The following is a 576,716-nucleotide window of genomic DNA, read 5'->3' as shown; positions in this document are numbered from 1 at the left end:
TACCTCCTGTTACCTGTACATATAATCATTCCTGCAGACTCACTGTAATTTTCTGGGAGCTTCAATAAAGCAAGAAACAGAAATATATATTCTTGTGTTATACTAGTTAAGAAGATGAGGTCATTTAAAAACTGTCTCTCAAGCTTCCTCTTATAAATGCTTCAACCAGTAATTGTATAGAAGGAAGTATTCTGTCCTCCCTGACCATCAGCCACTACTTTACTGTCCATCTACAATCCACAAAAAGTAGCCCCGAGTCTTATGAAAAGTTGGTGGGCAGGCCAAGGAAAACTCCCATGAGGCCTAGCTGTGGTTCTCTTGATCCAAATGTGAGGATCATCATTCTAACAGGAGTCAAGGAATTTTTGACTCAAAGTATATGTGAACATACTTCACAATAAATAAAGGTTTATAAGATCTCCCTTGAGTTTAAAAATTAATAGACCAAGTGACTGGACACCAGAATTAACTTCTGGACTTAACAGCAATGCCAAACAGGATACCTCACACTGACTGACCTTTATTCTGCCCTTTTAAAATAAGGCTCCCAGAGTGGCTTACAAAAATCAGTAATATGGAAGAAACTGCTCCCAGGCTTACTGTGCTTAGTGGATGTTCTTTACATGGACTAAATTAAGACCGGTGACAGGAACGACTACCAGTGAACTCACAGAGGTCCCAACAATTGGCCCACTGCAAGCAATCTAAAGCTATTTTTCTTATTGTCCCTCTTTGAAACTGCCTAGTTCCTAAGCAAGCAAGCAAGCAAGCTAAAGAGGAAAACATTATTTTATTTTGTTTTGTTTTATTTATTGTATTGCAATCAGGAGAAAGAGAAAACAAGAAATGGGAGGGAGGGAAGGAGGGAGGGAGGGAGGAAGTTCAGATGCAAAGACAAATTTGATCTGTTGAAAACTTTATATCCTAGAATATAATCACAGCAGGACTCAACACTGTTCTGAACTATTCCTAATATTAGCATCACATTGCATTTTTCTTTACAGATATGTTTTATAATATATTTTAATTTCAGCTATGAAAATAGGAACAAAAACACAGAATATGATTCCCTTGTCAAAAGGTTGAATCCAGATGCCCAACCACAAATCGAAGTAGAGGGAAGCTGGCTTTTGTATTTTTAGGTCCAAACAACTCATATACACTTCCCACCCTGAGAATGCTGCCCAGAAAATCAGACGTTCCTGGGTGAAATGGTTATTATTTGGGGAGTTGATAAAAAGTGGCAAAGCCTCTAAGGTTGTACATGGCAAACACCTTAAAAGTTTTTTTTATCTAATTTTCTTCATTTTTTCCCCATTTCATTCTCAATTACTTGTGTCACTGCCATTGTAACCTACAAGGTATCATGTTCCAGGACAACATTTATGAAGGAGACTAGGAGCTGATAGAGTCAGGGGTAAGAAGGTCAACAGGTCAAACTGACAGATGCCACCCTGACTATAGAAGCCCTGTTCCTTTTTACATCCATGTACTACACGTAACACATGTTAAAAGAGGCAAGGCCTGGCCAGCAATTGCCATGTTGCATCCATCAATTTGACAGTCTTGACCTCCTGACAATGCCCCTGGACAGAATCATGAGCTATGAAAATCTCATTTGTTAACATTTGGATTAAGTGCAAAGTAATCGCCTATTGCAGGGAGCTACAGTTAAAGATCCACATCTGAGAAATCAGATTATACTCAACTGGAGAAATGCATTCCTGTCTCATTTGAATCATTTTCATTAGCTTCATTATCTCCACATGAGCCAAGATGGTTTGTCTGTGGCAGTTCTCGACTTAACAACAGTTCATTCAGTGACTGTTCAAAGTTACAAAAGCACTAAAAAAAGTGACATGACTATTTCTCACACTTATGACTGTTGCAGCATCTCCATGATTATGTGACCAAAATTCAGACGCTTGGCAGCTGGTTCATATATATGATGGTTGCGGTGTCCCTGGGTCATGTGACCATCTTTTGTGACCTTCTGACCAGTAAAATCAACAGGGAAACCAGTTTCATTTAACAACTGTGTTACTAACCTAACAACTGCAATGATTCATTTAACAACTGTGGTAAGAAAGGTCATAAAAAGGGGGAAAGCTCACTTAACAAATGTCTCACTTAACAACATAAATTTTGGGCTCCATTGTGGTCATAAGTCAAGGGCTACCTATAGATATTCTCTTGAAACAATAGCATACTGTAGGAAAACTACTTTATGGAATAAGCACAATTATGGTGTATGGAACAGTTATTCTATACATGAGTAATCACTACTTTATTTTTAAGATATTGTTGATAGCAGATTATTGGTACACAGTGATTACAGTTTTATCATTTTTGATAGAAAAATTGCTCAATATATAATAAAGGCATACATAATATTTACAGGAACCAATCTGGGCCAGTCACCAGGCCCAGAGGTTTTGTCTTCCAAGCTTTTTGACTCTTGCTGGAGCCCATCTTCAGCGAGTGTGTGCTGTTCTGTGAGTGGTAGACTAAAACTCTGGTCATGGTGACAGACCCAGATTGGATCCTGCAACATTATCCAGAGACACGCATATTCACCTTCATTTGTGATAATATTTACACATACATTTATTTTTCTGTATGGCATTGATTACCATAGAAACAAATCATGGCAACATTGCATTTTACAAATTACATATTATGCAAGCCTGTGAGACAATCTTGCTCTGCGGTGTAATTCTAAATGAATTTGCAGGACTTCCACACGTAAAATCATACCCTTCAACAATGCAGAAGAAAGTGAAGATCTTTTGCTATAGTACCTCTTGATTCGACTTGATTTCACCACCCTTTAAACTTGTTTTCCCTCATTAAACAGTCGTTGCTGAAGGAAATTAGTTTGTTCCATACGAGATGGATAAAGATAAAACCCAATGCTTCTCTTAAGAAAGATATTGTCATATCTGCCAGTGGACATTATAATATTTTAAGTGAGGATTTTCATCGACATCATGGCTGGGACAAAAGTTCCTGTACTCCCAATGAAAACCATACACATGCCTAGTTTTTGTTACTACTGGATATTTTTAGTAAGTTTTTCACTGGGATAGATATAAATTTACATCTCACTTGACACTGATAGTGAAAGAGAGCTGGACAGGCAAATAAAAATAAATTTGCTCCTTCCAACAGAAAATATTAAGTGTCTAAGTCAGATATCACTATACATATGATCAATAGAAGCTTCTGGATCTAATAAAATTTCTTTCTGTTCCTTTATTGCATATAAAGCACTAGGAATTCCTGCTTACTTTGAGAATTGATCACTGCTGACCATAAGAATGATTAGGGAAACAGCTATATTGATCAGAATCTCATTAATCTGCCAGAGAGAGGAAGGGGAAGAGGAAGAGAGTCCCCAAATGGTTAGGAGGTCTGATATTGCAAGTTTGAACAGAAACATTAAAAGACTGTGAGCAATCTTCCCTAGCAATGTCATCTCTAGATGAACTATATTTGACACAACCAAACAGTACTGGACAGATTGGAGTTCATGTTTTTTCTGTGTTAGGGTAAAAAATATCTTTCCTTCCCAGCAGGAAGAAACCCTTTAAGATAAAATTACATAGCTGTTGCTGACACATTTGTACTTTCTTCTAAAGATTGCTACAGTGTCTCGCTAGGATCATGTTTCTCAAGCTTGGCAACTTTAAGATGTTTAAGCTTCAACTCCCACAATTCCCGAAGCAACTCCCAGAATTCTGGAAGTTGAAGCCCACACATCTTAAAGTTGCCAGGCTTGAGAAACACTGCTGGAGGATTTCAAGTCTCAGAAAGGATGGACAAAAGACTGTGTGCTGTGAGGTGGAAAGCCATCAGAGAAACTAACTCTGTTTGTGTGTGCACATATTAGAGGAAAATGTTCTTGATCGATCAGTTTGGGCAATATTCTCCACTGTGAATCTGTTCCTTTGTAATTTCTCTTCCTTTCTTTTAAGACTGTGCACAGGAGAGGTCTCTTGCAGCAAGCTAGCAAAAATAAGCCCTATGTTCTTACTTTCCTCCCACACATAAAAGTAAAGGTCCGTGCTTTTACAGTTCAAGAGGTGCTAACCACACTAAGCACACCTGCACGCGCACGCAGGCACACACACACTACCAAACTGTATGTGACATGTTTAAATGACTATTTTTATTTGGGAACAAGTAGTGACAGTTGTATCTCTCACTTCAAAAGACATTCCTGTTCTGGCTCAGGACTTAACCATGGTTTTCTGTTGAAAGAAACAGTTTCCTTAGCCCCCTTTTCTTGTCAAAGCAATATGAAATTTGTTGTTTTTTTCACAACATCCATTCAATTAAACAATCCCCTATCACTTAGGGGTCATACTCCATCAATACATAAACAGAATTTGGCAGAAGAAGATGCTCCAAAGTACAGCACTTTTACATTTATGAGAATTGCCCATTTATTCCTGAACTGTGCTTCCTGTTTTTTTGACAGATTCAAATTCATAAAAATACCTTTTTCCTGTATTCCATTACTGCTAAATTGCTCAGGGTCTTTGATGGAAAAAGTCTTTTGAAAGTCAAAATAAACAACTACAACTATGAATCACATCTGTACACATACTGTACCTATGTTCTGATTTTTTTCAAAGACTTCTAAATTACTAATTTGATTTTTCATTCTTTTTATTTTTTAAAAAAATGTTTTGTTATTTTTTTAACATAATCACCTTAATATTTGGTAAACAGTGTGTTGTCTCAGTTTACATTTAAGAAACATTCACTAACAATTGATTTCTATAATCTATAATTCACATAATAACTTTACTTGATTTCCTCTTTTTCCCATAATATTCTCTTTAACCAACTTTAAGTTAATACAATTCTTGTTATTTTAGTGAATGATGATTGAGTATAAAAATTTTTCTAATATTTCTACAGATAATAATCACATCAATATAATATTTCTTTTCTATCTAGTCATTCTGGTTGTCTCATCATAGATCCTGTTTACAGTTCTTGTTTACATTTGTTTTTCCCACAATGTTCAAAACATTCTTACTGGTTAAGATTTTCTCAGACTTAATTACATTTGAATATTTAAGTCTATTTTTTCTCATGTAAGCCAACCCGATACTTTTACCTTTCTTAATGAATAAATAAGACTAAAAAAAAGAAATAAGAATAAGAAGAGAAATAAAAGGATAGTATGCTATTTAAAATCCCTATTTCCTATAAGCTAATACATATTTATTTCCAAAAAAAATCATTCTTTTTTACCATAATTAAAAATATATTTAATCTTTAAATATTTCATTTAATAAATCTAGTCCTCTAGTTTTTAACTTTTATTCAAAACATATTTTTCAATCCATTGTAATTGTCTTAAAATCAATCACCTTTAAATGTCTAAAACATCCCCTTTATATAAGCCATTCCAACTCTTATATTACTCATATCAAGAAATAAAATCAAAAGAAAGAAGAAAAAGAAAGCACTATGTTACGTGAGGGGTTCTTTCCTCTTAAAATAAAATTCATATCCAAAATCTTTTTATTTCTTTAAAAATATTCGCACAGGTGTTTCTTTTTTAAATATTCTCTCTGATAAGTCCCATCATCTATTTCCTTAATTTTCACTTTAGCCTTTTTCTTTTGCCCAGTATCTTTCTTAATCAAAATGTTCTGCTGAATCAAAGAATCTTTCCATATTCTTGTAGGTGTTACTGTAGATATAAAAGGAGCCCCAAACCCCTCGACTGCTGCGCTGCTGCACAGGACCAGAAGTCTTTTCATTGTCTTTTTAAATTATGTGTGAAAAATCTTCCTGTCCGCCAATAACTTAAGATAGACATTGAGCTGATTAGCCTAGAAACTTCTCAATACCTCCTACTTTCTAGTTCTCTAATACACGGACGAGGAAGACAGCCATTTTGATTTTATAGATTATTATTGTGGAGTTTATCAAGACGTGTTGTTTTTAAATTATCAAATGTTAACAGAATAACAGAGTTGGAAGGGACCTTGAAGGTCTTCTAGTCCACCCCACTGCACAAGCAGGAGACCCTATGACATTCCAGACAAATGGCTGTCCAGTCTCTTCTTAAAAGCCTCCAGTGATGGAGCACCCACAACCTCTGAAAGCAAACTGTTCCACTGGTTAATCACTCTCATTGTCATAGCTGTTTCTGGCACATTTTCATCAACCTTATAGTTGGGACCAAAACTGGAAAATTCTCCTTAGTTCTATATTGGCTATCTCCTTGACAAGTCTGCATTCATCGTTTCTTGTCTTGCCTTCTGGTACTTTGGAAAATAGGTTGACCCCTCAAATATTAGAACACTGTTATCATGTCACCCCAGGGCCAGCCCTGGTTTCACTAGACTGAGATTTTCAACCTAGATCACACTTGTTTTTCACAAATTATCTGTTCAGTGTACAGTATACTGTACATGCAAAGGTACCTTGTTGTACTGCGAGGCTTTCAGCTCAGAAAGTCCAAATCCCATTTTCTGTTGCCTCAGGGGAGTAGCTTGTATGAATTAGTCTGAATTCTGGAATTTTATTGGCCTCTCACCTCTTATTGTGTTTATGGGGGAACGTAACTAAATAATTATAACTTTATTGTTCATCAGAACAAGCTGACATTTGTAACATTATAACTTAAGGAAGCATGCAAATTTGTTATAGAAAAGGAGCCATTGAATCACATATCTTTTATAAACCATTTTTCTTTTGTAACAGTACATAATAGAATTTCCCATCAAGATTATGTTGAAGAATACCTGTGGCAAATTGGAGTACTTGGTTTTTAGAATTGGAAAAGATAGTGGTAAAAAGTTGCAAGGAATACAATCTTCTTCTCTGCATTTTTAAATAATTCTACTGACTACTCCATTTGCTTTCAATCCATCTATTGCAAAGTTCTTGTGACAATCTGTTAGGAATTTCCCATTGTCAAGGATAAGGGAGATGGAGCCCCACAGACATTTTTTTTTCTGTTGCAGCACCAACAATTTTGAAATACTCCCATAAAAATTTGAGTAGTCTCCCACCTTATTAGATTTTAGAAAAAAATTAAAAACAAAACTGTTCAAGATAGCTTTTGACATTTATAATAATGATGATAACAATAACAACAATAATAATAAAGTTGGAAGGGACCCTGAAGGTCATCTAGTCCACACCCCCTGCTCAGGCAGGAAACCTATACCATTTCAGACAAATGACTGTCCAGTCTCTTCTTAAAAACTTCCAGTGTTGGAGCATTCTTTGTGGCAGCCCCTGAGATATTGGAACACTGTTATCATGTTTAGTTTAGTTTAGTTTATTAATATTTCTATACCGCCCTTCTCCCGAAGGACTCAGGGCGGTGAACAGGGCAAGAATAAAATACCGAATTACAAAAATTAAAAAAGGATTAAATACATGCCCACTAAAAACAAACAATACATATTAAAACCCCAGTAAAATGACAATAAAAAACCCCACCATGTCACACCTCGTCCTTCTCTTCATTAAACTAGACATACCCAATTCCAGCAACCGTTCCTTAAATGTTTTAGCCTCCAGTCCCCTGATCATTTTTGTTGCTCTTCTCTGTACTCTTTCTAGATTCTCAACATCTTTTTTACATCGTGGTGACCAAAACTGGATGCAGTATTCCAAGTGTGGCCTTACCAAGGTATTGTAAAGTGTTATTAACACTTCACGTGATCTTGATTCTATCCCTCTGTTAATGCAGCCTAGCATTGTATTGGCTTTTTTGGCAGCTGCAGCACACTGCTGGCTCAAATTTAAGTGATTGGCCACTAGGACTCCAAGATCCCTCTCACAGTTACTACTATTGAAGAAGGTACCACCTATACTGTACCTGTGCATTTGGTTTTTCTTGCCTAAATGTACAACCTTACTTTTTTCACTATTGAATTTCATTTTGTTAGATAGTGCCCAATGTTCAAGTCTGTCAAGATCCTTCTGTATCTTAAGCCTATCTTCTGGAGTATCCCCTCATCAAAATCATTCATGAAGATGTTGAAGAACACTGGGCCCAGAACAGAGCCCTGGGGCACCCCACTACACTACACACTTCCCTCCATGTAGATGCAATTCCATTGAGGACCACACGCTGAGTACCACCAGTCAGCCAGCTACGAATCCATCAGGTAGTGATACTGTCTAATCCACATTTTTCTATCTTATCAAGTAGTAGGTTGTGGTCTACTTTATCAAATGCCTTACTGAAGTCCAAGTAAATTATAGCCACAGCATTCCTCTGGTCCACTAATTTTGTCACCTGGTCAAAGAATATGATAAGATTTGTCTGGCATGATCTGTTTTTGACAAACCCATGTTGGCTTTTGGTAACGACTTTGTTTGCCTCTAGGTGTTCGCTGATTCATTGCTTGATTATCTTTTCCAGAATCTTCCCAGGTATTAACGTCAGACTGATAGGTCTGTAATTTTCTGGATCATTTTTTTTCCTTTTTTAAAGATGGGATCTACATCAGCTCTTTTCCAGTCCTCTGGTAGTTTCCCAATGCTCCAGGATCTTTCAAAGATATAGTTCAGTGGTTCTGAGATCACATCTGCCAGTTCCTTGAGAACCTTGGGGTGTAATCCATCTGGTCCTGGTGATTTGAACTCGTCTAGACTAGATAGGTGCTCACTTACCATTTTCTTGCCTATCTTAACTTGTGTTTCTATTCTGTTTTTTATGGCACTATTTTTGATAGGTTGGATTGTTTTTTCCCTTTGTGTAAAGACGGATGCAAAAAATGAGTTATGTAGTTCTGCTTTCTCCCTGTTGCTTGTCACCTTCTTGCCACTTTCTTCCACTAATGGACCAATCATTTCCTTAACTTTTTCTTATTTTTTACATGTTAAAAAAAGCTTTTTTTGTTATTTTTCACTTTTGTCGCAAGCCTTAGTTCATTTTGGGCCTTAGATTTCCTCACTTCATTTTTGAAGGCTCGGGCTATTTCCTGATAATCTACCTTAGTTATGTCCCCCTCTTGACCTTTTCGTCTTTCAATTTATCAGCCATGCTGGTTTCTTTTGAGAGCTGTTATTTTTGTTCTTCTTTGGCATTGTGTTAGACTGGGCTTTTATAATCTCACTTTTCAAAATTTCCCAAGCTTCTTCAGTTGTTTTCCCCTTGAGGATTCTCAGCCATGGCATCCTTCCCAAGCTCTAAGTTTATTGAAATTAGCTCTCTTAAAGTCTAAGAGTCTAGTTTAACTGTGTTCTTGTCAGAACCCACCCCAATCCACATCTTAGGAAAGAAGAACTCTTGGAGTCGAGATTGTCCAAACAGGAACTTTTACTAAAACATGGTTGACAGTGGATAATCTAGACAGGATCTGGAAACTGTCTTGCAGGTCGATACTTTTAAAGTGTCCCCAAGTAAAGCCCCTCCCCTCAGTCCATTTGGTCAGTACCGGATCAGTCAATTTTCAGATGTCAAACTCCTCGTGGGAAAGGAGAGCCCCAGTACATTTACAACATTGTTACTTCCTCCCCTTCACATTACAGTCAGAGATACAAACCAGAATTCCCCCCTGTCCCTCTTTCTTTGTTCTTCTTAGTTCAAAGGGTTTCTTCCCTGGTCTTTTGTGATGGCCTCCAGGCAGGCTGAATACACAAATCTTGCATCTAAGGGATAGAGATGGCTCTTAACAACCCTGCCTTCTCTTCCCCTCCTTGGAAATGGCAGAATCCAGTAAGTGGGTGAGATTTAGATTTGCACAGTTAGAAATGCAATATAAATTGATTCTGACAGTTCTATTGCTTGTGCTTGCACAATGTTGAATTCCAATTTTGCTTGATCAGTTCCCCCCAAAGTTCCTCTGGCTTCAACACCTTCTATCATTTAATCTCTGTTAGTAAGAATTAAGTCCAATATGGCTGATCCCCTAGTTCCCTTTTCTACTTTTTGGGAGACAAAGGTGTCTGCTAGGTTGGTGCACTTTGTCTCCAGTTGATGCCAGGGTAATTAAAGTCCCCCATTACTATTGTGATGTGCTTCCTATATACCTTAGTTAACTGACTAGCAAAAAGTTCATCTATTTCCTCTGTTTGGTTGGGTGGCCTATAGTATACATCTATGGCAATGTCATTTTTTCCCCTTTTATATTGACTCAAATGCATTCAAGACAGTTTTCATTGTTGTGCTCTATTTCTGTAGAAATGTATTTTTTTTCTTATATAGAAAGCAACTCCACCTCCTCTTTTATTTGGTCTGTTTCTTTTAAATAATTTAAATCCCTCTAGCTGTGGGTTCCATTTGTGGGTTTCATCCCACCAAGTTTCCATAATGGCAACAATATCATATCTGCCCTCACTACTTGCAAAAGTCAACTGCTTGCAGTAGACCAAGGTTGAATATAAATAAATAAATACTTGAAGACCAACAATTCAGAGGCAAACAGTATTTGTGAAAAAATCTGGAGAAAGTGAATTTCATGCAAAAATGTTTTAAATCTTTATCCTAAATTTACTGTGATTAAATTATATCTGCCGGGTGATTTATAATTACTTGGGGAGTAATAAAAGTATGTCTTCATTCTACATAGCTCTTCATAACTATAGTTATTTTTATTTAACACTGCAGTTAAATGTCAGCAGCAGTGTCATTCCCACGACTACCTTAGTTTGCTGTGCTTGAGCATATGCAGGTGATTGTCCACTGTGATGCTTTGTCAATTCCCTCTCCCCATACACTTCAGGAACAATAAATCTTTCACATATAACTGATCTCTGAATTTGCTTCACATTCCAGGTGGCCAAATTAAAGTCACTCATTTATACAAATCATAGAGAAAGCACAGAAGGTTGAGTGAATTTTAATAAAAATGAAAAGTTGTGTGGGCAGGAGGAGGTAAAATGCTTTCTTTTTTTTTCCCCTTCTGAGCATAGAAATCAGTACACGATGTACCTTTCCATTCCCTCCCAGAAACTAAAATTATTTTTCACTTAAAGAAACAAGAGAGACAGAATAAAATCTACTTCCTTATTATATCAAGGGCAAACTTACCATTTGATTAATGAAGCTTGTTTATATGCATAAGTGCCTTTAAGTCAGACTTAACAATTGGCAATTGCCCGGACAAGTTCATGGCAACATTTCCGAAGTAGTTTGCCATTGCCTTCTTCCTAAGACTTTGGCACAAAGTCACCCCACTGACCTCATGGTTGAGGCTGGAGTAGAACTCACAGCTTGGCACCTTTCTAACTTGGCACCTTAATTACTCAACCTACTAGCTCTCATATACAGCTTTCATAGAAGAGCCCTGATGGTGCAGTGGTTAGAATGCAGTACTGCAGGCAAACTCTGCCCACAGCTTGGAGTTCAGTCCTGACCGGCTCAAGATTGACTCAGCCTTCCATCCTTCAAAGTTCAGTAAAATGAGGACTCAGACTGTTGGGGGCAATATCCTGACATTGTAAGCTGCCCAGATAGTGCTGTAAAGTACTATAGAGGTGGTATATAGGTCTAAGTGGGACTGCTATTGCTATTGCTATGTTTTCAAAATTAATACTTTACATGAAAACCAACTAATCATTCAGATTCAAACTAAAATTTAAAAAATCCTCTTGAAGTAAAAAAAAATGGGAACAAGACTTATGCAAAACAAACAAAACCTGAAAATAAAGGGAATAAAGAAAATACATGGTATTTTTTGGAAAAAAATCTTTCACAAGCCAAAACAAAAACAAAGTTCAAATTGCTTAAAGGTACTGTATATCCACAAGCTCACACCCTAGACTTCTGCATAACATCCAAATCCAAGCTCACATTCCCAAACTAAGAATAAATTAAATATTTCTTAAATACATAGCTAACTGCTACACTTTTCTGGTTTTGTGGAAAATTAAGAATTAAAAGCAAGTAACTTGGGTAAGGATAGGGAGTTCTGCATTTTCAGACTGTTGGGCTAATCCAGCCCGGGGATCTTTAAATTATCCACAGTCTGTGATTTGGTTTTCTATTTAGTAAATCAAATAAAGGCTCCAACTGAGAGTCAGAATGCTGCAGAGAACACCTTATGATTTCCAAAAGGGAAATGATTAAATGTAAGCAGTCCCAACATAAATTTAATTTAATTTTAATTTATTAATATTTCTATACCGCCCTTCTCCCGGAGGACTCAGGGCGGTGTACAGGGCAAGAATAAAACACAGAGATTTACAAAAAATAAAAGATAATTAAATACATGCCCGATTAAAAAAAAATACAGTTAATACATGGTAAAACCCCCAATAAAAATAGTAAAAAGACCCCACCAATCCCCCCTCAGGCCAGGCCGGCTTGCTCGAACAAGTATGTTTTCAGATCGCGGCGAAAGGAGCGAAGATCGGGCGCCGTCCGGAGCTCAACCGGTAATTGGTTCCATAACTCCGGGGCGCCCACAGAGAAGGATCTCCCCCTGGGGGCCACCAGTCGACATTCTCTGACCGGTGGCACCCTGAGGAGACCCTCTCTGTGGGAACGCACAGGGCGGAGGGAAGTAGACGCCGGCAGCAGGTGTTCCCTAAGGTACTCCGGACCCCTGCCATGTAGGGCTTTAAACACCATTACTAGCACCTTGAATCTCACCCGGAAGACAACTGGTAACCAATGCAGCTCACGGAGCAGAGGTGTGACATGGGAGTATCGGGAGACTCCCAACACAACTCTCGCGGCTGCATTCTGTACCAGTTGGAGCCTCCGGGTGGTCCTCAAGGGAAGCCCCATGTAGAGAGCGTTGCAGTAATCTAGACGAGAGGTCACGAGCGCGTGAGTGACCGTGCATAAATCATCCCGGCTTAGATAGGGCCACAACTGGCGCACCAGGCGAACCTGGGCGAAAGCCCCCCTAGTCACAGCCACCATGTGATCTTCCAAGGTGAGCCGTGAATCTAGGAGGACTCCCAAGTTGCGAGCCCTATCTACGGGGGGTAATAATTCACCCCCCATAGAAAGAGATGGAATATCCGAATAGACCCGGGATGAAGGTATGCAAAGCCACTCGGTCTTGTCGGGGTTGAGTTGAAGTCTGTTCCTCCCCATCCAGACCCGAACCGCCTCCAGGCAACGGGACATCACGTTGAGGGCATCACTGGGGTGGTTTGGGGTCGAAAGAAAAAGCTGGGTATCATCAGCATACTGATGATACCCAACTCCAAAGCCACGAATGATCTCACCCAGCGGTTTCATGTAGATGTTGAACAGGAGAGGCGAGAGGACCGACCCCTGAGGAACTCCACAAATGAGAGACCTCGCGGTCGACCTCTGCCCTCCTGTCAACACCGACTGCGAGCGTCCCTGGAGATAGGAGGAGAACCACTGTAAGACCGTGCCTCCCACTCCCAATCCCCTGAGACGCCGCAGCAGGATACCATGGTCGATGGTATCGAAAGCCGCTGAGAGGTCTAATAGGACTAGAACAGAGGAATGACCCCTGTCCCGAGCCCTCCAGAGATCATTCACCAGCGCGACCAATGCCGTCTCCGTGCTGTGCCCGGGCCTGAAACCCAATTGGTACGGGTCTAGATAATCCGCTTCATCCAGGACCAAAGGGAGCTGATGCGCCACCACACTCTCAACAACCTTCGCAAGAAAGCGAAGGTTGGAGACCGGACGAAAGTTGTTCAATACAGCTGGGTCCAAGGCAGGCTTCTTGAGGAGAGGCCTCACCACCGCCTCTTTCAAGACGGCAGGGAAGCTACCCTCACTCAAAGAAGCTGATATAACTGCTTGGAACCAGCTGCGTGTCCTCTCCCGGGCTGCATAAACCAGCCAGGAAGGGCACGGGTCCAATAAACATGTGGTGGAGCTCAGTCTCCCCATAATCCTGTCCACTTCCTCCGGAGTCACAGAATCAAACTCCTCCCAGGTGATATCGACAAGACCGCCCGTGTCCTGATCTCCAGACTCTGCCCAGTCAGAGTCCAGACCGGTCCGAATCCGAGCGATTTTGTCCGACAGATAATTGTTAAACTCCTTGGCACGACCCTGCAAGGGTTCCTCCCTCACCTCCTGATTAAGGAGGGAGCGAGTCACCCTAAACAGAGCGGCCGGGCGATTATCTGCGGACGCGATAAGGGTAGCGAAGTGATTAGACCTCGCCACCCTTATCGCAGCGAGATAAGACCTAATGTAGGTTCTTAGTCGCAATCGGTCGGATTCGGATCGGCTGGACCTCCAACCGCTCTCTAGGCCCCGTCTCCGACGCTTCATCTCCCGGAGCTCTGCGGAGAACCATGGAGCTCGACGGGATCTGCATCGGGTCAGGGGCCGCAAGGGTACAACTCGGTCAAGAGCCTCAGTGGCTGCCCTTTCCCAGGCTTCCACTAAGGCATCTGCCGAGCTGTGAGTGGGAGAGGCAGGTGGGGACCCCAGCGCTGCCTGGAACCTCTCGGGATCCATTAAGCGTCTGGGGCGGTACCATCTAACTGGTTCCACACACCCACGGCGAGGGGTAGCAAAACGGAAGACCAGCCGCAGGAGATGATGATCGGTCCATGACAGGGGCATAATAATTGGAAAGCCCCCACCAAGATCATCTAACCACCGACCAGATAAGAAAACTAGGTCAAGGATGTGGCCTCCCTCATGAGTTGGTCCTGAAATTACTTGCGTCAGGTCCATGGCCGTCATGGAAGCCATGAACTCCCGAGCCAACTCAGATGATCCTCCCAGAGATGGTAGATTGAAGTCCCCCAAAACTATAAGTTTCGGGAACTCAACCACCAACCCAGAGAGGACATCGAGGAGCTCAGGCAGGGCTGCTGCTGTGTGACTAGGCGAAAGGTACACCAGCAGCAAGGCCAACTGCGCACCAGGGCCGCATCTCAAAAAGAGAGACTCACATCCGACTATCTGGGGAACGGTGGCCTCCCGCGGACCTAAGGTCTCCCTCATAACAACAGCCACTCCCCCACCCCTACCCTGAGTTAATAAAGATTAACAATTCAAGAAGAAATATGACAAACAAAAAAGGAAACTCGGGAATATTTGTTAATTTATTTGACTGTACATAAACTAGTATTGTTGAAATGTACAACACCAATTCAATTTCCAGAACTCTCAATATCGGCCATATTAACAATCAATCTCACATATGAACACTATCTGGAATGGAGAAATTTCTGCTTTTATAATAAATCAGAAACAGGCAATCTTTCTGAGTTACAGATTACTTTGGAGCTTGAAAACCAGATGGTGGGCCAATTCCAAAGTGGCTGCCATAATGCACATGGACAGTGAGTAAGGTCTTGGTTGTAAATCTGCTTTCTGTCATCCAAATTGCATTATTATGGATTTTATTTCAACAATTTAAACAATAATTTAATCTACTGACAGAAGCTATCACAGAAGTCTAGCCTTTTCATATATTCTTCCAAGTATATTATTTTTTTACCAGCCTCTTACTTCTTCATTCAATTGTTCAAGCTCTGTGGTTTCTTATTATACTTTTGTGGGTTGGGCTCCCTTTGAATATAATTTTTTTTTCACAATGCCTACAGGTATATTTCTCTTACATTTTTCCTTGTTGACTGGTCAATTGCCAAAGCTGTCTTTATCCTCTTTCTGAAATCTCTAATTAGTTATATTTTCTTTGCTAGTATTGGGCAGCTGCCTTCAGGTATACTGTTGATTATGGTTCTCTTATTTTGATGGCTTGGTTCCACTCACGTGCATAAGTCAATACTGAATACTGGTTCCCAATCCGCAAAATTTTCAGTACAACTTCTGTGGTTGTACTCAGACCCTATTGCTTCTACCCAAGGTCCCACATCCTTGGTTCCTGTGTTATGCTGAAATACTTATTAATTATAGTTAAACTTTATTTCCAGCAAAATTTATTCTAATTTTCTGATATAAGGAATAGATATTCATATTTTGTCATCATATTAAATTATTTTTAATGGAATGATATTATTAAGCAAGTAGGTACATACTTGTTAGTTCAATAAAACTGAACAAGCTCCAATTCAATTTATTTTTGTGGATGTTTCAGGATGTGCTTGTTATTATATGCAAAAAAAACCACCATCAACTTTTAAATTAGATTAATAAGCTTGTTTGTTCCAGACTAGTTTCCTTCATCAAACATTTTAAAAATGTAACAAAAACATTGAATTGCCTATTTAATTTATAAATAAAGTTTTAGATGCAAAAGGGATATTTCATCCAAGTTAGTTCAAGAAACTTAAAATATTGGGTAAATGTACATTTGGTCTTCATCTATGCTTCCTATTTATTCAAATTTGAAAAAGAAAAACCAGCTTTGCTGATTTTCAGTTCCAAAATAGTTTTTCAGTTTTCTGTAAAGGTATAAACACTATTTTTATAGCAGCAGAAAAAAACTACCATTGTTCAAAATTCAAAGACGATTTCAATAACGTCTGGATCTAAATATTTACATGACTTGCACTGATTGGTATGATTTTCTTAAAGTATCATCAGCAAATGTATGTTTCTTGAATGGGTGATTCGATGCTTTGACATTGATTATTTTGATGTATGAAAAGTTGATTGTTAGATAAAAAATATCAGTTGCCTCTTCTTTGGTTGTCTCTACAGAATATTGGAAATATTGGTAGGAAAATGAACTGATTCACGTTTCATTCCATTCCTTAAAAGATACTTGCACTTTAAGTCTGTCATTGCATTTTATCTTACTTCAAGTATGTATCCAGTATTCTCAAAAATAAAATAGTTGCAAAGAGAAATAGGGTAGTTATCACATGCTGACTGTTTCTAGCTGCATACTGAGAATTTTGATCCTGGCTGTTCAATTTTTTTCTGATTTTGTTCTTTTTTTCCCCCAAGCCATTTTATTTATTTATTTTTATTTATTAAATTTATTTGTTTGCCGGTCTTGCCACAAGAAGACTACAAACATCTATAAAGAGAAGCCAGGCAGATTTACTTCAGGGTAACATTAAAAACGATAATCATATTCATTTTTCCAGTTTTGCTTTAGAATAGTCAGATATATTTAATCTCATGATTTCAGTATTTATTAATGTGAAATTTAAATAACAAACAACAATATCATGGCTTACACAACCCATCATATAGTTCCATTACCATCTTTAGGGTCATTTTTTCGTTCTCATTCTTTGTGTAGAACTGGTGCATGTAACTTGTGTCTATAAAACAGTCACTTGAGTAGTTAGATTTTTCTTACAGATCATTTTCATGAAAGGCTTTTGAAATTTAAATTTCAGTTGCATAGTTATTATGTTTTATAATGTAAATGGAATAAATGACAATATTGAAAATATACATTTCCATCCAGGATTTCTGAATAGAAAAATTGACATCTTTTTAGAGGAAGAAAGAACCTATAATTTCCAATATATCCAGTCAAAGAGAGTCCAGGAATAAGCTTTTGGGAACTGCTCTTTCTTTCTTTTCTAACTGTAGAGATAACGTAACAAATAAGATTTTGAGGATAAATTGCAATCCTACAGAATCACATCTCAGTCTCTACTCAGCATTTCTTAACTTTGAAGAGTCAACCTGGGATAAAGTAGTCATATCTGCTCAATGTAGATATTTTATGTTAGATATGTTAGATGGAGGAGCATACACATTTTCAAAATAATAAATTAAAATAAAATAAAATAAAATTATTAAATTAAATTATAAAAAGGTATAAGTTACTGTATACATACTATAGTACCTAACCTGGGTTATATAATTAACACAAATTTTCATTGCCTCCATCTTCAGGAAAGAAATAATTTGAGCTAACACATAAAATTTATTTGTTAATATAAATACATTTCATTTTGAAATGTGTAATGCTGAGGAATCCACAATACTAGCTTTGCCATTTATTACATTTATATTATTTTTTTAAAAAAATAATGTATATGTTTTCATTATATTCTACCACTAAAGGATATGTTTTGTACAGTAATAAAAGGCATTTAGTTTAATGCTATAAGTTCAGTGTTGATATCCTAATAAATTATTATTGCATGTGCTATTCCTTTAAAGCCATATACTAATTGACCATAAATTATTGTATTTTTTAAACAGCATGGAAATTTTGTTAGTAGTATTTATTAAATTTGTTTGCTACTGATCTTGCCACAAGACGATTCTTACAGAAAAGACTAATAGTGTATCTGAAACCTATAGTCCACCAGAAAATCACATAGAATTCCAACTGAATGTTTAATAGGAAGAGAAAGCAACTATCTTCTTAGTAGTCTTAAATGGTGATACTTTTTGAAAAAGTACACAGGCATTCTTAGTTCCACAAGAAAGATCATTTGACTTCTCCCTCAATGTAAAAAAATAATCACACCAATCAATCGTGTGTAAATTCTATATATGTGAAACAGTATAATGATTAGGTTTGCTCTGCAAAGATTTAAAGTGTGGCATTAACTCAGCATCCTAAATAAATAGAATGATCTAGTGATTTGCATCTAGTGATTTTTGATTTCCAGTTTTAGGGGGAGGGTTCACAGGCAAATTTCACAAGTTTGGCGGGTCAAATCCCAAGTGCCGTGTAACAGGGTGAGCGCCTGTTACTCGTCCCAGCTTCTGCCAACCTAGCAGTTCGAAAGCATGTAAAAATGCAAGTAGAAAAATAGGGACCACTACGGTGAGAAGGTAACAGCGTTCTGTGCGCCTTTGGCGTCTAGTCATGCCAGCCACATGACCACAGAGACATCCTCGGACAAGTGCTGGCTCTTCGGCTTTGAAATGGAGATGAGCACCGGCCCCTAGAGTCAGAAACAACTAGCACGCATGTGAGGGGGAACCATTACCTTTACCTTTTATTAACTCAGCATCCTAAATAAATAGAATGATCTAGTGATTTGCATCTAGTGATTTTTGACTCAGCATTTCCAGTTTTAGGGGGAGGGTTCACAGGCAAATTTCACAACCTGCAAGAATAATCCTCATATAGTTTAAGCCTTTCAGTATTTATTTACTCAAAAGTAAATCCCATTGACTTGCACTCAGGATTATATTCAAAAAATGTGTTAAAATTATAAGTGAGCACTATTTTCCAGTGTGGTGTAAATTAAATGAAATAGAAATAAATAAAATGAGATAGACTTCTGCATATTTCTAAATAATAAGTATAAAGATAGTATTAAAAATTGATTTTCCCTGCAGTACTACATTCTTTCACTGACATAAGAAATTGGAATAATTAATGGGTTGGGTTGCTTCCCTCCAGGGATGAAAATAATTAATCCATGGAAAATGAAAGCCTTTATCTAGCACAGATTTAGTTTACTGTCATCTTAAATGGAAAAAATATTTGAAATTGTTTTCCTGACAAATAGCCAGAACAGTTTATGATGTTTCAACAAACTTTGGAGTTGATGTACAAGGCACTAAGGATGATACAACATGCTAGTTTGCTGTTGTGTTTAAGGGCACTGGCTAAAAAGTTAGTAGGTTGTATAGGTAGTAAGTTTTTATCCTGGTTTAGATACAAATTCTGTTGAGTTTTCAAAGTTGATTGGAGCTGGGTAACATCCAAATAGAGCAAAATGAATAAATTAACACAGCTGGATGACTTTGGGCCTGTAATTATCTACGGAGGCAATGGCAAATGATTTCTGAAAATGTTGCCAGGAAAAATGTATGGAACTGTCCATATGGTTGCCAGGAGTCAAGACCAACTTGAAGGCACACACACAAACTTACACACAGAGAAATACACAAATTGGATAACACTAATGATTATATTCCTCTCTTTTGTAAAGTCTTATCTAGAGAATTTGAAACCCACCGGAAACTTTCTGTTCAATTACTATTTTGCAGTTTTCCCTAGTTGGCTAGTGGCTTTTTAAAAAAAATCAGGGTTTCACCATTTTAATATTTTTCCAGTCACATGATAAAAGGATTTCATATCACTCTTGCAAATTTGTCAGTGGTGTGATAAAGTGTCACCATTTAGGATGTATTTTTAGGAAATTATTGTAGTACAAATAGCTGTAAACTCATTGACTTCATTAATTTTATTTATACAATAATTCAAAATGTCAGATCATCAAGAGATTGCATCTACTGTAAAAGTCTTGATGGAGAGAAACAGGTTAAAACTACTGAGGTGGAGTGACTAGTAACTCTTGTCCCTGCCTTTACACAGGTGGACTAGTGTAATTCACTATACATGGGTCTGCCCTTAAAGATCATCTGGAAAGAGCAACTAGTGTAGTGCATTGATATACACGTTAACTAGGACAATCCTGTAAAATCATATCATACCAATGTGGAAGGACTTGCATTGCTGCTGGTTTCTTTCCAGATGCAATTCAAGATGCTTGTTGAGGCATGGCTATCTTTCAGACCACTTAAACTAACTAAATCAAATCATTCTTATAGAAAATACTAACAGTCCACACACCACATGAGGTACAACAAGAAGAACTGAGAGCCAGCACCAAGCTAGAAAGCAGGAGATTATGAGTTCAAGTCCTGCCTTAGCCATGAAAACCAGATGGTTGACTTTGGTCAGTCACTCTCTCTCTCTCAGCCAAACCTCATTTCACAGGATAGTTGTTGTGGGGAAAATATGAAGGGGCAAAGTGTGTTGGATATGTTTGCTGCTCTCAGTTATTTGCAAACACAGACAGACAAATAAATAAAGTCAGAAGTGAGCATTACTTGCAAGAGCTTTCCTTCTCTGGAACGCCCTCATATCAGACACAAAATCTTCACCCTCACTTTGCAAATTTAGTAATATGAAAAGTAGTTTAAAAACATGGCTTTTTAACATGTAGTGAGCACTGAGGTGGGAATGATAATTTTGTTGTTGTGTGATTAAATATTGTGCTGTGTTTTTATGTTTAGAATATTGTTGATTGCCTTTTGATTTTTGATATATTTGATACTTTACAATTATATATTTACGTACTGTATGTTGCTGCTTGTGAGCCTTTAGAATCAAAAGGGAAGAGAAAGGAGAAAGTGCAAGAGGATATTGATTAATGACAGCAAGCTGACAATACTGAAACATTCCAATGTTCCTTACATGTTGGAGAGAGAAGATTTATTTATCACATTAATCAAGAAATGAACATAGCAGGATAAAAACTAGTGAAGGTTTAATTAGCAAAAATTATGTATTTACTGAATAGTAATATTGTCATTTTAATAAACATAAGTCTTTTTATTGGGTTTCTAATTTATTAGAACAGTTAAAATCTTTTTTAATTATTTTTGAATACTATTTGTGAATAGTATTTTTCTGGTTCATTTATTTAATTTGTGATTAATAATTGAGGAAAAAGTTGATGATGGGTTGTATTTATCTTATTTGATTGATTCTATGATTGTATTTGAAATTCAATTAATAAAAAAAGAAATTTCATATAATCCTGTACACATTAATTCAGAAGCCCCTCAGTAAGAACTAAGACAGAAATATGTATATATGTAAACAGTCTGCAAAAAAGGCTTTCTCTCTTCAGCTTATAAACACTTCATCCTCAACAAAAATTGATCCAAAGGATCCCTCAAATGTCCAAGTTCTGAGTTACAGAAGATGAGGAGTTAATCCCCGTTTGCATCAGTGATAGAAGTCTATTTATTTTGGAGTAAGTCTTACTAAACCTGAAGAAAATTATTTCTGAACAGATATGTATGGGCATCTGTAATTCTTCCATATATATATATATTTCAATACATGCATCATTCTTTTATTACTGTAGAATTAAGCGGGCTAAAAAGAAATTGCATTCTTGTTGAGTGTATAACAAGGAAGAATTGGCAAACTCAGTAAAATAGAAGATTCCAACTATTCACTTCATGAATTTAAAAAGAGTTCCATCTTTAATTTTTAACAAAAGACAACAATTTTCACAGTTATTTAATATGCTTGTTACCATCTTAGTCAATAAAATAGTATATCACAGATATTGTAGGGAAAAATACATAATTCAAGTTTTTATTGTGTCTGCATCTGGTCTGAGAAAGCTCAGTATAAATTCATGTTCTGGTTGTATATGATCTTTCTAACAAAATTATTATAGTTAACAGTGTAATCCTTAAGTCCATAGTGAAACTAATGTTATTGTCTTAGATGAGATTCAGATCTTCTGAATAAATGTCTGTTATATAGGCTAGAGAAATCAAATTATCTTTTATATATAAAAAGTTACTAAAGTTACAGCCATTTTTAGGATTATAAAGGGTACAAAGGATAAAAGAGAAAAAAAGAAAACTTATTTCGCAGGACTCTGAATTTCATTCTTAATTCTAGGTGCACTTTTTTTATAAGAAAAAGAATGTAAAAGGCATCATTTTACATTAGTGCAGAATGTGCTCTTATAACTAAATAAATGAAATCTATGTACCCCAATTCAATGAAATTCCAAAATAATTAAACAAAACTATTTATATGTTAAATACATATGCATACTGTAAATACATAAATATATGTTTTATATTTTCAGTCTTCTTCAAGAGGTGGTGTATTCAATTATTATAAAATGATAAAAGCCCCCCACAAGTCCTGCTGTGCTGCCATATCACTGGGGGGAGGGGATTTTCCTGGAAGACATAAGTGAAGCATATCAAAAATATATGCCAAGAATATATATTCCCATCAGAGTAACCCAATATATGAATCATGTTGAAGTTTTAATCCTCATTGATAGAGAAAAAGACGAACTGTGGAATGAACTTAAAGAAGTCATTAAAAATGAATGTGAAAAGAGATCACCAAAAATTGCCAAGAAGAGAAACCAAAGCCAAGGAGAAAATGGCGGCGCCTTGCTTGGCTGTGGCTGCTTCAGCTTTCAAAAGTGTGGGGTTAAGGAGGGAAATGAACGATCCGGACTGAAACACTTTTCAGAAATAGGGACAACTAAGCAGAGTTGGGCTGCTAAACTTTCACATGAATGTCAGTCCATATTGGAGATGAAGAAATTCAGTGTGAAAGGAATGGTGGAGACAACTGTTCAGGAGAGTCTGCATGACGGAGATGCCGGCGGTTGACAAGGAAGGTGAGAGATCAGCTGCAATGCCTGGAGGAGCGGGGAGGAAGAAAGGAAATTGCTGGAGGTGGAAACAGCATCGTGCTCAGTGTTTTGAGCTGCAGGAGCAGAGTGGAGGAGCGGCCATTGCAGCTGGTAAGTTTCCCTCTGTTGCTGACCATCTTTGGAAGAAAAGAAGGAGGTGTGGCCATAAGAGAAACATGGCAAACGTGGAGGCCTAACATCTAGGCTAAAAGCTAGACCATACAAAGTGTCTCTTCCATCTATTTTGTTTGCAAATGCTCGCTCCTTAGAACCAAAAATGGATTACTTGAGGTTGGATTTAACAACAAACCAGGAGGTGAGAAATTGCTGTGTCATCATTGCAACAGAAACTTGGTTAAAACCCTCTGTCCCAGATAGTGCTGTTAGCTTGATGGAATTTTCAACATTTTGGCTAGACCGGAGTTTTACTCTTAGTGGCAAATCCTGGGGAGGGGGTGTCTGTTTTTATATAAATGACAGATGGTGTAAATAACGCCAAGTTGGTTTCAAGTCTGTGCTCCCCAGATGTGGAGCTTCTGACCATCAAATGCAGACCCTTCTATCTGCCTAGATAATTCTCTGTTACCATTATCACAGTTATGTATATCCCCTCTGATGCAAACAGAGAAGAGGACCTGAAGGTTCTCTGTCATACCATCAGTGACTTACAAACTACTCACTCAGAGGGTGCATTTATTGCAGTGGGAGACTTTAACCAAGTGAATTTGAAAGCTACCCTGCCACATTTCCATCCATATGTGGACTTTGCAACCAGAGGGGACAATACACTGGATCTTGCTTATTCCAACATCAAGAAGGCTTTCAAAGCTATCCCCCGCCCTCACCTGGGCTCCTCTGACCATCTCTTATTGCTGCTTATTCCAGCATATAAACCTTTATTAGTCAGAGTGAAACTTACAGTAAAGCAGGTGAGGGTTTGGACAGAGGGAGCTATAGAAGCATTACAAGACTGCTTTGAGTGCACAGATTGGAGCATGTTTAAGGAAGTAGCTACTGATAACCAACATACCATATTTTCCAGCATATAAGATGATTTTTTAACCCATGAAAATCTTCTCAAAAGTTGGGGGATCGTCTTATATGCCCAGTCATCTTATACGCCGGAAAAAAAACATAAATCAATCGAGCGTCCCTGTTCTTGCAAAGCAACTTCAAGCCTCCTTAGTCCAGTCCCCCCTCCAACGTGACTCTCCCTTCCCACCCCCAAGAGCCTCTAAGCCCCTTCCCCTCCCCCTTGCAAACGCCAGACCCCGGGAGCGGCAGGAAGCCCCTCCCCCTCACCCAAGCGGCATCTGAGCATAAGCAGAGCACGCCCTGCTACCTGCTATCTCTCCCGGCAGTCTGGACAGCGATACTTGGCAGCCTGGCGCCCCTCTCACCCGCAGACCATGCAGCGGCCCTCGCCAGCCGGCCTCGGCATGGCCGCCCCAAGCCCGGCTCTCCAGCACGTCTTCCGGGCCCGCCTGGCTGACCGCCTCCTGGGCATGCTTGGCTCCAGACGCGCGGTTGCTCCGTCTGCAAATGTGCTCACAAAGCCGGATTGCGCTAAGCTGCAGGCTGCCAAAAGGCGGGGACTTGGAATTCGGACTCGGACTGCGGCTTCTGGCATGCCGTTTGCAGAGTCTGGCCTGGAAGAGCGCGTCGTGTGAACGCAGCTCTTGCGTTTATTCCAAAGGGTGGGTGGAAGGAAAAGCCCCTTTGGACTTCAAAAGGGAGGCTTTGCACCATCTGCATCAGACGGGGCTGAATCGGGCTTGTGTCGGACACTGGCATGTAAGTATTTTCCTGTGTATAAGACAAAAAATCTTGAAAATCTTCTCAAAAGTCGGGGGTCGTCTTATACGCCGAGTCGTCTTATACGCCGGAAAATACGGTACAAATGTTGAGGAATATGCCACCACGGTAGTTGCATATATACAAAAGTGCACAGAAGATGTCTGTGTCCTGCAAAGCATTGTTGTGAGGGCAAATGAAAAACCGTGGCTGACTTATGAGGTCCGCAAGATTCTGCAAGCACAGAATATGGCTTTCAAATCTGGTGACATGCTGGCACTTAGAACAGCCAGAGCAAATCTGAAAAGTGCCATAAAACGTGCAAATAAGCCCATTGCCAGAAAATTGAGAACTTTTTTCAGGACCCAACAAACACCAGGTGAATGTGGCAAGGGATCCAGGCCATTACAGATTATAAGGTGACTCCATCGAGATGCAAGAATGACACAGACTTCCTAAACAAACTGAATACATTTTTCGTAGATTTGAGGCATCAAATAGTACTTCTGCCAGGAAAGCTGTGCCTCATCCTGATGAGCAAGTGCTAAGCTTTGATGTCACCTCTGTCCTGAAAACACTGCAGAAAGTTAACATTCAGAAAGCAGCAGGCCCAGATAACATCCCTGGACGTGTCATCAGGGAATGTGCAGATGAGCTGGCTTGTGTTCTCACAGATATTTTTAATCTCTTATTGCAGCAGACAGTGGTCCCATCATGTTTTAAGACAGCCATCATCTTGCCAGTGCCAAAAAAGTCCACAATTATGGGCCTCAATGATTACCATCTGGGTGCACTGACATCCACCATTATGAAATGCTTTGAGAAGCTGATAAAGGACATTATTCTATCTAGCCTCCCAACTGCATTTGACCTGCTTCAGTTTGCCTACTGACCAAATCGCACTACGGAGGATGCTATTTCTTCCGTTCTCCATCTGAGCTTGAAGCACTTAGAGGGGAAAAAATACTCATGTGCGTTTGTTGTTTGTCAACTTCAGTTCGGCGTTTTAACACAATCATTCCCCAGCATCTACTAGACAAACTGGGTCTTTTAGGCTTAAACACTCCTTTGTGCAACTGGATTCTTGATTTTCTTACCAACAGGCCCCAATATGTGTGAGTTGGAACAAATACCTCTAATACCATTTTCTTTAGCACAGGTTCTCCTCAGGACTGCGTCCTAAGTCTGCTGCTGTTCACCCTGTTAACCCATGACTGTTGTGCTAGATTTGCCACCAACCATATTGTGAAGTTCACGGATGGTACAACAGTAGTGGGCCTTATTCATGGTGACAAGGTGGAAGCTTACCGCAAGGAGGTTGAGGGGTTGGTGAACTGGTGTAAGGAAAGCAGCCTAGTTTTAAATACCGGGAAAACCAAAGAGATCATTGTCAATTTCAGAAAAAGTAGGCACAGCCACACTTCTCTGTGCATTAATGATTCACCTGTGGAGATGGTTACCAGCATCAAATTCCTGGGTGTTTGGCTAACGAGTTGGATGGTTTGGTCACTCAACAGTGAGAATCTGGTGAAGCAGGCACAGCAGCGTCTGCATTTTCTCCATCGCATGAGAAAAGCACATCTTCCTTCTCCTATCCTAACCACTTTCTACAGGGGGGCGATCGAGAGCATCCTGTCATACAGCATCACAGTCTGGTCTGGAAGCATCACTGCTTCAGACAGGAAGGCGGTGCAGAGAGTGGTGAGGATGGCCAAAAAAATCATTGGCAGGTCCCTCCCTCCCATCCAGGACAGAAGCGTTGCTTGAGCAGGATCCATAAGATTATCTGGGACACTACACATCCTCGTCACGACCTGTTTTCCTTGTTACCTTCTGGGAGGAGGCTTCATGATATCCGTAGCAGAACATCCAGATTCAGCCATAGTTTCATTCCATACAGCATTAACCTTGTGAACTCTCAAACTTCCTCCTTCCGTTATATATTCAAGATGGACAGTATTTAATATTTATTTGCTATGTATATGTAGGGCTGTGGGTCTATACATATGTTGTATATAGTATGTTTAGGTGTGTGTTGTGTATGCGTTTCACTTTGAGAGAGGGCAACTAAATTTCATTTTTGATGTGTGTTGTTGTGCCCACAGTAAAAAAAAATGACAATAAAGGTTATCTTATCTAAGAAAGACCAAAAAAAACCAAAAATCTCAGAAAGGTACTTAACAAAGAGTTTCACAGAGCTGTTAGAAGAGTCAGGAAGCAATAACTTGTTCTATATTGATGACTCTACCCCACAGGTCTGCAACCCGTGGCTCCAGAGCCGCATGCGGCTCTTTCAGCCGTCTCCTGCGGCTCCTGGTCCTCTGCCATGTGCAGTCCAAAAAAAAAAAAAGTGGGACTAAAAAAGTTCAACCAATCAATTCAAATATGCAGGGTAGGTGCATATCTCGCCTTGGCTCTACTCTTCAGTCAAACCCTGTTCTGCGCATGTACGCGCATGCACACATATTATTTGCGGCTCCCAGTTTTTCCTTTTGTGAGGGAACCAGTTCCGAGTGGCTCTTTCACTGTTTGAGGTTGCTGACCCCTGCTCTACCCTAATAACTAAAAATTCAAAGTATCTGCATGATATAGCATTAAAAGGCAAAGAGCTTTATGAAAATGGAAATAAAATTAAATATAATGAAGTCCAAACTAATGACAATTGGTACAACCACCAATCTTAAAATTGATAATGAAGATACTGAAATTGTAGATATTGTAGCTTCGGTCAACTATCAACAGTAAAGGAACAAGTAGTGAAAAAAACGGAGTCATTCTTGAATGTTCATAAGGCAACACTTTCTCCCACCTTTGTAGAGAAGGAGCCATCTCTCAATAGCAAAGCTCAATATTTTGATGAAAAAGGTCCAAATTTGATCAGAACTGGTAGTTAAGAAGACAACTTTAAAGAAGAGTTGTTGCTATTCAGGAAAGACAACTAAGGGTAAAATCACGATACAGTATAAGGACATTCCTGTCAACAATATCTTTCAGTTACTTTTACAGAATTATATATGCCCATGTCATTAATTAATTGGTATTGTATTCTACTCTATTAAATATTTTAAAAGTTTCTGCTTAATACCTTTAAAACCTATCAGTTACACTTACTGCAGGGAGAATCATGTTAAAGAAATGCCAGTCGATTAAAAAAACAAACTGTAGAGTATTTAAACCTTTCTAGCTCTGCTTTCTTTTTGGATGAAGCTTTCGAATTTCCTTTAAGGTTGCTTTGTCCTAAGGTTTCTATACTGCTCAAAAAAAATAAAGGGAACACTTAAACAACATAATGTACTGTATTTAATAGTAGGATGTCTTATCTTGTGTTCCCTTTATTTTTTTGAGCAGTATGTAATTTATGGTTAAAGTGCTGTTTGAGCACTCTCTCTGGCTCAGTAAGCAGACCAAATGTATTGTTAACTGCAGAATGTACACTTCTCCAATAAACTTTGGAGATGGGTGTTTATAAATTATGAGGAGAAAGGAAGGATTTAAGAAGCTGTGAATTCCAAGAACATTAGCAATGATTGTTCCACACCACAAAAATCAGAGCCCAACAACTAATAAGATCCACAATTAGTTGAGCTGTCAGCTTAATATTGTACTTATAAAGACACCCAACTGACTAGCAGAAATTTCCTGAACAATTCCCTAATATCACAATTGGATAATTAGTATGTATGTCTTCATACGCTGACTACTGATTACACTCTTCAAAATTATTATTTATTTTGCAAACTGAATATAGTGTTAGTCCACTGATACAAGTAGCTCCACAACCTAGACATTTAACTATTATTGTCCTCTTTTCTTTAGATAGTAAACAAGGTTATGTGAGTTGGAAATAAAGTTTCCAATTCCATCTCCTTGAGTACAGGTTCTCCACAGGGCTATGTCCTGAATCCGCTACTGTTCACCTTGATGACTGACAACTGCTGTGCCAAATCTGCTATGAACCATATTGTGAAGTATGCAGATGACATGGCAGTGGTGGGTCTTATCCAGGATGACAATAAAGATGCTTATAGGGAAGAGATGAAGGCTCTAGTGCACTGGTGCAATAAAAGTATCCTGGTTCTAAATGTTGATAAAACAAAGGAGATCATTGTAGCTTTAGAAAGAGCTGGCATAATCATACTCCACTCAGTATCAAGGATGCAGCTGTAGAGGTGGTCAACAATATTAAGTATCTGGGGGTGCAGATAACTAACAATCTGAATTGGTCTCTCCACACGTCATCCTTAGTGAAGTGTGCAAACCAGTGTCTGCATTTCCTGTGTCGGATGAGGACAGCACATCTTTCTCCTTCTGTCCTGGCCACTTTTTACAGAGGCACGATTGAAAGCATTTTAACAAACTGCATCCCTGTCTGGTTTGGTGGCAGCAGTGCCTCAGATAGAAAGTCCATATAGAGAATGGTAAAGACAACTGACAAGATCATAAGAAGCTCGTTCTCTGGTATCTAGAATGCTGCTTATAAGCACTATGTGCTTAGAGCTCAAAGCACTGTTAGAGACCCCACACATGCACTTTACGGTCTGTTTCTGTTGCTCCCCTCTGGGAGGAGGTTTCAAAGTATTTCTAGGAGGACTACCCAATTCTATCATAGCCTTGTTCCCTATGCCATCCATCTGGTAAACTCGCAAGATTCATTTTTCTTGCCATGCACATGTATACATAACCCAAACTAGACTGTTTCTCTGTGTCATATATTTATTTATTTATTTATTTTATTGGATTTGTATACCGCCCTATTCCCATAGGACTCAGGGCGGTTTACAGGGCAGTTAAAACCATGAATACAAAAAATTATGTGAGTATATGTATAATTCTGTATTTATTTATTTATTTTTGCCATATTTGCATAGTGTATATCGAAGGTGGTGACCCTTTGAGAGCTGTATGCAATGAAATTTCATTTTAATATATGCCAATTAGTGTACATTCAAAGTGACAATAAAGTTATTATTCTATTCTATTCTATTCTATTCTATTCTATTCTATTCTATTCTATTCTATTCTATTCTATTCTATTCTATTCTATTCTATTCTATTCTATTCTATTCTGTTTTATTGGTGGGCACAATAAATATTTTTATTTGTCCAGCTAGACAAATAAAGACAGTGGAACAATATTTTCAAATGTTCAAGAAGACTTTGGGAACAAATTGTATTTTGATTGGTAACTGCAGTCCAGTGCAAGGTAGAGTTAGTCAAAGTGCTGGAGGAAGATGCCTGAAGGAAGATTGCAGCCTATTTGTCACACAGAGATGGACTCTCACATCAGACAATGTTCTGGGATGGGGTTTTCCATTCTGCTTCAGCAGAAGAGGAGCCCTGATAGAAAGATGGTTAGCTTGAAACCTTCAGAGAACAGCCCCTCAAAGTTAGAAGAAACAAAAGATGGTGTCTGGTAGCCTGGCATGAGAAACCAGGACAGCAGAAACAGGTCTGGCTAGAAGAGCTGAACCCCGTCTAAACCCTATAACTATCTAGGCACAGATTTCTCATATTTTCTACATTTGCAGCCAGGTACTTCTCTGCTGTGATTGTTATGAAAGATTTCCAAAGCTTTTGGGTTTGCCAGCCAACTACTGTATTTCCCAGTCTGTTTTTCAGACTCTTCAGTAAGTTATGTGCCAGGCTTTCTACTGTATGCCAAGAATAGGAATTTTTGAATATGTGGGTTTTAAGGTAGTATTTTGTTGGCTACAGGATTGAGGGAATTGGTCTACTATGATGATTGTTGAATGGTTACAGTAAGTGTCTTTTAAAAAAAAATCAGGTAAAGCTCTATTGCCCCCTGCTATTTTCTTCTACGCTAATGCTCTGTCACTGGGGCAAGAGACATTGCTGTCTGTAGTTGGGTTGTTATAAACATAACACTCTACATAAGGCTGTTTTCAAAGACCATGCAGAAGTTTCAATTAATGCAAAATACAGCAGGACAGCCATGTACCATGTACCACTATGCTGATAGCCAGCAATACAAATTACAAGTTTTGATTCATAAATCCCTTTTCAGCTTAGGCTATCTGAGGATTGTCTTTCTGTGTGTCAAATAAGATCTCCCAGAGTGGGTATGCTGCAGGTCCCATCTTTAAAATAGTATGAATTTATGGAACCAGGTTGCATGTCTACTCTGCACCTGCATGTTGCCAGAGGCTCAAGTCACCCCCACCCTAATGACTTTTAAACAGGCTTTGAAGACCTTTGTCTGGCACTGGGATAGATGGCATATGCCCTGGGAGGAATTCTTCAGTGTTTCAATCCATAGGTTTTCATTTTCTTTAAGTTTTCTATTGTATTGTACTGTATCATATTGCATCACATGGCATTGTATATAGTTTTTAGCTGTGTGCAATCCAGAGTTGTTATGAGTGAATAATTGTGACTGCTAAATAAATAAGAATGTATATAAACAATACTTTACATAGCACAGAGCAAGTTAGTGCAAGATAGCTGCACTGTGAATTAAAAATATCTACGGCAAAAATATCTACGACAAGTTTTTTATACTGTACTAGGGGAAAAAACCTCATTGAGTTATCTTAAAAAATTACAAAAAAATAAGTTATCCATTAAGTCAGAAGGATGTAAAGAAGAAGCCTTGAGTTTAAATATGTAAAAATATTAAACTGTTTTATATCTTTACATTAGCAGGATTAATCAACTGTGTATAACTTCATTCTGATCTGCACTAAAAATTCTATATTAGATGATCCAAGTCAGTCATCAGAGAAAGTTGAATCTAATCCATATGTTTGGTACCTAAATATTACTATATTATGGAATGAAATTCAAACAATTATCATCATATGTTTAAAGCAATCAATGCTTATCAGTGCACATGTTTTTTTGGCTATGTACACTGGCAAAGACTGTTCCACACAGTATTCAGAATTTATCAAGACATGGACTCTTCATGCATGGAAGTCAGTCAAATTACTTATAATGAAAGATTGAAAGGACAAATCTATACACGATTTGTAAACGTACTGATGACCATCAATATTTGCATTAGTGTTATATTGACTGAGGGGAAAGAAAAATAATTTTCAGTCAATCTGTTCTATTTTTTAATTAGTTGATGACAATTAGTTGATGACAGAGTATTCTTCAGGGTTTTTTTAACAAAGTACTTAAAAAAACTGTTCAGATAAGTCACACATAAATAAATAAAAATATACAAGTCCAGCTCTCCTTGAATCTTCTTGGTCTGGAAGTTTCTGTCCAAAATATGATGTTTGCTACCTCAAACAATAAGACTATTGTTTAATGCTTAATATATCATTTCACTAACTCTTCTATAACCTATTAACTCTGTTTCTAAAATACTATTATTTTTTTAAACTCACATAGCAAGAATTTTTTTTTAATATTAATTCCTAAACCATTCTGTACCCATATGAGTAAAATCTTAACAACAATCAACATGTACTATTTATTGCTATTTAAAATTATATAGCTTGAGTAATATAGGAATATCATTGTTAAGTCACATATCTTGGTATCAAAGCAGAATTACTATATCATAAACAGTTCTTATATTTTCTTCAAAATCATATGTTCCAAAACTTTTCAGTACCAGCGTATGATGGGGAAGTCTGCAAAAAAGCATGAGCAGGGCCAGCCATCATATTTACTGATCATAAACAGTCATAGAAGACTAAAGAATATGGCATTCATTATTAAAGTGTCATTAATTCTAATTTCCAAACTTTAAGTATAATAATTATAGTTATTTCTATGGAAATTACACACAAAAAAGAGATAATAGAAAGATTGTTAAGTGGTTTTAATGCCAGGTTTGGAACGTGATATGTTCGCCACTTGATTAATATGCATGAGCTCAAAAATATAACCATGGTTTGGTGAATCTAATGGCTACTGTATGTTGCTGAGCCAAAATTCAACAAAAAGTACTATGACTTACAGCAATATGGATATAGATGTGAAAACCATTTTTAATAATGATATGCTCTTCAATCTTCAGCTATGAAGCAGCTCAATTTTTATGAACATTCTTGATAAGCAAAAATCTTTATGTCTTTTTGAAAATGTAATATTCATAATTTTGATAATGCTGTACAAAAACACATAATTTAATTTGGTTTCTAGTACATTCTCTTGCTAACCTAGAGAAAATGCCCAACCTTGCCATATTCTTTTTCTAATTTGTATTTCAAACCAAGACCTAATTGAACACTGGGGATGAATGCATGAATGGATGGTTGGACAAACGATAGATAGCTCCAATACAAGATGCAATAAATGTGCTCCGTTTTTTTTCTACATCCAGAGCACTCTTCACAAAGTATCTTTGTTTAAGGGAATTTAGGTTTCAGTGGCTTTTGATGTCTACCCACAGTTACCACCTCCCAGGTTTGTTTTTCCAAATAACCTCAAGGGTGACCCAACCTGTGCAGTGGGAAGGCCACCACACAACTGAAGCTTATTGTAGCCTGAACTGGAATAATCATATAATTGCCCTGAATTTGTTAATATAAACTTAAAATGATGTTTTCTGATTGCCAGTTGTAGTTATTAATTATAATTCATGTCTCCATTCATATTGTAGTAAAAACCTTTAAAGTTATATAGCATCCATAACTATTTCTAACATGTGCAGTTTAGGAAATGTGTCAGTTAATTATGCATAATAACATATACAGATGCTTTTGCAGTCACCACATTATCAGACAACATTAGCAGCAGCCAAAGAAGTATCAATACAAATATGAAGAAAAAATAGCTTGGTAATATTTTTCATTGACAGTGTCCTTATAGCAATGGACACTGTCCAAGCAAAACATAATTCAGAATGAAAAATAACAATTCCAAATGATAAAACCATATGCTTTACAGCTGGATAATTGTAGACTATGCACAGAATCACAGCTATAATGCAAATTTAAAATTAAATATTTTCAATGGGGGGAAAATCTTTTCAGTCTTTCCTAAAATCATATTTAAGAACTTTCCTTAAGTTAAAAAGAAAAAGCAATGGCCTATATAAGAGATATATTATAATTAGCTTTCAGAATATTACAAGGTCAAATGAAAGTGCACAATGAAAAAAAGGTTTCACTTTGCAGAATAAATTCCAATCAAAAACATCCTCCACTTACAAAAAAAAGAATATTAATTCAACAATCAGCACTTGTCAATTTAAATGCACAGTCTAATCTGGATGAGCACAGTCTGTCTGATGCAAATGATAAATTGCCACTTTTCAATAGCTGCCAACTGCCTGCATACTTAAAAAGCCACTGTGGCTGATGCTGTGCTAGAAGAACCAAGCAAAAAGGCAAGTAGCTTCCATGGGAAGAAAACAGAAGGGAAGATAACGCTAGCAGCACACAAATATTGTATTAAATGTTGGCAAAAAGTAACCTGGATACCCATGGAGAGCAGCTTTATGAAACAACAATATCTTTTTCATGTCATAAGAGGACAAAACAGCACAAAAACTTTTCTGATGATTGCTTCCTTCCGCAAAAAGACTCAGAGGACAGCCAGACCAGCCTTATTTAGCAATAATAGTGGGGCAGGAGCCTCTGATTGGTTGAGTGATTGACTGACATATAATCAAATCCTCTTCAATTCCAGCAAACACACTGACAGATTTTCAGTGTGAGCCATAGTGGTACAGTGGCTAGAATGCGGTATTGCAGACTAACTCTGCCAACCACCAGCCAACTGCCAGCAGTTTGATTCTGACCAGCTCAAGGTTGACTTAGCCTTCCATCCTTCCGAGGACCCAGATTGTTGGGGGGCGATATGCTGACTCTGTAAACCGTTTAGAGAGGGCTGTTAAACACTGTGAAGCAATATATAAGTCTAAATGCTATTGCTATTTCTATTGCTATTTTCTCCATGGCAATTTCTTCTAACCTGGCCTTTTAGTACTTCCAAAAATGCACTTATGACCAATGTGACTGGGTCTTGCTGTTGATCAGCCTCTTCTTCCTTTCCCTTCCTTTCTCAGCATTAGATCCTTCTCTAGAGAGCATTTTCCAGACAAAAGCCACTGACCCCTTCTTTTTCCTTTAATATCGGATATGTTTAGAAACAATAGCAAGCTTTAAAGGCCTCCTAATATGTTTCACTAAAGGATCTTTAAACTGTTGCTGAAAGGATAGATTGCTGAATTAAACCTAGTCATTACACATACAACAATCTCTTCCATTTAAGATTTTTATCAACATACATACTACATACACAATATTGAAGTACTGAAGAAATTCCTTTGGGCAGTAACAAAACTACAGTAGGTTCTAATGATTAGTTTGGGAGATTAGCAGTCTAATTAAAATAGGACATCAAAACTAAAATTAAAATTGAACGAAGACCAAAAAAGTGATAATAGTACACAACAGAAACAGAACAGAGAGCATCTTCGAATGGAGGCTAGAGGGAGAAATTTTGGGTATGACATCAAGCTTCTGATTGCTTTAGTTTTTTCGGAATAACCAAGAATGGGGATAAGGGCTCCTTTGGGGGAAAATATTTTAAGCAAAATTGAAAGGGGAGTATAGAAAATTTAAAAACCAAAGCAAAATAGGAAAAGAAACTTCAGAACAGAGACTTGGAAAAAATGAAACACTTGGGAAAAAATAGGTTATGATAAAGATACCAAAGCTGGGCTGCGAAAATCCAGATAATTTCTAGATTACAGTGAAAACAATTTTCTTTGCTTCCCTCTAGTGCTTGTTCTGAATTTTGCAGCCCAGATCTGACAATTTTTGGAAATCGTTAAGCATAACCAGCAAAAACATGACATACAAACAACAACAAACAACAAGCAAATATATACTTCAAGGGAATTGGGATATAAATGTGAGGAAATGCCAATTCTGATACAGGAATCCTTCTAGAATCTGGAGACAAAAAATAGGGTGCTTTAACTAATGGAGCAATTCAGTCTAGAAAATAGCTGGCAAAGGGAAGAATCCTGGTTGCAGGATTTTGAAAACTAGTTTGAATGACTTATTAATGGGAAATATACTCTTGTTTGTGATGGGAATAATTGCACTTGAGAAATCTAAGCAATATCGCTGTGGTAGGACCTGTTTAAGGTGGTGACAGAATCTGTAGCTGCATTGGCCACTAACCAGCTCTCTCCCTTCCTATACTCTGCCCTTTGCAACAGTCCCGTGCTGGTAGATACCCTAAATTATGCTGGGCACTCTGGAGTTTGCTTTCTGTTCACCTCAACTCTCTAGTAGATTAATGGTTTGTCCAATTTTTCTTCTGCTCTGCAGAAAAAACTTTTTTTGTTCCCACCTAGAGATCATCTGGACTTCTGCAGTCCTGACATAGTAATCTTAAATTCCAAGCACTCCTCATGGTAACAAACTGGAATAGTCAGAGTAAGAAAGAAGTGAGTGAGATGAAACAAATGGCTGAGTCATGAGGCAAGTGTCCAAGGAAAGCCTACCCTGCAAATATTCTAAAGTGTTTTTTAATCTGCTTTAACAGTGACAGCCTGTGTTTTCTTCTGTATGATGTGTTGCATTTGTCTGCTGTCTCTCTCTCTGTCTGTCTGCCTGCCTGTCTACACTAATCAGGGTATAAGCCCCAGGCATATACTGTGTTTCCCCGAAAATAAGCCCTAGCATGATTTTTCAGGATGCTCGTAATATAAGCCCTATCCTAAAAATAGGCCCCAGTTAAGATTGTCAGACATACAGATGCATTTAGTACCATATTTCCCTGAAAATAAGACCTAACCATAAAATAAGCCCTAATGCATCTTTTGGAGGAAAAATTAATATAAGTCCTGGTCTTATTTTCAGAGATACATGGTACTTGTTACTTATGCGTCTGTATGCATGTTTCTGTGAAAGTCTAATCAGGGGTGGAAATGTTTATTAATGAGTGAAAGTTTCATATGATTACATTCATATGGGCTGCATTTGTGCCTGGATCCCACTTATTTGTCACATTGCACCTTTATGTGCAAGGAGAAAAAAAGTGAACTACATACACTTCATTCTAGGTCACGTGACCAGGAAGGAGAAGGAGGAAGAGCCAGCATCCATCAGAACCACTGATATAGGGATCTATTGGGGAAAGTTTTTTTTCTGGAATATTTTTTTCCTTTATTGTATCATCAGATCCGCCCTTTTTTTCTGGCTTTTCTACCAACACCACAACTGGTTTACTCTGTTCAGTTTCCAGAGATGTATTTTCTGATGGAAGATAGAATACCCAATCAGTTTACATAATTTCTTTATTACTATTTCATTGGAATGGAAGGAGAAGAAATATATTACTTTATCAGAATAGCTGATGATGGGCTGCTAGTGGAAAGGAAAGGAAAGGAAAGGAAAGGAAAGGAAAGGAAAGGAAAGGAAAGGAAAGGAAAGGAAAGGAAAGGAAAGGAAAGGAAAGGAAAGGAAAGGAAAGGAAAGGAAAGGAAAGGAAAGGAAAGGAAAGGAGAGGAGAGGAGAGGAGAGGAGAGGAGAGGAGAGGAGAGGAGAGGAGAGGAGAGGAGAGGAGAGGAGAGGAAAGGAAAGGAAAGGAAAGGAAAGGAAAGGAAAGGAAAGGAAAGGAAAGGAAAGGAAAGGAAAGGAAAGGAAAGGAAAGGAGAGGAGAGGAGAGGAGAGGAGAGGAGAGGAGAGGAGAGGAGAGGAGAGGAAAGGAAAGGAAAGGAAAGGAAAGGAAAGGAAAGGAAAGGAAAGGAAAGGAAAGGAAAGGAAAGGAAAGGAAAGGAAAGGAAAGGAAAGGGTTCCAAATACCACATGTGGGGGAAGGAGTGAGGAAGGAAAAGGAAGAAAGCAAAACATTACATAAGAAAGAAAAGTATGCAGGAAAATGGAAGGGTGGACAGGGAAAGAAACAGGAAAAGCTACGTGTGTCAGAGAAAAGTGTGCTGCATATTAAATTGAATGTAAAGTGAGAAGTGCATTGTAGGTTTTTGCCTGGAGACTCAAAGGCAATTTTTGCTAGTGATGACCCTTGTTAGCTAGCTTTTCCTAAAAGCTGAAATAAAAAACGTTGCTTGAAAAAAAACACATTTGGAGCAACCGTCATGAATTCTGCAGCCTCTGGATATGAGTTGCAAGAAAAAGGACTCTACTCAATGACAATTTATCTGAGCAACACAAACTGAACATTTGAAGTCCAGGTACGTCACTTTCATCATTTTTTCTCTGCAATGCCTCAAAATAAAAACATTGTCACAGCATGACAGAAAGTCCTCTGGAAGTATACACTATATAACCGTGATATAAAATGTTCAGTGATTCTGATCTTATTAAACTATTGCCATGTGGTAATACAAAAGCAAAAGCTCTATGTAAGAACATAATAAGTATAAACCATCAGATTATTCACTTTTAGTTAACCAACATTATGTAAAATTCAGAAATCTCCCAGTTTCTATCCAGGTGCCTTAGCCACTACACCAAACTGGCTCTCTGTCATTTCCATATCAAATGCTATTGTAACATTCCTTCAATTTATCCTCACTCCAAATTATCGAATTTGGATGACAGAAATTCTCTTAGCAATCACACTATTATATTTATATTCATTCCTTTGCCTTGTACATATATCGGTATATTGATATAAATTACACTTTTAAGCATATTTACATAGCCAGCCATCTCAAAACACATTGACTCTGGACAGCGTACAATGCAACAACAATTAAAGTCTCCATACATAACAATCTAACAAGGGTAAAAATAAATAAAATAAGCATATAAAGTAAACACATAAACTAAACAAAAACAAGAAGCCAAAGAGCAAACATCCCTTAATCTCATACAGCCATCTTGCTGGCTCTCCCTGGAATTCCCAAAGCTGGTGAAAAAGTCACATTTTAAGGAGCATCCAGAAGACTGACAGAGATGGAGCGCCCACTCCTAGGCCATACATAACTGTCTGTGTAGCCACATTAGCTGGAGCTTCCAGTTGCTCTTCCAGGGCAGCCCCATATATATAATTCTGTGAGGGGGATGGGCAGTTTATAAATGTGATAAATAAATAAATAAGTAAATAAGAAAATAATAGTTTCTGGAGGTTACCAGGGCCTGAGTGACTGTGAGTAGAGTGTCATAGTCCAGGAAGGGGGCACAACAGGCTCACAATATGAAGCTATTCAAAGGCCCTCCTAACCACAACTGTCACCTTCTTCTCTAGAAGGATTTCCTGGTCTGGGACAGCACCACTCCATCCAGTATGAAAGATAGTAAAAGTCCCAGAACCAAAAGACCACCAAATCCTGTGCCACTCAGTCTTTTTAGGGTTCACCTGAAGCCTGTTGTTCCTCATACACCCCCCTACAGCCTCTGGGCATCATGACAAGATGTTCACTGCATCAATGTGATGACTCCCCCAGATGCTTCCCCATATACAGTACCTCTCTAGATGTCACCTTAGAAGAGGATGAAACAGATGGTGCTAGACTTCCGGAGAAAAAAGGAGGAACCTGCCCCACTTTACATTGGGGAGGACTGTGTGGAGAGAGTTTCCTCCTTTAAATTTCTGGGAATCTACCTCTGTGAATATCTGACCTGAAAAGTTAATACAACCCAGATGGCTAGAAAGGCCCAACAGAGGCTTCACTTTCTCAGGGTCTTGTGGAAGAACAGGGTAGAACAACGGCTAATGATCCTCTTTTACCGGTCTACTATAAAAAGCGTCCTCTCGTATGGTATTGTGGTTTGGTATGCTGGTCTGACAGCCGCGGATAGGAAAGCATTACAGAGGGTGGTGAGCACAGCACAAGACATTGTGGGCTGTCCCCTGACACCACTGGATGACATCGCCAAGGCTCGCTGCCTTGGAAGAGTGAGGAAAATTCTCAGGGATGACTCTTTACTCTCCTACCATCAGGTAGGAGATATAGGAGTATAGCCAGCTGCACCAACAGGCTGAAAAACAGCTTTTATCCGTGGGCTATTAGGCTTCTGAATGAGAAATAACTTTTGTGAACTTTTGTGAATTTTATGCAGAATTGACTTGGGAGGCCGGTGTGTGGTGTAGTTGGTTCACATGGTGTAGTAAGATGGAGGGTTTGTTGTCACTGTGTGTTGGGGGGTGGGAGCACAAAGGGAGGCTCAGCTAATCTCAATGTACACATAGTTGTACTTTGACAATAAAGGTTCATTTCACATGGACCAGTACCAGGCATGTCTGGACAGCTGCAGCAGGACAGCCCTGAGGCTTCAGGTGGGGAAAGCATGAAGCCAGTCAGTGATGAGGAAGAGGAAGAGGAACTGCCTTCTGCAACTGATCCAAGAATACATAGGACAGAGAAAAGGTAGGAGCAGAGAAGGTCAAATTATTTATAAGGAGAAAGCCTCGCCCTTCTTGATGGGCTGCACCAGAAGCTGGCTATTTAGCACAGCAGACAGATAGAGGTGACGCTGGGAACAACATGTTCATTTCCTAGCTGTGTGTTTGCTGGTCATTGTGATTCTTGCCTTGCTTTGAAATGACACTGTGCCTTGACTTGGATCGTACCTTGCAAACTTTGGACTTTTCTTGCTTTGTGAACCCTCTTGTGTTGTGGATTTAATTTTGCCTGGTGGGTTTATTTTGATTGGGAAACTTTCAAGTGCCTTGTGGACGCATTAGTCACTGATGTGTGAAGTAGCATTGGTCTGCTTGTGGCTGGACTTAATCGGGTTTTTGGTGAAGGGAGTTGTTGGGGAATATTAATAAACCCACTAAATCACAGTTATGTGTGTATGTGTGTGTGAGCGGGACAGCACAATCATTTATTTAATCACAGATGGAGCTATGTAACTGAGTATCATCAGCGTACCGATGATATGTCACCTAAAGGCGGCAGATGATGTCACACATGGCTTCATGTAGAAGTTATATAGTAGCGGAGAGAGTACCAAACTCTGAGGAACTCCTTGTAATAAGGGTTGAGGGAGGGGCTTGTCACTCCCAATTAATGTCACTGATAATGACCCCAAAGAAAGGAAGAAAACCAATGCAATACTGTGCTATCCACTCACAGCCCATGGAGCTGAGCCAGAAGGATATCATAGTTGATGGTGTAATGTTATGTGGGAATAATCTTGGAAGAGTAGGAAGAGAAAATATTGTCTGGGGAATGGCCAGATAAGAGACAGCATAGTCCAAAGCTGGATAATGGGAAGGGCAACAAACTCAGAAGGGACTCTCTCTGGATTCTCAGGCTATAAAGGAAATGGGAGGAAAAAAGTATGTTCAGACTTGCAAGATTCTATCAACATGCCTTTATAATAAAATAGAATTAGTTCATCTGGTTGTGTCTCCTTGGTCTGACGTGCAAGGCCCTTAGTATCAAAGGCAACTGAGTAGTCAAAAAGATGAAAGACAGATACACTACCCCATCCAGCTCCTGCCAAAGATCATCTAAAAGTGTGACAAATTGGCCCAAATCCCATCTGAAAGCGTCCAAATAATCTTTTTTACCTGGGCCCACTGAAGTTGCTGCACAAACACTTTCTCCAAGACCTTCCCTAAAAAGGGAAGTTCAATACTGATGAAAATTATCCAGAATGTTGGGATTCAGCAATAGCTTCCTGAGAATGGGAAGAACAAATATCTCTCTCAGTGAAGAATTAAACTCTTCTGGGGTCCAAACACACGATCGTTCCCTTCTCAGGCAGCCTTGAGGGGCAGGTAGCTGAGCTCACAGTCAAATGTGAAAGATTTCTAATATAAAACATAAAACATTTTCTAAGCAGATATTCACCAAGCTGTCACCATTCTCATTTGTTCTTGACTGAATGGTCCAGTCACATTATTTGTACCTTATGCAGTTATACATGCCACTGAACAAAAAATTTATATTCGGATTTTTCCCCCCAAACTCATCTCTTATTCTCCCATTATCACAATTCACTACAAGCAGGTTAGAAAAAGTATTGATACTTGTGAACTCTGGTGTTGGAGGAGATCCCTGAGAATACTGTGGTCAGCTAAGGAAGGGGGGAAAGGATAAACAAACAAATCAACCCAGAGTTCTTACTTGAGGCACACAAAACCAGGCTCAAATGATCCTACTTTGGACACATTATGCAAAAACTCAGTTCTTTGTTGAAGGCTTTAATGCTAGGAAAGGTAGAAGGAAAGAGAACAGCGGCAAGGTAGATGGACTTACTTAAAATGGCAATAGGTGCACTATTGGAAGATCTGAAATACTAGGTTAGGGACAGATCACCAGGGAGAAAAATCTATCTATGTGGTCACTAAGAGATGACACTGACTTGATGACACATAATCAAAAATCAAGCAGTCTTCTGTGGTTCTTTCATATCACAACACACCACAAGATAATATGCAACTATCATTACCTGTGGATTTCTATTTTCATATACATTCTATATGACATTAGTTAATACTTTCTGGCATTTGTTTCAGCCTCATCATTTATAACTTAGCATATACCTGTGCATTTATTTGTGTTTATTCACTAATTTAACAGTGTTAGACCACTTTTATTGACATGTATTACTTCCTTCTCTTGTACTTTTACAAACACAAGGGTATCTGTATTCTCTAACTTTATTAGTAAAATTGTGGTCTTGAGCGTTTGCTCCTCTTATATATCAAAATGCAGTCTTGCATATGATCAGCAAATGAGCCCATAGATATTGCCCTCCACCATCCATCGTGGTTTTGATCAATCAAGTTATAATGTTTTCTAGGTAGAAAACAAAGGCTAAATTAGGTTGCTAACTTTTAGTCTTATCTGTGCCACATGCATCATTTCCTGCTAGTGGTAAGGACAATGCTTTGATTTATTTTGGCCATTATGGACCAAATACAATCAAAACTCAATTTTACATTATTCTGTGCAAGATGAGATGTCTTGTCAGTCTTAAAGTCCAGCATATTGTTGCCTGCATCCTATCAATCAAGTGGTTTATTAAATACACTGTCACACATTCAGAAATCTAAGAATATTCTAGCACCATATTCATCCCCAAACATTTGGGTTATACCAACTAATAGCCTGCTGTTGTTTTTCTCATGCAACGGCTGTCTTCTATAATAGTGCAATAAAACATTTCCCATGCGTTGGAGATGTTTATTTTGAGAAGGGAGACTAGCATATGCTTTTATATTTTTACAGTAACAGGCAGAAGTCCTCTGTTGCAATTGAAAAGCAGCTATAGTGCAAGCCTGAAACCAACGTCATACACAGCAGGCATTGCTGTGCTATTTGTGAAAAGCACATTATCTATCTTTTTTTAAAAAAAAACTTTAAAACGCCCCTCAAAGCTTGTTTGCTGCAAATTGTCTAGCTTATGGCTTGTACAGTGCAACCAGTTATGTGCAGGAAAGCTTCATTCTGATGTGGTTCTCTAGGTATGTGCCCATTACAGCATTTCTGCTAGCAGAAGGAGCAACTGAAGGACTTCTGTGATTGTTTTGAAGTAGTTTATTGTGAACTATTACAGCCCATTGTGACAAGATTACTGGCTCCGATTCTAGCACTGACAGATTGTTGAAATGCTGGCAAGCCTTGAGATAAGCTATTTTTAGTGTTTAGGTAAGGGCAGATGTCCATGCATACTGCTAAGAAGTTTTAGCCATGACAAAAAATGTATGCAGTATATTAGAATGTTTTCCTTAGCTAAATTGTGAAATTATTTCAGACTCTACTAAAATACTGAAAGCTAAGTTATTTAGCATCATGTCAATGCATGATCTCATGAGCTACAGGGAACTTGAAAGAAAAGCTGTGCACCATTTTTATAGGTTTGCAACAAGCATTTGCAAAGAAATTGAAGGTGACTTTATAGTTTTATTTAAAAATCCCAAGAAATACCACAGCAATAGATGTAATTTTCTGAAAGCAGATTTCACTGCCAAGTGTCCAAACAGGCTGTGGCAGGTGCTGGCTCTTTTGAAGAATGTTTTAATGAAATACGGGCTTGCAATTTATTGAAAGAAATGTATATGGACATACAGTAGGTATAGAATGGCATTGTGGATAGAGTTGTTAGTTTTCTTGGCCAACAATGGGAAGAACAGAACATCACTTGGCAAGCAATATTTGTAACTGTTGCAGAGATAGAACAGTGCAACAGAAAAGCGCTCTGCTCTGGCAGCTTTTGGCAAAGGTTGGGGAGGAAGCACATGATCCTGTCCTCCTGTTGGAGATCCAAATCTAGTTTCCCTCACACTTCAGCATCTCATGACCACAAGGGCATAGGAGGTAGATATTTTTATTTATTTATTATTAAGTTTCTATACCACCCATCTCACCTAAATGATGCTAGGTGGTTTACAGCAATTATAAATTTACCCTTAGTTTTACCCTTTTGGTATCTGTTCTTTGTCTAAGAAACTGCTGGATGAGGTTTCTGCCTATTATCCCAACTACTCTTACATAAACCACCCATCCTGTACCTTGAACTAAACAACATTGTGACTGGTGTGCCAACAGCAGATTAGTTTACACATATTGCTCCCCAGATGTGGAACTGATGACTGTCATACGTAGGCCTTTTTACTTGCCTAGAGAAATTACTGTGGTAATTATTACAGCTGTTTATGTTCCACCTGATGCCAATGTCAGCACGGCACTTTCCAAGCTGTATGACGTCATCACCAGGCAGCAGCAAACTCACCCAGAGGGTGCTCTTGTCGTGGCTGGGGACTTCAATGCAGCTTGTCTGAAGACAGTTCTCCCCAGGTTTGTACAGTATGTGCAAGTTCCCACCAGAGGGAAGAACACTTTGGACCACGTGTACTCTAATCTGAAACGGGCATACAGAGCATTGCCTCTCCCCCACCTGGGTACATCTGACCATCTTTCACTCCTGTTGTGCCCAAAGTATTTCCCTCTCAGGGAAAGAACTCAGGCAGTCACGAAAAGGGTCAAAACCTGGCCAGTGGGTGCTCTCAGCCAGTTGCAGGACTGCTTTGAAACCACTGACTGGAGTGTATTCGAAGATGAAGACCAGAATGCATACACAGATGCCGTACTCTCTTATATTAGAACATGCACTGATAGTTTAACAACAGAAAAGTGCATTAGAGTTTACAGGAACTGTAAACCCTGGATGACTGCAGAGATACAAACACTCTTGAGAGCCTAGGATTCTGCCTTTAAGGCAGGGGACAGGGACACATACAGAGAGGCCAAGGCAAATCTTAGAAGAGGCATTAGGATGGCGAAACAGCAATATAAACATAAGGTGGAGAACCACTTAGCAGACAACAATCCGAGGCAAGTGTGGCAGGGACAACAGCAATTAACCAACTACAAGGGCAGTACAAGGAGCATGGTTAACACCGATGCCTCATTGGCTGAGGAGCTGAATATCTTTTTCGCTTGCTACGAGGTAAAAAGACCAGATCCCGTAGCCTCTGCTGGCCGGCCTTCTGATTTTCAGCAACTCACCCTATCTGAAGACCAAGTGAGAACTGTATTGAAGGCTGTGAATCCCAGCAAAGCCACAGGCCCAGATGGGGTGCTGGGGATAGTCGTTAGGAATTGTGCTGACCAATTAGCAGGGGTCCTGACAAGAATTTTTAACATCTCCTTCCAAAACGGCATGTGTACCATCGTGCTTGAAAGCAGCTACCATTGTCCCAGTCCCCAAGAAAACTGCAGTTGAATGCCTGAATGACTACAGACCTGTTGCATTAACGTCTGTAGTCATGAAATGCTTCGAAAGACTGGTTCTCCAACATCTCAGGACATGCCTCCCACTGGATTTCTATAAACATCAATTTGCCTACAGGGGGAACAGGTCGACAGACGATGCCATAACTACATTGTGGGCTTTCCTCTGACACCACTGGATGACATCGCCAAGGCTCGCTGCCTTGGAAGAGTGAGGAAAATTCTCAGGGATGACTCACACCCTGGACGGTATCTCTTTACTCTCCTACCATCGGGTAGAAGATATGAGTATAGCCAACCGCGCCAACAGGCTGAAAAACAGCTTCTATCCATGGGCTGTTAGGCTTTTGAATGGGAAATAATTTTATAAACTTTATGCATAATTGACTTGCAAGGCCGGTGCGTTGTGCAATTAGCTCACATGGTGTAATAAGATGGAGGGTTTGTGTCACTGTGAGTTGGGGGTGGGGGCACGAAGGGAGACTCAGCCAATCTCAGTGTATACATGGTTGTACTTTGACAATAAAGGTTCCTTCATTTCAATGATGGAGCCATTTGTCTTCCGTCGGCCATTTCAAATGTGTCTGTGTTATGTCTGACCTCCTTACAGTTCTAACAGGATGCTCATGAAGAGAATGTGCAAGTGATAAAATGGGCCAGTTGTAAGGACAGTTGAAAGCAGCAGTGGGAACTGGCTTGTATATCGATAAGAAAGCAAGCAAAGAGAATATTTGTACTTTTCCTGAAAGCATATTTATTTTATTTCTGAAACTTAGAAGTGAGTCCAATAAGACACATCAGAATTTTTTTTAAAAAAACAAGGAAATCCTGTGCCTTTGGACCAACAAACTCTTCTAACAAATAAGTCACATGGAGCTCTACAAACCTCTAACCCAACCTCTAGAAAAATAGCTAAGTTTTTAAAAGTCTTCCAAACTTCAAAGTGAGAGTAACCTGGATCTTTAGGAGGAAATCGTTCCAAAGAGTAGGTGCCACAACAGGTAAGGCATACTTCTCAAGTCCTGATTGATGGGATTGTTTGAGAACCAAGTGCACCAGCTCTGCCCATTCTTAGTGGATGGAGAGAAATAATGGAAGATATACAGCCCCATGGATAATTTGCCTTATGCCAAGAAGGGCTTTTTAGGTAATAACTAGCACTTTGAACTGCATCTGGAAGCCCATTGGTGAACAGCATAGCTTGTAGAGGACAGGTGTCACATGAGTACACTGAATCATGCCCAACACAGCCAACCTATCTCTCTTGATTTCTGCCGATTCATTGAGTAGCTGAAATGGAGGCAATTGCTACAGCAATTCTGCAGAACTATAAAGGACAGGATGCAAGGAAAATAGTGAGGGTTTTTTTTGGGGGGGTCTTTTGTTTTTCTCTTACAGGTCCTCCCTGCAAAGCAGAATACACCACCAAATCTGTCATCTACTGTATAGCCAGGTGCTATACCACAGCTGTATTTATTATGACCTACTTGATGCAGATGCTCAGTTGATGGAAATAAACCAGCATTCAGGAGTTGACATACACACCCTGTGAGATTAATAGACAGAACCATATAAATTCCCAGGGAGGACCTGTAAAAGTACAGAGCACAGAAACAAAACAAAAGAACATAGGTTGTTCTGGTCACCTATAGTTTATAGCCCCAGCCATTGAAACATATTAATAAGCTACAGGCCATTCTGAACAAGGACAATGTACTTTCTCAAACACTTTATCCAAACTTAGATAAAGACAACCACCCATCCTAAAGCAGATTCTCACAAGCAATAAGAAACAGCAGGATATTAATGCTAACATGGGATGAAGAGCTTGCAACAAGCCCAGATGTCTATGTCAACTCTACAAATGAGCACGGCTATAGCCATTTTTCCTACTCATTTTCGGTTGACACATAGAATGGAGGGAGGGGGTTTTGCAAGGTGCTTTGCTAGTCTAAAGAAACATGGGAACCAAGGTCATTGGCTGTTCCCGAGACTGCAGGCTGGGCATTTCGTGAAAAGCCCACCCAGAAGATGTATTGGGTAATATAGTTGCTTGCATAGCTGTAGAGGTAGGATTTCTTAACTTTGCATTGGGGAATTGTTACGTGTGTCTTCAGACTTAGTTTCACTTTTGACGTGCCGATACCTTGTAACTAATAAACATGTTCTTTGAGGACTTTGCAAGCCTCGGAATTCTGCTTTATTTGTCTCTGTCGGAACCTTGACAGTCTAATTTGCCTTCACATTTATGCCAAACACTAAAATATATGGTCCCAAAAAAATTCAAAGTGCATTGATATGTTCCTTATTCAATGTGATATTTGCCATTATCTGCCTGCAATTCCTCTCTCGGGATTCTACATTGGACAAACAGGACAGAAAATTCATTCTTTTCTTTTGCAGAAAAGAATGAATGGATACAATTTGACACCACAACTCAAATCAAGGAAAAGTAATAATAGAGTATTCTAATCTCCCAGAACACTCCATTACAGATTTCAAGTTGCCATTTTAGAATAATGAAACTGCTCCAGCATCATAGAACAAGAGACTGCTGAATTCATATGTATCAAAAGATTTCAGGCTACCTCAGAAGCTTTTAATCAACACAATGGGTTTTTAACAAATAAGGATTCTGAATTGATGAGTTACTTGTAATCTGTCTCACCTGTAACCTGTATCTGCATAATTACCATTTTTCCTTTCCCTTGTCACATCCTTTTTTTCAAACACTCCATTAGTTTAACCATGCCATCCATCTGATGATGGGAACTACCATATACCTTTTAACACAGCTGATTAATCAGAAAAGATGTTATCAGATTCGTTCTGATTTTTTAACTATCATAGACCAGCACAGCTCTCCTTCTGCAATGCTAATGGAAATATGCCTGCTAAAAAGAGAAAAATTTTCTTTTAGAATACAAATATTTTAAATCCAATATAGATTTTACTGTATATCTAATATACGGATCTTATAGATAGGTCTGTAACTTTTAGTTCAGTTCAGTGGCGTAGCGTGGGTTGTCAGCACCCGGGGCAAGGCAAATAATTTGTGCCCCCTAACCCGTGAAAATACTGATGTAATTAAAGTAAAATGCATCTAATGCGCCCCCCCCCCGATGTTGCGCCCGGTGCGGCCGGCCCCCCCTGCACCCCCCACGCTACGCCACTGGTTCAGTTTCTGTGTGTCAGTCCTAAAACAGATCTGGAAACCAACTGTACAGGAGGACTAGAACTCTACTTTATTAAGACAAGCTACAGTAACAGAATCTTGCAAATCTAATTACGCTTTTCCTCCCCTCCCTTTTATACCCAGGTGTCTCAGGGAGAAACCAGTCTGATTTTCTTCTTAACAGGGTTTAAAGAGTACTTCTGTCTTTTTTGTTTACAAAAAAGTTTTAGAAAATTGTGTCAAGGATGTGTTCTTGACTCTATGCATGTCACTATTCAATTTTGAATATATTGTTTAACGTTTTTATCTGCAGTGCTAATCTGGGGTTGTTTATGGGGGTAATATTCAAAACCACAAATTCACTTAAGGTTCAACTTCATTATTTCTTTTTTTATAAAAAAACTTATAAAAGGTTAGCTCATAGGTGTCAAACTCGATCACATCACATGACGTATCGTGATATATCGTGACTTTTTTGCTTTTGCAAAGCCAGGCTTGGCATGGCCTGCGTGTGAGACGCATCCAGCCCGTGGGCTGCCATTTTGACACCCTTGGGTTAGGATTCCTTACAAAGTACATCTGTAGATTTATAGGCTATACTCAATATGACCTTTTAAATCTTTTGACTATAAGTCATGAAATTTTTTTAAATCCAAGGCACATATTTAAATTCTGTAATATGGGTTTGTATTCAATATAAACTTCAGCAAGGGAAAACTGCAAGATGACTTGAGACAGTCACCATGAGAATTTATTTTATTTATTTTATTTTAATTCCATTTATATCCCGCCCTTCTCCGAAGACTCAGGGCGGCTTACAAGCTTAGCAGTAGCCTTCATTCTATGTATATGCCTGCTTATTAGGGCTTTCACACACACACCCCAAGCGGCATTATTACAAAGTCAGCTTAATTGCCCCAAACAATCTGGGTCCTCATTTTACCTACCTCGGAAGGATGGAAGGCTGAGTCAACCTTGAGCCTGGTGGGATGCGAACCTGCACTAATTGCAGGCAGCTGGTGTTACTTAAGGATGCATTAGTCCACTGCTCCACCAAGGCTACATTAATCAATGGTTTATTTTCTTCTGACTATGAAGATATGCATTGGTAGTACATTTATCCAGGTATTTGCAATACGATGTTGTGCCTTTCAGTTTAAAATAAACTTTGTTCTTATCTATTTATTTTAGAAAAGATGTCTTTACTTGTGATTCTTTTATTTAATTATTTACACTGAAGTTTGTTATAGTTCTATTTATGCTCTGGAATTCTTTGGAAGATTCTCATTGTCGTACTAGCAAATATATTAGTGTAAACATTAATTGTGAAAAATAATTTGTTTTTGGATTTATTCACATTTTAAACTGGTTGCACTAGTATAAAATAAATCAAAAGCAGGGGATTTGCAATAAATCCAAAATGAGTGTATTTTCTACAGAAAGTGGCAAGGTGAGTGTACCCAAGGTTACTCAATCCAACAACAGGAAATTATCTGAGCTTTCAGACCTCAATATAATAACATTACAAAGTCCTACAATATTGTTTCCTCTGCAAGGCACTAAATTAGTATACTGTAATCGTACTTTCCTCTTGCTGATATAAACAAAAACTGAAGGATTCATTTCACAAAAGTACAAAATGGCATTACAATTGTTTAAAACTGGTTGACAAGTGCCTTTAGAGTTAGTAAGACTTATTTTTTATTTAAAAAATCATCTGTGTTGTCTAAAACCCTTGTATAAGCAATCGTTACATTTTGAAACAAAGTCATAAATTATATTGTATCTACGATCATTGAAAATATAATAAAAGCTGAATATTTTAAAAATGCTGAAAATAAACATTTTCTAAGAAAAACTGGACTACTATTGTAATTTTTAAAAATCTATTAATGTCTTTAAATCCTTTCTAGGTAAAAATAAAAATTAAAACTTTGCAAGATATCTTTTCAGGTCTGTGAATACACCTTTTCATTAGTTTAAAGTTGTCACATCAATTCTGTTGGCCCTTATCTGGCATCAATTTAGTGTTGGCCGTTAGTTGACTAGATTATAGGCTTGAGCAATAAATCCTTCCTGAATTGCAACTTAAAATATGGGTTCTGATCCTTTGTACTTGACAATATCGAGAGAGGCAAGCTGAAATTAAGGAGAAACTTCCTAACAGTGAGGACAATTAACCAGTGGAACAGCTTGCTTTCAGAAGTCATGGGCGCTCCATCACTGGAGGTTTTTAAGAAGAGACTGGACAGTCACTTGTTTGAGATGATAAAGGTTCTCCTGCTTGAGCAGGGGGCTGGACCTCCATGGTCCATTACAGCTCAATTCTATTCTAAAATATTTAACACATGCCTAGAAGTATTGCCTGGTAAATGATCACCCTCGACTAGAAAGTATCTCATGTATCACATTTGTTAAAATTTTATGAAGTCATCAATTTAGGCTGATACCTCAAAAGTCTTTAAACAGCTTTGATGTCAGATGGGCAAATACAATTTGAGCCTGAAACCATTTAGCAGCTTCAAAGAACAAATAAAATGTTTTTTTTATTAAGCAGCTTACTTATTTAGTTCAACACCTCATTTGAAGTTACTGATACACTTTTCTATAATATACTTTTTACTGCAAGATACTGTTGTTTTTAACTTTGTTGTAAATTCTGCCTTAATTTTCATCTCCTCAGGTTTGATTTTTATTACATTTTATATTAGAAAGCATTGATATAAATTTCAAGTTGTCAATATATTTTATTCACTAACTGAAGCAGCTTAAAATTTTAACATTATGGGAATACAATAAAAAAAATTGTATTCTTTAACAGAAAAAAACACGATAGAGTTCGTTTTCCTTAGCCAAAGCTTAGTGTACATTTCTATGTGTTTAAACTTCTTGGATAGAAACTCACATATCAGCTTGATAAAGAACTATAAAAACAAAACCAAAATATTTCCCACCTAACCTTTACTGTATACATGGTAATAAAATAAATATACTGAAGCTGAAGTTCAAATATTATGGCCACCAAATGAGAAGAAGGGACTCATTGGAAAAGACCCTGATGTTGGGCAAGACTGAAGGCAAATGGAGAAGGGGACAGCAGAGGATGAGATAGTTAGTTTCATCAACGCAATGGGCATGGGTTTGGGCAAACTCTGGGAGACAGTGGAGGACAGGAAGGCCTGGCATGCTATGTTCCCTGGCGTTGCAAAGAGTCAGACACAACTTAGCAATTGAGCAAAAGTAATAAATGCGGTGGCTCAGTGGGTTAGGACACTGAGCTTGTCGATCAGAAGGTTGGCAGTTTGGCCGGTCGAATCCCGAGTGCCGCGTAACAGAGTGAGCGCCTGTTACTCGTCCCAGCTTCTGCCAACCTAGCAGTTCGAAAGCACGTAAGAATGCAAGTAAAAAAATAGCGACCACTACAGTGGGAAGGTAACAGCGTTCCGTGCGCCTTTGGCGTCTAGTCATGCCGGCCACATGACCACGGAGACGTCCTCGGACAATGCGCTGGCTCTTCGGCTTTGAAACAGAGATGAGCACCGGCCTCTAGAGTTGGAAACGACTAGCACGCATGTGCAGGGGAACCTTTACCTTTACCTTTAATAAACTAATAGTAGTTGTTATTAAGACTTTTTTTATAGGGGTTTACTAGTCATGGTATATAATACTGAGATCACATACTGTCTCCTTTGGAGAACCCTTCATTACTGAAATAAAATCACACTTTAAAAATGCTCTTTAAAAAATGGTAAACCTAGAGTGGGTTTATATAGGTAGGGTACATCTCAGATTTATTATTGTTGTTTTTTGAAGTGCCTTGTATTGAACCCAGAATAACCGATGACTAATGCAGGCAAATATAAACCTGATATAATCTTTCTTTACACATTTATATGTTATTTCTTTCCAGGCTTATAAACTTCTCCATTTGAAGCCATCCAGTAACTATCAGTGCTATTCAAGTATATGCTCTTACTACAGCCACAATGATGCGTGATACTGAAGAATTCTCTAGTAAATTGCAAGTATTAAATGGAACATCAAGATAAATGTGAGAAGTACTACTGATTGTCTATTGGAATACAAGGGTTGAAGAAAAATACAGTAATCTGAAATTATAGAAAGATTTAGACTGAGAAGGTAGTAATGCAATAATAACATTTTGCAAAAATATTTTTATTGCAAACATGTACTTCAAGCAACATAAACACAGGGTGTATGCATGGCAACACCATTTGCATAACATCAAAATTAATAATGATTACACAGTTGTATACAGAAGATGGACAGATACAATACAATCAGAATACTTTCAGTTCTACACTGTGAAATAGATAGTGAATTATTGGGACAAATATATGGGAGAAACCAAAGAAAGTAGGTATGTCAACAAAATTTAGTCTGGAGAACATACAATCAAAGTATAATTTCATTACAACAGGAATAGAATCAGTACACTTAATCTGAAAGTGAATTCAAGGATGGGAACACATTAAGCAGGAAGCAAGAAAACATATTCCCAGAATTTCAAAGAAAAAAAATCAACATAGCTTTTAGACAAATTTTCAGCATAATTAAAGATAAAAGCTTTGGGCAACAAGGGCACATTCTATAATAACTGAATAGTAAGAACCAAAGAAAAAAGAAAGCTTCTTCAATTATTCTTATTCTTCCTGTTCAATTGTGCCCTGTTCTCAGAGGCTGCCTGGACAAGTCCCTGCAGTTTTTTGGCAAAGTTTTTCAGAAGTGGTTTGCCATTGCCTCCCTCCTAGGAGTAAGAGAAGGCGATTGGCGTAAGATCAATGAACTGACTTCATGCAAGGCAGGACTGGAACTCTAGCAATCTCTGAGAATCAAACATGATTGAATGGGAGGGGGAGGGGGGAAATGGAGAGATAGGTAAAAAGTTTGAGGCTTAGTTTTGCTTTATTTGCTACAGCAAAGCTAATTAGTATGCCAGAGGAATTTTTATCATGAACAAGTAAACAGTGGTTTGAACTAAAAAAGAGAGTGAGGCAGTGATCCATAAACTCCCCATATCTGTTTAATTTCTATATATAATATAATAATCCATATTAATTATAAATATTCATAAGAGTAAAAATATACTATGTAATTTAAAAGTCAGTGCTGAAGAAATGAAGGTGAATAAGGATATTTCTGTAATAATGAAGATGAGAAAAGTTGAAGTGATGGTCTTTTCATGCTAATATATGACTGTGAAAGCCAGTTTCCGCAAAAAAAAAATATGGAAAGAAAATAGGTACTTTTAGTTTACGAATTTAGAAATGATTAGCAAGAGTACCATGGACTGCAAAAACAAATCAATTGTTCCTCTGCAAATAAAGATTGATTGCTCTGATGAGATGTCAATCAACAAACATAAATTCACATACAGAGATGTTGGATGAGGGAAGTAAAAATATGGTGGATGAACAGATCAAAAAGATTACTGGAATGCCTAGGTTATCAATAAAGGAGAGCATTTGTGTATAGAATCATCAGAAGTCAACTGGATGGCACCTAACTATTGGTAACATGACTCACGTGGGTCTGCCCTTGAGGAGAACTCAGAAATTGTAACAGAGAATGCAACAGAAATTTTACAACACTGGAGCAAAAAGAACTGTACTGGTTGGCTGTTTGTTACTGATTCCTATGATTAATGATGCAATAATGTTCAAGACTCTTAAAGGTTTAAGGCATGGGTGTCGAACTCGATCGTGTCACATGACGTATCGTGATGTATCGTGACTTTTTTTGCCTTTGTGGAGGCAGGGTGGACATGGCCTGCTCATGACGCATCCGGCCCACAGGCTGCCAGTTTGACAGCCCTGGTTTAAGGCCTTTGCCATGGGCGATCAAACTGATGCCAAGATTACCACGAATTTTGGCATCAAGTGAATATTTGGCATTTTCTTCTCAAGTTCAGATTTGAGAAGGGACTGTTTGTTTCTTATAGTTTTGTTAAAGATCTTTATTATTGTGTATTCCAAATTATAGTATATGTTTCAACTAATTTATTTTTATTTTGCTACTGTTTCCTATTTTTGTCTTGCTTTCATGGGTTGTAAGCTTCCATGAGATTCCTCGATGGTGGCAATTTTAACATTTTAAATTAATAAATAATACCATATCATCAATCTTAATGTTTTATGTTATTATAATGTGTAATTATAATATTATAATTTATTATTTTTATTACTATATTCATGGAACAAAGCACTTAACAAAACAGATACCAATAAACCCCAGAAATTTCTAGACTATTTCTCTTTCATTTATTCTCTGTCATCTTTTGTGTGAAACTTACAATTATCTTCTATTGTCTTTTGCTTTTCCCCTGTCTTTTAATGTATTCTTATATTAAACTCTTTTCTTTGAATCAAGCGTAATTCCTGGTGCCTTCCTGAACACAACTATATAATTTTCCTGTCAATCTTATGGAAGTGGATTGTCATTGCCTTTTTCTGGATTTTTTGTTTCAATTTTTCCAGTCTAGCTTTCAGCCTTCAAATTCCCAGATTGTCCCTACTTGTATTCACTTCTGTGATCACTAAAGGTCAGCTGGGTGCTGCCACCTACTGAAACATTTTAACAAACCTAAATGCATGCAAAACTCATTATGTTTTTCATTATGTTTAACTTCTTTCTCTCTTACAAGATAATGGGATTTGAAATATTCTTTAATCTTAAATGCAAAGACCAAAAGGTTTAATTCAAATTAAAATGAAACATGTTAATATTACAGATTTTTGTGTACTGTTATTTTTGTAGTATGGAGATACACATTACTAAGCTGTCTTATAAAGCTGTTTAATCAAGGCAGTTAGTTAGATTTATAAGAGACTGGATGTCATTTGTGGACTTTCTACAATAACAAATGGTTAACAGAGAGATTTGAAGACTAGTGTAATATTTGGGTTAACCTGTTGACTTGTTTTTTTATTTATTTTTTCTTTCACTTTTTATATATATTAGATGCTGGGTCGATTTGATTATTAGACAGAGACCTCCTCATCTGAAATATTTGTTTATATATTTTTCTTGTTAAATAAGAATAAGAAAGTTTATAACTATTTGCAGACCATTGTGTAAGGGGAGGAGAATTTATCAGAGAGGGGTTTTTTTTCAGCATCCAGCCAGCTATGATTAATATTGGACTTATTTGATGTTAGGGTCATTTTTCCCCCTTTTTGTACCCATTTTTTTGTAACTAATGTATGTTTTCTCTGGGATTGTTTTATATTCTATTCCCATTGATAAAACATAATGAATATATATTTTAAAAAGAGATACATATAATTTTGGATTGACCTGTCAACTGGTAACATTTTATAACTTTCTAAGACATTGGAATTGATGTCCATTAACAAATATCCAATAAAAAGAACATTGTGTTGTTTGTTACTATATCTAATTGTAATCACCAATGCTACTGTATGAAGCATGCTATTGAAATAAATATCAGACATGCATAATAAATTGTTTCATATGATAAAATCATAGCAGACTAGTATTATAAATGCTGTAGGTGTTTCACATTCCATGTTGCTGCTTGTTTGAATTCAGCTTAGAATATTATGTGACTATTGTTTGTTGAAGAAGCTATGTTCAACAAACCATGTTAAAATGAATCATGATCATGATGTGAGTTGAACTGAGAGAAAGTGACTGGCCGAAAGTCACCCAGCCAGCTTTCATGCCTAAGGCAGGACTGGAACATATGGACTCCTGGTTTCCAGTCTTGGTGCCTTAGCCATTAGACCAAACTGGCTCTATCTACAGCATATGTATGTATGAATGAACATGTGTATTAATGTCTGTCTATCTATCTATCTATCTATCTATCTATCTATCTATCTATCTATCTATGCATACATACATACATACATACAAAAAAACAAACATATGTACCACACACACATAAATATATACATACATACCAAGCTGTGTATATAAGTACAGCAGGAACGTAGTATGAAAAGTATGGTAACTTTAGCCAAAAATATGCCAGTTTTGGTAGATTTGATAAATATGCTCTATAATTAAAAAAAATTACTAAGAAATATTAAATCTTAGCTATTTTAGTGTTACACACACCACTTACTCCAATAACCAGGGTCCCCTGTGTACAATATAATTTTAATTCAACAGATAATAAGGACTGTTCAAATATGAAATGCACAGCAAGACATAAAATTGAAAAGAGAAAATCATGACTCTGAACATATTGAAGTAACTTTTGTTTAATTTTCATAGAAATAAAAGAGTTACTTAACAAATACTGATAAATGATAAAAGGGATTCTAGATGTCATGAAGTTCACACAATCATTTTGTAAGACTTGCTAGGTAAAAAGAAAAGAAAAGAAAAGAAAAGAAAAGCTCAGACCTAAAACAAGCATTGTGACAGGAGAATTGAAAGTACTTTTGAATTGCTGTTTGTACTTGTCTGTCCAAAAGGCAGCCCGTTATGGTCAACAGGATTTATTCTCAGCTCAAAAGATGCTCCATGGTACGGTGAGTTAGATCTTCTAATGCTTTCTATACTTGACATTATTGAAATTAATGCTATACTAGATTAACATTTTTGTATATATACTGCTTGGATGAATTATTTATTGTTGGATTTTTATTGAAACTACCTAGTTTAAATCAGGCTTTTTCCATTGTCTTGTTGATACTGAAAAGTCTTACTATACTAGACATAAATTCTGATAGACATTGCCATTTCTGTGAAATTGTTGTAACTGCCTGGGAGCTTTGTAGCTTAAATTGAATCTTGAACAAAGTACTGTGGAAAAGCAACTTCTCTAAATAGAAAGAAACCAAGTTGCAGGCTATCTTCGAATAATACATCACTGCAATGCATCAGAAAGCCCTGAATTCTTGCTGAGACAACAATACCGAAAACTTAAAATGAACTAGTGAGAGCTGTAAAGCCTAGGTGATGATGCAACATCCTCAGTTGGAGATATGAGATTGTTGAAGGCTGTTTGCACCAAAGTGCTGAACAGAGGTATAAAAAGCTGATACTCTAAGCACATTAACTAGAAAATAAATCCTTTTGAAATCAAGGATTTTATTGCTTTGACTTTGTTGTTTTTGTACCTTTGGATGAGATTGACATGAAGAGCTCGCATTTAATGTAGCAGGATACTACTTTAAAATGTACTTCTTTTTCTTGCAAATTAAACTGGCTTTCATTAACATTTAGAGTGCATACAATGTCTTATTTCTACCTGAAAATGGCACGCTTATGTAAAGTTGAAAATCAATATTCCTAAAGTTTATCCCAATCAGTAGCAAATAAAGTGGAGATTAAACAAGTTTTAATTTTTAAAAGTTGACTTGGTAAGAAAGCTAAGCGGATAGACAATTTTTTTTATATTGCACCAGTATAATCCATTTGTGTAATAGTTTGCTTAATACTGATATTGTTATATATTTTTGAAAGTACAGAAGATAATCTTGATCGGGATATGTAGGAACAATTACCTAGGCAAAAGAGGCTGAAGCATTTTTAAAGTCCAGAATGTTGCTGTCTAACATGGGTTAGACAGCATCACCACCAGATGGATTCGTAGCTGGCTGACAGGCCGTACTCAACATGTGCTCCTCAATGGAACTGTGTCTACATGAAAGGAAGTGTGTAGTGGGGTGCCCCAGGGCTCTGTTCTGGGCCCAGTGCTCTTCAACATCTTCATCAACGATTTGGATGAGGGGATAGATGGTGAACTCATCAAATTTGCAGATGACACCAAGCTGGCAGGAATAGCCAACACTCCAGAAGATAGGCTTAAAATACAGGAGGATCTGGACAGACTCAAACACAGGGCGCTAGACCCGTACCAATCGGGCTTCAGGCCCGGGTACAGCACGGAGACGGCATTGGTCGCTCTGGTGAATGATCTCTGGAGGGCTCGGGACAGGGGATATTCCTCTGTCCTAGTCCTATTAGACCTCTCAGCGGCCTTCAATACCATCGACCATGGTGTCCTGCTGCGGCGTCTCAGGGGATTGGGAGTGGGAGGCACAGTTCTTCAGTGGTTCTCCTCCTATCTCCTGGGATGTTCGCAGTCGGTGTTGGCAGGGGGACAGAGGTCGACCTCAAGGCCTCTCGCTTGTGGAGTTCCTCAGGGGTTGGTCCTCTCTCACCTCTCCTGTTCAACATCTATATGAAGCCGCTGGGTGAGATCATTCGTGGTTTTGGAGTTGGGTATCATCAGTATGCTTTTCATTTCGACCCCAAACCACCCCAGTGATGCCCTCGACGTGATGTCCCATTGCCTGGAGGAGGTTCGGGTCTGGATGGGGAGGAACAGGCTTCGACTCAACCCTGACAAGACTGAGTGGCTGTGCGTACCGGCATCTCGGGATAGTCAGAATATTCCATCTCTTTCTATGGGGGGTGAGTTATTACCCCCTGTAGATAGGGCTCACAACTTGGGAGTCCTCCTAGATTCACAGCTTTCTTTAGAAGATCATATATTAAATGTGACTAGGGGGGCCTTTGCCCAGGTTCACCTGGTGCACCAGTTGCGGCCCTATCTAGACCGGGATGCCTTGCGAACGGTCACCCATGCGCTCGTGACCTCTCGTTTGGACTACTGCAACGCTCTCTACATGGGGCTGCCCTTGAAGACCACTCGGAGGCTCCAACTGGTACAGAATGCAGCCGCGAGAGTTGTGTTGGGAGTTTCCCGATACTCCCATGTTACACCCCTGCTCCGCGAGCTGCATTGGCTCCCAGTTGTCTTCCGGGTGAGATTCAAGGTGCTGGTAATGACCTACAAAGCCCTTCATGGCATGGGTCCAGAATACCTCAGGGAGCACCTGCGGCCAGCATCAACTTCCCTCCACCCAGTGCGCTCCCACAGAGAGGGCCTCCTCAGGGTGCCACCAGTCAAAGAATGTCGACTGGTGGCCCCCAGGGGGAGGGCGTTCTCTGTGGGCGTGCTGGATTTATGGAACCATCTTCCGGTTGAGCTCCGGATGGCGCCCGACCTTCACTCCTTCCGGTGCGACCTAAAGACTTACCTGTTCGAACAAGCCGGCCTGGCCTGATGGGCGATGGGTTTGGGTTTTTATTGCTTTTTATCTATGAACTTATTGTTATAGTTCTTGGGCATCTTGTTTAATCTCTTTTAATTTTTGTATTCTTGTCTTTTAGCATGTATTGCCCTGTTCACCGCCCTGAGTCCTTCGGGAGAAGGGCGGTATATAAATAAAATTATTATTATTATTATTATTATTATTATTATTATTATTATTATTATTATTATTATTATTATTATTATTATTATTATTATCTAACAAAATGAAATTCAATGGTGAAAAAAGTAAGGTTCTACATTTAGGCAGGAAAAATCAAATGCACAGGTATAGTATAGGTGGTACCTTGCTCAATAGTAGTAACTGTGAGAGGGATCTCGAAGTCCTAGTAGACAATCACTTCAGTATGAGCCAGAAGTGTGCTGCAGCTGCCAAAAAAGCCAACACAGTGCTAGGCTGCATTAACAGAGGGATAGAATTAAGATCACGTGAAGTACTAATACCACTTTACAATACCTTGGTAAGGCCACACCTGGAATACTGCATCCAGTTTTGGTCACCACGATGTAAAAAAGATGTTGAGACTCTAGAAAGAGTACAGAGAAGAGCAACAAAGATGATTGGGGGACTGAAGGCTAAAACATATAGGGAACGGTTGCTGGAATTGGGTATGTGTAGTTTAACGAAGAGAAGGGTGAGGGGTGAGATGATAGCAGTGTTCCAATATCTCAGGGGCTGCCACAAAGAAGAGGGAGTCAAACTAATCTCCAAAGCACCTGAAAGCAGGACAAGAAGCAACGAATGGAAACTAGTCAAGGAGAGAAGCAACCTAGAACTAATGAGAAACTTCCTGACAGTTAGAACAATTAACCAGTGGAACAACCTGCCTCCAGAAGTGGTGAATGCTCCAAGACGGGAAGATTTTAAGAAGAGACTGCACAGCCATTTGCCTGAACTGGTATAGGGTTTCCTGCCTGAGCAGGGGGTCGGACTAGATGATCTCCAAGGTCCCTTCCAACTTTTTCTCAATGAAATTGAGTTTGACACCCCTGAGTTAGATTATTCCCTAATTCTCTGAACTATAAGCACCAGGAGGAGGAGGTACACACAATTAGACGTGCAAGATTCTGTTATTGTACCCAATCTCAATAAAAATATCTTTAGCCTTCCTGTGGAGCTTATTTTCTGATGTAGGTGACTACTGGGGCTAACATTTATTCATTCTTTTATTGATATAGTCTCATTTAAGCACAGATTGAGCACATTCTTGAACCACTATCTCAAAGGTTCCCATTCAACACTGAATATATTGTTTTCTCAGTAGCAGCTTTACAATAATGTGGACAGTGAATCTCTACTCTTCACTAACAAGGGAAACACTGCTTTATAAGTAATTTGAAAGCAGTTAATAAGGACTTTTAGATTTTGTGTTGTAATGCAGGCACAGTCACAGAAAAGGCTTGAGGGGGGGAGAAAATAACACTAGCATATAAAGGTAGAATCTTAAGCCTGTGTTTTACAAAATTTGGACTGAATTGTTCAATCTCTTTACAATAAAAGTTCAAAGGATACTGAAACACTAAGAAATTCAACTATTTCCAATATTCCTTAGGGCAAATGATTAAACATGCACATGAATATTTAAACAAAAAAATGAAAATGTTTGCCTTTTTTAACATTCTAAAAATATGGCCTCCCTAATAAGTTCATTTGCATGACAAATTACCTCTGCATTCCCAGAAACTTTGTCCAAACACTTAGAGATATTATGCTATATGCAGATGAATAACACCCACTGAAACATTTGCTTATGAGAGTTTCATTTCATTTTTGCTGGCATGTGCTTTAAATATAAGATACGAATCACAAATTTTCCCTGGAGCATCTTGGAACTTCATATATTAATAAGCTGAAGGCTAAGATCAGTAAGCAGTAATGAATCTACTACTCCTATATCTGGACAGATTTAAATTATAATCAAATAAAGGTCAGTAATTCTAATGCACCTGTTTATGGCTAACCTCAATGTTCTAACAATATCACTTAGCTAAACTATAAACCATAAAACAGACCTTCTGAAAAACAGATCAGTTAAATATCTTTTGGGTGTTCTGTTGTTATTTTAAAAAATAGAACTATTTGCTACAGAAGAAAGAAGAAATTAATATATGAATCATAGTGAGGTAAATATTTGGAATTAAGCAAAGCAGGGTTTTAGACCAGTATGTGACTATACTAATATAGAGGGGGAGAGAGGGAGAATATATATAGCATATATTATTGTATAGATAGGGGATTATTAGGGAAATCAAATCAAAATCAGTGGGAACACCATGAAATAATATTCTTCAATTATCTGAATTCAGAAAGCAACAACAATGTGGGTTTCACAGGTTTGCACATATTTAAGGTCCCCAAATCTACAAATATGTTTTTACTGTATGACAGTTCTTATGATATAGTGCAACCAGACTATTTTCTGGATCTATAATACTTAATCAACAGCCATACATATTTTATAGCTAAACACCATGAGGCACCTCCGGTGTTTGCATTACACATTCTTGATCTAATACTACTGAAGCCATTAATTTATTCAATAATTTCTAGCCACAAAAAATTCACAGTCGTTAGTTAAAATTACTCCTAAATAATTTAAATAGCTGCATTTTTTATTTACTCATTTTTTACTTTTAGATTTCACCTTTCCTCTTATAAGGTCTATACAGCGCTCCCTCCTCCAATTTTCCCCCACAGCAATCCTAGAGTGCACAAGTCACCCAAAGTCCCTAGAGAGTTTCCATGGCTGAGAACCAAGCTGAATCTGGGTTTCCTTGGCTTAACTCCAATGCCTAAATCCCTTGACCACTGTGCTAGCACAGGCCTCTTGATATGGTTATTTTTGTATTTTACTTATTTGTTTATTTAGTTTATTCATTTATGTATTTAATCGATTTGCTTATATTGCTGCTCATCTCACACATATAACTTTGGACGAGCTAGAATAAAAATAGATAAGAGGTAGATAAAACACATAAAGTGCAAAACATAAAACTACCAAGCCACTGAAATCATAGAAGAATCATCAACATAAGGAGTTGGGCCCTGACACACATCCAGGCTCCCAAGTTATCAGGGCCTTGCAGAAGGCCAGCAGGGTCAGGACCAGAGATCTGAACTCTGGATGTCAGCAAGCAAACAAACGAGCTTAGAGCACACCAAGGACTTCACAGTTCAACCCTAAACTACAGAGATGCTCTTCTATTGGAACAAGAACCCTGTCCACTTCCTGAGGTTCAACAGGATCAAATTCTCCCCAGATGAATAAACGAGTCCTAGACCCTTAACCTACACAGGACCTCCTCATCTTCTGATTTTTATAAATAATTTCATGATATAAATTTTGTATCATAATTTTGCAATGCCACATAGTTAAGAAAATAAAAGCCTTACCACTTTATATCATAAGTATTCAGTGAGCATCTTTAGAGTTTATTTTTTTTTAGAAAAAGCAATATACTTTTGGCTTAGGACTGGATATCTGGTAGGCCACTTATTCTATAATGAATTTATCAATTAACATGGTAAACTACTAGTTTATTTATTTATTTAGCTACCATCTCACAACTGAAACTTTAGCATTTTTAACTAGCATTGTAATCGTAATCTTAACTGGCATTTGCAACTGAATGTGCTGTGAGAACAGGAAAAAAAATGTAGATAAATTAAGTGCAGCCTTATTTCAGTATTGGGGTATTTTCTGTTTAGCAATCCATTGGTTTGAAAAATTCTGATTTTTCTCCTTCACAACCGATCTTGAGAGACTTTCCTTGACATTATGATTACACCATAGGTTACTATTAATAGCAAAGGCTTTTTTAACAGTTGATTTCCACATTCCAAGTTTTATTTTTTAAAAATTCTGCCATGCCATTTGTATTATTTTGAAGATATTTTAAATTTATTGCTGACAGACATAGAATCATATCATTTCACTATTGTGCTGAAAGCAAAAGGGCATTATCATCCCTGAAATATATATTATTGGAAAGAAAGCTTTCCAATTAATTGTTTTGCATTATAATAATAATTATTAACATCATTATTAATAATGATTGATAAGATGCCAAATCACAAATAAGACAGCACACAAACATTTAGAAACTACTTATAAAAGCCCAAGTGCTCTTATTTGTACTAGTTGAGATGCTAAAAATAAATGTACAATAAATGTAATTAAATCAATAAATAAACTTGTAATCTACTTTATTTGTTAATCAGAGTGACTTTAGGTGACAATTATAATGTGAACCTCTCCTAGATGTTGTGTACTATCTTGTACACGTAAATAGTCTGACTATTTAAAACATACAGTTAATCTATTGTTGCATTCCATGTATTTTGCAATAATTGCAAATATTTTAAGAAGAAATTGATAGATACATGGTCATAGTTAATGATAGAACTAGTCTGTTGAATATGTTAAACGTTGCATCAGTCACCATTAGGGTTACTAGATTTGGGCTGCAACAATGCAAGGACCATTAGATGAAAGCAAAATAAGTGTATCTTTGAGAATAACGTGAACTCTTCTGATTCTGAGAAACTAAATTCTGTCTGTAATTAATGAGTTTTTATAGATTGTCAGTCCTTTTAAACGATGAGTCAGACTCAGCATGAGTTACTGTGGATTCAGATAGTGGAATCAGAACATGACCTTGGAGAGGTGCCAAGCCTGAAATCATGGCACCAGTTAAAAAGGGACTGAGGAACAAGGATCTTGAGAAGTGAAGCATCACTTCTCTTATTATGCAAAGCCAGGCATATCTCAGACAATATGAAAGTGACATTCATCCCCTTGCTGGAAATAATTCTCTGCATCCTGACTAATGTTCCTCTAGCTTCCACCCCTGCTCCATAAATAAAATTTCAGCTCGACTTTTGATTGACTTTGGGGTATTTCTCAAGCTTGTGACCCACATCCACCAAAAGATTTATGACAGGCCAATTAAATTTCACAAACTTGTAACTGCATAGCTTTTTGCCTGCCTCAGTCTCAGGGTTTTGTAAGACAGAGAATGTAGTTACAATTTACAGTCATGATGATGTTCTGGTAGTAGTTAATCATTTCATGCATATTAAATCCTCACAAAATACAAAATTCATACTTTCACATTTAAACAAACAGTATTTCATGTCCTACATATGCACTATTATATTTAGATGCATTCTTTCTTTTTTAAAATAGCTCAGCACAGTCTCCTTATTAATCTTTTTAAAATATTATTAAATAATTAGATAAAATATAATTATTGAATAGTATCTTTCACTTCATATATTAATGATTAATTGTTTATCATTTTTATATTGCTATTTTGTTCTTTTTTATTGTAAGCCACTCAAAATTATGGACAGCTATATAAATCCTCAGTGCCAGTAAGTGTAGATATATACATAAAGATAAATCTAAGGATTGATAATGTCAGTATTCACTTAGTGCTACAGTAGATTATTATTACTACTTTGGCTGTTTGGAAAATCTAAAATTACCATCCAAAGATTATTCAATACCTAATAAAAGTGCCACAGGCCCATGTTAACTAAGATACAGGTAGCATATAATTATTTACAACAGAATCGGGAAATAAAATTAAATGGAAAATTACTCTCTTTTTTTCAGCTGTAGCCATTTTATTTATCTCTAATTGTTCCACAGCAACATCCTTTCATCACATAAATATTTCTTACTTTACTATATTGTATATCTGACATAGTTATGACCTAATACTATACTTTTTAATCTTTTTGACAATAATTTCTAAAAAGAAAAGGTAAAGGAAATTCATTGGTATCATGTAACTATAAGTTTATGCAGTCACTTTCAATAATTATGCACTATAAAGTGCTAAGCAAGTCAAACTATTAGCTACAAAATTTGCTGCACTTTTTCCCTATTAAAGATTTGTTGCCAACAACAACTAAGCATCACATGAATGAAAGTCTGAATATTTCACTCATGTGATTATGTTTCTATTCAGGATAAACCTTGCTTTTCTATTTTGCATGACTCCACAAGCTCTATTGAGATTTAAAAACTAATCCTATTTCACCAAACATTTTTTTGCTTGCTTCAAAACTTAACTGAGGTTCTCCCCCTCTTTCTTTATGAACGTATTGGCAAGAAATAGCACTGAAATTCTTTTAGTCACTCTGAAGACCAGCATCAAGAAGAAAAAAAACATATACATGAAGATTTTTTCCCCGTACTAAGATCTAATTAAAAGGTTCTGGAAGTATTAAACCAGACAATTAGGGATATTTGATGAAATAACTTTTCAAATAATGAAAAATAATACCTGGATTTATATTTTTCTACGAAGAAAAGGCACTGCATTACATTAATAAATATATTGCATTGGTACAGCTTGGTAGAGATGAGGTTCTAATAGCTCCTATTGCTTTCTATAAAAAGAAATGTTACACAGTGGAAACATACACATTCTAATTTAGCTATTGAAAGACTTCACGTTGGTTTGTCTAAAAAAAGATATTGGTGATTATTTCAGACTGGTGTATAGATGCAGATTTAAGACAATGAAATAAATAAAATATTGAACTCTATTAGTGAAATAAATTGAGAAATGATAATTTGAGATTAAAGACCAAATAGATAAATTTGTTCTGTCCTCCAAGCCTCTTTTCCAATCTACATTTAAGAATGACCTATTCAGACTATCTAATTTAGAACTGAAAAATCTGATTATTATTTTTTTTACAAAGGAATACTTGCTGATTTGTTGCAAATGGACCAGGTGATTACAGCTAAAATATATACACTGTTTATATATTTTTATGAAAAACAGAGAAACTCAAGGAATGTGTTGAGTTGCCATTTTTCATGTAAAAAGTTATTTTCTTATAGTTTTATCAATACTCTTTCAGATGTAAACAGTTTTCATGATTTTCAGATTTATCCAGTCTGTAGTATTATTAAGTTCATTTCAATATTTTTGTGTCTCCCATAAAAATTAAGTCGCCACTTCCGTCTATGGAAGGGTGGGGGTGTAGTCCCCTCCTTTCTCACTTTTGGAGGATTTTTTGCTTCTTAGGGATCTTTTCCAGGAAATCAGTTACAAAATAGAAAAAGATCGATATTCCTACCCAGTTCCAAGCATGCTGTTCACAATTGTTTTTTCTCCTGTCGGGTTGGAGGGCTTTACTCAGATCAAATGAATTGACCACCATCATTCTATAATCCGCAGTGGGGCCCTCTTTCTTCACTTCTCCCGGGCAACTTAGACCCATTTAAGGAGCTCCGCAATCCCTCGGTCGTGCACTACAGTGCAAAACCGGAAGTCCCTAGGCTACAGTTTCTTTTTGTATGAAGACTAATGCAAGGAATGAGTTAAGCAGTTCTGTTTTTTCTCTACTGTCTGTAACTTCCTTTCCATCTTCTCTCTTTAGTGGACCGACTATTGACTTTTTTCTTGTTATTTATATGTTGAAAGAAACTTTTTTTTATTATCTTTGACTTTTGTTGCAAGTCTTTGTTCATTCTGGCCTTAGCTTTCCTGATTTCATCTTTGCAGATTCAGACTATATGCTGGTATTCTACCTTAGTTATCAGTCCCTCTTTCCATTTTTTGTACTTGCCCTTTTTGTCTTTCAGTTTATCAGTGAGATCTTTGTGCAACCATGCTGGTTTCTTCTTGGATTTCTTGTTTTTCTTTTTCAGTAGTATTGTGCTGGATTGGGCTTTTATGATCATATTTTTCAGTTTCCCAAGTTTCTTGAGTTGTTTTCCACTTTAGGATTTTCATCCATGGAATCTTTCCTAGGTTCTGAGTTTGTTAAAATTAGCTCTTTTAAAGTTTAAGACACTGTCTGTATTATAATCTATTGCTTGTGTTTGCATTATATTGAATTCCAGTATGACATGGTCACTCTTGCCCAAAGTTCCGGCAATTTAAACTCCCTCTATCATTTCTTCTCTATTAGAAAGAATTAGGTCTAGTATAGCTTTTCCTCTAGTTCCCTCCTCTACCTTTTGGATGTCAAAGTTGCCAGCTAGGTTGGTTAGGAATTTGTTCAATTTCCCACTTGCTGCAGAGTTTGTCTCCCAGTTGATATCAGGGTAGTTAAAGCCTCCCATTACTACTGTGGTATATTTCCTACATATATTTGTTAGTTGTTTAGCAAAAAGTTCATCTATTTCATCTGCTTCGGTGGGTGGCCTGTAATATACACATATAGCAACGTCATTCTTTTTTCCTTTTATATTGAATTTAGGCCTAAGTCATGTGGGACATTAAGGTGATAACCAGCACCATGCTTTCAATCCAGAAGCAAATCCACAACCAATACAGCTCCTGCAAGAGGGGTGACATGTGACATGTATGCAAATCTAGACTATGTGGGCCACCAATGCAAAACCTCTTAAGAAAAAGTCACTGTTTCTTTCTTGCATTGCATTTGTGTTTATTTATTCTACCTGAAGATTCCGGACACTTTTCAAAGGAAGCTCCATATAGAGTACATTGCAGTAGTCAAGAACTATAAAACAATTAGCCAAATATTATAAATGTAATAGATGATATTATATCTGTCCCACAAATTATTTTGTTCTCTGGTGGTCTTGTAGAAAAGTCATATTTTAATGAACTTCTAGAAAGTCAAGTGTAGTCACTCTTGTTTTCAGAATCAAGTGATTCCAGAAAAATGGAGCTCTTATAAGAAATCCCAGTTTCTATGTCTCCTTCAGTATCTCAACTGGAGAAAACTCTCAAAAGGACCTTTCCATCACATCCATTAGGAGAGTAGATTCTACCTGATGATCTTGAAGGTATCTAGACATCATATCATATAAGTCTTTACAGTGATGAACAACTTCTAGAACTGCACATGTATACTATAGTCACTACAGTTCCTATGATATTAGCATAATATGGCAATAATGAGTGGTGCATTATCACATGGACAACTACACTCTGCATCAGTTGAAATTTCTGGATATTGTGACAAATTCCAAAAGTTATTTACAACCAGATTTTCAAATTACAACAGCCACACCTCCCCCACAGTCATGTGATTGTATTTTGGATGCTTGGCAACCAGCTCACTTTTCTAGATGTTTGCCGCATCCCAGGGTGATGTCACCACAATGTTTGATGTTTTTGCCAGTTTACAATATTCATTTCCATCTTAACAACACTATGATTTATGACCAGGCTCAAGTACAGCTGTAAGTTAAAGGACTGCCTCTAAGTACAACCCTAGAGAAAAAGCAACTATATCTTCCTTGCACTGTATTTGTGTCCTCTTTACTCCAATTTTACTTTCCCATAACTTAAAAAGCAAAACAAAATTACGTGCAATTTTCAAACTGGGATTGTGAATGAGGGCCACAGTTATAACATAATTCAAATGTGCCTTTCAGTCTTTAACGAAAGAAACACAATATAACTGTCATTAAAAACTGAGCTAAGCCTCTGTCATGATGTCAGAAGATCACATAATAACTTCATAATTGTACACAAAATCATTCATTGATTTGATCATTCACATTCTTATGTGAATTGAAATCAAAACATGTGACCAATGAACCAAAAATCAGGAAAGAGAAACCTACGATTATTATATGAAAACTGTAGATTATATTTTTAAAAAATCTAAGGTATTTTCTATTCCATAAAAAGTTCTCCTACATATATATTTTGCATTTCATATATACATTTCATACACACAGACATACACTAAATACAAATATACATGAACACATGCCCCATTTTGGGAAAGATCCATTTATACATTTGGCTCAGATACTTGTCTTAGATGAATAAAATCACTAATGTTATACCAAATCTTTGAAAATAGTCTCCTGTTTATTAATAGGAATTAAGTTAAATAAGTTACATTAAAAAGAGTTTAACAATAAAGTAATATAAATGTTAATGTTTATTCTCTTATATTTCACTAAAAATGGTATTGAAAAATATTAACAGTAAAAGTAAAATAAAACAAATGAAAAACAAAATCAGAACATAATTAAAAGTTTAAACTTGTTAAACAAAATGTGTTTATTAACATCTACTTATTTGTTCTAAACTACAGGATTAAAAGTATTTATCCCTAGCTGGCTAATACCATACATAAACAACATTTTTCTATTTATTATTATCAGACTCAGGAAAAAAGAAAGTCTCAATTTAAATAAATATTGTTAAAACATTTGTAAAAGCTTATTTGTTTCCTCATATAAATTTAGAAATGTATAATGTATCTTCAGAAGGAAAATAACAGTTTGGAAGAAGAAGGCCAAAGACAAGGAATCAATATAATAACCTGTGTTCTCACAGGTTGTACTGTGCAAACATTAGTCAAAATTAATCTTTTAGCATTACTGAAATAGTTTTAGTTAGTGCTAGCTTACTAAGTGAGAGATATTTCTGTCATCCAGTTTATCAAGAACAACCTATTAATTTCATAATTAAGGCCTGGCCTCAGCATAATACATCTCCAAGCTATTTTGTGTTTCTATACAGAGCTGGTTTAACAAAATATTCATTACAATGCTAAATCTACAAGAACTGGGGGGGGGGGATTACTGTAAGAAGCCTTTGCAAATCATTATACAATACTATCTGGTGTTCTGGTACTTAAATACATTGGAAAGATATTAGTAACTTTGGGGCCAAGGATATGTTAGAAGGTTCATCATCTCTATAGAGCATGGGTGTCAAACTCGCTGCATCATGTGACATGTTGCAACTTATCGCAACTTTTTTCACATTGCCGGAGCTGGGGTATGCACAGCCTCTGCATGATACAACCAGCCTGCTGGCCAGCAGTTTAACCCCCCCAGCAGAGTGACCCACAACTTTCAACTCCTTCTTTCCTCGAGATTTAGATGAACTGTGATCTATTTAAACAAACATCATATTATTTACTCATAATAATAAATCATAAACTGTCATTTACAAATCAGAGTTGCTAAGTTCATATATATTAAACCAAAATCAATCAAAAGATTGCATAATTTAGTATCGATCTAACACAAAAATATATATAGAGTACAGCTTGAAATATTAAATCTTGACATTTTCTTCACTGATTTTCTATCTTCAGGAAAATGAACTTTTTCTAATGTATACTTACGATCAGCTTATTATATCTTTTTCTATTTATATTTCATTTGCAATCGTTTACTCTTTTACCCTGTTAAAAATAGGTAACCAATGAAGTAACTTGGTTTTTGAATTTTCAGATTCATACTTATTGCATCATACTGTCCACCTAAGATTCTCAACTTATATTCACATCTTCAACCAAACATCTGTAAACATTCTGTATACATTTATTAATATATTAAGTAACTAAGAGAACATCACATTGTCCTAATCTTAATACCTAAGGATGTTGAAGAATTAAGAATTCCATTTACACCTGTTTCTCACTGACCTGCTCAAAAATAAAATCTGTTCTTCACACCTTCTGCTCATTTCTGGGTTTGGGAGTTGCACAAGAACATTTCAGTGTTACTTTTGCCATATTGCTGTTGTTCCAATACAAATCTCTAAAATATTCCCTCGTTTCACCTTCTTTTGAAATCATTTCATCAGTTTTATTTTTAATTCAATTCCCTCTTCTGGAGGCTTCAAGGAAGGAAGGAAGGAAGGAAGATTGATTCCAATACAAAACAAATGTACAAAAGAAGTGTGAATGTATTGAGAAAAAGGAAATGGTCCAATAAGTTGAAAGAACAAAAAGCAATGTATAAATTATTGTACAGATGTGATAAAAACAAGGATGGTTTGCTCAGATAGAAATGTACTGAAAGGCATATAAAACTAGTTTTTGGTAAAACTATGTACTGAAAGGCATATAAATTTAGTTTTTGGTAAAACTAGATTTTACTATATTTCCATTTCTCGTATTACCTTCCATTTCTTTTGCTTACTATTCTCTTTCTGAACTTTGCATAACACCGCTTATCCTGAAAGGCAAAAGCATGAGACTCTTTTTATATGTAATATAAAGTATTAGCTTCTTAAAGTTGTGACATCCTAAAAACAATAAGAACCTATATTTTATATTCTCTGTAATTGTATCCCAAGCTAAAGACTGAACTGAATAACGAATTCATTTATTGCCATGCCCATGTGTATGCACAAAAATACAGAGACACACATATTCCATTATTGTTATATATCATAGTAATAATATGAAATTAAGTAAATTACAATTGATTCAATTAAAATGTATTGAAATGACAGGATGGATCACATATGATGCATGCACAAACACATGTGTAACCTCAAGGAGAACTACATGGTTTTAAATCATTTACATTTGCCATACCCTTTGACTGCAGAACATGTTTAAGGAAGCAAGGTTTACACTGATCTCTTTAATGAGTTTTAATGCCAAGGATTAGAATTTAGGGTGCAGAATCCTTAGAACTGAAATGGTAATTCTCCAGCATCCTTTATTAGTGTGTTCATTCAACTGTAGTCTCTTTGAAGCTTTTAAATCTGTTTTTTGTTGTTGTTGTTTTTCCAGAATAAGATTCCCATCTGCCAACTGTACTTAGATAGTACTCTTTTTCCTAAGGTAATCTCTTGAGAAAATGTTGTAAATTTAGATAATAATAATAATAAGTTGGAAGGGACCTTGGAGGTCATCTAGTCCAACCCCCTGCTCAGGGAGGAAACCCTATACCATTTCAGGCAAATGGCTGTCCAGTCTCTTCTTAAAAACGTAAAACTTAAAAAGATAATAAATAATAATCAGATTTAAAAGAATTTAATATTTTAATGCTATTTTAAATGAAGTATTTTAAGACACAAGACTTTCATGTACCAATTAAGAAGCATTATATCAAATTCATTTTTATATAACTGTAGAAATATGGGGGGGGGGAACTGGCTGCAAGAATTATTGTGAATCTGTTTAATTACTATGAAAAGTGTACCAACTCGCTTTAACCCTACCAATAAAATCTAGGAAATTACAAAGATAGTGTAATTTTAGCTTTGTCACCTTAGGAAATGCCTTTGTGGACAGTTCTAAAAAAGATTTAAAATGAATTCTTTTCCACCAAATATTCCAAACAGATTCACAGAATACAACTCTCCTATCTTCCCAGAGATATTTTTTTAATATTGATGAGTGAAAACCCATTGGACATAATGATATGATTTCCTGGCTTTCTAAATAGTGTTAATAGTAATGAGATCCATATGAAAAAATTACTAAATCTAATTCATGTGAAACCAAGTAGGAATTTGTAACCAATCCACAATATGCATATATGTGCAAAATATATTTAGCTGTAGTGGGATTCCCATCAGTAATGCAATGTTTTCTATTTAAAAAAAACCCCTATCTTTGCACTTTTGATGCAATTCATATAGTCTTCTAAGCCAGGGCTTTTCAACCAGTGGTATGGGTACCACCTGTGGTACATTGGCACCTGGCAGGTGGTACACGACCATCCTAGAAAAGTGGTAGCTGGGGAGGGGAATGAGTGGAACCGGTGGCAGCACCGCACAAGCCTGAGCGAGAGATGGCTGGAGCTGCAGGGCTGTCAGGGCTCAGTGGAAGCGCCGGGATCAGTGCTTCTTCAGGGCTGTCAGGACTCAGTGGAAGCGCCAGGATCAGTGACGGGCTCCAGCTGGAGCTCAGCGCTGATCCTGGCACTTCTGATGAGCCCAGAAGAAGCACCGATCAGCTGGAATGTTGCAGCATCTCCAGGGTCTTGTGATTTACATTCAGATGCTTGGCAACTGATTCATATTTATGATGGTCACAGTGTCCCAGGGTCATGTGAAGTGACCAAAACCTGCTGCAACCACCCAGCAGAGGGGGGGAAATAAAAACCAGACACCCACCCCACACCTGCTGCCAATCTTCAACAGAAATGCTCACAACAATGAAAACCTCGAACAGGAGGAAGAGCACCACCAGGTGGGCAGGCAGGTGTCTTGCTCGGCTGTGGCTTGGGGGGCACTTTTTCAGTGCCATTGTAACTTTGAACAGTCACTAAGCGACAGGACTACCTGTACCTCATCACTTTTTTCCTTTTTTTTGGTCATCAAGTTTTTGATACGTTGCTAGGCGACTGGTGGTACTCAGATGTTGCCATATCCTAAAAGTGGTTAAATGGCTGAAAAGGTTGAAAAGCCCTGTTCTAAGCCATAAATCATGGTTCATGTTAACATGTTAAATCATGTTAATTGGGCTGGACACAATATAATTGTAGTTTGTTTACGTTTTGAAACAAGACTGGTGTAAAGTGAATTTACACATTATCCTAAGCTCTAATGCGATCAGTTTGATTTTAAGTTAGTTAAAGCTATGTAGTTTATAAACTAATAAGCAAACTATGAATAAACACAAGAGGTTGATGTTAAAAGCTTTAAACATAAAATTAAATATGGCTATGATGCTAGTTTAATCAGCTCTCACCTTATTTCCTTTACAAGTACATGCTATTCAGCTGCATTTTGAGATTCTGAATAGAAACTAATACTAGCTCACAATAGCTGTAAAATTGGCAGTATTTTGCTATAGCAATATGAATATATATTTAAATACCATGTGAGTGAGCTAACATGTACTTACTGATCATAGCTCCTTCAACCTGTAACATGCTCTAATCTTCAAAATCTTTTAGTCACCATTTCTAGAATTTAAAGGTATATGATTCACACTTCATATAAAAGTCAGTGCAAAATAAGCATTTACTTGCAGGGTAATAAAAAGAAGAGAAACGTGATTGTGATTAATACTTTACCTTTCTACGGATAATGCTAACAAACTTTCTTTCATTTTAACATAATGTTGCTATAATAAATCTTCAAAGTAATTAAATTAAGCTATACTTTAACCTAATCTGGATGAGCAATGTGTAATTAAAACAAAAGATAAAATATACGTTGATACTTATTCATTAGCTAAAATTCAGGTCCAGGAACATACCATAATTATTTTCATATATGCATTTTAATTTTAAGTTAATTATATTAAAGAAGAATCAAACTTGATAAATTTGATCCAAGCTGAATAAATTTGAAATTCCTAAAATACTCAGGGATAAAAATGGCTGAGAAAATTAATTGCGCATGTTATGTTTTCCATTTTTTCAAACAGACGTTAATAGCTATTATATTTTTGTAAGAAATTCTGCAATCTTTTTTAGCTGGCAGGGATAAAGCATCAACATTTTGGGGGGAGAAATATATCAGATTATTTTAACAATCTTTGACAACTGACCTGAAGCTACTATCTATCATAGAGTAGTCAACACTTTATAACTCTGACTAATGATATGAGATGGCAAACACTATTTGGCCATTTCAAAGAAAACATAATCAATTGGATTAATTACATGTTAAATACAGATAGAGTTTGAACTTAGATTTCAATATTAATTCTGTAATTCTGTTATTTAATTACTGAATTTGGTGACTTTTGCCATATTTTCAGTAGGCAAGAACTGAGCAATGTTTTGGAATATCAGACTCCAAAGAAACCTACATAATGGGGAGAATATTTAATATTGCTTAATAAATAGTCCTATCACTTCCTATGTAATTGAAAATAATTATAAAAGTGTTATCACTTTTGGAGGCTCTTCTCTATAAAAAAAGCTGAAATTTCAAAATTGTCCAAAGTCTCTCAAAGAGTAGAAACTAATTAAGCAAGGGTGAAACTAATTGCTAGATCATCAGATTATGCTTTTCTTCCAAAAGCATCAGTTATTTCAAAATAATAATTTTGTTAAGAATAAATTTCTAAATCTCTAAAAAAATTATTTAGATCTTGATTGTTCTCATTCTATTTGGATACAGTCCAGCATTCTTGTAAATTTCCAAGCATCAAGAAGCTTGGCTTTATTAAAAACTCTAAAACTACAAAATCAAAATATCAATTATAAATGTTAATAGATCACCATATTTCTAAGCCTTTAAGAAGAACACATGACCATTTAATACTGTGTTAAATGGCAAAAATTTTGAAATGTAGTCATGGATTTTGCCACATATTAAAAATCTGTATGAATATTTGAATTAATGATCCATTCCTGATGCTATTGTTGGAAGTAATTTTTCTTCAGGCTATGAAATTTCATGACAAAAGTAATCTTTTAAGGACAGACTTTTCCTGTGCTTTTTTCCTTATGAATTTCTTATTTAAATTTTAAATACTATGTCAAAGATGCTTGGTTTTTCATGTATAGGGTTTTTTAAAAAAACAACAGGTATTTAATTCATATTATAATTTGCTTTTTAATTCCTTTCCAGAAATGATATTGTAATATATCTGGTATAATATTAATTCATGTGTTATGTAAGAAAAGCTCATATTCATGATTAGAGTGAGCTTTAGAGATACACCTTTTTCTTTTATATTTAAGAATTCCAAATAGGTGAATGATTACATGTGCAATATAACAGTACCCCTAAAAATTCTTTTTAATACTTGTTATTGTATTATTTAATTTTAACACTGTGAGAGTAAAATAAGCCACATTATTCTCTAAACAAATAGTAAGGTTAATAGATGAGGCAGCCATGCATGGATGGATAATACAAACTAATTCTTGTGTAACATAGCAACAAATTTAGACAGTAGTTAGGAGTGGACACAGCAACCACAGAATAGTTCAAAACAAGTCAGAGTTCTTTATATACCAATGTAGCACAGTGAAGAAATGAGAAAACATTTCCACACTACCCAAGTGGTAGATTGATTATCTATACTTAGCTTTTATTTCCTTTCATGGGAAAAGAATGGTTTCTAGTCATCAATGTAGACTATCTTAATTGAGAACATTCTGAAACTGGAGAAAATCTCATGTGTTCTGCATTCAAAAAGACTAATTGTTCTAAATCTAAAAAAAGAAACAAAAATGGTAGTAATTCTATATAATTAGATAAGATAAACTTTATTGTCATTTTTTTTACTGTAGGCACAATGGCACACATCAAAAAATGAAATTTACTACATACAACATATGTATAGACCCAAACCCCTACATATACATAACAATAAAATATTAAATACTGTCCAAATTGAATATATAATGGAAGGAGGAAACCCAAGAGTTCACAAGGTTAATGCTGTATGAATGAAACTATGGTTGAATCTGGATGTTCTGCTACAGATACCACGAAGCCTCTTCCCAGAAGGTAACAAGGAAAACAAGTGGTGAAGAGGATGAGTAGTGTCCCAGATAATCTTACGGACCCTGCTCAAGCAACACTTCTGTGCTATGTCCTGGATGGAGGGGAGGGAACTGCCAATGATCTTTTCGGCCATCCTCACCACTCTCTGCACCGCCTTCCTGTCTGAAGCAGTGATGCTTCCAGACCAGACTGTGATGCTGTATGACAGGATGCTCTCAATCCTCCCCCTGTAGAAAGTGGTCAGAACAGGGGAAGGAAGATGAGCTTTTCTCATGCGACGCAGAAAGTGCAGGTGCTGCTGTGCCCGCTTCACCAGTTTCTCACTGTTGAGCGACCAAGCCAGCCTACTTGTTAGCTGCACACCCAGGAATTTGATGCTGGTAACCATCTCCACAGGTGAATCATTAATGCACAGAGAAGTGTGGCTGTGCCTGCCTTTTCTGAAATCGACAATGATTTCTTTGGTTTTACCGGTATTTAAAACTAGGGTGTTTTCTTTACACCAATTCACCAACCCGTCAACCTCCTTGCGGTAAGTTTCCACATTGCCATCATGAATAAGGCCCACTACTGTTGTATCATCTGCGAACTTTACAATATGGTTGACGGTAAACCTGTAATTCTGTGTCTCTGTTGGATACAGCCTAAAGAAGATGATTGTTTTTGCAATAATGGCGAATATCTGTAGCTCAAGTGTAGGATGAGAGTGAAGTTTCGTTCTCTGAGCTTGTGGGTTGGTTTCCGAACATTTTTGCTAGGTAACATGTTCAATGGAGAAACGTTCAGAAACCAACCCACAAGCCTGGAGAACAAATTTTCATACCATGTATCTATGCATGCCTTTGAGTCAATATTTAACTCCTGGTGAGTGCCTGGACAAGTCCCTGCAGTTTTCTCAGCAAGATTTCAGAAGTGCTTTGCTATTGGCTCCTTCCTAAGACAAAAGAGAGAGGGAGAGAGAGAGAGAGAGAGAGAGAGAGAGAGAGAGAGAGAGAGAGAGAGAGAGAGAGAGAGAGAGAGGGAGGGAGGGAGGGAGGGAGGGAGGGAGGGAGGGAGGGAGGGAGGGGGAGAGAGAGAGAGAGAGAGAGAGAGAGAGAGAGAGAGAGAGAGAGAGAGAGAGAGAGAGAGAGAGAGAGAGAGAGAGAGAGAGAGAGAGAGAGAGAGAGAGAATGACTGGGCCAAAGCTACCCAGCTGGCTTCAGGCAGGACTAGAATTCATGGTTTCCTATTTGTAAGCTTGATGCGTTAACCAGTACACCAAACTGTTTCTCTGTTTTGATAGCTTGTGGGGGGGGAGGCATTTTTTGCGTCAGTTTTTTTTATTCCTGACAACTGTTTGGACAAATCCCTGCTGTTTCATTAGGAACATTTTTTCAGAAGTTTGTCATTATTTCCTGCCCAGGGCTGAGAGAGAATGACCAGCCCCAACCATACAAAGGGAAATTATGCTTGAGAAATGTTGCAACTGAAAATGAATGTCAATAAATGTACCATTTTATAAATCTAATTCTGGGCAGTAATCCAAGGTGCCCTTACCTTGAAGTAAGTCTCATTGAATCAAATAAGACTTAATTCTTAATAGATTGCTAATCTTAATGCTGTTTCAAGATTGCTATATTAATATTGTGCTGAAAAATGAAAATATTTGCCTAAACCTGTTTTTCAGAAAAATGATGCATATAAAGATAAAATAATGGCTCTGGTTTTGAAATTATTGTAAGTAATCTTTTTTATAATTTATTTGTGTATCTATCACTCTCACATCCCTATATTATAAATTTTCTACAGCATGGAACTACAATAATCACAGTGGTTTTCCAAGAGAAATATTCGATCTCTTGTGCAGCTTCTGTAAATGTTAAAATTGTTTATTTATAAACTCAGCAATAGTTTAAATGTTGGACCATACTTTAAAAAAACTGCATAAAATACATAGGCTGAGAGATAATATATGAATTTCATGTGTAGTTCAGTGACATATAGTTTATCTTGAGGCAATAAAGTATCTTAAATATACTGCTCAAAAAATAAAGTGAACACTTAAACAACACAATGTACTGTATTTAATAGTAGGATGTCTTATCTTCTGTTCCCTTTATTTTTTGAGCAGTATATTACTGTATTCCCACATCCACATAAGTCCTTGTGAGAGAGGTGACATAGAAGTGGTGAGGCTTTCTGATTAATTTTATATCTTCTGAAGAGAGATTTAAAAGTGGTCACCCAACATGCTCCTCACTCCAGAAAGATTCCATATTCTAGATACTTTGAGAAAGGTTTGTCTACAAATCACATTTGCAGGCAGCCAGTTGAATGGTGTAACTTTATTACAGTAACAGATTATTGCCTACTTTGCTACTTTAAAAATAGATGCTTCTTTACTGTTTGTGTTCTTTAATATGTTCCGTAGAATTCTGTTATGAAATAAAGAACAGATTCTCATACATTACAAAAAGTTTTCCTTTGTCCTTGACCTTATAAGCTTGTAACAATTACAGTTCTTGATTTGCTTATAAGAACCAAAAAATGTCAGATTGAAATAGTTTTTCAATTACTGTTTTAAAAAATGTGTTTTCGTTCTCTCTCTCTCTCTCTCTCTCTCTCTCTCTCTCTCTCTCTCTCTCTCTGTGTGTGTGTGTGTGTGTGTGTGTGTGTGTGTGTACGAGCGCACATTACTTTACCTCTGCTTAATCCTCTCTTGGAGTTAATCTTCTAAAATGTCTTTTTGTTGAACTGACACATAATGTTAAAGTTTACCCAATCAGCTACAAAACCATGAGGAAAGATGTTACATACGGACATTTTGTTCAGAGCATCCTTAAAATTAAGGTCAGCCTTGACTTAGCCGCAACTGTGCTGATGGTAGGCTCCATGGTGCAGTCCCAAGACGGTTTTGTGTTTATTTTTCCCCTCATCCGTATTCTCCAGACTTTGATGGGCAAAAACGGAGAGCGGTGGGGGGGGGGGGTTTCCCCCCCACTGAATGATATGACAGACCTCTGCCGTCTGTTCCTAGCACAGGATGGTCGAATGTGTTTGTATGTTTGGAATACAGGAACTGAGGGGAAGATTGGACGCATCCCCTATGCCTAAACCGGCTCGTTCCGCAGACCCTCCGGGCCAGCCCATTTAGAGGGCAGCTTCGGCCGGTCCTCCAGACCACCTTCCCCAGTCCCCCCCACAATGCCTGGTCCTTCTCTTCTTCCAGCCTCTGATCTCTTTTGCCTCGTTCCTCCCCCCACGGAGAAAGCCAGTCCCGAGAGCAGTCCCCGCGCCTCTCACTCCCGCACGCGCCCCATCCCAGCGTCACAGCCCCACCGGCTCCGCACGGAGCAGCTCAAGGTCACCTCCGGACAGCGGTAGTGGCACCTTCCAGGAAAAGGGAAAAAAAAACCTGCAGCCAAGGCGCCAAGTCCCACCACCTGCTATACCAGTGACTGGCTGCCTGGGCGCTTTGGCCAAAGTGGCCCCCGAGGAGGCGGACGCACACGCTGACGCGCGTTCCCTCCGAGCTCCCCAACCCAACGGCCCCCTTAACCGTGGCGGGCTGGAAGCCAGGCGGGAAGTTCCCCTTCTCTTACCTGGGCTGACGACTGGGGGAAGTAGAGCGCCTCAGAAGTCCAGCACTCGCCGCTGATGGCCGTCCTTCGAAGCGCGGACTGGCTGAGGCAGGGAAAGCGCGCGGTAGTGGCGGCAGCTGGTTAGCCAGCAGCCTCGCAGGATAAGAAGAGCCGCTCTGGGCTTCGCAGGGGGCGGCGGCGGCGGCACCGGCAGCACCCGGGGATTCCACCAGCGCGCGCGGAACCTTTGGGCAGCTGTTCCAAGCTCTCCCCCTGCTGCTGTACCTCTCTTCCTGCGCCCTGGCATTCCCCGGGCGATCTGGGAATGTGCAAAAGCCGGAGGGAGACTGGGGGGGAGGGGGGGGGAGAGAGAAGGGAGGGAATCGTGCTGCAGCGGCGGCGGCGGCGGCGGCGACACGAAACCGAGAGCTTTCTCACGGAGATGCCTGCTCTTGCCAGCCCCGCCAGAGAAAGCTGAGAGAGAAAAATCACAGACGGACCGGGCATTTGAAGAAGCGAATAACCGGGGCTCAGCCTTTTCTGTTAATGCCGGGCCGGAGGTCAAACATTAACATTATGCCCCCGAGAAGCTGCAAAGGGTCCTTACGAACGTTTTATATATCATTTCAAACACCGCTAACTTTAAACAACTAAGGGGACCGAATGCAGTTTCGTCTCCCACCAAGGGAGAAGGGGTAACGCTGGTGAAAAGCAAGACTTGGGTGTCAAGTAAAAGCTGCTGAAACATTAGTAATGCCAAATATTTCTTTTGGGGCTAGATAGAGAGCACTATGGGCACGGTCTCTGCCATGGCAAATCAAAGGAACTGAGAAAATAAGAGAAAACTTGTTTTGTTTTTTTTACCAGCGGACATTGAGCATGTCCACATTAACTAGTTCCTCTGTAATTATCAATGTGGGAACGAAAACCAGGATTGTGAGATCTCAAATGTCTCCCCCAACCATCCATCCATCCACTTGAGAGGGCTAAAATCACTGAACTATCCACTAAATTGTCTCTGAAAGAAACTTACTACTATTTTAGAATGAGGACATTGATTCTCATCATGATATTCATCCATTGTTATGAGAATTAGTAACATCTACCTCTGATGCCTGCAGTTCACTTGTTATAGCTCTGTTTTCATTACCCATTGTGAGAAAAATAAGGAAGAATATGGAGGGTCACAAAGTCTCCAACACAAGACTCCTACACAAAACAGACCAACCTATCAAAAATAGTGCCATAAAAAACAGAATAGAAACACAAGTTAAGATAGGCAAGAAAATGGTAAGTGAGCACCTATCTAGTCTAGACGAGTTCAAATCACCAGGACCAGATGAATTACACCCCAAGGTTCTCAAGGAACTGGCAGATGTGATCTCAGAACCACTGAACTATATTTTTCAAAGATCCTGGAGCACTGGGGAACTACCAGAGAATTGGAAAAGAGCTGATATAGTTCCCATCTTCAAAAAAGGGGAAAAATGGATCCAGGAACTTGACCTCAATACCTGGGAAAATTCTGGAAAAAATAATCAAACAACAAATCAGCGAGCACCTAGAGGAAAACAAAGTCAAAAACAGATCATGCCAGACAAATCTTGTTGCATTCTTTGACCAAGTGACATAATTAGTGGATCAGAGAATGCTGTGGATATAATTTACTTGGACTTCAGTAAGGCATTTGATAAAGTAGATCACAACCTTCTACTTGATAAGATAGAAAAATGCGGGTTAGACAGAATCACTACCAGATGGATTCATAGCTGGCTGACAGGTCGTACTCAGCATGTGGTCCTCAATGGAACTGCATCTACATGGAGGGAAGTATGTAGTGGGGTGCCCCAGGGCTCTGTTCTGGGCCCAGTGCTCTTCAACATCTTCATCAATGATTTGGACAAAGGGATAAATGGGGAACTCATCAAATTTGCAGACGACACCAAGGTGGCAGGAATAGCCAGCACTCCAGAAGACAGGCTTAAGATACAGGAGGATCTGGACAGACTTAAACACTGGGCGCTATCTAACAAAATGAAATTCAATGGTGAAAAAAGTAAGGTTCCAAGTTTTACCAGCGGTATTCACACCACTCCCTTAGACACAAACTACTAACAATATCAGAGTAAGTTGATATGTATTGAACTAAGATATAACAACTTGAGCTCCTAAGACTCAGGAGGATGAATAAAATTCAGGACATTGGAGATACATTAACTGTGACAATTAATTTCTTATAATGGAGGTAATTAAAAGAGGAAAGTTCTATTCCAAAATTAATAAAAATAGTGAGTTCTGACAGGCATATATTAATTGCTATATTAATAATCATCAAACCAGACAGATTAATTTGTGCCAGAATTTTCAGAGCAAGTTGCTTTTCTATTTCAGGCATCAGCAATATTATGGATAATTTAGCATACGTGTTCATGGCACCTTTCACCATTTTCAAATTGGTGCTTAATAGTAGTGAATATCATACAGTATATGAAGAGATAGGAGCACTTTGGTTATATCTATACCTAATAGGATGCTATTGATAGGATAGGAGAGCTGTGAGTGATTGATACTCTAGTATCCTCTCAACTGAAGTGCTTTAATGTCCTTCTCAAAGTTCCTGCTAAATGACATGTGCCAGTAATTGAGAAAGACATTTTTGATATGGTGCATCAGCAGTACCACACACTTGAAAATTGTTTTCCCACAAGCATTTTGATTGGCTTCTCTGTCGTCATCTTGACTGCCTTTTAAAAAATATTGTATTATTTATATTCTTACAACTGGAAGTACAAATCCAAACTCTTCAGTGTCACCTGACCATAAAGGGGAAGTAGATGCTGATAGAAAGCTAAGAATTTGCTTTGTGACCCTCTTTTGTCTAAGAGATTTCTCATCTGAAGTTATTTTTCTTCTTTTCATCACATACAAATTCAATGCTGTTGGATTCTACTCCTAGTGCTAAAGGAGCCTATCCCTATAATCAGTGTTTCTGATAAATAAATCTCACTTATTTATAAAATTCACATCACTAATCATTCCTCATGTCAGCTGTTTGAGCTTGGCCCGAGTTGGATGGTGTCCTTATGGTTGATGAAATAGTTAGTTATTCTCTGTAATTCAGAGAGAGAAAGAGACTTAAGCTGTTATCTCTTATCACTTGAGTTCAGTAAACTATAACCCTATACTCATTTACCTGGGAGGAAATCCTATTAAGCCGAACAGGGGGTTGCTTCTGATCAGCTGTGCATAGGTTGGTACTGTGAGTGGAGCAACAAAAATTGAATCACCATAAAAATAGTTTTTGTTTTAATTCCTTACCTTATTGCCAATATGTGGTGAATAGGCAGAATATAAATCTGCACTATACATAGAAAAAACACACATATTTAAATGTTTACTCCCAGAAAAATTGAATACAAGGTAACAAGGTTGTACCCATTTAGCCCCATATATATTACAACCTAAGATGAATGATAAAAGGGCATCCCTTCCTTTCCAGCTACAAAAGCTTATTGAAAGGGCAATTGAATTTTTTATTTCAGTGCTAGCAGCAATCATGACTAACTAGTAGTTCATCTCACATCTATCTCCTGAGCTTCCTTCCACCAGTTTTGCTCTCTGAGGAGGCCTTTGTACTGTCTGGATGCAAAAAAAAATGTCAAGCCTTCAAATAATTCTTCCTCATAGTTTAGGCTTAGTTTTGTGACAGACATCTAAGTAATTTGGTAGTGGCAGATGCTGAGCAATAGAGAAGGGAGAAGATTAATACATGCAGCAGATTAACACATGGGGCAGATATTTCACAGGAATTAATGTTGATTTTTCTAAAAAGGGAATGGTAACACAGCTAGAATTCCTCAATTGGATTATCTATACAGTTCAACTGAGAAATACCAAAAGATATTCCATGAAGGCAATATTCAATATGCATAACATGTCACATTTCATGTAACAAATAAAACATCTTCTTGAGTAATAAAACCATAAAATTAGGTCATGCAAACATGCTAGGAAAAATATACACAAGTCATGCTACAGAGATAACTGAATTCTTATTGACACTTCATAAATTCTAGTCTTTCTTCTCATCTTTTGGTTTCTAAAATCATTCATTTGTTGTAATGATTCGATGAAGATCATTGTTGACTAAAACTAAACCATAAAGGAAACAGAAAACAAAACTTGCTCTTAAATCATACAAGGATAGATGCAAACATCTATTTAAGCCCAAATTACTAAGAGCAGCTAATTAACCTGTATGGGGTAATGGAGAAAGTGCAGGGAGACTGAGCAGAAAGACTGAGGTTCAAATCCACCTTCAATTGTGTAAGTTCATGTGGTAAATTTAAGCCAGGCATACTTTCTTAGACTAGAGTATCTCCACAGGATTGCGGTGGAGATTCAATCAAAACTGGGAGTACCAGTATGTAGGTCACCTTCAGTGCCTAGAGGAAATAGAGGATGTAAACGTAATGAATAAATAAATAAGCAAATGAATTGCAAAACAGAAAATATATCTGCTGCACATCTAAGATATCTAGCTCTCTATCCTTGAGAGAATGAGTGTTGCAATGTCCTTTGGTGAAGGCAGTGAGCAAAGTTTAATAATGAAAGAGGAATAGGATTATTTTGTATTTAGCTTTGGAGGACAGAATGCAAACATAGGAAAAACCTGACCCTTTAGGCTTCTAGGTGAAGAGGAAAACTAGCAGATATCATTTTGGCACTTTGCTGTTGAAATTTCCAGTCCATCTGGAATCAAAATAAGCCCCAGCATCTAGTTTGGAACAGACATTTTGCTCTGTGCTGGGGCTTCAAGGTCAAGCAAAGAATTCTTACCTTCCCTCATTTTCCAACTCTGCGGGAAATGATAGTCTGTTTCTCATCTTGCGGAAAGATAGAATGCAGTGCTATTGACTGCTTTCCATGTCTACTCATAAAGAATTTGGGGAAATTAACCGTGAATTTGCTGTTGCTTCTCAGCTGCCTGTATTTTTAATTTTTATAGTGTTTCTTATTGTTTTCATTCTGTTTTAATTCTGTTCACCACCCGGAGTCCCTTGTTGGGATGAGTGACCTTATAAATTGAAAAACTAAGCTAAGCTAAACTAAACTCCTCTACAAGTAAGAGTGAATGGCTTCAGGGAGCACAATAACATTTGCTTCTGAATAATACGAATAAGATTGCACATTGCGCTGCATTTGGGGCAGCAAATCTGGACCTTCTGAAATCCACAAATTGGGATTTATCTGTTTTGAGCCAGAGGATGTTTGTTTTCTTTATCAGTGTTAACTTTAACATGAAGCATAGCATTAGAAATCCCAAACTGACGTTTGTGTAAAATATTTTAATCCTAGGACTAAAAGACAAATAATGGGCATATCTTGTGAGGAAATTCTCAGAATCCAAGGAAAAAGAGGAACAAGCCTATCCAGGTCAATATGTGGGTGCCTTGCTTCTCAGAACAACAGCCGGTGCCTCTGCATCAGGATCACCTCTGGTTCTGTCTGAACACACAATATCTGCTGTTTTTTTGAAATCCAGGCAATGAGTGCAGGGTGAGAATGGGAGTAGAGGTTGACTGTATTTGTGCATTTTGTAGTGAAAGCAAGGTGTATTTTCTTTTTTAAAAATGTACCTTTGTAGGGACTGTGGCTGGTCTTTGTTCTAAATTCTTGCTTTACTCTGATTCCTGGCTCCTGAGCTCTCTCCCTGCTGCCACTGAATCTCAGTGTCCTATTTCTGTATTATTTAGGATATCTCCCCTTTGCTCCATTCCTGTTCTGTCCCAGCCTACGTGAGTCCTTATTATGCTCACAAGGAGAAACCCCTCTTCCAAGAAACAGGAAGGAACCGCAAGAAAAACAACAACCTCTTTTATTCTCACAGACCTGAGTCAATGTCCAAGGCAAACAAACACAGTCCACAAAACCTTGATCCTCAACACAAATGGTTGCCTTTGGCAACCAGCACCTCCCACACCTTCCCTTTTATAATCGAGCCAAGGCATGGCTTCCTAATGCCTTCTCCTTTGCCTTCCTCTGTCCTACTCACTTCTCTTGCCTGGGCTTTCATGCATCCTGGATTTGTCCCAACTGTTCTTCATCACTGTCCAACTCAGGCTCCCAGCACAGCTGTGTCTCAGCCTGAACGCAAGTAGAGGGACCAGGCCCCTCATCCAACTTTAAGTCTTGGAGCTCCTCAGAGCCTTCCTCTGACTCTAATGTCACTCCAGGCCCCTCCTCCTCATCTGATTCCTCAGACTCAGCTGCTGGATCCACTGGCTGGTGAGGAATCACAACAATTCCTTCTGATGGCAAAACTATTGAAATACAATCTTTTCACCATTAGAGCCTATATAGGGCACAGCAGGAAGTGGTAAAGCAGCTTGAAAATTCCCAATTGTTTAATGAATGACTTCTTATCACATAAAGACCCAGCTCAGGATAGTGATTAAATCAAGGATGCTGTAAGTTCCAAGGATAAGAACCAAGAAGTTCTAGGCTTCTCTTAGACACAAAGACCAGCTTCATGCCTTTCTCAGCCCAACTCACCTCACAGGGTTGTTGTTGTGGAAAAAATAGGAGGAGGAATGAGTATTAGGTATGGAATAGAAAATGAAGAACTAAAGTGCTCTGAGACTTTGGAATTCAAACAGAGAAGCACCTGACACATAACATCCCAGATTTAACAATTGTCAGTAAGAAAAACAAAAAAGTCTGGTTAGTGAATGTTGCAGAATCTAGAGACAACAGAATAGAAGAGGAAGTACTGGAAAAATATCACTAAATACAAAGAACTGCAAATAGAAATAGAATGACTATGGCAAAAGAAAGCAAAGGTAATACCAATAGTAATAGGTACCTTGGGTGTAATCCCAAAGCAAATGGAACAGCATTGGCATTGACAAATTCACCATTAGTCAATTGCAAAAGACAGCTTTACTCAGAACAGCTTACATCCTGCAAAAATACCTCTAACACCATCAAACATCAACATCTGTCTACCCTAGGCCCTAGCGAAGGACTTGATAGATTGATAAAAATGCCAAATCCAGTCTACATTCTGGCTGATTGTGTAACAAACCATAATAGAGTTATAAATAATTCTACGTTGTTTAGAAGAACCCTATAAAATGAAAGGCAGGACAGCCAAAGATTTGGGAACTGTGACTTCATGCTTTTGTATATGTATTACTGCAAATAGTTTCCTATCGCTAACAATTTATTTTTCTGTTTCCATGAAGTGAGCGATTACGTATGACTGCAGGGCCAGCAGAGTCTTTATCTGAATGGCATTTTGGCTGTCTTCTATTGAAAAGCTGGAGGAAATATTCTCTGCAAATTCTCAGGATTCTGAGGTCTGCAGAGAAAAAGATGATCACTGGCTAGCCCCAGACTGCTTTGAAAGAGTATTGTGTAGAAGTGATATGATTTGGGAGCAGAACCAGTCTAAGGGAACGAGGGGAGCACCATTGTTCTCAGAGCTGCATCTGAAAAATTTCTGATTCTATAAGATCTAAATCTATTGTGTTATGGTGTGTGGGAGTGAGGGAGTGTGTGCGCATGCACACAAACATACACACTTAAAAGCAAATGCAAGTCCGTGGATTAAAAAAATACTGTTTAAATTACAGCTGAAATAAATAGGATAATTGAACTTCCATGTGGCCTGTTTCACAAAACTTAGTGTTGCTCTCCCAACTATAATAAATTAGGCAGCTAGTTAGTAAAGCTGAGAGAACTTATTGCAGGAGGATGAAAGAATAAGAATATAATGAGAAGGAGGGTTGTCATTATTTAAATAGTTAAAATGGTTGTCACAAGAGATTGCTTCTGTTGCCTAGGATCAGGGCCAGAGACTGGAGTAGGAGAAAATTATAAAGAGGGAGGAAGCCAAGCCAAAGTCACAGACATTTAGCCCTCCAACAAAAACCATCACCTATCTTCTCATTTGTCTTGTTGAGACCATGGCTCAATTGCACAAAGGAAGACCCTATAAGGTGAAGTCATCTCATGACTGGTTATTAGGGCCTCCCTGTATGTTTACAACAGAGCTGGTGGAAACTGGAGTAAACCCAACTAAAGAATTTGCCTTCATAGATCAATAATCTTACCTATTGACAATAAATGACACTCCAATAGAAAAGAAATAGATTATGCTGGGAGGTGAGGAGATTGAAGATATAAATGACCCTCCAAGTCCAGGCTTAACCATTGGAAATTCTAATGAATCATTAAGATTGGGTTTGCTAATGCTAACAGACTTTTTAGCAAACAGAATTGGGATCTAAATAGCCTAGTTTACACTTACGCACAGAACATCTCCAAGATGAAATCCTTTTTAGCAGAATGTAAGAAAGGATAATTAAGGATAGTAAACTAGAGTAAGTTCTATTTTATTGTTACGAGAGTTGCTTTCCCCTTTCTTAAATTGTACCTCCTAATTTGGCTCAGCTTTAATGTCTTTATAAAGCCCAGAAGGACTGAATCAAATTATTAACCACCACACTTCCATTGAACGCAAGACTTTTTCAGAGTTTTGTTGAAAGAAGATAGGCTATTTTTACAAGTTTTGTTGAAAGAAGATAAGGCTATAGATATACAGTAACAGCAACTATATTGTTTTCTCTTTGGAATCCAGTAAGGGAGGGCCTCCCTCTACTCCAGTTCTATTGTGACCAAATACTATAGATGATTAAACACTTAATAAATCCAAATAAATCTATAATTAATAACCAATGAAAACAATATATCAAAGAATATTGGAGACCCCAGCATAACTGCATGACTATGAAAGGCTGTACAAACATCTCTCTTGATGCTTCATTCACACTGTCAGTTTGGTAAAGTAATGATATCTGTAGAAGTAGCTATGTAATTATTCTTTGGCCTTTCCTGGATGTTTTTGGAAAACAAAGAATGGGACTGGGAGTCCCCTTTGTTCATACCTGGAAGAAAATGCATTAATCAAATCAGAAGCTTGGAGTGGACATACCTCAATTAGCAATGCTTATACCTCAGGAAACATATTGTCTCTCAAAGCAGTAAGTTATTGTGGAGTCCTCGATGGCTCTCTCTCTCTCTCTCTTCCTCTTTATCTGAAAGAACAGAATTAGGTTCCAGTTTACTTGAGCAACCCTGTTCCCACCTCTGTTACCCCAAAGGAGCTAAACTAGCTTTCTTCAAACCCCAAACCAGCAGACAAGGACAGGTAAACGTTGATTTCTTACAACTGATCCATGAACTCCTAAGATTTCCTCACAGATTTAATCCCTGCAAAACCACTCCAAATAACTTTACTTTATCCATTTGCTTTCCAACTTTTCCTACAATCTTTGACCATTGTAGCCCAAGGTCTCTGTGTAAGCCTTTACATTGTTAACAACTTCAAGCCTCTGAGTTTACGTCTAGACTGTTAACTCTTTATGTGCTCTCTGTTAGCTTGCCACTTGCATTGAAAACTAAATGATTATTTTACTGCCTTGTATGCCATTATTCCCCTTCATGGATTACTGCCTTGTCGTGGCGAAGGGGCTTGCGTAATTCAATGAAGCTATGAGCTATGCCGTGCAGGGCCACCCAAGACGGACAGGTCATAGCTGAGAGTTCTGACAAAACGTGATCCACTGGAGAAGGAAATGGCAACCCACTCCAGTATCTTTGCCATGAAAACCCTATGGACAGTACCAAAAGGCAAAACGATATGACGCTGGAAGATGAGCCCCTCAGGTCGGAAGGCGTCCAATATGCTACTGGGGAAGAGCAGAGGGCTAGTACTAGTAGCGCCAGAAAGAATGAAGCGACTGGGCCAAAGCCGAAAGGACGCTCAGCTGTGGATATGTCTGGTGGTGAAAGGAAAGTCCGATGCTGTAAAGATTTTTTCTCCATAGGAACCTGGAATGTAAGATCCATGAATCAAGGAAAGCTGGACGTGGTCAAACAAGAGATGACAAGACTGAACATCGACATCTTAGGTATCAGCGAACTAAAATGGACAGGAATGGGTGAATTTAATTCAGATGACCATCAGGTATACTACTGCGGGCAAGAATCCCTCAGAAGAAATGGAGTAGCCTTCATAGTTAATAAAAGAGTAGGAAAATCAATACTGGGATACAATCCTCAAAATGACAGAATGATCTCAGTTCGAATCCAAGGGAAACCATTCAATATCACAGTAGTCCAAGTCTATGCCCCAACCACCAGTGCTGAAGAGGATGAAATTGACCGGTTCTATGAAGCCCTACAGCACCTTATAGAAGTAACACCAAAAAATGATGTCCTTATCATCATGGGGGATTGGAATGCTAAAGTAGGAAGCCAAAAGATAACTGGAATAACAGGCAAGTTTGGCCTTGGAGTACAAAATGAAGCAGGGCACAGGCTGATAGAATTTTGTCAAGAGAATACGATGGTCATAGCAAACACTCTTTTCCAACAACCCAAGAGACGGCTCTACACATGGACATCACCAGATGGTCAACACAGAAATCAGATTGACTATATGCTCTGCAGCCAAAGATGGAGAAGCTCTATACAGTCGGTAAAAACAAGACCAGGAGCTGACTGTGGCTCAGACCATGAGCTTCTCCTTGCAAAGTTTAGGCTTAAACTGAAGAAAGTAGGGAAAAGCACTAGGCCACTCAGGTACGAATTAAATCATATCCCTGTTGAATATACAGTAGAGGTGACAAATAGATTTAAGGAATTAGATCTGATAGACAGAGTGCCTGAAGAACTATGGACAGAGGTTCGCGACATTGTACAACAGGTAGCAACCAAAACCATCCCAAAGAAAAAGAAGTGCAAGAAAGCAAAATGGCTGTCTGAGGAAGCTTTGCAAATAGCTGAGGAAAGGAGGAAAGCGAAAGGCAAGGGAGAAAAACATAGATATGCCCAATTGAATGCAGAATTCCAGAGAATAGCTAGAAGAGATAAGAATGCCTTCTTAAATGAACAGTGCAAAGAAATAGAAGAAAACAATAGAATAGGGAGGACCAGAGATCTTTTCAAGAAAATTGGAGAGATGAAGGGAACATTCCATGCAAAAATGGGCATGATAAAGGACCAAAATGGTAGGGACCTAACAGAGGCAGAAGAGATTAAGAAGAGGTGGCAAAATTACACAGAAGAACTATACAAGAATGAGCTTAATGTCCCAGATAATCACAATGAGGTGGTCACTGACCTCGAGCCAGACATCCTAGAATGTGAAGTGAAGTGGGCCTTAGAAAAGCTGAGCAACAACAAAGCTAGTGGAGGTGACAGTATTCCAGCTGAGCTATTCAAAATCTTAAAAGACAGTGCAGTAAAAGTGCTACACTCAATTTGCCAGCAAATTTGGAAAACTCAACAGTGGCCACAGGATTGGAAAAGATCAGTTTACATTCCAATTCCAAAGAAAGGCAGTGCCAAAGAATGTTCAAACTATCGCACCATTGCACTCATTTCTCATGCTAGTAAAGTCATGCTTAAAATCCTACAAGCTAGACTTCAGCAGTATGTGGATCGAGAACTACCAGAAGTACAGGCAGGATTTCGAAGAGGCAGAGGAACTAGAGATCAAATTGCTAACATACGCTGGATCATGGAGAAAGCTAGGGAGTTCCAGAAAAACATCTACTTCTGCTTCATTGACTATGCTAAAGCCTTTGATTGTGTGGATCATAACAAACTGTGGCAAGTTCTTAAACAGATGGGAGTACCAGACCATCTTATTTGTCTCTTGAGAAACCTATATGCGGGTCAAGAAGCAACAGTGAGAACTGGACACGGAACCACTGATTGGTTCAAAATTGGGAAAGGAGTCCGGCAAGGCTGTATACTGTCACCCTGCCTATTTAACTTATATGCAGAGCACATCATGAGAAAGGCAGGGCTAGATGAATCAAAAGTTGGAATTAAGATTGCTGGAAGAAATATCAACAACCTAAGATACGCAGATGATACCACTCTAATGGCAGAAAGTGAAGAAGAACTAAAGAGCCTCTTGTTGCGGGTGAAGAAGGAGAGTGCAAAACTTGGGTTGAAACTTAACATTAAGAAAACCAAGATCATGGCCTCTGGCCCTCTCAATTCCTGGCAAATAGATGGGGAAGAAATGGAGGTAGTGACAGATTTTGTTTTCCTGGGCTCCAAGATCACTGCAGATGGGGACTGTAGCCAAGAAATTAAAAGACGCTTGCTCCTGGGGAGGAAAGCTATGGCAAATCTAGACAGCACACTAAAAAGCAGAGACATCACCCTGTCAACAAAAGTGCGTATAGTCAAGGCTATGGTCTTCCCAGTTGCAATGTATGGCAGTGAAAGCTGGACCATAAGAAAGGCTGAGCGCCAAAGAATTGAAGCCTTTGAGCTATGGTGCTGGAGAAGACTCCTGCGAGTCCCTTGGACTGCAAGGCGATCAAACCGGTCAGTCCTAGAGGAGATCAACCCTGACTGCTCTTTAGAAGGCCAGATCCTGAAGCTAAAACTCAAATACTTTGGCCACCTAATGAGAAGGAAGGACTCACTGGAGAAGAGCCTAATGCTGGGAAAGATTGAGGGCAATAGAAGAAGGGGACGACAGAGAATGAGGTGGTTGGATGGAGTCACTGAAGCAGTAGGCGTGAGCTTAGATGGACTCCAGAAGATGGTAGAGGACAGGAAGGCCTGGAGGAACATTGTCCATAGGGTCGCGATGGGTCGGACACGACTTCGCAACTAACAACAACAAATGCCATTATTATCAAATATTTTTAATATATTGTTTTCATGGTTATTGATTACAGCTTTTATTTGGATTTATTATGCCCATTTAACCTCCTACAGGTACTCCTCACTTAGCAACCATTCAAAGTTACAACAGGGTCCCCCCCCAAACAAAATACATGGAAACTGCTTGCTTTACAACCACAGCAGTTGCTTTACAATTTCCATGTTCGCTTAACAAAAGAAAAAGTTTGTAAAATCAGATTAAGTCATGTCACAACTCACTTTATGGCCATTACAACTTATGACTGTAATTGCCAAGCTCAACTACAGTCGTAAGTCTGTATTTGAGCCAATGAAAATTAGACTAGACTAGACTAGACTAGACTAGACTAGACTAGACTAGACTAGAATAGAATAGAATAGAATAGAATAGAATAGAATAGAATAGAATAGAATAGAATAGAATAGAATAGAATAGAATAGAATAGAATAGAATAGAATAGGTCTTCTAGTCCAGTCCCTTGCTCAAGCAGGAGAACGAACCTATACCATTTCAGACAAGAAACTGTCTAGTCTCTTCTTAAAAACCTTCAGTGATGGAGCACCCACGATTTCTGAAGGCAAGCTGTTCCACTGGTTAATTGTCCTCACCATTATGAAGTTTCTCTTTAATTCCAGGTTGCTTCTCTCTTTGGTCAGTTTCCAACCATTGTTTCTTATCATGTGCTTTGGAGAATAGCCTGAAGCCCTCTTCTTTGTGGCAGCCCCTCAAATACTGGAATACTGCTATCTTGTCACTCCTATTTCTTCTTTTCTTTAGACTAGCCCAGGGGTAAGCAACCTTGGCTCTTTTATGACTTGTGGACTTCAACTCCCAGAATTCCTGAGCCAGCAATTGAAATCCACGAGTCATAAAAGAGCCAAGGTTGCCTACCCCTGGACTAGCCAAACCCAAGTCCTTCAGCTGTTCTTCATGTGTTTTACTCTCCAGGCATTTGATCATTTTAGCTGCTCTTCTCTGAACTTTTTCCAAAGTCTCAACAATTTTTTATAGTGTGGTGACCAAAACTGGTTACAGTATTCCATGTGTGGTCTTACTAGGGTTTTATAAAGCGGTACTAATACTTCACATGATCTTGATTCTATGCCTTTGTTTATACAACCCAGGATTGTATTAGCTTTTTTGCCTGCTACTGCATAGTGCTGGCTCATAGTCAAGTGATCGTCCACTAGGACTCCAATGTCCCTCTCACAGTTACTGTTTTTGAGTCAGGTCTCGCCTAAATGTAAAACTTTGCTTTTCTCCACATTAAAATTCGTTTTGTTGGAATTTTTTATTTTTTTATTTATTTTTAATCCCATTTATATCCCGCCCTTCTCTGAAGACTCAGGGCGGCTTACAATTTAAGCATAAACCAATGTGCTTAGCAATAGCCTTCATTCTATGTATATGCCTGCTTATTAGGGCTTTCGTCCCCCCCAAGCGGCATTATTACAAAGTCAGCTTATTGCCCCCAACAGTCTGGGTCCTCATTTTACCTACCTCGGAAGGATGGAAGGCTGAGTCAACCTTGAGCCTGGTGGGACTCGAACCTGCACTAATTGCAGGCAGCTGGTGTTACTTAAGGAGGCATTAGCCCACTGCTCCACCAAGGCTCTGGATTGGGCCCATTGTTCAAGTTTGTCAACATCTTTTTGGATCCTGAGCCTGTCTTCTGGGCTGCTGGCTATTCCTGCAAATTTAGTATCATCTGCAAATTTGATCAGCATATAAGGAGGTCATAGTTCCATGAAGGAAATATCTTTCACTAATAAAGAAAGGTGCTCTTAGATTTACTTCTGCTGGAATCCTGTATTTGATATATCTCCCTTTCCATTCTTTATCACCTCTGAATCAGCATCAAGACAAAGCAAAGGAGATCGATCTGGAGCCAATTTTCACCACAGATGATGATCAGTCTAATTTACTACTTTCTCTACCTTCTGGCATAATGGAGATCCACACAATTTAAATGGTGACCTGCTAGAGAAATTATTTACAAGTGGAGTATATGTTTGTGTGTGAGAGAGAAAGAGAGAGTGAAAAGGGATTTTAAAATACTGATTGATTTCTTTCTAAAATAAATCTGGCGTCTCCTGGGCAAGCAGCTTCAAATTGAGACAATTTGTTAAAACTGGTGTAAAGGTTGATGACTTTGCATCAAAAATCACTGATTCGGGAAATATGCAAAGTTTCAGTTAAATAGTATACTAGGAGGATTAGTATTGTCCAGCCCAATGTCTATATGAAAAGATGGTAGAAAACTGGTATAAAACAGCTTAAAACCTTGGAAAGAGGCAGTCATTTCCCCTTGTTTTTAAATAAATGTATTGATTCATATATAGTTTTTTTTCCTTTACCCAATTTTGTGGATATGAAAAAAGAAGTCCACATTAGAAAAAGAGGTTGATACTTTTCAGAAGTATGAAATGATTCATAACCCTAGAGGAAATAAACAAGGTAAATAATTTATGACTGTGTAGGAAATGGTTCGTAAACAAATCCCTTGGTTGTTTTATAAACAATTGTAGATTTTTAAGCTGGAACATATACATGTAATTTTCCAAACATTTATATGGTAATTGTTAAAAACCATATTATTTTAAGGATTTTAATTTTATTATAGTGAAAAATCTAAACTCTGTGGTATGAAAAATAAATAATAAAAATGAGGAAATATACATTTTAGCAAATATGGGAATTGGTTTACAAATAGAAAAACCTGTTTTATAGAAAATTCCATTTGTTGAGTTTGTCTTGATGATTTCACAGTTTTAATCCATGTGGATTTTTGTTTATTTTCTTATGGTAATTTATCTGAAAATAAATAGGATGGTTAATTCATGTGCTCTAATTGTCTATGAACTTCAAAATCCTATTTGCATCCTCCTGGAGACCTTTTTTTTTCTCCCTTTCCTGATGTCTGATGGACACAGAGAGTATCAGGCTAGTATTTGGTGCAACTCTAGAAGTCTACCTTGTAAATCCATCAGAAAACTCATTTATGCAAGAATCCATCCTTTGGAGGCTATCCTTGACCCATATTTTTAGCAACATCTTACCTGATTATGTAATAAAAATAGCTCTTGATCATTAGAGAAACCCAACTAGTACTTACTTCCAGTAAATTGCCACTGAGGAAACATTCTTAGTACTTTTACATTTCAGATACAAAGCCTAGCTCATTACTAGGCCATAAATAGTTAAAGAAGATGTAACAGAGATTGCAATAATGGTTCTTGGCCTCACTATAGAAAATGAATAATGAATCATCCAGTTAAAGAACCAATTTCTTTTAACTTATTCTTAACTTCCTGTTGAGAAGCAGTTTGGTATAGTGGTCAAGGCACCAGGCTAGAAAAAGGGAGATTGTGAGTTCGAGTTCTGCCCTAGGCACAAAGCCAGCCTAGGCCAGTCACTTTCTCTCAGCCTAGGAAGGAGGCAAGGGCAAACCACTTCTGAAAAACTTTGCCAAGAAAACTATAGGGATTTGGTTAGTTGTTTCCAAGAATCAGACAGAATCGAACAGAAGGAAAAAAAAAGCTTCCTATTATATGTTGGCAGCATGCTTAATCTACAGCAGAAATATTGTTCTTTATTCTCTAATTCTGTTTCAGCCCCCAAAGAGAAAAGTCTGGAGACTTAATGAAATTCCAGAGAGAGAAAGTTTGGAGGTTGATGAAAACAGCACCAAAAAAAATCATCTATGTTTAATAGTCATTCTCAGGCTATTTCTGAAATCCTCATGGACACAGTTGCCACAGTCACAAAATGCAATGAAAATGTGGATATTTTTTTCCTTTCCTCTTCTGTTCTTTTCTTTCTGTATTCATCCCAAAAGGATATATTGGAAGCTAAAAGGAATCTTCTGAATATGTTGTTCCCTGCCTTAGAAACTACACAAATCATTTATATTTAACTACTTTCTTCTATCTTCATTTCATTTCCTCCTGTGATTTTTCATTTATGGAAAAAATTGAGAAAAATGTATACATTCGCACAAGATACATTGCACCTGTGCCTCTCCTGAATTCCCTCTTTATCCCTCCGGAGGATCCAAATTTGCTTTGGAGCTCTGCAATTCATTTTGGAAGATTTTAATTTTTTTCAAATGAGATGCTCCCAAATTCACTGTACACTACTAATATGTGTCTGCTTGACATTGTTGAAGATCTATGCAAAGGCTAAACTTTTATTGGCTCTTTTCACCCTCTTGTTTCCTTCTCAGAACTAAAAAATATTAGAAAGAGGAATGAAATCCAGGCAAAATTTAAGAAATATACTCAAAACCATGACAAATCAACTGTTTTATAATAGACTGTTAATTCATACTGTTGCATCTTTACATTTAAAAAGCATAGATATGAATATTTTATACATTAAAAAAGCCAGCCTATTCCTCTTCCAAATTATTTACTAGTTAGATAGGTTATTCTAAGAGTGTCTTTCTTGTGGAAACATCTGGAGAAGCTCATTTGTGACAGCTGTAAATTGTGTGATTATTGGAATACATTCAAAGGTTAAAAGGGAAAATGCTTACACTTTAAATGACTGGTAGTCATTTGTGGTTCCTATAATGTTCTCTTAGAAAGCATTATAATTAAGAAAACAGTTGTAATCCAGTTTGACAGACATTTGCAGCTGAAGTTTAACAGTGAAGACAAAATAATAATTTACCCTAATAAAAGTGATATAGAAATAATACCTACAAAGTGATTTTTTAAGTTAACTTTCAGTGTGCTGATAGTTTTAAATCAACTGTACCCAACAGAGAAGGGTAGCAATGTGAAATATTAGTTCTTTCTGTCATCATATGACACCAGTTGTATCCTAAGAGAGGAAACAAGACAACATTTGTTTTCTAATTTAGCTCAATATTATTACCACTGGCTCAGAAAAATCCCACAAGCATCATGAATTACCTAGAAATCATGGTTCTAGCCTGAGAAAATACAACTACTGTCAGTCACAAGCAAAAAGAATGCACATTCATTGTTCTGGGAGCTGAGAATAAAGTTGGCTCCTTAATTAAGGTAGTTTAGCTTTATACTTTGCATTAAATTTGCAACTATTAATTATCTTGGATAATGGATCCAGAAAAGCCTTGTATGAATGCAATAATATTTCTTCTGCAATAGTCTCATAATTCTTCTCTTCTAATACCAGTTCAAAAATTTTCTTAATCATCTGTTGAATTTCTGAAAGGAACATATTGGCCCCAAGAAGGGCAGACACTTCTAGAATGGCACCATTTCCAATTCCCGAATTTCCAAATAGCAGTTTGAAGACAATCTATGAATGCCTTCACTGCCATTCATCTGCCAATGTACTTGCTTGAACTGTTTTACATTCCCTTTGCACAGAAGGGAAGTAAAACATAGGGTCATCTTTGGAAGGCCTCTAGGTCATTTACATCTAATAGTTGGTTAAAAATCCGAAATATTTTGTCAGCACTAATATGTATGGTGGAGACCTCTTTGTACCTCTAAACATCAGAACAAATGATAAAAAGCAAATGAGGAACTAGATAATCACAACTGTCTCTGGACCTGTTTCCTACTGGCCTTTCATTAGTTAAATGAGTCTCGGTATTTAAGAGGCAGTGTTTGTTTGTTTTTTTAACTCTTCTGACTTTGAGTCTGAAGAGAATCAGACTCCCAGCTTGCAGGTCAAAAAGCAGCAAGCCCTCAGCCACCTGCAAATGATGGGTTTGATTCACTCCAGCTGTCACCAGTTCAATGATCAAGAGTCAGAGGCTGGGTTTGGGAAAGTACCAAGTCCTAAATCAGACTGCCAACTAAAGAGGGCCAAGCAGGAGAGGCTGGCATGGGTCTCAAATAAGAGAATGCTCCCAGTATTAAGTGCAATCAGTAACTGAAGTGATATAAGTTCATGGTTCAGCCCCTTCTCTTGTTAGAAGCAGATTCCTACTTCTGAGTTGTATTTCTCTAGCGTTCAAAATCCTCCTCTTCTGACTTGTGAGCAGACTTTCACTTTGGCTCTGAGACTGGCTTCTGTGGACTGGCTCTCTTGTTTGGCCTACAAATTGCCTTAGATTCTCATCAGCATTCCTGCCTCTGAACTATCCAAGCTAGCAGTTTGTGGCCCAACCATAATTTATAAGGCAAGAAATTTCTCTTTAAACTCTCCAAGTTTTTGTTTAAATTACTGGCTCTTAGTTCTGTGCAACTACCAGTGAAAGATTTACAACAGGCTAATAAAAGCTCTCAGAATTGTAACTGCCTTACTATGTGTTTGTGGAAGATAGGTTCTTTCCGATCCCTGTCCTCAATTAAAAAACTGCTTTTTTGGCCTCATTGGTCAAGATGAAGGACTGCAAACTGAAAATACAAAATGGACAAATCAGCTCTCCAAGTCCACACAAAAATCGATGCCTTGCAATTACACCAAAACCAGCCAACTGCTCCAAATATCTCCTCCTCCTCATAAGTATCCAATCACTGTTTCTAAAACAGGGATAGATCCTTTGACCAGTTTCTATCATTCCCGGAACACGACAACCTATATATGAGCCTTTGTCCTGAAGATGTTTCCACTGATCAGATCAAAAATAGCTTCATTATTAGTCTATCTGGACCATCTGCAAAAAGAACTGTTCCGTTGCTGCAACAAAGCCTTCCGAAAAAAACACCTAATGCCATCTCAGAAAGTTACATCAAGGACATAGCTCAGTGGCAAACTATATAAATTACTTTTAGATAAGACCCAAGACTTAAGCGGAAATGCAGTTGCTTTAATAGATCAGTTCCAGAAAGGTCTAGCAGATAAAATCCTGGCAAATTAACAAATCGAAGAGCCTATTCATATTACATGACCTGACTTATCTCTGTCTGTTAGTAGATATAACAGTGGAAAAGTTTTATTAAGTTTCTCCCTTCCTCATAACCTATCTGGGCATTGTATGGCATGGAACTCAGCACCTTAAATGATTTGTTAAATAGTCCAATGAGTGTCAAATCTCTTCCCTGCAAAGAATGCATTCCAGTTTCTATTCCAGGCATCCAGGGGGTATTTATTTATTTATTTTATTTATTTGTTTTATATACCGCCCTTCTCCCTGAGGACTCAGGGCGGTGTATAGAGCAATAAAGTGGGAATACAATAAAGTAACAGAGTGAGAAAATTGTAAAACCCAAATCCATCAGGCCAGGCCGGCTTGTTGGAATAGATAAGTTTTTAGATCACGCCGGAAGGAGCGAAGGTCGGGGGCCATCCGGATTTCAGCTGGTAAGCGGTTCCAAAGGATTGGCGCACCCACCGAGAATGCTCTCCCCCTGGGGGTCACCAGCCGACATTCTCTGACCGGTGGCACCCTGAGGAGGCCCTCTCTGTGGGAGCACACAGGACGGAGGGATGTTGACGCTGGCAGCAGGTGCTCCCGTAGGTAATCCGGACCCATGCCATGTAGGGCTTTGTATGTCATCACTAGCATAGTATAAGACATAATATATGGCTTAACCCCAAAACATACTGTTTTCATAGATGTGTTCAGAGAACAAGAGGTGGTCCAGTGTTTGGTACTCCATCGTTATGATTACCCTATCAACGTGATGGAAATTCCTAGTGATTCCGTCCACTCCCTTTTAAAGGCAACATCATTACCCCTGAGGAAATTTATCTCAAAAAACCCCCCACAAAAAACCTAAAGAGGGTTAATCCGTCCTTCCACATAGCCATCAGTAGTTCTGCACTTTTTAAAAGAAAAAGTAGAATGCCCTGCAGTGATTACCAGGCTTTCAATTAAATCACCATTCAATGGTGTCTTGCCCCTCATTTCTGAACTTTTTAAGAACACCTGTGAAAGATCCATAAATTGACCAAGTTAGACCTTAGGGTTTGGGGCGGGTGACTTATAAGCTGGTACAAAAGTGTAAAGAGATCACTGCTGTTTGGAATACATCTCATTCATATTTTAACATTTATCCAATAATACAATTTTGTGAATTCACAGCATGTAGCTTCCTTTCCATTTTTTTTCTTGGACTCTGACCAATGTAAATATTCGTTTCAGTTCCTCTCTCATTCTCAGATCCCTAAAATAGTCCTTTCAGCCTTCTCTTAGTTCAGTCTGTTTCCAAAAAAATTCATCACTTTTATTTTTAATTCTTTTCATTTTACTAGATGCTTCTTATTTATCCTCACTTCTAAATCAGCTTTTATTTTTATCAAAATATCTCCATATTTTTTCTGTTTCTTTAAATCTTAACATTTCTTTGCTCTTTTTAGACAATGTGCTTTGTAACCTTTTTTTCTGTAAATATCCACTATATACTGTAATAATTTTATCTTCATTTTGCAGCAATCATTCTCTGTTTTTTTCCTCTCACAGCCTCTTTCACTTCATCATACCACCCTTTTCATATTTCATATTTCCCACTAACATGATTCCATATACTTCTGTGGTATTTTGTAACATAATTCTGGCCATCCTCTAACAGGCTGCTTCCACATCCTATTTCTTTATTCCTACTTTCCATTCGCTAGGTTGAAAGATGAATCTATTTTCTACTGTAGTACTTTTTTATAATATTCTTGTCCTGGTAGGCAGCAATGACCAATGCCTGAATAAGTAGCTTCCTTACTTTAAAAGAATTTACTAAAATAATGAAAATGAACTAACCACTCTTATGACAGCAACCCATTTTTATTGAGGAAATTTAATTGATCAAATGATAAAATTGTGATCAGTCCCCATTCAAATACATTTACATTCATTCAAATTTTATTTTCAAATGAAAAATGAACAAATATTTATCAAGAATCAAGGCAATATTCCATGCATGTGATGAAGGGACTGTGGTCCATGAAAGCTTATACAGTATGCATGGATTGTGATCTAGCTGGTTTGGTCTAGTTCCTGATGACCAGTTATTTTGTTGTACTCAGCCTTCATGTCTTCCTTGGGTGCCATGCTGGCTCTTAGTGCTAAGCCTATGCATTCCCTCTGGATCAGGACCAAGTCTGCGCTTCTCAAATACCTTCTATTCTTGCAAGAGGACCCATTGTGATGAGAAACCAGCGATGCAGCTTGGAATAAAAGCACTTTTACTGATTGCAAAAAAACAATCTGTCCCCTTACAATTAAGTGTGGGATCAAAGGGAATTGAGAAGAAATACGCACTATGATAGATCTTCTATGCTTGGCAAGGGCGAGGAAGCTGGAGAACAGAAGCAGATTAATTTTGCTTAATGGAGCATATACGAATATTTGGATAAATGATTAAGTCTCCACTGCAAATCAGTGACAGCAGGAAAAGAATAGATGGATAGAACCAGTTATTGCCTAACTAAGATAATATCCAACATATACCATGCTTGTTCTCTATGGCATTTTATGTGGTTTTACTCTGTAGTTTTATTTCTATCAGCATTTTTTCTGCTGTACTTTACAGGTACATAAAAATGCTTTACTTTGCTTTTGTATGCAATTTTCTGAAATTATCTTTAGAATCTCTCCCAAATATAAGCCTGGCAATGTTTAAATTCATTTTATCTTTGTTTATTTTGATTCTCTAAAATATTTTAAATAAAAGCCACTATAGTGTAATAATTAAATGTTGGACACAGTGGGAGATCAAGATTTCTAGCCATGGGAATTCCCTGGGTGACTTTGAGCTAATGCAGGTGCGAGCCGCTTTGTGATCTGTGAACTTCAACTCCCAGCATTCAATAGCTGGCTCAGGAATTCTGGGAGTTGAAGTCTACAGATCATAAAGAGGCCATAGTTGGCCACTCCTGAGCTAATGGGTCTTCTCTTAGCCAGCCTATTTTACAGGGCTGGTGCTATGGGTAGAAAAAGAAGAGTTGGGAGCATACTGTGCACTGATTTGAGCTCCTGAAAGAAAACCAGGATATACAAATACAAATTGCAATAGTAATTGCAATCTCACACATCTTTCTGCCTTTGATCCTTAGTTAAACCAATAACTAAGCAAAAAAAACAAATACAGTATGATAAGGTGAGGCTGGTTTTATCTTTTTTGTTTTTACTGTCTCTAGTGATTTTGTTTGTTTGGAGGGGCTGATACAGTCACAGTGATTTTTATTATGTTTGGGATTATTTTTAATCTCAGTTAATTTTATTGGTTATATAGACTAAGGTGCTGTGAGCTATTTTGATTGCAACGAGATCAAATATGATATAAATAAGTAAATAGTATTTAGTATTTTTGGTGCCCATTGGGCTTGAGAAATTACTTTATGATTATCAGGAATTCTGAAATATCTTTGGCTTCACAACTGAAGAATGGATGGTGAAGCTGGTAGAATTGATGGACAAGGCAAAGTTGATAAATTTTATTTATGTTTGGAAATCACTTTTTGATATTTTTTGTGTGAAACTGAAAGAAATGAAAAGTTGAATTGGGGATTTGATGATTAGCATTATATAGAACTATGGAAATAATCTAGACATATTTTAACCCTAGATCTCGTGTGTGTTTTATCTATCTCTGTACTAAAGAAAATTGGAAGTCATTCTTTTTCTCTCTCTCTTACTTTTTTTCTTTTCTGCACTTTTACTCTTTCTCCTTCCTGTGATTTTTTTTCCTTTTCAAATTATCTTATTCTGTTTATTTTCCAATTTTGTACCATTCAAAAAAGATTTTTTAAAAAAACCAGGAAGATAAAGAATAGCAGTTGATGTAGGAAGCAAATACAGTCCACCTTGGCCAATCTCCCAAGAACAATGGAAGTGTTCTGTTTTTAAGGACCCATAAACAAGGAACATGTCTGCAGCTTCAGTGTATCAATTAGCTGTGCAGCATATTTCTATAACAAATAATCAATAAACCATTACTGAGGTCCTGCAAAAAGAAAAAAAAAACAACCAATTTCTCCTGTGAAGAATTTCCAGTGGCGTAGATTATTTTAGTGAATGGTTTATAGTTTTGAAAGAGTATCATTTACAGGAATTCTATGTGATCTTTTTGAAAGATGAGGCAGTGAAAACATTTAGGAACATTGAGAGGTTAAAAACAAACTGCAGGACTGGATATGGCTGCACACGTTCCCTGCCAAAAGACAAGAAAAGAAAGGAACGAAACCCCAGCTGGGTAGCACTTGTGTCAGATACCATATTAGGAAAAAGATTGATTTATTGCAGAGGAGAACATTCTACCCATATAGTAGTAAAACAGCTTCACTTAGCAACAGAATAAAGCAACATACATATCAACTGATCTGTTAAAACTTTTCAAAGTTGTCACATTCACATTACAGCATTTTAATGGCCTATATCAATATGGATTAACTTCTCGTTAAACATCTGATTAAAATTATCACATAATTATGTAATGTCCTGCAGCTACTGTATAAGGATCACTCTCTTTACAGTACATGAATTTTTTGGCAGATTTTCTTTTTAATTACAGTTGTGATGGAATATAAATTTAAAATAATCAACTGATCTCCTACCTCACTGTCAAAACTAGAAAACTTATAAATACCTCAGTAGTGGGAAACATGTCAGAATATCATTGCATACTTTCTTTGTTACCTCTTTTAGAAATCAATACGGAAAGAAGAATTCTCATTTCATACAACTAACTCAATACAAATGTAAATGCAACAGTATATGGTGCAAAACTAATTGGGATAGTTGGTTAACACTTTAAATATCTTAGGAAGATATGACCTGAATAGGAAGTACCATTTAAACTCAAAACTATAACAATTTTTTTACTCTTTCAAAGGTGTTACTTGTAAGAAGCTAGGCATTCAAGAGAAACAATTCAAGAATGAGAGTAGAGAAAGGAGAAAATGACATAGTTTACAGAACGTAACAATTTTATATAAGTAGATAAACAGTCCTTCATTTCATTCCCAATTGTTTATCCACAATCCTTTCTCAAGGATCAATATTTATATTTAAAAAAAGTCTCCAAGTCTCATTTCTCTAATTCAGTTATTTCAAGTACAACAAAACTTTCCTGATTTACTCCATTCAACAATACTCATGGTGCTTTTTTCACAGCTGAACTACACACCCTCTGGTTGTAGAGAACATAGATTCCTGTGTGAAGTAATGGACAGAGAGTTGGAATACTAATGTTCCTATCTCATTCGTACAAAGGTTCTTTAATGGGGGCCTGGATCAGAGACAACATCATTGCAGAAACCTAAACCACGATAGAATGGAAAGTATGGCATGATTGCTCCAGAGCTCAGTTTGCTTCCTTCAGAGATCTAATCTGTGTCTAGTATATCTAGAATGTAACCTTAAATCATGATTTAACAAAGCTTTATTGAATAAATCACATAGACTGAGTTCATAGAATGCTAAACTATAAAACATGTTTTTCAAAATACAGTCAGGGACATTATTTGATTTCCTTATATCTATGAATTTATCATTTCCTCAATTGACACAATTACTCAAAAATTCAGCAGAGATACTACTATTCCTGTTCCAACCCTGCTCTTAATACTAGCCAAGGACAGGAAAAGGAAAAGCTAGAAGATATGTATTGTTACTTAGATTAAAAGTTCAGAGTGTTGTAGAAATGACAAATGAAATCAGAAAGGCATCAGAAGTAGTTTGAGAATTGATAGGTTCATATAAATTAGAATTATTCAATATGTGTTTCTGTCTTAAGAAGAGTTCAAAGGACTAAATTCTCAGAATGACTGGGCCACAAAAATATTTGGTATGGAGCTGCCTAAATGAAAAGGAAATCAGATATTTGTTCTTTATAAGCTACCGTACGTAACCTAAGACTCTCCACAGGCTGGCTAGTGCAGGCATGTATGCATGCTCACACCCCCACTCATGCTAGTACTGTTGCCTCAGGGCGTGAAAATGGGACGATAATGTGCCTTGGGGTGTGAAAATGGGATGCCGCCATGCCTTGTGCTGTGAAAATGGGCTGCTGGCGCACCTTGGGGCACAAAAACAGGATGCCACTGTGCCTCAGAGCATGAAAACAGGATGCTGCCGCACTGCAAACTGGGCTGCCACGGCACCATGTGGCACAAAAGTGGGATGCCACCATGCCTTGGAGCATGAAAACGGGATGCCGTCGGACCTCAGGGCGTGAAAATAGGCCCCACACAGGAATAAGGCAGGATTAGTGAGTATCACACACTAGCCCTGCCCCATTTGTATCGCACACGTGTTCGCAGCCCCGTGCTCACACGTGCGCACACACATATAAAATGCTTCCCCCTCCCTTTCCCTCTGGTCCGCCAACTGACAAAGGTTGGTGACCTCTGCACTAGCAGCATTAATGGAGACAATTTAACAGTAAAAACAGTATATGCAGAGTCCAAAGCCCTTCACTTTCTCTCATAAAAAAGGAGAACTGAGTACATAAGGAGACCTTCTTAGAGGATGAGGATCCTACTAAAAGAATACTGAAGAATTAATTTGCAGAGATCCTCCTGAAAAGGCAAAATGTTCATAATATTGTTGACCTGTTCTGTATGTTGACCTAGATAGCAGTAAAGACTTACTAACATTAATTATATATGAAGGAAGCGTAAATGTATTAGTAAATATAAAACAGAGCAGCTTCATGCCTATCTATGTTGAGAAGAGGAAAATGCAAAAGAAAGACAATAATTTCTTTTGCTGTTAAATACAGACACATTTTATTAACAGTAGGTCAGGCGAGGCAAGACACAGCAACAGTCAAAATAGGCTGAAAGAGGTACAAAGAGAAGATGTAAACTTCTGTTCTTTCTGAATTCTTTATTGCCAAATAGAATTGGCTCTTCCTCCTCCTAATCACTGATTAGGATCACATTTCACTGCACCTGTTTCTTAATTCTCAGTGGCACTTAAGATCTAGCACAATATTTGATTGTTATTAAATTGATAGGAAACACTGACCCAAGGGAAATTTAATTTAATTTTATATAATTGGAAAATTGTCAGGGAAATCTATCAAGCTCCATTTGACTTTGAAAAGAAAAAATGTTTTCCAAAAACAAATGAACTAAGAGAAGGGGAAATAGTTAAAAAGGAAAATTAAAGAGATTATCTTCCAGAACAGTTTTTTTCAAACTTGGCAACTATAATATATACATACACACACACACACACACATACATACATACATACACACACACACACATACATACATACATATATATATATACACACACACATACATATACACATACACATACATAGATACATACATACATATATATATATATATATATATACATATATATATATACATATACATATATATATATATATATATATACATATATATATACATATACATATATATATATATATATATATATATATATATATATATATATATATATATATATATATATATATATATATATTGCAATTTGGTGGCATTCTTATTAAATTCATTGGTTACACAGCTTTAGTCCCTGTTAGCAGTTGCCAAATAGGGCCTGTACAACTTTCCATAGGGTAGGGCAGTGGTGGCAAACCTATGGCATGCATGCCAGAGGCAGCACGCAGAACCCTCTCTGTGGGAACGCTGCCATAGCCCCAGCCCCATCTCCCCCCATAGCCCCCTCGTCACCAGCAGCCCCCCCCCGAGGAGAGTCACTTGCAGGCAGATGATCCATCCTTTGTTCTCGTTTGATTCATTCTAACTGGTATTCTACCTTATTTCAAATCCCCAAAGTAGATTATATGCAGCAAAAAAAGCAAATATTTAAGTAAAGGACACCTCCACTTTTAGGTGGTACAGATGTGTCATCTAAGTGTAGATGTACAGTATTCTGAAGCAATATTGCAAAATGAAACAGTAATAAATAGCAAACAACACTATAGTAAAGTAAAAGGATTAAAATATACTGAAATGAAATTAAAAGTGAGAGAAGGGAAATATAATTATACAAAATATAATTTGACACTACCTTTTCCCAACATAATGCTCATAACTTACCACTTAAACAAGCTTGCAGCAACCTCAGACACATGCTCAATCTGGGATATCATAAAGTCACAAAACCTTTGAGTTACGCAAGAATTCTAATGTGCCAGCAATGAGATGAATTTCATCTGCTTAAAATGTACCTCCTTCTCAGTTCAGACTATGTCAACATACATAAGCAATTTCAAATATTACAAAAGATAAAACATCATGATCAGTAATGGAATAAACATAATTACTGATTAAATAATAGGGGTTTTCCTCCATTTTTTAAAAGTACACAACCATTTAGCCTCAAAAAATAACTAGTGAAATTAGCATCAACTTTAAATATAGATTTTAAGAAAATCCTGAAAATTATTCCCATGCAGTGATAGGAATATTTTCTTTCTTTTTTTCCAGTTTACTGTTAAGTAATTGCTTTATTTTAAACCATATTTACATAACTCTAAGTAATATGTTAAAAAGATTACATTTAATTTGCAAGACTAATTATGTGATTTTTAAAAAATCTGGAGCACAATCATTAGAAGCCTATCAAACTAAAAATTATCAAAATTAGAATGATCAAACATATGAAAGAATAAGGCTTCCTGAGGAGGAACAAAAAGGAATATAGCCTCCACAATAAATCTTTGAGGTCATCAGTACTGTAAGATTTTTTTTAAAAAAAGATGAAGTATAGATGCACATTTTCCACAAAATGGCAGAGGGAACCATAGTGTAGCTGCATAGCTTCATATCCATATCTAGCAGTCACCATACATTTAGAAAAACTTCTCATAAATTCCTTTTTTGATGGGTCACAAAGAAATCTATCAGAAGGTGAGAAGAACACAATTTGAAAAGAAGGGAAAAAACTGGCCAAAAAAAGAAACTGCAACTATTTTTTTTTTAAAAAGGCAGAGTAAGTAGTGAAAACTTGATTATTTATTTAGTTACAGGTAGTCCTCAGCTAACAACCATTCATTTAGTTACCATTCAAAGTTACAACAGCACTGAAAAAGTGACCATTTTTCACGCTTACGACTGTTGCAGCATCCCCATGGGCATGTGATCAAAATTCAGATGCTTGGCTCACATTTTTTATAGTGCAGTGTCCTAGGGGTCATATGATCACCTTTTGCGACTTTCTGACAAACCAAGACAAAGGGGATGCTAGATTCACTTAACAACTATGTTAGTAATTTAAAAACTGCAGTGGTTCACTTAATAACTGTGATAAGAAAGTCATAAAATGGGACAAAATTAACAAGTTGGTTCTTTTCTATTTGGCTTCCAGATTTACAGATTGTATGTCATACCAATATACAACTGTGCGCATTTTATTTCTGTCTACATAACTCACACTTATTTAAGAAATCGCAGAAAAGGTCCTGTTAGTATATTAAGTAATGACTATATTTGGAGGCTATATATTTGGAACTGGGTATGTCTAGTCTAGTGAAAAGAAGGACTAGGGATGACATGATAGCAGTGTTCCAATATTTGAGGGGATGTCAAGGAAGAGGGGGTCAACCTATTCTCCAAAGCACCTGATATCAGGACAGGAAGCAATGGATGGGAACTAATCAGGGAGAGAAGCAACCTAGAACTAAGGAGAAATTTCCCAACAGTGAGAACAATTAATCAGTGGGATGGCTTGCCTTCAGAAGTGTGGATGCTCCATCACTGGAGAATTTTAAGAAGGGATTGGACAATCATTTCTCTGAAATGGTATAGGGTCTCCTGCTTGAGCAGGGGGTGGACTAGATGACCTCCAAGGTCCCTTCCAACTCTTTTATTCTGTTTATTCTGAGGTTCCTAGGATTTTCCCAGTTATAGTCCATACCCTTTCAAACCATTTTTCCAGTAGGCATTTAAGAAGAGTTGGTTTGTTTAATTTATATACTTCCCATCTCACTATATAAAGTGATTCTGGGCAACTTACACTCAGAGAAGCTCTTCTAAATCAAACAAACCAGCTAACTTGGGCCATTTGGAAAGCTCAACGATCTGGTCTGAAGAACAACTGGAACCAATCATAAGATCTAGATCCATTTTTAATGAAAATAAAATATAGTAGAATGTATATCTGCCACACATTATTTTTGTAACCCAAAAAGTCCTGGGGTAAAAAAAATGTGTAATGGTATGTAATAATAGTTGAAATACTAGTAAGAAGGATTAGAATTTAAATAGAACGTGGATTCTGTAGTGTGGAAAATTTAAAGATTCAGGTACATGATAGTTCAGCTTCATTATATTGACTTTTCTAAATTCATCTTTTAGATCTTAGTTCCTGAAGATTTCCAAATGCAGGGGCAAGATTACTACCGTGTTTCCCTGAAAATAAGACCTATCCCAAAAATAAGCCCTAGCTTGATTTTGGGGGGCGGGCATAATATAAGCCCTACCCAAAAAATAAAGCCCTAGTTAAAGTCCTTCCCATCTCTTCCCTTTCACTCTCCTTCTGAGCCAGACTGCTGGCACTTTCAGCCCCCTGGCCCCCTTTGCAGCTCTCACCACACAGCCACCATAGCAGCAGGCAGAGCCCCGGAGGGTTGGGTAGGCAAGCAGGCGTCCTGCCTGCAGTGCCCATGCCAGCTGCCCCTTCCCCACTAGAGCTGGAATGCTGCCGCATTTCAGTAGATGCCGGCCTTCCCTCCGTCATGTTTTTCCATCAGGTTTCTCCATCGTGTTTCTCTATTGCCTTTCTCTGCCAGAAAAGAACTTTGTGGGACTAAAAAAAAATCAGACCTTCAATCAGACCTTCCAACTTCACGAGATCTGAAAAGCAGGCTAGCGAAGAAGTGCTTGGGCATCTGGGCGGTAGTGGGCAAGTTCTCTAGTCCTCAGCAGCAGAGAAATGTGACAGAGCTAGAAAGCAGGTGGCAAGGCAAACCCCCCAAGGGGGCCAGACGCTGAAATGGGCCCATCGCTCTCCAGCAGCTGCCCAGGCCCGCCAGAGGGAAGGCCAGCATTTACTGAAATGCAGCAGCATTCCAGCTCTGGCAAGGAAGGGGCAACCGGCATGGGTGCTGCAGGCAGAACACCTGCTGACTTCAGCACCCTCCCCAACCCTCCGGGGCTCTGCCAGCGCTTTGGCCCTGGGTTGCCACCTTCCCGCTCACCTCTTGGGTGGGCTGGGCCAGGCCAGGAAAGCAGGCCCCCAGCATCCCTGGGCAAAGGCCCCCCACTGTGCCAGGAGGAGCATTCGGCCTGGCTGCCCCCACCTCAGCACCCTTCCCGCTGCTGCCCAGCATGGACAATTCAGGGCTGCAGGGGCTGGGCTGGCATGGGAAAGGCTTGCTTGCCCCCCCCTCCTGACCTCTCTCATAACTTTAGTTGGTCCGCCCTCAAGCTCTGAGGTTGGCCCAATCACCGCCGCACTTTGAAGCTCTGCATCTCCACCCCATGCACAGGCCCCATCAGCCCCTGTGCACTTGCTGCCTGCTGTAAAACATCCCCCGGAAATAAGACCGAATGGGTGTTTTGATCCAAAAAAAGACATAAGACCCGGTCTTATTTTCTCAGGGAAACAGGGTATATAAAGAGAAATCAGATAAGAAAAGAAAAAAGTGTCAAAATATCCTTTTACATAAGTCAGTTGGTCTGTGGGAATCATGCATCTGCACATTATGCTAACTTAAAGAAGTACAATTTCTGTCCAACATGGTCTTTATTTGAACGATGAAAAAAAATCAGATCCTACAGAAAAAGCTTTATTAAGTTCATCTGCTGAAGAGATACAATTGCCTGCTATGGCAATAGTAACGAGATCCTCAGCATTATGCAGTTGGTGAAAGAAAATCTACCAGTGAACAATAGAAATTATCTTCCCACAATAATGAGCTTCTGCAGTGCTGATCATCCAAAGCAAGGAACACAGAAGGAACACAGACGCTTTATTTCATTCTGCAAAAGTGCAGAGAAGAAAACAGGAGCAGCCTCTTAATTTCTCTCACAAAGTCCTTTCATCATCTGGAATTCTACCTCAGAGTAGTCACGGCATTTTTTTCTAGTTCATGGGATCAACCAAAAAATATAAATTATATTCAAACACAGAGACACACACACACACAAACGAACAAAGCAACAGATCTCTCTCAGAGAAAATATCACAGAAAAACTGAGTTTTTCAACACTGGTTGCGTATGTTAAAAAAAAGAGCAACAACAACATTCTTATGTTGTACACCTAAGCTGCAGAGTTCATCCACCAATACTCAATTGTACATCATTAGTATAGGAGATGCTTGCTATCAATGTCCCAATGAAGCATTTAGAGACTGTTGCTAAAAATTGCTGGAATTATGTTAATCAGATTGAATCACTTTTCATTTTGGTGGTAATGCTGTTCTGTAAAGCCTAATTCCAATTTGGGGAAATGATTTACAAATAGAATGAAACAAATTGAATTCTTTCAACCTGCATTTTCGTTTTTGTTAAATGTTTCTGAAACTCTTTATTTTCACAAATATACAAATTGGCCTTGAATGCAATAGCAGATGCCAGAACATTTTTCTGTGAAAAATGAACAACTATCACTCTAAAAAAATAGCAGATTGAGATTTTGAAATATCTAATTAAAAACATTTTTAAAGAAGCTTTAAAGATGAAATGACACCATGAGTTTAGGGGTCTGTGGAGAGCATGTTGTTCTTTTTATTATTCTGTAATTTAATTGTATTAGACTTTGCTAATTTGTTCTTAATGGTTATATTGGGAACTGTCAAAAAAACTTACTGGGTCTATGTAGATACTATTTTGAATATTAATTCATTTGCAAGCAATTTTATTCTCAACTTCTGTGGACATTCATGGCCTCTGATTAGCAGAGAAATATGGGAATTAATTGCAACCAAAGAACACTAAAATAAGACAGCTTTCACCAATTACATAAACACTATAATTATATTCATTATGTAAGCATTTTTGATAGAGGACAAATCCTAAGATAACTAGAGACACATCTTCAAGAACAGAACAGGTGAAGAATAAAATTAGAAACATCATATTAAGTTTCTTATTTATCCATGTCACTTTCTTAACCTTTTGCAAAAAGTGATGGTTTTAACAAAAAAAAAAGATTCAGGAAAGTTTCTCAGTAATTATTCTATTTTTCATCACAGCTGCAAAAGCACTTTAGTAACCTTATTATTGTTATGTTGCATTGTTGGTTTTTATCTGCAGGCTAGATGTTGTTTTGTCTGTGTATAATCCCTACACTGAATAGCATCACCTTTATCCCAGTATCATCAAATCTAAGGCACTGATTGCCAAATCAAGGCAAACAAGATGGTATGGATGTGCATCAAACCTATATGTTCCTGAATTCATATATGCAGCCGGGAATTGTAATAGATCTTGTCATGGCCCATGGCTGAGTTTTCCTTATATCTTGATCTGAATTTCCATAAAGGAGTTTTCATATGTTGCAGAACTACTTTTAGAAAAATGTTTCTCAGACAACCCTCTGCCCCTCCCAGAGTCAAGGATAGGAATACTTCGGCTAACCAGGAGAGAAGATGGTTATCTTTGAATAAAAACATAACATAGACCATGTTGATTGGAATATGCTTATTCCCAACTAGGGTCATGTTTGTTCTGAAGGACTCCTCTTCCATTTCATCTAGTAAAACTTTGGGAGGCATGCTACTATATTTAGAGCTTTAGCTCGCAAAATCTATGTGACATTCTACATTTTGCTTCAGAAGAGGCACCACATGTAGTTAATAATGCACTTCTTCCTAGCAGTGTAACTTAACGACTGCTGTGGTTACTCATCTGCCAAGCTCCTAATTGGAAAAGCTTTAGATAAGGATAAACTCTTTCCTCAAAAATTCTCCAAGGTGGAAGGAATTACAGTTCAATAGGTTTATACATCGGGCTCTTCCTGTCACCATAGGACCAAATACTTTTCATCAGTTCCACTCATTGGCTTGTATTACACACTGCAGTTTGCCATGGGACCCATTCTGTTGGCATCTTTAAACTGCAGATTATTAAACAGGTTTGTGCATCCCAGAAATCCAAAAATGAATCTGTTTCATAATTAATTTATTAACTAACATTTAAGACTGATAATGTGGTACAAAGAACAAACTTAGCTAACACAAAGCAATCAAATACAGGGAGTCCTAATTTAATAACTGCCTCCCTTAGCAACCATTTGCAGTTATAATAATGCTGAAAAAGAAATTTTGTGACTAATCCTCACTTCTATGAGTTTTGCAGGTCTTTAAACAAAGGAAAGCTGAAGCAAGGTCGTAAGCCCAGTCAGAGCTACAGTTAGTGACTGCTTTGCTTAATGACCATTGCTGATCCTAATTGTTATAGCTAAACAAGGACTAGCTGTAAGAAGTAGATCTATAATAATTTAGTGCATTATTCAATTAAAACAAATTGCATAATGATCTATCCACTCTTTCTTCAGATCTCCTAATGATGCATTCATTGCCACTGTAACTGAGTCCATCCATCTTGCTGGTGGTCACCTTCTTCTCTTTCCTTCCACCTTTTCCAGAGCTGGGTCTTTGTGTAATGTGTTCAAAGTATGATAATTTGAGCCTGGACATTTGTGCTCAAGTAAGAACTCTGAGTTTATTTGTTCAATAATCCATCAGTTTATTATCTTTACCTTCCATGATATTCTTTGGAGGTTCAAGCTCTGTAGCAGTAGAAGTTCTACAATTGTGCATAGGTATCTAAGCTAAGGGGAAGAAATAGAGGTAGTGACAGATTTTATTTTCCTGGGCTCCAAGATCACTGCAGATGGGGACTGTAGTCAAGAAATTAAAAGATGCTTGCTCCTCGGGAGGAAAGCCATGGCAAATCTAGACAGCACACTAAAAAGCAGAGACATCACCCTGTCAACAAAAGTGCGTATAGTCAAGGCTATGGTCTTCCCAGTTGCAATGTATGGCAGTGAAAGTTGGACCATAAGAAAGGCTGAGCACCAAAGAATTGAGGCCTTTGAACTCTGGTGCTGGAGAAGACTCCTGCGAGTCCCTTGGACTGCAAGGCGATCAAACCGGTCAGTCCTAGAGGAGATCAACCCTGACTGCTCTTTAGAAGGCCAGATCCTGAAGCTAAAACTCAAATTCTTTGGCCACCTAATGAGAAGGAAGGACTCACTGGAGAAGAGCCTAATGCTGGGAAAGATTGAGGGCAATAGAAGAAGGGGACGACAGAGAATGAGGTGGCTGGATGGAGTTACTGAAGCAGTAGGCATGAGCTTAAATGGACTCCAGAAGATGGTAGAGGACAGGAAAGCCTGGAGGAATGTTGTCCATAGGGTCGCAATGGGTCAGACACGACTTCACAGCTAACAACAACAACATCAAGAGCTGAACACCTTTAAGGTGTATACTTAGATGCCATAATATTTAATTGGTAAGGTGGCCCAACTGCATAACTGTTCTGGGAAAAGTACACAAAATTTCAGTTCCTGGTGCCCTTAGTGTTTCAGTATTTTTTTTTCATGACAATCTAGTTTGCATGGAGTCCATCAGATGTTGAGTATTGCTGTCTTTCCCTCAAAAATTAAAATGTTCTATGGTGGCCCAGTGATTCAGAGTGCTGCCTCAGGGCCTTTCTCATTATCCCAAATTTGTTAGCAGTGTGATCTGAGGTCTCCCTGTCTCTTCTGAATACAACTTTACATTAGTCATTTATCCTCCATTTATTCTAGACTGCAAAAACTCAAGCATTATCATGGTAGCATACGAGATAAATGAAATAGTTCATTAATTTAACCATTATTTATATGCCTTTATATGTTATTGAAATATGAATTGATACTGTATTTCCTTGGCCACATTGTATATTCATACTGTGTAGAATCTGCAAGTAGCACTTTAACCTCATCATCTTCTAGTAATTCAACAGGTTGAAATTTCATCATTTCTTACACTTTGTTGTAGCAATCTTTTCTAAGGTTCATTTAACATTACTGTCAAGTTTCCGACCTATGGGCTTTTCAAGTGACTCTGAGGCAGTTTACCTTAAAAGTCCTTTATTAGCCTAATACACCGGAAAGAAGCTGGAATCTGAAATCTCCGCCCCTTGCACAATATATTAAAACACATTTCTCCACCTTTCTAATTTTGTCATTAATCATATTCTCCAATTAATTTAAAGAATCAGTTTCCCTTCCCTAAGAAGAAGGCAAAGCCTTATCTTCTTTAGAGAGACAAATGGCCTTGAAAGTGCATTCCTACTCTTCCCTCCTCCCAAATTTAAACTAAAGCTATACATAAGTCTTAAAGCAATACACAAGTTTAACATATGAAATAGCTACTTCTTCATCTCTTGTCAAGCAATAACATTCGATGTTAGGAGCATTGACAATTACTTTCCAAAATACCTGGCTTAGTAATCAAACATTTATACATATCATTTTTAGGATCTTTTATTTTTTTTGCAGTTCATATATCCTATATCCATCTCTTTGTGATATCTTCAATAGCCAATCTTTGCTTTGTTTTTAATCATGCCTACCTTGCATTAAAACAGGGGTCTTCAAACTTGGCCCTTTTATGATTTGTGGACTTCAACTCCCAGAATTTCTCAGCCAGGAATTCTGAGAGTTGAAGTCCACAAGTAATAAAAGGGCCAAGTTTGAAAATCCCTGCATTAAAGCTCCTCTTGATTTTTACAATTGTCTTAAATAAATCTCTTTAAAATTTTCTCTTCTGTTGTTGCCCTTGAAACTGTTAGCAACAGATAGTCCTTGCTTAACATGAAAGTGCTGAAAAATAACTCTAGACCTGGTCCTTGCATTATGACTATCACAGCATCCCTGTGGTCACATGATTCAAACACTTACAACCAGCAAGGGTTTATGACCATCACAGCATCCCACAGTCACATAGCTGGGCTTCACAGCCGGCTTCCAGCAAGCAAAGTCAATGGAGAAGCTATCAGTGAATCACAAATCGCAGTCATAAGATGTCTCACTAAATGACCCATGGTGGTTCACTTAGTGACTTTTGCAGAAGTGAGGTTGTAAGTCCATTGTGGTCTCATGATGCCTTGCTTAATGACCATACCGCTTAGTAATGGAATTGCTGGTCCCAATTGTAGTCATTAAATATATAAACCTTTATTGTCAAAGTACAACATGTGTACATTGAGATTAACTGAGCCTCCCCCCCCCGTGCTCTCTCCCCCCAACACACAGTGACAACAAACCCTCCATCCCACCACACCATGTGAACCAACTACACCACACACCGGTCTCCCAAGTCAATTCTGCATAAGATTATGTCCCATTTAAAATGATGGACTGTATAAGATAACTTTTATTTAGTCGGGTGTAGTGTTAAGGTGCTGGCCTAGAAAACAGGAAATTGAAAGTCCCAGTCATGCCTTAGGCTGTGTGACCTTGGACCAATAATTCTCTTTCAGCCCAATCCACCTTGCAGGATTGATGTATGGAAAATTTGAGGAAGAAAGGAAGTATTATTTACGTTCACCATGTTGCTTATACAAATAAGCACAGGATAAAAATCTAATAAATCAATCAAAATATTATAGCAGGACATAAAATATTTCCATCACCGTAAAAATTAGGAGACATTCAAGAAGGGAAGAGAGAAACCAACTAGCAAGTTATCCACTTTTCTTGCCAAATCTAGTAGTGATGGTATTACATATTCACAACAACCCCTCATGGGATCAATTTGGGATATAGATGACTACATTATTGCAGATTAGACTATTAAACTATCCTGCCCAGTGCTGTCAATCCTGAGTGGTGGAGACTATCCACAATATACCACAGGCTGCAGATGTTTGGGACTGAATCTGGAATTTCCCCATGGATTCTGCTACTCAGTGTGAAAATTAGTAATCACACTCTCAAAAGTAAACAGCTTGATACTAGATCAAGCTGTTATCAAAATAGAAACAGATGGAAACTGTCCTGCCCAAAACAGAAATGCTTCTAGCTCTTTAAATATAGTGGGCAGGACAATGAGGACCAGGTAATTTGCACAATGTTTCTTTTAACTAAAGCTTGCAATTGATAAGCAGTGGACACTGGAAATCTTTTATAATAACTTCATAATTTTGCTACACCTAAAACTACTTATTTACAAATCTATTTCTGCAGTGTTTTGTTACGGGCTGAGAGAGGCCCAATATTCTGCCTTAACCAGCTAACTTCTGTTTTAAAACAGGAAAACCTACCATTTACCATAGAATAATTAAATTGGAAGAGACCATATAGATCAGGGGTTTCAAACTCACAATGTCACTTTTTTGCCATTGACAGCAATGGGGTGGGCACGGTTTTGCTATGATGCATCCGGCCAACGGACCGGCAATTTGACACCCCTGATATAGACCAACAATCCAAACCCCTAATCTCTGCAGGAATGAGTAACTGGGAATGGGCCATGCAGAAAGAATCAGCGTAACAAACCACATAGAGATATGCAAAGTTTTAATCACCCATTCCAACAATTATAGTATCCAATGAATTTCTCTGGAATGTTTTAGATCCAGTATGACAATGGTTCCCCACCTCATTTTTAAAAAGAGAAGGACATTTATAGCATGTCATCCACGGAAAAGATTTTATTTCATCTCAGAGAATGTTGATCTTGTATAATAGGAGGACTGTTTCTGTAAAAAAAATATGCAAGTACCCCAAGACTCTTTCTGAGAAAGTTCAGCTGCTTCAAAGAAGAGGTCAGGCATGGCTCTTCTGAGACTATAAAACACTTTGGGAAACTCCTTTCAAAGGTGGAGCAAATAAGTGTTCATTTTTAGTTGCCCCACCTGATTTCTTTGGGATCATTCAGAAAGAAACCTTTGCTATAGCATTAGCTTAGGCCAGTGGTTTTTACACAATGGTGTAACCTGGGCTTATCCAGGGATAAAGGATTAATTCACAATTTCTTGTAAATCAAGGATCCGGTTTAGGACTGCTGCTGCCAAGGTACTTCTGTAAAGCAACAGGCTGTTTTTGTGTTTTGTGTGTTTGTGTGTGTGTGTGTGTGTGTTTGTGATGTCATCTGATTCATCCTCATACATTCAATTTTTAACTTGGCTTGTTATAAAGCCGATTGTGTGATCCCAGCCAGTGGTTTCACTAAACCAATATTAAGCAAACAATAACTTAGCTGTATGAATCCATATTTATTCTGCTAGTCTACTGCAAAAGAAATGACCGTTGTCTTGAAGTTGCCTCTTTCCCACTCCAGCTTTAAGAGCTGAAGGATTTGTAGATATGTATTAAAACTGTGAGCTTTTTACATTTTTAGGAAGCTACAGGCCATTTCTGCTGTGGAAAATTATTAAATTATTGTTAGATTATTGTACTAGTAGCTTAATGTCTTGTAAAGTAATCCCCTTATTATAGAAGGAAGAGGAATTTCTACCTCCATAAAACTTTCAGTTCATAAAAGTTCTTCAATTTTCCTTGCTATAATTGCAGAGCCCCAAATTTTTAATGTGGTCCTTAGGTTGACTAATATATAGTACTTTCTTGATTAGTCATTAATTTTAAAGTAATATTCCCAATTGCATTATTTCTTCCTATTGTACCTTTGTTATAATTATACACTAATTGGAGACTGCATCAGGTGAATTTTGCATGAAGAAGAAGCTTCAATGAACCCCGTGTAGACCTCATCACTTCCCTAACCCAACTTCAAACTGCCACTGAAAAAATATTCATAATGCTGGTTCAGTTCTTGAGGAGCATACTTGGAAATACCATCCATCATTTTTTAATGGAGAAATGGAATAGTATTGCCTAGTCCCAGGTGATGCAATTCATCTATCTTTAGACTACTACGTATACACTCAAGACCTAGGGGAGCCTCACCTCCTTCTGGAAATGTTACAAAATTCTCTCCCTAAGAAAATCAGGTTAACCTATTCTTTGAATATATTTTGGCAAATCATATACCAGGCTCTTATATGCCAATGACTGGAATTATTCCTAGAGCATAGAAAATCACAGCACAGCACATGGCTTTGAACTAACCATTCTTTCAATCAAGAGAATTGGAAAAATCTCAAAATCCAGCATTTCCAAACATCCAAAATTTTATATACATAAGAAGTACCCAAATCATGAGTAATTTTATACCTCATTATCAAAGGAGCAGCTATGCCAACTAGCATTAAGGATATTTTCCCTATTTGCAAAATCTGCATAGATCTCTACCTGAACATTATAAATAATGTATCTATTTTCTGTAACCCCCTTTCAAATCTACTGGTTCTACTCTATTTAGTCCCAGGGTGAAGAAAATCATGCAGAGAAAACACAATAGGAGGAGGGGAATAATTAAATTCTATTTTCACATCTGATGAAAAGTCATTTTTCTTTAGCTAGCAATGCCAGCCTCAGAGCCTATTTTATTACCGGACAGTGTTAAATTCTATTACGGAGCTGGAGCTGCAAGGTGGGGGGAAGAGTGGGTAGCTATTGCACTATAGCTACAGCAGCACACATAAACGTAGCAGATAGAGATCACTTTCTTTCCAGTTATTATTTCTTTTCTTTTACCTATAGCAAAGGGTCAAAGAGTTATTAACGGAACTCAAAGCAATAAGGCAATATCTTTCTGTTAAAAAAAAAAGCAGCCAGCAGCCATTTCTACAGGCTTCAAAGAGGAATACCGTCTCAAGGTCAAAGAAGAAAAAGTAACAGCTAAATAAAATTTAAATAAGTGTTATTCTATTCTTTGCACTTTTTAAAAGATAAGTTATGTTTTGTCAGCACAGCAATTTTTAAATATTTACTAAATAGAAGAAAGAGGAAGACATCATTACATTCCATAGAAAACATAGTCCATATAGTTACAGGATCTATTAAAAACTTCCAATCCTTTCTCCAACCCCCAATTTAACTACATTCTTCATGCTGTGGGACTTCAATCTCTCTCCTAATTTCTCAACTCAACAATCATTACTCCTGCCTTGTATATCTCACTACTGTGTAACAGATTTATAAATTTGAGTAAGTGCGAAACCACTGCTGACTGTAATACTGTAATGTCAACTATAATAACTTAATACTGTGATACAAGTTGTAAGCAAAAAAGAAAACACTTATTGCTGATCTGTGTCAAATTCTATTACTCGGTTGCTAAATTTGATTCTGTCCAAGTGCTTCATCATTTGTAATTCATATAGAAGTATATATTTGCTAGGCCCCAAACATGGGACAAATCTTTATTTCCTGTTTCAGCCTAACCGAAGGCCATCGACAGGCAGTAGTCACAACAGTGACAGCTCATATTTGTGTAATCTAAAAAATTTACACACACACACACACACACACACATATATATATATATATATATATATATATATATATATATATATATATATATATATATATATATATATATACATACAGTATATATATATATATATATATATATATATATATATATATATATATATATATATATATATATATATATAATTTTACAAGTACTATAAAAGTGCAACAGATAAGTATATTTTGAATTGTATCTGAAAAATCCAAATTAACAACTGCAATTACAACTAAAGCCAATTTGGTCCAGGGGTTAAGGCACCAGGCTAGAAACCAGGAGATTGTGGGTTGTTTGGCATGAAAGTTGGCTGGGTGACTTTTGGCCAGTCGTTTTCTCTTGGCCCAATCCACCTCACAGGGTTGTTGTTCTGGGGAAAAGGAGGAAGAAATATCATGCAAGTTTGCCACTTTCAGTTTTTCATAAAAATAATAAAAATGGAATAGAAATCTAAAGAAATCTAATAAATAAACCACCTAAAATGTCCTTGCCTCATCAGTGTGTGTGTATAAAACTTGTCATTTGAGAAAATTTACTGTTTGTTAACTTTACAATTTAACATCATGCATTTTTCTACTTGTGAAATAAAGAGCAGGAAAGGCCCCCAGTATCTGATATGCAAGAGTTTCAGTGGTATATTAGAAAAGTTTCCTTCAGTTCATTCTGATTTCAGATGTGTTCCATTACCTTTTTTTTTGGGAGTTCTTATAGTTCTAGAAATACAATCATATCCTCATCAGTTCACACTTCAGTGAAAAAGGCTATGGGAACAATATGAAACAGATGTACTATTTTTTCATTTGCAGAGCATCCAGCTATGTATCTAGGGTGAAAATCTGGCAAGCCAAGTTTAGATATATTTTATACTGAATATAAATTGGAAGATGATGAGATTTGGTCCATTTAAGGTATTCATTCTACCAGGCAGAGTATGTGTGATTTGTGATGATGTTATTTTTGGAACATGGTAACATCACACATATTTTGAACCAGAAACAGTTTTCATTTCAGATTATCTTCTCTCTTTTTTTGCTGGTAACCCTGGCATTCCAATATAGCAATACTCCGAACTTCTGCTCAAAGTACAACACTTCTGCATGTTAATAGCACTGTATGGTTAATGCAGCAATTTAAAATCTTAAGTTTAGTATCTCCTTAAAAATCATTAAAATAGGCTCCACTGCTCATTTCGAAGAAAGTCATGTAGCCCTGTTGCATTACCTTTATGTACTTTCAATAGGAGGAACAGTATGAACGGTGCTAAGAAGCAGGTTTGCCTTAATAAATAATGTAACCCTGAACTCTCTTGATCCTCAAGAAAAGATTTCATTGGAAAAAGGAACGCTTCCGATTTTTATGTAATGAAAACATTCTATCTAAACAAGACTGCAGTTTTATTAACATTGCTATCCATTAAGCATATTTTTAAAAAAATATTGAAATACAAGGTCCAAATAAACATTTGATAAACATATTCATCCATAAGCAGTAAGAAAATGCTTCAATGCACCTTTCCGTGTGTTTCTTTTGCTGATCTTATATGATATATAAGAACCAAGACATTCTACAACATATAGAAATTATTTAACCCAAATCTTCTGACAAGGTTGCCATGTTTTCCAAGTAAATATTAAAGACACAGGGAATTTGACATCTCTAAGGCATCTTTAATCCAAAAACAGCTATTTTCTACACTGCTGGCTCAGGGATTGGCACCACTCAAGCATGGCATCTACCACTTTCATTCCCCAGAAAATATAGAAAGGTTGTGAGGTTGACAATATCAAAAACTACTGAGAAATCCTGGAGAAATCTGTCATTCCCAATCTCCCAAGGTAAATTCTTCGTACATTTAGAGTGGAAGAGGAATGGCAGAAGCTGACATGAGATTGAACCTTCATGACTCTAAATGTCAAACTGGATTGCCAGTGATAGTTGTTTGGATGAGCTGAATCCACAGCTGACACCCCATCCCAGGTGGTAGAAAACACAACTGTGCTTTTCGGTGCTTTTCAAGAATGATTTTGTAACCATAACACTCAAGGTATCAGATGGCCTTTGGCAATTTTATCAAGCACAAAATGCAATAGTTCTTCTCGTTGGCCAAAACCCCAATCTGCATCTCCAAGTTGCAAAGGCTGAGACAGAGATATAGAAAATATAGATAACATAGATATAAATGATAGATATAAATAATAGATACATAGAGACAGTTGATATAGATGATAGATATATAGAAATGAAAGATTGGATGGATGGATGGATGCTGACTTGGATATCAAAAAACTTAAATAATTTTTTTATGTCTGTCTGTTATCCCATGTCAGGATATCCATGGGAAGATTTTTTTTTGTTCCCTCCTGACAAACTGGATTTAAAAATAGTTAAGTAAAAGTAATAAACATGTCCCAACTCAGTGGGGGCAATTACCTCCAATGAAGCCTTTTTAGCCCAATTTTAATTTAGTCCAACAATCATTCTTCCTTCAGATGGGACACTCTTCAAAATATTTTAGCAGTAACTCTCATACATGGGTGTAGCTACACCGTGTAGGTCAGATCAGGAAACAGACTCTACAATTGGGACTGGAATTATGTTTTATTGCTTTCATTAGAGTAAGAGAATCTTGAAAAGTCTCGCTGAATTTTCCCCTTCTTCCTTCTGTGCTTTAGTGAATTAGGGAAGAGTCAATCTCAGCTTATTTTTCATTTCTTATTTCTAGCTGTTTCCTGTGTTTATCCCACTTAATGGAGTAAGATATGTATTATCTTACGACTATTGGAATTCTAACAATGCCTTCTTAAAAAAAGTTTTCCTGGCTTCTTTTAATGAAGGTCCCGTAACTATATTAGCTAGAAAGATCCTGCTGAACATCCAAGCTGTCATCCAATATTGTTAAATGTTGGTGCAAAAATATCAGCATTTTATTACCTTCTCCTATGTCCTGCACAATATGTTTTTATAAGGTTCCCCCGCACATGCGTGCTAGTCGTTTCCAACTCTAGGGGCTGGTGCTCATCTCCGTTTCAAAGCTGAAGAGCCAGCGCTTGTCCGAGGACGTCTCCGTGGTCATGTGGCCGGCATGACTAGACGCCAAAGGCGCACAGAACGCTGTTACCTTCCCACCGTAGTGGTCCCTATTTTTCTACTTGCATTTTTACGTGCTTTCAAACTGCTAGGTTGGCAGAAGCTGGGACGAGTAACAGGCGCTCACTCTGTTACGCAGCACTCGGGATTTGACCCGCCAAACTGCCGACCTTCTGATCGACGAGCTCAGCATCCTAACCCACTGAGCCACCGTGTCCCTTATATGTTTTTATAAAATCTCATAATCAGATGGCTACTAGTATACTAATTGTTACCTAATTGATGCATTTTTTAAAAAGCTCAGAGGTTTTCTGGTGGTTCAGAAAAGGCCCTTGATATGGTTCCATGATAAGTTTAAAATACAGTGGGGCAAAAAAGTAGTCAGCCACCATTTGTACAAGTTCTCCCACTTAAAAAGATGAGAGAGGCCTGTAATTTTCATCATAGGTATACCTCAACTATGAGAGACAAAATGGGGGGAAAGAATCCAGGAAATCACATTGTAGGATTTCTAATGAATTAATTAGTACATTCCTCGGTAAAATAAGTATTTGGTCACCTACAAACAAGCAAGATTTCTTGCTCTCACAGACCTGTAACTTCTTCGTTAAGAGGCTCCTCTGTCCTCCACTCATTACCTGTATGAATGGCACCTGGTTGAACTTGTTATCAGTATAAAAGACACCAGTCCACAACCTCAAACAGTCACACTCCAAACTCCACTATGGCCAAGATCAAAGAGCTGTCGAGGGACACCAGAAACAAAATTGTAGACCTGCACCATGCTGGGAAGACTGAATTTGCAATAGGCAAGCAGCTTGGTGTGAAGAAATCAACTGTGGGAGCAATTATTAGAAAATGGAAGACATACAAGACCACTGATAATCTCCCTCGTTCTGGGGCTCCACACAAGATCTCACCCCGTGGGGTCAAAATGATCACAAGAACAGTGAGCAAAAATCCCAGAACCACACGGGGGGACATAGTGAATGACCTGCAGAGAGCTGGGACCAAAGTAACAAAGGCTACCATCAGTAACACACTACGCCGCCAGGGACTCAAATCCTGCAGTGCCAGACGTGTCCCCCTGCTTAAGCCAGTACATGTCCGGGCCCGTCTAAAGTTTGCTAGAGAGCATTTGGATGATCCAGAACAGGATTGGGAGAATGTCATATGGTCAGATGAAACCAAAGTAGAACTTTTTGGTAAAAACTCAACTCGTCGTGTTTGGAGGAGAAAGAATGCTGAGTTGCATCCAAAGAACACCATCTACTGTGAAGCATAGGAGTGGAAACATCATGCTTTGGGGCTGTTTTTCTGCAAAGGGACCAGGACGACTGATCCGTGTAAAGGAAAGAATGAATGGGGCCATGTATTGTGAGATTTTGAGTGAAAACCTCCTTCCATCAGCAAGGGCATTGAAGATGAAACGTGGCTGGGTCTTTCAGCATGACAATGATCCCAAACACACCGCCTGGGCAATGAAGGAGTGGCTTCGTAAGAAGCATTTCAAGGTCCTGGAGTGGCCTAGTCAGTCTCCAGATCTCAACCCCATAGAAAACCTTTGGAGGGAGTTGAAAGTCCGTGTTGCCCAGCGACAGCCCCAAAACATCACTGCTCTAGAGGAGATCTGCATGGAGGAATGGGCCAAAATACCAGCAACAGTGTGTGCAAACCTTGTGAAGACTTACAGAAAACGTTTGACCTCTGTCATTGCCAACAAAGGGTATATAACAAAGTATTGAGATGAACTTTTGTTATTGACCAAATATTTATTTTCCACCATATTTTGCAAATAAATTTGTTAGAAATCCTACAATGTGATTTCCTGGATTCTTTCCCCCCATTTTGTCTCTCATAGTTGAGGTATACCTATGATGAAAATTAAAGGCCTCTCTCATCTTTTTAAGTGGGAGAACTTGCACAATTGGTGGCTGACTAAATACTTTTTTGCCCCACTGTAAATGTTGCTTAAGTTCAAATTTCTTATCCTTTTAATAAGTGTATCAATATGTGAAGTCTACTTCATTTTTCAAGATGATTCATGGAACACATTAACAATGTCCTTTATCTCCTCTTATTTTTAACTTTTGGGATAATTGGCCTGTTTTATCACACAAAAAGAACATTTACTCTTAAAATATCTGTCAAGCTGGCAAGCCAAAGAAGAAACCACCACACAGATTTCAGAAAAGCATTTTAATGGTCTGAGATAAAAACATAATCTTAAAAACTCTATCTCCAGCCAGACCTGTAGTAAGTTAATTAAAAGGGAGTCTATTTCTTGCCACTGCTCTATCATGTGAATTGGATTGCCTTTTCCCAGCTAAATTGTGCTCCTCCTCTCCTTCCTCCCCAGTCTCACAATAGCCCCATGATGTGCCTCGAAAACAACAAAATGTATTGATATTGTGCAAGTTTACTTACTAATATATTTATCCCTAGGAGTCAGTGCTGCCTCTTGGAGGCTATCTAGACAAGTCACTGCAATTTTCTTTGCAAGATTTTCAGAAATGGTTTGCCACTGCCTTTTTCCTAGGCCTGAGAGAGAGGTGTGGCCCAAGGACATCGTGTCCAAGGTGGTCTCCCAATTTCTAGCCTCACAACAAACCAATTATTTCTTGAATTATTTTAAATATCTCAGTGTAGTTACATCAAGGAATCTTTTTTTTACTGTATTTGTGGCTATAAATATTCACATTTTAAATTGCGGTGAAAATTGACAGTTGATTAAAATCACATTGATTTGGTGGGAAAGATAAATGTTGCAATTATGATTATTTTATACATTTGGCAGCATTCTATGTTAAGATGCTAATTCCTTTAAATTGCCTGTAGCAAAAATGTTAAGATATTAAGACTTTTTGTGGTAACAACAAACCCTAATTTTTTCTAATTTTCCCAAGTCTCAGCTCCACTGGTGGGCATATATTTTCACTTTACATGAATAGAATTCAAGTGATAAAACCAAAAAAATATTTTATGCAGAATTAAAAAAAATATGAAATCTCTTTGGCATCAGATAAAGCTTGGGTCTATTTTTAGGTAAATATTCACCTTATTTCCTAAATAAAAAACAAGACATATCTGGAAGGTATTAGGATGAGGGTATAATTTTGCCATAATTACTCAAGTGATAAATTTGCATTCTAATATAATCCCAGTCGGAATATAATAGATATTTATTTTTACACGATAGAGGCATTCCCACTATTGCTCCATTTTTGTTAATATGCATATGATTATAAATCATTTCAATATGGTTTGAATATGATTTAAAGATGTAAACAGCTTAGTTATATATCAAAAGCTTAGAATTTATCACTATGAAGATTTATAGGTTTTTCAAGCATGGAGAGGTATCACAAATTCTTTAACAATGACCAGACAGCCACCAGATTGACACCAGATTTATCATCCTGGATGTGAGATTGTATGATTTGTGTTTATGAATTGGCTATTTATGTCATGAAAACAATTGAAAATATTTTTCATGTGGTAAAGATCTAACAATACCTTCAAAAATTAGGTTGCACGATTCCCTATATATATATATTTTATTTCTTTTGTGGTTTCTTCTTCCGTCTCTTTTCTCTTTCTCTTTTCCCATTCTTGTTTCTTTTTTGGCACCTTAAAGCAAAACCAATTCAATTTTCTAGATAAAGTAATTTATTGTTCAAAATTAGGGACATCAGATACACTAAACAAATGCCAAATTATTCTTATTTCATTCAGTTTAAAGTCAATCTAAAATCTGAATAATGCAGGACCATCAACATTGGGAGAAAAAACTATAGATGGGCTTTCCATATTGAACAAGTAGAGAACAGCAACACTGACGTATTCTCAGTTTCTTACTGCATAGATCCTTCCAAATTTCTGAGACTATTACTCTGCATAGCTTTTATAACATAACTCCATGAAAATTAACTATATTTAACTTAAAGCAGCATATTACACATGCACTGATATTACAGAATGTGAGGATTCTTGGTGAAAGTATCTCAGCTTCAAACTGGGGTTCTCCATGGAAATCAGTCTACTCTGCATCGCCCTTGATAACGAATTCAATTAACATTCAGCTGTTGTTGGTGTAACATGAACATACAGAGTCTTTGTATTTAAGACCTTCATGGAAGTCTCCTTTGTAACCTCTAAAAAAGAGAAGAAAAAGGATTATTAGCAACTACACTTCCGATTTTACTATGCCTCACATATAAATTGGGGATTCTTTTCCAAATAACACTCTGCTCTCCCCCTCCCATCATGTTGTTTATTAGATTAAATGTAATTGCTGGGAAAGACTGACGCGTCTGAAGGGCTTTTGTCACCAACATGTGGGCAGCACATAGCTTTATTCAGTTTTATTTAATACTTGAATTACATGGCTTAATTATATCAAAAGAACTAACCTTATATTAGGTAACCTGATTTAGTTACATTAGGATAATTAGGATGTGCAAGGGATTATTTCAATATTCCACAGTTGGGAAAGCTATCTTACATAGTCAAAGGACCCTCTGTGTCATGCACACCAGTTTTAGAATGCCCTTGCTATCTCATGGCATTAATCTCTGCCCTGGTGGCACAGGGGTTAGAATGTAGTACTGCAGGCAAGCTAGCAGGCAGCTCGATCCTGACCAGCTCAAAGGTGACTCAGCCTTCCATCCTTCTGAATCAGTAAAATGATGACCCAGATTGTTGTGGGCAATTTGCTGACTATGTAAACCACTCAGAGAATGCTGTAAAGCCCTATGGGGCAGTATATATAAGTTTAAATGCTTTTGATATTTCTATCTGCACTCTTGATACCTAGCTTTCATTCTCGCATTCAGGATTAAGTGTCCATAACTGAATCACACTATTTCTCCCCTAACTGCCTATCTTTCGGCACTGTTACCACAATTGTCAGGCTTGGTCTCCACTGATCTCTTAACCCCTTACCAGGAACTACTTTACTATAGAAGGTTTGCAGACAGTAATGAAACCATCTAATACAGAAATTCTAACTACTGCAGTCAAAGTCAATGTAAAGTAAAGGTATATACTCCAGGATTTAAACAATAGTCATTTTTGGGTCAAGAATTTGGGCCATTCCCTTCATAGCCTTAAGGATGGGAAGTACATGAATAATGCTGGTCTAGGAATGAAGTGTCAGCTAGCAATGATTACTGTATTTCTGAATTAGATTATTATTTGTTACCTGGCTATACTTTCCTTATTTTACAGATCTAATCTGCTATAAAAATTCTCTGGATAACAGGCAGGCTATGTTATATTGCTAAACAAATTATGAAATAGGACAGGGAGTTATTATTGCCCTGAGTTCTGAACAAAGCTTCCTCTGAAGCCTCTTTGGACAACCTGCTTCATCAGACTGCAGCTACAAGGAAACTTGTTCAAGGGTTACACCTATCCTGCAAGGCCTGGAGCAAATTCTAGCTGGCTCCCAGGCACTATTCAAAATACAGTTAAGGCATTAAGAAAGGTTTGCAGCAAATACTGATAGCTCCTACAGCTTATACAAATACCTTGTGCCTCTGCATTGCAGCTAAATTTGTTTAATCGTATCTCAGACAATAAACTTTCGTCTTAATTCTAATAGTGAAAGTCTCATCTTAATCTCTGTTGAATTACTAAAAGTTGAAGAAAATCAAGTACTGCAGCATGACCACAGACTGAAGAATCTGCTCTTTTATAACCAATCATAATTAACACAGAACTTTAAAAGGCTCCTTAGACCTTCATTATTTCAGGTATAAGTACATATACTCACTATTCACTGCAGATTATCAATAGATTTCGGGTGGGGGTCTGGAGAAATACCTCATATATGTATGTTTATCCCATCTTACTGTGTTTAATAGATTTTCTGTTTTAGCATTACAAGATTAATTTTATACTGGATTCTCTTTTAAAGTAAGCAATTAATGGAAAAACATAGTTTCTTCACAAAGGGATCAGATCTTGACAGTTAAAAGTAAAATAAAAAATAAAAAAAATATACAAAATGTGCTGGTGTCAATTATATTCAGCTAATTTGGTGTTTATACTATGCAGATATTAAAATGTTTACTCAAGAAATTAGTTGAGACTGAGTAACAGTAATAGCACTGCAGTAGTTAAGTAAGACTAGCTTTTATGTAAGTATATCCAAAAATTGTAGTTAGAATGCAGAAAAGTTGGAGATGGGGGGGGAGGAACAACCTACAGCACTCAGGGTTACAAATAATTTGCATTGCAGGACAAGTGCAATTGCTTCATAAAGCAAAGCTGGGCATTTTGACATTTACTTCACTGTGCTTTAATGAGTTCTGTCATACTGAGTAGACACAGCATCTACAACAGATCAATTACATCATCCTGCTTCTTTTATTCTGATAGCAACGATACAGAAATCTATCTGCTACGAAGAACAGTTATTTTCATCCTACAATATAAAAAAGACCCAGGAACCATCACCAATTTTTCCTAAGACTCCCAATTTTTCCATGCATAAAGCTAATTTTCCAATCAAAACTGACACAGTAGGAAGTAGTAATATTTGCTCAGGTATTGAAAAGGTAAAGGTAAAAATAAAGGTAAATTGGTTCTGGAAGTTGATTGGTAATTCATGCCATGACCTCAGTGCCATAGGTTGTTACACTGTTAAACCTGCTTCCTCTTGGCAGAGTTGGGCTGCTGAAGTTTGAACTAAGGGCAGCTTTTGAGTTACCCTCAAGGTCAGCCCAGCATAAAACATGTCAACATTTTATTTTGTTAAACCAAATGTCACGTGTTAAATTTGCTTCTGGCTTTCTAAATCACAATCTGAAATAACATATGCTTAATCACATGATTGATATGAGCATTCAAGTCTTGAGCTGTTAAATATTTAAGATCCTCTCCCCTCCCACACACGATATAATGTTGTATCTTTCCCATTTTATCTCTTATTTGCAATGCAAATGTCTATCAATCCAGAATAGATGTGCCAAGAATATTATGTTATAACTCTTGGAAACTCAACAAGGGAGAGGGGGCAGGGGGGAGGGAAAGGAGAGGGGAGGAGAACATCAGTGGAACTCTTATCATTATTAACAATTTTCTAAATACTGCTTATTATGTCTCCTCTATCATATTACTGGGAAGATACTGTTTTCATTATCTATGATGCTATGGTTATTATGGATCTCCTGTCTAAACCAGTCACAAAAATGTCAATATGACAAATATACTTAAATGGCATGTGTCTATGCAAGAATATCTAAAATTAGAACAATATTTAAGTAGGTTAGGGGCAGGCTCAGGCTCCCTTTGGGCTGGGCTTTGGGGAAAGACATAAATAGCAATTATGGTGCTGAAATTAGCTTTCCCAATACTTGCTCCATCTCTTCACGCATGCATCAAGCTCCCTAAAATTCTGTGTTAATTATTCATACTTGAACAATCTGCCCTCTAAATGCACTGTGGTGTACAGAGCAATCAGAGTAAGGAAGTACTCATGAAGAGACTGGAGGTGATCTCTCACTTTTTGCTTGCTAGCTAAAATAGTGGCAAGCAGAATTTGTCAGGACTGAAACTATATTTAGTTGCTAGTGGAGACCATTCCTGCAAATCACTAATCTGCCATTCCTTCACTTTATAAATGACATTCAATCCACAATACTGTAAATGTTTTCCTCATTTATTAGAACATTTGTGATATGGGTTGCTATGGTTCAAAAAATGTTATGGAATCTTTTAAAAAGATATTCAAGTAAAATGCATCACAAGCTATATCTATCCTTGCTAGCGTTCTCAACCTCTTTCAATTTAATGCTGGGTTTTAATATTTCTGACTTAAACCAGATTACACACGCTAAATCGATAACACTATGTCCCCAGAAACCCTAGAAATTAGGGCAATACCAAAACAAAGCATTTTAGAATTTAATGCAGCATGTATTAAACATTTAACACTTGATCATTCCATATTAGCAACATAATCTTAATAGCAAGTAAATAATAAAATTACTACTAAATTACAGCTATTAAACTAATATAAAATCAAAACATTATCTTTTTCAGATTTATGAAGCAGGCAAAATGCTGCTTCAGACTTTAGGCAACGGCTTTGCTTGATAAGAATCTCTTTACAGAATTGGAATTGGATGAAATCTTACATGAGTCTATAATGTCTTCTTCTTCAGTTATGTTTTAATAATAAGATAATAAAATAAAAGGCATTAATAATAATCTGCAACAGAGGCATTTTCTGATCTACTTCTAAGGCCAATTCTGTTTAAAATTCCATGAATCCTCTTTCTTTTCTCTGGACAATATTACAATTTAATTACTAATATTTTGGCAACAGTACCATACAGAACAATACTAATAGAACAGAAACAGAACTAATGAAGCAATATGAGCCAGTGATGGATGAACACCAAGCTTCCAAGAATTTCCTAGCATTTTTGGATTTAGCTTAGTCTAAGATGCTCAGAGTTTCCCATCTGTTCATATTTTGTGAGATTAAGGAGTTCTCATCATGCCTTATAGGACCAACAGACAGAAGATTATTAGTAGAATTCATGGAAGTTTGGTATTCAGACAAATCAGCCTTCAATAGACACATAAAGATAAACCACATTTACATACCATTCAAAAGAGCAAGATAAAAGCTAAGAAGGAAACAAAAAGACCAGAACACATCCTCTCCAGCAGTCATCACCTACATAAACTCTAGACAAACAACCAGGCAGAAATCAAAGAATCAAATCAAGGAACTGCCAAGAAAAAAGCCACATCCTTGTAAGACTGGCAAGGCAAGCTATTAAACAAGGAGCAAACTCCCACACTCACCAGCACTCATAATCTTACCTAGTCAGGCAATGAAAAATTTGCAAGCAAACATGCTCAGAGAGCACTAAGAACTCCACAGAACAATACTAATAGTATAAATGTTAATATATACTGCTCAAAAAAATAAAGAGAACACTTAAACAACACAATGTACTGTATTTAATAGTAGGATGTCTTATTTTCTGTTCCCTTTATTTTTTTGAGCAGTATATATTATTGCCCTTTATAGTTTAAAGATTTCTTATTTTATATTATGATGTTAAAACACACAAATCTGAGAATTTCAGGATTACAGTAAGTCAAACACTAAGTCAAAAGTTATATTATCTGTAATAAGTAGCAATTAATTAAATTTATCTAGGGAGGGCGCCATTCAGGTATAATAAAAAAATGGAATCCTCACTCTAGATTGGATCCACTGAAGAATGAAGTTAAAAGACTCTACATCACATAATACAATCTCCTTTAAGTAATATTTCTGGCCTATTTTTTAAATAGGAAAAAAAGCTGTTGTAACTAAGAGAAAATGTAGGCTGACTTAGGATCTCATCTTAGAAGCTAAGCAGGCTATAATTCAATACACTAACAATATAGTTGTTTTCTCAATTTATGTACTTACCTTTTGTCAACGCTTCATCCAAGAACAATTTTAGCCTCCTGCTTCTGAGTCCAAACATTTTTCCTGTTTCATGCAGAAGCCCTTGATATGTTAATCCATTTTGACCAACAGGATTTTCCATAAGAAGGGTTCCCACCATTCCATTTAGACACTCTGGAGAAAATGAACGGTTTTGATTTTTAGCAATTCACAATTCCACAACATAATTTATTTTATGGATTTATTTTTTTCTTTCTTTACAACGAAAGCAATCCCATATCTACATCTGGTAAGTCAAGCTACACTTCAGAAGAGGTCCACAGTTTCAAATGTTAATAAAATGATCTACCATAAGACAATTAGCATTGTGTGTGACATACCTTGTGGTTTTGCATTCACAAGTTGCAAATTGATATATTCACATAAAAAGTCATCAAGATTGTTTATAACTGGCAATGGCCCTGCAGTTACGTGAAGCTTCTTTCCACTAAGACTCAGCAAATCTGATTGTTTTTTTACTTCTGAAAACAAAAACAAAAAAAGGTTGTTAAAAAGAAACTTTGAGCAATATCACTACGCTGCACACATGAATTGAACTTTCCTTTCTAGAATATATTTCTTGAAGATTTACATCCAAGCTAGAAACACGAACAGAGACAATTTGTATCGCATAGTATTGAACTGGCCTGAATATTTCCAGATCAGTGTTTCTCAGCTTTGGCAACGTTAAAATATGTGGACTACTGGCTGGAGAATTCTGCAGGTTGAAGTCCATATTATTGTTGTTGTTGTTGTTGTTATCTTCCTGTTTTACCGTTTCAAGTGTTGAGGGAGATACAAAGTTCTGATTCTTACTCTTCTGGCAGCCTCAACCATTGTTAATTGATGTTGTTGTAGTGTGTCTTTGATGTTGTCTCTCCATCTTCTTTTGGATCTGCCTCAGGTTCTTTGACCTCATTTTGTATATGCCTCTTACGGTATGGAATCCCACGACATCCTCTCCAGGTGAGCAAACCACTTTATATGCTGCTTTGGTATGTACTTTAAGATTGGTTCTATGCCAATTCTTTCTCTTATGGTCTCATTTCTGATTTTATCTCTTCTGGTCACTCTAGCAGCTTTCTTCAAACATCTCATTCCCATAGTAACTAAGTTTCATTTATGTTTTCTTGTAAGTGTCCATGATTGGCATTGGTAACATAGTGTGGGGATAAATATGTTTTGTATGAGATGCTTCTTTGTGCTGATTGGTACTGTCTTATGTTGTAGGCGTGGAGAAAGCTGTCCCAACAGCTGTCCCAATAATCCCAATACCTCTCAAAGTCCAACCCCACATCCATGCTGTGTAAGGTAGTAACGAAACAAAGTAAGGGGTTGCTAGAATTGGGCAAAGTATGGTGTGCCTTATGCCACAGGACCACTATGACAACTGTGAAGGCCATCCTGGGTCACCCTGAAATTTTTTTATTTTTTATTTTAATTCCATTTATATCCCGCCCTTCTCTGAAGACTCAGGGCGGCTTACAAGCTTAGCAGTATGACCTGGCCAAAGGGGCTCTGGTGAAGTTGCGACAGGCCCAGCAAGTCAGCAATGGATAATATATTGCTACAGAAATTATAATGAGACATAAACAGACTACTGAACTCCATGCATCTTAAAATTGCCAAGGTTGAGAAACACAATTCTAGATTGATGCCTATGACTACAGGCTATATTAGAAAGTATTTGTTTGTCTCAAAGTATCTCTGGTGCTGCTTCTTGTATAAGATGCTGCAGATGGTAACATTATCAATGATCTCCAGTTACGGTAAGTTTATGCTGCTCTAGGATCATAGCCACGAATATTACTGGAAAAGGTCTATTCCTTTCATTCATCTAGGCATCTGATCAGCTGCTGGGGGGAATTAGATCAGTCCAAACCAGGCAACTGAGGGATTCAGTACGATTTTAGAGGGACCATGGAGTTCTTCTCAAGGGCCTGAGGACTGGTTTTCCTGAGTCCTTAGACACTGCTAGTATGGGCAGTTGGGAGAGACCTTATACAGGATTGCTTTTCTCTGGCATCTCATTGTGTGCTGACCCAGAGGAACTCAGGATGAAAGGCCAGAAGAAACTCCTAGAGCATCATTGGAAGGAGACAAAGAATGAATCTAGCTGAACATGAGCCCACATCAGGGGTTTTATTTTCTCACTCTTGAGATTGCTAACCCAGTCACTTCTTTATTAGATTCTGGCCCTGCCTGGCTTGTTCAGTTTTCTCAGGAGGAAGAATCTACTGAATCCGTACTACAGTATCTACAGTAATAAGCAGCAAAATGTCTCCAACCAACAAGAAAAGGTGCATCTTCTTCTCAAGCAGCTGTTGCAGATCAACAGACCTGAATGATTTCCATCCAATCTCCAATATTTCCTATATAGTCAGTCATGTTTTTGTCACCTCAAGGCTCAATCCCTGCAATCCACTTCACATGAAGACCACTTGGAAACAAAACTTGATCCAGAATGATGCAGCACCAGCCATAGTGGGCCTGCTTTAGCTTGCCCACATGATTCCTTTCCTTCATGAGCTACACTGCTTACAATATGCTTCCAAGTGTGATTCAAGCATGGTGTGATCACCTATAAAACCTGCACAGCATGGGCCTCCTTATCTGAGGGACTGCCCAGTAAGAGTCAAAAAAGTGGGCATGCTGCAGCCCCCCTCAATCAAATAATATCACATTTTGATACACAGGAAGCACATATTCTCTATTCATGCTGCCTAACCTCTGAAATGAGGATCCCTCCCTCCCCCAAAATTTGGACAAATCCCATCTTGATGTATTCTGGAAAGCCTAAAAGATCTGGCTGTTTTCCCAGCCTTTCAGTTACAGTGGATGGAATCCCTTGTTAAGACTGCATTGGGGAGAGAAGACTAGGGGTCATTAAGTGAGGTGATCACATGGGTGCCTCGCTTAATGAACATCATGACTTGCAACTGCAATGAGAAGGTTCCATTACAGTCATAACGAGGACTACTTGTACACAGGTAGTCCTCATCTTACATTTAATGACTGTTCCAAGTAACAACGGCACTGAAAAAAGTGATTTATGATCATTTTTTCACACTTGCAGCATCCCTACGGTCACATGGTCAAAATTCAGGTGCTTGGCAACTGACTCATAGTTATGACAGTTGCAGTGTCCTGGATCATGTGATCACCTTTTGTGACCTTCTGACAAACGAAGTCAATGGGGAAGCCAGATTCACTTAACAAACATGTTATTAACTTAACAAATGCTATGATTCACTGAACTGCGGCAAGAAAATTCATAAAATGGGACAAAACACTCTTAACAAATGTTTCACTTAACAACATAAATTTTGCACTCAATTGTGGTTCTAACTCAAGGATTACCTGTGTTTTTCTCCTGCAAACCAAGGATAGTAATATCAAGTTGATAAAAGTTGTAATGTCCCTTTTCCCCACTTGACATCTCAATTCTTGTTTTAATTTGTTCAAACCATTGTGGTAAGCTGACACAAGTCCTAAAAGTTTACGTGTCTATTAACTGTCATGTTTCCTGTGCCCTACTTTTGTTTGCATGAACCAAGAATTATGAGCAAGACAGACTGCTTTGGAAAAAAAAAGTCAGATAATCCAAAAATGTTGGCAGCCATGTTTATGCCAGACAACTAGGCACTATTTTCATTTTATGCTTTGTCTATCATCAGAGGCAATCTGATTTGCTATGTGATGATACAGTTGCTGGGAAAAACAACTGATCTGGGAAAAAAAATAGTGTCAACATTAAATCAATGAAAAGGCTCAACAAAAAATGTTCTTTGTCACCAGGACAAAGTGAAATCTTCCCAAGAGACAACACTAGAAATTATAGCAATAAATAAGCATCCCAATGTTATCAAAATTTGAAACACTCTCATAATTTATTTTCTGTAGCGATTGTAAAATAATTTGCTTTTAAAATGAATTGATTCTAAGACAAAATAGCTCTCTTAGATTGACAGTTTATAGAAACGGAAGCAAAATAGGCTTTTCTGTTTAATCTTCCTTTGTGGTGAGGAACTGCCTTAAATTCAAAGTCATCTTATTTCTGGGTAGAAGCAACAAACAAATGGTACTCTAAGAGGCATTCTATCTAATATACAACAAATTTATCATGAAAACAGCTAGCATATAAAAGTACTAACCAGAACAACTGTGAACAGCGCACTTGGAACTGGGTGAGAATATCGATCTTCTCTCTCCTATTTTGTAACTGATTTCTTGGAAAAGATCCCCAAGAAGCAAAAAATCCTCCAAAAGTGAGAAGGAAGGGTACTATATCCCCACTCTTCCATAGACAGAAGCAGTGAATTAATGTTTATGGGGGATAGAAATATATTGAAATGAAATTAATAATACTACAGTCTAGATAAATCTGAAAATTATGAAAACTGTTAAGATTCCACAATTGAGAGTATTGATGAAATTATAAGAAACTAATTCTTTGTCTTAAAAGTTGGGAAATGAATAGCTACTGACATCTAGTGGAAGATTAGAGCATAAAACTACAGCTGCATTGACTCAGAAATTGGCAAGACGCCCAGAAATAGAGAAAAAATTGTTCCTTTGAAGCTCAGAGACTTTTAGTCAAATAAAGAACAGCTGGGAACAGAGGAAAGAAAAAGAAAAACCACATTTGTTTTAAAAACTGCTGACCTTCTGGGATTATAAATACTTACTGAGCTGTAATTTCTAAGCTTAAGAATTGTTTGCAGAGAAAAAAAACTTGACTTTTGGCTAATCTTCGGGGGGTGGGGTTACTGGAAAGCTCTTAGGTGGCTAAACATTCTGGACTGCAGTTTTGGCTGGTTGATAATTGTAAGACCCCTGAACAGAAGAACTGTTATAAAATACTTTCAATGGTGCTTTGAAAATTGGAAACGCATTGGATTACAAAACCTATATATAAAGATAAGAACTATATAAGATTTGGTTGTTTGGATTTTAAGATTGGCTGACTTAACAAGGCTAATCATAGAGACTATGGTGAAAGACTATCTTGAGGGGGGAGACAAAATGGATATTGCATACCTATCTAAAAGTGACAGGAAACCAAACCTAATATTCCCTTCTGAAGGCACCAACCTGGAACATCAGACATCTGCAGGAGCAACACTCCAAGATAGGGCAAATACTTTCCAGGAGGAAATGTATGCAATGCTGCGACAGATTCAAATGACAATTGTTTCAAATCATGATGAGATTAAAACAACTTTGATGACCTAAACGAGCACATCTTTGACCTAAACTTACAATTAAAAAACTCAGAAAATGGTGATCAAGAATGAACAAACAAATCAGATAACAGAACATAAATCAGAGGAAAGTGACCCAAATAGGGAAGTACAAATGAAAAGAACTACAGCTTAATACAAACAAAAGAAAATCTGCAAGATTTTGCCACAGCAATGAAAATGAAAAACATATTTTATCTTTCAGGACTTCAAAACAAACTTGAGGAATAAGAAAGAAGATCTAATAAAATGGATTACAGAACTGCCAGAAGAATCATTAGTTTGGGACACAAAAAACGTACATCCTACTTAACCTGTCTTTTCCATTCCCAACAACACTCACAAAAATACAGGAAGAACTCCCTGGCAAGTGGAACATACTGACTTGGAAAGTTACCTGGCAAAAGAAGCAGCCCAGAGTTAGATTCAAGAGATTTGATTCAACTTACCAGATGGAGTACTATATGATTAAACACTTGTTTGAATTTGGCTAAAAGAATAAATAAATTTTGGATATAAAGGGGCCCTACAGTAAGAAGGATAAGATATATAAGTAGTATAGTACCTTTTATAATATATGAAATGTAAAAATATTGGGATGGTGTATGTGAACGAAAAGTTTGGATATTTAAAGGTAATTAATTTTGAGAAAATTATGACTGATAAGAATGGTTGAATAAGGGGAAAATAAGCTTAAAAAAGAATATTGAAAACAAGACACATAGTGACTTAATGACTTTTACAAATACAATTGAAACATAAGCCAACCAGAAAAGATATGTTGATATTATTTGTACAAACACAAGAAAAATGTTTATATCCAACCTTATATGTATCAAAAATATTAAGAATTATATTTGTTTAATGTTGACAAAGGAGAATACTACTGGGAAAAGAGAAGATCAAGGAAATGTATCATTAACTAATATGTTGATTATGGAATTATAGAAATTGTTTTTAAATATATGAACCCAGACAACACGCTGTTTACTAAGCACTAAAGATTGCTATTGTAAAAAATCAATAAAATGTATTAAAACAGCTAGCATAATTGGTTTTTTATAGCATATATATCTATTTCAAGAGTGTACAATTTTTTTTTGTCAGACTTGGTAAAAAGCAAATTGTGAAACAGACCTATTTGCAATTTTTTTTTAAAAAATCACACACTTAGGGTACGTATCTATCATTCTGAAATTCTACTTTTTTTTTAATCCCATTTATATCCCGCCCTTCTCCGAAGACTTACTTACTTACTTACCTTGTTTTCCACTATAAATTGCTACTTTTGATTTTTCAAGACCAAAAATGCACGCAATAGTATTAACAAGTTTGGTGAAGTCTAATTTATTGTCTCCCTTTGGATTTTCCAGCAACACCATACCATCTAGAGAGAGAAATATATATCAGAAATTCTAATAATTTAATTTTGTTTTCTTGATTAGTTAACAATAGGTATGTGCAGCAATATAACTGTTTAGTTCTTTTGGATCCTTTGATTCCACCCTAGCATTTGGTAAAATACTTTGTAATATTCTGATTAATAAGCAAGCTAATGTGGTTAGGAATTAGGTGGCTGCTTGAAACTTGTAGCAAAAGAATGCTCTTTAATGACTCCTCATGGGATCGTAGGAGGTATTGAGGGGGACTTTATAATGCTCGGTCTTGACCCTACACTCTTCAAGAAATTTATTCATCACTTGGAATAACCTTAATCAAATTTGCAGATGGCATAAAATTGGGTAGGCCACTTAATATAAAGAAGGTAGATATAAAATCCAAAACTGTTATGCTATATTAGAGAAAACAGTCAAATGCAATTTTTTTCACTCAGGGAAAAGAAATCAAAGGTGCAGCAGTACAAAAATTCAGAAGTACTTTCATGAAAATGATCTTGGAATAGTAGTTCATGACAAATAGAAAATAATTTCAGCAGTCTGATCTAGCTTTAACAAAATGGAATTAAAATTTTAGAGTGTATCAACAAAAGTATAGTCCTTAAATTCCATTCCATTTAATCATAATCCCAATTATGAATTATGCAATATTGTGCATCATTTAGGGCATTACATTTTAAAAATGATTCAACTAAACTAGAATGGTGAGGTGGTTAGAAAATAAGTCTTAGGTGGAAAAACTGAACAAATAAATGTCCTTGAAGAGAGGATACTTATCAAATACATGAAAGGAAGTCACCAAGAAGAAAATCTATATCATTCCAGAGTACAGGACACAGAATATCAGATTTATTATTACAGGAAAAAGGGCAGTGGTTAGACTGCCCTTTACTGGATGTAATTAACAGAAGCTCAAAGTCATCTATGGAGTCTCTGGTGGTCTTTGAGCTTAGTTGTTTCTTGCAGACGTTTTGTTACCCAACTAGATAACATCATCAGCTTGTCATCTATCTAATCATCAGTCATGGATCTCTTCATCTGATTTTTGTCCTGACCAATTTCTCCCTGATGGGCTCCTTCAACTGTGTATTTCTATGAATTTGACACAAAATTCGCTCCCACAGGGTCGGCCTACTCAGAGTTCCATCAGTTAAGCAATGCCGGCTGACGACCCCTAGGGGAAGAGCCTTCTCTGTGGGCGCGCCAACCCTCTGGAATGAGCTGCCTCCGGAGCTACAGATGGCCCCCGACCTTCGGTCCTTTCGCCGTGACCTGAAGACATGGATGTTTCAACAATCGGGCCTGGACTGACTATGGTTTTAAATTTGGTTTTATGGGGTTAAATTACTATGTATTGAACATATCTACTGTTTAATTTTTAAATTTTGTATTTTCATGTTCTTTTTTAGTTTTTATTGTTGTAAGCCGCCCTGAGTCCTTAGGGAGAAGGGCGGCATATAAATATAATAAATCAAATCAAAATCAAAATAGTTTAGTTTGACCTGACCGAGCACATTGGCACAAACTCATAATGCTCAGGAAACTGAAATTTAACTCTCCATAGCCACCAAGGAAAATCCATAAACAGTTATATCCTTATTACATCTTAATGAACCAGAATGAAATCTGTGTATCTCTCATAAGCTTCAACTCATTCTAAGCTTCAAAATTTCTGACACTTCCTACAGCTTCTGGAAACTATCTAGTTTCCTCCTAAAGTGTTACAATCTGAGTAATATCTCATCAGGTTTCAGTAACACCTATCAAATCACATTTGTCTTCTGAGTTGGATTTCTAATTGTTCCAATTTATTTTCTATACTTTACGAGGAACAATAAGCATAGAGGAACCTATTAGTAAACAGCCTTTTGAATTACTGAAGGTGAAGTGTAAAATTTTGGGGAGTAAGCATTCTTTAAATATGTGCCTTCTAGTTGTTGTGTTTTTTTTGAAACAATTAAATTACCAGTTCAACTCTGGATTTAAATGAATATGATGTACACTTCTATTATCAAGTTTACTGTATTTATACTGAAATGTATCCTCAATATTAACCAAAGATCATAATTTCTTTCCTCTTATTCTGAATCAGCTAAGTAACTGTATCTTAATTATATCCATCGAAAATAAAAAGTAATCCTCTATTTTTAAAATTTTATAATAAGGAACCAGCCACAATATTCAAATAATTTAAATCTTAAATACGGTACATTTGTAAATCTTAAAAAAAGAAAGTTCAAACACTTCAAATGTAGATTAGGCTCCAAAGATCTGTAAGCCTCATTTCAAGTAGCCAAGTAAATGACTGGAACAATGCCATGTCTGTATCACTTCTAAAGTAAACCATACTAGATGCAATACTGCGTGGCTAATTCCTAAAAATACGGAATTGAGAATGATGTAATTTTCATTCCCATTTGTTACACAGACTCATTGCATATTTCTCCAACAGGCTCTCAGATAATGCAATTTGATATCTGGCTACTTCTTGAATATATTCGTGTAGGGTTTTTTTTTCTAATAGCATAGAAGTAGTTTGTCATTGCCTTCTTCCACAATGTTTAATTTTTTTAAGTTCCCGGTCTAATTTCTTCGGTAATCTCTCAGGCAAATCCTGATCCTGCTTAGTTTTTCAAGATTCTCCCAAATCAACATGATGTTACAAAGACCATATATTATATTTTCCACAATCATGTTCAACTACTAGCTGCATCCATTTTGCTTAGCAATTTTACAAGTAGTACAAATAGTTCTAGCTACACCAGCATAGAGCCTCCATCACGTTTTGTAGCAGCGGTTAAAAGGCGAGAATGACAAATTAAAAAGTAGATTAATACAGACATACCTTGTTCTTTACCATTAATGCAGATGTTCAGAGTGACATAAGCGCATGCTGGCTCAGTACTGTGATGTACAGCTCCTTTGGCTATTGTAATTTCCAGTTCTGATCCCTTCAGCTAAAGAAACAGCAGTTACATTTTCTAAATTATTCTTCTAAGACAAGACCTACACACACTTTCCTCTCCAAGCTGTTACAATTTGGAAATACTGCCAGGAACCCACAGTGTCAATAGATGCATATTAAAATCTCATAAAAATAACTGGGCAAAGTACTTCACGTAGCATATTAAAAACACCTCATTTGCACCTTCTAAACCAGCATACGAACTAGAACTATAGTACAAATATCAAGTGCACTTTCAGCGGGAAATAAATGGAAAGCAGTAATGCCTATACATGTAGACAGAGGACAGATCTCACAACACAGACACTTTCCTTAGGACCAGGCAAGGATGTTGGGTATCCACTATTATGTTACGAAAATGTTCGGCTTATTTTCTTCCCTGGTATGGCCCCAGCTATTCTATTTTAATTGTTATATTTTTTAAAAATCTCACTAGCCTCCCTGAGACTTTTATGAGTTGATCACTGTAAGATTTGCAATTAAAAATAGAAACTATGAATCAGCGTACAGGCTAAAATGTAGCTGCCTGATTTGTCATTCAGTGTGCTTTCAAGCCTAGTTGGTGTGGTTAGATAGTGTTCAGTGTGTTTTGTGAATGCAGACAAGAGTTAATTCAGTAAATTATACTTTAGCTAATTAGGGCATAGCATGTTGTTCAAATATCATCCAATTTCTATCTCTCCCTGACATTATGAGTCCCAATGGGCAATTGTTTCAACCATCAACCACCTGAAAGCTGACAAACAATATGCCAAATAGTGGCTATAGGAAAGAAAAAACAACAAATAGTATATTAAATGAAAAACTAAGATGATGTCAATACAGCTTCTTGTTGTTTACTCTTGTTATTTATTCTCAACTGGTAATTGTTCTTATGGCCACTGGCAAAAATTAATGTTAACGTTAACAAAAAAAACCTTAATAACTAACGGAAGATTACCAGTCAGCAACTACTTATCTTACACTTTCCTAGTAAAAAAAACTGGTGGTTGGAGGGGGTGAAACAAACTCATCTTCCACTATATCATTTTTTTCCCTAGAATGCAGTCATACGTAGTTATGGTGAACGTTTGACTACTTTGATAAAACAGAAGTTTATCAAAGCACTCAGAGTTACTTCAAACTGTGAGATGGGTGGCAGGTAAAGTTTATAATAATTTTGATAGTAATGATGACCAAGTTATTAAGAGTAATTCCTGAATGTTCTAAAGAACTTATTTATCTCATTTAGATCAACTATCTGTATGTAAACTATTAAATTACCGTATTTTTCGGACCATAAGACACACTTTTTTTCCCCAAAAGTGGGGGGGGGAACCAGGGTACGTCTTATGGTCCGAAGGTGATCCGTATGGCCAGCCCCAACCTCCGCAAGTGGAAAGCAAGGGAGATTGCCAGGAGCACGAATCGGCACGTGCTGAAAAACGCCGATCTCACGCTCCTGCAATCTCCCTCGCTTGGTTTCAGCTTCCCTTGCTACAAGAGAAAGCAGGCTGAAACGGACTGAGGGAGATTGCCAGGAATGCGAATCGGCTGATCTCACGCTGCTGCAATCTCCCTCGTTTCAGCCTGCTTTCTCTTGTAGCAAGGGAAGCTGAAACCGAGTGAGGGAGATTGCAGGAGCGCGAGATTGGCCGATTCGCATTTCTGGCAATCTCCCTCGCTCCGTTTCAGCTTGCTTTTTGCAAGAGAAAGCCGGGCCGCAAGGTCGCCTCCGTGGGTACTGCTCTAATGCAGAGAGGGAAGGACAAAGAGGGAGGGAAGGAAGGAAGGAAGGAAGGGACAATGGGAGAGGGAGGGAGAGAGAGAGAAAGAGAGGGAGAGAGAGAGAAGGAGAAAGAAATAGGGAGGGAGAGAAAAGGAGAGAGAGAGGAGAAAGAAAGGGAAAGAAATAGAGGAAGAGAAAGAGGGAGAGGGAAAGAGAGAGGAGAGAAAGAGAGAGAGAGAAAGAGGGAGAGAGAGAAGGAAAAAGAAAAAGGGAGGGAAATAGAGGGAGAGAGAGAAAGGGAGAAATAGAGGGAAAGAGAAAAATAGAGAGGAAGAGAAAGAGGGAGAGAGAGAGGAGAAAGAAAGGGAGGGAAAGAGGGAGAGAAAGAGGGAGATAGAGGGAAAGAGAAAAATAGGGAGAGAAAGGGAGATGGAGAGAAAGGGAGAGAGAGAGGAGAAAGAATGAGGGAAGGGGAGAGAGGGAGAGAAAGAGAAGGAGAGAAATTAAATTAGTAACATGATTGTTAAGTGAATCTGGTTTCCCCACTAACTTTGCTTCTCAGAAGGTTGCAAAAGGCGATCACATGACCCTGGAACAATGTGACCATCATAAATATGAATCGATTGCCAAGCATCCAAATGTAAATCACATGACCCTGGGGATGCTGCAACAGTCATAAGTGTGAAAAATGGTCATAAGTCACTTTTTTCAGTGCCATCGTAACTTTGAACAGTCACTAAGTGAATCGTTGTAAGTCAAGGACTACCTGTAGTTTATCTTTTTTTTTCTTTATTTTTTTTTGGCAAGTTTTTGACACCTTGCTGGGCAACTGGTGGTACTCGGACATTGCCTTGTCCTAAAAGTGGTACAATGGATGAAAAGGTTGAAAAGCCCTGTTTTAGTATACCGGTACTATTTGGTTCAGAATATTTTTTCTTGTTTTCCTGCTCTAAAAACTGGGTGCGTCTTATGGTCAGGTGCGTCTTATGGTCCGAAAAATACGGTAATATAAAATGTATTTTATCTTGTTTTTTTTGTTGTTGTTAGTTGCAAAGTCATGTCAAATCCATCGTGACCCCATGGACAACGTTCCTCCAGGCCTTCCTGTCCTCCACCATCTTCTGGAGTCCATTTAAGCTCATGATTACTGCTTTAGTGGCTCCATCCAGCCACCTCATTCTCTATCGTCCCCTTTTTCTATTGCACTCAATCTTTCCCAGCATTAGGCTCTTCTCCAGTGAGTCCTTACTTCTCATTAGGTGGCCAAAGTATTTGAGTTTCAACTTCAGGATCTGACCTTCTATAGAGCAGTCAGGGTTAATCTCCTCTAGAACTGACCGGTTTGAACGCCTTGCAGTCTTAATGTTGAGTTTCAAGCCCACTTTTGCACTCCTTCACCTGCAACAAGAGGCTCTTTAGTTCCTCTTCACTTTCTGCCATTAGAGTGGTATCATCTGCATATCTTAGGTTGTTGATATTTCTCCCAGCAATCTTAATTCCAACTTTTGATTCATCTAGCCCTGCCTTTCTCATGATGTGCTCTGCATATAAGTTAAATAGGCAGGGCGACAGTATACAGCCTTGCCAGTCTCCTTTCCCAATTTTGAACCAATCAGTGGTTCCGTGTCCAGTTCTCACTGTTGCTTCTTCACCTGCATATTGGTTTCTCAAGAGACAAATGATGGTCTGGTACTCCCATCTCTTTAAGAACTTGCCACAGTTTGTTGTGATCCACACAATCAAAGGCTTTAGCATGACAATGAAGCAGGAGTAGATGTTTTTCTGGAACTCCCTAGCTTTCTCCATGATCCAGCGTATTTTGGCAATTTAATCTCTAGTTCCTCTGCCTCTTCAAAATCCTGCCTGTAGTTCTGGTAGTTCTCATCCACATACTGCTGAAGTCTAGCTTGTAGGATTTTAAGCATAACTTTACTAGCATGTGAAAGGAGTGCAATGGTGCGATAGTTTGAACATTCTTTGGAATTGCTTTTCTTTGGAATTGGAATGTACAGTAAACTGATCTTTTCCAATCCTGTGGCCACTGTTGAGTTTTCCAAATTTTCTGGCAAATTGAGTGTAGCACTTTTACTGCATCGTCTTTTAAGATTTTGAATAGGTCAGCTGGAATACTGTCACCTCCACTAGCTTTGTTGTTGCTCAGATTTCCTAAGGCCCACTTCACTTCACATTCTAGGATGTCTTGTTCGGAGTCAGTAACCACCCCATCGTGGTTATCTGGGATGTTAAGCTCATTCTTGTATAGTTCTTCTCTGTAGTTTTGCTACCTCTTCTTAATCGATTCTGCCTCTGTTAAGTCCCTGCCATTTTGGTCCTTTATCATGCCCATCTTTGCATGAAACGTTCCCTTCATCTCTCCAATTTTCTTGAAGAGGTCTCTGGTCCTCCCTATTCTATTGTTTTCTTCTATTTCTTTGCACTGTTCATTTAAGAAGGCATTCTTATCTCTCCTAGCTATTCTCTGGAATTCTGCATTCAATTGGGTTTATCTTTCTTTTTCTCCCTTGCCTTTCGCTTCCCTTCTTTCTTCAGTTATTTGCAAAGCTTCCTCAGACAGCCATTTTGCTTTCTTGCATTTCTTTTTCTTTGGGATGGTGTTAGTTGCTACATCTTGTACAATGTTGTGAACCTCCGTCCATAATTCTTCAGGCACTCTGTCTATCAGATCTAATTCCTTAAATGTATTTGTCACCTCTACTGTGTATTCATCAGGGATATGATTTAATTCATACCTGAGTGGCCTGGTGCTTTTCCCTACTTTCTTCAGTTTAAACCTAAATTTTGCAACGAGAAGCTCATGATCTGAGCCACAGTCAGCCCTGGTCTTGTTTTTACTGACTGTATAGAGTTTCTCCATCTTTAGCTGCAGAGCACATAGTCAATCTGATTTCTGTGTTGACGGTCTGGTGATGTCCATGTGTAGAGCCGTCTCTTGGGTTGTTGGAAAAGTGTTTGCTATGACCATCGTATTCTCTTGACAAAATTCTGTCAGCTTGTGCCCTGCTTCATTTTGTACTCCATGGCCAAACTTGCCTGTTATTCTGGTTATCGTTTGGCTTCCTACTTTAGCATTCCAATCCCCCATGATGATAAGAACATCATTTTTGGTGTTAGTTTTATAAGGTGCTGTAGAGCTTCATAGAACTGGTCAATTTCATCCTCTTCAGCACCGGTGATTGGGGCATAGACTTGGACTACTGTGATATTGAATGGTTTGCCTTGGATTTGAATCTTTCATATAAGATTATAATCTTATTCATATCCATGAAAGGTTACATCAACAACAACTTTCAATTTCTCCTCATTTTATATACATATTCACTTTGCATAATCTGGTTTTCCAAGTTATACTGGAACTACGATGCCAAAAATTATAGAAAACAAGTCCATGCAACCTTTAAAATTGACACATTCTGTGACAAGAATGCGCGAAACATTCTATGCAGAGTTTATCCTATAAATACAATAAGCTGTTCAAAGTGCCCCAAACTCAGGTAGGATTCTGAGGCACATGCATTTATTCTATACCCAAATTTAAAATACACATGGAAACAGCACTTGCATATCAGACACTTGATTATCTGTACAGTGATGTGTGGTAGGCAGACTGGATATGCTATGTTTGGGCAGAGTCAGTGGCCTAGATATATACACTTTGGTAGTGATAGTGGCAACATAAAAATACATCCATGAGACTGTATGTGACATTGTTAGACAGAGATGGGGAAACCACAGCTTTCTACAACTGTAGCTGTGTAACAATTTTGAAATAATTCAGATTCACTGACTTCATGAATTTAAAACTAGTCTAGTCCAACAAACATTAAATATGAATAGTGCAATATTTAGATCATAGTGAAGGTGAATGTTTGATAAGGAGTTATATTTGTACTTACCTGAGTTTTTTCTTGAATAAGCACTTCCTCCAAGGAAGACACTGGATATGGCTTCAAAGCAGCTTTTATTGTGGCAAAAATAAAATCTGTATGTTCCTTAATAACAGTATCAAGATAATCACCTTCTGGAGATGCCTGATAATATACTGTAATCTCATCTGTAGGAACCAGATTGCGCTGAAATAAAATTAATAACACTAGTGACTATCAAATATTATCTTATGGCCAATTTTTGTAATAAATTCTCTGTCAGTATTTACAGAAGAAATTAATGTATTAAAAGTACCAAAAAGCAACAAAACTGTGCCTATCAGTGTGATTTACAAAGAAAAATATCTAAATGCCTAAATTGTCACAAGTTTTCTTTCTAATCATGGTCCACCATACACATAACTCACTCATCCTTTGCTGGGTAAAATGAAAATAAATGGTTTGCCATGTATCATTGGCCTTCACGGGGAACAGCATTTCATGAATTTATGGTTAATAAACAAAGTTCAGATTCAAGTACTAACAAAATTAATGAGTTATTTGGGAGTGCTACACTTACTTTGTGTGTAGAGGTTACTCTTATTTATAGAGCTGTCATCTTAAAACAATGAGAGAAGTCACCTTCATGCACAATTACCTACATCATGTTCAATTTTTCTCCTCTCTTCTATTCTCTCCTTTTATTGCCATCTGTTCTCCATGATGCGTTCCAACCCCATCAAGCACAAAGTTATTTCTCTTCAACACATTCTTTTGATATTTAAAATATTGACTTCTTTCTTTTCACAGCTTTCTGTTGTTATGACTGGACTAATGGTTTGATTTTTTTTTTCAGTATTATAGCTGATTTATCAACAATTATATATGTTTTTACAAGGAAACCAGCAAAATGAACAGTCATTATCACATAAGATAAGAAAACTGCAGGCTTCTGAAGTTTAAGGGATTATTTTTTTTTTTGCTTAATGCTCCTTTTACTTCTCAATTTATTTCAGGGTTGCTGACTTGATCATAAGCAACATTAATCAGCACAGCAAGCTATCTGGATCAAATTGTTTTAGGTAATATTCTTTAAATTAATGTTTCTGATTTTTAACATGATTTACACTTCATTTTTCCATTCAGGTGCAAGTAATATCAAATACAGTTGCACAGAGTATCTTCAGCTATGAACAGCATTTATACATTAAACAGACACTCATGCATGCTATGGCATGGAAGGGGCTGGGATTTGTTTCTTACAGCAGGGAAATTCAACCCAATCCATAGTGACCAGTGGCAGACAGTATCTTATTCATCTTTTGTCATTCAAATTCACTGTTTTCAGTTTAAAAACTCAAAAATTGCAATCTCTAATCTAAATCAAAAACTCATCATTCAGATAATTTATGTTTTATACATTAATATTCATTAATACTTTTGGTCTGAGTAATACTGTAAGTATTACTAAATGTACTTAAGATTAGTTGCTACAAACAGGATTAGAATCAAAATCAGAGTAAGTAACCTTTAGATCTCAGAAGGTGCTAAACTTAAATTCCTAGTGGCCTATGGTTTAGGATTCTGGAGTTCTAGTTCAATTATCTTATTATTTGCTATTTTTTAATTTAAAAAAAATCACTCCTAACATAAAATAAAGGCAAACAATAGTACAATCAATCTATGTATACAAATTAGTTTTTGATAAATATCTTAAACAATAATTAGTTCCATAGAAAAGTTCAGGAAAGTCTTATTTATTACTTCAATTTATATGACTATCTCATGTTCATAACTCTGGGTAGCTAACTGTGTTAAAAAGATACAAGCAGAAAAAAGCAACACTCAAAAAAATGAACATTGAAAAAACAGTTGTAGTAAAAACAGATCCATCAATCACAATTAACGTAAGAAATGGGCTGGCTCAGCCCAACCTCCTAACCCATAATCCTGGTATCAAAACCAAGTCTTTAAGGCTTTGCAAAAGGCTCAAGGGGTTGGGCTGAATCTGCTCTTGAGGAATACTGTTCCAACAGGCAAAAGAGAAAGAAAGCAATAAAAACAACAATTTCTTCCAGAAAACCAGGCTTTGGGTATTTTGGGGAATTACCGAGTTTTCGTATCAGTATAATTTTCAAAGCATAAAAATGAACAGTGGTATTTATTTGCGTACCTATTGGCCCTCAGTAACACTATTATCTAATTTTGAACAATCTTGTGAGAAGAAGATTCATACAAACTGGATCATTTCAGAAAAGAGCAATTAGAAACTATATAGTCTGAAGAAACACTGAAGTAAGCGGGAATGTTAAAACTGAGGAAAAATAAGAAGAATACGATAGCATTTTTCAAGGACCTGAAACAAAATCAGATGGGCATGATCTAGACCTGTTCTGTATGACCTCAAAATGCTGAATAAAGAATAATGAATTTAAGATATGAGAAGTCAGAATTTGTTTGAATGTTAAGAAAAAATTCCTAGAGGTAAGAGCAATGTGATAATGGAACCAATTACCCAGAGAAGAGGGTGGTGAGAACACTGGATATGTTTAAGCAGAGGCTAGACAGAGATGCTGTAATATGGATCTCTGCACAAAGTAGGAACTGGGGTTCTATAACCTAAGTGTCCCCTCTAAGATATAAATTTGGAGATTAAGGTTAGTTTAATCATAAAGCATATTGTTTTATTAACAATAAAAGGAATCAAGGAATGTGACCCCAGAGACATTTTTAGGAGAAATTTCTTTATTTGTAATCCTCCCCAGATTTACTTACCTTCTTTCGAAGTTTTTGGATGCGATTTATTACTTCACGTGCAACCCCTTCATCAACCATAGACTGATCAGGAGTAACATCTAAGAGAACTAAAACCTAGTGATAAATACAGCAAAAAAATTGAACAAAACTTTACATTGTATCTTTTATCATTAAAAGGATGGTGTTTTAATAAATGAGAGTTAATTATAAACCATAGTTAATTGTTCATTATTTATTCTTCATTGCTTTTTAAATGGGCTACAACTCAAGATCACTTCTGGAAAATGCTGGGTGGATACAGTCCCAAGGAAAAATGGCTAGGATTGCACACACCTAATTAGACCCATGTTCAGTATCTTGTAGTATCTTTGAAATGTTTCTAAAATTTCAAATTCATTATTCTTCTCTTTTGGGTTACAATATAGCTATCAGATGATGATGATGATGATAACCTTTATTGTCATTTTTTCCTGTGGGCCCAATGACACACATTAAAAATGAAATTTAGTTGCTTCTTCTCCAAGTGTACACATATATAACACACACTTAAAACATACTATATACAACATAAAGTGGTTTCTACTTTGTTCCTGGAAAGGATGGTAGTGTCAAGAACAGTGTCTAAAACGTTTTTTCTAGTTATATTATGGAGTGACCAACATGCAAAGGCAAAGTCTCAAAAATGTGCCTCTCCCTGACCCAAATGCATACTTCTATACTGTACTCCCTGTACTCTTCCGATGCCTCTGCCAAATGAAGTTAGGCAGATCGCTTCAAGGCAGAGCCTTCATTTGTGGCATTACATTCACTGAATGCCCATCAAGCGAGACTATCTGACATCTCTTTGATGTCAACTATGATTTATTTATTTATTTAATTGGATTTATATACCGCCCTTTCCCGCAGGACTCAGGGCGGTTTACAGGGTATTTAAAACAAGAAATACAAAAGTTAAAAACAATTAAAAATAATTACAACAGTCCCTGAAAAAGTAAAAAACCCCAATTAAAATTAAAATTCTCAGCCTGGGCCAGAGAGCTAGAAGAGCCAGGTCTTCAGGTCCCGGCGGAATGAACGGAGGTCGGGGGCAGTCCTAAGCTCAATGGGCAGCTGGTTCCAGAGGGCAGGCACACCCACTGAGAAGGCCCTCCCCCTGGGTGTTACCCGCCGGCAATCTTTTACCGGCGGCACCCTGAGAAGTCCCTCCCTGTGGGAGCGCACTGGACAAAGGGAGCTTGATGCCAGCAGCAGGTGTTCCCTCAGATATCCCGGACCCAAGCCATTTAGGGCTTTATAGGTCATTACCAGCACCTTGAATCTCACCCGGAGGGCAACCGGAAGCCAATGCAGCTCGCGGAGTAGAGGTGTTACATGGGAATATCGAGAGACCCCCATCACGACTCGCGCGGCCGCATTCTGCACCAGCTGAAGCCTCCGAGTGGTCCTCAAGGGCAGCCCCATGTAGACAGCGTTGCAGTAGTCTAAACGGGAGGTCACGAGCGCATGAGTGACTGTGCGTAGGGCATCTCAGTCCAGATAGGGTCGCAACTGGTGCACCAGGTGAACCTGGGCAAAAGCCCCCCTGGTCACGGCTCCTATATGATCTTCAAAATTGAGCCGCGAATCCAGGAGGACACCCAAGTTGCGAGCCCTATCAATGGGGGGTAACACCTCACCCCCCCATCATTAAAGATGGAATGGTCTGGTTAACCTGAGATGCCGATATGCACAGCCACTCAGTCTTGGCAGGATTGAGACGAAGCCTGTTTCTCTCCATCCAGACCTGGACCGCCTCCAGGCAACAGGACATCATGGCGAGGGCATCGCTGGGTTGGTTCGGGGTGGAAAGAAAAAGTTGGGTATCATCAGCGTACTGATGATACCCCACCCCGAAACCACGAATGATCTCACCCAGCGGCTTCATGTAGATGTTGAACAGGAGGGGCGAGAGAACCGACCCCTGAGGAACTCCACAAACAAGAGGCCTCAGGGTGGATCTCTGCCCTCCCGTCAACAATGATATTTGATTTTTTTCAAAATGCTTTATATTTCATTTTTAAAGGGTGGAATGGTGACTTATTTTATTTAAATAAAAAAAACAATGTTTATTTTATTTAAAATAAAATGTATTTTACTTAAAATAAACATGTTTTATTTTTGAACCCATTTCTGCTACAGTTTAATTTTCTACTTGTTTCTGTCTCCCTCTCTCTTTAGTACTTGCCCTAGGAACTCTCTTTAACAAGCGAAGTACCATTTGTACTTTTATATTTCATTATTTTGACCTTGTTACAGTACTGTAGTAGCACCTATTTTCTACAATGGAGCAACACAGATCAGCATTTGTGAAACATCTCACTACATGGACTACAATGGCATAAGACTAACAAAACTGTAGTGGTAGAAAATGCATGCCTCACAGTTATGGACCAGGATACTTATCTGTGCAGACTACTTCCTAGAGAAAAAGGACTTCCACACCCTCCCCCATCATACTGTTAAGATTAAAAAAGTGAAACATTTTTTCCTTACTTTTAGCCATTTTTGAGTAATACTCTTCCTCTCTACTTTAGAACTACATATAATGGGTTAGGGTTGGGGTTTTAATACATCTTAATTATTGTTTTAACCTTGGGCATTTATTTAATCGCTTTTAACTTTTGTATCCTGTTTTTGTATTTATTGCCCTGTACACCGCCCTGAGTCCTTCGGGAGAAGGGCGGTATAAAAATATAATAAATAAATAAATAAATAAATAAATAAATAAATAAATAAATAAATAAATAATGAGCCTCATTTTTACATTCCTGAAATTGCTATTAAAGTAACAATATCAAGAACCCATACAATGTGGTAGGAAAGTTGCCTGCTTCCCTATTTAAAGTCCTACATTAACTTTAAAAAGCACGAAACTTTTTCATGCTGTTATCTTAAGTCAGCTATTCAGAAATGAATTCTACACTGCCATGTAAGAGACAATAATTTGCAAAAGGTAGCATTAACGAAATGAGTATATAGATTCAACACTTTTTATATTCAATACCTGAGAATCAGAATGTGCTTCAAACTGGCCATATCCCCCTATAGTCTGGTCAAAGGTGTACATCAGACGGAGATCTTCCTCATGCAATTCATGCCCTTCTACAACAATTGTGCCTAATTTATTTAAACAAAAGAATTCTGTATTATATGTTAAAACGTGTTGATTTGATTTCAAAATAATCTTTTGTTCTTTCATTTGAAAGATAAACATACCTAACAATATGCCTTTCTAACTTTGTGTTTATCCTTCTAGTAAACAGTGCACTTTTTTCATCCAAATACTTTGTTTTACTCAGCATTAGATAGGCCTCAATCAGGAAACCGGTAGCCCTTGACATATGATGCTAATGGAGACTGTCCATTACAGTCATATGTCATGACAGTCATAAAACAGGTCAATAAAGTGCCTGAGCAATTTGACTTTTTTTGCACTGGTTGTTAAGCAAAAGTGGCAGTCATAAAGTAAATATACAGTAGTTGTAAAGTGAACACTGCATTCATGAAGAAAACCAATGGTTCACTATGGATGCGATTTTGCCAAAAGAAGGAGTAAGTGCTGGGTTTTGGCAATAGCATTGTAAAACTGTGATCATGTGACTGCAGGACACTACAAGCACTGTAAATGCAGCTGTGCTGCCGAGCACTTGCAATTCAGTCATATGAGCACAGAGGAGGTTGGACTGTTAGAACCTGTTAGATCCAGGTTGTAAGACTAAAGGATTACCTGTACTGGAAAATCAATAACATTAACATTAAGAAGGCCTCCAAGGTCCCTTCCAACTCGGTTATTCTGTATCTTACATTTATGAGGCAAACCTATCCCATTACTCCTAAATTCTTTTTAACAATGCCTGCTAAACTTGGCCTGCTTTTGCACTCCCAAGTTTGGATGTTTCTACCTTGGCAGGTCTCCTTTCAGAATTTTATTTGTTAAAAGCACTAACACTGTGCAGGCTCTCTCTATTCATTCTTTTTAAATTAAGGCCCTTAATGACAGGGCCTGAGTATCCTACTCCAAGAAGAGCAGCCAAGTTGTTACATAAAAAGGAATACTGTAGCTTTTAAATACTCCCAATCTATTAGTACATTATAATATATTCAAGAAGCTAAATAGGTTGGTTTGCAACCCAAGCATGAAAATTCTTCTGCCATATCACAGTTTTATAACAATGCTGAATGTTTACCAACCTGTCTTCTGAAATTCTTCCAACAGCTCACTTGGCAATTCTTTGATAGTAGCCATTACAGATTTGAAGGCACCTTTAAGTCGCTTCCCAAGCACCATATGATCAGGTTCTGCTCTCAAACGGATTCCGTACTTATCTTTATCAGTTGATAAAGTCACTTTGCGGACATTAAGTTCCTTCATATTTTAAAAAATGCACATAACCCACCCCACCCCAAGGAAATAAAAAGAGCAAAGAAGAATACATTATGATTTTCCAATAGCAACAAATGTTGTATAGAAAAGACAAGAGAAAAATATCGAACAACTATCTACTACATAGATTTGTCTGTGAATAATTCTAACCCTGTGTGATTATATTTAAGGAAAGAAAGGAAGTCTCAACCCATTCAACACAAGAAAAACTTTTACCAAAATATTATCCAAACATTCTGATGTATACCTACTTCTGCTTTAATTTTGGAATTAAACTTTGCTTATACTAGTCATCCCTCTATATTAGACAAGGCCTCCCTTTTTCCAGTTCTACAGTCTTTAGTCACTTTGGAAAGGCAACAATCATGTAGAAAGTAATTAGTTGCCTTAATAACTAAGTCTTCTGCAACTAAGCTTTAACTAAACATGTTTATATACAGTACAATATTAGAATATATTTAATTCAGCCTAGTGAAACAGAATAGATAGACGCTATTTATTACAAATGGAGCTGTCTGTTAAATATACTTCATTTCCTATTTTATATCCCAAAGTTGTTCTAGCATACTTATGCTGAAATGCTGCTCCTGTTAGGAGATCCTCTGTCTGGCCAAGCAAATGTATAAACAATACTTATAAGAGAGCATCTATGACTTTTATGGCCTTTAAAAATTTAATACATGTAGTCTGGTGGACTACATTCAAATTTCTAAAGCAGATAAAGATTGGCTTACTTTCCAAAGCAGAACATCAGTTTATAAGCAGATGTTTGGAATGCTAAGGCTTAAAACACAAAATATTTCTTGGTGAATTCTGTCCCTTTAAATTTCTGCAGAACTTCTGAAATCTACACACACACACACACACACACACACACACACACACAAACATTTAAAAGTTTGTGAACCCTTTTGAATTTTCAATATTTCCATCTAAATGTGAAAAAGTTATATATCTCTGTGTGGCAAAAGTTATGTGAACCTCTAGGATTATCAATTCATTTGAAGCAGAAATTAGTGTCGGGTGTTTCAATCAAGGAGCTGATCTTCACAATACATGTAGGTGTTTTATGGCTTGACTAAAGGAGATTTCTGAGAACCTTCAAAAAACAGTTGATGATACTTATCAGGCTGGAAAAGGTTATAAAACTATTTCCAAAGGGTTTGGACTTCACTAGTCCACTGTTAAGGTAGACAGTCTACAAATACAGGCAAGTCAACACTATTGTTACTATTCCCAGGAATTATCAACCAAGATCATACTATCAGCAAAGTATACAATAATCCAGGAGGTCTCAAAGAACCCCAGAGTAATGTTAAAGAACTAAAGACTTTTCTTACATTGGTAAGTAGCAGCGTCCAGACCACAATTAGGAGAACAAAGCATAACAATATGGCAAGGTTGGAAGTCACTACTCTCCAAAAGCAATATTCTGCCCATCTACAGTTTCTGAAAGATCACATAGATAAGCCAAAACCTTTCTTTGCAAGAAAGTTCTGTGGACAGCTGAAACCAAAATAGAATTTTTGGAGTTGAATGTGTTAGGTTTGCTAAAAGGCAACACTGCATTCCAGCATGAGAACTTTATCTCATCTGTGACACAATGGTAGTAGCACCATGGCTTGGCCTGCTTCGCTGTCTCTGAACCAGGAAGGCTTGCTATTATTGATGGAACTATGAATTCTAGAATTCTACCAGCAAATTCTACAGGAAAATGTCAAGGTATCTGTCCTAGAATTGAAGCTCAAGAGAAAGTGGGTCATGCAGGAAGGCAGTGACCAAGAACACGCAAAGTCCATACTTCACATACTTTTGTCACACACAAATATGTGTAGCTTTGGATCATTTTCTTAATAAATAAATGAACAAGTACAATGTTTTTGACTCATTTGTTTAATTAAGGACTTGTGTGAAAACAGGTAACATTTTAGGTCATATTATGCAAAAATATGGAAAATTCAAAAGGATTCAAAAACGTTTAAGCACCACTGTATATACTGCCTATTCATGAGCATCTCCAGCAATTGTATAGTATTAAAAATTCAATATAATTCAATATAATAACCACAATTGATTTGCTAGTGCCATCTCAAATGTTACCATAAATAAGAATGTTAATATAATGGACCTAGTGCTAATTAGATCAGTACATATATGTTTTCAGGGAACAACGTTTTCAGTGATATAACTGAAAAAGCCCTCTTCCTGACCAACTCTACGTTAAGAACTACGCCATATGGCATAATCACTAGGACTTTTGATGAAGATAAGAATAGTCAGGCTGATTTATTTGAGAAAAGGAGTTATCTCAGGTATTGTTTTTTCAAACTATTTAGGGCTTCACAGATTAATACCAGAATCTTAAACTTGGACAATTAGTTAGCAGCCACTTTCAACAATACTGTTACAGGCAAGGGCTCCTCCCATGAGACATATTATTCTATTACCGGTAGTTCTTGAAATAGAATTATTTTTAATCCATTCTCTTTGGAAAAGAAAACTCTAATTTAGATTCATGTTATATGAAATTTCTAGTCAACAATGCTAATTGCTCCCTAATCAAGATTTGACATTTTCCCTCTGTTTTCAACCATCTATTTTAATCTAAACAAAGTCAGGTTACAGTTGATTAGGACATATTCCTCCTTTTGATCCAGCAAACTTTTCAACAGATAAGATTTGTTACTTCGGACATACTGTACACATTTAGATAATTCTTTAATTATCCTGAATCTACATATTTAAAGCTGGACTTCTAGAATCTGTGCAATACAGACAAAGCATTTAACAGTTGCTGATCATTTGAACAAAGGACTTTTTTATATACTTGTTCATCTTACCTCAAGTATATACTTTTCCAAGGATTTGATGTCTTCCAGTGCCTGAGAATCCTGATGGATGATCACCACTTCTTTCAATGGATACTAAAATCAAATTCAAGAACTTCAGTCCCAAAGAAAAAAAATGAGGAGCATTGCAAAATGCCATGTTGGCTATTCAATGTATTTCTACATAATCCACATTCTGGAGCTCATTGGTTTACTTCTGAAAATAGAGAACATCTTACTTTTACTGGAATGGTTTTCCTATCTCTGATTACACGTCCAAGCTCAATAACGGATTGCATCCGAGAAACAGCACTTTCTATGTTTTTGTTGATCAGGTCTTCTCTAGATTGAAAGAGCAAACAAATGTTTATCTCAATATATGCAGATATATATTATATCTTATATATGCTATAAATTGGACATATTACTCATTCAAATAGCACAGAAAAAAATAAATAACAAACTAAAGACATTGCAAAAGTAAAATAAAGATTTACATGCTCAGGACCAAGATTTTACAGACAAGTCATGGTTAAAGATGTGGAGATAAAGAGAAATAGGATGTTCATTTCTAATATATACCCAATTATTAGAGGAGGGAGGACCCTTGCTTTATTACAAATTTTCTATTGAAAACAAAAGTCAAAGGAAGTCAATGTACAGTACGTTTTAATTATTTTCATGAATGGTAATAATATTAGGCATCATTTATTGAAAAAATAAGGCAATTGGAACTCCACAAATTAACTTACTACTCTATAAATAACCATGGAGCTTTCTACCGGTAATACACATTACACAATAATATTCCAAAGGCATTTGAACAAGCTACACAACATAAGCTATATACAGTGTGGCAGCCATCACCATATTTTTATGCTTTTAAAATCCACAATATTAACAGAAGAAATTTTTCTTTTCAATAAGATCCTTTTACCATCTTGAGAAATTCCTTTAGTAGCTTTCATTACTGACTCAGACATGCAAAACAAATAGCACAAGTAAGAATGAGACACATCCAAATCAAATAAATCCTTTTTGCCAACCATATCAATGAAACAAGCATCAAGGTTTCAGGCAATTTTTCCCAACAGCTTTACTTGAAACAGCTAACATCCCGTGACAACACATTTACCACCATCAGATAAAAATCATTTGTCTATCCCAGGGGTGGAACTTGATAGGTGGATAAAAATGACAAATAAAGTCTAAATATTTGGACCAAGCATAATAAAGCTTGGCCATCGATGTAGCTCAGCCTCACCTTTCAAGGCAACTGGTTTTGCTGGTTGAGTTCTATACAGGTCCCAAAGGGCAATTACTAGAGCTAGAAGAATGAATAAGCCAAGCTCCCAGGTACTGTCAATGATTTCACCTTCTCTAAATTGATGCTTTGAGCCTAAACAAAGTCCTTGTTTTTTAACATTTCCCCACAATATAGGCACTATGTCCATTATAGTCATCAGGACTGGATATGGAAGATGTAATCAATAAAAGATTAGGGTTAGTTTTAACGTATTTATTTTTAATTTTCTTAGTCGTTCTTGACTACAGCCCTGCAATATATCTTCTATAATTTACCATACTTGATTATTTGATTAATTGAAACTGCCTTCTGCCAATCAAAATGAATTGTCAATGATTTACATACTTTATATTGATAAAAATGCAATAAAGCATCTAAACTTTAAAAGCAATTAATCAATCAACATTGCATTTTATTCAATCTGTTAACGCTAGATTGCACAGCTGATACAGGAAATACCAAAAGTAAAAACTAAATGAATCCTATCCCAAAATCTGTCCCCCAAGATTGCCTATATTATTATTACAACTGTTAAGCTATTGTCTTTAGCAATGATTTATTTCAAAAAAATTAAAAGGCCTCAAAAGATTTTTTCAGGTTATCAGTGACAAATGCACAGAATTCCAACAGTACAGAACGAATGCAAGTTAAAACACTAAAACAAGCTGATAATTACACAGTCGCTCACCTAACTTGAGGAAGCATGAGGTAGTGAATGCTATCAGTATTCTTCTCCTGAACACAAGCAGGATCGATAAGAGTCTTCAAATTCTGGTACATTAGTTCGGTAATAAACGGAGTATAAGGTGCCTGAAATGACAATATTGTCTCATCTCCCATTATGCTGCATATTCTAAATTCTTGACTGATTATAAATTTTTACTGAGATGGTTACTGAATCTCCTCTATGTCATTTCTACAATGAATGCTAATAGCATTTACACAATGGAAAAAAAATAGTTGTGCCAGCAATCGAAATTGTACTTTAGTCATCTCTTTTCCTCCATCAGAAACCGTAAGACAGATGGAGATACGGTATATTACATTATCTTTCCTTCATCCAGTGCCTGGACTCCAAGTAACATAAAGCAAGCTAATGAACAACATGAGAACACAAAATGCTATAGCTTATCTGATAGTACCTGGTTCTCTACAACTGCTCTGCAAGCAATCATCCTGAGAAATCAGCAAGAGCAGGATGTACATTTCTTTTGTTTTGTATCAGCTAAGATAAACTAGAGGAAGACTGGTCCTCTTAACTTCCACTTTATGTTGGAGAGCCGCAATTATTTCCTGCAGAGGCCTTCAATTGCCTAACAAGATGTCCAGAGCTACTCCACACTTACACACACATATATATACCATACAGCTACATTCCCACTAAAAGGGAAGAGAAAATAACAGCAAAACTTTTCCCTCTCAGAAATCTTTGGCACAATTGCCGTTTCTCCTGTGGATATTAGAAGTACAAATGCAATTTTTTCTTGTTCTCCAGTGACTTCTGACATAATCATTATTTTTCCTTTCTTGTTTCCCTTCTCTTTTCTTTGCTATTTAGTTTCCTTTTAGCATAGCTTATTTAGACTGTAGTATAGAAACTCTGCACTCGATTGTTACCAGGCATGGTGTTTAAATAAAACTCAATTTTAATAAAAACAAATTTTGTCATATAGCCATAAACTATACTCCATCACAATCACTGAATACATATGTAGCTATGGCTACAACCTCCTCTATCTAAGCTAATATTAGAATTAATGAAGATTATAATATATTCTCACCATAAGTCTGCACATGGAGTAGAGGACGCTGAATAATGTTTCTAAGGCCATAATGCAGTCTTCTGTTCCATTCTCACCCTGCCCATTTAGAGACAAGAGAGTAATTAGATATTTTTATTGATTTGATTTGTTCACATATTTTAAGCAAAACAGCAGTTTTGAATAAAATATTAATTCCATCAAAAGCATCTGTTTTTTAAGTCACTTGGATTTATTATTTATCTAAATGAAGCAACATAAAAGCAATTCAAATTAAAAAAATGTCAGGAATCGGGGAAAAATTAGTTTACCTTTAACCTCCTACGATTCATTCTGACATACCAGTTGGTTAGAATGTCTACAAACTTAACCAGTCGAGGAACTACTGTATACAGTCTGTAGGCTAAAAATTAAAGGGAAAAAATGTGTAACAGTTTTCTTTTTCATTTCAGTCTCTTTTTCTCATAGAATAATTTGGTTAATACTGCAACAATTTTGTGACAAAAAAATTAAAATATAGGAAGCTATTTTTTAAACTTAACTTTGCAAATCTGCTCCCAATCCCAGATTCAAACTTGCATTAACTATCGTAATAGATATGGTTACATACCCAAAGCTAATTTTTGCTTATGATTAGTGACAAAAGAATAGAAATTAAATCTACACTGAACAGGAATATGGGGGAGTAATAATAAACTGGGGATTCATCTATAGGGCAGTTTCCATCAATCCAGCAGTCTCTGGGAAAATATTCCCCTGAGTTCCTGCCGAAACCAAAGGATTTGCATTTCCTTTATTGATATCTATGTCGCAATGAAGGGATACTCAGATACACAAACAAACACACACACACACACACACACACACACACCCCACTGTTAGAGCTTTAAATCAGTAAGACTTTTGTGATTAAGCAAAAGGCAGAAATAATTATCACATTGTGGGATGGATTTCTACTTTCTGCTTGTGACTGATATAATAAATATCCCCCCCCCAAAAAAAATGCACAAAAATTGATCAATTTCACTCAACATTCAACAAACGTGTATAATCTTATGCACAACCAGACTGAACAGGCATACAAATCTAATTTGATGCTGAAACACAGAGAAAATGTACGCACCTGCCATCTCAGCCCCGAAGAACTGAATCAGTGATTGTGTGAAGGAAAGGATCCATTTATCCATGATGTTGTTGCTTTCTTTAATTGCATTCTCGTTGTAAAGGAATTCCTTCTCATCTTTCTATGAACATGGATAAAAAAAATAAAACAAGGAATATGGCTTTGTTGCATGGAAAATATTAATTAGAATTTTTTTGGGCTTAGCCAAGGGTTGAAAACTGGCACAGATTTTTGCAACAAATATACATAAAAACGTGACTCCTGATTCTTGCAACTCAAGTAGAGCCAGTAAGAAATTTCACTGCTCTTAGGACAAGTTCTACATGCAAACAACTGCAGATATTCTATATATCTGAGAATAAAAGATATTCCTTGAATGACATTCAAAAGTACTGTTTACCTTAAAAATTATACGATCATGCCATCCTAGGAGAATAAAATTTTCTATATGGTACCATCAGTTCAAATAGTTTGGCAAGGATATCATATTAGATTAATAAAACTACAGACTTTTAAAACTAGTTTCATGAGAAATAGATCCTTTCAAGTTTCTCATTTAAGGACTTTCCATCAGGACTTCACTCCCACTATAACATTTATTCATAAATAAATAATTTTAGTGGCATAATTGCCAAAGCAAATCACTTATACAAATACATTTTCTAGGCAATGAGCACAACTGTAATGAGACCAAAATTTTGGTAGCAAAATATAGTTCAGTAATTTAATAAAAGAAAAAAAGTAAAATATTAGGGCAAACTGAGTTGCTGTATTGTGAACAGTGCCTGGGGAGACGCAGAAATAGCTGATTAATTATAAAACTTTGACAATCTGCCTGTAAAGGTGACTGCTAAAAAAGTAAAGCAATTTTGTTTTCTACTTTTTGAAATCTGTTGCCTTTATTGCAAGGTCTCCAAAGTTACTTTGAAAGCTCAGATATTGTAAGAGGTGTGTAATTACAAGCTGCTCAAATGATCAATTTCCCACAAGCAATACTGTGTATTTGAGAGTATCTCTCTGATAAAATATTCCCTACCAAATAACCATCCGTTAGTTTCTCTGTACAATGAATTTTCTGAAATGTAATAGTAGCTGAGAGAACAGATTAAATTTTGCAACAAACATAAACATTCATTATACCAGGAATCGTCAACCAAGTTCTCAAATACAGTGAAGCCAATATTTCATTACATTATGATACAAACAGTAGTTGTTGTTGTTGTTGCTGCTGCTGTTGCTATTAAATTCCAAAGACTGATCCCAGAGGCAGAGAGGACATATACCTATGATATTGGTGGGATGAGGGGCAATTTGCCATTTACGTGTCTTGTTGGTTTCTCGTGGTGACAATAATTTTCCTTTATGATAGTTTTTTAAAACAAAATTCATCTCACTGGTTACTACAAAAGATATTATCAAGTTATGCTATTTCAAAGATGCCAAAATTATATCAATTAAGGACTGTGATAAAGAAAGAGAGGGGTTTAGGTTCAAGTAGATATACAAAAAAATTGACCCTCCAAATTTGGATCATGAAGTTTCAGAAACCTCTGAAGACCTTGATGTATTATTATATTTAACCAATCTAGGACACAGGTAAGTTTAAATTTAAATCCTACAATACTTTATTATATCTGTGCATAAGGTTACAGTCTAAAAGCAATTATTCCAAAGCCATACTCTCAAGCAACCCAATGAACTACTTTTAAATCCAAAGTACTACTTCTGATGTTCTGCTTTCATGGGTCCTCCTATTATTTAGATCATTGCAGGTATGCTTTCATCATTTTGGTGATTTTAAAAAAAATCAGGAACTTATAACATAAAAGGTAAAGGTAAAGGTTCCCCTGCACATGCGTGCTAGTCGTTTCCAACTCTAGGGGCCGGTGCTCATCTCCGTTTCAAAGCCGTAGAGCCAGCGCATTGTCCGAGGATGTCTCCGTGGTCATGTGGCCGGCATGACTAGACGCCAAAGGCGCACAGAACGCTTTACCTTCCCACCGTAGTGGTCCCTATTTTTCTACTTGCATTTTTACGTGCTTTCGAACTGCTAGGTTGGCAGAAGCTGGGACGAGTAACAGGCGCTCACTCTGTTACGCGGCACTCGGGATTCGACCCGCCAAACTGCCAACCTTCTGACCGACAAGCTCAGCGTCCTAACCCACTGAGCCACCATGTCCCCACTTATAACATATTGGTTTATAAATTCACTTCAGAACTACCTTGCTTAGGTCCAATTGTGATTGTAAGCTGAGGACTACCTTTAAATGGTCTAAAAACCAAGTCATATTAGGAATAATAAAAGAAGTGGGCATGCTTAAGAAAAGAAGGCTAGATGGCTGTCTATAAAAATCTTTTAAAAAATGGTCCCATGCAGGTGAAAGGGACTTAAATTTCCTGACAGAACAATTAATCAGTGAAACAACTTGACTCTAGAAGCTGTGAATGCTCCAACACTGGAAGTTTTTAAAAAGAGACTGGACAACCATTTGTCTGAAATCGTATAGGATTTCCTGCCTGAGCAGGAGGATGGACTAGAAGAGCTCCAAGGTCCCTTCCAATTCTGTTATTCTATGTTCTATATTCCTAACAGTGAGAATAATTAATCAGTGGAACAGATTGCCTTCAGAATTTGTGGTTGCTTCATCACTGGAGGTTTTTAAGAAGAAACTGGACAGCCACTTGTCTGAAATGGTATAGGGTTTTCTGCCTAAGCAGGGGGTTGGACTAGATGACTCCAACATCCCTTCCAACTCTGTTATTCTATTCTATTCTATTCTATTCTATTCTATTCTATTCTATTCTATTCTATTCTATTCTATTCTATTCTATTCACCATCAGATTAAAATTAAAAGAAATAAAATAGCATTATAGAATATTAGAAGACATTTTAACTCTCACTTCTGGAGGCTCTAAGCTGGAGACTGGATGGCCACATGTCAGGTTGAGTTTTGTGGATTCTTGCACACACTAATAAAACCAGGTCTGGTAACACCTATTTCAACTAACATATTTTAGTTATTTCCAGCTAACAAATAAGTTTTCATGAACTGCATCCCACTTCATCAGATGCATAGATACACTCTAACATGTGTTTCTTCCTACCACAATTCAATGAGGAAAGTATTGGATTAGGTGACCTTTTGGGATCCTCAGTGATTCTACAATTCTTTACTGGTTTTTCATCTTCTAACTAGCCATCATTGTTATTTATGTTCCTGGCCCAGAGTTCTTCTTAGACATAAAAGTGGCATTGGAGACTGGTGCTTTGCTCTGTTAACTTCTCATTAACTTTTTAAATTAGATTTGAAAAATTGAACTAGTCTGCTATGCCCCAACAGAGATCCCCACAGTTACCATTATTAGGAAGTCATCCTTAGCATCTGACATTAAATATTTAAAACAGAACAGACTATTAAAAGCAATAGTCCCAGACCCAAGTATATAGTGTTGGTTTTACAACTGGGTGGATCTAAATGTAGATCTCCATATACCATGTCTGATATTCTAATCATTGTGACAAGAGCAAAGATAAACTACATTTCTATTTAATTTTACAACTGTGCTGATGCATATTGAGTGTGGTTTGATGAAAATAAGTGAAGAAAACTGCCCAAAGTCTCTGGGAGCCAAGGGGAGTATAAACATCATCAACATTATCATATCATCATCATAACAACAACAACAATAATAGAAACCATTAAAAATAGAAAGCAGATAGTATTTTAAAATTCCGTTTAATAATGCCATAAACATCCCCCAACGTGCATTCGATGGCAATATTTGACAGTTTTATACCTTGAGTTGCAGAATGACAACATTCTGAATCAGAAAGCGATATGCGTTATACCAGGGGAGGAAGACATCTTTCAGCACATCTCTTACACCTTCCTCCTTGAACCTTAGATTTTCTGCTCTTACCACTGGAGAATTGATAAGATACAACCTATAGAAGCAAATAGAAATATAGAGGGTTGTTTTTTTCCTGCTATCTTATGTTCAGCAGCCACTTTAAACATCTGTACTTTAATGTTCTGACAATTCTTTAACTCATACCCGGGAAAGATAGGTTGATGTTGCTTAGCAACTTTGTTAACATACAATGTTCCCTATTAAAACAGCAGCCTGAATCACTGGCGTTAATCTAATTGCAAGCCTTCCTCACAAAACCTAGCTACATAAAAAATTATCAGCATTTATAGAGCAGCCTAATAGACTGATATTTTATTAATTGCAATCCTATCTTATCTGCTGAATGCAACTTTAGAAATACATTTGAAAAGACTTTGTTCTCAACTCACTTTCATTCGTTTCAGTCTTTTCAAGTATTTTTTCATGCTTTCAGGCAAAGCTTTCCCCAACTTGATTTTTTCCAGACACACTCCCAGAATTTCCAGCTAACATAATTAAGGAAGATTACCATGAAGATAAATTTTAGCTAAGATTCAAAATATTCTTAATAGCTAAGATACCAAGGCATATCACTGATTCAGAAGATAAACTTATTAGTCATGTTCACTTGACAGAGCTGACCCAGCTATCCTGTGTTCAGTCAACTGATTCATCTTGGTGCATCAACAACATGCAATCTACAATCCTCAAAATAATTTTGTGCATTTTTTTCTAATTTTCTACTACTATAAACTTATATTTTTAAATATAAAGAATTATTACCAGCCAACGTGGCTGATAGCCATGCTAGCCCAATACATCCTGAGGGCATCAGAGACTCACAGAAATTAATGAGGACAAGAAGAGAAGACCAGCACATTCATACCTCAGTGCATCAGCTCCATAAGAGTTTACAATTTTTGTTGGATCTGGGTAATTCTTCTTTCGTTTGCTCATCTTTTGCCCATCACTAGAAGGGATTAAACATAGGAAATGAAACAAAACACACCTTTTTAGCAGTTTTCACATAAATTCAACCACCCATGAGAAATCTGTTCAACATTTGGCAAAAGACAAGAAGCATCTCTATTTTAAAACGTTGATAATGTGCTGCAAAATACAGATGGGGAAAAAAACAACCATTACTTTGGCAATCCATATTTAATAATTCAGACTTGTGGTTAAGTCTCATTACCATTTTTTTCAGTTTATTTTCCCCTTCTGAAATTATAGTTGAACTTCACTCCTTTCTGAAGGAAGTGTTACTTCAGTCTGAGGAGCCCAGTGAATACATAGCTTATGACTCCCACCCTCCTGACCTTTTGCAAGAGCCTGAAGACCTGGCTCTGCTAATCCGCTTGAGGCCCCAAGGGGGGGGTGTACCACGCTGGAAATGGCTGATCAACTAATAGCAGCTCCCCCTCCTCCTCCTTAAATTCTGCTCCTTTCCTCCCCATCTTTTAAAAGGTAAAGGTAAAGGTTCCCCCGCATATGTGTGCTAGTCGTTTCCAACTCTAGGGGCCAGTGCTCATTTCCGTTTCAAAGCCGAAGAGCCAGAGCTTGTCCAAGGACGTCTCTGTGGTCATGTGGCCGGCATGACTAGACGCCAAAGGCGCACAGAACGCTGTTACCTTACCTTCCCACCGTAGTGGTCCCTATTTTCCTACTTGCATTTTTACGTGCTTTCAAACTGCTAGGTTGGCAGAAGCTGGGACGAGTAACAGGCGCTCACTCTGTTACGCTGCACTCGGGATTCGACCCGCCAAAGTGCCGACCATCTGATCGACAAGCTCAGCGTCCTAACCCACTGAGCCATCGCGTCCATCTTTTAGTTTTAGTTATAATTTGTATTTTCATTACAATTTTATTGGATTTTATACATTTGTATGTGTACATATGGTTTTAGCTTGATGTTCTAAGCAGCTCAGAATCCCCTTGCAGCAAGATGGGCAGAAACAAATTTAACAAATAATAATAATGACCCCAGGGATTACCCAGAGAAAAACTTTCAACATAGGCAGCAGAAATTTAATAAGTAATAAAATATTATTATACTTGCCTGGCAAGAACTAGGCCATTTACAATTACATTTTTGAAAGGAGGCTTTCCAAAGAGCGCTGACGATAACACCAGCAAAGTGTAAAACCTGGGGGGGGGGAAATGATACGAGTTGACTCTAGGCCAGTTTCTGACAAATAATATACTTCCATTTTTGTAAACTTATAAACTTATAGTACATTTGAAAGCATGGAGATATTAAGATTAATCTAACTGTTCATTGCCCAAAATATGAACTTGAACTATTATTTTCCAATTACTGGCTTCCAATATACATGTATGAAACATTTGTATATGTTCACTATAAATAATATTGATATATTTATATATTTAAATTATTGTATTCTACCCATCTTATGTGAGCCAGGAAGCTTGTCTGCCATCTGGAATAATATTCACCCAGAGATCCAGATGGCTTCATCCAAATGCTAGGCAGGAAGATAATAAAACTGTAACTACCATATTCTTCTAGCTCTGGGGCAAAGTGAAGTTCAGCCTATTGGATTTCTTTAGTTATATGTTGTTTTGGGGGCCATTCATAATTCTTTTTTGTATTTTATACTTTTAAACTGCCCAGAATTATTGGGAGTCAGGCAGCCTATAAATTAAAAATAAATTTAAAAAAACAATTCCTAGCCACCATATTACCATGACTGATGCAGGCTGTTTAGTTTGGCTCAGAAAAAAGATACTTTTTTTTAAAGAAACAAATGAGTGGGAAACAATGGTGCCCCTGTAGCCAGCCAAATTGAGAGGGGTGAAATTAATTCTTGTGGCTTGCCTAGTTAAATTTAACCTGTTATATCTAGATAAGGTTTCTCTTTTTATTTTCAATACTTGTCCTCTTATCACTTCCCCTACCCGCATCTTCAATTTTATTTTCTCCTTTTTTCTATCCAACCCATCACATTATTTCCTTTTCTTCTCTTTTCCTGTTTCTGTTGGAAGCAGAAAGGTTTTTCTTATAGTAATCTTTACATGAGGCAAGGCTGATAAAGCCAGATGTCAAACCAATTCATTGTATGCATTTTATTTTAATCAGATGTCTCAAACAGATTTGACAACTGGATTTGACATTTTTATTCATTTTTACTTAGTTTTCACAAGGGCCTGGGAAAGATAGATGTTGTGTGATGGTGTTAAATATATTGTTGCAAGTGAAATGGTATAGGGCCGTAGTGGCGAACCTATGGCACACGTGCCACAGGTTGCATGCAGAGCCCTTTCTGTGGGCATGTGCACCATCACCCCAGTTCTAGGTCTTCAGCTGGGTTTTATAAAACCTTTTCGCTTTAGGCCTCTGCTGCCATGTGCAAAACAAAACAAAAAAAGGTTCAATCAATCAATTTCAACTTCTAGCGGGAGAAAAAAAGATCTCGCAAAGTTGGAATTGATTGAACTGTTTAGTCCCAGTCTGCCGTTACCACTGCAGCCACGCCCACCCAATGGGCCACGCCCACCCAATGGGCCATACCCACCCGGCACCCAACAATACATAAGTGGGTTTTTGGTTGTAGTTTGGGCACTCAGTCTCTAAAAGGTTTGCCACCACTGGCATGGGGTATTTCCTGGTATTTCCTGCCTGAGCAGGGGGTTGGACTAGATACCTCCAAGGTCCATAATAATAATAATAATAATAATAATAATAATAATAATAATAATAATAATAATAATAATAATAATAATAATAATAATAATAATAATATGTTAAGCTACAAAACTGCTTTTTGCAATTGACTGGTGATTTTGTCAACGCAATTGGTGTTTACACCACAGATGTTTTGATATTATTATTATTTATATTATTATTTATTTATTGATACTTCCTTTTGAAAATGTTGTCTTAGATTCAGGATCTAAGCAGTGCTATTTTAAGATAAGAATTCTCTACTACACTTATAAAGCCTTGTGTGGAATATATAATAAAACTGTTACCATCCTCTGGTTTGGTCAATGCCTTCAGCTATGAAATCAGCAGGAAAAGCATCTTCAAATTCTCTCTTATTCTCAAACGGATAATGGACTTGGGCATAAGGCATACTTCCACTTTCAAACCAGCAGTCAAACACTTCTGAAACACGATGTAAGACACCTTTGCCACAGCATGAAGGGATAGTTATGTGATCAACACTAAAGAAAAAAGTAATAATAATCTAGTAACTGATATAGTATATTTATTTCAAAAGTAGTAATGTAGCCCTCACTAGAACTTTCTCATAATATTTTTCTCTACTGTATAGATACTACTGGTTTCGATGGTTTTATTGTTTCAATTAACACAGATATTGTATTATTCATACTGTTGATGTTTGCTTTCAAGGAAAACAGCTGTGAATCAATTCACTGAATGCGTGTTATTTAATTTTAATAAATAAATAAATGGCATGACAATCCCTAAAGTCAGCCCTAATGGAAGGCAGCACTTGAAAAGAGCTGAGCAGCAGAGTTTGTGGGACTCCGTAAGAGGAAAAAGCATCAACTTCCTTAATCAATCAAGGCCAGGGCTTCTTGCAACGGGATGGCTCCTTTTAGGTTTGCTCTTTGTCAGAAAAAAATTCTCTCTTTCCTGAGCTGTATTGTACTAGCTTCAAGTCCCTAATTCCTTTTGACTTTCTGAGCTATAAAGTTATCCCCAGATTTCAACCCTTAGACTTTTTCTTAATATGACTTTTGCTGCAACACACCAATTCATTCCTGTTTGTGAGGCTTGAACAGGAACGATCACTGAAAGTTACCGTTGTTAACTCATTCTTACTAGAAATAAACAATATTTCTCACTGAATCACCTCTTTTTATATTACATGAGAACTTCTCCCCGGTGCAATCTTACACAGTTCAACTCAGGCCCAGAATCAATCTGTCATCCAAATAAAAATTATGAGTGGTCCAATATCAGGATATTATTATACAGGTTTTGCCAGAAAAATAGCCACAGATTGAAAGGTTCATTTTTGAGGTGCAATTCTAAGCATTCTCGCGCTCTGCTCGTTTGAATTTATTTGAAGGTAGAAGCAGACTTAACGGCAAGTATTGTAGACTGGCAATGAATTAATCATAGAGTGCAAGAGTTTGGAAGGTGTTTACAAGTCTCATCCACTGCCCAGTGAAGGAATCCGCTACTGCAGCAGCTAATTACTATATGCCAGCCAATATTGACTTGGCCGATCTAAAACAGAAGCAGGCAACCGTTTTTGGGAGAAAGGCCATATTGTCCCCTCTGAATGGTTGGTAATAAGGACCACATAAGACAAAGGACAGGTAGAGGCAATCACAGCATACAGTTACCATTGGAATCTATAAACTTACTTTTCTCCATCCGTTATCAAATTAACATGGGAGTAGACAAAAGCTGCTTCTTCCTTCTACAATACCAATTTATGGAAAAACTATGGAAAGGGAAGTCCAAACCTTCCACTCTCCTCCACTGATACCAATAATAACTTTTCTTCTATAGTGACAGCAGCAATTCCAACACCAGTAAGACTATAATTAGCAAGAAGGAAGCAGTGCAAATGTAACTTCTGGAGGAAAGGGGAAAGTTTTTAATCTTGCCCATCTCCCTATAAATTCTTATTTGTTTGTACTGAACAAGAGCATGAGAAAGATTATTTTCAAACACTTCAAACACTTTGTCCACCAGTACATCCAAACTGATAAAAGGACACACCAAGGGTGATTCATACATGATGGCCCATATATGAAGATTATGGGGTTTTTTTTTAAATAATGATTCAAAATGGACAAGTGATAAACTTGATGAATCGTTACTTGCTTCTACAATAATCACTAACCTTTCTCTGTGGAGATCAGTGATTTTCACTCCTGATAGTTCTTCCAGTTCTGCTACAGACCCAATACAAACCACCTGTCAACATTCAATATATTGGATATTTATTCATTTTTTAAAAAGTAAAAAGTTCTCTAAATTTAAAGTAAAAGCAGTGATTGCAAAATAGGAACTGATGCCATCAGTTTAACCAGTATGTTTGAAATGTGTGCTTAATTTTATATCTGAAAACATCATTTTTAAAAATCCAATACTGCATCCTTTTAAAGAGAATTATACAGGTAATCCTAGACTTGCAACAGTTCATTTAGTGACTGTTCAAAGTTACAACACCACTGAAAAAAGTGACTTATGACTGGCTTTCACACTTACAACTACTGCAGCATCCCCACACTCAGGGCTTTACAACCAGTGATACAGGTACCACCTATGGTACATTGGCACCTGGCAGGTGGTACGTGGCCATCCTAGAAAAGTGGTAGCGGGGGAGGGGAATGAGCGGAACCGGTGGCAGCACCGCACAAGCCTGAGCGAGAGATGGCTGGAGCTGCAGGGCTCTCAGGGCTCAGCGGAAGCGCCAGGATCAGCGTCAGGCTCCAGCTGGAGCTCGGCACTGATCCTGGCATTTCTGCTGAGCCCAGAAGAAGCGCCGATCAGCTGGAATGTTGCAGCATCTCCAGGGTCTTGTGATTTACATTCAGATGCTTGGCAACTGATTCATATTTATGACGGTCACAGTGTCCCAGGGTCATGTGAAGTGACAAAAACCTGCTGCAACCACCCAGCAGACGGGGGGGGGGTATAATAATCAAACACCCCACCCCACCCCACCCCGCTTCCAATCCTCAACAGAAATGCTCACAACAATGAAAACCTCGGACAGGAGGAAGAGCGCCGCCGGGCAGGCAGGCAGGTGTCTTGCTAGGCTGTAGGGGGCACTTTTTTTCAGTGCCATTGTAACTTCGAACAGTCACTAAGCGAACTGTTGTAAGTCGAGGATTACCTGTACTTCATCACTTTTTTCCTTTTTGGGGCGGGGTCATCAAGGTTTTGACAACTTGCTAGGCAACTGGTGGTACTCGGATGTTGCCATATCCTAAAAGTGGTACAATGGGTGAAAAGGTTGAAAAGCCCTGCCCACACTCATGTGAACAAAATTCATATTTTTGACAGTTGCAGTGTCCCAGTGTCATGTGATCACCTTTTGCAACTCTCTGACAAGCAAAGTCAATGGTGAAGCTAGATTCACTTAACAATCATGCTACTAGCTTATCAACTGCCGTGATTCACTTAACAACTGTGGCAAATAAGGTCATAAAATGGGGCAAAATTCACTTAACAAATGTCTTGCTTAGCAACAGTAATTTTAGGCGCAAGGACTCGAGGACTACCTGTACTGATAGTCTGCATTGACAAAGGCTGGCTAAGATATTAGCAGAAGTCTCCGATGGCTGCTTCGTCTGTTGCAAATGAGCCTCTTCTCAGGCAAAACTCAGAAATTAAAGGCCCAAAAAGCCACTTACAGTTGGGTTGCCTATCTTTATAAAATGGATCCTTCAAGTCCAAACAATTTATACTAATACAAATCAACAGGAATCTCATCTCTGAACATGAGCAAGAAATATAAAGTATATTTATATTTACATAAAATATATAAAATATAAAATATATAAAATATATTATTTAGTTCATAAGGATAACCTAAAGATCATAATAAAGTTTATTCTTGTATAGCCTTTTTTACATACCTCTTCAAAATCATCACTGACCCACAAAGGAATAGGTGTTCCCCAATAACGATTTCGTGAAATAGCCCAATCCCGTGCATCTCTCAACCAGTTGCCAAACCGCTTCTCTCTCACGAAGTCAGGAACCCTAACCATATAAAAAAAATTCTTATTTATGCATGGTTATGTGTACATTCTCAATCGGGTTGGTTGACATTTTCTGCTCATTTAAACCATAGTTAACTGTCAGGAGAAATCTTCTCTCCTACTCCTAATGAAATCTCATCCCAACATCCTCAGCCATTAAGACTTACATTTCTACCAACCTTGATTCTGGCCCCTAAGGAGCATTATCCCAGTGCCCTATTTGTTGTTCTTGTACCTCTCATTTTTTCATTGGTAAGCGTGGTCTTGTTCTGTAACCTACTCAGTGGCCCTATGCAAGTTTCTTAATGCATGCCTGAATGTTTATTTTTATCTCTTAAAAAAACCCATTTTCCAATGAATATTATATGAATAGATTTAGTTTTCTTGGACAAGAATCACTCAAAACAGCAATTCATTCCACATTTCATTTTATAAAATAAGGGTTTAAAATGCTGCACATTTTCTTGATTTTTCTATAGAATTTAGGTTAAGAGCTGTACGTATATTAAATATTAAAATCCTGTTGGTAGTTGTGTGCATGACTATCTGCATGCATATAATTGTATTAGATGATTCAAACAATTTAAAAATTCATGTTTCTGACCATATTCATGCCCTAAGAGAATGTAATTGTCTTCAAAGATTTTAGAGCATGAACTTATTACAGTTGCACTCTTAATGCTGACCTTAGGAGAATGTTTAAAATCACAAATGGAATACTGAATTAAGATAAAAGAGTAATTGAGCTAATGTGAAAAATGAACTTTGCAACCTTGCTGTTTCATACAATAGTTTTCTACTTCAAGATATGCATGGGTGGCATCTTCCTTTTTGAGTATATAAAAATATTCCAATTAAATTGGCTAAGCAGAAATTCAGAAAGGAAACAATATAAGCAAAATTATATATTATATCACAACATGGCTTATATTTTTTCAGAGTTTGAACATCCTTACTTTTTAAATCAAGCATCGAGTACAACACAAAATTATTAAGCAAAATATATAGCACTTATATACCCTGCTCAAAGAGAAAATTCTTGAACAGCTGCAACATAAAATATAAAATATAACAGAAAATTCTTGAACAGCTGCAACATAAAATATAAAATATAACAGAAATTCCCCGTAAGGCACTATAAAGAATAGACTGCTGTTCTCTGATCAATTGATTATGTATTATCAAGCTGTTTTCAACTCCCAGCAACCATGTAGGGCAGACATGTCAAAGTCACGACGTCACGTGACGTCATGCAACGTATCGGGAGAATTTTGCCATTGCCGGCAATGGGGTGGGCGCAGCTTCCGGATGACACATCTGGCCCACGGGCCGGCAGTTTGACACCCAAAAGGGGATTTAATACACGAAAACATTCCTGGATACAAAGTCCCACCAGCATCAAAAAACCAATGCAAATCCACACCATGACATGATTATTACAGTCTTTCCCAGCTAATTATTTTTCCAGACTCATCTTCAGCCAGCTGAAGTTTCTATAGCATTTTCAAAATGCAACTTGTCTCACCCATCCCAAAGGGCTCACTTAGAACATGGATCTATTCTATCTTAACAGAGCTTTTTAAAAAATCAACTGGGCTAGATCTTTCAATAGAAGTTGATTATCACTTGTATGGGCTGATCTAGTCTATTACCAATTTCAAATTACTGATGCATATATCCACTGCCACAGCTAGGTTTAATGAGAAAAAGAAGTACAGCTGGGTATCATCTATGAATCCTACAGCCTGCATTTCACACGTGGCATTCTTATCTATAAACCCTGGTTTATACAATTACTAGAGTAACTTCTATCAGTTATTCTCAGATGTAATGAAATCACATGAATAATTTGATTCTTTCCATCTCCTTCATCCACTACGTACTAAACTGAAATGAGGCTGTGTAGTTTGCAGTGCAGCATGGTATGATTGCACGGTATGAACCTGGCCATCATATCATGGCAATTAATTGTAACAACATGGCACAGCCATTACATGAATGTAGCCACTGTATTTTGTTAACCTGGTTTAACAAGCTGCATGAACTTAGCCACCTACTAACTCACTGAATATATATTTCCCAGGTCTTTCGTCTCTCTCTCACCATACCCAGGAATGTTACCTTGACTTTAAGGGCTAGATCAAACAATGTCAGAAGCAACAAGCATGAGACCAAACTCTTCTGATACAAAGTGTTACCTAGCCTGATAATGAAATACCTGTAGGAAAACAACAAAGCCCAGAAAACACCATGAACCCACTAGTTCAGACATGTCAAACTTGGGACGTCAAGTGACGCCGCACGACATATCAGAGCTCTTTCCCCATTGCCGGCAATGGGGGGGCGGTTTCGTCATGACGCATCCAGCCCGCAGGCCGGCAGTTTGACACCCCTGCACTAGTTCAACCCTGAGCAACCTCTTATATTACATATGGGCAAAAAAGGTTTCAGAAGGCATGCAAATAGGAGAAATGGACAGGCAAACCCTTATAAATAATGAACAAGAGAATCCCTGCACACAAGACTGACAGTGACAACCATTCAGCTCTCTCTTATCTTTTCTCCCTTTTTCCAAATACCATTTGGATTTTAAAACAAGAAGCTCCTGAGCCCTCAACATGAAATCTCAGAAGGATTGTAAACTCACAAGAACTCTTGGGAAATCTCAAGGTCTGGCCCACTTGTAAACCTGCCAGGAATCTTTTTTTTTTAAATTATACACCTAGTATATGGAATTTGACAACCAGTGTAAACTGATTTGCTGTACCCTTACTATGGATAAAAATCTGACATTGTAGCATTGGAAAGATAAATGTATAGCTTCATTTATTCAATGGATTGAAGACCCGATTGTAGTTGTCACTCACAAGCAGATTGCCTTTAGACTCAGACTTTGTATAGATAAGTATAATGAAATAGGAGTCTCATTTACACAGAATACAATAAACAAAAAAAAATTACCTTAGCAAATAATTATGGTTACTGTATACTTTACTTTTTACAATAGTTAGCCAACCAAACAAGAAAGCAGTTTTAAAAAAGGACTTATATTTACTGCACAAATTTTGCAAGTTTCTTAGCCCTGTGGAGACATTATATAAAGAATATATGAGCACTTCTGGTTTTATATCCCACCAGGAGATACTTTGGAAAAGTAATTATTGCATACTGCCATCTAGTTTTACAGTCTTGTTACGGCTTGCTTACAAGATGTCCTTTTGGAACAGTATAATCAGGCCATAAAATCTGTCCAGTTCAATCTGCACTCAGTTGGTGGGGTCCCTATTAGCCAACTCATCACTTACAATTTATTTTGGACCTTAGGGAGGTGCCAACAGAATCCAAGGTGTGAAGAACATTTCAGCTGTACCTTGTTACAATATATCCACTTTTCCAAAAGTTTCATTGCATTGTTTTCCTGGTTTGTGTTCATTTTGGTCTTTGGATTTTTAGAGGAGGTACATACATTTAAACTGCATTCAAAGGAGGCATGTTGGCAAAAAAAGAAAATACAGGAAGCCCTGCTTAAATTAATCACATTACAGAACTCTAACCTTTCTCAGATAATGGCACATCTGGGAAGCTGAGAACATTTTATAACAACTCTCCAAAACAGATGCTATTGGAGAAGTTTGCCCTTTCACAAAATGATTCTAATGGACAGCAGATGCAATGAAAAAACACCCAATTAATCAGTAAGTCAACTGATGAGGAAAGTGCCTGTCCCTTTTTGTCTTTGTTTTTCCCCCAAGCCCTTTGGCTGCTTCAACTTACGCTTAGCTTCTCTTTTCTGGGAAGAAAGGTGCAATCTCAAGTAAAGGAGTGCACTGCCACCAGTTGTCTTTTCCCCCCCCCTAAGAATAACTATTAGCTCACAGGCATTTTTGGAGAGAAAAATACTGGAGGTGACACTTTGCTCTGGAGAATGGTAGCTTCATTTGAAGAAAAAAAATTACAAGAAACTTTTAAAAATGAGTGGGCAGCCATACTATTGAGATATCTCAGAGCCCATGGGCACTACGCTGGGAATAATAATAATAATTTGGAAGGGACCTTGGAGGTCATCTAGTCCAACCCCCTGCTCAGGCAGGAAACCCTATACCATTTCAGGCAAATGGCTGTCCAGTCTCTTCTTAAAAACTTCCAGTGTTGGAGCATTCACCACCTCTGGAGGAAGGTTGTTCCACTGGTTAATTGTTCTAACTGTCAGGAAGTTTCTCCTTAGTTCCAGGTTGCTTCTCTCCTTGACTAGTTTCCATCTGTTGCTTCTTGTCCTGCCTTCAGGCGCTTTGGAGAATAGCTTGACTCCCTCTTCATTGTGGTAGCCCCTGGGATATTGGAACACTGCTATCATGTCATCCCTCACCCTTCTCTTCATTAAACTACACATACCCAATTCCAGCAACCGTTCCCTATATGTTTTAGCCTCCAGTCCCCCAGTCATCTTTGTTGCTCTTCTCTGTACCCTTTCTAGAGTCTCAACATCTTTTTTACAGCATGGTGACCAAAACTGTATGCAGTATTCTAGGTGTGGCCTTACCAAAGCATTGTAAAGTGGTATTAGTACTTCACGTGATCTTGATTCTATCCCTCTGTTAATGCAGCCTAGCACTGTGTTGGCTTTTTTGGCAGCTGCAGCACACTGCTGGCTCAAATTTAAGTGATTGGCCACTAGGACTCCAAGATCCCTCTCACAGTTACTACTATTGAGTAAGGGACCACCTATACTATACCTGTGCATTTGATTTTTCCTGCCTAAATATAGAACCTTACTTTTTTCACCATTGAATTTCATTTTGTTAGATAGCGCCCAGTGTTCGAGTCTGTCCAGCTGTCTATTCCTGCCAGCTTGGTGTCATCTGCAAATTTGATGAGTTCCCCATCTATCCCCTCATCCAAATCGTTAATGAAGATATTGAAGAGCACTGGGCCCAGAACAGAATAGCTCAGTCCTTCAAGGTAGACAAGCTCAAGAAACAAGATGCTGCATAGACCTAAAATTATTCTTATTAGAATGGCTATAGTAATGGAACCTTGCAAGTGTGAATAACCTTTTCTTTCTCTTTTATCTTTTTGTGACTTAGAAGATAGATGCCAGTCTTAGTTGTTTCATAAGTCTCTCTCTTTGTATGGGCTTAACCCAAATTTATCTGTTAGTTGCCTCGCTCCATCAATGTCTTCCTTAAAATTTTAGAATCGTAGGCACAATTGCTCTTATGGATAAGGAAACATAACTTCAGAGATGTGCCATTTATAAAATAAGCACTATTTATGTAAAGCATTTGTATATCATTTGTCATTTTATATATTCCAATTTGTTTATTCGGATTGCTTAAACTCACCATTTTAAAGAAATCGTTTTTGGTTCTTTCTCTTTGACAGTTCTATTTAACTTAAGATTACAGACTAGTTGCACTTTGTTTCTTCTAGTTAATAGTTAATTAGAATCTTGATATTAGTTAGCAAATTTCTAAATATAATATAGGGAGGAAATCAATATATAAAAAACAAATTTTATAATAATGCAGTAGTCTATTACTAGAACTTACATTTATTCATTTTTAAATGATCAGCAAGTTCATAGTTTGTCATAGTTTAAGATAAATTATTCCTAAATCTTAAAATATGTCAGTTCAAAAATACATTAAGTTATCTCATTAAAAACTAATTAGCAACTTAATTATGTTATAAAATTTGCCAAATCATATTCAATCTAGTTCATCAGATAAAAACACCTACAAGGAATAAAAAGGATTGCTAAGAGACATTAAGTCCTAACAATCAGTAATTATTCTATAGTTCAGACATGTCAAACACAAAGCCCAGGGGCCAGATCCGGCCCGCGAAGTGGTTTCATGTGGCCCACTAAGCCATCCTGGAAACAGTGAGGGAACGGCCCCCGCTGCCTTGGCTCCAGCCCAGGCCGTCAGGAGCCAATGTATAATTTTGTGGTGGTCATCTATGCTGAAATACATTCAGTCTTAGCTCCACAAGGCCATCTGGAAACAATGAGGGACTGGCCCCTGCTGCATCAGCCCTGCTCCCTGGGCGCACGCTGGGGAGCTATCACCCTTTGTGAGGAATGAAGAAATGTACCATCACCTGGAAGTGGCCAGCACATGGCCCTGCCTACTTCGGGCAGGCTAGGGGCTGGGCAGCGTTGTGCTTCTCTTCAGATTTGTGCCACCCGGCTCAGCCTCTCGGCGCTGTGAGGAGAGGGCCATGTGCCGGCCACTTCCAGGCGATGGTGCATTTCTTCATTCCTCATGAAGGATGACACTTCCCCAGCTGCGTTTCTTGCCTGTTTTTCTCCCTCCCTCATCTCAAATATTTTCCCATCACTCTGTTGAAGGAAGGAAGGAAGGAAGGAAGGAAGGAAGGAAGGAAGGAAGGAAGGAAGGAAGGAAGGAAGGAAGGAAGGAAGGGGGAGGGTCTGAGGGAAGTCCTGCCTTAGTCCTTCCCTGCTGCCCTTTCACCATCCCCTTGCCCCCTCCTCCTGGCCTAACCTGGGTGGTCTCCCATCCTATTGCTAAGGAAGCTTTGGATACAAAGCCAGGTCTCCTCAGATGAAGTGGGCCTCCCTCTTGATGTTGCCCTCATACCCATCATGAGCAACCTGGCTAAAGAGAGCAAGCACAGCAGATGGGCACCCCCTTGGGGAAGTGCGGGTGGGCTTAGTGCTGCAGGTGCTTGAGGGCTAGGCTGGGCATTTGACTTCCACACCACCATCCAGCCTCCCCCCCCCCGGATGGCCTGAGAGGGACAGTGAGGCTCCTCCAGTGGACCATACCTTGGCACTTGCCCGTCCCATCTCCTTCTGCCAGAGACCCTCAGATTTGTCCCACTCCTGCCCAGGCCCCCACAGGCACCATTGACGCGAACAATGTAGAGCTGGCCATGCCCACCCAGTAGGTCACACACACTCCAGCCAGGTCCACCCAGTAGGCCACGCCCACCCTGGCCCCACCCACCCGGTCCCTCAAAGGTAACCGCAATGCTGATGCTGCCTCAATGAAATTGAGTTTGACACCCCTGCTATAGTTCAATGCAAGCATCATAATAAATTCCAAAGATTGACAGAATCCATAAGTCTTTGGTCCTCCAGAGTTTTTATATTTAGAACACAGCAAATTACTCATGAGTCTTGACTGAATTAACAGACAGTAGCCTTGTATCTTTAAAGGTAAAGGTAAAGGATCCCCCGCACATGCGTGCTAGTCGTTTCTGACTCTAGGGGCCGATGCCCATCTCCGTTTCAAAGCCGAAGAGCCAGCGCTTGTCCAAGGACGTCTCCATGGTCATGTGGCCGGCATGACTAGACACCAAAGGTGCACGGAACGCTGTTACCTTCCCACCGTAGTGGTCCCTATTTTTCTACTTGCATTTTTACGTGCTTTTGAACTGCTAGGTTGGCAGAAGCTGGGACGAGTAACAGGCGCTCAATCTGTTACGCGGCACTCAGGATTTGACCTGCCAAACTGCCGACCTTCTGATTGACAAGCTCAGCGTCCTGGTGCCAAATTGGAAAAACTGTAGACATTTTGAACATTCACAAAAAAGTTGATGACATCTAGTCCAAACATCAAGGTATACACATTTAAAATGAATGTTTAAACATAAAACACATCTAAAATATCATATTAAAATTAATCATATTAAAATTAAAATGTGGAAATTAGTCTTTTCTGATCAAGGTAGCTCCCAAATCATAGCCAAATACCTATAACTGTATATATCTCATAAAAATAGATGTTCATTAAGACCTTAATAACAAAAATATCATTTGCCAACAGAGAATATTTTCAAACCTTAAAGCGTGATATAGATGCCAATTAACATATAAGATAGTTTAGTACTGTTATTTTTCCCGTTAGCACATTAGCACTGCAGTCAGTATAAAAGGCTTTACTTTCTAGAAATAAGATTTCTATAAAATCTTGGGTCATTCATCTGCTTATCATAAACCACTGAGTAAAAGTTAACACAAAAGATTGGTTTAAATTTAGCTGAATAAAAAGTTTATATCATTATAAGATGCTATCCTCATCCACAGATGAACTTGTAGATAAAAAAACCTTCCTTAATGTCATGAAGCATAAACTGCAATTTGATCCTCTTCCATTATCTTTCCATATCCAAAACAAACATTATGCTATAAGATTTGAGCAGCAAGATATCACTGAACAAGTTCTATTCAGTAAGACTACTGCCTTTATCTCTCATATTTTTGATAAATAGCACACACTTTTTTATTAAATTATGAATTGTCAAAACAAAGATAGATTTTTACAAAGCTTGCTAAAAGACATCCTACTGGGCTTTCTCAAGTCAAGAATTCAACTGCACAAAATTAAAATAAGGTGAAGTTTAAGTTCACTTGGCAATATACACATATCACATTCCCATGGCACTGACTGCCGTGTAAAAAAAAAACGGAGGGGAAGACAGCAAGTTTTATATAGTTCCACAGGACGCAATATCATGAAAGTATTTTTGGGAGGGGAAAAAAACCCTCCCTATTAACTTAATGCATGAATGCTGATTTACTGTGTGCAGATTGCAGGCTCAGAATGTCCAAGCATTCCCTAGAACATGTTGTTTTTTCACCCACAATGTTCCATTTTGGGTTTTGGGAAGGATGGTTCCTTATTTCTCAAAACATAAATCTTCCAGAACAAACAGTGGTTTATGGTATTGTAATTGCTGTCTGGGGCCATGATGGCTCAGCAGTTAAAGCTGATAGGCTGGGTTCTAGACCCAAGTGCTGCTGCGTAACAGAGTGAGCTCCATTACTTGCCCCAGCTCCCACCAACCTAGCAGTTTGAAAGCATGCAAAATGCAAGTAGATAAATAGGTACCACTTTGGTGGGAAGGTAACAGCCATTCCATGCATTTCTGTGGCCATATGACCACAGAAAAGTCTTTGGACAATGCTAGCTCACTCCAGCTAAGAAACAGAGATGGACATGGCTGGTCAAGGGAAACCTTTACCTTAGATGTTGTCTAAACCTGAAACTGATTCTAATTCTTTTCTAATAAGAGTGACTTCAGAAATGTCAAATGTCTATTTATTTTGAGGAATGTGATCATTTATTTAAAGTTATATACAATACTATAAAGCAACTCTTAACATCCTAGCATTCATTAGAATGTCAAGGTGATATTATGAAACTGGGTGGGGCTAAATATTTCTGACCAATTCTTTCATTTATCTTTATGTCCAGTCTTTCTCTACTCTCCCGACAACCTCTCACAGGAACCATCTTTGAAGAGCTGTAGGGCGGCCTTTATGAACTCGGCATTATCTGTTGATTAATGCACCGCTTTCCTTCTTCGGTATCAGTTTTGTCAATACGTGAATAGTTTTAAAAATAAATAATGCATGTTGGTGGATATATTAAGTCTGAAGAGATATTATTTCTAATCTATGTAGGAAATTTAAAAGGAATGAAGGATAGAGAACCTATACCAAAATGCAACACTTAAACCCTTTTAAAATTCCTGCTAAAAACAATTAAAAAGGACACTCATAAGAATATCAGGGTGGGGGAAATCAATGAACACCATGCCAACATAGAACTATCCTGAGACCTTAAAAGAATAAAGCCTGGTGTAACATCATCACCTTTGGAGAACTGTGATTTTGTTAAAGATTTTTATGATTTAGAGCACATTAGACCGGGATGCCCTGTGTACGGTCACTCATGCGCTCGTGACCTCTCGTCTTGACTATTGCAATGCTCTCTACATGGGGCTTCCCTTGAAGACCACTCGGAGGCTCCAACTGGTACAGAATGCGGCCGCGAGAGTTGTCTTGGGAGTTTCCCGGTACTCCCATGTTACACCTTTGCTCCGCGAGCTGCATTGGTTACCAGTTGTCTTCCGGGTGAGGTTCAAGGTCTTAGTGATGGTTTTTAAGTCCTTACATGGCATGGGTCCGGAATACCTCGGGGACCACCTGCTGCCGGCGTCGACTCCCCTCCGCCCCGTGCGTTCCCACAGAGAGGGCCTCCTCAGGGTGCCTCCAGTCAGAGAATATCGGCTGGTGGCCCCCAGGGGGAGGGCCTTCTCTGTGGGCGCTCCGGCTTTGTGGAACCAGCTGCCGGTTGAGCTCCGGATGGCACCGGATCTCCGCTCCTTCCGGCGCGGGTTAAAGACCCATTTATTTGAACAAGCTGGCCTGGCCTGATGGGGAATCACTTAGGGTTTTAATATTTATATATATTTTTTATTGTTTTTATTGTGGGCAATAATTTAATTTTTTAAACTTTTGTAATTTTGTAGTTTTAAGATATGCCCTGTTCACCGCCCTGAGTTCTTCGGGAGAAGGGCGGTATAAAAATTTAATAAATAAATAAATAAATAAATAAATACTAGTTAAGGCAGAAAAACAAGATGAAAGGAGAAAAAACATGAGCTAAAAACCAAAGAATGGCATTATGAGCTTATCATAATGAACCACTGGCAATGTATCTTTAAAAAGGCATCTGACTGCAACCAGACTTTAGATTAACTAGATATTTAAGCAATTCCTTGTTAAACAGAAAAAAAGAAATCACAGTACCAATAACATTGAGAGTTGTTTTCCAGCAATTTTTCCACCATGTGTTCCACACGAACAAACCAGCTTGGAACTGCTTTGTATATCAGAGGTGTATCTGACCTGAAAGAAATTGAATAGACAGAGCAAGGTGTTTTTTTTTAATTATCCTGCAGTCTGAATGACCATATTTGGTTTCCATCTAAAAGTTAATGGATAGACTCCAAGTGATTTTGAGTGGAATGTTATTGTACCTGTTGCACCCAAATCTAACTAAATTGCTTATATAAAAATGTTTTAGTACATCATCAGATACCCTTTTAGTGAAATCTATCAAAGGGCTTTATACTAACCTTAGAAATATTATTCACGTATTTTATACCTTGCAGACAAATATATTTAGCTACAGCTGTCTAAATTTCATTGCAACACATAAACACATAAACAAACAGACCCCAGTTCCCCAATTTTCTATGTCTTGCCCATGATTATCTTCAGTTCCATTCACATTACATGTTATTACTAGATGACAAAAAGCTCTTAAGTTGCCTCTTGTCTCATGAATAATTCTGAACCTTTTTTAAAATGAGAAATGAAACTTGTATACTGGAAGCAGAAGCAGTAAATATTGCAGGCAAAAGAATGAACCTTGCAGAGAAAAAAATATGAATAAGCTAACTTGGGAATAAGTTAGAAAAACCCACAGTTTTTCCTGTCCTTCTTTTCACTTCCTCATTATTGGAATGTTTAATTTTGCATTCTATCCCATCAACAAGATTGTTCAAACCTCCCCAGGAATAGAACTGGCTGTGCAGTCATTCTGATAATCATTTGGTGTTTGCCTAAGGTTAAGAGGCCAGTGATGGGGAGAGGAGATGGTAAGCAAGCAAGAAATGGTCATGTTGACACTTCAGGCAGTCAGAATATTTCCCTCTGTTAGCAGTCCAAAAATTGAAGGCAAGAAATCCATGGCATACAGTGACAATGGTGAACCCGGTATACCAATAGTGCACACAACTCCAAAGCAAATATTTATTCTTTTAGCATATTTATAAGGACATGGATCTTCAAAAGAACTCTGGGCAGCAAGCAGATGATAGAACAAAATAATTATCTAAATAATTCCCCTAACCCCTTTGGAAGCCAGTGTAGCTCACAGATGCCCTATAAGGCACATTTCACTGCATACTAGGCCAGCTGAAGCTTTCAAATGCTCTTCAAATCCAGGCCTATGTAGAATATGTGACAATAGCCCAAATGAGAGGTGACTAAGGCACCTGTACCTCCTGATCTAGGCAAAACTGGTACACAAGCTGTAATTACAAATGTTTTCCTAGCCATGGCTTTTGTGAAGAGAAACCACATATCCAGGACAACCCCCAAATTGCACACCAACTCTCCCTGCAGGAGTTGTACCCCATTCAGAAACAATGATGAAAAATCCATTTGATTTTTTTTTTGGGGGGGGAAGAACCTCACATTAAAACTCACAGCTAATCAGACTTGTCAGTTTGAGCCAAATCCTATTCTTCCATTTCCAGACCCACATAATATCTAGACACCAGAGAAAAATGCCTCAGTGGCATCACTTGAGAGCCAGAGCTGAGTTATATGCTGATTATATATACTTGGCCCCATGCTGACAAGATGATCTCACCCAGCGATTACATGATGATGCTAAATAGGAAACCCAAGGAGAGCAACATTACAAGTTTCTGCGTGTGCACGCAAGTGATGCAATTTCAAAAATACCAGCATCTGTTAATTTGGTTCAGTCTGTTGGTTTACAGTATTTGTGCCGTGCGCATGCATGGCCTTGTTTCCTTTTGAGGCCGAGATTCAGGATATTGATGCAGTGAAAAGGTAACCTTCAGAGGCACAAAATACCCATGCACATCTACATTGACCGAGCCATCATTAACACAGTAAGTATGTTTGACTTTAATGCCTCTGTTCATCTGTTTTCATGAGGTACATTGTGCTGTTTTGTTTGTGGAGGAATCAGAATAAATTCTAAAATGTGAAAGTCTACACCAGTTGTCCTGCTAAGCTCGGTGGACTCGCTGTGGCTTTCTATGGTGCGCTGTGCCACAAAGACTACAAAGAACCTGTTTTTTCCCTGATTCTGTTTTCTGCAGTTTTCTTTAGCAATGCAAATAGAAAAAGAAGAGTTGTTTTGATCAGCAAGAGTGTGTGCATGACTCATCACTGTTCTTTTCCTCGGTATGCCACTGAGTATTGAAGATGTACATGCAATTTACATTTAGAACATCAGTGCTGGAAGCTATGAAGGGAGGGAGTAATAATTTTTTTTGCTTTATTTTTGCAGGACCTCTTCTCTCTTAGGCATCAGCAGCTCTTTTTTTTTCTATTGTACCAAGAGGAAGAAATTGCACAGGTTTTTTTTTTGGGGGGGGGGCAATCAACCAGGATAAAATGAGAAGTCCTTAAATACCATGATGGAGGGAGACAGCATATCTATAAGGCTAAGTTTAAGCATACAGAACATAGTTTTAGAAGTTTGTTTTATTTTTACCATTTATTAAAATTACCCTTTAATAACTGGAATTAATGTAATGTTTTCTACCAGGAAGCCCTCATGCCTTGGAGAAGGTAACTAACTGAAAAGGTTAGCTCTTGTGTTAGAAATCAAAAACACAGAGACAGCTTATCTATCCTCCCCTCATACTCCTTTCAGTTAGTACAGGGGTCCCCAGCAGAACTGGCTGAGGAATTCTGGGAGTTGAAGTCCACAAGTTGTGAAGTGGCCAAGGTTGGGCACCTCTGATTTACTATATCTGTATTTCCCTGGTTGGTCTACTACAAAAGGCAACAGCAAATACTATCAGATTTGGGCTATAAAAAATTAGATTCCATGTGTTTAGTTTGCAGGTGGGGATGGCGTCTCTGCTCTATTCATCAGGATCTCATTTCAATATTTTTACGCCACTAAATTTAGAAAGTTTAGTATTTTCAAAGTATTTTGAAACCTGAAGTAATACGAGAACCCCAAAATAACCATAATGTTTAGACCGAGAGCAGCTTCATTTTTTAAAAAAAATAATTTTAATTTTAATTTTTTTTTAAAAAATCTAACTTTAAACATATAAAAAGACTTTACATAATTTTATGTCTGGATGATATTCTTTGAATTCATGAATTTACATGATCTCTGGTTTATTTATCTCTAGATGTTAAAATCAATTGGGTGTAAAATTCCACATGGCCATTAAATGGCTGGAAAGTTTTGTTTTGTTTTTTGTTTTTTGTTTTATTTTTGTTTTTTTGTATCTCTGCTGCTGTCATGTGATCATCCAGATTTTTGCAGGCAAGATTCTGTTTCATATAGGAAATGGGAATTCCAAAACATTGTTTTGTTTCAGCTGAAGCAAGAATAAACAAATCATTCTAGGTTTTCCTCTACCTAGACCAGGGGTCAGCAACCTGAAACAGTGAAAGAGCCACTCAGAACCGGTTCCCTCACAAAAGGAAAAACTGGGAGCCACAAAAAAATGTGTGCGCATGTGCATACATGTGTGCATGCGCAGAACAGGGTTTGACTGAAGAGTGGAGCCAAGGCAAGATATGCACCTACCCTGCACATTTGAATTGATTGGTTGAACTTTTTTAGTCCCACTTTTTTTTTTTTTTTTGGACTACACATAGCAAAGGACTGGGAGCCGCAGGAGACGGCTGAAAGAGCCGCATGCGGCTCTGGAGCCGCGGGTTGCAGACCTGTGACCTAGACTATGGCTGTCCCAAAACATGTTGGCATTTCTGAAATGCAATATTTTATAGCCAATTTGAGATAAAACTGTAAGAGAGCCGGTTTGATGTAGGGGTTAAAGCATCAGGCTAGTTGGATAGCATTGGCCTCACTTTCAGCTCTAAGAAGCAAGCAATGGCAAATGACTCCTGAAAAACTTTGTCAAGAAAACTGGAGGGATCCATCCAGGCAGGCACCAGGAGTCAATACCGATTCAACCCACAAGCTTGGAGAACAAACCTTCACCTTCATCCTACATCTGAGCTAAGATATTCATCACTATTGCAAATTGACTCAAGGGTATTTTCTCCATCTGAAGCACATTTTCCATTTCATGCACTCCTATACTAGTATTCTACTTGCAAATGGGTACATGTATTTGAATACAATTTTTGAATAAGAATAAAGTAGGATTTTTTTTCAAAAATATATGATTAGGTAGGATGCTAGTGTTGCATTAAAATTTCTTACCTCCAGCAGAAAGGATAGCTGTGCTTAAAAGTGCTGATATGAACCAATCTTCCTTGTTCTTTTAGAGCTCTGATTATATTTTTATCAGCATCCTAACAAAACAAGTTGTTAAGTTTAAAATCAAGCCAAGGTATCTCACGGAGAAAAAGTAATTTGTAAATTGGTAGCTATTTCCACTATAATACGCAGTATTCCACTGTAATGCACAACATTTCTGCGACTTACTGAAAGATAGTACTATGTGGAGAAAATCAAATTCTGAAAAACAGACACTTTAAAGCTGATTCAAGTTCTTGAAGGCAGGTAAACTGAACTATATCTCACCCAACTATTTCCTCACAAAGTGTTTGGGTTCATACATGCTACATAATGGTTTAAAATCAATGACATCACTGTGAATGATTTTAAACATCCCACTAGGCCAAAAAGAAACATTATGTGCAAATTTTGTAAATGTAAAGGATCATTTATGAAGCTATTGTTGCATAGCAGATAGATCTGGTAGTTTGTCTCAAGAGCAAGAGATCAAAGACCTGGTCATTTAGACTGGAACTAGGATATGAAACCTAAATATGAAAACACAGAAGATTACAGATGATTTTTTCAAGCAAAATTCCTAACTTATTCAGGATCACTAACCTTGACGTACTGTCCAGAAAAGTCTGTCACTTCTGCTGTGAAACATCCTGAAGCATCAACAGGACAAACAGGCACTGAATCCTTTTGAATAATATTAAAATCCATGCAGACCCTGTAATCATCCTGTAAGATTAAAGGAATACAAAATAACTGAGAATTTTGGTTTTGGCTTTTGAGATAAGACTGCTAACTAAATTCTCCAATACTCTCATAGGTAATATTTTCTTTACATTGTAAAATTCTTTTGTAGAACTAAAATGTTTTTTGTAAAAGTTCTGTTCTATATATTTAATATTTAATTATATCAAGAACTGATTCTACATGTACATTTATCACTTTTCGGGTGCAGTATCAAATGGTGACTTGAATGTGTCAGTAACTTGTCACAAGTTTTTTTTTAATGAAGCCACAACTGTTTGAACATAATACACTGAAACATTTTAATTTTTGCTTGGTTTTAGCTTACTATGTAAAAAGCATAGTTATTCAAATAATGCATTAAATAATCCTGAGATTTTCATTATGTCCTATATTCTGGAATGGGTTAATAATAACAAAGCTGACCTGGGTTCCCAGCACTATTTAAAAAGCAGAACCAAGAACTCAGTGATAAAACTAGATAAACTAATTTAAGATAGCTTTCTATGTATCAAGAGAATAAGAAACATCTCTTCTAAATATCCCATGCATTTTTCCTTCTTGACATGCATATGTAAGGCATACAGGGTATAGCATCTGACCATTATATTTGAAAATACACATCAGATCAACAGTCACATTCTATATTATTCTATGCAAATGCCCTCTGCCAAAAATCCACCCCAGACCTATGTACCAGGTAATAAAAAATTGATTAACTGAGTGACTGAATCTATCCACCATGCTATTAGTTGTCCTCTTCTCTTTCTTTCCCCGCTTCCAGCATTACATCCATCCTATTATTTTACACATCCCATTGCTACTTGGTTCCTTGTAATCAACAAGGAGTATAGATCCTGAGTCACTCATAATGGAAGTCCCAACCACAAGCATTCTTAAAGGCTGAGTCTCAGTGACATATAAGCATATATCTATCTAGCTAAGATAAATATGGATACTTTTTGTACAGTATCAGTAAAAGATCGAAAAGAGTTCTTCAGAACATGTTAGAAATTAGTAGTTCAAAAAGAAATTCTGAATCTCAATAAGGAAGTACCAGGAGAGCTACAATAAAGTCACAAGCAATTCTAAACTTACAGCACCAAAGTAAGGAGCTTGATGTACAACTCCTGTACCTTCTTCTTCCTTCACATAGTTGTCAGTCACCACAGAAAAAGCACCATTTTCTCTGCACTGGAAGAAAAATTCAGAAGTTTTCAAAATGTAGAAAATAACAATATGGAAAAGATGTGAAAACATTACGGAATGTCAAGATCCTGATTTCTCCATCTGTCTCTTCCTTGCTGCAAATATAATTCTAGCTTTTTAAAAAATATGGATTCTTCTAGATATTTAGCTATATCATTAGAAATAGCAAATGATTAACCATTAGTTTACCTTTATAAAATAATTGAAAAGAGGCTTGTATTTCTTCCCTTTTAGTGTAATACCAGGAAACCTGAAATACAGTATGTCAAATTAGTTGTCATTTACGTCTTTTAAGTCTTTCCATTATTTATAAAAGCTTTTCTGCAAAAAGAGAACACCAAAAACATCAAAACAATAATAAAATAGACATTTATATATCCACATATACACACAGGTGTGTGTGTGTGTGTGTGTGTGTGTATACATTTAAATTCAATAATATTAATGTCCAATCACCGAAGTAGCAACAGATGGAATAGTCATTAGCTCATACAATTCTAGAAAAGTTTCTGAAAGCTCATGGAAAAATTAAACTATACAGTTTCTTAATAAAACAGACACATGGTTTAAAGTAAAATAACTGCTCTTTAGCTCAGATTTAAATATTTGTGAAATCCAATGAAATATGAGTGCAGTACTTGTAGCAGATAACTTTTTTAACATTTACTTAGTTATTAAATTGGTATGTTCTCAGTATAACAGTTAACTACTGCTAAAAACATTAACACAAGAAAACAGCACAAAGCAAAAAAGAACGAAGATGGCAGATAGAGCAAACTCAGAGCTCTGTTTGTACAGATTTCCTTTTATTCTTTTTTTCCTTTTTTAAAAATTAGACTACATCCCAATTTTGTCTTGTAAATACCAGAGAAAAATAACAGGGAAGGAAAAACCGAATAGTGCCGCAGTTATTCTTTACAAGCAAGGGCAGCTTCACATTGCTTTAATAGAGAGTACCTAAGACTCCTTCATCAGGGTTAGGGTTAGGGTTAGGGTTAAAAGAAACGTTGCCCCAAAGAGAACAAGATAGATCCACAAGAGAATTATTAAAGATAGAATCGAAACTGTAAATCCCTTCAACTCTATTCAGCAGCATCTATCAGGCAAAGGGGGAGGGGGGGGGAGATGGTTCAGAATGACAGAGATTAATCACATGCTGAAATCTGATCCATCTGTAAGAGGATGTGATGAAAGCAACACGTTTAATTGCTGCTGCAGACACTACAGTCCCTATTTCGTTTCCAAAAGAAATGTCAACACTTTAATGGGATTGATAGTAGATACATGAAGTCAAGTCAGCACTTTGCTACAGATAAAATTTCCAAGTTAATGAAACCTCAATTCTGAATATCAAACCCTTTGAGAGAATACAGAACATACATGTTCTTTCATTACAGAGCAGATAAAACATTACTTTTTGCTTCACTTGCCGTTTTCATAGCAATTATTTATAAATTACACAATTTAAAATGCATACAACAATCTACTGACTTGCCTGTCAAGTACTTCATATTCACTTTCAGATTTGTAGAGAGATGCCAATCTAGCTTCCATCAGTATGAATTTTTTCCCAGTATTTTGGTCTGGAAAAAATGTTAAGATTCAGTTTCCGCACTATAATAGAAATAGCAATATTAATTTGCAATGTTCATGTTAATAATGGAATACTATTAAATCCCAGGCTGGCAACAAAAAAAATGGAAGTGTAAATACTGACATCAGGATTACATTTGTATTTAAGCTTAAGCAAGAATTTATCTTTATTCTATTTCAGGTATGACCAAAAACGTTACACTTATCATGCTGTTCAGACAATACCTAGTTTGTTTTTCCTTTATGTTTAGCTATCCTTGTCTTCACCTCCATGAACTAAGAAGTTGGCTGGGAGGACTAAAGCAGAAAAAATCCAAGATATTTCATTATGTCATGGTTCAAATGAGTAATACCTTCAAATCATGTTTTCAAATTTGAATTTGTCGCTAAAAAGTAGCCCATCTTTGATACACAGTTGACTAAATACAATCAATGCAGCCAGTTTTGGAAAAAGAAACACTACTGTGATATAGTATGATTTTAAAAGTTGTGATTGGTGTATTAGTCATAATGGGACTAGCACCGTAAAAGAGCTGAATAATGATTGAGAGCAAAGGAGAGAGATGGAGAGTCAATAATAATAACAAACAACAACAACAATAATAATAATAATAATGGAAGGGACCTTGGAGGTCATCTAGTCCAATCCCCTGCTCAGGCAGGAAACCCTATACCATTTCAGACAAATGGCTGTCCAGTCTCTTCTTAAAAACTTCCAGTGTTGGAGCATTCACAGCTTCTGGAGGCCAGTTGTTCCACTGGTTATTAGCTATTCCTTAATCAAAAACCACGATTTAGGGCAGATATACAATCCAGCCATGACATCTGACGTAATGAACCTTAACAATGGCTTTCTCTACATGCCTGCAGCACATGAATGAGGCTTTTGTTGGTGACTTCTTTAACTCATTAACCAGGATTAAGTCCTTGTTGTTTCCTCCCTTCAGAAAAGCCTCTGGATAGAAATCAAGGTACAGCAACACTCTGAATTCAATGCAATAGATTGAAATCACTGAACGTGTATTTATCAGGAAAAGCTGTTTCCTTTAAATCAATGTTTTTCAAATTTGGCAGTTTTAAGGTGTGGGCCTCAACTTCCAGAATTACCTAACCAGCATCCTGAGAGTTCAAGTCGACACATAAAATTGATGTTTGAAAAATATTGCTTTAAAAATATTGTAAAGGGGAAGGCTCAGCTAATCTCAATGTACACATGTTGTACTTTGACAATAAAGGTTTATTATTATTTATTATTAACACTTCTAAGGAGTACTTATGTAGGATGTGCTTGAAATATGAAGAATTAGCAGTTGAGAAGGCCAGACTATTGGCGGGATTCAAGCAGCAAAGAAAAGTAGGACAAGAGAATTTCAGATGTAAACAGAAGAAAGCCAAGATAACAGCTGATCTGAGAACTGAATAATTTTTTTTATTATTCCCTATGATTCTTTTACTGTATTCTTAGTTTCCTTTGAAGCAAGCTCAATTCATGCAGTAATTGGCAAGAGGACACAAGTGATTTGCTATGTTTCCTCTGAAATATTTTTAGAAATCCAATTCTGGCCCTCTGGTGGTCACCTAACCAAGTATTAACCAGATTCAACTCTGTGTAGTTTTCAAGATAACCAAGGCTAATTAGGTGTTTCCACTTGTAGAAATTGGTGGTATTTCCTCCAAGTATAAAAGAACAGGGGAGTGGCCTTAAGCTGGGCCAACCTTGACCAAAGCTTAAAAGTGAAATGCTTTAATTTTCTATAATACAAGCACTGCTCCTCAAATATGAATACTTTTTTCTCATTTTTGCAATTTGAAACTGTTCTCATCACTTGTATTCCTCAATTACATTTTTTATTTTTTATTTTTATTTTAATTCCATTTATATCCCGCCCTTCTCCGAAGACTCAGGGCGGCTTACAAGCTTAGCAGTAGCCTTCATTCTATGTATATGCCTGCTTATTAGGGCTTTCATACACCCCCCAAGCGGCATTATTACAAAGTCAGCTTAATTGCCCCCAACAATCTGGGTCCTCATTTTACCTACCTCGGAAGGATGGAAGGCTGAGTCAACCTTGAGCCTGGTGGGATGCGAACCTGCACTAATTGTGAGAGGTTTATTCTATTCTGCTTATTCTTGAGCCATAATTTGCAAGTACTTGAAATGATGAGTATCAGCTGTTCATTGTTTTGTTCAATGTATTTAGTGGACAAAAAAACAACCATACTTGACAAGAAGTCAAAGTTGTTTGCTCCTTTTGTGTCATCACAATGCCATCTGAATCATCATGAACAGGTTAATCAGAACGTGTTGAAGGAAACCACTTTATATAACTATTACTAATTTTCTACTTTTCTTAAGGTTTATTATGATTATCAGCTAGAAGTTCCTCAGTGAAAGGATGTTAAATGAAGATGACAGAGCAAGTATATAAAGTCAATCAGCCTTGAGGTTAGCTACTTATCTATGGAAACAGCCTTTCCTCCTGTCAAACAGTAACTATCCATTGATGGAGTACAGCCATCCATGAAAGAAAGGATGAAAAACATTTTTAAATCAATGGATTTAAATAGCAATACTGACTTTATTAGAAATATTCCAGGGCTGTTCTGATCATTCCAGGTGTTCCAAGCACAAAACAACCATATTTTAAGTTTGAAACACCTATCTCAAATTAGAAACAGGGCTATTTCTAGTTTAGAACATTTCCAGAATAGTCGGCATAGCATCTGAATGCTGGTAAGGTTGGAACTGTCCTTTTCAAACTTGAAACAACTATATTGTGGGTTTTAAGTGTAAGATATTTCAAAATTCCACATTCCAACTGGATTGTTAAGTTACTGCCCTTAATACAGTATCTAGAATCTTATACTCTCTTACTTGATGATCAACATCCATTGAACTAAGTAGGATATTTTTTCAAGTAAAGATATCGTTTGCATATACTAGAAGAAACCAATAATTATATGCCATCTCATGTTTTATACTTGCCTTTCACTTTCACATACTGCAAATCTGGATTAACACACAGGGCTAAATTGCTAGGCAGAGTCCATGGAGTTGTTGTCCAAGCAACTAGAGAGTTACTTTCATCATCTTCCAATGGAAAGGTGACAATAACTGAGGGATCTTGAACATCCTTCAATATAAAAATTTGGAAAAGGTGAAATCAAACAGAAAAAAAAGTTTCTTGCACTTCAGAAAATAACAAAGAAAAAGGTATTGTTACAATCAATAATATTTGCATTATTCATGACTATTCATGAATCACATCAAAGGCAAACAAAATTTTAAAAAGTGTATTCAATTGATGGCTCTGTGGTAAAATAAAAACCTATATTAATTGTCTAAATATTGACAGAATTTTCAAACTGGAAGCAAAAATAATTTAAATTACAGGAATAGAAGTTTGCATTGATTTAAATCTGATTTACAACATAAATCCAAGAAATCTTTGAAGGTGTACTACTTTTTCTAATACATTTCTTTTATGCATTTTCTTTTTATTTTTAAATTACCAACTTGAGCTGCAAATCCACCAGGTTTTTTTTATCCCATAAATTCTATAACATATCAACAAAAGAATTAAGAAATATTCCTTTCCTATTTCTTGCTAAGAGATTAGCTAGAACAGCATGTCTTCCAGCAATTTGCAATCTTATGCAGTAGGTTTCTTATAGATTTCTGTTATTAGTTGTATACTGTATATGTTAGTTGTTTATATATTTGTATTTCCTTCCTTTCTTATAATCTGACTCAAGTGTTTCAAAGTAAGTGGCATATAAATGTAGTGAATAAGTTCATTACAAAAGCAACAATGTTCTCCTTTTGCAAACTGCATGTGTTTTCTGTTCTTGATCTAATGCACAGGTCTGCAACCCGCGGCTCTGGAGCCGCATGCGGCTCTTTCAGCCATCTCCTGTGGCTCCCAGTCCTCTGCCATATGCAGTCCAAAAAAAAAAAGTGGGACTAAAAAAGTTCAACCAATCAATTCAAATATGCAGGGTAGGTGCATATCTCGCCTTGGCTCCACTCTTCAAACCCTGTTCTGTGCATGCGCGAAAGTACGCGCATGTGAACACATTTTTTGCGGCTCCCAGTTTTTCCTTTTGTGAGGGAACCGGTTCCGAGTGGCTCTTTCACTGTTTCAGCTTGCTGACCCCTGATCTAATGCAACACTGAGAAATCGAGAGTATCTTTCTCCTAATCACAATAATTAAAAATTCTTCAAGTTAAAATCTCTGTACCAATGCCAACAAGTAAAACTGGCAGAGAAAAAGCATTTGGCCAAAATCCAAATTTGTCCAGCATCTCTATCATTTATATCAGATCTTAAATGTGGCCGAAATATAAGCACTGGAGCTTTTTACAAAGGCAAAAATGTTTCATTGCATGCAAAATGCAAAACTCTCACTTGTCTGCAACTCCTTTAAAGAAGCTGTGACTTTTCTCAGGCTTGCAAGCTGCAGTTATCATGCTGGCTGCTCAGATCACCTCAAACTGTGAGATGGGCATCAAATACATTTAATAATAAAAAATAAATAAAAATATCTAAGGTAAATTGCATTTGGTTGCAACAAGCCCCATGACCTCTTTAAAACATTTACCAAACAAGGGATAAGCATCATATTCACACATGACATTAAGGGAAGGGCAAGCAAGTTACATCATGGCTTCGACTTCTGCACATACAATGGTTTCTGAAAAGTAGGTGCTTCAGCAGCTGTTGCTGAAATTCCTTCTTCCACACTTTAAAAAAATGAAAAAGTCCTTTTCTCCTTTGAATTTTGTCATCTTGCTGATTCTTCCAGATTCTGGCTATACATCATATTTTATTTTTTTTAATCTCACCTTGATTTTTATAACTAACTCAAGGCAGTGAATATACATAAATTCTCCTCCTTCCTCCTATTTTCCCCACAACAACCCTGCGAGGTGAGTTGGGATGAGAGAGAGTGACTGGCACCAAAGTCATTCAGCCGGCTATTATGCCTATGCAGAACTACGTAGAACTCACTTCTCCTGGTTTCTAGACTGGCACCTTAATCATTATACCAAACTACCGTAACTGTTCATATGTTAAGTGTGAGAAATTTTATTTGAAACTGAAGATATTGATCGGAGAGTTGAGGATTTCCTTAAGAGGTTTCTATGAGCTCAAAGCAAAATCAACAACCAAGACACCGATACACTTTTCTGATTGTTATATGATTTCCAATTGCATGTGCTTCTCAGCAATGCTGTATGCTGCCAGCTACTTTGATTGATTTAAGAAACAACAAGTATAGTTGGGCATTTATTGGGCGTACTGCACAATAAACGCCACTTTTGTAGGGTACCTATGAGCTACAGTATTTTTCTCTTCGCATGTCTCCTTCCAAAATAAGCCAGTTTTCAAGAACACAGAGTGTGTCAAAATAAGACAATAGTCACTTGTGCACACTGCATTCAAACAAAAGCCATTTTGAGGGGGGGGAAACAAGAAGGCATTGAATAACTCATTTTGAGAAGGTCAAAGACATCACAAGCTGGTTGAATAACTCCATTTGCTATTTCATGGAAGAAAAACCGGGTAGCAATCAGGCGAGCCCCTTTCTTCCCTTCTTCTTTTCTTTCCCTCCAAGACTTGCTGAGTTAGCTGGTCTCTGCCTGTTCTCCACTTATTACAAGAAAAGCCCTCCAGATCTGGAGGCGGGTATGTCAAAAGGTGACTTTGCGTATCTCACGGGTTGAGAGAGAAGAGGAATAGTCAACTTTTGCCAGCACAAGTTGCAGGTGAGACCTGAACAAATCCAAAGATTCCCAGTATACATTTAGCTGGCTAAGGGATGGGACCAGAGCAAGCAGCACAGGCACATAAAGAAACAAGAGCTGGGACAGAAGTACAGATAACTCCCAAATGAGCAGAGAAGCAGAGCCTGGCACCCACGCCAACTTCTACAGAACAAAAGCCAGCCAAGAGTTTCTATACCCAACTTTTCCCTCTCTTAGCCAGAAATTGAGAGGTGCAACATCCCAAGAACACTTCAGGCCAGAGACAACCAGCACCTAGTACCAAAAAAAGCCTAGAGAAGGCGGGCTGGCAGCAAAATTGGAGCAACTGTAACTTAGGCAGAGGAGAAGAGGACTTCAGTTACTCTGCTCTTTGCATCAAGAAAAGCTGTGAGCAATAGAGTGATAGAAAAAGTGAGATAGAAAAGGCAAACAGAAGTTTATATAAGTTATACCTACAGACATAGTAAAAAAAACCAAAAAAAACATAGAATAAGATATTTCCAGCCACTGGGTTGGGAGATTTTGTGAGCCTGTTTGGATTGTTGTTTAAATAGTCTCTAAAGTGATATATTTCTTTTTAAAAAAATCACTCATACAAACATGTTGTGGGGGTTGCTATTTGTAGCTTTTAATAGTATATGCCACCTGAATAAATGGTAAGTAAGCAGCTGTATACATTGAATATAAACTAAATATGAACTAAAATTATTTAGAAATGTATAGAAGCATAAATCTATAGAAATTCCAGAGTAAGATGTTTAGAGATAAACAGAGATAAGGTATAGAAAATACGATAGATAAGATATCCTCAATTTTTTAAATTAAATGTTAATTTTTTTCCAGCAAAAAAGAAAAGTCAAAACCTTTTGCTTCTTGATTATGGTCTCTACCATTTACCCAAAGGAACTTTTCACAGTTTTATAAGAAGGGTATTTTTAATTGAAAAAATATGTTTAAGATATTCAGTTCAAGCACTTGAGGCATTTAGGATCAGTTCACAGGAAATCTTACATTAAACAAACTTTGATCGGCACACAGCAGTCCTCGCTTACTGACCACTTGTTCAATGACTATTTGAAGTTACAACAGAACTGAACAAGTAGTCCTTACAATCAGTCCTCAAAGTTCCAGATATGCATGTTACGAATATTTGCAGACAACTTCCATCTGAAGAAAGGCAGATCTACCATGAGCGGGCAGTTCAAATTCATAAAATGGTGTCACGACAGGTAGCTTCTCACAACCACAGTTGTAAAACATGTTTTCTAGCACCTGTTTTAGCTTGTTATACTTTTTCTGTTCATCATAAATTTATCTTTACTGTATTTCTTCATAAATGAATAGGCATACTTCTAAACAAATCACTGGATTGCAGCACTTTAATAATGTTCTCTAATAAGGCCTCTGGGGCCCATTAGGCACCCTGAGGCATTGTTTTAAATCAAGGTGCAGCTAAACATTGGCATTTTGGTTTGAATATGCCATACCTGTATTCCCATTCCATTTTTTGAAAAAAAACAAGTCAGGCATTATGGTTCTCTCAAGAAGACTGCTATCAATACTTTTAACTTAATTAAAGGTTCTCAAAATCACAATAAAAACCCAACAGATATAACTTAATGAACAAAACAAATAAAAGCAATTTATTAAGAAACCAGAATTCAAAATATGGGAAAATATCACTGGTTTAGAATCTAAAACCACACCTTACCTAAGATAAAACTGATTTAGGTTTTCTTCTTCAGTACCCATCAGGAGAGCCCTGATGGTCTATCTAGCTCTTTTAAGCTAGACATCAAATATCTAAAGGTGCTATGTTGAAGTACTTTCAAACAGTGACAGTCAGTCATTAATATAAATAATGCTTTTACCAGTTGATTAAATAGGAATGAATATACTTTCCATCCTTACAAGGCTATTGAATATTTTCAAACTTATATTTGGCTTTGCCACTATACAGTTCCATTCAAGATATAAAGCATTGTACCTTATAATTCTGGTGAGACTCAAAGTTGGAAAGGGGTGTATTACATGCAGTTGAGAAGGGCATAACTTTAACTCCTCGGTATACCAATCCTTTGTCATACAGCTGTTTGAAAACCCACCTACAAAAACATAATTGAAGAATTCAAAAATAGAGATTTGTCAGCTTAAAAGAAATAATAAAGTACAGAAGGCAAACTCATAATCTCTTCCAAGAAAGTCTCTTTCTCAACAGATTTAATGTGAAGATTTTCTTTAAAAACTGCATCTTTCAGATCAGTATTTATATGGTATCTTCAGTGCCATATCTTCCAGGCCCCAGAAAGAACAATCCTAATATTGGGTATGTAAGAGCCAGGGTAGCGTAGTAGAGAAGGCACTGGACTAGAAGTTCAGGTGGATCCAAGTGAGCCATGGAAACTCTCTAGATTACTTTGGATCAGGCAATCCTCTCTCAGCCCAAATGATTTCACAAAATTCTTATGAGGAAAAGTTGAGGGGAAGGTGTGTTGTTGTATGCTACCCAGAATTTTTGAAGAAAAAGTAGTATATAAATCTAAATCATGTATAATAATTTTGAAATATCATCTTAAATGAAAGTATGAGTACTATGAACAAGATGTCACAGCAACATTTCTCATCTTACAATGACATGATTGGTGCTATGGTCAGGAAGGACTTTGTTTTTCTTAAGAAAAAGTGCCATTGTTTTATCAAATGTAAATGTTTTTCCTCATTCTTCCGAGCTAATTCTATAGCCTTGGGTGGAAGTGTTCTCAACTCCATGCCTATTTCAATTTTCTTCATAGCTCACCGTGAGTCCTATCACATTCCTTTGCAGAACTGGTGCTTTGCCATCCATATCTCAATTTTCATTTCACCCTTAAAAAAAATTCTGCTACCTTTTGGCTTGCGTAGAAAAGCATATTCCCACCTGCCCTCTGTAGCCATCCTAGAATGAATTAATGGTAAAGATAACCTGGCCAAATTTAAGGCAGCAGAGGACATTGTTAAGAGGCTCCCAGTTTAAAACTATGTTAGGTAAGCCAGAAACATGGCTTTTATTGCTGGCACATATAAAAATGACAAAAGAATCTGCATAAACCACTTTTAATAAGTGTTAGATTAAACATTACTTTGCATTTATTATTCAGATTTTATTTAATGAACAGAGCTGATAATGATGACTGCCAACCACAGAAAGGTAATTCAACTGTTTCTTCTCCTGGTGTAATGCTCCCAAAAGTAGAGATCCTCCAAACTCAAATTGTGTTCTCTTTGGGATTCCAACCCCCTTAGGACCATAGCTGGAGAAACTAAATTCCCTTTCCATGCCCGTTGTAATCCAGATAATGATAAGCCTCCTACTGTTTAATGCTATTTGCATTTGAAATGCTGCCCCATAAAAGCACACTTAGCTGTTTTATATTTTGTTAACCACACTCTGCAGCAGTAAATTACCATTCCAAAACAATATAATCAACACAGTCCAATATACATTTATGAAATATGAAGGTGGTTTTATGTCCCTTTTCCAAAGGATAAATGGCTACTTCAGTGAAAATAAAGGCGTAATATAATAGGACACTCACAGACTGAAAAGTGGGAAGCTGCTATGCTAAATTTAAATCAACTAGTCCCTCTTGTGGAATTTTCTCCAAGTACAAGAATATGAAATTCCACACCAACTTTTTTCAATTATTTTAACATTTCAACTCACTTGTAATATACAGGATATATTTATAACAATACCAGAATAAAGTCGTATTTGCAAAAACAAGCTGAGTTTTGCCTAACTCTGACAAAGACAGAGATATGACAGCCAATTAAAGCACCAGAAATTAGGAAACTGTGACCTCTAGTCCCACCTTAAGCCCAAGAGAGCTTGGTGACTTTGGGCCAGACACTTCTAGGAATGAAGCAAGGGCAGCAGGAGTCAACACACACACACACACACACACACACACACTTGTGCCTATCCCTGCAGTTTTCTTGGCAGCATTTTTGGAGGTTTGCCATTGCCTTCTTATTTGTTTCAATTTACAAGTAATTTGTTTGTTTATATATTTAATTTCTTAACCAGCCATCTCCCTCACAGAGAGGCTCTGGGAGGGGTACAGTTTAATCAATACAATAAAACACTGAAAATCGAATAATTTAAGATTAAAAATTTAAAAGGGCAAAACGACGTTATCAAATTGCAAGACAGAGAGAACCAAGATGAGGAAAAGAGTTGTTAATACAGGCAGGGAGAGGGACTCATGGGGCCAAAGAGCCCTATGATTCTGTGGGCCCGTGTCCCCCAGGCAAGGCTACACAGCCAGATTTTGACCCCTTTACAGAAAGCTAAGAAATTGGGGTCTTTCCTCGTATCTGAGAGCAACTTGTTCTACAAAGCAGGAGCAGCAGCAAAAAAGGTTCTCTTCCTTGACCTGCCAGTCTGAATTCTCTTGACTGATGGGGTCTGAAGCATGCCTTCCCTGCCTGAACCAGTGGGTCGGACTGATGTAATGGGACAAGGCCGGTTCGATAGGTAACCTGGCCCTATGCCATATAGGGCTTCATAGGTAATGACCAACACTTTGAATTGGACTCAGGAAACCCAGTGCAATTTGTGAAGCTGAGGTGTTATATGTGCCCTTCTTTGGTTCGAATTTCGAGTTCTCCGTTAACTACAGCAATTGAGACTGGAATTTCCAACACTAAGCAACATGATCATAAAATATAGCATGTGACTGTGTTGCTTCGTGACAGCCGTTCCACCTCCCCTGGTTATTGTTGTTAAGCAGATCGCCACAGGTGACTAATGAGGATATTATGTGGTAACTATTTGGCTTCGTTGACTTTGCTTGTAGGAAGCTGGCAAAGACGGATGCAAATGGCAGACATGTCATCATGGTATGCTGCAACATCAGCTGAGCCCCAGATCCTAGAAGCAAACTAGCAGCCAATATAGCTTGTATAACAGTGGTATTACTCTACTTCCCCTTAACAGAGAAGCCATCAAGCAACCTGTCCCAGAACATGGCTGATGGAGGAATTTGGCTTTAAAAGGCACATAAATACAGCATAAAGAGTTCAAGAGGTTAAAGAATACTTACCAGACTGACTCCATGAATCCTGGATAAAGAGTTTTATAATCATTGTCAAAATCAATCCACCGCCCAAGTCTTGTAACACTGGTCTGAAAAGACATTAAATACAACACACATCACAGCTCAACATAGCATGGACATAGCATGTATGCATAATTTTTGTTCATTTCTGCTAAAGAAAAGGGGGGAAACCAATTTTCTTTGGTGGTAAAACGAAAATATTTTCAGGAACAACTTTGTTCTGAAATGTTAAAAAAACAAATTCCACAAGGTATGCAGAGTTTGCAGAATCATGCTATATTGCAGCATAATTCTTGAGAGAGGAACAGAATGATGCACAATGCTATTGTCCTGCTGAAACTATTACAAAAAGCATTCTGATGCCATAATAATTAATACCCAACAATCAGAACTCAATGAAACTGAACATGGATTTTTAACAACTGGATAATTCTATGCAACCAGAGGTTTTTGCTCTCTCTCTCTCTCTCTCTCTCTCTGTGTGGGGGGGGGGGGTGTCTGCAGACGTGCTTGCACAGTTTAAAATTTAGCAGCTTATTGTTAGCTTTTTAAAACAGGGAGGACTACAAAAATAATCAGACTTCTATTCAACATTAACAATCCATCCAATTTAAGCTATGCTACTTGAATCAGCTAATCAACATCTAAACTAGGATAAAGAATAGAAAAAAACCTGCAATCTTCTTAACTTACTCTCCATTCTTGGGAATACCTCATCACAATTCCTCGACAGTTGCGATTATATTCTGCGATTCCCATTTTTGCAACATCTTCTGGCCCTTTGATGCCTAGTGCTTTGTCAATTTCATACTCCTAAAGAAATGAAAAGCATGATTCCTTGAATGAAAGACAGAATAATCAGACAGACAGACACAGACAGAATTAATATAGATAGGGATGGACGGACAGACAGATGTCAGAGAGACAGTAAAACCTGCTAAGTATAAACAAAATATTTTTACCATTTTTTGCACACACACAAAAAAGAGGCTGCAAACACACAGGTCATCTAGCACATAGCTTTTATAAAAGACTAAGCTAAGTTCAGACTGCATAGCAGTTTGACAAAGCTGAAATAACTACAAAATCAATAAAATTTTATTTTTCAATCCAAAGACCTTTAAGAATGATCTATCTGAATTAAGCAGACTTAAGCAGAATACAAATCATGGGTGGAATGGATTCCCATTCCTTCACCTGAACTTTCCCTAAATTCCTTACAGATGCCCCTAAATGTAAGCAGAAAGTTGGTAAAGTATCAGGAACAGATAGTAAGGGCTGGGTATAGTGGGTAGTAGAGTAATGTAAAGGAATATTAAAAGTCATAAAAACAGTGAAAATGTTACCCAGTCCGGTAACGAAATGTCTGCAAGCAAACAACCAAGCTCAAAGAACACCAAGAACTCCACAATGTCATAAAAGCCCTATTATGAAGCAGTGGATGTAGCTGATCCTGCCAAAGTTATTTTTGAGACGCAAATTGAAGCGCTAATTGTAAACAAATTTCAAAGTAGTCCTTTCAAAGATTTATTTTTTCCAACCTACAAAATTATTATCAGATTAAGGAATCAAACTCTGACTGAACTGGCTCCATTATGTAGGATTGCTGTTGCTATTTTTATAGAGACTGAACTGACACAAAGGCAATTAAGTCAGCCTTTCTGGGATGAGAGTAAGTCAGTTCAATTATCTCTATCAGTGTAGTTACAAAGCTTGAATCAGATGACAATGGATAACCAAAAGAATACTATATAGAAACAAAGATGTTGTACATACCACAGGCAAACCATGGCAATCCCAGCCAAATCTTCTGTCAACGTGAAACCCACTCTGATGAGCAAATCTAGTTACTATGTCTTTAATGGTTCCTGCAAGTATGTGGCCATAATGTGGAAGCCCTGTAGCAAATGGTGGACCATCATAGAAGGTAAACCTAAGAAGCAAAAAAAAAATACATAGCACATATTTAGAAGCAGGCATCTTTCATAGTTTAATCAGCTTTTTGATTATTATTTCAAAGAAGTTTCTAGGTTTCTAATTTGAGAGCCCAAAAATATATTTGAGTTGTATCACACAAATTCAGATATTAAGCTTCAAAAGAAAATATCTATGAATAAGGATATTAGCTGTGGTCTGTTTATAAAAGTTATGGAAATCTAGGAATGTACAGTCTTACCTAGGTCTATTTTTGGACTGTTTGAGACATTCTTGAAAGCAGTTAAGTGTGTTCCAAAGCTGCAGGATTTTCTCTTCTTCCTCTGGAAAATTTATGTTCTCTGGGACTTGCTGAATCATCCTCTTCCTACCCGAAACAAAGCAATATTTAAAAAGTTAAAATATCTCCAATTGCTGCATATCATCAAGTAAATTTACAATAATTCAGAAATGTATTTCAAACTGCAGCATCACAGAACATGTCTAATCAGAGTAAAGTCCTACCGTATATAGAATTAATTACTGACTATTCATTCTTTCTTATTGTCTTTCTCCTTTAATGTTTAGGACTGCAATTCCCAAAGTGGGCAAAATGAGCTAACATACAGCTAGCAGGTAATAGCATTCTGGTTAAATATTATATGCAAAAAAGCTGGAGTACAGTACTTAAAACAACAACGCTGAATCTGTTACAAGGACTCTCCCGGCAATCTATCTGCATGTACTGTAATACAAAGCCAGCATTATTCATTGTAAATATGCACCATTCCATTCAAAATCAGTACTTGTTATGAATCAACAAGTGTATTGATAAATGCTGCATAATCACTCCAACTTGGCTTTTCTAGTGAGTAGGAACACACCTATAAGCAATAATCTGCCCATCTAATGATTCTATGCACCTCTAGAGCTCCATCCACGTGTTGCTAAGATGCTGATATGATTTGGCACCGTTTAACACCAACATTCAGATAAATAAAATAAATAAAACTGCCATAGGTTTCCCCCACATGAATGCTCAAGTTGTTCACCAGCTTTCTAGCATGACAGCACATACTGAAAATTAGCTAGATCCACCCACTTCTACATCATGGCCCCCCAATAACAAGAACAAGTCCAGACATCAGCTGCATGTTTCAATTCTAAATAAAATCAGGAAATCTTAAGCACCTTTTTTTAATTATTTCATGCAAACTAGAATTCCAGGTCTGTCACTTTCAAAGTTGCCAGAAATTGGTAGCAAAAGTCAAAGGCTGACTTCATATTCCAACTTCTTAGAAAATAAATAAGCCAAGTGTTCAAGTTGAATGCCAAACATATCAGAAACGAGCAATGGAAATTTCCTGTTTTACTGCACATTTGCAGTGACTTTAGCACTGCACACCAAAGCAAAGATGATATTCTTCCCACAGCATCCCTTCATTATAGTTTTTAGATCTACTGGTTTGGTCTCAAATATCCCCATGTTGCTTACTGAAAGGATGTTTTTCCCTTCCTGAAGAAAAAGCAAAAAAAAACAGGAACACACTCAGGCACAGCTCTAAGTGATTCACTGTTCTTGCTGCAGTAAAGCACTGCACCTGTAACAGGAAAGCAATGTAACAATGACCGGGCTATGGAGGCTGCTAAAATATCAAACTCCATGCATATGCCAGAGTATTTATTTTTGGCCCATTTCTACCAACTGAAACACTGTACTGAGTCAACAGTATTCAGTAACCACAGGGCACATTTTGAATATATCAATCTAATCTAATACAATCAGTTAAGCATGGTGCACTTTAGTGGAACATTTGACATTTTGTGTGTAGGTCTGGGTGTTCCTGGGTGTGGGTGGACCCCAACCCCTTGCGCCACTTTTCCCTCAATCCAGCGCGTCAGCATTTAATTCCCATCATTTCCGATCGGCACGATTGAAGAATTTAGGAGTTGGATTTAGCAGAAGGTCACGACTGGACTGGACTGGATTCTCAATCAGGAACGAAATTTCAGCTTTGCTTCCAACTGTATGAAGAGTGTTCGAATTTTTCTAGAAACTCGGCCAGCGCCCCGTAGCACAAACGGCTCATCAGCAGTTTTCAATCTACCTTGCGCGACAAAAGGGGCGCCTTAACCCAGGGGTCTTCAAACTTGGCCCTTTTATGACTTGTGGACTTCAACTCCCAGAATTCCTCAGCCAGCTTTGCTGGCTGAGGAATTCTGGGAGTTGAAGTCCACAAGTCATAAAAGGGCCAAGTTTGAAGACCCCTGCCTTAACCGACGGCACAGATAAAGGAAAAGACTACTGCCGCCGCCCCCTTCCCGTTCTCCTTCCCCTTCCCCGCCCTCTCTCCCTGTCTGCTTCCCCAAATGCTCCTTCGGTATCGCCTCACCTGCCTCGAGGCCCAGCAGCAGCAGCAGCAGCAGCAGCAGCAGCAGCTGCAGCAGCCCGCGACCGGCTAGAAATGATGCAACCCAAGAGCAAGAGAAAGCATGACAGGAAGTCGAAGAAGGACTCCACGCCTCTCCCCTCGCGGCTGATCCAATCTCTCCGACCATAGGCTGCAAAGAAGGCGGCCCCCGATTGGGTAGGACGAGTCACCCCAGCGAACGTAACTCCCAGCCAAGGGGAAAGGACATCAAACGGCGGCGCACGGCTCAAAGGCGGCGGCGGCGGCTCCTCCTCCTTCTTCCATTTTGCTCGCCCAGGAAAACCAGTTCGCCGGAGGCGCGTTAAAAGAGGCGAGCAACGCGGCAGGTGGAAGGTGGAGACATTCGGAGCGTTCCTTGCTGAAAGGGGAGGGAGGAGAGATCTCGGGTTTCGGTCACATCATTTCACCATTGTCAGGACCCACCCCAAACCACGTCTTAGGAAGACAAAATTCTTGGAATCAAATCTATTCCAAAAAGAATCTTTACTATGACATGCTTGGTTGTAGGAAACGAGACAGGACTTAATATTATTCCACGAAGTAAACCCTTATAAAGAGTTCCTGGTTTAACCCCCCTTAACCCCATTTGGTCAGTCCCCCATCCTTTATCTCGTATCATCCCTCTCCTGGGAAAAAGGAACTTAGGACCCTTCATGTTTATTGCTCTCTTCTGTGACACAAGCCAGATGCTAGCCCCCCCTTTTTGTTTCCCCAGTTCAAAAGGTGTCTCCTTTCCTTTGAAATGCCTAATACTGGTTCAATACACATCCATTCTCTTCTCTTCTGGAGATGGCAGAATCCATGGAATAATGTTTGAAACATTCCATTTATGAATATGATATAAATGGATTCTGACAACCATCCTGATTACCAGTGATAAGTCTTAAATTCTGTGATTTATCCCCAAATACAGTCGGTTTAGTGACCATCTGAAGTTACAACGGCACTGGAAAAACAAAGTGACTTATAACCAGTGCTTTTTTTGTAAAAGAAAAAGGTGCTGGAACTCACACACGTCATACAACCTGCCTTGCCTACCCTACAAGGTTCCATCCCAAAAAAGGTGCCGGAACTCCGTTCTGAGCGTTTTATGAGAAAAAAAAGCCCTGCTTATGACCATTTTTCACACTTGCAACCGTTGCAGCATGCTTGCGGTCACGTTATCAAAAGTTCAGATATTTGGCGGCTGACTCATGTTTATGACGGTTGGAGTGTCATGAGGTTCCCCTTTTGTGACCTAACAAGCGAAGTCAGTGGGGAAACTAGATTTACTTAACCCGTGGTACTAACTTAACTGAAGTGATTCACTTAACAAATGTCTCACCTAGCAACAGAAATGTTGGGCTCGTTTGTGGTCGTAAGTCAAGGACTACCTGTATAAAGTGCCCATTTTCTGGATTGCTATTTAGAGAAGTGAATGTTATTCCAATTTCCACGATAAACATAAGCTGGTAAAGAAAATGACACTAAGGGGGACTTTGCCATATGGAAGTGATTATTGTACAGGGAGGCTGTATTTTCCTTTCTACCAATTTTCAATACATTTAGTTATTCAAAAAAATGTTTTGTTTCAACCATCAGATGAAATGAACACAATTTTTGTCTTCAGTGTGATTACTTGGGTAAAGAAGTTCATTGCATCACACATTTGTCTAGGGTTCTTAATGTAGTTTGTTTCAATTGACCCAGTATTAGGCTAGCATACTATCTTGAATCATCAAGCAGCCAAACAAGCTTCTCTTGCACAAGACACAGACAAAAATGTGGTTCAGCTACTTTATGATTCAGTGTTTCTTTTACTTAATGCCAGTGTTTACTTCTAACTATAAAAGCATATTTGTTTTTGTCTTTTTTTTTAAGTACTGTGCTGAGGTTTAGGAAAAAATAATCTCTCCTGAAATATAACACTTACTTGACTGAAAATGTTAACAATACTGTAGAGAATTTACAATATCAGCATCAAGTACTGTAGGAACCTTGTCAAAAAATAAATCTAGCTTTCTTATTTTTATAATTCATCTGACACTCATTAAACCATGCTTTTGCTGGATACATTTGCTACTTTTCCTGATTTCTTTACATCAATCTCATTTTCTATTTGCTGGAACAAGCAGTCTATGGCTTATGTTGGTATTTAGTTTTGCTCTAAAATAAACTTCAGAAGTTATATCTCTCTCCCTGCATTACACCTGTGCTGATTGTTGTAAAATTTCTTTCATCAGAATTAGGTGACTTATTAAAAGATTTAAAAGTAAATTGTGCATTACTGGATGTGTGTCTATTATCACCATTAGAACATTTTTCTGTGTGCTTGCACATACATGGAACTACCAATAGAGGGTGTATTCTGAAGAGTTGCTATGTGCTACTGTCACTGGGAGTAGAGTATTAACATTTGACTATATTATTTGCCTGCCATAAACTTATTTATCTCAGCACTTCCAGATCTTCTCCATTTGTCACTTCAGGACAAGGAAATTTTGAAATCATAGAATTATTTCCATTTGCAATATTTTCAAAATATTTAGCTGTTCTAAAAATATGTTTGTTTCAAATGCAATCATCACAATTCAAACACAATGATGTAAAAAAGACCACATTTTTATTTTAAAAATTGTTTTTTCTTCAAGGAATGGAGAAAGGATGATTAACAGAGATGGGCATGATTAACATTTTAATGGTGATGAGGAGCATTTGGAGCAAACATACACCTATCAGCAGGTGTATATTAAATTTGGCTTTTCCTAAGCTGTTGCAGAAAAAGATGCAATTTCTTTTAAGGTGCTATGGGAATGTATCCAAGTGCTCCATATTCCCTTTCTTCCTTCAAGTTCAGATTGCTGCCCAACCAAAATGGCTTTAATATGACACTCAAGACTAAAGCTTAACTCCTGTACCTCACAGGCCAACGGTGCAAATATTGTACCATGCCAAATTTAATTATCTTATGCAAGTTTTGCTTGGTTTAATATGTAGTAGAACTGGTTCAATAAGAGAGAACACCTTGCCTTATAAATGTTTTAAAAATAAATACATGTCTAAGACCTCAGAAGAGTAATCTCAAGAGAAATTGACGGTGTACTTAAAAATGCCAGATATGTAAATGCACTGTAAAAGCAGTGACGTAATAAAAACAAAAGCAGTCATTAAATATAAAAGAAGCAGTCATATTTTTTATCATTGCTGGCTTCCTCCTACAAGCAACAGAAAGTTTGAATCATGAGGAGTGCAACTCTGAAACAATTTCTATGCTTGTGGTTCATTTAATCCACGCACTTGAGGCAAGTACAGATAATGTACAGAATAAAATAGCATAGCAATCTTTTTTGTGGCAATAAATGCTTTTGATTCAACCAGTTTTCAAGACATTGCTTAGTAGAAGATGGGGAAGACATATACTACATTCTCCACTTTCTGATTGATAAATAAAGGGGCTTAGCATTTTGCACACAGTTACCTAATTTAGATACATAAATGTTTCCTGCTGTGGTCTTACAATTTATATATTTAAGTTTCTAGAAAATGCTGAAAGCTGCTTTGTTACAGAAAAGGCCTTCCAAATGTTAATTTCCAGTCTTTCTGATAGGAGTACAGTGTACACTCTGCTTTGTGGGAGGGATTAAGACAGAATAGTTTTAGCACTTAGGCTTATATACTGTGTTTTCCCAAAAATAAGACCCACCCAGAAAATAAAGCCTAGCCCGATTTTTTGGCGTGCACCTAATATAAGTCCTACCCCCAAAATAAGCCTTAGGAGCCCGCCCACCATCTGGTTGCTGACTGCCGCAACGGGGCAGGAGAGAGCGCATCATACCAGTGCTGCCACGAGGTGAGGCAAGGCAGGTTGGAGTACCTAAGGGCCCCCACAGCCAGGCCACTCCCTGCTTGGCAACCTCCCCCAACCCGTTCAATGACCCGGCTGCCCGCCTGCCTCTTCCCTTTCACTCCCGAGCCAGACTGCCATGCTACAGAGGATGGTCAGGGGAGGCTTAGTTGCCTTACCCGGTCCCCCTCCAGTGTTTCGAAGCCAGGAGGGAGTGATGGTGAAAGGCTGCGCCACCAGTGCACAATAGCCATGTCTGCTGCTGGATGGGCTTTCTTTGGTCCCGGCCACCCCTGCTTCACTCTGTCGATCACCTACCTGGCAGCAGCAGCCTCCTTCTCCACCAACTCTTCTGTGGCTTGTGCTGTGACCAGGCGGCGCAAACCTCCCTGCTGCCTTCCTCCACCTGGCAGACACCCACCGAAGCCTCCTGCCTGCTCCCTCCCACCATCTGCTTGCCTGCAGCCACAATGGCTTACAGGGCTTCCCAGGGCAGACACTTGGAAGTGAGGGCAGTGCTAGTGGAATGCACTTTCACTTGAGGAGAGCAGCGCGGACAGGCGGGGCAGTCAAAGGACCGGGTGGCACAAACCTCCTCTGCCACCCCCCTCCACTTGTCAGACACGCAAGTCATGGAAAAGTTGGTAGAGAAGAGGCAGCTGCCGCTGGGCAGGTAATCTGCGGGGCAAAACAGGGCAGCTGGGACTGAAGAAAGCCCCTCCAGACCTCCCTCCAAAATAAGCCCTAATGGGTCTTTTGATCCAAAAATATATATAAGACCAGGTCTTATTTTCAGAGAAACATAGTATGAACCCATAATGCTTTACAGCACTCTGGGCAGTTTACAATGTCAGCATATATTGCCTCCAACAATCTAGGTCCTCATTTTACCAACCTCAGAAGGATGGGAGGCTGAGTCAACCTTGAACCCTGTCAGGATCAAACTCCAAGATGGGGGCAGAGTTTGCTGCAATACTGTATTCTAACCACTGCACCACCAGGGCTCCTGGCTCCTGGAAGTAATGCTATTTTTACCACATAGTTTAAATAACATTCACATGAGTAATCTAGCTAAGAAAACAGATCATTAAACAATTCAACCCAAAGTTCTCACTTGACCAGGCTCAAATGATCATACTTCAGATGCCTTATGCAAACCCTAGTTTTTTCTGGTCAAGGTGGGAAAGGTAGAATAAAAAAAGAGGACAACCAGTAAGGTGGACAGATGTGATTACAGAAGTGATGGACGCACCATTGGAAGACCTGAGGGACTAGGTTGAGAACAAATCATCCTACAGAAAGTCTATCTTTGTCATTGCTAAGGGTTGACCTAACTTTATGAAACTGTTGAGTAATTGATCTATATTCATTGCATCTCCCCATGAGTACCTATAATATATATAATAATTATCAAAACACCATTGAAAAAAAAATCTGTACAAAACCATTTGAAATGAAAATGCAACTTTCTCCTTCTGAGTCTTCCATTTATTCAGTTCAGACCTAAGACTGAGAATCTTCCAATGGAATTCACTTTGAAATCTCTTTCTTTGAAAGTATTTTCTACAGTGAGATAATTTGCACCTTCCTTGCTACTCAATACACCTGGTTAGCGTTAGGGTTAGTTAGGGTCCTCAGAGTTCCAGCTGATGCAATGACCCCTTGGTCACGTGAGAGCAATCCAGGCAACATGACCCCAACTTTGGAAGTTTCAATCAGATGAAGGTCTTGCTTAATGATCCGCATGGTTCCTGTTTAACAGTAGCAACTGATCTTCCTGGAATTGCTACATGATGTGGTCATGTGACCACACTTTACAATTATGTTGCTTAGTAATGGAGTTCTCAGTCCCAACTGTCATCATAACCCCAGGCTTATCCGTTGTAGCACTTCAGAGCATAAGTAAAACATAGAAGTACATAAATGTAACATCCTAAATAAACCAAAACATGGAAGAAAGGATGCTAGTGTTATTAGAAAGTTTATTAATTTAGCATTTTCAAAATGTTCATAAATTATTTTGTCAACTTCCAATAAAACTGATTAAACCTGATGCCATTCTGCAACATAAGAATTATTAAAATATCTCTGTTCTAAATAAAAAAAGAAAAACCAGCAGAGGGCAATATTTTCAGGGAAAAAATATTCAACTTTAACTACTGTAGATTTTTTTTCTTTAGTCTTCTAAAGACTGAATTTGTTATCTATTTGCTTCTTTGTAAGAGAAGAAAGGAGTAAAGTAGGTTACCAAACATATACACATGGCAATTGTAGCATTTTTTATTTGTTCTTGATTTTTTCCTTGATATGACTGTGAAATTTAAAATTAATGTTAAAATTTTTGCATACTATCCAGAGTTTTTATTTATTTTTATTAAATTTTATTTATTTATTTGTATTTTTAATCTTATTAAGGATATATACAGAAGGAAAAAGAGCAACAACCATTTAAGATCCCTGTCATGAGAACACGGACAGTGACCAGAGTTATGGCTACAACACATGGAGCTATAAACAATTCACTTTTAACAACAGATACCCAGAGACAAATACATCCCAAAAACGGATGCGCGACAACTCGAATACGGCAGACCTCAACAAACAGATCTGAGCGCGCTCCATGAGCAGAGTGCAGACACCAACAGTATAAACGGAATCTCCCCACCCCAGCATCTCCATCCTGACAACGTTGGCAGTTGGCCAATGAAAGCTTGATTTTTTAGCAATAAAAACTGTTTTAGTTTTTAATTCTATGCCAGTGTTTGTTTGTTTGAATCTCAGAAGGGTATGGCTGACTGATGAGAACAAATAAGTTTGAAATGATCATATCAGTTTCCCTTTAATTCTTTGTTACCAATCCCAAAAAATTTACATATAATAATAATAATAATAATAATAATAATAATAATAATAATAATAATAATAATAATTTATTTGTATACCGCCCTTCTCCCGAAGGAGGACTCATATATATATGAGCTTGTCGATCAGAAGGTCGGCAGTTTGGTGGGTCGAATCCCGAGTGCCGCGTAACAGAGTGAGCGCCTGTTACTCGTCCCAGTTTCTGCCAACCTAGCAGTTCGAAAGCACGTAAACATGCAAGTAGAAAAATAGGGAGCACTAGGTGGGAAGGTAACAGCGTTCCGTGCGCCTTTGGCGTCTAGTCATGCCAGCCACATGACCACAGAGACGTCCTCGGACAAGCGCTGGCTCTTCGGCTTTGAAACGGAGATGAGCACTGTCCTTTAGAGTTGGAAACAACTAGCACACATGTGCAGGGGAACATTTACATTTACCTTTAGGCAGTATTTCTCACTCTTTTTTCTTCCCTTTGTATACTGTAATATTGCTTAGTCCTGTAAAAAGTATGATTGTTATGCAGATTTTATATTAATGTTAGCTTGGTTTTTTCAAGCATTTTTTTCCTTTCTGACAAATATTTAGCACTTTTTAAAATTTCTGGAGCTATGTAAAATTAATTTGTTCCATAATTTCTAATAATTTTCACATTCTATACAAATTATACACAGAACTGTGACTGCTGTATGTTTTTTTCGTAGCCATTTTAAAATGAAGTATATACATTTCCAGAAACACTTTCAAGCAATATAGTTCAAAACCCATTATCTAAAGATCAGTAATAGTTTCATTTTGTGAATACATATGTTGCAGAATTTTAAATTTAATGTAATTCCCAAATGCACTGACTAGTTGTGATAATACAGCTGATTATCATATTTTTGCCTACTGAAAAATACTTGCCTTGATAGCAAATGTGCAGTGTTTGAAATACTTTACTCTGTTCTGGTAAGCTAGCACTCACTCAGCATTACAAAAGGATCCCACACCACTACCATAATGCAGAAAGTTCTCTTCACCCACCCACATCTAGGGGGAATTGCTGTGTGTTAATATGCTCCCTAGGGTGAATACAATTCCTGCTTCCTGGCAAAAGCTGCTGAGAATATTGGCTGCTGTTATTTCAAGAAGCAGGAAGTTGAAGTAGCATCTCTAAATTAGAGTAATATGACTGCATGTTTTGGAAAAGCCAAGCTGTATCATATAATGTCATAGGCATAGGGTTTGTTTTAGATGTTTGTGCTTTTAATGAAATGTTTATGGTTGTAGGATATTATACTTGTTCAAACGTTGTAAATCACCTTATATCTATGGAATATGTGGAATGCAAGCAACTGTAATATACAGAATAAATAGGTAGCCTTGTCAGCAAATCTAAAGATTCCCCAAATTCTTACAATAAGAACATTAGTCTTCCAATAATGATACCACAATTCAAGTGATAGTTTTAAGCATTGTTACAAAAGGACAGGGAGTTGAATTTAGACTTGCAAAACGTGTCATACAGAGGTCAAGGTTACTTTAAGTTTGTGCTTGGTTTTAGAAGATAAAGAGAGAGCTCCATGATAAGCAATATACAAAATAATCTGAGCATGCTTTTATGCATATTCCTTGTTGGTTGCTTTTCAGGATTTTAACTAAACAGTTTTTATGAAAAAGTCCTGTCACAAATTAAGCCCCTGCTTTTTCACAGCAGGAATGCTACTTGTTATTCAATGTTTATGTCAGAAAAAGAATCCTTTAAAAATGTGATTTACAATAATGGATTGTACAAGTAAAATATTTGGAACTAAAAATGCATTAAACTTGAGGTTAAACACCCTGCTTTCAAATCATAGTATATTTTGATCAAATTACTCAAACATGAAAATGTTTTTCAGAATTCTAATTTATTTATTTATTTATTTATTTATTAGTTTTTATAAACCGCCCTTCTCCCGAGGGACTCGGGGCGGTGTACAGAGGAAGGAAGGTATACAGACCGAACAATAAAATAATAAGAAACACTAATAACACAAACTGGGACCCCAATTAACGTTATCATGCCAGGCCAGCCTGCTGGAATAGGAAAGTTTTTAAGTCGCGACGGAAGGTACGGAGGTCAGGGGCCATCCGGATTTCGGTTGGTAAGGTGTTCCAGAGGGCTGGCGCACCCACTGAGAATGCTCTCCCCCTGGGGGCCATTAGCCGACATTCCTTGAGCGGTGGCACCCTGAGGAGGCCCTCTCTGTGGGAGCGCACAGGACGGTGGGGTGCTGACATCGGCAGAAGGTGCTCCCGTAGGTAGTCCGGACCCATGCCATGTAGGGCTTTGAATGTCATTGTTAGCACCTTGAACTTCACACGGAAGGCAACCGGAAGCCAGTGCAGCGCACGGAGGAGAGGTGTGATATGGGAGTATCGGGAGGCTCCCAAGAGTGTCCGTGCCGCCGCACTTTGCACCAGTTGAAGCTTCCGAGTGGATCTCAAGGGCAGCCCCATGTAGAGAGCGTTACAATAGTCTAGGCGAGATGTCACAAGGGCATGGGTGACTGTACGTAAGGAATCCAGGTCCAGATAAGGCCGTAGTTGGCGAACTAGCCGAACCCGGGAGAAGGCCCCCTTGGTCACAGCTCCAATGTGGTCTTCCAGGGAGAGCTGCGAGTCTAGGAGGACACCCAGGTTGCGGGCCCTATCAACAGGGGGAAGTAACTTGTCCCCAATGTTAAGCAGTGGGACGTTCTGAATCTCCTGGCTTGCCGGTACGTACAGCCATTCAGTCTTGTCCGGGTTCAGTTGAAGCCTGTTTCTCCCCATCCATTCCCGGACCGCTTTCAGGCAGCGGGACATCACGTCTAGGGCATCACTGATATTGTTAGGAGTTGAGATAAAAAGCTGGGTGTCATCAGCATACTGATGGTACCCTACTCCAAAACTGCGAATGATCTCACCCAGCGGTTTCATGTAGATGTTGAACAGGAGAGGCGAGAGGACCGACCCCTGAGGGACTCCGCAAGCGAGAGGCCTCGGGGTCGACCTCTGTCCCCCTGTCAGCACCGACTGCGAGCGACCCTGGAGAAAGGAGGAGAACCAACGCAGAACCGTGCCTCCCACTCCCAGTCCCCTGAGGCGTCGCAGCAAGATACCATGGTCGATGGTATCGAAAGCCGCTGAGAGGTCTAATAAGACTAGGACAGAGGAATGGCCCCTGTCCCGGGCTCTCCAGAGATCATTCATCAGAGCGACCAATGCCGTCTCCGTGCTGTAGCCCGGCCTGAAACCCGATTGGTACGGGTCTAGATAAACCGCTTCATCCAGGATCTGAGGAAGTTGGTGCGCCACCACGCTCTCAACAACCTTCGCAAGGAAGCGAAGATTGGAGACTGGACGAAAGTTATTCAAAGAGGATGGGTCCAAGGTGGGCTTCTTGAGGAGAGGTCTCACCACCGCCTCCTTCAAGGCGGTGGGGAAGTGACCCTCACTCAGAGAAGCAGAGATGACCGCTAGGAACCAGCCTCGTGTCGCCTCTCGAGCTGCATAGGCCAGCCAGGAAGGGCACGGGTCCAGTAAGCATGTGGAGGAGCTCAACCTTCTCATAATCCTGTCCACTTCCTTAGGAGTTACAGGATCAAATTCTTCCCAGATGACGTCGACAAGACTGTCCAAGTCTTGTTCTTCCATCTCAGCCCAGTTGGAGTCCAGACCAGTTCGGATCCGAGCGATTTTATCCAGCAGATATTAACCAAATTCCTCGGCTCGACCCTGCAAGGGTTCCTCCCTCACCTCTTGGTTTAATAGGGAGCGAGTCACCCTGAACAAGGCAGCCGGGCGATTATCTGCGGACGCGATGAGGGTGGAAAAGTAGTTGGATTTTGCCACCCTTATCGCAGCGAGATAAGACCTGGTGAGGGTTCTTAGTCGCAATCGGTCGGATTCGGATCGACTGGACCTCCAACGGCTCTCTAGGCCCCGTCTCCGACGCTTCATCTCCCGGAGCTCCTCGGTGAACCATGGGGCTCGCTGGGATCTGCGTCGGGTCAGAGGCCGCAAGGGTACAACTCGGTCCAGAGCCTCCGTGGCTGCCTTTTCCCAGGCTTCCACTAAGGCTTCCACCGAGTTGTGAGCAGGGGGTGCATGCGAGTCCCTAAGCGCTGCCTGGAACTTATCAGGGTCCATTAGGCGCCTAGGGCGGTACCATCTGACTGGCACCGTGCACCCACGGTGGGGAGTGGCAAGGGGGAAGTCTAGCCGCAGGAGGTGGTGATCGGTCCATGACAGGGGCGTAATAGTTGTGGCACCCCCACCGACATCATCGCGCCACCATCCAGACAAGAACACCAAGTCTGGGTTGTGGCCTCTCTCATGAGTCGGCCCAGAAATTATTTGCAACAGGTCCATGGCCGTCATGGAAGCCATGAACTCCCGAGCCAGTTCGGACGATCCTCCCAGGGACGGTAGATTAAAGTCGCCCAAGACCATGAGTCTTGGGAATTCAACCACCAACCCTGAGAGGACATCGAGTAGCTCGGGTAGGGCCGCCGCTGCACGATTAGGTGGTAGGTACGCCAGCAGCAGACCCAACTGCGCCCCTGGGCCGAATCTCAGTAGGAGAGACTCACACCCGACCATCTGAGGGACGGTGGTCTCTCGCGGGCTAAGGGATTCCCTGATGATAACTGCCACTCCCCCGCCCCTCCCATGAGCCCGGGGCTGGTGCAGTACCTGGAAACCTGGCGGGCAGAGGTCAACCAGAGGAACACCCCCCTCTGGGCCCAGCCAGGTTTCCGTGATGCAGGCCAGGTCCGCATGCTCACTCTCCACTAGGTCACGAATGAGGTGAGCTTTGTTAGCTGCGGACCTGCAAATATGTCTTAGAAAATGAGGCATGACATTTGAACACCATCTATTTAAACAGCAAATCTTACAAAGTTAATCCAAATATACACGGCAAATAGTTATATTTTTGCTCATATCGTATCAAAATTTATGCTTAAAATCTGTATGCATTCCTGTATGCATTTATGCATCTGTATGCATAATAAAGCAGGAGTCAGAGTAGTTTAAAAGTTTCTAACCATCAAATATGTTTTAAAACAGGGATGGGGAACTATGGCCCCTTTATGACCCGTTGACTTCAACTCCCAAAATTCCTGAGCCAGCCATGAGCAATTCTGGAATTGATCCACTGGTCCTAAAGGGGCCCTAGTTCCCCACCCGTTTTAAAAAGAAGACATTAGAATGCCAAGAAAAATAAAGATATCTTTGCCTGGCTACCAAAAGGTAAAGATAGTGCCAACCAAACATGAGAATTACTACCCCTGAAAATGTCCACTTCATGCCTTGGCACAGGTGTCATTCAGAATGGGCCTTCTGAAGATGATAATCAGTTTCTATAATACAAGGTAGACCTGAATTTCTGCTAGGACTGACTTCAAGGTCAGTACTGAGACATTTATGAAATACCAGGATTCAGGGCAAATGAGGTATGGTCTTTTTATGTGCATAAAACTTCCTCCCTTTGTAACTGAATACTGGTTCTCACATTTGATTTTTTTTTGTATTTGATTTATGAGAAGCTGTGTGTGTGAACTAGCTATTGACAAACAATGTGATTGAAGTGATAAGTTATTTCTATGATGGCCTATTCACACATGCAAAGTGTTGACTATCAGTCACCTGATGCAAATTCATGTTACCCCAGGTTGCTTTCTTTGTAGTTTACTTTCCCTTCCAGTTGTCATTTTTAGCACCAAATACTAAGGCATAACCATAATCTTCATAATTTTTAATATGTATTTGACACAGCACAATGTTGGGGCTTTGAACCTTCCACCATAGTAAGTAATTGGGTACTTAATGACCTTCATATACTTACTGTTCTATAAGAATAATCTTATCAGAGCAGCATAAAAGATACTGTGATAGGGGCAAAATGCATTCAATTTTTCAGCAAATGAGTCACTTGTGCTGCCTTCCATCAATCTCTATATTATTATGGTTGGCCATACAGTCAGACAGATGCTTAGATTAAATTTGGCATTTTATTCACCATCACTGTTATCTGTTCACGACAATAAGAAACCACAGCTGCCAGTTCTTTAATTGGTGTTGGCCTTCACATGCAATGAGTTCTTCCCAAGAACCTAGGATGTCATAATGTATTAGCATAGCATATAGTACTGTATGTGCAGATCCAAGTAGTGTGACCTTTTGTAATTGACAGATGGAAATTTTGCAGATTTTCTAAGTGTCATCCAAGGCTTTTTGGTATGGCATTCAGTGGGCTAATAATCACTGGGACCAGCATTTTCAGTTTATGCCATAATCCTTCAACTTCAATTTTCAGATCTTCATACTTCGTGATCTCCAATACTTTGTCTTTTCCTGGTATTGCCATTTCAATTATCCAATTATTATTACTTATAAGTTTTCATTCAGCTATTTTGAGAAGGTACTCCTACTTTTTTTTCTTCAGGATTTTCTACTTTTGCAAGCCTTGAGTTTTTCTCAATTTACCCCACTTTTTGCATAAAAATAATGCCATTCAGGCTACCTAGAAATAAGCATTAAAAGACCAGTCATTGTTGGTCACTATTACTGTATAAAAATATATCCTTTCCACTAGAAGAAAGCAAGACTGTCTTCTTCACAGTCAGCTAGCATTTGTGCCTACAACATATGTTCTGAAGATTGTATTTTCCATTTGGGATTTTAGATGTAAGGGCAACTGTCCACTCCTGGAGACATTAGAGCGCTGAAATTTCCTTTTATGTCTAGAAACAGCTTTCCCTTTTTCTTCTAAAAACGCTACCCAGTTGACAAATCCACCATTTTTTCAGGTGATTTTCTGTCAGTGTATCCACTCTATGCTGAATGATTCTTACAAAACAAAACATTCAAATACAATAATGATAATGAAACAATATTACCTAAAGGTGCTGTTCACTGGGGTAGCTCAGTCCTTATCTCTCATCTCCAAAGAATTCCCTAAAGAGTTATACTGTATATGCTTTCAAGGCTCTTCAGACACCCAGAAAGAGGGCAGTCTAGGTGCAGCGTCGGGGAGCGGGGGGGGGGGGGCGGGCATCACTAAAGAACTGACCCACAGCCAGAACAGATAAATAGGGCAGAAAGACACACTCCCTTTTGCCTGTTTCACTGTCTCCAAGGGATGGGAGAAATATAAAATAGCCCTGGGGAAAAAAACATTTTTGAAGGTCACTTTATTATCTCCCAAATAGTAAATATACTTACTGGAAGGAGCACACTAACAACTGTAAGGAGGTGGGGAATGAAGGAGAAAAAAGAGAATAAGTCTTAACTCATTGGTAGCTGTTATGTATCCAGGTACAAGCCATCTGCATAGCAGCAGCCACCAGGGGGCGTTTGGCCTGGACGGTTTTGGCGGGAAACCCAGTTTTGGCGGGAAACCAAGGGCCAACCCCATTGGCTAGCCGCCTACCTGGCCAGGTATATAAGGAGGCCAGGTAGCCCTTGTTCTTCAGTACGAACCCCCCACACACAATAAAGAGCTGAACTCGTACTCCGGCTGGCGTCACTTCCTTGTGTCGGACTCACTACATCACAGTGGCGACGAAGGTGGGATTCTGCCGACAGAAGAGCTGAAGTCACTAGGGGGAACGCACCGCGAGCTGAAGGGAAGCGGCATCTTTCCTTCCTTCCCCCCCCCGACACGACCGCCAGCCACCCAGACCAATGCCGGTCACCGCAACCGTGACTCTAGACCCACAACTGACCCAGCGATGGCACGGGCTAGACAACCCCGCGAATTCGACACCCGCCACCCCGAGAAATGGGCCCTGTACCTGGCGCACGCCGAGCTGTACATGCGTTTCAACCAGATCTCGGAGGACGGCGCGAAGGCGGCAGCCCTGCTCTGCATCGGGGGACCCGCACTCCTAGAGATCGCCACGAACCTGTTCGCCCCAGAAGCCATCAATACTGTCTCTTACCGGGACCTCGTTGCCAAGCTCAACACCAACTTCTGGCCCCGGCTGTCCAAGTTGGCTTTGAGGTCGCAGTTCGAAAGGAGGGACCAGCGTCCTGACAAGTCCTGAGCCAATTTCATCGCCGCCCTACGAGAAGCCGCCATCGCCTGCAAGTTTTTGAACTTGGAGGAGCGGCTACGAGACAGGCTGGTTTGCGGCCTATGAGACAGGCAGCTGCAAGAGCTATTCCAGGACGCTGTCTCGAGGAGAGAGGAACTACGCCCAAATTGATAGGGAAGCCCTGGCAATCGTGGCAGGAATTAAGAAGTTCCACGATTATCTGTATGGCAGGGAGTTCACTGTCTACACGGACCACAAACCACTCCTGGGCCTGTTCACAATGGACAAGCAGACACCCCAAATTCTGTCTCCCAAAATGCTCCGGTGGTCCATCTTCCTTGCAGCTTACAATTGCAAGCTGGTGCACAAGCCAGGGAAGGAGATGGGCCACGCAAACGGCTTAAGTAGGCTACCCCTTGACACCACTGAACCAGACCCGGCACCAGCAACGCAGATCCTAGCTCTGCAGGAATTACCAGAATGCCCAGTCCATGCCAAGGACATTGCCAGCAACACAGCCACTGACAACATCATGAGCAGGGTACACTCATGGGTTTGCACAGGGTGGCAGGACAAGTCTCCGGGGCCTGAGTTCCAGGCCTATTTCACCAGGCGACATGAGCTCTCCACACACAGGGGTTGCCTCCTCTGGGGAAGCAGGGTCATCATCCCCACCACAGTCCAGGGCAGGGTATTGGAATCCTTACATGAGGGACATCCAGGGGTGGTTAGGATGAAGGCACTGGCCAGAAGCTACCTCTGGTGGCCAGGGCTGGACAAGGACATTGAGGAATGGGTCAAGGCCTGTTACACGTGCCAGAGATCCAGGCCAGAAATGCCCCACGCACCAGTACACAGGTGGGAGGCCACACACACACCCTGGTCCCGCATCCACATTGACTGTGGGGCCGTTCCAGGGCCAACTGTTCTTAGTGGTAGTGGACAGCCATTCTAAGTGGCTGGAGGTAGTCCCTGTTCCCAACATGACCTCGGCTAGGACAATCCAGGTGCTCAGAGCTCTCTTTGCTACACACGGCCTCCCCGACGTCATTGTATCCGATAACGGGCCTCAGTTTACCGCTAATGATTTCCAGGCGTTCTTGAAGGCGAATTGGATTAGACACGCCACCTCCACGCCCTTCCACCCATCGACTAACTGGCAAGCTGAACGGATGGTAAGGACGACCAAGGACGCACTCCAGCGCATCATCAGCGGGGACTGGCATCACAGACCAGCAAAATTTCTGCTCGCCCAACACACCACACCGTGTGTTGCCACCGGGAAGAGCCCAGCAGAACTACGATGGGGACGGCGCCTCATCACCAAGCTTGACCGTTTGCACCCTGACCGTGTGGCAGCAGAGACGGACAGGCCCACATCACATAGGATACTCAACATGGGGGACCTGGTTTGGGCAAGGAACTACGGGGCAGGACACACATGGATTCCAGGGACAGTGGTTGACAAAACAGGGCCTCTATCCTACATCATAGGGGTGGAGGGGGATAGACACATCAGGCGTCATATAGACCAGCTCAGAGGAAGGGTCCCTGAGTGCACCTCACACGCCCAACCTGACAATCACACCCCAGAAGAGGCCAGACCAACTGGAAACCACACGGACCCTGAACCTGAGGAAGATGGCCTCCTACAACCAGCCCTGCAGCAGCAGGGCATCATTGGCGGCAGGAACCTGGCAGCCGGACCTGACCCAGTGCAAGAACTTCGTGAGCCAGACAGGAGGGGCCAGGGAGTAGCCACACCCAGACGGTCCACCAGGCCCCACAGGACACCTGCATACCTAGCAGACTATGTGTGCAAGTGACATCCACGCACAAGTATACATCATGTTGTGCTGTAAATAGTTATGTGTGTGTTATAGTTACAAGGTGGTTCTTCTCTAAGGGAGGAGGGGTATCCAGGTACAAGCCATCTGCATAGCAGCAGCCACCAGGGGGCGTTTGGCCTGGACGGTTTTGGCGGGAAACCCAGTTTCGGCAGGAAACCTAGGGCCAACCCCATTGGCTAGCCGCCTACCTGGCCAGGTATATAAGGAGGCCATGTAGCCCTTGTTCTTCAGTATGAACCCCCCCCCCCCACAATAAAGAGCTGAACTCGTACTCCAGCTGGCGTCTCTTCCTTGCGTCAGACCCACTACATCACAGTAGCGATAGGAATTTTGTCAGGTCCCTAAAGAAATGTTTTCTTTCCCTTTGCACATTGTTGAATTGGTAAACCTTCTTTGTGACCTGCCATTCTGTTGGGAGGGGGGAGCTTTTGGGATTGCTTTGCACTGTCCTGCTATGGTGCCCTTCCCCCAGGGGATGGAATGTCTCACCCTTATCTCAGAGATGGTTTGCACTTGGAGCCAGAAGCAAACGAAAGCAAGGGAGACCCTGATTGAGTGCGCCAAAGAACTGAGTTACCAAAACACTATGCCACCTGTGGATTCAAACAAACACTGGGATGCTGAAGGGAGGAGTATTGAATGCTGCTTTTATTATATTGCTTTTGCGGGTTCTTCCCCGGACCTTGCTTTGATTCCCTGCTGTCACTAGCCCCTAACAAAAGTTCCTTTTGAGACAATGCCTGTTTCAAGAGTTCTGCTTTCTTGGGTGGCTTAGATCAGGGTTTTTCAACCAGTGGTACGGGTACCACCTGTGGTACATTGACACCTGGCAGGTGGTACGTGACCATCCTAGAAAAGTGGTAGTGGGGGAGGGGAATGAGCTGAACCAGTGGCAGCACCGCACAAGCCTGAGCGAGGGATGGCTGGAGCTTCAGGGCTGTCAGGGCTCAGCGGAAGCACCAGCATCAGCGCCAGGCTCCAGCTGGAGCTCGGCGCTGATCCCAGCACATCTGCTGAGCCCAGAAGAAGTGCTGATCAGCTGGAATGTTGCAGCATCTCCAGGGTCTTGTGATTTATCAGCTTGGCAACTGATTCATATTTATGCTGGTCACAGTGTCCCAGGGTCATGTGAAGTGACCAAAGCCTGCTGCAACCACCCAGCAGAGGGGGGGAAATAAAAACCAAACACACACACCCCACCCCACCCCACCGCCAATCCTCAAGAGAAATGCTCACAACAATGAAAACCTCAGACAGGAGGAAGAGCACCGCTGTCTGGACAGGCAGGTGTCTTGCTCAGCTGTGGCTTGGGGAGCACTTTTTTCAGTGCCGTTGTAACTTCAAACAGTCACTAAGTGAACTGTTGTAAGTTGAGGACTACCTGTACTTCATCACTTTTTTCCTTTTGGGAGGGGGGGGGTTCATTAAATTTTTGACACCTTACTAGGCGGCTGGTGGTACTCGGATGTTGCCATATCCTAAAAGTGGTACAATCAATGAAAAGGTTGAAAAGCCCTGGCTTAGATGAAGTAGGTCCTTACATAAGGCAAGGTCTGCATAGTGCCCAGCCTGGAAAGGCAGCTGCCCTACCGAGGTGGGTCGCAACCAACGTGCCCCTTCCTAATGGAAAAGTGGAAGAGGGTGAACTGGAAAGCTGGAGTGGAGATATAGCTCTGGCAGAGCTGGGAGAAAGCACTTCCAGGGACCTGGGAGTGGGGGAACCTCTGGCAAAAGGTGATCGAGCCAGGTGGCAGCTCAGGGTCAGAAAGAAAGAGAACTAGGAAGGAAAGGCTCCAAAAGTAACTCTCACACGAGGCGGAGGAAAAAAGAGAGCAAAGAAGAAAAATCCAGAGCCTACCCCTCCTGAAAAGGAACTAGTGGATCCAAATTTGGAAATGATGAAAGCAATCTTAAAGCAGACAATGGAATATGTGCAAGAGTCCTTTGAGGAACTAAAAGCCCAGCTGAAAGAGCAATCAGAATTGGACGAAAAAACAGAGGAGTAAGATGGTGAAGAAGAGCCAATGGTGCCCGAAGCAGCAGCGGCTGCCCCCCTGCAGCAGTGGCATGACGGGCACGGCCCCCCCAAAGACCCAGGTGGGGTTATACTCCAACCAGTGGAGGTGAAGCCAATTCCGTAGGGGGTGAAATACCTAGCCCAGGTATTCACCTATGTGCAAATAAACGGGAGAATGCTGCCTACAGATGAGGTCAGAGTGGTCACCCTAGTGCTGGAAGATATGGCTGCTGACTGGATGGTGACCCTCTACAACTGCAATGTTCTGTAGCTAAGAAATTTTAACTGGTTCACGGCAGCCCTCCAGCATCCCTTTGAAGACCGCCTTGCAGACAAGAAAGCCCACGAACACATAAAGACAGTGAAGCAAGGGTGATGACCAGTAGCTGAATACACAGAGGAATTCCGAGAGTTCGCCAGCCACTTGAACTGGCCAGATGACATCCTGGTGAGTTGTTTCCAGGATGGCTTGAATGAAGACCTGTACAATGCCTGTGTGGCCCGTGGAACTCCAGGGCGATTGTACAATTGGTGTCTCTTGGCAGGAGTGGTGGAAATAGATCAGCGCAAGCACCAACACTGCCCAGTGAAGCCCACCTTCAAGCCAACACCTGAGAGGAGAAGTGAAACTGCCTGGCCATCGCTGACCACACCCCACTCCACTGCGTGCTTCAAGTATGGAAAAGAGGGGCACCGAGCAGTCAACTGCCGTAGCAAGGAGCCAACTAAGAGGGGAGCAAGCCGCATTAAAAAAAACCTAAAGAAAACTAAAGAAGAGTTCTGCTTTCTTGAGTGGCTTAGATGAGGTAGGCCCTAACAAATTGACTGAGTAGTTTGTCGTCTGAGGTTTGACATCCTGGGCTGAGACTGACTGGGCCAAAGTTACCCAGTTGGCTTTCATGCCTAAGTCAAGACTAGAACTCACAATCTCCTTGTTTCTAGCCTGGTACCCTAACTACAAGACCAAATTTACTCTTATAATTAATAATAAAAGCCCACCATGCTGCAACTTTTGTGGTGGGCATATTTTGATAGATTTTTAAATTCCTGTAAATCTCACAAATACACACAGTAAGACTTTTAAATATTTTCTTTTAATCTTAATTTTCTTTCTTTTCATCTTGGACAAAATAATTGTGGCCACACTGCCCCAAGAGAGCCAAGTTTTCCTAGCTCCTGTTTGCAGTGCACATTACAGCTGAGATTTGGAGGGCCTTTGTGCAAACCCATCTTGTGAGACAATTGCACCCATTTCTGAATAAGCAGCCTTACTCATGGTGACTTATGCATTGGTCACCTCTTGTCTGGATTACTGCAGTAAAGACCATTTAAAAGCTACAGCTGGTCCAGAATGCAGCGACCCAAGTTATAGGGTGCATTTCAGTATGCCCACATAACACTGCTAGTTTATAAACTGTTGGTTGCCAATAGATTCCAGGTACACTTCAAACTGCTGGTTGTCACTGTACAGCTTCTCATGGCAGCAAGCTATTTGCAGGATCACCTGCCACTCATTACCTCTGCCCATCTGCTAAGATCTGATAGAGTTGCCATGGTCCAGGGGCCATCACTTAAGCCAGACATGTCAAACACAAGGCCCGGGGGCCAGATCCGGCCCGCAAAGTGGTTTCATGTGGCCCGCGAAGCCATCCTGGAAACAGTGAGGGAACTGCCTTGGCCCTGGCCCAGAGACCCTCCTTCTGCCAGAGACCCTCAGATCTGTCCCACTCCTGCCCAGGCCCCCATAGGCACCCTTGATGCGAACGATGTAGAGCTGGCCACGCCCACCCAGTAGGCCATACGCACTCTAGCCACACCCACCCAGTAGGCCACGCCCACCCAGGCCATACCCACCCAGCCCCCTGAGGGCAACTGCAATGCTGATGTGGCCCTCAATGAAATTGAGTTTGACACCTCTGATCTTAAGCAGTGATATCTGGTGAGACCCAAGAAACATGACTTCCCTGTTGCCATGTCTTCCCTAGGAAAGAGCAGGCATATACATAGAATGAAGGCTACTGCTAAGCTTGTAAGCTGCCCTGAGTCTTCGGAGAAGGGCGGGATATAAATGGAATTAAAAATAAATAAAAATAAAATTCCCCTGAGATCTAGAATGACCCCATGATGTAAAATGATGCTAGCTTCAAGGCTTGTAATAAACCTATGGTCTGTGTCATTGTGAAAGAGCTTTTAATGCAATTATGTACAAAATGCAGACAATTCCAAACGCAATGGCTCAATTTAAAAGTTCATTTTAAAATTATGTAATTATATTATGAAATATCATACGCCATGTTTCCGTTATTATAATTTGTCTTAAAAAAGAGAAGAGAGCTTTTCTATTAATACTGATCAGAGCGCATATTCAGTGTTCTGGGAGAAAAATAGGAAAAAGGAGCACAATATGAGGCTTTGAGCCAGCATACAAAAAAGGGAGGATGTACACCCAATATATGTTATGTGTTTATTTCAATACATGTTATTAAAATAGGGAATTGGAAGAAAGGAATCAGATGGAAGAAAAGGTTTATTTTCCTTTCTCTCATCCTCCCAGCACCTCCCAAAATCTTCCAAAAACTACCCAAATCACTACAATAGGATCCAAAATCAGCTGGGCCACTTATCATAACATTCAGCAACCATAAATATAATTATTCTTAAAAACGGTTTGGAAGACTTGGACTAGAATGTGCAGCAGAACAAAGCAAAGGCGAACCTGCTCTGCTGCCTTCCTAACTCTGGAATCTCCTGCGAGCTTGCTCAGTTTGTTTACTCCTCTTTTTGGGGGTGGGTGTGTGCAAGAAGGGCTGCACGTGATAGGCATAAACACAGACAGACTTGTCGAGGCTCACGTCAGCTCGGGTTCACCCGGCCTCTTAATCTGAATGCTGCTTCCTACTCCTCAGCAGCCTTTCGCTGATAGCGCCATTACACGGATCTGAGGGTGACCAACGATCTTTACAAATAACACGTCTCTTTTGTCTAACCAGGAGAAATAGCGAAGCACATTTCTGTCTTTTTAAACGCAGTTGGTCTGTCCCGAGACCTACAACGTAATGATTTCCTTTGCGGGAGAAACCCCCCCCCCCTAGCATAGACTTACTCTGTTTTAGGATCCTACAATCTATGGGGAAGCCTACATGTTGTTGGGAAAGAAAAATCAAGGAAACGTTGGGAAATTGCATTTGAATTAACCATGTTTGGGAAGATCGTTGAATTTCATTCTCTGAACCGAGAATACCGCCATTTCAGCCCTATTTAAACGTAAGGGGTGAAATGAAAAGGCAGGCTGCGCGTCCATGTTCATAGGACCGGGGTTTGGGTGAAAACAGTCCAGCAAATATGTCTGCCATGAAGAAATGCAATCCACCATTTTTGTTTCATACAAGACGCAAACCCACCCACCCAGTTCTTCCTGGGATCCCTCGCACAAGAGGCGAGGAGGAGAATTGGACTTAAGGCCGGACTCGCGGTCCTGTCCCTGAAAGTTACTGACTTCGGGGATCAGTTATCTCGTTTTACAGACGAGGCTCTCTACTGGTCGCCCCTCTGAATACCCGCTGCTTCTCAAATGTCGGGATGAATCGGTGAACTTTCGGGGACCCCCTTCGGTCTCCCTCTGCCGAACACGAACCCCTCTGAGTCACGTTACCCGCCCACCCTACGATACTTGTTTGCGCTTGTACCGTCGGTTAAGGGTGATGCGGAGGAGAGCTGGGGGGGAAAAAAATCAGGAAAGAGCGCTGTCGCAAAGGTGGTTTGTGAATAGGAGCTCCCGTAAAAACCACTTGTCTGACAATGTGCTCAAACCAATATTTGACGCCAAGCCAGATCTAAGAAAGAGAGCTTGTATCGCCTTCATACTAAAACTACAGCTTCCGTTGGTATGACCTGGGTTGTTTGGTTAGTTTAATTCGGCTCAAACAATGGGAAAAGGCTTGATTTTAGAGCAAACCACGCTCCCCTCCTCAGAAACCAATAATGGTTTATCCCAATGGTATATATAAGTGGGCGAGGCGTCACGTTGGACACTCACAAACAGGAGGTGGTGAGGCGACTGTGGAGCAGTGGAGAGGCACAATTCAGTGACGTTTTGCTCTTTTTCTCTATTCTCCTTTCTTCCTCTTCCCCCCTTCCGCCGCGTCTCGGGCACAAACCCCATTTTAAGCCCATTCTTGCAAATAGGATTTGGGACCTAAGTTAATAAAACCGCAAGGAGAGGGGAGAGAGAGAACCCGCTCTCGGAACCAGGCAGCCTGAAGCCGATCAAGCTGCCTCTCCGTCAGGCTATGCAGTGTAAAAAAGCCTTGGTCAAGAAAAAATCGGAACGGATTGTGAAAAGGTAGAAGGAGACAGGTGAAGGCCCGCTGCTGTGGGGATTTTGTTTTTTTTTTCCCCGAGGGGCTCTAAGCTCCCGAGAAGAAAAGCCGGAGTAGGAAGGTAGGACAGCGTGGGAAAAAGTTCGGAAGGTTTGCTTGGCATCGGAGTCCCGTGACAGCTGTCTTAGTCCGGGCTGTCCGGAGTATGTGAGCAGCGAGCCCTTTGCTATGCTGAGAAGGGAAGAGCTGCTCATGTGTGACACCCGCCGCTGGGAGCCCGACCCGCTTAGGAGAGACCGAGAGGGCTCCGAAGGGGCGTACCACCACCCCCACCACCCCCGCGCGCAGCAGCTAAAGGACGGGCAGCCGCCCAAGAGGGTCTTCGGCAGCGGGCGGGGACGGTCCAGCTGGCACCCCAGGAGGCGGGGCAGGAACCCCCACTTCGCCCGGCCCCACTGCCGCCAGCACTGCTCCCAGCAGCAACAGAAGCCGCAACCGACTTGGTCCCGCTGCTATCGACCCACCCGGTCCAGGGTGCTGCTTTCCCTCCGCCCCGTCAACATGCTGGGCATGCGGGCGCCCCGCAACACCAACCAGTTCCTGATGCGCGAGAAGTACCAGCTGATGCACCTCCGCTCTGACTCGGTGGGCACCGAAAGCGGCGGCTCGGACTGTGAGATGGACCCGCTGGGTATGGATTCGTACTTGGGCGTGCTGGAGAAAGCGCGCGGGGCGCTGAGGGACTGCCCGGGCGCCGAGGAGTCGTCGCCGTCGCCCGCCTTGCCCCTCTCTCCCTTCCCCGCCGGCCTCTCCAAGCAGGCGGCCGGACTCCGCTTTTTGGGAGGCTGCGCGGAGGCCGGCGTCCTCCAAGAGGAGAGCTTGCAGTATTTTCCCTCGGAGGACGACGTTATCGAGAGCGAGATCTTCATGGAGAGGGACTTCCACGAGTTTTGTAGTACAGTCGCCTGACCCACACGGGTGGGAGGAGGAGGAGGTGGGGGTGGGGGGGAATCGTATGTGATTGTCTTACTTTGCCCTTAATCCAGGGGTCTTCAAACTTGGCCCTTTTATGACTTGTGGCTGAGGAATTCTGGGAGTTGAAGTCCACAAGTCATAAAAGGGCCAAGTTTGAAGACCCCTGCCTTAATCCCTTGTTCCGAATGGGTTTGAGGAACTACTGAGAGCCTTCGGGGAGAGTAAATCCATAGGACTGAATCGTGCTGGATTTTAAAAACGCCCCCTTGAATTTCCTTGCATCTTAAACGGAAGAAGAGGGAGGTGCCAGTGGTGTGATGACAGCTTCTGTGTAAATACGTGATAAGGATTGTCTTATGATCCCCACCAAGAAGTTAATTAAAAGGAAATATTTCCACCTTCACCCTACCCGTTTGTACAGGCTGACCACTCTTGTCTGCCTGATGTTCCATCTATTCCTGTGAAGGCACAATAATATTGCTATGAGTATTCGGTGGGCTATGGTTTAGTTGCTAAAAAGTAGAATTCATTCTGATTGATCCCAGTTCTGTTAAAGGTTTGCAATGAGTTCCCATCTTTAAAAAAAAAATAGGGTGACCAAATATTTGAACTCCTGAATGAAAAGGTGAGAAATAATTCTAACCATTAATTTTTTAAAATTAAATTTTGAAAAAGCAGGAAGGATGTGGAGAATGAACCGAGGCTCAGATTTTGTGTATTTGATCCATTATGAACTCATAATTTAATGCTGTACTTGGAACAGCTGTATTTGTTTTATATTTAAATGGCAATATTTGACATGTGAAGTTATACATCTTAAACTATTATGGTCTTTATTATTTGGATTGGGGTTTTTTAAGATAATCAGGAAAAATATACCTATATGCCATTTACCTTTTAACTCCCAAATGCCTGAGTTGGGGAGTAATGGTTGGAAAAGGCTCTATTGGGGCAATTAAAATAGACTTGCCTGCTACCTCTTTGCATTTTTGTCAAATGAGGCCAGGTCATTTGATATGCAAATTCTAAAAAATGAATGTAAAAAAAATAAAACAAATTAGCTATGAATGTTTTGTGATTTATTTTCTGTGGAAAAATCCATGACTTGAGCATGTAAGATTGAAATATTTTTGTAAAAACTATAAAAATGTAGGCAAAAATTGCCAAAGCTGCAAGATTCATTCTGTAAATTGAAAGAATTAAATGTTGGAAATAGGGCATTTCCAAAGTTCTGTTGCTATGTTAATAAGGGGTAACTCCTTAAAATAATAAGATACAAGAAACTTGATTATCAGAATGGAGGCTGTGTGCAATGTGGAGCAGTAAAAGTGGCACAGTAGTATAGACCACTTAAGTGCCTGCTCCTGTAAGATAAATAAAAAAGCTACAATAGCTGACAGTGGAATTGTGGCTGCATATGAGGGCTTGATGTAAAAAGGTTAATGTTGACGATTCAAGAACAAAGAAAATGGTGGCATTGACTCAAGCAAATGCACCGGACTGGGTACAGACAAGAAATCTTAGCCTGCTTTTCTTTTTTTAAAAAGTATATTAGATCACATATATGACACATGTTATGCTAGATAATCTGATCTAGTCCAGATTGGAAATAGCCTTATTGCATGTGGCCATTTTTATATCCATGGTTTATGTGAAGCGCTGTTAATATAATGAAAAACACAAAAACAAAACCCAGCCTGTCAGGATCCAGGGAAAAAATACAAATGATCAACAATAAAGACATATTAGCAAACACTGACAAATAGTGGTGAAATCTACCTCTGATACCTACTTTGGTTTTCAGTGTAAAATATATTTTTTTTCATTTTTTAAATAACCACACAAAACATTAAAACACTGCTGCTTGCAAATGAATAAAAATGTCAAAAGAAAATGAACCAGTGGAACAGCTTGCCTTCAGAAATTGTGGGTGCTCCATCACTGGAGGTTTTTAAGAAGATACTAGACAGTCGCTTGTCTGAAATGGTATAGTTTCTCCTGCTTGAGCAGGGGGCTTGACTAGAAGACCTCCAAGGTCCCTTCCAGCTCTATTCTGTTCTACATGGGGGATTGTTTTAATTGTTTTATAAACAGAAGGGGAGGTGATATGAATGAAAAATAATAGGGCTGACAGTCTGCCAAAATATGTTGCAAGTTCTGGAATGGAGCAAGGAAGGGTAAAGAAAATAGTTCTTACAAATCTTAGTAAAATTAATGGAACCTCTTTATATTGCCTCATGCATGCAGTTGTGCATAATTTCCTGTGACTTGACAGGCAGGTAAATGAAACTGGCAAACAGCAGCAAAGCAATATTGAAGCCATTGAATCTGAAATTGAGCTTTTGTGTGGTGATTCTTCAGTCCATCTGAGCCTAGTAACATCAGGTGTCAAGAGAAGTGGCATCCTAGATGAAGCCAAATCAAACAACACTAGGGAATTCATGGAAGGTTGGCATTCAGACAAATTAGCCATCAAAAAACAAACAGAAATAAACCATACAGGTAAGCCTCAACTTATCACTGATTACTTTACAATCGTTCAAAGTTATAGACTTTACCCTTCCTTAAAGTTACAACTACCATGTTGCCCTTGTGATCACATGATCACATTTTGGGCACTTGGTAACTGGCTTGCACTTTCAATCAGTTGCAATGTCTCATGGTCACTGGTGATTTGTTTTCCCACTTTCCAGCAAAAAGCATCCATTGGATAAGCTGGATTTGGAGTTACACTCAACATGATTTGCTTAATAACAGCATGATTCTCTTAATGACATATAAAATCCAAGTCCATTCATATGACTCAACTTATGACCACAACATAGAACCAAAATTGTGGTTCTAAGTCAAGGAATATTGTACTTACACACTATTCAAAAGAGACAACAAAAAGCTAACAAGATAAAAAAGATCAGAGCACCTCAGCAGTCAGAACCCAGATAAGCAGGAATTAACACCAGACAAGCAGAAAATATACTAATCGAAGAGCTATCAAATGAAAAATACCCCCATCAATACTGGCAAGGCAAGCTATGTATATAAACAGGGTCCAAACTCCACACTGATTAGCACTGATGATGTTACTCTAGCTGGGCAATGAAACATCTGCAAGCAAAGAACCAAACTCAAAGAATCAAAAACTCCACAACGTGAGGAGTGAATCAGTTAATAGGTCACCAAGAATCATCCCCTCCTATATTCCATTATATTTTTAAACATTTCTGACAAAATAAACACAGTAGGTAAATAAACATGACAAGATATATTAAACTCTCTTTAATGTTATAAATAAAAACCCCAATACCCAATAAGATGCGGTCCAAATATCTAGTCCAGTTTTTTATGAACCTTGGCCAATTGAAGATGTGGATATTAATTCCCAGAACTAGCCAGCGAGGAGAAGTTAAGTCCATATGTCTTCAAACTATCAAGGTTCAAAAACATTGATCTAGTCAGTTCCAAAAACTCCTCCACACAGTTTTGAAATGTTCTAGTATTTATATTGATTCATTGATTTGGTTTGCATCCAGCTTTTTCTCTGAGAGCCCAGGGCAAGGCATGAAGCAATAGATCCTCCTGGTTTTTTTCCAGAGGAAGAATGCTGTGAAGCAGAAAGGGCTTAGAGAGCAACTAACTCAAAGTCATCCTGTGAGTCTGCATGGCAGAAGGAGGACTGGGGGGGTGGGGGTGTTCTTCCCACTACATAGACCCATGGTGGCAAACCTATGGTACGCGTGCCACAGGTGGCACACAGAGCCCTCTCTGTGGACACACATGCCATCACCCCAGTCCTAGGCCTTCAGCTGAGTTTTATAAAACCTTTTTGCTTTTGGCCTCCACTGCCGTGTGCAAAAAAAAAAAGGTTCAATCAATCAATCAATTTCAACTTCTCACTGGAAAAAAAGATCTCGCAAAGTTGGAATTGATTGATTAAACTTTTTAGTCTCACCCAGTCTACCGTTACCACCGCAGCCACGCCCAGCCAATGGGCCACGCCCAGCCAATGGGCCACACCCACCCAATGGGCCATGCCCACCTGGCACCCGCTGATACATAAGTGGGTTTTGGGTTGCAGTTTGGGCACTCGGTCTCTAAAAGGTTCGCCATCACTGACATAGACCAAGCTCTTTTATCCCTCAGGTTGTCTTGTATTTATGCCAATTGAGGCTGCTTCACCTTTCTTTGAGCCACTTTACAAGCTTCACTCTGGGAATGTTTTGGGACTTCTTGCTCGACATCCAGTGTTGATTGTTGCTAATAATGGTTTACAAAAAATACCAAGCAAATACATGCTTATTAGAAGGAGCTGAGAATAATAACATCCCTAGGAATGTTGTGCATTTCCCACGGGATAGATGCAGCCCGGAAAATCATATGCATATACATATTTATCTATTATGTTTACAGCAAGCCATTCTTCTAGGAATTCAGAGGCTGTGACCTTCCTTCATTTCATCGCTACCACAAAAAAATCCTATCAGGTAGGATGTGCTGAGAAGCAGGCCCAAAGTCCAGTCATTTAATGAATCTCTATGACTTTGGATAGGCTAGAAGCTTAGTTCTAATAAATGCAGCTAAATGCAGGATCTAATTGACATCAAGCTCTATGAAACTTGGAATTGTATTTCTAATAGATATTGTTGTACTAGATGACAATCATGCAAATTTGCATTTTAAGAAGTAACTTTTTCAGAAAGAGTAAGCACCGCATACAGGTAGTCCTTCACTTATAACTGGTTGCTTAGTGGCCACCTGAAGTTACGACAAACCTCACAGTTATAGGTAGCCCTCGATTTACAACAGTTCATTTAGTGACCATTTGAAGTTAAAACAGCACTGAAACAAGTGACGCATGACCGTTTTTCACATGACCGTTACAGCATCCCTATGGTCACATGATCAAAATTCAGATGCTTAGCAAATGAATGAAGGAATAAACCATTATTGTCAAAGTACAACCGTGTATACATTGAGATTGGCTGAGCCTCCCTTCGTGCCCCCACCCCCAACTTACAGTGACATTTATGGTGGTCGCGGTGTCCCGGGGTCATGTGATCACCTTTTGCGACCTTTTGACAAGCAAAGTCAACGGGGGAAGCCAGATTTGCTTAACAGTCATGCTACTAACTTAACAACTGCAGTGATTCACTTAACAACTGTGGCAAAAAAGATCGTAAAATGAGGCAAAATTCACTTAACAAATGTTTCACTTATCAACAGAAATTTTGGGCTCAATTGTGGTCACAAGTCGAGGACTATCTGTACTTATGACTCAGTTTCAAAGTTCTGACAGCCCCCCCGGTGCGCACACACACACACACACACACACAATCACAGTTTAGGCCCTTAGCAATCAGCCTGCATTGCCGGAGCTATGGAATCGGTTGCCGGTTGAGCTCCGGATGGCGCCCGATCTTCGCTCCTTCCGTCGCGATCTGAAGACATTCTTATTTGAACAAGCCGGCCTGGCCTGATGGGGGATGGTTTGGGTTTTTTATTCTCATTTTATTATATGTATTTATTGTTTTTAGCTGGGCACATGTTTAATTCTTTTTTAACTTTTGTATTTTTGTATTTTTATATATCTGCCCTGTTCACCGCCCTGAGTCCTTCGGGAGAAGGGCGGTATATAAATAAAATTATTATTATTATTATTATTATTATTATTATTATTATTATTATTATTATTATTATTATTATTATTATTATTATTATTATTATTATTTTACAATATCCCGCAGTCACATAACCGCAATTTACTTTTTTTTCCCCACAGAAACTTGTGTTTACTTCTGGTTTCCAACAAGAGAAATGTCCACTGGGTTCATTCAAAGGCTGCTGCATTCACTTAATGCCCACAACATTAATTTAACAACCACGGCTTTCACTTGGCTGCCACAAAAAGAGTCATAACATCAGGCACATTATGTGACCCACTTAACATATAACTGTAATTCTGGGCTGAATCAGGGTTGCAAGTCAAGGACTACCTATACAAGATCTCTGCGGATGTAAAAAAAAAATTATGAACTGGAAATCAGATATTCACTCAAATTCAAGGTAGATTTAACTTGATAATTAATCACTTTTATCACTTCCTAAATCTAGTAGCGCTCCAAGAAAGACCACTCACTCTAATTGGGACATTCAAAAAAGGGAAATTGTTTCAAACTTTTTAAACCATTAATAAATTAAGTCATTGGATAGAGCTTGGGAAGTCTTGTGTGGGAAGGAATTTTTCTATCTTCTGTCGCTTGGGCTTGTCGTTAATATTATTTCTCAAGAGCCGAGTGAAACCCGAGACTTACACAAAAGCAGGGTGCCAGCAAATTGCTAATTTAATAAAGAAGTTAAAATAATTTTAAAGAAAATAAAGCAGTGTGGGCCTCTTTCTAAGCATATTTAACTTTCTATTTCATCAATTATTTAAGTACGGTGCCTTTTTTGTGTGTGTGCATGTATGCCTTCAAATTAGTCTTGATTCCAGGTAACCTGGACAGTCAGTGAAGTTTTTTTGGCAACATTTTTTTTCAGAAGCGGTTTGCCTTCCTAGGGCTGAGAGAGAGTGACTGCCCCAAAGTCACCCAGATGGCTTTGTGCCTAAGACAAGTCACTCATAGTCACCTCAAATTGCAAGATGGGTGGCATAAAAATTTAATAAATGTAAAAAAAAGACTGGAAGTCAGATCCTCCTGCTTTTTAGCCTGGTGCCTTAACCGCTATACAAAATGAGCCCTGGTAATGCCTTTACTGTATGACTAATTGTACTAAGCATGGCCATTCCCTGTTTGCAACACATTTCCTTAACTTAATCCATCAGGATATATTGGATTACACAACCCAGAACCTCCAATCAACTTTGGAATTTACGTGAACTGTAATATATAGTAATACAATCCAAATACACCAAGTTGAACAAAATTGGTTTAGACTAAGAGTAAAATCGACTGACACACAAACAGGAATACTTTTAGTTCTCCTCAACTAAATTGCACATTTTCTAATTGTATATGAAACTGAACGGCAACATTAGTCATCTCCTGTTAGAATTAGTGGCAAAATTGACATTATTTCCAACAAGACTTTTACACTAAATTCCTCTTGAGTTAGCAGTTGGTGACATACAGTATGTCTCATGGGACCAACACTTTTAAGTTATTCCAGAAGCTTACTAATAACTAGTGCAGAGACTTTAAACTTGATATAATTCTGCATGGGCAGGATAGGCATTTTGTACCAGCCTCTTACTTGATTCTAAAAGTCAGTTCCACATAGATTTGGGTCAGAGGAGGACCCACCATATCAGGCATGTAAAAGGCATATTTTACACAAATTCCTGAGTTTTCAAGCAACTTAACCATAAGGAGCCAAGACATTGGGAGACAGATGCAAGAAAGTATCTTTTATTTGCACGCACAAGTACAAGGATTACGGGGCTCCTTGCCAAAGGAATATACAGTAGAAGAGCCCCAAAGCCCACAGCGTTATAGGTTATACCTCTGGAAATGATATGCAAGACCCAGGGCCTCTACCTCCTGCTCTTCTAAAGAGATTCTAAGCAGACCCTTTCTACTGATACTAGCATCTTCTAACATAAAAATGTCCTTTATTTTATCCATAGATTGACTCCCCTTCCACTACAGAAAAGACAACAACCTAGGTTTTGTTATCTGACTCTTTCTTTTCTAGGGTCACCATGCAGTTTCCATTTCCGTGTTTTTCCTAATATGCGCTTTGGCATCAGGTATATAAAGACCCAGGGACGCAGTGGCTCAGTGGGTTAGGACGCTGAGCTTGTCGATCAGAAAGTCGGCAGTTTGGCGGGTCGAATCCCGAGTGCCACGTAACAGAGTGAGTGCCTGTTACTCGTCCCAGCTTCTGCCAAACTAGCAGTTCGAAAGCACGTAAAAATGCAAGTAGAAAAATAGGGACCACTACGGTGGGAAGGTAACAGCGTTCCGTGCGCCTTTGGTGTCTAGTCATGCCGGCCACATGATACCCAACTCCAAAACCACGAATGATCTCACCCAGAGGCTTCATATAGATGTTGAACAGGAGAGGCGAGAGGACCGATCCCTGGGGAACTCCACAAATGAGAGGCCTCAAAGTCGACCTCTGCCCCCCTGCCAACACCGACTGCGAACGTCCCAGAAGGTAGGAGGAGAACCACTGAAAAACTGTGCCTCCCAACCCCAACCCCCTGAGACGCCGCAGCAGGATACCATGGTCGATGGTATTGAAAGCCGCTGAGAGGTCTAACAGGACTAGGACAGAGGAACAGCCCCTGTCCCAAGCCCGCCAGAGATCATTCACCAGCGCGACCAATGCCATCTCCGTGCTGTACCCGGGCCTGAAACCTGATTGGTACGGGTCTAGATAATCAGCTTCATCCAAGAACAAAGGGAGCTGATGGGCCACCACGCTCTCAACAACCTTCGCAAGAAAGCGAAGGTTGGAGACCGGACGAAAGTTGTTTAATATTGCTGGGTCCAAGGCAGGCTTCTTGAGGAGGGGTCTCACCACCGCCTCCTTCAAGGCGGCGGGAAAACTACCCTCACTCAAAGAAGCAGTTATCACTGCCTGGAGCCAGCCTCGTGTCCCTTCCCGGGCCGCATAAACCAGCCAGGAGGGACACGGGTCCAACAAACACGTGGTGGAGCTCAGCTTCCCCATGATCCTGTCCACGTCTTCAGGAGTCACAGGGTCGAACTCCTCCCAGATAACATCGACAAGATGTAATTCGAAACGGAGGGCTGCAACTCCAATAATAAAGGTGGGATATTAATTAATGAATTTAACAATGGGCGTTTGTTGAGAGATCATTTCATATCAACAGTCTGAAACTCCTTCTGAGAGTTTTTGATCCTCTCTTGCAATACTATGGGTCCATTATATAAAAAACACAGTAGAGTTTGATTCAATATCCTGGATCTTCCAATCGCTACAACATTGGAATGTGTACATTGCTTGCAGCATTTGTTTTGTAGCAATATCCAACAATATATCTGCAATTGTATTTTGCTAGCAGCATACAATTATCTTACAAGTAAATACTTGATCTTACCAAGATTCAAGACATTTCTCAGCAGTTGAGGGACATTCACTACAGGCTGTTCCATATAGCAGCTAATACACAGTGTCACCTTTATGCAGCAAAGCAAACTATCATTCAGGTTCTGTAGGTGATGTGTTTCTCCATGACTAAGATGAATAATCACAGTATACGTTACCTCCATTCCAATAATTACTAAATTGGCCTACAGGATGCCTTTGATCACATTACTCTGATAATACCATGAGATATTCTAACAATTCCATGGTGCCTGAGAAAGCTTGGTTTTCAGCTGTACAGGCTACCCAAGACACTTATTTCTGATTTTAGAGGAATGACATTTAATTTCAACCTCCTGGTGGTTACCATCAAGCATCAGCTCAACTCCACTGCTGCAAGGTACAGCTGAGAACAACCACTGAGGCATGGTTTCCATCAAACATTTTCACAACTCTATTCAGTGAGTTTCTATACTGTTTGTGGTGATGATCCGGAAAATAGAAATGCTAGAGATGTTAGAGGCTGGGTTTCCACAAACAAAGATTTTGTGAATGGTACAAGAACATGGCATAGCGTTGCTTATAAGTGGTGCTGTACTTATTCAGAATACCTCTTGAATGGAAATAATGAGGCATTGTCACCTGGTGAGAATTTATACAAATCTCATTATTTCCTTTGTCAGAGCAGCCAAATGCCCAAGTGTATACAAAAAAAGGAATATATATTAATTTTTCCCTTAGGACTTTTGCTTCATTTCATATTCAAACAGATGGTTCAAAAGCTAGCTACACGCCTCAGTGAATGGTAGCAGCATTCATTCAAGTCAGAACAGATTTTGTTTACATCTGTTTGACCATGAATCTTTTTTTACAAAAACTTTTAATTTGTGGCATGATTATCTTATCTGGAATATATAGGAAGCAAGCAAATTTATCCACAAGAACATTGCAAAAGATTTATTCTTTTTCCTCCAGTAGGACTCTGAGTGAATCATGGGAAGGCTACACTGGCTTCCACAGTATGAAATTTGTCATTTCATGGTAATAGCAGCTTCCAAGACAGCTTGAAGAATATTTTCCTAATAATCAAGAAAAAGGATTATTCCCTTGTCAAATGGCCCTAATCCAGTCCAGTGCTCCCTGCGAAGATTAAGAAATGTGATAATCTAAAAGAACTATCCAATTATTACAAGCATGTTTCTTTTTTTCTTCTTTCTTCCCCTTTTCTTTTTGAATTGAGCTTGATAATTATTTGAATTTTTTTTAATGCTCTATGAGCTATTTTGAAAAATCCTTTGTAGAAGCAGATATAAACCTAAAATGACGTGACGTCTTCCTAATAGAAAGTGCTTAAAGTAAAATATTATCCCATGATTTGTCCAATACATTTACAACACAATGATAATTTTAAAGCATTGGTGTTGTGTATCAGTCCTTACAGCTGAATTTTGTACCTTGGAATTACTTTGAAAGGACTAACATAGAATAGACAGACCTTTGCTCCCTTGTGCAAAATGCAGTGGTCGGCACATAGTACATGCCACAACACTTCCATCATCTAGGACAGAATTTCTAACTCATCTATTTTTAGAGGGCCCTGACTTTGCAGGACTTATTGCAGTGTGTAGACTGTAAGCAAGATTTTGTGAGCCTGGCTGTATTTTCCCTAATACAAATTTCTGAACCAAGAGTAAAGCATATAAAACTTCTTAGTTTTAAAAAGATTATTTAAAAAATCTCCTTTGTCCTTCCAACTGTGGCAGAAAGTTTCCCTCCTTGCCAATTCAAATTATGCTTTAGGAAACATAAATAATTGTCAAACACTTTTTCGCACAATAATTGGCTTTGGTTCATGTAAAGTGTACAATTTCATAGACGTAATATCCAAGTTGCATATAAGGCATACTGCCATTATTAAACTGACTTTTAGAGACTTTAAACACTTTTCACATATATCATTGGCAAGGAGGTGACTGTGTATAATTTTTAATATTTTATAGAGGGTCATGAGGAATGGCCCAAGAAAAACCTTCCAAGAAGAAGAAACAGCCACAAACATTATTGCAACAGAAGATAGTGGATGCTTCATTTCCTATCTAAATAACAGCTGTGAAGCCTCCTATTCAAGGTGCTGGTGATGACCTATAAAGCCCTAAATGGCATGGGCCCGGATTATCTAAGGGAACACCTGCTGCCAGCGTCAATTTCCCATCGTCCTGTGCGTTCCCACAGGGAGGGTCTTCTCAGGGTACCGCCGGTCAAGGATTGCTGATGGGCGATCCACAGGGGGAGGGCGTTCTCTGTGGGCGCGCCTGCCCTGTGGAATCAACTGCCAACGGAACTCCAGACTGCCCCCGACCTTCGTTCATTTCGCCGGGACCTAAAAACCTGGCTCTTTGAGCTATCTGATCTGGACTGAGGGGTTTAATGTTTTTAAATTGTGATTTAATTTTTGCGGCTAGACTTAATTTAATTTTATTTTAATTTTATATTGGATTGTTTTTAAATTTTGCCTTGTAAACCACCCTGAGTCCTTTGGGAATAGGGCGGTATATAAACCGAATAAATAAATAAATAAAATAAAATATTTTCACAGCGAAAGGCTTTGATGCTGTATTCACAAACAATTGTTTACATGCCAAAAAGAAAGTAAAGAAATATGCAGTGGTGGGATTCAGCCAGTTCACATCAGTTCGTCAGAACCAGTAGTTAATTTTTTTGTTGCCCAGGCCCAGAATGGACTTCTGGAAGCAGCACACAGAGAACTGGCTGTTTGCATATTTGAACCCCACCATTGGAAATATGTTTATTGCACAGAAACATGTTTGTTGCACTTAACACACATTTAAGGAAATAACTCTTCACCGTCTCATCATAATTTTGTAATTTCCATACAAAATACTTTACAAGTGGGTCTCAAGTTGCTGATATTCTTCACTGAAATATACAGATTGCTTGCCAGGAATAGGAGTTACCACATATTTTATGGAATTAAATTTTATCAACTCTAATAAAACATCCTAGCAGCATAAACCTATAAACAACAGTTCATTTAGTGACTGTTCGAAGTTATAACGGCACTGGAAAAAGTGACTTATGACCATTTTTCACACTTTTGACGGTTGCAGCATCCCCATGGTGATATGATCAAAATTCAGACACTTGCCAAGTGACTTAGATTTATGACGCTTGCAACGTCCAAGGGTCATGTGATCACTTTTTGCAACCTTCTGACAAGCAAAGTCAATGGGGGAAGCCAGATTCACTTAAAACAACTGGGTAACTAACTTAACAACTGCAGTGATTCACTTAACAACTGTGGCAAAAAAAGGTCATAAAATGGTGCAAAACTCACTTAAGAAATGTCTCACTTAGCAAGAGAAATTTTGGGTTCAATTATGGACATAAGTCCAGCTCTACCTGTATTTCTCCCAGCCACAGCTGCAAGGAAAATCCATGCTCGCAGGCCAAGATGTTCTCTATTGTTGTCCTATATCTGTTTCATAGTCATGCAAGCTACCATTCTGATTAAATCCCTATTTTAAAAAAGGAGGCATAATAGACAAACCGCTAGTTTGGTGTATTAGTTAATGTATCAGACTAGAAACCTCAAGAGAGATCATGAGTTCTAATCATGCCTTTGGCACAAAGCCAGCTGGGTGACTTTGGTCCAGTTACTCTCTCTCCGCATTTGGAAGGAGGTAAGGGCAAACCACTTCCAAAACAATCTTGCAAGAAAACTTCAGGGATTAATCCAAGCAATCAGCAGGCTCAAAGGTGCACACACACATAAACTCACACTAAATTTTACAAATAGAGCTGCTATCCCATTCATAGTTTGCAGCCGGAGGTCAGAATATTCACTTTTTCTAATGACTCTCCATCCCCTGACAAGGGATACTTGCAAGCCTTGTTACGACCTTATTTGCTTCCAGAGCAATAAGGGTCTGTCGCTTACTCAGGCACGAGGGCCTCTGCAGGGGCGGCTGAACCAGTCAAGACGGCAACGGTGTGATTGAAGTCCTGCCACCTTTTGCACCAAGTGTCATTTAATTTAATTTAATTTAATTTATTAATATTTCTATACCGCCCTTCTCCCGAAGGACTCAGGGCGGTGTACAGGGCAAGAATAAAACACATGCCCAACATCCCCCTTCCAGGTGCTTTGTAAATGACATGATTCAGAACTGTCAGCAGAAAGGGGGTCAAAAAAGTCAAGATGGCCCAACTCATGCCATCAACTAAGTTGCTGGACAAGGAGATGGGTGGCGTATACATTTAATAAATAAAAGCCCCATCCCTTTTTCAGTGCAGTTGTAACTCTGAATAGTCAGACTAGTATATGTTTGTGTATCCACAGACACACAGACACAGACACAGACACAGACACAGTCTCTCTCTCTCACACACACATATTTTATATAATACCCATCTCACTATCCAAAGTGCCTGTATATCTTTTCTTGTGTATTGTGGCACATATAAAAAAGGGAGTCACTTTTTCAGTGCAGTTGTAACTCTGATGAGTCACCAAACTTGTTTTAAGTCCTCACACTTACGAGCATCACAGCTTTCACTTAACAACTGCAGTGATTCACTTAACTATCATGGCAAAAAAAAATCATAATTTTAGGCACAAATGACTTAACAACCACCTTGCTTAGTAACAGAAGTTCTGGTCCCAATTGTGGCCATAAGTCAAAGACTATCTCTATACCACACACACACACACACACACACACACACACAGACACACACAAATGTACACATTAACCAAGCAAGGTGGGTTCTTATAACTTAACAAAAATGAGAGTTATAATGCATTTTAAAGGGAATTCTCTCATTTAATTTCTCTTATCAGGAACCCATTGTGGCCTTTGTCACGGAAGAAAAAAAGCAGAGCCTTTTCAGTAGTTTGTATTTGCCGTGAATGCAAGAGGTACTTCCCATTTCTTTAATTGCCTCAACTTCATTATCCATAGCTGTTCATTTAATAGTTTCTCATTACAGTAGCAGATGTGTTTAAGTGCACTTCAACGCAAACAAACCAGTGAACTTGGTGCTTGTTTTATCTTTATTTTATACCACAAGATGTTCCTTCCTTAGGGATTCCAGAAACCTCTTTCCAGCCACACTAGTTATACTCCATTTCTTCCATTATTACATTTCAGTTGCCTTTGGTGTTAAGGCTGAGCACTATATATGAAGAGGCAGAAAAGACTTAATGATTTTATACATCGTAACCAAAAGGCTATGGCCTACAAATTGCAATGTTGTTGTTAGAGGCAATTCTAGTATCTACAGTTACCAGAACTATAGTCTTGAATTTCTGCTTGCAACACTTTTAATATGGGTGAAGCCTAACAATGCATTTATTTTAAGATCCATTCTTCATTCATTTTGTTTATGTGACCAAAATCATACATAGTTTCACATTGGTCCCTCATCTTTGAATTCAATCCATATTCATTCATCATAAATTCATTCTTGATTTTACTCCTCCTTGGATTACTATATACATTATCTTAGTATTTTTTATTTTATTTATTTTATTTTAATTCCATTTATATCCCGCCCTTCTCCGAAGACTCAGGGCGGCTTACAAGCTTAGCAGTAGCCTTCATTCTATGTATATGCCTGCTTATTAGGGCTTTCACACACACACCCAAGCGGCATTTTTACAAAGTCAGCTTATTGCCCCCAACAATCTGGGTCCTCATTTTACCTACCTCGGAAGGATGGAAGGCTGAGTCAACCTTGAGCCTGGTGGGATGTGAACCTGCACTAATTGCAGGCAGCTGGTGTTACTTAAGGAGGCATTAGCCCACTGCTCCACCAAGGCTCTATTTCTCATATACATTGCACTTTAGGTATTTCTTGACATACTAACCTCATTTCCATATAACTGGGGGAAAGATATTATCATTTTTGCTTCTTTTGCTATATGTTCCTTTCCCGTGCCACCCACCAGCTATAGTATCAGTATTTACATGTTTTAAGATTTCTCCAAATATTTTTCCATCTTTAGTAATCATTCTGTTACTTTCATCTGCTTGCTCCAGCTTTTTGTCATTCATCTTTAACTTGCTATTGTCCATTTTTCCTGTCAGATACAATTAATGAATCTTTGATACATTGATTGACAGAACCCAATTCCTCACTGCATCACGCAATCTGTTTAACATTCACTTCAGATCATTTCCATTCTCAGCCAACAACATGGCAGCCAATGGAGGTTGATTTTGATTACAACAATCTGGGCAATAAAGACTAACTAGGTAAATAAATAAATAAATGTCTCCAGACAAAGCTACACATTCACCATAAACCACTGAGTAAAGCAGCTCAGCCACAGAAGTTGTAATGTGGGTGGGAGGCTGTTATTACAAGCAGCAATCTCACTTGGCCCCTATGGCCTAATGTCTCAAACAGGATCTCCTATCTGATTTTCTGCAAAGTAATGTCCCTGGAAGCCACCAGAAGCATCATTAGCTATACCCCCCCCAGTGTCCCAAAATCTCCTCTGTTACTGTTATGTACATAAGCTGAGGTAATTCACAGACAGCTCCATAACAGCTGATTTTGACAGCTCGGCTGGCAGCAACAGCGGGGGAGCATGTGATTGGTCAGCTGTGTACGGCGGGAAAATTCCTCTGTTAGGATTGGGTGTTGGGCCGGCAGCCAGAGTATATAAGGATCTCTGGCACTCACTGTCTTTGTCCTGTCCCAGCTGAATAAAGCCTGTTCTTGGATATCTGCATCAGCTGTTCCTTCGGTCCGAGCACCCAACATTACAATTGGTGACGAAGGTGGGATACTGCTTCATAGAGCGAAGTCACTAAGCTGAGGTCACTGGGAAGCGGATAGAGGAAACTCATCCTGCAACTTCCCGCTGAAGCAGTATCTGGACCAGAACAGCATGGCAAAGCTCGGACACATCCAAGAATTTGACATCCACTATCCGGAGCACTGGGAGTCACACTGGGGGCAGGTCAAAGGCTACCTACTAGTAAATCACATCACGGAGGACCAACTGAAAGCTGCTGCCTTGCTGTGCCTCAGTGGTCCGGATGTCTACGATGTGGCCATCGGGTTGTGCAGTCCAGAGCCTGTCACAACTGTTTCCTACGCCGACCTCACAGACAAACTCAGCAGGCACTTCATGCCAAGGAGGTCAGAACTATTTTGGCAGCTTCAATTCATTCAGGGGAGCCAGATGTCTGGTGAGTCCGTGACCGATTACATTGCGGCGATACGTCAAGATGCCCATATGTGCAGGTTTCTGGATCTTGAAGATCGAATTCAGGATTGAATCATCTTCGGGCTAAGCGACGAGCAGCTTCAGAGGAAGTTGGTGACAAAACCTACGATGAGCCTGACCGAAGTCGTTAGCGAAGTCATGGCTCACAAGGCTGGGCGTGGGAAGAATGTATCCCAACCAGGAAACGGCCCAAATGGGTCGGTGCATCAAGGCAGCGTCATGGTCGGTGACAACGAGGAGGACGATGACGACCCAGAAGTCAATGCCACCCAACGAAAGTTTGAAAAATTCCAAACCCGACGCAACCTCAGCAGAACTCAACAAAAACCACGGGCCAACAACAACAACAAAACGGGCTACCCAAGCATCAGAGATCCAGAGGCAATATGTGCCAGCTGCGGGGGCACTCACGCCCGGGGAACCACCACCAGCAATCCACCCAGCAGAGATCTCTGTAGTACACCCCTGATCTACACTTTGTCACATCTGTGATTATGAGGGACCATCAAAGTTGCAATGGCCAGACCTCAAGGCTGAGCACAGGGGTCTCTAACATGGCTAACATGAAACAGTAACAAACACCAAGGCTGCCTTCCATGTGAGCAGCTGTTTCTCCCATTGCAGCCTTATATGGTACATTTTTCTTCTGCTTATGGCAGCCAACAACCAACCATACTTGTGGAAAACATTGCTAAGACTAGATAGTTATTCTAAATTAGCATACAACCAATAAACTTTACTTTTTTACATTATTCATATTTTTCATTCTTCTTAGTGAATAATCTATTGAATAACTTGTTCAAAGCCTCCTACCACTGCCTGATTCAAGGTGGAACTCAGTGGATGTTTATGTGGGAGCAGATTTTTCTGAACACTGTCCAATTCATTGCTAAATAAATGAGAAAAAGGTTAGGTCGGAAAGACCTGTGTATTGTAGAAACTTGTTTTCTTTGTAATCAATCAATATAAAATGTCAGGTTATCTGTTTGATAAAACATCTGGTTGCTTGCTCACCTCTAACATTGTACTATGAAGAATGCTAAGTTCAGTTTACACGCTTTTACAAATATTAGCAAACATAATAGTGAAATTCAGAGATAATGAGACTTTTATAAAGCTGATTCCCTTATTCATAGCAAAGTTTGCATTCCACTATAGACCTTTGTTTGTTTTCTCATCAATAATAGCTCAACAAGATCTTTGTTGCAATTAGCATTCCTTTTCAGTATTCTGAAATAGTATTTCCTTTTCAGTATTCAGTCATTTCTATGATTGTTCTAGTTATTTTTTTCCTAGGTTACAGGTTACATTCAAAGTAAGCTGCTGTGCTTTTCAACTAAATCTCATTATTTTCTCTTTTATTGAAGGCTTTTTTTAAAAAAAATTGTTTTTATCTAATCTTTATTATTTTTATAAATAATGCAAGGTGTGAATATATTCCTTCCTCTTCCTATTTTTAGTTGCTCCTATTTTTAGTTCCTCCTCCTATTAAACTGCTACTGAAAGATGGTTCAATCGAAGAATTGCAGCATATATTATAAAATGTACAGTACAGTAACATGAAAAAGAACCTGAACTTGCTTCACTTATCTTTTAACTTAAAATGAGCTTATGATAGATATTGCTTGCATTCCTTGTTTCTAATTTGTTCTGACTTACTGTTAAATTTAAAATTTATTTAATATGGTCTCCAGGGGAATAATGACATTAGTCTTTTGCAGAAAAAACAACACAGAATTTCATAGAACTTTAAAAATTAACACATTTATTTGTAGTCTTTAGGATGCCCCAAGACTCCTTGTGTTTCTGTCCGTACTGTGATAAATGACAGATTGCAGTCTCACTGGCTGGCAAAGAAAAACATGAAGAAAATTGATAACATTTATAAATGAAGTGGGATTATGCTGATACTAGATTACATTTCATCATTTTATATAGAGACCCAGTGTTGTGTTGTGGTTACGATGTTGGAATAGGAATGGAAAGACCCATTCTTAGTCATGAAACCTATTGGGTGATTGGGATCAATCCTAATTCTGAGTATAGCCTACCTACCAATGTTGTTGTAAGAATAAAACAAAAGGAGATTTCCATGGGAAGCAGCCACATGTAATATGAATTTACACTTAAGGAATATGAATTTGAATCTAATAAATAAAAATCTACAATAGCTATTGAAAAGCTTACAAAATGGAATCACTGTTAAATTATGTGGATTCATTTGAAGAATTAAATGCAAAATGTCTTAAACTGTGTTGAAATATAAGCTCACGCACACAAATAAAAATTTATATATTCATTTGAAACAAATCCTTAAAGTGCTAGGTTATTATAGGTCTTGGACGTTAGTCCTTCTGAGCTTTACTGAGAACATTATTTTGGATATTCATGGTCCTTCCTTCCGTCTTTCTTTTCATGTGGAAGACTTGTACTGGAACTGATTTATCACTGTTTCCAGATTATCTGGACAAAGGATATTGTTGTGTGAGCTTCATCATACGGGAAAAAAGCATCCTAAATCAATACTAATATAATAGCTCTATAGATCTTGGACTACATTGGAACCAGCACAGCCCTAACTCTTCTATTTCACCTTAAACCACATATTTCATCCCTCCAAAATTATTAAAGGAAAATAAAGATTTGCAGGCCCAACATTGGCTGCTTTATTTATTTATATTAACACTGCAGCATGATTTTTTTAAATCAAAGTGGGATGAGGCCATAGTCACCCTTTTCTATATGAATAAAGGAATATATTTGATCCTCAGTTATAAATCCAGTTGCTTAGTACAACAAACAAGCTATATGCAAAATACATTTATTTAAAGCTATTAGATTGGGTAAAAGTAAAAAAAAAATATCCTTGCTGAGGAGGAGGCAGGATTTAAAGGGGAGGGTTCAACCTGAGACAACTGTCTGGTCCTGCACTATTTCACCAACAATATACCTTACTGCCTAAAAGCACACTTTTTGTAACTTTTTGTAACTTTTAAATGTATGGGTTTCTATATAGTCTTAAGACCATGATAAAAGTTCATTGTTCATCTTTGAAGTTGCTGACATGCAGATATTGGGGGGCGGGGGGGCAGAGAAAGAACATATTCATTAATATGCATCAGTTAGTTAACACTTCATCTAGCATCTCTATGCAGTAATAAGCTTATTTCTATGACATCAGTCATAATAGCTTATAACTAATTTGTACTTCTTTAAAATGCTTACTTTATCATGTATGCTAATAATACAAGTCTGCATTACAGTCTAACCTAATGTAATTTATTTAGATCCTGCCTTATTACTTTTATAAATAACTTAAGGCAGCAAACTTACGTAATACTCCTTCCTCCACCTATATGCCCCACAACAGCAACCCTGTGAGGTGAGTTGGGCTAAAAAAGAAAGACTTACCTAACATCACTCAGCCAGCTTTCAAAATATAATGCTATACCATAGAAAAAAAGAAGCAAAAAGTTAAAGATAAGGAATGATTGTTTTAGTGGGATAGCTATATAACTTTTGTTACATATTCTGACACAAACAACCCCCTCACATCTATAAGGGATCCCCGGCAGCCGTTGACAGCCGTCAAAAGGCTGCCGCGGCAATCCCCCCCCCACACACGCGGCTAGCGGCCGATTCTGACAGCTGTCAAACTGCTGCGCATGCGCAGTACACTGACAGCTGTCAAACCTCAGAGAGCCGCGCATGCGCAGCTCAGCCGGAGCTGTCAAAGCTGCCAGCTGGCCCCGGCAACAAGCCGCCTCAGCCGCGCCTACCTTTAGCCGGTCTCCCTCTTATTGGGCGTCCTTGTCTGGCGGGAGATTCTTGCTTGTTTATTGGTTCTTGTTGTTGTTGTTGTTATCGCTGTTCACTATAAATACGAGAGATTCCCGGCATTGTCTCGCCCGGGACCTCTGCCCAAATAAAGCGTTGTCTGAACCGTGCCTGCTGTCTCGCTGTCGTCCCTCAAGACAACTCACCTGGCGACGAGGGTGGGATCCGGGTCTGCTTGTTAGCTGAAGTCACTAGCTGAAGCCACAAGTGAAGGAGGGAAGCCGTCCCACCAGCTGACACCGCTGAAGTCACTTGCTGGTCGGGAGAGCCCTCCACGCATTCCACCCCAAGCAGACCCGTGGACCTGACAGTATGGCAAATCTTGGGCATGTCCGCGAATTTGATGTCTCCCAGCCCGAGGGCTGGGAATCGCATCTCGGGCAAGTGGAGGGGTACCTCCTCGTCAACATTGTCGAGGATCGCCCCAAAGCCGCGGCGCTCCTTTGCCTCAGCGGCCCGGCGGTCTATGATGTCGCCGTGGGGCTCTGCGACCCTGCTCCGGTGGCTTCTGTGCCATATGCCGAGCTGGTCGACCGCCTCAATCGTCATTTTGCCCCGAGACGGTCCGAGCTGTACTGGCGATTGTACTTCGCCCGCCAGTACCAACGACCAGGCGAGTCGGCCAAATCATTCATAGCCACGGTCCGACAAGCGGCCCGACGCTGCCGTTTCCCGGACCTCGAGGACCGCATAAGGGACCAGGTCATCGTCGGTCTGTGGAACCTGAAGCTCCAGAAGAAGCTCGTTACTAAGCCGACGATGGACCTGGCCGAATTAACTATAGAAATTATGGCATATGAAGATAGCCATCGGGAAGACGCGCTGCCACCTGGAAATCCCTTCACGGGGTCAGTCCACCACGACTGCCCTAGAAGTGCCGACCCAGGAACGGCCGAGCAGAAGTCTGAAGTGGACGCCATCCGTCCGAGACCGACCAACCCCCAGACTCGCCGGGAGGGCGACAAAGGGCCAGATCGTCCAGCCGGAGGCCAAAGAGAGACCACCAACCGCTCCAAGTGCGCCAGTTGCGGTGGCAACCATGCCAGGGCATCTTGTAAATTTCGTAACGCCAAGTGCCATGGCTGCGGCAAAACTGGCCACATTCGCTCCGCCTGCCACAGCACCGGCCGCGAGACCCTTCACGACCTGGAGGTGGCCCCGGAAGGTAATATTCCCCCCCCCAAATTACCAGGGAAGGCCCTACGGTCATCTGTCATGACCACTAATACGGACCAGGGGGCCCTAACTACCAGCTTTATCCGCCCCAAAATTAAAATTCAGGTCCGGATTCAGGGGATTCCCTGCGAAATGGAGGTGGACTCTGGGTCCTCAGTCTCCATTCTGTCCTGGGTCACTCTCCAAGGGATCGCGCACCAATGCAGGCGCCGTTTTCCTATTACCCCCTCCAAAATTCTGCTAGCTGATTTCCAGGGCGCCCCTATCAAATTAAAAGGGGAAACGAGGCTCTCTATTAGCTATCAACATTTCCAGGGGGAATTAACAGCCCAAATCGCAACAGGTAAACGAGCCAGTCTCATTGGCCTCGACTGGTTTGAACCCCTAGGGATAAAAATCTTGGGCGTGAACCACTTCCAGCCTCGCCAATTACAGGCCGTCTGCCAACAATTCGCAGACGTGTTTGACGGGTCGCTGGGGAAATTCAATGGCCCCCCATTGACCTAAAATTAAATCCAGAAGTCCTGCCCATTAGGATTAAGGCAAGAAGAGTCCCCTTTGCCCTCAAATCCAAGATTGATGCAGAGCTGGACAGACTAATTGGACTGGGAGTCATAGAACCCACGGATGGGGGCACTTGGGAAACCCCCATAGTCACCCCTGTCAAGCCTAACGGGGAGGTCCGCCTCTGGGCGGACTACAAAGCCACCCTGAACCGGGCTTTAAACCCCCACGCCTACCCAGTCCCAGCTGTCAGGGACGTGCTTTCTTCTATCCAGGCAGGCACTATATTTGCCAAATTAGACTTGGCCCATGCATTCTTGCAGCTGCCAGTCTCAGATCGAACCGCCAATGCCCAAACCATAGTCACCCACCGCGGAGCGTTCAGGGTGAATCGCCTGCAGTTCGGAATAGCAGTAGCACCTGGAATATTCCAGGAGACCATGGAGTGGACTCTTAAGGGAATCCCTGGGGTCTGCCCCTATTTCGATGACGTGCTCATCGCAGGGGAATCGGAAGACATACTAGCTGACAGGCTGCGAGAGGTGCTTCAAAGATTTTGCACCGCCGGGCTCAAATTAAAAAAAGAAAAGTGCTCCATCGGAGTTCCTTCTATGGAATTCCTGGGGTACAAAATTGACGCTAATGGAATCCACCCCACGGATTCTAAAGTCAAAGCCATCAGGGCAGCACCACCCCCCAAAAATAAGGCAGAATTACAAGCCTTTTTGGGTCTAATAAACTTCTATCATGCTTTCCTCCCCCACAAAGCTTCCATAGCAGAGCCGCTCCACAGGCTATTAGACAAAGGAGCCCAGTGGCTCTGGACTCAAGCCCACGAAGACAGTTTTAACAATTTAAAACAACTCCTTTCAAGCAAGTCCACTGTCACCCACTACAAAGAGAAAATGCCCCTCTGTGTCGCTTGCGACGCTTCCCCCTATGGCATAGGTGCTGTCCTCAGCCACCTCCACAGCGATGGAACTCAATCGCCCATCGCATATTACTCCAGGACCTTGTCCAAAGCCGAGCGCAATTACGCGCAAATTGACAAGGAAGCCCTAGCACTGGTGGCGAGCGTGAAGAAATTTCACGATTACTTATACGGCCGCCACTTTACAATCTTCACTGACCACAAACCCCTGCTAGGGCTCTTCACCTGGGACAAATTGACCCCGCAAATTCTATCCCCCAGAATGCTTCGCTGGACAACATTCCTAGCAGCATACTCCTTTAAAATTGAACATAAACCAGGCAAGGAAATGGGCCACGCAGATGGCCTTAGCAGACTGCCCCTGCCCAACCTCGACCCAGACCCCGCACCCGCCGGCCAAATCCTGGCGATCCAGGAATTGCCTGACCAACCCGTATCAGCCAAAGAAATAGCTGCAGCAACCACCAAGGACAAAATCCTGGGCAGGGTTCTGACCTGGGTCCAAACCGGCTGGCAATCCACATCCCCGGGGCCAGAATTTCAGCCTTTTTTCCTAAGGCGCCTGGAACTGTCAGCTCACCTCGGCTGCGTCCTTTGGGGCAGCCGGGTCATCGTACCCGCCCCACACAGGCAACAAGTTTTAACCTCCCTTCACGAAGGCCACCCAGGGGTGGTCAAGATGAAATCCCTCGCCCGCAGCTACTTATGGTGGCCAGGGCTCGATGCAGACATCGAACACTTTGTCGCAACCTGCAACATGTGCCAACAGACCAGGCCACCGCTTCCTCATGCTCCTGTCCATAAGTGGGAGGTGACAAAAAACCCCTGGTCCCGAATTCATGTTGATTACGCCGGCCCCTTCCAGGGACAAAATTTCCTAATAATAGTAGATAGTTTTTCCAAATGGCTCGAAGTCCTCCCAGTTTCCAGCACAACTTCAGCAGCCACAATCAGGGGTTTAAGGAGGGTATTTGCCACCCATGGGTTGCCTGATGTCATCGTATCTGACAACGGGCCCCAATTCACCTCTACTGACTTCCAGGTTTTCATCAAGGCCAACTTGATTAGGCACGCCACCTCCGCGCCTTTTCACCCCTCCACGAACGGTCTCGCAGAGGCCATGGTGAAGGCAACCAAAGATGCCCTAAGAAAAATCATCTCCGGCGACTGGCACTGCAGACTGGCGAAATACCTCCTGGCCCAGCACTCCACACCATGCACCACCACCGGCAAGTCTCCGGCCGAACTCCGTTGGGGGCGCCGCCTAGTCACAAAACTGGACCGTTTGCACCCCGACAGGGCAGCCGCCGAGCAAACCAACGCACCGACTGCAAAGGTCTTCCCTCCCGGCCAGCCCATTTGGGCAAAGAACTTCGGGGTTGGCGACAAGTGGCTACGAGGCGTGATCTCCGACCAAACTGGCCCAGTCTCCTATCTCGTCGACTTAGGAGACGGAAGGCTCATCCGGAGACACGCTGACCAACTAAGGAAGCGCACACCACAGGACCGCAGTTCCCGAGCCCAACCGGGCACACTATTTTCCCCAGCAACACCGTCAACGCCACCTAGCCCATTACCGCTCGTTCCTGACGTCGCCAACGACCCCCAACCTACCAACCCCGAAATTCTCCCCACCGTGGAAAGGGAAGACCAGCCCAGCACAAGTCAGCCCAGCCCGAGCCTCCGCCGCTCCGCCAGACCGCGGAAGGCTCCCTCGTACTTGGCGGACTATGAATGGGCCGGCAGCAGGACTAGCGGAACTGACCCCACCTAAACTTCCAGGGGCAAGGGGGGAAGGGGTGTTACATATTCTGACACAAACAACCCCCTCACATCTATAAGGGATCCCCGGCAGCCATTGACAGCCGTCAAAAGGCTGCCGCGGCAATCCCCCCCCACACACGCGGCTAGCGGCCGATTCTGACAGCTGTCAAACTGCCGCGCATGCGCAGTACACTGACAGCTGTCAAACCGGCCGACTCTGACAGCTGTCAAACTGCCGCGCATGCGCAGTGCACTGACAGCTGTCAAACTTCAGAGAGCCGCGCATGCGCAGCTCAGCCGGAGCTGTCAAAGCTGCCATCTGGCCCCGGCAACAAGCCGCCTCAGCCGCGCCTACCTTTAGCCGGTCTCCCTCTTATTGGGCGTCCTTGTCTGGCGGGAGATTCTTGCTTGTTTATTGGTTCTTGTTGTTGTTGTTGTTATCGCTGTTCACTATAAATACGAGAGATTCCCGGCATTGTCTCGCCCGGGACCTCTGCCCAAATAAAGCGTTGTCTGAACCGTGCCTGCTGTCTCGCTGTCGTCCCTCAAGACAACTCAACTTTCAATTATTCCTCATTTCCATAGATCAGACCATTGCAGCTGATCACATATCCCAGTGAAATTCAGTGAGTCTGATGTATGTTAACTGTGAAAGACTCCTGGGTGCAAATATTCCACCCATATATGATTTGGATTTGGATTCCACCTTTTAAGCTCTGCCTAATGTTTTGCTTTGGGGAAATAACTTGAAAACCTAATGACAGGCCTTAAAGGCAGTTCATTATTGATTTATTTTGACACAGAAGTGCAAGCAGAATAGTTAAAGTGATATTAACTGTGTTGTGTAGCCAGCTCTTTGCAGGCATTGAGCGAGACGGAAGGTTCAAAACAGCAACAGGCTTTATTGAAGGTCAGACATAACAGAAGCAACAAGGGAGCTTCTGCGCAGCTATTTATACGGTTGGCCGATAGGCGGTGACCAATAGGTTTGAAGCAGAGGATTCCCGCCCAAAGACCTACTTAGCTGGCTGGAGACAACCAATCTGAGCCGGCTAGAAACCGTTACAAGCATACATGTGAACTAGCACTTAGCAGCTGAATTCAAGCAATTAGCAAGCAGTGCAACATAAGCAAACACTTACACATATAAGAAAGGCCAATACATTACAAACTGTATTAAACAAAATAAAAGACTGCAGAATTGCACGGAAATTTTTACCGACTGAAGAGATTCCTCCCTTGGCTGGAACTGGGCAGCTTCAGACAGATTTGGAATTCACCCAAAGTAGGACAAAAGCACTCAAATTGTTCCAGAGTAAATCTGACTTCCCTTGAAGCTTTCAGAGAAATTTGGTGAGATGTAGCACATAAAGAGTATGTGATATAACTCCTTTTTTTCTCCTCCTCCACCAGAAAATGTACCTGGAGTGGTACTCTTCCAAAGAATTGTTCCCATCCCCAAAATTCATTTTGGCAGAGAATCATCTTTACAGTACTTGTATTCACAGTTTTTTATATAGATAAAACTTACCAGAGGCAATTCCTACTTGTCTTGGTATTTTGTAATTAGTATATAGTTTTACATATGGTTAGAATTTGTTTAACCATTTTTGTTTAATGTGATAATATATATGGCCTACAAATCTCCATGGCTCGTTCCATGTGCCACATTGCATCAAGACAAAATTAATGGTGATATCCTGTATCTGTGGCAACAACCAACAACAGTACTGAGCCATTCCAGGAATTATACTATTCAAGGACCAGTGATGTCCTTGATCAAACAGATTCCTGTCAAACCTAGCAGACAACTTTCTCTCCCAAAAAGTAGAGAAGGGAACTAGGGGATTAGCCATATTGGATTTAATTCTCACAAACAGAGATGAAATGATAGAAGGTGTCGAAGCCACAGGAACCTTGGGGGGAAGTGATCATGCAATATTGGAATTCAACATTCTGGAGGCACAAGCAATAGAACACAGCCAAACTAGAGTCTTGGACTTTAAAAGAGCTAATTTCAATAAACTTAGAGAGACCATGGGAAGAATTCCATGGATGAGAATCCTAAAGGGGAAAACAACTCAAGAAGCTTGGGAAATTTTGAAAAGTGAGATAATAAAGGCCCAGTCTAGTACAATACCAACAAAGAACAAAAATAACACCTCTCAAAAGAAACCAGCATGGCTGCATAAAGAACTCTCTGATAAATTGAAAGATAAAAAGGACAAGTATAAGAATTGGAAAGAGGGGCACATAACTAAGTCAGAATATCAGCAAATAGCCCGTGCCTGCAAAGATGAAGTGAGGAAAGATAAGGCTCAAAATGAACTAAGGCTTGCGACCAAAGTCAAAACTAACAAAAATGCTTCTTTCAACATATAAAAAACAAGAAAAAAGTTAAGGAAATGATTGGTCCATTAGTGGGGGAAAGTGGCAAGAAGGTGACAAGCAATAGGGAGAAAGCAGAACTATTTATTTAATTCGTTTTTTGCATCTGTCTTTACACAAAGGGAAAAAACAGTCCAGCCTACCCAAACCAGTGCCATAAAAAACAGAATAGAAACGCAAGTTAAGATAGGCAAGAAAATGGTAAGTGAGCACCTGTCCAGCCTAGATGAGTTCAAATCACCAGGACCAGATGCATTACACCCCAAGGTTCTCAAGGAACTGGCAGACGCGATCTCAGAACCACTGAACTATATTTTTTAAAGATCCTGGAGCACTGGGGAACTACCAGAGGACTGGAAGAGAGCTGATGTAGTTCTTCAAAAAAGGGAAAAAAACAGATCCAGGAAACTACAGACCTATCAGCCTGACCTCAATACCTGGGAAGATTCTGGAAAAGATAATCAAACAACAAATCAGCGAACACCTTGATGCAAACAAAGTCATCACTAAAAGTCAACATGGGTTTGTCAAAAACAGATCATGCCAGACAAATCTTATTACATTCTTTGACCAAGTGACAAAACTAGTGGACCAGAGGAATGCTGTAGATATAATTTACTTGGACTTCAGTAAGGCATTTGATAAAGTAGATCACAACCTACTACTTGATAAGATAGAAAAATGTGGGTTAGATAGCATTACCACCAGATGGATTCGTAGCTGGCTGACAGGCCATACTCAGCGTGTGGTCCTCAATGGAACCGCATCTACATGGAAGGAAGTGTGTAGTGGGGTGCCCCAGGGCTCTGTTCTGGGCCCAGTGCTTTTCAATATCTTCATTAATGATTTGGATGAGGGGATAGATGGGGAACTCATCAAATTTGCAGACGACACCAAGCTGGCAGGAATAGCCAATACTCCAGAAGATAGGCTTAAGATACAGAAGGATCTGGACAGACTCGAACACTGGGCACTATCTAACAAAATGAAATTCAATGGTGAAAAAAGTAAGGTTCTACATTTAGGCAGGAAAAATCAAATGCACAGGTATAGTATAGGTGGTACCTTGCTCAATAGTAGTAACTGTGAGAGGGATCTCGGAGTCTTAGTAGACAATCACTTCAATATGAGCCAGCAGTGTGCTGCAGCTGCCAAAAAAGCCAACACAGTGCTAGGCTGCATTAACAGAGGGATAGAATCAAGATCAAGTGAAGTGTTAATAACACTTTACAATGCTTTGGTAAGGCCACACCTGGAATACTGCATCCAGTTTTGGTCACCACGATGTAAAAAAGATGTCGAGACTCTAGAAAGGGTACAGAGAAGAGCAACAAAGATGATTAGGGGGCTGGAGGCTAAAACATATAGGGAACGGTTGCTGGAATTGGGTATGTGTAGTTTAATGAAGAGAAGGGTGAGGGGTGACATGATAGCAGTGTTCCAATATCTCAGGGGCTACCACAAAGAAGAGGGAGTCAAGCTATTCTCCAAAGCACCTGAAAGCAGGACAAGAAGCAACGGATGGAAACTAGTCAAGGAGAGAAGCAACCTAGAACTAAGGAGAAACTTCCTGACAGTTAGAACAATTAACCAGTGGAACAACCTGCCTCCAGAGGTGGTGAATGCTCCAACACTGGAGGTTTTTAAGAAGAGACTGGACAGCCATTTGCCTGAAATGGTATAAGGTTTCCTGCCTGAGCAGGGGGTTGGACTAGATGACCTCCAAGGTCCCTTCCAACTTTATTATTATTATTATTATTATTATTATTATTATTATTATTATTATTATTATTATTATTATTATTATTATTATTATTATTATTATTATTATTATTATTATTATGTCTATTTTTCTATGAGCTGCTACTGCTACTGATAGTCCCAACCCCCACTCCCACACCAAGCAGGGGTTAAACACACACAAACACCAACCAGCATTTTCAGTCTGGCTGCTGACAGAGGGTGGGGGGGGACACTTGTGTGTTTCCTAATGGTGCTGGGCAGTAACTTACAATAGAGAGGTATGTGTGTGCTGCAGTTTATAGCTGGAGGTGAGGGGAAGAACTGGTCTGACTACTTTGGCTTCTCCTTTTCTGTAGCTTAAAGCCTAATGATGAACTTGGCTCACCAACTTTGTTTTTTAAAAAAGAGCATCTCAAAGCATATTAAGGCAGGGGGGATAATACCTCATTTTGGCTGATCCTGAAAATGTTAAGAAGGGCTGGACCTGGTTAATATTTTTGGATGGAAGATCACTGAAAAATTCTAGAACTGCTTATTGGACAGGGAAGTCAGAACGAAGACCTTGCAATACCAACTCTTCACAAGAGCCCCAATCCAACTGAAGCTGCAGAAAATGGGGGGAGATTGCATACATCAACTTTGTTGATGAACAATGCTGTTCATCATCTCTTTGGCATGCTAGAGGAAATTGAGAATTTCTTTTTAATTTTTTTTTTGTAGCAGCATTTAATTTTTGAGGGGAAATGGTTCAATCATTGCAACTGAGTGAAGCCAAGAAATCACATATACAGGGCAACTACTGAAGGGAATATATAAAAAAAAGAGATCAAGAATAAAATGAAAATTAAAACATAAACTTGGGAAGGACTGCTTCTAAGACACCATTGTGCCATTGGTTCCTAAAAATAATACTGCTGTTCTCAGTGCTTTTTTTGTAAAAGAAAAAGGTGCCGGAACTCACACATGTCATACAACCCGTCTTGCCTACCCTACAAGGTTCCATCCAAAAAAGGTGCCGGAACTCCGTTCTGAGCGTTCTATGAGAAAAAAAGCCCTGGCTGCTCTGCCATTTTGTGTGTTGTGTGTATGAGGACCGCAACAGAGAGAGATTCAGAGAAGTAATGCATGTTGAGTTAGTACTCATGCCATTGGATGTGTGTTTTTCAACCTCCTCCTGTTAGAAATGCTCTAAGAAAAGAAGCTCTTGAAAGAGATGGATGGACTTCCAGCCCTTAGTTTTGACTGTAATGATGGAGATTGTATTAAGTTCCTTCAGTCTTCCTTCTGTTCAGGTTTGGGAGGTTGACAAGAAGCCATAGGACAGTAAGGCAAGTGAGGACCATACAAAACTGAATTGACTGATGTGGAGTGTCATTATTGAGTAGATGCAGTGTTTATTTCTTCTAACGCCCACCCTTTTGAACCTGGTGTTAAAAAAGGAATGAAAATTACTCATTTCCTCTCAAGCTTACCACGCAATTGGTCAAAAACACTATCATTTCAAAAATGAGATAAGACATTTACTAAATTGGTCCATAGATTAAAATTACTCCCAGTATTCAAATGTAGCAACAATGGCTGGATATTCTTAGCACCTCAAACTCTACAGCTACAGAACAACTCATCCGGGACCTAGGCCATTCCCAACAGACAGAAATTGCCTCTAAACCAAACAAAGAACAGCAGCAAAATCGCTTCTAAACTGTTGCCAAGCAAACAGTATCGTTGCATCCATGAAGAGCGCATAGGAGGAAACTTCATTTTTGGAAGTTTTGAAACTTCATATTTTATTCACAAAGAAACTTTGAAAATACTCCCTGGGTGTGATCCAGAAGATAGGAGTGAGGGTGGAGGGACAGAGAAGTGCTTGCAAAGAAGTGGAAGCTGATTGGAAGCAAGCAAATGGAAAGAGTAACTCACAAGCAGATGCATTTGCTTTCTTCTGCTACCTAGGTAGAGGGGCAATTTTTTTAAAAAAAGTAGTTCTTTGGGGGAACAGTTTGCGATGCTACATTAAGCACTATAACTGCTTTGCAGCAGGTCCTGTGAGAATGTTAGGGAGGTGCACAGATGTTAAATGAGTTCTTTTCATCATGTGTGAAAACCATTCATAAAGAGGTTTATTGGGTTTGGGCTTAATGTGCTATATGAATCCTGCTACTGTGGTTTGTCAATCAATCAGATTGTTTAGTGAGGTCATCTGCTCAACTCCAGATTTCAGCTGGAAACATTTGTAAATGAAGGGAGAAAAAGTAAATAAATCAAGTAACAATAGGATGAAATAAAGAGTATAGATCTCAGCTATTACACATTAGCTATTCTGGATCATTAGCGAAATAGAATAATCCTGGAAATTGCCAAAGAAAGAATGTATGTCTGAGAAATACAAGTGCAAATTGCCTAGCAGTGGGAGGGGAATTAAAACAGCAAGAAAGAAGACAGGAGAATATATATTGTTATAATTTGCATTGAAGGGAGAAATTCTATTATTGCAGTTTGCTTTAGTGGCATATTCATCATCTTGATATTTCTGCTCTTTTGTACAGAAATCAAAATGAAAGCATGTAGTAAAAACTAGAATCTCTCCAACATGCTAACCTTATGACTTATCCCCTGTTATTTTATCATCCTAAGAAATGGTTAATACAAACATTGCTGATTTAGATGGCTCACTCCACTGTTCAATATTCCATATTTTATTCAGCAGCTTAATTATGTTAATCTAATAAATGTGACTGGCAGGGCAATTGTATCCCTGAAAAAAGAATTGCAGCCAAAGCATATGTGCTGTTTAAAAAAAAGAGCTATGAAAGGATGAACCTATGCACACATACTGTTTTGAAGACAAGGGTTTGTCAATTTTATCACAAGTGGGCTGCATTGATGAATAGTAAGTCAAACATATGAAAAAAATGTAAATGTAGCACAGCACACTCTCTTCTGTTTCACCATTCCCTGTGAGCAGTTTACCAGGTTTAAGCCAGAGTTTATTATTAGCCTGATGATATAATGAGCACCTAGTTCACTTTATCAGAGATTTTTAGCTTCATATGGTCTTATGCTCTCCAATACACATCTAAACCACTTACCTTTTTTAAGAGAGTCATATATACACACATATATATACATACACACACACACACATAAATACATATATATATATATATTGTCCTGAGTATTTTGAACACCTTGCCCGCCCAAATACGGGCCCAAAAAAAAAATTACGCAAATATATATATATATATATATATATATATATATATATATATATATATATATATATATATATATATATATATATTACTCTGATGTATCAATATCAAATATCAATATCAAACCGTGCGAAACTGCCTAGATCTTTTTTTGAGCTTATGGATGACCTGGAATTGAGAGACATTTGGAGAGAGCGAAATATGGAAAAGAGGGATTTTACATTTTTTTCAGATAGGCACCAAACTTTTTCAAGGATTGATTTTATACTAATTACCAATGATTTTTTCTAGGGTGAAGAAAATTAAGATATGCCCAAGAACATTAACTGATCATAGTCCAGTGTGGATGGAACTGGTTCAAGAGAAAATTACAATTGTCTTGGTTGGGGAGAATAGCAGCCGTGAAGATGAATGTCTTACCAAAATTTTTATTTTTGTTCCAAATGATACCAATACTTAAAAAAGATGCAAATTTAAATGAGTGGCAAAAAGGTATTAATAAATTTATCTGGGCAGGGAAAAGACTGAGAGTAAAGCTTAAAATAATGCAAGATGCACGTGAGAGAGGGGGTTTGAAGATGCTCAATTTGAGATTATATTATGATGCAGTTGTGTTATCAACAATTAGTGATTGGTTCAATTTAACAGATGAAAGAATATTGAATATTGAGGGGTATGATTTATTGTATGGATGGCATGCGTATTTATTTTATGACAAAAAGGTGGATAATATTTTCAAGACTCATATCTTTAAGTAATGCTTTGTTCCGAGTTTGGAAAAAGTACCAATATATATTAAATAATAAAATACCTATATGGGCAATACCTAGACATGCAATAGGAAATATAAATGTGGAGCAGAAACAAGATGTGATTACTTATAAAGAACTTCTTAGGATGGAAGGGAATATTTTGAAACTGAAACCTTTAAATGTTTTAAAGCAGACATGTCAAACACAAGGCCCGGGGGCCGGATGCGGCCCGCAAAGTGGTTTCATGCGGCCCGCAAAGCCTTCCTGGAAACAGTGAGGGAACGGCCCCCACTGCCTTGGCCCTGGCCCAGAGACCTTCCTTCTGCCAGAGACCCTCAGATCTGTCCCACTCCTGCCCAGGCCCCCCCATAGGTACCCTTGATGCGAACGATGTAGAGCTGGCCACGCCCACCCAGTAGGCCATATGCACTCTAGCCACACCCACCCAGTAGGCCACGCCCACCCTGGCCATAACCAACCGGCCCCCTGAGGGCAACCGCAATGCTGATGCGGCCCTCAATGAAATTGAGTTTGACACCCCTGTTTTAAAGGAAGAAAAGATAGTACAGACTTGGTTTCAGTTTATACAATTACAAGCTAGATGGATAGAAGATCAGAAAATTGGTATAATAAAAGGTGATGAAAATTTGATAAAGCAAATTAGAGATCAAAGACAATCGCATATAAAAAGGTTATATAATGCTCTTATAGAGATTGATTCAGAATCGGAGTTAGTTAAAGATTGTATGATAAAATGGGCTCAGAATATTCAAAAGCCCATAATGATGGATACTTGGGAAAAAATTTGGGTTAGAAATCTAAAATTTACACAAGCACAAAACTTAAGAGAGAATTTTTACAAGATGTTAGATCCTTAAAAGTTAGCATGTATGTATCCAAATCAACCACCTAAGTGTTGGAGATGTGGTAGTGAAGAGGCAACTTATTATCATATATGGTGGACATGTAAAAATGTTAAAGCCTTTTGGATAAAAATATGGTGGATTTTTCAGAAAGTTTTTAAGAAAAAAATAAGATTTACTCCGCAGCTATTCTTATTGGGGATTATTTCGGATTGTACTGTTATAGAAACTAAATTAATGTTACACTTAATAACGGCAGCCAGACTGTTGGTGGCGCAACATTGGAAGAAAGAAGACTTACCCACAATAGAACAATGGATACTTAAAGTAATGGACGTAGCTGAAATGGCAAAGGTTTCAGCATATTTGAAAGAACAGTCACAAGAAAAATATATTTTGGAATGGAAAAGATAGATTGATTATATTCAGAACAAATATGGGACTAAAAAGTTTCAAATAGCATATGAATAATTCTTAACAATTATAGAAGTGTTACTATAATTACTTTAGTTTGTTATAAGGGAGTTAAAGGGTGGAAGGTTTGTTAATGTTGTAATAGATATTTAGCATATGTTTGCATAAGATTGCTATATGTAATACCCTGTATTCTGCTTTGGAAAGTCCGGGGGGGGGGGGAGGGAAGGGGAGAGGGTTGATGGGGAGGGGGGGTTATTATTAAAATTTTGTAAAACTTTTCAATTTAAAAAAAAAGATTTGGCTTATTAGCTTGATATTCCTGTCCTACTTGGTTTTTTTAAGCATTTGTAAACAGGGAGGAATGAAACAGCTGTGAAGGAGGAAGTTTTTTTCAGTCTGTACACATGCAGTTTTAAAAGATTGTGAAGGGACAAGTAAGCTCCTAAATCCCACTCTTGTATGATCCTGATTTACAACATTTTTGCTAAGAACTGGCACTTACTACTGGTTTTCTGCAAAAACACCCCAGAGTGAACAATGGGCTCACTTAACGACCATGGATTAACTTAACCGCAGTGATTTGCTTAACAACCACTGCTAAAAGGCATAAAATCAGGTTGGTATATACATGTACATAATAATCCACTTTACGACTGTCATGACATACAATTAAAATGAGCAGGTTCCATTATAGTCATAAACTGAGTACTACTATATATAAATATTTGGGCACCCCAATACTGTACCTTGCTTTATTCCTGCAGCATGTGAAAGTGCATATTAGTAAAATGAAACTGTGTATTACTTGTGTCGATAGATTCGTAAATCTTCTCATATAAATTTCAGGCCAGGTTCAAATTACACTTGTCAGTACCTTACTACTGGTAATCAGGGGTATAAAACATGAGCATGCAGTGATTTAGCACCATTTGAAGAAGGAGAATAGAATTTAGGGGTGGGATTTTCAAAGCAATGTGGAAGAAATGGCTGGTGTACTTATTTGAACATTTGATCAATACATTAGTAGAGCGTTCTGTTTCTTCCCTATGAATTGCCCTCATGCAGCAGTCTGTTTTATTTTGACTAATGGAAACACACTGAGGCCGACCATAAAAACCAAGTCTTCTGACCTTGAAATTCAAGTAGCTCCTAGTATGACTTGTTTAGCAGCCTATCATTTCCAAGAGATAATAATGGGAAAATAGGCACATTTTTGCTAGACACTTCTGTCAAAGGTGAAAATTAAAATAGTAGTGTTCTTGGACGTAAAAACATGTACCACAAAATAACATTAGTGGAACAAAAAAAGAAAGAGAAAATAATTACAGGTAGTCCAAGTAACCATCTGCTTAGTGACCGAAGTTACAACTGCATTGTTTTAGGATCTGTGATAAGTCTTTTTTTCAGTACTGTTGAAACGTTGAAAAGTCTCTAAATGAATGGTTGTAAGTTGAAGACTACCTGTAGCGTATTCAAAAAACTAGAATGTTCCCTAATGTCAAAATTGAAAAAACAAAATTTTGTAAAGCAAAACCAAAAACTTTTATTAAAAGCATTTTTCTATTGCTTTGCATTAACATCAAGCAAAAAGTGCTTGATCTTAATAAAAGCAGGTTATTTATTTATGCAACTTATCCCTGGTTTATTTAGAACACTCAAGTCAGTTTGAAAAGAATAATTAATCCTAATTAATGATCTGAGAAAAAAGGCTTATTAAAGGGTTCTTCCTTCAATTTTGTTTCTAATGAATACCATTATTTAGCACTTTAACCTGGGAGTAAGAGCAACTGAATTCATAAATTAAGTGTCATTGTATTGGGCCTAAAACTACAGTATATGAAAAATGCCCTCCATATTGAACTACCCTTGGGATGATCCATAGCTTTTTCTGATATTTTCCTATGATATCCTGATACTGTCCAACTATCTTATCTGTCACCTTTTTTATTGCTTCCAATTTTACCAAGCATTATTTTCTCACAAACCCAAAATATTGGCTAAGTGTCACCTCATGGGAATAGTCAGTTTTTGTTACCTCTAAGGCTGATGTACTGTTTCTTGTTAAAGTCTATTGTACTCTTAGTAATATTCTCAAAAGCTATACTTTAAGTTATTTTCTTTCTCTCCTATTTTCTCAGTGTCCAGCTGTGAAACCATATATTCCTGCTCCTTAGGGCTGAGTTATTATTCTTGGAGTCTTTCCTTCTTTGCTATGGCACAAACCTGTCATGGCAACCTCTTTTTTTTCCTGCCTTCAACAGTTCACTATCCAATACCTGAGGCAGCCTTAAATCACCTTTGCTATAAATTGTTGAGGTAGTGCTTTCACTGATATCTGGGCACAGATTATGCCATGGATTCAACCTGACACACTTCACCAAATACTTTGTTGATTGTAGAGTCAGATGATCCCTAAGTGTTGACATGAATCCTGCACTGATTGGCTGCTTTAGGTTTGTGCAAGTATACCCCTCCCATCTGGTCCCTGGGATTGTCTGCCAGAGCCATCATGTTTTGGGCAGCAGGAGAGTCCAATTTTTTCAACCAGGATCAACTCCTGTACCCATCAGATCTCTGTGCCAATCCTCACAGCTAACTAGCAGAGGTAGCTAGCAGGATCTGCATGGAGAAAAGGAATAGAGGAGAACTGTGTCTGATGCTACAGGACAAATCACTTCATGCTTCTCATCTGTTGCTGCATTTCAACTTGGTTTTAGTATTATTCTGAAACAGAATAATGAAATGCAGGTTCCCAAACAGCCCAGCTATCCACTGATAGTTTGGATCTCTTTTAACAAACTGTATAAAACCAGAAAATATAGATATTAAAACTCATTTCTTCTCTATCCCCACCCGTGCTAAAGACAGTGATTGATAGATATTTTCTCACTAGCTGGTGATTTTCCAGAAAAACAGCCAAGGGAATCTATTAATTGCTTGCATTATGTCCTCACCAGGATAGGAATCAATGAAACCATCAAATTTTATGTTTATGTAATGTTCTGGCAGTTGATGACTAATGGATAGATAGTATTTATGTAATCCACACAAGTGGAAGGAAGGATGGATCTCTTAGTATTTTCAATGAAGGATCTTTGAACGAAATGTATTTTAATAAAAAAAAATTAGGAAAATCAAATTTCCTTCTAGTTTTGCTTCTATATCTGTAGATCCTAAGGCTGTGCAACACAAGCAAATATTCTCCCTTGAAAGTTGGAAACAGCCTCATCAGGTGGGAGACTTAATATAGCAAGACTTTTTCAGTTTGCCTATGTGCATGTGTGCATTTGGATGAGCATGCACAGCCAATTTTTGTCTCTACTGACAGTCCCAACAAGTTCTGTAAACAAAGTACTTGGAAATGAAGATTTTATAACCTGGAGGTAAAATAATCTTAGAATACTAGTACCACACACAACTTCCTTGACACTGCATTCAAGATAAGATGCTAGTGAAGAGACCAACAAGCTGACCTAAAACTAAAATCTTTTATATTTTTGCTAGGGTAGCGCATTGGTTAGAATGCAGTACTGCAGGCTAACTCTGCCACAGCCAGGAAGTTCAATCCTGACTGGCTTAAGGCTCCATCCTTCTGAAGTCAATAAAATGAGGACCCAGATTGTTGGAGGCAATGAGCTGACATTGTAACCTACTCAGAGACTGCTATAAAGCACTATAAAGTCCAGGTTTAAGACAACATGACTTCTTATCAGGTCCACAATGGGACGGGAGCATGGCAAAGTGGCTACAGGATGTCCTTGCTTAACAGTCATTTTAGTGACTGATTGAAATTATGACAGCACTGAAAACAAGTTAACAAATTATGACCATTGGAACAGGTGCATGATTGAGATTCAGGTGCATCATCACCATCGTGCACCATTTGTGACCTTCCAATCTGGCTTCTAACAAGCAAGGTCAAGTGGGAAACTGGCAGAGGGGGTTGTAACTCATGGTCATGTGATGTCTCAATGACCATGGGCAATTCACTTAATAGTGCAACTGGGATTGCCAAAATGGCCATCACTAAGCATCACATGTTTCACTTAATGGCCACTTGCTTGGCTAGTCCCATTTAGGATTCTTAAGCAAGGACTACCTGTATGTGAATATAGTGATATCCATTCTACATTTGACATTAAATTATTTGGTATAGTATAGTTACTGTCTCTGTTTTGATCCCTATCCTGTCTTCCTTGCCTCTTCATCCACTGACTGCCAATCATGTAACTTTTTTCCAAGATATGGTAATAGTTGAAAAAGACATTCTGTTGCATCTTGAGAGTGCAGTTGGATAGTTTCAGAATAAGGAGGAAAATACTATTATCCTACTATTTCTTTCCAAGGCTGTGGATAAGGTTACTGCCAAATGGGGGAGGGCAGCAGAGAAAAGAGTGTTGCCAGGGAGTATTTGTACCATATTTGGTTAGGTGCTGAGATGTTTGTTAAAATGTTCAGGGTCAAAAGACAGCATAGAATACTTACTGCAGAAAGTAGTGAAGTCAAGGTCTTATGCAGAGTTCATATAAACAAGATCCAATGCAACTAGCAAAAGATATAGCCAGTCAGGTGTAGTTAATCAATTATATTATTAGGCAACAAATGTTACATTAGTGTTGCCAGATCTTTGTTGCAAAAATCTCAGTTTCAATATAAATGGCAGCAAAGAGATAAAAAAAACCCTAAATTTTTACCATGCTGGCTCAGGAATTCTGGGAGTTGAAGTCCACAAGTCATAAAAGAGCCAAGGTTGCCTACCCCTCTCGTCTAGTGTCATCTATATTTTTGCTCCCTATATATGGTACACCTATACTATATATTGAAAAAATAAGAAATAATGTAATTTCCCAGGGGCCTGCTTTTAAATACTTGCAGACATTTTTTTCCAAACCAAGCAGTTACATTAAAACCAGTGATGTGATAAACTGTTTATAAGAATTCAAATTGTACTGGTGTTGCTTTTTGGGATGTTGCCTGATAGTAATATATCCAGCCGACTGTGTGCACATCCCCTTGATGCAGAAAATCTGCACAACTTGTTTCCATTCCAGTGGCTTTTCACTTTTGCCTGGTGCCCAAATACATGGCTAAGGTATATGCCACTGTGTAGAAGCCATTTTAATAATTTCCTGGGAATGATGTCAGTACAAGGCAAGCTATTTGTGTACATTTACTTATCATAAAACTGGGACAGTTTTCTGCAAGCCATGCCAACTTTTCCAGGGCTGCAGCTGAATCTCACTTTTCAAGAAGCACTTGCTGATTTTTCCTTCACCAATCAGGCAACACGGCTACCTACCTATCAAGCTGCCATGTTATGCAAACCCATCCCTCTTATTCTATTATACCATGACTTCTCATAATGTGAAGCTCTTGCTTAGGGGGTGCCTTAGGAAGGGAGCTAAATAGGTCACAGGTAAAATGCACGGGCAGAACCTGCAATTATGACTAAACTCAGCCACTGTGGTTTTTCAACAAGCCATGACTAGCAAAATTGTGGCGTAATACATGTGAACTGAATAATCATTTTTTCCCCAGCTCTGCTCATATTGGACCCAAAGAATGGCACCTTATGTCTATTCTGTAGCTGAAGGGAAAAAGATATTCCAGAAGGGTGGATTTGGTATAGAAACTTATGTTACATTCCTGATTGCTTAACAACTGCAAACTGTAATAGCTTTCTGTAGAGAAAATACATTAGAGAGTAAACAGCTTAACCCTTTCAATATCATTTATGCAAATTTATTTTACCATTTGAACATAGATATGTTTTGACCAGCACATACAGCTTCGTTTCTTCCTTCCAATTTCAAGGAGTGGAAAAAGGTTGTTTTTTTTTGCATAAATAATGCACTGAGCTGTTTTGTTGAATGGGTGTGTGCTTGCAACCAAAATGATGACTAAGACTAAAGAGAGGAAATAGTGCCTCAGATATTTCCATTTGCTTTTTTTAATAAAAAAAAATAAGGAAACTGATTCTTCAGGACAAGTTTAGACTCTGACTGCAGGATGTAATTTCTAATAGGCTAGTGTGTGTGTTTGCGTGTGTGTTTACCACAATGTTCTGCATTGTGTTGCCTTCTAGTTTCTCCATAATTTTAAACCAGTTCCAATTTGCTATTTCCTTACAGCAATGTTTCTCACACCTGGGTAAATTACCCAAAATTAGGTAAATGTGGTTGTTCTTTGGGTAGTGACACATGAACTCCGTTAATGGTTTTGCAGAGCAATGACTGAACTTAGGTCAAGCAAAATGTTATCTGAAGAAAAAAAAAAGGACTGTTTGTAGCCTTTCTGGTTAACAATTCAGGATGAATATCCTGTGGTAGCTGCGGATGCTGTGATGCACCTCTTTTTCCAAGCACCTACATGTGTGAAGATTTTCTACTCTTGCCTTCGTAAAGAGCGCAAAAAGAAACTATTTGCTGAGCCCTAAAAAACAGTTTTCAGTAAAGAGGGAAAAGATTTGGGAAACACTGCTTTAAAGTTTTTAAATATTTCCTTCACAGATTTGCTCCAAGAGAATGAACCACAGACATATTCAGGCCCAATGGTAGGAGAAAAGGCCAGAAGCTGTGAAGCTTTTATGTTAAGGCCTCTAAAGTTAACTTGTTTTGCATGTTTCTAAAGCAACCAACAGATCAAATTCCTTCAGAAAAGAAGAAGAGGGCCAAGGGAGATGGCTGCTATCAAAAAATATGCAAACAATAGTCAGCAAGCAATCATGATACAAGCTGTTTGCCACTCAGCAGTGCCCTTGAAAAGAGTGGGAGCTTGCTTTTTTTTGCAAATCCACACTCCCTTTTGAAAATGACATGCAGGTGGGAGAAGGCTATTGAAACCTGTAAGCCTCAACACATTCCTATTGCTTCCTTTGTAATTTTAAAAAAGGCTAATATTTTCCTATATGCTAAAGAGATAGAAGACAAAATGTTCAACAAATGATGTTTCATTGCTTTGGTAACCAATCTTAAGAGTCTCATATTTGCAAAACTAATTTCAGCAGAAGGAGTCTGAATAATGCAAGAGTGCTATTGCCTGATTATACTTCAGGCAACTAAAATATCCTTGTCAGAATATTTGTGACTGCATCATTACACTTGAAGATTTTATTATATAAGCTACTGCAAGTTATTCAGAATTGTGGGGGTCTAGTAATTTAATAAATATAGCAATAACTAGAGATCTAACCAAGCAGGGTACCTGAACAGGAGTAAGTCATCCTGCAAGTAATTGAGCCATATTTTGGACTACTGCAATTTCCAGATTAATGATACATACACTCTTTTTTTAATAAGAGACAGTAATGTGTATGGATCTCTTCTGTTGCCAGGACCTGCCAAGTACAGTGACTGGAGTGGCAAATCAATACAGGAAATAATTGAAGTTGCCTTCCCTCATGACAGGTTAGGATATTGACCAGATATCTGAACAAAGGAGGACAGGGACAATCGAAAAGGAAGACAAGGGGGTGGGGAGGAGGACACACTAAGTGTTTAACTTCCTTAGGATCTGCAACAAAAATTACATGAAAAACATTTCACATTTTTTTAAAATATTCTTGTCTAGCTTTGTTTTTGTTCATTTTTTTCCTTTGAATTTTGTATTTTAATCCTTTGGAATGAAATAATATTTTTGCAAAAAAAATATGACATGAAAAACTGCCACCACCACCACCAGGGCATCACTACCCAGGCACCACTACTTACCTCTACATGTATATGAAATTACTTTTTCTACCATCAGAAAGAGTGGTTTTCCAATGGCAGGAATGTGCTAGAATCAGTTAGGAAGTAAAAGCCTTCAGTCTGTAACCAATTAAAGTCTTGTCAATTTCAAACAGAAGGAACTGACCCTGAGGGCTCTAATCAACTATTTAAGGTGGGGGGGAACTGAGCTTGTTAATTTGCACTTAGCACTAACTGGGCAAGTAGGTCTGCTCAGGGAGAGATAGTTTGTAGCTACCTAAAATATTTGATTTTAATAAACTCTTCCTAGAACCTTAGAGCATGTCCAAATTAATCATAAAGCATATGGAATTCATTTACTGTATTGACTGACAGGACTACAAAACCTTGCTCCTGGGTGCATACTCTTTTAAAATTTATTTATTTTTAAAAAATGCACCATTTGAAAACAGAATACAGAGCTGAATAATTCCAATGTGCTTTACTAAAAAGAGACAGTACCTGGGAATGGCAACTTATACATCTCTTTTACTTTAAATGTCCAAGGAGCTTCACAAGCTCCACTTTTGAAAATATTCCAGTATCATTATCAAAGTATTATACATAAAAAAGCAAGCAGAGTCTAAATCTGAAAGACAGTGTTTTGATTAGGTGTTTGTATGTAGATCTTTGGTCATTCGGGATTTTCCCCACGTAGAATTGGAGGTATCAGGGCAACGTTTCGACGAAATCTCATCCGTCATCCTTAGGCTGGTGACTTCAGCTTCGTTCTTCTGGGAGAAAGTGTGTGATAGTGGCTGTTTTTTCTTCTTTTTAAACCTCCACCCAATCAGAACACAGCCAAGCCTACACCCACAGAACACACCCCCTCTGGCAGTTTAAAAAGAAGAAAAAACAGCCACTATCACACATTTCTCCCAGAAGACTAATATGGCCACATTAGTCTCCCTTTAATTCTTTGTTAGCAATCCAAAAAATTTACACAAATATGAGCTGTCACTGTTGTGACTACAGCCTGTGGATGGCCTTGGGTTAGGCTGAAACAGGCAATAAGATTTGTCCCGTGTTTGGGGCCTACCAAGGTATTCTAAAATACTTAACAAACACTTAACATACACACACACACACACACACACACACAAATACATTTATTTAATTGGGCATCTGTTTGTGAAGAAAGAATACCATATGTTCTCTTTCTCCAAGATCATGAACATAGTTACATTTTTAATTCACTTTTAAGAGGCTGCAGTAAAAGGGTGTTTTAGGTTGGAGTATATGGTGAGTTACACTAGTGCTATTCCAGTGAGATTAACAATAAGTAGACAAAATCTGTTCCCTCTTTTTTCTCTTATTGATATAGAAATAGCACAACTAGAGTCAATAACCATAATTCAAATACAGTTCTTTATGTTTTGGCATATTTATTTTCTAATTATCTAGCAGATAGTGGAAAGTGTGAAAATGGTATGAAAATAAACCACTTTATGTAAGAGGTCACTTGCAAAATAGCAGATTTTCTGCTTCTTTAACAGTATTTTATAAATAAAAGATTGCTTTTGGCAAAGGATCTCCCAAGTCTCTTTGCTGTCAGCTTTGTAAATCAGACGAACTGCAAACTCTGAGCTTCTGCTAAGCTGGTGGAGATTAGTGGAGCTCAACATTCACTTCCCAGTTTTTAGACGACAACAATCCATTTAGATGAGCTGCCAAACTGCCTCTGTGTGTATCCTGCAAATATGCAGTAGGTTTTCTCTTCAGGGTATTTCAACAATTCAGATAGCAAATCTCTGGAACTTTGGCATGACAGGTCATTGCCAATTTTGTTCCTTGAGGGAAATTGCTTTCCCCTCCTTTTGCTCATTACTGTAGTATAAGGCCTAAAATTACAGGTAGTTCTCCATGTATAATGGAGCGTACCCATTATGATCATAAGTTATGGTGGACATTAAAGCAAGGACCTATGTCAGGGGTGTCAAACTGCTGGCCCGTGGGCCGGATGCATCATAGCAAAACCACACCTACCCCATTGCCGGCAATGGCAAAAAAGTCACAATACGTTGTGATACGTCATGTCAAGTTGCAAGTTTGGCACCCCTGACCTATGTGATTTTGCTTGATGACAAAAATCCTTAGTCTTGTTAAGTGACTGTGTAGGTTGTTAAGCAGACCACATGATGCCTCAGGGGGTTGGGGGCTATGTGCAGTCCCAGGGCCACATTGTAGCACCTTCCCAGCTCAATGTGGCCTGCCCCGGGCCTCCCCGACACCAAGGTACCCTGTACTCTGCCACCCGCTATGCTGGGTCCCACACGTTTGGGCCTCCTTCCCCCTTCATGCCTCGGACCACTTACCTCTTTTAAAGATTGCATTCAGGAAGGAGAAGCAGCTGATGTGCCATACAGCCTTCCTATACGGAAGCCATGTGATAATGTCCTGGAAGTGGCCACATTTCTTGTGATCTGAGAATTGTGGCCTCTCCTAAAATGGTGCCCACTTCTGGAATGGTAGCATGTGGCCTCCATATAGGAAGATTGCATGACAGATCTGCCAGTTCTTTCCAAAGGTGATCTTCCGAAAAGGTAAGTGAAATGGGGCATGATGAGGGAGGTGGATGGTGAGGGTGGAGATGGTGTGGGAAGCAGGCCCAAGGCCTGGGGGAACTCAGCTGGGTGGGAGGTAGGCCCAAGGTACCCAGAAGATAGGATGGGGGGAGAATTGGGGAGATGAAGGGAAGTTGGGGAACTACTGCAGCAGTCTTGCAATCAGTCATAAAAGCAGGGCGGATTACCAACTGCCCAAATTTTGTTCATGTGACCACAGGGGTGTTGTGGTAGCTGTAACTTTGGGTGCAGGTCATTAGTCTCTAAATTAAAATGGTTGTTAAAAGAATGGTTGTAAGTCAAGTACAGCATTTGCTGATTGGAATAGCATGCATTAATAAGTTTACAAAATAATATAAAAGTTAAAAAAAATAATTATCATCCCAGAAAAATAGGAGAAATCAGGAAATAAAAATTATTACACACAACTTAATTATAAATTTAGAATATTATTTTGAAACTTGGGAGAAAAGCAGAATAATATTCTCAAACAGTAATACTATGTGAATGCCTTTGAGTCAATTTTTGACTCCTGGTGACTAATCACTGCAGTTTTCTTGGCAAGATTGCCTGCTTCCTACTGCTGAGGGAGTGACTGGCCCAAGGTCACTCAGCTGGCTTCCTGCCTAAGAGAGGACTAGAATTCACAGTCTCCTTGTTTCTAGCCTGACGCCTTAATTACTACACCAAACTGGTTCTCTTAAATATTAATAGAACAGTCAATAAAACAGAGCTTGCTTTCATAGCAATCAGCATACTGCTGGGATGGGGGGGGGTAGGGCTTTTTACCAATAAAATATGACTTCTCCATTGATAAAAATTATTTCATTTCATAGCAAGTGATAAAGAGAGGCAAAACTGTCAACTTTGTAATCAATTTCTCATTTTCCATTCTTTTTAATATACTTTTTCATAAGTTTCAAAAGTTCAGATAAACATATTTTTGGGGAGAATCTTTATATTTTTGAATAAATTATATTATTTTACATGCTTGCAAGTTTATTACTCTAACATTTCATACATTGCAAAATTTTGAAAAGCTTGAACATATAACTGCTTTTCATTTACAAGCTATCTGAATGCAGATATATTTATTTAAAAACAAAAGCTAATCAAATATTTTTGCCATGCCTAGTTGTAGCAAGTACGATTTAACTGTGTACTGAAAAATGTCAGTCTTCAACTGTTCAGACTTACTAGTATCTTATGCTACTGCAGTATTTGTATAATAAGTATTGCTATAAAAATCCTACTTTGTTATTCTTTCATTATAAGGCTTATAATTTCATTATATGACAGAGAATGAGGTGGCTGGATGGAGTCACTGAAGCAGTAGGCGTGAGCCTAAATGGACTCCAGAAGATGGTAGAGGAAAGGAAGACCTGGAGGAACGTCATCCATGGGGTCACGATGGGTTGGACACGACTTCGCAACTAACAACAATTTCATTATAAGGCTATTTTCCAACGTGCATGTACTCACGAGATACACATAAGTACGAATATATTAGGTTCATTTGTGTGCTCTGTTTTTAAATTCATGTCTAAACATTGTGAATGTAGCTGTAAGCAAGTATGGGCAAGTATCAAAAATATTTCTTTAGGCAGAGTTAAAGGTTTGGACCAGGGAAGTTATTTTGTATCTCAACTGTGAGTGATTTCTAGTCACTTATCTAGATTTTGGATAAAGATTTTTCAAAAAAAAAATTGCTCCCCATTTCCTGGTCTCTCTCCTCAGCAAAAAGATTTACGTTCTGGAAAGGGATCAAGTTACACTTTTCCTCCCACTGGAATTCATTGTTACTTCACAACAACATGGAATAGAATAATAGAATTGGAAGGGATCTTTTATGCTAGGTCATCTAGTCCAACCCCACCATCCACCCCCTGCCCAAGCAGGAGACCCTACACCATTTCTGACAAGTGCCGGTCCAGTCTCTTCTTGAAAGCTTCCAGCGATGAAACTTCCACAACATCTGAAGGCAAACTGTTCCATTGGTTGATTGTTCTGTCAGAAAATTTCTCCTCACTTCTAGGTTGAATTTCTCCTTGATCAGTTTCCATCCGTTAAAATAGATAAATTTTAAAAGTCTTCTAGTGCTCTGATTAACCTGCATGTTACAAAATTAATTGCAATTACTACAATTTTCTGCCTGCATGAATTATTATGGGCTATCTATGGACTACCTAGGCTAGATCAGTAATTTCTCAATTTTGACAACTGTTAAAATTGTGGATTTCCTCTCCCAGAGATCTTCAACTGAATTCTGGGAGTTGAAGTCCGCATAACTTAAAAGTCGAAAGAGCATCTCGGAAGGGAGCAATAGCCAAACAACCACAACGGTGATGCTGCCAGAACAACTGCAAGAAAATCGCCAGGGGTTGGCCTTTGCTTTCATTCTTAATCTCACTTATTGGAGAGGTAAGCCAGCTGGGACACGCTGACATCAAAGGAAAGGGGAGAGCAGCAAACACCCTCCCCTTTCCTTAACAAAACAAAACAAAACGAAGTTCTGAGTACAGAAAAGAGAAAGCCTCTGGCCCAGAGGTAGGCAACCTCGGCTCTTTTATGACTCATGGACTTCAACTCCCAGAATTCCTGAGTCAGCATAGCTGACTCAGGAATTCTGGGAGTTGAAGTCCATGAGTCATAAAAGAGCCGAGGTTGCCTACCCCTGCTCTGGCCACTGCTTTTTCTCCGATCCAGTCAGAGCAGCAGGCCGAGCTCTAGAAGTGATGCCAGACCAACCCTTTTCCACCCGAACTGCCTTTCCTTTTCCGTGGGAGGAAAACAAACCCCGATCCAGCTGGCCGAACTCCAGGCCTTCAGTTGCCAGCTCAGACCCGTCGAGCGAAAGGAGGAGTGGCGTGTCTGGGCCAATAGCCAGCAAGGAGGACAGGCGTCTCTTCCGCGTTTGCCTTGTGCGCTGCGGCATGATAGGGGAGGTTTTCCTCTTTTAGCCCCGGAGGCTAGAAAATAATGCTGCTGGTTGTGCTCGTGCTGATGATGATAGCTGGACTCGTAGAGCTGAGTGCTGGTTTGGGGTTAACAGGGCTGAGGAAGGCTTGGAGGGAGACACAGCCTTTGCTTTACGACTAGGTGATAAGGCATCTTCCAGTGCAACATTTCAGCCTCACTTACACAGGCAGGAAGGGAACACCTCCTAATTGCTTTCCACACTCTTGTCAGCCATGTTTATTTTGATTATTCCCTGAAATTAGAAGAAACAGATTCACCAAAGCTGGACTTCCAGAATCCGAATGGCTACTAGACAGCAACACAGAATTAGGATATACTTAAGGCTGTTCATCTGGAAGGAAGCCTACTGTATTCAGGCTTGCCATGTAGAACCTGCGCTGCTCCAAAAGACCACCCCCCAATCTGGTGCCTTTTGACTGGGTTGTGTCAACCTGCAATACTCCCAGCCAGGGTGGTCAATACCAGAAAAATTCCATTTCAGGGGCTACATGACTTTGTAGTAAGTTTTAGGATGAATTGATAGCCCAATGGTGACTGAAGCTGACATGCTGGAGATGGGCAGATCATAAATACTACAGTGGAAATTCAATATGTTTTAAAAACAATTCTTTGCTAAAATGGAGCATATATCAATCAATTTTTGGAGCAACACATTGAGACAACTGCCTTCTAATTATGCAACAGAAAACAAAATGTTCTGGCTGGGTCTGTGGATGTTCACAGCAACCATGCGATGAAAAAAACTAACATTTTTATTTTTGCTATTGGTAGCACTTTTTCCACCTTCAGTGACTCAGTGTTACATGTGAAAAAGGTAAAGAACAAAACTAATATGCTGATTTCTAGAAGATGATTTTCCAGATGACCAAGTGTAGCCTTTGGCAACATTTTCTTCATTTATATAATTAAAGGTGTTCAGAAAAGTATATTCTAGGTAGTACCAGCTAGTTAGTGAGTAAATGCTGCTTTACAATTGAGCAATCTGTGTAGAGGTGGCAATATCTGGAATTTTTAAGAAGGCTGCTGAAGGGCATCAGGTTTAGGGCAGTGAAAATTCCTATGGTGTATTATTGTATGATACCAAGCTCAGTGTTGTAGCCTTTCTTTTGAGGCTATTTTAAGTAGAGCAGCTGCTATTTTGGCTGCTTTTCTTGCACTATCTTGACTCAATCTTACTCAATATCACCATCTGTAGGTGAAAGTAATGCATGTATCAATCACACAGCCCAGATGAGCCTATACCAGGGGTAGGCAACCTTGGCTCTTTTATGACTCATGGACTTCAACTCCCAGAATTCCTGAGCCAGCTGGCTCAGGAATATTCTGGGAGTTGAAGTCCACGAGTCATAAAAGAGCCAAGGTTGCCTACCTCTGGCCTATACCAGCCTTTCACCTCCAGAGGTCCGGACTTCTACTGCCAAAATTCTCCTCTATGGTACAGTCGTGACATATTTAGAGGACATCAAGTTGTGGGATGCTTACAAGTCCATGGAATAAATGAATATTTTGAATCAGTTACTGTGCTCAGCATCAGTAAATAAAAAGTAATACTTTCTATTCAAGGTACTGGTCATTATCTATAAGGTTATCTATATGGCATAGGGTGTGGTAACTAAACCACCTGTCTTCCATAGTATCTGCCCAGCTGATCCAATCTGGCAGGGTTGGTGAACTCCAAGTTCCTTCAGTTCAACAAGGCCATCTATCAGGACCCCAGAAGTGTGCCTTCAGTGGAGCAATGTCTGCCCTCTGGAATGAGTTCCTCTTGAGATTTAAATGGCCCGCACCTTGCCAGTGTTTCAAAGGGCTGTGAAGATCTGGCTTTTTGCCCAGCTCTTTGGCGAGGGTGATTGAAGCTGCCTTTAGATGATGGGGTTTGGGGTTTTTTCTCTTGGTTCCCATCCACGTTTGTCATACTTGCCATCTTTATTATTTACTTTTATTATTGTTTTCTTGTTTTGAAATGTTTTTAACAATGTACAAATCACCTGGCATCACTGAGAGTCAGGCGGTGTAGTCTGTACACTTAATAAATTAGGAGGAGGAAGAGGAAGATTTGCATGTTAAATTGAGGGCCTCATAATGATTTCGACTTTCCACGTATCAAAACACCAGCCCAATAGATATTTTACAAATTAAAAAGAAATAGAAAACAACAATAATTGCATGGATCAGGTGGGGATGGGATTTAAAATGCCACAAAACAGCAGGCAAGCCTTTTGAGTTTTCCAGTGTTCAAGAGACTAGTGGTGCGAAGAACACCATCACACACACACACACACACACACAAAACTAAGGCACAGGAAGCTTGTAATGTAGGGCATAGGATCATGTCTTGGATCATGTGGCCAGGAGGGGAACTGAAGAATGGCACAGTCTCCAACATTCTGAGCTGCTGCCCAACTACTTCTCCCATTGGACAAATTATTTTGGATTTTATTTTCCTTGCCCCGTTTCTTCTGCCAGTTTCTTCTCTACCACCAAATTTTGTCACTTCTGCTACAGTTTGGGGAAATTATCCAACTGACAGATACACTGATGTACAGTCCTAAGTCCCTTTACATATTTTTTCCCAACTTTTCTGTGGATTAGAAAGATGAAGGGCTATAAAAAAACCCCCTCTACAAGCAACGTCAAACAATAAAGACTGGTGTATTCACCTGACACTGCTATAGTTGAATATGGATTGCTCAATTCCATTGGCACTGGACTGTAAACTAACCACATTATTTGAGTTTGCATAACATGCGAAGTTTGTGGTTTGCAGCCGTTGAATATATTAGCCAACAGAGTAGATGTTGCAAGCATTCACATCTACCATTCCAGAACAATGAATCAATGGTTGATTCCCATTTCTAAACACAGTGACTAGATTTGTCTCTTGCCTTTAGCAAAACACATGGATTTCCGGACAAGAAAGAACAGCAATAAAGACAAATGACCACCTTTGCATTAGCAAAGCCAACCAGAATTTTACTTTTGGTAATGAATTAGCTCCAAAATCCAACTTGTTCAGCATTACCTACTGGTTGGGAGAAATAAAATCCTAAAACTCGCTCTTAATTCCATCTTTTTCTACCATCATGTTTCCTTTTTCCATGAATTGTGGTTGTAGATAAAAAGAAGCTAACATGCAGTAACAAGATGGACCCATATTATAATTTTCATTAAAAACTATCGATTTTTAAGAAGTTCACACAACCCAATGATCTGCAACCTAATTTACCAAGCAGTCCTGAAGTAGGAGTAAAAGTGAAGATATGCTACATTGTCGTGTATCCTAAAGAATTTGGGTAAGAAATATCAGTGCCTTTTTTCTGAGCTAAGCAATAGCCAATTATTCCCTGGGTAGGGCTTGTATCATCCAGAACTGCATCAGGATTCTTTATATATCTACAGTAAGGTAGATAAAATATTATAAGGGAAACCATTTAATACTTTTAGTCTCTGTATAATTCTTGAAGAAATAGAGAATAATTTGTTACTAGATTGTATCAAAAATAATTAGAGATGAGCATGGAAAATATCAGTCATGGCAAATACTTCCATTCAGTTCTGGAAACATGCATCAGGCCAGAGGATCTTTAAAAATAACATATTAAAGGAGACAAAAATAATCTACCTTTTTTTAACAGCCTTAATTAGGCCAGATCAAATGAGCTGCCTTAAGATACTTTTAGCACTTTTAGCCTGAATTTATCATATAATCATGATTTATTGTAAACATTGTGTACTGAATAACTGAATGCAATGTACTAAGCCATACAAGCTTGTTTGATTTTACAAAGCGTGTTGTTTGAACTCAGTTGCTATGGTTTAGTCCAGGGGTAGGCAACCTTGGCTCTTTTATGACTCATGGACTTCAACTTCCAGAATTCCTGAGTCACTTGAAGTCCACAATTCATAAAAGAGCCAAGGCTGCCTACCTCTGGTTTAGTCACTATATTATGTGGTGTACAAACCAAGCTGAATGGTAATTGTTCTAGTGAAGAACTGAAATCCTACATTTTCCTGCCCCTCTAATTACTTTCCTTTCCTTTCTTCCCTCTTTCAAATTCTCCCTGCACACTAGAAGTTATAATGGGAGGTGGGAGGCTGGAATGCCACTAATTATTATATCCAGATTAAAATTTAAGATTTTTTTTTCTGTTAACCACCTTGTAATCGCTTGCATTGGGGTGGAGTCGGGGCGACTAAGTGGAGCTGGAGCGTTTGCTGGCCCAATGCCCTTCCTGATGCCTACGTGAAGTTCACAGCAATAACTCATTGCACCCAGAGAGAGAAATTAAAACTTTTAAGAATAAAAGGTGAAAAACAATGAATTGTCCACCAAAGATCATACAATAAGCTTTGATTTCTGAAAATATAGCATTTATTAATCCTATGTTTTAAACTTAAAGACTGATTCCTGGATTCCTAGCTGATAGAAAACCCATTCTTTTCTAAGCAGTTTAAGCAGTTCACGATCTCTAGCCTTCAAGTCAGTTTCTTCAAATATTCTTTAATTTCAATATTTTTTCTCCTGTGCCTCAGATGGCTCTTTTAGTGAAGTCTTTAAACATATCATCATTTCTGTAGTGAAAAGCGAGAATATGGCAATTTATATCTATCTTACAAGTTGGAGGAAAAGAAACCTACAATGCTTGATGATTCTCTATCCAAAAGCAACATTCCACAGAGAGACTAAAATTCAGAAATATTTGTATTCCATAAGGATGATCAATCAATTACATATTCTATAGTTTGGATACCATTTTCAAATAGAAACAATGCAATTTGCAGTTCTATTTTTCAATCATCTAACTTTTTACTATATTAAAATCATCCAGGGATATATTATGTGCACCATTACAATATGCTTATGAAGGGAACTTCCAAGACTCTATCTTTTCCAACTCCTCCTTTCCCAATGGCCTGAATTCAATCTTTCAAGATACAAAAATAATCTTATATTAACATAAATAATAACACACTTTTGTACAATTTAAAATGACTATATTTGGTAAATATAATTCTGTACACAAAAGCTGCTTGCCTTTTGCCACTTAATTGCACTTCATTACAATTGATCCTTGCTTGTTTTACACCTAGTCTTGGCTAGATAAGAGAACAAGTTATATTAATCTCCATCAAATGTTGCTTTTTTGTGACAAAGAACCTATGTGCATATGAAATCCTAAATGTTCTTTCAAAATATGACAGGCAATAAGTATAAATGCTAATTGTGAAGATCATTGCCTATCATAATTTAGACTTTTAATAATAAATATGTTCATACTGTATAATGGAAATGTAAGCATTAGACATCAGAACTGCAAATCTATTCTGATTTCGCAAAATTGTTTATTCAGCACTAATTTATACTTCCAAGCTATTCGTAGATGTGTTTTCTCAACAGATTCCATTATCCCAGGATTCAGTCCAAGTATATTCAACATTCTCAATCTTTCTTCTTTAGCAGAACTGTTAATGTTTTGTTTTAACTTTCCTTCTTGCATCTTTATGTTTCTTCCGACAATCCTGGAAATGTTTAAAGTTTAATATAGTTATGAGAGATTCAGTATTATAAAATTAATTAGCATTTCAGCTTTTAACATCTAAACAGGTCCATAATACAATGAACAGCAAGAAAACGCAGATAGAAAATCAGCTTCCTGCTCTTCCAGCAATGCCTCACAATGAATCAATAAGGGCAAAATGCAGCTTTCTTACCAGCTGGATTTCAAAGTGGAACTAGGATGCATACTGATAAATGAATACTATACAAAAAATGATAAGAGAGAAAACTGAATGAATCTTTGATTGTGATTTTGGTTTGCTAGGATCCTGGATCAAAAGTGAGAAACAGCTCTAGCCTAAATACCAAGAATATCTTTAGCCACATACCTCAAGCAATATTTGGCGCCTGCTTTCCCAATCCTCTGCTTCTTCATCAAGATCTGAAGCCTTATAGAATAGCCTGGGGCCCTCTAGAAAAGGCATAAAAAAATGTAATCTGTAATGTAATTCGCCTGCCCTGTAAACAAGAAAGAAGTGATCCCTGTAAGCCAAGGGCTCAAGGGCTGCCTAGATGAAACAATTGTACTTTGTAGCTCAAGGTATTATGGTGTTTTCTATCCTGCTGTTGACATTGCATGCTTTCATCCTCATGGCCTCAAGGAAAACACTGCATATATAAAGTTCATGGACCATCAGATTTAACACATTTTGAAACCTAAGATTTTCATGAACATTTCTCTTTTACAAGAGAAAGATGCCCTCTTTTCCTCGTCCTTGTATTCCTCTCTCCCATCAACATTTGCTTCAAAGGTTCCCCAATTCTTTGAGGCAGAGTTTAAAAACATTTGGAAGAGGTAGATGGAAAATTTTACCCTTCCAGCTCCACTGATAAGAGACAAAACCATAAGGTCCTGTCAGCCACAGGATGCTCCTAAGATTGTACTTGATCTTTTAAAAACTATTTTTAAAAAAATCACAGAATACTGGTTTTCTGGGCAACTGCAACCACTGTTCCAGACTGAAGTTTCTTAAAATGACATCAATTTAAATAATTTTTAAAGTAGACTTCTTTAGCAATTAAAATAGATAACGTTATCCACAGCAATCTGAACTCCAATATTAAAACTCTCCAAAAATGTAGAAAAACTTACAGAAATTATGTATCTTGAACGCACAACAAACAAAACTTAGAATGAGACCTCTGACTTGAAATAGATTTGATGTTTACATCTTAAAAATAAATCTGAAGAATAAGTATGCTGGGAACTAAAATAATTAAGAAGAATTTTTTTGATTTTCACCTTTTAATCTGTCATCATCTTCTGAGAAGAAGAAAAATCTAATATTTGAATGTGGTTCAGCTGGAGAACTGAAAAAGGAACAAGAGTATTAATTTCCAAAACAAAAAGAAAAAGACTACTTTTTCAAGCCTGAGCAAAACATTCATTTCGAGGAAGAAGCATATTTCGGAGATGAATTAAATGAACAAATTATTTAGTGCCTTGTATTTCTTTGCATTAAAAATCTGGTGAATTCTAACTCTCAGAAATAATAAGGAAATAGTCATATTGGTTTTTTCCCCAAGAGGAAGACCCATAGGGTAATGCTGATTGATTGGTGTTTAAGGCAATGGTGTTCAAGGCCCTACATGGCATGGGTCCGGAGTACCTTAGGGAACACCTGCTGCCGGCATCAACTTCCCTCCGCCCTGTGCGTTCCCACAGAGAGGGCCTCCTCAGGGTGCCACCGATCAGAGAATGTCGATTGGTGGCCCCCAGGGGGAGGTCCTTCTCTGTGGGCGCCCCGGAGCTATGGAATCGGTTACCGGTTGAGCTCCGGATGGCGCCCGACCTTCGCTCCTTCCGTCGCAATCTAAAGACATTCTTATTTGAACAAGCCGGCCTGGCCTGATGGGGGATGGGGGGGGGTTATTGTTATTTTAATATTTGTATTTACTGTTTTTAGTTGGGCATATATTTAATCCTTTTTAACTTTTGTATCTCTGTATTTTTTTATGCTTGCCCTGTTCACCGCCCTGAGTCCTCCAGGAGAAGGGCGGTATATAAATAAAATAATAATAATAATAATAATAATAATAATAATAATAATAATAATAATAATAATAATAATAATAATTAAATTTATAAGGTGGATATTTTAGCAATTTATTCACACATTGTGAGGATACAAAATCACACAGAAACTGGCGTTTCCTTCCCCATTGTGTCCTTCTTGTACAGTCCCACGTAATCTTTAGGAAAAGCATAGCGAATGATGGGAAATGCAATGGGAGGGGAAATCACATAATATTAGTTTAAGGCATTCTGCCTGCTGCTACTGAAACTACAGTACACAATATAGATAAGTGGCTTCATTTTGGAAAAAACATATTTGACGTATCATCTCAGAGAATGCACAACCTGGCCCACTATGTTAAATTTTAAGTCTATCCTATCTAAAGTTCAATGAATACTGCAAAAGTATAATTTACCTTTCTTTGACATCTTGTACTTCAGCTGCTTCTGATTCTTCGTCTTCGGAACTACTATCTTGAAAGCGGGGATCTTCTTGCCAGGCTACTCGTGAAGGTTTTAGTATTTCAATTATGTACGGATCTATAAAAAGGAAAGGAAAACAAGACCCAACCATTTTCAATATATAAAAACATTTACATGTAGTCCTCAGCTTAAAACCATTTGCTTAACAATAGTTCAAAAAGTGATTACAACCTGTCTTCACATTTATGATGGTTGCACTATCCCTATGTTCACATGACCACAATTTGTACGCTTGGCAACTGGCTTGCATTTGCAGAGTCCTGTGATCATGGTTTGCAACTTTCAAAACTGATTTCTGACAAAAAACATCATTTGGGGAAGTTGGATTCACTTAATAACCATGCAATCAGCCTAACCACCGTGTGATTAGCCTAACAACCAGTGATTCACTTAACAAGCACAGTAAAAAATGGTTGTAAAATCAGGTCCAGACTCTTGATGACTTGCTTTACAACCACATCATCTTACAATAGAAATGGTATTTAGATATGGTATAATGGTATTCTAATATTGAAAATGCTTTTTGTAAAGCAGGACAGTATTGCAAATCGAAATAATTAGTTCCCAGGTTATTACATATTAATTTGTTTCTTAGATATTGGACTCAAAAGCTGGCTTAGCATATTATTGGTTATGAATAGTCAACATATTTATTTTTATAGTTTTATTCCTTATTATTTTTACATTCATCATTTTTTTGCTGTTTTATTGTTGTAAGCCAACCAGAGTAGCCCCATGGCAAGATGGGCAGCAAATTAAATAAACAAATAAATAAATCTATTTTTTTAGCTGCCTAGAAAACAAAATTATAAACCTTAATAACTAAGTTGTGCTGAATCACACCAACAGGTTCAAATGGAATTAAGAAGTTGGTTGTGACCTGGGAAGTCATCTAGTCTACCCTCTATTCAGTGCAGGATTTACTGAGTTATTTCCAACAGATGAGCTTCCAGTTTCTTACTAAAGACCTTCAATGAAGAACTCATCGTTTCACAAGGCGGGCTGTTGAGCATTATGTTTTCATAGATAGCTCAGGCAAATTCACAAGCCAGATTTAAATATATTATTTCTTCCATTTTGTGCTCCCAATCAACTAATATGGTTTAAATCAGAGGTCCCCAACCTGTGGGCTATGGCCTATTCTCAACCAGGCCATGTGAATGGCAGGCCAGTGTGTGCGTAAGCACACATAGCCCTACTTGTGTAAGCGGCGGGCATGTGCACTCGCCAGTTACACAAATGAAGCTGTGTGTGCACATGCATGTGCACGTAAGCCTGCGCCCCCCACAAAACCATCCCCTTTTCCCTCCCCACCCCCACACCAAGCTGCCAACCCGGAAAGGTGGGGAAATACTGGTTTAAATGCTGAAAGGTAATATATAGACACCAATGGCTTCAATCTGTTACCACTGTAAAAACCATGGAAAAGCTGTTGAGCCTGTATTCCTGATGGTCCTGGTATAATATTTCTGTGTAATATTAAAGATAGAAGCAACTTTTAGATATGAGCAAATTTGGAATATTATGGATCATTTCCATCCATTAAGCCTAGCAATCAGGGCAGGTAGTACAGAATTGGCATAACATATTTCTATTCATCCGTCATCAAATTAAAACTACTCTGTTCTTTAAAGAAAAGACCCACACAAATTGCAACACAGTGATCAGGTCTCAAAGGGTGTTAATTCAAAAATGTGTGATTGAAATACTGAAACTATGGTTTAGAATAGGTAAAGACACCTTCTTTAGTAGGTGATCTTGCCACTTCATCACCAAAAAAGGAAAAGGTAAAACCCCCGTTTCCGTCTTGTTTTTCAGCACTGAATTTTGGTATATCAGTTGAACGGGTTTGTTCAGCATCATCATGCTGGTCCCATGGTATTATTTCTGTTTTTTCATCCTGTTTTGTAGATCCAAGTGCTTCTTTTAAGTCCACTGCGACATTGTAAAATGTCTCTTTAGACACCTCAGGCATTTTCTGAGCTTCTTCTTTCTTCTTCTTCTTTTTAGCCTTACTATTTGACGGAAATAAGAATGTGTTAATTGCTAATATTTAACTGATCAAATATATAATCTAGTAAACTAGTAATCTATATCAGATGCTTACACCAAAGAAATATAAATTCAGATGCTTCCACAATCCATTTTGTTAACCCATTCAATATATAAATCCCAGTAAAGTATAACACAATAACCCTAATGTGGGTTATTTTTTCACATAGTAAAATATTTGTATAGGTTTATAATCCAATTCAGCAAAAGCATAACATTTAATTTCAACATCTGATGGATGACCAATATTTCTTCTAAAAAAGAAATCCATCACTCTTAGAAGTCTTGACAGAGACATTTAAATATTGCAACTTCCCTCTGAAACCCCTCTAAAGTAAATATTTTTCTCTCGTTCTTTCATTCCAATTCTTAATTAAAAACTGAAATGTTTTATTCATTTGCTAAATAAAATAAATATTTGACTCTAAACAATCAGAATTGAAAGAGTAAACAGGTCAATGAAAAGAGGCATAGTTCGGAATCATTACCTCTCTTTTTCAGTATTAGCTGGCTTTTTTTCAAATACTGCATGATCTTGCCTTGTGGGGTCATAGCGTAAGGTATTCATATCTCTATAAATAAATAATATTTTAATAATAGTAGTAGTAGTACTAATAGTAAAGCATCCTTACATAAATCTAGATACCATAAAAATTCCATGGGATAAAAATTTTCATTCTATGACAACATTTCTAAATATGTTGAAGTGCAAACTATACATAAATCAATAAGATGTCAAGTAATTTTGAAAAAAATCTACATAACAGTCTCCATTTCTACTTAGAAGTAATCCCATTGAGTTGAATGGACTTAATCTGAGAAAAATAGGTGTAGGATTGTAGACTTAATTAGCAACCTTATGGCATCTTTGCTCACAATCAGCTAAAGAAGTATTTTTCTATAAGTGTCAAGAAATAATTAGCTTTCACATTAGTGATTATATTATTAGAAAGGATTGCAATTATTTAATTATTTATGCCAATGTTTCTATGCTTCCCTATGTCAGGAGGCATTGGAATGGTTTAACAGTCTAAAATCTTACAGTATTAAAATAACAAGCTCAAATCAGGGTTGAATGCTTTATATTTCATCCTCTTAGATCACGGGTGTCAAACTCGATTGCGTCACTTGACATATTGTGATGTTTTTTGCCTTTGCAGAGCTGGGGTGGGAGTGGCCTGCATATGACGCATCTGGCCTGTGGGCCACCAGTTTGACACCCCTGTCTTAGATCCACAGTTTCAGTATCTATCAAAGCTTGCCTGCAATGCTAGAGTAATTAGTGTTTAACTTGGGGGAGAACTATGAAAATAATGATAATTTATACAAATATAAATTTGCCTTAGTTTTTCTACTAAAGTAATTTTCATACCTGAATTTCTGGCTTTCTGCAGCTAGCTTCCTACGTTTGGGAGGGTCTACATCAATATGTAGAAGATTTTTCAAGATCTCAAGATTCTTCTTCTTTTCTAAAGAAAGTTCCTCTTCTTCCTCTGTTACCAATTTCTTTGATTCCTCTAACAAGAAAAAAAATAGAACAGACTTTAGTTACTGACTTCACAGAACCAATACCAATTGCATTCAACCATTACATCGAATTGTACATTATTTTAACACATGACTCTGAACTAGCTCAAACGTTGTGTAAGACAGAGAACATGAGTACTTGGATTAAAGACCAAAAAATTATACTCCTGTACGTTAAAAGATCTTAGTGCTTTTATATTATGGTATTGGGTTGGTAATTCTAGATTTTAGGTATTTTTTATTATCTCACTGGTTTCAGTGTTATTCCTGAAATAGTTGTAATTATTATTGCTGTTATTTATATTGATCTATGACCAAAACAACAATTAGAATTTGATCACCTTGAACCAAGCTCAACTTGAAGGATTATAGAATAGATTGACACTGATTTGCAACCAAATTTGTGTCAGTTGTGGCTTGTTTTTAAGTTTAAATTAATAGATTCAATCACTGCCCAGGTTTAACAAGCTGGCTGTGTCAGGACAACATATTTCCTTATGAAAGCAGATTCAGACATAAATAGTTCCAAATTTATCTATGTTAATTAAACTATATTTCCTTGTCCAAAAGTATTTTCTTTAAAGTTAGCTTCAACTTCCCCATTTTCTATGCTTAAGAAAGGAGAATGAATGTATGGAAGTCTGCTTCTTACTGCAACTATTTTGTACAATGAAGAAATCAAATTTGTTACATCCAAACTAATTTCCCCCCCCCCTCTGGATATATTTTCTTCATAGTTTGGTTAGGTTTAATTTAAGGTGCCTATTTCTATTTTTCAAATCAAAGATAAAGGTAAAGGTTCTCCCGCACATGCGTGCTAGTTGTTTCCAACTCTAGGGGCCGGTGCTCATCTCCGTTTCAAAGCCGAAGAGCCAGCGCTTATCCGAGGACGTCTCTGTGGTCATGTGGCCGGCATGACTAGACGCCAAAGGCACACGGAACGCTGTTACCTTCCCACCGTAGTGGTCCCTATTTTTCTACTTGTATTTTTACGTGCTTTCGAACTGCTAGGTTGGCAGAAGTTGGGACAAGTAACAGGCGCTCACTCTGCCACACGGCACTCGGGATTCGACCCGCCAAACTGCCGATCTTCTGAGCGACAAGCTCAGCGTCCTAACCCACTGAGCCACCGCATCCCTAAATCAAAGATAGGTCCTCAATAATCACTATCCATTGTCTATATATCATTATTACTATGGTTATTAGATTTTTATCCCACCTGTTTATTATACATACATAGTAAAACTCAAGGTGGGAAACATACCTAATATCCCTTCCTCTTCCTCCTATTTTTCCCACACAATAAAGACCCTGTGAGGTAGGTTGAGCTAAGAGAGAGTGATTGGCTCAAAGTCACACACAACTGGCTATCAAGCCTAAGGTAGAACTAGAATTCATTGTATCTTGGTTTCTACACCCGGACCTTAACCGCTGGCTCTCCAGAGATATAGCAATATCACTATGCCTATATAATAATGCAATACAGGAGATATAGCCCCCAAACAACTAGAAGGTGTCAGGTCACTTTCTAAAATAATCCATAGCCTAACACATATAATTAAAGACACATACCCACTTTCAAGCATTTTTCATTATTACCAGTTTACAGTAGAAGATATTTCTAAGAAATTCTGTGAAATACCTTTTTATATTTTGAGTTAGTCTCTGTTATGTACAAAATATAAAAAGTATAGATGTAAAAATACTTAGTGGGTTATTTTTCTTTTTTTTCAAGGGAAACATATTTAACTTTGAAAAGGGTATATGTTCTACTCTATTGCTTAGGTCATGTGTAAAATGTTTTTGAAGGACCTTTTGATCCATGCAGAGGAATTACTAGGAAACAAATATAGAAAAAAGTTTACTATAACCAAGTCTTACAAGCTTTCTATTAGCAAGCAACAAAATACTGTGTATCTTACCTTCCTGATCACTATCACTTTCAAGGAAATGAGCCCCCATACGAAATCTTTCATCTGTGCCAAAATGTGACTGTAAATGCATAAGCTGCAACAAGAAAGAGTAACAGAGGGATTATATTCTTTATTGCAATTAATTTTCCAGAACAGATTTAAATGAACTAATCAAGTTCCAAAAAACTTAAGTAATGTATGTAAAGTGACCACACATCTTTTGTTATAAAGGACAATCTTTCATTTGAGGAAGCTGTCTTTTAGATTTATTTTTCAAAAATTTACTTTTGTCCTTTATTTTGGGGATTTAATTTTTACCATTTTACCAAATGGTACCAATTAGTGTACAGTCTTTCACATTCATGTGAAAAGTATGGAATTTGAATTGTCTTTACATATACTGTTTGAATTTAATTATTTTGTACTAGAATATCCATTTTTAATAAAGGGTTTTTTCTTGGTTTTCCTCTTGAACTTTCCTTGGTAAACCAAAGTTATAAACATAAACATTTTTTTAAAATCCTTTTTAAAATCCTCATTTTTCTCCTTTACTTCTCGTCTGTGGAGATTCTCAATCATCCAGGTCATGTTTGTCCCAAAGATGCTTTTCAGAAGGCAACTGGATTTTCTTGGGTTTTTTCCCTTGAAAATGTTTCACTTCTCATCCAAGAAGGTTCTTCAGTTCTGGAACTGAGGGAGTGAACTGAAGAAGCTTCTTGGATGAGAAGTGAAACGTTTTCAAGGAAAAAAAGTCCAGTTGCCTTTTGTAAAGCATCTTTGGGGTATTTTTTTATTTCTTCCAAGAAAATATGGTACCATAAAATAAAGAGAAACCAGGGGACAAAAAACCTGTTCATTGTAGACAAAGACTGGCTTATAGAAAAATGCTATATGATGTAGGAGAAAAACTGATGAAATGAACAAGATTTATATCTGGAGCTTAGAGACAGAAGCATGTGACTTTCCAGATGCTTACATGCTGGATAAGTGCTGGAAACTTACACAATATTAGGAACACTCTTTGAGAGCCACAGATTCCCCCTGCCTGGCTTAAACACCAAAATACATGGCTGTGCAAGTCTTCTGCATGAAGATAAATTATTCCAGAATTATAAGAAGCCATGAAAATAATACACTAAATAAGCGTACCCACCTTCTCTCCAGCTTTGCCCTCAAACTGAGGTTTGATTTTGAACCGATCATTTTCAACAGCTGCAGTGTCTGATTCTTCATCGCTGCTGTCAAACAGCTTCCCAGAAGTTTTGGGGGTGAATTCCTTGGGCGCAGAAATGAACCAACATTTCATTTGAACAAGCTCTTTTTCAGGGTAACACCAAATGTTTTTAGCAAGTACTCCCCCAGTTACATCATTTTTTCTCTCAGAAGCCTCTTTTCTTCCTCCCTTTACCATAAATAGGATGGTAATGGTTCCTGAGATTGATGGTAGCTGCTTGTCACCTAAACTATTTGCTGAAACTAACAGATTTTTTTCTGTTGCATTTTAAAAGAAAAACTCAAATAATATCCAATTTACTTGAATGGAATCTTGCAGAATTTCTTCACCCCAACTGGGGAGAACAGGCCTGTTGTTAAACAGTGTTACTATTTTAACAACAGGGTAGCAGTGCAGTGTAGCAGTGCTACATTTTGTGAAGTAACTGGATTAAGTTATTTTATATTTACTTCCTGTCTTTGCTAACTCAGCTTCTGCTCTTCTGTAGTACCTGTATTAATTGTTAACCTTATTTTTTTTCCACTTCCCTTTTCTTTTTAGGTTTCTGACTGTATCTTTGGGGGGGGGGTTACTATAATTTATAAATTAAACTATAATTTAAAATAAGTGCACATGTGCATCTTTTCTTCACCACTAGCTACAGAAAATCTTTGTGAAGATGTAAAGATAATCTCTAAGGATAGAATAAATTCCCTTCTAGTTTGCTCACCTTTACTGGGATCTTTTCTGAAGACGCTTCTTCAGTATGCTCTTGTACTTCGTTTTCATTATCTGAATCAAATACGATGTGCTTCTGTTTATTTGTTGACTGAATTTGCTAAAATTACATTAACAATTAACTAGGGATTATTAGGGACATAAATGGTATAAAACAAAGGAAGGAAAAGAAACAGATGCAACCATCAATAAAAGGTCTTGTGGCATCTTAAAAAATGAGAATCATAATTCAAATTCATTAGATTCATACATACATACCCATCATTCTATTCCCTTTGGGAAGCAACATTATAACTGCAGAAGCAGAATAAGAAACAGTAGGCCAAAGAAATTAAAGGTGCAAGATAAGCTAAATATCTTGTACAGCTAGATATACAGCTAAATCTATTTTATACCAAAATTATTCATTACCCCTCTCCATGCCTATCTATTTTAGCTTCTATCAAAGCCACATAGGTTTATATATAGCCTTTTGTTCTTTAAATTTGTCTTTTTCTTTTCAGAGCTCATTAATTCCATACAACCACAAATTTCACCAATCTTCACCATCCTATCGCTTTTCATAAACTTCATTTATGATTCAATCTTCATTCATTCTTTCTATATCTCAACTAAGCCACTTCAATTTCTTTCATATAAATCATTCTCTTTTCTATTCAATTTCTATCAACTCTCACTGCCAGAGATGAGAAGTATCTTGCAACTGAATGATTTGCTAAGAATCTAACAACCACAAATGGCCATTTCCTACCTGTGCTGATCGACAGATGGAAATAGTTAAGTGCAATTTATCTTCGCTTTGTTGATCTCCAAATGTTGCCACTATGTTCAGTCACATTTACTTTCTAGCAAATGTGCTTAGGTTTCAGTACATTAGGAATGTAGCATTATTGAAATGATATTTATATATTTTACTTACAGCCGTTTACTTTAAAATTCAGATTATGATGAACTACAAGAATTATTCCACATAAACATAAAACAAATAAAATACTGATCTATTGCTCTTCGTTTAAATTCTAACTTAGATAAGCACTCTACAATTCCTTACAGCACTAATCAGCTGAAATAAACAAAGAGAAATGAAATAAATGGGCAAATGAAACAAAATTACCTGGCTGGTCAGAGCTCCCTGTATAATGATTTTCTGGAGCTCCCATTCTTTCTGCCTTTCTTGTATGGCAGCCAATCTTTTCTCGTTGTCCTCCAGTTGTATTCCCACGTTATCTGATGTCTTTGTTTTTCTGGGAGAAGCTGAGTAGCCACCTTCATTTTTCAGCGAGCCATTTAAATCTTTATTCTGTATAACACTGGAAGTTGTTGGCCCCTTGGAAAAAGACTTCCCACATTTGGTGGGTTCACTTTCAGGCATAATACTTACATCTTGGCTTATTTTCTCTGCCTTTCCAATACTGTCAGGGAGCTGGTCAGAACGGTCCCTTGAATTTCCAGAAAGACCTCCAATGGGAATGTCCAAGTCTTTCAAAGACAGTGGTTTGGAGTTAAGTTTCTTACTTGCAGAACTGGAATATTTCGCTTCTGTAACACTTTTCAGAGACTCCACTTCAAGTTCAAAAGAAGAGTGTTTCTTTTCACGCACACTGACATTCAACTCACTCTCAGGTGGTACTCTGATAAGTGACCCCAGTCCTTTGAAAGGTTGAATATTCACTTTTGCCTGTTTTCGTTTCAAATCATCTTTGTCAGAACTCTCTTCTTTTAAAATGGCAGCAAGTATTTCTTCAGGGCAAATACATTTTTTGGAAGTGGTGGAAATTGTGGGTTTCTCTGGGGCAGTACCAGTTTTGCTACCTGGGCAGTAATTCGTTTGTGGTTGAATGGTCCTTTGAAGTATTTCGTTATCTTCCTCTGAATCTTCACTACATTCACCAGCTAATTTCTCTAAGTCTTCTAAGGTAAGATCTAATCGGAAGCCACTTTGAATCATGGATTCATAATCCTCATCCCCTTCAGACTCACTTGTGTCTGAACATGAATCTGAGTTTTCCTCACTCTTAGATCTGTCTCTGTCAAGAGTAGCTTGTGCATCTGATGGTTTTTCAGATTTTGCTCTTTTTTCTTCTCCTGCTTTGGACCCTTTTGAACCAGAAGATGGAGAACTTTCAGCATGGATGGTTCTTTTTGGCTGGCCATCATTCTGCTTCTGTGTTTTCTTAGAGCCCTCTAGAGATTCATTTCTCTCTTTGTCATCAGATAATTTAGCCACGGCTATAATTTCATCAGTGTCAGCTGAATCATAATCAGATTCATTTTCTACAGGCCTTATTAGTCCATTACATGCTTGGGCTATATGCTTGTTTGCTTTCTGTAGAGACCAATGAGTACTGTATTTCAGCTTAAAGTCATCACCGACAACTTCCATATTATCCTCAGGCGCAATAGTACAATTACCTTTGTGCTTTTCTCTCTCGCTTGCTTCAATTGCTCTGATTTCTTCTTCTGAATCTATGTCATCACCACATCGGCTTTTTATATGCCTAGAACTCGTGGTTCCAGCTTTAAGCTTTTGACCTGAAGATTGCTGATTAGGTTGCTTCTTGGAGTTAGAGGTGCGGTTCTGAATTAGTTTTGCAAGGACGACGTTAGCTGGGTTTGATTCAACTTTGCTTAGGCTGTCACTGTTCTGTAATTTTGTTTTCTTTTTTGATGGCTTCTTAGCTTCAGGGAATTGTCCTTGCCGTTTCTTGCTCATGGTACTGTCAGCTTCTTCCAGATGCCAAGTGAGCTGTGAAATAGGAACTGAATCTATAGGTTCTTGATCTAGTTTTTTAAGGTTCTGGCAATATTTGGAAGGGTCATATTTTATTATGTTAATTTTTGAATTAAGGAACATGTAAATACCACTCTACAAGTAAACGTTCAGATGTTCTAGAGAGGTTTTAAAAAAATAAAAGACAAGATCATTTATTTTAATGAAATCCTGCACAGGTAGTCCTTGACTTACGAGATTTCAGCTAGTGACCATTTGAAGTTACAATGGGACTGAAAAAAGTGACTTATGACCATTTTTCACATGACCATTGCAGCATTCCCATGGTCACGTGATCAAAATTCAAGACGCTTGGCAACTGACTCATATTTATGATGGTCAAACTGTCCCAGGGTCATGTGATCCCCTTTTGTGACCGTCTGACAACCAAAGTCAATGGGGGAAGCCAGATTCATTTAATGATGTTACTAATTTAACAACTGCAATGATTCACTTAACAACTGTGACAAGAAAGGTCATAAAATGGGGCAAAACTCAATTAACAACTATCTTGCTTAGCAACAGAAATTTTGGACTCAGTTGTGATAATAAATCGAGGACTACCTGTAAATAGAAAGATATATAAAGATCTATATTTATATCTAGATCTTGGTTGTATCCACAAAGGAAAGCAATTATATAAAAGAAGGCAGCCTGTTTCAAGTTGTGATATATTAACAGGTTGTTATCTGTCTGATAGAAAAGAAAACCACTGTAGTATAGTTGTTAAAGTGCTGGACTAGAAGCAGAGACCCAAATTTTAGTCCTTCCTTATTCGTGGAAGTTTGATTGGTGACCTTTGGCCATTCACTCCCTCTCAGTTTGATTCAGTGTCATACTCTGCAACAAACTGGCTGATAAACAAAATCACTCACTGCATCACACCCTTTGTTGTTAAGATTCAGGTGAGCACAGTGCAAAAACAAGCAGGCATATTGACCTGCAGATAAATGCTAACAAAAAATAACATGCAATCTATAAATTCTTTAATAAAACCCACCATTTTATGGTGTGTGCCTGCTTTTTTAGCTGAGGCAGAACAGCAGTGACCATATTTAGGCTTCCAAAGCAAAATAAGGATATGATAGCCATTGACATCATCATCTAATGGCATTAAAAATGTAATAAGCCATGCCCCTTAAAGTGCATCCAACAGCTTGATTGTTTGAATGCACATGATTACAAATGTTAATAGAGTACAAAGATATTCTATCTAAGACATAAGGATCTTTTTAAAAAAAAAGTTGAGAAATTTTCCTTATGAAAATGTGAGAATTAACATCCAGTCAATGAAAAACATATCAAATCTGATGGTTCCAATAACAAAAGATGAGTGAACAGCCCAGTTCACTCAAAAGAGAGGGCTAAGCAGCTTATGACCATTGGGTGGAAAGGAGAAGGAAATGCCAGAAATTGAGTACTGCTTCTGTCTACAGGATGTGTTCTTAAATCATTGCAGTTGATGAGATTCTTTCACATGACTATTTTCTTCAATCAACATTACTTACCTGACATATTTTATTTTTTATCAACTTCATGGTAAATCTAAATGATTAATTCCTGCTAGTGGAGTGAAATTTGACAGAACTATTAATGTCTTTTTATAAATTTCCATTGCCACTCAACGGGATATTTCAATTGACTATACTTGTCTGGCATTTTTTTCTTACATAGGCAGCAAGATAATGCTCCTGAAATACTACTGTGTAGAGAATATTAAGAATCAGGACAGTAAAAACTCGCAGAAAAGGATATTTTGCTTTTGTGTTGATCTTTCAAGTGAAGGATAGGTAAAACTCTGCCAAATTTACTAACCACCCAGTCCTATTAAAACAAATAAAATAAGTATTATTTTGGGGGATGTTCGCAATAACTTTTACAAAACTGTTTGCAAACAATTTTCAAAGTTTGCAATAACATTGAAAAAAACTTTACAAAAGTAAAGTATTTAAGCAATGTAGCAATTTTAAATATTTTTTTTAAACTAAGCAGTACAATTTCGAATTTAGCCCATTATTTATTTTATTTATTTTTATTTTTATTCCATTTATATCCCGCCCTTCTCCGAAGACTCAGGGCGGCTTACAAGCTTAGCAGTAGCCTTCATTCTATGTATATGCCTGCTTATTAGGGCTTTCACACACACCCCAAGCGGCATTATTACAAAGTCAGCTTAATTGCCCCCAACAATCTGGGTCCTCATTTTACCTACCTCGGGAGGATGGAAGGCTGAGTCAACCTTGAGCCTGGTGGGATGCGAACCTGCAATAATTGCAGGCAGCTGGTGTTACTTAAGGAGGCATTAGCCCACTGCTCCACCAAGGCTCTTAGGGAGAAGGAACAATATATTGCATCTCTTTCCTTTATATTTATCATACCTTATGATTTGGTATTTCTGTTCCAGGTACTGCTTTCACATGGAAATCTACAACTCCAGATTTCTTCAGAGATTCTTGAATATCTGTCATACCATTATAATTTGTCTTTTCCTTTGTCACACTAGCCTCTTGGCGCTCCCGTGCTAGTCTGCATAACAGAACAGGATTGCAGTTTAGTACTAATTAAACACAGAGAGAAAGCAAAACAAAATGAGTGAAAAGTCCTTTCATATTTCCATGGCAATCCTTTCCACTTTACATTACAACTTGTCTTAGGAGTGGATAGGAGGTAGATTGGGACTTACTGTCTGATATCTGTGAGATTTGTGAAAATTACCAAGAGCTTGTCTTCCATAATTGCAACAATAAGAGTTGTGTCAATTCACAATAAAGCTCATTTTAATCTCCATCCTCTAAATGAGTTTGCTAAAAATAAAATAGATTTCTTTGGGAACAAAGTGCAAGTTTAAGTCCGCAATTAAAAAGGAGAAAGATTTTCTCATTTCTCTATTTTCTATAATTTCCACTGTATTTTGCACTTGGACTCTTCTCTCTATTGTAATCTTGCAAGCTTCATTTCATGCAAATTCCTTCCTTCCCCACAAATGAACACACACCAACTGACAGGTTTCACCCAGCTTAGTGGTTCTATTTAGGCAAGTTCACAAGTAATCCAAGAATTTCTGATATATACATACATACATACATACATACATACATACATACATATATATGTTGTTTAAGTGTTCCCTTTATTTTTTGAGCAGTATATACTTGTGTCTCTGTGTGTGTCTCTGTGTGTGCTAAAACCAGAGAATTTCAGCAACTGCTGTTTCACAAACAGGTTCTATAGATAGCAATAATATTCCAAATTGATCATTTCCTTTCCTTTCTCACTCTATGTAACAGGCTCTACTTTGAAGCAGTCCTTTGTTTCTGCAGCAGTCATATTTGCTATCAGGTTTTCACTGCCAGTGTGAGAAGTACTGCTCACGTTAAATATCTCCAGTGTCGCTCATACAACGTTCACTATATTTTTCTAATGTTTTGTTAAAACCCATTGTAAAATCTAACACTACACTGAGAACTTTAAACGGACAAGCAAGTCTCCTCTTCTATTCTTCAGTTTCTTTGCTCACATGTGTGCAGAACTCAATGGTTTTCACCAGAAACTGTATACAATATGCTAAGTACTACCTGTGTAAAAAGCTCTCTTTTGCTAATTCGATTTGCAGTGTCCCACCTTTCCATTTCGTCTTATTTAAAACCGATACACCTTTAAAGACAAAAAAAATACCAAATGGTTATTCTGTTCATTATTAAAACATTATAAACCACAAGTTCTAGGATGTCTCAAAAAGAACAACAAACACCAGTGTGCTATAGCAGTCATTTGGGAAATATGGTGCTGGATTCAATCTCATGGGATATTTTCTCGTTTGGATAACAGGAAAAGAAAATGCCTAACATGATAACTCAGTCAACAAAAATGAAGACAATATTTCAGATTTTGAAGGACAACTGTTTAAACATGCTTGGAAAGCTGATATCCATAAAGAATGTATTAGTAAGGAGTAGGGTGGAGACATGCAGTTAAATATTGGAGATGGTGCAGCAAACAGTGTGTTAGAGCAATGGTCTCTAACCTTTGCAGCTTGGCAGCCTTGTGGGGAGGGGGGGGAAGAGAACTGGGCTGCACAATCGGCAGGCTGGTGTGCATGTGTGCGCAGCTTGACGAGCAAGTTGAGCTGCATGTACATTTGCATGTGCACCATCTGCTGTTTGCACAAGTCAATCTGCATGCATGTGCCCACCACTTGAAAAGTCCAGTTGCGAATAGGCCACGGCCTGGTAGGGGGCCATGGCCTGCGGGTTGGGGACACCCCAAAATACAGAAATGTTTAAGGTGACTTGTGCTAAAACTAAAGATAAATAACCTACTGATTAAAAGTTCAATAATACAACTAAAGAATATTGGTTGTGAACTTCATCAGACGTCTTCTGTTTACAGATTTCATTATGATTAACCAGTTTTGGAACATATAATGATATACGTAAGAACCAAAAACAGCATTCACAGTTTGTGTACTTACATTTTTTAAGTGCTTTTTCTGAAAGGAGGATGTTAAGGTATGCAAATGTTTTGGTAGGGTTCCCTGTTTAAAAATAACAATCTGGTTATTCAAAAAACAAACAAACAAACTGATTTTCAAATTGTTTAAAATAAATAAGTGATCACTGCCAAAAGGAAAACAAAAATAAGTAACAGTAGAATTGAGCATAGATTTTTCTTAGCAATATATCTGATCAACAGAGTTTATTCCTGATTGCAGCCTAGAGCTGCCATTACGAAGTAGATGAAATTATTTTTAGGCAATTTTAAAGTATTACCATGCTCATCCTTCCGGCTAATGATTTCAGTCTCTGTAACATTTCCAAACTTGCTAAATCTTTCATACAGTTCATCTTTAGAAACTGAATGGCCAAGTCCTCCAATGTATAGTCTTCTAACGAATGAGATTTGTTCCATATTCAAAAATTCAACAAATGTCCAAGGTATTGTCCTTTCAGCTACAACTTTTCTGTAAAATGACAAGTGCATAATAACAACAAAATATTTTGAACAATGTTAAGAATTACTGTGGTACAAAAAACCTTCAGAGCAGTCCAGCTCATAGTTTTGTAAGATCTCCACTTTAATATTTGTTTTGATAATTCTCTAATCCTTAGCTAGCTGTTAACAATAAATATGATACTCTGTGTTATAAACATTATTGATGATGTAGCCCTGTTGCATCACTTTTGCACTACACTACACATTAACCATAAATCAATGCTATACATATAAACAAAAAGAACCTTAAAACAAAATACCAGCTTGTCCACCCCTCCTTTGTGTGACCAGGAAAAGAAGAAAACTCCATTCAACATTTAGAATTGCTTTAAACAGATTTAGTTTACTGTTATGAATGAACTATAGGTTTTGGAACTTAAGTTAAAATAATGGAAAGAAAACAGGAAAGAGGAGACATGCCCTAAGGACAGCCACGATTCAAGATAAGAAGAGGGAGGCTGGGACATTAAAATAATTTTAGATCATTCACATAAACAAAATGAATAAACTGGCTGTTTTTAATATCTTAATGCAAATATTTTCATGTTTTTAATGTTTTGCTTTTATTTGGTTGTAAGTCACCTGGAGTCGCCTTTAGGAGAGATGGGCAGCATGCAGATTTATAAATAAATAAAATAAAAAGTATTCTAGTCTTGAAGCAGAATTCTAAATAGAGTAATTAGCTCAACCTATTCAAATCTTCAACAGTTTAAAATTTTAGCAGAATTCATCAATAAGGGGTGCGTATTGGTGCTCTCTGAGCTTCCTTATTTTCTTGCAGACGTTTCATTACCCAAATCATCAGCACTGATGATGTTTCCTAGCTTGGGTACTGAAATGTCTGCAAGAAAACAAGCAAACTCAGACAGCACTACTAAGGACCCTTCGTGTCAACCCAGAGCTACAAAAATTCTCCTTTAGAAGTCATCAACCTTGCTCTGAAGCACACCTTTTCAAAACTGAGCCCTTCAGGTTTTAAAATCGTCAGAAAGTCCACAGCAAGTGCTTTTGAGGCTGTAGCCTCAACCTCAACCAGACAGAAGCCTGCTGATGCTGCCTTTATAAGCTGGAACGACCCCACTCGGGCTATACAAAAGCCCACGTTTTAAATTTAAAACTCTCCAAGTTATCTATTTGCATTGGGCTACCAGATCCGAACTGTAAAGATCCGGACGACTCTGAAGTGGCAGCACAGAAGAGAAATAGCGCACCCTCTCGCTGCTGCTCTCTAGCGGTCGCCGTGTTTTTGCATTTCAGATCTGGTAACCTTACCTTGCATTTGATCGGGGAGCCACGTCTGAACACCATGATGGAAATTGGGCCCTAACCCGCATAGTAACTCACCACTAAAAGAATCGGAAATACTGGTGGGTAAAAAAAACCACGTCCAGCCACCGCCATCCCGCACTTAGAAACGCGCCACTTCGGAACAGCTCGCGATCCAGCTCAGCGTGGTCACAACTGTTCCCCGTCGCCTGCTTTCACCCACTTACCACTTCCGCCGTACTAACTGGGGAATTCTGGGAGTTGAAGTCCACCTATCTTTATATCACCAAGATTGAGAAACGTTAGCTTAACGTTAGCTTAAATGTCTATTCTCCTGAAAAAGACGCAAGTCAGGGAGAATAATACACAATGGCGATAAATTCAGTTGGGCGCGATGACGTTTCTCCACCCAATCCGGAGTCTAATTTGTACCATCGTGTGGATATGTGAGCAGCTTTATATTTTTAAGCGGAAGTTCAGATTTTAAGTCACTCTTCAATATTTTGAAGCTCTATGTTCTCCTTTTCGTAGTCGGATCCTTCCCCGGCACAGTTGGATCGAACTATCGGATAAGCCTAAAACGGGAGAGATGAAGTGGAGAAAAGAGTAGGCACATTATTCTGCGCTGCAGAAATGTTTTGTTGCCGAGTAGTATGAAATTTAATGTAAAGTGACACAGAAAGGAAAGACCTATAACCTGTTTAGTATCGAAGCCTCTTTTGTTTTTTTCCGTCTCTTCTCTCTCTCTCTTCCCCCCCCCCCGTATTCTGCAGAATGGCAGCGCCCGAGACAACTTTCTCTGGCGGGTTCTTCGAATCGGCGCAGGGGCTGCTTAGGTGCGGCTTTCGGGTAGTTTGATCGGCGGGCTAACGAAGGAAATCAGCGGGGTCTCGCCCGGGCAAGGTAGTCCGTGAGCATATCGCGCTAGGGATTGTTTTGCTTTTAGGACTTTCTTCACACAATACAGAGACCTAGGAGTGTTTTTCCCTTCCTCCTCTTTCCCCTAAACTCCCAACTGTTTCTTCCTGAGGATCCCCAATATTAGGCGACTAGGTTACTGGCATCACAACTCGGACTGCTTGCTTGTCTGCTTGTCAAAACTGGCCACCAATTAGAAGCCGTGGTCCAGCAAACACAGACTGCCCTACTGAATTAGGAGTGTAATTTTTCTGGAACTATATATGTAAATATATATTTTAGGCTTGTAAAAATGAACGTGAGCAGACAAATACAACACGTAGGTTCTAAATTTGCTTCACGCAAAACTATCTTGCATTATATGTTAGCTGAATCACCCTTTTGCTTCTGGAACCTAGGAGCATGGGGTGTCACAATTCATATTTTAATCCCCACATTAATGATTTGCTACAATCCTTAGAATTATACTGTTACAATTTAAGTGATATTTCAAGGATAGCTTTCCACAACATCTTCCAAGAAAGCAAATAATAATGCTTCTTTATTTTCAGCAAACTGGTGGAATCAAACTGAAATCTTTTAAGTTAGGCAACTTATTTTTTTTCTCCCTTTTTCCTAACTGTTGCATTTATATTAGTTTTTTTTTATTTTTTAGGAAGATAAGTGTCCAAAAAATGAATAGCAATGAACTTCAGGCTTGCGAAGATGAAATTAAGTCTTTGGAAGAAGAAATTAAAATGCTAACAGAAGAATATGAACACAGTCGACATCAGTCAGTGGCATATACCGAGGCAGAAGTAATGGAGATCATGTAGGTATTTTATTTATTTAAATAATGTACATGGATACCCATGTCCAAAGTGACACTGGGCAGACTACAGAGATTAAGACCCAACAATTAAAGCAATAAGGTGTTGACACCTTCTAATGATAAAAACGTATGGCTAATATGGCTAGCCTACTCTCTTGACTGAAATGCTTGAAGAAACAGCAAGATCTGCAGAACCTTACAAAAGGGCAATTGGGCCAATTCCATCTGGATCTTTGGGGGATGGGAACACAGGTGCTGCATGTATTTGGCTTGCAATTACTAAGAATTTTCTTAAGATCAAAATTTTAGTGTACAAAATATGTTGAATATAAATATATTCTTTAAGAGAGATTTTATTAAACTGTTAGTCAATATACAAAATAGTTTTCTATAAAGCCTTCTGCATAGAAAACATGCCTTTTGCATAAAAGGTAGGCCAGCAGTTGGATTGTTCCGTCTCCAAAGGATAAGAAGTCTTAAATTTAGCGTTTTGGAACATGTTTAAATTTGGGAACATTAAACATTAAAACATAATAGCATAAGAGTTCTGTGATGTTTCATTATAATAAGTTGACCAAAAATACCTAATGATTTAATACTACTAAATGGGTTTCTTAAATCAACGTAGGACAAAGCCCATAGCGCAATAATTTTTATTCAACTTCAAGTTCTCTGACAATCCATATTTAGAGGAACCAGATGTCTTATGGATGAAACAGCTTTAGTAAGAATTTAAATAGAGCATTCCATGGCTCAGCCTTAATTAAATCCACAGAGAGCCTCATTAATATCCTCAAAAATTTAGATTGAGTAATCTCATGTGGTAAAATTGATACATGAGTTAATTATTTTCTGCACAGGAGTTTTGCAAACGTTTTGGCATCAAGTATCTCAAACTGGAAGATACTTGACCTCTCAAAAATATATACGAAGAGGATTGTTGTACTTGTTGGGGCATTGAAAGAACTGTAAGTTACATGGTGCGTCATCTACTTGTAATATAAAAAATACATCCCTTGTTAAGTCCTAGACCCATTCATCTTATACATTTCTTTGGTTTTCTCACACAGATAAAAAACCTGTGGAAAAATAAAAATGTTTGTTCATTAACATAATTTTTCTGCCAATGTACTAGAGGTTTCTCATTTAGATCTAGCTGATAAAAGTTTTTCTTACTGTACTTAGAAAAAAGCCTGAAGAACTGAAGCAATCCGAATCTTCTCCAGATCAGGAAACTCAACTCCACTTGTTGGAAGCTGATCTCTCATTTATAATGAAATTTACAGGCATTTTCTTTACACATTATTCACGTAAACTTGTGGAAAAAAGTAGGTATTTTAATGATTGTCACAATATTACATATTTTTTCACACTTCATACATTGTTTTGATTCAACATATTTCTAACTGCAAATATTGCCATATTTTAATAAAATTAAAATTATTAGCTGTTATTCAGTACCTAAAATGGAGAAAGTGTTACAGTTCAAACCACAGATAATCAAACTGGTCAATCAAAGCTCAGTAGTCAGGATAATTACTAAACATCTACTTTTATACCATAGTCCCCAAATTGGACTAAAATTGGATGTAATTGATTAAGACATTTTTTGAATAAAAACATTATAAGTATCCCCCAAAACTATTCTAATATACAAATTCAAGGTATTATTGTTATTCTAGTTTAGGTGAACCACAGTTTTCTGGTCATTTTTAACTAATTTGGATTGAAGTGGTACATAATAAATAAAAATCATGCTTCAGAGAAACATGGTTTCCTGGAATACAAACATTTTATGCTATCTTCCATTGCTGCATTCCATTTCTCAAAGAATGAGGAAGAGAATGAAATAAATCTAATATCTCCTAGAGAACTCAAAGTTTTGCAAATAACACCAACAACTCGAAAACAAAATTAAATTTCAAGTAACAAAAGAGGAATATATAATACTTTCTTTGGCAGTTTCTAAGTGTGCAGGAGATTTGTTCTCAAATGCTCTGTGCTTTCTTGATCTTCTATTCAGAAGAATCCACTAAATTAGGTTGGAATTTTTAGCCACAAACTAATCCTTCCCAGGTTACCAATTGTTTTCTTGGATAAGAAATAATATAATTGGATGTCATCCCATTCCAAACCTATAGAAGATCTAATTGACCAGGATTACTAGGAGCTGGGAAGCATATAAATTTAATAAATTATTATTATTATACTTCAACAGTTTCATTAGATATTGAAAAGCACAGGGAACTAGACGAAATAATATGAGATGCCATGGGTTCAGCGATAGTCTTCCACCTCCATCCAAGCCTGAGAAGAAGAATAAAAGTCTTCCCAAAGCCCCAGCCTTCCTAGATAGTCTAGAACACAGGTCTGTAACCTGCGGCTCCGGAGCCGCATGCGGCTCTTTCAGCCGTCTCCTGCGGCTCCCAGTCCTCTGCCATATGCAGTCCAAAAAAAAAGTGGGACTAAAAAGGTTCAACCAATCAATTCAAATATGCAGGGTAGGTACATATCTCACCTTGGCTCCACTCTTCAGTCAAACCCTGTTCTGCGCATGCGCGCATGTACGCGCATGTGCCCACATTTTTTGCGGCTCCCAGTTTTTCCTTTTGTGAGGGAACTGGTTTCGAGTGGCTCTTTCACTGTTTCAGGTTGCTGACCCCTGGACTAGAATGATAACATTGCCAATGGTATCAAAAACTGCAAGAGCCACGTTGGGTCGCATTCACCGATCCAGTTTCATCCACCAAGGTGATGCAAGCCAGCTCTGAACCATTTCTCAACTTAAAGTCCAATTGACATGGGTGCAGTTAATCAGCATTACTGAAGTAGCTGCAGAGTTTTGAGACCACCACCAGTTTTATCACATTTCCCAGAAAACAATATTTAAAACCAAGCTCTGTTGTACCTTTTTTGTCAGGCAGACTTATTTGGACTTTTGAGAGCATGCTTGCTAACCTAATTCACAGAACAGCCTATGGTAGGTGTACCCAGTTACATTTACAGAAGGCAAATCTGTGAGGTTGCTCTCTTCCTATAGCCCCTGGTATTCTCTACCAGTAAACCTTGTACTTTTTTTGAGCAAGCAGACATGTTTCCAGATAAAGTAATGCAGTCAAACTATATGTCATTTTCATTGTCTAATGTCCTAGAGGCATTTCATGAGATTTTATTATGCTTAAGGTTGATGTTAGTAATATTGATATTAGTAGTGATACTTTGTAATCATCTTTGTTTATGTGCAACCAACTTTGTAGGTGCTTTATATTGGGAAATTAGTTATATAAAAGCAAATGTTTCATGCTTCAGGTACAGGTGATTGCTTACATGAAAAGAGCCTGGTGAGGGGAGGGGGAAAAGCTGTTATGGTGGAGCCTGGGTTGTTGTGTATGAGTCATCATCTAGGAATTATTTTTCTGTACCTTTTGGTTCCTAGTACCAAGACCAGATCTCTCTGTTCTGGAAAGGTATAAAAGGTGGAAGACATCTTTCCTGGTTGTTGCCTTCATCTCTCTACCATCCACAAAGAGAGATGTGGCCACCCAACTCTATTTTGATCAAAATAAAAGTAGTTTGCTTGCTGAAACCTCGGCTTAGGAGTTTCTTTTGGCTCTTTTAAATTCCTGAGTAATGCTGGGGCAATTGTGAGGCTAAGTGTAAAACCTCTCTCTCTCTCTCTCTCTCTCTCTCTCTCTCTCTCTCTCTCTCTCTCTCTCTCTCTCTCTCTCTCTCTCTCTCTCTCTCTCTCTCTCTCTCTCTCTCTCTCTCTGTGTGTGTGTGTGTGTGTGTGTGTATTCCCACCAGCCACATTGGTGGCTGGCAGAGACCGCACTGCCTATTTCTATTGATAGACTGCTGCATTAATGAACTATCTTATATTAAATATGCTTAGCTTTTAAATGTTATTGATTAATAAATAACACATAACTGAAGGATTACTCATCACTTTAATGTATGTATTTTAATATTTCTATATTATAGATGGATCTAAAACTATTCAAAGTTATAAGCTGTCAGGAAAGTGTCAGTCAATTTCATTTCAGTTGGAATTTAAACTCACAGAAGAAAGTCAGGTAATGGAAGATGTTTTTAAGATAAACTGGAGCATTTTACTAACCTTCAATAACTAGCATAAACAAACTGAATTTGTGAGATTTCTTGTGAAACCATCCATGGTTGTTGTCAGTGCAATTTTGGTACATTAATTTATTTTTCTGAAACCGCTAATGATTTTATGCTGATGAATATGTATTAAAATATTGCTTTTCTCTACTATTAAGTACAGAACCGCCTTAGGGCGGTTCCTGCCTCATGGGCGCGACCTGTCGCCTGTTTCCATACTCCCCTTAATGACGGGTCCAAGCTTTGGGACTCCGAGAGGTGGTTGGGCTTGGACAGGGGCCTCGAGTTAAGACGCGCTAAGAGGCCCCTGATAAGATTCTTAGCCGGTTATTTTAAGAGGTTAGGGAGGGGGAGGAAGGGGAGGGTGGGGAAGGAATTTGTAACCGGCACTCAGTCTGGACCTGTTAGAGGTCCCGACGGGACGGGGTCGGGGGAGGTGGCTGCTGGCGCTGGGAATGTGGGGGTGGGGCATCGAATCCCCACGGCGATAGGGTATGGCAGCAGGTGTTTGCGCGGAGGGCCATATCAACATCTGGGATCGTGCCCCCGCTATCTCCGAGCGGTGGCGCGCTCCGACCCTCCGGTTAGCACCCTCCTACCCGGGGATGAGGGTGATCAGGCCCCTGAGCTCAGGTTGGTCTATTTTAACGCTAGATCCGTAGTTAACAAAGCTCCCCTCATCCGTGATCTGATCGAGGAGGAATGTGCGGATCTAGCGTGCATCACGGAAACTTGGTTGGGTTCGGAGGGAGGGGTGCCTCTCACCGAGTTATGCCCGCCAGGTTTCCGGGTGCTGCACCAGCCACGGGCTCAGGGCAGGGGTGGTGGGGTGGCAGTGGTTATTCGGGAGACTTTGTGTCCCCGGGAGGCCACCATTGTCCAGATGGCCGGGAGTGAATCCCTCCTCTTGAGATGTGGTCCTCGGGTTCAGTTGGGCTTGTTGCTCACATACCTGGCGCCCAGCTGTGTGGCAACAGCCCTGCCTGAGCTGCTCGACACCCTCTCAGGGTTGGCGGTGGAGTTCCCCAGGCTTATTGTCCTGGGTGACTTCAACCTGCCATCACTGGGGGGGTCGTCGGAGTTAGCTCGGGAGTTCATGGCTTCCATGACAGCCATGGGCCTGACCCAGGTTATTGAGGGCCCTACTCACGAGGGGGATCATACTCTCGACCTGGTGTTCCTGTCTGGACAGTGGTTGGATGATCTGGGAGGGGGTTCTCCGTCCATCACCCCTCTGTCTTGGTCAGATCATCACCTCCTGAGGCTGGTTTTCCGTCATGCCATCCCCCGCCGCTGGGCGGCGGAACCGACCAGGTGGTTCCGCCCCAGGCGCCTAATGGACCCGGACCGGTTCCAGAGGGCGCTTGGGCCGATACCTATCACCCTTACCCACAGCCCAGTCGATGCTCTGGTGGAGGCCTGGGAAACGGCTGCCACCAGGGCACTCGACTGTGTTGTACCCATGCGACCTCTGACTCGGCGCAGATCCCGTTGGGCTCCATGGTTCTCTGTGGAGCTCCGGGAGATGAAGCGTCGGAGACGAGGTCTAGAGAGCGGTTGGAGATCCAGCCGATCCGAATCCGACCGATTGCAGTTAAGAACCTTCATAAGGTCTTATCTTGCGGCGATAAGGACGGCGAAGTCTAACTACTTTGCCGCCCTTATCGCGTCCGCAGATAATCGCCCGGCCGCCCTGTTTAGGGTGACTCGCTCCCTCCTTAACCAGGAGGTGAGGGAGGATCCCTTGCAGGGACGAGCCGAGGAGTTTAGTCATCATCTGACGGACAAAATCGCTCGGATCCGGACCGGCTTGGACTCTGACTGGGCAGAGTCTGATGTGGAGGAATCAGGCGGTCTTGAGCACGTTATCTGGACTGAGTTCGACCCTGTTTCCCCTGATGATGTGGACAGGATCATGGGGAGACTGAGCTCCACCACCTGTTTGTTGGATCCGTGCCCCTCCTGGCTAGCTTATGCGGCTCGGGAGGGAACACGAGGCTGGTTCCATGCAGTAATAACTGCTTCTTTGAAGGAGGGTGTCTTCCCTGCCGCCTTGAAGGAGGCGGTGGTGAGACCCCTCCTCAAGAAGCCTGCTTTGGACCCGGCTGTTTTAAACAACTATCGTCCAGTCTCCAACCTTCGCTTCCTGGCGAAGGTTGTTGAGAGTGTGGTGGCGCATCAGCTCCCTCTGTTCCTGGAGGAAACTGATTATCTGGACCCGTACCAATCGGGCTTCAGGCCCGGACACAGCACGGAGACGGCATTGGTCGCGCTGGTGAATGATCTCTGGAGGGCTAGGGACAGGGGTTGCTCCTCTGTCCTGGTCCTATTAGATCTCTCAGCGGCCTTCGATACCATCGACCATGGTATCCTGCTGCGGCGTCTCAGGGGGTTGGGAGTGGGAGGCACCGTCCTACGGTGGTTCTCCTCCTACCTCCAGGGCCGCTCGCAGTCGGTGTTGACAGGAGGGCAGAGATCCGCCCCGAGGTCTCTCATTTGTGGAGTCCCTCAGGGGTCGGTTCTCTCGCCCCTCCTGTTCAACATCTACATGAAGCCGCTGGGCGAGATCATTCGTGGTTTTGGGGTGGGGTATCACCAGTACGCTGATGATACCCAACTTTTTCTTTCCACCCCGAACCAACCCAGTGATGCCCTCTCCGTGATGTCCCGGTGCCTGGAGGCGGTTCAGGTCTGGATGGGGAGAAACAGGCTTCGTCTCAATCCCGCCAAGACTGAGTGGCTGTGCATATCGGCGTCTCGGGTTAACCAAGTTATTCCACCTTTAACGATGGGGGGTGAGGTGTTACCCCCCGTTGATAGGGCTCGCAACTTGGGCGTCCTCCTGGATTCACGGCTCAATTTTGAAGATCACATAGGAGCCGTGACCAGGGGGGCTTTTGCACAGGTTCGCCTGGTGCGCCAGTTGCGTCCCTATCTGGACCGAGACGCCCTACGCACAGTCACTCATGCGCTTGTGACCTCCCGTTTGGACTACTGTAACGCTCTCTACATGGGGCTGCCCTTGAAGACCACTCGGAGGCTTCAACTGGTGCAGAATGCGGCCGCGCGAGTTGTAATGGGGGTCTCCCGATACTCCCATGTAACACCTCTACTCCGCGAGCTGCATTGGCTTCCGGTTGCCCTCCGGGTGAAATTCAAGGTGCTGGTTATCACCTATAAAGCCCTACATGGCCTGGGTCCGGGTTATTTGAGGGAACACCTGCTGCCGGCATCAAACGCCCTTCGCCCAGTGCGCTCTCACAGGGAGGGTCTGCTCAGGGTTCCGCCGGTGAGAGATTGCCGGCGGGTGACACCCAGGGATAGGGCCTTCTCAGTGGGAGCGCCTGCCCTCTGGAACCAGCTGCCGGTAGAGTTGAGGACTGCTCCCGACCTCCGATCATTCCGCCGGGGCCTGAAGACCTGGCTCTTTGAGCTCTCGGGCCCAGGCTGAGGAGAAAATTTTAACTGGGGTTTTAATGTACAGGGTGAATTTAATGCTTTTTAATTGGTTTTAACTTTTGTATGTTTTGATTTTTAATTCCCTGTAAACCGCCCTGAGTCCTCAGGGAAAGGGCGGTATACAAATGCAAATATTAAATTATTAAATTATTAAATTAAATTAAGTGTAACATAATACTTTATTCCAAACATTGTATTTTATATTTGATTGAGAATTAATCCTATTTACATAGGATTAATGTAAGTTAAAGGGACGCGGTGGCTCAGTGGGTTAGGACACTGAGCTTGTCGATCAGAAGGTCGGCAGTTTGGCGTTTCGAATCCTGAGTGCCGCGTAGCAGAGTGAGCGCCTGTTACTCGTCCCAGCTTCTGCCAACCTAGCAGTTCGAAAGCACGTAAAAATGCAAGTAGAAAAATAGGGACCACTCCGGTGGGAAGGTAACAGCGTTCCGTGCGCCTTTGGCGTCTAGTCATGCCGGCCACATGACCACGGAGACGTCCTCGGACAAGCGCTGGCTCTCCGGCTTTGAAACGGAGATGAGCACCGGCCCCTAGAGTCGGAAACGACTAGCACGCATGTGCGGGGGAACCTTTACCTTTACCTTTAATGTACGGTAAGTTAAATCTTCATGTAGTTAAGACAACATAATAGGATAAACAGTTGAAGAAGAAAGAGGAAAATGGGGAGATAAATTTCCTAACTATTTTAACTGTATAATATTTCGAACAGTTATCTTGATAGGAAAAAGTTAAAAGAAGAAACAGAACCTGAAATTCTGCACAAAAATGAATTCTAATAAAATTAAATACATACAATTTTGCCAAAACGTAGAGCTTAAATGTATTCTTTTGTTCGTTTTGGAAACACATACAAAAATAAGTTCCAGTAATACTTCAGTTAGGAATGAACTCTTATGCTTGATTTCTTAGAAACAAGTTAAATTGATAAAAAAGCAAGAACTAAACCTAAATTGCCAGTAGGTGGCATTTCTTCTTAGGCTTTTACAGCTGGCTTCCATAGTGGCGGCATGATCCGAGGAAAAGATGTGTTTGGATTACAGATAGAAAAAATGCATGATATATTTATGAGTTCTTAATAAAAAACAAAATTTAACAAAAGAAGGAAATAATATTCCCCCTCTTTCAAAACATGGTCAAATGTCTACAAACATAACTTTAGCTGTTTTTCCTTGCTGCCCCTACTTTTTGGACCATGAATTTTCAAATTTTAAAATCCCTTCAAGAGCTTGAAAACGTGTATGTTTGAGAATACATAAACACAGCACAGTGAAGGCGTTAATGATTGAGTAATAATATCCCACCTCTCCCCTGCTCTGCCCCTCCCCTCCCCATGTTTTTTAATGTTGAGTTTAATTGTTTTAATTGTACATATATATGTATATGTGTATATATATGACTAAACCACCCAGAGTTATCCTATGGTAAGATGGGCGGCCAATCAATTTTATAAATAAATAAATTGCATTCTCAGAAGCTCTTTGCTACTATGTTATAATCAACTTGAACATGCTCTACTAATCAGCAGTTATTTTGGGAAACATTTAAATCTCACGCTCACTTGACGTTTCTCAACATTTATATTTAAATATTAAATAAGTTGTGACTATTTGACAGATTTATTAATACATTTGATTTGTTCTTCACTGTTTTACTAATAAACTTTCCCCCCCTCAGATGAACAGAAATGCTTCAGCTATAATAACTGACCTTAATATTATAACAGAATGCGACACATACTGTGATTTAAGCAAGCTTGTTTCAAGGTAAGATTTCAATTACTAGATTGAAATACCATACTGTATTAACCTTGTGAACTCTAAAGCTTCCTCTTTCTATTAAGTGTTCAAGATGGACAGTGATTAATATTTATATGTTATTTATATGTTATTTATATGTAAGGGTGTATGTTTATACATATGTTGCATGTAGCATGTTTAAATGTGTGCTATGCATGTGTACACTTTGAGAGCAACTAAATTTCATTTTTAATACAATATGTGCCAATATTTATTTATTTATTTAATTTATTTAATCCCATTTATATCCCGCCCTTCTCCGAAGACTCAGGGCGGCTTACAATCTAAGCACAAATCAATGTGCTTAGCAATATGCCCATAGTAAAAAATGACGATAAAGGTTACCTATCTATCTATCTATCTAGCTACCGGGTGGGTAGGTGGGGAATAATCATAGGGAAATTATGTTATTATGGGAAAAAGAGATTTAAAGTGATTGGCAGTTATTTTTTATTATAAATCTTGGATAGCATGCAAAAAATATACAAAAAAGTGACAAAATCGGAAACATATGCAATCAAACCCCAACCTTTACTTTTCAGGAATATACTACAGTCATCTTCCTCCTTTTGAGACAATCATTGAACTTTCATCCATTTAATGTTGGACAAGATTTCTTCATAGTGATCCATGATGACAAGCAAACTGAAGAGTAGATGTAGTTTGTTCATGCCAGTCTTCTTTAGACATTAATCGTGACATCCACTTTTTGCTTTTGTTTCTTACATTCCACGTTGTTCTCTTTCTTTCTTTCATCCTTTTACAGAAGTTAAAGAATAAGCAAATCTTACTAGAGTAGGCATATGTTAACAAGTTCTTTCATTCTAGAGTTATATATTTGTAATTGACATATTTCTCTTCTCTTTGTTCCTCCTTTTTCCTAAGGTGCTGCAAAGACACTTTCTTATCATATTTTTGAAGGAGAATATTTGTAGCCCAGAGTTGACATGCTCTCTGAGCTTGCTTGTTTTCTTGCAGACATTTCATTACCCAAACTAGGTAACATCAGTGCTAGTAAAGAGTGCAGTTTGCAGTCAGTTTATATTCTAGAGGCTTGTCTGTCAGTGTTGGTGGGGGTGGTCTTACAGATTCTTTGGTTGGGCTGATTGCTGTTTGCTTCTTTGGCAGTTTCTTGATTGGAGTATTCTTTACTTGATTGTTGGTCTGATGTTAACCTTGGAATTAATCTGTGCTAATCTGGATGCTGATTGCTGATGGAGAGGTGTTGGGTCTTTTTGTTCCTTTTTGGACTGATAGTCTTTTTTGCATAGAGCAGAGGTCCCCAACCTTTTTGGGCACCAGGGACTGGTTACCTGGAGAGATGTCTTTTCGTGGACCGGCGGGAGCGTGGTTTTGTGTGCTGCCTGCATCCCACTGATGAGGCTTTGCTTGTTTGTGTGGACCAGTTGCTTGCATGCTGTGGCCCGGTACCGGTCCACGGACAGGGGGTTGGGGGCCCCTGGCATAGAGCAGCAAGGACCCCTCATATCATATTTCTGCTTCAATACTCAACCATTTGGTTTTTGTTTGGTTACATTTTTAGTACAGTGACTTTAGACTGATCTTATAAGGCTCTGGAACACTTGTTCTTGCAGTAATTTGGAAGGAAATGGTACAACTTCTCCAAATCACTTTTAATAGTAACCATTCAGTTACGTTGTTTTTGAGTTACTGAATACAGCTATCTTCTCTTTTTAAAGATAATATGTATTAATTGTCACCTGCTATTTTAACCTTAGGCCTGGAGAGGGTAATGCTTAAATAACCATGTTGCTAAAACACTATATAAAGTTTTTCTGTATTTTTTAAAGTCTAGTCGTTCATTGTTTTGTCTCTCCAGTAAATCAGGGAGACAACAATATTGTTTGTTGTTTTTCAGAAAAAAGCATGTTTAAAAATTGTACAGCATGCCTTAAACCAAAATGTGGCTTGTTTGATTTTATAAACCCAATAATTGTGGTTTCTTAGTAAACCATACATAGCATGTAAATCCAATCACAAACGTGATCAAAACATCATGCTAAGTAATACTTTGTTTTAATAACCATCTCTTGAAGAAACCAAAATCAGTATTTGCTAAACAAATTAGTTTCCTTTGGAAGAAGGGAGTGGTTGGTAAAATTAGAGGGATAAAATTATATGTCTTTTGAACTGTTGATTTAACTTTTTATGAGCTAACATATGGTGCTAATATGTATAACGTTTATTAATATTGCTGCAAGCTACAGTACTTAGATATTCAGCAGGGAAAAGAGATTGAAAGTAAAATAATGGGAGAAAATACATTTTCTAAAGTGTTGCTGTGAAAATGAAATTGTGCTAGTTGCTGGTATAAAGCGTCTCTAATGTCAAGTGTACCAAGTAATGGAACCATTCAAAAAGCTTAAGTTTCTGACATAATGATTTACATATTTGTTTTAACTTGTGGATTATAACACTGGTTTTCTGCCCTGCCACCAACTGGTTAGTTAGCCTGGTCAGACTGCGACATACCTATAAATAAATGAATAAATTGGGAGGCACCTAAATTTGATGATAAGATGGGTGACTCTATAAATGTTTTAAATAAATAAAATTAATACATTCAAACTGAGTCTCAACCTATCCAGATTTATTAAGGTAGCAAATGATCTTAAATAAAACATTTATAACTTAAGGACACTGTTCAGCAATGTAATTATGCAAAAATGTTTCAGACTAATAGTTTTTGTCACTTTATGCATTCAAAAGCTTAGAAAAATAGTATGGACCAAAATTAACCGTGCAAAAAATAATATATATACATATTAATGCATTCTAGGATTGAAGAAAATGGGAATCTCTGGCTGTTCTTCAGAAATTTCACTTGTTTCTCTGAATGGTGTAAACATCGAGAACGTACTTTTTCTTATTTTAAGGTAATACTTTGGAAACATTAATTTTGGTGCATGAATCAGTGGATTTAAATGAATGAATTAAAGTAAAGTAAATGAATTAATTAATTTAATATATCTTTGTGATATTATAAATTGGGAGTATTTCAGTAATATATTTATAATCATTAGATTATATATTTATAAAATTGCAATGCTTCAAAATTATACTGTTTATAATTTCCTGGGTAGAAGTGTGATTTTTTTTCTTTCCCAATGACTATATAAAGCACCAGTATTGTGCCATTAGTCTGACAATTGTGTTAAAAAGAATTGCCAGAAAGTTTATCTCATCCAGTATAGACAATAAAATAATATTGTTGTATATTTATTTATTATATAGCTGGACTACCATCACCATATCAGCTCTGGGCATTATATAAAACAATTTAAAATAATCAAGTAATAAAAACCTAAGTATAAAATTATAATTCATAAAATAATGTAACAATAAAATAGCAATCACAAGATACAACGGTGGCATCAACATAGCTGAATAGCAGAAAGAGGTAGATCTCAGAACATTTTAATGGGAAAAGCTGTATCTTTATAGTGTTATAAAAGGTTTACAGGACAGATGCCAACCAGATCTGTATTCACATATTTCACTAAGTAAAAATAGTTTGTCAATTCACTTATTTAGAAAAGTTTCTGGTTAGTAATAATCTCACCTCAGATAAACCTTATCAGCTATTGCATTGCCACTGCAACTAAATACAGTTAGTCCTCGAGTTATGAATGTAATGGAGCCTGCCCATTCCACTCATAACTCAAATACTCGTAGGGGTGAATCTTGTATCTTAAATGAGATCGCTCCCTGCTTTCGTGCACACACATTCTCTAATCAAATGCGGGGCGAACGTGAGGTTCGTTAAGCTCGCATGAGGTATCAGTGGGGAAGGCCATGGGGGGCCTATGGAACCGGCCCCCAAGGCCTCCCAAACTCACTAAGATACCTTATGCTTCCCCCTCCCTTCTGCCACACTGAACTCACTTACCTTGAGAAAAGGGTAAATGTTGCAGAGCCTCTGCAGTCTTTCATAAGGGCAAACAACTGCCGTGGTGCTGCAATGTTCATAATTTTGGGGCTTTCTCGTAAACACTAGGAGGCACTTATAACTTTGAGGATTAAAGGAACACTCATATCGATGCCTTATGAATTTCTGGAGGAAGAATATTCTGAGTGTAGTTGCCACCACTCAAGGTAGAGAAAGCCTCTGCCTTGGGTAATTGCAAGACTACTCTTGTAGCATGTCACTCTTTGCACACACAAGTTTAATGATTTAACGATTACGGATCATTTAGTTGTACAAAATTGTAATTACAATCAGTTCTGTGATTGTATAGGCATTCTCTCCAGTATTCTGGTCCCAAGTGGTTTAGAGCAGAGGTCCCTAATCTTTTGGGCACCAGGGACTGGTTCCGTGGAGAGAGGTTTTTCCATGGACTGGAGGGGGTGTGGTTTTGTGTGCTGCCTGCATCCCGCAAATGGGGCTTTGCTTGTTTGTGCAGACTGGTTGTTGGCATGCCGCAGCCGAGTAGGGTTGGGGGACCCCTGATTTAGAGCCTTATATGTAAAAGACACACTGGAATAGTACTGTAGCTAATTAGCAGCCAGTTTAGTTGTATCACCAGGGGTGTCACTATATTAATAAACAGATTCGATTTTTAATAGATCATGTGCAGAGGTATTTGTATTATTGCAGTTTAAACATGAGATCAATGGGTGTAGAAATCTTTTGCTAGCCTATCTCTGTCAGATTTAGTTTGCCTAAATAAAAAGGTGATTAATTATGTGTCATCAGGTTGGTGTTAGTTCTTAGGAACCACATAAAGAGACCTTTTCCAGGATGACTTGGACTTTCAAACCTTTCAGTGGTGCTTCTATGACTGCTGTAATCAAGTCCATTTACCCTATTGCTCTTTACCCTCTTGTCTTTCCTTCCATCTTGCCCAGAATTACAGATTCTCAAGAGAGTTGGGTCTTTGCATAATGTGCCCAAAATATGGTAATATGAGTCTGATCATGTGTACCCTGAGTGAAAACTCTGGATTGTTCTATGATCCATTTATTTATTTTCTTGTCTATCCATAGTATTCTCAAGAGCATCCACTTGTTGCTTGGAATATCAGAGAGTGATTAATAGGAGAATATCCTATAGAATTACCATAGAAGGTACAGTAGGAAGAGCAGGGAATCATGTCATTTCAGTCTGAATGAAGGCAGGAAGAAAGATTACAATGTAGCCTAATGCTATTGATTGAAGAAAGAATACAAACAGACCCATTCGCTCTGGTGTTGTTGGAGGTAGTGGGTAGGAGAAATGGGAAACTACAACAATTTACCATTTTAATATCTGTGATAAGATATCTACAAAATAATAGTACGCCTTTTTTTCTTTATAATTATTTATTAGGCATGGAGAATTCTAGACAACAAGAAGCACGTGCAGACTAAAATCAATCAGAAATCTCTGTAAAGGTTTCACATCATATAAATTCACCATATAATTGAAGTCTGATATTTTAAATTGCTAAAAGTGTATAGATACAGCAAAGGCTCATGGCTAGTCTTCAATATTTGGTGAATAATTAAATCAGAAATAATATATTTGTCTTAATGACACATATGCAAAGAATGAGAATGAGTACAAATAAGACTTACTGCTGGTGTTTCTGAAAAAAAACCCTTCATCTGATACTTGTATACAAATTGTTTGATTGCTGTGTTGAAATCAGCTACGCTGACTTATGAATTAATTCAGCTGATTACAATTCAGATATCACACCAAAATTGTGATAATGGTTAAGCGAATATGCTTTAAATACAACAGATTTCAAAAGTGTTACCTATTCATATTGCAAATACTATGCCACATTGGTTGGAGACAAGGTTGGAGACAAATTTCACAAACTCACTAAAGGTGAGATGTGTGTAATCCTCAAGGTCTATTTTACTTTTTAAAACTTTTGTACTCATCCCCAATGCACACAAATGGCCATATTCTGGGATCCACAAATGGACTTGCAGGCAGGCTAACATTTAAGCAAAATCCTCCATGCTATAGCATAAATTGATTGGTATTTTTTCCCTTTCATTTTGATAAGTGTGATAAACACTTCTAATAAGCTTGGGTCACTTTTTTGATATCTGTAAAATATACTAATAAAATTTAAACTGGAACACATTTCATTTTCCTACACTGAATAGTTTTCTATAATTTGTAGTGCAGAGATCAGACTGAAACAGCATGTTTAGTTTTTGATTTCATTTGCTGTTGTTATTTTGCTAGGCTAATGAATAACACTTGCCAATAATATCCGAATAGATTGCTGATATATTTTAAATGATATTATCCTATTTCATCAGCATCAGAAGTCGAACTGTTCGGTTTAAATAATCTATGTTGCATTTCAGCCTATATTCCTATGTATTACATTGGTTCTTTCTTGCATAAATAGCTGTGCTTGCCCATAGCCCATAGCCTTGTCTGACCTTTTAGCAATCTCAGCTGTGTCACACTCTAGCACTTGGACAGTTGCCTAAGAACCGCTTGCAAAGCATTATAGGTTTACTGTATCTGTTACCCCATATTCACTATATTTTTCATTAAGTGCAGCCCTTGCCTTTCAAGGGGAAAGGATAGTTTGGACTGTGCAGGATGCTTATGTACCACCTACCAGCAACTTATTAAATGAGCTAAGTCTTTTCCCAGGAACACATGGGTGCCCTCCAGAGGTACAGCATGGTCCTGAGAAAAACAGATTTAAGGCATTGCAAGAGCTCCTATATGTGTTCTGAAGGATTTTTTCCTCTTTAAGTCCAAAGTATTGTACAGCCTGTTTACAATACTTCCTTAATTAAATCAAATTATGTTTTCCCCTAAAAGAATGCATTCCTTCAAGTTTATTATGCATTCATAGCTTCATAACGGTAATGTTTTTAAAATCAATTTTAATTCATTTTGTAATTTGATTACTCAAAAGGAGTCAGTGCCTTTTCCTGGTTTTATACTTGAGTCTATTATCTAAAAGTAGAAAAACTCTCAAACGTTTTAAATCAGAAGGTGCAATACCACCACATTAGGGAAGATCTAAATACATCATTACCACTAACAGTTCTGAATATATGTGAGAGGCTATAACAGTGATATAACAGTAATTTAATCTAATTTTTACGTGTTTCAGTTTAGTTAGCAACTAAAAATATTGGCCTACAGGCAAAGTCTTCAAGCAAATAAAAGCATTGGGGTACTTTCCCAAGATGACTGGATTGCCTTCCATTCTGATCTGATCCATGCGCTGACGAACATAACGTGTCTGATTGTTTCCTTTGCAGAAAGTTTCATCTGTGATGCTGGTAATGTTGTTGAACTGTAAATCAAAGCAATGAGTTTGAAAAGTCCAAGCATCTCCTTTGAAATTTCATTTTTTTTCTTTTGTTCAGTTACTATTAATATTTCTCTAATATTACAGAACATGTACATTTGCTCCAAGAAGATTCAGACACCAAATCAGCACTGTACTTAACATGGGCACGGGAATATTCTTCCTCAGTTAAACAGTAAATAAGTTTTTTTAAAAAATAATTCTATCTTTTTAGGGCATTTCAGTTATTTGAAATGAAGTTTGTGTATCTTTCTCCAGCATTCTTCATCCAAACACTGTAATTACTACAGTAGTGTGCAACAATGTGCTCATATTAACATCAGTTAGGTTTAATCAGTATAATAATTTTCTAAGTGCTGTCATATGCATACTTGACATTTTTTAATTATAGCACATTGCAAATCTACATTAATGAGTGATTTTATGCACACTTTTCTCAGACACTGGGAATGTACTCTGAAGCATTAAGTTTGTAGTAATGTTTGAGCAACAGTAAAAAAAAAGGTTTGAGAAACCTGAAGATGCAGAATACGTAGACTTTCTGGCAAATTAGGAGGAACAGACTCCAGTGAGTTGTGTGCTAAGTAGAGATAGGACAATTTTGTCAGCTTCTGTGAAAAGAAGAGAAAGGTAATTTTTTTTACTAAATAGTACTATGTTATTTAATAGTTAAATTGGGTAAACAGTAATCTGCTTGATCCTATATAAATATGGAAGTGACACGCAGCCAGTGCCTAAAGGTTGTATAGTACATCTGCATTCTTATTTGCTTTACTTATTTGTTTTGCCAGGTTATTTGCTACACAATCCAAAAAAAACTCTGGGATATTTACAAAAATATATTAAGATACTATAGAGCCAGATTAAAGGCCCAGAGTTAACAATAATAAATCCTGGCCTTATCCCAGCATGACCACATGACTGTGTTCATGCAATGGCATTGGGTATCAGTTTCCTCCTTATTTTATTTTGCTTTTTAAGAAAGACAGGAACATTGCTATTTTGTAAAAAAAAAATTCTGGACTATATTGTGTATTTAGGATAAATACATTTGGGTAGCATAGTTCTATGTGTGCACTGAAAATTAATCTGCAATGTAGAATAAAGTATCTGGGATTAATTCTAACTGACAAAAAGACTCAGTCCAGACGTAATTCTGTCTAGTGCAAGTGAAGATGCTGTATTTAGATTGCTGTTTAGAATACAAACAATTTGAATTCAGTCAGAATGAAATATATAACGACTTTAAACAAGTTTTATAAAACATTTGTTCGGTTGTCATTGGCAGATGCACATAATTTCAGGGGTGGAAAACTTTACAAATGTAATAGGTTTTCCATTAAAATATGGATCTGCAGCAAAGGACACGCAAAATCCTTATATGTATACACAAAACCTCAAAATTAGTTTAAAAGAATGTTAAAATGAAAAAATAACGAGATTTCACAAAAACACTAGTTTCTCAAGAGATGTGGAATCTTGAGATATGATAATCTCATCAGAACTTCAGGAATAAAAAAACCCTAACTTTTTTGTTCCTTTGCTCATATAAGATGATGGAAGGTAGTCAGCATCTAAACTGTTTAGTCATATCCCATGACCTAGGCACTATAATCAGTACCTGAAATAAGAAAGAATATGCAAGAATGCTAATAATATTTTGGGATTTATTACAAACCTACTTTATGTCTATGCAGCATTTCCATCTGTAATACATTTTGCACTATTGTTTGAAGGCTTAAAGTAAAGTTAAAATATTGTATACCAGTACATTATCTTACTGAAAAGTAATGTCTATTGAACTCAGTGGGATTTACTTCCATAAAAGCAGGTAGAGGATGGTGCTTTTGTTCTTACAAATTTAATTTAATTTTATTAGATTTATATACCGCCCTTTCCCGAAGGACTCAGGGCGGTTTACAGGGTATTTAAAATCAGCAATACAAATACAAAAGTTAAAAAACAATTAAAAAAGATTAAATTATCCCTTAAAATAAAAACCCCGGTTAAAAAATTCTCAGCCTGGGCCGGAGAGCTCAAAGAGCCAGGTCTTCAGGTCCCAGCGGAATGAACAAAGGTCAGGGGCAGTCCTCAGCTCCACGGGCAGCTGGTTCCAAAGGGCAGGCACACCCACAGAGAAGGCCCTCCCCCTGGGTGTTATCCGCCGGCAGTCTTTTACCGGCGGGACCCTGAGGAGACCCTCCCTGTGTGAGCGCACTGGACGAAGGGAACTTGATGCTGGCAAATGTTTTCTCTAGCTATCTAGTCACGGGATGGACACTGCTATAAGATAGTGATCCATAAAGAGACTTTCTTCAGCACAAGTCAATTAAATTAAGCAAGCTTGAAATTTAAATCTTAGAATGGTAATTATGATAACATATTAGTCCAATGTATTTCTTATATAATAGTTATTTTATAAGTACAATAGCTCTTTTTGAAATTATTAAAACTGGTAGTGCTTAGTAGTGCTTATACTTAACAATTATTTTACCTTGAACGCATTTGCTTTAATTCCTCTGTTTTTAATTCTGTTGTTATCTACATTTAGTGAAATTAGTTTGGGAGGCAAAACTGGTAGCTTGGCTATCCGATTATCAGCTAATGAAAGTTCTTCTAGTAGTATTAGCTTTGCAAAGGCTCCATCTTCAATCTCTTGAATTGCATTTCCAGTCAAATCAATTCTTCTTAGGGTGGCTTAAAAGTAAACAATATTACAATTATAATATCTTTTCTACAGGTGTTAACTGCTTAAAGGCATGCTCTACAATGTCCTGAACTGACTAAATAAAGAACCAGTTCTACACATGTCGTTAAGATAATTCTCTGGATTCTACCTGAGAGATAGATGCCTTTTCCAACACAGGCACTGAAAATTTGCAAAAACACCACGACTCTTTGTAAATAATTAATTCTCTAGAAAAGTAGTAATATTTTTAAACAAAATTATAGAACAATTGAGAGCTGAAATAATATTGTATCCTTCCCCTCAATTTGATATAAGCCTATTGGCCAGGTCCTCTTCCAGGATGCAAACAGTAAGACTTGGATAAATTTACTGACACTTTCTTTGCATTCCTAGATTGTCATTTTTATTTTCCAATTCTGTGGCTCTTGGTGGTCATTCTTGATGACTGGAAGGAGAGGGTATTTCCAACTTTTTTTTTCAATTGGGGAAATACGGAATTAATACTTTTGACTTGTTTTCTGTAATTTTCCTTTGTCTCTTAATTCTATCAGCAGTTAACCACCAAATTTAGAAACACAGGGAGCATAGAGGAGAAAAGCATTGATTCTGCCTCTTAAAGGTACCTATATTGATGGTGCTAGTTCACATGAAATAGAAATCTTACAAGACTGTTCAAGCTTTGGGCTATGAATTTCACTAGTGAATTTTTTTAAAAAAAATCCTTTGAATCATAGAGAAGGGACAGCAAGGTATTCCAGCTGTCAGCAACTGAACAGTGCTGATTTACATAGGAAATATGGTCTGCTTAACTTGTGCTTCTTTTAAATCAGAAGTGGCAATGGCCACATGCAATCTTCAACCTAACTTCAATCTTTTGCCTAAATTCTAAAGGCATATGCAGTTAGTCCTCAACTTACATTTATTTATTCAGCAACTATTCGAAGTTGCAAAGTGGTACTCAAAAATTTACATATGAGCAGTCTTCAAAGTTCTCGCCCTTGCAGCACATCTACAGGCATGTGATTGTGATCAGGGCATTTGGATAACCAGCTCGCAATTATGATACTGCAAGGAATGCAGTACCACCACTTGCAACCTTCCCTGCCATCTTCTCACAAGCAAAGGCAATGGGGAAGCCAGCAGGGAAAGTTGCAAGTCACTTGAGTAAGTCACTCCCTACTTTTCATCCTGGGCCTTCCCTGATTTGTATGCAGCCTGTATTGGCCTAAACAGCCCCCTCTGCCTCTCCCAGCTTGCGAATGGGCTGTGTTGGCCCTCCCACACATGGCCTGCGCTAAGCTCTCTTCCCCACCAACACAGCACCCCTTACCTTACTTCTTTCTCCTTAATGACCAAGGGTCATTTAGAAAATATATTTCTAAAATGAAATAGTGTCATTTTAGAAATCATGGACATATTTGATCCTGGATGCTATTCCCTGAGCTCCCATTGACCTCTTACCCCCTCCCCCTGGCACCATCCCTCCACCAATCACCTCCAAAGGAATGTAATCAGAAGAAGATTGGAGTGTTTTGAAGTATAATATTCAGAAGCCATCATATAAACAAACTTTAATTTGATTTGTGAATTAATTTGACCTCTAAAATTAATTTTCTCTGAAAAAAATGTTATTGCTTTCTGTAATAGCTAGTGGTTCAAAAATACAGATAACTAAATGCTAACCAAAGTGTGTTTCCAATGATTGATTATAGTACTTCCAAGAAAATTTATTTTTACAGCTTACTTACGAATTTCAGCAAAATCAGATACTTTCACCTTCTTGATTTTGTTGAATCGTGCATAAAGGTAACCTGTTTCCTTTGGCAGAACAGGGATACTTTCAATATCCATTTCTTCACAATAAATTGAACGAATTAAACAAACGCATAGTAGACAAGTAGCCAATTCTGCAAGTAGAATTTTGTGTCAGTTTAAGTAGAAGCCTGATAAAAGTTTCAACAGTTTATAATAAAATTATCTTCCACACTTTTCTGCATAATCTATGTTATTCAAACATCCTTCGGAAGGGTTGGTTACATATGGCTACTGATAGCTCTATCTTTTGTGGGGGGGAAGTCTGTACGGAGGAAATATAAAAATTGCTTGGAATAAAAGGTAAACATTCCCTCTAGTTAAGTTCAATTCCTCATTATTTTATGATAGATCCAGTCCATGTAGTTTTCTTGGCAATCACGTAGTTCCTATTGCTTTCTTCTAGGATTCTTTAGAAATGTTCAATCTAAGATAGACAAATAATTGTTCCTAGTGGTCTCTCTGCTTAACTTTGCAAATTAGCCAAGTTGGGCTTATGGTGAGCAATAGACATAAAGAAATCAGCCAAGTTTATTTATTTATTTATTATTTATTTATTATTGGGACTTATATGAAGGACTCAGGGCGGCTAACAACAATAATATATAATAAGTACAGAAGTTAAGATAAAATTAAAATTAAAGGCCTCTGTACAATAAATTAAAATTAAAATAAATTAAAAATTAGAGTTAAAAATTAAAAACATAATTAAAATCCCTCTCAGTCCAGGTCAGCCAGGTGGAAAAGGAGTGTTTTGAGGCCACGGCGAAAGGACTGGAGATCTTGGGCCATCCGAAGCTCATGGGGGAGCTGGTTCCACAGGGCTGGCGCTCCCACAGAGAAGGCCCTCCCCCTGGGGGTCGCCAGCCGACATTGTCTAGCCGACAGTACCCTGAGGAGGCCTTCTCTGTGTGAGCGTACTGGGTGATGGGAATTCGTTCCTGGTAGCAGATGATCCTGCAAGTATCCCGGTCCTAAGCCATGTAGGGCTTTAAAGGTAAGTACCAGCACCTTAAATCTCACCCGGAGGGCAACCGGTAACCAATGCAGCTCACGCAGGAGGGGTGTAATATGGGAGTATCGGGGTGCCCCCATCACTACCCGTGCAGCCGCATTCTGCAACAGCTGAAGCCTCCGGGTGGTCTTTAAGGGCAGCCCCATGTAGAGAGCATTGCAGTAATCTATACGGGAGGTAATGAGTGCGTGGGTGACTGTGCGTAGGGCATCTCGGTCCAGAAAGGGGCGTAACTGGCGTACCAGGCGAATCTGGGCAAATGCCCCCCTAGCCACGACTCCAATATGATCTTCAAAACTGAGTCGTGAATCCAGGAGGACGCCTAGATTGCGTGCTCTATCAACGGGAGGTAACATCTCTCCTCCTATAACCAAAGATGGAACCTCTTGGACTAAGTTGGCCTGTTGGACCTTCTAGAGCAGGCATGTCAAACTCGTGACGTCGCACAACGTATCGCGACTTTTTCCCCATTGTCGGCAATGGAGTGCGCGCGGTTTCATCATGACGCATCCGGCCCGTGGGCCAGCAGTTTGACATGCCTGTTCTAGAGCAATTTTAGATAGTGAATTTCCATACATGTGCAAATTGCAAGACAGTGGAAAAAATGAAAATTCATTTTGTGCTACTGGAAACATCATTCACTGTCTTTAGATGTAATCCTATTATACTGTAATGACAAATTTGTTACTTTCCTAGCCTGGGAAAGTGACAGGTGATGTGATAGATGAGATATCTTTGTTTACCAAACCAGACTGGATTAGTATGGTAGATTATGGCCCATAACATTTATGGAACAATGTATTTTGGTTGCATTCTGACCAGTAATCTTCCTCCTTTATCCGTAAATCAGCGGCTGAAGTTTTCTATGATTTGCTTTTTATCTGACATTGAAATTCCTTAGTCATTGAAGTGCAGCAACATACAGATTGCATATGTCACAAATGCTGCTTCATGAACTCAACGTCTTGACTGTCAAAAGGAAAGAGGATGTCTACTTGAGCTTGTGTTAGGAAGTCCTATTATATAGTTCTGTGGCACCTGTAAGCATGTTATTGCACTAAATCTGAAAATCCTATATAGAATTTCTATAATATCCATTAATTGCTGCCTATTGCTTAACCAAAAAGTTGTTACTTGTTTAATACAATAGACATATTTAATAATGTTGCTAACCCTAATACTGTCAGGCTTTGGAAACTATTCTTTTTATTATAAACTTGAAAAACTTACTTGTATAATTTGTTGTTCCGTCTGCAATTTTTTCATCATCTCTTTGCAGCTGTACTTCATTTTCATTGAAAACGATGAAAGGGTTGTCTTCCTTTTAAATATATAAAATATAATATATAACATGATATACAATATATAGCATATATTATCAGAGCTGATAATAATATAATATCAACTATAATAGTAATGACCTTTTTACATGTTAGTAAAAACATACTTTTGCTGAATGGTCAAAAACAATGCAGAAAATTGTATTGCAAACTTAACTCTTTTAATGGTTTATTTATTTATTACAGTTCCACCAAACAATCAAAATAAAAATAAAGTAAAATAAGAGGAAAAAATGCAATAAAACCAGAACAGTACAGCATTCTTATGTTCTAACACAATATTCTAGTCTACCCAATATAACCAGTAATCAGTCCAAAGTTATTTATCATTAGTGAAGCACAGGTTCTACAAATTGCAAATGTAAATTTAGCAATGGCTTTTGTTTTTTAAGGGTCCTTATCTGCCAAAGGGTTTCCCATACAATTCACCTAGATATCTGTGGAGTGGCCTAATTGGGCATTAAGAGCTGATGTCTCCCTATAGAAGTTCCATTTGAGTAACGCGTGATTCATTGTTCCTAACTGACCAGAGGAAGTCTTTTCTGCTCAGAGGTTTTTCTGAAATTTGTCTTCCTGATGGTAGGGTATCAAAGCACAGCAGTGTGAAGGCCCTGAGAAACCAGTTAACTGTGAATTTGTTAAGATACCAGACTAGCTGGAAACAGCTGGCATTGTGCTGTGCTCAGCTTGCAATTCTAATAATAATAATAAGTTGGAAGGGACCTTGGAGGTCATCTAGTCCAACCCCCTGCTCAGGCAGGAAACCCTATACCATTTCAGGCAAAAGGCTGTCCAGTCTCTTCTTAAAAACTTCCAGTGTTGGAGCATTCACCACTTCTGGAGGCAGGTTGTTCCACTGGTTAATTGTTCTAACTGTCTGGAAGTTTCTCCTTAGTTCTAGGTTGCTTCTCTCCTTGACTAGTTTCCATCCGTTGCTTCTTGTCCTGCTTTCAGGTGCTTTGGAGAATAGCTTGACTCCCTCTTCTTTGTGGCAGCCCCTGAGATATTGGAACACTGCTATCATGTCACCCCTCACCCTTCTCTTCGTTAAACTACACATACCCAATTCCAGCAACCGTTCCCTATATGTTTTAGCCTCCAGTCCCCCAATCATCTTTGTTGCTCTTCTCTGTACCCTTTCTAGAGTCTCGACATCTTTTTTACATCGTGGTGACCAAAACTGGATGCATTATTCCAGGTGTGGCCTTACCAAAGCATTGTAAAGTGGCATTAGTACTTCACTTGATCTTGATTCTATCCCTCTGTTAATGCAGCCTAGCACTGTGTTGGCTTTTTTGGCAGCTGCAGCACACTGCTGGCTCATATTGAAGTGATTGTCTACTAGGACTCCGAGATCCCTCTCACAGTTACTACTATTGAGCAAGGTACCACCCATACTATACCTGTGCATTTGATTTTTCCTGCCTAAATGTAGACCTTACTTTTTTCACCATTGAATTTCATTTTGTTAGATAGCGCCCTGTGTTCGAGTCTGTCCAGATCCTCCTGTATCAAGAATCTTTTGCTTAAGGTCTGCCATAGCCTGCTGTTGGGCCAGTATCAAACGTGCTTCTAGTGCAAAATATAATTTCTAAACTTTATCTCTAATTTTCTGTTTCCAAGTAGATTGGAATCTGTTTTGCAAGATAAAAGATGTCAACCATGGGGTTGAGAGTTAATCTATAGCAATTATTTAAAAATACTTAGTAGGATCATACCATAATATGTTATGATGGTTTAAAGAGCATTTATCTGAATTATGTATGTTTATGTAATATAAAGGATGGAGCAATCCTTAGTTACCAAAATAATTTTTCATTTGTATACTGGTATATATTGTGTATTATAATATTATATCATTAGTATTATAGAAAAACTATTGGAAATTCAAAATTTGTTGGGTTATTGATTTTAATCAAGAAGTCTTTTAATTTTATAATTGAAAAAGTAATTTTAGATTTTTAATTTATACTACCAATAAAGAAAGCAAGATTCTCACAGAGTCTGAGAGTGAGGTTTATTGCAAAGAAAAAAGGATTAGAATCTTGAAAATTGGACATGTCTACTTTATCTCTCATTTTTCAGTGAGCACATTAAGGCAGGGCTTCTTTGAAATTTCTAATCTTTTGGCCCTTTCACTCAAAGGGAGGGTTGCTGTTTACAAAATGCAGAAAAAGGAATGTCCATCTGATCTTTTTCCACAATATTGTGGTAATATTCACATTACAAGACTCAGATAATTCCATTATACTTGCTAGTTTAAATAGCTCAAATAGTTGGGAGTAGTATTATTAGATGATTCTCAGTTCATTGGTCAACAACAACAGATATATTCTTTTTTTCAAATACACAGTTGCCTAATAGTCTGGAATGCATTTAAAACATATGTGTAAGACAATAGCACTTGGAAGAAAAAATGAGAATTACACTCTAGAAAGTTAGAAAAAGAAGTATCTTTTAAAGAATGCTAGGAGCTGTATGTATATCAATTAAATTGGAGCTTTAAAAATTAAATAGGAGTTACAGTATGCAGTGGAGTATCTCAGGATTCTGTCCTGGGTCCAGCGCTCATCAGCATTTTCATAAATGACTTAGATAGCGTTGCTCCTCAGATATGCAAATGAAACCACCTCCATCCCAGTAGTTATGCACAAACACAATCAATGCTATTTCTGTACTATTTGCTTGTTTATTAAATTTATATCCTATCCATCTCAATGTCAAGCTGCTCATCTCATTTCACACCAACTTTGAACACCATTAAAAGCAACAGAGATAAAATGAAACTACAGTCAAAGTAAAATTATAGTTACAAGAGAGGGAAGAGAAGAGCTGGATGAGCTGGGAGGTGGGATTGGCTTTGAATTGATCAACCACCTCCAGTGTGATATTCCCCCACTGGGGCCCCAAGCCATCTGGCTCTTACAGGAGGTCAGAAGGATGGGAGCCAATTCCAAAGGGTGGGAGACACAACACAGAAGGCTTTTCTGACCCACCTAACCAGCCAAAATTCTTTGACAGACTGTAAACTAAATGAAAAGAATCCAAATAATCTGTTTCCTTGAGAACCTTCTGAGTCTCAACCCAACCACTAAAAAGGAAAGGCAGGAGTCTAGACAAAGGTTTGTCCAGAACTGTTGGATCCATTTATGATTTCTTAAGTATGGATTGCCTATGGCCTATTCAAGTCTGGCAGGAAAATCTCTTCCTCAAGGAGGATTGCGTCATCACATTGAACCATCACAAGTCACCTCCCAAGCACTTTCACATGCCAGGAGGGATAAATGATTGGGTTCACCATACTCAACAACTTATGGGCTCAAAGCCATCCCATCTAACTCCACAAGACTGCCAAATGCATTTTAACAGGTCTTGTCCAGTTGGAGTCCAATTCTGAATGAATCCAAGTGTTTTTATCCCTTAGGTAGCTAGAGTATTCCTCATTGCAGCCCTGCAGTCAGTCCTGAAGCTCATTCCTTCCCAATACTGAATGAATCACCTTAAACAGGGTTGCCAGATGGTTATCTGCAGACATGACAGAAAGGGAAAAATAAGTATCTTTTGCTGCCTTTATCACCATTACATAATACTTAATAGGGGCTTTTACTTGCATTTGAGGAAAGTCTCATGATATTTCATAGCTCAGATCTCCTTGGAAAACCAAAGTTCTCTATAAAATTGACACATAGTGAGAGGCCACAAATGAACGATCCAATCCAAGTCGCTTGTGACTTCCCTATCCCAGATACAGCTAAAGCTTTGGTCAAACTGCCCATCAGTTCATTGGCCTAAGTGAGACATAAAGCTAGTCAGCATGATTGTGCTTAAACACATATTCAAGTTTATTCAATATCTTCTCCTATTGCTTATCAAAGGGGGATGCAATTATAATGCCTAAGTTATTTTCCAGGCATGGAAAATAAATGCTTTGTTTTATATTATTAAGAAAAAAAATCAGGAAAAAAATGAATATTGTGCTGTAGGTTCTCAGGTCCTATGAATACACTGCCCTTTTCAACAGTGAATTTCTCTTGTGAGGAAACTATATTGTGTGTACTGATACACTACGGTAATTAGATATTGTCTATTGTCTGAAGTACAGTCTATCATTGTCTGAATTTGGTCAAAACTTTTGTCCATTAAATTCAAAGTCCACTAAACCTTTACTGTGTCCCAGTTTTGTTCAAGGGTTTCTCAGGAGCATTCTGATTTTAAAAAATGGTGAATTCAGAAAGTTCAGATAGTTATTTTTGTTCATTAAATATAAAAGCTATTTTGCTTATTAGTCATTAGCTTCATTTTTATGTTTGGTCTCGCCTGTGGACTTCCTGAACATCCTTAGAAAATAAAAAGGGTGGGTGACCTCAATGTAGTGCTTGGTTTGAAAATGTGGCCCTGTTTCACAAAAGAACTAAAGATAAGCTGGGAATGGCAAGAAACAACCTCATAGGTTTGCCAAAATGGATTTTGGTTGTTGGGATGTTTATCATGGCAGGCATTGTGTGAAAGCACAAGATACATGTTCTTATAGTTGAGAGTAAGTATAGTTGTAACAGAGCCAGTTTGGTGTAGTGTTTAAGGTACCAGGCTAGAAATAAAGAGACTGTGTGCTTTAGACATAAAGTCAGCTGGGTTACCTTAGGCCAGGCACACATTCTCAGCCCTAGAAAGGAGGCAATGGCAAACCACTTCTGAAAATCTTACCTGTAGAGAGTAATTCAGGTACTCACCAGGAGTCAATACTGATTTGCAGGCAATCCCTCAAATCAGGGGTTGCTAGGTCAATGATTTATTAGAGTTTTTACTTTTTTTTAGATGATAGCAAATATTTATTCTGAAGGTATTCTCAAGGAATGAAAAGCAATTTGGATATATTAATCATTAAATTGCTTTCCCTTGAAAGAATTAATATATGTTTTAAATTTTTAAGTGTTTCCGTTGAACATATTCTCTCAACACATTATAAATTGTAAGTCTATTCTTGGTATTGACTAAACATCAATATTGGCTCAATAAATTCAAAATTTCTATCTACATATACTGTGAATGGGTAGATAACATAATTCTTTTGATTAAGATTAGACTATTGTGTGGTTAATGCAGTGTTAATTATTCTATTCATTCTTACTCAAAGGCAACTGAGTTAATGCAGCTTGTATTATATTCTCTCAGTCTCAATAAATAAAGATCACATTGCAACAGGGTGTTATTTATATAATACACCTAATATGCATTTATTTTAATTTGCCTCACATGAAGTAGTTCATTATTAAATATATTTCCTATATGCGGTTGGGGAATTAGTTCATGACTTTCTCAGGCCAAAAAGTTAATTAATAGCAGCAGGTCCCCTCAATTATGACTCTCAGGAGAATAATCTGAATGCTTGGTGTATAAGAGAACCCTGAGAATTCCTTGCAGTGATACATAACATTATTGTGTATATTAGGAACAAAGCAATAATTATAGTTTGAGGCAAATTTAAGCTGAGTTCATGGCCATGTTATATATTTCTATAAGCACAGATATTTGGATTAGGTAAGGATAAAGGAATAAAGCATACAAAATAAAACAATAATATATAGGTATTATGTTATTATTTGTATCTCCTTGCTTCCCCCCCCCCCCTTATTGGCTGCTATATTTACCCATGAAACATGCATGCAAGACTAACTTCTACACAGGCAGAGTGGAAAAAAGGAATATAGAACTTGTAAACTACCTTATTTTTTACCCCGTCCTGTGGATAGTCTTCATAATTTTCCTGAAATAATGCATCTTCATGACCTTGCTGTAATGTTTCATGAAATACGGTTGAGTATTGTTGATTAGGTGGTGCTAACTTCACCAAGGGCATAAAAAAACAGAAGAGATAAAACTTCTGTGAAGTCTTCATTTCAGGAGCTCAGACTTGAGTTTTGCCGAAAGAACCAAGGAGAAGTGATTCTTGTAACTGGAAACAAGGAAAGCAATCTGTCAGAACAATATTTAAAGCCCTAGAAGAGTAGCTGGCAGCAATTTTCTAATGCTCAGGGAACAGGGAAAGATGACTTAACTCTTAGTATTCTTTATTTAAATCCTTCTATTATTTAAATGTTGGTACTATACAGCATAACAACATACACACACTTGATATTATTTCCGATTCTTATAACTTCTGATTTTGCATGCTAAGTAGAAGTAATTGAAACCCCATATTTTGAGTTCTGATACACAGAGTGAAGAAATGGTTAAAAAGTGGAGCCAAGCTAAGCCCATCCCTGGAGTGAAAGTAATAGTTTGTATTGTCTTAAGGATCTATGCTTTTCAGAAAAATAGGAATTGAAATGGGCATAAAATGAATAAAAGCATATTTTTATTCATAAAGCACACATGCATACAATTCAAGAAAGCCATACTGATTATAGTTTCTAGATAATGTATTATATAGTCAAAATATTTTTACAGTAACTTGTAACCATGTGGTATACATTAAGATGATTTATTGGAAAACAACACCTACCGTTTTGCTGAATAAGTCCTCTTGTGTGTCTGTTTTCAATATAGTTTTCTGTGCATTAATTCCAAATGGCCAGAGAAAAGTTATGGTTTATTTTCAAGGAACTGAAATAATGCACTTTCAAAGATGGATAGACTTTAGATGTACTGCCTGTAGGGTAAAAAGAGTTGTATTAGCATGCAGACTTATGTGCAAAATGTGACATGATGAATCAGTTTTGCTCTGCTACAAAATGGAATGAGTCCAGTTTAAAATATGTTAATCTAGTTGCTCATAGTTGAAAGCATTTCCTAGATCGGCTGCAGTTTCATGCAATAAAGACTCCAGCAAGGTCATATGCTTTTCATTTAGTCTAGCATTTAATGAAAAACAAAGAAAGTGACTTCCCTTTCAGATAAAGCATAAGTATTCAATTTTTTGTGTGTGTAGGGAAAATGTTGCAAAACTTTTAAGTTTGCAGCATAAGCTTTAAAATGTGAGTTGGTGGGCACTGTTTTCCATTCACCTTCTTGAGGTCTTTCTTCAGCAGTGTTAGAGTTAATTACTTTTATTTTTGGAAGACTGGCCAGCATTCCAATCTTAATAGATCATTACAGAAAACAGTGAAAAATACAAAAAACAGTGAAAAATACTGAAAACAATGAAAAATACTCATTGAACATATAATGTTTAGGAGAAGCAGGTTTGCATTATAAAGGATTTCAGTGAAAATCTTTTAAATAAAACATTATTTCAGAACATTCACTGTTTTATACATAGGCAGTGAGGATTAATAAGAACTGGATGTGCACAGATTTACTGATTTTTGTTACATTCTTCTTTTTGACAGTTCTGCTAAAAATATCAGCTTAGATTTTTTATTTCTTAACTTTAGAGAGCTTTTTAAAACAACAGCTATCCTGAAGGCTTTTAGTTATACACAACTTATTGCTGTACAAAAGTCAGAGTTCAGAAACCAGCTGTTTGCTCTGGAACACCATCTCAGTTGGAACTGAATGCTTTGTATAATAGCACATCTGTTGGTTTACAATTTGTGCTCTTTTGTGTTCTCTCCATTCACTGTGCTGACTGAGAGAATGTTGTTAAATGCAAAACTGGAATCAGTTCACATTGTGTTTACGCAATCTTTGGGGTCTTTTCCTGGTTTTGAATATTAATGCACATGAAGACTTTTTAGAGTTCTGCCATCTGTGCTGTCTTATAGTTAGTAAATTCAGGGGTTATTGAGTATAATCTCTATTTTTTATGTTATATTTTCACTCAAATATGAAGTCTGGAAAAATGGAAACAAACATATATTCAAAGCCAGTATTCAGTGAAGGAAAATTCCCACCCTCCATATTGCAAGCTATACTTCCTTTCCTCCTAATATTTTCTTCTCACATTTCGGAGATGTGGAGTCAACAGTACCTAACTGGAAAAAAATCTATTAAAATTGATGCGCTCTTAGGGGCCTGTTACTTTGAGAATGTCCACATCCAGCATGTTTTCGAAGGAATGAGTTAATAAGCAACACTTCAGTCAGACTAAGCTTAATTTTACATTTTAGTCACTATTAGTGCATGGATTGAGGCAGTTTATAAGCAGTTTTCTTTGTTTATTTAAAGTATGTATTTGGCTGCCTGGGTTGTACACTGCTGCTTTGGGTGACTTACAACAGCCAAGAAAATAAGAGAAAGATTGAATGAAAACTCAGACAACCATGTTCATACCTGCTTTTCGATAGGAACAATTATTCCAGCCCCAGCATCTAAGGAAATATTCAGGTTAGTAAAACCTTTCTGAAGGTCAGCAGGTACATCGGAAGAGAAGTGGGCGGATCATTTCACAGGACATGGAAAAAGCATTGTTTCAGGGAAGGGACCAAAAATGTACCTACCCAAAATATTGAATGGGATTGGGTAATGTCACTGGAAATAACCCAGTCCTGTGCCATGTGGGGCTTAAAGTGATAACAACACCTTAATTGTTGGTTGGAGGAAGAAAAACAATTGCAGTTGCATTCTCACAATGATCTCATTCCATCTTTTGGCTTTGCTTTGTTTATATACTCATTGTTTAAAGGAGATCCTAGAAAAGCTGTGCTGATTCGCAGTGACTAGGCTGTTCATACTATTCCATTATAAAGCACAAAGCTTTCAAATATTTGGGTATTCACTTTTAATTTACCACCAGTTAAAAACCACACATTTAAAAAGATACAGTGAGTGGTGAAAGGGCTTCCACTATTATTAGATTCACTCGATTCATTAGTTACACATTTATAGCCAAGATGCTAAGCAATGTTCCCCGGAAATAAGCCCTAGATTGATTTTTTGGGGTGGGCCTAATATAAGCCTTACCCGCAAAATAAACCCTAGTTTATAAACCCTAAAAATCAAGCTAGGGCAGGGGTGGGGTGGACCTACCCCATGGGCCCTGCACCCTCTTATCATTACAGCCAGGCCTCCCATGCCCTGACACCTGCCTCGCCAGCCCACTTGCCACCACTCACATGCATGTGTCGCCCCCGGCCTCCATTTCATCATCAGGGGCCTTCAGGAAATACCTTTGCAGCTGAGAATGGAGCTCTGGATTGATGAGCGCAGCACCCCGCAGCCTCCAATTCTCCATCAAAGGCCTTCAGGAAAGGCCTCTGTAGCTGAGAACTGAACTCCAGATTGACGTGCAGCACCCTCTGGCAAATTGGAGGCTGGGGGGCACCACTCACATCAATCTGGAGTTCCATTCTCATCTGGAGAGGAATTTCCTGAAGGTCCCTGACAATTAAATGGAGGCTGGGGGCGATACACAAGTCAATCCAGAGCTCAGTTCTTGGCTGCAAAAGCCTTTCCTGAAGACCTCTGACGGTGAATTGGAGGCTGGGGGTGTCACACATGTCAATCTGGAGATCCATTCTCAGCTGCAGAGGCATTTCCTGAAGGCACTGACGGTGAAATGGAGACCAGGGGTGACGCATGCGATTGGTGGCAAGTAGCCGCAGAGGAATTGGGCTGGCTTGGCTGGGCTGTCGGTGCTGCCGCTGCAAGGTGAAACCATGGAAAAGACATCCCCCGAAAATAAGACCTGGTGCCTCTTTTGGAGGTAAAAAAAATAAATAAAATAAGACCAGATCGTATTTTCGGGGAAACACAATAGATAATGGGTTAGATGTAATTCTGCTAAAATTTATGAGAATCATGTTTTAAATTAAGTTTTTAAATCTGTACCAAACATATTTCTTTGACTTATATTGTTTTTGCTTCTGTGGAGACTCACCTGAGAATTTGACATTGGATATAGACCAGAGGTGTCCAACCTTGGAAACTTTAAGACTTACGGACTTTAATTCCCAGAATTGCCCCACTGGGACACCCTGATGTAGATGATGAAACAAGCGTTCTACTGTGAATCCCTGATCTAGTTTATTCTCTGAGGTTTCGCCTGTTGCAGCCTCTTAACTCAATCTTTGTTAACCACAGAAAGATCTCTTGGGGGTTATACAAAGTGGTGGAATGATACTGCAATTCCAAAACTTTCAACTGTTGGCTATGAGAATCTCTGCAAATAGATGATTTGATGTTATATTTTTCTAACACAATTTTCACCTCAGGTGGTGGGTGACGATACTGGCAAATTTAATGCCTTATTCTCAAAGATGTTGAAGAGAAGTTTCAACAACTTTTTATATTCAGAGCCCCTAACTGTGTCATCCGCTTTATCTTGAGTTGTTGTATCAGTGAGGTGGGTGGCATAGAATTTTAATAAATAAAAATAAAAATCTTAGCAGATTGGTTTAATCAACATTTCTAAAATTGATAAATTGGGCTCAGTTGCAAATACAGGTAGTCCTCGACTTATAACAGTTCAATTTAGTGATCATTTGAAGTTACAGCTGCACTGAAAAATGTAACTTATGACAATTTTTCACATTTATGACCATTGTAGCATCGCCGTGGTCATATGATTTACATTGGGATGCTTGACAAGTGGTTCATACCGGTATTTATGACGGCTGCAGTGTCCTGGGGTCATGTGATCCTCTTTTGCAAACTTCTTACAAGCCAAGTCAATGGGGAAGCCAGATTCACTTAACAACTATGTTACTAAATAACTGTAGTGGTTCACTTAACAAGCGTGGCAAGAAAAGTTGAAAAGGGGTTAAAACTTACTTAACAAATTTCTCACTTAGCAACACAATTTTGAGCTCAGTTGTGGTCGTAACTCAAGGACTATCTATACTTTCAGAAGGTGCTGGGTTTGAATCATACTTACATGAATATTAAGGAAATATTTATTATTTTTTTAGGGAATATGCATTTTCTTTGATTTTTCACCATACTGTACATTCAAAGAATAAATGAATAAAAAAATTGTGCAGTTGCAAAATATATAAACTTTGTTGGGATTATTTAAACATAACATGTTTATGAAAATACTGCCTTTTTATAAATGGCAAATTTGGTGATATTCCTGCTACATGCAATACAATTTTGCTGAAAACTAAAATTTTGGTTCAATTGTTCAAATATCCTATGTAAGCACTACACAGGAATCATACAGTAATGAGCTGTACATGTAGAGTGATAATAACAGGGTTTTCATTTAGTGGAAATGAATGATCACATGTTCTATTTTCTATTTTCAAATGTTGGGGAATTGTGGAAAATAAAGAAATATTGATCCACATTTGGTTCAGTTGATGACAAATACAATAGATGACATTAAAGATCAAATAATATATTATTCTATTTTCTGGAAATTTTCTAGTTACTTTTGATGAAGATAATACTATGGAATAAGAAAGGGTTTTTTCCCTCCTTTTGGTAACTGCTAGGATAGAAATAACAAAACATTAAAAATCATCTTTATAACCCAAGATGCTACCTAACCAATACTAGCTAATTTAGCCAAGCTCTTAAAACAACACAAGTATGGTTAATATAATCTATTGCTACCATTCTCATTTAACTCAAAATCAGTAATTTATGGCACGTGTTATCAATTAAAGGTAGATGATTCAATATTGTATATAATATCTCTATAAGTAAAAGCCAGTTTGGTGTAGTGGTTAATGCATCAAGCTAGAAACACAGAGACCACGAGTTCTAGTCCTGACTTAGGCACAAAGCCAGGAGTAAGACTGGGCCAGTCATTTTTAACCCTTGGAAGGAGGCAAACCATTTTTGAAAAACCTTGCCAAGAAAACTGCAGGAACTTGTTCAGGCAGTCTCCAAGAATCAGACATGTTTCAACAGAAGGGGAAAATAGTAATAAAACTATGTAATCTAATTTTTCTAAAATATCTCTTGCTGTTAGCTCTTACATTAGTCTTCTGAAATGTTCCCAAAAGGATGATATGTTTAGTTTTTAATTCATAGTCGATCAGAAGGTCGGCAGTTTGTCGGGTCGACTCCCAAGTGCTGTGTAACAGAGTGAGCGCCTGTTACTCGTCCCAGCTTCTGCCAACCTAGCAGTTCGAAAGCACGTAAAAATGCAAATAGAAAAATAGGGACCACTACGGTGGGAAGGTAACAGCGTTCCATGCTCCTTTGGCGTCTAGTCATGCTGGCCACATGACCAGAGAAGTCCTCGGACAAGCGCTGGCTCTTCGGCTTTGAAACGGAGATGAGCACCGGCCCCTAGAGTCGGAAACGACTAGCACGCATGTGCGGGGGAACCTTTACCTTTAAGTATAAAATAAGCTGATTATTTATCCTTGAGGAATGGTAGTGCATTATATGTAATCTTTGAGAATACAGAATATACATTTTAGTCTTTTTATGAATTAATACTGTATTTAAAGTCAAGATCACAATGTTATATTAGCATTTAGAAAAGGAAAATAAAGATTATCAAAGTGAAGTTCCATCTTTTTGGTGCATCAATGTTTAACAATATCCCAATTTATTACAGAAGTAATTTGCTGGCAAAAAACACCTATATTTCAATCATATTATAATTTGTTTGTAACATCTTATACCTTTATAAACACACTATATAGTTAAATATTTATTGTTATCTATCTGATTAAAATCCATATATGAAGGCAAAATAAATGTGAATGTTGATTAAAAATACCACGATAGCCTTGTATTGTCGATGAAGTGAATATAAGCCACGTTTGATTATTTTTCCCTATGTTGCAATATATGTCTGTGTATTTTTTAGTGATAGTTTCATTAATGTATATTGCATTCTAGATAATTTATATTCTGTAACAAACATAAGTTACTCATTATATGTACTTGAAATGTACTTTAGCAAATGAACAATTGTTGGTACTCATGATACCAACAATGATTTTATGTAATCTAAAAGGTAAATAATGCCTGTAGGCAAAAATAAAATAAAATAGGATGATGATGATAATGAGCCTCTCTTGAAATGTTATGCAGCAGGATGAATGTTTTATTATTTCTCATGAGAGATAGCAAAGATAGTAAAGTATCTTTGTAAAGTTAGTAAGTAAAGATAGTATGGAGTAAAATTAGTAAAATTATGTGAAATTTGATTTTGGTCAGTTTTCATTTTATTTTTGAATGTCCTGTCAACTGAAAAGATGGCTTATCTTTTTATTATTCATATTATAATTCAACATCTTTGGATTCAATTTATGGTTTTTAAGTGAACTATTACCTACTAGCCATCTGTTTCACGTGAGTACAGTATTAACTTCAATTTATTCTTCTGAGTCAACGGACAGCTCCCTGAATAATTTCATATTTATGAAGTGAATTTGGCAAAACATGAATTTTTTTCATGAATGTTAAGTTTATACACAGACACACATATCTACATGCATAAACCATAAAATGGTTTAATGCTTGATAACTGAAATACCAAGAGATTTTTAAATCTACTATTGCAATGGTTTTACTGCAAGCCTAATTCAAACTAAAAATAAGATAAATGTTTCTATGATACTTAAAATGTCTTCATCGTTTGCTATTAATAGTTTGAAGAGCTAAGATTTTCATGGCTGTTGAGATTTTCTATATAAAAATAGTTTCTATATGCTACAAAATATATTGATTGGCTTCAGGTGGTTTGCTGCATTTTCCAGTTTATTCCGTTTTCTTTTATACTTGATATTTGTTTGTTTGTTTGTTTGTTTAATAGTATTACTACCTCTTAAAATTGTTAATAGAAGTAAGGATCCAGGTAGTTGTTATTGTCACTTCCTCTGGATTCGTGATCATGACTGTCATCTTGTTCTTCATGAAAATCTTCTGCTTCTTCAAATTCTTCCTGAGTTAGAAATCTTCGGAACAAAGGGGTTCTCAGTTGTGTTTGCTGATCTTTGCTAATTTTTTGTTCCCCGTAATAAATGCTCCGCACAAGTGGAAAGCAGAAGAATGCATAGGTGCTCATTGGAGCTGTAAGCTTATTTCGGTCCACTCGTATGTAAGTTAAATGTTTGAGGTTCAGCGGATCAATAGTAGGACACATTAAAGTAACGTTCATGACTGTAAAAAGACAAAAACAATGTTTATTAAAGTAAATAGGTTCTTGCAAGATATTCCAAAGTAATGTTTGCCTGTTATGAGAACAAAACCAATAACCAGAAATCTTCTATCACTCTTGATTTACTTAAACTGAAACTGGTTTTTTTTCCAGTCTCCACCACTCTTTTAATCTAGATTCCCCAATCATTGATATGGGACAAAAACTCAGCATCAAATAAAATCTAAACTGAGGGTTTGGGAAATTGTGGCCATCCTTTTAGCATAACAAATCCTATGTAAGGATTTGGCATGCTTGTGTATCTTTTAACCAAAAACTAATTGCAACATAGAAAATTAATTGAGTCATAACTCCTACATGTTCTCTTCCCATATCTAATATGCTAGTTAAAATTCCATATAATTTAGTACCACATGCATTTAGTATAAGAACCTTTTAAAAACTCACTAATACACATATTATAGTGTATTAAATATATTTCAAGTAAAGGTAAATGTTAGAAAAACTACATTTATAAAAGCAACTAACCTTCTATTTCATTATCTTCTAGGTATAAATGTTGTAGGGTTCTTGGAATATAGAAAATTTGTTTCAATTTGTTATGCCCAAGATTAAGTTCCAGAAGATTAGACAACATAAAAGCATTATAAGGAATTTCTTTAAGATTGTTGTGTGACATTCTTAAAGCAGTAAGATTTGGAAGCTTGTGGAAGTAATTATCTGGAATGGAAGAAATTGAATTATTTTCAAGTGAAAGATACATTAGTGAAGGTGGTAGATCTGGAAGCACAGACTGTAGCTTGTTGTTACAAAGGTTAATCTGCATTAGGTTTCTCATACTTGAAAAGTCTATTCCTTTGAGCTGGGAATCCTCAAGATAATTATTACAGAGGTCAAGCATTGTTAAATGTATTAAACCTTCCAAGGCTTTGCTGTCTGACTTGGAAATTTGATTGAAACCCAGGATCAACCTTTCTAAGCTTCCAGGTAATGGGAATGGAATTTCTTCTAGCTGATTATATTCTAAATGAAGTTCTATGAGGTTTGCAAGTTTGACGAATACACCATTGTCAATCTTATGAGACTTGATTTTGTTGTGGCTGAGATTAATTTCTTTCAAAGCTGTGGCATTAACAAAGGATTCCAGAGGCACAGCTTCAATCTCATTATGCTGCAGATAAAGTTGCTGGACATGAGCAGGAATCTTTGGTATTGTCAGAAGCTTGCGATGATCACAGTACATGGCTGTTGGGAAAGTAGATGGACAGAAGCATTCTTTTGCACACTCAGCAGGTATGGTGGAGTATGGAATGTTATATTCTACATGAGGAATTTGATGAAAAATAGATGGATATTCATTATCCACTTCATGTTCATATTCATCCTCAAAATCATCACTCTCATATTGACCAAATACTGACATTTCAAAGAGAAGAAAAATAGTTAACAGTTGATTTGGTTTTGCCATATTCATTGTCTGCATGTTTATCCTGCAGAAAGAAGAAAACAAATTAAGTACATTAACATTAAAAAGTTGATAACAAAGGAAATACTGGTATTATATAATTAACAGAACAATGTTGTCTTTGTTTTGTCTAGGAGCTAACACTTCTACATATTTAAGATTTAAAATCATCCTAAGCTTGGAATTAAAATTCTTTTTTCTGTTTGCACTTAGCTTGAATGAGTACAACATTCAGTAGATTTAGCTAAACACTGTACCATTAAAAAGATTTGTTAGTGCTTAGTGGCATACAAAAGATAAGGCACATGTATTTACCTTATTTTAGGACTCTGTATATACATTTTCCCACTGTATTTTGATCTCTTCCTTCAGTTGAAATTATCCAATATGTTTAACTTAATAGCATAAATTATTATATTTCATATTATAAACATTGGTGTTAGCTTAATAAGACAATGATTACTGTGGTTCCATTGGAATTTCTTTGCCAGTGAAAAATGGCTAATGTTTTAAAGCAGGCATGTCAAACCTGCGACATACCGTGACTTTTTCCCCATTGCCGGCAATGAGGCAGGCGCGGTTTCAGTATGATGCATCCAGCCCGCAGGCCAGCAGTTTGACATGCCTGTTTTAAAGTATAATATGGCAATCCTCTGGCTTCAAAGACAAACGCTTGTCATGCAGTTCATTTCTGGACCTGTTGGTGGCTCTGCAGCCCAATCTGAAAGCACAGAGTCTAGCACATCATGTCAGCCTTCCCAGGTAAGCCAGACAGGAAATATGACTACAGGAACTAATTCTACTTTTTTTTATGAAGCTACATGAACAGAATCTTGCAGGTCTAAAACTAGAAACTTTCTGCCGTCACTTTTAACCATTTGATCAATTGGGGTAAGTCCTCCCTAACTCTTAAGCCACTGGGGACTCCTACTTCACTTGTCTGTTGGTTTCCTAGACAGCATCTCTTCCACAAGGTCATCCACACATTCCCTTACAGTAGTTGCTGCAGTCTGATTTGCTTCCCTTTTATAGAGAGCCACATTGTAGAAAAACACACACATCATGGAGCGGTTTCTTCCCTATCATTAGGGATTTTCAAATAGAGGCTAGGTATAAATGAAGGCGAATCTATGGGTCCCTGGATAATGTTGCAGGATCCAATCTGTGTCAGTCACTGAGACCAGAGGCTTTTGTCTTCTGAGCTTTCATACTGGACCTGGAGCCCATCTTCAGGGAACTTCTCTCTAGCAGAGTGTGTGCTTTGGGCTATTCTGTGTGTGATATTTATATGGTGCCTGGTTGTGTGCGGCTTTTCAGTTGTTGATTGGGGTGTTGATGACTGGCTATTAAGTTATTGGCTGTTGCCTAGTAATGTATTTTTTAGTAAAAAAAATATTAGTAATTTATTTAAGTATAAGAATGAAAAGACATAGAATTAATTGGGAAACCTAGATAGACATCGTTCCTTAGATTCAGAAGTAAAAGAAATTGTTTTTTCTTTAACTGTCCTTCCTTTTAAAATAAGTTATTATTATCCTATAAAACAAATTGAAACCAACTTCTGCAGTATAACTACCACTGACAGTAAAATTATTATTACTTGTTATTCTCATAAGCTGAGTAAAAAAATTAGTTGTTTCCAGTAAATTTGGGGAAAGAATGCATAATGATGGCCAAAACAGCAACCACAGTTAACAGACTAAATAATATACACAAATTGTGTTCTATAAATCAGTAAACGTCAAGTCAAGATCAATATTTACAAGTTGAAATTTTGTATAGATAATACCGACCAGTTAACGTCAATATCAAATAGCACAAATTCTTGCTTATATATAAAGTATAAGACTTTGTTGCCCGACAGTGTTAGTGTTAGATGATAAATCAACACAGAAAACATGGAAAAATAATCTAAACAGGCAATAACTTATGCCTAATTCAGATAAGTAAATAGATTTGTTTTATATTCAAGCAAATGCCCAAATAAAAAAAAAACAAGAACAAAAGTTTCTAAGCAGAACATAAATTACAAACTGATTGAGATAAAGATAAAACATTCACTTATATTGAATAAATTCTGTTCCATGCAATTGTTGGTAAATGAAGTATACTCTTTCATATTTGTAAATCAGAACAGGCTCTAAACCTTCTGTTATAAAAGTTTATAATATGTATTTCATGTATCCTGAGAGTTAGGAAATATTTTTCCTGGCATTGTTTTCCTTTTCTTCTTGCCTAGATTTTTTGTTCATTGAATTCATTTTAATCACATTATTGAGAAAATTAAATATTTACTTTGATTTTCAAAAAATGAAATGCTTTACCAAAGAACTGGAACATTGATTTAAGAATATGAACCATCAGATCTGAGTATAAACCACTAAATGAAGTCATTGACTCTTAAATAATAGGCTAATAGCTTTCAGTAAATTATCTTTATAACTAAAGCAGTATCCTGTATTAGATGAGTGAACTAACACAAACAACACATGTTCCTCTATACTTCACCTTCTGAAATATATTCCTGTTCTCTCCAAAGTCTGTTCTGGAAGCAGCTGAGCAATAGGCGGGCTTCCTGGAATAATGGCTTAAGAGAACTGGAAAAATAGCGGTGTCATAGTGCTGCAACCAAACACTAGGCAGCAGATTCAGATCTACATTAGTGCTGGCACAGGAGAAGATAGGATTCCGTCTAACTAACTTTTAGGAAATTTGCAGTATTGGGTTTTTTTTTTACTGTTGTCCAATAATCTGTTTTCTACCAAACCTATGCAAAATAATCTTAAGTCTCCATACATTGTTCTTAATTCATGCATAAATCAGACAAATTTACAAAGGATTTATGTTTATTATAAGGTACATCCTTTTAAAAGTTATGTTATTAAAAGTAACACTATATAAGAATAGTAGATAAATTGGATTTGAAATGTAGTAATTGAAGGAACATTACCACAGGGTTAATAGAATTTTTAAAAACAAATAATTTCCTACCTGAAGATAATTTGGTAGTTTTCTGCCAAAGAATATACCAGGGATTCTAGAAGGTGCCCTCAAGGTATAAGAGTTATCTTGTAGATATAAGCATTTCATGAAGTATAATTTGCTGCAAAAAAGGGTTCTGGAGAATGAAGTATTCCTTGTTGAACAGAATAGATTATACAAGTAAGGGTGTAATTTTACTCTGGTGAAATTATGTGGCTTAACTCTCCCTCTCTAATTTTTGGTTTGAGGTGTGGTAGGAATTTCCTTCACTTGAGGGGATGGTTGAAGATTATTTTTAGCGTTGACCATCAAACTATGCTTGCTTCCTTGTTAGTACTGGTTCTTATGTTCATTCGATTGTTTACTCAAGGAAAATCCAAGGAAAATGTATTAGTATTCAATCTGACAGTTAGAACAATTAACCAGTGGAACAACCTGCCTCCAGAAGTGATGAATGCTCCAACACTGGAAGTTTTTAAGATGAGACTGGACAGCCATTTGCCTGAAATGGTGTAGGGTTTCCTGCCTGAGCAAGGGGTTGGACTAGATGACCTCCAAGGTCCCTTCCAACTTATTATTATTATTATTATTATTATTATTATTATTATTATTATTATTATTATTATTATATCTTTTGCAAGGGCATTTAATGTTCATATTTTAAAATGGTTAAATATTTAACATTCCAATTGTTGAGTTTTATAGCTCTTACAAACAAGATGATTTTTTTCTGTTTCATGTCAGTTGTAACATAACTGAGTCCTGAGTCTGGGAACTTATTTTGTGAAAATACAAGTAACAGCTGACATAATTGAATGTGTTGACAGTATAATTCTGTGTATACTTTTCAGACACTAAGTAAAACTTATTTCATAATAAATAATGTTTAGCCTTGCAGTTCTAATCTTAATTTCAGAGGTGGATGTTAAGTAAATTAATCATGATTAAGTTTCTTTACCACTTATATTTGTCTGTCTGTCCGTCTGTCCTGGATGCATAAGCCGCTTCAGTCAGAACTGGCTTGAGTGGAATATAATTCAGAATAAAACAAAAGCAGAATTAGCCAAGTCATAATAGACTTTGTGCGAGCCTATCCTACTTAAGATAGGCAGACCTTATTGGGAATGTCCAATCCCATAGATATCCAGGTCCCGAACTATGAAGGGTTTGAAAGATGTTAAGCAACACCTTGAATTGATCCCAGAAGCCAATTGGTAGCCATCTTAGCTCCCCAAGCACAAGTGTTATATGGGCACATTGAGGGGCACTATGATTGAGCTATGCATTGTGGATCAGGTTCCAAATGGCCTTCAAGGATAGTTCTATGAAGAATGCATTGCAGTAATGCAACTGAATAACTAAAGCCTCACTAATTGTGGATACAGCCTTCTGTTTGAGGAGATGGCATAACTTGTATAATTTTATTGAAATTGTCATAATATAAAATACAAATGAAATAAACATTATAGGGAAACAACAGAAGGAAAGGAAGGGAAAGAGAAGTATGGGGTCAGGGAAAAAAGAAAACATCTTTTCTCTAATTAAAACAGTTAATATGGCCATCTCAGTTTTTCTACCCATTCTTCCATTTTGGGGTTATTATACCTTACCATTGTGGTGCATGAATAATTTTTGCTGCAATAAGCATATACAGTAACAAAATTCCAGAAGTTTTTTTTCAAATTCCTTGTCCATCAGGAACAAAGACTTTTGAATATAATATCGAGATAAAACCAGAACTCTTTTTATTGGGACTGATGGATAGTCAATTAAAAACACTTATGGGAGACTGGTTTTATATATGATAACTGTAGCAAGATTATTATTTGCACAAAGATGGGAGAAATGTTGAAATATCCACAATAGAAGAGTGGATTGTGAAGATGGTAGAATTAGCTGAACAGAGCAATAAGTACCTTTATAAGAGCCTCAAAATCTTCTATGGACTGTTTGCTGAAAATGGGGGGGGGGAGTGAAATTGAGAGGAGGGATAATGAGTATTTTTGCGGCCACTGTTAAGAAGGACAGAAATTGCTTCATTAGGAGGAAACTTATTACTTTATATAATAGAACTAGCAAAACTTCTGCTGAAAACAATGTTTTTGAATTTGCCAAGTGTACCCAAAATTTTCTTAACACCAAGTGTGATGCAAACAAAGTATACCTCACTAAGCACTCTGTCTATATTGGAGAGAAACAAACTGAAATAATATATCCAAATACATAGAAAAACTCCCCAATAATTACCTTCTGGTTTATACTCTGTATTAATTACAGCTCATACTGGAAAATGTTTGTATACCACAGCAGAATCTTGGCTGTTTTAACTTCGAGTGGACAGTCTGATACAGCTAAAATTCATTAATCGGCTAGCCACCTGGGAAAGCGCCTCTGGATGACACTGAGCAGATGGAATGGTGTTGTTGAATAGGAACAAAATCTACATTACTGCATTATCTTCACATTGGGCCTGTGAAGGCTATATTCCAAAAATTGAGTGAAGAGATTCATGAGGAAAGTTGAAAGCAAAAATTATTAATTTTAAATTCAAATTTACTTATATTATTTAAAATGATATACCGCAATTATTCTCGCATGTATTTTAAAAAAATTTCTTTATGTCTTATTGCATTATAATTTACCAGCAATTTTCAAAGCAGCTTTGGGGTCCACATATAAAGCTTTGAGGGGCTTCATGTTGTTCTGAATATTAGATTACAAAACTCCATGTAAATAGAGTTTTGTACACTGACCCAAATTGGTCTGCATCCAATTGACTTTGTGCCCTTTAACTGCTTGAATGTATTCCATATTTGATGCCTCTGAAAAGAAACCAGAAAATTTAAAACTATTAACCACTAAGTCATTTAGCAATAGCAATAGCACTTAGACTTACTGTATATACCGTTTCACAGTGCCTTCCAGCCCTCTCTAAGCAGTTTACAGCATCAGCATATTGCCTCCAACTATCTGGGTCCTTATTTTACCGACCTTGGAAGGATAGAAGGCCGAATCAACCTTGAATGAGAATCGAACTGCCAAACTGCTGGCAGCTGGCAGTCAACAGTTGTAGCTGGTAGTACTGTATTCCAACCACTGTGCTACCAAGGTTCATTTAATTAGAAATGGGCCCTATGGTTATATTGTCCTACATTTAAAACTTGTTAAATATCCTCTTCTGCAGGTGTAGAAGATCCACTCAAATGATCAGTTCTCAGTGACTTATGGCAATTGCTAGGAGCCAATGCTAGTCATCCTGTTGTACCTATTTTTAAGTCATGCAATGGAGAAACATAGCCTTGGTGGAGCAGTGGGCTAATGCCTCCTTAAGTAACACCAGCTGCCTGCAATTAGTGCAGGTTCGCATCCCACCAGGCTCAAGGTTGACTCAGCCTTCCATCCTTCCGAGGTAGGTAAAATGAGGACCCAGATTGTTGGGGCAATAAGCTGACTTTGTAATAATGCCGCTTGGGGCCCCCCCGAAAGCCCTAATAAGCAGGCATATACATAGAATGAAGGCTATTGCTAAGCACATTTGATTTGTGCTTAGATTGTAAGCCGCCCTGAGTCTTCGGAGAAGGGCGGGATATAAATGGGATTAAAATAATAATAAATAAATTAATTAATAGAAACTTGCTGCTTCTACTTGAAGAATTACTTGAAGAATCCTTTCTGAGTTTGTGTCTACCTCTCTTAATATTGGAGCCATCTCCAATTAGATCTTTTAGGTCCATGTTGAAGACTACTAGTATGTCCATCCAGTCCTTCTTCCTATGATTTTTAATTTTTAATTTTTCCTCCTTTCAACTCACCTTTGTACTGCCTATATTTTTATGTCAATTACTTAATGATAATTTAATGATAGTATTTAATGATACTATGATTCATTTTATTTTTATTTTCATTTTAATTGAATACATAACAATAAATAAATATTGTTTGGTCATGGTTGGCTTAGTGGACATGTTTTGACATATAAAGGCCTTAATGGCTTATGGTGCAGAGTCCCTATATATTCTACATGGACCATGATGAAATTCCCATCAGAGGCCTTGTACCAAGGTCATGCCAAGATAGTCCTTCCATTTATGAAATGCCTTACCCAGATTCTCCTTTGATATCTTTTCCATTTTTCACCATTCCTATTTTTGTATTAAGATCCTTTAATCGACTGTGTAACTTCTGTATGTTTTGAATAATTTAACAGCCTTTAGTACAGTTTAATCTGGTATACTATAAACTTAATGTATGCCACATTTTAAATGTTTGGAATGTTTATTTAGCTTCAGCACCATGTAACTATTGCTTTTAATTGTTTATTCTGTGTAGAATAATTGAGTATACATTCTATGTAATGACTACTAACAAATGGAATAAATAAAAGACAGCAGCCAAAGGAAAGGAGCTACTCTGTTTATGCCTCCAGTTACCTTCTTTTTTTCATAATTCAATCAGGTCACTGTCACTGCCATAATTATTTCCATAAATGATTAGTTTTCCTCTAGTAGCTTGGTTGTTCAACAATGAGACACTGGTGAAGTGGGTATAGCAGTGCCTGCATTTTCTGCGTCACATGAGAAAAGCACATCTTCCTTCCCCTGTCCTTACCACTTTCTACAGAGGGACAATCGAGAGCATCCTGTCATAATGCGTTACTGTCTGGTTTGGAAGCATTACTGCTCCAGACAGGAAGGCGGTGCAGAGAGTGGTAAGGATGGCAGAAAAGATTATTGGCAGTTCCTTTTATCCAGGATATAGCATATAAACGATGCTTGAACAAGGTCCACAGAATTGTCTGGGATGCTACACATCCTCTTTACCACCTGTTTTCCGTGTTACCTTCTGGGAGAAGGCTTTGTGGTATCCGAAGCAATAGAAATATTGCTTCCTGTTAGAAAACAATAGAAAGTCATTTCACCAAATTAAAAATTATGGTTGATCACATAGTCAGCCAGATATTTAAATTGGCTTTGGCATTTCAATCTACCAATTAAGTTCTTCTTTAGGTCCTGGGATAGGCAGATGTTATAGGCAGATATTAATATTATTGTCATAGAATGTAAGTTGTTCCAAGACGCCTTTTGCAATTAGACTGATGTTATGTTTGCCAATACCAATGTTGTTCAAGTGACTGGTGCAGGTATTTTGGAATTGTACCAAGACACCTATTATTATTGGTACTAGTTTTGTTTTTCCCCCACAGTCATTATTATTATTTAGACTGGACTTGGCTTTTTTATCTATCTGTTAAGCCCTTCTCAAGGACCTGGGGTAGATAGATGTTATTGTTTGATGGTGTTAAAGCTATTGCTGCAGGATGATGTTCAAGTAGTACTATTTAGTACTACTTCAACTTTTTCAGTTTGCATTTGAAAATCCCACAATATTTTAACCTACTAAACTTTGATGATTCCACTCACAAACACCTGACTTTCAGATGCAAGTGAAATAAAGGTAACTCTTGTCTTTCCTAATTATTTTGTTTACACATAGAAATAGTTATTGGTTGCAGATATAAGCAAATGTTTCAGAACCTGCAAAGAATACACATATAAATATTCCACAAATCAGCTTTCTATTAATTGTTTCTTCTATAACGTGTTTACATTTATATAACATCAGTTGCTTTAGCAATGATTGTATATCAAATAAACTAGCATGTGTGAATGCAAACACTTTTAAATGAGCTTTCTGTAGAATAAAATAAATAAAATAAAGCACAAACATTATATAACTTACTTGTCCAAGTGGAAGGTTTTAAGAGTAACTTCTGAGGCAGATTGAAAATTATGCCACTACAAGCAGTCTCCTGTCTGCCATTTGCTTAATTATTTCTTTCCTCTACTCCCATCAAACCAGGAAGCAGTTGGGACATGAGTTATACTGAACGTCTCTAGGCTGGAAAAAGTTTTGGGGAAAATCCAGGCACATGTTGCAAAACAAGGCCCAGTTGCACTGTCTCAAACAATTAGAATTCTGAAAACAACGCCTCCTAAAGAGCTTTTCTTTCATCCCTAAAACATTCAAAATTGATGCTTTGAACTCAGAATATTTCAAAGACAGCCATTTAGTATCTCCCTGAATATAAGCTGTATAGTCTAGGATCAGTGGTGGGATTCAAATATGTGAACAACCGGTTCTCTGTGTGGATGCCCTTTCCGGAAGTCCATTCTGGGCCTGGCAACAAAAAATTAGCTACCGTACTTGTTCTGCCCAAGTGGTGTGAACCGCTGAATCCCACCAATGCCTATAAAAGGCAAACAAACAGCCACAAAAGGAGAGATAATGTTAGATTTGGCAATAATTCAGCTCTGAAGGATTTGTTGTTTGTTGATGAATATTTCTGGGATAATTTAGCCATGGGAGGCAAACAAAGAATTTTTGTCTGAATTCTTCTGTTAGGAGTGGGAGATGAATGGGGCTAATATAAACTGGTCCCAAAGCTAACTGCAGAAAAAGCAGGGAAGCACGCTTACCAGATTTAGCTTTGCATTTGTTACAATCTGAGCTAGAGTGGAGTTCTTGGTGTCAGAATTTATAGTAAGGCTGGAAAACAGAAATTGCACCAGAAATTTCTGGCTGTAGTAAGGCTGGAAACTAGAAAAACAAATATGGACTTTTTTTTTCCTGGTTAGATAAAGAAGCTAATTCTGTTATGACTGTTGGCATTCCTGCATATGGTGGAGAGTAAGAAAATGCAAAACAATAATTTAGCACGCTTAACTGAGTAAAAATGAATTGAAACATCAAGCATTTATATTTTTATAAATTAAAGCTTATCATTAGTTGTTTAGCATTCTTTTTTCTAAACAAAATTTGAAAAGTTTTTTTTTAAATTCACTAACTTTAAATAAATGAATTAAATTCTTTGCTAATTAAGTTCACTCACTTTAATTGAACTAATGCATCTTTCATGTTATATTCATGAAGGAAATAATTAAAATTTCTGGATTATCCTATTTGAGAAAAATCGGTTGCATCAGGAACAAATACTTCATTTTGTATGTGTTCGCAATATTTCACAACTGTGCATTGCTAGCAGTGTTGTTTATGATGATTCACATTCTTCATTAACTATCACCTTTCTTGGAATTTTATTAATGTAATCATCCCTTCTGTCCATGCTGGAAGTTTTTATCAGTTTTATTTTTGAGAGAATTCTAATACCGTTCTTTTCCCCCCCTGAAATTAAGAAAACCAGAAAACCAGAACTTCTCTAGCAGAGTCCTGTTTTTTACAGGAAGAAAAGAAAAGAATAATTTGCTCCCAGTATTCCTCTTGGCCACTGAGGATTCTGAACATTTTTTAGACATGGGATACACTCACAAATAAAAGTATAATACTTGTTCTTCATAAGGACAGTGAACAAAAAAATTGGCTGGGAGTGAAACAAACCAACATTTGTGACCTCATTTTTCATGCTGAACATTTGCAATCCTAAATCAGAAGTTGTCATATTTTACATGTAAGCCCTATACATGCTTTTGAAGTATTCCAAAACTTACGTTCAGCATTAATGTGTCAAATAAGGTCTAGGGAATAGTAGCTTGTTTTTTGATGGCTCCTAGCAATTTTATGGTTAATAACTCTTAACTTACATCTGTACTAAAATGTTCTCATTTTATAAACAAGTTACAGCAAGTTTCTTTCCTGGCAGCATATGCTGTTGAGATAGTTTTATGAAATAATGTTAAGATTGTAATGGCCACCTAGTTAATTTAATATCTGAATAAACTTATTAGCAATGTTGGTTAGTAATCTGTTTATTTTCCCCCTTGTATATATTTACTTATTTCTTAAAGTTCCTTTAGCAACTGATTGAATTTATAAAGTAAGTGCTACAAGCTTTTTCCTAGATTGGTTGAGAACTGGAATGTGATACGTGGCATTTGGAGTTGAAGTCAGTTGTTCACTTATTGTAGAACTTTTCCATATGTTTCCTGTTAGTAGCTTTGTTCTCAGACCTCAAGTCTCTCCAGAAACAAATAAAAAACAGATTCAAACTTTACTGAATAGGAGTGAGTGCAAAAAGAGTTCTCTGTCTATTTTCATTCAGTAACTTTAATGTTTTACAATGTGTATGTAATACAGATAGAAACACTGCAAGTATGAAAATGTGTTCAGTAATTGTTCCTGAGGTTGGCAGTAAGCACACCTATTCTACTGATCTTCTATAAAATATTACTCATTCAATTTAAATTTTGAATGAGAATTATTAATATTTGCATCTTACAAAAGTATGAAAAATCATAAAATAACAAGTTTCATATGCAATCAAACACTCAAATGTGAGTATCATTGAGATCAGTTAAACTTATTTTCTCCTGAAGGAGTACTAGATTACAGCTCTAGGCAGGCTACACTAGCTTGCAATTTTGACTTTGTAGCATCCTGCTGTTACAAGATCATTTGCCACCTCCACTGCCAGCTTCCAACAAGCAGAGTCAATCCCAGGGATTTGCCTGGGGAATCACCTAATAACAGCCACTGGAACTGCTAGAGCTGCTGTTGTAAGTTGGCGCTATCATGTGTTATTGTACTTTACAACTGCATTGCTTACAAACTGAGTTGCCAGTCTGAATTACCTTTATTAAATGAGGACTATCCGCATTTGTTAGCCGATGATTTGATATCACTCTATTAACTTATGACCATCTGAGAGCCATATTTCCTCAGATAACTGAATTTTTGCTTTTTTGAAGAATGGAAATTGCTGTATCAAATTGTATAATAATAATTTCTGTGATCAAGAGGCCTTGCTCATGGTCAATAACAGCTGTGGGATGGCTGCAAGTTTAATTCCTCTTAGAACAACTGCCCGGGTCAAATATTTCAGGTACCTGTGTAGCTATTTCCACCACTGCTGGAACAACCAACTGAGTGAGCTTTCTGTTAGAGCTCAATATTTTTTTAAAAAAAAATTTTTTTATCAAAGATTCTGATATACAAATAAAACTAATATATTCTACACAAAATATATATAAAATAAAAAAAGTGTAAAAAAGGGAACAAAACCTCCCCTTTCCTCTTTCCTCCCCTTTCCTCCCCTTTCAGCTAATCACTTATCACTAAAACTAATCACTTCTTCATCCCATTCTTTACAATCAAATCTTTAAGGTTTCATCTTAATTGGCCAAATTTCATTTAGGGTTATTAGAAATGTATTATACAAATTACAATAATAAATACATTTTAAATTCTTACTTTATATATCTATGTCTCATTTTCTATTTAAACAATTTCTCCTATCATTTTCAAATAAAGTTTTGAAGTTATCGTCATCCAGTCCTGATTTTAAAAAGCCATTAAATCTCATTAGAGAAAGCAAAGTCTTGAAAACATCATCATAAAGTCCTAATCAGCATAAACCCACCAAATGTTACCAAAACCAGCAACCTCTATATTAACCTTAATCAAATAAACCAATTTATTATTTCTCCCCCCCCAATGTTTAGTTTCCCCAAATGAAATCCAAACATCTGCTTTCTTATACTTAATTTATCTCTTCTCTCAGAATTATTGGCATCTTCATCCAGTCTCTTTTGTGATTCCAGTATAGAAAAGTTATTCATATCGCTATTCTCATTGTAACATCCCTTACAATTTTTGATAATTCAATCAGAATAGAGCTGGAAGGGACTTTGGAGGTCTTCTAATCCAGCCCCCTGCTCAAGCAGGACAACCTATACCATCTCAGACAAGTGACTGTCCAGCCTCTTTTTAAAAAATTCCAGTGATGGAGCACCCACCATTTCTGGAGGCAAGCTGTTCCACTGGTTAATTGTCCTCACTGTCAGGAATTTTCTCCTTAATTCCAGGTTGCTTCTCTGTTTGATCAGTTTTCAGTCACTGTTTCTTGTCCTGCCCTCTAGTTCTTTGGTAAATAACGTGACCCCCTCTTCTTTGTGGCAGCCCCTCAAATACTGGAATACTGCTATCAAGTTTCCCCTATTTCTTCTTTTCTTTAGACTAGCCAAAACCAAGTCCTGCAGCCAATCTTCGTATATTTAAGTGATTGTCCACTAGGACTCTGGGGTCCATCTCACACTTACTGTTTTTAAGCCAGGTTTTGCCTAATTTGTACTTGAACCTTTGATTTTTCTTACCTAAGTGTAAAACCTTGCTTTTCTCCACATTAAAATTCATTTTGTTGGATAGGGCCTATTGTTAAAGTCTGTCAAGATCATTTTGGATGCTGGGGTGTTGGCTATTCCTGCCAGCTTCGTGTCAGCTGCAAATTTGATGAGTTTCCCTTTTATTCCCTCATCTAAGTCATTTATGAAGATATTGAAGAGTACTGAGCCTAAGACAGAACCTTGTGGTACCCGACTGCTTACTTCCCTTTATGTAAATGTAGTACCATTAAGGACAACTTGCTGAATGTGGTTCATCAGCCAGTTACAAATCCATCTGGTGGTGATGTCCTTTTTGTAAATTTATTTATTTATTTATTTATTTATTTATTTATTTATTTATTTATTTATTCATTCAATTTATATACCGCCCTTCTCCCGTAGGACTCAGGGCGGTTCACAAGGTTATTTAAAAAACAGATACAACAGTTACAAAACTTAAAATCAATTAAAAGAATTATATAAACCTTGCAATAAAACCCCAGTTAAAAAACAGTTAAAATCCCAATTAATATGCTCAGACCAGGCCAGAGAGCTCAAAGAGCCAGGTCTTCAGGTCCCGGCGGAATGAGCGAAGGTCAGGGGCAGTCCTAAGCTCTACAGGCAGCTGATTCCAAGAGGGCCGGCGCACCCACAGCGAAAGCCCTCCCCCTGGGTATTGTCCACCGGCAATCTTTTACCGGTGGTACCCTGAGAAGACCCTCCCTGTGGGAGCGCACAGGACGAAGGGAGCTTGATGCCGGCAGCAGGTGTTCCCTCAGATATCCCGGACCCAAGCCATTGTAAAAAAGATATCCATATCTCTATTCTGATTTATTATTTGTAAGATATTTGTAATTATCAAATCATCCAGTTTCATTTGTAAATCCATTATTTCTATCTCTTTTTTATAAGCTTTCATTTTTAAATCCACATTCAAGTCAGCTTCAGTTTTATTCAATGGAATTGCTTCTCATCAGTATCATCTTCCAATTCTATAATGTTGGATGACTCTACTTACATCTTTAGCCCATTTTTTTTCTTGAAAGTAACCATCTTTTATTTCCTTCTAGTGCCATCTAATGTCCAGACTTCAAAGTCATCTCACTATTATATATTGTGGTACCTCGGTGCTCATCATTAATAGCTTCTGGCAGGTGCGATGAGTACCAAAACCAATGAGTACCAAATAAATTTTTCCCATAAGAAAAAGGCAGCCAAAACTGACAAGTTCTAGGTTGCATTGAGTACCAAACTGACAATGAGTACTGGGACAAAATCTTCTAATCAAAATGCAACTCAAATTCGATGAGTTTCAAAGCAGATGAGTACCAGGATGCCACTGTATCTATAGACATTTCCCACAAGAAAGGATTCTTTTAATTAAATTAAAAGTCTTTCTTTAATTCAATTCTATCTGAGCCCTTAATTAATTTAAAAATTTCTAAAATCAATGCTGTAATCATCCCTTACTATTATATTCCAGAAAATGTTCTTAGAAAATTATAAACACAATTTTCTTTCTAAATGGATTGAAGGAAAACTCATCCAGGAAATACAACCAGATTTGAGGTTCTGAAGGTTTTCAGTCTTTAGCAAGATAAAAAAAACAAAAGAAACATAAACTCCAGAGTGATTAATCAAATCAGAGACCAGTATATCCAAAACAACTACATTAGCAGCTGTGAGCTTGGTGGAATCTCGTGACTCCCAGCTGTTTGTAAGAGACTGTGAAAAGTCAGTTTTTGTCATCTACTCACACATACACAAAAACAGCTGCCTGAAGTATGTATGATAATGTCAACATCTTTACATGTTTTTGGCAATCTGGATCCAGCATCTCGTTGCCTTTCAGCCAATAATGTCTCCCACTATCTGCAAGAAATCAGTCTGCCCATTCCTCACTGGAAGCTTCTCCAGAGTTCAAAAAAGTTTCTGATGAAATCTTAAAATATGGCAATAATTATATTCCTGCAGCCAAAACAAAAAAAAGCAATGTATAATGCAAAGGCCCTGGACTTGTTATAAGGTAGATAATTCTATATTTATAAAGATGTAGTGAGAGATGGTACCTATGGGGAAGAGGGGGGAGAGAGCTGATCTGATGAATTACAGCAAAATGGCAGTTTCCACGGGAAGGAGGCAGCACATTCCAGAAAGGGGGGGGGGGAGAAAGGCAGCATTGCCTGGAAATGGATGGAAGAGTAAGAAAGTTAGAATAGCCGTTCCCTAGAATCTCCCAGGGTATATTTGTTAAGAGTAATTAGGGTTTAGTCTAGCAAGATTATGTCTATTGTGTGTCAGGAAATAAAGAAATGGACTCTGGTGAATTGTTCTACATCGTTCTTGGTCCTGGCTTGATAAGTGTCTCTATTTTAGAAGTTTCTGACAACCACACTTCCTGTCCCATTTTTAGCTTCAGATTCCCTTACTCAATACATGTACTACTCTCCCATAAAACAACTGTATGCATTTCTGTTCAGATACATACTCAGTAACCCACGTATTGCTATGCTACCTACTTTGCCCCTCATGGCTTCTGGCATTTATAAGCTGATTATATGAATGTTTACTTCTCTTTCTGATTAAGAAATTTCAGTCTTTCTTTTACAACATCTAACATGGAGAAACACTGCAAAAGTTGCCAAGTTTCTTGCAGTAGCTATAAGGGATATTCTATAGTTTTCTTGCAGTAGCGATAGGTGGCATTGTTTCAAGGGTGGCTTTTTGTTCTGTATTTTAGAATAGAATAGAGCAGGAAGGGACCTTGGAGATCTTCTAGTCCAGCCCCCTGCTCAAGCAGGAGAACCTATACCATCTCAGACAAGTGACTGTCTAGCCTCTTTTTAAAAATCTCCAGTGATGGAGCGCCCACAATTTCTGGAGGCAAGCTGTTCCACTGGTTAATTGTCCTCACTGTCAGGAACTTTCTCCTGATCTCTTTGATCAGTTTCCAGCCATTGTTTCTCGTCCTTCCCTCTGATGCTTTGGTGAATAATGTGACCCCCTCTTCTTTGTGACAGCCCCTCAAATACTGGAATACTGCTATCATGTCTCCCCTATTTCTTCTTTTCTTTAGACAGTCACTAGCCAAACCCAAGTCCTGCAGCCTTTCTTCATATGTTTTAGTCTCCAGGCCTTTGATCATCTTAGTTTAGTTTTTCCCCAAACTCTTTTTTATGATATGGTGACCAAAATTGGCTACAGTATTCCAGGTGTGGTCTTACTAGGGTTTTATAAAGCAGTACTAATACCTCACATGATCTTGATCCTGTAGCTTTGTTTATACAACCCAGGATTGTATTGGCTTTTTTGGCGGCTGCTGCACACTGCTGGCTCATGGTTAAGTGATCATCCACTAGGACTCCAAGGTCCCTCTCAGTTACTGTTTTTAAGCCAGGTGTCACCCAATCTGTACTTGTACCTTTAAGTTTTCCTTCCTAAATGTGAAACTTTGCTTTTCTCCATATTGAAATTCATTTTGTTGGATAGGACCCATTGTTCAAGTTTGCCAAGATCTTTTTGGATCCTGAGTTTGTCTTCTGGGGTATTGGCTATTCCTGCCAGTTTGGTGTCATTTTAATTTTTATATTTGCCCTTTATTGGTATTTTTGTATTTTAAACTCTTTATTGGGCCGAGACTGTAAATAAATTCAATTCTAGAATATAATGAACAATATTCCAATCTCTTGCATTTTTAAACATGCATGTTGTTTAGTGCAGTAGAATCTCCAATTAAGAAGGCAATGATAAAGTGATATCACTGGAGGATTACTGAATTATGTAGTTGCTTTTGAAAGAAATCACCATTGCAAAAATATTTTCATTATTAAAAGAATTACAAATTCTGAAACTCTATTGACCATATCTTTATCTCCTAAAAAAGTAATCTGAACAATTGAGTGCATGATCTTTTCTAAGGTAAATCTAATATAATAATTCTCTTTTTTGTGCCAAAGCAAGAAAAACAACACTATTCAGCAAGCCTTATTCCATACTAAATATATTTAAAAGTAGAGCAAATTGCTAGCATCTAGTTAACTCTTCCCCCTTCATAGATTACTGCCTTATTGTGGCGAAGGGGCTTGCGTAATTCAATGAAGCTATGAGCTGTGCCGTGCAGGGCCAACCAAGATGGACAGGTCATAGCAGAGAGTTCTGACAAAACGTGATCCACTGGAGTTCCTTTTTATGGCAACCAACTCCAGTATCTTTGCCATGAAAACCCCATGGACAGTACCAAAAAAGATTTGACGTTGGAAGATGAGCCCCTCAGGTCAGAAAGCGTCCAATATGCTACTGGGGAAGAGCAGAGGGCTAGTACTAGTAGCGCCAGAAAGAATGAAGCGACTGGCTAAAGCCAAAAGGACGCTCAGCTGTGGATGTGTCTGGTGGTGAAAGGAAAGTCCGATTCTGTAAAGATTTTTTCTCCATAGGAACCTGGAATGTAAGATCCATGAATCAAGGAAAGCTGGATGTGGTCAAACAAGAGATGACGAGACTGAACATCGACATCTTAGGTATCAGCGAACTAAAATGGACAGGAATGGGTGAATTTAATTCAGATGACCATCAGGTATACTACTGTGGGCAAGAATCCCTCAGAAGAAATGGAGTAGCTTTCATAGTCAATAAAAGAGTAGGAAAAGCCATACTGGGATACAATCCCCAAAATGACAGAATGATCTCAGTTCAAATCCAAGGCAAACCATTCAATATCACAGTAGTCCAAGTCTATGCCCCAACCACCGGTGCTGAAGAGGATGAAATTTGACCAGTTCTATGAAGCCCTACAGCAACTTATAGAACTAACACCAAAAAATGATGTCCTTATCATCATGGGGGATTGGAATACTAAAGTAGGAAACCAAAAGATAACCGGAATAACAGGCAAATTTGGCCTTGGAGTACAAAATGAAGCAGGGCACAGGGTGATAGAATTTTGTCAAGAAAATATGATTGTCATAGCAAACACTCTTTTCCAACAACCCAAGAGACACAAGGACATCACCAGACGGTCAACACAGAAATCAGATTGACTATGTGCTCTGCAGCCAAAGATGGAGAAGCTCTATACAGTCAGTAAAAACAAGACCAGGAGCTGACTGTGGCTCAGACCATGAGCTTCTCGTTGCAAAATTTAGGCTTAAACTGAAGAAAGTAGGGAAAAGCACTAGGCCACTCACGTATGAATTAAATTATATCCCTGTTGAATATACAGTAGAGGTGACAAATAGATTTAAGGAATTAAATCCGATAGACAGAGTGCCTGAAGAACTATGGACGGAGGTTTGCAACATTTTTCAAGAAGTAGCAACTAAAACCATCCCAAAGAAAAAGAAATGCAAGAAACCAAAATGGCTGTCTGAGGCAGCTTTGCAAATAGCTGAGGACAGGAGGGAAGCGAAAGGCAAGGGAGAAAAAGAAAGATAAACCCAATTGAATGCAGAATTCCAGAGAATAGATGAGATAAGAATGCCTTCTTAAATGAACAGTGCAAAGAAATAGAAGAAAACAATAGAAGAGGGAGGACTAGAGATCTCTTCAAGAAAATTGGAGAGATGAAGGGAATGTTTAATGCAAAAATGGGCATGATGAAGGAGCAAAATGGCAGGGACCTAACAGAGACAGAAGAGATTAAGAAGATGTGGCAAAATTACACAGAAGAACTATACAAGAACGAGCTTAACGTCCCCGATAACCATGATGAGGTGGTCACCGGCCTGGAGCCAGACATCCTAGAATGTGAAGTGAAATGGGCCTTAGGAAAGCTGAGCAACAACAAAGCTAGTGGAGGTGACAGTATTCCAGCTGAGCTATTCAAAATTTTAAAAGACGATGCAGTAAAAGTGCTACAGTCAATTTGCCAGCAAATTTGGAAAACTCAACAGCGGCCACAGGATTGGAAAAGATCAGTTTACATTCCAATTCCAAAGAAAGACAGTGCCAAAGAATGTTCAAACTATCACACCATTGCACTCATTTCACATGCTAGTAAAGTTATGCTTAAAATCCTACAAGCTAGACTCCAGCAGTATGTGGATCAAGAACTACCAGAAGTACAGGCAGGATTTCGAAGAGGCAGAGGAACTAGAGATCAAATTGCCAACATACGCTGAATCATGGAGAAAGCTAGGGAGTTCCAGAAAACATCTACTTCTGCTTCATTGACTATGCTAAAGCATTTGATTGTGTGGATCACAACAAACTGTGGCAAGTTCTTAAAGAGATGGGAGTACCAGACCATCTTATTTGTCTCTTGAGAAACCTATATGCGGGTCAAGAAGCAACAGTGAGAACTGGACACAGAACCACTGATTGGTTCAAAATTGGGAAAGGAGTCCGGCAAGGCTGTATACTGTCGCCCTGCCTATTTAACTTATATGCAGAGCACATCATGAGAAAGGCAGGGCTAGATGAATCAAAAGTTGGAATTAAGATTGCCGGGAGAAATATCAACAACCTTAAGATATGCAGATGATAGCACTCTAATGGCAGAAAGTGAAGAGGAACTAAAGAGCCTCTTGTTGCGAGTGAAGAAGGAGAGTGCAAAAGTTGGGTTGAAACTAAACATTAAGAAAACCAAGATCATGGCATCCGGCCCTCTCAATTCCTGGCAAATAGGAGTTGAAGTCCATGAGTCATAAAAGAGCCGAGGTTGCCTACCCCTGAACTAGTGGATACATTATACAGTATATCCATTTTTTCCAAAGTGTCTTGAAGGGTATTCTGTATGACATCATTCTCTCTATCTGTTATTTATAGAAATAGCTCAAACTGCCCAATATATCAATTTAGAAACAGAGGTCACAAAATCTAACCTGCTTCAGGAAAAAAAAATCTTCCTGACCCCTCTTAGGTTCAAAGAAAAAAAGAAATTGGCTTCAACAATGTAGAAATGTGTTTATATAAATCAAAGGGAAGCAGGACGCCTCCAAGGAATAGAAGTTATTGGAAGTGTTCTTAATAAGAATATAGTTAAGGAATTATTGTTACAAAATATTAAATTATTATAGTATAGTATTATAAAAATACTATTATTATACAATTTTTAAACTTTACTATTTAGCTTCCCTGCTTTTCTGTCCATAAGGCAGACAGCTCTTAAATCCTTTTCCCGAATAGATGGGGAAGAAATGGAGGTAGTGACAGATTTTATTTTCCTGGGCTCCAGGATCACCGCAGACGGGGACTGCAGCCAAGAAATTAAAAGACGCTTGCTTCTGGGGAGGAAAGCCATGGCAAACCTAGACAGCACACTAAAAAGCAGAGACATCACCCTGCCAACAAAAGTGCGTATAGTCAAGGCTATGGTCTTCCCAGTTGCAATGTATGGATGTGAAAGTTGGACCATAAGAAAGGCTGAGCGCCAAAGAATTGAGGCCTTTGAACTATGGTGCTGGAGAAGACTCCTGTGAGTCCCTTGGACTGCAAGGCAATCAAACCGGTCAGTCCTAGAGGAGATCAACCCTGACTGCTCTTTAGAAGGCCAGATCCTGAAGTTGAAACTCAAATACTTTGGCCACCTTATGAGATGGAAGGACTCACTGGAGAAGAGCCTAATGCTGGGAAAGGTTGAGGGCAAGAGAAGAAGGGGACGACAGAGTATGAGGTGGCTGGATGGAGTCACTGAAGCAGTAAGCGTGAGCCTAAATGGACTCCAGAAGATGGTAGAGGACAGGAAGGCCTGGAGGAACATTGTCCATGGAGTCGCGATGGGTCGGACACGACTTCGCAACTAACAACAATAACAACAAAAGTTAATTCTTCAGCCACTGCTATATAGAATCTAAGAGTGACAAGAGTATCAGAAGTATCTTCATATTAGCCAGGCTCCACTTCAATATCTAGATATATTTTAAGTATGTAAAATTATGTTCTGAAATAACCCAATACATCTTTTTTTCTGTGTGTGTCTAAAAAGTATCTCCCATCTTACTGAAAATTATCTACAGTCCATTCCTTTCACCTTTTAAAGGCTTTTGATATAATAGGTTTATACTGCCATCCTTTGGTACCACTCTACAAAAAGAAAAGGGAAAAATACAGATAAAATGGTTTAAAATGCATGGAAGAAGAAGTTGGTTGGATATCAGGATAAATTTCCTATTGACAAGAGCTGCTCAGCAATGAAACAGATTATCAAAGGAGACGGTGGAAGAGTTTAACCAGAAGCTGGATGCCCATCTCCATTGCAATGTAGATTCCTGCACTGCATAGCAGATTGGCCTATATGATTTCCAAGATTCCTTCTACTACTACTATTTTATGTTTCTGTGTTGGAATGTTTATTATTCTGGATCGTATTCTGATATTACTGATAACTATGATACTTTATTCATCCTATGAGTTTTTCCTGCCTTTGAATTGACTTTAGAGAGATTATATATTGCATAAGAACAGTATAAAATGTGTTGACTTCCAAACTGTGGTTGATGTACACAAACACATTCTTGTCTGTAGAAGAGGGATAGGAAACCAATAACTTTGTAAACCACATGTTGCTTGTTATCTCATAATCCTGCTTTGCTGATCTCACAGAATATTTCTGCAAATATAATAAAGCAATATTTCTAGTTAAACAAGACTTTTTTCTCATACTTTACAGCTTGAATTCATGCCTAATCTCTGGGCCCTAATAGTATATACCTCTTCCCAAAGTGTTTTGACATTTTTTTCCTGAACATCATTTTAATCATCAGTTTTTTCCATTTTTTAACAAAACATCATGACAGCAGGAATAGACTTACTAAAATGAGCCCAGCCACTCTAAATCACTTTTGAGGACTAAAAGGTGATATTTCTGTTCATTGTCAGTCAGTCCTGGGGCAATAATGTATCATTGAGTGTTTGTGTGTGTGTGTGCGTGTGCATGCCCCTGCGTGCAATTGTATTAAGATATTAGTTAAATATATATATTGATTTCTTTTAAAACTGTTGCAATGTAGCAAAACTGTTCTTATATTCTTCTGTTATGTAATGCTATTACATGAAATAACTCAATGCAGAAAGAGTACATTTTACCTTACAGAATAGTATATGGAGTCTACCTTCTCTTAATTTCAGAGACAGAGGAAATACAGATGTTACATTATGTCATAAAAGGTTGTACGTGCACTTTTTCAGTTTTTACACAGTATATATTCTGTAGGTGTTTGCTGTTACATTGTTTACCTCGAGGCAATACGTGACCAGATTCCCTTATTAGGAATCATCAAATGTACAAAGTCAGATTTTACTGGGAATTAAATTTATGGACCTTTGCAATTTAGATAACAATATAAAGTGTATTAGTTTTTAGAAGCTAGCCAGGAATGGCTATAAAGTCTATTAGAATGGTACATAGGCTCCACCTTTCCTTGAATCTCAGCATGATTTGGCTGTGTATATCACCAAATAAGAATGAAACCAGTCATGTAGTCCCTCCTGATGGTTATTGTAATTGTAGATAAAGAGGTACCGGATATATGAGAAATACGTTTGATATGTGTCAAGTAGGCCATGATGTGTTGTATTCATTCAGTTAAGAAGGATGAAAAAAGCCTTCTCTGCAAAATATTTGTTTTAAAATTAATACACAGTTGTGTATAATAGATCTCTTGTTTATGTGTTGGATGTGCTAACTTGAAAGATGCCAAAACATAGGAAAATTATTAACATTTAATCCCAAACCTCTGATAACTAATGATTTTAGATTCATATTTAAAAATACAATAAGCTACAATGCCAGTAGGAGAAAAATGAAACACACAATACTGACAAAAATTGGGAAGATCAAATGAAAAAAAATTATGAGTTAATACCTTTTTTAAAAATAGAGAAAATGAAGGCTGAGATAGTTTTGGTGGAAATCCATTCCTGAGCTTGGGAACAATAGAGAAGAACATAAACAATCTGTTTCCCTTCACAGCCTTGCCTGTTTAACTAGTGATGTCCTCAAGGGGGCCACCTTGACTTAATAAATACATAGGCAAAGCTTCCTGAAATCCGTCTTCAGTTGCCCAGAAGAAATTGCAACCTGTGCAGTTGATATATTTTGCACCAATCACGAATCTTTGCCTTTTTTGTTCATCATAAAACAGCTTGGTATAAATGGGTTATATTTAATAATTAAAAATGTATAAGTAAGTAACAAAGTTTTGTATAATATTAACCAAATTGTAATTGCAATGTAAGTATGATATATGCTGATTCCAGTCAGTGTTGATGGGGGTGGGGGGAAGAGAGCTTGGTCCAGTCATCAATCCCTTCTTTGTGGGATGCCACAAGGTTTGGGTTTTTTTCCCCTCTTCCTGTTTAAGTACATAAGATTGTTGGGTAAAGTCATCCAGCAGTTTGAGGGGAAGTATCATCAATATGCTGATGGTACCCAACTTTATACTTCCACTCAAGGCTACCTGAGTGATGCCATGGAAGTCCTATCCCAGTGTCTGGAGGCTGTGGCAGCCTGGATGGTGAACAACAGGCTTTAGCTTAACCAAAGCAAGAACTGTGTGGCCTTGAGTGTTGGGATCCTTTGGTGCTGGGGACTTTCTGTCTTTCTTCTTGGATTGGGTGTAACTGGCTCAGACAGATCTGGTGCATAATCTATGGATCCTCTTGGACTCATGGCTCCTATTCAAAGGGCAAGTGGCAGCCTAGCTAGGAGGGCCTTTGCACATCTTTGGGTTGTACACCACTTGTGCCCATTTGGGGGCTTTGCTCACTGTCACTCATGCTCTTATGACTTCGTGTCTGGACAACTGCAACAACATCTGCATGAGACTGACCTTTCCTTTGAAGAGTATTTCAGAGTTTCAACTGGTGCAGAATGGGCAGCACAGGTAGTAAAGGGTGCCGGTTACTTGGTACATGTAACACCATGACTCCCCATTGGTTGCCATTGTGCTTCTAGGTGCAATTCAACATGCTTGAATTTTTGCTCGTGTCTTCACATATTAGAACTAGTTTTGTTTGTTTGCTTATTTATCTATTAAATTTGTTTGCTGCTCATCTCTCTTTGAAGCAACTCCGTGCAGCTTACTTGAAGGTCTGTCTCTCCCTTGTTGTTTCTACCCATCTGTTATGGCCCCACTGGAGGCCAGCTCCAATGAGAAGGATGATCCGGAGCTGAGGCCATCAGAAGGGAGTAATGTGGGGTGTCTAGAGACCATGGAAGCTTTATGGTGGAAAGGGATACAGTCCCAGGAACTTTGGGAAATGGTGTATCCCAGGGTCCCCAGACTCCTGTCCGTGGACTGACACCGGTCCACAGCATGCCAGCAACCAGGCTGCACAAAGAAAGCCCCATCTGCAGGATGCAGGCAGCATGCAAAACCACGCCCCCCTCCAGTTCACAGAAAAAACTTTCTCCATAAAACCAATCCCTAGTACCAAAAGGTTGGGGGTCACTGGTGTATGTGATCATCTGGATAAGCAGCCACCCATGCAAGTAGAAGAGGGAGAGGGCAGTGAGGCACAGCAGCAGCTGGTCTATTCCAGTGAGGAACAGCTGCCTCCCCTACATGATTCATGGAGCAGAGTGCCATGAGGCATAGCTGAAATCAGCAAGTCTACTTGCGAGAAAGCAGCTTCACCCCTCCTAATGAGAAGCATCAGGTGGAGAGATTTAAGGGAGAATAGTGGGGTAGTTGGTTGTCAGAGACAACCATTTGTTTTTCTTCGGTGTAGCATTTCTGGCTGTTTGCTTCATTCCTCTGACTTTATTCAAGTTCAAGGAAGGCTTCGTTACTTCAACCTTGCTCCTGGATTTTGTGCATGAATTGAATTTTTGTAATTAGGCTAATTCTTGCCCATTTTAATTCTGGACTGGTCAAGCTGAATTATTGACAGCCTGTCAAGTGTGTTGGCCATGTGCTTGGGCATTTCTCCATTCCATGCTCAAGCCTTCCTATTTGGGGAGTAGCCATTTTGCCCTTGTTGCCCATGTTTTTGATGTTGGGCTGCTATTCTTAGCCAAGCCCTGCTGGCAAGCCTCAGTTTTCAGGCAGGAAGGCATCCAGTCACAGAAATTGCTGTCTTGAGCCTTGGGATTGTGAGGAAACTGATTGAGGGTTCTTGGGAAATGCTTTAAAGGGTTTAGTTGTGAAATAAATATTTTAAATACTTCTCAAGCATTAATTATGTGAACTGGGACAGGACACCATCCAGAGAGGATGGGACTGCTTCAGGTCCCAGTGGCCAAAGAATGCCAGTTTGTGGGGCCTAGAAGACATGCCTTTTCTACTATAGCATCCATCTTACACAAAATTCTCCCTCTGGAGATCAGGATGTCCCCAACTCTGTTGGCCTTTCATAAGGCCCTACCTAAAGATCAGGTTCTGTGCCTGGACTTGGGCCCCAGGTGAGTCCAGGGACCAATTTCTTGATTGTGTTAGCAATTTCAGTTGTTACTTCTTAGCTGCCTATATTTTTAATTTTTATAAAGTTTGTTGCTGTTTTTTTAATTCAGTTTGCTTCCAGAGTTGAGATGGGTAACCATGTAAAGTGGATGGATGGATGGAAAATAGATAGATAAATAGATAGATAGATAGATAGATAGATAGATAGATAGATAGATAGATAGATAGATAGATAGGCAGACAGACAGACAGACAGAAAGACAGACGTGAATATATTTAAAATATAAGCATTGAATTGCATTAAGAATCTTGACTTTAATAAGAATCAAAGTTTTGCAGGAGTAATGTACATACATAAATTTTTTATATATTTTAAAGCTATAATATAAAATAATTTATATGGGTTAGGATGCTGAGCTTGTCGATCAGATGGTCGGCAGTTTGGCGGGTCGAATCCTGAGTGCCGCGTAACAGATTGAGCGCCTGTTACTCATCCCAGCTTCTGCCAACCTAGCAGTTCGAAAGCACGTAAAATGCAAGTAGAAAAATAGGGACCCCTACGGTGGGAAGGTAACAGCGTTCCGTGCGCCTTTGGCGTCTAGTCATGCCGGCCACATGACCACGGAGATGTCCTCGGACAAGCGCTGGCTCTTCGGCTTTGAAACGGAAATGAGCACCGGCCCCTAGAGTCGGAAACGACTAGCACGCATGTGTGCGGGAACCTTTACCTTTTTAATATTAAATAAATTCCACAAAGGAGAAATACCACATATGAAACTTCAGATTCCATTTAACTCTTATAGCTATTACACATGACTGTTTTTTTTTTATTGAAAAGTTTTAAAAATAGAGTTTTCCTTTAAAAAAACCCCTTCCCCCTCCCTCCTCCCCTCCCTACCTCCCCCCTTCCCCCCCCTCCCTCCCTCCCTCCTCCCCCCCCACCTCCCCCTAACCCCCCTCCCCCCCCGGACTTCCCAGAGCTAAATACAAGGTATATATATATAAAAAAGCAATCATAAACAACCATATACTAACAACTATAAATTCTAAAATCCCTCACTCTCTAACTTATATAGGATCAAACAAAACTTAGCATTATTAAATATATATAGAAGACAAAATAAAAAAAGAAAAAAGAAAACGAAAGAAGACTTATTCAAATGCTAGATAAAACTTCTTGACCCTATACTTATTCTGGATAAACTCAATCCATTTTCTCCATTCCATAATATAATGTTCTTGCGAGTAATCTTTCAAATAGGCCGAAATCTTCGCCATCTCTGCCAAGTCGGAAACCTTTAAAATCCACTCTTGTATAGTCGGCAGTTCCTCTTTCTTCCAATATTGACCTATCAAAAGTCTTGCTGCCGTAACTAAATTCAACATCAACTTAGAGTCCACAACTGTAGCGTCAACAATTATTCCCAACAAAAAAAATTGCGGACAAAACTTTATCCTCCGTTTAAAAATCTTCTGCATATTCCACCAGACTTTTATCCAAAAAGCCTTGACCTTTTTACATGTCCACCATATGTGAAAATATGTTGCCTCTTCATCACCACACCTCCAACATTTAGGCTGATAATTCGGATACATACTTGCAAGCTTTTTAGGATCTAGATGCCATCTATAAAACATTTTGTAAAAGTTCTCTCTTAAACTTTGAGCTTGAGTGAATTTTACATTCCTCACCCAGATCTTTTCCCACGTGTCCATTGTAATAACTTCCTGAATGTTTTGGGCCCATTTTATCATACAATCCTTAACAAGCTCTGTTTCTGAATCGATCTCTATCAATGCAAGATATATCCGTTTAATATGTGCTGGTCCTTGATTTCTAATTTGCTTTATCAAATTTTCATCAGTCGTTGCAAATCCATTTTTTTGGTCTTCTTTCCACCTGGCCTGTAACTGAATATATTGAAACCAAGTCTGAACAACCTTCTCTTCTCGCAAGAAACTATATGATTTCAAGCACCAAATATTCCTTTCCAAACTTAAAATTTCCTTGTAAGTAGTCTCATCATGTTTGAAACCAGCATGTATATTTTCTATTGCGTGTTTTGGGATTGCCCACAATGGTATCTTGCTGCTTAACTTATGTCTATACTTCTTCCAAACTCTCAGCAATGCCTGTCTTAAAATATGCATCCTAAACACAGTATCTACCTTCTTATCATACACCAAATATGCATGCCAGCCAAACAACAGATCATGGCCCTCAAGATTTAATAACCTCGATTGTGTCAAATTAATCCAATCACTTATTCCTACTAGTGCAGCAGCTTCATAATATAATTTAAAATTAGGCATTTTAAGGCCACCTCTCTCACGAGTATCCTGCATAATCTTAAGTTTAACTCGTGGCTTTTTCCCTGCCCACACAAATTTATTGATACCACGCTGCCATTCCTCCAAGTTAGAGTCTTTCTTAAGAATCGGTATCATTTGAAATAAGAATAAAAATTTGGGCAGGACATTCATTTTCACTGCTGCAATCCGTCCCAACAAAGACAATTGCAATTTTTCCCAACTCTCCAGTTCTTTTTGAATTTTCCCCCATAACTTTTCATAATTATTTTTATATAGCTTTGTATTAGAGGGCGACAAAATCACCCCCAAATATTTAACCCTTTTAACAATCTCAAATCCAGTTAATCCTTCTAGGAGAGCCTTCTGCGAAACTGTCATATTTCTAGCCAAAATTTTAGTTTTCTGTATATTTACTTTAAATCCAGAAACCTTCCCATATTGTGTTATTATCTCCATCAGGTCCACAACAGAGTTCTCTGGCTGGGTCACTGTAACAACCAGATCATCTGCAAATGCTCTCAATCTGTAATCCTGATCTCCAACTTGTATCCCCTTAATTTTTTCCGAATTCCGAATCTTAACCAATAATATCTCTAATGTTAATATAAATAACAAGGGCGATAGCGGACAGCCTTGCCTTGTGCCCTTCTCAATATTACATACTGTTGTCAAACTATTGTTAACTATAATTCGGGCAGTTTGTTTTTGGTATAATGCCCTAATCGGTTGTAAAAATTTTTCCCCAAAATCCATTTTGTCTAAAACTTTCAACAAAAATTGCCAGTTCAATTGATCAAAAGCCTTTTCAGCATCTAAAAAGATTAGCGCAGCAGAGATCTGGTTGTGCCTTTCCAAAAACTCTAACACATCAACTATATGTCTCACATTAGTTTTCATTTGTCTTCCACTAATAAACCCCGTTTGGTCCCCATGAATCACCTGTTGCAGAACCCTCATCAGTCTATTAGCCAAAACCTTAGCAAATATCTTATAATCTGTATTTAAAAGCGATATCGGTCTGTAATTTTTAACTAAAGTAGCATCCTGGTCTTCCTTCGGAATCAAAGAGATAAAAGCTGTTCTCCAAGACGGGGGCACCTTTCCCCCCCTCTGGATTGTCTGGAACAGTTCCTTTAACACATGACTGTTTTTAATACATCCAAGAATAAATTAAGAACAGAACCTTAAAGTGCTATAATGCAATAATAAAATAACAAATTAATCGTGTGACAAGAAAAACAAGTGTACAATTTCATTGGAAACTGGAACAAATAAATTAGTTTAAGAATTTAAGGAGAATTATTAGGATCAATTGAACCATGGAACCAATTACACAGGTGTTCAGTTCACTTTCATGTGATATGTTTACACAGAGCTAGCCTTATGTCTGGAATGCTTTAATTTGGATTCCTGTGCTCAGCAGGAATTTAAACACAATGTCCAAAAATAGCACTTTCCAACTTAGATTAGTTTAATTCAGAATAGAATAACAAAATGTGAATAGTCTAGCTACAATCAGCCTAGGAAGTAATTAGGGTATGAATTTTGTATTTATACCAAAATGATGAATAGGTAACAGGTAGAGTTGTGTGTTTGTAGCATTCTGAAGAGTAATGTGACACATGTTTTAATGACAAACAGAATGCCCGGTGTCAAAAGAATGGGAAGTCTGAAAGTGGAAGTAGAAGGAGTGGAAAAGATCAGGTCAATAGACAAAGGAAATTATATGGAAATACTGTATGTTGCATGTCCAAATTGCATGAGCATCTGTTTGCTGATCAGTGCCTCAAAAATTTATTCAAACTTTATATGGTGCAGAATGATTGATTGGAATTTCTTACAGTTCAAAATTTGGGCTAACTCCAGGTGACAGTAGAGGACAGGGGAGGGAAGCTTGGCATTCTATGGTCCATGGGGTCACGAAGGGTCAGACACCACTTAGCGACTGAACAACAATAACAGTCCATGGTAACCATATCTAGGTCTGTAACTCCTACTTAACTGCTTGTCTTTTTTTCTCTATACCCAGACTATTTTTTTTAATATTTGATCTTTGTTTTCACTGAAATGTCCTCATTCTTCACAATTGAGTGGAAGTTTCTCATAGTTTTCCTCCCTTGCATCACTCTCTTCTTTGTTTTTCCAAATACACTGCTCATATTTATTTATTCTTGTGCAAACCCACTAAAACTTTACTTTTATTAGTAGTTATCTTTATCCTGAATTTTTCATTTTCTGTGTTCACTTTTGCAATGAACTCATCTGCATATCAGTATTTCAACTGCCAGCAATTTTCCCCCCAATTCTTCTACTCTTACAGGGCATGTGTAAAATATATGAGGAGGTATGTAGCTTTGCTTCCTCCTTTATGTATAGTTAAGCATTGTCTTAATTAATGAAACAACCTTAATTATCTTAGTAATTCTTATTAGGAATGTAGACCTAGTGAACTTCTTTGTTTGATTTGAATAAAGAGTATTCAAAAACAGACAGTAAAGTTAATAATAATTTTCCTCTATGGATGGAGGTCCACCTTTTTCATTTTTCTCTTTCTTCTGAAACTTCTCATATTATCTTCTGCTTTTCTATGTTCATCGACCCCAGCCCTCCTGAACAGAACTTTTAAGGAGTCACAAGTAAAATAGAAAATCCACTGAAAGTAGCTTCCCACTATCAAAGTACGAAGATTCAAATTTATGTGTAGATTTATACTGCGAATATTACTCTCAAACAGAAGCAGTAGCACCACAGTAGTACGAGATTTTAGTTCAGTATGTTTAATAAAACAACTGAGCGTTTTTTGTTCTCTTAACTTAAATGAAGAATACATATATATTAAATATAGAAGTAGATAGATATTTTCACACAGTACCATCATCAGTTAACCAACCATAACAAAATATTTGGTATACAGTACATGCAGGTTGGAGTAAAGCAAAGTTACAGTACTAAAGCAGTAATATAGAAGAATTGGATCCAGTTTTAATAATGCAATAAAGACAACAAGTTGAAAAGTGGTCTTAAATTAGTCATGAAAGTTCATTGTCTACAATACATCAAGTGAAAACACACATGAAGGGCTTTTTTTCTCTTTTTCTTTCTTTGTTTTCTTTATTCTACATTAATTTGTGTTAGTGTTTTATGTCTTTAAAGCTGTTTATCTGTTTATCTCACATGTAAAGGAAAGGCTAGCCAGAATATTTATAACAGCTTATGGGAAAATAAATTATTTTAACTAAATTTTCAATTGATTTAAATGGGTCTATTTATAGGTATAATAGTCTGTGAGTTTCATTGACTCTCTGCATACAGTAACTTCTCTCTGTGTGTGTCTGTCTCCTGTTTATGAGCTGCACATGATTGAGATCCCCACATGCCTAAAACATTTTACCACAAAATAAAATACTTTTCTAATCTCAGACCTTAAAATTCTATCCTAGGTGGACTAACCCATACAGGAAATACAAGCTTATGTATTTGTGCTCTCTGTGCAGAGAATATACTCATTTCTCTTTTAAATGTATTTCTGCATGGTTAATATTCAGGATATATATGTTTTTGTTATAAAAGTAGTATATTCATCCAAGGCATCCAGATGAATAAATATTAAAACCTTTGAGGCTAAAGGGCTTCATAATTAAGTTTGTCTTTCAATTTTAGCACAAATCTGTAAATATTATCTAGGGCTTCATAATTAAGTTTGTCTTTCAATTTTAGCACAAATCTTTAAATATTATCTAGGGTCATAGTGGATTAGATTATCAAACTAATAATAAAGTGTCCTATAGCAGAGGTCTCCAACCTTTCCGGGCTCACGGAGTGGAGGGAAGAAAAGCAGCTTCAAAATTGGTGCACATGCATGGAGCCACGCACACTGGTGTGGCACTAGTGGCCCAGTTTTTGCATGTGCTGGTGCCATGCACATGCTTGAACGGCCATGCACCCCCCCATGGTGGCTAGCTGCCCAGTTCACGCATGCGCAAATGGGCCACAGACATTTGCGCTAGTGTCCCCTTTTGCGACCATGTGCATGCGCAAATGGGACTGCGGCCGTGACCCATAGGTTGGGGACCCATGTCCTATAGAGCTTTTTAAAGGCAGTTTAGTTTACTTTTGTTAAATGTTCAAATTTTTCCTTTTGAGCTATAATAAATATTTAAACAGGAGTTTTTTTCCCCAGTACATAACTATTTATTTAATCCCCTGAAAATTATTTTAAAACTTTCTATTTTCTTCTGCAAAAAAAAAGACGTAGTAGCGTGGATCTCAGTGAATGAAACAAACCAATTTTGTGCTAGGAAACCATTTATTCTAGAAAGATTCCTAAATTATACAAATTAAAAAATATAGAAAAATAAATTGAAGGAATTTAATGGAATGTTATGTTTTTAATTTATTAAACCTTGTATAAGTATTTTGTAATGAAACTGGGCAGTATAATTTACAGTTTTTACAGTTTCAAGTTTTGTGATGTTGGTTTTAATAATAGTATTTCAATAATACTTTGCCTGTACTATTTTCCATAATTTGCAATCTGCACACTGTTTCTGTTTAGCACACAACGAAAAGTTGCTGGTTGAATATCCCAGTATTTGACAGGATTCTTGAATAAGCTTATGCCATTATATAATGTTTTCTTCAGCCTTCCTTCTGTTGGACAAAAATCATTCACTCCCACACTTGAAATACTATTTGAGTGAAGAAAGACAACCTATGAGAAGATAAAAAGAAATTTGACTAATTACCATACAATATGTTTAAACTTACTACCACAAGTTTGGTATTTGCCAGAATGGGTTAGCAGGTCAATGGCCCCAGATCAATACAATACAAATACAAAATGTAGAAGTATTTAGTACAGAATTGAAACAATTAGTAATGAAAACAAGATACTGGCTGACTTGTGCTAGCCATGGATATTGTTAAGAATTTGACAACTGTCTCAGTAAGAGCAAGTGGGGGGAAAAGCCTATTAAGTTGTATATTACCTGTAGATATTTTAGTTCTGGAAGACCAGAAGGTACTTTTTTCAGTTTGTTCTTTTCTAGATGGATTTCTCTAACATTTGGTATATTCACAAAACTTCCATTTTCCACATTTTTGATTTTGTTGTTTCCCAACCCCAACCTAGTGGTAAATAAAAAATTGAAATAGCAATATATTTTATAATAAAACTTGAAAACTATATAAACTATTTTAAACATTGTATTTCAGTATTTCATTCTCAAAATTATTTTCTTTCCAATATTCTACTGGGCTGCCAGAATATTGTTAAATATAACATGCATCTTTTTGTTAACCTTCTTCTAGCACCTATTACATTCCTTTAAAGTTATCTTACCTCTTTTAACACAATTTAACTAGTGGATACATTATACAGTATATCCATTTTTTCCCAAGTGTCTTGAAGGGTATTCTGTATGACATCATTCTCTCCATCTGTTATTTATAGAAATAGCTCAAACTGCCCAATATATCAATTTAGAAACAGAGGTCACAAGATCTAACCTGCTTCAGAAAAAAAAAATCTTCCTGACCCCTCTTAGGTTCAAAGAAAAAAAGAAATTGGCTTCAACAATGTAGAAATGTGTTTATATAAATCAAAGGGAAGCAGGACGCCTCCAAGGAATAGAAGTTATTGGAAGTGTTCTTAATAAGAATATAGTTAAGGAATTATTGTTACAAAATATTAAATTATTATAGTATAGTATTATAAAAATACTATTATTATACAATTTTTAAACTTTACTATTTAGCTTCCCTGCTTTTCTGTCCATAAGGCAGACAGCTCTTAAATCCTTTTCCCGAAGGCTAAATATATTCCCTTGCTAAGGAGCAAAGCAGGAAAAAGCTTTCTCTTATATCTCCATCGGGAAGCTCCTAAAACAGTTTGTCTTTCTGCTGATATTAATTTTAAACATGATAATGTTGATATAGGTCAGTTGATGTTAAGTCCCAAGTCACTGAAATAATAGAAAATATTTGTAGCTCGGGTTTTAGATATTGGCAAGTGGTTTGCTGTCCAAGCTTGTTTCAGTTTAGTTTCTGAACATTTCATTGCCGTACTAGATAACATCATCAGCAGGATATTCTTGTCCAATTTTCCTTAGCTTATAAATGTCCTGTGTACCAGTGTGGTCAGTTGGTCATGTGGTTGTTTGTTCGTTTGGAGCTATATTTAAATTCTGAGCAGCCTGGTTGGGTCTCTTGTTGATTGGTAGGCCGAATGGTCTGGTTTCTTACATATCCATATGCTGGATCTAGAGCAACATGCTTGTTAATTGCTTCTTTGGTAGAATACCAGGCTTCAATAAGTTCATGTGTGTGGCGGGTTTAGGCGTGTCCAATGATTTTTGTTCCTTTCCAATCGAACTGGTGTTGTTTATTATCAATGTGGTTTGAGTTCAGGGATTTTTGGTTGTGCCGTTTAATGGCTAGTTGATGTTCTTGAACCCATGTTTTCAATTGCCTTCCTGTTTGCCCTACATAGAATTGGTTACAATTGTTGCAATTGATTTTGTATACTCTGTTGCTGTTGTCTTCCTTCTGTATTTTGTCTTTGTAACCAAGTCTATGTGGGACAAACAGGAATTGGTTTACCATGATCAAACCAGAACGTAAGAAAAGTTGCAGTTTGCATTAGAAATAGTTGGGCAAGTGCCCTTTAGCGGGTGGTGCAACCCCATCCTAGTATAAGCTGTCCTCTGGTTTTCCACACAGCAACAGCATCTTTGTCTATGAGGATTTCATCTCAAATTGTTCCCTTATATAATATTACTGAGCCTAAGGAACAGTCAAAGAAACTGACTTCTTTCTTTTTACCACGTCTACAGACGAGATCAGCAGTGCTAAATGTTATCAGCATACTAGTGGCAACTCATTCAAAGCTTAAGTTCTACCTCTGAAGATTTTTATATCGAATGAAATCTTCAAATTCAATTGCAGAGATTTTGTTGTCATCTAGGTGAAGTTCCAGTAGACTGGATGGTAACCCTATTAAAAATGGAAATATATATCTTGATAAGTTGAACATTAAAAATTAAGCAATATATTAGATATATGGAGATCAATGTGTTAATATCAAATATTTTATGGCAGCTGTAATTGTTTTAGGAATGCACAGTCATGATGAGCAATGAGGCTTATCTTGTTCAAACACATATTTCAGGAATTAAAACTGCATATACTGCTGAATTGGAACAGGACCATATCCTCTGGGTTGTTTCATTCACAAGAAGGAAGATCATGAGATCACATATGTGTAGGTGTCCCACTGCATGTCAATTTAGAATATCATCTTATGCCACAATAAACTATTGACCTATGTATTTATTTATTTAATTTTTTTCCCCATTTTTATTCAAAGCTTTAAAACACAAACTCCAAAAACGGGGAAAGAGAAGAAGAAATAAAAAAGTAAAACAAAAATAGACTACATAAACAGAAAAATTGTGCGTAAACAAACAAACAAACAAATATATACATAAAGTGACCATCTTGGTGAATACTGATAAAATATATTTCAGAAATAATATCCCCCCTTGCAAAGCAGGCACACAATTTATAAACTTCTACACCACTTTTACCTGACCAACGTGGCCTGACATCTTTGTACTACATAGAAAAAAGCATAGCTAACAGGTAAAACCAAAAGCAGAATTAAACTTCAAAGCCCTCTGTTAACAGTCTGTTATTGTATTTAATTCACAGAAAGTCTACTTTATTTTCATGATAAAGCTTGCATGTTCAGGTTTCAACTAGTACTTCCTAAAATCTGAGAAACAGATCTGTAAATTGAGTGCAGTTTGTTAGCAGTTGATAGCAATATCCCCTTTTCTTCCATAGTTGCATTTGAGGAAAGTATTGCCATTTATGTCTGTGGAGATTCTCAGTCATCCAGGTCATGCTTTGGGAAGCACCTTTGGGACAACCATGACCTTGATCTCTGAGAAACTCCATAGACATTTATGGGATGAAGACCCTTCAAATGGTGAGGGAGTATGAATGGATTTCCAGAAAAGAGTGCAGACTACAGGAACCATTTCTGCTTCGGTTTGAGATGCAGACACCACAGACTCATCTCCAATAGCCTGCTCTTTCTTCAACAGTGAAGGGACACAGGGCAGAAAACATCCTGCAGCCAAGAAGGCTCCACACACATTTGCACCACTCAGGTGACCCTGTGGACACAGTTAAACGTCCAGATGGCTTCAATGACTCTCTTAAAGAATGCAAATGACTGGCTGTCTGCAAGGAATATAAATCCTTCCATTCCCCACCATCTAGTCAGGGCTGAAGAAGCTTCTTGGATGAGAAGCTAAAGAAAAACAAGAAAGTCCAGTTGCCTCCTGAAAAAATGCACCTTTGGGATATTGCCATTTATTCTAACTATTTCAAAGGAAATTGTAGTAACAATTTTTATGAGTGCTAAAAATGCACAGGTTGTGCAGAACAAACCCAAATCTGCATAGCTTATGAAAAATGGTAAGTGTAACAGTATTTTTGTGCTAGCCTCATGTTGATCTGAGAAATAGTTTTCCAAATTAAATATAAGGCACATTTGTTATTTTAGATCTGTTGGCCAATATGCACAACAAAATCTTGTGGCGTCTTAAAACTAACAAACACCCCACCACATAAAATTAAAGACATGGAGGCATTAAATTATGTTTTAAAATGATACTGCTTATTATATTCATGTATCTGTTTTCTATGTTACACTATGATCTAAAGCATGCCTTTGGTTTCCATTATGGTCTAGGAAAATATTAGCTCTCCAATGATTTCATCTTGGCAGCATTATTATGAAATGCCAAAAAACAGTTTCTTCTTGTTGGTTTCCAATTCTACCTTTATTTTTCTAATTTATGTATGTGCATTTCTGTTTATTAGATTCATAAATTAGTCACTAATAATTTTGGCCTTTGAGATTCATTTACAAAAATTACCCAAAATACAGTAATTTAATTTTTTAAACAGATGAGGAAATTAACCCCTTGAAGTGAATAGACCTGTGTATCTATGGCTAATTGAGATTTCTTGAGTGTTTATATATAGGGCTGTACTATAACTTTGAATACACCAATTTATTGCCCTTGAGAACTTGCAGATAAATAAACTTCATCTTACAGAATTTTCAGCTCAACTTGAAATTAGAAGCTTTGTTGTTGTTAGTTGCGAAGTCGTGTCCGACCCATCGCGACCCTATGGACAATGTTCCTCCAGGCCTTCCTGTCTTCTACCATCTTCCGGAGTCCATTTAAGCTCACGCCTACTGCTTCAGTGACTCCATCCAGCCACCTCATTCTCTGTCGTCCCCTTCTTCTATTGCCCTCAATCTTTCCCAGCATTAGGCTCTTCTCCAGTGAGTACTTCCTTCTCATTAGGTGGCCAAAGTATTTGAGTTTTAGCTTCAGGATCTGGCCTTCTAAAGAGCAGTCAGGGTTGATCTCCTCTAGGACTGACCGGTTTGATCACCTTGCAGTCCAAGGGACTCGCAGGAGTCTTCTCCAGCACCATAGTTCAAAGGCTTCAATTCTTTGGCGCTCAGCCTTTCTTATGGTCCAGCTTTCACTGCCATACATTGCAACTGGGAAGACCATAGCCTTGACTATACACACTTTTGTTGACAGGGTGATGTCTCTGCTTTTTAGTGTGCTGTCTAGATTTGCCATGGCTTTCTTCCCCAGGAGCAAGCGTCTTTTAATTTCTTGGCTGCAGTCCCCGTCTGCGGTGATCCTGGAGCCCAGGAAAATAAAATCTGTCACTACCTCCATTTCTTCCCCATCTATTTGCCAGGAATTGAGAGGGCCAGATGCCATGATCTTGGTTTTCTTAATGTTTAGTTTCAACCCAACTTTTGCACTCTCCTTCTTCACTTGCAACAAGAGGCTCTTTAGTTCCTCTTCACTTTCTGCCATTAGAGTGGTATCATCTGCATATGTTAGGTTGTTGATGTTTCTTCCGGCAATCTTAATTCCAACTTTTGATTCATCTAGCCCTGCCTTTCTCATGATGTGCTCTGCATATAAGTTAAATAGGCAAGGTGACAGTATACAGCCTTGCCGGACTCCTTTCCCAATTTTGAACCAATCAGTGGTTCCGTGTCCAATTCTCACTGTTGCTTCTTGGCCCGCATATAGGTTTCTCAAGAGACAAATAAGATGGTCTGGTATGCCCATCTCTTTAAGGACTTGCCACAGTTTGTTATGATCCACACAATCAAAGGATTTAGCATAGTCAATGAAGCAGAAGTAGATGTTTTTCTGGAACTCTCTAGCTTTCTCCATGATCCAGCGTATGTTAGCAATTTGATCTCTAGTTCCTCTGCCTCTTCGAAATCCTGCCTGTACTTCTGGTAGTTCTCGATCCACATACTGCTGGATTCTAGCTTGTAGAATTTTAAGCATAACTTTACTAGCATGAGAAATGAGTGCAATGGTGTGATAGTTTGAACATTCTTTGGCCCTGCCTTTCTTTGGAATTGGAATGTAAACTGATCTTTTCCAATCCTGTGGCCACTGTTGAGTTTTCCAAATTTGCTGGCAAATTGAGTGTAGCACTTTTACTGCATCGTCTTTTAAGATTTTGAATAGCTCAGCTGGAATACTGTCACCTCCACTAGCTTTGTTGTTGCTCAGCTTTTCCAAGGCCCACTTCACTTCACATTCTAGGATGTCTGGCTCGAGGTCAGTGACCACCTCATTGTGATTATCAGGGACATTAAGCTCATTCTTGTATAGTTCCTCTGTGTAATTTTGCCACCTCTTCTTAATCTCTTCTGCCTCTGCTAGGTCCCTGCCATTTTGGTCCTTTATCATGCCCATTTTTGCATGAAACGTTCCCTTCATCTCTCCAATTTTCTTGAATAGATCTCTGGTACTCCCTATTCTATTGTTTTATTCTATTTCTTTGCACTGTTCATTTAAGAAGGCATTCTTATCTCTTCTAGCTATTCTTTGGAATTCTGCATTTAATTGGGCATATCTTTCTTTTTCTCCCTTGCCTTTCGCTTCCCTCCTTTCCTCAGCTATTTGCAAAGCTTCCTCAGACAGTCATTTTGCTTTCTTGCATTTCTTTTTCTTTGGGATGGTTTTGGTTGCTACCTGTTGTACAATGTTGCGAACCTCTGTCCATAGTTCTTCAGGCACTCTGTCTATCAGATCTAATTCCTTAAATCTATTTGTCACCTCTACTGTATATTGAACAGGGATATGATTTAATTCATACCTGACTGGCCTAGCGCTTTTCCCGATTTTCTTTAATTTAAGCCTAAACTTTGCAACAAGAAGCTCATGGTCTGAGCCACAGTCAGCTCCTGGTCTTGTTTTTACTGACTGTATAGAGCTTCTCCATCTTTGGCTGCAGAGCATATAGTCAATCTGATTTCTGTGTTGACCGTCTGGTGATGTCCATGTGGGTTGTTGGAAAGGAGTGTTTGCTATGACCATCGTATTCTCTTGACAAAATTCTATCAGCCTGTGCCCTGCTTCATTTTGTACTCCAAGGCCAAACTTGCCTGTTATTCCAGTTATGTTTTGGCTTCCTACTTTAGCATTCCAATCTCCCATGATGATAAGGACATCATTTTTGGGTGTTAGTTCTATAAGGTGCTGTAGAGCTTCATAGAACCGGTCAATTTCATCCTCTTCAGCACCGGTGGTTGGGGCATAGACTTGGACTACTGTGATATTATTAGAAGCTTAGGTAATGCCAAAAGTTATTGCAACATCTTTCCCTGCAATTCTCAACATATTTAATAGGATAAAATCACAAAGAATTTGGTGAAAATACACATTTCAATAAATATGTACATTATATGCTTATTTTAGCACTTAAGCTCATCCTAGGATTGGATGCAAATTAATAATAATAATAATAATAATAATAATAATAATAATAATAATAATAATAATAATAATAATAACAACAACAACAACAACAACAATAATAATAATAGAAGGGACCTTGGAGGTCATCTACTACAATCCTCTGCTCAGGCAGAAAACCCTATACCATTTCAGACAAATGGCTGTCCAGTCTCTTAAAAACTTCCAGTGTTGGAACATTCACCACTTCTGGAGGCAGGTTGTTCCACTGGTTAATTGTTCTAACTGTCAGGAAGTTTCTCCTTAGTTCTAGGTTGCTTCTCTCCTTGATTAGTTTCCATCTGTTGCTTCTTGTCCTCCCTTCAGGTGTTTTGGAGAATAGCTTGACTCCCTCTTCTTTGTGGCAATCCCTGAGATATTGGAACACTGTTATCATGTCACCCCTAGTCCTTCTTTTCATTAAACTAGACATAGCCAATTCCAGCAACCGTTTCTTATATGTTTTAGCCTCCAGTCCCCTAATCATCTTTGTTGCTCTTCTCTGTACTCTTTCTAGAGTCTCAACATCTTTTTTACATTGTGGTGACCAAAACCGGATGCAGTATTCCAGGTGTGGCCTTACCAAGGCATTGTAAAGTGATATTAACACTTCACGTGATCTTGATTCTGTCCCTCTGTTAAGCACTGTGTTGGCTTTTTTGGCAGCTGCAGCACACTGCTGGCTCATATTTAAGTGATTGTCCACTAGGACTCCAAGATCCTTCTCACAGTTACTACTGTTGAGCAAGGTACCACCTAAACTATACCTGTACATTTGGTTTTTCTTGCCTAAATGTAGAACCTTGCTTTTTTTCACCATTGAACTTACAGATATTACAGTTCATCCACTAGCAGTTTTCTTTCTTTCTTTCTTTCTTTTAGATAAGATAAGATAAGATAACCTTTATTGTCATTTTTTTACTGTGGGCACAACAGCACACATCAAAAATGAAATTTAGTTGCCCGCTCTCAAAGTGGAACACATACATGACACACACCTAACCATACTATATACACATATGTATAGACCCACACCCCTACATATACATAACAAATAAATATTAAATACTTGAGTTCTTATGAAAACATGGCATGTTTTTACAATTGATTATTTAGTTAAAAAGAAAAATATTTGCTGAAATGGGGAAATAAGTATTTCTGAGGTCTTGGAATTTTTTTATTATTATTATTTTAACTATTTGACAGAATGCTACATTTTTCAGTCTTTGATGTTCCTGGAAGGTCGTCGAAAATAAGGTAATCTCGTAGTGATTTGCCATTTTAGTGGTTATGTGGATTAGGAACCATACTTTGTTTAATTGCTGCTCTCATGAAGTTTTTATTGACCATCATAGATATTAATGCTTAGAAAGTCACTTGGCTCTGGCTTTCCTATCAAATGCAATTTGTTGGTGTACATCTCAAAAAGAGAGTACTACTTCTTGAATAGGAATGATAGATTCCAAACAGGTATGGACTATGTTTCTCCTTGTGGCACATATCAGTAATTTGCAAGCTTAAGATGGTCATTTTAACAAATAACTTGTTATTTGGAGTACCTAAATGTTGCCTCCACCTCTAATAAGTGTTATTTCTGGATTGGGTTCTAGCATAAAACAATGTGCTTCCCTTTGATTCTATCAAACAGATGAATTGTACAGCTTATTTATTTGCCCTGATCGCAAGTATTGCACAGCTACATCCTCAACCATTGGAGAATGATTTTCTGTAACATAGGTGCTTTAAATCTGGATTGATGGTTTGTTTCTTTTACTGTTTGCTTAGTTGTATAGGTACCGTATTTTTTTTCTTTCCAAGAATGGAATTGATGTGCTCCCAAGCTTCTGGATACCATTTTCAGAAATTATTGAATTCTTACAATATGTCGTTACACAAGTTAGTTATAGTTATTTTAACTGAAATACATATTAATATCAAATTTACAATATAGTTTATAAAAGAAGTTAAGTATATTTTTTAAAAAGCCAAAAACTTTATACCTTTTGGTATAGATGTTAATTTTGCTTCTGCTATCCTTATATGATAGATTGTCACACCTTCAAAAGCCCCAGGTTCTATCCCATCATTATCAAGAGGATTCGCACTCATTTCTGTCAAAAGAGCACATTCTATTAGTTGGAAGTACAGGAGATTTTCAAATCCCACCACCACCCCATCAGGATTTTTATAGTTCCAGTAAAACAGTACAGTGATTTATTCCTTATAATCTGTTAAACTTTATATGAATAAAGGAAATGGCTTTATAAGATGTAGGAAACTTCCTAACACCTCTAATTTATAAAGTAAGTTGTGTCATACAGCATACAGAATGGCGTTCTGGCACCTTTTTTTGCAAAAAAAAGCTCCCTCTATTGGCTTTAGGAGTAGGCAATCTTGGCTCTTTTTTATGACTCCTGGACTTCAACTCCCAGAAATCCTGAGCCAGCCACGCTGAGGGGAAAGAGAGAGGTTTCCAAGCTGAGCCATACTGGCTCAGGAATTCTGGGAGTTGAAGTCCTTGAGTCATAAAAGAACCAAGGTTGCCTACCCTGCACTAGAGGAGGACATTAAAATTATTTACAAGGTTACTTCTTTAGGAACTAAACTTTTAGAATCTAAAACAGCTAATTCAAAAAAGCCAAAAGGAAAGAACCTCACATTTTTCATCTGCTTCTGTCTTTTGGAAGGTAAAATTAGATAACAAAATAATCTATTTCCTATGTTAACATCTCTGCAATGAAATCAATAAAGGTAACAGGAAAGAAATGAGAAACATTTTTGTCAATGTAATATGTATAATTTAGCTGATGCTAGAAAAAAATAGTATCTTTTGTACACTCTTGAAAACTATTTTGAATCTATAACCATCTATTACAACTAAACCACTTTAAATTAAAGAATTCTTAAGAATGAAATATTCTTAATTTGGACTTTAATTTTACTGTTTGGACTGTTGTGTGTTTTGAAAAATAGATTATTTAGAATCTAGTTATGTTGCACTTCAGTCTTTAAATAATTAACCTAGTATATACATAACAATATATGATGTTTTCCATGGTGAGCTTAACATCAATAACAACATTTATTAAAAAGGCTAAAATAATTTCTGGTGGTATCTGTACATTAAAATTTTGTTTAGTCACAATCTTTCACTTTTCAAATTCTGGACAAGCAGTGTTCATGTATCCTAGCAAAAGATGTTACATATGTGCATAAGTGTAGTCAGTAGCATATGCCTTTTTAAAAATATCAAACATGCAAAGAAACAAAAATAAGTCCAAAATATCTGTATTACATCCAGAAATGCCAACTTTGCAACCAATAATTCTCATCCATAACTATGGCACCCTAAGGATACCTGCATACATGCAAATGCTTCTCTGGGATCAGTAACGCAGCAGGGATTGCTTTTTCCTTCCAGTAACAGATTGCTGGGAAATACCAAACATGGCCTTGAGAATTCCAGTGTTTGTTACAAATTTTTCTGGATGTGGTTGGAAAGAGGCTGTTTGGTGCTGGAGACCACTGCCATGAGGAACACAGCTCTGGGTTGGGGTTCAGAGCAGCTCTGGGTAGGGGCTCAGCACGGGCCGTGGCGTGGCAACTGCGGGCAGGGGAATCCCCACGGTGGCTGTGGGGAGGGGAATCCCCGCGGCATGTGTCTCCAAGCCGCAGGGGCAGGGGTGCAAAGGACAGGTGGCGACACTGTAGCAAGACACCGACATTGCTCCCAGTGATAGCACCTCTGAGTTCTGGTACCTTTTTTTTTTTTTTTAGAAAAAAAGCACTGTATATATATCAGAACCAATCAAAAATATTTGCTAAAGACAATGCCAAACAATGAGTTGGACACTCAAGCCTGTTTCTATATAGGCTATTACCAAACAAGATCTTTCCACATGTTCAGTTCCAATAAACAAATGATTATTTGTTTTCCCTCAATTGCAGGAGGCAGCTATTTTTTTAAAAAACTATGCAGCACTGAAAAATAGGAACCTATGTTTTATCTGTGAAGTTTGAACTAGAAGAAGATAAGCATTCATTATTTTAAAGGACAACTTTTTTGTATGAATGTTTAATTTAATTTTGGCTTAATGTGACCTCAAAAAAATAGAAATTACGGCAAGCAGGCTATAAATTACGTATATCACATTAAGCTCCCAAACCTTTGTTATGATATTTGAAGCAGATTAATTTGTTTGCCTTCTTTTGTCCCAAAGTCACATTGTTTTGATGATAGAAGAAGCTCAATACTCCTATTCATCTTTAAATAAAAATTACAAACCTCAATCTCCCATAAAATTATTAAACCTAGACAATCTTACAAAATAGAACGTTATTTCACAAAAGAGGCTTTTTGAAATTTTGAAATGAGGCAAGATTTACCATTGTAATGTTACATAACTGTTGGTTTGTGTCCACATTTATGCTGTATGATGTAATGGTCTACCTTAGCTTTGAGTGATTATTTTACTCAATTACAATTCATGTATCAGAATTCTATAACTCTTCTGTCCTAGTAATGACATTTTGACTTTCCACAGAAAATGTCATGAAGATTGTAAGCAAACCTTTGCATGATAATTTGAACCTGGGAAAAATGAAATTCTGATGCTTGCTCTCAAAAGAATATCTGCCTGCCTGCCTCTGTCTGTCTGTCTATCTGTCTATCTATCTATCTATCTATCTATCTATCTATCTATCTATCTATCTATCTATCTATCTATCCCCAAGAAATGAAGCTTTTAGTGTGTTACTGAGAATATTATAATGAAGCCAATGTTTTTTATTATGTTGGTCTGAATGATGTAAATAATTTGTAAAGTCTTTGTCACAGGTATCACATATTTAAAAATTAGTATAAATATACAAATTTCCCTCTTCAGCATGGAGACAGTTCTCTTGCTATCCACCAAGAAGCATTACCTCTCTTACAGTTTAGTTTGTTCGTTCTAAGTTCCTCATCTAATGATTTATTTATTTATTAATTTTGTTCCCTGCACATCTCCCTGTGATTCTGGGAGGTTCACAAAGTAACCTCCCCCCCCCACACCACTATTATGCAGCAGATTTATAAAAATACACTTACCTAAAACATGTAAAGACTTCATTCCCTTAAATATGTCTTTATGAATCTTTTTAACTTTGTTGTCATGAATTCTTATCTCAGCTAAACTTCTTGGCAGATTTTCTGGGATCTGAGTTAAATGATTATGGGACAAGTAGAGACGCCGCAGCTTCTTTGTTGACTGGAATGCTTTCGGATGGATCTTTGTTATTTTGTTGTTGTTCAAGGCAAGGGCCTAATCAAAATATGAGGTTAATGTTAGGCACTGATTTTATTTTAAAGCTCTTGCTTAAAAGGATAGTATGATATTCTTTAAATGAAAATATATTATTTTTGGTTTTTTTAAAGTACTCAAACTTTTGCAAGCCATCAAGCTCCAACATGAAAGTGTTTATGTATAATTTGAAGAAAGCACAAGTAGCATGGAAAGGGAATCACTAAAGACTTCCAAAATTAAATTTTAAAAAATTCTAATATTACACATGAGATTTTCTCTTTTGCTTTTGCTATAGATTAATAAAATGATCACACATTAATCAATTTTGAAAATGTTATTAGAATAGATCAAATTGCTGATTTTCCAAAAGAATTATCTTTATCTCCTTGAACATCAATTTATATTATTTTTATGCTGTTTCTCAGTAAATACACATACATAGATGGATGGAGATAGATAGATAGATAGATAGATAGATAGACAGACAGACAGACAGACAGACAGACAGACAGACAGACAGACAGACAGACAGACAGACAGACAGACAGACAGACACAGACAGACAGACATAATGAAGCATCCTGAGAGGAAGTTAAGAAAATAAGCTTACATATAGTAATGAAAGTCCTTTAAAATCATTTTCCTTGATCTCTTTTATTTTGTTGTTTTGAAGATCTATCATACGAGTATCTAATGGAATATTCCTTGGTACAGAAGTCAAGCCTATTTATAAGAAGAAAAAGAAAATATGAATATTTATTTATTAAAAATATTTCTGTGCTTTGCAATGAAAGGAGACTCTTGGTGCCTTTTATAGAATGCATACACATATCCACAGTAGCCATAAGACAATAAAAAAATACAAATGAAATAAAGATGGCAACATTCACATCAGGGGAAAGTTGTCTGAAACAATTTGGTCTTCAAGAGCTTCCAATAGGCCAACAAGGAGGGAGCCATTCCTTTTACCATGGTCAGGCTGTTCCACAGTGTTAGCTCTCTACAAAGAAACATCACGGCCAAGCTTCTTGAAAGTATACAACTGCATTAGTTTCATTCTAGTAGCTCCACTTGGTCAGCATGATACTTACAGGAGTAGGCAGTCCTGAAGGTACCTTGGTGCTAAGCTGTAAAGGGCTTTATAAGTCAACTTCCAGCACCTTAAATAGGACCCAATTGGCAAACAATGCAGGATCCCAAAAGTGCCGTAACATGCTCCCAATGTTGGAATTGGAAAAGGAGGCAGCTTCTTCATTTTGGAATTGTAGTTTCTTTAAATGTAGTCCCAAGCAGAGTGCATTACAATTGTCTAACTGTTTCGTGATAAGAGCATGAATTACAGTAGCTAGTCCTATCTCTGCTCCACCCACTGGCATGCTTGCTGAAGCTGGGCGTTAAACCACTCTGGAGTTCAGAAGCAGTCCCAAGCTGTGAACCTACTCCCTGATAGGTAGTGCTTACCCATCTAACTATGACAAAGGACCCTGATGGATCAAAAGTAACTCCAAACTGGCAGGGTTCAATTTCAGTTTGTTTGACAACCTCTAGACACCATTTAAGGTTAATAACAGCTCTCCCACAAGTCAGACCTGCAAAATACAATTTGGTATCATCAGGATATTGAAGATATCCATCTCTAAACTGTTGAATAATGTCTTTTTATTCACGATAGATAACTTTACTAATAACTTCATATAGAAGTTAAAAAGCAGTAGAGACGAGACTAACCCTGTAGTGTTCCACAAATCAGGTGCCATTGTGCCAATCTCTCTTCTCCCACCAACTAAGGAAGGATGGTTAAAACAATATTCCTCTCCTAAACCCAAAAGGGAACCATGGTTGATGGTATCAAAAGCTGTTGAGGTCTAATACTGTGTTTCTCTGAAAGTAAGCCCTAGCTTGATTTTTTGAGGGTGGGCCTAATATAAGCCCTACCCCCAAAATAATACCCCTAGTTTTGGGGCAAGGCACACACCTAAAAGTGGGGGCCCGCACCCACTTACCTTGCAGCCAGGCCTCTCTTCGCCAGCCCACTTCCATAGCTCGGTTCTGCAAGATCTCTGCAGGTAAGAACCAAGTTATGGATTGAATCTATAGCTCAGTTGTTGGCTGCAGAGACCCTCCAGAAAACCCTCTGACTGCGAAATGCAGGCCAGAGCTCCATTCTCAGCTGCAGAATGAAGCTGCTCCTTTGACCGCAGAAGAAGTGGGCCTCCTGGGCGGGGCTGTCAGTGCCGGAGGTTAGTAGAAAAGACATCTTCCCTGAAAATAAAACGTGGTGCCTCTTTTGGAGGCAAAAGAAAAATAGAACCAGGTCTTATTTTCGAGAAAACATGATAAGACCAGGACAGGTATACCTCCTCCATCCAGGTCACAAACCAGGTAATCTAGAAGTTTGACCAATAGTACCTGTGTCCCACAATCAGGCCTAAACCCTGATTGGACTGAAGACTGAAAAGAGTCAAGTTAATCCTTTGTTTAGGATGATGCAAAGTCAATTCATCCCAACCATTTCAACAACTGTCAAGCCCAAGCAATAGATCAACACAACTACTTTATTTAATTCTACCTATAGTACAGGAATCTACCCAGACTGCTTGTCTTCTCTTGGGAATAGACAGATAAGATTCTCTGGAGATTGAGGAGGGTAGATTGTTCATGTTGGATCTCTTGTGGCTGTGCAGTGATTCAAGGCTAACTGTCCACTTGACTTCTCCTCCTGCTGGCTGGGTATTTCCCACCATCAACTTTCCTTTAAAAAGTTTTAAGTAATTCTTTAACATCATTGCGCTCAAAGATACCTGAAGCACATCACATCACATCAAGGTTGCCAGAAGCTCTCACAAGTTCCTGGACTCAAATTGTCACTTCCCTCATCTGCTTCTCATATAAGCTGAGAGGAGCAAGGGTTCAACTGATTGTAAAGGCAACTAAGACAGCATCTTATCCATTTTCTTGGAAATCTTTAAAGCTTAAGGTGGGTATTGAAATAGTATTACTACATCTCTGGACTTTCTTCTCAGGAAGCTGAAGAAAACTGGCTAATTTCAAATTTTTACATCATCAATGTACTGCATAGGTATACTATAGTTTCAATGATAATTATCCTTACCTAAATCAGAACAGTGCACAACTCTTAAGTAGCATTGACATCCAAAGGGACATACTGGAAATATGTCAACTGGTATCAAGGGTGCTCTGGTAGGAAAAAGGGAATTTTCGTCTTTATCATCATCGTCAACATGATCATTGTCGTCATCATCATCATCATCATCCAGATCTTCCATATCCATGAGCATTATATTCTTAAAGGTGAAGTATGAAGGGTTTTGGAAAGGCTTAGCAGAACTTAAGGCCACAAGAAGCAGAAGTATATATTCCTTCATATTTGTAGAATACAGACTCCTAAAATAAAATACAATGAATACCAAACAGAAAAATACCATTATTGATTTTGTAATTTCAGAACTATTAAAAACTGCCACACATAAGCATCTAGAATATAAATATTAATTCATCTGTTGAGATTTTACTTGAGAACTAAGGTGGCTAAAATGTTTTATTTCTGCAAATTATATGGAACACTAGAAATCTTTTAGAAACTTAACATTTCAAATGAAAAGGATTTGATGGTTGCAGAGTACAGTACTCAGTCAGTATTGCCAAAATGATCAGTTTGGCCTTTAGAAATGAAATATTGTAGAAACCTGGACGGGAAATAAGACTATGAAGCTACAAAAGCTTAGAAAAGCTTGGAGCAGTTCCTATCCCAATCAGAGTCCAGTCTGTTGTGTATATAAAGAAGCACATTGCTGAAAGATAATTGAACAGGAGCCCAGTTGTAATCATTCCCCCCAGTAATTCTCTCAGAACACCATCTACTTATATAGTTTAGTTTACAGGGTACCAAAGGCAGAATATAATTCTATAATACTATTTTTATTTATTTGTCATGTCTATATAGCTAAATTGAAAGGAGTTAAATCTGGAAAAAAGCGCTACAGTTTCCTTTCTTGTTTCTGGCAGAGCTTGCAAAGAAAAGAAAGTGCTTCTGTAACATTCCCACACTGAGTTAAGAATCCAGAAATGATGTGTCAGCAAGCAAAAAAATAATAATAATGTTTTATTTTTAAATCCATGCTGTCTTCTAATATAAATACTACATTGCTTTTAAGGTGCTTGTAGATCTATCTCTTTATGAACTGCTCATAAAGAGAGCATAGAATTTTTCCAAGTATCAGTGTTAGATTGATTTGTTTGTAATTTTTCTATCTCTTCATTTCCTTCCCCCTCCAAATATTCCAAAACAGGAATATTTTTCTATTCCAGTCACCTAGCATTTTGCCATTCTACAGAACTTATCAAAAGCTAATAGATTAAAGTACTTAGACCATTAGCTAGTTCCTTCAGGGATCTAAGATGGATGTAACCTGGACATTTTGTACAAAACTAGAGAGTTTCCATTATTGGATAATATAGAAATGCAGCTAAATAAAGTCATGGAGAACAGAAAATACTTCATCCAAGTCATAACAGATGAAGATAAAATGATTGTATAATAATCCAATATATATGATTTTTTAGTAATCTGAATATGAGCTTTAAATTGAGGTGAGAAATAATTAAGATGTAATTATTTAAAATAAATAGTAGAATAGCGATTTGATTTTTGCAACAAAAGAGATTACATTAAATTTTCTATAACTTGATCAGCAATGTAATTCTGTGTTCTCTATAATTTGGCTTGGCCTAATTAAAGCAGGTGTGAGGGTGCACATGTGAGTTCTTATATAAAAACTGCATTTTGTGAAACTAGATGCCTAATGTCTCTAAAATACTTGAAATAATTTTATATATATATATCTCTTAAAATATTGATAGCATTTTAAAAGACAGTTTTAGAATAGCAGCATAATGGCTGGATCTAGGCATTTCTTTCATGCCTTTACAGGATACTGCATCTACGCTCCTGACCAAAAAAAATGCATTGCATTGTTGTTCGGAAGTATTAAATTATCTAATAAAGCCCTGAATTTTTCTGAGCCAGTAAAATGAAAGCAGAGAGGGGAAGAATTCTGTGTCAGTGCCTTTTCATGAACTGTCTTACACTGCATTATTTAGAATTAACTGGTTAAGGAAGATTGCTGCCATATCATGGTTGTAACCACAGCAAAAACTGTTATGGCGGTTTTAAGGCTGACACATCTGCAGTGATATAAGTTGCCTGACCCAAGTTCACTTTTAACAACTGTTTCTGTTATCTTGGCACCCTCTCTGACCCATAGTGACATTCTCATCTTCTTCTCTTCCAAATCTCTGAAGACACTGCTATATTAACATATTTTCATTTGTATTAGATCCATTTGATATTTGACTTTAATACTATCTCAAGTTTGTCCATAACTGCATATTTAGCAGGGGGTAGGGCAAAGCATGGGTTCCTCATGAGTAATTTAGTCTAAACTAAGTGCTTGTGCTTGACTGTGGCCATTCAACTTCCAGATAACTGAAAGGCAGCAGGTTGCTTAACTTAAAAAAAGGATTATTATTAAATTGTCTCAAAATGTACATTCAGTATTATAAAATAATAGCCTATGTGCCTTGTACTGTTTATAGTGATCCTTTATATCCAACAGACCATTCAAATATTAATGGCTGCCAAGATTATAAGAAATAAAACTCTGTTTTGAAGAAAATCATTAGTGATTTTTAATAATATTAAACTAACTAAGCCCTGGTTATAATTTCTTATTTAAATAATATATAATAATAAATAATAATCTCAATAATAAGAAAAAGTATTCCATTTAAATTCACTAGCTGCCTGGATAAAAGTTTCTGAAAATTTTATTTTTGCAAAGCAAGTCACTAGAAAGTGCTTTGATTCAGGATGCCAGCATGGCCAGAAATAATGTTATTTAACTTTATTAATTACATTAAATCAGAGAGTTTGGCTGCTTGATTTGAAATTCTAATGACTTCATCTTCATGGAGCATAAGGCAGAATGCTTTCCTGCCTAGTTTTGCCAGTATTCCTATACCTTTACTTTAAAAGCATGCATATTTGTGAATCCACATATTTATATGTGCTGAGTATACACAGAATTTTATAAAATCAAATGACATTGAATATACATGAAATATGAGGAATTTCTGCTAGGTTACTTTATTTAGAAGTAAGCCCATTTCAATTCAATGACACTCCTAGGTGTTATAGAATTACACCCTAAATGGTTTTCATCAGATACACAACTATTCTGTTTGATCTAATCAAACAGTCCAAACAGAATAAGGAATTAAACACAATGATTTCTAATACCTATTACTTCTTCACCTAATAGCGACTTTCTAAATGCTAATTATAGGAAGCTCAATCCACTTCTACTTTTCTGTTCTTTATACAGTAGAGAACTCAGCTGACAGAATAGGGGAGACATTCTATACAGTCCTCCATTCTCTTTCATCCCTTAGGAAACCCTAAAAGATGGGGAGATTGTGAATTGCTGAAAATATGGCTAAATACTAATATCAAGTCTGCAATTCACTTGCTTGGCAGAAAGTTCTCTTTAATTCAATAGGATTTAATTCTGAATAAACACATATTTTTCTGTTCATAGTATAAAAGCAGCTAAATTATAGTGCATTGTTTTCTAATATGTGCTGTAAAACATTGAACGATATTTAAAGTACATCATTAATAATGACCAAAGAATATTTGCTTCATTACAACATTGATGTATTAATAAAAAGTTAAAAAAAACCACCTACCTTGCAAATTTGTCAAGTCCCTTAAAAAATTGTTCCACCTAAGAAAATGATTTCCACCTTGATAATTTATAAAACATTAAGCTTATAAAATTAGCAGTAAATATTTTAAAGAGGTTAAAAATCCCTTTAAAGGTCCTTTTCTTCCTGGCACCCTGAGTAATACTTGAATAAACTCCTTCTGTGGATTAGTCTATCTGAGCACTGAAGAATAACACTAAGAAAACTTGTTATTGCTCATGTGTTTTTCATCACTGCCTGTATCTGAGCCAAAACTTCTAGATGTCTAACTCTAGATGTCTAAGCCCAAGATGTGGTTAAATTTGAACCTTAATAATGGATGGCACAAAGCCAGTGCAAACCCTGGATGGTTCATTGAAGTCTGTTGTACCTTATGAAACAAAATATAACATACAATTTCTGGTATAGCATTTTGAAATATGCTGTTCATCCAAAGCAATCTAACAGCTAATCCTAATAGTGATATTGCTTAAGTGACTAGCTAGTGATAATTCCTACTTGGCCTTGGCTGATCCCTAGCTAAGCAGGGTCATATGTAGTTAGTAGTTGGAGAGCAACCACCAGCTAATTCAAGGCTGTAGAAGCTGAGAAACAATTCAAGAAAGCAGTGAGAAATTGTTTCCATATGGCTGCCAGAAAACTACTTGAAGAAATTTTTATTTTCTTTAAGAAGTGTGTCTGAAAATTTTTAAATGAATGAATTATGAATGATTCATATGCACTAGAAAGAACAGGATAGAAAAGTTTGTTTAGTAACAGGAAAAAAATAAACATTTCTTTTAAAATCTTTGATAAGGAGATTGTGGTTGTCAACTAGGGACAGAATGCCCATTGGGCTGCATAACAATTTTTCAGAAATACCTTTCCAAAAATACAACTAAATTTGATCCCTTACATATGAATAGCAAGAATTTCACCTTACATTTTTAGACAACACAAAAGAATTTAGGATATCCACATTAATGTTTTATATGAAATGGCATATATGATTCCTTTATCCTGATTATTTTAGCTATGCCATCCATTTGATTAAAAACATGTAGGCTTAGATCTCATGATCTAGTCAGTTAATGCATTGAGGGGATTTTTTTCAGAGCCATAAAGCCTGATCTCATGGCAAAAAAAGTTTGTGACATAAGCACCATTGCTATTATTTTAAAAAATATGTGCATGGTTTGGGCTTCCCAGTGCATTGAAACTGAGAATGAAAGGAAGCAAAGAAAAGCAGTGGTTGGCTCTAGTCTATGTTCTATATGTTCATTCTCTGAAAGTACATTGAAACATTTTATTCCAGGGATGTTCAAGAACATTGATCTGTCTGCATAATAGAATATGATTCTTTGAGTAACTGCAGATCATAAGATGTTGTTGTTGTTGTTACTTGCAAAGTCATGTCCGACCCATCGCGACCCTATGGACAATGTTCCTCCAGGCCTTCCTGTCCTCTACCATCTTCTGGAGTCCATTTAGGCTCATGCCTACTGCTTCAGTATCTCCATCCAGCCACCTCATTCTCTGTCGTCCCCTTCTGTGGAATCAGTTGCCGGTAGAGCTCCGGATGGCGCCCGATCTTCGCTCCTTTCGTCGCGATCTCAAGACGTTTTTGTTTGTACAAGCCGGCCTAGCCTGATGGGGATTGGTGGGGTTTTTATTTTTTTGTATTCTTAATTTTATTTTTGGGGTTTTATTATTGTATTAATTGTTTTAACTTGGGCAATTATTTAATCTCTTTTTAATGTTTGTACTTTGTATTTGACTTTTGCCCTGTGAACCGCCCTGAGTCCTCAGGGAGAAGGGCGGTATATAAATATTATTAAATTAAATTAAATTACTTCTCTTGCCCTCAACCTTTCCCAGCATTAGCTTTTCTCCAGTGAGTCCTTCCTTCTCATAAGGTAGCCAAAGTATTTGAGTTTCAACTTCAGGATCTGGCCTTCTAAAGAGCAGTCAGGGTTGATCTCTAGGACTGACCGGTTTCATCATTTTGCAGTCCCTCCTGTCCTCAGCTATTTGCAAAGCTTCCTCAGACAGCCATTCTGCTTTCTTGCATTTCTTTTTCTTTGGGATGGTTTTAGTTGCTACTTCTTGTACAATGTTGCAAACCTCCATCCATGGTTCTTCAGGCACTCTGTCTATCAGATCTAATTCCTTAAATCTATTTGTCACCTCTACTGTATATTCAACAGGGATATGATATAGTTCATACCTGAGTGGGCTAGTGCTTTTCCCTACTTTCTTCAGTTTAAGCCTAAATTTTGCAACAAGAAGCTCATGGTCTGAGCCATAGTCAGCTCCTGGTCTTGTTTTTACTGACTGTATAGAGCTTCTCCATCTTTGGCTGCAGAGCACATAGTCAATCTGATTTCTGTGTTGACCGTCTGGTGATGTCCATGTGTAGAGCCGTCTCTTGGGTTGTTGGAAAAGAGTGTTTGCTATCACCATCGTATTCTCTTGACAAAATTCTATCAACCTTTGCCCTGCTTCATTTTGTACTCCAAGGCCAAATTTGCCTGTTATTCCGGTTATCTTTTGGCTTCCTACTTTAGCATTCCAATCCCCCATGATGATAAGGACATCATTTTTGGGTGTTAGTTCTATAAGGTGCTGTAGGGCTTCATAGTACCGGTCAATTTCATCCTCTTCAGCACTGGTGGTTGGGGCATAGACTTGGACTACTGTGATATTGAATGGTTTGCCTTGGATTCGAACTGAGATCATTCTGTCATTTTGGGGATTGTATCCCAGTATTGCTTTTCTTACTCTTTTATTGACTATGAAGGCTACTCCATTTCTTCTGAGGGATTCTTGCCCGCAGTAGTATACCTGATGGTTATCTGAATTAAATTCACCCATTCCTGTCCATTTTAGCTCGCTGATTCCTAAGATGTCGATGTTCAGTCTTGTCATCTCTTGTTTGACCACATCCAGCTTTCCTTGATTCATGGATCTTACATTCCAGGTTCCTATGGAGAAAAACTCTTTACAGCATCAGACTTTCATTTCACCACCAGATACATCTACAGCTGAGCGTCCTTTCGGCTTTGGCCCAGTCGCTTCATTCTTTCTGGCACTACTAGTACTAGCCCTCTGCTCTTCCCCAGTAGCATAGTGGACGCCTTCTGACCTGAGGGGCTCATCTTCCAGCATCATATCTTCTTTCCTTTTGGTACTGTCCTTAGGGTTTTCATGGCAAAGATACTGGAGTGGGTTGACATTTCCTTCTCCAGTGGATCACGTTTTGTCAGAACTCTCTGCTATGACCTGTCCGTCTTGGTTGGCCCTGCATGGCATAGCTCATAGCTTCATTGAATTACGCAAGCCCCTTCGCCACAACAAGGCAGTAATCCATGAATGGGAGATCATAAGTTAGTTATCCTTTAACTTTTTATTCCAGATTTTGTAATGCACTTCCAAGATTAAATAAGGTATCGATAAATTAAAATATGTATCTTAGGATGCATTAAAATTTTGAACTTGGGAAATATTCCATTAAATAAGTAAATTGAGAGGAAATACCTACAATGTGTTTTTAAATAACTTTAATGCAAATATTTAAATTTCACAGATTAAGCAGGGTACAAGAGACTTTTGAAGAAAGAACGCCACATTAAAATCCAAGCTTGCTTCTATAAGGATAAGTTAATGTCTATTTCAAGTCATGTTTACCTCCTGATAACTTTCTAGGTACTGTCCTGACATTTCTTGGAAGAATATGGAAATAAATTGCCATTATCCTCTTTTAAGATGCCTTTTCAACTTCTTAATCTAAACTGTACTCTGTTATTTCCTGTCTATCTCCTTTATAAGTATCAACCAACTTATCTTTGGGGCAGCTACAAGAGTCTTGATTCTAAAGATATGCAATTTAAGCTAATGTCAGAACATCAACACCACGTTAAAATATTTGATTTCTAAAACTTGGGAAGACCTATTACATATATGTGTCTTAGTTTATCAAACTGATTTATTAAAGAAATGATCTGCTTTTTGAGGGATCTCTAATGTAAACAATCTATATGTCAACGCTGGCCTTCAAGCTTATAAGAAGGAGCCTGAAGATCCAGTGATCAGTCCTGCCTTCATCAATAAAACTATGCAAACCTGTCTTTGTACAAAAATACCAATAGATTTTGTAATCCTAGTCAAGACACTCTAGTATTTTTATTCTTTTTCTTTAAACCCTCAAATTATATTAGCATATCTATTTATTAAGACATGCTTCTGTGTAAACACCCTACAAAACATTTTTTCAATTGTTTTTAAATGTATTGTAACTTGAAAGCCAATAGAAAGAGGCCAAATGCTTTAATACTTGACATAGTCTTTTAGCTTATTCAAAGTTCTTAACATATTCTTATTTCCCTTTTCATACCAAGATATAATATTCTGATTACAAATCCTAGCTATCTAGTTATAATAATGCTTCTATTTATAACAACCTATTCTTAACTATATTCAAACCTCTAATCAATAATATAGCACCCCCTCTAATAGGTCAAAGCTTCTGTTTCCTTCAGTCTTACTCTAGCTTTCTTTCTTTGCCAATTAACTTTCCAGGTCAGTGCATTTGGATCATCAAATAATTCTTCCTCTATTTTTATATATATTATTTGGAACAAGAGAAACAATTTGGCTATCCTTCCTTGTCATCCAGTATGTTCTGAAATCTTGGTTTATAAAATGTCTTTTCGATTTCCAATATTATCGTTATATCTTCTGAGTTTTCATTTATCTGAGTCTGGTCATTTGTTTCCTCCTTTAGATCATCAGTGTTTGTATCAGCATTCTCTAGTTTTCCTTCTATTTTCTGGGTCGCTGGTTCCTTCTCTGTAGTTGTCTTCTGAGTTTGTAGATTTGAATTAGAAAATTGTTCTTTTATCTCCTTTGTGTTATTAGTAACCTGCTCACAAGCTAGAATAATTGTTTTTGTATTAATTTCAGCATGGAGAGAATTTCTTTCTGTGTTTCATCAGTGTTTTCTTGATAATATGGCAACTTAGGGCTGCTGGGAACATGTTAAAGATGATGTTTTACTATTTAACGCTGAGTATGAAACATCCATTTAATTTTATTTTATTTTTGTAAGTAGCATTTATAGATTTATCCAACTGACTGTCCGTTCCTGAATCTCCCCTAAGCAAATATAAGTAAAGTTCAGGTTTTTCTGTCCAATAAAAATATATCCTTTCTGTCCAGGGAGAAAGAAGAATCTTTGAGGATTCTTTAACAATCAAGATTTATAATACAAAGTTTTCCATATATTTCTTCTACAAGAAAAAAAATCCATAATACAGTTCTGAAAGTCAGTATTTATGTTCAAAATTCAGACAGGCCAAATTTAAAATGTTTATTCTCTCTGCCACATAGATAAGCAGCCCCCAAGCCTATTCCTTTTTTTCTCAACTGTGATTCTTAATAATCTTGCCAGATTTCTTTTAGGCATAAATAAGTTGTAGTGCCATAGTTCACCACTAGATGTCATCAATGCCACTTTCCAGTTTTTAGATCCAAAACTTACATTGTTAAAGACTTTTCAAGTCTTTTTAAATAGATAGATAGATAGATAGATAGATAGATAGATAGATAGATAGATGATAGATAGATAGAAGATAGATCTTTAAAACACTTTTGATCCCCAAATGTTCAAGCTGTAAATATATTTTAATTCCAGATAAGTCTTATAGGTCGCCAGTGTCCCAAAGTATTAATTTACCACTTTTCTTTTGTGAGGGAGTGGAGTGGAAATTCCCTTTCCCACTTTCATCGGGTATATTTGGGTATATTTTCAGGAAGAGATCTTAACATCATAAAGAAAGGATCATGTCTCACCCAGTTTCATCCACATTGCTGTAAAGTTGCTTGGTAGTGCTTGTTGACTTCCCTTGTCCGCGGCTTCGGACTGGCTACACAAATGCTGCCAGTCTTTCCTCCACCGGTTTGGAGGGCTTCCTTGGATCAAACGGAGGGGCTGCCATCCCCCCCCATGATCAACGAGAGTCTCCTCCTTGCTTGCCGCCTCTACAGGGCAACTTTTGACCCTTTCCAGGGTCCCCCAGCGGGGCGAAACTAGACACGAAAGACGGAGTCCTGTCTTCCTGCGTTTGCATCGCCGCGAGATCCCAACTGGATATCTGAGTTGTTTTTTTAAAATCTTTCACTATTTGTAATACCTTTTGTAAATATACAGGTAGCTCTTGTTGTTCATAAGGGTTTAGTTCTAGGCTAACAACTGCAAATAATATGTTCACAAATAATGAGAGCTCAAAGTAACATTCATTACACATGTGCGAAAAACCATGTCTCATCTTGTGCATGTGTAAAATGCAGAACACTCCAAAAACCACACACAAGAAAATGAACTGGGAATATACAGAACCCTTTTCCATGAATAATAATATCTGATCTTTGTATGCCAATTTCAGATACAAAAAAAACCATGGGTAATGAAACTAAATCAGGATGGCACAGTGGTCTTTGATAGATATACTGCCTCTTAATACAGAACATTAGTTGGCAGATTAAAGAAGAGCTTTCTTTGTATTAAACATTTTAAAAAACCACCAAATATCCAGTATCTAATTTCTGGCAGCAACAACTCAGTTGCTTCCAAGAACCCCACAATGTTTAATATTTTGAAAAAGCCATCAAAATTTCAGCTGGATTTGTACAGTAATCAAAATTGCTTGCAGAAGTGTACTACAGTTCTATTAATATACTGACTACATTTGCAGATATCCTTGGGAATACTCCCCATCACATGCCTGAGCTATAATTTTTAGTTTTTTAACAAGTATAGGGCAAATTTATTTAATTTCAGATGGAATGTTCTGACCCTTATAAAATCTTACGATGGCATACTGCTTTAATAAATAATTGTTAGTTTTCTGGAAAAGTTGAAACTTTCCATACAATGTCACTACCATTGTTACCAGCTGTTTTAGAATGAAAAGCTTCTTTTAACTTGAAAAAAATTACATCATGCTTGTAAATAAGGGAAGGAAAATAACTTGAGTTGCATAGCTTCCTAATGAGAAAACATTTCCTTTATTGTCACTTTCCCAGTCTCTTAGAAGAGGTTGTACAACATTGTTGTTCTCTCTCTTTCAGATAAATTCTATGTTTAACACTTATTTCCTACTTAATTTCTTACAATCTATCTTAATCTAGCAACTTCCCATTACTATAAGCTTACAATTACTTCATATCTGTGTTCTAATCTCTGTATCCTTTCGCTCTACGTTTTTCTATAAAGAATATTTCCTAATTCTTTGAGTAGGGGATCTTCATCTCTTGTAGCCAAATGCTAACCATTTACACTTAAAAATCCCTTTCGTGCTTCTGCTGTTGATTTGCATAATGGGCTTCTCTCTCCTCTCCAGCACTCACAATCTTCTCCTCCTAGAGTTGGTTTGTAAAATATTGCGCTTGGGCTGCTGCACAGAATGGTCTTGCTTTGGTCACTTCTTTGCAGACGTTAGTTGGGCTCTTTCCCTCAAACATTTGGCTCTTTCTCTCAGCAGGTTTTGCAGCGCCAAGGCTTTTATCACTCTGGGACTGCTGCTGAGTTACTTGCCTTTGAACTGAAAACTCTCCCCCTGCCTCTCTGTAGTCTTCCTGGCTCAACTCCCCCTCTGCTATACCCACACCCATGCTGGATTTCTGGTCCATTTAAGAGGCCTTCTCTCTAATTAAGGAGAAAGTTGGGCTCTTTTACCCCCCCCCCTTTTCTGGCAACATTGAAATTCTGGATTCCAGGAGGGAAGGAGAAATGCCTGCTCAATCTGGGAGGTTCCATATCTTTCACCGCTTTTAAGAGATGAGATCCTTTGTTTAAATTCTTGTCAGACCAGTTCACTACACATTTCTGTATCTTATCCCTAACAAGATTAAAAAGTCTGAAAGGATTATTTATATCCCTGCTCTCTGTTGTAGGCTGAATATGTAGGTTGGCAAAGACATATAACTGTCATTGAAGGATTACTTTTGTTTCATCCACTATATCTAGACAAGCGGTTGGTTATCCATTATGATTGTAAACTCTCAGTCTCATAAATATACTTTGAGCATATCTATGGCCCATTTCAAGGCCATCTCTTTCTTTTCAATGGTGCTATAGTTAGCTTCTTCTAAGAATAGTTTTTTCGCTAAATATACCACTGTATTATCTCCATCCCCATGAGTATATACCAACTTTTATGTCAGAAGCATAATTTATTGCTGGAAGCCTTTTCATACTCTGGCCCTTTTATGTTGAGTCTTTGACACAAAGCTTCTGTCAAGTCTTGAAAGCTTAATGACATTCTGATGTCAATTTCACTATTTATTTATTTGATTTAATATAGCCACCCATTTCACATAGGTGACTCTGGGCAGTTTACAGTAAGACAGATAAAATATAAATACAGTATGTAATGTAATATACATAATATAACCAATATTGTTTGTTTTAATCTCTTCAATGAGAAATGTCAAAGCTGGCAAAATAGGAAACAAACCAATTACAATGCAGTATTAGTCCAAAAAGAAAATTAACTTCTTACTTTGTTTTTGGAGCTTTGACTTCTTTCAGAACTAATGTTTTCTTTTTATCTAATTTCCTATCTTTCCTACCAGAAAATCTAAATATGTGATTTCTTTATAATCTGCTTTTTTGAATTTACTGCTAGGGCAGCCTTCAGGAAACTTGTGTTTTTTTCCCAAATGCTTTATATATTCTTCCCACGTTTGCCTATAAATACCATATTGATGTTATCTAAGTAAGCCTCATGCCATACTACTACAAAGGTAAAAAGGTAAAGGTAAAGGTTCCCCCGCACATGCGTGCTAGTCGTTTCCGACTCTAGGGGCCGGTGCTCATCTCCGTTTCAAAGCCGAAGAGCCAGCGTTTGTCCGAGGACGTCTCCGTGGTCATGTGGCCGGCATGACTAGACGCCAAAGGCGCACAGAACGCTGTTACCTTCCCACCGTAGTGGTCCCTATTTTTCTACTTGCATTTTTACGTGCTTTCGAACTGCTAGGTGGGCAGAAGCTGGGACGAGTAACAGGCGCTCACTCTGTTACGCGGCACTCGGCCATCCACCTCATCATATAGCAAGTTGAGAATGTATATAGCTTTACAATTCCAAAAGATGCTTAATAGTTTTCTCAAGTTTGACATTATCTGAAGTACAGTTTTTTCCCCTAATAATTTTTGGATGATCTCTAGGATGTTGCATACTAGGATGAATGCATTTTGCAATGGTAAAAAAGAAGCCAGTATTTTTTAAAAAGTGGATCTGATGAATAGTCTTCATATTACAAAACTTTTATTTTACTACCATGACATCTTAATTTTAACATATTTTTTGGATATTTTTAATGATGTAATTGCATATTTCAAAGGATGTAAAATATAATTTATTGTATTGAAAATTGTCTTGATTGAACTAACTCTAAAATTAATTGGAAGTAAAGTTCAATAAATTCCAGGTTTATTGTTCTTCCTTAAAATATTTATATTATATGTATATTAGGCTATAGCACTTTATCTGTAGTATGTTACCACTTTCTTGGAGACATTCATGCTACATACTTCCATACTTCATACTCATACGCCATACTTCATAGCCATAAGCATTACTATTATTAAGCAACAGTAATATTCAGATGCTTTTTATGACATATTAATTCAGGTGAAGAACAAATAGCGTAACTGTGTTATTTACATATAAAAGTAGTTTTGTATTACAAAACATTTTATTTAATATTCTGTGGTTTCAGAATCACACTAGAATATGATCGTACACATGAAAAAGCATATGGTGAAAGGTTCCTTGTATTAATAAAATTGTGTTCAAGATGAAGATGTTCTAACTGCGAATCTTCATAGTCTTCTTCCTCGTCAATGTCATCATTTTCCTCTTCATTATTTAACCTGGATCTACAAATTCGCTCTGGAGGGACAGCTCTGTAAAACCATACCAGGATTAGTGAAACAAGGGTAATTATTATATTTTGTTAATAAATCTCATCAATTATTTTCCAGACAATTTTCAAGCTAGAAACTTTGATGGATATTTGAAAAAGCTAGCAGAAAAGTGTGCCTTACTCTGGCCAATTGACATATTCCTTACGCAGCAGTCCAAACATGACAAATCAGTCATTTAGTCTCATACCTGGTCAGCAAGGAAATGTTCCCTCACCATATCAGGTAGTTCCCTAATCCTCATTGCAAAAATGCTTAATCTCATAATAGTGCATTCTCACTGATTAAATGTATAAATAATTAACTGTTAGTTATGTTTTAGACAGTTAAGGAAAAATTACATTGAAGAACTTGCTATATAAATATGTTGTTTGTAATGAAATGCAAAGATGAATCTTTGTAGGCTAAAACAAGACGCATCTAGTTAAGCAGTATGTTTGCTCCTCAAAGCATGCTCAGCTCTTGCTTTTTAATTTTTGCTATAGAAGCTATATGGATCTTTGTAGCAATCAGGAATCAAGTTCAAATCAAGGTAGCTTTTAGCTTTTTATTTAGTGGAAGATTGTGTCCTGCAATGTTTATTCACAATTGGGAATGCTTAGCCTTTTAACTGCTTTCTTTAAAAGTAGTTTTTGGGTATTTACAGTATATTTGGACATTTTAATTTTTTTTATATGTTCAATCATTAAACTCCCTTTGCTGGCAATCAAATTCCATCCCAGGAATTTGATTGCCAGCATTTTTTTTCTGGAAGAACAGAAATCAAACACTTTTAAACAAATTTGGCATTCTTTTCTGGTTATTTTGGTAACAATATTTTCCCACTAAAACTAAATTATCAATACTTTCTAAATGGCCACTCTACTTTTGTCCTATTAAAAAGAACGTACTTGAGTGCCTATCACATAGTTGTCTTTCACTACAACATTTATCAAGAAGTAGTTACATGACACACATATACTACGTATAATATATGACACCATTATTTAGCATTTAAGGGACATGGTGGCTCAGTGGGTGAGGACACTGAGCTTGTCGATCAGATGGTCGGCAGTTTGGCGGGTCGAATCCCGAGTGCCGCATAACAGAGTGAGCGCCTGTTACTCGCCCCAGCTTCTGCCAACCTAGCAGTTCGAAAGCACGTAAAAATGCAGGTAGAAAAATAGAGACCACTACGGTGGGAAGGTGATAACAGCGTTCCGTGTGCCTTTGGCGTCTAGTCATGCCGGCCACATGACCACGGAGTCGTCCTCGGACAAGCGCTGGCTCTTCGGCTTTGAAATGGAGTTGAGCATCGGCCCCTAGAGTTGGAAATGACTAGCACACATGTGCAGGACAACCTTTACCTTTACCTATTTAGCACTTAGAATTTTTTTTAAAAGGGATAAATCTGGCAAAATTGCCAACTCTTAAAGGATTTTATTGTTCTATACTAAGATAACAGGTAAGAACTGTTCTTATGGGAGAACTTGGAGTTGAGGTTGTTGAAGTCCTAAAAATGTGTGATTTTTTTTAAAAGATTGCTAACACTTTCTTGTATTATCTAATTGTACTAACAAAGTCTCATTCTGCATGTCTCAAGTATTTAAAGCATGAAAATAGAATTTTATAAATTAATACTCTATGAAAGTGTGGAAGGCATTAATACATTTAATCTTATGCTTCTCCAAATTATTATATTTAAATTTAACTTATAAAAATGCTTAATTACTTTTCAGACTGCCAGGTAAACCACAGATGATACATACCCAGATAAGCTAATTATACTTTCTTATAAAGCTACATTAACAGAATCTTGCAAATCTGAAAGTAAAATTTTCCCGTTGTCACCTTTACAGCCTAAGAACTTAGGGACAGTCCCTTCTGAACATCTTTTTTTGCCCACTGTGTAGCTGCAGGCAATGGTGACTCTTATCTGAGTATTCCCTATACAGCAGGAGTCTCTAACTCACGGGCCCTACCAGGCCGCAGCCTGTCTGGAACTAGGCCGCACAAGTGGTGGACAGCTCTACTTGTGCAAGCTCATGGTCATTCAAGTAGAGTTCCGTGTGCTGCTTGTGTGGAACCATTCCCTCTCTCCCCCCCCCACCGGTCCACCAAGCAGAAAGGTTGGGAACTACGGCTATACAGCATCTCTTCTCCCCATCTCCCAAGGTCTTTCCCACACGCCATTATAGTACCTGATTTTGTTGTTGTTGAGCCTTAGAAAATTTAATGTTTTCATTTCTGCAATTCCAAGTGGCACAGATCTCAACTGGTTATGATCTAAAAACATTTCTCTGAGAGAATGGTATGCTCCATAGAATGACACGATATCTATCCCACCTTCATCAAGTTTGTTAAATGAAAGATAGAGATATTCCAGCCCTGGTTTCATATGTCCAAATACAAATCCTGGAATTCTGTCAATTTGGTTCCCTATGAGTACAAGATGTACTAATGACTTCGGCAAGTAGGAGGGAACCTGATACAACTTATTGTAAGAAAGATCAATAGATTCCAAGTTCCTGCATAAAGACAAAATACATAAAAATTAAAAAGAGCAAGATAACAGACATTGTAAAGCAAAAGGTAGGAATACTGAAGCACTCAATCTCATCTATTCCAATTGTGTGGCTAAGTTCATGTTGCTGATACACAAATGTTCTAGGGCAGGGGTGTCAAACTGCCGGCCCGCGGGCCGGAGCGTCACAGAGAAACCGCGCCCATCCCATTTTCGGCAATGGGAAAAAGTTCCGATACGTCACGTGACGTCACGTGACGTTGCGAGTTTGACATGCCTGTTCTAGGGTATAATTTGGTTGTTTTTGTTTTTTTGTCATAATATGATGGGCTGACGTACTGATTTCAATTGTAGCTTAGTATGTTATCTGAATGAGATATAGTTTGATTTTACTGGTGATCTCAGTTTTTGACACTATGTTTTGTTGCACAAGCCATTGTTGCCTAGGTCGTATAAGGTAGAAAACGAAATGGGAGATTTCAATTCTATTAAGCCAAAAAAAAGAGAGCAAAATCTATTATTCATTGTCATTCAAAAACCAGGGTTGATTGATTTGTTTCTATTTTGTTAAACAAATTTGGTTAGTAAAATGTGTGGCCACGATAAAGTTTTTAATGCTCTTTGGTTGTCCCTGATGGACACTGCAAATGCTTACAGCAGATGTTTGTGTCCCACTGTCCTACCCAGCCTTGTTGAAGGCTATTAGACAGATATGAATGAAGTAATATGGAAAAAAGAAGTCAGCAGATCTTTAGGACAGCTGTAGCCATCTAGGCAGTAGGCCCTGGATAATGACCAATGCTTTCAGATTAAGATTTATGTAGAAAGTAGGAGTATGTTTGAACCTTCCCCTGCCTTTTAGTTTACCCAAGGAAAGGATAATAGCTGATCAGCAGGCAAAGAATTCTTTGTACCCTAATGAAAACTCTATATGTACTCTTCACAGACAAACAGTCTAGTGACCCAAAGTGTTTCCCCAGCATATAAATTGGCAGCACATTTAGGAGAGTTTACTTCTAGAGATTCCCCATGACATATAGTCAAGAATGATGTCTTAGGGGTTATTTGCATTTTGTTGCATTTTTCACCTTCCAGAAAAAAAAAAATCATGTATCTTTCTATCCTAAAAGAACTACTTCTTTACATTGATGGAAATATAAGGAATAACGGTGACTCTACTTCAAGGAGGTGCTAGGGTAATTATTTCATACCTCAAAAGTCTGGAAATTTGCAGTTTTGCAACAGATTCCAGACAACTTAATATAGAGGTAGGACAGCAAAAAAAAAGCCAACTAGCCATTTGTTTTTAATAAACATCTGAATTCCCTAAAGAGATTTTTTTGGTACCACCTACTCCTTTCTCATCACAGTTCTCAAATTACTCATAACAATTTGCAGTATCTGGGGACTGGCAGTTTTGAAGCTACATAAGGGGAATAAACTATGGAAGTATTTATAGGTCCAGTTGCCTTCTTAATTGTCCTCCTCCAGTTATTTCATGAAAACACTGCTAAAGTAATATAATGTAATTTAACTACTGATTCAGTTTTTAAACTAAGGGATAATGGTGAGAGGATTTCCCCCCCCTTTTTTTTATTAAAGAGTTTTACAAAAACAAAATTTTACAATATATCCCCAAATCCCTCCCACCCCAAACCCACCCACTTCCCCCACCCACTTCCCAGAGCTAAATACAGGATTATAGTTACAATAATCATATTCTAAATAAAAATTATGCATAATATACAATTAACCAAATTCATAATGTGCTTTAACTCCCCTTTGACATAACTACAAACAAAGTACCAATAACAATATCCCACTAAAATCTACTCATAAGCTAAATGGAACTTTTTAGTCCCATATTTGTTCTGAATATAATTTATCCATCTCCTCCAAACTGAAATATATCTTTCCTGTGAATGATCTTTCAAATAAGCAGAAATCTTAGACATTTCTGCAAGATTCGAAACTTTAAGCACCCATTCTTCTATAGTGGGCAAACTATCCTTCTTCCAATATTGTCCCACCAGTAACCGTGCTGCTGTTATCATATTCAACATCAAATTAGTTTCTTTAACATCACAATCTACAACAATACCCAATAAAAATAATTGCGGAGAAAACTTTATCTTTCTCTTAAAAATCTTTTGAATGTTCCACCAAATTTTGATCCAAAAAGCTTTTATGTTTCTACAAGTCCACCACATGTGAAAATAGGTAGCTTCTGAACTACCACATCTCCAACATTTAGACTGTAAATTAGGATACATGTTGGACAACTTCTTGGGATCCAGATGCCATCTATAAAACATTTTATAAAAATTTTCTCTTAAGTTTTGAGCCTGAGTAAATTTAACATTTCTGACCCAAATTATCTCCCAGGTGTCCAACGAGATTGGTTCCTGAATATTTTGTGCCCACTTTATCATACAGTCTTTAACCAATTCCGTTTCCGAATCCAATTCAATTAAAGCATTATATATCCTCTTTATATGTGCACAATTTAAATCTCTAATTTGTTTTACTAAATTTTGATCTGTAATTGTGATGCCAACCTTTTGATCTAACTTCCACCTAGCTTTCAATTGGGTATATTGAAACCAAGAGTAACTCATATTTTCCTGTCTTAACTCCTCTAGTGCTTTAAGTTGCCAATCATTCCCTTGCAATCTAAGTAATTCCTTGTAGGAAACCATATCCATACTCACTCCCATAGATACGCCCTCTATCGCGTGTCCAGGAATTCCCCAAATCGGTATTTTATAATTTAACTTATAATAATACTTTTTCCAGACACGCAATAAAGCACTTCTAAGAATGTGGGATTTAAAAGCCCTGTCCACCTTCTTATCGTAAAGCAAATATGCATGCCATCCATATACCAAATCCCATCCCTCAAGATGAAGTATTCTCTTGTTGGTTAAATTAAGCCAATCACTAATCCAGGTCAAGGCAACCGCATCATAGTACAATTTCAAATTCGGCGCCTTGAGTCCCCCTCTTTCCCTGGCATCTTGTAAAATCTTAAATTTAACTCTTGGTTTTTTCCCCACCCAAATAAATTTGTTAATACCCTTCTGCCATTGATCAAGGTTGGCATCCTTTTTCAATATAGGTATCATTTGAAACAAAAAGAGAAACTTTGGTAGAACATTCATTTTAACAACTGCAATTCTTCCCAGTAATGATAATTATATTTTTTTCCAATTATTTAAGTCCCTTTGTACCTTAAACCATAGTGTTTCATAATTATTCTTATACGATTTTACATTTGAGGCCGCAATATATACTCCTAAATATTTAACCTTCTTCACTATTTCAAAACCTGTTAATTTAGATAACATATCCCTTTCACTCATAGATAAGTTCTTGGATAATATCTTAGTCTTATTACTATTCACCTTAAACCCTGAAACCTTACCATACTGAGTTATAATTTCCATCAAGTCTATAACCGACTGTAACGGTTGGGATACTGTCACAACCAAGTCATCAGCAAAAGCTCTCAGTCTATAATCATTCTGTTTTATTTTGATTCCCTTTATCATAGAGGACCCCCCTTTTTTGACATTTAAGAGGAAGGTGCTTCAAATACTTTTGTTTTAAATTAATTGAACATATATGTTTAGTTTGCAAAGTCCAACAATAATAAGGATTGAATAGTATGTTTTTTGATAATAGATACACAAATTATTCTGCCAAGATCCTATGTTGACTCCCTGTTACTTCACAGATTTGAAGGGAGGGATCTCTTATGTGAGTTTTCATTTCAATCCATTAAAATGGGGCTTCCCAAACTTGTAGTAAATTACCACAAATTGGATAAAAGTAGTTTTTCTTTGGGTAATGGTACACGAACCCATTATCCAAACATAACAGGGACATTTTAATTGGCTTAAAGTATTTTATATACTTTGGTTGAAAGGATTTTCTGATCAGTGGTTTGGATATTGAAGGAAAAGGTTTGGGAAGAACTGCATCAAACCATCTCTGGCAAGAGCATTTGAAAAACTTCAATAAGAGGAATTCATCACTGTTCTAGGTGCACTATTCTAGTGATTAACAGTTCTTGCTATCAGGAAATTCCTCATAATATGCAGCCGGAATTGTCTTTCTTTTAATGTCAACCTGTTTTTTCTTGTCCTATCCTCAGTATCAATGGAGAATAACTTTGTTCTGTTGCAGTGACAGGTACTTAGTTACTTACAGATCCACTTTCCTTGTGCAATAAACCAACTGCTTTTCTCTTATTTTACAATGGACAAAGTTCAAGCCCTGATTTTTCTTACATTTTGCATTCCTCACTAGTCTCATTAGCTTTTCTGACTCCATACCCACTAATTAAAACTTCCAATTTCTACTCTTTCTTAGTCATTAGCCCCTACTTCAATTTTCTATACAATTCTCAGCTTGTTTTTCAGCATATCAATAAGTTCATTTCATGCATAACGCCCTTTAAACTTTTTTCATTCTTCTTATGGTATTTCTTTGTGTTCTTCCTGGAAACTGTTTCTGACCCAAGGTTTCTGCTAATTCCAGAGCAAAGAACAGATAAATATTCTGAGCTCTACAGATGATCAAGGGCTATTACAGAGACTTTCAGAAAAATTAGTAGGGAAGTGCAAAATCTAGTTTTCCAGGCAATATTCTACAAATCCTATGTAAGTTCCACTCTTCTCTAGATCGCACTGGTCTGATCATCCCAGAAATGGTTTGACAATTTTCTGGAAGCTAATCCTGCAAATTAGAAATAGTTCACAATGTTCCATATACAGGGAATCTTCAACTTATCACCACAATTGGACCTGGAATTTCCATCATAAATTGATGTGGTTGTAAAGCCAATTGTGAACATGCGACTGCAAGATGCTGCAGCTGTTGCAAATACCAACCAATTTCCAAGTGCCCAAATTGGAATCCTGTGACTACAAGAGCAGTACAATGGTAATAACTTCAAGTCACTTTTTACAAGGCCAGCATAGCTTCAAATTGTCATTAAACAAATGCTTATAAGTTGAGGACTACCTGTATGTTCTAACTTCTAGGACAGTGAACCTATGTCACATGTGCCAGAGTCGGCACTCAGAGCCCTCTTTGTGGGCACACATGCTATGCTCTGGAGATGGCAGACATCCCTCTTCAACCAGCCACTCGAGGTCCCACATGGCTGGATGCATCCTGCCATGGCTGGTTTCCCTCCGCCCCCGTCCCTCCTGGCCTCGCATGTTCTCCTTTTCCCAGGCATGACCCACTGCATCACCTCCTCAGCTGTCAGCCAGCTGTCCAGCTCAGAGGTGGCTTCTCTGAACTGCTGGTGGCGGGCTGCGGAGCTTCAGAGTGCGCCGGTCAAGGAGCTGGCAGGCTGTGGCTGCTGATGGACACCTTCGGCCCCCATGTGCTCGCTGGCCTCTGTGTGCGGGGGTCGATGGTGTCAGGCAGCAGCTGCCCCGGCCCCTGCCTCACCTTGCCAGACAGCAATGGCATCCCTGCCCTGCCTCATCTCACCTCACCTCACAAAATGAGCCTCCTGCCCACTGCCCCCCTTGCCAGAGACCCCCTGGATCTCCCCAAATCCTGCCCGGCCCCCACAGGCATCCCTCCCCACGAGCAACGTTCAGGTGACCATGCCCACTTTGGCCACACCCACCCAGTCTGCCATCACCACCATAGCCACACCCACCCAGTGGGCCATGTCCCACCTGACACCCAGCAATAAATAAGTGAGTTTTGAGTTGCAACTTGGGCACTCGGTCTCTAAAAGGTTCGCCATCACTGTTCTAGGAAATTGCTAGATAACTACCAGGTATTTTCTAGAGAAGGAATGAAACATTTCAGAGTTCTCCAGAATGCTTCATTCCTGTAAAGGTCAATTTTACCCATTTCTTAATCTTACTATAATATGAAACAAAAATCAGGCCCTTAAAATCCTGTTATACATAGAGTTGTTCCTTTCTTTCATTTTCTCATGGGAAAGAAGTTCTTTTTACAGCATTATTTCAAAATGTCCGATTGAGACCTTTTACCTCTCATATCTTATTAGATCATGACAAAGGTAAAAGGATGAAATAATTTGCTGCTGACTTTTATATTTTAAAACCCAGTGAAAAATAGTCTGGACCTCCCTCTGCTATTAATGGTATATATCAATATATATATCAGAGCAGGCACTGAAGATTATTTTCATCCTATACTGAAACCATGCAGGAAACAGAAACCAATGTGTCTTTTTCTGTTTGTTCCAAAACTTATTTCAAACTGAGAAAGCCATGTTGCCCTCCTCTTATACTGTACCACAGGAGGAAAACAAACAGCTTACAAATAATTATGAACTCTAAAGCAGTTACAGAAAACTTGCCTTCTATACAGTTAAACTTTTAATGTTCTTTATTTTTACATTAGACAAATATTGCTGACAGTAATAGGTAATTTGTACTTACTCATGATTGATCCATGCCAATGGGGCTATTCTGCTTTCTTCTAATTTATTGTGTCTTAGAACAATTGTGTTTATGCTTTTGGTATGATTAAAGCATATTTCTGAAATTTCTTCTATATGGTTATTATCAAGGTATAATTCCTAATTAAACAAATGGTAGAAAAAAGAAACATGGAATCGTATGGTTTAGTATATCAAAACTTAAAATAGCTCTTTGAAATCTATTATTTATTATTTAAAACTGATTTCATAGAGCTGCTATGCTATTTTTGTGTAAAGTCGCATGAGAAATATAAGTTATAACTGAAAGAAACGGAAACACAGTAACTGTTCTTCCTTCAGATATTATCCTGAATGGGTTCTACACTTAATGTGCCAAGTGATCTAGAACTTAATGGATTATTACTGATGTATATCTCCTGAACAAATATTTAAACTTTACAAAATAAAGGAAATTAATAATTTCAAAAATTATTTTACCTCAATAGAATGGGGAAGACCTTGTGGAATAGTCCTAAACTGATTTCGCCCAAGCCGCAAATATGACAAGCTTTTCAAAGGCTGAAAAGCTAAAGGGCTGACATTTGCTTCACTAAGCTTGTTGCTCTCTAATTCCAGTATTAGCAACTTTTTTAAACCTTTAGAAATAAAAACAATTTAAAAAATAACATTAAATAAAGTATTAATGTATTATCTATTATCCTCAGCCAAGAGTAGAATTTTAGGCAAATAAATAATCAGGAAACAGGTACACACACAAACACATTTCTCTCACAGTTATACAGATTACATACATACATACATGTCCCATTGAATGATTTGAGAAATAATTACAGATTCCATTTAAGAGACCATGAGGACTTGACATGTAATAAAACTCAATGTAGGAAGATGGTGTTGAAAGGTATTAAATAATAAACAATATAATCTAGAACTAACTTCAATCCTATAGAGGATTTAATAATATAATGCTAGTAACCACTAACACCTGAAGCTTTGCTCCAACATTCAAAGTAATTGACAATTGACAAAGACAATTACTGAGAGAGATTGTCATGGAGAAAATGTATCTATCTATTTGTCTGTCTATCTCTACCTAGTTGCCTATCAACCTACCATCTGTCAGATATTGCCAGCAGGAAATATTTAGATATTTAGATCCAAAATAAATTTTCTTCAATACAATATTTAAATCTGAGTTTCTACCATATAATATCAAATTCGCCAATATTGATCATAAAAGAACTAACAATTGACAATTAGCCTTGTATAGAAAACTGGGAACTTGATTTTAATTCCTACTGCATTCCTTATGCACCCATCAGCCCTCCCAGGTAACCCAGATAGGAAACATGACTAGATGAACTAGTTCTACTTTATTATAAGGCTACATTAGAAGAATCTACAAGTCTGAAAGTACAAACTTTTTGCTGCCACTTTTTAAGTGCTTGAGCCATTAGTGCTGGAACCATTAAGTTTCTTCAAGGGGCTCCTGTCTCTCTTGGCAGCATGTCTTCTCTTATTCCCTAAGATCATCCACACATTCCATTATCATTGCCACACAGGAACTATTAATAAGACATGGCAATACAGTGTTTTCCCCAAAATAAGACCGGTTCTTATATTAATTTTTGCCTCAAAAGACGCATTAGGGTTTATTTTCTGGTTAGGTCTTATTTTCAGGGAAATATGATACTAAATGCATCCATCTGGCTGATAATCTTAACGGGGGATTATTTTGGGGGGTAGGGCTTATATTACGAGCATCCTGAAAAATCATACTAGGGCTTATTTTCCGGTTAGGTCTTATTTTCCAGGAAGCACAGTAGACATGTGAAGCATTCACTAGAATTATCAGAACACTGAGAATCTAGGGGGGAGGAGCCCATAAATCATCCTGTAAATGACTGAATTAGGTCTCAATCAATGATATCTGGGGGACAATAATAGATATCAATAGATAAATAGATAGCTGGCTGTTATAAGTACCCAATAGAAGAGAATATATGCAGCTCAGCATTGAACTGTGAATCCATGATGTTCTCTGAGTTTGGCTGTTTGCCTGCAGAGGCTTAATTACCCAAATACGTAACACCATCAGTGAGAATGAATTTGGGTTTTTTGTTTCCTTTTGATATAGCTTGTCCTGATGGTGTTGACGGGGATGTAGCTTTCTCCCTGGTAGTTCCCTAATTAATTTTCTATTTAATTGTTTGTCTAGTGTTAATCCCTCCTGACGTTTATCTGGTACCCACATAGAGAGAAACCACATCCACACATCATTCAAAAAGCTAAGAATAAAACAAAAACTCCAGATAAATTATCAAGCAGAAAATACTCTGATCAAGGAACTAACAAAGAGAAATCAACATGCCCACCAACACTGCAGGGAAAGTGACTGTATAGAAACTGGGAACAAACCACATATTATTAGCCCTGATATATTACCTAGTTGGATAATGAAATGTCTGCAAGCGAACAACGAAACTCATAGAGCACCAAGGACTCCCTTGTAAGTATGTAGTTGCCAGAGGTATCTTGGAAAACCCCAGTTTGAGAAAAAGTATATAGCACTGCGCTATAAAACCTACAGTAGGTGCAATTCCCATATCCCACGATGCTCCCTGCTGCTCCTAGGAATTCATCGATAGAAAAAGTGCCTCCTAACAATGACTTTCATGGTGTCTATCATGATGTGGAAGGTCTGATTCATCCTGTGATTCTCAGTTTGCATCACTCTGATAATTTTTGATAAGGCCAACACATAACTCTGTGCCATAGGAATGAAAGAAGTAAATGTTATTGATAGAATCTAAGTGGGGGGGGGGAAGTAAGCTCTTCCTCAGAAAATCAAAGATCTCAGTTTTGTTTGCATGAAGTTAAAAACTCATGGTGATAATGAGGTAACATTTTAAAATACCTTGAAAGCTGTCTTCATTAATTACATGTATTTCATTTTCATTTATTTTAAGTTCTTCCAAAGATGATGGCAAACCATCTGGAATACTAACTAGTGTATTTCCATCCATATATAAACGCTGCAGATTCTTCAAGTTCTGTATTAAAAGAAAATACTCATTTTGTAAATCTCTGTATTATTAATCTACACTAGCTAAATTACTGGTCCAAAAAACATGTGCAGAATGTGATGGTGCTGCTACAGCTCTTTGAAGACAAGAGATTCCATGGCCAAAGAACCTTTGCCAGCACATGCTAAAATAAAAAATAATAATTTTAATTAATTTAAATAATTTAAATTTAAATTGGACAATGTGTGAAGCTGGAAATTTGATTTAAAAATGTGTGAAATAAAATAAAAAATAATAGCAAGGTATTAGTATCATGCAGCATTAACATGGAAAACTATTACAGCAAAACAAATTTATTAAAAGAACAGGGTATGGGAAATTTGAGAGGAAATTCAAATATTGGGTGGTAAATACATTCCCATGTGTTTTGAAAGGAATAAACTCTTCAGTTAGGGAATAATGCATGTATGTATGTGTGCACTTGAATCGCTACCACATTTTTGGAAGTTGTGTGCCCTTCTGCCCTCAACTGAAAGTAAACAGTCCAAAGTCACCCAGCTGACTTCAGCCCCAAGGCAAGACTAGAACTCACTGTTTCTCTGGTTTCTAGCCTGCTGCCTTAACCACTGCTAAAAACTGGCTGTCACTGGAAAATTATTGTGAGTAATTTCCAGTTTAGTTTGGAACCAGGACACACCCAATCAATCCTATATCCAAACCAGAGTAAGTACACTTAGTACTCAGTACAGCTACCAAAAGCCATAGCCTGATAATTATTTATTAAACATCAACAAACACTAAGAAAAGTATTTGACCAAAACCAGAAAAAAGGCAGACGAGAGCAGGGATAGATATGAACAGCAGGTGACAATTCACATTATCCACATTGTAGTCTCTATCTTTTACCTCTATATCAAAACAGTGAAGAAGAACTTTCCAGGGTAAACAATATTGGTGTACTTAGTATGGACAGATCCAAGAGATTGGACAACCATTTGTCTGAAATGGTATAGGATTTCCTGCCTGAGCAGAGGGTTGGACTAGAAGACGTCCAAGGTCCCTTCCAACTCTGTTGTTCTGTTCTGTTATTCCAGCTTTGAACTTTTATGAATATAATAGGGAGAGAATAGTAAGAGAAAGTTGGATCCCAGGTGAGCTACCCTCTCTTCTTCACCATGAAAGTAACAGTCTGGCACAGAGGTATGATGTATCGAATGTTTCCCTTTACATCAATTCTATGCACAGCATTCTGTACTGTAGCAGGTTGTACTGGTTTCATGTATTGACTCCCAGGGCTTCTCCCAGCTTGAGCAAGGAGCTCTGAGCAGGTGATTGGTAAACACAGCTGCCATCATTGCATCAGTCGGGCAACACTTCAGTTGTACCTGCCCCTTTTCTTGCATGTCCTTCATAGTTCAATATCTACATATTTCTTTTGGGGGTTGGAGTGCTTTGCGTCTGCAATTCTCATACATCCCATGTTGTCCTCAAATAACATAGTTGGGATTGGTTCTTTTATTTTGAAGTTTGTGTGGCCACATGTATTCTCTGCATCCTTTTTCCACAGCACAGTATTTCACTTCTGTAGATGTTGCTGCAGCAGGCAATAAATGCACCCCCTTTAAAATAATATATGTATCCTGTAGTTGATTTCCAGGCAAAGTTATTTACCAACTCAATTCAAATGTGTATATCAAATAATTTTTGGCTGATTACTTACAGTTTCAAAGTCCATTGTTCCTTTTAAGTATCTCTCATATCTTTTTACTGACGTTCAGTCTGCCTATGTTTTCTTATTGATCTTTCTATATGCAATGCAATTTCGTTGGCTGTAACAGATTTATTCACAGATGCAATATATGCTTTCCCAGGATGTCCTTTTCTGCTTGTTACTTGCCAACTCATTCTGGTTCTCTCTTTCAATTCAGATGTCCAATATTCTATTGATGTCCTCAGTGCTTTTTTTGTAAAAGAAAAAGGTGCTGGAACTCACACATGTCATACAACCCGCCTTGCCTACCCTACAAGGTTCCATCCAAAAAAGGTGCCGGAACTCCATTCTGAGCGTTCTATGACAAAAAAAGCCCTGGATGTCCTTGACTTTTGTCTAACTGAGACCTAGAAACGTTATTGATAGGAATTGAAGCCTAGTATCTTCCACTTCTTTATTTAAATAGTTCATGATCTTCAAGCTGTCTCCTTTGTCCTCTGCTCCTACAATTAAGTAGTCATAATACAGGACTGTTCATATGTCTTCCATTTTTAACTCTGTATATAAGCATGGTTCAGGATTTCCCATTTAAAGCTCATGTTTTACCATATTTGATTTAGTTTTTTAGTTTATGTTTGGCTTTTGGATTAAAAGATAGATTCAAATCTGTTTTGAGTAAGAGTCTTTGAATGTTTTAAAATAATTTTTCCACCCTTTGTTTTAATTGACATGGACCATAAATGTCTGAAAAAAATAATTTTGGATGGTTGGCTGGCTTTCTGTTTGCCTTTATGTAGTCATCATATTTTATCCTTCTTGTAAGGACAAACATTCAACTGAATTGCTAAGTCCTCGTTTTTTATTTTCCTGATAATGCATTCATTTCTTATCAAATCTGGTAAAGATTATTATTATGCATGCATCCTACTACTCTTTGATTTAGGCTGAAGAAGCTCTGAAAATTAGCTTCATTGTGCTTTCAATTAATACTATTTAATGTCCCTTTACAAAGTATAAAGTCCATTTCAAGCACAGTTTTGCAACTACAATGCATAAAAATGCACAGATTTATATAATTTACATCCAACTCAGGTACATTATATACTTCTTGAAATATATCCCTGCTTTCATTATAATTTATTAGGCATTTCATTTTAATAATGTTTTCCACATATATCCATTTGCTAAATTAACTTTTCCTTTATTATTCAAGATATTCAAGTTCAACATATAATTGTTGCAAATTTATTGACTTGCTCTAGCACTGTCCAGCCAAACAGTTTTTCTTTTTAGATTCAGAATCTTGTCCTCTTAAAAATACTTTAAAGAAAACATTTATTTGCTAACCTAAATATATTTTATTTGTTGTTTCGCAATTACTGCTGAGGCTTGACTTTTCATTTAAGACATCTGATTTCATTATCCTTCTACTGCCTGGGTCTTAGCTCTGTGAAGTTCGCATTCTCTTTGAATATACCCCTTTCTCTTACAGTAATGACAGACTACATGATTCCCTTTTATCTTGTTCAGAGAATTCCTTTCTGTTGCATCATTCAGAATATATGGGTAGGCCTCCAGTTTAACAGTTACATTCCCAAAGGAAATTCATCATGAAGTTTGATTAACAATACTAGATTGGTTTTTTTAGTAGTTTATTAAAACATCAGAAAGATTAGTTTGATTTCGTTTCTTCTGAATAGAGACATATTTCCAACATATGTTCCATTCAACTTTCATGTCCTGATAATTTCAGATTTACATATTCCTTGAGCAAGTATTATTGTTCATTCCTGAGTACGTATAAGTTTGTCACAATTCTCCTTTTCTGAAACACAATTTTGAATCAACTTACAGTTGATCTTACAATTTACAGATCATCACATTCAATCTCAGTTTGATTTCAGACATATCTCCAAAGAGGTCAGCTTTTCAAATAATGTTTTCATCTTCATGCTCCAGCAGTGTATTTTTCCCCATCTTCAAACATGAGATGATCTGATTTTGATATCATTTCCATTTCCAAAAACTTTATGATAGCTTTGAAGGCATGAAAAAAACTCTTCTAGTAAGATGTTTTTAGTTCTAAAAATACTGCAGTGTATAGCATCTGATTGCTGATTCAGCTTGGCTAAGTACTCGGAAATCAATTAGGATGTTTGGTAACTGGGGTGCTCTTGATGCTAGGATTTAGCTATAACTCCATGCTGCACCCACACTACTTTTGTTGGAAAATTACTTCCAGTAATTTCCAAGGCAATTTATACTCAGCATACTCCCAGCCATTTCTTATGGCCAGATTAGAGCAAGCACACGTCACTTAATACAGGTAGCAAAAACGTAGCTTGATGTTTATTTATTAAACATCAGCAAACACCACGTTAATTGACAAGAGGTAAGCAAAAGCAGAGAGAGACCTGAACAACAGGCAAAAGTTTTATCTCTCCATATAACTACGGGAAGAAAACAATATTGGAAATAATATTGTGGCTAATTATCATGGAAAATTCCAAAGGGGGTGGCTTTTGATTATTCCTGCTTTAATACTTTTATGTATGTAACAGTAGCGTAATAGAGATGGAAAGTAGGACACCAGAAGATCTCTCTTCTGTTTTGCACTTTGGAAGAAACAATCTCAGGGTAGGAGTCATGTATCCAATGCACAGAATAGTAGTACCGTAGTTTCCGGCGTATAAGACGACTTTTTAACCCATTTAAATCTTCTCAAAAGTCAGGGGTCGTCTTATATGGGGTGCTGAAACTTTAGGGACAGGGCTGGCTGGAAAACCTGGAGCGAATCTTCCATTTAGTCTGCGCAGAGAAAGCGGGACCAATTGGAGTAGAAGCTGCAGTCTGTGATTTTTTACAAGCTGGGGTCTGGGCGTCTTTCCTTCTAAAGTTGAAGAGCAGCTGTAGGCAGGTGGGGAATGCAAGAGCAACTTGAAAGGCAGGTGGGAAATGCCGTAGCCAGAGCAGCTGCTTAGCTCTAAGGAGACATTTGACTCAGGAACTGGGCGGGCTGGCTGGAAAAACTGGAGCGGATCTCCCATTTGGTCTTTTTTTTTAATCCCATTTATATCCCGCCCTTCTCCGAAGACTCAGGGCGGCTTACAATTTAAAGCACATATCAATGTGCTTAGCAATAGCCTTCATTCTATGTATATGCCTGCTTATTAGAGCTTTCACCCCCCCAAGCAGCATTATTACAAAGTCAGCTTATTGCTCCCAACAATCTGAGTCCTCATTTTACCTACCTCGGAAGGATGGAAGGCTGACTCAACCTTGAGCCTGGTGGGATGAGAACCTGCACTAATTGCAGGCAGCTGGTGTTACTTAAGGCTCTGCGCAGGGAAAGCTTTAGAGTGAATTAGGAAAAGTGAAAAAGTGAATTAGGAAAATAGGAAACGGTTGCTGGAATTGGGTATGTGTAGTTTAACGAAGAGAAGGGTGAGGGGTGACATGATAGCAGTGATCCAATATGTCAGGGGCTGCCACAAAGAAGAGGGAGCCAAGCTATTCTCCAAAGCACCTGAAAGCAGGACAAGAAGCAATGGGTGGAAACTAGTCAAGGAGAGAAGCAACCTAGAACTAAGGAGAAACTTCCTGACAGTTAGAACAACTAACCAGTGGAACAACCTGCCTCCAGAAGTGGTGAATGCTCCAACACTGGAAGTTTTTAAGAAGAGACTGGACAGCCATTTGTCTGAAATGGTATAGGGTTTCCTGCCTTAGCAGGGGGTTGGACTAGATGACCTCCAAGGTCCCTTCCAACTTATCATCATCATCATCATCATCATCATCATCATTATTATTATTATTATTATTATTATTATTATTATTATTATTATTAAGTTTAATCCACTTGCACTGTTTTATGTTTACATGTTTGATGACAAACAGCCTTATGTTTATAAGTGACAGTTTTCCTACTAAGTACCTGCATGTCATAAGTATTTGAATTAAAATTACCATATTAAAATCATTTTTATTTGGTGTGCATTGGAAGAGGGGTAGTCTTATACGGCAAGTATAGCCCAAACCCTATAATTTAACAGGAAATGTAGGGGGTCGTCTTATACGCCCAGTCGTCTTATACGCCGGAAAATACGGTATTCTGACATTAGTTGGAGGTATCTGTTAAAAATGGAGTGACCGTTATGTTGAGCTGGATCATATTCCTATGTCAGAAAGAGGAATAACGAACTAGGAAATTACCTCTCTAGATGTAATCCTCCTGGAATTCATGATAGCCAAGAAAATAAAAAATGTGTAATCTGATGTACAGTATATCTTAAGGATTACAAAAGTCTTCAGAAAAATTATGTAGAATTTTATGACTGAAACTTTTAAAGTAAAAAGGCATGGATGAAAGAACATGCAATCCATAATAACCAAAAGCAGAGTACTGCATTATTTAAAGTACAAGGATATTTTCATATTCTTTTTTAAAAATTTAATGTTGTAAATTGGAGCCACTTTGATGTAGTTAAGACATCAAGCTAGAAATCAGTAGACTTAGTTCTACTTTAGGCCCAAAGCCAGCTGGGTGACTGGGCCAGTCAGTCTCTTAGGGGAAGGGGACAATGACAAACCACTTCTGAATCTTGCCAAGAAAACTGCAGTCACCAACAGTCAACACTGTCTTGAAGGCACCAAAAAGAAATATTGTAAATTACGATACATTGTATTATTTCAATGTAGTAATGTTTATATGAGGGACGCGGTGGCTCAGTGGGTTAGGACGCTGAGCTTGTCGATCAGAAGGTCGGCAGTTTGGCGGGTCGAATCCCGAGTGCCGCGTAGCAGAGCATCTGTTACTCATCCCAGCTTCTGCCAACCTAGCAGTTCTAAAGCATGTAAAAAATGCAAGTAGAAAAATAGGGACCACTACGGTGGGAAGGTAACAGCGTTCCGTGCGCCTTTGGCATCTAGTCATGCCGGCCACATGACCACGGAGATGTCCTCGGACAAGCGCTGGCTCTTCGGTTTTGAAACGGAGATGAGCACCGGCCCCTAGAGTCGGAAACGACTAGCACGCATGTGCGGGGGAACCTTTACCTTTACTTTTACGATGTTTATATAATATGAATAATATTATAAACGTGCTATTATTTAAAACAATATATTGAAAATAAAAAGAGGAAAGTAAACTGATGCCAGTGGTGCAAGAAATAAAATTATTTAACTTTTCATCCAAAGTTGAGTTTAAGCTTTGTGTATGTGTCTATGATTGTATAGATTTTTCTTACTTTAAATGCCTGTGGACCAATGCCAGATGATGTGATTTTATTTTTACGAAGATCAATTCTCTCTAAATTAGGCAGTCCATTGAAAGCTGCATCTGGAATTTCAGTGATGTCATTCCCTAGGGAAAAGGATGAAAAAAGTTAAGAATGTGATCTCCAATTGTTGACCATTTCTTTTTTAAATGTACAGTACAAGTAACCTAACAGAAGGGAAGACAGTAATACCTTTTTAGGCCGGAATTTTTTTTTTAGTAAGGATTTATATGGTCTCTTCATTAAACAGCAAACAAAGTGGAAAATTTAATGCAATGCTACAGGAAGTAAAAATGATCTCTCCTTCTTTTTCCCAATTTTCATAATAGGAAAGTGCAGCTACAAAAAGCATGACTGTTTAATCAAGTGCAACACTGGAAAACTGATGAATGAGTAGGAGGTTAATTGCTCAAGGTCTTCCCCAGTGCTTGCCTTTGCAGTAACCTGCTACATACAAAGGAGAGGTCTTTTCAACTCCTATTTTAAAATAATAATTGTGCCTCTGCAGTGAGTGAAGTAAAAGTAAAAGGAGAGCATTAGGAACAGAATGAATAAGAACTGTGTTTATATACTCATAATTATATCAATGCCTTTGAACAGAGTTCTGGGTTTCATTTGGATGAAGAGCACTTTTAAAATACTTCCAATGTATTTTTAAAAATCCTCACCTTCAAGCTCTATGCTTGTAAGCTCTTCATCCATGATTACGGGTATATGTGTGAGTTTGGTGTTAATGCAGCTTACTGTATTTTCTAAGACAGAGCATCCGGTTGGCAAAGGAGGAATTTCAGTAGAAGGCTCAGGAATTGGGAAGTGTGGGGGCATTCTGAACACATCTCCATGCAATGTGTCTTCCTCCTCTTCACTTCCTTCCTTCTCTTGTTCATTTTCTTCTTGCTCTTGCTCATGTTCTTGCTCTTGCTCGTGTTCTTGTTCTTGCTCTTGTTTGTTAATTTCTTTCTCAATTCTTAGCTCTTCTTCTTCATAAACTCTCCTTTTTTCTTCCTCCAATCTGGTTTCCACCTCTTCTTCCCTTTGATCCTTCATATGTTCATGTTTTCTTCTTGGTTTGTGGCTTTTTATTCTCCTCTTTTTCATCCTTGCTTTACTTTTTATGTGAATATTCTTTTTAAGTGTTCCTTCCTTCTTTTGCATTGGATCTTGTGTCTGCATATAACGCAAGACTGGTTCACTCGGATTAGTTGGCACAGGAGAATCACCAGAAATTTCAGCTGTTTCTCCTGGAGAAATTGTACTTGATACTGAATATAAACACAGAGAAAAAGTGTTAATGCTAATTTAACACAGGCTTGTAATGCCGTTTTTATAGTAAGCGTCAATAAAGATGTACTTGAAGCTATACCTATACTTAATGTTGCTGGAAGTGTATACAAAATCAGTATTGCTTGCAAACAATATTGTATACAAGATCAGAAATATTAGAAGTTTAATTGGACTAATTTGTTATTTTCTGTGGTTTTATGGGTATCTATTAAACTTATTTTATCGGATGTGCTTATATCAATCTATACTTATATTGAGAGAAAGTAACGGGAATATGTGCACCAGATATTTAGTTAAATATTAAAGTTCTATTTTTTTAGTCTTATTAGCATTAGTTGCTCTAATTACTTACCTTGTTTAAAAATATTTCATGCAAAGAAAATTTATAGATTGGATTCTAATATAAATTCTCATAAAAATTCCAGCTTCATAAGTTTTTTATTGTTTTGAACAGCTGTAATGTATTAAGATACAATCAAGATGTGCAAACATATTGATTTTAAAGTGTTCTTACTCAAAAACTATTAATAAGACTACTCTAAAACATGTATATTTTATTAGTTCTATTTAAAAGTTGGAAAAAAGACATTAAATAAAACTTTCAAACTGTTGTTTCAAATGTTCTGAGTGCTTTGTCATTGGGTTGCTTTTTTAAAAAAAAAATCAATTTGTTATGTTCCTGCTGCTATTGGTTTGATGGATGGGCTCATAGGGTAATAAAATATTCAGAGGAAAACAGCTATAAAAACACCTGGTTGAACAAGAAGGCTACTCACAGTAGCTGCACGACTGGTAATTTTTTTATAAAATTATTTGCTATGGATGTTAGGGTTCATGTGAGAGAATAGCTTGAATGTACATTGAGCAAAATAAACGTGTATTATTGTGTTTCATAAAACAGCTTTTACCAAAATTAATACAAAGATACTAGTACAATGTTAAGATTAGTTTGTTTGAGCAGTTAATTTTGAGCTTCAAGCTACATTTCAAAACATCAAGGCTCTAGGCTGATTTCAGCCTTAATTAAAGTTTGGATTAGACTGAATATGTGTATAATTTTGTGCCTTGCTGTAAAGTTTCCAAAGCACCAAGATGAAATATTTGCTTTGGGATTGGCAGTACGTAAGCTCTAGTTTCTTTTCTCCTGTCCTGTGCTGAAGTTTTATTGGCTCAGATCCGAGTGCATGTGATTGTTTGCTTTGTCATGTCAGCTTTTCAGAAATGTTTGCCTGTCACATATGATTTAGTTTCATTTAGTATATTGATATGCCATAAAATTATACTTAATAATGCTAGAATAATTGAGGAGACATTGAAAGGTGAAGTCAAAATAACAAGATGGCAAGCATAACTGTGTTATCAAAGCTTCTTCTTTGAAGCTCCACATTATTAGCTGTTTAGGGCTGTATGCAGGCTGGACACACCTGGTTTTGCTGATACCTAAACATGCCTTTCCAGTTATTGTCTGAGTAATGTAATATTCTAAGAGCAAGGAACTATCAAAGTTGCCACATATTGTACTTTTTGTGGGTAATATTAACAATTACATAATGAATGAATATATATCAGCCCTAGAGTGATCATATTCCATTCAGGATATGTTATTCTGAATGATTTTTTAAATATTATTGGTATGATTAAATATTATTTTCACAAATTCCAATTTCCAAACTAATATTTCAGTTGCATTCAAGGATCAGTGAATTATTTTCCTTTTCAATCCCTTGTAACTTTTGACTATAATTGAAGGCATATGCTGAAATGTGGTTGTGTACATATTATGTTCAAATTATATATAAGAAATTAATATACTCTGAAATGGAAAGGTACTCTTTAACACAGTCATAATTGGAACTAGAATGTCCATTAATAAGTGGGGGAATGCCCAGTTTTTGACTTTCGGCTTCTCATTGCAAAGTTTAGGCTTAAACTGAAGAAAGTACGGAAAAGCACTAGGCCACTCAAGTATGAATTAAATCTTATCCCTGTTGAATATACAGTAGAGGTGACAAATAGATTTAAGGAATTAGATCTGATAGACAGAGTGCCTGAAGAACTATGGACAGAGGTTCGCAACATTGTACAACAGGTAGCAACCAAAACCATCCCAAAGAAAAAGAAATGCAAGAAAGCAAAATGGCTGTCTGAGGAAGCTTTGCAAATAGCTGAGGAAAGGAGGGAAGCGAAAGGCAAGGGAGAAAAAGAAAGATACGCCCAATTGAATGCAGAATTCCAGAGAATAGCTAGAAGAGATAAGAATGCCTTCGTAAATGAACAGTGCAAAGAAATAGAAGAAAACAAAAGAATAGGGAGGACCAGAGATCTTTTCAAGAAAATTGGAGAGATGAAGGGAACGTTTAATGCAAAAATGGGCATGATAAAGGACCAAAATGGCAGGGACCTAACAGAGGCAGAAGAGATTAAGAAGAGGTGGCAAAATTACACAGAAGAACTATACAAGAATGAGCTTAACGTCCCTGATAATCACAATGAGGTGGTCACTGACCTCGAGCCAGACATCCTAGAATGTGAAGTGAAGTGGGCCTTAGAAAAGCTGAGCAACAACAAAGCTAATGGAGGTGACAGTATTCCAGGTGAGCTATTCAAAATCTTGAAAGACGATGCAGTAAAAGTGCTACACTCAATTTGCCAGCAAATTTGGAAAACTCAACAGTGGCCACAGGATTGGAAAAGATCAGTTTACATTCCAATTCCAAAGAAAGGCAGTGCCAAAGAATGTTAAAACTATTGCACCATTGCACTCATTTCTCATGCTAGTAAAGTTATGCTTAAAATCCTACAAGCTAGACTCCAGCAGTATGTGGATTGAGAACTACCAGAAGTACAGGCAGGATTTCGAAGAGGCAGAGGAACTAGAGATCAAATTGCCAACATACACTGGATCATGGAGAAAGCTAGAGAGTTCCAGAAAAACATCTACTTCTGCTTCTGCTTCAATGACTATGCTAAAGCCTTTGATTGTGTGGATCATAACAAACTGTGGCAAGTTCTTAAAGAGATGGGCGTACCAGACCATCTTATTTGTCTCTTGAGAAACCTATATGTGGGCCAAGAAGCAACAGTGAGAACTGGACACAGAACCACTGATTGGTTCAAAATTGGGAAAGGAGTCCGGCAAGGCTGTATACTGTTGCCCTGCCTATTTAACTTACAGTATATGCAGAGCACATCATGAGAAAGGCAGGGCTAGATGAATCAAAAGTTGGAATTAAGATTGCCGGAAGAAATATCAACAACCTAAGATATGCAGATGATACCACTCTAATGGCAGAAAGTGAAGAAGAACTAAAGAGCCTCTTGTTGCGGGTGAAGAAGGAGAGTGCAAAACTTGGGTTGAAACTTAACATTAAGAAAACCAAGATCATGGCATCCGGCCCTCTCAATTCCTGGCAAATGGATGGGGAAGAAATGAAGGTAGCGACAGATTTTATTTTCCTGGGCTCCAAGATCACTGCAGATGGAGACTGTAGTCAAGAAATTAAAAGACGCTTGCTCCTCGGGAGGAAAGCCATGGCAAATCTAGACAGCACACTAAAAAGCAGACACGACTTCGCAGCTAACAAGAAGCCCAGTTTTACAATGTTTTTTTGTTATTAAGTGAATCACCACAACAGTTAAGTGTGTCACGAGGTCATTAAGCAAATTTGGCTTTCCCCATTAACTTTATTGGAAGCCAGGGGGGAAGATTGCAAATGTCTACAATGTGATCTGGGAGTACTGCTACCATTGTTAATACATGCCAAGTGCCTAAATTTTGATCATGTGACCATGGGAATGCTCTAATGCAGGGGTCCCCAACCCCCAGTCCATGGACCGGTACAGTCCACAGCATGCCAACAAGCGGGCCGCACAAACAAGCAAAGCTCCATCCTCGTGATGCAGGCAGTATTCACACCCATACCCCCTCTGGTCTGTGGAAAAACCTTTCTCCATGGCACTGGTCCCTACTGCCCAAAAGATTGGGAACTTCTGCTCTAATGGTTGTAAGTGCAAGGACTAGTTGTAAGTGCAAAGACTAAACTTTTTTTCCTACCATCCAAATTTTGAACAATTGCTAAATAGATGTTTTAGGACTTCCTGTGTGTCATATGCATATAAGACCTAATGTATATATGAAATAAGTATACTTTACCACTCTCCAGACACACAGGGCAACATTCCCCTTTGAGTGTTGTAGATTTGTGACATGTCACAGGATTGCATGAGGTTTCATCACAGAACACCTTTCCTTTTGAACAGAGGCATGTAATGCAGTGTTTAGGAGACCACACAGCTTTATCAAACATAATCATTCCATTAGCAAAGCATCGTCCTTCTTTTCCTAAGAAATGGAAGCCAAAAGCAGATTTTATTATACAAATATATAAAATAATTATAAAGTGTACTGGTTTTCACTACCAGCTTTATCTAAATTTTGATGTATGTGGCAATCTATTATTTTCACACAGTGATGATGCAACAGAATATTATCCCACATGAGAGTTGATAATGTAACAATTAGATTGCCAGATTAGATCTGCACAGACCTAGATTCAAACTCATTTCAAATAATTCTCATAACAAATGTATCAAAGGGGGATAATACAACTCAATACCTTTCAGTCATCCATTGAATGATGACTTACTTGTAGTATGCTTGTTACAAATATAAATATTTATTGTACCATACCTGGAATGTAATAATTTAGGAAAGGAAGATGTAAAAATCTTGTAAAATATATTTAACACCTTCTAAAATATATGTCCATAATAATATAATGTAATATATTTAACTGAACATTTGATTGTAAAGTTAGAGATAGGTAGGCTCTTTTCCAATGCGATCTTCACTTGCAATCACTCTAAATACTAGACTAAAAATACCTTATGGATGAAATCTTTGGCAGATACCTCAATGCTTTCAGCTTCAGAAATATGGTGTAGTTTCAGTACTGAGCTCCAACTTATTTGAGTTTAGTGGTTTTAGTTCCACCTTTGGGTAAAATTCCAGATAAAAAGAAACAATCAAGGGGAAAATGAGGAAACTACATTTTACTTCAGATGATTCCTGAGGGAGATCTAAAATACTTCATATAGAAGGTATGGTATGTACGCCAGCATGTTTCCTTTAATATGAAAACAAATGCTCCCAAATGAACAGTTTTAGAGAGACTATTAAAAATGGACTTTTTGTGTTCTAATTGCCCTTTTTTAAAAAAGAAAAACTGGTTTATATACCTACCTTTTCTATGTAATTCCACTTTGAGATCATTTATTTAATTTATTGTGTGCATCTTGAAACAAGAATAATTGATTTGGGGTGTGTGTGTGTACACACACTATGAGACTGTATAATTTCTAGAATTATAACAATGAAACAAATCACAGACATCTTCCACAGTAAATAATTATCAATTTATAATACAATCATATTATAAAAGTTGATTATATATATATATATATATATATATATATATATATATATATATATATATATATATATATATATATATATATATATATATATATATATATAACAGCTTCCCCCTGAGCTTCGGATAGCCCAAAACCTCCAATCCTTTCGCCGCGGCCTCAAAACACACCTGTTCCACCAAGCTGACCTAGACTGACAGGCATCTTAATTAATTTATATTTAGTATTTTTAATTCATTTTTAAATTCTCTAATTTTTTATTGCACTGATGTTCTCAATTTCATTTATCTTGATTTATGCACTTATTATATGTTTTATTGTGAGCCGCCCTGAGTCCTTCAGGAGATAGGGCGGGATATAAATCCCATCAATAAATAAATAAATAAATATATATATATATGTGTGTGTGTGTGTGTGTGTGTGTGTGTTTAGAATTAGATGTTGAATAGAAAAACGTGTTCAGAAGATTGCTGCTGCATGTTACAGTATGAAAATGAAGCCATGATTTCACCTTTACTTAAGTTCATATATTAATGAAATTATACTTATTTATTCCAAATATTTCTATACCATGTTTCTAGCGTACATGGCTAAACCAAATTGTTACTACCACATACATTTTAGTTTTGAATACCTTGGAGAAATAGATATAGAGTTTCATATAATTGTATATCTTTAGTGATAAAATGGAGAGCATTGGAATATTAAGTGTATTTTTCTCTCCCCATGTGCCAGTACCACCCAGATGTGTTTCAGAGAACTGTGGAACTCTCTAGAACAGAGTTTTATACAATGGGCTGCACTGAGAAAACTCGTTTTAAGGGCTACAATTGAGATATCTGCTAATGTAATAATGGGCTTAGCTTTGAAATGCATCATATTAGTATAGAGAAACTTAACATATTGTGGATTAAAGTATTTCATCATAGAAAACCACATAGACACTGTTTATGTTCTGATTTATATAAGGCCTTTTCAACGGAAAACACCACTAATATAAATATTTGAATCTCTCATTCTGAATACTCAGCTGTGATTTTTTGCAATAGTCTATTTCTAATGCCTTGATCCAGATCAGCTGAAATTGATAGAAATAAAATGCTTTCCATCACTTTTGTGGCAAGGATGGTTCTTTCAGAGCACTAAAAATTATGAGATAGCTGTGGAGCATACAGTCACAAAATCAGTTTGCTAATCCATTGACAGTGCAAATGTCAGTTATGTGAATTGTTCGCTCACTAGGATGACTTCAGTTCTAAACCTTTACCATCTAAATAATGCTGACTCACTGATTCATCCAATTCCATGATAAAAAAAGTTGCTGGAATACTGTACACTGTTACCTGCTTTTGGGAGGGGGGGGGGAAATCACCTGATTTTTATGAGGTTCTACAATGTTTGAAAGATGTGTATTAATTAACTGTACATTTTAACTTGACCTGGCAGTAGAAAGTTACTTGGTCTATACATTAGCATGTTAGTATTTTTTATTTAATCACACATGTGGAACATGGTAGCTCAAGTGATTGGAATGCTGGGCAGGAGGTTAGCAAGCCTGCGTTTGAGACCTAAGAGCTGCCATGGGCAGGGTTGTGCTCTCATCCTTCATTCCAGTTCCTGCCAGGAGGAGCTGGAGTGAAAGAAACCCCCAACTGGGCATTCCCAGAACAATGGTGATATCACAGGTTAATCCTTTCAAACCGGAAGTGCCTTGGTGCTTCTGACATGAGTACCAACCACCACCACCCGTCCCGCTTGTTTATGTTTACATTTTTAGGTTAGTGAGATCTCATGTTGTGAATCAACACTATGAATTGGGAAGCCATAAAATAAATAATAAAACCTATTTCTATCCATTAGGTGAAGAGCACCAAATCCACTACTAAAGGTAAAGGTAAAGGTTCCCCCGCACAAGTGTGCTAGTCGTTTCCGACTCTAGGGGCCGGTGCTCATCTCCGTTTCATAGCCGAAGAGCCAGCGCTTGTCCGAGGACATCTCCGTGGTCATGTGGCCGGCATTACTAGATTTCTGTTATTTCTCTACAGTGAATGAAAATCATACATGATACCCAAGATTAAGCGCAAATAATTCATCTATTTGAAGTAGTTTTCTTTTTTTACATGGATGGTTTATATATATAAATAACTTTTTCCTGCTTACCTGGCAAAATATTGTAATTGGATTCTTGGCCATCCAAATGGGTAAGAGAGTTAAATACTCCAGGAATATCTTCATCAATATTAGTAAGTGGGATGCTCATTAGTGGAATGCTAGAGATTGGAGGTCTAATTTGTGACTGCTTATTTAAACTGTAATTTCTTAAGGGAGCCTTTCGTAATCGTCTATAGATTATTCTTCGCCTGGCTCTTCTGGGCATTCCATTGGGTTTATTCTGGGCAAGAGCAACGTACAAATAAACAAGCAGAAGACAGTAGACTAGGACTGCTTTTTGCATTGTTCCCTGGAGTGCTGTATAAAAAAGAAGGAAAAGGTCACCTGAAGATTAAAGAGTTTAGAATTAAAAATAAAAAATACATTATTTCTTTTATTAAGGTCCTTATTAAGTAGAGAGTCTAAGGCAAAGTCAGTGGCTATTTGTTTTTATTTACAAATTATATAAGGGTGAGAATCTTCTGTATATAAACTAGGTAAAGCAATGTTCTTTGGAAGCAGATATCTGATAGCAGTGTTCCAATATCTATGGGGTTGCCACAAAGAATAGGTCAACCTATTCTCCAGAGCGCCTGAAGGCAGAACAAGAAGCAATAGATAGAAACTAATCAAGGAGAGAACCAACCTAAAACTAAGGAGAGTTAGAACAATTAGTCAGTGGAACGATTTGCCTTCAGCTGCTCAAACACTGGAGAGAGACTAGACAATCACTTGTCTGAAATGGTTTCGGGTTTCCTGCTTGAGCAAGGGAATTGAGCCTTGGTGGAGCAGTGGGCTAATGCCTCCTTAAGTAACACCAGCTGCCTGCAATTAGTGCAGGTTCGAGTCCCACCAGGCTCAAGGTTGACTCAGCCTTCCATCCTTCCAAGGTAGGTAAAATGAGGACCCAGATTGTTGGGGGCAATTAAGCTGACTTTGTAATAATGCCGCTTGGGGGGGTGTGTGTGAAAGCCCTAACAAGCAGGCATATACATAGAATGAAGGCTACTGCTAAGCTTGTAAGCCGCCCTGAGTCTTCGGAGAAGGGCGGGATATAAATGGAATTAAAATAAATAAAAATAAATAAAAATTGGACTAGAAGACCCTGAAGGTCCCTTCCAACTCTGTTATTCTGTTATATTTCGATGGGGATGAATCTCATTTTTGCACTGCAGGTCTATGGAAAGACAAGACTCCAGTTTCAAACTGAAGTTTGACCTAGATGAGAGCCAGCTGCTCTGAACCATGTTTACTATTATTTTTATTTATTTATCAAACTTGAGTGCTGCCTATCTTGCCAAGGTGAGGTTAATAGTGAAAAAGAAAATTGGTTTAGCATAGCTCCAATTCTGAACTTCAATAGTTAGAAATATTAGTGCAGTGACGTATTTATTTGAACAAACATTTATTGTAAACATGTAAGCACATATCCTATGAAGAAAGATATGGAATGAAATATAACCTGATTATAGTTAAAGGTATGATTTCCAATTTCCCTAAAACATTTTGTTTTATTAAGCACGTCAGTGAAGACAGTGGTTAAGGGCCTTGTGTGTTTTCAGAAGCAAAAGATTAATTATAAATTAATTATAACTATAAATTATAACTGGTGTAATAGTAAAAAACTTTTTCTTCTTGGAAAGGTTCATGTTAATATGTAATATAAATAGGATAAATATTGTTTTAACTTAATAATAATAATAAGTAAGTTGGAAGGGACCTTGGAGGTCATCTAGTCCAATCCCCTGCTCAGGCAGGAAACCCTATACCATTTCAGGCAAATGGCTGTCCAGTCTCCTCTTAAAAACTTCCAGTGTTGGAGCATTCACCACTTTTGGAGGCAGGTTGTTCCACTGGTTAATTGTTCTAACTGTCTGGAAGTTTCTCCTTAGTTCTGGGTTGCTTCTCTCCTTGACTAGTTTCCATCTGTTGCTTCTTGTCCTGCTTTCAGGTGCTTTGGAGAATAGCTTGACTCCCTCTTCTTTGTGGCAGCCCCTGAGATATTGGAACACTGCTATCATGTCACCCCTCACCCTTCTCTTCGTTAAACTACACATACCCAATTCCAGCAACCGTTCCCTATATATTTTAGCCTCCAGTCCCCCAATCATCTTTGTTGCTCTTCTCTGTACTCTTTCTAGAGTCTTGACATCTTTTTTACATCGTGGTGACCAAAACTGGATGCAGTATTTCAGGTGTGGCCTTACCAAGGCATTGTAAAGTGGTATTAGTACTTCACGTGATCTTGATTCTATCCCTCTGTTAATGCACCCTAGCACTGTGTTGGCTTTTTTGGCAGCTGCAGCACACTGCTGGTTCATATTTAAGTGATTGTCCACTAGGACTCCGAGATCCCTCTCACAGTTACTACTATTGAGCAGGGTACCACCTATACTATACCTGTGCATTTGATTTTTCCTGCCTAAATGTAGAACCTTACTTTTTTCACCATTGAATTTCATTTTGTTAGATAGCGCCCAGTGTTTGAGTCTGTCCAGATCCTCCTGTATTTTAAGCCTATCTTCTGGAGTATTGGCTATTCCTGCCAGCTTGGTGTCGTCTGCAAATTTGATGAGTTCCCCATCTATCCCCTCATCCAAATCATTGATGAAGATGTTGAAGAGCACTGGGCCCAGAACAGAGCCCTGGGGCACCCCAATACATACTTCCTTCCATGTAGATGCAGTTCCATTGAGGACCACACGCTAAGTACAGCCTGTCAGCCAGCTACGAATCCATCTGGTGGTGATGCTATCTAACCCACATTTTTCTATCTTATCAAGTAGTAGGTTGTGATCTACTTTATCAAATGCCTTACTGAAGTCCAAGTAAATTATATCTACAGCATTCCTCTGGTCCACTAATTTTGTCACTTGGTCAAAGAATGTAATCAGATTTGTCTGGCATGATCTGTTTTTGACAAACCCATGTTGACTTTTAGTGATGACTTTGTTTGCATCAAGGAGTTCGCTGATTTGTTATTTGATTATCTTAACTTCATCTTATCCATTATCCATCAGAGGTTTTACAATAGCTGCAGCATTTAGGACAGAGTTCCCCAACCTTTTCAGCTTTGTGGGGCAGGGGGGAGAGGGGATGGTTCCATGTGAGCAGCTTGCACGCGCAGTTGCTGCTCACACAAATGGAGTGCGCATGCACATGCCCATTGCTCGTGCAAGTGGGGATGCACCTCCACACACTCGTCTGTCGGTTCCATGGCCCGATTGCAAACACCTCAGGGCCCACTAGTGGGCCGCAGTCCAAAGATTGGGGACCCCTGCTTTAGGAGACAAATACAGTCCTCTTATTCTGGATTAATGAATAATCAGAAAGACTGGAAATGAATTACTACAACTAATACTTAAATGATATAGATAGTTGATTTTTCTGAATTTAATATTATGAGATTAATAAATGAAATATTGTTGCAAATTTACTCTTTCTGAATGTCACGTCATCTACAAAGAGAAGTTCTTTGGCTTCATTTTATAAACAATTGGGGAAAAATTTGTGAAGACGGCTCTTATTTTAGGCCACATGTTGTGAATTATAAATGACATAAAGCTGTTAATATTCTGTTTATCACTTTAAAATAAAGCTGCGTAACAGTAGAGCAGTATTAATTATGCTACCCTGTCCATGGCTAGCAAGTTTTCTTCAGGGCAAAAGTTGGTGGTTTTTTATTCTTGCCAACCCAAGGAAAGTTTGAAAAGTAATTCTGTAAAAAAAAACAACTTAGGATTCTGTCTATCTGTCTTATCAGCAGGATAATTCTCCAAATTCAGAACAGAGCAAAATCAGCAAACTGGATCAGGCTGTGGGAGTAGAGAAAATAAATTCATAAAATTTCCTCCAATGTATCACTATGGGAAAGGAAATTGGGCAATCAGCTGGTATGTTGCTTATTCCACCCTTCCCCCTTGATTATGTGACCCAGACAGGCACATATGGAGCCCATCCCACGCCTTCCCATCCCATCCCACCCATACTTGCACAATATGAGAGAAGAGCAAAATATACACACATAGAGGCTACACATATATACATACTCTGATTAGTCCTTGGGAGAAATAGTGCATATACATACAAATACAGAGAATTGCAACGTATTTCACTCCACAAAAGAGTACATACCCTGCCTATGTCCTTTGCTAGTAAAGAAGGTAGAATTCAAGAAGCCATGCTGTATATACTTGGTCTTGGTTTGTTGTTCCTTTACTGGATTTAAAAGCCTAAAAAATATAGGGTAGGCGTCTTTTATGATGTCTAGTCTAAGGTTCACCTTCTGTTTAAGGTATGAGGAGAACAAGCTTCTCACAAATGCTGCCCGTCATATACTCCTGATAATAGCTATGAGCATGGCAATAGCAGTTGCTATTTCTGGATCATGAAAAGCGTTGTCTGGATCTACTTTATGTTCAGGAAAGAGGGATGGGGGCCAATAATGGGTGGATATACATTGAACAAGAGGTTGCTTCCTCTTGGACTGCATTAAGGAAGCAACAGCTGGCTGAACCACACTGCACGAGTATAGTCTGCATATTGCATATGCCACACACTAAATGTGATATGAGAGAGGAATAGTTTATTTTCCCAAGTGAATTGCATTATGTTTACATTTTATTTTGTGAAAAGGGCATGGGAAAGGATCAATTTATTCAGATAATCCTTCATCTCAAATTAGTCTTTTAAATCCATATTGTAATGGACTACTCTCCAAATAGTAAAAAGAGAATGCATTTGGGAAAAAGAAGTTGATTTTTAACACTATGTTATTTTTTATTACCGGTAATTATCCCATGCCACTGAAATTCATAGCTATGAACATAGCCTTAAAATCTATTATTAAGGAATTGTTAAGATATTAGCATTTTTCATAAAATTTTGTGAATAATGCTTTTTATTAACTTCTATGCCAATGTAAAAATAATTGGTTTTATTCATATCAGTTAAACTTCATGAAATTAAATACAATATACAAATACATTTTACATTTGTTCTCTAAAGCACACACAGACAACATACACACAAAAATATATTGATAGTCAATCTCCCATATTTTAAATAGTAATTTAATATGTAGATATAATACATTACCTGGTAATCTAATCTAATAGTAGATTCTGTTTGCCATTTAAACTCCAGCTGCAGAAAAGAAAAACAAAAGAATCTGTGCTCTATTTCAGAGAAAAGAGGCAGTTAAGAAGGAAACATATTAGATGCCTCCTTAAATTGTTCCTTTCCTTGAAGAGAAGCTCTGTCCTGATGTGTGCAGAAATTCAGCTACTTCAGCTATAAAATCTTCCCTTCAAGAAAATGAAAAGCAGCACAATACTTTTGGTCCTTAGGCTGACAAGGCACAAACGGGAACTCTTTTTACCCAAGATACTTTCAGAACCAAAATAAACAGTTTTACTTTAAAAAGCAGGCATTTGCAAGACAGTTTCATTTGTTCTATTCATTTTCCACAGATTTAGTCAGTGTAAGTTTATTGTGTGTTAGAAATTGTATGCTTCTTTATGTTTCAAGAAATTTTCTCAAAAGCCATGTCTTTCTTCAAGATAGAATTATAGTGGCAATTCTTCCTAATAAGAGCTTTCTGCCTCCTCCCCCTTTCTGCCTGTAGTTAACAGACTTTTGGGCTGATTTCATAAAAGAAATTATGAAAGAAAAGAATATGGCTGATTCATTTTTATTTGGTTATTTATACGTTCAATGCTGAGTATTGAAATTATATACTGTACTTGGATAGTTTTGAGGATGAGGCCATGGATTGCTAGCCAAAAGGAAAATGTGTATTACTTCATTCTTTGGCTTGTGCTTCCTTCTTTATATCTACTAATTTTCTGAAGGAGGGAAGCTGCTATCTATCATCTATCCATCCATCCATCCATCCATCCGTCCAAAAAGTGAAAACACTTTGTCTGAAGCCACTTTAGGAATTGTATAAAACTTGACATCTTAGGTGTACTGTTATTACTGCAAAACCTATGCAAGTTAGACTATGCTTTATTTGGTCAGGGGGTGTTCATGAGCAAAGTTAACATTCAAGTGTTAAACCAAATTGCATGTACCAAATATAATCTGGAAAGTGGCATTAGAGAAACATTAAAATCTGAATTAAAGTGTTGAAAGAAAAATCTTCATCAGGGTCCAGTCCAAGCCAGGAATAAACAAAATGAAGACTGCTTTAGAAAGAAGGTTGTAGTTTATTAAAGAGCAGAGCCAGACAGCAGTGTGATTTTGGGAAAGCTGACCAACATTTTTCTGGGAATAGTGGGTTTTTATACCTTCTGGGGCTTTTGAGGTTGTTTCCTGTTTCTGTTTGATGCTTTGTATTTCCTGTGTCATATACTTTGACCTGAGTCTAAGTGTGCCCTTTTGGTATGGGTGGGTTAATCCTATTATGTTACCTGTCCTTAGAGTTTGGTGGGGTATGTGGGTTTTAAGAGTCTTTGTCTTTTCTAATCTCATCAGCTTCTAGCTTCTTGGCTCCAGCCTTTCTGAAAGGATTATCACATCTGCATTTCTAAAAACTGACCTCTGCCTAGTTTCCGCTTTGGGGAGAGGGGCTGGGGCTAGTTTCTGGGGGCTGGTTCCTCTCTTTTTTATGATCTTCTCCATAATTCCTTTGGGAAAATATATTCTGCCTTTTTAATATTCCCCAAAAAATTTTTTTTCTCTGGGGGGCTGACTTCTCACAAAAGGATCACAAGTAATCAAAATGAACCTTAGTTGAGTGGAAACCCACTTTTCCTAAATTACCCAAATGGTTATGTTATCTGTCAGTACATCAAAGTAAGCCAGGTCAGAGAGCAGTTTCTCCAGTCTGACACTTTGCTACTAAGTGTGTTTACGAGCAGGATGGTGACTCATAATTAGTTTTCAGTGCAACATCCATTATCTGTAAGGGAAGTGCCCATCAATTTAATTGGTAAAGGAACGCTCAGTAGCTGTGGTATATGAATTACAAAAGCCTTTGCTCCTGGCAGTTCAACAATTTCTCTCAGGCTGCCTTGCCCAAAGAAATATTAAGACAAAATGTTAATTCTGAGCTAACTGGTCAGGATAGGAGAGAGGCAGGATATAAACATCTAAACAATCATACAGCAATAAAATACACTCAGAGAGCCAGCAGTTTTTGATAACAAGAATTCTTTAGGTCATTCAGAAAGCATCTCTCACGTAATTTATATTTGGTATCCTTATGTCATAATTATCATTCTCTTCACTGATAAATTGTGATTATAGTGATTAAGACTGTATGATGTTTTTCCACCATTGCATTTGCCTCTTGAAAATAGAGGTGGTGTTTAAGGAATAATACTAAAGAATGCTCAAAATACCAAATCTGCATATGTTAGTGTTCAATGTTTTTCAGTGCAGAGTTCAACATAAATAAATTAAATAAATTTACTGCCCAGTGTGGAATCTGGATTCAGAAGAGGCAGAAGCAGTCAAAATCACTCTGAACCTCTGATGGATAATGGAAAAGACAAGGGAGTTCCAAAAAAGACATACGACTATACCGCAACAAATTGGTAACAAAACAAGGTTGTACTGGGCCAGCTTACTTGCCTCGTGAAGAATTTGTATGTTGACCAGAAATACTAGTTAGAACAAAATATACAACTCTAAGTGGTTCAAAATTGGGAAAGGAATATGCCAAGGTTGTGTACTGTCATCTTATTTATCTAATTTATATGCAAATTGTCTTATGAGAAATGCTGGTCTAGAATTAGGAACTGTAATTAGAATTGCCAGAACAAACATCAGCTATTTCAAGTATGTTAATTTTAACTGCTGGAGACAAGGAAGATTATAAACTGTTTTCTTGAAGATGAAAGAAGAGAATGCAAATGTTGATTTGCTGCTCATAATATTATATTAGCAGACAATGCTTAGATATTTTGAGCACATAATGTGAATGCAAGAGTCACTGGAGACCTTGATGTCTGGAAAAATTGAAGGGAAAGAAGAAAAGGCAGAGAGAAGACTCAATACCATCATTAATGATCAGTCATGACCTTCCAAAAACTCTGAGAAGTTATTGACAGATAGTCCCAGTACCGATGTCAACAGATAATGAAGAATCAGAAGCCAGTGAATAATATACAGGTTTACCAGCTAACTCAATATTTCTTCTTCAAAGTATATACACATAAATTAGTATAGAATATGATTCCTTGCTGAAAGCTAGTCAGCTTTGTAAAATGGCACTATTTACTAAACTTGACGACTATCCAAAACAATGTTATGAAGCCAAACAGAGTGATATTTTTTTTGGAGGGGGAGGGGGAGAGACATGTATTTTGATCTCTTCCAGTATTGATATTATATACTACTATAGATCTTTTTGCCAAATTATTGCAATGCAAAAATATTCATGTTAAAAATTATATCACATACTTGTAATCACATTCCAATCAACATGGGAAATTGTCATGAAACAATTGTGAATTATAAAGAAATACTCTTCTAATGTACAAAAAAGCAGTACTTTCCTTTTTTCAAAAAAAGATGTTATAAATAAACATTTATAAACATTTTTTAACCTCCCATCTCTCTCTCAGAGAGGGATTGAGAGAAGATGTTGCAGTCTCTACAGGGAGCACAAACCAAAGTGAATTCGTTTTATAAGAGTCAGCAAATTGCACCAGTAAGAAATGGCTTGGCACAGTAAACTACAAATATGAACCCTATAGTTGCATTCTTTGTTTAATGAGTGGTCTCTAATATCTGTATAACTAAAAATATAGAAGGATTATGAGAAAAAAACAAACATTGAAAGGCATTCTATTAAAAACAGATGCTTCAATGGAGTGAGTGTGTGTGTGTGTGTGTGTGTTTGTGTGTGTGTGTGTGTGTGTTACACTTGCTGATTCTTAAAGTTACCGTTTGGTTCTTAAATCACGTCCTTCTACACTTTGGGTATGTGATGTTGACATGCTTGAATTTGCTTAGAGTTTGAGCCCAGGATATAGTCTTGTGAGATTAGCTGGACTGAGTTCAGTTCTGTAGCGTCCAATGAAATGAATAAAATCCTCTAAATTGGTCATGTCCAACCCACAGCTCATGGACTGTGTATGGCCCTGCACAGCTAGTAAGGCGACCCCACAAAATCTCTACCTATCTTGTTGTTTCTGCCCATCCAATATGTTCAGGTAGGATGGGTACACTCCAAGTCCTCTCAATTAAACTTTGATATCTTGTGAGGTCAAGGAAGTTTGCCTTCAGCCCCTGTTATCTGGAATAAGAGCCGGGGGGTGGGTGGGCTCCTACTCTCCTGGGGTTCCAGAAAGGCATTAAGCCCTGGCTCTCTTCTCAGGCCTTGTTGGAGTAGACCCTCTGCTGTGTTTTTTTTTAAAATTGCTATAACTATTTTCTTGTTTGGATAGTTAATTTTGTTATATTTTAAATTGTTTAAATTGTATACATTATTTGATATGTTGTAAGCTGCCCAAGGTCTTTGAGAATGAGTGGCTATAATACATCTGAATAATAATAATAACTAGACAACCCATTGGGTCATTGTTTCAAAAATATTTCCTCACCTAACTAGAGAAACAGAATTATCATGGGCAAAAAAGTAGTGGAGCAACATTTGGCTTCCTGCTGGCTTCCCCATTGACTATTCTTGTAGGAAACTGGCAGGGAGCATTGGAAATGATAATCATATGACTGCAGCTGCATAGCAGCAGTCAGGTGTTGCCAAATTTCAATCCTATATGAGTCATGGGTCCCAGATTTTGGATACTTTCTGAAAGTTAGCTCATTTAAGGTACATTGATTCAAAAATTGTTGCCTTGTGATGCAACATTTCACCCAATTGAAGACTACAAACAATAAACAAACCAAGAATGTTAGCAGTATATAGATAATAATAATGATGTGACCTTGCCAATCAAAGTTATACATCTCTAGTTTAGGAGAAGCTGTTTATAAAAGTACGAAAGTGGGCAATGTGAAGTAAACTATTATACAAGTGCCTGAGCTAAATGAATAAACATGATTTAATGTAGATTAACTGAATTACTGTTTTTATTCCTTGGACAAGCAGCCTTTATTTTGCTTGGAAAATCTTGCTATTGAGGCTGTATAGGGATAGAAACAAAATCAACCCAGTATCCTATGGGAGTGAAATTGTGTACTTTGTGGCAGGAAGGAAAAATGTTTTTCTCTTCTAATTTAAACACTACTATAGGATAGCCTTTCCCAATCTTTTTACCCTGGAGAAACTCCTGAAATAATTTTCAGGTCTCAGGGCACTCCTACATAAATAGCAAAAAATATGGAAACTTCATAATACAATTCACTTCTAACCATGTTGTGTTTACAACACAAGCACAGAGGCAGGCCTGCAGCTGGTTTAGGGCACATAAAAATCCTCACTATTGCAAGCTCCAGCACTGTGAAGTACATAAAGTTAAAAAAAAAAGTCTGTTTTCTTTTTAAGTCATGATTTTTCACTAAACCCCTAGCAACTTCTCATAGAACTCTGGTTGAGAATGGTTGTTCTAAGAATTAATCAATGCTTCCCAACAACACAATTTTTTATAAATGTAACATATGATATATAAAATAATGAAATCATCTTAAGCTGCTGAGGAACACCACATTCATAAAACTCCAGCAGTTTTGGAACCTGTCAATACCATGACAGATGGGCTTCCTTTAAATCTGTGGGATCTCAAAATGGTATAAACATTCATTCTGGGGAAAAATTAAATGGTAGAATCACATACATTTGTATCAGCTTTGGATCTTTGATGACCTTTTATAAGTTCAGAACTTCTATACTAAAGAATGAATAGCTGGAAGAGAAAAATCCATACGGAGCCTAGAAAGAAGCCTTTGAGACTACAGTAATCCTCAAGGTACAAATGGATGTTTAATGACTGTTCAAAGTTACATATGCACCCCAAACTGTACTTATGAGAAGGGTCTGAAATTGCAACCAGCAAGAGGCCTCTGTAGTCATGTGACCTGGAGTCAGTCACTTCTGAACCCATGGCCACATTCAGTCCTTTGACTGTCCTTTGTCACCTGCAGTTTCTGAGATTGGCACATTTTTCCCCAGGTGTATATGACCAGTCAAGAGGGACTTTGCAGCTGGACTGGTTTTATTTTTTTTCTCCTTTGCTTTAAGGACCGGAGTATTGTAGTTGTCTTTGTAAGTAATTTATTTATTGTTTATTATTATTATAGTACTGTGATTGTTTATAAGTACTTGAAAAACTGTTGTGCTTGTTTGCAATTACTTTGTAAACTACCATGCTGCTTTGAAATGCTTTGCAAAGTGAAGTTTTTTTTTCATTACAGTGTTTGTTTGCATTTGTATTTGAATTGGTTGCAGAAATACTATCCAATCTCTACAGAAAGCAGATATAGCATCCTACTATGTGGGGTTTTTTGCATATAATTTGAGTTTGCTTGCAGAAAGTTCCTTTGGATTCTACTGCACTGTGTTTGCTTCCGTTTGAGGATTAGTGTGTGCTACTGTAGTTTGCCTGTAGAACAGCTGATGGGCAAGTGGAAGCAGTTCCCTCTAGAGCAGGGGTCCTTAACTTTTCTGGGTTGGTGGCCCAGTGGGAAAGGGAGGGGCAGGCACCTTTATGAGCGCATGCACACACACTCACACAAATGTGGCTGCGTGCGTGTGCGTGTGAAGGGGGCCATGTGTATGTGTGCTCTGCAAATGGGGCTGCTAGCACCAGTGCATGGCTTGTGGCTCGGCTAGCGCCAGCTTGTGACTCAACTAGCACTGGCGTGCTGCTTGGCTAGCGCCAGCGCAGGGGAGGTGAGCATGCTCCTGCACACATGTGCACACTGGCCAGCCACTCATGCTGTCCAATGGCCAAGAATCCACGGTCCGGTAGTGGGCCGTGGCCCATAGGTTGGGAACCTCTCCTCTAGAGGCTCCACTGAAAGCCCTACAAATTAACCCCCACACAGACACCAATTTAAATCTGTGCAGCAGTTCAGCAGTGGAACGCCATCTCTCCTTGATAGAATAGCTGATGGGTGGACAAGCATGGTTCTGTCCAGAGGCTCCACCCAGGGAACCCTGCAAATTCTTCAAGCTCTCAGTTCATTTAATGATGGCCGAGATCATTTAATGAATGGAAGCAAATACCAAGCCCGATTTTCATTCATTTAATGTCCTGGTTGATTCGTCTAATGGACATAATTTAAAAAAAGGTCTTAAAAATGAGTCTTGTTGATTTTACAACACTTTTGACTTATGACCCTAATGGGTAGGCTCCACCCTTGAGGACATATCATGAAAACACTTTACTAGCAAGCTATAGATGAATGTATTGTGTCCTGTTCCCTCTGTCTGTAAGCAGTGGAAGAGAAAGAACAAGAGCATAGCTCCAATAATGGTATCCTCTTCTGTCATTCCTTCATCCCACAGTTGTTTCCTAGCACACCTTTTTGTGCATATATGGTGCTTGGTGGTGGTGACTGCCCAGTCAGAAACTATGGATGTGTTGGGTGGGTACTATGGTGTGAAACGTAGACTATATTAAAAGAAGAAACAGTGCACCAAATAAAAATACAGTAGCAACACACACACACACACACACACACACACACACACACAGAGAGAGAGAGAGAGAGAGAGAGAGAGAGAGAGAGAGAGAGAGAGAGAGAGAGAGAGAGAGGGAGGGAGGGAGAGAGAGAGAGAGAGAGAGAGAGAGAGAGATTTTATAGAAGCCACCTATGAATTTTTTCTCATTCTGAACTAACAGTTGAGTGAGATTTCTGAGCCCTGTAATTTTCCACTCTGTATTGTTTAATATGTCACAGGATCAAACCATAAATAATGATTCAGGAACTAAAAAAGAAACATCTTGATCAAAATTTTGTTTTTTTTTTTCCTAAAAGAAAATACACAGTTAACATTTAACCTTATATTTTCATGTGGATTAATATGTCATCCTGACTGGTTTTGCTGTTATTCAATTTACATGTAAAATTGAATCAAGACAATTTTTGTTCAGTTTTTCAGCGGTGTATTTCTGCAGTATATCCAGTTACACTTGGCAACATCTTGAACCGGAACGACTTTTAAAAACTGAAGATAGTATCAAACTGAAATCTCTTCTTATTTAAAAAGAGGTGATTAAGTTCACATTCAAATTGTGACACATTTTTTTTACTGTGGGAAAGAAAACATGCTACTTGATGCACATATATCAAGTATGAGATCAAAAGATTACAGGGCAGAGTTTCAAAACTGTTTCTCATCAACATGAGGACAGTTCTGAACGGTTCAACAATCTCTGAACATATTTCTTACACAGTAAACTTTTTATGTATTGTATAGTTCTTTAAATAAAAAGAAATCTTGAAGAGTCCAATATGTGCAAAATCTTTTATGAACCCTCATAACTGAACAGGCTTTTGCACCAGTCAGCTTTCGCAACAGATATTCTATCCACACACTCTTCAGATGTGGTATGTGTCTCACCCTAAATGCATATAAGCTTTTACAGCCACACTCACAGTTGCTTATAACTTGATCACCCCTAACATATATATGGTTACACATGCAAATGTACCTATTTTCTGTATCATTGATATCAAATTAATTTTAGGCATATCTTTATTTTTTTGCCAGCTAGTAATTCTTTCATACATTTCAACTACCTGAATTAACATCCTAACTTTCATTCTTTCCAATCATGTTCATGGGGATTTGATATGATTCATGTATGGACTCATATGAGTAGTTGTTTATCTTAGAAAAAATGGATTTGGATTGAAAATCTAATGTAACTGCAGAAGAACTGTTTGCATTCAAAGCTTTGTGGCTGGTCTTTCTTCCCCCATCTGTATTTTAAAGGAAGAGCTATCAACCTCATTATGTTTCCCAAAGCCAACAATTTCACTCTATCTTGAATTGAACAATTCTTTACTTCCAATATTATTTATTTATTTGGCATATGGCATATTGTGCATGGACTAGCAATATATCTTTTTATTTAGTTTCATTTCTATGCCACCCATCTCACTGATACAGTGACTATGGGTGGCATACAATGTAATAAAAAATAAAAAAAAATTACTAAAAAGCAATTTAAAATTAGAAAAATTGAATATCTCAAAAACTGACCCAGATGTTTTCCAGAAATTGCGGTTCAGGTCATATAAGAGATAATCTTTATTGTCATTTTTTACTGCAGGCACACTGGCACACATTAAAAATGAAATTCTGTTACTTGCTCTCTAAGTATTCACATAAATAACACACATATAAACATGCTATATACAACATATGTATATACCTATACCCTTACATATAAATACATATAAATATTAATCACTGTCCATCTTGAATACATAGCAGAAAGAGGAAGCTTGAGAGTTCACAAGGTTGATACTGTATAGAACAAAACTGTAACTGAATCTGAATGTTCTGCTTCGAATGCCACGAAGCCTCCTCCCAGAAGGTAACAAGGAAAACAGGTCATGAAGAGGATGTGTATGTCCCAGGCAATCTTGCGGACCCTGCTCAAGCAACGTTTATGTGCTGTGTCCTGGATAAAAGGAACTGCCAATAATCTTTTCTGCCATCCTCACCACTCTCTGCACCGCCTTCCTGTCTGAAGCAGTGATGCTTCCAATCCAGATAGTAATGCAATATGACAGGATGCTCTTGATCATCCCACTGTAGAAAGTGGTAAGGATAAAGGAAAAAAGATGTGGTTTTCTCATGTGACGCAGAAAATCCAGGCGCTGCTGTGCCTGCTTCACCAATGTCTCACTGTTGAGCGGCCAAGCCAGCCAACTTGTTAACTGCACACCCAGAAATTTGATGCTGGTAACCATCTTCACAGATGAATCATTAATATACAGAGGAGTGTGGCTGTGCCTGCCTTTTCTGAAATCAGCAATGATCTCTTTGGTTTTTCCAGAGTTTAAAACTAGGCTGTTTTTCTTATACCAATTCATCAAACTCTCAAACTCCTTGCGGTAAGCACCCTCATTGTCATCTTGAATAAGGCCCACTATTGTTGTATCGTCCACATACTTCACCATATAGTTGGTGGCAAACCTAGCACAACAGTCATGGGTCAACAGGGTGAACAGAAGCAAACTTAGGATGCAGCCCTGAGTAGAACAAAACAATCAGAATTGCTATTCATTGATAAAATATCAATATAATGGACAACCAGAATTTGTTTATTTTTGTTCACTGAAAACCTGACACCACATTAGAAATGAGATAGAACAGTGGTGGCGAACCTATGGAACGCGTGCCAGAGGCGGCACTCAGAGCCCTCTTTGTAGGCACACATGCTATGCCCCAGAGATGGCAGACATCCCTCTTCAACCAGCCGCCCGAGGTCCCACATGGCTGGATGCATCCTGCCATGGCTGGTTTCCCTCCGCCCCCGTCCCGTCTCTCCTGGCCTCGCATGTTCTCCTTTTCCCAGGCACGACCCACTGCATCACCTCCTCAGCTGTCAGCCGTCCAGCTCAGAGGTGGCTTCTCTGAACTGCTGGCGGCGGGCTGCGGAGCCTCAGAGTGTGCCGGTCAAGGAGCCAGCAGGCTGTGGCTGCTGATGGACACCTTCGGCCCCCATGTGCTCGCTGGCCTCTGTGTGCGGGGGCCGATGGTGTCAGGCAGCAGCTGCCCCAGCCCCTGCCTCACCTTGCCACACAGCAATGGCATCCCTGCCCTGCCTCATCTCACCTCACCTCACAGAACGAGCCTCGGGCCACTGCCCCCCCTTGCCAGAGACCCCCCTGGATCTCCCCCATCCCTGCCCAGCCCCCACAGGCATCCCTCCCCACAAGCAACGTTCAGGTGACCATGCCCTCTTTGGCCACACCCACCCAGTCTGCCATGACCACCACAGCCACACCCACCCAGTGGGCCATGTCCCACCTGACACCCAGCAATAAATAAGTGGGTTTTGAGTTGCAATTTGGGTACTCGGTCTCTAAAAGGTTCGCCATCACTGAGATAGAAGGTTGCCTGCACAAATGTGAAACAAATTTGACAAAGGAACAATATCATTAGATAACATACTACTAGTTTTAATTCTTTATTGGGATATTGAAATACACTTTCTAATTGAAATTAATTTAATTTTAATTTAATTTATTAATATTTCTATACCGCCCTTCTCCCGAAGGACTCAGGGCGGTGTTAGTTAATATTAAATTAGTTAACATTAAATAGCTTTTCTCCTGTTTGATTAAGTCAGTGATTTCTATGTAAGACCCAAAGATAAGTGATATACCTATTTCAGTATTTTAAGTGAAATTAAGATTTGATATTTTTTAAATAAAAATAAATACAGTATTACCAGGCGACATATGATCACGGTTGTTGTACTTCAAGTTGGAAAATATTTTTGTGGATAAAAGTAAAATTCCAGATGTTTTTTAAACATTGTTCTTTATCGGTCCTTTGGGAATGAAAGGAAGTTAATGTACTAGACCAAAATATTCAGTACAAAATATTCTTAACTGTTTCAGTATTTTTTATTTCAATACTATATAATATACTATTCGAAGGAGAACATTTATAGCATTATAAGTATTTAAACTAATATGAATCACAAACAAATATTTTTATCAAACTTTAACCAATACCATTTCTCCCAAATAAAATTGCCTGAAACTGTTTACATAGACATTTATGATATGCAATATCATAAATATAATTTATGATAAATACACATAGTCCTTGACTTACGACCACAATTGAGCCCAAAATTTCTGTTGCTAAGCAAGACATTTAAATGAATTTTGCCCCATTTGACAAACTTTCTTGCCACAATTGTTAAGTTGCAGTTAAGTCAGTAATACTGTTGTTAAGTGAATCTGGCCTTCCCATTGACTTTGCTTATCAGAAGGTTGCAAAAGGTTGACGCCAGGACACTGCAACCGTCATAAATATGAACCAGTTATCCAAACATCTGAATTTTGATCATGGGAATGGTGCAATGATCATAAGTGTGAAAAACGATCATAAGTCACTTTTTTAGTACCGTTGTAACTTTGAATAGTCACTAGCTGAACTGTTGTAGGACTATGTGAAAATCACACCAGGAAAAAGAGATAAATTCTAACAATACCTCTTAATGATCCACAAAGACTCTGTAGAATAAAAATATACATTCTCTTTGTAAATATATTGAAGAAATAGATCAAGGAAAGCATATCGTGAAAGGGCTGGTTGAAAAAACTGGTTTCAGAAATATAGACAATCTGTTGCTTTCCAGATTTTATCTTAGTATAAACTGGATTACATTGTCATGGTCAGTGATCATGATAACCATGATGACCAAGCTGTAGTTCAGGGTCAATCATAGTTGGGGAGAATCCCCTGAGCCACCAAAAGACTATATATGGTCCACCTTTATTTTAGATGTAATGCCATTTTAAGAATATAATTTTTTTTAAAAAAAAGATTGTATACTTGAGCATATTTTGATATTGCAACAACAGCAGTTTGAATCTCCCTCTTGGTTTTATACATACATAAATATATCTACTTGCATTGTTCATTAAATTATTTTATTCAAACATCAGTTAGTTTTAAAATACCAATAATTTTGATGTCATAAAATATGTGGCAGTTGTTGCTTTTCAAAATCTCTGTGAGCTATTATTAAAGTGACATGATAGCAGTGTTCCAATATCTCAGGGGCTGCCACAAACAACAGGGGGTCAAGCTCTTCTCCAAAGCACCTGAAGGCAGGACAAGAAGCAACGGATGGAAACTTGTGTGAATGCTCCAACTCTGGAAGTTTTCAAGAGACTGGACAATCATTTCATTTCATTTCATTTATTATATTTGTATACCGCCCTTCTCCCGAAGGACTCAGGGCGGTGAACAGGGCACATAAAAAATACAGAATACAAAAATTAAAAAGAGAATTAAATAAGAGCCCGAACTAAAAACAGTAGAATAATATAAAAATCCCCAATAAAAACCCCAGCACATCCCCCATCAGGCCAGGCCGGCTTGTTCAAATAGGTAGGTCTTCAGACTGCGTCGGAAGGAGCGAAGGTCAGGTGCCATCCGGAGCTCAACCAGCAGCTGATTCCATAAAGCCGGGGCGCCCACAGAGAAGGCCCTCCCCCTGGGGGCCACCAGACGACATTCTCTGACCGGTGGCACCCTGAGGAGGCCCTCTCTGTGGGAACGCACAGGGCGGAGGGAAGTTGACGCCGGCAGCAGGTGGTCCCCGAGGTACTCCGGACCCATGCCATGTAGGGCCTTGAAAACCATTACCAAAATCTGAAATGGTATAGGGTTTCCTGCCTGAGCAGGGGGCTGGACTAGAAGGTCCTTTCCAACTCTATTATTGTTATTGTTAAAGTGAATGTGGTGTATATTAAAATGAGTTATTTTTCTCTTCATCCTTGAATTCAATAGAATTCAGAGCTAGCATATGTTTTCGATGCTTTTGGATAGAAATATAAATCCAATGTTCACGTAGTTCTTTTTATTTTAAAAAAAATCATGTTTTTTTAACATACCAGTTTGAGATTTCCTAGTGGTCTTCCACCCAAATACAAATCAGGTCCAATCTTTTTAAATATCCAAAGACATATATAAAAGGGATACTCTTTTGCCATATGTAACATTTATTCTTGGTTGTGTCAGCAAGACCATATTTTCTGTTCTTCTGATCCCAGAAAATGAGAATCTACATCGCTTAACCATGAGCCAACAGTGTGCAGCAGCAGCCAAAAAAGCCAATACAGTCCTGAGTTGTATAAACAGAGGCACAGAATCAAGATCACCTGAGGTATTATTACCGCTTTATAAAACCCTAGTAAGACCACACCTGGAATACTGCAGCCAATTTTGGTCACCATATCACAAAAAAGATGTTGAGTTTGGGGAAAAAACAGAGAAGAGCAACTAAGATAAAGGCCTGGAGACTAAAACATGTGAAGAATGGTTGCAGGACTTGGGTTTGGCTAGTCTAAGGAAAAGAAGAAATAGGGGAGACGTGATAGCAGTATTCCAGTATGTGAGGGGCTGCCACAAAGAAGAGGGGATCACGTTATTCATCAAAGGACCAGAGGGCAGGACAAGAAACAATGGTTGGAAACTGATCAAAGAGAGAAGCAACCTAGAATTAAGGAGAAACTTCCTGACAGCAAGGACAATTAACCAGTGGAACAGCTTGCCTCCAGAAATTGTGGACGCTCCATCACTGGAGATTTTTAAGAAGATGCTAGACAGTCACTTGTCTGAAATGGTATAGGACAGGTTCTCCTGCTTGAGCAGGGGGCTGGACTAGAAGACCACCAAAGTCCCTTCCAGCTCTGCTCTATTCTATTCTATTCTATTCTATTCTATTCTATTCTATTCTATTCTATTCTATTCTATTCTATTCTATTCTATTCTATTCTATTCTATTCCATTCCATTCCATTCCATTCCATTCCATTCTTGTAAACATGAGGCATTTTCACTGGGGCATCTCCCTTCTTTTTCATCCAAATTAAGTGCAAGGCTTATATGATCTAGTTCTGTGTATTTAATACTCTAGACTTTGTGTTTGGCTTTTAACTATATTTTAAATAGTGCAAAGTCATTTTTACTATAGCGGAGTCATGAACCCACTTTACCAGGTGCTAAATGGCAAGTGAGCCTTAGAAATCTGCATGAATTGCCAGTGTTGAGTGTAATGAAAAAATTTCCTGCATTGTAACACACTGGGGGATGGATTGTTTTATGAGTTGTTCGGTGAGTGAGATGGGTGGTTGCTAAATTTCATATATAAATAAATACACAAATTGATCCAAGTGATCCTTATATCTTTACAATAGAAGCTGTCCCACCCATTATACATTTCTTTGGAAGGATGGTAGAAATGGTTTACTTTTCCTAAGACTAACAAATTATCTGGAGCCAGCCATAATTTTATCCCAGATCCAATGTGGTGAAATGATACTACTGAAAGAGGAACATGCTGGGATTTTGTGTGTGTATGTGTGTGTGTGTGAGAGAGAGAGAGATGCTGACGTCTTTCTTTCACAAAATGTGGTTAAGATTGAAGAAATCTGGAACCAGTTTAATTACAATGAAAATTAGTCTGTTCCCTCTCTTATAATTTCTATTCTTCTGATACATATATTTACTCTGAAGCCACATAATTGTATTGTTCCTATTGTTCCTGGGCTTCCAGTTGTGGTAAAGTATCCTGTCTGTTACTGGCCTACCATAAGCTCTGCTGATGCTTAAAGTATTATTTTATGAACTTTGAACAGTTTCCCTGTGAATCATTTTCTATCTTGCTGTGCTTACTATATTTATGAATTTAGAAAACCTTATAACTTATGAAGGACTCCAAGATCACACTGCTGTTGCAATTCTTTGCACACTTCAATCTCCACAAGAGTATTGGAGGACTATCTTGAAGAGATTTCAGTGGAAACAGCTTCCATTAATGGAAGTGGCCCTTTGGTATCATGTCTTTTTTTCTGTCTTCCGAAATTTCTTAAACATTAAGTAGTACCTGAAATGTTAAAGACAAATACTCCTAAAAATAACAGAAAGCTCCCATATATACAAAGGATTCTTAGAACTTTTTGTAGAAGCCATTCATGTGATAAATAAGACAAGATATGTTAGTGAATTAAAATGTCACTACTCCACATATGCACCCATATAAATCTCCTCACTAAGGATTCTGTATGAATATTATGGTATTCAGCTAATTTTGTGGGGAAAAATGAATAAGGAAGAAGGCTGTATTGCCATATTTTACTGACATCTACTAACATACAGGAATCACATGTTAGAAAAGAATACTTATAGCTCAGGGTTGAATGATGGGCTCCTTGATACTCTCTGAGCTTGATTGTTTTCTTGCGGATGTTTCTCTTGCACTCCCTTCTAACACTGATGATGTTATCTAGTTGGATAAAGAAATGTCTGCAAGAAAATAACCAAACTCAGAGAGCACCAGGAATCCCACAAATTACACATTGTTCCTCTGAATTTAAATTAAGAGAATTATACTTTTTAGTTTTCTTTACATTTTTAACTTGTTTTTTGCTTTGTTCTTTTAACATTTTATTTGTTGATCCTGATTTTAGTTGACCAAAACAGTTTTTTTCCTTTGCTCAATAATGCTGCCTATTCTATCCTTAAATAGGTTAACACACACACACACACACACACACACACACACACACACGTATGTGTGTGTGTGTGTGTGTGTGTGTGTGTGTGTGTATTATATATATATATATATATTATTGGGACTTATATGCCGCCCTATCACCCGAAGGACTCAGGGCAGCTAACAACAATAAAATACAACGATACAAAAGTTAAAAAGGATTAAATTAACAGCCCCAATAGAATAAATTAAAATTATATATATATATATATATATATATATATATATATATATATATATATATATATATATATATATATATATATATATATATATATATATATATATATATATATATATATATATATATATATATATATATATATATATATAGAGAGAGAGAGAGAGAGAGAGAGAGAGAGAGAGAGAGAGAGAGAGAGAGAGAGAGAGAGAGAGAGAGAGAGAGATCCAGGGACGCGGTGGCTCAGTGGGTTAGGACGCTGAGCTTGTCAATCAGATGGTTGGCAATTTGGCGGGTCGAATCCCGAGTGCCGCGTAACAGAGTGAGCGCCTGTTACTCGTCCCAGCTTCTGCCAACCTAGCAGTTCGAAAGCATGTAAAAATGCAAGTAGAAAAATAGAAACCACTACGGTGGGAAGGTAACAGTGCTCCATGCACCTTTGGCGTCTAGTCATGCCGGCCACATGACCACGGAGATGTCCTCAGACAAGCGCTGGCTTTTCGGCTTTGAAACGGAGATGAGCACCGGCCCCTAGAGTTGAAAATGACTAGCACGCATGTGCGGGGGAACCTTTACCGATAGATGATAGATAGATAGATAGATAGATAGATAGATAGATAGATAGATAGATAGATAGATAGATAGATAGATAGATAGATAGATAGATAGATAGATAGACAGATAGTATTCTGTGTAGATATCCCCATTGATTTTTTTTTCCTACAAAACCACTTCTGTTTGTGCCAATTTTTCTCCATGTTCATCAACTAATTTCCTGGAACCTTATTTTTTGGTTACTCATTCTTCACTCTAATTGGACTCTGCCTTTCCTTTATTAATATACTGTAAATAGCAGCAAAATTAATAACATTAACTTTAGTGAAAAAATCTCAAATTCATTTAAGTCATGGAGAAAAATTCTCTATGTTCACCAACAAATTTCTGGGAGCCTCATTGCTCAACTACTCATTTCCCCCCTTAACTGGACTCTGCCTTTCTTTATTTAATATAAATAGCAACCAAATTAACAACAATAATTTTAATGAATGAATCTAAGATTCCTTTAAGTCAGGGGTTTCAAACTGCCGACCCGAGGGCCAGACGCATCATCCGGAAGCCACGCCAACCCCATTGCTGGCAATGGCAAAACCGTCCAATATGTTGCGCAACGTCACATGATGTCGCGAGTTTGACATCTCTGCAAGTCATAGAGAAAAACAAACAGACATCTAAATGATTGTACCTTACAATAGATACTCTTGAAGCCAACCAGAGACTTGTCAACTTACACATAATCCTAACTGGTGACCATTGTTAAGAAATGTATGACTAAATAATACAAAAAAGTTCAATAAGATCTTATTTAAATATATCTGAAACAGGAAAAAGGCCAGAAAGTGGGCCTTTAGAAGAGAAAAGAATGAAAAGGGGCATTAAAGAAGTTATGAATTCTTTGCACCTGCCTTCACTACAGAAGATATAAAACATATTTATGGAAGGTATCGCAGCAAGGAAACAAATAGAGATGAAGAAATATATTTGTCTTTGTGTGTGCATGTGTGTGTGCGTGTGTGTTTTATATATATATAAAATACATTTTGAAAGAGTCCCTGTGGCACGCACCCATATATTTTTAACTCAGAAGTAAAATTGCTGACCTCTTAGTAAAAACTAGTAATTTATTGTGCTGATCAGATGAATGATGATCATCTTTGCAATATAAACTGATATAAACTGTCTTTGCTTTAGCCCCAAATTCTTGTGCTGGTTTCTCTAAGCTAATTTGATAAAATGGCCCATGGCTGTAGGTCCACGCATCATTACATTGCTCTTAATTCCCTACAGAATGGAAGAGAAATCTAGCACAATTCTTAGGTTTATTGTACTATATTTTTAGTAGCATGTTGTTAGTGTTAGCATTGGTTTTAATTCACCTTTAGGTTTTACTGCCTAGATAGAACAGTACTTCAACATATAATATAGTTTGAGAAAACAATTGAAAGAAAATGCTTCACTGAGGTATATAATCCTATGCTGTTTGAGGTTCAAGAATTATATTATAGCATTGTGTCCATATGTTTAAACAATGTTATGAAAATGATATATTTTACATTTCAAAATGAGTATGTTTTCTGAAATCGTAAGGCATTGTTTGTGCAGCAGAGGGTAATAGTATTTCAGCTTGCTATGAATCATGTCTTGATTGTATTTCATCAATGAACAAGGCGGTCTTTAATTCTTACTAATTTAAGCAGGACAGGTGGACTTGTAATTTTACAGGCACTAGTTTAAGCTTGCAAACAGTGTTCCTTTGTTCATGTGAAATAAACGGAAAACATATGGATGGAGGTACTCCTGAAAACAAACTGAACTGTGCAATTTTCTGTCTGGATGCAGATGATTCACATATATGGAGAAAAAAAGAAAGAAGGTCAATAGTTTTGATGTCAAAGTAAAGTGTTTTCTCCTTGCCTTCAGTCATAAGTGCTTTCAAAATGAATGCACTCTACTTGATTGCATCTCTTATTTCTCCTGGTCTGAAACCTAGATATTTTAAATGGGGGTAGGAGGAGTTGGAAATGATTTGTATAGGCTTGTAAAATAGCAGAAAGGAAACAATCTTATCAGAGTCATCTTTGGAAGAAAAAGGAAGTGGATTGCATTCCTGAGAACTGACTCAGTTCTAAGTCTCATATTGTTTTCTTACAACACCTTTAGTGTTAGTTTGGCTTTTCAAAAGATATCTGTTTGCATAAAGCCAGATTCTAACAAAAAATGAGGTTCTGAAATAATTACTGAAACCTTTTAAAGATGATGTGATTGTATTTTCTTACATGTGATATTCAAAAGTGCAGTGACATTCATCCACAGTTAGATACTTCAAACAAATTTTAACCAAATAGTGCCTTCAAATCCATCATTTCTTTAATAAGAAGAAAAATTCTACCAGCGTTGTAAAGGTTCTCCAGTGCATATTTCTGGTTTTTTTTCTGGCAAAATGGTTTTATTATTTATAATAATTTATAAATTTATAAAAAAATACTGACATCCCCTAAATTCTGCTGAAGATGTTACCTAGCCTGAGAATGAAACGTTCGGAATCCAACCCAAAAGCTCAGAGAACAAATCTTCCCCCTCATCCTACACCCGAGCTACAAATATTTGCCACTATTGCAGATATTGCCCTATGGAATCAACTGCCAATGGAACTCCGGACTGCCCCCGACCTTCGTTCATTTCGCCAGGACCTAAAAACCTGGCTCTTTGAGCTATCTGGCCTGGACTGAGGGGTTTAATATTTTTAAATTGTGATTTAATTTTTGCGGCTAGACTTAATTTAATTTATTTTAATTTTATATTGGATTGTTTTTAAATTTTGCCTTGTAAACCGCCCTGAGTCCTTTGGGAATAGGGCGGTATATAAACCGAATAAATAAATAAATAAATAAATAAATAAATATATATATATATATATATAAATTTATAATTATGTCAGATTATGCTCAAAATGAGGACCCAGATTGTTGGGGGCAATTAAGCTGACTTTGTAATAATGCCGCTTGGGGTGTGTGTGAAAGCCTTAATAAGCAGGCATATACATAGAATGAAGGCTACTGCTAAGCTTGTAAGCCACCCTGAGTCTTCGGAGAAGGGCGGGATATAAATGGAATTAAAATAAAAAAATAAAAAATAAAATGCAGGAAAAAAGTGTCTGAAAGTACATGTATGAATGTTTTATATCCTATATTCTGAGTAGTTAGCAGCCACCAAGTATGTATTGAATCGGTATTGGCCCATTATAAAATGTGTTAATTGTACAGAAATGATGCTAGATTTGTAGACTTTATTTCATATGCTTATCTTTGAGATGAACCGCATTAAGTGAAAATATTGACAGGTATATAACTGTGTGTAAAAAATAATTAGTAAACTCTAAATCTACTGAACTTTATTTACCCCACAGCTCTTTCCTGAAGCAAAGCTGTATATGTGTATTTTAGATTGCACCCCAGTTGGTTGTTTGCATCTGGTTGTTTATCTTAAAGTTCTATACTGGCCTATTTGGCTGAATGTTACATTTTTTTTATAATCCCTTAAAACCAAAAATATTTCTGTTTAGTGACTAAATTAGTTTTAACCCTTAATTTATGAATGAGAAAAAGAAGAGATGGATAGATAGACTTTGACTGACAACCAGTCAGTTAGTGACTCCTCAACATTATCTTGGACCCAAAAAAGGTACTTAACCTGGATTCAGAAAGTTCCAATGGCTGCCCTCTCCCCCATCCTCCCTGTAGTCATATGGTTGCATTTTGGGTGTTTGGCACCTGGCCTGCACTAACAGCGGTTTGTTGCGTCCTGCAGTCACATGACCATGATTTATGATTTTTTTTTTGCTGGAAACCTCCAGCTACTTATGAATTCTGGGTTCACTTAACAACTGCAATTTTTGTTTAATGGTGTGGATTCATTTAATGACCATGGTAATTCTCTTAATAACTGCCAGAAAAGAATGTCCTAAAATTGAATCAGTCATATAATGACCTGCTTAATAACGGACGTGTCTTACAACCCTAATTCCAGCTCAATTACAGTCGTAAGTCAAAGACTACCTACAGATTATTCAATAAGGCTCACATCTGTTCTATTACAGATTGTTATTGGAAAGGCTGAGAAAGTCCTGGCCCTGCCTGACTTTAGTTTTGAGGCTTACTTATCTCTATGAGGCAGGGATATCTGCTTAGGGAGGGACAACACAAAAAATCCAACTGCACAGTTGAAGCCTTACACATTTTTATGTGTGACATAGCGTGTGATGCATATTAAAAGACCGGGCTTTGGTGATAGTTGCCATTTTGGCTTTTCTGATTCTTCCTGTGGACACCACTGCTATAGGCTATTAAGTTCATCTATGACTAGCACTGGGTTTCAAAGCCAAGGAAAAAGCACTCAACACACTGTATTCCCTTCATTGCCACTAAAAAGGCTGAATCTATTTCTTTTTCTAGCCTGTAAAAGTGCTGAAGGTGGTGGTAGAGATTCTGCATTAATATTTTCCATGTGCTGTATAGTAAATAATATTTCAGTCTATTTTAGGTAAAATTGCTGACTAGGTTAATTGCAGTTCAGCTGCGACATCCCTGTTTTTTTAATTTACATTCTTTCTTCAGCTGACTTTCATTTAAAAACCTTCAAGGTTTAAGACTTAAACCATCACTTTTTCCAGCATCAAAACTTACAGACATTTCAGTTCCGCTGTTTTTCCTCCTCTCTCTTGCTGATTCAGTAGCTCCATTTGTCGGTACATGTGAAACAGAAAATTGTGGTATAGAGTTTGTGCAATCAAATTTGAAACATCTTTGCTTTGATTCTAATCTGTAATGCAGACGCTCAAACCCTTGGCTTCCAGATGTATTAAATGTCAATACTCATAATTCCTAGGACATGAGAATTAAAGTCCAGCAAGTTAAGAAACATGTTTCTAAATATGAAGCTAGTAGTATTTGCACTGCAAATAACGCATAGCAACCCTATTAGTTACAGTAAATGGGCGTTATTTGAAGTGTCCATTAGGCTTCTCACATTTTTAGAGTGTCATTGTAGGCATTCATCACTTATCCCCACTTAGAGCTGTTGTGATCTAATTAGTTATTTTTCTATAACTAATAATAGGCTGAAATGAATCTTAGCCTGTTTTCAGTTGTGAAGAGACAAGCGGAACTTGGGGACTCAGCTTTATTAGCCACACCCAGTTATTTTGACTGCTATGAAAGTTTTATTTCTATGGGCAGTTTCATTTTACTGTTTATAAAATTGAATATAAGTTGAATATGGTTAGAAGATTACTAGTTGCAACCATAAGCTTTTCGATGTTCTTCTTTGACCTGTATGAGATTACTAAGGTTGCAAACTTTCCAATATCATCACCCCTATGAATTATGTTGATTACATTTGGCACCTGACTATTATGATATTAACTTTTGCTGCACTGGTTTTTTCTGAACTGTTTGTTTGTTGTAGTCTACAAGTTGCAAACATTTTATGCATCTGGAAATTTTAAAAAGTATTTAAAACTCTGGGCTATGCAATTAGCTCATTAACTATGTTCCAAACATAATTTACACTATATAAATTGCATGGGGAAAAAAGACGTAAGCAAGGAAAAATGTTTTGGATGACAAGAAGAAACCAAAATGGATGTATATTTGCTTCCAGCAAGCTAGCTTTGGCATGTACCATGGGTGACTGCTTATGTGAGGCTTGGCAAAAACCGATTCCAGACATGGCAATGTTTCTAAAATCTGAGGAACATCTTAGCTTTCTACAGTCTCTGGAAAAATAATGAATTTTCGAATGATATAACATTTTGGCCTAGTTAAACATACTTTCCAGTTCCTCAACTACACCAAGAATAAATATGGTATCTGTAACATGCTATTTTTTAACCCATCTTAAGAGCAGAAGGAATCTGTTGCTTTCCCTTTAATTGCTACTTTGTTGCAATTGCCCAAGCTGATTGAATTTCCTTACTTCAGAAAAAAAATGTTGATTTTTAAAAATATTTTGATACTCAAGTTAGGCAACATATTTTAAGCACTATTGGAATATTCCTGGTTCTGTTTTTTAAATTGAGCTCAAAATACTCACCAATTTAACCTGACTCTAAATTAAGTGAAAGTATTCATCCAGGACACTGTAATTATAAATGACATTATGCATGTAATATATAATTATTCTACATGAGAGGCCTGTATGCCTTGGTGCACACAATAATTCAGTCAGAAAATAATAGTCTAATCAAGGAACCATCAAGGTAGAAATTACACTCCCACCAAAACTAGCAGGGCAAGCTACTGCCTATAAACAGGCAGTACTGATGATATTATTTAGTTCAGTAATGAAATGTGTGCAAGCAAACAACTAAGCTCAGAGAACACCAGAATTCCACACTTCATGTAGAGATGCGTACCCCTTTCATAATAACAAAAATAGTAAACTTCAGAGCATGTCTTGAGGACTAGAAGTGTTGGTTTTCTTTAAAGGGGTTATTTTGTGAGATGATTCCAGCTATTTGATGAATCCACCAGTCTATGGCCTTTTTTTGTGAGAGTGCCTACTCTAAGCTTTTAAAATTCCAGATGTGTCCACCAACCAAAACATATCCTATTAATTTTATTAGAGTGTTAACTGGAATGTGTCATGGAGAAGATCTATCTATGTGGTCATCAAGAGTCAATTATCTGAAGGTACATAATCAAGTCAATCAATAACTGGAAAGTGAGTGCTTATAAGTACAGGTAGATTATCCCTTTTGAAATAGCAATAAAATCTTATCTGTATGTCTACAACCAGCTCCCCTAGCCAGTATGATCAGAAGTCAAGTGACAAAGTCATCGGCCTGTTTCAATTATTGTGAAATGAATCATTGTTCCAATATTGCTAATAAAAATAAATAAAAAATCTTAATACGTACTTTGACATAATCATGATAGGGCTGTCAATGCAATAAAAGTTGTTACTTAAGAGGTTAAATTTCATCAGCTTTATTGTACATACTAATTAACTGCATGTCTTATAAAAGTTGCAATTTTTGTAGTATCCAATTTATATTTGTATAGAATATACCATTTCTTTTTTATTTTAATAGAATAAGTATCCAGATATTGTTGTACTTCCTGAAGGATTACATGGAGATTACATGCTCTTAAGAAGCACTCAACTTTCCAAGTAAGGCAACTTAATTGATTCATATTGATTTGTGGGGGCAGATATCTATAGAAGCTGTGTTCCAAAAGTGTTTTTTTTCTTCTTCTTTTTTAAGAGGCAACTGGACTTTCTTGTTTTTCTTTGAAGATGTTTCGCTTCTCATCCAAGAAGCTTCTTCAGCTCTGACTGGATGGTGGGGAATGGAAGGATTTATATTCCTTGCAGAGAACTTGTTATTTGCATTCCTTTAGAGCAGGGGTGTCAAACTCAATTTCATTGAGGGCCGCATCAGCATTGTGGTTGCCCTCAGGGGGCTGGGTGGGTATGGCTAGGGTGGGCGTGGCCTACTGGGTGGGCGTGGCTAGAGTGCGTGTGGCCTACTGGGTGGGCGTGGCCAGCTCTACATCATTTGCATCAAGGGTGCCTATGGGGGCCTGGGCAGAAGTGGGACAGATCTGAGGGTCTCTGGCAGAAGGAGGGTCTCTGGGCCAGGGCCAAGGCAGTGGGGGCCGTTCCATCACTGTTTCCAGGATGGCTTCGCGGGCCACATGAAACCACTTCGCGGGCCGCATCCGGCCCCCGGGCCTTGTGTTTGACATGTCTGCTTTAGAGAGTCACTGAGGCCACTTGGAGGTTTATGTGTGTCCTCAAAGTCACCTGAGTAGTACAAATGGGTGTGGAGCCTTCTTGGAACTGCTGAAAGAACTGTGTAGTAGACTGGAGATAAATGATGACATATTCCTCCCCCTCTGTTGAGAGAGGGCTGTTCAATCTTTGACCCCTCTTTCAAACCAGTGGTCCTCTTTGCCCAAAATGTAGGCTTTGCTTTCTTCAAAAGAGTGGCTTTTGTCTTTTGAATGCAGATGGACTGCTGAATCTTGTCCCAATGGGTTTGTTCTCCTATGTTGTGCCATGCATTTATGAAGTGGTTGTTTTTTTTCTCCTATGTAGAAATCTGCACATGGCTCACTGCATTGTGCTGCATATACCACATTGCTTAGTTTGTGTCTGGATGTTTTATCCTTGGGGTAGACAAGCTTCTGCCTTAGTGTATTCTTGGATTTAAAATGTACATATATATTGCACACTTTACATGTGTGCACACTTTAAACCCTTTCTCATTCAAAGACCCTAAGGGGTTTAAAGCAATGTACTTAAGAGAAAGCAAGAATAATTGTAAACCTTGCTGAGAACCAGGTTCTCTTACAAGCCATAAAAAGCACATATCAGACCTATAGTATAGCTTAAAATATTGAAAAGCCATAACTAATGGGGGAAAGCACAATTTTCTCCCCAAAGGAAGAGAAATTCAAAATAAACCTCTCCCCAAATAAAACATTATCAATCAATTATTTTAAAAAACCAATATACTTTTTAAAAATGCTGAAAAGAAATCAACACAATTGAAAGAGAAAAGCACTGTGTATACAAAAATCTCTATACTAGCTAAAACAATAAACTTAGAACATAAAATAATAGAGTTGGAAGGGACCTTGGAGGTCTTTTAGTCCAACCCCCTGTTCGATCAGGAAAACCTGTATCATTTCATACAATTGGTTGTCCAGTCTCTTTTTGAAAGCCTTCAGTGATAGAGCACTCACAACTTCGGAAAACAAGCTACTCATTGGTTAATTGCTCTCACTGTTAGGAAATTTCTCCTTAGTTCTAGGCTGCTTTTCTCCTTGGTTGGTTTCCAACCATTATTTCTTGTCTTGCCCTTTGGTGCTTTGGAAAATAGTTTGACCCCTCATCTTTAATACAACTTGATAATATCATAGAGATCATTTGGTTTAAAATACTGTTGGGGTCTACTACTGTCCTCCCAATTTAAGACATGTAGAAGCTGCTCTTTAAATACAACTTGCAGATCCTTTTGAAAAGGTCTGAAATAGCAGTGATGATGGGCTTTATTACAGCTTCTGTAAAGAGACAATATTTCCCAAGCCTTCCCAGAAATTCTTGATTTCTCCTTTAAAGCATGAAAAAATGAAATAAGAGTAGCAGCTGTCCTTGATTTGGTATCATTCAATAGGAAAGATTATATCTTGGATTTTAAAAAAGTATTCTTTATTTATATTTATTCAATTTCTATATCATCCTGACTCAAAAAAGTGACTCTGGACAGCTTTTTGTTCCAAAATTATAAAACAATTAAAAACATTAAAATAGTAAAAACAATCACAAAAAGTTAAACATAGCAGTTTATTTTAATAAACTGAGAGAAATAATTCCAGGGCAGGAAAAGTGAATGGGTAAAGGAGCTCATGATAGTTGGAAGTTCTAAATAACTATGAAAATAAAGCAAAATAATGCAATCCAAATAAGAAAACTAGGTAGGGAAAGGATGCACAGCATAGCTTGTAGATTTTTATTTTCCCAAGTACCTATGTTGTATCTATGTGAGCATTAGGAAATACAGGATAAGACAGAGTAGCTTTCCTGCTCCTCTGGTCATATGACAAGGGGGACTTGGATGGCAACATTCTGAACCTCTGCCTCTCTCATAGGAAAAATTGGGAGAAAATATGTTTCTCCAGAGCTCCTGGCTTCATGTGGCCCATTTTTGAATTTGTTCTTCTTTTTGCTGACTTTTCTTCCTCCCCCCCCCCCCACTTCCATCCTCAAATTTGGTCCAATTCTGTTGAGTAGCCATAGGTTTTATACTGACACAGATGCAGATCCCAATCTCCTTCACACAACTTCTTTCCAGTTACCTGTTAGATACAACTTTGTTAGGAAAAAAAAAACAAGGGAAATCAGAGAAAGCCAATATGGCTGCACCAAATCTGAGGAACTGTGCATTTTCAACAGTTTTCGGGTTTTCATCCACCAAAAAACTATGCCAAGCCCAGGAATTCAAATCACTATATTTTGTACTACCGAGTTCCAAATTGCCTTTGCATGAGAAAATAAAAGTCCTTGATACAGCTAATTTTCTCCACTTTATTGGTGAGAGTATGTCCCTCTCTCTCTCTTTATGCACTTTAATTGTTGTTTTCTGACTTTTATAGATTTGAATTAATGATTGTTTGGAAGATACAGGTAGATGAAAAAGGAAACATTATACCGTTCTTGGATCTTTTGAACAAAATACCACTACAAGGTAAACTTTCGTCATAATCATCTTTCAATTTTGTTTTTATTTTGACAATCTTCTATGTTTGCATTATTGACTGCCACTCAACAGTCTCTTCTTTTGGAGAAAGAAGATACAAAAAGATAGCAAATAGTCCCAGTGGGTTGAGCGTTTTCATTCTTGTCGGCCCAGACGTGGCAATTTTCATGAGGCAGTTAAAGAGAAGTATAGCTCTGCATGTCCCAAAGGTGTTTCCCAAAAGGCAACTGGACTTTGTTTTTTCCTTGAAGATCTTTCGCTTCTCATCCACAAAGCTTCTTCAGTTCTGACTGAATGGTAGGGAGGGAAAAATTGAAGATTTTATATTCCTTGCAGTCATCTGATCATTAGCACTCTCTCTGAGATTCGTTGAGGCCACTTGGTTTATCTGATCCCTCAGGATCACCTGAACAACCTGCAAATGGTTGTGGAATCTTCTTGGAACTGTTGAAAGGACTGTGTTGTAAACAGGAGACAGGGCGTGTCAAATCCCTTGCCCTCTATTGAGAGAGGTCTGCTCAATTTTAACATGGATGGCCTCTTTGACCCCTCTTTCAAACTAGTGGTCCTCTCTGTCCAGACAGTGGACTTTGCTGTATTCAAAAGAGCCACCCTTATCTTTCTTGGATGAGAAGTGAAAACTCTTCAAGGAAAAAATAAAAAGTTCAATTGCCTTTTAAAAAAGCACATTTGGGACAACTATGACCTGGATGAGAATCTCAATAGACATAATAGCTCTGCATCCATTAAGACCTGGGTAGCAGTTAGGCTTTTTGAACATAATTTCTGAGACCAATTGCTGACAAGGAAGAAATCAGTGGTTTAAAAAAAAACAGGGCTCGACTATTTGTACTTGAAATAAGTTTTAACTCTCTATTTCATCTCCTCTTATAGGTGCTGTAGCTGACAAATTTGCATCAGATGCTCCACAAGGTTTCAGAAGTCTCTTGCATATGGTTGGGATACAGGACTCCATTGAAACTCTGATCAGTTCAATTTCTGAAGACTAATGAATGCCAGGAAAACCAGTTACGCATCTATCATTTTATTGAATATAAACATTAAGTTATTTTCCATTTAGAAACCATACCCATAAAACATGCTATCTGTACAATTATGGCACATATATATATAAATTGTCATGACAAATAAATACAGCTTTTTAAATACAAAACATCAAATCAGATACGAGAATGCATTTCATTAAAAAATTAACTTTCTGAATCAAAGTGGTTTTTCCCCTTCTGCATCAGTTCCTAAAATCTCCTCAGATCAGCCTGATAAATTCAAGTCTAAAAAAGTGGCAGTTTCAGTTCACAGCTGTATATATATATATGTAACAGTGATTCTAGAATAATGATACAGAACAGTTTGATAGTAATTAAAATTAAGCTACAGAAACATCATACAGTAGCACATCTACTTCTTCTTCCATAAATAGTGATTGAAGGCAAATCAGGTTTATCATACTCATAAAATAGAAATGAGACTTTTTAATTTACAAAGCATAAGCTGAAATTTATTAATCACATGCTTCAGGAAGAATGAGTACAGAATGGGCAAAAATAATGGCACTGATCTGCATATAACTTGCCTAAATATTCCAGTATTTTTTCCATATTTAGATTTCCTAGGATCCATTTTTCTAATGTGACCCAAACAGATAAGTAGCTATGTAAAGTTTTCACCGTTCTTTTAAAGTGCTGTAATAGTTTTTTTTTAGAAAAAGCAAAGTTTATATCAGTTTTCAAATGCAAAGCCTCAAACTGAGCATTTTAAGCAATATTTGCATCCCATGCTTTCCTAGTTATAGACAGTAAGATGTAACAATCTTAAGTTAAAAAGCTTGGTTAATGAGCACTCATTTTATACCTGCCAATGCAGCTTTAATTAAACTTAGCAGATTAGCATATCAGCCCAACCCAAAATGGTTCTATCTTAAGTTTGCCAAAACTAGAATTTCTATTCAAGATTACAAATTTTGTTTTCTGGAGGCAAGTTTTGGATTCACACATGGAATGCCACAAAAGTCTTCCATAGAACAGTGAGCAAAACAGCACTATGCAAATTTTTAGTTTATCTTGCCCCATATGCATTTTCTAGATGTATGTAGAGTTTGATCGATTGCTGATTGCATATTGCAGGTGATACTTATCCAAATGAAATGCCCATTGCTGCACAGCTTTGTGTCATATATTACTAGTTACTACTAATTTGCTTTAAGAATGGTAGCCTTTCTGGAAAATGCTTTGTATTATGTGAATATTTCAATAAAATATTTTGAACAGCTTTAGCAATATTCACAGTTACCAATAAGTTTAAAAGTTGTGTTCATTTAATTGTGCATTACTAATTTATTGGATTCAAATCACATTCCAGAAAGATGCCCTTATCTGACATTCACTGACTTGCAGCCCACAAGCTCAGGAGGACAAGATCTTAGAATTAAGGTGAATAAATATCACAAAATACAGGGTGGGTTTTTTTTAAATTAATAGATCTAGGAGCAGAACTCATGAGAGATACTCATAAATATTAACATTAAACTTAATATCATAATAGCAAATGAATTGGAATCCACACAAAATATCATTAGAGATCTTTAGGGTTACTTTCAGACAGATAAATATTTTAGTGATGATACATGGCAGTCAAAAGATAAGATTATGCCAATAAAGGCCAGGCTGTTAAAAGCGGTAGGTGTCCAAGAAGCAATTGCAGAACTCGTTCTTACATAAAGGAGCGCAGGGAGAGGAGAAAGACTCTTCTTGCCTACTGCTTAACACTTCTTGCCCACTGCCAAGCCCACCAAAATCACATCTACAGGAATTTGCATCATCTCTGGTGCAAGACACCTTTGGCTCCAATCCAGCAATTTTTCAATAGCTGAAGCAGCTTTGGTTTCAAGTTTTTCACAGCATGTAAGAATCCTGTCTACTTAAGTTAACATTTAACTTTTACCATTAGACAATCTAGAATTTCTCTTTGTTTTAAAATGACCTACAAGTAGTTACCTAGATCCCAAAATTCTGAATTCAGAGGTCTAATTACAGTCTGCATTAGAAATGACATGTAATTGCCACTGTGCAGCACAGTAGGGAAAGACTAGGCCTTCCATTGCAAAACCTAAGGCATATTTCACTATTTTCTATTTTTGTGTGCAAGATGTGGTTAAAAAAAACCCCAACAAACCCCTGCAGAGAGAGAAAGATCTCCCTTTGCTGAGAACATTTAATACCTCAATAATGTTGAGCTCAGGATAAAAAATCCAATTGCTACTGAACTTGTATGCCCTAGAAAAGCAAATGGCTGCTGCTGAAGGTCTAAAGAGAAGCTAAGCAAAAATGCAGACAGAAAAATAAAAACTATTACCAGAGAAAATTCAAGGCAATATTTTGAATTTCTCAATTGTTACCCATTGAAGCCTCAGAATGGCTTAGACAACTGAAAAGGATATTAATGAAGCATCCAAAAATTAATGAGGCATATGCAGCAAAAAAAAGCTGAAAATGGCTACTTGTAATAGTAACTGTTTACATTATATAATTTCTAAAACCTTGTTTAATAAGGGAGGTAATTTGCTTTCATTATTTTTATCATTATACAAGAAAGGGGGATTTTTCTTTATACATTGAATTTTTTTAATAGGTTTTGAACAATTCGGAGAACAACTACATAAGATCACTTTGAACATAAGAGACAATACATACGCAAGAAGCATTAAGAATCTAGAATTATTTCTAATCAAGAATTTTGGAATTTGATCAGATCACCTTATTTATTTTAAGCAAGTGTTACTCAGCAATTCACATATGGTTATAGCTGCATCTAGAATTTTAATAAGGATACTGGTTTTCTGCAATTTGAACAATCAAATTCTCTTCTACAGTCAGAATAATCATTTCATTCAACCTAAGAGTATATAGCTCTCTTACAATAAATGCATTCTTCAAGGCAATCGGGGGGGCGGGGGGGGTTTGTGTGTTTCTGAAAAGTAGATAAATTGAAAGTACAACTGAAAATAATAGAAAAACAACATAACTTAATTTTCCTCTGTGTTAAATATTTAGCCAGTTACATTTTATGGAGGACTAGTGTGCAATCTTCATTTTCTTTTAAGAGATTTGACATTACTGAGTCATCTTTGGCTTGTGTCCTTTTCAGATAACAGTTAACTATCTTCCCGTCAAGCTTATATTGATGACGAATGCTTTCATATGGCTTCAGGTCTAAATCCAGGACAGAAACTGAAAAGGTGAATCTGGATTTTGATGTTAGAACCCCCGGCCTCTGCTCAGAGCTGAAATTTAAATAAGAATAACAATTACTATTTGGTATTCCAGAGAGGGATCTGACTTTTACCGTTATCCTCATATATGAAAACTCTATCTGCATCCTAATGATGACAAGCTATAGCTGATGTTGCATTTTAAAAGTACTTGTGGTCTTAAGTAAAATATAGCTTTTCCAAAAAAAGCTATAAATTTGTTTGAAACTTTTCCTACCACTTTTTTATTTCAAACTTTCCTAAATGATTATACCATCAGTACTGCTTTGTGAATAAATTACACTGAGAGGTTAACCATAAGCTTATCTTAAAGTAGCAATTTTCACATAGCTTATTTTGTCACTGACAACCTAGGAAAAATGAAGTTATTCTGATTCTCTAATAAATTCATCTATTACATCTATTATTGAAATTATATCTTGGAATTTCTCATGTCAGAATTGACTGTTTCTAAGATTCTTTGGAAAGTAAAGACACTATCTCTGCTACTGTTATACAGGACAGGACATGTGCCAATTTTCCTTCTCATATGTGCTTCCAAAATTTAGCAGTTTGAAAACATACAATTAATAATTACACTCCCATAAAGCAACTAGGCTGCTAACACCAATTCCACAGGTACTTCCCATGTTTTGAACGTCTGGACTTTAAAATTTACAGTAGCAGCAATAATACAAGTAGATTGTAAAACCAAGCATTTCTCATCTATGCAATATAACACCACTGCTATGAGAGCTATATTGGCTACTGGTATCTTCCAAATATAAAGCGGTAAACGGCTCAAAACTAGGGGACTTCTCTTTTCCAGACAGATTTTGTCCAAATGAAGTCCCTACTTACTGTGGAACTCAATAGGAAGGGCCATGAAAGCAAGTACTCACAGTGGGGTCTCTTTCCCTCTCAAGAAAAAGGTGACTCCCACTCTCATGGCCTTCAGAAAGCTTGATAAAGCTTGCCTGTTTCAGAAGGCTCTTAGAGGCTGATTGGTTTTCCTTTTATTGACTGACAGACAAATGGCTCAATTCTTATGAATGCTTACTGTAGATATTTATGGCCTATGCGCTATTTTACTGTTGCTCTTTTAGTACACCACTTGGAACCTCTTCAAATGAGGTATATAAACATTAGAAATAAATATAAAAATAATCTTAATTTTCAATAATGTAATTATGCTTAAATCAAAATTGAAAATGCAAATAAACTTTTCTAGTTTTATATTTCCTCCATTTCCTTCAGATTATTACACAGAGATATAAAAACTTACACCTATGTATGCAATGGACTATAACTGCATACCAATGAAGGAGAATATTTGTAACTCAGGGTTGAAATGAGGGGTCCTTGGTGCTCTCTGAGCTTGATGGTTTTCTTGAAGACATTTGATTACCCAAACTAGATAACATCATCACTAGCATTGATGACATTACCAAGTTTGGATAATGAAACATCTGACTTTAAATGAAACTATACATTACATACAAAAATTACATATTTCATCTTGAAAAACTGCAGAGCAGAATCACATTTTGTCCAGATATCAGACAAAAAGTTTTTGAGGAAAGTTCATCTTTCCACTATGCAACTCTTAAGACATCAGATGACTGAAATATGGCAGCCATCAAGAACCAGGGCTTCTATTATGTGCTAAAATTAATGCAGTTTTTCATGGCCATCATTCTAAAGTTTGCTAAATCTCACAAAATTCCAATATCCCTGTGACCCCATGTGAGTAGGGCCATGAATTAGTTGGTCCAGGTCAACAGCTGCCATGGTGGCTGTGAACTGCTGCACTACCTCTGACCCTGGGATCAGAGAGGGCAGACTGAAGTATGCTAGAACCATAACCCTGGGGGACTCCACTGCCAGCTCAGACCCAGAGGGTGGGCAGGGATCCTGCTATATTGCAGCGAGGAAAGGACATGAGAAGTAATCCTCGCTCACTCACGTTACTTATTTTCTACCTTTCCTGTATGGGGAATACAGATGATTACAATCAATACAGGCAGTAAGCTAATACAGCACTTTCTCAATTGATACTTGTATATAGATAAATACTGAGAGTTTTTTTAGATAGAATATTTATCTTAGACATTACCATTCATCTTGTTGACAAGGTGAAAGCACAATCATTATGGAACAGTCCTTTGCTGTCATTGCAACTCTATACTGCTGAACCTGTAACAAAAATCAAGCCTATAGTCATCTACTAGGCAACAAGAACTGAAAAACATCCATCCATCCATGTCTGTATCTATCTATCTATCTATCTATCTATCTATCTATCTATCTATCTATCTATCTATCTATCTATCTATCTAATCATCTAGCTATCACCTATCTAACCACAAAAAACCCTTCTCACCCTTATGGGTGGTTTGTATCTTTCTCAATCTCAGATCATCTACCAGAGACCTGGGGGTTGGAGGGTTTTGAGCAGTATTTTAGCTGTTCCTAGCACTGCATTCTTCTAGACAGAGAGCTCTGAAGTCGTCCCTTGGATCTGTTGGAGCCACTCTCCTCACTTAGGAGTCACAATCCTGAGGGCTTCTACTATCACTGGGACCCCTTGAGCATCTATTTTCCACATCCTCTCTAGTTCCTCCTTCAGACTCTGGTACTGCAGACCTTGTAAATCTGGGTGACATCTGAGTCAGCATGACTCTCCTAGTTCTTGTCACTCTGATATTTGAGATAAACAGGTGAAGCTTTAGGAGGGGGTCTTTGCCCAAAGACCCTGACTGGTAAGGTAGATGCCAGGTGGGATTTGGACTCCAGTCTCCCACATCAAAGGGTGCCACTAACCATTACACTATCCAGTATGTATGTACATACATACATACGTGTTTGTGTGTAGCTGGAGGTTATTAAATGTATTTCTATTTCTATCTCAATTTTACTTGATATATATTTATATTCTCAAAACAGTACACAATATTTGAAAGTAAATATAGTAAAAGCTTTCCCAAGGACAGGATTAAATTGAAATGGAAATAAAAATATTATACACAATACAAAATCAAGAGTACATGCCTAGATGATCTTTTAATTTCTTCCTCCTTATCCTACAGTATTTTGTTGAAGAGGGTAACTAATGTTCATGTTTATAGAGAATGAGAGCTCAACAAGGCATCCTGTGTTGTTTTCTATTTTCCAAAGGACAATATATGTTACTAACTATGCTACATTTTAAACTTTCTGTGTCTTTAGCAAGAAATGAGATGTCAAAATAAGGTAGGTACCTTTGTCAATGCATACGCTATAGTTCCATCATCCTCACTTGAGCGATCTAGTAACTTCTCATAGGATGATTCATTATAAGGCCCATCAATCTGTAGTACGTTCCTAAAAAATAATTACATTCAAAAAATAAATAAAGTAAAATGCAGTCCCAGAACTGAAAGTAAACCAGATTTCTGTACCATGAAACTACTGCAAAAATCATTTCAGTTGCTATTTCACAAATCTCACAGTTCAAGTGCATGACAAGTGAAGCTACTGTCCCCTCTAGTGACCGCTGCCTAAAATTACATAAGACTGTGAAGAAAAGCAACTTTGCAAAATAAGAACTCTCCAAAATAAATCTTTTGCCTTTGGTTTTCCTGTGACATGATGACTGCAAAAGGTTATTTGTTGTGTTGAATGACCTCAATAAAGGGTCCTGGCATGTTATTTTCAAAGTTGAAGTTTCTTACCACCCTGGTACCCCACTTCCAACATTTAATGATAAACTAGAGTTCCATGTGCACTGAATAGCCTCAGCTTGCACTGAGCTATTTAAGGAAGAAGAACCCTCCATTAGATTATCTTCTTAATATATTTCTTCTCCATATTATAGCTTACTTAACCAAAGCATTATTTTGGTTCCCCAAAAGTGTACAACACATTACTATTAATAAAAGGTAAAGTTTCCCCCGCACATGCGTGCTACTTGTTTCCGACTCTAGGGGCCGGTGCTCATCTCCGTTTCAAAGCCAAAGCCAGAGCTTGTCCGAGGACGTCTCTGTGGTCATGTGGCCGGCATGACTAGACGCCAAAGGCGCACGGAACGCTGTTACCTTCCCATCGTAGTGGTCCCTATTTTTCTACTTGTATTTTTACGTGCTTTCGAACTGCTAGGTTGGCAGAAGCTGGGACGAGTAACAGGCGCTCACTCTGTTATGCGATACTCGGGATTCGACCCGCCAAACTGCCGACCTTCTGATCAACAAGCTCAGCGTCCTAACCCACTGAGCCACCACGTCCCTACTATTAATACTATAAGCCAAATATGTATGGTGTAGTAGAAAGTCTACAAATCCTTGTTAAAATGCCAAGTTTTTAAGTTTCAAAAAAAAAATCAGACCAAGATAGATCTTACTACCATATTATTTCCCCCCCTAAAAGATTTCAGTTCATTTTTCAAACTGGATTTCATAACTTCTATGTTATATGAAAGATGGAAAAAATGTTGAAGTGATTTATCTTGGTCTGATTTTTTTACATCTCAAAAGCCTGACATTTTAATAGGGTTACGTACTTTCTATATACACTGTACTGCATAAAATATGTACCACAGTTCTACTTCAAGAAGTTCTAAATTCTTGAACAGTACACTTAGGCTATTTCATTTTTATTTTTTTATGCCACCAGTCACTGGGAGTTGGGTGGCCTTATTTTAAATAAATGAATTTGCACCAAATTATGTCTAATGCAATAGCTGAATAAAGTAAATAAAGCATATAAACAAGAAAGACAAAAATGTAATTTTTAAAAAAGTAGAAAGATGTTTGCTCAATATGGTTTGGTAAGGGAATGACGACTGAACACAAATATTCTTCCTACACCATATTTATTGTCATTCCCATTTTCTTTAAAGTTTAGGCATATTACCTATATGATATGAGCATGTAAAAAATAAAATATTTATACATAGCAAGAATAGTTTTCATTTTCGAGAAACTGCATCTGAAGGAAACCAGATAGCCATAATTTTCTTGAAAAATGCAGAAACCTTCATTCTTAAAATCAATTAGAATTATAAACACTTTGCAGTGTTTCTCTGACAATTGTTAAATAAAACTGAAGGAAGACACACCCCAAAACATTAAATTTTCTAATTTGTTTATATCTAAACAATTGATTCAGATATTTCTGGAAAAAAGCTATTTTTCTATTGGGATAGAAACTTCAATTACCATTTTTTGCTTTGCTAATGGAGAAAACATCCTCATTATTATGACAAACTACTGAATAATTTCCCAGTTTTAGGGTACAAATTTTAGACTTAACAGACATACTATAGTTGGATATAGTATATTTGTAGACATAGTTGGATAGTACAGTTTAGGGTCAGGTGACAGGGTCATACTAACTCTTCAAGTCCAAAGTCTAAAGACTAAGACTGAGACGGGTTAAAAAGCCATTGTTTTTAAGAGATGCTGCATACTTAAGGTCTCCTCTGACCCTAATAATTTGCCGATCTGAATCCAAGTATAACTTACCTCTCTTTGGGAAACTCTTCCAAGTATTGTTCAACTCTGTTGTATAAAGGATAAACCCCTTCTATATCCAGTGTATCCAGCATTTGAGCCTGAAGTGTTTTGTAAAGGAGACATCCCTTTGGCAAGCCAGAGGTCTCTACTTTGTTTTTAGCTAAAAAGAATAAGTTTCAAACAGTTTTTACAGTGGGTATACCAATCTCTCTGACCAAAAACAGCAAGTGGCACAAACGTAGGAGAGAATCTAGGTGTGATCCTTCTACTATATAAACACAGATTTCAAAAATGGGAAAAAGAAGCTCTGCAGTTCAGTTTCTTGCTCTAGTTTGAGAGAAATCTTCCAAAGGAGAAACAGTGAAATCAGATTTGTATTGTTCTTTCCCTATACGAGAGAAGGTTCTATGAAAATGATTCTAAACAGTGTATCGTAAAATGTTGTCTAAGTTCGTCCAGAATTTGTGGGAAATGTTTTAGAAAAATAATATTTCATTATTTTGTATGTGCTCGATTTTTCTCTGATTATTCAGGAGAAGGAATAATTAGAACAGACTATTTGCTTTAACTAATCTGTATATGAAAGTACATTTTACATAATGGAATTATCTCTTTCATATTATAGTATAATTTTATTATGAATGTGGCACCAAGTATAAAACAAATATTCTGGGTTAACAGAAACCAATAATTTAAGTGTTTCTGGATTGGAAAAGTAGATGCCTAAAATACATTTTATGCTTTCTATAGTGTCATTAATTCAAGACATTAATGTCTTGAACAATGGCATTTCCTTAATGTTGCAGACGTACGCCACAATGTAGTGTTCAGCGTGTAACTCAGTAGTAGTAAAAAAAGAAAAATAGAAGGGAAATCTAATTATAGATAGCACTGAGAGGATGGGTAGCTTATTTCACACCATACAAACTACAAAAAGCATCACTTTTGCAAAAAATGGAATAGGTTTATTCTCATATTTTTATCAATAGTTCAGGTTAATCAGAGATAACTGTTACTAGTAGCTTTCTGCTTAATTTCTTCTCTCTGGAAAATACCTCAGCCATCCTTAGTGGCTAGTTGATCCTTTTTTTAAAAAGCAGAACTTTTTCGTATTTTAAACCAATGCATACAAAGTAAATTCTGTATTAAAACTAAAAACAAAGCAAATTTTAAATAGTATATTTTGTGATGTGAAGAGGCCAGAATGACATAGATATCTTGTAGCAAAAGGGAAAAAAATTCTTACCATTCCGCACTAGCTCTTTACTGAAAGCACTGGCTTCACAATAGCTTCTTCCTTGTGAGGTGTGAACTGTCTTCAAATCACCTGCTTTACAGGTATCTGTATTACTCAGTAAAATTGTTGTTATTACGTGGATCAACTCTTTCAGAATTGTCCTTGTACAATGAGGCCCACTGACCAGGCCATTTGAAGGAAAGAAGAAAGGTTTCAAATGGCAAGCAAGTTCATTCAAATCAGAGAGAGAATCCTCATTATCTTTGCAGCCATAAATTAATTCACCATTCTGTAACAGAAAAGAAGTTAATTAATACTTTTAAAATAGTAACAAAAATAATTCAACGGTTGTAAATGGGGTATCCCAACTATACTTTCTGGTTATACTCCCAGTACTTCATAGGCGGGATGCAAAAAATAGTAAGTTGGCTTGCAAGATAGTCTCTAAATTAAAATCCTAACTTGCACAAAATAACATGAGTTTATTTGGGGGTAAAACCAGAATTTTAAAAAATGTACAGAATATTAGCCAATATGTGAAAAACTTAATTGGTCCTGATCTTATCAGAGTATGCTGCAGATGGCATGGAAATAACTATGGCTAGTAATCTAGTCTACACTTTGGTAGAACAAAGGCATGATGGGCACTGGAACTTGATATCTATAGGTGATGACCTAGTAACATACTGTATATTTTTTGCAACTCAAAATGTAAGAAAAGTAAATGTAAAGTAAATAGATTAATGAAGGAAAAAGAAGAAAAAAGTAGCTATGTTGTGTGTTCGTGAAACTGCAAGAAAGGAGAAAACCACAGATTTGAATGAAGGTCTAATCTTGGGGGAAAGGATTGATGAATAAGATGCACTGAAGTGTAGGTATAGGTTTAATTATGAATGAAAAGGCTAAAATATATTTCGAAGTGTGAATTTCTACCATTAAGATTGTTCTGAGTATATATAAAGATGTAAATTCATATTTATTTAGCATATTATACATGGACTAGCTCTCTCTCTCTCTCTCTCTCTCTCTCTCTCTCTCTCTCTCTCTATATATATATATATATATATATATATATATATATATATATATATATACACACACACACACACACACACACACACACACACACACACACACACATATGCATAGCTGACTCAGGAATTCTGGGAGTTGAAGTTCATGAGTTGAAGTTCATGAGTCATAAAAGAGCCGAGGTTGCCTACCCCTGGTCTAGGCCATCTAACAATTGAAGTGTAGCATCATTTATATTAAAAATCATAAATGTCATAGTTACATTCCAGTGAATGATGGCATCAGTTTTGGGGGAAAATATGAAAAATTCCGATTTAATGTAATTCAAGAAAAAAAGATTGATTCCATTATTAAGATAAAGAATACCTAATAAAATGTTCTGAATATGGCAGATAGTATTCTAATATTGTCAAGAACTGAACTTGGGGAAAAATAGTGTGGCAAAGGGGAAAAATGAAAAATTAGTGAAGAACTTCAGGAAGAGAAAGCATAAGTCCTTTAGGAAAAGCATTACAAGACAAATTACAATCCCAACAGAATGAATGGTAACTAAATGTAAGAGAGCTTTTGGAAGAGAATAAAAAGAATTGTGTCACAGAGTGCTAATATCTGGACTGATGTTAGCAGGAAGTATGAAAATGAATGCTTGGTGGAATGATGAAAGGTATGACTGTATATAATGGGTGTGCACAGAAAAGGGCAATAGCTAGGAAAGCAATGAACAATACAAACAATCAAAATGTTAAAAGTCAATGAAAATTAGGAGTGAAGTTAATTCAGGGATATGGTTAATAAAATTGATGTAGAAACTGAAAGAAAAATTTTATAGAAAAACTGTAAATGTACATCTGCAAATCTGGAAAGAAGGATAAAAAAATTAATGACGGACTTGACTGAGAATTACCACTGGCTGTAGAGCAGGGGTGTCAAACTCGCAATGTCATGTGACGTATCACGACTTTTTTTTCATTGCCGGCAATGGGGTGAGCGCGGTTTTGGCATGACGCATCTGGCCCACAGGACGGGAATTTGACACCCTTGCTGTAGAGAATGCTAAACAGTGCTTCAAAGAGTATGGAGCTGAAAATTGACTTATAAAATACCAAAGAATATACAATAAATGACTGGAAGTTATATAAATGGTGATAAAAACAAGAAGATGAATTTGTAATGCAGACTTGTAATGTTTAGTGAACATAAGAGCATCTTCATGCTTCAAAATAGGGAAGTGAGAGTTGCATGTGTCAAAAGAAAGTTTAAAACTAAGCTAAATATATTAGGCATGAAATTTTGTGTAGTAAAACTGTAAGATGAAATCAGTAATGAATTATGAATGTGTGTGAATTGAACGCAAAAGTGAGTAACCAGTATTAAAGAATTCTGAAGAGAGAATGAATAATCCAATCTCAAATGGTATATTAATTTGTAAGCCACCCAGAAACATCTTGTAGGGGAGATGGGCAGCTTAGAAATTTAAAGAATAAAATAAAATAAATATATGAAAGAAGTGAGGAAAATGTTTGAGAAGAAATGGGGAAAAAGTGTGTGTGTGTGGGGAAATTCTGGTTGAATAAAGTTGATGAGATCCTCAAAGACAAATGAGAAAATTAAAGAAAAAATGAGAAATTTAAAGAACAAAACCCAATATATGACAATATTTGCACTTGGTAGAAATAAGAATGGATTCCAAGGATAGAAATTAATGAACAGATAAAATGTATGGTGCTGGTGTAAACTAGATTTAATTAGTCTTTCTCTCTTTTTCCTCTCTCCTGCCTTCGTTCACTTACTCCTTCTTGCTTTTCTCTTTACTTTGATAATTTGCTATCCTGAAAGGGAATACTGTGAAAGTAATATACATATGTTATGACAACCTGAATTATAATTAGTGTGTGATAATGCATCTTTCAACTGGAAAGCTGAGTGTAAGTAATTCTTAGCTGGAAACTACTTCACCAAGCTTTTACTCAGTGATAAATAATAGATCCCTATAGAAGTACTTGATCATCAAGACAAATTAAATGAAGCAGGAGAAATGTTTTATTTGGAAAATGAAAGCAGAAGCTAGAGAGTAAGTTTTAAGACCCTGCCCAATTCACTGCTTTCCTCATTTTTTCTCTCTCCTAATCACAGCAAAGAACAGCTATCAAAGTCTCTGTACATTTCTTGATCCAATACTAGATATAAAAATTAAGATATAATTTACAAAAGAGAAAAAATATTTAATTAAGACTCAGGCTGAAATCAACCAAAACTGGAATGAAAAAACTCTTCTGAATATGAATGTAGGTCTGCAAATGCTAGAGATTGTTACATTGATTTCATCCTACTTATGGAGGAAGAGGAAATGGCACTGCCAGCCAGCAATAATTTAAGCTGAAATAGAAACTGATGTTCATCAGGCATTCATTCACTATTAGATATAAATAGGTGCCCTAGAGTGCAGTGGTTAAGTGCAGGCAAACTCTGCCCACAACTTAGAGTTTGATCCTGATGAGGCTCAAAGTTGATCCAACTTCATCTTTCCAAGGCCATTAAAATGAAGACCCCCCTGGCTGTTGGGGGCAATATACAAATAATGTTGACATCGTAAACTATACAGAGTACTGTAATGCACTGTGGGGGGTATATAAGTCTAAAGATTATTGCTATGCTACTAGCATAGCTGGTTGATGAACAGCACAGACGCTGTGGGACTGAAGCTGATCTGGAAGGCTGAGGGAAGGGAGAAAACCTTGAAAAAATTTACAGGAGGAAACTACTCCATCAAAGAACTTTATAGACTCCAGCCTTCCACAGCAGAAGATAATGGCAGCTAGCCTAGCATATTCAACCCTAACAAGGCACACAAATCGTAGTGGGGAGACAGGATAAACTGGAATGAAAAGAGAGGCTGGTTACACTAGTAATTAACCTCTGCCCTTGCATTTAAATGCTGGACTTCAAACACCTGAAGCTATGTTGCATATGTAACATAGTTTCTTGTAGTCCTTCTTTATAAGAGCCTTGGTGGAGCAGTGGGCTGATGCCTCCTTAAGTAACACCAGCTGCCTGCAATCAGTGCAGGTTCGAGTCCCACCAGGCTCAAGGTTGACTCAGCCTTCCATCCTTCCGAGGTAGGTAAAATGAGGACCCAGATTGTTGGGGGCAATAAGCTGACTTTGTAATAATGCCGCTTGGGGTGTGTGTGAAAGCCCTAACAAGCAGGCATATACATAGAATGAAGGCTACTGCTAAGCTTGTAAGCCACCCTGAGTCTTCGGAGAAGGGCGGGATATAAATGTAATAAAAATAAATAATAAATAAATAAATAATAAAAAAAAACAAAAAACAAAGAAGCCCAGTATCTCTAATCTTTGATGTCTGTGTCTTCTGTAGGATCACAGAAATGCTAACCTGATGTAATTGATCCCTACTCAACTTCAATCCAAGACTGTCACAAAGGGACATATAGACATCCAAAAATGTATGCTTATTACAGCTTCTAACTAGTGTATGCTTTCTCAAATGAGCTTAATAATTCTCAGTCAGAGTTTTCATTATTTTTTATACTTTTGTCCAAATTTGCAGAGTCACATTCCCTCTTCCTCTTCTATACCATTTCTCTACTTTAAACTTCCAAATCATGTTCATTAAGCACATTTCTGAATTATTTTCAGAAAATAAAAAAGGGGAAAGGATTATTGGATTATTTCAAACAACATCAGTATAAGTAATTTGCCCAGTAAGCAAAGTGTTGATTGCTATTTTAATTAAGTCACGGAGATGGAAGTTTGGACCCTCAGAAGCTGCTTCCTAATTAAGCACATTAGATTAGAACAAAAATAATAAAGTGAAATAGGCTGACTGAGGAACCAAAGCTTCCTTGAAAAATTCAGAGCACCTTACCTTAAATATTTTTAAATTATTCTGTGCTTCATATAATAGATTTTTCAAGGCGAAGTGCATTCGCTGTTTATTTCTAAAATACATATAAAAAAATTGAATATTTAAAATGAAGTGTAACCAATCCACCACTAAAATAAACATTCTCTCTGATCTATCAGATCTACTTTCAAACACAGTATTTTATTTCTAATTCTACGATCTTATGACTGGAACTATTCCCCACTTTAATCCTAAAATAGTTCCACTTAGAAGTCATTTGTAAGATCCATATTTTTCACATTTTTTCCTAAAAATTGTTCCAATTGTTTTTCCAATTAGCACATTATTAGCTTCTTTCAATAACCTTAATCATGCAGCTCTATACTGATTAACGCAGGAGTCCCCAACCGCTTGGCCACGGGCTGCGTGAAGGGATGGCCAGTGCAAGCGCACATGCCACCAGCGCTAGCGTCGCCCTGCACCCCTGAGCATCCTGCCAGAGTTAACATAACCCCACCCCTGAGTGGGGCAATACATAAAACCATGCCCCCTCTGGTCCACAGAAAAAAAGCTCTTCATGGAACCAGTCCCTGGTGCTCAAAAGGTTGGGGTCCTCTGGATTAACAGACTAAAACATTTCACATTTGGAGCGAAGTTCTTAAGATTTCATATAGCAGAATTGTTCAAAACAAGTACTAAGAATAACAGCAACAGCATAAAAAAGGAAATATACATAAAAATATGAAATATACTTTCTTACCCTGAGAATAGATCTAGAGGACAATATTTACTTAGATGTTTCCACTTTCCTTTTGCTACCTGTTGACGAACAGAACATATGATTTCCCAAATATGCATTCATTTATTTCTCAAATTTCCAGCTAATTTAATTTCTGGAACTGTTCAAGCTGGGAGTTCATCAATATTGTCAGACACTTCCCCTCCTGCCTTTTGTCTCCCTGTCCTCCCAGTTTAAGAAAGTTACAATCTCCAACATTCTCCTTCACACTTTTCCCAACAAAAGCATTTCCCTCCACTTTCATGAAAGTGTGGATTAATGCAAATAAAATGGCCTTCACAACTGAAAATGAAGTGAGTTTTGACTTATAAATAATTATATATGCCATATTCAAATGGAGTATTAATTCCACTCTTTGTTGTGATTCAGGGTCAGCCTGTGGGTTTGGCAGTTGGGTCGGACGATTCAGAGGAGGAGGAGGGGGGGTGTTAAAGAGTTTGCTGAGAATAATATTGAGGCTCCACAGAGCCCTCAGCCAGGCCCCTCCCATCTGGTCACGACGCAGACCCAGCTGTGTGAGCCTGACAGCGTGGATGAAGATGACCCACAGCTGGCCCTGTTCAAGGACGCCCGACGCAGGAGGCAGTCAATCAGGAGTAAACAGAGGAAGGCAATGGGGCACCTCGGAAGGAGGCAGAGAGAAGCCACGCCCTGAACTGTATAAAAGGGGAATGCGTGGGAGGGCTGGTTTGCTGAAGGCAACCGTTTGAATAGCTCCTGTTTCATGGTTCATGTTTGCTCTCTTTGCTGTTTGCTCTGTTTATGTTTTTATGTTAATAAATTTGGCAGGCTTAGTTCCAGCCTCTTGCCTTCTTGTAAAAGGGGTTGTCCCTGCCTTTTCTGCAGGGCCGGTAGCAGGCTGGTACAGAACACTCTTATCAAAAGCTTACAATTCACTTAAGTTGTACATTACCTTTAGATGCTGGTGCATGCAGTAACGACAAACTTTATATTTTATCTCTTGTGAAACATGACTGGAAAAGGGGAGAAATCCACATTTTGGCTGCAAGAATAAATGCAGTTTAAAATTTAGAACACCTTCCCTTTGTATTTAAAACTAATACAACCCCCCATGCCCTCCCAATAACTAATAAGGTCTTTAGGGTCTTTCAATCTTTTGGTGAAGTCTTATGAAAAGCAATACACAAACCTTCTACCCCTAATCCACACAAAGAACAGAAATATTTATTTTACTCATGCTATAAAACATTTGATATATTCCCAGAAGTATTTGGCATAAATCTAAATGGCTCTAACATTTTTCAATTGTTCAAATTTCAAATTTTCAAATATTTAAATCTGCATAAGTGCCACCCAAAAAAGAAGAATAATTTCAATGTATTTGATGTCATTAAGGAGGAATGCTGGAACAAAATCATTCTAAGAACACAGTTTCATTTTACTTCCTTTGTGAGAAGTAGCCATCAGGATGGGTATACAAAATGATCTATGTTATAGTTTTATTCTAAATAATTTTGCCTGTTTGAAATGGGCTTCAAAACTTTTTATGACTTTAAATAAGTTGTAAAATACCATTTCATCCTTATAGTTACTTCCTCTAATGGAAACCAAACAGTAAAATTATGTTTTGACATTGTTTAACATTTCATTCATTCAGCTAATAAAATTAAAGTGGTATAATAGCAACAATGTGAACACAAAGTATTGATTATATCAAATTCCTGATGTACTCACCTTAATTTCTATACAAAGTTTAGGGCGATGTTCAACAAAATGCATCCTGGTGAGATTAGGAAGGCACAAAGCATAACCACTAAGATAATCCATGTCTTTATCACAGCGTGATTCTAAAGAAAAAGAAGAAGTAACTGCTTATACCCATGTTTAATACTTCAACTTTTTGAGTACTACAAATAAACACACAGCCATCAACTACTCCCTCATATAGTTAATGTGAATGGTTCAGGCCTGCCCTTCCATTTATACTAACAAATTTCCTATCTTTAATACCATTTTCTATGATCAGTCAAATCCCTACAAGGAATCAGGCTCAAATTATGGATATACAGACATTATGGTATGTATGTTTATATCCAATAAAAGCATAATATATTAACTGAGAAAGATTTTTTAGAAAATACAGCAAATCTCTCAAAAGTTCTAAAACAGCTACAAAACAAAAAGCCATCAGCATTTCAATATTTTTTATTTGAGAAAAAAATCTTATACAGTCATGGCCGAAATTGTTGGCACCCCAGAAATTTTTCCAGAAAATCAAGTATTTCTCACAGAAAAGTATTGCAGGAACACATGTTTTGCTATACACAGGTTTATTCCCTTTGTGTGTATTGGAACACAACAAAAAAGGGAGGAAAAAAAAGCAAATTGGACATAATGTCAAACAAAACTCCAAAAATGGGCTGGACAAAATTACTGGCACCCTTAACTTAATATTTGGTTGCACACCCTTTGGAAAAAATAACTCAAATCAGTCGCTTCCTATAACCATCAATAAGCTTCTTACACCTCTCACCCGGAATTTTGGACCACTCTTCCTTTGCAAACTGCTCCAGGTATCTCTTATTGGAAGGGCGCCTTTTCCCAACAGCAATTTTAAGATCTCTCCACAGGTGTTCAATGGGATTCAGATCTGGACTCATTGCTGGCCACTTCAGAACTCTCCAGCGCTTTCTTGCCATCCATTTCTGGGTGCTTTTTGACGTATGTTTGGGGTCATTGTCCTGCTGGAAGACCCAAGATCTCAGACGCAAACCCAGCTTTCTGACACTGGGCTCCACAGTGCAACCCAAAATCCTTTGGTAATCCTCAGATTTCATGACGCCTTGCACACATTCAAGGCACCCAGTGCCAGAGGCAGCAAAACAACCCCAAAACATCATTGAACCTCCACCATATTTCACTGTAGGTACTGTGTTCTTTTCTTTGTAGGCCTCATTTCGTTTTCGGTAAACAGTAGAATGATGTGCTTTACCAAAAAGCTCTATCTTGGTCTCATCTGTCCACAAGACGTTTTCCCAGAAGGATTTTGGCTTACTCAAGTACATTTTGGCAAACTATAATCTTGCTTTTTTATGTCTCTGTGTCAGCAGTGGGGTCCTCCTGGGTCTCCTGCCATAGCGTTTCATTTCATTTCAATGTCGACGGATAGTTCGCACTGACACTGATGCTCCCTGAGCCTGCAGGACAGCTTGCATTCCTTTGGAACTTGTTTGGGGCTGCTTATCCACCATCCGGACTATCCTGCGTTGCAACCTTTCATCGATTTTTCTCTTCCGTCCAAAACCAGGGAGATTCGCTACAGTGCCATGGGTTGCAAACTTCTTGATAATGTTGCGCACTGTGGACAAAGGCAAATCTAGATCTCTGGAGATAGACTTGTAACCTTGAGATTGTTGATATTTGTCCACAATTTTGGTTCTCAAGTCTTCTTCTCCTCTTTCTGTTGTCCATGCTTAGTGTGGCACACACAGACACACAATGCAAAGACTAAGTGAACTTCTCTCCTTTTCATCTGCTTTCAGGTGTGATTTTTATATTGCCCACACTTGTTACTTGCCCCAGGTGAGTTTAAAGGAGCATCACATGCTTGAAACAATCTTGTTTATCCACAATTTTGAAAGGGTGCCAATAATTTTGTCGAGCCCATTTTTGGAGTTTTGTTTGACATTATGTCCAATTTGCTTTTTCCCCCTCCCTTTTTTGTTGTGTTCCAATACACACAAAGGGAATAAACTTGTGTATAGCAAAACATGTGTTCCTGCAATACTTTTCTGTGAGAAATACTTGATTTTCTGGAAAAATTTCTGGGGTGCCAACAATTTCCGCTATGACTGTATGCTTGAATAGTGTCATTCCTGGATTTCAATATGGGAAACTCACAATGAAATCCCTACAAATTACCAAATAAGCACAGACTCACAGGCATAGTTGAGAGTGTATAAATTCTGCTTTGAACTCTTTTAAGGAAGGAAGGGTGGAATACAAACACAGAACATACTATTGTGCTCAACACACATAAACTTTCCATGTTATTCAATACAGGAGACCAATAACTTTGTTATTACTTTCCCAAAACTGCCAAAACAAATTTCAATCAAATGCATTTCTAAGTTGAATGCCATCTGCATTTTACACAAAGCATGTTATTGCATTTTAAAATGCATGTCTGAAATGTTTCCTAAAAGTACCGGTAATAGAAGAATGGATGTAAAGATGGCAAAATTTTCACAGATGACAGAATTGATTGGTTTGTTTGAGATAAATTTAAATACTTTTATAAAAGACTGTAACCCCTTTATGGACTTTTTGTTGAAAATGGAAAAAAATGAGGGTAACATTTGGATTTGTAAATTAAAAAGGGCTGAAAATGGGATACAAGTGATCATTGTAATGTAATCTTAGAAAGGAAGGAGGGATGTTGTTGTTAGCTGCGAAGTCGTGTCCGACCCATCACGACCCTATGGACAACATTCCTCCAGGCCTTCCTGTCCTCTACCATCTTCTGGAATCCATTTAAGCTCACGCCTACTGCTTCAGTGACTCCATCCAGCCACCTCATTCTCTGTCGTCCCCTTCTTCTATTGCCCTCGATCTTTCCCAGCATTAGGCTCTTCTCCAGTGAGTCCTTCCTTCTCATTAGGTGGCCAAAGTATTTGAGTTTTAGCTTCAGGATCTGGCCTTCTAAAGAGCAGTCAGGATTGATCTCCTCTAGGACTGACCGGTTTGATCGCCTTGCAGTCCAAGGGACTCGCAGGAGTCTTCTCCAGCACCATAGTTCAAAGGCCTCAATTTTTTGGCGCTCAGCCTTTCTTATGGTCCAACTTTCACTGCCATACATTGCAACTGGGAAGACCATAGCCTTGACTATACGCACTTTTGTTGACAGGGTGATGTCTCTGCTTTTTAGTGTGCTGTCTAGATTTGCCATGGCTTTCCTCCCCAGGAGCAAGCGTCTTTTAATTTCTTGGCTACAGTCCCCATCTGCAGTGATCTTGGAGCCCAGGAAAATAAAATCTGTCACTACTTCCATTTCTTCCCCATCTATTTGCCAGGAATTGAGAGGGCCAGATGCCATGATCTTGGTTTTCTTAATGTTAAGTTTCAACCCAAGTTTTGCACTCTCCTTCTTCACCCGCAACAAGAGGCTCTTTAGTTCTTCTTCACTTTCTGCCATTAGAGTGGTATCATCTGCGTATCTTAGGTTGTTGATATTTCTTCCGGCAATCTTAATTCCAACTTTTGATTCATCTAGCCCTGCCTTTCTCATGATGTGCTCTGCATATAAGTTAAATAGGCAGGGCGACAGTATACAGCTTTGCCGGACTCCTTTCCCAATTTTGAACCAATCAGTGGTTCCGTGTCCAGTTCTCACTGTTGCTTCTTGACCCGCATTTAGGTTTCTCAAGAGACAAATAAGATGGTCTGGTACTCCCATCTCTTGAAGAACTTGCCACAGTTTGTTGTGATCCACACAATCAAAGGCTTTAGCATAGTCAATGAAGCAGAAGTAGATGTTTTTCTGGAACTCCCTAGCTTTCTCCATGATCCAGCGTATGTTGGCAATTTGATCTCTAGTTCCTCTGCCTCTTCGAAATCCTGCCTGTACTTCTGGTAGTTCTCGATCCACATACTGCTGAAGTCTAGCTTGTAGGATTTTAAGCATGACTTTACTAGCATGAGAAATGAGTGCAATGGTGCGATAGTTTGAACATTCTTTGGCACTGCCTTTCTTTGGAATTGGAATGTAAACTGATCTTTTCCAATCCTGTGGCCACTGTTGAGTTTTCCAAATTTGCTGGCAAATTGAGTGTAGCACTTTTACTGCACTGTCTTTTAAGATTTTGAATAGCTCAGCTGGAATACTGTCACCTCCACTAGCTTTGTTGTTGCTCAGCTTTTCTAAGGCCCACTTCACTTCACATTCTAGGATGTCTGGCTCGAGGTCAGTGACCACCTCATTGTGATTATCAGGGACGTTAAGCTCATTCTTGTATAGTTCTTCTGTGTAATTTTGCCACCTCTTCTTAATCTCTTCTGCCTGTTAGGTCCCTGCCATTTTGGTCCTTTATCATGCCCATTTTTGCATTAAACGTTCCCTTCATCTCTCCAATTTTCTTGAAAAGATCTCTGGTCCTCCCTATTCTATTGTTTTCTTCTATTTCTTTGCACTGTTCATTTAAGAAGGCATTCTTATCTCTTCTAGCTATTCTCTGGAATTCTGCATTCAATTGGGCGTATCTATGTTTTTCTCCCTTGCCTTTCGCTTCCCTCCTTTCCTCAGCTATTTGCAAAGCTTCCTCAGACAGCCATTTTGCTTTCTTGCATTTCTTTTTCTTTGGGATGGTTTTGGTTGCTACCTCTTGTACAATGTCGCGAACCTCTGTCCATAGTTCTTCAGGCACTCTATCAGATCTAATTCCTTAAATCTATTTGTCACCTCTACTGTATATTCAACAGGGATATGGTTTAATTCATACCTGAGTGGCCTAGTGCTTTTCCCTACTTTCTTCAGTTTAAGCCTAAACTTTGCAAGGAGAAGCTCATGGTCTGAGCCACAGTCAGCTCCTGGTCTTGTTTTTACTGACTGTATAGAGCTTCTCCATCTTTGGCTGCAGAGCATATAGTCAATCTGATTTCTGTGTTGACCATCTGGTGATGTCCATGTGTAGAGCCGTCTCTTGGGTTGTTGGAAAAGAGTGTTTGCTATGACCATCGTATTCTCTTGACAAAATTCTATCACCCTGTGCCCTGCTTCATTTTGTACTCCAAGGCCAAACTTGCCTGTTATTCCAGTTATCTTTTGGCTTCCTACTTTAGCATTCCAATCCCCCATGATGATAAGGACATCATTTTTTGGTGTTAGTTCTATAAGGTGCTGTAGGGCTTCGTAGAACCGGTCAATTTCATCCTCTTCAGCACTGGTGGTTGGGGCATAGACTTGGACTACTGTGATATTGAATGGTTTGCCTTGGATTCGAACTGAGATCATTCTGTCATTTTGAGGATTGTATCCCAGTATTGCTTTTCCTACTCTTTTATTGACTATGAAGGCTACTCCATTTCTTCTGAGGGATTCTTGTCCGCAGTAGTATACCTGATGGTCATCTGAATTAAATTCACCCATTCCTGTCCATTTTAGTTCGCTGATACCTAAGATGTCGATGTTCAGTCTTGTCATCTCTTGTTTGACCACGTCCAGCTTTCCTTGATTCATGGATCTTACATTCCAGGTTCCTATGGAGAAAAAAATCTTTACAGCATCGGACTTTCCTTTCACCACCAGACACATCCACAGCTGAGCGTCCTTTTGGCTTTGGCCCAGTCGCTTCATTCTTTCTGGCGCTACTAGTACTAGCCCTCTGCTCTTCCCCAGTAGCATATTGGACGCCTTCCGACCTGAGGGGCTCATCTTCCAGCGTCATATCGTTTTGCCTTTTGGTACTGTCCATAGGGTTTTCATGGCAAAGATACTGGAGTGGGTTGCCATTTCCTTCTCCAGTGGATCACGTTTTGTCAGAACTCTCGGCTATGACCTGTCCGTCTTGGGTGGCCCTGCACGGCATAGCTCATAGCTTCATTGAATTACGCAAGCCCCTTCGCCACGACAAGGCAGTAATCCATGAAGGAGGGATAGTATGTTGCAATGAAGACTGGAAGCCACTTCTTTAATTATCTTGTTTAGTTTCTCTTTTCGTTATCTGTATTGCTTTTTACACTTTTTCTTTTATATTTTCCAGTTTATTTTTTTATTTATGTTTTCATAAATAATAAACCTTTCATTCATGTAAAAGTGTTCAATAAAAATTGTAAGTAGTCTTGGGGGGAAATGAAATATTTGCCAAAATAATAGGATATGGCTTAATTCAATTATACAAATGTTCCAGCATCTATGTAGCAATTGTGCTGAAAAATTCTCTGAAGTAATTATCTGAAAAATACAAGATATTAACATTTACTTTGGATTTTGAATCATGATATGAAGTTCGGCTACATGGTAGACAGGTTAAGTGTTAAGAAGGTTTGAAATATCAACTTGTTTCAAAAGTAAATAAGTATCTTCTAATCAATCTTGGATGATTGTAAAAATGTAAATGATTAATCAACTCAGCCCTCATTTAGTCTGGGAGGGAAGATTAGGATCCTACATTTAGGTGTACAGGTGGGGATGAGACAGCATATAGGGCGGAGGTACAAAAACTATCCATATGGTGTAGTAACAACAACTTGCACCTAAACATCGGCAAGACGAAAGAGATGGTGTTAGACTTCTGGAGAAAAAAGGAGGAATCTGCCCCACTTTACATCGGAGAGAACTGTGTAGAGAGTTTCCTCCTTTAAATTTCTGGGAGTCTACCTCTGTGAAGATCTGACCTGGAAAGTTAACACAACTCAGGTGGCTAGAAAGGCCCAACAGAGGCTTCACTTTCTTAGGGTCTTGCAGAAGAACAGGGTAGAACAACAGCTAATGACCCTCTTTTACCGGTCTACTATAGAGAGAGTCCTCTCGTATGGTATTGTTGTTTGGTATGCTGGTCTGACAGCCGCGGATAGGAAAGTATTACAGAGGGTAGTGAGCACAGCACAAGACATTGTGGGCTGTTCCCTGACACCACTGGATGACATCGCCAGGGCTCGTTGCCTTGGAAGAGTGAGGAAGATTCTCAGGGATGACTCACACCCTGGACGGTATCTCTTTACTCTCCTACCATCCGGTAGGAGATATAGGAATATAGCCAGCCGTACCAACAGGCTGAAAAATAGCTTTTATCCGTGGGTTGTTAGGCTTTTAAATGGGACATAATCTTATGCAAAATTGACTTGGGAGGCCGGTGTGTGGTGTAGTTGGTTCACATAGTGTGGTGGGATGGAGGGTTTGTTGTCACTGTGTGTTGGGGGGAAGAGAGCACGGGGGGAGGCTCAGCTAATCTCAATGTACACATGTTGTACTTTGACAATAAAGGTTTATTATTTATTTATTATTATTATTATTTATAGGCAAGCTGGAAAAAAATCAGAAGTAAAGCAGTGGTTGGACACTTCCATATTGATACCAAATAACCAATAGGACATGTTTATGTAGTGGAGCTCGGGTGAGAATGGGGCCGGCTGAGAGGTTTTGCGGGAGCCCTACTGATCCGGCAGGGAAATGAGGAGCTCCGGCGGCTGCTGTGGGTCTGGCGACGGGGCGTAGTTCTGAGGAAGGAAGAAAAGAGAGGAGGAAACCGACGTGGAAGAGGAAAGAGACTGGAAGGTGGCGTTTAGCTGGACGTCAAGCACACCCAGCTGAGGAAGAAAAAAAAGAGTACCTTATTGGAGCCTGCAGTCCAGGGCCAGCTGAGCAAAGAGATAGAGAGTAAGAAGGTGGGGTCTTTGTGTTTTTCTGCTTTGTTGCAGGCAAGCTGGACGAAGAGGGGGGGATAGCGAGCGAGAGTAACTTGCTGAAGTTAGAGGGAGAGAGGGTAGGTTGGGGAGTTTTATTTCTTCACCCTTGTTGGAGCAAGCTGGGCAGAGGGGGAGCCAGGAAAGAGTTTGACCGGGTTGAGGGTATGTCTTTTAGTGGGGAGTAGAAGGGTTTTTATAGGATCAGCTGGAGGAGGCAAAAAGGAGATAAGGAAGGGGGGAGATTACGTATAGTGAGGGCAGAGAGAGACAAGAAGAGTGGATAAAGGAGGGCCCCTGTGAGCTCCAGAGAGGGGACTGATTACCAGCATCTTAGGCAAGTTGCTGTCACCGGGAGGCTGACTACCATCGTCATAGAAAAGTTGCTGTTACCAGAGACTGGCTAACGTTGTCCTAAGCAGGTTGCTGTTACCAGAGACTGACTACCATTGTGTTACGCAAGCTGCTGTTACCAGGAACTGACTACCATCGTGGTACACCGACTGTTACCAGGAACTGACTACCATTGCCCTCCTGTAAGCTCTTTCTGCCTGAGATCAACTATCATCATTCCACATGAGTTACCTTCGAGAGAGATCGACCATCACTGCCCCATGTGCGTGGCTGCTGACCGTGACTGAGCATCACCGTGCTACGTGCCCTGTCAGGCAGAGGTGCCAACGTGAGAGACCCCTTGGGCTGGCAGCCAGCCGAAGAGGAGGTCAGGAGGGCCCAGACTTTAGCGGTCCCTTCAGGGGTGGCGCTACATTTATTTAATCACAAACAATCAAACTCAAGTCAAGATAGTCTTTATTTTGGTTTATACTATGCTGGAGAAAGGTGTCTACTTAATGTAAAAACAGAAATAAAAACAAATAATCTATCCCATACATAATATCAAATATGCGATGTGTTAGATGTTAGAGATGTTAATTATTCACCCAATAAATATAATAGGCACAAATAAATTATACTCCATTAACTAAATAAATTTTGATCCAACTTTGGGGAAAATATTTAAGAGATGTGCTTCCTATTGCAGCAAAGCCCATGTGGGTTTTTTATTATTATTTTGCAATCAAATACAAATTGAACCAGTTCTAGCATCAAACAATATGCTATTATACTGCTACATTTTTCTCTTTTAAAAGGGCAAGTTATTCTGAAAAAGGAAATACACTATTTGCCTATTCGCTGGCCTAACCTGCTTGTATTGTCCTGAGTGTGTGTGTGTGTGTGTGTATACACACACATACAATTACAACTGTAATGAAGTATTTGTGTCCCAGTTAATTATGTGTTCAACACTTATTAACAATGGAAAATCCAATTCCAACATGAAATGAGAGACAGCAGGGGAAAACAGAAGCCAGTGTATTCAAGTATCTAGACAGGTATATAAACTAATAGATCAAGCTACACAAACCTTTTCAGGAACATACTTGGCAGCAAAGAGGCATTATAGGGGTAAACTCCAAAAATTTAGCTTGAGAACAAAGGCTAAATTTGGCATAATTTAACTTGTGTTGAATTGAAATTACAGTAAATATAATTAACCTTATTGTTCCATACAGCACATTAGAAACTAAAATTTCTGGAGGGACCCAAGAATTGAGTTTCAGAAGACAATATACAATTCTGAAATCTCAGTTTGTTTAGCTCCACTGTATGAAAAGAGTACGGATAGAACTTGACTTATGACCACAATTGAGACTACAATTTCCATTGCTAAACAAGGTAGTTGTTAAGTGAGTCGCGTCCAATTTTATGACCTTTTTGCCATGATTATAAAGCTAATCACTGCAGTTGTTAAGTGAATCATGTGGTCATTAAGTGAATCTGGCTTCCCTCACTTTGCTTGTTGGGAGCTAGCTGGGAAGGTTGCAAGTGACAATCACATGCAACCACTGTAAGTACCTGTCAGTTGTCAAATACCCAAATTTTGATCATCTGACCACAGGGTTTCTGCAACAGTCATTAACTGCAAAGACTGGTTGTAAGTCACTTTTTTCATTGCCACTGTAATTTTGACCGGATGCTAAAAGAATAGTTGTAAATCGAGAACTACCTACCTATACTGAAGGCAACACCAATGTTTTTTCTAATAACTGAACAATTAATTCTATAAGCAAGATCTGCTTGTCACGTGAATGTAATTACACCATTAAAAATTTGGGGCTAAACACAAGACAAGAATCATGTGGTTATAATCTACATAAAGCTAATTTTCTTATTCTCAGCGGTAGTAATAATTCTTGTACGGAAGATTTCAAGGGAATAACAGGGCAATAAACTAGATTGGGAAATTGGGGGGAAAAACCTAGAAGACAAGGGCAAACCACATTTCTGTACTCTTTTCAAGAAAACTGAATCTACTTGCGCATGAGTTGAGATTAGCTAAGTTTCAGAAAATACTGTTTCAACTTTATGTTCAAATAGCTGTGCCATTATTTTAATTTCTTACCTGGCCTCTCTGCCTGGATCTTTAAGCAAAGCTGTTTCACAAAGTCCAAAGACAGCTGGACAACTTCCTAAAAGATTTAAAAGATGTTTAAATATTTTTTATTAAACTGATGATAATTCCTATTGCTATATGTAAACAGTGTAATACAGGTAATCCCCATTTAACAACCGACTTGGATAATGACTGTTCACAAATACGATTGTAATAACGTGTAGTAAACAGTAATATAAAAATCACTTTCCAACCAATATGTGCACTTACACCCAATTTTTGCACCTGACAGTAAAGCATGCCAGACTGAGAGTAACACTGGAATTGCTGCACAATAGAACTTTAAATGAGACAGCAGCAACCAGCAATCTTCTCTCTCTCTCTCTCTCTCTCTCTCTCTCTCTCTCTCTCTCTCTCTCTCCCTCCCTCCCTCCCTCTCTCTCTCTCTCTCTCTCTCATGTGATTTGTTTAGTGACTGTGTCACTAAGTAACCATTTTGCCAGAATCAACTGAAGTTCCCAAACAAGGGCTACTTTTTTCTTTATATTCTTTATATCAGTCGGTAATAATTGAAGCTGCCCTATAAAACAATTTAAAAAACTATATAATAACATGTTTACGGAAGAAATTGCTATATATATATGCATAGCAAGGAGACACCATTTTCAAATAAAAATGACTGCTGAGTAAACATGCCTGGAGGAACCTTTGGGTGAAAAGGTGAAAAAAAGAAGGGGAGAATACTGCCTTAAAGTTCCGCGTTCAGTTCAATTTAGTTCAATAGTCAGCTTTGAATAATAATGTTTGCCAACCTCTCCCTAGAAAAGGAATACAAAAACTCCTTTGGTTATATAATATTTTTAGTAATAACTACTAACTTTGGGAATAATTCCTGATCCCAATGCTTGTTATACACTAAACATTATTGTATCTCTCTCCTATCCCTCATTACTAAATATTTATGTGATCCCATTTTCAAAACCAATCAAAATTTATAAAATAGTTAGCTGCTTAAGTTTATAAGTCAAGAGCAAGCAGCCACTAATGCATGAATCATCCAAACTCAACTTTCCAACTGAAGGAGAAGACTAGAGAAGGTGTCCCCCAATTCCACTCCCTTTCCTGGCTAGTGGCACAGGAAATGTGATCTTTAAATACACTTTCTGCATTTGTTTCATTTTTAATAATATTTAATAAACAGCCTTTTTTGATGAAGGACTGAAATCAACTTTATAATACCTACGAGAATATTTTTTATATGTTGGATAGAGTTGATTTGTAATCTGATGTCAATAATGAATTAGAAAAATAAAATGAAGGTTAATCTGGTGAAAAAGAAAAACATGCTCTAAGTCAAAGACAGATAAGGAAATGTGGGAGAGTAACTAAGCGAAGTGGTAATAAAATGTGACATCATGTGACAGCAGCGATTAGTGATGCCAATCCAGAGCAGTCCCAGTTGCCTGATAATCCCAAGAGGTGCAGGCCATTAAACAGAAAGTGTTGGGAGTCCTGGGTAAGGAACATGGGGATACTGCAAGAGGGTGAGAGAGGCTGAGGGAGGGCCTAAGAGAGGACTGGCACAGGTTGTGCTTAAATCATGGGAAGATGGTGCAGGCTATATAATTGTGAGCCAGGCACATAAACATCCAGCTCGCAATCACATCACCATGGGAGTGCTGCAATGACCTTAACTTTGAGGACCAGTCATATATCCATTTTTTTCAGCATCACTGTAATTTGAACAGTCACTGAATGAATGGACAAAAGCCAAGGAATACTTAACTTTTTAAAAGTATTTGCTTAAATTCTACAGATTTGTTTTTATTTTACTACTATTGTGCTAGTAGCTTTGAATGCATGTCTTGGTAGAAAGCATAGTATAAAAGAATATTAAGATAATGAGGGAAATATATAAGGAAAGCCTGCATCCTTGTCCTTTGAATTTTGTTCCTATCAATTACACGATTGATGGTGTTTTTAAATTTATATTTCAATAATGCTCAATTTACAGCTTACACCTTTTCATGTGGAAGTAGGATACAGGTAATATTTTTATTCACAAAATGTTTTCACCCAATCATTTCATGACCCACGATATCAATATTTTTTAAAGTTTATCATGTACAATTTCTACCCCATTCCTTTAAAAAGGGGTAACTGTAAATGATCAATGGCAGAATCATGGAAAGCCACATTCAAGTGCTCGTCCTCTTGTTACTGCAGGAAACTTAAAATTTAAGGCAACTATTCTGAATGTATACAACAGAAGTTTTGTCCATTGCTTTATCTTCCATATATGTCATCTGAATATAAGTTAAAATACATATTTTTTCTTTCTGTCAAAATCAAGCTGACTACCTGAGGCTATAAACATTGCAAGAAAAAAAACTTTGCTTGTTTTAAAAAAATAAGAAAATAATAATTACCCCATGATGAACATATTTCTCCCCAAAAAAGTGCTTCATGATGTGTTTACCAAAATATACTATGTTCTGAAGATGATGAGAGATTTCTTCTGGTGTCTAAAAAAACCAAACATAAATAATTAGTGAAACACAATACGTATTACTAACAGGTAGAAATTCTAACTACTCTGGATCAAATAATTGTCAATCTATGTATAAAAAGATTATTTCAAATATGCAGAGAACACAACTCCTTGTATTAAATGCCAAACCAAATACAAATTTATATAACTCTGTCTTTCCTCATCAATCATTCGCACCTTTAGCTAACATCACTACCAAAACTAGTTTTCTCTCGTTATATTTCTCTATTACATATTTTAGACACACATAATCAACATGCACCAATTATTATTTGCCTATCAAATAATTCAGTGCGAGAGAGACCATTTTCTGATAATTTGGGTGTACAATTTATAAATCCTAAAAAATGTACATGTGTACCAATTTGGTAACAATAGCAAGCAAAGGAAACAAAAAGATATCACTGGTTCATAGAAGAAGAAATGAATAAGAAATGGGAAAAGCTAAGATGTAAAAATATTAAGTTTCAGTGAAAGCGCAAAATAAATCTGCAGCATCTCTGGTGTATTTTTAAAAAGCCAACAACATGTATTCTTAGATCAGCATTATGATTTAATAAGCACTTTTCAAATTAAAATAATTTCTAAAGTATTGTCTTTAACATCTCAGATCAGCATTAAGATTTAATAAGCACTCTTCAAAATCTTTTAAATTAATTTCTGAAGTTTTGTCTTTAACAGCTCAGTAATATCAGCTCTAAGTTAGAAACATATTCAATGAACAATATGTTTTGTTCCATGCATGGGACACTATGGCTAGATGGTTCAGCTGAACCATTCTAAGTGAGGTCACTGTCCAGATGAAGGGGAACCTGGAACAAATGCACTTTGGGCCAAGGCAAATCCAGAAAACGGTTACCAGGTGAGAAGGAAAGACTACAGCATCTCACCGTTCTCTCAACACTTCCTCTGCAATGTAGGCCTGTGCAACTGCCCCAATCTCAATTTTCCTACTTCCTCCTTTCTCTTTGCTGTACGTCACTGTTGCCACTGATGTACTTGAAATCAAATGCACCATATCCATCTAGCTGCCCACTTCAAACCTGGTATTTCCACACCTTTCTTTCTCTTGCTGGCACACACACTATTGCTGCATGTACCAATTCCACTCACCCATTCACCCTTTCCTTTATTTTCCCACACCTTTCTTTTATCCACCAGAACTGCCTGCTCTATGTATGGTTCAGTCCTTGCATGGAACATTTTAAATAACTCCACTCCAAATACAACTATATTAAGTGTCTATTTCTGCCTTAAAATTGAATTCAGCCCTTTGTCAGATATATTGACAGAAGAGTTAGAGACTAGCTTCTGGCTCCAGAAATCCTTTCCTATGTATAAAAAAACTTCTATCTACTTTATTCTTTAGCAAAATAATAACTATTTATCTTATAAAGATAAACTCTTCGGTCTGGCCAACTATCCAGCCTTATTCCTGGAGAATTACATAAACTCAGACATTTTGAAATAGATCAAGACATAAGAGTCAAAGGGAACAAAATCTGTTTCTAGTATAAGAGTAGCATGGTGAGTATAGCAAAAGGATAATGCAATATAAGAAGAAACAATAGTAAACAGCTCCTCTGAAAGGGCAATCCTCACAGAGTGAAAATGCTATATTTACTTGACAGAGAACATGTTTAATTGGCTAATTAAGCAAGCAGTCCATGAAATAATGCCTCAGAAGATGCAACACCTCAGTAGACTTGCCTGGGCTTAGAAACAAAAAGTGACTGGCCCTAATTAGTATTTCAAGGGAAGGTCTCAGGGGAATACCAGGTTGAAGACATTATGGAAAATTTGCGCAAATGAAGACAATGCCAACCACTTTCATATTGCCGCCAAAAAAGCAGCATGGATAAGTCCATGAAATCATAAGAAAGTCAACCCAAAAGAGATTTTACTTAAATAGAATACTTACCAGAATCTACCTCTAGGCAAATTTACTGAAATGATTAATTAAATGAATGTAAAATGCATTACATAACTGATTCAAACATGATTTTATACAGGCTTTGAAAGGAAACTTCGTATTTTGTAAACCTTCAAAATATACATATATTTTTTTGGTTTTATGGATAGAAATGAATGTTAAACTGTGTCTAGATTAAATGTGGATAAGTAATATAGGTTCTGAAGCTCAATGAAAATGTTAATTGCTTCACTTTACTTAAAAGGTTAGACTAAGGATTTAGCAAGAATTCAAAGTCCTCTAAATCTCAATCAAAAGGATCATCATCATTATGCTGAACTAATAAACTGAACAAAAAATAAAAATACAGTCATTTTTATTATTCAATATTGTGAGTACTCGAAAAAGAATTATCTATTCCCCTCTTTTTAAATATGTTTCAACATTGTGAGCTTTATACCACTTCTATCAGCTTAAATCACATTTACAAATATCTCAGTTCCAAACGTATTTATAGAGTCTTGCATGACACCCTTTAACAAAACACTTGCAATTAGCATAGTAAGGGGAGCGGTAATTAACATTAGAAACAAAGAGGCTGTTCTTTTCCGAAATGATTGTAAGAGGAAAGTCAGCCTCGTATTTGTACCAATCCATGCCTACAGAGACAATAACATCCACCAAGACAAATAGTACATTCATCAGTACTCAGCATTTCACTGAAAACATTGTCAATCCACCTCTTCTGGAAAGTTATAGTTTGTTCAAGACAACTGCGTGCTTAGATAAATCTAGTACCTGTAGTGCATCAGGCCACAAATCTTTCCTATCAAGAAAATAGCAAAATAAGCATGAATTTGAAATATGGCCTTCCATATGGTGTTCAGAAATTAATATCAAATCAAGTCCTTTACCTACAATGGTGCCAACTATTTTGGGTTTTTTGAATTTACTAAAAATTTAAATTAGTATGAAGGAAACCAGAAAGACAATCAATATAGAAGCAAAATCTAAGTACCTTGGTTTTAAAAGATGTCACTACTAGGGATATCTGGATGGGAAAACTAAGAGCATTTCCCCACATGCACTTCACCCAGTACTGTACAGATATAACCCAGCAACCTCTTTTTTTGCACTGTCTTCAAGACAATTTCTTTTTCCAACACTGAACTGAACATGCTAACTTTATTTTATTTTAGAATCTTAACATAAAATGATGAAATTAAAAGTCCCTTTTGAACTTCATTATTGGTTTTATAAATGGAACATGCATGAAGAATCAAGTATATGAGAGTGAACTTTGAAACAGAGCAATTAAACAGAACTCTAAATTGGTAAACTACAGTCATCTCATTTCTTCTTCGCCCACGATACCTTTATAGAGGGCAAAATCCAACCTCAAGTGAGCACAATTCTCAATGGATTATTTTTCGCCTCTCCTCTTCTTTCTATAGTTTCCATTTGTTGCACTGTCCTTATGTTAAAAATTTAAGTATTTAGCAATCATCCTAAGTTTTAGGATTGTTATGTGCTTACCTGCAGTTAGTCATTTTTAAAATGTTAGCGTTAATCCCAAATTGGATTAAACATATTGAAGAGTTACACCCTCACTTCATCAAGCTTGCCATCTTTTAACCTTATTTTTATGTTTTATTTCATTGTAATTTTTTTGATTATTAGCCTCCCAGAATAACTGAGAGTTGGGCAGCACGCAAGTTTTATAAAACTATTACCTCATTTATTTGCAATATTATCATATGATAAGGCTGCAATATGATTTAATTACTCCCTGATACATCTAGGCTTTTTCTTTATAACATTTATAACTACAATTGTAATACATTTAATATATAGTTCAGAATTCAAAGGACATTTTGGAGGCTTTTTATAACTGTTTAAGAAATAATTATTATTTACATTGCTCTAGTAAGGTTTACAAATCTGGATATATTGGGCATGATCTATAAGAGAGAAACTAATATCTTGAGTGTGCCATTATATGCAAAACCATAATGGAAATATAGCTGAACCTAAATATTTGGAATTTCAGTATTCAATATTTTTTAATCCAAGTCTGTTTGATTATGTTTAATCAAGACTATGACCTGATTCTTTGCCTAGGGCCTTGCTTAGTGTTATTGAAGCCCTCTTTTCTTCTTTTTCCTTGTTCCCATCTGAGTTTGTTGTTTCTGCCATCTTTTTTGTTTGGTACTGCTTTCTTGTTTTAATTGGTTTTTAAACAATTGATAAACCACTCAGAATCTCTGGGAGTCAGGCACCATATAAATATTATTATGGTTGGTCAAAACCAGATATTTATAGGGGATCTGACATTTTTGTCTACCTATTGAGTCCTTTCCAAGGAATTGGGTTAGGCAGATGTCGTTGATTAATAATATTACAAGAATTGTCATAAGATATAAGCTGTTCCAACTGAAGCTGCCTTTGCAATAGATTGATGGTGATTTTGTCATCCAAATCAGTCATTGCCCGGATCAACAAGGCCAGCAGTAAGTGATGGAGTTCCTGCACATCAGATAACAAGTGGGTTACAAGGACTCAAAACTGGTGACTGAATAACCAGGGTCAGCAGCTACAGGACTATTGGAAAAAAAAGTTGCTTACCTGTTGCAAATATACAAAGACTGAAAACAAATAACTGCTTTGAAGCTTGTTACAAAAAACAGCTAGCCAAAGGTGTTTTTTTTTTCTTCTGTTCAATCATGTCCGATTCTCAGAGACTGCCTGGACAAGTCCATGCAGTTTGTTTGGCAAGGTTTTTCCTCCTTCCTCCTCCTTCCTGAGAGAAAGTGACTGGCCCAAGGTCATCCATTTGACTTTGTGCCTAAGCTGAGACTAGTCTTCTGGTTTCTATCCAGATCTCTTAACCACTACACCAAACCGACTGTCCCTGCACAGGTATTAAATGATGCCAATATTGTAATATCAAAAATAAGCACCGACTCATTTCAAGAAACGAAACAACTGATACACAGCATAGTTGCAATTATAACTGAAGATCTTGGATGCAAAATCAGTCAACAAGAAATAAACCAAACAGTACATCAGCAAAATGGAAGGTTGGGTTAGAAAATACGATCAAAATGTTAAGATCAAATGCAAGCAAGTTAAAACACATAGAAGAAAAGAAGCTAAAGAACAAGACCAATACCTAATCAAGAAATATGACCTAGAGCAGAGGTGAGCAATTAATTTTCCCAAGGAGCCACAAGAGAAACTGGAACTGTTGTGGAGGGATGATGATGCCCTCTGCCCTCCACTGATGCTGTATCACCGCCCCCGATAATGATACCCCAATGCTGATGCCAACACCGCAAGACAGATGTGGCCCTGGGACTGTAAAATGCTCAGATCTGATCTAAAAACCAAGAAGATCAAAAAAGCACTGGAAATAATAAAGTAGCAAATAACAACCATAGCCAAGAAAATCAGCAGATACAAATCTTGAATTGCACATTACAGGCAGAATCTCCAATTTCAGTTGAATCAGAAACATTTCTACCAATCCATCAATAGAAAATGCCGTTGTTTGTAGTCTATGTAAACCTCTTGCAGCACTCAACTAGGTGGTCCACTGCTTCTTCAGCTTCTTTACAGAGACAGCATTTGCTGTCTGTTGCTCTCTTTCCAATTCTGGCTTTATATGCATTTGTTTTTAATGTTTTGTCTTCTGCATTGAGAATTAGCCCCCCTCTCTCTTTCTTCAACTTTCCTGCTCTTAGGCATTGCCAGATCCTGTTATTATCTGACCCTATCCCGTCATTTCAACCCTAAACTGCAAGTATTCTTTATTGTTTTATCTGCTATACCTACTCATTTTTTAATGCAGTGGCCATGTAATATTTTGCCCTGTCATCATAGTTCTTTTCTGTTCTTCAGATGGTCTCTCTTATATATATAATTTAATCTCTTTGGTATTCAGTAAGCCTTCATGGTGTACTATGTTCAATACATCTTCTACATTGTCCTTTAGATGTTCTTCCAATGTCCTTTTTTCTTCTTTAAGTGTCTGATATACTTGCAATATTCCTGACCCATTTATGCTCCATGGTAAACAGAGTCTGTCAACGCCTTTGCGTGGATGAAGGACATGATTGTCATTATTTTTCTGGTCTTTCTATCCAGAGCTTCTACTTCAGCTCGAGTCTAATCCACCATTCCAACTGGATATATAACGACTGGAATTGTCCAGGTGCTAATCACCTTCCTTAGGGAGAAGGGCGGTATACAAATCAAATAAATAAATAAAATAAATAAATATTTCCACCAAAGAGTTTGAATTCTAAAATCTTCTTCACTCTTCTGGTGTATTCACTACAAATCATCTTGATTTCAGTGTGCTAGAGCCTGAAGGATTTCCCATCTATTACCATTGACTAGTGTCTTCCATTGTTCCATTGATCTTTGCAAGTCAGAATGCAAATGATAAGTAATATATAGTGCAGTTGTACACAATTCTCCTACTTTGGTATGCAATGTGAAATAAATAGTATCTCTCTTTAGCAAAATAATAAAAAATAACATTAAACTCACCTTATTTCGGTTTGGAGGAAACTTCAAGAAGCGTAGTACTATGCAATGCTAGAATGTAAAAAAAGTGCAAAATTAACACGATTTGGTAATTTGAACTGCTGAATAGGCTGATACCAGTTAAAATAAAAGTGAACAAAATAAATCCCTTTTCTTTAAGAATGAATATAGGCAAATAAATTTTATACAGCATGCAGCTCTCGGATGATGAGGCAGAAACTCATCAGAACATGACTTGTTTCAGTCAGCAAGTGACTAAATCAGAGCTCAAAATAAGGGACAAGTAGGGACAATCCTTATCATTCTGGACTTTACGTGCATGGATGAAAAAATAACCCACATGAAGAACTGAAGGTAACAGCAAAGATGTTTGATACAACTTATGTGCAGGTAAACTGTAACGATTTAGAGGAAGGCAGATAGTCCCTGCTTCTGATAACAAGTTTAATCTTTGGAATAAACCACCAACAAAAAAAACTGTTTTCAATCATGTTTGAAGTAGCTTCTTAATGAACTGCACAATACTAATAATATACTTTAGAAGAAATTGTTGATGTTTGCGATACATCAATAACACAGAGTCAGATCACCAATAATCTCTCTCCTCAGATTCTTTTCAACTAAAATAGTTATATCACCCATTACAAATTATTGTTGTACTGTGAATTCAAGACAGGCTGGGGATAAGCTACCAGATCTGGGCTGCAAAAATCCAGACAACTACTTCTAAATGGCAGCAAAGACTTTGAGGATTTTTTCTCTCTCGTTTCTATCATCCAGTCATCTGGATTTCCGCAGTCTGAGAAACTTCCCATAACTAAAAAATCAAGTAACTCAAACTGGTTTCAGTTTTGCCCCATTGAAACATGGTCCACCCATTAAATAAATCTTTTGGATGCAACATTTTTTTCTCCAATAAAATGCATCTCCCATTTCATGGGCATACTGCTATATAGCAATTAAAACCACCATTGTTTAAAGAGGTATTAAAGATGAGTGGCAGTGTAAAGGTGTATACTTCTAGCTAAAACTTCAGATAACTAAAAGTAAAAAAAATGTATTTAGATATCAAAAGATAGTACTTGGCATTACAGACAATTATAAATCTCATATTCAACTTATCCCAATGTTTGGAATAGAAGAGAGTGCAACTTTTAATACTGTATATTTAGCATTGCTACTAAACTATTTACATACTATTAAAACTCTCCTGTTTGTCTGTTGGTCACCTTCAGTTAAGCAAAATGGCACATCATAAGGCAATAATTTTTGAATCAAGGAACCTCAAATGGGCTAACTTAAAGATTGTATCCAAAATCCAAGACCCATTACTCTCTGGGACTGAAACTTGGCAAAATTGTGACCATTTCAGCAACGTTATAGTCAGCCACAATCATGTGATTGTCATTTCCCACGCTCTCTGTCAGTTTCCCGGAAGGAAAGTCAATGGAGAAACCTGCAGGAAGTTGGAAATCATTCCTTCTCTCATTGCTTTTTTGTCTGTCTGTGGTCATTCAGTTTCCCTGTTTGAGAAAGGGAATATCTCTGAAATGATGGTCCAACGGGTCATTGGATGTCTAGTATAATTATACACTTGGAAGGCAATGGCATTTGTTAGGTTAATAAACCTAAAGAAAAAAAAGCAGCAGAACCTGCTCTGAACTCTTCAATATACATGTTCAACCTCTGTTATGAAGAAAAGAACAGAATCAGCTTAAGGCAGTTAGTGGATGAAATGCAAACTCTAAAACCTTGGGTTTTGTTTTCATTCTATTCATTTTCTATTGGAGCCAGTATTAATGAATATAAATTACTTTGTAAAATACTTCTCTAGGCGTAAGTATTTTCCACTACTCCACAGAAGCCCATTAATGTATAAACAAAATTATTTTGTGACTAGAAAAGTAACCAAAATTAAATGCTGGCTATAAGTTGATCATTAACATTAATCTTAGTTATCACGATGCATCTTCATGATGTATACAGTAGGCAAACTTCTGATTATATCATTTCCTTCCCAATCTATGTAAAGAATTTCAAGGAACTATTACAAATAGCCACTTCTGGGGATGCAGCATCACAAATCATGGGATGCTTTCAAATAAGAGCAAGCTAAATTACGCAAACAATAATTTCATTAATAATGGCTTGCCACATGTTGGTTCATGCAATAAAATAAACTATGGCTTTACAAATCACAATTGGATGCAATGTTGTGCTTTACCAAGTATGTTTTATCTTGCTCCTCCCAAAAACTTGGCAAAGAAATGATAACATTGTAATGTGGTTCTTAGTACAAAAGAAGTTAGTTATCATAAAATGGGATATTTTTATTCTTTATAACGCAAATGAATATTTGAAAGGAATGTTATACAAGGTAAACCTTCTATCAGTACAAACCTAAGGGTGAGGCCGTAGGGCAACGACTCCAAAAATCGGTGACTCTGCTATTCTGAGCCCTTCCCTCCTCCTTCCCAGCCACATGAGCAGAGCATATGCAGCCTGCTCCATGTTTCCCAGTGCACACCTATATACATCCCAGACAGATACAACATGAGGGGAGCACAGAGAAACATTGTAACACAGAACCAACTACAGATGACTGCTGATAACAGGGCTGGAATGAATTCCAAATGCCACATTGTACATGTTTGTCCCACATTTGTTTTTCAAGAAGGTCTTTGAAAAAATAAACAATTATAAGAATGCCAGGAATCCTTTAATGTGTATTATTTATTGGCTAATCCCTCATTTAAGAAATAGCTTACCTCTTAAGCTAAGATGTAATGATGTGTCATGCAACATTCTTTGTAGTTTGACAAAATTTTAAGCCTAAGACATTAATCTCTACAGTACACTACTTCTTAAAAGAACAAGGAGAAGGTGCCAAAGAATGAAATCACGACACGGCAGGTCTCCGGAGTTTCCAACAGGGGCTTTATTGACTTTTTAATAAAAAGTATTTTTCCTAATATTTTTGGACAGAGGAACTTTGACTCAAACACAAGAGGTCATTTGAATACCGTAATGCCTCTTCTAGGACATCATAGCAGCTTGCTTTCCTACATACTTAGCTCTTGATGTCAAACGCAATTGCTTTAAAAGTATGACTCAGGCACTTTTGCATGCAGCTTTAAAGGACTTGCTTTCCAGCCTATTTCTACACCGACTTTAGGAGTTTTTCCAAGAAGAATTCTGCTAAGAATTCTCAAGGACTCTGGATTTATGATGGAGTATAACTTCACCATTCAAGATATTGGGCGGAGGTGAAATGTTTCCATCTCGATCAGCAGTATTGCGGTTCCTCTGTGTATCAAGGAGACCCCAAGACATGCTTTCCCAAACCGATGACAGTTTGCTTCCTCTGACCGTTTTCAAAAATCTTGCTTCAATTCTGCATTCCAACCCTTAACTTTCAGGATCTGTATTTACGGAAAGTGGAACTGAATAATAATAATAATAATAATAATAATAATTATTATTATTATTATTATTATTATTATTATTATTATTATTAATTATTATAAAAAAATTAAAACCACTTTGTGGTTTTTTAAAACCTCTTACAAACTGCACTTTGTAAGAGCGCGGAAAGAGGCAGAAAACCCGCTCGAAGGATGTGAGAACGGGGCGGCAAGAGACCCACCGGCGACTTCCCACCAGCCAAGGGCGGGAGGGGGGAGGGGGGCGGTGAGGAGCGGAAACGCGCTCGGCAAGTCTGAGGGATGCTTTCTCTGGCATGGTTGGGGGGGGGGGGAGGAGGAAGAGATCCCAGGAGGAACCGGCCGGGACTGACAGGACTTCCTCCTCCCGGCCCATTAGCGTAACGGTGGGGTCGCCGGCCGGAGCACAGACAGACCCGTGGGGAGGCAGGGGGGGCGGAGCGCTACCCGAGACCAGAGAGCCGTTGGCCGCCGCCGCTGCCGCCTCGAGACAAGCGCGAGGCGAACGGCGGGCTGCGCGCGTGCCCCCCCCCCCTCAGCGCCGTTACCTGTCTGTGGGAGACGACGAGGCTCTTGTTGCCCTCCCCGTGATATCGCCATTCATTCTCATCCATCTTCTCCGCTTCCATCCTCCGGCCAACGGCACCTTCCTTACGGTTTCCGGGCAGGTTCCTCCGGCTCGTTCTCTTTCTTCTTCTTCTTCTTCCTCGGCTTTTATCGCTTTCCTCTGTGCCCGCCCACAAACCCAAATAGCAATGAGAGCACCTTTTCCGATCCTCTGATCGTCATTCACGAGTCAACCACTCAGTAGTTTTCGACACACACACACACACACACGCTAAGCTGGCGCCCCGGTCAGAACAGGAAGTTCCACCTTCCGCCATCGGGCAAGTGGAAGCCACCAACCTATGATAATAATGCAAGGAATAAGGGGTGGGACTTCCTTAATTAGCCATCTTTAATGAGGGCAGAAGCTTCCGCTGCCGTGGTCGCGAGAATGTGGCCTGTTAAAAACATGCGAGTTCTGCTCTTGGGGAAAAAAAAGAGGGCTTCACCAGCTTTACTGAGTATGCGCAGAAGAATATTGGGGGTAATATAGCGAGGAGTTGGATTACTTTAAACGGTGGAATGATTTCGGAAAGGGTTATGGTTTGTTTTTCTTCATTAACTGCCTATGTTCGTATTTTTATTCTTGAGTCATAGGATAATACAGTCAACCTAAATTAAACCAGCAGTGAAGATTGACACGGCACAGAATTTAACGCAGATAAAGCTCAGTGGAATGTAGATCTGAATAGGCTAGTACAAATTGCTACATAATGCTATTCGTGTTAAGTGTCCCTTACTAAAGGTTTGGAGAATGTAACAAATTTTAAAAAGCATCTAAGCTGCATCAACTCCAAGCCCTTAAGAACCCACTTTCAGTTGTGGCACTATGTGAAGGCATCTTATATGGAGTCTTGCATTTTGTCCATCAAGGCACGCATGATCTGTTTTGATAGCAGTTCAGGAAAAGTTTAGCAGAGAGTTGTTTCCCTGCTCCACTATTAGTAAATATGATGCATACACTAATATGAAATCAAATTTTGAGAGGGGAAAATGGACAGTATCCTTACTTGCTGCAAAACAAAGGGACAGCGCTTTTGTATAAACTTTTGATGTGCTATTAGGATTTTTCCCCAGAAAATCTTGCTCTTTCCATAGATGGATATTCAAATGTGAGCTCGCTCACCTATAGTTTCCATCGTTCAATCTATTTAGGAAAAAACATGATGGCAACAACAGAACATTTGGTGTTCATGCCAGAAGCCTCAAGCGATAATTCCTTCTTAATCATAATCTAGATAAATGTTGGATAAAATGTTTATCCTGAACCTTTTTCCTTTGATGTAAAGGACCCAGATTGTTGGGGGCAATTAAGCTGACTTTGTAATAATGCCGCTTGGGGTGTGTGTGAAAGCCCTAATAAGCAGGCATATACATAGAATGAAGGCTACTGCTAAGCTTGTAAGCCGCCCTGAGTCTTCGGAGAAGGGCGGGATATAAATGGAATTAAAATAAAATAAAAAATAAAATAAATTAAGATGCGTAATGTGGACTACCAACTTGACTGGCCTCAAAAAGGGTTGAGCAAACTCAGGAAATTATGGGGATCAATGTCTATTGGCTTTGATGGCAGTGTTACTGCCTCTGAAGGCCATCTGCTGGAAGACTAATGGACATCCTTGTGCAATTGGTTGGTTGCTGTGAAAACAGATTGTTGGACAAAATGATCCAGGGGTTGCAATCCGTCCAAGTGATTTATATACAGTAGCTACTCATCTCATAATTGCAGTTCTGGGCAATGAAAAACAAGATAAAAAACCAACAGAACTAGGATAAATAATAATAATAAGATTATAATAGCAGATTGGCACCCAAGGGCAATCAAATTGAAACCTCATAGCTTCAGTCATGTAAAAAAAATGATGGACTTGCCCAGGCTATTGTTATTATTATTAAAAATTGTATTAACACCTCAACTAAAAAGTCTGCCAGTGCAACTTACAGAACAGTAAAGTAGTAAACTTTGTTTGTCCTGAGGTTAAACTCTGCATTAAAATAACTCTGCAACTTAAAAGAAAATGGATTTCAGAGCAATAATGGAGCAAGTTATGTATATATAAAGTATAAGAGGCAAAATCTAAATAGTTGTGCCTAGACTTCAGACAGGAATTATTTCAAAATTCTGGTGGCATATTATTTTAAAATATTTAGTTCTGGAAAAACTAATCTTATTTTGTTGAAGGAAAAGTCTTCATCATGGTTCAGTCCAAGCTGGGAATAAACCACATGACAACTGCTTTAGAAAGAAGGTTGCAGTTTATTGAAGAGGAGAGCCAGATAGAAAGATGGCTCTGTAAGAAAAAGAGTGGGCACATGTAGGATGTGGGTTTTTATTATTATTATTATTATTTATTATTAATTTTATTTATATACCGCCCTTCTCCCGAAGGACTCAGGGCGGTGAACAGGGCAATGCATGTTAAAATACAAAATACAAAAATTAAAAGGGATTAAACAGAATGCCCACAACTCTTACAATAAGTTAAAACACAATAAAAAAGTTAAAACACATTAACAAAATTAATAAAATTATACCCTCTGGAGCCTGTTGTTTGGAGTTGTTTCCTGTTCCTGTTTGAGGCTTCATATTTCCTGTGTCATGTATTCTGACCTGAGTCTGGGTGTGCCCTTTGGCATCTGTGGGTTAATCCTATTATGTCCTGCCTTAGAGTTTGGATAGGGTATGTAGATTTTAGGTGTCTTTTTCTTTTTAATAGTCTAGCTGAGGGCCTCCAACCTTCCTGGATGGTTTATAGAGCTGGTTTCTGCTTGGGGGAGGGAGACTTGGGGCTATTAAGAAAAACTGGGCATGCTTTTCTACCTCTTTAAAATCCTTTAGGGAAAATATATTTTTCTGCCCTTTTTAATATTTCCTTCCCTGCGGGCTGACTTCCCACAATTTGATATGGTCTTGTGGTTTTAAACATGAGGGAGCCAATTTCATCATGAAAAACAAAATAACGAGAATATGTTCATTAAAGACAACATAGACTACTCAGATAATTTTGGATTCACAACTAGAATTTATAAACAAGTAATTTGTAAATGGCATGTTTGGTTGTTCAAGATATCTGTATTGATATTAAAAGTATTGTAATATTTGGGGAAAATGAGTTCTAATTTGTGGAAATAATGTACAATTCTATATGAAAGAACTATGTCTTGCTATAAATTGGTTTAATTCATATTCTTTGATCCCATAATTGGGCTTTAGATATGGTTGTTCATAGAGACTTAAATTACAAGACATGTTAAGCTAATGTTTTTCATAATTCAGGATTATTCTACATAAGCAGGCTACTGTGTTCTGCCCCATTATTCCACATGATTTGTCAATTTGAGCTAAACAAATCAGGGAACACCTATGGTTCATTTAACTTTCCATTGAAGGAATGATTCTTTGTATCTTATAATCAGAATTATAAGCAAATATTTGTCCTTAGCTGCTTGATTTGTTGCACTGTTGTTAATGGCAAGAGGAGCCAAAAGGGAGCATCTAGCAAAAGTCACTAGGGGCTTTATTCAGTTATTACCATAATTAGGGAGAAACCAGCTGGTTGTAAATTTTCTTCCACATTCTTCAGCAGTGCATTTAATTTTTCCCCCTGAACATCACAGTTAAACGTGTCCAGAAAATGATCCTGGGCCAAAATTCTAGCAGTTTGCTAGAATTCCAAGTGCTTTATTTATTTTTAGTTAAATATTTCCCAACAATTGCCCTTTGCTTATACATCTATCCCTTACTATGACTCACTTCCTGGAATGGAAAATAGAAAAAAAATGAAACAATTCAGAACAGTTCAGATATGACATCGTTGCTAAAAGAAACTGTTTTGGCCATTGTTTAATAAATTATTTGCATGCAGTAAGAGTTCATTGTTAACAGTTCAGTTCAGGATGGGGGCTTCCAATATACTGAAATGTGTCAAATCTCACTGTACATTATTTCAGACACTTTTATGTCATTTATGTAATTATGCAAGTGGTATAATTTGCATCAATTTATGCTGCTTCAAATAATTACACTTTGATGTAAAACAAGCAAATATGTGAATTGTCCTGGTTGCAAAAGCATATAATTATTTAAATCATACTAATTTATGTGAATCATCCAGTTTACTTCCATTACAATGCAATTTATTGTTTGAAATGATGTCTATATATAGTTTGTCAGTTGCCAAAATTTGCTAAATCAGAGTCCACTAAATAAGCTTTATTATGCAGCTAGTCTTTGTTTAATAGCAATAATTGGGAGTGGAATTTATGCCACTAAACAATATGGGCATAAAGTGCAGCATCACATGACTGTCATTTAACAATGGCAGTTTCAGCAGTCTCCAGTTACCATTGTTAAACAAATCACTTCAGGTTGTTAAGTAAGGGCCCGACATGACTGCGACTTCTGACTTCTTGCCAGCTTCCCCACCAACTGGGAAGCTGAAGGGAAAGTTGCATATCATGATCCCATGAGCACAGGATTCTGCAACAATTGGAAATCTGGGCTGACTACTAAGCACTAAGATTGTATGTAACCATGAGGATGCTGCAATAACAGTTCAATGACCAGTCATAAGTATCACTCATTCAGCATGCCTTCCTGCTTGAGTGTTTAAAGTCTAGTCCAGACGTAGTTTGCTCCCATTTCTGCCTGCGCGCCAGGTCAAGGTTATGAAGAAGTTCATTGGCTATCTCAGCATCACCATTCTCTAGATGTTTTTGGTACAGGTTTTCGCAGGTTTCATTCTATCCTGGGATATATTACTTGCGGAAGCCACGTGGGATGGATTTTTTAGCCAATGACATGATTGCTCCAACCAAGTAGCTTTTACTAACTGCCGGGATACGTCCTATTGTGTTCTCAAGGTCCATCGTAAACTTTTCCCAGTTGGCCATCTTCAGGTTCCACCTTGGTCGGGGTATAGATCTGATAATAGGTATCTTTATTCCTGTCTTAATGATAATAGGTCTATGTTGGCTATGGGGGAAGGTTGGTAGCACTTGCCGAGAGGCAGGTACAGGTTTGGTTTTATCTTGTGTAACAAAACATAAGTCAGGGTTATACTCTTTCTTCTATGCAGCTGATTTAAAAGTACCTCAATCTTTAGCATCAAAAACTAGGTATAGGTTGTTCTGCTCTGCCCATTCGCAGAGGGTCTCGCCGTTAGTATCATTAAGCATATATCTCCATTGGGTATGGTGGCTATTGAAATCTCCTATATAGATGCCCGGGTGTGGAATCCTTGGAAGAACTGTGTTAGGCCAAGAGATAGTAGGCCAAGAGATAGTAGGGGGCTTATAGATGTTCATAACTTGGGTGTCTCCAATCTTAATTGTGATAGTGTAGATGTTATCCTCACTGCTTGTTTCCAATAAATATGCGTTTTCAATGTTATTACGCACGTATGTTATCAGAGTTTGATGAAAAATAGCGCCTAAGACGTCATATCCAGGTATTCTTCCTCTGCTTTTAAGCTGCTGTTCATTCTCAATGTGTGTTTCCTGGATCACAGCCAAATCGACATAGTTTTCAAGTAGTAGTTTGGAGAGATGTTCACATTTTGATCTACTACTGCCTTCGATGTTAAGTTGGCATATACATATTGAACTTCCAATATTCCGAATCATTTTAGTATTGGTATTTGTTATTTCTGTTATTTCTGCTATTTTTTTAGTCCTTAAAAGGACTGTGGAGTTGTGTGTGAAGCCAGGAGATCCTCGCGGATGTCTGGCTACCAGTCCGTCTGTTACTCATTTAGCACCACCCAGGAGGCACGTGTGGCTTAAGGATTGCCACGGACGCGAGTAGCTTTGCCCCCTAATGATAAACTTAGTGAATTCAGAGGATTTGGACTTTTATCTATGCCTACAAATATGCCAAACTTCCAAACTGTTTCTGTAGATTTTTTGGATTATATATTATGTAAATTTCTTTAAAATTAATTTCCATATACACATTTCTATCAAAAATATTCTCACTGAATTAGAAGCAAATAATCAGAATGCCTAGAAAATGCCACTATTGAAAAGTTAATGGTGGGGTCATCCCACTTAAAAGTTGTATTTCAATTAGTTCTATAAGGCTGTGCTCAGTTTTATGATTTGTCGAATCCCGAGTGCCGTGTAGCAGAGTGAGCGCCTGTTACTCGTCCCAGCTTCTGCCAACCTAGCAGTTCGAAAGCACGTAAAAATGCAAGTAGAAAAATAGGGACCACTACGGTGGGAAGGTAACAGCGTTCCGTGCACCTTTGGCGTCTAGTCATGCCGGCCACATGACCACGGAGACGTCCTCGGACAAGCGCTGGCTCTTCGGCTTTGAAACGGAGATGAGCACCGGCCCCTAGAGTCGGAAACGACTAGCACGCATGTGCGGGGGAACCTTTACCTTTACCTTTAATGGCAATCCAGTACTTTAAATGCCACTATTGAGGTTAGATAACATGGGTTTCAGTTTTTTTCACCTTTAATTTATATAGAGTGCCACAGAGCAGTCCAAAGGTTCAAGTCTCAGCAGACAAAAAGGAAGTTGATTCACTCACATCTAGATACCTTATGTTATGATTGTCAGTAATACATCAGAATTTTAAGCAAAAATTGCAACTCTGAACAACTGACCAGGAAGGAGGAAGGACAAAGAGAAGAGGTCTGATACAATAGAAGAACTGTTCCTAAAACATTCACGGGTCTCTGTGGTTTTGTGTAACAGTTAGGCCAGGCAGGTTTTTGACCTGTTAGTTACCAAAACTATTGCAAGTATATAGTACTGCTTTTCCTTTAAGATTTCTTAGATGTGGTTATTCAAAGATTGGACTCCAAGAAATCACATACATTACATTTGGAATTACTCAACATTTAGCTTTTCTGAAAAAGGGATTCATGGGTGGGAAAAATTGAAAAATAAAACTGTGATAAAATTTACAGTGATTCCCAAAAATTCTGTGGTGCAACTATACTGGAAAAAGTGTGTACAATTCAAGTTAGTACATTTCAGAAAAGATACTTTAGAAAAAAATACATTGAAGATGGTAATTGAAATGATTGAGAAATTGAAAACAATTCATGTGAGGAAAGTTTGCAGTGTTTGAAGGGCTAATAAAAGAGATTACATTTTATTCATACTTTATGTTTGTGTCTGACATGAAGACACTGGATAGATATTTTTCTCTCTAAAATATTAAAGCCAGGTCATCTGATTGATCTGAATGGGGAAAAACTCAAAACATTGAAAATGAAGTATTTTTTCAAGTAATGAATTGCTAAACTTTGGCATTGCCTACTGAAAAACATAAAGATTGGCATCAGTTTGAATAGTCTTAAAAGGAAGGGTGGTAAATAAATCTTTAGCATATACAATTATCAATGGCTATAAGATAAATTAACTGGAAGTTTCTTTCATTATATTCTAACTTTTTTACTACCAATTGCTGGAAAACAGGCACTGATATCCAGCAACTTTCCACGGGTATTGTCTTATCTATTCCAAAAACAAAATGGCAGGTCTAAGATCTCATCCAACAGAGTTCTTTTTATGTAATTAAATTTTCCTGATTTTTCATAGTTTAACTTTAATGTCATATGAAATGATTGTGTAGAGTATTATGGGCAATATAGGGAAAAATTGAACTAAGGATATTGCATTTTTGTGACCAGGGAAAATGTATTGTTTAAGATACATGAATCAATTTGGTGTCCACTCTTAGTGGACACATGCAGTAAATAAATTTTCTTCAAGTTTTTAGCAACACAAAATATTTTGTGCTTATCCATAAGTTAGATATTTTGTTTTAAACCTATTTATTTATATAGTTTTATGAAATAGTCATACAATGTTTCTTTACAATAGATTCCATTAAAGAGATTAAACAGAAACTTTAAGAACATTCCTGGGATAAATAATCCCACCCAAGGTCTTTGGGTCTCTTGTACTATGACCGTTAAACCTTAAGGTAATTAAAGGGCTTTTCCTCTATATTGCTTTGATAAGCTGAAATCTTCACTTTAGCTAATCAGCAACTGAGAACAATATATTATTAAGTCTGTAGTTGCCTATCTGTAAGAATTTCATAATATAGCAATAAACATCTCTGGAGAATTAAGTTGCATAGAAGCATCACAAACCTTAAGTCTACAAATGCATTATTTGTTTCCAAGAACAACACTATTATGGGTTTTTATAGTAAAAATAATAGCCAGAATGTCATTGCCCTTGTGCAATGCTTATCTAGGGTGATATATTATTTTCCCATATTTGCTTCTTACATAGTTGACATTAAATAGGCCCAATAAGTAAGCAAGACAAATCGATATTGAACATTCGTTTATGTTTTAGCATATACATAGTATATGCCCACTGTGCATTTTCAGAAGACAGTTTGTTACCATGACCCTTCTGATTGTCCTCCAACTCCATTGTCTACCTTGCCAAACAACTCTTATCACTTCTCCCAAACTGCATGTGATCTGAGAAAGCTCATCTAAAACATGTTCAGCCATAAAATACTTATAGGAAAGGTAAAAGTTCTTAACTGGGGACAGAAAATGTTTGGAAGTTGCTATTTTTTTCTCCAAAGGAGATGTTACAGTGTATTGACTATGGACTATTTGACTTCATATTTCTATATCTGCTATATGTACAGTTCCCTGATTTTGAATCTAAACAAATCCCCATAAAAAATATACGCATTCAAAATACCCTGCTTAGCTTTGTATAGTGTAGGGCTTGAGCCAACTTTCTACTGACATCATTGATGTGTAATTTGTCCAGGGATATTTCAATGTTTGTATGAAATTGTGTATGAACAGTGGAATTAAATGCTGCCTCTGACAGTAATCTTTTCCTTCTCTAGTTCTCCCCCACCTTCTCTGGCAGTTTTTTTCCAGCCTGATTTCTGGAGAGAAATTGTAGTAAAGCTACAAGACTGAAAGGTTGTAACATCCAACAACTCTGCATCTCTTCTGTGAAATCGATCCCATTGTCACACTACAGCTTCACTTTAGATAGCTGTAAGGTAGACCTACAATTAAAAATTAGCCTACACTTTGTATGTTTTTGAGCTAGGAATTGTCTTTCTGATCCGTTGTCTGAATATTTTAATATTGGAAGCTAGAGTCTCTTCTCTTTCTATTATATAATTACATTGACATGGGTTGGTATAAATAGATATTTACCTGTCCTATCATCTCTCCTATAGCCTGTTCATAACTATTTACATTGTTTTCAAATGGAGAATTGTGCAATGTATAGAGATAAAGTCTCTTCTATAGTTTCCTCTACCTCTCATTAGAAACAGCATTCTCTTCCTGTATCTAAACCTATCAAAATCCTGTTGAGGTGCTTCTTTTTTTTGAGTCTCTGACTAAATGATAATTTATATTCTGTTTTTATTGTTTTTTGTTTCTCAGAATTCCCTCCCTTCCAAAGTAGCTTTCCTTTCATTATCAAAAGCAACTTTTATGTTTCTACACAATCTTGTCATTCATTCCAGCAAAGGAGATACTGTATATTTAAGATTACTACTAGACTTCAGTCTTAATTATTGCCTGCTCACTATTTCAATCTGATCATTATTCTTTCCTATGAACTCTGGTTTTAGGTAAATGGTGTGTGTAGAGTTTAATATTTCAAGGTTTCTTAGAAAGTTATACAGCATAGATTGATCAAACAGCAATCCATCAATAGGTACCACTATATATTTTGTCTGAAAAAGCAACTATAACTGTATTGGTCTCAGGAAAGGGTCAGGGAATTCCAACAATTTGTAGCTAGGTAATACCTTTATAAAAACCAACTAGACTAATACAACAATATGCAAATTTTCCAGAATTCTTGCACCTATTAGTTTTATAGGCCATTCAACTCTGTTATGATTCCTGCAAGTAAATGAATGAATCATACAATTTATTTTCTCCCAAGAACATCACATATACTTTGTAAACATTCTGCTATTCTTAATCATTTATGATAATTTTGAAAGAATTACTGTTTGAAAAACAGTGATTAAAACTATAAATGAACATTTTCCTCAAGGGAAAAATATTTTCGACACCTTTCTCTGGCATTGATTGTACTGTTAAAAAAAGCACCATCTAGTGGCTAGAAGAATACCAGATTTCTATTATAGCAAGTATTTCCTGCATTTTACCTGTCAAAGCTTACCAGATATAATAACTTTATAATTTTGTGGCACCCTAAAGATGTAACAAATTGTTATGGCATTAAGTTGGTTTTTTCTTAGCAATGGTATCAGCCTATTTCATGTGAATGAAGCTACTGATATTTTGTCATATGGAAGGTTTAATTTGGTGGCACTGGTTTAATCCATTGCTCTGTCAGGATGAGCCTATCTGAGAACTTTGGTGAATAAAACAGGAAGTTCCATTGACCCAAACCTCAACATTTTAAAAGGAAATATAATTGGCATGCCAAATGTCCCTTCAAAATCAATGTTGATCATTACATTAATAATACTCTGTTTGTCCCAGATTATAACTGGAATGGAAACTAGCCAAGCATTCTTGTTATGGGCATTGATACTAGGGAATTATTTCCAAAAGGAGCCCCCTCCAGGTCCCAGATTTATAGAAACTTTGCGAACAGTGTAAAACTGTTTAGTTTAGCTTTTAACATCAGTAGTTCTCTAGTACTAACTGTACTTTTTGGTTCATTTATTCCTACCTTTTCTAATAATTTATTGTTAGAATCTAAGGTGTTTAAATATATTTGTGTGTCTGTGTATGTGTGTGTATAAACTTATTGGCCACCTATCTTACCATCAAGATAACTTTGGTCATAAATCTTAATTATTGCAGAGTATCTAAACTCAATCCACATTTCTTTACATTTCATGGAGATAAAAATTAAGTTACACCCTCTCCCCTGATTTAAATCTTTAAATATTTATGAAAAAAATCTTGGCTAATTATGTCTCGAAACAGAGAAAAATGCACGTTGAAATAGTAGTTTGGGGAAAAAAGAAGCATTAAAATATCTACACATTGTCTTGAGCATTTTTTAAAAATTCATAGATAAATGCAAAAAAATGGAATAGTTTTGTTAAAAACGTAGGAAATGAGAGATTCCAAAAATACTGAGATGAGAGCCCTGTTTGTACAGTCTCATCCCTTGCTATACATGCACATTCACACTCTCTCACACAAACATTGTCAGGATCCAGTTCCAGCTCCTGTTTCAGGGAAAGAGGAGATTCTACTAACAAATCTATTCTCTCAAAGGCCTGCAAGAAACCCACACCTGTCACAGAATTTTCTTTCTTTCTTTTTAATAGTATTTTATTAATTTTCTATTATTATAATTCATTAGTGCTTAATGAACAATGTGTTGTCTGGGCTGATTTGTTTTGCTTAGTAATAAAGAAATAAGAAAATACTGGACTGTGCTGAAATGGATAGACTTACATTGAGAATCAAACAAAAACAAGATACAGAATATTTTCAAACATGGAACTTATTTTATCAATGGCTGAAATTTTCTTTCTAAGGAGACTCACTTCATCCCCCAACCTACTGTATATTTTTGATCTTTATAATATATTATGATATCCGACATCTTCCTTCATTTCACAGCTCCCAGAAGCCAGAAACCTAGTTGCCAGGAATGATATCAAGTGATGCCCATTCTGGAGAAATAGGGGAAAGGAAAAAAAAATCCCCTAAAAGCAACCTAAGATGGAAGAAATGGAAGAAGAGCTAGCCTTGGGTATGTAAATCCATCTTGTCCTTTTAGCCTTTGCTGGATTACCACTTGCTACAGATCATGGACATTTGTCTGCTCAATAAATGGAGAAAGATGTGCACCCTCAACCATTATCTCCTGATATGTATGTAAGCATTAAGATGAATAGAATAATTTGGGTTTATGTCTATGTACGAAACTTTAAAAATGTATAGTCTGTTTGATTCTCTCTCTTACATGTAACCTTTTTAAAGCGTAATACATTTATTTTTAAAAAATTAAAGAATATGCATTCTGAAGGGAGAACGCAATTTTTAAAATATAGAGTATAAAGACTTGGCCCTCGAATAACGCCATGCATTTCACAAATAGATTCCACAAGAGCAATTTTAAATTTCAAGGATGCACAATAGTGCTATGTCTATTATTATTACTACATTAATGTAGAGGAGTAGTTAGAGTGTTCATTTGTAATACAGAACTGTCTTCTCTCTAAAAGTTACATGATTGTTTCTCTGTTCTACTTATATTAAAGAGGTCTTACATCTGTTTCTAAGAAGAAAATAATAGCAAGCTATGTCTTGTGTTCTTGCTTTCCAAGAAAACAACATAAACTTGTCACCATTGAATTTGCCCTTACAGAGATTTTAGTTAGGAGCCCTGGTGGCGCATTGGTTAGAATGCAGTATTGCAGGCTAATTCTGCTCACATCGGGAATTTGATCCTGACAGGTTCAAGTTTGATTCAGCCTTCCATCCTTCTGAGGTTGATAAAATGGGGACTTAAATTCTTGGAGGCAATATGCTGACATTGTAAATGAATCAGAGTGTTATAAAGTGCTATAGAGTGATATATAAGACTAAGAGCTATTGCTATTGCTGTATTTATTCAGGAATAAGTAACAACAGAACTCAATCAAATTTACTTATAAAAAATGTATGTATCTTGTAGGAAAGAAACCTATTATAGTTTATGTATAATTGAGGCAGAAGGTGGGAAAATGCTCTTTATTTCCTTTCTGTTTGGTCTCAGAATTCTCCAACAATAGGATTTGTTTTTAAACATGCTACATACGGTATGTGAATTTGTTTTTAAATGTTAGAATATATGTGCTATATCCAATATTTCTTTTGTAAGCTGTAATTATAATGATTTACAAGAACATATAGTAGCTCCTGGAAAGTATATAGATACATTTCTGGATATTTATTAATTAAATATATATCACACCTTTACTTTTACAACTCTTTTAGGATTTTTTTCAGCTTTTCAGACTAGCCTACAGCTCTGCGATATCCTGATGGTCTCTCTTCTAAATACTTTTTAGATCTGACTCAGTTGGGGGAGATCAACTGAGGTAATGTAATTATCATCCTCTGTATTTTTTTTTTATTTCCCATTATCATTACTGTTTATAACCTTCCCACAAATTATCTGTCTGCCCATGTACTGTATGCATCTGTCTAGTTTAATATTTTATATTGTGATGAACTGAAGCCTATGCCATAATAAATATATTGCTCTTCAAGAGGCCACACAGTTTGTTTTTGCTGCAACACATTAATATAACTTTCTCTGGGGTTATTAGCTGGCTAATTCTATATGTTATATGAAAACATCATATTTGAAGGCAAATACACATAAATGCAAAAGTACAAAAATTATTTGTAGTGAATCTTGAGAAGTTCCAAACAGTATTTTGACTATTACCATCCTCTCTTCTTCACTCCACAGGAACACGCATAAGAATACACTGAAGTTACTATAGGTGGCTAATACCGTAAATTAAGTAAATAATTAATAACCATCCATTTCTAAAGAGATTGAATGCTATGTCCAAACATCACTCAAAGAAAAATAAACATCTACAAAACAAATAATGATATAAATTTATGGAAAACTCACCATTATACAGTTCCTGATTTTTATGCAGTTAAATCTAACAAGAAAAGCAAAGAATGACACTGGACAAAAAATGCCTTCAAACAATAAACAAAATCTTTAAAACAATAAAAGATATAGTAGCAAAATGAACTATTTTATCACAAGAACACATCATAAATAAACCAGAAAATTGCTCTCTATTAAGAACAATTTAAATAGTAATTATTGACAGTTTTGAAGAAATTAGCACTCATTCATTCCCTTCAATTCATTATATAAAGGTGACAAAAGTAGTTTCTCCCAACCAACGTGAATCTTGAAAATTTGAGCGTTTTTTCAATCCTGAGCAACAAATATTCCCTTTCATTGGTTTGGAAATTTACTTGCTTTTTGATTTACCATTGTCTTTCAAGGAATCTGTTTTAGTAGAGTTGGGTTGTGAAAGCCCGATCTTTAATTCTTTAGTTTAAATCTTTAGTTTAGTACTTCACTTCAGGCTTGCAAGATGGATGGACTGTTCTTACAGCTGTATTAGAACTGCCACCATAATATCACTATAGACGTACTGTTTTAAGGATGTGATCCAGAATATTTTTTACATTTCAGGGAAGATTATGTGGTTTATTCAGATATATTTGTAACATCACTTGTGGGTATGTTTTGCTGTAATGGGAGGGAGGGGGGGAGGGAAGGAAGGAAGGAAATCCCAGCCATACTTTTAACAGATGGATTAATTATGGGAAGTTATTCTGATCTGCTAGGAAATAAAAAAGTAGCTTAGGAGTAACAAACTCACAAAACGATGAGCTAACTTTTTAACTTTTCAGTCTTTTCCTGCAGGTTAAGTATGTTAAATGAAGCAAGCACCAGCAAATGCTTTTTTCTCCTTGATGCAAATGAGTTCTTACGCATTTAGTATAAACTAAGTATTTAGTTTGCCAAAACTTCCTGAATCTTAATACTGCACTTGCTCACTGGAGATGGGGCATATGCCAGAAACATTTTTCTCCCTCCCTGATTTTTTGTTTCCTTTTAGTTAAAAAAAATCCGAACACAAAATATGATTCACTGCATTTCTCTGCTTTTGATTCAGTAAACACAAAGTTGCTGTCAGTGAGAAATGACTGAAGCCAGTGCCATTTTTCTCATGAACACAGACTCCCCTCATCTGGTATTTTCTAGAGATATTGGAAAATGACTCATATCATTCCTCACAATTATGATATAGGGTGTCAAACTCAATTTCACTGAGGGCCGCATCAGCATTGTGGTTGCCCTTGGGGCCAGGTGAGTGTGGCCAGGGTAGGCGTGGCCTACTGGGTGGCCATGGCTGGAGTGCGTGTGGCCTACTGGGTGGGCATGGCCAGCTCTACATCATTCGTGTCAAGGGTACCTATGGGGGCCTGGGCAGGAGTGGGATAGATCTGAGGGTCTCTGGCAGAAGGAGATGGGACCAGGGCAAGTGCCAAGGCATGGTCCACTGGAGGAGCCTCACTGTTTCTCTCAGGCCATGCAGGGGGGGGGGCTGGATGGTGGCATGGAGGTCAAATGCCCAGCCCAGCCCTCAAGCACCCGTGGCACTAAGCCCAGCCCCAATTCCCCAAGGGGGTGCCCAGCTGCACTTACCTCAAGGCTGCTGCTGCTGTGCTTGCTCTCCTTAGTCAGGTTGCTTATGATGGGTATGAGGGCAAAGTCAAGAGGGAGGCCCACTCCCTCTCCATGTGTGGAGACCTGGCTTTGTATCCAAAACTTCCTTAGCAATAGGATGGGAGACCCCCAGGATAGGCCAAGAGGAGGGGGCAAGGGGATGGTGAAAGGGCAGCAGGGAAGGACTAAGGACTTCCCTCAGACCTTCCCTCTCCTTCCTTCCTTCCTTCCTTCCTTCCTTCCTTCCTTCCTTCGAGTGGTGGGAAAATATTTGAGATGAGGGAGAGAGAAAAACAGGCAAGAAACGCAGCTGGGGAAGTGGCATCCTTTGTGAGGAATGAAAAAATGCACCATTGCCTGGAAGTGGCCAGCACATGGCCCTCGCCTACTTCACATATCCGGCTTGGTGGGCTCTGGGAGAGGGGATACCATGAGCAGCATGAGAGTCGATGTTACTTGCGCAGTGCTGCCCAGCCCTCAGCCTGCCCAGTTTTGGCAGGCAGCAGAGTGCTCTCCTCACAGTGCAGTGAGGCTGAGCCGGGTGGCATGAATCTAAAGAGAAGCGCAATGCTGCCCAGCCCCTAGCCTGTTTGAAGTAGGGAGGGCCATGTGCTGGCCACTTCCAGGCAATGGTGCCTTTCTTCATTCCTCACAAAGGGTGATACCTCCCCAGCGTGCACCCAGTGGGTGGGGCCGACACAGCAGGGGCTGGTCCCTTGCTGTTTCCAGATGGCCTTGTGGAGCTAAGACTGAATGCGTTTCAGCATAGATGGGCCACCACAAAATTGTACATTGGCTTCTGGCCAGCCAGGGCCAAAGCAGTGGGGGCCGTTCCCTCACTGTTTCCAGGATGGGTTCGAGGGCCACATGAAACAACTCCACGGGCCACATCTGGCCCCCGGGCCTTGTGTTTGACATGTCTGAACGAATATGCCACAAACAAACAAACCAGGGGAGCTGGATAAAGAACTTTCTGAAAATTAAGACAGACGTTCTCTCTTTATTTCAGCTTCTACGTAACTCAATAGTAAATGGGTGTTAGACAAAAACTGAACCTTCTCCTCCAAATCAGCAAACTCAAAATTCTCCTGTGTAGTCATTTAACATCCAGAAAATATCCAAGTAATAGAATGTGATGGAACGAAGAGAGAAAATAGACAAAAAGACCAATAACAAAAATCTATACTAAATGTTCTTTTCACTGATGCCAGCAAGTTGCGAGAGAATCTCAGAGGAACCTTTATACAAGGGAAATTTCCACAGGCTGCCAAGGCAGGACCACTTACATACTTCCTTTAAATGAGTCAGATGTAAACATTTATAAAGCCTTATCTTTTTTGAAGACACACCCTTCCACAGTGTTTGAAGTATTTGTTGTATTCCTATATAGTTTCTCCCTCCTCTTTATCCTCAGATTGTGGTGGAAAAAAATAATCCCAAATCCATAAATTATTTTTCCCATACACAAAAATTAAACTGCAAGGCCCTATCAGAAAGCTTCAGGAATGTTTTTATAGTCCATTGATCTTGATAACTTCTTTTTTAATTTAATTTTTTCCCTTAGTCCCCAAATTGATTATTTTATTTAATTCCCCCCCCCCCGGCAATATATCACAGAATTGGCTTTCCATTAACATGCTTATGTATCTACAAACTTTCGGATGCAATGTAAAGTGACAGCATAAATGATATAAATTTAAAAATAGAAAGAGAATATATAAATAAAATAAATTAAGATGAGATGAAATTATGAAGTTAGACATAGGTAGGTGTGGGTGTGGGTGTGGGTGTGGCTGTTAGGGCTACAAAAAACTGGTTGAACACTAGATGGCAACAAGGAGGCACAGAAACATGTAGTGAGTGCTACTCAGTGATTGACCAACTTTTTTCAATTCAGGTCTGATCATTCTAGGTTTACCAAATATGAGATATCAACAGTTTTGCAATCATTTATTTGAAATGTTGTACAAATCAGATCTAGCAAGACTCTCAAGTTTTTATCTGCATGTACATTTGAAGAATTGCCTCAAACTCCCATTTTCACGCTAAGAAAATTCTCAGTTCTTTTACTTAAGGATTTTTTTAACCACCCTTTCTATAGATGAGACTCTGTACTTGTTTTGAAATAGTATCTCCCAGAATTCCTATTTATGCAGTCCTAATACATCTGGAGAATGCCAAATTGGGTAAGGTTGATGAAAACATTGCCTAGTGCACATTTAAATTCTTTTTCAGGCCAATGAACAGAACTTACCCTCAGTGACAAAATAATATTAAATAGAACACTGTAGAGAGAAAGTTTACAGAAGAGCTAATTATTATTTATTTTTCACATTTTTAAATCACCCCTCTCCCTCATAGATGAAACCACAGTGGAGAGGAGACTGAAGATATAATGGAGGGAACAGGTCTTAACATGTTGTTTTTAATATGGAACCAACTGGGCTGCTTCCTGATACCATTACAGGAAAAGCTCTGATCTATATTCCAAACAATGAAACTTTCAACTGCAATGGACAATGGAGTCTAAAGATGACACAGAAATCTAAGATTACCTCCATACTCCAGAAAAAAAAATCATTAGTAATGATGTGTCACAGATTACTGTTCAAACTGGGGACGAATGAAGGTAGAGGTTTCAGGTAATTTTTATCTTGAAGAAGAACAGCATGGGAAAGAGGAATACTTGTGAGTCATTCATTTTCACAGGAAGTACAATGTAGATGTCGTAGTTCCAACAGACAGAGACGAATAAAGCAGAACTCCGAGGCTTGGAAATTCCTCAAAGAACATGTTTATTAGTTACAAAGTATCGGCATGTCAAAACTGCCAGACACATGTAAACAATTCCCTAATACAAAATTGAAAATCCCAACCCTAAAACCAGTGTTGGGATTCAGCCAGTTCGCACCACTTCGGCAGAACTGGTAGCTACTTTTTTGTTGCCCAGGCCCAGAATGGAAGTGACATCCACACAGAGAACTGGTTGTTCACATATTTGAATTCCACCACTGCCTGAAATTATGCAAGCAACTACGTTCCCCAATACATTGTGCTGGTGGGCTTTTTTCACAATGCCCAGCCTGCAGTCTGAGGAGCAGTCAATGACCTTGGTTCCCATGGGACAAAAGTTTATTTTGACTAGCGAAGCACCTGGCAAACCCCCCCTCCATTCTATGTGGCAAGCGAAAATAGAGGAAAAATGGCTGCAGCCATGCTTACTTGTAGAGTTGACAGCAGACATACATACACACACACACACACAGATAATTATAGATATATACATATATACATATACTTCCATAGTATAATATGAAGATTACGGTAATCCTATAACTTTTCACAAAGGAATACATTTGGTTTTTCTTTATCAATCAAAATAAATAAATAAATCGCTTCTCACTGCTATGGGCGATATGTGTCTTCCCTGATCTTCAGTCCTCCATCAAAGGCCTGGGATCTGGAGGGTTCTGTGCAGTGTCTTAGTTATTCCTAGCACTGTACTTGTCTGGACAGAGAGCTCTGATGTTCCTGGGATTTGTTGGAGCCATATTCCCAGCTTACGAGACACAGTCCCGAGTGCTCCTACCACCATTGGGACCACTTTGGCATTTACTTTCCACATCCTCTCTAGTTTCTTCTTCAGATTTCTTTAGCTTATCACGCTTCCTGCTGTTGTTGTCATTTGGCACCATTATATCTATCAGCACTGCTATCTTCTGGTCCTTATCTACTATCATGATGTCTGGTTCACTGGTCAGTACCTGGCTGTCTGTCTGGATCTGGAAGTCCCACAAGATCTTAGCAAGAAAGTTATTCTCTACAAGTTTCTGTGGAATCTCCCATATGGACTTAAGGGTCTAGCTAAGACGTCTTTTGATAGTCATCTAATTCAAGGCCTTGTCTTCCCATGGCACTTCCTTTGCCTGACCTTCTTCCCATGTCTGCTGCTGTCCCAGGCTTTCTCTCACTACCTCATCTTTGGGTGCCATCTTACTGAGGTACTCCTGGATTCCAGCTGGCGAATTCAGGGAGTTGAAGTCCACACATTTTAAACTTTCCAGGGTTGAAAAAGGTCATCCTTGGGGCCCATGCTGGTGTCCTCCTTGTCGAGGAAGGGTCATTCACTCACTCACATACAGATCTTGGTATATTAGTCCTTTCCCTCCCATTCCTCACCATTAATATGGTGATTTTTTTTACTAAATTTGCTAGATGACTCATTTTACAGTTTGTATGCTGCATTTTTAACTATAGCTTTGATATAAATAGTACTTATATTATGATTTTAACTCACCATTCAAGTTTACTTGGGTATACCTGGTGTGGAAGGATACAAAATAATCAAGTATGGTTTTTTTAATGAAAACATTTTGCTTTCAGGTATACCTTTTTTCTCCTTTGGACTTATCACTGGCTATTATGTGTGATTTCTTCTCCTACTTTCAAAAGGACTATTAAAGTGAAAATAACCCCCTTTTTAAATGTAGATTTTTACACTACAGAATACAGCCTTTTATATTTCTTTTTTTTTTGCTTACTCTGACACCTGGGGCACATGGAGCAAGATGGAGAAAAGAGGGAATTTGGACCCCAAGCACTATATTTAGAGCAGTTTGGGCTCCAATGTACAATAGCATTTCCTTTTTCACACAATGTTCATATTATGTGCCTCAGGTGTACAGTAAAGAATGATATGACTAGATTTAATGTGCTGTGTTTTTCTTACTGAATACCCTTTCTAAACTACATGTTAGTAATAATGCATTATTTAAATTTATGTTTCCAAATAACCAAAAGCATTTTAGTGCAGTTACATGTGAAGTTACAGTGGCAGAATAATTTATGCACTATAAAATGGGTAACAGACATTTCTACATCCAAGTTTGTTCAGAAGTAGATGTCGTAGGTCAAGAGGGGCTACTGAGAGGTAGGTCAGCAAACAAGGCACCGGACAGGTAAATTCCAATCCTGTATTACACATTTAAGGGATCAAATAGTGCTTGAGATATGAAGAATTCTGTATTAATATAGGAACTGCATTCCATATGAACTGTTCCAAGTGTTCTCCATTGCTAGCAGGAAAACCAAGCTGACTGTCATAAGAGAAATCAATGGAGCCATGCAGGAAGTCATTTCCCCCCCCCCCCCAAGTAGACTGCTAAAAGGTGCTAGGCTGCTTTTTCCAGCTTGACATCAGAAAATGGATTCCTTTTCTCCATGGCAAGCACAATAATACTGATAGCCCCTTGGCAGGCTAGTTTACAGAAGTATTTCAGTGATTTATTTAGAGCACTTTGCCACACGTTACTGGCATACTATGAACAAACACTAATACTTTCAAACAAATGTTCTTGATATAATGTTATCTTCCAAACATCTTTGTGAATAGTTTAAAAGATTTTAGTAGCTGATACATGTTCTGTAAACTTCCAGTTTGGGAACAATATACAGTAATTGCAGGGTGGGGGGAAAGGAAGAGGAAAGAAAAAAAGCAGTATTCTTCTAAGCACAAATATATAATGCTGACAATTTAGATTCATCTCCACCCACCTGGTTTACATTACAGAAAAGTTTTCTTTTATATATGATCTTTTCTATGTAGTTTTAATTATGGGATTTTATGTTGTTCTGGGTTCCTACCAGAGAATTTGGGAAAATATATTTTCATTTATGAAAATATGATTTATGCTTGATCTATATGTATAGTGTGGGTTGATAGATTCAACTATAGCAATCTTGATTATCCAACTGGAGGGCATGAAGAGTGAAAAGATCCTAGAGAGGGTCTCCCTGACTCAGTGGCATTCAAAAACTTAACTTTATGTTTTATGAACTTAAGCAGGATACGGAATACAAAATACTGACTTGCACTGACCAGAAGAAAAAAGAAACAAGCTCATTTCCTGTTAAACAGCTGCTTTCAAAGGCTCAGTGAGAATCATTTTGGTGTAGTGGTTAAGATAATTGGCTACAAAGAAAGCCAACTAGGTGAACTTGGGCTCACTTTCAGCCCTAGGAAGGAGAGTATGGCAAACCACTTCTCAAAACAACTCACCAAGCAAACTGCAGAGACATGTCCAGGCAGAACTCGACACAATTAAATGGGGGGGGGGGGAAAATCTCAATATATCTTGAAGTTAAAATAATTTTAATGTATTTCATGATATGCTTTAAAACGTTATGGTTTATTGAACTATTTTATTAGAAATCTCCATTTTAAACAGTTTTTATTTATTGAATTATAAAACAATTGAGATTCTACTCTTTCAATTCATTCTACGTGTCACTTTGAATCTGTCCAGACTTGTTCCTTAACTGCACCTTTTGCCTTGGTAATGTGATATATTAAGACAGGTTAGAGAGTTTAACAACATACAAAACCAAACTCTACGTGGTATGACAAAGGCCTTAGAAGGTTTTTTTAATAGCCTTTAGGATTCTAAAACACTGAATGTGAGATTCTTTTAAAATTTGAGTAGAACAATAGCAAACATTTTTAAATATCAGACACACTGGATTCAAATGTGCTATGAAATTGACCTATATGAACTGAAATCACAACTGTTTTATTTGAGAATACTTTAAATTAACATGAATGGAACATAATTCCATTCATGTAAGCTGCTGAGTTGAAGTTTGGGAAGGATATTGTTATTTCATAAATAATTCCAAATTAGACTTGTGGATCAAAACAAACTGTTAGACAATTTAATCCCAAGAAAACATTCACAATTATATTTTGAAGGCTTGAATAATTGTTAAATTTAATATATATTGGATATATTAAAACATTAAAATATTTAATAGATATTTGACCAAAGTGACAGGAATAAACCATTCAGCAAATTTCTAAAATACTCAGATTTCATGCTTGACAACTTTGGGGGAAAAGTATTCTGGATATTTAGTCATAGCATACTTGTATTCCACAGCAGTGTTTTACATCCCCAAATACAAAAGTTTGTGCAGCCAAATTAAGTTTTAAAAATCCCTTTTATTAAAGTGTATAATGCCCAACCACATCCCCATCTCTTTTCTTATGTCCACCCCTATGTTATTGCTCAAGAAGTGCAATGATGATGTAGGAATGCTATTCTAAAGTAAAAGTCATTATAAAAATAAAAAATAAATGAAATTAATTTCATTTTTATTACAAATAGCCAAGGATTTTTTTCCAAAATATAAATCTGTAAAACCATTGCAGTGACTGTACAATTTCATTTACAGTATACAATCCAGAAAACATGTAAAAGAACTGTTTTTATACATTAGCCCTTGGCCACAAAACAAAGAGTTTGGCAGTAGTACTACAACTTTAATGACTATGGGGTGAAAATCAACATATCAATTACATCATCTAACATCATTATCAAAGTGGGATACATACATACATCATTGTACAGGGAATGTTTTTTTGTTTTTGTTTTTAACTGGAAACTGTCATCATGTTGTAGTTCTTGGAAGGGCTGGCTCTGCCAATTCTCCATTCCTCTTTACAGCTGCTTCTGCTCTCCAGAGCTTTGGCATTCTTCATGGCTGGTTTAGGGCCTTCGTAGAGGACGCAGATAGACCCATCTTCTCCTATACGATAGGACACTTCAAACGGGTCTACCCAGAGAGTTAGTTCGCTGGGCAGGAGCTGGAAGAGTCTCTGGTGGCTTAGTCCAATCATGCCTGCTGCCTTGCCTATCAAGGGGTCCATCTTGTGATTGATCCTAATGCAGCGGTACCCAGAGCCTTTGGAGGGCATCAAGGGGAACCAGTGCTGCTTATAATGATCTGCAAACAGGGAACAAAGGAAAAGAAAAATGGGAGAAGGGTTAGAGCAGGGGTAGGCAACCTCGGCTCTTTTATGACTCGTGGACTTCAACTCCCAGAATTCCTGAGCCAGCATGGCTGGCTCAGGAATTCTGGGAGTTGAAGTCCACGAGTCATAAAAGAGCCGAGGTTGCCTACCCCTGGGTTAGAGCCTGCACAGCCGGCCCTGGGGAGGCAGGTGTTGGGGAGGGGGCACTCCAGAATCAGCCGGACCAGACCGCCACCAGCCCGGCAGGGGGCCGGCAAGCGGGGACTGGACGGAAGGCAGCAAAGAACCGCTCCCGTCGGTCAGGAGAAACCGTTGGGCTAAGTCCGAGAAGGGTCCCGCCAACGGTAGGAGGGCTGGGGTGGTCGAGCGCGGAGGGGCCCCGAAGCCGACCGCCCAAGGACGAGAGACGCCAAGAGCAGCCCGGGCGGCGGGGGCAGGAGGTGGCGGGAGTCGGGGAACTCGGGTCTCCGGCTGAGGCGCCTCAGGAGGTTGCCGTCGCGCCGCGGACGGGGACGGACGTCCTTTTTTGGGCTCAGCGCAACGGGGCCGGCGGCTGAGGGGCGCCGGGCTCCGCGTCGCTCGTCCCGGCGCCGGCGGCGCTGAGGCAGAGACGGAAAGGGGGACGGGGGTCTCTCGCCGCTGCCTCACCTCGGAGTGCCTCCTGGAGAGACTCGCTGAAGCAACGCAGCTCCTCGTCGCCGATGCCGCCGGGGGTCCTGAGGAGGCGGGTGATGAAGCCCGCGGCCGTGGAAATCTCCGTCTTCATGGCTCTCCCCGGGCAACTCTCTCGCTCTCGCTGCGGGCTGCGCGGCTGCGTCGGAAGGGCGAAGGCGGCAGATGTTGCGGGGAAGGGAGGGGTGACCCAGCTGCCGATCGGCGCCGCCGGCTCAGCTGCTGCAGCCGCCGCAGCCGCCACCCACTCAGCCGCCGCTGGGGAGCCGAGCGCGAGGAGTCAACAGATCCCGAGACACAGACGGTGAGCGGCCGTCCCCTCCGCCTCCACACACGGGGGGGGTGGGGGCGTGACCAGCCCCAACCAATGAAGGTGAAGGCGAGCGGCTACATCACAGAAACCGGGGTTCCGTCTGGCGGACGCCAAACCACCTCTCCCGATTGGGCGAGAAATGGCACGCAGTCTCTTGATTGGCCGGGCCGTGCAAAAGGAAGCCGCTATCTCCGATTCTCTCCGCGCAGAAAGTTTGAGAGGGGCGGGGCTCAAGGCCCCGCTGATTTGTTTGTTCTCTGCGTCAGCGCCGGAGGTGGTGTTGAAACAGCCGACGGGCTCTTTCTTGCGCGCGGAAGGTAGGAGAGTTCGGAGGCGGAGATGTTTACAGTCTGCTGAGCGCAACGGCGGGGGGGGGGGCGGTCTTCTCGTCGGCCAAGCAGTCGGGAGTTGACTGTAAATGCGCGAGATATGTTTTCGCAAAAGCACTAAGGAAGTGGGTTAAGAATTTGCTTACCTAGGAAACTCTGAGCCTGGTGGTGGAATTGGGTGATGCAAATGTAGTTGAAATATGCGGCGAGAGCTGGATATGTCATAGGACCACTACGCCAAATAAGTCACCTAGATTAGAAGATTCTAGGAAAAGGCGGAGTAAAAATCTAATTAGAGTGCGGTGTAGGGGTTAAGTTATTGGTCTAGATCAGGGGTAGGCAACCTCGGCTCTTTTATGACTCATGGACTTCAACTCCCAGAATTCCTGAGTCAGCTATGCATAGCTGACTCAGGAATTCTGGGAGTTGAAGTCCATGAGTCATAAAAGAGCCGAGGTTGCCTACCCCTGGCCTAGATCTAGAAGTAAGGAGACGTATGTTTTACTTTACCTTCAACTATGGAAGCTCCCTGGGTGACTTTGGGCTAGGCATTCTGAAGTCATACCTCCCGGGGTTGTGGTCTTGGGGGGAAAAAATACAAGAAGCACTATTTATGTTCCCTGGAGCTTCTGTACAAAAGGGAGGATATAAGAATAGAATAGAATAGAATAGAATAGTATAGTATAGAATAGAATAGAATAGAATAGAATAGAATAGAATAGAATAGAATCCAAGGAAGCCGTAACAAAAGATTATTGCTCATATAAACTTTTGAATTGAAAATTCAGAGGTGTTCAGCAAGGTAATCCTATCCTCAGTATCTTGGCATAAAAATAAAAGATCCATAATTTTCCCCATTGACCAGTCAGGAAATATACTGAGCATTTTTGGAGTAATATTATTTTGCAGTCCTTTGGTTTCTACTATTCAAATGGTATAAGAAAGCTAGATGTACACATTATTTTATCAGGAAAGCAACTTTATTTGGACTGTTTAACATCTGTTCTTCCAAGGGGGATCAAAGGAGCTGTAATTCAAAAATTTGCCCTGCATTAGTTATCAGTAGTCTAGCACTTCTTTGGGGTGCTAATTCTGATGATGCATGAGACGTTTGCACAATTTTATGCAAGTCTGTGGCATTTCAAAGAACAAAGCTTTTAACACATGTAAATTAATGATACAATATTGAGGGACTGAGAAAAAATATTATCAAGGGAACTTCACTTCTGTATGGTCCTATAAATGTTATGCAGAGATGAGATTCGAATGAAAAAAGATGGCAGGTTTTAGTAAAGTCTCAAAAAGCTTTTAGCAAACTATCATTCTTTCATATTTTTAATCAAATCCTTTTCTGATATCTGAGAAGGTAAGAAGTGCCTTGATGCTTAAAAAGAAAACTACTTCATTCAGAAAGATATAATATTGGGAAAGATCAGAAGTTGTCCAGGAGCTTAAGCATCCTTCCTCTAAAAATCAAAGCATCTCAATCCTTTCAAGAGTGGCAAATATGTGCCAATCCTGATACTGTATTACTTAGTTATAGCTCTCCTCATCCCTCACTTCTGGCCATGCCAGTTTTGATCTGATTTGTAATTCAGCAGTGTCTAGACGGTCATGGACTCCTTACTTTTGTGGTATTTGATTTATTGCCTGGTTGAGCACAAGCTTTTCCACATTTTGTTTAGATGTCTGAACAGCAGCATAGCAGTACATTCATGGCCTGAGAAGTGTGAGCATTATCTATCATTGTTGTTAGAGAATTCTTCGTTTCTTACTGCACACAGGCACCAGATCTAGAGAGTTATCTGTTGTCCTTGTTTAAGATACAGGGCTACAGAGAAACTTCAGTAATTCTTTTTTAGGCACAATTACAAGGAATTAAATGGGTTTTTGTTAATCCATGTAAGGGATATATTTCAAAGACTAGTTTGTCGATATTAGACGAGTTTTCAAAATAAATGTTTTTGGTCATATCTGGGAAAGCCATCTTTTTAGAACAGTGGCTATATTTGGAAAACTTAAAATATGAACCTTCTTCCAAAATGATTGCCTTAGAGAGCTGCGTTTTTTACAAAATGACTGCCATAGTGGTGGTGGCTAATTATAAAACATCAGCTTATCAGAAAACAAGGTGATAATGCTCATCACCTCCACCACCCCTCATTTCCCATTTGTCCTTTTTGAGAATTTTTTTGAGATCTATCTGGTGGCTTAGACATGTTCTTGAAAATAAAGAGGATGTTTGAGACTTATAGCCAAGTAGGTGGCACCATCTAAACAACTTCACTTGATCTCAAAAAATTACCGTAAGTAGATTTTTAGCTGTGGTACTTAATGTTTAAATAGGAGACTGGACATGCAGGTATATATGTGAGGAAATTTTAAAAAATGGAAAAAGCCCAAATATCCTGTACTGTTGCCAAGAAAATTATAAGAATGTGTCCATGAAGTCACAGTAGAGATCAATAAGAAAGATTTTAGAGATTATTTGTATATAATATGCTATTTCTCCATTGTTCATCTTTTCTAATATTTTTTTAAAAGGTGAGGTGTACCAGGCTTAGTTGGCGATACAGGCTCATTAGCATCAGAGATATGTCACCTACAGTATCCTGCATAGGCCAAATATATTATGAAAGACTGCCATTTAGAATAGCAAGAGAATTAAAAAAAGCTATCCTTAAATAATTTTCTCCTCTAATTTCAGGTAATCTGAAAGTGACATAATCCATAGTTATGCTGGCTGTCCAATAATAAATCTTGCATGCTCCAGATGGAGGATAGTCTTGAAAATGACTACACTACAGGTTTTGGACTGGCTATATTTGCACAATCTACACTGAATCACAATCTATCCAATCATTTTTTGAGGTAATATGTTGTGCAATATCTCATTTTGCAATTAGATTATGGTTCTGAGTATTCGGTGCATCTAGAAAATTTGATTAAATAAAACAAGATTCAGTTAACTATGGACAGATGTTATATGGACATAACTTCACCATACCTGTTTGTCTTATGCAAATAAAGAGAGCATATGTACATTCTCATGGATCCTGACAGTTCTGAGGATTTAACATCTTTGTTTCTCAGTGGGATAGCACATCCCAGGAGAAAGGTGGTACCCAAATTGGGGATCCTCCTAGAGTTTCAGTTGTTGCTTGAGGAACATCTATGAATAGGAGGCCTATCTTACATGCCAATTCCTAGATTAGGACACCCTACTTATTGTCACTGTTGCTTTGTTCACTCCCATCCAAATTAATGCAATGTGCTCTATATAAACTGCCCTGGAAGACAATTTGGAAGGTTCAATGGTGTGAGTAGTTATGAATGTGTATTGGTATACCCATTCTACTTGTGAGCAACTCGTGACTCCAAGAGGTCTTTTGACTGCTATTCAAGGTGCTAATCTTCACCTAAAAAGCTCTTTGTGGCGTAGAGCCAGGTTATCTGCAAAATTGCTTATTTTTCTTCATCCCACAAAATCTCATAGGGTGGGCTCCAGGTTCTCTCTGTTAAATATCTTCTAAGGCAGGGGTCAGCAACCTGAAACAGTGAAAGAGCCACTCGGAACCAGTTCCCTCACAAAAGGAAAAACTTGGAGCCGCAAAAAATGTGTGCACATGTGCATACATGCGCGCATGCGCAGAACAGTGTTTGACTGAAGAGTGGAGCCAAGGTGAGATATGCACCTACCCTGCATATTTGAATTGATTGGTTGAACTTTTTTAGTCCCACTTTTTTTTTTTGGACTGCACATGGCAGAGGACCGGGAGCCGCAGGAGATGGCTGAAAGAGCCGCATGCGGCTCCGGAGCCACGGGTTGCAGACCTGTGTTCTAAGGGGTACCAGCCTTCTCTGTCACAAGACCTTCCTTAAATTCAAGACAATCCTGACCCTGCTGGCTTTTCATAAGACATTGAGAGCTTTGTTCTTGCCTGAGCATTTGGCTAGGCCAGGGGTCAGCAACCTGAAACAGTGAAAGAGCCACTCGGAACCGGTTCCCTCACAAAAGGAAAAACTGGGAGCCGCAAAAAATGTGTGCACATGCGCATACATGCGCGCATGCGCAAAACAGGGTTTGACTGAAGAGTGGAGCCAAGGCGAGATATGCACCTACCCTGCACATTTGAATTGATTGGTTGAACTTTTTTAGTCCCACCTTTTTTTTTGGGACTACACATAGCAGAGGACTGGGAGCCGCAGGAGACGGCTGAAAGAGCCGCATGCGGCTCCGGAGCCGCGGGTTGCAGACCTGTGGGCTAGGCTATTGGATAAATCTTGGTGTTTATGGTTGTATGTTGCTGAAGGCATACTCTAAGTGTGGTGTGTTGTTTCAATTTTTTTAAAAAATTGACTTTTTAAATTGATCACTTACTTACAATCCTGTTTAAGTGAGGGCCAATGAAATTGAAATGATATATGCTGCCCTTTTCAACAGATAGCAAAAAAAACCTATGCATTTCTGACCGCTGCTAGTTTATCATTTATTTTCTTCATTAATTGTAGATCTTTTGTACTGCTGTTTGATGATTTTTATTGCAATATTAGTTTAGATTGGAAGCTACTATGTAAACACAGAGTAAATAGAAATCAAATTGTATTTCCACCTTAATACCCTTTTCAAATCCGGAGAACCATTGACGTCTCCTTTTCACTTCATTGCGGGAGGTAGAAATTTAGTGGCTGCAACCAAAAAGCCTTGGATTTCGACATCCATCCTTAGGAGCAGTTGTCATTTTTACCGCTCTAGCCAGAAAGTGATGAAGTAAATCATGAATAATAATGGAGACAAGGCAGTTTGGAAATAATCCCACAAAGAAAACTGGCCAACCCCCCCTCCTTCCTTCTCTCCTTCCTTGGCGTTTCACATTTTGTCGCTGCTGCGTTTCCGTAGCGCGGCGCTTTACGTTCCGTTTCCGAAAAGCCGATCGGACCTTAAGGGCACCGGTGTTGTCATTGGCGGGGAGTCAGCTAGCGATTGGTCGGTGGGGATTTGGGGGCGTGGCCGCCATCACCCGCCTAGTTCGGGAGGACGCTCGGACGGTCTATTTCTCCTTTTTTTCGCAGCGCTCTTTGCCGGAGATTTGGCTGCCTCGCTTCCTTAGGACGATATTGCGGAACTGCTGAGGAGGAGACGAGAGGAGACGGAAGGAGAGGATGCGGAGTTGCCGGAGAACCGGAAGCCGTCGCCGCGCTGGGGCCGGGAGCGTGACCCTCGGTACGCCTTGTACGATGCGCGAGAGGGAATTCCCGCTCGCTTCCTGCTTCTAGTGTCTTTATGTAGATAGCGCAGGAAATAAATAACCCTGTTTTGTCTCCAAACCATTTCCACGCTCGCTTCCACCCGACCTCGTTTTTCTGCGATAAGAAAAACCGAATATGCAAGTTAGATAACCGAGTTATGAAGTAAAAAACGGCAGATGTCTGTATTGATAAAGCACATCAATAACCATTGCTGGATGTACGATAAACGTCGCTGTGGCTCGTTTATGATTCCATTCTGGCATAAGAGCACGGGAAACTCAGTGATAAGTCGTGCTTAAGTTAACGATCAGTTAACTAAATAAATTGTGCAGGGACATTTTTTTGTAGCTCAGGTGGCTTTTACATAGGTAAAACCTTCAAGGATCTGAGGAACTATTCAAATAAAGCTAAGATAGAAGAACTGTGAACAAGGTGAGTTTTAGTATAAATTTAAGATTGTGAGTTTTGATAGCTGGAAAGCTAAAGCCAACATATAACTTGAGCAACAGGAAGCCTAGAATTGGCATCTGATTAACTTGCTACATGTGAAAATAATGCTTCTGTAGCTCATCTTTTAAGATTATTCTTACTCTGCACTGAATACTATTGAACTTGCTGAGATTATTTCTCAATAAAAATTTGTAGGATTAAGCTATGAAGTGCTTAAGCATCTTTTTGGATCTTGCTTATTTACTAGACCAGCCGTTCTCAACCTTTTTACTTTGGAGGAACCCTTAAAATAATGTTCATGTCTCGGGGAACATAAAAATTATGCTTACAGTTCCCAGAGTTAAAAAGGTTTTTTTTAACATCTAGAGACTTCTCATAAAATTCTAGGGTTTCACAAAACCCCAGTTGGGAAAAGCTACACTAAACTATTGTAATATGCATTATGTATTATTAAAGCTGAATTCTTTATTTTAGGAACTACTGCTCTAAGAAGTTTGGGTAATCAATTTTTACAACTTTCCTCTGGAATGCAAATGGCTTAAAGTGCAATCCTGTGCATATCTATTCTAAAATAAACTCCTGAATTCAATTGAACTTATTCCCAGGTAAACTTGTGTAGGACTGTGGCTTGAATATAATTGTGTTTAAATTCTTGGTTTTTTTCTTTCATTATTTTTACAAATCATTGGGCCTAGCAGTAAATTTCCTGAAGGGGTTTTTTTTGTGTATGTGATAAATATGCATGCATTTGGTTTTCAATACCTTAGGAAATAAGTGAATGAGACCCTAATATAGTTTGTTTATGTCACTCTGCTGATCTCTTATGTTTCTTCATTATTAACATTTGGTTGAATTCTTAACTATTTTTTTTTATTTTTCTGTCCATTTGCCAGGCCTATGTTAATAGAAAATGTCAGTGAATAACTTCTTTGGAAATAAGAAGAGAAACAGCTCCATATTATATGATGTTGATCAGACAGAAATTACTTCTTCATCTTCACCTTTCCAGACATCTATGAGCCATAATAATATTGGAAATCATGGTGAAGGATTCCCACCAAACAAGCGTTACAAAAGTGTTGTTTTACCCAAATGTAAAGAAACGGAAGATCCATTTGGGGATAATGATGATTTTACAGTAGATGACTTGAAGGAGATAGACATTATTGCTTCCCAGGCATTGACACCAGATGTTGCTTCAGAAACAAATTTGTTCAAAACAGAGCAAAATGCTCAGTTGTCCGTTTTCCCAAGTAGCACCAATCAGTTCAAAACACCTGATCAATGCACTGAGACAAAATTATTTGGTATGTACACAGTGAATACAGAAATTGATTGATATGAATCAAATATGTAGGTATATGGAAAGAAATTGCAACAAATCCACTTTTATTTTCTGGTAAATTAGTTCATTTCTCTCTTTTCCTCTACATCTCCATGTTGAGTAACATAAAAATAATGCTATATGAAAGAGCAGGGTTTTTTTATTGTACTGTATGCATAAATACAGGCTTGGCCTGTCACTTATCAATATTCTATTAGTAAACACAAGCAGTAAAAAAAACCATTTTCCTAGCAAGAAGATATAACCATGGCAGAACCATTGGCTATTTGTCTTTAGTTTAAAATTAAAGTTCCTACATATAAAACTTAACATTTATAGAGGAGACATAATTATAAGGCAGGAATGGCTCTATTAGCCATTAACTAGTAACTTCCTATCACCACTCTGAGATCATATTGCTGAATCATGATAGCAAAATGACCACAATTAGGCATTGATTTTTTTATTCAAGTTTAAGATTGGGGATCACAGTGGAAACATTTAACTGATTCTCACTCCAAATCAGACTAGAATTACTGTTTCTCAGTCCGACTGCAGAATCCTTTTGGCTCTTTATAGGGGTTATAAGGATGGGATGGGAGTAGGAAGTCCTTGAGAAACCAACTGTTTCCAGGTCCGAGTTTAACTCCTGGAAAAAAAAATTGAAATTGAGCCAGAATTTGGGGGGAAAATTTGAAAGATTCACTTGCAAGTAGTTTGTGAGCCTTCCATTCCTTTTCCCACACTTAAGAAACAAAAATAAAAAATGGACTAAAAATTAATCTAACCCTTTACTAAAGTCGCATTACTAGATTAATCTCTTATCTACAGGAAGTAGCATAGAAGAAATGAAACTTAAAGGAAGATTTAAACTTGAAACACTCCAGGCACAACATAAAGAGGCCATGAAAAAGGTGAGATGCAACTCATTCATGTTTTTTGAAATGTAACCAGGAATTAAGTTCTAGTCCTGAAACGTTTGATGCAGCTTCTCTTGTGTACTTGACCACGTAATGTACATGCTATTCAGGAGAAAGCTTTGTAGTATTCTTTGGAACTTACTCTTCAGCTAACTATATATAGAATTGTAACCTAGACATAGAAGAAATTGAAGAATGCATAGTTTCAAAAGGAAGGTTTCATAGTTGTTGTTAGCTGCGAAGTCGTGTCCGACCCATCGCGACCCTATGGACAATGTTCCTCCAGGCCTTCCTGTCCTCTACCATCTTCTGGAGTCCATTTAAGCTCACCCCTACTGCTTCAGTGACACCATCCAGCCACCTCATTCTCTGTCGTCCCCTTCTTCTATTGCCCTCAATCTTTCCCAGCATTAGGCTCTTCTCCAGTGAGTACTTCCTTCTCATTAGGTGGCCAAAGTATTTGAGTTTTAGCTTCAGGATCTGGCCTTCTAAAGAGCAGTCAGGGTTGATCTTCTCTAGGACTGACCGGTTTGATCGCCTTGCAGTCCAAGGGACTCGCAGGAGTCTTCTCCAGCACAACAGTTCAAAGGCCTCAATTCTTTGGCGCTCAGCCTTTTTTATGGTCCAGCTTTCACTGCCATACATTGCAACTGGGAAGACCATAGCCTTGACTATACGCACTTTTGTTGACAGGGTGATGTCTCTGCTTTTTAGTGTGCTGTCATAGTTAGAAAAGGATAATTAGGTAAGAAAATTGTGTATGTGTTTACAAATATTCCAACAGATACAAGTAAATTATGAGTGGTTGAAGAAAATGTGTTGATTTAATGAACAGCAGAGAGGCCATGTGCTCTTACAAAGTCCAAATAATTTTGATAGTGTGCACAACTGTACTATACAGGTGAAACTCGAAAAATTAGAATATCGTGCAAAAGTTCATTTATTTCAGTAATGCAACTTAAAAGGGGAAACTAATATGTGAGATAGACTCATTACATGCAAAGCAAGATAGTTCAAGCTGTGATTTGTCATAATTGTGATGATTATGGCGTACAGCTCATGAAAACCCCAAATCCACAATCTCAGAAAATTAGAATATTACATGCAATCAATAAAACAAGGAGTGTACATAGAACAATATCAGACCTCTGAAAAGTATAAGCATGCATATGTACTCAGTACTTGGTTTGGGCCCCTTTTGCAGCAATCACTGCCTCAATGCGGTGTGGCATGGAAGCTATCAGCCTGTGGCACTGCTAAGGTGTTATGGAAGACCAGGATGCTTCAATAGCGGCCTTCAGCTCTTCTGCATTGTTCGGTCTCATGTCTCTCATCTTTCTCTTGGCAATGCCCCATAGATTCTCTATGGGGTTCAGGTCAGGCGAGTTTGCTGGCCATTCAAGCACAGTAATCCCACAGTCATTGAACCAGGTTTTGGTGCTTTTGGCAGTGTGGGCAGGTGCCAAGTCCTGCTGGAAAATGAAGTCAGCATCCCCATTAAGCTCGTCTGCAGAAGGAAGCATGAAGTGCTCCAAAATCTCCTGGTAGATGGCTGCATTGACCCTGGACTTAATGAAGCACAGTGGACCAACACCAGCAGATGACATGGCTCCCCAAATCAACACAGACTGTGGAAACTTCACACTGGACTTCGAGCATCTTGCAGTGTGTGCCTCTCCATTCTTCCTCCAGACTCTGGGTCCTTGGTTTCCAAATGAGATGCAAAAGTTGCTCTCATCAGAAAAGAGGACTTTGGACCACTGAGCAACAGACCAGGTCTGTTTTTCTTTAGCCCAGGTAAAACGCTTCTGACGTTGTTCAGGAGCGGCTTGACAAGAGGAATATGACATTTGAAGCCCATGTCCAGGATCCGTCTGTGTGTGGTGGCTCTTGATGCAGTGACTCCAGCCTCCGTCCACTCCTTGTGAAAGTCCCCAACACTTTTGAATGGCCTTTTCCTGACAGTCCTCTCCAGGCTGCGGTCATCCCTGCTGCTTGTGCACCTTTTTCTTCCACACTTTTCCCTTCCACATAACTTTCTATTAATGTGCTTTGATACAGCACTTTGGGAACATCCAACTTCTTTTGCAATTACCTTTTGAGGCTTTCCCTCCTTATGGAGGGTGTCAATGATGGTTTTCTGCACAACTGTCAGGTCAGCAGTTTTCCCCATGATTGTGATTCCTACTGAACCAGACTGAGAGACCATTTAAAGGCTCAGGAACCCTTTGCAGGTGTTATGGTCAGCATAATTAGCTCATTAGAGTGGGACACTTTGAGCCTAGAATATTGCACCTTTTCACAATATTCTAATTTTCTGAGATTGTGGATTTGGGGTTTTCATGAGCTGTACGCCATAATCATCACAATTATGACAAATCACGGCTTGAACTATCTTGCTTTGCATGTAATGAGTCGATCTCATATATTAGTTTCCCCTTTTAAGTTGCATTACTGAAATAAATGGAACTTTTGTACGATATTCTAATTTTTCAAGTTTCACCTGTATATCTGATACAAAATAAAATCCTTATTGGTTAGTTTTGTCTATAGTAATTATTATAATTATTCAAATGGAAATAAATTTATTAGGACAAATATTGTTAATATAAAGAAGAAATTGAAGACCAAATTTTATGCCTCCAGAGTTGGCAACATTTGCCAACTTTCTGGGCTTGAAAGCTAACCACGATTGGGCATGGTTAATATTTGGATCGCTATACTCCAAGAAATTTCAGGGTTATTGTCTAGTCTGAGAATTTGAAACCACATCACAGTAGAACACTGGCAAACTTTATTTGTATCATTGCCATGAAATTACCAACATTTGAACTCAATTTGCTTTTCATCCTCAGTTGCAAGAATTTTTAAAGCTGTGTTTGTTCTAATAATTTTTTAGTGAAAGCAATTTTTCATACATTAGAAACTTCAAATATTAATTTAAGTTTTCATTGTTGCAGTAATGAATATAGTAACAATTTGAATTAAATTCATTGCTTAAGGGGGATAATTTTATATAGATTAGGAAATGTGGATAATAAACTCCCATAAGAAATTATTTTTTATTTGATTTTGCATGGCCATCCACCTTATCTAAGATACTCTGGGCAACTCGCAACAGATAAAATAATTTCAATAAAAACAAGTTAAAATCCAATATACAAACATATAAGAATGTCCATAATCAATTTAAAAAACCAGAAAATTTCAGTCAGTCATTCCACATCATCCATTAGAAAGCGCCATTCCTGGACCCTGAGACTGGGCAGCAGAGCCACTTCTTCCCAAATTTTGGGTCGGGACCCTTCAGGGAGAGAAGAGGAAATTACTAATTTTCAAAACCTTGATCAGTCTTGCCTTAACAAAGCAAAAACACTGTCAAGAACCTGTTCTTGGTTTTGCTTCTCATTTTGCCTATGCAAACATGTAAATCTATAATATCTAAAGGTAAAGGTTCCCCCGCACATGCATGCTAGTCGTTTCCGACTCTAGGGGCCGGTGCTCATCTCCGTTTAAAAGACGAAGAGCCAGCGCTTGTCCGAGGACGTCTCCGTGGTCATGTGGCCAGCATGACTAGACGCCAAAGGCACACGGAACGCTGTTACCTTCCCACCGTAGTGGTCCCTATTTTTCTACTTGCATTTTTACGTGCTTTCGAACTGCTAGGTTGGCAGAAGCTGGGACGAGTAACAGGCGCTCACTCTGTTACGCAGCACTTGGGATTCGACCCGCCAAACTGCCGACCTTCTGATGGACAAGCTCAGCGTCCTAACCCACTGAGCCACCGCGTACCTATCTCTATAATATCTAGAGGTAGCATATTTAGGGAACTGGTGTCAAAATGTTTGAGAAACATTATATTAGCAGAATTTATGGTGAAAGTTGTGTGGTGTCCACAAATTCTTCAAAGCCTTAAAAAAAGGATTATACCAAAGATAATAACATGTACCAGTTTGCTTATAGTTCTAGTAACACAATCTCAAATTGTTATAACTTGTTTGATACAGTTGGCTGCCGTCTGCAATTGTCACATTATCCCAAGAAAATGCAGCTGCTTTGAAGAGCTGCAAACAAGGATTACATTTGCATTCTGGAGCACTTTTTGGAACTCAGTCTAAAGCATTGCATAACCCTATTAATACAGTAGTTTCAACAAAGTCCAGGAACAGCTACAGGTTATCTTCACGATCAGCTCTTGACTTGCTGAAATGAATTCTATGCCACAAAGAATTCTAGTGTTCCTCAAGATACTAAATATAATTTGTTTATCAGATTCTAAATTATACACTTGCAGTTTTAAGACTTTCAGCAGACCTTGCTGTGTGTCAGGTTTGACAGGGGCCCCCAACCTTTTGTGGAGAAAGATTTTTCCACGGACCAGGAGGGGCGTGGTTTCATGTGCTGCCTGCATCCAGCGGGTGGGGCTTCACTTGTTTGCGCAGCCCGATTGCTACTATTCTGTGGTCCGGTGCCGGTTCACGGACCGAAGGTTGGGGACCCCTGATGTATGAGTTTTATGTAAAATTAAAGAGATGTGTACCACATTACTAATGTTTTGACGGTTATAATTGTTAAAGCCTACTTAGCAGAAGAAATAGTGGTTGAAAGTCTCATTTAAAACCAAGTCAGGATTTGTAATCAGTCATATTCCATAATATATTCTGTAATCCCAGAATTTTTTTTAATAAACAAGTCTCTCTTGTAACACAATTAGTCCTGGACTTATGACCATAGTGGGGCCTAGAATTGCAGTCTAGGTTGAGGCATTGTGTGACTCGACTTGATTCTACAATTGTTTTTGCATCATAAATCAAGTCACTACAGTTGTTAAGTGAATCACATTGTTAAATGAGCCATATGGTCATTAAGTGAATTCAGCATATCCAATGGGGTTTTTTCTGTTTTTTGCTGGAAAACTGCAAAAAAAAATGGCAAATCACAGAGACGTGACTATGGTTCAATGCAACTGATTGCAAATGTGAGCTGGTTGCCATGTGCCTGAAATGTGATCACCTGACCATGGGGGAGGGGGTGGCAGTCATAACTTCGAGGATGGGTTGTAAGTAGCTTTTGGAAGTCTCTCATAACTTCAGACGGTCATTAAGCACTGGTTCTAAATCAAGTACAACCTGTATTTCCATTCTTTGTATTAACCCAAGTTTATCTTTAAAGAATGATCAAAAATGAAAAAAGAAACCAGGAGCCAAAAGTATCTTTTCAAGCTTCTACTCTTTCAAATATCAGTTTCAGATAACAAATTGTCACAGAGAAAACATATGGCCCAGAATGGAAATAGGGTGCTAATTTCATCTGTACCTGATGAACATTAATTGAATTGCAAATGAAGGTAAATACACATCCCACGATAATATTGCAGGATCAGTCTGAGCCAGTCACCGGGACCAAAGGTTTATTCTTCCGAGCTTTTCAGGCTTGTGCTGCAGCCATCGTCAGGGAACTTCTCTCTGCACAGATTCTGAAGAGGAAGAAGTTCCCTGAAGATGGGCTCCAGCATGACTCCAAAAGCTCAAAAAAGTAAACCTTTGGTCCTGATGACCTACTCAGATTGGATCCTGCATTAATTGAATTCCTGATTATATAAATTAATTATCTGAATTGTAGGGCATCCAAACAACATTCCAAATTCAGTATTCTTAATCCTTCACAATACTTTGGCTTATATTGCATGGTTTGTGTAATTCCAGTTTACTTATAGTTTCATAAGTGAAAAAACCTGGTTGCCATTTATGAAATAAAGTGGCATAACTTTGATATGTTTGAACAAAGGAAATTTTAGGAAGAATAGTCTCTTTAATGCTGTTATTGTACTAAACATTGATAATTAAAACTATCGTCATAGGTTTTTCTATTTTAACCTTAGGCTTAAAGAAGTCATGATTGCATTTCTTGAATTGATCTCAATCTTTTATAATAATTATTTGTAACTACCCAAATTCATCTGGATTGATATGAAATCTGGTAAATTCTTGAGGCTATCTCTGTGATATCTTTGTCAGAATATATTAATGTATCAGTTTATCAAGAGTTAACATCTAAATTAGTACTGCAGGAAAAACAATTCAGTTTATGATGAAGTTATTTTTGTATTAGGGTTTTGAATAAAAATTAACATGTCTGCAAATAGATTAATTACATTAATGTTTAAACTGAATTTGCAGTTGAAGGAAATGCAGGATGAAATCCTTATTAAAAATGGAGAAATAAAAATTTTGCGGGATTCAATGCAGCAGATGGAATCTACTGTGGAGGAGCAGCGGAAATCATACATATTACTGGAAAGAGAAAAAGCTGAGTGTTTAAGTGAAAAAGAAAAGGAATTCTCCAGAAAGGTACTATTTAACAAATGACCAATATAAACTGCCTTAAAACTTCTGAGATCTAAGAAGTCCTTTGTTGAAACTTCCTTTTTTCCTGTTTGGAATGACTTTTAATCATAGATGCTTGTTGAAAATAATCAGCCAAAATGATTTCACTAGCCCATTTGCTAATGAGCAATGGCAGGCAAACTGCTTTTTCCAATGGTAAAAGGACAAATGAAAACCAGTGTAGTGGATAAAATCATTAGGTCAGAATTATTGTGATCCTGAATGATGGCCTTGAGCTAGTCACCTTCTCTCATCTCTAGGAAGAAGGCTAGGGCAAACTACTTCTGAAATCTTGCCAATAAAACTGCAGGACTTGTCCAGACAGTTGCCAGGAGTCAAGAGTAACTCAAGGGCACATTGGGGGGAAAAAATGTGTGCAAGTGATGAACTGTTTGATGTTCTATTTCCGCTCTGGCTGTTATTTTATTTTTTCATTTATTTATTGGAAGCAACCCTTCAGTTGAAACCAAGGGAAAGGAATTATTCTGCCGAAGCACTAAGGTCTGCCATTGATTACCTGCCAAACTGGAAGCCTTATCGCATGTTTAGAAGGAATTTGGATCCATGTCCCTTTCTGAAATGCCCCTTGTCCATTCCAGAGTAGCTCCTTTGGGCTCTGCCAGCGTTAAATGTTTTTCCAAAGCTATGCAAGGGGGATTTCAAAAGTCAGATTTGCTTCTCTGATGTCAGCGCTGTTGTTCGGCCTTAGACCCCCTAGAGCAGGGGTGTCAAAGTCAATTTCATTGAGGGCCGCATCAACATTGCGGTTGCCCTCAGGGGGCCGGGTGGGTGTGGCCAGGGTGGGCGTGGCCTACTGGATGGGCGTGGCTAGAGTGCATATGGCCTACTGGGTGGGCATGGCCAGCTCTACATCGTTGGCATCAAGGGTGCCCATGGGGGGGCCTGGGCAGGAGTGGGACAGATCTGAGGGTCTCTGGCAGAAGGAGGGTCTCTGGGCCAGGGCCAAGGCAGTGGGGGCCGTTCCCTCACTGTTTCCAGAATGGCTTTGCGGGCCACGTGAAACCACTTCGCGGGCCGGATCTGGCCCCCGGGCCTTGTGTTTGACATGTCTGCCCTAGAGGGAAATATCGTAAAGCCAGCAGTTCTCTGGGAGACTTCTAGCAATGACAGGAATGCAGGCTGACTACATGTGTTTAGCACTTTCTCAGAATGGGAAAAACATACTTTTTACTGTTTTGATGAATAAGCTGTTAGTGTTGATTTTGATGTAACTGAACAGAGCAAAAGTATAAGTGAAAATGAGGGAGGAGTTGCAGGCTTCTTTCATAGTTGTATATTGTTTTCTGTGCTCAGTGGAATTTGAAATGTCTAATTGTTTGCTCTTTTAGTTACAGTCACTGCAGTCTGAACTACAGTTTAGAGATGCTGAAATGAATGAGATGAGAACAAAGATTTTGAATTGTGAAAGGACTAAACCCGTGACCCCTGTTTCATATACCAGGTACAAAATAAAATTGAATTTGTTTCAGGGAGTTCAGTTACTGAAGAATTTCCTTACCTCCCCTTTATAGCTGAAAATAATGAATTTCAGAACAGTTCTTTTACAAGCTAGAGAGCAGACACTATAGTTGAACACATAGAATACTCTGAATTTATTTCTAGTGTTTGAATGCATAGATTGCTCCTCTTATGCTTGGAAAATACACATGTGAAGACATTGCCTTTCATTTACTGCATTGTGAATGTCTAAAATTGTTATTCGGATTCTTTCATTAGGAAATATAAGTCACCGTAAACGTTTAACTATTTTTAGGAAAAGACCTTTAAAGTTTCAAAATGAAATGCCTCTGTGCAGTTAATCCAGACTTTATTTTTACTTTTTAGTCCTAAGAAAAGCCCCTCTAACCCTGTGAAAATCGAAAGATGCACTCATATTGAAAAAAAAAGTTACCCCACAGAAGAGTCTTTTGGATCTCAGATATTACCAATACCGTCTTGTTCCAGGACGCAGTCCCATGTTCACGTTCCTCAGCAAAATAATGGTAGGTAGATTTTTGGTGAACTGTATTTGACCTGGGTGGTGAGGCTAATTTGGTAATTTAGATGTCTTTGTGGGGGATTGTAAGAAGGTTGAGAAAGAAATTGGAGAGAGAGAGAGCACAGAAACTACTAAGCAAAAATCAGCAAGTTAGTTGACACTTATAAGTAACAATTTCGCCCCAGAAAGAAATCAAAGAATAAATGTTTCAGATTGTTCAAAGAGAATTCACCATAACTAACTGATGAGGTTCCTCTTATAGGGAAATTCCAAGATGCTATATTTACCCAAGACTACCACTAGTAATATCTCACTGAAATCTATGTAGTTCTTGCTCCTTTGTTCTTGCCCAGCTGTGTGGAGTTTGACAGCTTTAATGCAAGGAACAAAATTCCTGTGGTATTCACATAATTTTATGTTTAGATTTTAGATTTTATTAGATTTATATACCGCCCTTTCCCGAAGGACTCAGGGCGGTTTACAGGGCATTTTAAAATCATATCAATATAAAATACAAAGTTAAAAGAGAATTAAAAGATTAAATTATCCCTGAAAATAAAACCCCAGTTAAAATTCTCAGCCTGGGTCAGAGAGTTCAAAGAGCCAAGTCTTCAGGTCCCGGCGGAATGAGCGTAGGTCAGGGGCAGTCCTGAGCTCCACGGGCAGCTGTTAATTGTGTGATGTTAATTGTGTGATGGTATTATTATACAATTGATATAATTTGTGTAACAACAGCATTGTGGATGATATTGTAACAATGTGGAAGACCATTGAATTTCAAAGAGTTTAGTGGCATATTTTGATTTCTCCTGCAGATTAAGAAAATTCTAGAAGTTTAGAACTCATTCTAAGCTAACCCTCTTGTTTGTCATTCTTGCTTGCTGAATAAAGGAAAAGGGGAGGGAAAAATCTTCACACAGCTGCAAAGCTTTCCTTATCTGGAAAGTTCATCATACATTCATTCCCATCCTTGAGTTATGCACGCATCCACCCCCAGACACATTCTGAGTCAAGATCAGGTTTTGCTGTCTTCTCATGACCATGGAAGCAGGGCTGTGAAATCTTGGAGCTAGATTGTAATAAAAAAAATCCTGGATGTGTTCATTAAAACGTGGAGCTTCTGCACAGGTTTGAGTGCTCAAAATGGGCACACAGGGTCTTGGGATATCTCCACTGCTCGAGATGGGTTTCCCAGCAGCTGAAGGGAGAATGTGTTGTTTGATTAGGTTATGCTTTCTTGAGTTTCTGATTAATTTGCCTACTACAGTTAAAGACTAAAACTTGAAATCTCCTTACTAGTATGTTTATTGTCTCGGGATCTTCAAAGAACCAATTGTCTAGCACCCAGCCACTGCTTGGCCCTCTGATTTAATGGACAGTTAGAAATAGCAAACGTTCTTTTCACAGTTGGTCCATTAAATCACTATTTTAATGTATATAACTGTGTCTCATTTAGGAATGGTCCAGTAATATTGCTGGACTTCAGTGAATAGGGTCAAGCTTAGTCTGCATAGACATTGTGGGAAGATGTGAAACAGTTACTGGTCTTTCTCTAAAAAGATCTCTGAAGATAGCTTTGGGAATTCCATTACTGCCCAACCTGAATATGCAAATGGATTCTCGTAATTGTAGCCATTATATGGTTCTGAAATGTAGTAGTTGCTTTGTTTTGCCTTGTTTATTTTCTGAAGTTGCAAAATGCATTTCAAACCTATATCAGATAAATCAATCCCAAAAACAGATTGCATTGTGATAAAAGGGCAACCTATACTAGGTTAAAAATAAATACTATTTGATTTACTGGATTTTTCTATCCAGACAGCAAAATAACTGTCCTTGAAACTGAGCCAGTGAAACAAGAAACAAGTTTCAGCTGTCCTCTGAAACCAGGTAAATTTATCTAAGAGATCTTGTGATTAGGATTAGAAACCTGTATGAATGGAAATCACAGGCTATTTTAATATTAATTTCAACTATGAGGGAAGAGGGGGTTTGGGCAAATAAAGTAAAAAAAAGTGTGGTGGATCTGCAAATAACCCTTTAATTTACTAATAAATACCTTATTGTGTTTTTGTTCTGCTGTAGAAATGAAATATTTCCAAAGTCACAGGAAGTGGAGACCTATAAAAATTCCTTACTTTCAAATTCTAGATTTTGAATGCACTCTTTCCTGGAATGATTTCTGCTTACTACCTTGAGTTATAAATTGAAATACATTTAAAAAAAAAGAAAAATCAAGTCACTTTAACTTTAAATGTTAACAGCTTTAGCTTAATATTAGCATCAGCCATTCTTCTATATTAACATATTTTTGTCTTATACTTTGAAATACGTTGTTCAAGGTTTTCCTAGTTAATATATAAGTTTTAGGTTATATCTTGGCATAATCATCCATTAAGCTAGTTAATAAATGTCTGCTTGACTAATCCCTAATCAGTCTTCTAAAGGATGAAATAATCTAGGATTTTCCCTGCTTTTCACTTGGCACCTTGTAAATGTTTCACCTAACATCCAGAAAACAGGTGTGAACAGTGTTTGAACCAGGTTATTTTCATAAACACTGCTCTCTTCTGAATGCAACCTACATGTATTTATTCTCACATACGAACCAAAACAAATGCCACAACATTAAAGCTTATGGTATTTCTTCACTCATAAGGATAGTTGAGTATCACTGTAAAATGTACCAAGTAAGTAAATGCAAAAGAAGAAAATACATTAACTTGGGCATATGGTGGGAAGGGAGGGAATATTTTGCCATAAGAAGTTATATACAGCTACAAATATATAGTGAATATGTTCACTTACTACTCAGAGCCAGGATTTTAATCAGGGTTTCTTGCATAAGACGTAGCAGCGTGATTCTTCTGTAATGCAAAGTAACAATGCACCAAGCTAAAATTAAGCAAAGTATATTATTATTTAGCTGTTAAACACACTGTGTATCTTGCTTCAGTGTGTGTGTCTTCAGCCTTGGATTTATCTGTTGTAGGTTCCCTTTTACTAAACGCACTGATGAAGCAGCCACTTGTTCCGGGATCATCGTTAGGAATCTGCAACCTTCTTAGCAGCAATACCAAAGCTTGGCCTGGATCTGCTATGCAGTCTGCTTCTTTCAGTGTGTATGTTTGCCCTTGACAATTGTTCACATTTTCTGAAATAGGAAGAAATCAGATTGCTGAAACCGACGGGTGGATATTTTGAGACAGCATTTTATCAGATGGAGGCTGGTTTTCTTATGTCATTGTTTTTAGATAACTTGACTGGGTGAATCTGAAAAGTAAGCCTGATCCACTCTACTGAGTGTTAAACTTTTTTTTCTTTTTGGTGGAATTTTATTCTAGCATAGTAGTCAGGTACTTGAGTTGAGGAATTTAATATTCAAAGTAAGTCGGGGGGGAGGGTGTTTGACAAATATCCATTTATTTTTTTACCTCTCCACTGATTTAAAGTGTGCCACTAGTGGCCTAACATATCTATGCCCTACTGATGCTAACCGTAGCACATCTACCAGACCTGCTGGTCCAGATGAATTGTAAGAAATTCTAATCCTTGCTAATTAATGCAAACGGAGGATATAAAAGTATCCTTAATGTATCTTAGAAATTAAAGACACTTACAGGTAGTCCTCGACGTACGACCACAGCTGAGCCCAAAATTTCTATTGTTAAGTGAAACAGTTGTTAAGTGAATTTTGCCCCATGTTAACGACCTTTCTTGCCAGAGTTGTTCAGTGAATCACTGCAGTGGTTAAGTCAGTAACAGGGTTCGTAAGTGAATCTGGCTTCCCCATGGACTTTGCTTGTCAGAAGTTTGCCAAAGGTGTTCACGTGACCCTGGGACATTTCAGCTGTCATAAATGCGAGTCAGTTGCCAAGTATCCGAATCTAAATCATGTGGCCATGGGGATGCTGCAGCGGTCCTAAGGGTGAAAAGCGCTGTGGTAACTTTGAACAGTCACTAAATGAACTGTTGTAAGTCAAGGACCACCTTTCCCTCTACCATGGGCAGCGACAACCATGGTGTTTATGTGGGGACTAATTCGCAGCAGTTTCTGTGTGAGAAGGAATATTAAATTAAGACAGACTCTCCAGATGACAGTCAATTCTAAATTCCCTTTGCAAAAAGTGGCAGCAGTGTCGTTCAGCCCATTTTGCCTGGAGCATAATAATGTGTTCTACTTTCAGAAGATAACACAGAACATCACAAACAGTGCTATTTCTCCCCCCCCCTCTTGTTTTCTTAGAGGACCTACACAAAAATCCAGTAACCAGATTGGAAGCCCCCAGGGAGGCGAGACCTCCTTGAGAACGACTCAAAAACTCGCCTTAACTGGATTGAATTTGATTGCTGTAGATGGAGGCTCACTGGAAGGAGAACAGAACAGGAGAGACAGACCCCACCTTAAGTGCTTTAAACTTCCCGGAGCAGCACATCTCCTTCCCCTCCTGGAACTTCACATTGGTGCATATAACCAAGCCCTCTTGTCAGTGACAAAGACTGGAAGCATTTCTTCTGGAAATCAATCTGCTCGCTCCTCTAGGACATCTTCAAGTTCGGCTTCAAGTGTAGAGGAAGCTTTTTCCACTCTTGAGGAATATGCACTCGTGTCACTGGGCATCCTTTACTATTTGGTATTTTATAGCTGGGAAGTTATTAGTACACTTCTATCCCGTGATACGAAAGCAGATTGTAATCCAGGCGCTATAGACGTTTCTGAGAAGAACGAGACTGTGGCTTGCAACGAACAGAATACAGCTCCTCTCCCGGAAACCCTCCCAGAATTAGAGGTTACCAGTTGGGACAAATCCCAGCATCCTTTGTTTAAAAAGCTACTACAACTCTTAACCTTGTGCTTAAGTTCGGCAGGATGCCAGAGATGCCATATCGCAAATCAGTGCCTAGAGGTTTTGGTGAAATTAGCTGAAAAGTCAACAGTTGACTTATTAATAAGGTAAAAGTACAGCTTGAATTTAACCCCACTTTTATTTTTAAATAAATTTGTTTCATGGCATTTTCACATGACAGCTCATTTGATTAAAAATATGCAGGTTGATTGTTTTGTTCTGGGTTCTAAAATGGCCTCTCCCAATCTGGACATCCTTCAGATGGGTGGCTTCAACTCTAAAAATTGGAAGCTAGGCTACCCATTGCTGGGGAATCAAAGGCATCACATCTGGAGGTCACTGAGGCTGTTCTGTATCTTCTAAGCATTATTGTGAAATATTTGGAACAAGGTTATGCTGACAGCGTATCCAATGCCGGAGTACCTTTTGTGAGCCCAAGAAAAAACAGCTGATTTAAAGCAGGGCCAACAGTTATGGTGGGTGACCTACATCTCCTTATGAAGCATCTTTGGATCTGAAGTGCTTCATTTCTGTTCTGTTCTCTGCATGTTAATTTTCATTGCTCGATATGAATAAACTGCTGGAAAAATCAGACACTGAATGGTATTTTCTTATGTTTTTCTATAAAGCTTTCAGTGCTTGTTCGATAGCCAGTCGCAGATCCTGCTTCGCTGCATATCTTCGGAAACTCCCTTGTTTGCTGTCCTTCTTACTGTTAGGATGTTAAGTTTGCTTGCTGAGCATCAGGAGCTGGCTGCTCGGTTCTGTTCACGTTCAGGTAAGAAAACAGCCATCCTACTGCTTTAGTAAAACACTGAATTCATAAGGCAAGCAAGAGCATGTTAAAATGTGGTCCCAATTTTGGGTGTTGTTTCCTTGAGGATTTCTGTATTTCCCTGTTTATTTTAAAATACTTTTGACATTTATCAACATTTTGGGTCTCTGCAACTGGTTGCCTATATCATTCTGTGAAATAAAGTAGTTTTAGAGATGGTTCTTGCAACATAATTAGCTTGATCGGAATTACTGTTCACCTTTAAACCCTGTTAAGGGAATGGCTAAAACCAGTTCGCAAGAACAGAATATAAAATTTGTGGCCAGGTTTTATGTTTTGTTTTCTTCAATTTGAATAAGTTGGAATGAGCATACTGCAGTTGAACACTCTACTTGTTATGACAACATCTTGTTCCATCAACTATATTTATATATTTACTATATTTTTGAGCAAGGAAGCATAACAAATAGAGGAACCCAGGCAAATTATCTTGCTTCCAGTCCCTCTGGGAGAAAAACAGTGTGTGAAGTCTAAAGGTGCTAAAGTGGTCTATGTACTCATCATAGGACAGTCAAGAGAGTTACAATATCTGCACATGTTGTTTACTGTGGTGTGGGACCACCAGTGCAATCCAGCTCCTCACCCATAATATTATTTTTGAACAAATAACACATTTAAGTGGAGTGAGGAAGAAAAGAAGATAGGTACAGCCAGTTAGATGAAATTATGGGAATCTTGCCTGAAATGCTTATTTCAAAAATGCTCTATGTTAGGAGTAGACAGCCATCACTGCCAATGGTAAGAATTAAGGACGTTGTTTCCAAACACCAGGAGGGCACCACTTGGAATTTATTAATTTAATGTTTCCATCTTTTGAGGATTTCCCTTACCACTTGTCCTGTCCTGGCAACCGCTTTGCAATGAATTAAATTACTGTAATATTTAATTTTGTTATATAGAAAATGAGGAGCACCCTGTATTCAAAAGAGCTTTGTAGTTTTTAAGACATTGCAGTCACATGGATGATAAGGTTGACATGTTACACTTAATTATTTTCACAGAAACCTGCCTACTTTTGGCATTATATATGTACATCACATCACGCCCCGATAAATTAGCATCTGAGAGGCTTTGGCTGCGGTTGGAACAAGAGGTAAAAGTGTATTGCATGTGTAAAGGTAAAAACACGACAGTTTATTTGAACAGGAGAGATTAAATGCAGTTTATCTTAATCCTGCCTTCCAACTGAAAACCATAAATTTGTATCAGTTTCTAAGCCTCTAAAGCTATCTGAGTTATGATTCAACTTTTGGATGTGTAATGGAGTAGAAGAGCTGTCTGATACAGCTCTGATTTGTTTTTTCTAAACTTGGCTGGAACCAAGTTTATATAATAGAGAAGTGTAATAAAAATACATTAGTTATGCTAGTATGAGGGATTAAACAGAACTTAAAAACCTGATGCTCAGGAAATTTATTTGAAAGTCCTTCCCTCCCTCCCTCCCTCCCTCCCTCCCTCCCTCCCTCCCTTCCTTCCTTCCTTCCTGTTATTTCAAGCACTAAAAGACATTTGTTTAGTAAGTTTGGGGCCAGAGAAGGGCAGGGTTTCCCTTTATATTGATACTATATGTTTTATCTTTGAAAATAGCATTTAAAAATATTTTTAATGTAAATTTTTCCTAGACGGTTCGTTTTCTGACGAAGTGTATGCAGTGTTGTAGATCCTCTGTTTTACTTGTGGGAACAGATTGTCAATGCACTTCTGAGGTAAGCCACTAAAAATTACATTTACGATCATAGTTTAATACTATGTGCTTTTTTCACCTGAGAAATCAACATGACTCCAGCGTTACCTGTTCAGTGTTACAGTCAGGCTATATTGCTTAAGTATACCTTGTGATCTTCAAACCTTGGTCCTCTAATAAGAATCTCATATGTCTTGATTACAATAGTACTATTTGAAAAAGAGAGCAATTATAAATGTAACAGTACACACCCCAGTCTGTATGACAACTGTATTCTTTTTTTTTTGTAGGTAGTGAAGGCTCTGATAGTAATGTTACATAGGCAATGGCTTATGATCAGAAAAATGGAAGGAATCGTGTTCAGTGTACATGAAAAGCAAATTGTACAGTTTTTGCGGGATGCTGTTTTGCTTCTGCATGGTCTCTCCCAGAAAGATAAACTTTTCCATGAACATTGCCTGGAAGTGCTCCACCAATATGACGGAGTGTTGTCTGGGGTTACAGCAGTCCTGAGAAAAGGGCAGCATTTAAAAGCTTGTGAAGGTGAGACTCCTTGCATTAAACATGTGACTGCTAGCATAGACGGTGATCTGCCACCTGCAAGTGCATGATTATTGAGAAATGAACATCATTCATTTCCTCTGTCTGTCATAATATAGCATAGAAAGGCAACAGGTGCAGAATTATGTTAACAAAACCTGTGCTATTTGGGTCCATTGTCATTGCTGCTTCTAGAGTTTGTAACTGCACGGTTTGCCATGTCATTAGTGTGCATTATATTCATGTTTAATTGATTCACAGATTTCTAAAAGAGCTGCTTTTAACTAATCAACTGCTGTCAACAGTGACAGGCATCAAATTAGCTGAAGCACTTTTCAGGGCCATATTCTTTCCCAGGACTAGTACTTCAAATACACTGAATGGGATATTATGAAGCAGTGCGAGGACCAAGAATGATAAAGGATATATCTCATATAATTCTTCTGAAATTCCTGTGGAACATATTTTGTTTTCTACTGGTATGCTTGTGGCTTTTTAAAAAGTTCTGGCACCACTGTAATTGAGCCTTTAGATGATCTTGCTGTTTAGAACTCACCTGGCACTCTTCCCTCTTTGAATTTTTAGAGTATGGCTGGGAAGTTTGCATGCTCCAAAATGCCACTTTCTAACACCATCTTCATTTTCAAGAATGCTTTCTTTGTAAGGAGCTTTTTGCTTTTTGCCTCCTGGTGCTTTGTGACCTTGGCAGCCATTTTGAGAGTGCACCCACAACATCCTCTCTAAATTTCTGCAATCCTCCCAGGTAAACCAGACAAGAAACACAACCAGATGAGGTAATTCTACTTTATTGTAAGGCTACATTAAACCAGACAGGAAACACGACCAGATGAGGAAATTATGCTTTATTGTATAGCTACCTAAATAGAATCTTGCCAGTCTGAAAGTACAGATCACCCACCGACACTTTTAACTTCCTGATCCATTCGGGCGGGACCTTCCTAAGTTTCCTTCCTTGACCATGAAGCCACTGGGGCTCCCCCTCCCAGCCGCTTATCTGATTATTTCCTAGGAAAGATGTCTTCTTCTCATTCCTCAGGGTCATTCTCACATACTATTACAATTTCAGAAGTGTGCACTGGCTCCAAAGCATTGGGAATAGTTTAGAGACTATCCTAAAGGTACTTGTGTCAAACCATTACTTGTTAATACTGATGGGTTGTTGTTTTTTTGTATTTAGTACAGAGTTGTCTATTTGGAGGAAATACCCTTTAATTTCTGGCTTATGAAAGTCCCCCTTATAGAGTATTGTTGAGTTATATGCATTCCCTGTTTGTAGACACAGAAGTTTACCATCTTCCAAATAAGTCAGTCTCAGGAATGGCACCCTCAAACTCTTAATTGTAGACCTTTTCTCTAGTCCAGGGGTCCCCAATCCCCAGTCTGTGGACCAGTACCGGGCCATGGCATGCCAGCAACTGGTCCACTGGCCCTATTCATGAGATGCAGGCAGAACACAAAAACACGCAGTCCGGTCTGTGAAAAAAACTCTCCATGGAACCAGTCCCTGGTGTCCAAAAGGTGTTGGACCTGTGCTCTAGCCCTCAAGTGTCAATTGCTGAAAATTGGTGACATCTCCCATTTTGAAGTAGAAAATTTAAAATGCTGTAGCCCAAATCTTAAGCAATCCTGCTAAAATTAAAAAGCATATTTCCCAAACTTTCTATTGCAATCTAGGGTTCAGAGTGGTTTTTTTAATCTCTTGAATCCAACTTTTCAGTGTTCTTAACTGTTAACCATCACTGCTGACAGCCACCTTGGCTCTATGGAATTTCTTTTGCAGAACAGATCCTTACTTTCATTGGTAACAGAGTAAGATGTGAGCATACTAATCAGAATCCTGTAAGGGTTTCCAAAACTTTATTAAACATAATAGAGATCTAGACAATAAGATGATATTCATAACTTCAGTCTTTTAAAAAAAAGGTAACAAAATTACTAGCTCTTTTTTAGTTATCCTTGTGAATTAAACTTTTTTTTAATAGAATAGTTTCGTCCTCAGGTCTCTGCAGTATTATTGTTGTAAAATTAGACTTTATAATGCCACCAATCTTTCTTTCCAAGATTACACCAACTGTTTTATAATTTGTGGGGGGGACAGTAACTCTTTTTCTTCTGTCTTAGGAAAACTGGATTTTTACTTTAGAGAGAAAACTCAAATGTTCATTCTTGGACAAGAGACATATACTTTTAAACCTTTTTTGTACCTACTCAAAACATTGTGTCCTCTTTTTATTAGCTACCTCAATCAACTTTTCCTTGCCCACAGTGACAAAAGGTCATACATGTGACCTTTACATCCCATTCCATTATTCACATATGTCAGGTTCATTAATTTTCAAAGAAGAAACTCCTGGACCCACCCATTTTGCATCCTCCTGACATACACTGAGCTCAGAAGTGTTGCCCTTGGCAGTCCTTTTTGGATGGTTTAAGGGCACTCCTATGCACCTTCGGTTGTGTCCATGTGGTGATGGCTCTGTAGAAACTCTTAAGCCATATGCTCCTTCATTGTTCCCTATATAAAGACTCTAGACAAATTCTTATATATCCGATATTGAAGAAATTTCCAGGCAGGGGGTATGAATTTTATTTAATGCTACTACTTTTGGATAAGGACCTGAAAATATCAATTCAGGTTGTCCAATTTTGTGCCACCACCTGCACAATATGTCGCACCATTATTAAGGTTTGAAAAATTTTAATATGATGTTTTATTTTGAGAATTTTGGATTGTATTATATTGATTGGTGGTTTTATATCCTGTAAATATGGATATGAGATTGTTACTGTTGTTATATATTTGGATTGTGTCTGGCCTTAAGGCTGTAATAAACAGTTATTGTTGTTGCTGCTCACTTTTGATCTAATTTAGTGTTGTGTTTAACATGACAACATGTATCTTGGGGTTTAGACATTCTATGGACTGAACTTAGAGCCTACTTTTTATAAGCAATATGCTCTTCTGCTATAAATTTCCCTATCATTTGAATTATGGCTAAGCCAATAAGGAAGGTTTTAGAGATGATTCTCATATCTATCTTCTTCTAACTTCTGTCATGGTTCCAACAGATGAAACTCTTCAAAAGAACTTCGAGGCATTGTTTACCTTAAAGGATCTTTTATTCGAGTAGCCTAATATTGGCACTACATAATCGAAGCCAAAAACTGATTTCCCCTCCCCTGGGCACATAGTATCAAAGCACAATTCCCTCCTCCAATTAACAGTCATAAATCACATTCCTCAATTAGTTTGAAGCACGGGCTTTCTCTCCAGCTCTCCAGCCCACCAATTCTTTATCAGCTCTGGGCTCAATAACCTTGATTTTCAGGCTAAGTTTAGTGTTGTTATGTCTAGCTGGACTCTCATTCACATCCCCCCCCCTCCCAGCATCATCTAACTCTAAAAGCGAAAGGGAAAAGATGGTTGCATTTCCATCTGTTGTCAATGCAAAAACATCTGATGTTAGCAGCATTGACAACTTCACTTTGTAAATAAAAGTGTCACAGGCTGAATAAGCACAGCATTGTTTCTGCAACTTACAAATGATAAAATTTGTTTTTGCTACACTAGTATTTTCAGTGTGCAAAGGTGCACATGTTTTGGCTCATTCTTTTTCACAAGTATATATAATGAGGAGCCTGTTTTGTTCCTGTCAAACTAACCTGCATGTCAATTGCAAAGAACTGAGGTCACCAAATTGCTTACCCTCAGCTTTACTAACCCTTCAGTTATTACTCTTCATGATGGACAGGAATTTGTATTAAAATACTCTTAAATTTAGACAATAGCAATGTTGAATAAACATGTTTTTTTAAAAAAAAATCTTATACATTCTGTGTACATTCTTTCAGAACTTGCACTGGATGAACTGTATCCTTTGGAGCCTGAAGTCAATGACCAGGAAATGGATTGCAGATAATTGTCTTTCAATAATGTATTTGTTTATATTCCAAGAAAAGGTTACTATTGAAATGTAATTCAATGTGCTTTTTAAAATTTACAATTTAATGCAGAAAATGTTTCCTTTATTAATTAGAGAAACCATCACAACCCAAGCAATATATTACTTTTGTATTGAATAAATTCCCATAATGAAACATAAATTCCCAAAGAATATATTAAAAATTATATTTATAAACTTTAATCATTGTGCCTGAAGAGTTATTTACAATTATGATTAGAAGTAGGTGAGAGTCAGGACTATTTTTTCTCATTAAATCTCCAAGTACCATTTGATTAATCTGATTTCCTTAAAAGTTGATAATGCTTTATGAATTAATATTGTCTTTTTTAATTAACAAGGGCAATTTAATATCTATCTCACTGGTCCAATTACAGAAAAATGCTCGTATTTTTTAATACTGTTTCATGTATACTGTATACCAATGGGTAAAACTGAAATCACTCGTGCTTATTTCCAAATAAATCTCTGTCAACACTATAAATGAAAGGATAGAAAATCAAGGTAATAGGTATTTGTAATCTGTTGTTTACTGTGAAAAAAGTGATAAAAGTAATAAACCCTGAATCTTCTTTTTCTGTGACTAGAAATTACAATTAACATTATATGTTTTTTGTTTTCATCTTTTTGGAGAGTTCCAGTTCATTTCTATTCTCAATAGGGCATTTTTAATCCTTAATTTAAGTGGCATTTGGAATTCTGCATATCAAATACTATATAAGGATGGGGGTCCTTGCTATAGAAATCAAAGAGTTCCTTAGAAGTCGGATGAAGTTAAAATAGGCTGTAGCAGCTTTTCTCTGGTAAAATGGCTTATGTATCACAGTAATACAATCCCATAATTTTAGCATTCACTTGTTAAACAAGAAATGTATATTTAGCGTCAATGTGAGGAAATATACCCTATAATATTAATTGTCAGAATCTTTTATTTTGCATTGTTGTAGTCTATTATTGTAGGAATTATATACTGTAGTTGAACAATGTCACTTAACAATTCTTCTCTGATACTGAAAAATTAAGCAATATTGGACTAGATTAATATTTGGATGGAAAGTCTTGAGTCATTTTTAGGATTAGAGATTAAACAAGAAAGTTTCAAAAAATATATAGGAAAAGGCAGCAGTGGCAAGCCATCTCTGAATTGTTGCCAAGAAAACAAAATTGATGCGTCCATGAAGTCACCAGGATATTTTCTATGCAAGTTAGCTGTTTCAAGTGTAGTGGTACTACTACATCTCCAGGCTTGCACAGCCAAGCTGTGGTAATGCTTGTAATATTACTAATGTTCTTCCTTTCAACTACAGGGACTAGACCTTAAGGTGTTGAATGATCTATCTACGATTCCTACTCTATATTCCACCAGTATTCCCCTCCCTTTTTAAAGCCATCCAACCATTTACATTCCTTGAGGGTTAAGGAAAAATAGTTCAATTGAACCACCTTTTTTTCTTGCTGTAATGAATGTATTTTAAGTCGACACTGTCTTAGACAATAGCATTCTAAGAAGATATTCCATAGTAGAGAGCCATTTGAATATATATGTGTTTTAAAGATCATCAAAAGTTCAAGCTTGCTTATGTTGTGTACCTTAATAATTCATTTTAATTATTTAGCAGCCAAATCCAGGAAATCACTGACTAGCAACTCACTAAACAGTGCAATTGTGCCATTGTGACTATAATGTCAACATCTTTGTTTCATAAACCAGTGCAATGGGCTGAACCAAATAATCAGTGTGGTAAGAAAAGAAAATTTAATTAGAATGCCATGTTTGTTTCAAGTTCAATATAATTACGTTGCGCACAGATTTTAGCCGCCAGATTTAGAAGCTGGTATGAGTCAGCAGAAGTAGAACAACTAGGGAAAAAGCTCAGATATGGCCTTGGAATGAAGAAATGAGGGCCGATGAGCTGACATGGCTGATAGCAAGGTCTCTTGTGGGGTCTGGATGTAGGCAGCATTTCTATGAGTCAGGTCTTGTATATAGGGGGCAAGGGGGACCCACCACTTCAGTTGCTGGAGGATAGATAGATAGATAGATAGATAGATAGATAGATAGATAGATAGATAGATAGATAGTCTTGTCATTTTTTCTGTGGGCATATTGACACATTAAAAATGAAATTTAGTTGCTTGCTCTCAAAGTACACATAACACATTTAAACCTGCTATATACAACATATGTATAAACCTACACACATATAAATACATATAAATATTAATCATTGTCCATCTTGAATACATAGCGGAAAGAGGAAGCTTGAGAGTTCACAAGGTTAATACTGTATGGAACAAAAGTATGACTAAATCTGAAAGTTGCTTCATATACCACAGAGCCTCCTCCCAGAAGATAACAAGGAAAACAGGTCATGATGTGTGGTGTTTCAGACAATCTTGCGGACCCTGCTCAAGCAGTGCTTGTATACTATGTCCTGGATGGAAGGGAGGGAACTGCCAATAATCTTTTCTGCCATCCTCATCACTCTGCACCGCCTGTCTGAAGCAGTAATGCTTCCAAATCAGACTAATGCAATGTCACAGGATGCTGTCAATCGTCCCTCTGTAGCAAATGGTAAGCACGGGAAGGAAGGCGTACTTTTTTCATGGGACACAGAAAATACAGGCGCTGCTGTGCCAGCTTCACCAATGTCTCACTGTTGAGCGACCAAGCCAGCCTACTCGTTAACTGCACACCCAGGAATTTGATGCTGGTAACCATCTCCACAGATGAACCATCAATGCGCAGAGGAGTGCGGCTGTGCCTGCCTTTTCTGAAATCGACAATGATCTCTTTGGTTTTTCCAGTGTTTAAAACTAGGCTGTTTTTCTTACACCAGTTCACCAAACCTCAACCTCCTTGCGATAAGTACCCTCATTGTCATCATGAATAAGGCCCACTACTGGGTCTTATTATAATAAGACATGCTGCTTGTCTAACCTGTGAAAGAGACAGGCAGCCACGTTTTAGCAAGTGTTGCAGAACATGCTATTTGGAGAGTGCTAGAAGTTTTGGTTAGAGAAAAACATAATAGTAATCATACAAGAGAATTAAGTGTGGTTGTAATTACCTGGTGCTGGAGGGAGAAGAAGCTGAAGACGATAGTGGGAGGTTTTTCCCTGGCAGAAGAGAAACAAAATCTCAGACAAAGTTTGCAGACAGATACTTGGAGTTTTGAAGTTACCTCAGATCACGAAGGCCTGGAAAAAAGGCCCAGGGGGAGATGTATCACACAGTGTCTATGCAGAGGCCAGCCGCCAAGATCCAAACAGAAAAAACTTGCTGAATACTTTCCACAGCAGTACAACCAATTCCCTTGGGGAATGGGCTAAAAGAAGAAAAAGGTGGGAAAGCTGATAACTTAGCACTGGACCAAGGGTTTGTTATTGAATAGCCCTGAATAAAGGCTGGGAGAAAGTGACCCATTTGTAAATGGGAGTTCCTACTTGCTGTAAGTAGTACTTCCTGTAGTAAAACAATCAGAAAAGCCCCTACCATCTCTATCATTGTGAAGCGGTTGTCCTTAGTTAAACAGACATCCAGCTGCCAAAGGACCCACGGCCACACTGTGACACACTTAAGGTTGATGTAATGTTATGTCTGGGAAAAGATAGTAATTTTAGACCCTCTCATCAAACAAAAAAACCTCTTCAGGTAACTTCTCCAAAACGGCTACATTGGAAACTGGAATTCAACAATAGGAAACCACAAATCATATATTAAATCCAGTTGTGGATCGCCTGGTATGAGCTTCCATCTCTGCTTTCATGTCTGGAAAGAATTTTTTAAAAACCACTTGGTGCCAAGAATTCCATAAATAAAAACAAATGCTAATTCCTCAGATACTGAAGTTCAAGACCAGAATCAAGACTCCATCGTGAAACTCAGTTTCACTTCTGCAGCTGGACATCCAGGACAAAATACTTCTGAAAGATAATCAAGGGAGAAAAGCATAATTATGCCTTTAGAGATTGCTTTATTCCTAACTGATTTTTAAAGCAAACAAGCATAGATACCGGTAGTGTGATGTGCCAATCCATTAAATATACGCTTTCCCTATACCACTCGGCCATATTGTAAGGCTTCAAAGTATCTCTAGCCTCTTTTTTTCCAGGAGAAAATCATGTTGTTGTTGTTGTTAGCTGCAACGTCGTGTCCGACCCATCGCGACCCTATGGACAATGTTCCTCCAGGCCTTCCTGTCCTCTACCATCTTCTGGAGTCCATTTAAGCTCACCCCTACTGCTTCAGTGACTCCATCCAGCCACCTCATTCTCTGTCGTCCCCTTCTTTTATTGCCCTCAATCTTTCCCAGCATTAGGCTCTTCTCCAGTGAGTCCTTCCTTCTCATTAGGTGGCCAAAGTATTTGAGTTTTAGCTTCAGGATCTGGCCTTCTAAAGAGCAGTCAGGGTTGATCTCCTCTAGGACTGACCGGTTTGATCGCCCTGCAGTCCAAGGGACTCACAGGAGTCTTCTCCAGCACCATAGTTCAAAGGCTTCAATTCTTTGGTGCTCAGCCTTTCTTATGGTCCAACTTTCACTGCCATACATTGCAACTGGGAAGACCATAGCCTTGACTATACGCACTTTTGTTGACAGGGTGATGTCTCTGCTTTTTAGTGTGCTGTCTAGATTTGCCATGGCTTTCCTCCCCAGGAGCAAGCGTCTTTTAATTTCTTGGCTACAGTCCCCATCTGCAGTGATCTTGGAGCCCAGGAAAATAAAATCTGTCACTACCTCCATTTCTTCCCCATCTATTTGCCAGGAATTGAGAGGGCTGGATGCCATGATCTTGGTTTTCTTAATGTTAAGTTTCAACCCAAGTTTTGCACTCTCCTTCTTCACCCGCAACAAGAGGCTCTTTAGTTCCTCTTCACTTTCTGCCATTAGAGTGGTATCATCTGCATATCTTAGGTTGTTGATGTTTCTTCTGGCAATCTTAATTCCAACTTTTGATTCATCTAGCCCTGCCTTTCACATGATGTGCTCTGCATATAGGTTAAATAGGCAGGGCGACAGTATACAGCCTTGCCGGACTCCTTTCCCAATTTTGAACCAATCAGTGGTTCTGTGTCCAGTTCTCACTGTTGCTTCTTGGCCCACATATAGGTTTCTCCAGAGACAAATAAGATGGTCTGGTACGCCCATCTCTTTAAGAACTTGCGACAGTTTGTTATGATCCACACAATCAAAGGCTTTAGCATAGTCAATGAAGCAGAAGTAGATGTTTTTCTGGAACTCCCTAGCTTTCTCCATGATCCAGCGTATGTTGGAAATTTGATCTCTAGTTCCTCTGCCTCTTCGAAATCCTGCCTGTACTTCTGGTAGTTCTCGATCCACATACTGCTGGAGTCTAGCTTGTAGAATTTTAAGCATAACTTTACTAGCATGAGAAATGAGTGCAATGGTGCGATAGTTTGAACATTCTTTAGCACTGCCTTTCTTTGGAATTGGAATGTAAACTGATCTTTTCCAATCCTGTGGCCACTGTTGAGTTTTCCAAATTTGCTGGCAAATTGAGTGTAGCACTTTTACTGCATCGTCTTTTAAGATTTTGAATAGCTCAGCTGGAATTCTGTCACCTCCACTAGCTTTGTTGTTGCTCAGCTTTTCCAAGGCCCACTTCACTTCACATTCTAGGATGTCTGGCTCCAGGTCAGTGACCACCTCATTGTGATTATCAGGGACATTAAGCTCATTCTTATATAGTTCCTCTGTGTAATTTTGCCACCTCTTCTTAATCTCTTCTGCCTCTGTTAGGTCCCTGCCATTTTGGTCCTTTATCATGCCCATTTTTGCATGAAACATTCCCTTCATCTCTCCAATTTTCTTGAAAAGATCTCTGGTCCTCCCTATTCTTTTGTTTTCTTCTATTTCTTTGCACTGTTCATTTAACAAGGCATTCTTATCTCTTCTAGCTATTCTCTGGAATTCTGCATTCAATTGGGCGTACCTTTCTTTTTCTCCCTTGCCTTTCGCTTCCCTCCTTTCCTCAGCTATTTGCAAAGCTTCCTCAGACAGCCATTTTGCTTTCTTGCATTTCTTTTTCTTTGGGATGGTTTTGGTTGCTACCTGTTGTACAATGTTGCGAACCTCTGTCCATAGTTCTTCAGGCACTCTGTCTATCAGATCTAATTCCTTAAATCTATTTGTCACCTCTTTTCCCTACGTTCTTCAGTTTAAGCCTAAACTTTGCAATGAGAAGCTCATGGTCTGAGCCACGGTCAGCTCCTGGTCTTGTTTTTACTGACTGTATAGAGCTTCTCCATCTTTGGCTCCAGAGCATATAGTCAATCTGATTTCTGTGTTGACCATCTGGTGATGTCCATGTGTAGAGCCGTCTCTTGGGTTGTTGGAAAAGAGTGTTTGCTATCACCATCGTATTCTCTTGACAGAATTCTATCAGCCTGTGCCCTGCTTCATTTTGTACTCCAAGGCCAAACTTGCCTGTTATTCTGGTTATCTTTTGGCTTCCTACTTTAGCATTCCAATTCCCCATGATGATAAGGACATCATTTTTTGGTGTTAGTTCTATAAGGTGCTGTAGAGCTTCATAGAACTGGTCAATTTCATCCTCTTCAGCACTGGTGGTTGGGGCATAGACTTGGACTACTGTGATATTGAATGGTTTGCCTTGGATTCGAACTGAGATCATTCTGTCATTTTGGGGATTGTATCCCAGTATTGCTTTTCCTACTCTTTTATTGACTATGAAGGCTACTCCATTTCTTCTGAGGGATTCTTGCCCGCAGTAGTATACCTGATGGTCATCTGAATTAAATTCACCCATTCCTGTCCATTTTAGTTCGCTGATACCTAAGATGTCGATGTTCAGTCTTGTCATCTCTTGTTTGACCACGTCCAGCTTTCCTTGATTCATGGATCTTACATTCCAGGTTCCTATGGAGAAAAAATCTTTACAGCATCGGACTTTCCTTTCACCACCAGACACATCCACAGCTGAGTGTCCTTTCAGCTTTGGTCCAGTCGCTTCATTCTTTCTGGCGCTACTAGTACTAGCCCTCTGCTCTTCCCCAGTAGCATATTGGATGCCTTCCGACCTGAGGGGCTCATCTTCCAGCGTCATATCGTTTTGCCTTTTGGTACTGTCCATAGGGTTTTCATGGCAAAGATACTGGAGTGGGTTGCCATTTCCTTCTCCAGTGGATCACGTTTTGTCAGAACTCTCTGCTATGACCTGTCAGTCTTGGGTGGCCCTGCATGGCATAGCTCATAGCTTCATTAAATTACGCAAGCCCCTTCGCCACAACAAGGCAGTAATCCATGAATTTCACAACTTTCTTTTGTTCAGCACTTGTATCAGATCTTAAGACACACAAGATAAATACACTGTATGTACAATTTAGATCAGGGAGAAGTAGAATCTGGCTCTCAAGATGTCAGATTGCAATTCCCATCACCCATTACCAATTTTAGCCTAGTGCACATGAAAGATCTGTGACTAAAGGCTGCAATGAAGGCCTGGATAAAAGCACGGATATTTTAGATTGAAGCCTTCCGGATTTGAAAGTACCTCAGTACAGGATAGTCCTTGACGTATGACCAAAATTGGGACTGGAACTCCCTTTGCTAAGCAATGCCGTTAAGTGAACCGTGCCCGATTTTATGTCCTTCTTCTCCATTTACTTGCTTATAGGAAGCCTCCTGAGAAGGTTGCAAATTGTCGTGTGACCCTGGGACACTGCAATTGTCATAAATACGTAGCGGTTGCCAAGTACACAATAATACGACAGAGGGGATGTTGCGATGGTTATAAGTGTGAGGACTGGCCAGTAAATCCCTTTTTCAAAGCTGTTGTAACCAAATAGTTGTTAAATGCATGGTTCTGAGTCAAGGACTACCTGTAAGTTCCTTTCTCTATATTTTATCCTATGGAAGTATAAATTTGAAATCTTGTGTTTTGACTTCTGCCCGCTTTGTATTTCTTTTATCCCTTCCTTGTGCCTAATCGTGAAAATTCAATGCCTGCGTGTGATTTTGGGAAAGGCTCTGATTCTAAACGTAGCTTTGATGAGATCTGGTTCTCTCCAGCCTTAACTTCAGCTTCTGACTGTGTTTGGATTTTATGGCATATGTACTTTAGTTATGTTACATCCTGTTAAAAATATTTTTTTCTCTCTCGTTATTTATTAATCCTTTTTGTAACTTGCCATTTTAAAATAAAGTTTCCGTGTTTTCTTTCTCTTCTGACTGATGGGAAAGGAAGCTTTCTGGCGTCATCTTCTGTTCAGTAGAGAGATGAATCCTTTTTTTTTCTGAATGCGTTCAAGATTAATCATAGAACATTAATCAAGATCATATCCATTCTTGTTTTTGATCGCTAACATTGTCATGAGGAGTAGGGTGCAATTGTTTTTATCAGTACTTGTTCAGTGAACTACACTGCTGGTAAGATGTTTCCCTCGTCTATCACTATTTTGTGGTAGGAGGGCGAATCTCCATTCACAGCATTCACAGCTTCTGGAGGCCGGTTGTTCCACTGATTAATTGTTCTAACTGTCAGGAAGTTTCTCCTTAGTTCTAGGTTGCTTCTCTCTTTGGTTAGTTTCCATCCGTTGCTTCTTGTCCTGCCTTCAGGTGCTTTGGAGAATAGCTTGACTGCCTCTTCCTTGTGGCAACCCCTGAGATATTGGAACACTGCTATCATCTCCCCCCTCGTTCTTCTTTTCATTAAACTAGATATACCCAATTCCAGCAACCGTTCCCTATATGTTTTAGCCTCCAGTCCCCTAATCATCTTTGTTGCTCTTCTCTGTACTCTTTCTAGAGTCTCAACATCTTTTTTACATCGTGGTGGCCAAAACTGGATGCAGTATTCCAGGTGTGGCCTGACCAAGGCATTGTAAAGTGGTATTAGTACTTCACATGATCTTGATTCTATCCCTCTGCTAATGCAGCCTAGCACTGTGTTGGCTTTTTTGGCAGTTGCAGCACACTGCTGGCTCATATTGAAGTGATTGTCCACTGGGACTCCGAGTTGCCTCTCACAACTACAGATGGTTCTGTGCCTGAATAGAGTGGAGGATATTGTGTTGGGTAGACTGAACTTCCCTGTGGCTGTATTGTCCCAAGATGGTCAAGGTATGGCCACAGCAGGAGCTGAAGCTGTCTCCATGACAGTTATAAAGAAAAGGAGGACATACACATATAAAACAGTATAAAGTCATTATGAGAAATATACTTGCATTTTCCAATTTATACAGAAATACTAGAAGGACCTCCTATCCAAAGGAGTTCTCACTTGGAAATGGCCTGAATTTACACCCCCCCCATATTTATTTACAATGAAATTTGAAACCCAATTTCACTCAAGTGCAGTTTTAACAGGGCTCTAGCCTTTCTGCAATACATCTTTTTCTAGAGCCTTATCTTATATTGGCACCATGAACCTCCAAACAGTCAAGTGGATCAGAGTCATTCATCTCCCTCCCACTCAATCTCCCTCTATTGATGGTATGAAGTGTTGATTGGGACAGTCTGAAGTCAAAATGCAACTAGATTTATCTGGGTGAAATTACTGACCTCTTTGTTATTGGAAATCTTGAACAATCGAGTTTCCTAATGTGGTTTGCATCTGTTTCATATCCTGTTTGTCAATAAGACATGGCTGGGGGCCTGGAGGACAATAATTGGAGGAAGCATTCATTCTTTTGATTTTAGAACATCTGAGTACAACTTCGAGAATACTCTTTGCCAGATTCAATTTAATCATTTGGTCAAGGATAACATACAAAAAAAGAACAAAACCTAAGCAAAATAGAAATGTTCTCTCGATGGCACCATACAGAAAATTTCAATTTCAATTACCATGTATGGATGTAGTTTTCTCTTGTTCATACTAAACTAAATGGGCCCAGAAACTGAGATGAGAATGGCTAAAAAATGAGAGTAAAACCATGGTATTGTTTAAAACTATGACATTGTTCCTAACCAAAGCTAAATGGCAGGAGTCTGGAAAATGATTTATTTGACAGATGTCAGCCCCCATCTAGTTTTAATATGGCAGAATTCAGCAATATGTAAGGAGGTGGCATCTGAATGTTCTGAAAGGAGAGCTTGTATGTAATAAGGAGCCACATGTCCGGGATATATTGCTATATGAAAACCAATGAAATGAGCTACCTGAAATAGAATAAGACATGAATACAATAGCTTGTACAGTGTTTGTGCACAAACACTTAATTGGGCAGCACAGAGTATTTATTTCTACCTGCCTTCTAAATTCTAGAACCGTGGTGGCGAACCTATGGCATGCATGCCACAGGTGGCACGCAGAGCCCTCTCTGTGGACATGCGTGCCATCGACCCAGTCCTAGGCCTTCAGCTGGGTTTTATAAAACCTTTTCGCTTTAGGCCTCCACCGCCATGTGCAAAAAAAAAAAGGTTCAATGAATCAATCAATTTCAACTTCTCACTGGGAAAAAAAAAGATCTCACAAAGTTGGAATTGATTGATTGAACATTTTAGTCCCACCCAATCTGCCATTACCACCGCAGCCAGGCCCCCTCAAGGGCCATGCCACCCCAACGAGCTGCCACCACCCAATGGGCCACACCCACCCAGCCCCCGACGATACATAAGTGGGTTTTGGGTTGCAGTTTGGGCACTTGGTCTCTAAAAGGTTCGCCATCACTGTTCTAGAACAATAGTTGGCAGAACATGAGGCTGAGCTGATGAAGCTCAGTTGGAAACTGAGATAGAATTTAAATATCCCACAGGTCTGAGTGAGGAAGATCAACTATTTAAGGCAACATCTTAGAAAAAATAGAGGATGCTTACACCTTGGTGACTTCCCCTCCCACCCCATCCCCCACCCCCACAGCATTTTGCAATACATACAGCACCATGACCAGGTTAGGGAGATAATTGTAGTAACAACAAACAAGCTGAAAACTGCAATCAGGAATATTATAATCACTTGTGAGTGTCCTCAACTGTGTAAACTTTTTGGTAATTTGCTCCCTCCCTGATGTCCTGTGTTTGGATTAAATGCAGAAAAATGAAGAACTCATGAGGAAACGTCCAAGTGGCCTTTTCATACCAGAACTGAGAAACTTCAAAAGAAGGACGGAAAGATGTATAGCAGGAAATACAATAACAAGGTGAATTAATAGATCATCTGCAACAGTGGAGCAAGTTTAAACAAATTCTAAAACACTCTAATAAATGAGGGAAGTATCAGGAACTCAGATGATAAATTGTAGGACATATTAATTTAGATTTATTTCAACTAAATATTAAGTAATTCTTAACTAAAGAACAGAGATTTTCTTTACAGCTTTAGAAGCTTCTGGATTTCTGTTAAATAACTTTCAGTAAAATAGTTCTGAATGGAATCTTTGGAAAGCAAAATTGTGAATTAATGAGTCATTGTTTCCATTCTAACCATTATTTGCATTCCATGGTCAGTGGATACAAATAAACTGTTTACAGATGTAATGGCTGTTCTTTTTGAATAGTTATTTTGCATGCCCCTGTGTTCAAAATATGTGTTTATGTGAACTCTGTCTGGCTAAGAGTTAAACAAATATGACTAAATTATAGCATAGATTCTACAACTGCTATATTTAGAACAGCGTAAGGAATTCTCACTGTTCATACCATATTGGTTTAAGAGGAAATACAGGATGAGCATTTTTTTTTGTCACCCACATAAGATTTTAGCCAGCCTCTGCCTCCCAACTCCTCTTTTTTCCTTTCATAACTCCAGTCATTTTCATTAAATAACAAAATTTACCCCATTTTGAAAGATGTGCTGAAGGCTGCTCCTTGTAATGCTCAAAATAGCATTAACGGGGAAATTTGTAGCCAACTTTGGTTACCTTAGAATGCACTTCAAGGTGCCACAGGGAAATAGACCACACAATGGGGAAAACAGAAATTGCCTGTCCGATCATTTTAGCTAATGGAATAAACACATCATTCCAAATTATTGCGGGAGTTTATTTTTTTTTGCAGTAAAATATTGGCAGGCAACTGAAGAGATTTATGGAGCCTCTCTGAGATTTATCTCTTGACAGAGATCAAATAAGTTTCCAACCATGCAATTCTGGAATGTTTAATCAAAGCAAATCTATCTGGAACTATTGTTGCAAATAGAACCCCTCCATCCACCAGCATTGCTTTCCAGCTGGTTGGGCTGAAGCAACAGTGTTTGGCAGTTGTGAAAAAGTAGGAAGCAGGGGATACAGTTGAAACTGGAAACACCCCTCTGCCTGAACAAATAGGGGACCCCAGTAATACTTCACATGACATGGCACAACCTGCAATTTCTTCTGTTAATTTTGTCCCTTTCCTTGGACTTTCAGAGACTAATTCATCCCATTATATATTTTAATCCACTTGTGCAAGAAAACTACTGCCACATATATAACCTCCTTTGCTGAGAGTTACACTAACTGTTAGAAGTTGCGCTGGAGAATAATATGTATTCTGTCAGCAAGCACTTGTCAGAAATTCCTCAGATGTATCTATATCAGGCGATTATGGACAGATCATGAAATTGCTAGATTTCTGCCTCCTCATTTACATAGTAGGTGGAATTTGGTGAAAGTACATATAAGACAAAATTTTATCAGGGCATCTCTGTCAACTGACTGAGGTAGTTGCTGCTCGTGAATTTCTCTCTGGAAATGATATTCCTCCAGACCAAATTGACCTGAAGGATTAATAGGAGCAGGGTGTAAGAATAGTGAGCTGTAAATCCGCCAGGGAGTTCAAAATGGGAACAAAGCCTTCATATTTTTATTTATTTTTTATTTTAATTCCATTTATATCCCGCCCTTCTCCGAAGACTCAGGGCAGCTTACAAGCTTAGCAGTAGCCTTCATTCTATGTATATGCCTGCTTATTAGGGCTTTCACACACACCCCCAAGCGGCATTATTACAAAGTCAGCTTAATTGCCCCCAACAATCTGGGTCCTCATTTTACCTACCTCAGAAGGATGGAAGGCTGAGTCAACCTTGAGCCTGGTGGGATGCGAACCTGCACTAATTGCAGGCAGCTGGTGTTACTTAAGGAGGCATTAGCCCACTGCTCCACCAAGGCTCATAGCTTATGTTAAACAAAATTTGAGAATTTAATTATATGTTTCAATTTCCTGGATTTTTTTTTGAACTATGTTTGGCTTAAACCAGGTTTTTTTTAAAAAAAAAGAATGACTTGACATGCCTTTTGTTGTAAGGATAATTTATTAGCACTCTGCATAATGTTGTAATCTACACCTGAAGACAGAATACCTCTGTTGGGAGAACTATATTTCTCCCAGCAGTATTTTGGCTTCTGCCAGAACTGGTGAATCTACAGTTAGAAGAATTCTCAAAGATCAGTGGAAAGTGAAAGCTTCTCCTGTTGTTAAATTCCTTTGCATCTAAGCTACAGTGATCTAGTTGAGAAAAATGCTACTGTGAAAAATGCTGTTATTGTCTACATTATTCTGTTTGCCATTTTAGTTGGAAGTAGTTTCCTGCATGTTAAGAAAGCAAAGAATTTAGCATGAGTTCATTTTAAATTCTAGAGCTTCAATGAATCTACTAGATAATACTGTGCTTCCCCGAAATAAGACCCAATCAGAAAACAAACTCATACATGATTTTTCAGGATGCTCGTAATATAAGCCCTACCCCCAAAATAAGTCCCAGTTAAGATCATCAACCAGATGGACGCATTTAGTACATCCATTGCAACACACAACAGACGTATTAAATTATAAAATATTAATTAGTCTGTCTTTGCTTGCCTGTGGCCGCAATGAAATAAGCAACCACGCAGCACATCTGGCAGGCCGGTTCTCATGCCTCCCTCCATGTCTCTGCCTCCATCTGCTGCTGGTGCCGCCCCCGTGAGGAGAGGGAGGTGGAAGGGCAGGGGCGGTGCCACGCCACAACCCCTGAGTGCTTGGTCCTCACCATCCACCCTTGCCCTCCAGCTCCACTGCACACACAGGACGAGCCTCCCACCCGCCACCCCACCGTGACAGCCTCAGTGAAGGGCAGGGAGCCCCCATCCCCAAGAAGCATCCAGGACTCCCCTCCCTGCTCCACCCACCCAAGCCCAGCCCTGGAGCTCCACCACGCACCCTGTACCCGCACATCTCAGGGCCCTGCAGCCATCACCCCTGATTTAATGATAGATTTAATGGGAATGATATTTTGACCCCCAGACAAGATGAGTGCAAAAACAAAGAGCTATTCTGTTGAGTTCAAGAAAGGAACAAGAATCTTATGGCTTTCTGCAAAGAGAAGCAGCTGGTTCTCCGAATGGCCCCAAAATGGCGAGCAGAGTACAATAACCTCAGTCAACAGGTGGACTAGGGAAATGCTAAGAAGTGCAAGTGTGGCTCAGATCGGCAACCATTATTTCCTGAACTGGAAGACAGCATCTGTGAATGGATTGCTGACAGAAGAGCAAAGGCTTTGGTTGTACGCAGGGCTGATATTCAAGCAAGCACTTGCCCTTGCAATGGCACCACAGTTAGAAACATCCCCAGAATTCAAAGCATCTCAACACTGGCTGGATGGCTTCCTTCAGCGATATGAACTGTCTCTAAGAAGATCGACAACACTGTTCAAACTGGAAGATAATGAACTTATTAAATGTGTACTTGCATTCAAGTCCTTTGTTGATGGCACCGATTTTTCTAAATACCAACTCTCCAACACGATTGCTATGGATGAAACTGCAGTGTTTATGGGCCAAGGATCTCAAATGGCAATTGATCAAAGGGGTGTCTCATCAATCTACATTTCCTCCACTGGTTACGAAAGTGCAGGTGTTACCAGTATTTTGGCACTTCATCTGGATGGAAAGAAAGCCCCACCTCTAATCATCACTAAGGGCAAGAAAGATAAGCTTGAACGTGTTTCAGGCATTTATGTTCTTGAAACTGAAGAAGCCTGGTGCACACAAGCAGTTATAAGGAAGTAGGTCGATTTAATGCTGCCACTTGTTTTGCGAGGTGGCCAAAGAGATCTGCTAGTCTGTGATTCAGCCAGCACTCACTGCACTAAAGACATGAAGAACTTCCTTGCAGAGAGAAGAATAGATCAAATAATGATTCCCACAGGAATGCCTATCTCCAGATTTTTGGTATTGCAATAAACAAGGACCACTTGCACATGGAAATTAATGTCTACATTTAAAATAGAATGGAGAGAAATCAGCGTGGAAACTTTGGAAGCCTAGCCTGCCAGAGGTCCTGACTTGGGTGAAGAATTCATGGGATAAAATCACTGATGGCTGTGTTGCCAGTGCACTACGAGTCTGGCTACATGGACATGAAGTGCTCATTTAAGGAGAGCTCTGTTGCTGGACATGAGAGATTGGGGCCAATGGTTCTACAGGAAATGGAATTGCAAGAAATTCAGGGCGGAATTTGGGATTTGGAGAGTTATGACGATGTTCCAGAAGAAGGTGTCATGATTGTATTTGAGTAACTGCAGATTATTGTACATCAGAGGTGCTGTGCTCACTTTCCTTGCCCAGGTTGGGCTTCCCAGGCTCGGGGGGGGGTTGAGGGGAAACGGGGCTCCTGCTGGACGGGGCTGCTGCTGCTGGTGCCGCTGCTGCGAGGTGAGAAAAGGGAAGGCAGATGGTGGGGCAGTGGGGGGGGGTGCTGGCTTCTGGGCCCCAAGGTGCAGGGGTGTGGGATGCACGGGACAGCTCTGGGGCTGGGCTTGGGCAGGGCAGAGCAGGAGGGGAGTTCCAGCTGCCTGTTGGATTAATTTGATAATCAGATAAGTATACTGTGTGAATGCAGCTGTATAAAGAAAAACATATTTTGGCTATAGTTTTGCTTGTGAAATACATTTGGTAATATCCTGCTAATCAAAGTAAAGACAGCAAATTCAGTGAGGCTCATTTTTAAATCAATCAGCTTCTCTTTTCTCGTTAAGCAGATTGGTTTCTTAATGGCATCAAAGATCAAAAGTCAGATTCTTTTAAATCTCCTTCCCAGCATGGTGGAATAGTTAAAAAGATATTTTTTTTCTTTTTGCTAATGGAGGCTTGGACTCTAGCAGTTCCAAGTAATTGGGTGGGGAAAAAACAGGGATTTATTAACATTTTCTCTATAAATAATCATGGATGGTAATTGGATCCCCTTCTAATTCTTCTTGCTGTCAGACCCAATAAAGAATCCTTCAGACAGTAGCTAGATGCTGTTCTGACCCTTCTCTTTAATTTTCCACAGCAGTTTTCCCCATTTTAATTTCATAAATAAAATAAGTTAGTGT

At 38.1% G+C, this 576,716-nt stretch overlaps 10 protein-coding genes and 1 long non-coding RNA gene across 18 annotated transcripts; 3 read left to right on the top strand and 8 right to left on the bottom strand.

Moving 5' to 3' along the window:
- Positions 1–127,217: 127,217 nt before the first annotated feature.
- Positions 127,218–208,508, bottom strand: IARS1 (isoleucyl-tRNA synthetase 1). Its single transcript, XM_081315904.1, has 34 exons — positions 208,354–208,508; positions 206,223–206,348; positions 205,823–205,979; positions 204,740–204,859; positions 204,032–204,114; positions 200,935–201,052; positions 196,164–196,311; positions 193,080–193,167; positions 191,774–191,834; positions 191,474–191,569; positions 190,238–190,360; positions 189,599–189,690; positions 185,386–185,484; positions 174,696–174,822; positions 172,952–173,025; positions 171,096–171,290; positions 169,162–169,248; positions 167,989–168,072; positions 167,010–167,157; positions 163,211–163,331; positions 162,399–162,490; positions 162,109–162,186; positions 161,016–161,137; positions 159,261–159,363; positions 159,034–159,117; positions 156,001–156,175; positions 154,814–154,926; positions 151,789–151,884; positions 149,044–149,220; positions 143,302–143,413; positions 140,321–140,446; positions 134,158–134,298; positions 133,799–133,951; positions 127,218–128,510 (listed from the first exon to the last, which is right to left on the bottom strand). Exons 2-34 carry the CDS (start codon positions 206,339–206,341, stop codon positions 128,428–128,430), a joined length of 3,795 nt encoding a protein of 1,264 aa, XP_081172030.1. The 5' UTR covers positions 206,342–206,348; positions 208,354–208,508; the 3' UTR covers positions 127,218–128,427.
- Positions 208,509–283,812: 75,304 nt separating this feature from the next.
- Positions 283,813–304,200, bottom strand: NOL8 (nucleolar protein 8). 4 transcript variants are annotated; one of them, XR_014025172.1, is made up of 18 exons: positions 304,059–304,200; positions 302,492–302,682; positions 302,194–302,256; positions 301,298–301,376; positions 300,101–300,248; positions 299,478–299,546; positions 296,067–297,782; positions 294,945–295,052; positions 294,155–294,277; positions 293,011–293,095; positions 290,934–291,078; positions 290,050–290,133; positions 289,250–289,524; positions 287,443–287,566; positions 286,253–286,320; positions 285,339–285,421; positions 284,817–284,972; positions 283,813–284,024 (listed from the first exon to the last, which is right to left on the bottom strand). XR_014025172.1 is itself a non-coding variant. In XM_081318060.1 (17 exons), the coding sequence occupies exons 2-17, from the start codon at positions 302,628–302,630 to the stop codon at positions 284,919–284,921; spliced, it is 3,363 nt and encodes a 1,120-aa protein (XP_081174186.1). In that variant the 5' UTR covers positions 302,631–302,682; positions 304,059–304,200; the 3' UTR covers positions 283,813–284,918. The 4 variants fall into 4 exon arrangements, 3 of the variants coding, with proteins under 3 accessions (XP_081174186.1, XP_081174188.1, XP_081174187.1); XM_081318060.1 differs by having other exon boundaries at positions 283,813–284,972; XM_081318062.1 differs by lacking the exon at positions 299,478–299,546 and having other exon boundaries at positions 283,813–284,972; positions 296,067–297,698.
- Positions 304,201–304,859: 659 nt separating this feature from the next.
- Positions 304,860–467,506, top strand: CENPP (centromere protein P). Its single transcript, XM_081317420.1, has 9 exons — positions 304,860–304,883; positions 305,554–305,695; positions 306,866–307,037; positions 309,691–309,782; positions 314,986–315,074; positions 317,908–318,004; positions 463,152–463,231; positions 466,222–466,313; positions 467,220–467,506. The coding sequence occupies exons 2-9, from the start codon at positions 305,573–305,575 to the stop codon at positions 467,333–467,335; spliced, it is 861 nt and encodes a 286-aa protein (XP_081173546.1). The 5' UTR covers positions 304,860–304,883; positions 305,554–305,572; the 3' UTR covers positions 467,336–467,506.
- Positions 320,442–335,975, bottom strand: OGN (osteoglycin). Its single transcript, XM_081317419.1, has 7 exons — positions 335,767–335,975; positions 334,987–335,217; positions 329,155–329,245; positions 326,846–327,004; positions 324,903–325,105; positions 322,924–323,019; positions 320,442–322,393 (listed from the first exon to the last, which is right to left on the bottom strand). The coding sequence occupies exons 2-7, from the start codon at positions 335,158–335,160 to the stop codon at positions 322,220–322,222; spliced, it is 897 nt and encodes a 298-aa protein (XP_081173545.1). The 5' UTR covers positions 335,161–335,217; positions 335,767–335,975; the 3' UTR covers positions 320,442–322,219.
- Positions 342,872–347,196, bottom strand: OMD (osteomodulin). The gene is made up of 3 exons (XM_081317415.1): positions 347,183–347,196; positions 343,738–344,699; positions 342,872–343,211 (listed from the first exon to the last, which is right to left on the bottom strand). Exons 2-3 carry the CDS (start codon positions 344,690–344,692, stop codon positions 342,886–342,888), a joined length of 1,281 nt encoding a protein of 426 aa, XP_081173541.1. The 5' UTR covers positions 344,693–344,699; positions 347,183–347,196; the 3' UTR covers positions 342,872–342,885.
- On the bottom strand, positions 376,936–392,960 carry ASPN (asporin; the record flags this gene model as incomplete). The annotated part of the gene is made up of 7 exons (XM_081317418.1): positions 376,936–377,133; positions 377,411–377,549; positions 379,322–379,415; positions 386,290–386,400; positions 389,379–389,592; positions 390,185–390,297; positions 392,687–392,960. The coding sequence occupies 7 exons, from the start codon at positions 392,958–392,960 to the stop codon at positions 376,936–376,938; spliced, it is 1,143 nt and encodes a 380-aa protein (XP_081173544.1).
- On the bottom strand, positions 406,096–434,454 carry ECM2 (extracellular matrix protein 2; the record flags this gene model as incomplete). Its single annotated transcript, XM_081317413.1, has 9 exons — positions 406,096–406,306; positions 408,505–408,831; positions 415,268–415,407; positions 415,747–415,904; positions 418,187–418,322; positions 425,253–425,368; positions 425,951–426,544; positions 430,720–430,908; positions 434,160–434,454. 9 exons carry the CDS (start codon positions 434,452–434,454, stop codon positions 406,096–406,098), a joined length of 2,166 nt encoding a protein of 721 aa, XP_081173539.1.
- On the bottom strand, positions 467,355–508,157 carry IPPK (inositol-pentakisphosphate 2-kinase). Its single transcript, XM_081317414.1, has 13 exons — positions 507,840–508,157; positions 503,852–503,899; positions 497,264–497,359; positions 494,844–494,910; positions 484,715–484,827; positions 483,933–484,022; positions 482,981–483,039; positions 482,242–482,314; positions 477,331–477,610; positions 476,094–476,244; positions 473,853–473,955; positions 472,709–472,788; positions 467,355–470,625 (listed from the first exon to the last, which is right to left on the bottom strand). Exons 1-13 carry the CDS (start codon positions 507,918–507,920, stop codon positions 470,400–470,402), a joined length of 1,467 nt encoding a protein of 488 aa, XP_081173540.1. The 5' UTR covers positions 507,921–508,157; the 3' UTR covers positions 467,355–470,399.
- A 121-nt stretch (positions 508,158–508,278) lies between these two features.
- On the top strand, positions 508,279–522,073 carry LOC308664629. Of its 2 annotated transcripts, none has more exons than XR_014025705.1 (4): positions 508,279–508,358; positions 519,478–519,610; positions 520,840–520,943; positions 521,321–522,073. It is a non-coding gene; the product is annotated as an uncharacterized lncRNA (long non-coding RNA). The 2 variants fall into 2 exon arrangements; XR_014025706.1 differs by lacking the exon at positions 508,279–508,358 and adding an exon at positions 508,386–508,589.
- An 8,181-nt stretch (positions 522,074–530,254) lies between these two features.
- LOC308662477 (protein BTG1-like) lies at positions 530,255–531,997 on the bottom strand. The gene is made up of 2 exons (XM_081318334.1): positions 531,576–531,997; positions 530,255–530,899 (listed from the first exon to the last, which is right to left on the bottom strand). The coding sequence occupies exons 1-2, from the start codon at positions 531,691–531,693 to the stop codon at positions 530,547–530,549; spliced, it is 471 nt and encodes a 156-aa protein (XP_081174460.1). The 5' UTR covers positions 531,694–531,997; the 3' UTR covers positions 530,255–530,546.
- Positions 531,998–532,049: 52 nt separating this feature from the next.
- On the top strand, positions 532,050–560,642 carry ATRIP (ATR interacting protein). Of its 4 annotated transcripts, XM_081318330.1 has the most exons (17): positions 532,069–532,229; positions 534,949–535,112; positions 537,315–537,465; positions 538,416–538,546; positions 538,835–539,248; positions 540,097–540,179; positions 546,365–546,535; positions 547,921–548,033; positions 548,417–548,574; positions 550,389–550,460; positions 551,563–551,692; positions 552,817–553,524; positions 554,047–554,195; positions 555,254–555,345; positions 555,875–555,958; positions 556,227–556,479; positions 560,350–560,642. In XM_081318330.1, exons 5-17 carry the CDS (start codon positions 538,852–538,854, stop codon positions 560,415–560,417), a joined length of 2,478 nt encoding a protein of 825 aa, XP_081174456.1. In that variant the 5' UTR covers positions 532,069–532,229; positions 534,949–535,112; positions 537,315–537,465; positions 538,416–538,546; positions 538,835–538,851; the 3' UTR covers positions 560,418–560,642. The 4 variants fall into 4 exon arrangements, with proteins under 4 accessions (XP_081174459.1, XP_081174458.1, XP_081174457.1 ...); XM_081318333.1 differs by lacking the exon at positions 556,227–556,479 and having other exon boundaries at positions 532,050–532,229; positions 555,254–555,370; XM_081318332.1 differs by lacking the exon at positions 560,350–560,642 and having other exon boundaries at positions 532,050–532,229; positions 555,254–555,370; positions 556,227–556,458.
- Positions 560,643–576,716: the final 16,074 nt, after the last annotated feature.

This window comes from Vipera berus (genome assembly GCF_964194415.1).
Source record: "Vipera berus genome assembly, chromosome: 2".
Classification (NCBI taxonomy): Eukaryota; Metazoa; Chordata; class Lepidosauria; order Squamata; family Viperidae; genus Vipera; species Vipera berus.
Note: the sequence above shows the minus strand (reverse complement) of the source record. Positions and strands in the feature narration are given on the sequence as shown.

Excerpts from the sequence above, each read along its gene's own strand:
- IARS1 (XM_081315904.1), bottom strand. The coding sequence starts at position 206,341 with ATGATTCAGCAAGTCCCAGAGAACATAAATTTTCCAGAGGAAGAAGAG. Across the intron at positions 196,312-200,934 it reads AGTCTCACCAGAATTATAAG|GATGTTCAAGATCCCTCAGT; the intron begins GTACAATGCTTT and ends TTTATATTGAAG. Across the intron at positions 171,291-172,951 it reads ACTGATCTCCACAGAGAAAG|TGTTGATCACATAACTATCC; the intron begins GTTAGTGATTAT and ends TTTTTTCTTTAG.
- NOL8 (XM_081318060.1), bottom strand. The coding sequence starts at position 302,630 with ATGGAACAAATCTCATTCGTTAGAAGACTATACATTGGAGGACTTGGC. Across the intron at positions 295,053-296,066 it reads AGGGAGCTCTGACCAGCCAG|CAAATTCAGTCAACAAATAA; the intron begins GTAATTTTGTTT and ends ATGTAATTTTAG. Across the intron at positions 287,567-289,249 it reads AAGATCACCTACTAAAGAAG|ATCCGTACATAATTGAAATA; the intron begins GTGTCTTTACCT and ends TCCTTTTTATAG.
- CENPP (XM_081317420.1), top strand. The coding sequence starts at position 305,573 with ATGAATAGCAATGAACTTCAGGCTTGCGAAGATGAAATTAAGTCTTTG. Across the intron at positions 305,696-306,865 it reads TGGCATATACCGAGGCAGAA|CTGATAAAAGTTTTTCTTAC; the intron begins GTAATGGAGATC and ends ATTTAGATCTAG. Across the intron at positions 318,005-463,151 it reads GTACTTTTTCTTATTTTAAG|AATAAGTATCCAGATATTGT; the intron begins GTAATACTTTGG and ends TTATTTTAATAG.
- OGN (XM_081317419.1), bottom strand. The coding sequence starts at position 335,160 with ATGAAGACTTCACAGAAGTTTTATCTCTTCTGTTTTTTTATGCCCTTG. Across the intron at positions 325,106-326,845 it reads ATCTGATTTTGCTGAAATTC|CCACCCTAAGAAGAATTGAT; the intron begins GTAAGTAAGCTG and ends TTTACTTTTAAG. Across the intron at positions 322,394-322,923 it reads TACGTATTCTGCATCTTCAG|TTCAACAACATTACCAGCAT; the intron begins GTTTCTCAAACC and ends TTTGATTTACAG.
- OMD (XM_081317415.1), bottom strand. The coding sequence starts at position 344,692 with ATGCAGACAATGAATATGGCAAAACCAAATCAACTGTTAACTATTTTT. Across the intron at positions 343,212-343,737 it reads AGAAGATAATGAAATAGAAG|TCATGAACGTTACTTTAATG; the intron begins GTTAGTTGCTTT and ends GTCTTTTTACAG.
- IPPK (XM_081317414.1), bottom strand. The coding sequence starts at position 507,920 with ATGGAAGCGGAGAAGATGGATGAGAATGAATGGCGATATCACGGGGAG. Across the intron at positions 483,040-483,932 it reads GCATGCACCAGCATCTAAAG|GTAGCAAAAGGAAAGTGGAA; the intron begins GTAATGTACAAC and ends GTTCGTCAACAG. Across the intron at positions 476,245-477,330 it reads TAAAGAGCTAGTGCGGAATG|CTAAAAACAAAGTAGAGACC; the intron begins GTAAGAATTTTT and ends TATTCTTTTTAG.
- LOC308662477 (XM_081318334.1), bottom strand. The coding sequence starts at position 531,693 with ATGAAGACGGAGATTTCCACGGCCGCGGGCTTCATCACCCGCCTCCTC. Across the intron at positions 530,900-531,575 it reads TCTCCAGGAGGCACTCCGAG|ATCATTATAAGCAGCACTGG; the intron begins GTGAGGCAGCGG and ends CCCTGTTTGCAG.
- ATRIP (XM_081318330.1), top strand. The coding sequence starts at position 538,852 with ATGTCAGTGAATAACTTCTTTGGAAATAAGAAGAGAAACAGCTCCATA. Across the intron at positions 550,461-551,562 it reads CAGCTGTCCTCTGAAACCAG|GTTCCCTTTTACTAAACGCA; the intron begins GTAAATTTATCT and ends TATCTGTTGTAG. Across the intron at positions 556,480-560,349 it reads GCATTTAAAAGCTTGTGAAG|AACTTGCACTGGATGAACTG; the intron begins GTGAGACTCCTT and ends ACATTCTTTCAG.